This window comes from Dermacentor albipictus, chromosome 7 (genome assembly GCF_038994185.2).
Source record: "Dermacentor albipictus isolate Rhodes 1998 colony chromosome 7, USDA_Dalb.pri_finalv2, whole genome shotgun sequence".
Classification (NCBI taxonomy): domain Eukaryota; kingdom Metazoa; phylum Arthropoda; class Arachnida; order Ixodida; family Ixodidae; genus Dermacentor; species Dermacentor albipictus.
In genome coordinates, this window is record NC_091827.1 from 5,267,024 (window position 1) to 5,843,739 (window position 576,716).

General features: G+C 45.8%; 5 protein-coding genes and 2 long non-coding RNA genes across 13 annotated transcripts in view; 3 read left to right on the top strand and 4 right to left on the bottom strand.

The window, feature by feature from the left end:
• Positions 1–2,075: 2,075 nt before the first annotated feature.
• Positions 2,076–99,965, bottom strand: mbt (serine/threonine-protein kinase PAK mbt). Its single transcript, XM_065455036.1, has 13 exons — positions 99,854–99,965; positions 69,358–69,636; positions 66,995–67,258; positions 65,778–65,993; positions 54,129–54,209; positions 41,770–42,384; positions 30,948–31,325; positions 28,884–28,991; positions 20,822–21,010; positions 19,680–19,813; positions 16,531–16,657; positions 14,544–14,804; positions 2,076–6,834 (listed from the first exon to the last, which is right to left on the bottom strand). Exons 2-13 carry the CDS (start codon positions 69,565–69,567, stop codon positions 6,673–6,675), a joined length of 2,745 nt encoding a protein of 914 aa, XP_065311108.1. The 5' UTR covers positions 69,568–69,636; positions 99,854–99,965; the 3' UTR covers positions 2,076–6,672.
• A 150-nt stretch (positions 99,966–100,115) lies between these two features.
• Positions 100,116–105,828, top strand: Wdr92 (WD repeat domain 92). Its single transcript, XM_065455037.1, has 8 exons — positions 100,116–100,564; positions 100,636–100,736; positions 100,801–100,922; positions 101,012–101,113; positions 101,211–101,326; positions 101,464–101,598; positions 103,292–103,392; positions 104,950–105,828. The coding sequence occupies exons 1-8, from the start codon at positions 100,391–100,393 to the stop codon at positions 105,152–105,154; spliced, it is 1,056 nt and encodes a 351-aa protein (XP_065311109.1). The 5' UTR covers positions 100,116–100,390; the 3' UTR covers positions 105,155–105,828.
• Positions 105,829–105,882: 54 nt separating this feature from the next.
• Sptz (zinc finger FYVE-type containing 26 spastizin) lies at positions 105,883–255,818 on the bottom strand. 2 transcript variants are annotated; one of them, XM_065455034.2, is made up of 47 exons: positions 255,293–255,817; positions 243,608–243,689; positions 243,433–243,519; positions 241,924–242,265; positions 235,942–236,220; positions 233,719–233,886; positions 232,387–232,478; positions 230,297–230,717; positions 225,957–226,266; positions 224,518–224,732; positions 222,277–222,490; positions 218,665–218,840; positions 215,656–216,369; positions 210,506–210,755; positions 209,297–209,512; positions 193,252–193,362; positions 192,622–192,842; positions 189,986–190,092; positions 187,082–187,173; positions 186,506–186,606; positions 185,626–185,721; positions 184,864–184,954; positions 182,315–182,523; positions 181,183–181,523; positions 179,699–179,903; positions 177,560–177,736; positions 169,938–170,006; positions 164,823–164,999; positions 161,393–161,488; positions 160,393–160,537; positions 156,072–156,232; positions 152,380–152,513; positions 152,217–152,284; positions 151,518–151,651; positions 149,452–149,606; positions 146,961–147,122; positions 145,554–145,797; positions 141,187–141,282; positions 127,495–127,554; positions 124,806–124,952; positions 122,920–123,117; positions 121,114–121,322; positions 114,251–114,413; positions 113,677–113,736; positions 112,979–113,161; positions 110,944–110,994; positions 105,883–108,298 (listed from the first exon to the last, which is right to left on the bottom strand). In XM_065455034.2, exons 1-47 carry the CDS (start codon positions 255,541–255,543, stop codon positions 108,125–108,127), a joined length of 8,454 nt encoding a protein of 2,817 aa, XP_065311106.1. In that variant the 5' UTR covers positions 255,544–255,817; the 3' UTR covers positions 105,883–108,124. The 2 variants fall into 2 exon arrangements, with proteins under 2 accessions (XP_065311106.1, XP_065311107.1); XM_065455035.1 differs by lacking the exons at positions 105,883–108,298; positions 110,944–110,994; positions 112,979–113,161; ... (5 more) ...; positions 127,495–127,554; positions 141,187–141,282 and adding an exon at positions 141,851–141,949 and having other exon boundaries at positions 255,293–255,818.
• A 27,212-nt stretch (positions 255,819–283,030) lies between these two features.
• LOC135920766 (lactosylceramide 4-alpha-galactosyltransferase-like) lies at positions 283,031–309,722 on the bottom strand. Its single transcript, XM_065455017.1, has 6 exons — positions 309,411–309,722; positions 298,398–298,510; positions 293,940–294,193; positions 292,837–293,040; positions 290,743–290,958; positions 283,031–284,799 (listed from the first exon to the last, which is right to left on the bottom strand). The coding sequence occupies exons 1-6, from the start codon at positions 309,428–309,430 to the stop codon at positions 284,566–284,568; spliced, it is 1,041 nt and encodes a 346-aa protein (XP_065311089.1). The 5' UTR covers positions 309,431–309,722; the 3' UTR covers positions 283,031–284,565.
• Positions 294,091–371,237, top strand: LOC135920767 (uncharacterized). 2 transcript variants are annotated; one of them, XR_011507311.1, is made up of 5 exons: positions 294,091–294,207; positions 317,179–317,288; positions 337,674–337,780; positions 351,063–351,108; positions 370,129–371,237. It is a non-coding gene; the product is annotated as an uncharacterized lncRNA (long non-coding RNA). The 2 variants fall into 2 exon arrangements; XR_011507312.1 differs by having other exon boundaries at positions 351,075–351,108.
• Positions 371,238–373,634: 2,397 nt separating this feature from the next.
• Positions 373,635–576,716, bottom strand: part of trh (PAS domain-containing protein trachealess) — a 602,053-nt gene continuing 398,971 nt past the window's right edge. For 3 of the 5 annotated variants that reach the window (XM_070521570.1, XM_065449873.2, XM_065449876.2), the window contains 10 exons: positions 447,962–448,197; positions 404,687–404,766; positions 396,132–396,221; positions 393,578–393,862; positions 392,802–393,105; positions 390,890–391,037; positions 388,735–388,853; positions 383,224–383,396; positions 382,446–382,517; positions 373,635–375,258 (listed from right to left, as the gene is read on the bottom strand). In XM_070521570.1, the coding sequence (XP_070377671.1) occupies positions 374,251–375,258; positions 382,446–382,517; positions 383,224–383,396; positions 388,735–388,853; positions 390,890–391,037; positions 392,802–393,105; positions 393,578–393,862; positions 396,132–396,221; positions 404,687–404,766; positions 447,962–448,197 (2,515 nt within the window). In that variant the 3' untranslated portion in view covers positions 373,635–374,250. Of the gene's footprint in view, positions 375,259–382,445; positions 382,518–383,223; positions 383,397–388,734; positions 388,854–390,889; positions 391,038–392,801; positions 393,106–393,577; positions 393,863–396,131; positions 396,222–404,686; positions 404,767–447,961; positions 448,198–499,078; positions 499,328–576,716 lie in introns of all 5 variants that reach the window. The other 2 variants (XM_065449875.2, XM_065449874.2) reach the window with 2 other exon arrangements.
• Positions 550,480–564,487, top strand: LOC139047672 (uncharacterized). The gene is made up of 4 exons (XR_011507309.1): positions 550,480–550,660; positions 552,924–552,965; positions 556,068–556,272; positions 558,958–564,487. It is a non-coding gene; the product is annotated as an uncharacterized lncRNA (long non-coding RNA).

The following is a 576,716-nucleotide window of genomic DNA, read 5'->3' on the forward strand; positions in this document are numbered from 1 at the left end:
GAAATGCTACAATGTGAATTCTCTATGCTCCTACGCACCCATTGATACAAACATTTGTGATTACTGGAACAAAAAGCTCACTTCACTGAATGTTATTGCAGTGTTCTTTTACTGCTTACATGCAGATAAACCTGTGTAACCTACACACAGCGCACCACCATGAACATTCCCCCTTTCTCAGAGTAAAGATATTAGGCCAAGTGGCACCGATAGACAGCACTTTTGAACATTCTTCCGGCTTTTGTTCTGTGCCAAGACATGACTTAGATGCAGAGATAATTGCAACCAGATAAATTTAGGCACCTACTGTCACATTTTTTAAACCCCTAACCTACCACTACTAAGCCGTCTAACGTCTAACTTTTCTTTACTGCTCTGTTATATTGCTGGTTGTGTTGCCATTTCTACTGCCGGTTCATACCTTACTTTGTTTTGTTTTTAATTTTTCTTGCCCATCGTCTACTAGCATGTATACTAAGTTTTGTTTACCATTGTTCAAATAAGTTAACCATTATATAATCATGACCATAGTGTTTATTGATGCTTTTGCCCCCCCCCCCCTATGTATTACCCTGAAAGGTAAAGGGTCCTTAAGGGTCCGAAAGGGTCCTTAAGGGACAATAAAGGATGATGATGATGATGAACTGAAGGCTGTATCTCCGTTGCCTCATTCAAATTGCTCAGACAGATGAACACACACAGTCCTCACATAAATTTCTAAAGCCACCTTGCACGTGACCAAATTTGCTGTTGTGCCTCAGTCTGTGGACTCCATAGAACTACAAAATGATGATGATGTGAGCAAAGTGAATCAAGTTCATTCTGTTCAGCATGCTTAAAGGGACACTAAAGGTTACTATTAAGTCAACGTGGACTGTTGAAATACCATCACAGAAACCTCCAAACGCTTGTTTCGTGCCAAGGAGAGACTTATTTTAAGAGAAAATGTGTTCTGAAGCGTCCGCGTACCTCTAGTGCAGTTCAAATCGCCCGCCCTCCGATCGAGGAGTACTGACATCATGGTCTCATAGTGACGTTGTGCCATCGGTGAGTAGAACGGCGTCCGCAGACGGCGCTACGGCTTTTCTGCGCAAAACGCAAACGCGCGGCCAGAAACAGAGCCAAGACAGAGCCGACAGCAGAGCGAAAGCGGGAGTATGGTGGCTAGCGGAAGGAGAAACGAATTACGTCCCACGGCACACGGAGAGTCAGTTTTCGTTAAACTATAGGCTGCGGCGAGCTCGCAGCGTGGTCGGCGTGGTCTGTGAGAAATGACGAGCCTTTTCGCACTCGCAACAGGGCATAAAAAAGTGCGAATCGACGCAAAATTCGGCCTAGAAATGTGCTTCGCCACAGCCAGGGCTCAATACGACCCAAGCTGGCATGACCCAGGTGTAGTTTCCCGCACCGCCACCAGGCGCCGCTACTATACCTCAAACTCCAGCGCAAGATGCCCATAAGCTGGTACTTCATTCTATGACGCAAACTTCGACGCTCGTTGCAATGGACCCTGACACCGACAGATTGGCTCGCGATGGTGGGCTCAACTTCAGCGATTTGAGCACCGACGAGCGCGACCTGCTGCTGAGGGCTCGCACTGCCGGCGTCGTTGCGTACTACGACGGCGGCTTCGACACCGGCTCTCCGGAGCGGGAAAGCAACGAGGGCTTCCCACGACATCACATGGACGTGGCATTCTCGCTGCTTGTTCCAAATGAAAGTTTTGCGAGCCAGCAGAACCCTCACAGCACGACGCGATAACGAAAGTACTGAAACTCCAAAGCGTGCGCGGCGCAGAGTCGAGCGCGCAGAGTCGAGTGAAAACGAAACCTTTCGAACACCCATATTACTGAACGGTAACGTCAAAATGTTATTTTTTCTTAGAATCGAATAGACGTAGACAAGTAGCATTTTTTCCGTCTTATAATCGAATGAAATGATATTTTTAATACGAGTAGTTGAGTATTAGTAACACAAATTATGAGGAGTCCTTTCGTCATCGGGCTAGTACCAGAATGTCGCTGGGGGTCTCAAATCGTGTCATGCATTTACCTCAATTTCTCGGTTACTAAAGCTCTGTTTGCGATTAAATTGACGCCTTAGACGTTCTTGTACATTGGTCTACCACTTTCACTTGAGTTTCTGGTAACCTTTAGTGTCCCTTTAACAGAATGAACAAAATCACCCTCCAGAACTTTCACTGTCCCAGAGGCTCAGAGTCAGTTAGGGTGGTGCTTCTTACTTTCCAGAACTTCAACCTGCCAGGTGCAGCACAAGGACACAGACAGGGCCCAGCAAGTGCTCTTGTCATTTGCAGAGCAGCTAGGAGATTTATGGCAAAAACTGAATGGCACATGCATCATCCTAATTACGTACATCTGTCTAGTCTGCCTTGGAAGCTGACAGTGCAATGCAGCATTCCTACCCAGTGTTGGGAATGTTGATTGTAAAACTGCTGCTCTCATAGAGCAGCAGACTCTAGGACACCACAGATGGTCACCCAGTAAAAACCACAACAGAGTAGTACCGACAGCCCACAACAAACCGGAAAGATCTGGCTGTACTACACACCCCATGAAATTGTCCTTATTACATGCAAGTTGTTACAGTGACTTATCATGAAACAACGTGCCCCCTTCGCTAAATATGCACAGTGCAATGAAGACTAGGGTTTGTGTCGGCTAATTAGTAATGAGATTCAATCTTTTCTTGGGCTAGGTGTTGGGAAACAACTTGAAGAAGGATGAGCACAAACATAAACATGTGAAGTGCAAATAGTATGTTCACTTGCCATGTTCGGTCTTGTAGATTTGTGTTCATCTTTGTTCAAGTTGTTTCTTAATGCTAGCACAAGAAAAGATGAAATTGTGCCAACTAACCCAATTTCTAGTTTGCAGTAATAAGAGCTGGCTGCATGTTACAGCAAAGAGAGAAGGGCTTGCCCATTGTGCGCTACTAATTGTTCTGTGAAGCTTTTGTTCAGCCGGTGTTTTGCAGAGGGGGATCAGTGATGGACAATAGAGTATAACTTCTTTGGGTGCTCTGTTTTGGTTGGCTGATGTGACTTTCGCTGCATTGCACAGATTTGGTGAGATGAAGTATAGTTATGGATGTTAGATTACACATAAGATGATCCAAGTTCAAATAAAATGAAGCCCTTCCAAATGTGTCTTGCCTGAGTAAAGCTGCTGGCAGTGCCATCGAGCAGTAGCCAAAGTGAATCTGTAGGAAAGCCTAAGAAATGTGGCCATACTACATTTACTATCATTCTGAGTGCAACGAATTGGCTGATCCTTAACAATGGCTTACAACTTCTGGTGCTATTATTGCTATACTAACACACACAATTCCAATGTGGTCTCTCTCACATGCATGTCATAGTCTTGCTCACGAATGCTCAATTTTTTTGCAGAACAGTGACACGTTCACTGTTTCAAAAGATGAGCATAACCATATATCTTGATTTAATTTTTGATACTAGCATTCCTTTTCCCATGCAAACTACTATATTCACGCAAGCTAAGATGTATGTCCTTAAAATGGCTGACAAGTTATTGTTTACGTATAGGCTACGCATTAAGTTTGTCATATAGTCAAGTGTTCGACGAAAACTCATCTGGCGAGGAAACATATTGGTGCCAAAAAACGTGCACTCGACACCTCACCTATATATAGTCGTGCGCCCATGCTTACGTCTTCATTGTGATCAAAGGGCTCGTACGGGGCCCGAAACGTCTGTTCCTCATTTTTGATTTTATTCTTGGCGAGTGCACGTTCGTTGGCACCAAGTTTGTCATATGTGATTGATGTTAACCTGAACAAGTCTAGAGTAGTAAAGAAAGGGCCGCTGAAGTGACCAGCATGCAAATGCTATCATCTTACTTCCAGCTACCACTATCAATATTACTGAAAACCCAAACTACAATGAACTACTACTACACTGCTCTTCTTGTAAGTACTCTAACAATAACTGCAGCCACGGCCTTGTAAAATGCGAGAACACAACAGGAAAGTTCTATGAGAGCACACAAAGATAAAATAATAAACACCCCCTGCAAAGTTTGCAAAGCTGTTTTTCAATTGAACTCTTTACAGCTTTCCTTGAAGCAGCCGTTGAAGCATTCCCATGAGCAAGCAAGGCAACCAAACAACATTTTTTATTGACATCAATTATAAAAGCAGAATTTCCCATAATCTATTGAAACGAAAGTCACTAAGACAAACTTATCTGTACATTAAAACCAAACTAAACTTCTAAAAGGCCGAACCTTGTTAGGAACAGGTATTATTATGAGCACCAACACTTTAGTCACCTTGCCACTCAGTGTCTAGAAACAACACTGATCAGCCACAGCGTGAAATCAAACAGGTGGCAGCATCTCCGAAACTTCGCAAGGGATGTTACACAATTGTGGAAAATGAGAACAATTGTGCACGTTACACAAAAGCTATCGTGTCATTCGTTTACCTATGTGTGCTCTCACAAATAATGTCTTATAATAGGCTAGTTAGAAGAGCAGTGACAGTAAATGACCCTGCACACAGAGGCTCAGCGAAGCATCTTTGTTGATGAAAGTTGTTTCCAGAATGGTCTGTCTACACAGCTTGCGACTAAATGGAAGGGCGACCGTAAAATACTAACGTCATGGTTCCTGGTAGCACTTAACAGTAATAATAACTGGCTAAGGAAATCTGATAGATTCCTAGAGAGATGATTAGTACTTCACTAACAACCGCAACTCTTTGCAAAAGTAAGATTGTAATGAACCACGGCTGTGCGGTTTCTCTACCAAGAAAATCTCGGGCAGTGCTGACATCACTGACGACTCGTTTCAGCCACTGAGACCTTTGCAACTTTCATTGCCATTTCAACCCCATGTCAACATAGTGTACTGCAGAATGGAGCAAACTTCCAAATAAGATAAAGTTGTGTGTAGAATTGTGCGAGAACTTCATCAACAATACACTTGCAGCAAAACAAATTACAGCCAAGTAGCGGTTCCCTGCAATTGTTTGAAAGCAGTGCAAGCTACATACCGATGCAAATTAGAAATTACAAGTGGGTCGAGGAAGCGAAACGTTGTATCATCAAGTTCAAACTAGTGCAACACAATCCCCATATTCCTAAAGAAACCCTCTTAACACTTTTCACAAAATGTGTGAATTGTGTCTAGCACTGAAGGGATCTCCTTGGAACTTTTTCTAAAAAAAGTTTTTGAGCATGCTGAGCACAAACAGTCATAGATCATCCAACCCAGCCACTGCCACACCTTCTTGGCCTTGACCCCCTTATCCATGTTCTAAATATGCTTGAAGCTTTGCTGCTGTGCTCACATGCACAACAGCCCACCATACTCGTAAAATTGTCGTAGCCCAAGCAACAAAGACATGGACACATAACATTGAGAGAACACATAGTAAACTGTGTTGTCCCATACTGGCAGGCATCAAAAGCTTTCAGGGTGTAGCTTCCACAAAAAGTTAAATTTCCAAACAATTTGTGCCTGCAGACAGTAAAACTGCTAAGCACCATGTTTGAAAGTACTTGTAGTAATGGAATGATATGTTTAGTTCGCTCAGAGTTACAGAGTAGGAAAAGAAAAAGGAAATCCTCATACCAAAGCTGTGGAAATATTCAACTTTTTCCAAGATTCCACACCACAAAGACTTCAGATGACCACAGTAATTTCTGTGTCTGTATCCTTGCATGCATACAACAAATACCTGTGAGGATGAACTAACAAGTCCACATTGCCACTCTCATCCACCACACACCACCATCCACCACCATCTTGACCTTGAGATCAGGGGACCTAATATAAGGTGCCCTTGCCCTAATGTATGGGCCTTTGCCATTTCTCCACAGAACAGGGCAATCATGGGCAAAAGCACTGCTTTCATAACAACCATAGGGATCCCCTGTCTTGTCCCACAAATAAATGCATAAATTTACCTAATCCTTAGGGCTCCCTGTATGACCATCCTGACTTCGCCTTATATTTTCATGTATACAGATGAAGCACCACATGTTGGCAACATCAAAACTGTTGCCACGGCAGCACCTTGCCTCTCTACCGGAAGACTGCATTTGTTTTAAGAGTGAGAAAGGTGAAAACTAGTACAGACACTCTCAATCCCCCAAAATGTCAGACACCTGTGCTAATTCAGCACGCGATAATGTGGAACAGGGGAGCTTGGCGACAGATTTCATAAGCATTTCAATATTTCCTTATGTCTTCCGCATCATACTCTTTTTTTTGCAAAACTTGGAAATGCATACGCCATGCACATAACTTTCATATCACTTATAGTGTAGCCATTCCTCACATCTTTTTACTCCTGTTTTTTTTTTTATGAAAAGGATCCAGAAGTGACACAAAATTCCCATTATCATTCACAAAAAAGCAGAATCAATGAAAAATCCATATGATTTCCATGTGAGCTATATGGCAATAATTCCTTGATTAGCACAATGCACTCACTTTACAGAAATAAAGTGGAATCAATACAGAATCTACCAGTTCTATGCAGGTGATACGGAAAACATACAGAACTATGGGAATGCGTATGAAACTGTGTTGAACATGGAAGAAGCGCTAATGCAAACACGGCCCCTGCGCTGTATGTGCTGACGACCAGGGCTCAACCCAGGCTCGCCTTGCACTGGCATCATCAGCAGGGGCTGTGCCTGAAGCTGCGCATTAGTGGCACAAGGAGGCTTGGAGGACCCGCCTGCCTCAAGAACGGATGCTGCAGCAACTCAAAGGCCGTGGCCCGCTGCGCCGGGTCCCGCACCAGCATTTTCTCCAGGAAGCCCTGCAGCCTGGGGGACACCTGGTGAGCAAGGAGGTCAAAATGAAACCATGGGGAGTACTGAAATAACTTTTCTGACACGTAAATTATTTTCAGTATGATAAGGTTAAAACCCTATAAACCCTTGAAAAAATGTTGGCAAGTGTTGGAGCATTCCAAATAATTTACTATACAGTCAAACCTCAATACACCGAAATTGTACTTGCAGTGAAAAACTTCATTAGATTGCAAATTTCATCAATTCAAGGTTTCAATGTTTCATCTGTAAAAATAATTCGGCAAGTTCCCAGAACATTCCTGGTGGATAGTATCTTGTCAATAAGCACTTATAAACAAATTATCGCAAGGTTGGGCCAAAATTACATGGTTATGAGCACCGGTGCATCCACTGAGAGCAACGCATTGGTACATCACGGCGTCCGATGTTTGCATGTCGCATGTGCAGCCTTAAACTTTACACGCCGTGGCTGACTGCACTTGGTGTATGCTACTGTCATCAGATGGCGGCCAAAAATTAAAACCAAAGGTGTAAAAAGATGCGGATATGTATCCTGAGAAAAAGAAAATGCAGTTTTTGCCAGAAAGATGGCACATTGATGGCGATAGCAAAGAGACAGCCACAGAAAGTAAGGTGTTAAGTTTTATTGATGTCACCCACGCTTGGGCATACATGAACAGATATCACTCGATGACCACGAACACTTGCTGTCACGTCAGTGAATGCTTCGCACCAGGTCTCGGAAACTTGAGATTACAAGACTACTAGCACTAGATGCACGGGAACACAATGAACACAATGTTCATCAAGACACTAGACATCTTGGCTTGGCCTTTGCACTTGCTGCAGATTACCTCCAAGATACTGTGCATGGCTCGTGTATGAACAGCCATGTGCAGCCGTGGCAAGGGTTGAGGAGAGGCGTGCTAGGGGGAAAGGCAGACAGGACCACGTCTCTTGCCTGACACAATGCAGCAATAATGCCAGGTACCGTATTTACTCGAATCTAGGCTGACCCCTATTCTAAGCCCTAAATTCCAAAGCCAACAAAAACAACAAAAAAATATATTACCTCGAATGTAGGCCGAACAAAAAAAAAAAAAAGCGAAGACAGCATTCACAAAATGCAAACAGCATCTATCGAATCTGAACATGCAGAGCTCATTCAATGTCGTCGTCGCTGCTAGACTCATCGTTGTGTTCCTTGTCAGTGTCACCTTCAAACAGTGCGCTATCTTTGATATTGTCAAGTGCATTAGATATGCTGCACTTTTTAAAGGCGCGCACGATCAAAGTACCTGGGATGTCGTCCCACGCTGCAGCTACCCAGCCCGCCAGCTGCGATAGCGGTGCACGTTTGATGCTGCCCATTGCCATTAGCATGTGGTCTTTGTCAGTCAAGCAGTCCATGTAATATTTCTGCAGATGATCCTTGAAAAGTTTGTTGATGCAGACCACCGTTCGCGTGACCGTACGCGCGAACGACCAGGCGTTGGGATCCAGCATGGGGTGAACATATTCGCTCGCTATCCGGTCGCGGTGAGTCGGACTTCTAGATTTGTCGCACGCCCATCGGCATGTCTTGTGGATAGCAACTCGGCTAGCAGGCATTGATCTATGAAAGGTGCAATAAATGCCCTTGTGATTGTTTGCACTACTGTATTGTCGTTCCCTTGTCGCAAGAGCACGGGTGTGAGACCCCACATCTGGCGCCCAACGTGGGGCTTTTGGGGCATCGGACGACAGATTTAACAGTTTTGCTTCGTTCGAGACCTTTGTTTGAACCGACGCGTAGGGCTAGCGTGGATTTTGATCGCTAGCGTTGGCGGCGTGCTTTCTTGAGCGAGGCGACGGTGGCTGTAGTGTGTTTGAACATGTCAAGATGCTAAGCCTTTTCGCAAGTGTTTTTTCTAATGATATTCGTCGGTACGAAAGCCACGTGGTCTGCCTCCTGGGAGAGCGAGGCTCAGCGTCCGCGGAGCATTGGCAAGCCTGAAGCGAGTGAGTATGGAAGCCTCGTGAGTGGTCCGAATTTCTTATGTAAATAGCTTCTTCTATCTCTTTGACTCTGATGAAGTCGCGGCTCTGGGAGCCGGGTGGCCGCGAGCCACGGGTGCCACTACGGGCTGACTGGTATTGCGGCCTGGCAGCGGGCGCTCCGACACCGTCTGGGACGGTGGGCGCCGTCAACTGGGATGCTGTGTGCACCGAGCGGAGTAGGACCACCTCACAGACCTGACGTCTCCTCGTGGCTGCCTGTATTGTGCTCATTTTGGGTGTTGTTTTTGGATGCCGGTTGTTGTCAGGGTAGCGACGCTTTAGGCCTAAGGCTTTACGAAGCTGCCTGTCGCATGTGGAGGGACACAACCTGGTGCACCATGGCGTTGAGGTGTTGCAATTTGCTTCCCTCATTGTATTTAGCCTCGCACAAATTGAAATTACTCGTTCGACTCAAGTAAGCGAGCTTCGTTCACATGAACTTAGCATCTAAGTAGCTGCCCGATATTTTGCTAGCCGAGTTGAACATCATACCACGTGGGCGATGCGCATGCATAATTCCTCTCCCTTGCACTACTTTAGTGTTTGCTGAGTGTGTTGAGTGTACGCAGCGTGATTGGAGTCGCCCCTGGCTTGCTGTCACCTGCACATTGTCTGCGCTGCTGCCCCGGACTACGATCGAGCCACTTCGGGCGATGGTGATGCTGTGGCCAGTTCGGCGCAGCGACTTCGGCGGCCTCCTGTATCCAGCTCACAACCCTCGGCGGCGGACAAAAGAGCCGGCGGTCACCGACAGCTACGGCGGCTCTTGCCAGCAGGGCGCGTCGGCGTGAGCGACACTTGCGCGTACCGACTACTGCGTCGTCGTTTCCGGAGTCCTGGCCTGGAATCGTGCCGTCGAGTCTGCAAAGCTGCTGTTGTGACCGGTGGACGCCAGCGGTGTACCCAAGGACAGTCGGCTCGCATGTTATGGACAGCGTGTGGACATTTCCTCGGCGCGGCCAATGTTGCACGTACTTCCTTGTTCGCGAAGCACGCGTTCATGTTAGAGCGTGTGACATGTTTCGCCGGAATATGTAGTGATCTAAGGTTGAGGGGATGTGGGGATGCGCGACTCTCGCGCGTCCCCTGATATGTTTTTCCCGCATAGCGCGTCTCCTGTAATCCTGCTTCGAGGCGTGGCCTGGCGCCCGCGGCGGTCGGAGTGGTTGAGGCGCAGTACGAGAGAGCGCGCGAGTGTTGCGCTGCTAACGCCGCCGACAGGGTGCCGAGAGACAAGGTGCTTGCTTGCCTGGCAGATCGGCGAACAGCATGGAAGTCCCGCGCGGGCGCCGACCCATCCTTCTGCAAGACCGCCTCGCGTGGCCGCCTTCGAACACGCCACCGTTCGCGTGACCGTACGCGCGAACGACCAGGCGTTGGGATCCAGCATGGGGTGAACATATTTGCTCGCTATTCGGTTGCGGTGAGTCGGACTTCTAGATTTGTTGCATGCCCATCGGCATGTTTTGTAGATAGCAACTCGGCTAGCAGGCATTGATCTATGAAAGGCGCAATAAATGCCCTTGTGATTGTTTGCACTACTGTGTTGTCGTTCCTTTGTCCCAAGAGTCGGGAGGAGAACCCCACAAAAGCTATCAACTTTTCTTTGAAATCGCTTGGCAGCTTCTGGGTGATTGAAGTGCAACGTCGAAGGCTGAAGCCGAAGCGCTTCATTAATTTCTGAAACCAGCCCTGGCTGGCTTTGAAATCCTTTGGCGTTAGACCTTGCTCCCTCAAAAGTTCCCTAGCTTTCGCTTGGAGCACTCCTGTTGTCACTGGAAGGGCAGCTGCTCTCTGTGTTTGAACAAAGTCTGCCAAAACTGTCTCCACTTCGTGGTGAAGGCATTTCTTTGGTCCACTAAATGCCATCCTCGGTGCGGCACACGCAAGAAGCTGCTGTCGTTGTCCCCTCCAACGACGGACGTTTTTCTCGTCGACGCTGAAGTCCCACCCGGCTTGAAGGTTCGACGATGCCTCTGTGGCTATCCCAACTTTTCGCTTGAAAGCGGCACTGTAGTGGCATCTCCTGCTTGGTGCCATCACGATAACACCATGCCGCACACCCATAGAATAAAGAACCAACTTTAGAGAAGAGAAACTGTACCTTTCGCAGTGGTACGAAAATAATCAGCGGCAGCGCATGATGGCACACCGATATGGCTGACACGACACAGGTCAAAATGGCGACCTCGCTTGTGTACGGTTGGCTACTGGCATGGCTAGTAGCGGCTGCGAGACTGACTTTTCTAGATGGCGCTAGCTATGCACCATATTTAGCAGTTTCAAAGAAAAACTGGTGCATTTCTTAATATCCTCGAATCTAAGCTGACCCTAGAGTTTGGAATATGATTATTTGAAAAATAACTATCAGCCTAGATTCGAATAAATACAGTATGATGAAGTTGCTTATCAAAAATAAGCATAAGGTGGTGCACACATTTGTCCTAGCTCTGCTCATACATTCATCTTCTAGGGCCTACTAATTACATATAGCGGTACAGATTGACTACATTGTGTTCTAAAGGAACCAAATAATAAACATGGCAAGTTTCAGGAACCTTCATTCAACCAACGTGGCCCAAATGCGAAAACATACCTGACGTCACGCTGACGTACCGGCACTGGGGTTTCGGCGCGAAATTCAAATACTGATACTTGGGCCTTCATTTTCTCATCTAATATTCAAACTATTTTTTCTTTAAATGACTGCCTGCAGGGTTCTCAAACAATGCTTCATTAGTCTAAACTGATTTATTGTTTCGCTTTAGTGTCCCTTTAACCCTTTGACGGTTTTCGCCGTACATGTACGGCGGCGGTTTTCTGTCCCGCAAGGTCTTTGCCGTACGGGTACGGTTTCGACCCTCCGTTTGAAATTTCGCGCCATAATGACGATGCACGCTCACTGGGATGTGCTGCCACCTCTTAGGACTTACAAGAAGCGTTTGAAATTTGTGCTACCTTCTTGGGGAGATAAACATAACTGACTTCTAGCTTCAGCGCGTCGTCGCGCAGACTGCAGCAACACCCCTTTTGTGGTTTCGGTTTCGCCGCGTGATCGCAATGGAGGCGCGCGAAACGTCATTTTTCTCTTTGTCGGCACTCTCTTGCAGATGCGGTGAAAGTTGATTTCTATCTAGATTGGCGCTGCTCTTAGCTTGTTTATAACCGCCGCTCGCGAGGTATTCTCACTCTCAGCGGCAACGGGGTTTCGTTTCCGCCGCAACGGAGGCACGCGAAACGTGATTTTTATCTTTGTCGGCATGCTATCGCAGGGGCGGCGGAAGTTGATTTCTATCTTGATTGGCACTGCTCTTAGCTCGTTTATCACCGCCGCTCATGAGGTATTCTCGCTCTCTGCGGCTGTGCGGAGACTCGTGTTTCAAGGATACTACACTCTGAAATACTATTGAACATTTTGCAGTTCTGAGTGATGCCGACACCAAAATACTGTTCCTAATTTTTTTTACTATTTATTCCCGACTTTATACATCTTGGACATTCAAGATCCGCAATAAAATAATTTGACCACCTGGGAAAGTTTTCTTCAAAATAATTCGACCCTCAAAGGGTTAAGGTGCTTCCTTGAAATTCTCCAAGCAATTATTACTGCTTTACATCCATCGCAAATACCAGTGATCAGGCTATATGACCTTATTTATCGCTGTACATGTTGCCACTACTACCTACGGAAATCAAATGTTGAAACATAAAAGCCCAAAAAATGAGCACATTTCTAGCGGTAACGAAAGAGTTAAGGATGAAACAACCAGCACACGAAATGATTATCTTGTTGCATATGCTGCAATAAGATGACTCACTTGTATGGTACAAAGAATGCAGTACAGTCGACTCCAGTTAATACGAAGTTCACAGGGACTGCAAAAAACTTCCTATCAAACGAACTTCCAATTAAGCACAAAACACAAAAACAGCACTTCATTGGTAGTGAAATCCAGTATTTTCTCTAAGAAATATAGTCAGTCATCTTGCTCTGCTTCTTGCCGAATCAAGTTCTGCAGGCTGCAGATGTGGCGGAACACTTCTTCCGCATTACCTTCAGCGGCAAAGAAGTGCTCCGCAAGAGCAAGGCCCGCAGCTGCATCGGCAGCCTTAGGTTGCGGCTCGTCTTCGACGTCATCGTCGCTTTCCAGGGTCGGTTCCTGGGGCCGAATAATCTCCACAATCTCGTTATCCGTTAGTGCACCACACGTTTCGCACGCCTTGTCTACAGGAACGTAATCTTCAAAATTGACGTCCCCAAGAGCATCACCAAAATCAGTGCCGTCAAGCTTGTTTGTTGACGCTTTTTCCGATGAAATTGCAGAGACATCCTCCGAAGAAACTGCCATAAAACTGCAAGCCCTGAAGCAGTTTGTGATTGTTTCTTGCTTCACATGATCCCATGTGCGCGGTAACATGTGAATGGAACTGAGCAGGCTCACCTCGCATTTTGTGGAGTTATCCATACACAAAATCGTGCGCTCGAGGAGGTTCCGCCTGTACAGGACCTTAACATTCTCGATGATGCCTTGGTCCATTGGCTGCAAAACAGCTGTTGTGTTTGCAGGCAAAAATGCAAGGTGTATTGCACTCAAGGCTGGCGCATTCACGTGAGCACTGCAATGATCCACAAGGAACAACACCTTGCGGTTCTAAGAAGCAAACTTGCGGTCCAATTTTTTTATCCAGCTTTTGAAGATTTCGGCCGTCATACACGCTTTCTTGTTCGACTCATAGTCCACAGGCAGCGTCTTTACGCCTTTAAAACATCTCGGCTTCGCGGCTTTCCCGATCACAAGTAAGCGACATCGTTCCGTGCCAGTCATGTTTGCCGAGATCAGCACAGACCAGTGCGTTTGCTGCGTTTGCCCCCAGCACAGTCGTAGTCCTTGAATGTCAGGGTCTTCTCTGGTAGAAGCCAATAAAAGAGTGCAGTCTCTTCTGCACTGAAGATGTTTTCCGGTCTGTATTCACCGAAATGTTCACTCACACAGCTTTCCGTCCTTCCATGTGGCGCATGTTTCTTGGTTAATGGACACTTTTTCACCACACGCGCTCTTAAAAACAAGGTCATGGCGATCTTTAAAGTGCGTCAGCCATCCATCTCACGAAACGAAGTCATCGATCCCCAACATTGCTGCAAGTGTTCGGGCTTTCATCGCAACGATGTCTTCGCTGAGAAGAAGTTTGTTGCTCCAGGCCTCCCGCTGCGCATGCTGCAAGCCTAATCTCGTACAATCTCGCCACTGCCAGTATGCAGCGCTCACATATGGCACTCGCGTGGCCTCCGCAATCAGCTCCAGCCACGCATGGCAGCCGCTTCGCCTCCCGCCGGAGCTGATCGCAGTGGCTACGGCAGCCGTAGCAATGAATAATCGCGCCACTCCAAGAAGGGCAGCGTTGCGGATGGCTGCGGTGGCGATGAGACCAACGCGAAGCACGGAGCTGTTGCAGCACTTGAAAAATTGCACATTCTACCAAAGAATGATGGTCACATCGAGGATCCCGGCTGAAAATTAACTTCCAATTAAACAATATTACTGGATGAGGACTTCGAATTATCGAGCAATTTCTTCCATAGCATTACATGCAAAACTGACGGGACCAGCACTTCACTTCTAGTTAACCGAAAATTCTAATTAAGCGGCTTAGAATTATTGGGAGTCAACTGTATTATGAAACATGCCTTTACCTTGTGCGTGTTCTTGAGCTTTGGTGGCGGCATGTCCCGGATGCGCCGCATGGCCTGCAGCGGCGGCTCATTGAAGAATGGTGGCTCACCATCCACCATCTCGATGCACATGATTCCCAAGGACCAGATGTCCACCTCAGGACCATACGGGAGCCGCGAGATCACTTCTGGCGCCATCCAGTATGGTGTGCCCACGAGAGACTTGCGCTTGGGAAGTTCCACGGATACTTGCGCACAGAAGCCGAAGTCTGACAGCTTCACCTGCAAGTGAACAATGTGCACCCGTGCAGCATTGTAGACTCTCATGTGGTTCTAAGGTTTCCCATACTCTGCCAGTCGACTATGGCTTTGGTAGGCTTAAACTTTGCACTTTTATATCTTTTCTGCGTTTAAAAGCAGCTATTACAATTGACCCTGGATACAATACACTTCAAGGGGATTGCAAAATACAGTCGAACCTGGTTATATTGAACTCGCAAACAAACACCTGTCAGATTGATATAGGGCATAATTTGATATAAGCCTGCTAAAGTATTGGACATCATAAAAGCACATAGTATTTGTAAAAGCACTTTACTGATAGAACTAGCTTAGTTACGCATGAAATATCCCTGCATTTTTCTGCCTGAGCAACTTTGCTGCTGTGACAGTACGCACTTCTCCACATTGTCTAAACAGTCGGAGCAGCCGAGACCGCAACCTTCCACATTCACCAAGAAGCACCGGACTAGTGCGAGTGCGCCAATCACCTCAGAGGATGTGGGCAAAGGATCGTCGCTCCTTTCCTCATTATGCCCACTTTCACTTTTGCTCGGTACTATGTTGGCAATGTAGTCTTCATTTTTGGGCTTTCCCGTGGTCGCAACACCATCGTCCGGACTCGCAAACTCGTCGTCCGTTGATCTGGCAATGGCTTCCGGAAATTCTGGCAGTTCGCTCCGAACTACGTCAACACCAACAATGGCTTCGTCGCACTCTCAGAATTTTGAGAGTCGTCACCGGGCACGCAGAAGCCGGCACATCTGAAGCAATTTTGGATTAACCACTTGTACACGGCCACCTCTATACACGACTGTGCGTACGCGAGGGCGCCTGGGGTACTGAGTCATTTCCCCGCTTTAGCGCTAGCCTCCCCCTTATTCTTCAAGATGGTGCTGAGAGTGCTCCTTTGAATATTGTATGCTGCAGCAGCATCTGACTTCTCACTGCGTTCAACTCTTATTATTTCAAGCTTCATGGCAAAAAGCAAATTCTGCCGCTTTGCGCTAGCCATCACAACACTGCAGGATGAGGCTCACAAGGTGTAAACACAATGAATGAGAAAAGCAACGAGACAACTCATGCTTGCACGACGAGGGTACAAGAGCCTCTGATTGGTTGTCTGACCAAGCACTGCCGGCAGGCCAGGATCATTTTTTGCAGGGGTGTGTTGACGGCTTGCCCAACACGGCACGGTCATGGTAGAGAGAGCGTGTGGATGAAGCTGCGCACCGCCAGGCTAAACCACTTTTCATATGTGTTTGCGGGTTTCCCTGAGGCTGCGAGGGAAAACCAACTTCTGGGGGCACTTTTGTGCTTTTCGACGTTTGATACATCGGGAGTTCCTGCTACCTTTGCTGCTACCTTTGCAATGATTATTTGAAAAAAACTATCGGCCTATATTCGAATAAATACGGTATTATTATTATTATCATCATCATCATCATCTCTAGTGAATGAACGCAAATTTGTTTTGTAAACAAGCAAGGATGAGATCACACTCATAAGGCAACAAAGTTATGTGCATAGAAAACGTGCCAGCAAAATTACTGATGCAACCTGTAATTACTGCCACAAATGTGGCAATGAAAAAGCCACAACACAATTTGGCATCTTCATCCCTAAAAAATAACTGAAGATGCGAAGCTTCAGAAAAGGCGAGAGCTGAATCATATTTCCTTTGCGTGAGTACAGAAAATGTCTTAACAAAGCCAGACTGGTGACGCACCCTGCCATCGCTGGCCAGCAGTATGGAGTCCGACTTGATGTCTCTGTGAATGACGCCTTGTGAATGGAGGAATGCCAAGGCCTTCAGGCACTGTTTGCAGACTGTTGCAATCTGCTCTTCATCCATTCTGCATTAAAAAAAATTATAATAATAAACAAATAAATGAGAACCCAGAGCTATGGAACACAAGCATAATATGACAGGTATGAACCTTCAGTGCTAGTCAGTATACCGAACCATGCAACTAAAACAGGGTGTCTACCAAGTTTACATTTCCAAATTCCCTGAGTTTTCCAGGTTTTCCCCAAGTGCCTTTGCGAAATGCCCTGAGCGACACAGAACATTGTTTTATGTCAGGATGCCCAATGCTGTCGCTGTCTAGTAAGCATGTTAAAAAAATATATAATACCTATTCCAGCTTGAATAGTAAGGTGTAGTGTTTATTTTGTTAAAAAGAAAATGGAAGGGAAGGGTTAGTAAAACGCACAGCGAATAAAATACACTTAAAGCTCGATAAAACAAACTTCAATATAATGGAATTCTCGATATAACGTATTTAATTTTTAATAACTTATTATGCATAAAGCACCACATTATCTGAACCTCAATATAACGAAGTGTTTGTATGCGATTTCAATATAAAGAAATTTCGCTTCCATCGCAAAGGATTGCTGAGACAATAAATAAAAACTTCCGCTGATGCCATTGGTAAACTGATTAAATTACAAGCCAATGCTTGCAAAGGCACCTCTCAAGTCATGTGGGGCCCCACCACAAGAGCAACCGCCACAGTGGAGCCGCATCATGTTCCGTATAAAGTCCAAGCGTGATAAGATCCTATCGCGGCCTGCACACTTTGTGCTTTAAGTGCGAGTGAAAGTGTACGAGGGTGAGACAAGAAAGATAGTGGCTCCAAGAGTTCAGCCTTCCTGAGCGAGCAAAGGAAAAGAGGGAAGGGGAGCTCGCTCTTGTGCATGCGAGGAGCAGGGGGTGGGGGGTGGGGAGGTAAGCTAGCACTTCGCAACTTCTAGCGTGCATCTAGGCCATGACTGCGCATGGCTGTAAGCGCGGAAAAAGGCATAAGCAGCTGCGCACTCTGCTTTAGAGGTAATCTGCTGCATATGCAAAGAGTGGGAGTGCCGAGAAGGTGTGGCATCATGTTAGCTGTCATCCCACGCATTTAGTATTGGAGGTTGCGTAATCTTGAATTTCGGTGATTTGTTGGAACAAGAAGCAGAAAAAGCGTACGCTCCCCGCTGCCAGTGCATTTCATGATAGTGTCGTTCCTGCGTGGGCGACGCTATCAGTTGTTGGGGCGGAGTGCACGCGAAAGAGTGGCCGACTTCGCTTAATTTGTACTGCTGATGTGAAGATATTGTCGACGTGACATGAAGCTGTATCATCCGTCGCCGACTCCCAAGTTCATCAAAATAAATTGTTTTCTTGTACAAATTTGCTTTTTTGAAAACCCAATAATTTGGAAAATTCTGCGGCCCCTTTCCTTGTAACAAAAATCAATCGGCAACTGTACTTATTTGCATGAAAGGTTGAATTTCAATACATAAAATTTTTGATATAGAGAAGCAAATTGATGACTTTACCTATTTCGTTATATCAAGGTTTAGCTGTATTTAAAAAAAGAAAAGTGGTAAAGCCCATTGCAAATCAGGTTGAACATATTCAAATATGAATAAAAAGAGACGCGTACAGAAGCAAATATTTTTGAATATAAGCTATTTATATCAAGTGACAGCAAGCTCATTGGTATGGGGCCGGAACATTGCAACAAGTGAGATTCTCTCTCAGCAGCTGGAAAGTCAACCTCAACTGTTCTGACATACTCTCAGCTGGCGCAAAGCGTCTCATTGTTGCGTTTCACTGTTTTAAAGGGTTTCTTTTGGTTTGAATGAGGGACACCTGCAACTCGGCATGAGTCAACACTTCGTTTTTTGAGCTCAAGCTCCTTCAAAGAAGCGGCAGCACACTTCCTTTCCTGTTCATTTGTCAATGCGTCGGTTCTGTTTGTTCTCGTCCTCTTCCGCCATGCGTTTGCCCCCCGGACTATATGAATAATCTTTTTGGTCAGTCGTACAGTCAACATCCTATTTCTCGGACACCCTGAGGGCCATGAAAATGCCAAAAAGACTGGGCAGTCCGAAAAAATGAATGCATGTCTTTTACTGCCCTTAATGACTCAATCACCACAGTCATATCCGAAAAAGGTCTGAACGCCTGCCAGTGCACTCATTAGGCAAATCGGTGCTCGTATTGTGACAGGAGACGGCGTGTGCACGTGTGTATAATTAAGGAATACATACTGTGTCCCATGACAATTGCCAATTACGACGATTGTTTAGCTTCGCTGCAATCCTCCGTGTATGCTTCACCACGTAACATTGCTGTACCGAGGCGAAGCTGACTTTCGGGAACTGGCATCATGCAATGCGTTGTGCTTTCCAAGCTCCGAAGCCAATCACGAAGATTAGAAAGGCAGAGTTAGTGCTATTGCTTACAGTGGCAAATTATTTCAATGAAAAAACACGGCACCAAATGACTAGAAGCTTAATAGCGAATGTCAAAGTAGCTAGGTTTAGCAGTGCTGCGGTGGTGGAAACGGCTTCCAGCTAATCTGCGTGTGAGAGCGCCGGTTGGGGGCGGTGAGATGATCAAAATGGCGGCGGTAGTGGCTTTGATTAATGCCGTTTTGGAACTGCGGTCAGGGCAAAAAGTTCAGAAAATCGGACGGCCGAAGGGTTCTTGCGTCCGAAATTTCAGACGTTTTTATACAGACTGTGGAGTACATGGTGGTGTCGCGAAGCCATCCGAACTCTCGAGCATATCCCAAAAATCGGGCGTTCAGAAAAATCAATTGTTGGACTGTACACTGACAACTCCTCCAACCGATGACACGGCGTCAAAGACGATTCATTACGGTTCCTCTATGTTACTCGAGCCAGCATTAGCAAGACTTTCGTTCTTTTTAAAAAATGTTCCAGCTAGTTTTCCCTGCTGGAAGCACAAATTAGCTGAGAATTCCTGGTTTTCCCGGTTGGAAGACACCCTACTAAAGGAATAGCGCACAGCAGACATCCTTACTGAAGAGAACTTAAAAACCTGCTCATCTTACTCAGAGCCTTTGCACTACTGACCTGGCATGTGTGACAATGTCGGTGAGGGCTCCACCTTCGAGGAACTCCATGACGACCCAGAGCTCGTCGCCCACCAGGAAGCTGTCGTACATCTCAACTATGTTTGGATGATGGTAGTCCCGCATAATCACCACCTGTGCAGGTGTCGTTAAAGGGGTTGCAACAAGGCTATACTGCAATGACGATTTCTTGAAAAGAAGTGCCCTAATTTGGCTTATTTGCGCAGTGACACAGTCTACCATGCTGAAGGAAAAGCATAGATCCCCCCCACCCCCCCTCCCCCCATCTACAGCAGAACTTTCTGAGATTGTTATGCCTCATAACTACGCAGGTTTGCACACGCAATGATCATGAAGATTTGGCCTGTATAATATGCACATGAGAACGTTATACAAATTAAGGAAATAATTAAATCAAATGCTGAAGCTTTGTGTGCCAAAACCACACTATGATTATGAGACATGCCATAGTAAGGGACTCCAGATTAATTTCGACCACCAGGGGTTCTTTAACATTGAACCTGATAAACGGTACACAGGTGTTTTTGCATTTCGACCCCATCAAAAAATTAAGGAAGTAACTTTGAATGTACTGAACCTCCATCGAGATGCATGCCTTAACTGCAAGGTCTTCTTGGACATTGGGGAATGCAGCGTCTGCTTTGCCTCAACAAAGGCACTGTTAGCATATTGCTTGCAATTTTTTTTTTTCAATTTACTGTTTTTTTCTCTCATTAGTTTCTTTTATTTTCATTTTTATTTCATCTTTCACCGGAATCATCTACAGTAGCACCCGCCGTGGTTGCTCAGTGGCTATGGTGTTGAGCTGCTGTGCACGAGGTCGCAGGATCGAATCCCGGCCACAGGCGGCCGCATTTCAATGGGGGCGAAATGCGAAGACACCCGTGTACTTAGATTTAGGTGCACGTTAATAAACCCCAGGAGGTCGAAATTTCCGGAGTCCTCCACTACGGCGTGCCTCATAATCAGAAAGTGGTTTTGGCACGTAAAACCCCATAATTAATTAATCTACAGTAGCATGTCAGGCATTTTCACTAGGCTAACATCTCCAGGTCTCATAGAAGTCTTTCTATCCACACAGCTTGGCAAAACAGAAGCATGCACATTGTCACCGCTGCTGACCTCATTAAACAGAAGCTCCCGGCGCTGCTGCTTGCGAAGGTCCATCTTCTTGACGGCAACCTGGCGGCCGCTGGGCTTCTCGGTAGCTATGCACACAATGCCAGTCGAGCCTTCACCAATCTTCACAAAGTTGTCCAAGTTGTCACGAGGATCACCTGAACTCACCACCATCTGCAGCGCTGCTCGGAACTGCGAGCAATGCAGTACAGCACCGCTTTAGAATGCCTATTGTGAAATGAATGTGGAGTGCCAGTGGTAGTTGTACAAATAAGTGTGCTTGCACAGCACTGCAGGCACAACCACATGGTGGCTTCACAGAAGCACTACCATGTTTGAAAAAACTTTGAAACACCTTCCTGTTCAAGAGGCAGTATGCAAATTGTATTGCACTGGGCTAGTATAACATAAAACTACCATATTTACTGTAATCTAACGCACACTTTTTTCCGATAGAATAGGTCCAAAACGTGCATGCGTGTTAGAATTGGGCAAGACACTAAGTCTACGTTGCCATATTGCTATTGGTATTTAAAGATGGCCATCTTGTGCCCGCTTCGAGCCTAGCTGCCATAGCCTCCTGCATGTGGTCTTCCCCTTTCCTGTGTTAGCTCTACCAGCGTGGAAGTGCCGACTGCGAACACATGCCTAGTTCATCATAATGCCGCAATTAAAGGGAAAGTGATCACGCGTACAGAGACGGACGGAAACCGTGCCGCATCACGGATGCTTGGAGTTTCCGAAACTTGCGTGCAGGACTGCTGCGAACAGAAGGAGAGGCGTTCCGACTCCGGCTGCTATAGCGTACAATGCGGCCGTACGTGGCCCCTATCTTGAAAATGATCTGTGATGGGCAGAGTCTATGCTATGGTCTACTCGTCTAGGTGCATCGTGCTGTGTTGTCGTTGCTTAGTTTGCAATGAAGCGAGGGGCAGTACGAAGGTCAATTCACGCGCTCCTGCTACCGCACTTTCTCACTCGAGCATTTTGATAACGAGTTTCTGCAGTCATCGAGTGAGATGAGTTCATGTTTGCTTGTGCTTGAGACCATGCTTGTTGATTTAGTTAGTAAGGGAATGTTTACAAGATTATACAGCCGATAAAAGTACTATCCTTGCTTCGCATAGCTGTCTACTAATTTGCTATCGTAATCGATGCTTCACCTTTTGGGTGAAACTGCTACTTTTTTATTCATCAGCAATCTTGAAGGTAAAATAAAAGCAGCTGAAGAATTCTATACTGACCTGTACAGTACCCAGAGGAATCAGGATACCTCCATTAGAAACAGTAATGAACAGGATACAGAAACCATTCCTATAACTAGCGATGAGGTGAGAAGGGCCTTACAAGACATGAAACGAGGAAGAGCGGCGGGAGAAGATGGAATAACAGTCGATTTAATCAAAATGGAAGAGATATATTGCTTGGAAAGCTGGCGGCTCTTTACACGAGGCGTCTATCGATGGCAAGGGTCCCAGAAAACTGGAAGAATGCAAGCATTACACTAATCCACATAAAGGCATGCGTTAAAGAATTGAAAAACTATAGGGCCATTAGCTAACTCCCAGTATTACATAATATATTCACTAAAATAATCTCGAATAGAATAAGGGCAATACTGGTCTTTAGTCAACCAAGGGGACAGGCTGGCTTCAGGAAGGGATACTTTACAATGGATCACATCCATGTCATTAATCAAGTTATAGAGAAATCTGCAGCGTACAATAAGCCTCTCCATAACGCTTTAAAAAATTACGAAAAGCCATTTGATTCAGTAGAAATACCAGAAGTCATAGAGGCATTATGCAATCAAGGAGTACAGACCGCTTACGTAAATACCTTGGAAGGTATCTACAGAGATTCCAAAGCTACCTTAATTCTACAAATCAAAAGCAGTAAGATACCTATAAAGAAAGGGATCAGACAGGGAGACACGATCTCTCCAATGCTATTCACTGCGTGCTTGGAAGAAGTATTCAAGCAAATTAAACTAGGAAGGCTTAGGAGTAAGGATCAACGGCAAATATCTCGGCAACCTTCAGTTTGCTGATGACATTGTTCTATACAGCAATACTGCAGAGGAGCTGCAACAAATGATTGAGGAACTTAATAGAGATATGTAAGAGTGGGGTTGAAGATTAATATGCAGAAGACAAAGATAATGATGAATAGCCGGGCAAGGGAACAAGAGCTCAGGATTGCCAGTTAGCCTCTAGAGTCTTTAAAGGAGTATGTTTACCTAGGTCAACTAATCACAGGGAACCTTGATCATGAGAAGTAAATTCATAGAAGAATAGATATGGGTTGGGTCGCATATGGCAAACATTGTCAGCTCCTGACTGGAAGCTTACCATTATCACTAAAAAGGAAGGTGTACAGTCAGTGCATTTTACAGGTGCCGACGTATGGGCAGAGACTTGGAGATTGACAAAGAAGCTTGAGAACAAGTTAAGGACCGAACAAGAGCGATGGAACGAAGAATGCTCGGCATAACTTTAAGAGACCGAAAGAGAGCAGTTTGGATCAGAGAGCTAACGGGTATAGCCAATATTATAATTGACATTAAGGGGAAAAAATGGAGCTGGGCAGGTTATGTAATGCGCAGATTTGATAACCGTTGGACCATTAGGGTTACAGAATGGGTACCAAGAGAGGGCAAACGCAGTCGAGGGCGGCAGAAGACTAGGTGGAGCGATGTAATTAGGAAATTTGCAGGCACCGGTTGAAATCGGTTGACGCAGGAAGGGGTAATTGGAGATCGCAGGGAGAGGCTTTCGTCCTGCAGTGAGCATAAAATAGGCTGCTGCTGCTGATGATGATGAACCTTAATGCATAAAGAGTAAATCTCTTTTTCCGATTGAGAGAGTTTTATTTCTGTGTGAAAGAATGAGGTGTGCGGTACAGTAAAGGACTTTTCTTTTTAAGGTCACAACAAAAACATATGCATAACAATCAAGGGAGTTTTTTTTTCCATTCCATTTAGGTCACGGAAAATGAGTGCGCATTGCAATCAAGTACATATGGTATTTCAATTTGTTTATATTTCAAATCTGCCATTAGCCCTCACAGATAGGTCAGAATTGCTCAGTCTCTGCCCAAATGGGCACAGCCTGCCCGCCCATGTAAGCTGGGCCCGAACTATTTTGACCTATCACGGAAGGCTAATGGCTGATTTGATATAATTAGAGATTGGTATAGTTTTACACTATTCTGAGCCTGGTATGCAGTCAGCCAGTGCTATAGTTCAAACCCCCTAGGAACCGCAGAGATTGTTGCACGAATTGTGAATAAAGAGAACTTGAGACAGAATTTGGTCAGAAAGAGTATTACTGAGTCAACATACAGACAGAACTACACACAAAACAACGTAGGAGAATTGGCAACACGAAAAGGAAATAGTGATATAACAGAACCACAATTCTGAATACGAGGTGTTTTCTTAAGCTGGTAATTTCATGCATGCATGTACCCACACAAATATGCACATGAAATAGCACATGGTAAACACACAAGAATGCGCACACGTGAAATATGCACATGAATACTGGCCCACCACAAACATACATTTGCATGTACACAAATACACATAGTAAACACACATACAGTCAGAAACCGATTATTCAGACATAGATAATTCGGACATGCTTGATTATTCGGTCAGCCCCGCAGCACTGCTACTAGCCCTATAGACTTAATGCATAAGGACGACCAAAATTCTGGACAGCTTGCAATAATTGCAATATTAAATGCAATAATATTCACTATGACTGCATGACCGTGCGCTAATATGAACATTGAGTCAAGCAGAAATACGATATTTTCGTTCCGAGATCCGTGATACAGTTGAACCCACTTATAACAATACACCAGAGCCACGAAAATTCCATTGTTAAAACCGGGTTGCATAAAGAAAAAAAATGGGGGAGAGCGTAGCTGTTCCAAGAAAACTATAATGGTGGGGAGGCCAGTCCTCCTCCCCACCACCTTCCTCCATCCGGCTTCTGATTGTGCTGACTCATTTAACAGTTTAACTCTGCTTCCTGTGCGCTCCAATCACGTGTGATTAACAAGCTGTGGCTGTCGTCGTTCCGAGAATGGCGCTGCAAATGCTAAAAAGGGTCACGGGCAGCAAGTGACATACGAGCTCCACTGAGGCATCAGTTTGGTGGCCCCAAAAGGTGCCTTTTAAACAATGCAGGAAGGGTGTCGTGGCAGCATCTCTGCTCAAGAAATCCAGAAGAAATGCTGGGACGTGATTGCCACAAGCATCTCGCCACGTACTTCCCCTTGGCTTGCACAACAAAACCGCATGTCCGTCAGCCTTGCTTGCTTTATGCGAAGCTTGCCAACATCCTTCTCCAAGGTATCCAGCTACTCCACGTAGTGAAGCGGAAGGTCCCTCGAGAAAACAAGCCCATGAGGGACTGAATCACCTACAGTACCTCCCGCGGGGACATTGCTGAGGCAGCCTGACCTACTGCGTCAGAGCTGCTCTCATGGCTGTCACTGTGGCTATCCAATGCAAGCCCATTCACAATGATTGCTTCATCAATTAGAAGCACTTCGTTTTCAAATCTATAGCAGTGAGCTTTCTTTTCACCGGGAATGTTGTGCAATGCTGATGATCAGCGGGCAGATCAGCCACCTTCCATTTTGGCGGCGAGTCAAATGAGGCTGAGAAACAATGTGGCCAGAAATTACTTCAACACAATGAACAAAGACAAGCACGAGCGACTTAATCCATAACATAATTGCGTAGAATGAGGGCCACAGAATAAAGAACCAACTGTGAGGGCCCAGTGAGCAACCTGGGAGCAGCACCAGCAGTACAGTTGGCGTGGTCCATTTGTGTTTTAGAGGGTGGCATGGTGCAGAGCTACAGGCGCAGCCCATTCGTGTTCGGAGGTGTGGAAGGGCGATGGGAGAGATGCGCACAAGGCTGGCGTGCATCTCTCATGTAGAGAAGCGTGCGGCGGCAGTTGGGGTGGCGGGCTATTGTGCAGCGGCTCCTATTTCACTTTTTTCTTTTTAAGGATTTCGTATTTCATTACCTTTCGACACGGACATCCAGCAGCCGGACTACATCGTTATAACCGATAATGTGGCATGAGGACATTGTAGTATGCGCGATATTTCCCCATAGAAAACATACAAAAGCTGACGGTGCAGCAGCTTTTCATTGTTATAACTGATATACTGTTAAAACCGGTATTGTTATAAGTGGGTTTGGCTGTACTGAAACTACCAATGCTTAGTGGATCTAGTAGTCGCCAATGAGAATTCGGTGCAGGCAATGACTGTACTTTCATCTATCTGTAGCGACAACATGACAATGGTTGAAATACATTGGAATCCCGTTGACGTGTTCCCGTTACATACGTTCCTGTGAACACACACCAAAAAAATGACCCAGAGGAGTTACATTCATTTTTTACCAGTTCATACGTTCCCGGAAAACACGATTCTTGGGCACCAACGTTCAGTACGTCGCCAAACTGCGAGTGTATGATACATTTTCCGGCCACTAGATTCCATGTGAACAAGAAAATGTGTGAAGTGTGTGCGATTGAGAACAGTATATAGCTGCCTGCTGCGGCAGCTCCACCGCAATACTCGCCCGCCCGCTTCACATGAAAATGCCGGTGCGCACTTAGTTCAACATTTCGGTACCAGCAGATCTTCTCCGGGGAAGTTGCACGCGGCATTCACAGCTATCACCGCCAATCCCACTGCAATAAGCATCTTCACCTATCTGTTCCACAGCGCGTGGTGCCGTTAGAAGTGCAGTGCACGGTTTTATTAGGCGATAACCGAAACGCGCTTTTGTTTCACACTGCAGACTGCGATCGTATACGTTTTGCTGTTGCTAGATCCCATGTGAACAAGAAAAGATGTGAGGCGCACGGGATCGAGAACAGGGGTGCTATAACGTAAAGCTATTCCAAACTTTTCTATTCCAATTTTGCAATCAGCCCTACACGATAGATCAAAACATTTTTGGGTCGCCACCCACTGTGCCTGTCTGTCATGCAATGTCATCAAAACGGCGTGATAATGCCCCGTTTGATATGGTATGTATACAGTGATTATGCATGATTAAACCGAACGAAAGAAAAAAAATAATTTCTGATTCGACGCCTTTTTCGCCATTAGCAAAAAAGGCATCGTTTTACCAACTGCTACTTGTGAAACGTTTTCGGGCTACGCCCACTTTACCTGCCTGTCATGCAAAGTTGCAAAAGCACAAAAACTTACCACGTCAAAGTAACGTATATGTGTTCAAGATGCATTAATATGCCCAACAAAACTGAAAGCTTTTGTGAATAGCCGGAGACTGCCCCGTTTCAAAAGGAATAGAAGATGGCTGCCCGCTGATCACTGTTGCGTTGGCTACTCTTAGCTGCCAGGGGCATGGCTTTATTTGCATATAAGATTTTGCGTGACAGTATAACATTATTGAGACCTTGCGGCACGTATACGACATCACTCTGTCAACTCTCCTTTGCTGAGGATCCATTTTAACGGCATTTTTAACCTTCCGTTGCAGGCCGCCGTGATTTTCAACCAGCCACCGCAAGCTAAGTAACAGGAAGCGTACCAATCGGAGACACCGGCACTACCCTGCTCATCTAGCTATCTACTTTCAGTGCACTGGCTCGGCCCCATTGAAACTCTCATCTGAGCGTGCTCCTCACCTCTTCTCAGCCAATTAGGATAAGAAAAACTGCTCAATGCAGCCAATGGTATTCGCTTTGAAAGCAAAAGAAAGTGACATCCTACAAACGAGAAGCGCGTTTGATTGGGCTTTTCGAACAACGCTTTGGGTTACTGCCCGATGCTTGCGCCTGTGGTTACATAGATTTGACGTCAGGAGATTGGAATAAAAACAAAGGGATTTTACATTATAGAGCCCCACATACCCGCCTCATGTGAAAACGACGGCGTGCACAGTTTCTTATTCCAGCACCAGCAAACGTCCGCCTGGGTCGTCGTACGCAGCATTCACAGCTATCGCTGCCAAACCTACTGCAATAAGCATCTTCACCTATCTGTTTTACAGTGTGTGGGGCGTAGTGCCATTGGTAGCATACTGCATGCTTTTAGCAGGCGATAATCCAAACGCACTGCTGTTCCCTGCTGCAAGCAGAGCGATGTGGGCATCACGTTTCGCTTGGGCGGCATCCAGCATCGCCCACCAGCTTGATTTGGTTTCGGTTTCCCATCGCCCTCTTAAATCAACATGCTATAGGAAAACAACAAAATGTGTCTCGGGTAACCGGAGCACCACGAGCTCAACGCGCGTCGGCGTGCGTCTCTTACCGTGACGTTTTACATTTATGTAGATGTCAACAATAGTTGAGTCTGTCAAATTTTTGTAGTTACGTCTGATCGCGTGTTTTCCTGGTTAGTATGTTTTTTTTCTCCCAGTTTTTTTTCCTAGATCTATGAACAAGGTTGTACTGTACATGGCCGCAATACTGTAGAGGCGCCTTCCGCTTGATTCTATGCCACTCGTATTGTCCACTGTTCATGGCCGGCTGATCCCGTTGGTAACACATGCAGAGCATTGCTTTGACCACTGACGTAGCGTGAAAAGTGTGAAAACGAAGAACATAAAAGGAATTGCTAGCAAATTATGACTGTGAAACGCCTAGGCAAGGGCAAGCGTACTTACGTGCAGAAACAAACATTTGACAAACTTGGGCCATATTTACGAACAACCACTTTTGAAAGATACTTTCACTTTTGCGACATTTTTCATGACAATGTTTGCATACAGTGATAAGATAATGTGCTTGGCACTGTGCCAAGAATGCTGCTGCTCCTAGACATTGATGTGTCTTACGTTACAGCCATGCACCATTGAAAGTATCTCCAAAAAATGTGGGTTACTTCGGTATTTTTGACTCCCGATTATTTAGACATTTTGGCGATCCCCATCAAGTCCGAATTATTGGTCGACAACTGTACACCCATGCAAATTTTGTGCTATATTTGTACAGAGAGTAACAACAATTAGGTCACAATGGAGCTCCTAATGGAGCTGTGTGCAAAGCAGACAGACCTGCTCATGTGACAGCCTTTGGTGCTCGGGTGGATGGCTTGACTGGGGCTTGCCTGCCACCGGTGGTGGTGCATGGTCCATTGCTGCTTGACTTTTGCCCATTCCATCCTGGTGGTGGTGGAGAAAAAAGTCCCAAATCAAGGAACACTGCAGCAGTCATTGGTTGCTTGGTTGCTCTCATTGACAAAAGGGATGCGTATTTTGCAGTGAGTGCTGTTCTGGGCACTTGACACGCTTGTATTCACCCAGAGACATCATTATTGCTAGCATGTGTCCTGACACGTTTACCACACATGACTTTGCACTGGTACACACTCCTCACGTGACAATTAAGGGGAGAGCTTCCTCAGACATCGCTAAACAAGGTATCAATGGCTTCGGCATAATTAAAAAATATCCAATAAGACTGACCTCACTGCTGTTAAGTAAAATCTGAGGAACTGATTTCTCACAAGTTTTAGAAAAATTTAAGTGAAACAATCATATAAAATTACAATGAACTGAGATGCACAAATTGCCCCATATTCGAAGTAAGCACATAAAATTACATATATATAAAAGTGTTGAGCACCATAACTCGAAGGCTGAATACCGTATTTACTCGCATAATGATCGCACTCGCGTAATGATCGCACCCCTGAATTTTGACGTCAAAATTCTATTTTTAAAATTTCCCGTGTAATGATGCACCCCGAACTTGCCGCAGCGATATGTCGTGTGCCAAGTCTAGCTAATAATGATCGCGTCTACCATCTGTCGAATGCTACGCAAACGACTCTTCAAGACAAACCAAGCGGTCAGCACGCACCAAACATTCTTAAGTAGATGCCCCATTTCATTACTTTCATCACTTCCACACTTCCATGATTAAAAAAAAAAAAAAAGCTGCAACTAAACTTGCCTTTATTATGTGTAGGCTTTATAATGGTTGCGGTCAACAACAACAAAAAAGGCACCTTTCGATTCATCTCATCGGCACTCGTGGGCACGCAACAAATTGCGAGCGGCAACGATAGTAGCCACATTTACACTGATACGTTAAATGTGTACCGTATTCATACGCCGACGCTTGTAACACAAGATATTCGCCCACCCTTAGTGGAAAGGTGCCGTATTAGGATAGTAGTGAAAACAGATGCCACAGTTTCCGCAGCTTGCCGGCCATGTGTTTCTATGTCACTGGCAGCTAAGCGCGCCCATCTGTTTCTGTCCCCTCAAAGTGGACATGGCTATGTTATTGCCGCAAACTTGCCAATATTAACGATATTACTCATGACTGATACGGAATAAACTGTTTTAATGCACGTAATTTACTCACGAGAAGAAAAAATAAAATCGCGTTCGGCGCGTTCGGCTTGCTCCGCCGGCCCCCATGTTTGTTTTGGTGTCCTGCAGCAAACACTGGACAAAAATTATTTTTTTTCTTTTCGTGGGAAATTTAACCTGCATAATGATGGCACCCCTGATATTGCGTTAATTTTTCTGACAAAAAAAAAAGTGCGATCATTATGCGAGTAATTACGGTATGTATGCCTAAGAAATGGAGCTGCTTGGATAGGGATTTGAACTGGGGACCTTGATCACAGGAACCCAATGCTCCACCTGTGCTCCCTGCCACCTCTTGATAAGAAGCTAAAGACGGCAGAAGCAGTGATGGAACAAAAAAGATAGGTGTTGCAAGGATGCAGGGTCAGAGGTGTGGATCATAAGCCAAAGGGATTAGCCGATAAGTCTTAAATAGACCAAGTAAGAGTGGGGCAGGTCATGTAATGCATAGGACTGACAATTGGTGCTTTATTAGAGGAACAGAAGAGGTGCCAAGGAAAGGGCAGTGCAGTTGAGACTGATAAAGAATTGGGTGGTTTGATAAAACTGATAATATTGCAGACATAGAGTGGAGTCAGCCGATGCCTGACAGGGGTAATTCAAGCTCACCAAGAGAGACCTTCGTCCTGCAGTGCTTGTAATATTAGTATCAGCTGATGACGATGACAAAGTGTTAAAAATGATTCTCACTCAATCAGACAACAGAATGCAAGAAGGCACACTGCGAGTGCCACTCACCCGACCACCATCCACTATGGTCTGTCCTCCAGCAGGTGGCTGCTGCTGCACTGGTGGCTGCTGGTGTGGTCCCGTAGGCTGGTAATGATGATGGTGATGGTCATTTGGCACCTTGGGTTTTGGCGGGGTGGCTGGCAATTCCTTGGCAATGGGCCCTGGCCCGGGCGAATGGCTGTGGCCTGGGTGAGACTTGGACGGTCCGTACTGGTGAGGTCCACACTGAGGCCCTGGCCGGTAACTGTCCGGCAGCAGGTGCCCAGCCTGCGGGCCATGGTTGATGTTCTGCGGAGAGACTCTTTGTTGCTGCTGCTGCAGTTGGGAGGGTGGCAGCTGGGAGGCTGGATGCTGGTATGGAGGGATAGAGTAGCCGCCAGGATGCTGTAAATACAGCATAAAAGTCCATTAGGTGCTATACAACACAAAAGCATTTTATTTCTAAAAAAAAAAATCAAAAGAAGGAAAAAAAAAAGGTGGAAGGCACTGTCAATAAAAGCTTGTACAAAACAATCAGTGGCAGGAGGCTGCAGTGAACAACAACAACAACAACAACAACAACAACAACAACAACAACAACAACAACAACAACAAAAGGGATGTGTGAATACTCGAATATCACCGAATCGAATAATGAGTGTTCAAATAATTCTATTTTCAAATCGAATATCTACTATTTAATTTTTCAAATATATTCAATATGTTCAGTGTAGAGATGCGCGCAGTGCTGCATGTCGCATACGCTGCGGAGCCTCTCGTGCTTGACACTGCACAAGTGAGTGCCTCGGTGTTTTGTTTTTCAGCACAAAAGGAGCTCCACAGACAGGCTGTCCCCCTGCTGACGCAGTTGCGGACAGCTTGCCTCTGCAAACACTTTGCCTCTGCTGGATGGGCAGAGGCGCAAACATGAGTGGCCTGGAGGGTGCAGCCACCTGGTGGCAGAGCTCAACCAGACAAACAAAGAGCTAATATAGCAGTAACGAATAGTATTCTACTTTGCAGCTAGCGTAAATTTTTGGCAGAAGCATAATCATGAACACATTGTCTTTTCAAAAGTTTAAGATGTTTTACTCTTGGTTGCAGCAATATTAGCTCTGTGTTTGGCTGGTAGAGCTCTGCACCACCAGGCAACTGCACTAATAGGTCCCTCAGGCCTCTCAAGTTTACACTTCTGCCTATCAGTCGTAATGCCCAGCACTGCGACAGAATGCCAAGACAACCAGAAGTAGACGTCATGATGTACCATCATGACGCAGAGCCAGCGAAGGCGGACCTTAGGCCTGATTGCTCAGCGAGTGAGTTGGAGAAAAAGCATGGCTAGAGAGGAGAGTAACTTGCAATCCTCCATAGCTCTTTTAATACGAGACGCATCACTTAAACTGTGGCACAAATGTTTTACTGTAGCTGTATTCTACACATCTACAAAATTTGTCCATATCATTTCAGGAGTTTTAACTATCTTACAAAGCCCTACAGATTCTATTGCAGGAAATTAAGATTGGTAGAATGATTGTTTCTGCATCTTCTAGTGAGTTTAATTACGAAGTAATTAAATCTTCCTTTTATGTGCAGGTTCCTCATGTTGCGCTGTTTTATATCATATGAATCACCAACAGAAGCACATGTGAAAGTATTTGCTGTAGCCATTACTAGAAAGAGAAAACTGGAGGGGCGTCCTTTCTTTTCGTGTTTCTGTGAGTGTGGCGTACATGTAGGTGCGTTCTGTTACACTCTGAAGCAACTTACTAAGATGAGCTACCTTGGAACTACCTAGACTGCACATTATTTTTTTGCCATAAACAATTTCCAAGCCATGAATTGGTTCCACCCAGATAAGGTTTGCATTCTAATGCACCAATACAGATGGACCAACAGGGTAGAAATTCCAAAAGCAACACCTGGGTTATAAGAGCCATCGTACAGTAAAACCCGATTAATATGCACCCGCTTACGATGCAGTTACGGTTAAAATGTAGTTGCCACAGTTCCCTGGCCAAGTTCCCATTGAACCCAATGTATTGACCGACCGCACACAGCACAGTGGCTCGTAGAATGCATACCGGTTAGCTACACTAAGTCGCAGTTTGGCAAACAGCATGTTGCACTGCAAATGTATGCTTTTTTATACTTTTGAAAAAGAAAATCAATGCGGAAACTACGATTCAATCGGTACTCGGAAGTATGCATCGACACCGTGTATCGATGATGCCATGTTGGTGATGGCGCTTTCTCCTTTAGATTGGGTGGCCAAGTGTGGAAAGCGTGGTGGTGTAGCTGAAAGCCCCATCGCAGCAATCATCACTTTCACGCTCCGACCTGCCCAAAATTTTGCTGCTTTGCAACTGCATCGAGTTGGTCAAGCGTCGCGCATTGCATGTGTGTCATCAATGTGGTGTCGTTCGGGGTTCAGCAGTGACTGCATATTTCATCGCACATGCGACTCTATCCTCAGAGTGTTGCATACGTAGTGGTGTCGTTCGTGGTGGTTCAGCGTTGGCTGAATATTTCACCGGGTTTCATCTAGACAAACGCAGCCAAGCCAAAACCGAATGGACAAAAGGATTGCATGTTCAGCGTGAAGGAGAAGTTGGGACACTCTTCGTAGCATTGAAACCGGAACAACTAAAACCGCCATTGCAAGTGCGTAGGAACTGCCTTTAACAACAGTTTGCGGCAGATGGAAAGCACAGGAAAAAGCTAAGGAGCGATGCCACATCAAACATGAAGAGGTGACGCTTGAAGGGGTCAGCCTTTCCCGAGGTTGAAGAAGCCTTGATGTTGTTGCTGGGAAAAGTCAGGGCGAACAACTTACCAGTCGGCAGCCCCTTACTTACCAAAAAGGCAGAAATATTTGGTAGCCACCTGAACAGCAAGAACTTTTTTTGCAGCAACCGTTGGATAGCAAGGCTTAAAGCATGCCACAACGTAAGTGCCTGGGTGGTGTGTGGAGAGGAAGCACATGCAGACCACGAAGGTGCCACGGAATGGTAGAATTGGCCGCTGCCACAAACTCTAGCCAACTACGCCATGGAAGACGTTTTCAACATGGACGAGTCGGCACTCTTTTAGAATTCTGCCCAACAGAATGTTGGTGTTCAAGGGTGAAAACTGCACTGGTGGCAAGCATGCTAAAGAAAGGCTGTCAGCTGCTTTCATGGTCAATGCGACAGGAAGCCAAAAGCTGCTACTGCTTGTTATCGGCCGGTATATAAACTAGAAGTGCAGAACTGCCCTCGGGCGTCATATACAGAAGCAACACAAAGGCTTGGATGACGGCAAAGTTTTTAAGGAATATGTGCAGCTCCTGGACCAGTGTTTTGAGGGAGCAAAAAAAAAAAGTTGTCCTTGTGCTCGACAATGCGTTGGCAAATGATGTGCTGAATAACTTGGGCACAATTGAACTCTTCTTCCTGCCGAACACCACGGCGCTTGCACAAGCCCTCACCAAGGGCATCATTCACTCAGTCAAGCATTTAACAGATGAGAGGTCTCATGGCGAAGTTGGCCCAAGGTCTCTCAAAATTTGAGGATGCTGTTGTCGCTGCAAGGCCTCGACGGCAGCAACTGAAGCTGACTGACTTTTGGTCCATTGCTTCGGAATAAAGCGAGCTGTGTGTTGAAAATATTACTACTCATGACCTTTTCTTCACTTTTCAAAGTCGTGGCTAATTCGTGGTTTTGAGTTATGGGGGGACACCCCACTTAAAATTTTTAAAATTTATTTATGGGCACAATTTCATCAAACATTCAACACTTATGTATATGACATGATGATTTCAAACATGCAATTGGTTTTCTTGTGCAGGAGCTATTTTTCAAAATATCAGCAATACATATTTTTTGTATGGACTAATTTGGAGGCAAGTTCTCTCTAAAATGCTGGTTGTTATGAAGGAGACTAGCATATCAAAATGATGTTGAATGATCATAGCTTGCAGTGCTACAAGAATTAATGTTCTAGACTGATTTGGGCAAAAGTTACAGCATGTCAAACTTTTGTAAGCACACATCATTAGGAGCACCCTGGACAAATTATTACTTTTTGAACTTTCTGTAATAATATTTGTTCATATTTTAGGTCTATTTCATTCCCAATCTGTACACCTTCCTGACAAAGAAAAAAGAGATAATTATTGCGATAGGATAAGTATAACCAGAGATATTGTCACTCCAAAACTACACCACCACAAAAATGCCATTTTGAGAAAACGAGGAAAAACATTTCACAGCATGTTCATGGTGATTATGGCAAATGCTTAAACACTAAATTGATCAAGGATGATACATGGGTCTAACCAAGTAAGGATGAATGTTTTAGACCAATTTGGACCAAAATTAGAGCATATCAAAATGAATTTTCAAAGTAAAAGCCAATAGTAACTTTCAAGAAAAATTACTGTTAGAAATTTTCTGTAATAATATTTACTCCTATTTTAGGCCTATTTCGCTAATTCACTACCATCCTGACAAAAAAAAAGAAAGGATTACTGTGATAGGATAAGTAAAACTGGAGATATTGTTGCTCCAGAACTAAGACAACATCAGAAATGCTGCTTTGAGAAAGGGGCAAAAATATTTCCGTTTATTCAGACCTCAACCCCCAACAGTATCTCTCAAAATGAACCAGGGAAGTGGTTGGGATACATCCTGTTGTGGTGCTTTTTTTCTTCACTGCCTCAGCAAGGCCAAGTGATGCTGCCCTCTTTTTGGTGGAACTCATGCTACGCCGCAAGTCCTTTTCTTTTGCCCTGCAGTTCCTGTCAATGTTATGTTCATGTTCAGCTCTGCTAGCACTGCATGCTCATTTCTAGCATTAAAACGCAGCACAGTCTCTGCAACAGCTGCCTGTACTGCAACAAATCACAAGTGCTGCTCTTTTGCTAGCAAGCTCCAGATTACTGAGAGGAGAGACTCATTCAAGTTCTGAGTCCTTCCCCTCAGGCATCTCTGCAGCAGGCTCTTTTCCGACAAGCACTGGTACGCTGGCAAAAGAGCTGCAGCCACACCACTAGGCAAATTATGCTGGTGCCTAGGCTCTGGCTCCCCTTTGGCCTTTGCTGCATTGTGGGGGCACCAAGACTGCTCACCAGCCAGGCACTGTGCATTGGTTTGGGCAACTGTCGGTGTAAGTTATATGATGAAAGGTTGCCATCACTGCACAGCTCATGGCTTCCACATTACCAACATAAGATTTTAGTGCTCGCCCATAGTAGACAGCCTGTTGATCAGCTCAGCTGTCAGCCTCCCCTTGCCAACAAGCTTTCGTTTGCTTTCACCCTTTGTTACGATCAGCCTGCAGGGATAGTGACCTGCTAACCTCTCCCAGCCTGTTGCAGCTGTTTCGGACGACCTGCGGGGGTGGCGATCTTCGGAGAATCGAACCCTTCCCGGTCTGCTGCGACGAGTGGCTTTGGAGAGCCAACAATGCGCGTCTTTGGAGATGATGATGATGATGAAAAACGTTTATTTGCTCCATTTTGCAGTGATTTTTGCGGCTTCAGATGGAGTCTTCCATCTTCTCTCCAGGGTCGGTTCCCCTAGTCCAGGGCTCCGCTGATGGTAGCTGCCCTGCATGCACGCCTTACTAGTCCTTGTTGGACTTTCAGGATGTCGCTGGATAGCATCCTCTCCCACTGTTCCGCACTCGGGTTTTTTATTATGGCTAGCCCTTCTGTTTTCTGGCAAGCCCATGAGGTATGGTATAGGCTTGGTTTGTCTCCACACCATGGGCACTTGTTCTCGTAATGGGAGAACCCGTGACACCAGCAAAGTTAACCGACCGTGCACCTCCTTCAGAGAACCAATGGCGCCAACAAGGAAAGCCACATTTAGCGGACCGTGTATTGTTACTTGATTCGCTGTCGCCTTCATGGTCTACTTGCAGCAAGAGAGCTGCTGGAAAAGGGTGTTCTGCGGTGCATTTTCACGGGCCCCAGAATTCGTTAGTCTGCTGACAGTTGTGGCGGCTACCTGAGAAGTCAGCTCTAGAATGAAGAGGCGCCCGCTGGGGTCAAGCGTGACAACCTGTCTACGAGGACCCACTTGGTGGGTTCTGGGAATCCAAAGTGCGCATGTGAGTGTGTGAGCCCTTCCCCTAAAAGGCAGGTCGACTACACCTCCAACGACTGTGGACGGTCCGACTGGACGAAGGTTGGACAGCAGTTATCCCTCACCTAGGGATCTAGGGAGGACAGAGGGTTTTTAAGCAGCAGTTTGTCGGCTGCTAGGTATGCTCGTGTGCTTCATCTAGCATGCTCCATTTGGGAGTCATGCTAGACTGTTGAAGTGTATTTCCTGTCATAATGTAAAAATATGTAAATAAATCCTGTACTCCTAGTTCAGGATGAGAGCAAGTGCCTCCCTTCAACTATGTCCCAAGCGTGAGTGAGTTGGATGACAGCATGGGCCAGCTACCACATCTATTTCATGCCCGACCCCAACTCTCACACTTTGTGCTGCTGTACCAAGTTGCAGAGTGTGGAGCCCAGGCGTTTTTTCACATGGTTAACTCAATCCTCTTTGTTCCTTTGATTGCGTTGTATGTGCGGCTGTCACCATCACACAACATGGTAGTATAGCATAGGTTATGTCGCTGAAGCAACCTCTCAAACAACATTTTGCCTGCTTCTACCTCCATTTGGCCAGACTTGCAGCTCGTGTTTTTTTGGCATCAGTAGCTTGACTTTCAGAGGTTGTAGCCCTTGCTGTTTCACTTAGGGCCATTCTCAGAGCCCAAACAAAATTTGGACATTACATGGTAATCGAGCACGTATCGAGTGAACAGTTCAACAACAGTCCAAACACCAATGTGTGCGGAATGTCCCCTCGTCAACCAAGTGCCATCGTAGCACACGCAATGTTTTCTTTCTCTTTTTTTTTTGTCTAAAACGCCCTAATAGAGTTCATTAACTTCTTCCGTGCACCGCATCATAAAGGTTGTGGCAGCTCGGGTGTCAGCAGGCCCCAGAGTCTTCTTTAGGTGCCGCTGAAACGTTTTGTTGTGGGGCCCCCAGCATGAAAGTCCCATCGACACGAAGATATTGTTCATGGCTGTTTGGCCATTTCCACTGCAGACATTGCATGTGTTGCTAACATGTTTATCTCAAATGGACTGCATGCTTTCTTGCCATCAACTCGGCACAATTTCCATTGTGCCGCAACTTCACCACAATGCTCGCACAACACAACCAGTTTGTTCGCGAGGCCGTAGTCACATCTGCATGTGACTAGTTTTGCACATCCGCCACATGTCTTGCACTGCAGAGCAATGTGTAGCATATTAAGAATGTTGAGGTGAACAGTCGCGTATAAAGCCGCAATGTCCACGGATGAGGCCGATGACATGGCGCTGGCAGCGGTGAAAACCCGTCTTTTGCAATGTTGCTGGCATCGACTTGGGTCTGTCAAGCGTGACTTGCTCACGGGCACTCACTTGAGCTGTGTCGCTGCTCATGACAGTTCTGGCATCAACTCTCACGGGGCTAGAGTCGGTGCGAACAACGCTGTCGCTCTCCAGCGGATCACTGTCGTCCGCATGGCCGCGAGTTGCTTGCTTATCTATTGTAGAGCCGCGCGATGCTGTTCCCTTATCTAGCGGATCACTGTCACCTGTACTGCTGTTTTCGGATGCCTCAGCACCACAAGTCCCTTGCTGGTCAGTTGCAGGGACGCACAATGTTGTGCCCTTGTCTAGCGGACCGCAATAACCTCCATCGCCATTGTCTGGTGCCTTAGTGACGAGAGTCGCTTGCTGATCAGTTGCAGAGTCTTGCGATGTCACGCCCTTAGCACGTTTCTTATTCTTTGCTCGCTTTCGGCCGAACTGACTGACAGTATAGAACCTTTCTGGTCCTCCAGGCATGTTTGTTGTCACGTGGTTGCAATCAAATACAAAATGGTGCCTCAATCAGCGAGATTTTCAGGTCCAGTGCCCTAAGACAATAAGATGACGCCACCTTAGCCACGTGATCCTACCTGGCCAATGACGACTTTCTATGCACACTTTTTTTTTCTCGTTTTATTTGTGAAGGTGGAGAGCAAAGGGTTGCTTACTGGGCGGTAAAAAATTTTAAAGAAAGACAACCACGCGGGCTTTTCAACGATACCAAAATGGCCGCGGGAGAGCGAGCCGTTCACGAGTCACAGGCAGCCGAAATAAGTGTGATTTGCCCACAATTTAAAGGGCTGGGGGGGTCGGCCGGCACATCTTTGAGTCGCTGTTACGCAGCAAATACGTGGTATTTTTTAATGAAAAGTTGCAGGCAGGTGCGGGATGGTAGTAGGAACATGAAAATGACCATTCTCAAAATTCGATTTTTGGGTAAATTTTCGGCTTCTAAAAGCAGTGTCTCCCCTTAAAGGGGTTGGGACACCAAATTTTGAGGCTATAAAAAGCATGTTGTAGGCTGCTTCCGTATGCAAGGACACCCAGAACGAGGTATTGAACGCTGCAAACATTTCAAAATAATTTTAATTCAGCTCCAAAAAGTCATTAAAAACTCCTTCTCGTAGTCGAGACCCATCGCTAGCGCGGCAGTTACTACGTCACAGAGGAGGAACGAAAATATTGACGTCATAGCACACTAGCACAAAAACGTGACGTATGATGAGTAGCGATGAAATGCCGATTACGGAGCCTGCTGAGCCGAGCGACCGGGCATAGCCTCCACTATGACCGAGCTACAGGCATATAGAAATCCTTTCTTAATGCAAAGAAGGGGTAAGGCGTGCAGACATGGACACAAGAGGAGAGAAGTGGACAACACGAACGCCGCACGGCGGCCCATGAACGGCAAACTGTGTGCGGCGAGTTGCCGTTTACACGGTTTTCACTAGCTGGCCGACTCCGAAAGGGACCAGAATATGCGGCGTTCGTGTTGTCCGCTTCTCTCCTCGCATTGTCGCATAGTTCGGCAGCTCGGAGCGGACTCTCCTTCGCTTGGCCTTTCCACGTTACCGGCCCGTCCACGTTACTGGCACGGAAACTCGCCGCACACCGTTGGCCGTTCGCGGGCCCCCGTGCGACGGCGGTTTTGCTCGTGAATGGCGAGATTTCCTTGCCGTAGAGAGGACGGGCCCGGGACCCATTTGTGCGGCAGCTGTACTGCGAAGCGGCCAGTCAGCGACCGAGGATTGGTCACTCTGGCACTGACGGCAGCTTCACTGCCTCTGATCATTCGGCGCCGCCGATATCGTCGCTAGGCCTTTTCCGGTTCACTTCAAAGCTAAAGCTTACGGCGCTTCGGAATGAATCACCGACTTTCAGAGGCCGCAATATTTTCTTACCGTTGTTGTCGCTCTTCGGAATAATTATAATAATTGCGACATGAACTTCGAATCGCCAGTTGTTGACCTCTGCTAGCAGAGCATGGGTATGGGCGAGCAGACGACACAGCATAGTTTTACGTCACTATTTTTTGTGGCCCACGTGACCAAGCCATGTTGCATTTCCTCCTCTGTGACATCATAGCATCCCCCGGAACCCAGAAACCGAAACCGAAACCGCTCGGTATAATAATGCTATTATTAAATTATTTATCGGATATATATCAATCCCGCTGTGTGTACCGTGCTCCCTGAAGTATGACGCAACGTTTGAATCAACAAACGCATGAACGAAAATTTTGATGTCTCCACCCCTTTAAAGGGCCCCTCACCAGGACTGGCCATCTTGAGCTGACAAACGCAGAGTATACAATGCGCATTAACGATCGTGTTTGCAAAGAATTATATCGCTACGTGCCGTGGAACATTCTGAAATTTCAATCTGAATGCCGTTTTCGGTTTTCCTTGCGGCTACCATGCTCCAAGCCGGACAGTGCCCGCCTCGTGTCCCTGCGCCTCATGCTCGTGTCTGCAGTGTGATGTCGCTCGTAGTGACACGCGACTTCGATAATTATTCAAGGCAACGTCTGTTATTTGTGTGATCTATTGCTTGAATTGATGAATTGAAGTTTAGAGAAATAATTAAACACACAAACGGAATGTCTGCGTGTTTTTTTGTTTTACTTCACACTGAAGCAAGAGAGATGTACTTCCGCTTTGCGTGTTCCCACGGTCGTGCAGTCACGTGTGCAAGTACCGAAACTATGCCATTTTCTACCATGTTCCAGCGCGTGATCATGCTCTGCAAGCTGCTTGTTCTGCATCAGTATTCGTGTAGCACTGAATTATACCGCTAGTCATGTGTCTTTGCGCACAGTGCGCAAAATCATGCGCTGCGTGAACAAGACAACAGCTCGCAGGCGACGCTGTCAGTGTAAGTGCATAGTGTCGAAAAAAAGAAAGTGAGGACGTCACGTGATCCTCGAGGTACGGTATGGGAGAATGCAGGGAAGGAATTTCGCTTGCAGAGGCTAGACAGGGAGAGTGGAGAGAGTGTCTCGCTATGCAGTGGAGCCTGCCTGCTGAAATCATGGGTTCGCAGCACTGAAATATTTCTATCTCAACTATTAATGAGACGATTTGAAAAATTTTGGCGGCAGAACGCTCCCTAGAGGACACGTAACAACTTCCAGCATATAACCAAAATTTAGCCAGTTGGTAGGTATCTTTCCCATGTCCCCGCCAACTACGTATTAACAAGATTTTACTGTGGAGGGCTTCTCAGTAACTTCAACCACCTTGATTTTTTTCAACGTGTTCGCAAAGCGCAGTTCGTGCTTCTGTGTTCCGCACCCACCACAGTGCAAATGCTATGGCCAGAAATAAAACTTGCAATCTCATGCTCAGCTGCAGAATGTCATAGTTGTCGTGGTCAGACCTCAAGGAGCTTGCATGCTATCACTTTATTATGGCACTTATGCATAAGTCACAGAAGTCAACTTACCTCATTCACAGCATACTGAGATGCCATTCCTGAAGGAGACATCCGGTGTCCATTGTTGAGTGCAGGCGGGACCTTCCCATTTGGAATGTGCGGCACATGGGGCTGGTGGGACGGTGGAATGCCACCGCTGTGTGCAGAGTGCATGGGCGAAGGACCCCTTGGGTGCTGCTGGTTTGTATGTGGAGGAGGATGGTGCATGCCGGCAGCAGGATGTTGCGGAAGAAGTGCCTGGTGCTGCTGTTGAGCTGGAGGGTGATGCATGGATGGAGGAGGGTGACCTGCCGTCGACGGAGGGGCACCTCCATGGTGCGCCTGCAACCCAAGGCCAGAGGCCGGCCGGGTGTGCGGAGGCACCGCAGCTCCATACCCAGACGACTCCCAGTCGCTGGCATCGTAGCGGTCCTGGCCTGAGCCCCAGCTCTCTCGGTGAGGCGATGCCTGCTGTAAATGTTGCTGCTGCTGTCCAGCATGAGCTGGAGGATGATGGACGTGTGGTGGAAGGTGTGGCGGTGGAGCATGGTGCGAATGTGATGGCAAAGTGTGTGAAGTGGGCAGGTGGTCCCGGCTTTCGTAGTGGCCTGGATGTGGCTGTTGCCCATTGTGCGGTGGCAGTTCCTGAAAACGTGAGAAATTGTCACAAAGCTGGAACTAGCAACACTGAACCAAGACACACAACAACTCCACTGTCTTTTTCATGCCCTAGGATCTTAAAATCCAATGTCTCAAATGATACTGTCAAGACGGCAAAAACAGGGGTCATAGAGTGCTATTCAGGAGGCACAGTGGTGGGTCACCTTTTTATTACCAAACGCAACTGTGACTTCTTCACTGCGCCTTGACAAAAACACTCATGCCTACTCACATTGTTCTCTTCTTCATAAGATTACTGGCGCGGCATTTGCGTCCCTCTGAAGGAAGCATTGTGCCGATGCTCAATTTAATCATGACAACGGGACATAGTACAACAGGACAGAGTCACACACACACACACACACACACACACACACACACACACACACACACACACACACACACACACACACACACACACACACGCTAAAGAATAAACGAGAAAAAAAAAAGAAAGCAAAAGTTAGGTCGACAGGTACGGCTTCATCCGTGCCACATGGACCACTTCGGGTTAGTGCTTGCGGCGACTGGAGCTATTGTCACTGTTGGGAACGACCTCGTAGTTGATGTCGCTCAGGTGGAAGATCACTCTCTACAGCCCAAAGTACAGTCTTAAACGTTTTTCAGAGAGTCGATGACAGTGTGCGGGCATTTAGACCCATATTTTGTCACCGAGAGTGTAGAAAACGGACCTGTGTTGAAGTTTATACCGTTTTTCATCTTGGTCTTGCTGAATGCACATACCTATGTGAGAAGCTGTCTGGCTTCTTCGGTGTGCTGAGTAAATTCGTCAACGTCGGTAGGTAAGTCGTCAAACTCGTGCGGCAGCATGGTGTCTAGCGTTGTCGTGGCTTCGCAACCGTCAACCAAGCTGAATGGCGTCATTCCAGTAGTTTCCTGTTGAACGGTTTCTAGGCGAATGTTAAGTAAGGCAAAATCTGATTACAGTAATTATGTCCTGTCGACATACATGCAAAGCATGTCTGCGAGGGTCTTATTAAGACGCTCGGTCAGTTTGTTCATCTGGGGATGGTAAGCAGTTGTTTTCCGGTGGCTTGTACCACTGAGTCTTAGAAGTGAGTCAAGAAGTTTGGCAGTGAAGGCAGTTTCCCTGTCTGTGATGTCTAGTTTTGGGGCGCTGTGACTAAGGACAACGTTTTCAATGAAAAATTGAGCTGTGTTCCACTATGTAGCTTTCGTCTCCACGTAGCGCGTCAGGTAATCGGTGGAAACAATGATCCATCTGTTGCCAGCTGTAGAAGCGGGAAATGGGCCCAGGAAATCCATTCCAACTGGGCAAATGGCTGGCCTGGTACCTCGACAAGATGTAAGAGACCTGCGGGCTTGCCAGGAGGCGCTTTGTGTCTTTGGCAGCCCGCAGACGTTTGTACGTGACATTTTACAGTAGCGGGTAGCTTCAGCCAGTAGTACTTCCGTCGGAGTCGGGACAATGTTCACATGTAGCCTAGATTACCTGCGGTGGTTTCATCGTGGCATGCTTTTAGTAGTCCTTCTCGAAGTGATGCTGGTACGACAAGCAGGTTGCCACTAGCAGTAAAGTCCTCATATACAGTCGAACCCGACTATATTGAACCCGTTTACATCGAATTATTCCATATATTGAACAATTTCTGGACATGGTATAGTTACAATGAGTATATATAGCAAAAAATGACGCATACATCGAACAAAACTAGTAGCAACTCCTGATATATAGAACGTCAAGCAGCGGAAAGTGCCCCCGGAAGTTGGCTTTCCCTCGCGGTGACGGGGAAACCCGGCGGCGCGGCTCCATCCAACCGCTCTCCCTACGTGACCGCACTACCTCGGAGCCGCCGACACCCCCCTACAAAAAATGATCCTGGCCCGCCCGCCCGCAGCACTTGCTCAGACAGCCAATCAGAGGCTCCTGTGCCTTTGTCGTGCAAGATGGCGAAAGTGCGAGTTGTCTCGCTGCTTATCTGATTCATTGTGTGTGCGCCTTCTGCCGCAGTGTTGCCGTGATGAAGCGGCAGAATTCGCCTTTCGTCGTGAAGCTCGAAATCATAAACTGGGTCGAACGCGGTGACAAGTCGGATGTCCCTGCAACGTACAAGATTCCGAGGTGCACTCTCGGCACAATCTTGAAGGGAAAAATTAGGGCTAAAGCGGCCTAACTCGCGACCAAGTGCCTGTAGTGCCCGTGGTGCCCGAGGCGTACGCACGGCCGTGTACGAGTGGTTCATCCAAAATAGCTTCAGCCGTACCGACTTCCGCGTGCTCGGTGATGACTGCAAATTCTGATTAATGCGACAAAGTCATTGTTGTTGTTGGCGAAGTTTGGAGCGAGCTGTCAGGATTTCCGGAAGCTGTTGACGAATCAACGGTGGACGAGTTTGTGAGCGCAAATGATGGTGTCGCGACCACGGGAGAGCCCAAAAACGAAGACTACATTGCCGAGATTGTGCCGAGCACAAGTGAAAATGGGCACAACGAGGAAAGCAACGACCGTCTTTGGCCCACATCCTCCGAAGTGATTGGTGCGCTCGCCCTAGTCCGGTGCTTCTGCATGAATGCGGAATGCTGCGGCCTCAGCTGCTCCGACTCCTTAGACGTGGGAAAGTGCGTGCCTCGCACCCAGCGAAATTGCCCAAGCAGAAGAAAATGCAGGACTATTTCGTGTGAAACTAAGCCAGTTTCATCAATAAAGTTATTTTATAAATGGTATGTGCTTTTATGACATCCAATTATTTAGCAGGCTTATATCGAATTATGCTCTATATCGAACTGATAGGCGTTTTTTTGCGAGTTCGATATAGCCGGGTTCGACTGTAGAACATTTTGTTCCGGAGACAAAATGACAGCAGTCCCCTGGTATAGAGTCGCAGAACGTCTTTACTCCGGCCTTCCAAGAAATGAATGAGTGGGAGCAGCTCTGGGTTGTGGCGCCGCTTCTGTGAAATAGCGACGGCGTAGACGACGGCCAAAAATGCAGCGTCAATGTCTACGGCATCATTACCTGCGGACTCGACGGGTGACAGCGAGAGGCAGTCAGCGTCAGTGTGCTTCTTTCCTGATTAGTAAATGATGGTCATGTCGAACTCCTGAAGCCTAAGACAAGCATGCCAGATGGATCTTTCAAGTTAGCCAGCTAACAAAGAGAATGATGATCACTGACAACCTTGAATGAACGGCCGTACAAATACGGGTGAAATTTGATAACCGCCCACACCACGGCGAGGCATTCCTTCTCGGTAGTGAGTAGTTGTCCTCCGTATGAGAGAGAGTTCGGCTAGCGTAGGCGATTACTTTTCCGGAGCTGTCTTGCCACTGCACCAGTACGGCACCCAGACCAACATTGCTTGCATCAGTGTGAAGTGCTGTAGGCATATCTTGGTCGAAGTGTGCCAGAACAGGAGGCGTTTGCAGGTGTTGGCGTATTTTGCTAAATGCTACTTGCCGATTTTCCTCCCACAGAAAGGGAACATTCTCTCGTGTCAGACGTGTTAACAGCGCAGCAATATATGAAAAATTCGTAATAAAGCATCGATAATAGGCGCACAGCCCCAAGAAGCGCCTCACTGCCTTCTTGTCGGATGGTGTGGGGAACTTTGCCACAGCATCTATTTTGGTTGGATCAGGTCGCACACCCTTGTGACTGACAATGTGGCCAAGGAAGCACAATTCACTGATACCAAAATGACATTTCTTGGGCTTTAAAGTCAGGTGAGCCGAGCATATGACTTGGAGGACAGTAAGTAACCGGCTTAGGTGCTCCTCAAATGTAGCTGAGAGCACTATGGCGTCGTCTAGATAGACTAAGCATGTTTGCCACTTCAGGCCTGATAGTACGGTGTCCATTGGACGCTGAAAAGTGGCAGGCACTGAACACAAACCGAAAGGAAGGACCTTAAATTCGTAAAGGCCATCGAGGGACACAAAGGCAGCTTTATCACAATCTCTCTCATCGACCTCGATCTGTCAATACCGGCTTCATAGGTCCATTGATGAAAAATAGTGTGCATGCTGCAGCCTGTCCCCCAAATTGTCGATGCGTGGCAGCGGATAGACATCTTTCTTCGTGAACTGGTTTAATTTGCGGTAATCCATGCAGAATCGCAAACTGCCGTCTTTTTTTTTGACTAACGCTCAGGGACTTTTCGAAGGCGGTACCACATCATCCTCGAGCATCTTCTCCACTTGCTTTTGAATCTCCTTGCGTTCCCCTTTGAAGCTATATGGCAGGGATTTTGTCGAATCGGCCACATAGTATTATCCGTGATGATATGGTGCTTGGCCAGTGGTGTTTGTGTGACCTTTAACATAGTCAAAAAACAATCTTTGAACTGGCGTATCAGCTCCAATAGCCGCTGCCGCTCGGATGGCGACAGGGTGAAGCTGACATCGACAGACAGAGGAGTCGAGGGCGGGACGGTCGTTGCTTGTAGAGCAAAACAACCTGTAACCTGGGTGATGTCGTCGCAGTAAGAAATTGCAGTTCCCTTCTGGATGTGATGGCATTGCTGAAGTTCATGAGAAGGACTTTTGCATGCCCATGAGTCATGTCGAGTACGCCTCTAGCAATGGAAACGCCTTGTGCAAGCAATAGTGCAATGATTTGCTCCGTGATCAAATCCCCGTGGTAGGGCTTCTTGCATGATACAGATACAAGGCGGCAGGATCGCGGTTGAATGGTCACATCGTCAGCGATTCGCAAACGCTCATGTTGCCCATCATTCATTGTGTCGCCGTATGGGCTGGCAGAAAATGTCCCCATACGTTCCGGAATGTTTATGACTGCGCCGTGATTTTGCAGAAAATCCATTCCCAAGATGAGAACTTTGCAGCAGTCGGGGAGAATGACAAAAATGGCGAGAAAACTGGAATTACCGATGTGGATTCGGGCAGCGCATATTCCTGTTTGGTGTCATTAGCTGACCCTCGGCACTTCTGATGTGGGGCCCTGTTGACAGTGTCTTCACTTTCCCAATTCGGTCAGCCAGCTCTTGCCGCATAATCGAGAAGTCTGCGCCAGTGTCAACAAGTGCGGTGACATGATGTCCATTCACCAGAATAATGAGATCGGCACGGGCAACGACGTTGGTGTGAGTATTCGTCGTCGTCATATTGTCTTCGTCAAGTGTGAGTAGTCGTCGTCACGTCGTCTTCGTGGGGAGCGTGGGGGTGTATTTTTGGTCTCTCGAAACAGGGCAACCTTCCCCATGGAGCTCACTGCTGTTAGTTACTCTGGTGCGGACTAGGGAAGCGACCACCCCTGCCGACATCAGTGGTGAAACTCCAACGGCTTGGGGAAGTCTAACGCGCAGGTGACGGGGACTGCCAGCGACAATGTGGTGAAGCTGCCTGGCTGGTCGACAGCTCATCACTGCGCGGGGCGTGATGGTCGTCGAAGTGCACGAAAGCGGCAAATGAAAAAGAGCCGACTCCAGTGTCTGGATGGGGGCAGTAGCGGGCATTGTGGCTTGGTTCGCCGCAGTGGTAGCAGAGTGGTCGACAGTCAGCTGTGCACCACAAGTCAATATGCTGAACTGGAGGTTGTCTCACAGACTCCCGTTGTCACCACGGCACGGGAGCGGTCTGTGGCTGAAATGGTGCTACCGGAGGTGAAGGGGGAGGACGTCGGACCATGTCAGCATAGGTTGGCAGACGTGTTTCTGGACATGGGGCAGGAGAAGGCTTGCCCCAACTCCTGGCACACGACTTTGGCAACAGAAATGACCGGCAACTCCATAGGAGAAGTTCCGAGGGCTCGCAGCTATTCACGCAGGATGTCACGAATCATGTCCCGTAAAGAAGTGTGGTCAACAATCTGAGCTGCGGAGCTTATTGGTGTGTTGTATGGCTGGCGGTCGAAGTGGCGGCAACGTTGCTGAAGTGGCCGCTTGATGACAGTTGCTTTCTTGATGAATTCGTCGACTGTTGTTGGTGGATTTCGTACAAGACCGGCAAACAGAGGTTCCTTAATTGCCCGCATGAGGTGGCGCACCTTTTTTTGCCTCTGTCATATCGGGGTCAGCTCGGTGAAACAGACGGGCCATATCTTCTGCATACATGGCAACGGTTTCGTTGGGTTTCGGTACCCGAGCCTCAATAAGTTGTTGCGTGTAATCTCGCCGGTCCGAGCTCAAGAATGTATCAAGGAGCCGACAACGAAAATTGCTTCAGATTTGGAAGCTCCCTTCCCTGTTCGCGTACCATGTACGAGCGCTGTTTTCACGCGTGAAATAAGCATGGGCGAGTCTTTGTTGGTCGTTCCAGCGATTTACCAGAACAACGCGTTCGTAATGGTCAAGCCAGTCCTCGACATCTTCAAAAGCATCGCCGTGGAAGATGTCAGGGATGCAAGGGTGTTCAAGAGTCAACTGGGAAAGGCTAGGTGCCGTCTGTGAAGGAGGGAGAAGCGCCAATGATGTAGCCATGTCGGTGAGGCCAAGCAGGTGCCGACTCAAACGGTGGACTGGAGGTACAGCTCTGAACAGGGGTTGGCCGCATGGAGTTGCAGGCTCCAGCACCTCCACCAGTGTCGCATCGTCAAAAACGGGGGTCGTAGAGCGCTATTCAGGAGGCACAGCGGCGGGTCGCCTTTTTAATACCAAGTGTAACTGCGACTTCTTCTTCTTCTCTGCACCTTGACAAAAATGCTCATGCCTACTCGCGTTGTCCTCTTCTTCATTGGAGTACAGTAAAACCTCGTTAAACCGTAGTTGGTCGGAGCTCGGAAAAAGTATGTACTAAACGGTAGTACTTGCTTAACCGAAATAGCATAAGATCGCCCACTTACCTGTCAAAAAAGGAACTCGGAGAGAGTGCGATTAAAGGGAAAAAAACAAGCAGTATTTGTTTTAGAGTGTCGACCAAGGTGACATTTCCCAATTCCCTGAGCTTTCCCGATTTTCCCCGAGTGCCTTTGCGAAATTCCCTGAGTGACGCAGAACTATGTTTTATGTCAAGACGGGCTGAAACCACATCACCTGATACTGTCACTCTCTAGTAAGCATATGAAAAAAAAAACTTAATTAATTTTGAATACTAAAGAGTATTGTTTATGTTATTCAAAAATAGAATAGAAAGGAGGGGTTAGTAAAATGCACAGCAAATAAAATGTTTTCAAAGAAATTGCAAATCGAGTCGAACATCTTCAAATAAGAATAAAAAAGAGATGCACACAGAAGCAAATATTTTCGAATATGAGCTATTTCTATCAATTGATAGCAGGCTCAGTGGCATGAGGCCTGAATTTTGTCACAATTGAGATTCTCTCTCAACAGCTTGTAAGTCAACTTGAACTGTCCTGACATACTTTCAGCCCGCGCACGACACTTCAGTGTTGTGTTTCACTGCTATAAAGAGTTTATTTTGGTTTGGATGAGGGACACCTGCATCTCGACATCAGCCAACACTTTTTTTTTTTTTTCAGTTCAAGCTCCTTCAAAACGGCGGCAGCACACTTCCTTCCCTGTTCATTCCTCAATGTGTAGGTTCTTTCTGTTCTTGTACTCCTTCCGCCACTCGTTCGCCCCACAGAACATTTGAAGCATCTTCTTGGTCAGTTGCACAGTCCACATCCAATTTTTCGAACTCCCTAGGGGCCACAAAAACGTCTCAAAAATCGGCCAGTTGGAAAAAATAAATGCATGTCATTTACTACCCTTAAGGGCTCAAACCGCTTCCGTAACATTCAAAAATGCTCTGAAGGCCTGTCGGTACACGTATTAGGCATATCAGTGCTTGTACTGCGACAGGAGATATCGGGTGCGCCTGTGCATAATTAAGGAACATACTGTGTCCCGTGGCAATAGTCCCTTCCCACGCTTGTTATGCTTCACTGCAATACTTTTGCGTATGCTTCACCAAGTAACATTTCTGTAGAGAGACGGAGCTGACTTTGGGGAACCAGCATTATGCAACGCACCATGCTTTCCAAGCTCCTAAGCCAATCGCAAGGACCACAAAGATGCAGTCGGTGCCATTGTCGACAGCAACGAATTCTTTCAATGAAAAACACGACACCCAACGGCAAGAAGCTTAATAGCGAACGTCGAAGCAGCTAGGTCTAGCGTTGCCGCAGTGGTGGCTACGGCTGCCAGTGGATCTGCGTGCGAGAGCGCCGGTTCGAGGTGGCAACTTTGATTAATGCCGTTTCGGACCTGTGGTCATGGCAAAAAGTTTTAAAAATCAGACGGCGAAGGGTTCTTGCGCCCGAACTATCAGACGTTCTGATACATTGACTTTATGGGGTACGTGGTGGTGCCGCAATGCTGTCCAAATTATCAGGCATCCGAAAAGTCGGTCGATGACTGCACACTGGAAACTCCTCCAGCTGATGACAGGGCGTCAAAGACGATTTATTACAATTCCTGCCTCTTACTCGAACCAGCATTACAGCGACTTTCGACAAAATTACCGCTAATTTCCTCTGATAGAGGCACAAATTTCCTGAGTTTTCCCCGAGTTTTTCCAGACTATTCAAAATCCCTGAGAATTCCTGGTTTTCCCGGTTTTTAGACACCCTGTGTTTACTTCACGCGACAAACGTGTTATTTTCGTTTGATGCCGTGGTGGCCTAGCAGCGACGAGAGCGGCCTCAAACTTGCTGAAGCGGTGTGCCAGCTTTTCAGCCAGCCCCCTCTTCTCGGCAAACACTTGCATGGCAGATTCCTTGTTGACGTTGCATATTCTCCGTGCACAGGCGCGGTAGTGTTGCAGAAGTCGCAGGGCACATTTTCATTGCGGGGTGCTGTTCTCGTCGCGATGATTAGATTCATGGGGCTGACGTAATGCGCAGCTTCTGCCACTGTCGGGCCTGAATCGCCCGTGCTGTCACTTTCCGTGTCGTCCTTATCACTGTCGCTAGGCAAAACTTCGGCAACAGAGGCAACGATGGCGAAAACTCGAAACTCGTAGCCGACGTCTCTTCGCAGTCACAGCAGTGCTGCCGAGCAACTTGTTCGCATTCCAAATGCCACACACCGTAGTCAACAGTAGACCCATGTCGCATGCCAGCACCGACTTTTTTCTTCTATGCTGAACACCCGGAGTCTTCTTTATACGAGTTTCGGCGTGACACAAGTTCTTGCTTGCACGACACCACAACGCTCTTTGGCACGGCGCCAAAATGACGTTGATGTGGCGTTGGCTTCACGTGCAAATGCAGAGGGCGCTTGGAGGCCGTTGTGCTGATCTCTGAGGTTTGTTGTTCTGCTGGGCCGCTCGATGGAGAGGACGCCGGGTTCGCGCGACGAAAAGTGGAAATACTACGTGTTAACTGATACGTATGCAATAAGCTGGTACGGTTTATGCGGATACAAAACACATTGTGTTCAATGGTTGCCGAGTCGGGGATTTGACTTTACTACTTTTAAACAAAACTACTGTTTAAGCTGGTACGGTTTGAAGAGGTTTTACTGTACTGGCGCGACAATATCTTCAAAGCATGTAGAGATATATGGACATAAATGGTAGTACAGTCGCCGACCGATAAATCGGACACCGATAATCCAGACATGTTCAGTAATTTTGGACAGCTTCGTGGCACCACCACGTTAAGCACCACCACACGTTAAGTTTATGGGGCCCATAGACTTAATGTGTAAAGATGACCAATATTTCGGACAGCCGCCAGCTCTACATTAGGTTATCCGAACTCCGTTTGTGGCTGTAGTGCACACCTACTCTGCCGACATTATCTCCTTTGGCAACCTCGACAAGACATCAAGTATGGCCTTAAAGACCCGAGACATCAAGTGTGGCCTCAGAGATTACATTAGACGGTAATCCCGAGGCCTTGCCTTGGTCGCAGCACTACGCCTCAGAGATTTAACTGCAAATGCTGATCTCGGAAGCTTTGCCTGAATTAAAGGTCGCATCAACATCGCAATCATCATATCTTATTCCCGCTACCTCACACATGACCTGCTCTCGCCGTTCTGTTTGTGTAGTTTGCCTTTTGGACACCGTTCCACTATTCTGCGCTTGTTTGTTCAGTTTGCGTTCCAGACAGCGCTCTGCTGACTCCAAGAACTCTTTCTTGTGAACTTACTGACACACCGCGACAAATGGCACCAGTGGTGCCCTTGCAATCGGACTCTGAATGAGTCTCGAGTCGCATAAAGTGCGTGAGCAAGAAGATTTCAGTAGTGAACTATGCCGACACTGGATGAACACATGAAGAGGAAGAGGCTGTTTCCAGCTCGGATGTTTTAGTTTTTCAAGACAAGACGCGATCATTCCTCGGGCGCTGTAAAGAGGTCCCCGATGACGTTCAGAGGAAGGTCGAAGACGGGGAGGCGTTCGTCCTGCAGCGCTTGCTGTCTACTCGCCAGAAGAAGATTACAGACTTCTTCAAGCAATAAATTGTAGTTAAACTGTGCCCAGTGTTCTTGTTTATTATTTACGTACAAACACGCACATCTGCTGCAAGGGTATGTAATTTTCTTTGTTGTGTTAAATTACTGACATGAAAATAATGGTTTTTCAGCACTACGATAATTCAAATTAACAAATTAAATTCAGCGGTCCCGTGAAGTTCGTTGTAACGAGATTCTACTGTACTTGCGGTGGTTTTGCATAGCTGGTGCGGAGCGATCAGAATTACGTTCTCGCTACTAAACTGACTGTGGTTTGCAAGATCTGTGGTGAAGTTGCATCGGGATGAAGCTCGGGGGGAATTGAGGGCCTGAAAATGTGTAATCCTTTTGATGTGAACATGCAACCAGCAACGGTCAAACCGGCAACAGCCAAACGGCCATGAATTATACCTAGTGCCTACTGATGGCCTTTGGTGCCGTTTTCTCAAAACCACAATTTTGATGATGATGCCGTATTGGAAGTTCATTATCTCTGCTTGCGCTATCACTATAATTCTTTTTTTTTTCATAAAGGCAAAGCTGCATAGAGTGCAAATATGCAAAATAATGTTGTTGAATTTATTAGAATTTTTTTAATGTTTTTTTTTAGGAGTTAGATGGATTTCTCTCATTGAAGTTTGCAATGTTCTCTTTGATATAAAATTGGGTTAGAACACCATATTTGCTTATTTGCACTCTTTGTTAGTTCCAGATCATTTTTGTATGCCGATATTTATTAGGCCATGCATAGTTTGGTAGATAGCTCGCCTCCAAGCAAATTATGAATAAAGCTGTATTTCTTCAATTTCTGGAAAGTTATTTACTCTGCAAGAAAACTGGATTAAATATTTAAAACTAGCACATTGAAATACATAAACTCAGCAAGTTTCATCAAAATCGACAAAGAATCTAAAAAGAAAAAGTTTTCAGGCGCAGGGTGGGGCGCAGGTGAGGGGGGCAGGTGCACTAAGCGCAGGTGCAGGTGTACGCGCAGGTGCACTAAGCAACACAAATGCCACGATTATTCTGCATAGAAAATGCCGTCCAGATGGCACGATTTTGATTGTTACATCCAATATGCGATGAATAACACATCGCTGCGTATGTTTCTTTTTCTCATAGCCCTAATGCATAAGTAATATATTGTTATAATCGATTTATTTATTACATGTGGTATTGTTATAAGTGGACTCTCACACGTGTGGCAATGAATGGTAGTGGTGCTGTAGTGGTCAGTGGGCAGGTGTTACAATAAAGATAAAAAGAAAAAGCAAATCGGCTGTCACAAAGTCCAGGCCCAGGAGTATGGTCTAGTTGTCCTTGTACAGCAAATGAAACAGCCTGTACCAAGTCTGACAATACGCGCTTGCACCATGTACGTACTTGCTCAGAATAGTAGTTGCCATTGTGCGATGGAACGCCGTGAGGTGGCTGAGGTGTAATGTTGCCAGGCTGTTGACGTCCCTGCATAGACATTTATGACCATTACTAAATAAGCATTCACTGTGATTTCCACTATGAGTGATATAGGCACCAGTTACTGAGAGGCAAACACATCCGGGCAATGGAAGACTATGATATCAATGCACATGCCTGCATACACAGGCAATCAGAAGCAGCATGTCAGAAATTCAGCACGTAGTCAGCTACCGAGCTATTCACAAATTTTGTCTTCAGACGTGGCTTTACGTCAGTGTGGTGCAGCTTGCAGAGAAGCCGCTAATGAAGGCAAATTTTGCAGGCCTCAAACAAAATGCAGTATTGAAGGAAGTGCAAACTGAAAGTGCATAATCAAAATGCTTTTGTAAGTTTGCTTGGCACTGACAATTGTGCCAGGTTGCATTATGTTTTAAAGATTTCAGCACTGTTTCATGCCAGTATACAATTTGCTAACTCGTGTACGCCTTTATTCCCCCACCATCCCTTTTTAAGGGCCCCTCTCCAGGCCACACAGCAAACTTTAGATATATGCTGGAAGTTGTTATGTGTCCTCTAAGAAGCGTTCTGCTGCAAAAATTTTTCAAATCGGCTCATTAATAGCCGAGATAGAAATATTTCAGTGGCGCTAACCCATGATTTCAGGAGGAGAGCTCCACTGCCAAGCGAGACATCTCTTTTTAAAAATTTTAAAAATCGCCTGTGGCAGATACAATAATTCTTGTCCTCGAGCTGGATTATTCAAAGAGGCAGACATTACTCGCAGAAGAAATCAAAACACATATTCAACTAATTAACTTCTTAATTAATTAGTTCACGGCATGTACTAAAACATATGAATTGTAACTGGTGATTTTTCCAGATGTATCCACTTAATATGAATTTCTTGGATGACACCAGTTTCGAGATATTTCCTAAAGTGTCAGATGAAATATGTGGGCTTTCCAGTTACTTTTGTGCTTCAATGCATAAAAGAGCATCTTTTTTTTTTTAATTTAAGCGGCACAACAGTTTACGGTGAGTTTGATGGCGCATATCTCCAAACCTGTGTGATTCCGGAAATTCACTCTAGGTGAATACGCCTTGCAAACTCACTGGCTATAATTCATGAAGTGCTATATGTGACGTAAAGTAAGTAACTGAGCTGAGAATTAGTGAATTTTCTTAATTAGTAAGATATCTGTTTTGATTTCTGGTGCATGTGTCCACTTTTCTGAATAATACTGCTCAAGTACAAGTACAACAGGCAATATTTAAAAATTCTCGAAAACTTAAAAATAGGGGTGTGTGTATCTTGAATATCGCTGAATCAAACATTTATTGTTTGAATAATTCGATTTGCAAATCAAATATCTAATATTCAAATTTTCAAATATAGTTAAACCTCAATATAACGAAGTCTGTAAAATCGGTAATTTGCTTCGTTTTAATAAAATTCCGTTGTATCAAAATTCGACATATTATGCAAATAAGTGCAGTAGCCAATCGATTTTTCTTACAAGCAAAGGGGCCGCAGAATTTTTCGAATTATAAGGCCATTGAAAAAAGCAAACTTTAATGAGAAAACAATTCATTCTGATGAATTTGGGAGTTCCCAATGAATGATACAGTTTCATGCCACGTCAACGATATCTTCACATCGGCGTTATGAATAAAACGAAGCCAGCCACGCTTTCTCGTGCACTCTACCCCTGCGGCTGATAGCGTTGCCTGCACTGGGATGACGCTACTATGAAAAGCGCCGGCGGCGGAGAGCGAATGCTTCATCTGCCTTTCGCTCAAATAGGCCGCCACAACTCGAGATTAGGCTATCTCCCATACTAAGTTCACCGGAAGACCACTTACATGATGACACGCTGCCTCGGCATGCCCACTCTTTGCACATGAAGCAGATTACCTCTACAGTGCACACCACACGTACGCTTGCGGAGGCGTACAAGCTTGCGTGCGCGCAACCACACATGCGCAGGCAGTACGGCAGGGTTTGTACGTGTCAAAACGCAGCGCAGTCTCCGTAAACAGCTGTTCTCTTATCGCACACTCGGGCTGCCTCGCATCGGCACGCCTGGCTGCACAGCTACGGTGCAGTTAACTCAACTCTCAGTGAAGCAGATTTATATCATGCAAGAAAGTGCTTAATCTATCCTTATTGTGCTGATATAACAGCTCTAAAAATATAACAATTATGTTTATAGATATAGAAGCATTTTGAAACACTGTCAATAACAAAGTACGAAGTGGCGTCTATGAGTGAGCCCGGTGAATGCATGCTGTTATGCGCATGGAAGCACATCTTTGTGGATGCAAACCACCATTCTCCGCGAGGCGCGGCAGGAGCAAGCCCTGTAGACGCGAGCTTGCGCGCGTCCACAAGCGTACGTGTGGTCTGAGCTTAAAGCAGGGTGCGCGGTTTTATGTGCACTCAGCTGTGCTAACAACCATGCGCAGCCACAGCCAAGATGCACGCCAGAAATCGAGACATGCGCAAGCTTATCCCTAACTGGATGGATGGATGGGTGTTATGAGCGTCCCCTTTGGAACGGGGTGGTGCGTTGCCCCCCAAAGATTTTGTTATTTTATTGCCTAATGTCCTACCTATATTAAAAAAGAAAAAAAAAGAAAAGGAAAAAAAAAACCTACGATGAATTCCCATAATCGAAGTTTCTGAACCCCTATTGTGAACTGTTTTTGTATGCGTCCGTTTGTCGTTTCCCTACTTTTCTTCCACCTATCTTTCAAGTGCCTCTTACTGATCTCTCTACTGCAGACATGTTTACTTTCCCCCCTGCTCTCGCTGAACCCAAGGGCTTCAAGCATGCCAATGGTGCCTAAATCGACCGCTGGACATTCTCATAAAAAATGCTCCATCGTTTCCCTAGCTTTACCGCAGCAAGCACATGCTTCTTCTTCCTTCTTATATCTCGCTTTATAGGTGCGTGGTCTTCTGATCTCACTTCGAAAAGTAATGAGCTTCAATTTGAGTTATCACTAATTGTTTCTTTCCTGATTTCCTTTATTCCTCTTAAAGGGGGGACGCAGGAATCAGATCGCGAAAATCGAAGAAAAAAAAAAAATCGATTTTTGGCAACGACGCATTTCGGTATCCGCAACACCTAATCTATGTTGTATCAAAATGGTTCGACTGAAAACACACTAAAGGTGCCCGAAAAAATGAGTTTATTAGTGCGCAGGGCAAGAAAACAATTTTAAATCGCGTAAAATCATAGCAGTTCGCAGAGCCCTAACTTGCCTTTCCCGCCACTAAACGCTGCTGCCATCTTGGTATCGTTCAAAAGCTCGAAGTTCTGCCATTCCGTTTCTGAATTCTTCGGTAGTTGCCATCTTGTAACAAACACAAAAGAAGCACGGGTCTGCTAGAGGTGGTCACAACGGGCCCTGCAATAAAAGCGGGCCTCCGATTGGTTGCCGTGCTGAAAGGCGTCTCACCATTGGTTGCTGCTGCGGTAGTGGGCAAGCTGGCAACCGCAGCGGACCATAGTTGTCTGCTTTGCAAACCACGCCGGTGTCATTCTTGATTTGACACTCGCAGAATTTGGATTTCTGAAAGCTCCCAGGTCGGTGATGGATCGTCGCTCATTTGAAAAGAAATTTTGGACGAAACACACCTTCGGAAAACGGAAGCACAAGCCTCCTATGCGAGAAAAAGACTGCGGCAAGCAGGAGAAGCGGAGCACCCAATTGAACATGCGGATAACATGCCGCGTCATCTTGCACCATGCGATTCCAGCAGTGACGCCGACAATCGCCCTGTGCCATCGACACTGATAACCACGCCACCGGGAGCATGCCAACGGAGACTCTCACACCTGTGGGTACAGCCGCCAGAGTCAGCAACTGAGATCGTGTCGTAGGAGGTGATGTGGGTCGAAGGACACCATCGCCGGCAGAGACGGTGCACCCTGTTTTCGAGGCATCGTGTGACAGGGACAAAGCCTGCGAGTGAGCTCCAACCATCGACGAGCTACAGTATGGTGACTCAAGGTTCACCAGAGGAATCGTCGCCCGAATGTCACACGATTCAGATGCACCTCAAGCTGCGTTTCGTGTCAGCGGTGACGGCAGAAGCGCAGGCATGCAACGTTCGTGACTCCCTTCACGCAGTGTCCGCAACTGAGCGGAAGTTCAGTTTGATGGACCAGCAAGGCCAAGAACAAATTTCGGCTCCTTGTGACAGTGAGTTCATTATTGTGCAGGTTACCGCGATGAACTCTTTGATCGCTAAAACTCTGTGCCCAAGATGCCAACAGTGTTCTGTGGGTGTACACTGTGATACTAGGCTCGGTCTGGCAGTGAAAATGATGCTGTCATGCACTAGTGGCCCTATTGAGTCCCAGTGGTCCTCTCAAAGGAAGGAAAGTGCAAGGGTGTTTGATGTGGACATTTGCTCAATGCAAGCTGTTCAAGCAATAGGGAAAGGGCAGACAGCTCTGAACGATTTCTGAGCCACAATGAATGTGTCCTATCGTGGTTTACACCACAAAACATTCCAGGTCCACTTGAAGGGGCTGTTCAAGCTTGCTGCAGAGGAGGCTGCCAGCAACATTTTTATGGATGCTGCAGCTGCTCTGAAGAAGGTGTACAGCGAGATGGAGGTTGGCTTCACTAAAAATGTGATTATTGTTTATGATGGCACTTGGCTCATTTGCGGTCATGGCTCCCACATTGGGGTTGGATGCATAACAGAACCAGTTGGCTCTGGGCGAATGGAAGTGGAGGACGCATTGCAGCTTTTTGGCCATTCCTTGGCTAAGAACGACCTGTGACATACTGCAGTCATCTCCGATGGAGACAGCCGTGTTTCCCAGGTGTTACGAGACGAGCAGCCATACGGGTTTATAGCAGTCACAAGAGAAGACTGCATAAACCATGTGAAAAAAAGAATGGCCACTGGCCATTGCTCCACTGTGAGCAAGGCCAAGAAAGAAGAACCACTGGGTGCTGTTAGGAATGGCCTGCCAAGGTGGAAAAGTGCAAGTTACTTACGCCCGCTGCACGTGTTTCGATCCAAACGGGGTGATGGTGCACTTCAGAGAACTGCGGATAACCGGCAGCCACGCGGCGAGGGGTCAGCTCAGGGGAGTTCTCGAGGGGAGGTAATTGGCAGAACCTCCCCATGCGCTTTTCGAGACACGAGACAATGTGCAGCAGCATAGGGCGCTGTGCGAGATCCGCTCTGGAATTTAGAGACGCCGGCTGGGTTCGGGTGTGACCACTTGACTACGGGGACGCCAGACAATGGATACCACAACGACTGCGCTGCAAAGGTTGTCTGCCCTCGGGAGAGCACCGAAACCTGTGCAGCATGTGTGTGTGTAAAACCCCTACCCTCTTCTCACAAAGGCGACCACGAGAACTTTCTACGGTGACGTCAAACGATGACGTCGAACGGAGTGGTTACAAGCGGCTGTTGTCGGCTGCTAGGGTGTGCTCGTCGTCGTGCTCTGTGCTTGAAATGTACTCGTGAGCTGTGTGCTCGTTTGCTGTATTCGTCGTCTTGCGGGCTATATTTGGGAGTCACGCTAGACTGTAAATGTTTCCCATGTTCAAATGTAAATAATGTAAATAAATCCTGCTCGCCTAGTCCTGTCACCCCAAGTTCCTCAGATCGTCCGACAACTCCTACAACTGGTAACAGCAATGGGATCGTCCGACGAATCTATAAGTGCCAAAGGTGGGCTCACACAACAGTTGATAAAAAAGCTCACCAACTACTATAGCCTGGCTATCAGCAAGAACACTAACGACGTTGCTGCAATGCAGAAAGCTGTCATCGCCATGTATTATCACGTTGCATGTACTGACAGTGACCCCCACCATGAGCTGTGCCCCCTGGCCCTTTCAGCTGGTGTGAGCAGAGAGCAGCAGAAGCACACAAAGAAGCACTGCCTGCTCACAAATACTAATAGCTTATGAGCAGAGTTGCCCAAGCCATGCTGCCTTTGTATCAACATCTTTCAGAAGTCCACTTGCTGGAGCATTGCAAGGGTGGAAGGACCCAGAATGCAGCTGAAAGCTTGCACTCAGTTATTTGATCAACATTGTCAAAGGACGAGCATGCCTCACATTTTGCGGTAGAGACAGCAGCAAACGAGGCAGTCGTGAGATATAATTCAGGGAGCCAACGAGCTTACTCGGAAATGCGTGCTGCCTTTGGTGTACATCCTGGTGCCCTTGCCGTCCAGAGGGCTCAAGAAAAGGATAAACAACGCCTGAAGAAGGCATCCAAAGCCCACCAAACAAAGAGGCAAAGGTGTAAGACGATGCCTGACAGCAATGATTCAAAATATTACAGCCGTGGTGCTTTTTAATAAATTTGCAGTGCTTTTAAAACCTTGCAACCAGTTTTCTCAATTGCATCTTTTTTTTTTTTTTGTCAATCACCTTGTTCGTGGAAAGCATAGCACAACAATGGCTGGAACGATTTCGGTCCAGTTTGCTTTGCTGTGATCTATAAGCTGTGCTGTACTTAAAGACAGTCTTGAAATGTTTCTTTATCTTTCCATTATTTAATAATTTCACAATAACTACATGGCTCCACGCAGTGAAGCATAGTCATGTGCATGTTATGTTGAGCAAAAAAGTAGTGCACTAAAGAAAAATCGAACACTGTCTTGGTGTAGATTAGACATTTGGGCAAACATGCAAAGTACTCCCAACTCCCTATCGTGTTTCATTATTGTGCCAGGCTTTCCACAAGCAAGGAACATATAAATTCTTATAAAACAAAAACTAATGAAGATATCTTTATGAAAGTTTAGATTTGTCTCTTTATCGCAATGTGCAGTGTGTGTGCCAAATTTCAGCCCTTTCTGTCAAGAAACAAAAAGGTTAGTTTTGATCCCTTCTTCCTCCCTTAAGTAGTTACTTATGGCAGGTTTCGTTTCCATTGCCACCACCCATAAGATTATTTCAGCCTCTCTGACTTTCCGCTTGACATTCTTCGTTGCTGTGTTGCTCGCCCTACAAACCGCGTACTTGCTGGTAAGCTTCCTAGTTCTTTTCCTCCACTGTGATTCAATGTTTTTCCTGTACAGATAACTGAACACTCTCCCAGCCCATTTACTTTCTTCCATATTCCTCAGCCGTTCTTCATACTCAATTTTACTGCGAGCTTCCCTCACTTCAAAACTAGTCCAGCCCATATCACCCTGCACAGCTTCATTTGTAGTCTTCCCGTGAGCGGCCAATGCGAGGCGTCCCACTGACCTTTGGTTCCCATCGAGTCCTGATTGTACTCCTGATTTCAAGCAAACAACCGTATTTCCAAAAGTAAGTCCTGAACCATCACACCTTTCCACATACCCCGGAGCACCTCGTACCTATTGTATCCCCATAGCGCTCTGTGCTTCATTATGGCTGCATTTCTCTTCCCCTTTACTGTTATTGCTTTTTCCTGTGTTTCCATATATCGCCTTCATTTATCCATATACCAAGGCATTTATATTCTCTTATCCGAGGTATTTCCTGGCCCTGCATTGTCACTGTCTGTTTGCTGTTTTCATTGAATACCATTACACCTGAGTTCCTAACGCTAAATTTCAAACCTAAATTGTTGCCTTCCTGCCCACAGATATTAGCCAGGAGTTGCAAATCACTCTGCTTGTTAGCTAGCAACACAATGTCGTCCGCATAAAATAAACCTGGCGCTGCTGCTCTATTACTGTACCCGCCTGTTTGTATGAGAGATTGAACCTGACATTACTTCCTTCTAGCACCCTCTCCATCCTCACCATGTACATCATAAACAGCAGCGGGGATAAATGGCACCCCTGCCACAGTCCCTTGTTGATATCAACTTTCTCCTTGCTCCTCATTCCTTCCCATTCAACGCAAACAGTATTTTCTAGGTAAATCTCTCTCAAAAGTTGTAGATATCATCGCCTAAGCCTTCCCTTTCCAGAATATCCCACAAAATGTTGCAGTCTACATTGTCATATGCTTCTGTAAGGTCTAAAAAGGCCACTTATAACGGACTCCTTTCAACACTTGATACAGTAAAAGCTCGTTAATTCGAACCGCAAGGGGAAGCCGCTTCAGTTCGAATTAACGAAAGTTCGAACTAACGAAAGTGAAGTAGAGCAACAGTACACTGCGATTTGGAAGCAGTAGGGCATGTCAGAAATTTGGCGTGTCAGAAAGTGATGGCGTGTGCCGCGGGCACACGCCATCTTCAAGTCGAAGCTCTGGGTCCGACTGTGCCACACCACCGATGTCCACCAAAACGAACGTTAGCCGAGGCTTAACACTATCACAATGATTCGCGATGGCCGATACCTCCTAAGCTGAAAACAGAGGTGCACAACCGATGAAGACTGCCGAGACAAAGACGCTGAACATGTGAAGGTGGCGAAGGCCCTGATTCGTTGGTTCTTGATTGCAAGCGCAGCTGCGACGTACTTGATTCGCTGTGTTTTGGCGCTTGCCGTGCCATCTCTGCACAACATTAGCAGCTGTACAAGATTTGCAAAGCCTCCGAGACTCGCAACGGGCAAGAAGTCTTGGAGGTTACGTAGAACGGAGAGGCGGCAGCCGCCACTGCCTTCTGGCTGACTCCGCGTCGGTTAGATTTTTTTCCCATTTTGCCTTCTCTCGCCGTTCTCTCCGTTTCGGAGGCAATGCAGCCTTGTGTGTAGGCAGTAGGCGCTTTTCTCTGGCCGTGTGCCAGGTGAGCGTAGTTCGAATTATCCGTGAGGGAACCTTCTCGCGTTCGAATTAACGGACTTTTTTATACACAGACTTCTGTGGAGCTAGGCCGGACCAAATCGTACAGTTCGAATTATCCATAAATTCGAATTATTGAAGTTCGAATTAACGAGCTTTCACTGTATTTCAATACACTGAGTAAGGACAAATAAGTTATCACCTAAATGCCTACTTATTCTGAAGCCATTCTGCAGTTCTCCCAAAATGCCATTAACGTATCCTCTGCCCATGCTTGAAGCTTTAACTTAATTGCCTGCATTGCTAACCTGTATATTACCAATATAATGGTCAATGGTCTATACAAGTGAATTCTATCTTTCTTCTCCTTACCTTTATAAATTACATTTATTCTACCTTGTCGCTAACTGTCTGGTATTCATCTATCTTTTATACTTTTTCTACTGCTTTCAACAAAGCTTCCTCACCTTTTGGTCCTAGTTCATTAATCAGCCTAGCAGGAACCTCGTCGACCGCTGTGGCTGTGTGCTTAGCAATTTTCTCTTCGGCTTTCTTCCAGTTGAAATTTGTCAGCACCAACTCCTTTTCCATCTGGTTCTCTTTCATGCTCTTTGTTTCTTCAAATACAACCTTGTCACTGCCTCGGAAAGATTCGGCTGCTACTTTTTCGGATGCAATTTAATGCCACGTCCCCTTTCAGTTTGTTTTCATCTTCGTCTAGGATATGTTGCTGTATTGTTGCCGACTTTCTGCCTAATAATTTTTTGTGGTTCCAAAATATCCTGGGTGCGGCCTTCTTTTTCTCACATATTTCTGACAACCAACGTTCACTTTCACCTTTTATTTTTGCTTGCACCGCTATTTGAACCATAGATTTTTTTCTCCCGGTTTATTTCCCATTTTCTGACTACTTCATCCTGTGGCAACTGCGCTTTTTTTTTGCCTGCCTGTGCTCTTGGGATGCTTCCTGTCGTTTGCAGCGATCGCTTCTCATATTTCCCTGTTCCACCAGCTTTTAGGTTTCTTTTTTCCGTTCCAATGAACATGTTGCTTCTCTTTCCTTACTTCTGTTGTTATTACACTTAGAAGCTGACTATATTCCCAGTAGTTGCTTGGCCATTTGCGAAGTTTTTCCTCGACTCTTGTGACTATATTTGTTGTTTGTTCAGTGTTCAAATTTGGACAGGCCATTTTGCACTCTTTGCTCTTTTTCCCAATTGCATATCTCATGTTCAAGATGATGTGTTTATGGTCACTAACTATGCTGCTGTAAGCCTCCTCGTCAATGACCACTTCTCTGAACTTATCATGAATTCCTTCTGCCATGAGACTGTAATCAATAGATGATTACCGGTTTCCCACTTCCCATGCAGTCTGCCCATCACATTTAGGCCCTGTATTCACAATAATGAGATTATGTTGCTCACAAAGATATAGCATTGACTTCCCGTTGTTGTTGGTATAGCCATCTCTAGATCCCGTATGTGGGCATTCATGTCACCTAATCGGATAATTTTTTCATCATTCCCAAAACCCTTAATATCAGCACATAGGCATTTCACTAAACTCCCCCATCCCCACCCTGCCCCCTCGCGTACGCTTGATCACACTACCGCCATCTTGCTCCTTCCCCCTCTTTCCCTTTGCTTGCACGGGAAGGCAGCACTCGTGAAGCCACCATCTTTCTTGTCTTGCCCTCGCACACTTTCACTCCCACCTAAACCACACAGCGTGCGAGGCGCGATAGGATCTTATTGCACTTGGACTTTATAAGGAACATGATGCGGCTCACCTGGGCGGTCGCTTTTGTTGCGCGGAGCATGATTTGAGAGGTGTGTCTGCAAGCAGCCGCTCGTAATTCAATCATCTGACTATCTACGTCCGCGAAAGTTTCAATTTATTACTAGTTTTAGTTGGGCATCCACTTGAGCTCTGCATAAGCAGGAGACCTGCGGAGGCGACAAAGCGCACTACGCAGGAGCATGCACGGCCTCTTGTGTGCGCCCACAGCTTTTCAAAAGCTGTGTAGCGTACAATGGGGGCTCTGTGCGTTTTGAGGGATGTTCGCCTGTGTCCATGAGATCACATTTTTCGATATGGCTTTTGCCGAAGATATGACTCCAACTTGTGGTTTGACTTCATGGTGGCTGATATTGGCTACACAGATTCAGAAGCTGGCTTATGGCAGTGCTGAGTAGCACACTACCGGCTCCTGCATGTGCAAGTCAGCAATCCCCTTCTCAACTTGTGCGTCCAGTCAACTATTTCCGTTTTGTGCACACCTGCTTCACTACATGCGTACGACCTCACGTGCCATGTACGTGGGTGGTTGCGGCCCCCAACTAAAGCTGTCAATTGTCTCGGCAGTCCTTTTGCGGTGGCAGTGAAATTTAGTTATATTAAACGCACATACAAACACACTTCGTTATATTGAGGTTTTCGAAATACATGGTGTTCTATGGGAAAGAGGTTACAAAAAGTAAATTACTTCATTATATAGAGAATTTCGTTATATTGAAGTTCGTTATATCAAGATTTAACTGTATTCTATATAATTCGATATGGAGATCTGCGCAATGCTGTATGTTGTGTGCACCGCGGAGCCCCTTGTGCTTGATTCTGCCCAAGCGAGCGTTTCACTTCATTTCTGGTGCAAAAGGAGCACCAAGCATGCCACAGACGGGCCTGCTCCTGCTGCCGCGGTAGTGGACTTGCGAGAACTCCCCAATGTCAGCACAATGTAAGATCACACACACCGCGTGCAAACACCATGCAAACTTGTTGCGACTCCCTAGATTTCAGAATCTTTGACAGGTCGCAAATGACGCACCAAACCTGACAATAAAACTGCACGGATGGCACCTGATCATTACCATCGGCGCTGATTTTTGCCAAGACAAACGTACAGCTCACCTGTGAAGGGTAGCCCTGGGCATGGGTTGGTAACGATGGGCTATCGGGAGCCTCCTGCGAGTCACCCGGCCTGTGCATGCCCTGGCTTTGTGTGTCCTGCTGAGGGTGATCCTGTGTATGACCCTGCTGCGGGTGCATGTAGCCCGGGGCATATGCATTAGGGTGGCCCTGGAGGTGGTCGGGTGGTACACGACCCCCTCCTATCGGATGCTGAGTCTGTGTGGCAATAGCAAATAATTTGCAATGAGAGGACAGTGACCTGTACACATCGACAGCTGCTTAACATAAGATCTCACCTATAATAATGGGGAGCAATTGTAAGGTGTAATGAACAAAACAAAAAATTGTCATCGCTTAGTGACAGTGAAAAAGCAATATCACTCGCAGAGAAGTTAATAAGTAATCATACTCTTTAATAGACAAGCTTGCACCAAGGAAGCAAAGTAACTCCTAATGACAATGCTAGTGGTGAGCACACTTAGAGGTCGTTGTACTTGACCATGCTAGTCATGTCTGTCCGGTACTTACACACATGTCACTGTATATTCTAGAGTAAGCACTGTTGCTCGCACTGATTCGAGATTGAAAGGCACTATTTGCATGGCATACGCAATCTAATGACATCTCTTCGCTGTAGTATTGGCAACAACGTACAAGAAATTTGAGATACAGCAAGCACATCTCATGTCAAGTGCTCACAGCAATAATTAGGCATAAAGCAGCCATGGACAAAAAGTGAAATACGCCATGCATGGTAAAATGATAGCTGTGATGTTTGGAGACAGGGAGGTGGTAGTATGAATTAAAAGGGCAATTATGGGTGGACATGGGTGGTTCTATAATTAAGGTTAAGAGGAATTTGGCAGGTTATATAATGCGTGCAGCAGATAACCAATAGTCTGTTAGAATAACAGGATGGGTGCCTAGGGGGAAGGAATGCAGTCGAGTGTGGAACATAATTAGTTGGTATGATGATTGTGTAGCACAAAGTTTCATGATGAATCAATTCCAACTAGGCCGTCTTGCAGTTATGCCTGGTATGATGAGACGAGGAAACTTGCAGGATATAAATGGCTGACGCAAAACGAGTAAACGAAGACTGCTGGGAGTAACTAGCTCTTGTCCTTCAAAGGGCATAAATTGGATTATAATAATGACTAGAGAGGGCTAAAAGGTGCAGGAGAAAGAGAGAGACGGAAAGGACAGCAAAGTCTCACCTGTGGGTGCTGGCCCCGAAGTGGCTGCTGCCCCTGGTAGTGTGCATATGGAGGCAGTGTGTAGCCCTGAGATGCTGGGCTGCTTTCTGGGAATGTGTCGTGTTCAGGAACAGGTGGTGGAAGCCGACTCATGTCTCGATGGATCATGGGGGGGCTCTCCTTACGGAGAGAGTTGGAACGTGTCACCGAAACGGGCCCGCCTGGGCGCGATGGACCTCTGCCAATGGGACTTGTGCTGCCGGGAGTGCCACCTCTCACGATAGTCTGCATGGACAGACATAGTCTCACAACTTAAAGGGGTCCTGAACCATCGCTTGGGCTTGGTGAAAGAACACAGTCCGTGGCATACGCTGTTGTGAACATCACAGCCAAATTTTGCAGTCCTACGCAGTGCAACGTAGAGCACGCAAGCGGAGTGCAAAGTCACCTTTTTCTCAAACAGAAGCCTGCTTACCACTTTTCTTCAGGACACTTTATTTTGTAATATAGCAGATTCCCACATGTGGCTGCTATTCCCCAATAGCCGACATAGATCAAGAAGGGTGTTTGCATCAGTGCGCTTCCTACTACTGTTACTGTGTATATATATTGATGCCATTTAATAAACAGGCTCAAGTATGTGAAAATCTGCTTTCAAATTTCAATAAAAGTTACGCGCTTCTGTAAGAAGCCAACTACCGTCCGCTCATGCTCGGCCACAGCCGCCCACATAGCAAGGAAACATTGGCCACCCTTCTTAGTGTTGTAGCTGTCAGGTCTCGCTTATTCCAACTACTTGATGAAAAAAAGAGCGCTACGAAGACGAGGACGAAAGAACAACATGTACGACAGACAAGGCGCTACTTCCAACTAAATGTTTTTTGAAGAAACAGAACTTTAAATAGATGCAACCAAGAATGGCCCATCGTGACATCACGACCTCCCTATCTCTTCAGAAAAGCTATCTCTTTTTCGGTAAGCGTCACTGAAGGGCAACTGAAGGGTCTTCATAGCGCTTTTTTTCATCAAGTATGCATAACCAACTCGCCCACATCAAGCTTCTGCTGCTTATTTCAACTAGTTTTGAGCACTCAATTGGCCTCGAACCACGCGAAGCTTAGGTCAGACCAGACGCATGATGGCCAGGGCAAGCTCACTCCTATCTGCTCCTGGTTATGCCGTGGCAGACTTTACTTTGTTTTGAGTTATTGGTAGTGCTTCAAAATATGCAAGTTGGATGTGGCTACTATCCATCAGCCAAGCTGGTGCAGGAAGCTGGTCCACACCATGTGGTACAGCCAGACTGGAGCATATAAGTGCAAGCACGCACTCAAGCCCTGTCCTGCACAGAGCAAAAGCTACGCATACGCACTACAGTTGCATGTAGATGCAGCCTGCTACGTAGCATACGGTCGGCGCGGGGTACACAGTCGCCACCAGGTACCGTAGCAGGATGGCTGAGTGAACTGCAGCCGCGTTTGGACCACCGTGTTTGGCTACATTTGGCTAAAGCCCCTTTATTCTGTTACGTTTGGTGTGTCGTAGGCAACAAAATCTGAAGTAGTGACGTTTACTTGAACATTCAAAATAAAATTTGAACTGCGAGCCATGATGACGTTCAGTAGGCGAAGCATTGTAAGCATGTCCCACTCTGCCGTAGCCTTCACAGTGCAAGGCATTGAAGGAGGAACAGGAGCACAGCAAACGGGATCATATGTGGCCCTTTGATTTCCAATAACTCCACTTCTTCTGAATGCATTGATGTACTTTTTGCAGCAAAGTATTTTTGAAATAACCTATTTAAACTTCCAATGCATTTCTGGGCTACAATAGAAAATGGTTCAGGGCCACTTTAAGGCCTCCTGAACAGCCCAACACATACTTGCTTTTGCAAGACATCCACTCAATGCCTCTCTCTTAAGAAGGGACTACATACAAGATACCCATTGGACTATTCGACCTGTGCATGCCTTAGCCATCTACCACCTGTGGATCTGAGGTCCACACCTATACATCACTACTGGACATCACTACAGCACCAGCTCTGCCTTATGGGAACCACCTCACGATTCCACCATTTATAGGCAGCAGTTTTATTACAGAATCTTCCAAAGAGAACAAGAGAATGAACCCAATGGTAATAATATGTACAGATAAAGAAGAGTTATTTATAATGCTCACAACACACACACACACCTACATATATACAAGATGCCCCACCTGTCTTATGCAACAGGAAAAGCTGTCAAATAAAGAGAAAGTGCAACAGGTTGTTCTTGCCTTATAAAACAATTGCTGATATATTTGACCAACCTTTAGAGCCCTTTCAAGAAGGTTTAAAAAGGCCCTACCTTCTGGAGCATGCAGAAACAGGTATGACTCACATGCAGCTTCATGTCCAGTATTTCGGTAGGGGTTATGTTTGAAGGGTCGATGATTGGCTTGGGCCGGTCTTGGCCTGCGCCAATGAGGCTAGCCCACTGTGGTGGCAGTCCAACGAAGCGGCCCTCCCGCCGGTCAAAACCAGTGTGCACACGATGTTCGAAGTTACTTGGTGCCGAGATTATCGGCTTCTTCTTCTTCTTGGCGAACATCCTGGGAGCCGGTTGTTCTTCAACCTTTTGCGAGCCCAGGTAGTTCACCCGCTGCTGTTGATGATCTCACTGCACAGCAAGCACACAATTGCAACGTGGCATTTGTAATAACTGTTGAAGTTTAAATCAAGGGGTTTAACATCCCAAAGCTTCACAGTGGGCTACAAAGGATGCCATAGTGGAGAGTTCTAGATCGCTTTTGATCACCTCAAGTTCTTTAACCCCTTAACTGCAGTGACAAATTCTGAGAAAACTTTTAGAAGTGCAAAAGGAACTGGCAAAGGTCCTTACGTATTACTTTCTTGTCAAAATTACAAGAAATGGAAGACATACACATGTCCAAAAATTGCCAAAATTTCTTGATGAGTGAACTCGTCATCGGCACCATAGGACACTTGTTGTGATGGTGAGTTATCTTGTCATCAGCAGATAAGTGGTTAATGTGAGACTAATTGGTGGTACACAAGCATTTCTGCATTTCGCGCACATTCGAATGCAGCTGCTGTGGCTGGGAATCGAACCCAGTACACCACAGTAGAAGGCTATAGGCGATTCTGACCAAATGGAATGAGTGTCCTCGCATTACAACTGTCAGAATGCGGTCACTGCAGCTAGGATTCCCTCCTGCAACTGTGTGTTCGGAAGCAGAAGGACAAACAACATTGTGAAGGAAAAAAAAAAAGCTGCTCTATCAATCAAGAGGACCATTTTGAATGGCAGGCAGCTGTCGATAGTCATGGCAGCCCAAATCCAAAAGCCGAATTGCTAGCCATCAGTGGCCTACTCTTGCTCTCTGGTTAGTGGTCCTACAAGTACTAGCAAAGATATGAATTTGCCAGTGTTGCTTTGCATTATGCTTAACTGTATGTATTACAGGAGAGCGATTTGCCGAGTTGGATGACATCCTTAGAGCATAACAGCACCAGAAAATGGATAGTGAACAAGAAAGCAAACAAAGCACCAGCACTTTGTGTTTGCTTCATGCTAAAGGAATGTTGCAACATCGACCTTGCCCCAGCATTTCACCAAGTTGTATTCTTAGTTAGAGAGCATTTTCGACAAAATGGGGGAGGGGGGAATGGGTGGTGCAGCAACTACAGCAGTGGCAATGAGTCTGTAACTTCTGCTTCTAATTACGGCGTCCCTTGTTTTCTTGCTGTCCCTGCTGCTGCTTCCATACCTCCAAAGAAGAATGGGACATCCAACTAAGCAGCACTTGCACTCTTGTGATAGTGGCTTGCTGGTCTGTCAGCCTCTAGGTTCCTGGGCCATACATAATATGATGGTCGCAGCTACTGCACCGAAGAGTTGGGAGCAGGGGGAAGAGATGCGGCGGGCGCCTTGGTGGGGCGTTTGTTTGTACGCCCTGCAAACGAACAGCCCCAGGGGTGGAGGAAAGGGAGAATAGGATAGAGGGAATAGCGGTGGAGGCCTTTATCGCAGCCTGCCAGAGCTCTCGTGCCGATCCCCGATAAGTACTGCCGGCTGTATTTATCATTACTATTTTCTTTTGTTTCGTTCGTTCTTCTAGGCCCTCAGCGCTGTGTACGTGCTCCCGCAACGCGCAGAAAGAAGCGCGCGCTGACGCGAACACCGCCGCTGCGCCAGCGGGAGCCGCATTCCATAAGGCGTAGTCGCCATAGCATTTTTTTTTTCCCCCCGTTTGCGCGCTTGTGTTTATGCTCACCTCGCGCAGCTTCTCTTTCTAGGAGTTGCTGAAAGCGCGTCGGAGTCGCCGCCGTTGGCGAGTGGTTTTTCTCTCTCTCGCTCCCCTTTTAAATAAAAAAAAAAAACGCCCACGCTCAACGGCTCGGTGCACAGGCACGCGCAGCCGATCACCAAGCAAACGAGCTGCCGTGTTTTTTGCGATTTAGTAAGCCCCCTCTCTTTTTTCTAAACACGAAATATTTAGCGAGTTACCACCACTTCCGTATCTGGCAAGCTGCTAGCCACTCTCGTGGCCGATCCCGGAGATAAGAGAGGTTTAGATTAGGGGACGCAAGCGGCTTGCGTCCCCCTAATCTAACTCTAGTGCCGCCTTTTTAAAAACGTTGACCGATGTGCTACTGGATTTTCCTTTGACCACTGGTCACCGTGATGTGCGCGTGTGTGTGCGTGCGTGTTATTGCAATAGCAATTATATGAACACTCCAGTGTAGTCACCGTGATGTTCTTTTTCTGATTGCAGGGTCCTGAATATATATAAAAAAATAAAGGATTTGGCATTCAGCGCTGCACTATTCTTGCTCAAATTTTGCAGAACGATCGCATTTTGTTGTCTGCTTCAGTTAGTATAACCAGAGTCCTTCCATGTTTTTCTGGTCACGAAACTCCGCCGTCACTCTATGGGAGAGGTTCATATACTGCCCAAAGGTGCCGCGACGCGGCGCCACTGTGCCACAGAGGGCATCGTTCGCGTACCGAAATGCGTGCGCAGTGCGAGGCGAGCTGACTGATCGGGTGCGTTCTGTGCGTGTGCTGTGCTATTTTTCGAGTGTTGGGCTGTTTGGTTGAAGTGGTGGGGTGGGACAACGATGCCGAACACGTGTTGCGTGCCTGGGTGCCGTTCCGGCAACAAGGGCACGACTGAAAACGTGTCGTTGTTCTGTTTACCAAATAACAAGGATCAGCGCGAGAAATGGAAGCGGGCCATACCGCGGCAGGGAAGTGGCGGTTTTAATTTCGAATCGAAGTATACACGTGTGTGCGCGAAACACTTTGACGCCTCGGACATCGTCACAGCAAAGGGGCGAGCTTCATGTCCAGCAGGGGGTGGTAGGAAACCAACCAGTTGAAGTGGTACCAGTTAAAGGGACGCAGTAGGTATCACGATTATCGTGTAAAGGTGACCACTTACAAAAAATTGCGATGCTGATGATGAAGGAGAATAAGGGTGTTGTGAGATCTGATCAGGGCATTGATGACAAAACACATTTGCTTTATGCTTTGTTGCAACCTCAATTTGTGTTATACCAGGATAGAGTAGTTCACAGCAATAGCGCCCTTACCCCGACCATCTATGAAAGGTATAGCATTAGAATTCCTTTAAATGCAAGTGTTAAAACAGAATAATATGCATTGTTTTATTTTCCATTGTCCTTTAGTCTTGGCTATTGGTGGGCTACGATTCTTCAATTGCATGTACTTTTAAGTCTATAAGCTGCTATGAGTAAGAAGGTTATTAGCACACTGTTAGCTACATTTGTATTGTGATTTGCTGAGCAAGTTTTGTTTGCATGTTTAAGTAACAGCTGAAGAAGTAGAAAGGTGGTATCTCTAACAAGCCATTTAAAAAAATTGCTGTATTTGTGATGTGGCTACTTGTGTTCGTTGAGCAGCGTGAATAAGTGCTGAGCTTACTGACGCTTCTAAACGACTGCTTGCTAAGGCAATTGCCTAATTACAGCTAGTTTCAACTGTGCAGGTCCTAACACTTCAGGTTCGCCTTAATCCGTTGTTAAAAGCCGCACCGAAGACATTTAGCAGCGAAGTTCGTCTTGCATTAATTCTACCTAAATCTTATTCAGAAATGGCATCGCTTCGCAAGAAATCTTAAGCGCATGGAGCAGCTCAGTTCCCTTTTCTTTGTCATTAAGTATTCTACGGTAGCAGCCCTTTGCAATAGCAATTTCATTCTTTTGATCTCGTTATAAGATTCTGCCCACAGAGTCCTTCTCTGCCACAGTTTAACAGAAACTGAACAGCTGTGCTCGGCGAACAATCTGGCGCTATGCGCAACGGAGAATTGGCGCTTACTCATCTGGTGGGACCACTGGCGTTTTGTTGCGAATGCGCGGTGTTTAATTTAAGGCCAGTATTAAAAAGCGGAGCCCACCGAAGCGTTGAGGCGAACGGTGATTACGAAGCAATCCGGACCGAGACCGCCCGGCCGTGTACAGCGGACGCATTTCGACGGGGGCGAAATGCAAAACACCCGTTTATTTAAATTTAGGTGCATTTTAAAGGATCCCAGGTGATCAAAACTAATCCCGAGTCCCCCACTACGGCGTGCCTCATAATCGTATCGCGGTTCTGGCTCTTAAAATTCCAGATCTTTTTTTTTTCGGTCTGAGACCGCCGCAAGCTCCATGTTATGAGCGGCTTTTTTTTTTTTTCGTCCCGTGCGCTCATATCATCGCAGAAGACACGCTCAGGCAGTAATTTAATTATATTCAATGTTAAAAATAGTTACGTGAGAGTAAAGCGATCGTTGAGGAAGTTGAGAAAGCTAGAATACCGAGGCTGCTCCACACACAACCACAGCGGTAGCGGCGTTCGCATGCCCTCTCATGCACGGTTGCGCCTCTAGCGGCGGGCGCTGGCGCTATATGAAACTGAGGCGGCAGTTTCGTGACCAGAAAAAACATGGAAGGACTCTGGTATAACATTTGGCGCGATTAGTCGCCTGTTTTCTTAAGACAAAAAAATGAGAAACTGTTTTCGCTTATGGGAAAAAATGGCGTCTGAAAAGCCTGCCCTGGCACAGACTTGTGTCGCCGCTTGCCGGCAGCAGCAGGAAGGAGTTGTGCACATAACTTGAGGCAAAGTTTTAAAAATGAAAGGCACTCTGGACGCGAGTTGAACCTAATGCATAATGTTGGCACTGGCCTAGAGTTACTCAGGCTATTGTTTATTTTACCCTTAACTAACAGATTGTAGTTGTGTTTCATAATGAATTTTTAAGTGTTGGCTACAGACCCCAAATGTGATACGCAAAGTTGTAGAGCACCTTGAGAAACCTCTCAATAAATTGTTTCCAACACGATATATCTCACGTGGTCCTTTTCTCCGCGTTCCACAGAAAGCCCGCCAAACATGAAAAAATACCACGTGACGGGGCGCTTGCGCACTGTTATTGCGCTGCTCTCAAGCATGTGATGGATGAACGAGGACGGCTGCAGCGAGACTGGCCGGCGACAGAGCATTATGCCAGGTGTGGGTATCTGGGCATGCGGCTCTTATCGCACGACGGGGCAAATGCGTGCTGCTGCTAGCCGAGCGTTGCCGACCTTATTCAGCCATCGCACGCCCGAGAGCAGCACAATAACAGTGCGCAACGCCCCGTCACGTGGTATTTTTTCATATTCCACGGACTTTCTTTGGAACGAGGAAAAAAAGGACCACCTGAGATATATCGTGTTGGAAACAATTTATTGAGGGGTTTCTCAAGGTACTCTACAACTTTGCCTATCACACTTGGGGTCTGCAGCCCATACTTAAAAGTTCATTAATTAAACACAACTAATCCCTTAATTAAGGGCGAAATGAAAAAAAAATAGCCTGAGTAACTCTAGGCCAGTGCCAACATTATGCATTCGGTTCGATTCGCGTCCGGGGTGCCTTTCATATTTAAAACTTTGGCTCAAGTTACGTAGGACAACCTGTAGATAACGTAAATGTTTCCGCCAGCGGGATTCGATCCTGGTCCCGCCAGCACAGAAGCCCGCTAGTAAGCCAATGTGCCACACAGGCATGCGTCAAGAGGCAGAATAGCCAGCGCGTGTTTTGAACGCCGACGGTTTCCCTTCGGGCTCACCTCGTAGTACACCGTCGATGCGCGACTCGTGCAACACCAGCGGAGGCGCCTTTCATCCCGCCAGTGTTGTCAGACGTTTAGTAGTTGACAGGGGGCTGTTATTTTCTATTCAGCAGAAGTCGCTTTGAAGGGCCCCTCAACCAGGTCTGGCCATTCTGGGCTGACAAGCGCAGTGCGTACAATGCGCGCTGACGATCGTGTCTGCCAAGCATTGCATCCGTACGCGCCGCGGAACGCGCTTACATTTCAAACAAACTTCTCGCGGGCGCCGCGCTCCCAGTCGGAGAGTCGACGTATGTCGCGCAAGTGCGCCTACGTACAACAGCAGAGCTCTGGCGTCGCTCATCATGACACGTGATTTCGTGAATTAGTCGAGGCAACATCAGCAATTTGTTTAACCTGTTGCTTCAATAAACAAATTAAAGTTTACAGAGATAATAAAACACAAACCGATTGTCTGCGCAGTGGCGTAGCAACGGGGCGTGGGCCCCGGGTGCAAGGGACCAGTCAAGGAGGATCCTTGGGACCAGTGGGGTGGGGTGGGGGGGGGTGAGGAAGGGGGAGGTCATATACGTCTGAAGGCACCCCTCTTTCCGCCAGCTACGCCCGGTGGGGGGGGGGGGGGCAGAAGACCTATGGGCCCCGGGTGCCAGACGACCTAGCTACGTCATTGTGTCCGTGTTTTTCTTATACTTTGTACCGTAGCACGAGATTTACTTCCGTTTCGTCTGCTTGTTCTCATGCCATGCAGTCGCGCGCTCAGAGAACGAGACTCATCTTGAACCGCGTTCCAGCGCTGCGATCATGCTCTTTCATCCTCTCACGTTTGCCTCATTGCTCGTGATGGTGGCACCGATCAGGTGGTCTTGTGCTGAGCGCGCAAGATCGTCCGCCGCTCGAAAGGAGACAAACGCAGCTCGTGCGTGCGACCGTCACCGGAAGTGCGGCACTCAGCAAAAAAACGCGAGAGAGAAAAAAGAAGGCGGGGCCCGTGACATATTCGTCACGCGATCTCCGGCTCCGGTAAGGGAGAACACAGGGAAGAAATTTTGCTTGCGGAAGCTAGATGGGACAAGTGGAGAGAGTTTCTAAGTTGGCTACTGATGAACTAAGTTGAAGATTGTCCCAGTAGAACACACTCCTTAGAGGCCACGTAACAACTTCCAGTGCATATCCAAAATTTGCTATCTGGCCTGGTGAGGGGCCCTTTAAGTGCTGCGTCGTGCCAAGATGTCGCACACGCATATACATTGAACACCGTCCGAGGAGTCCTAGCGCAGAAGTTCGATACTGCAACCACAACGACACAGACGCTTTTCCCTCACCACGGCGTGCTTCAAATCAGATAGTACTTTTGGCCAAGTGGAAACACAAAATTTGTTAAAGATTCCTTGATATCTCATTATACGCGAAAATGTGGGGCGATACTGAAAATACTGCAGTAAAAAAGATAAGTGCCCATCTGAAAAATATTGAAGTAAAAAAAAAAAAACGAAGTGTGCGATGCTCCCCATGCTCCTCTCGCGCGAGGGTTGACGCGATAGAGTGCCGTGCGCAGTGATTCCGCCCCTATTTCCTTCCCAACTTGCTCAGGAAGACTCTTTCCAGGATATAGGGAGAATAAATCGCTAAATATTCTCACGGACACGAAAGAGACCTGTCGCAACTACATGAGGGCCAGAATATGCAAAACTGCCCTTAGGATCCTCAGAGGGGGCAACCCTTCGGAGGAGGCGAAAATCAAACACAACCTGATCTGGATACCTGGACACGAGGGCATAAGGGGTAACGAGGCGGCGGACGGTCTAGCTCGAGCTAATAGATTCCGAGCTGGGCAGCAACAGGAGTACCGCGCTAGTTACGCCGGGATCCTCAGTGACAGTTATTCGGAATTACTGCAACACTACAGGGGGACTAGATTCAAGTACCCACCGCCCCATAAAACACTGACAAAGGAGGAAGCAACGGGCTGGCGCAGGCTCCAGACAAACACCTTCCCTAACCTTTTCATATTCAACAAGATGTTCCCAACGCAGTATAGGGACACCTGCCCCTGGCGCGGGGCTACACCCGCACTCTATCACATAACTTGGGAGTGCGAACGAAACGACGCATTCCGCGATCATAAACCCCCGAGTGCGGAGCATTGGGAGAGCCGGCTCGTCAGCTGCGAGCTCGCCGTCCAAAGAAGGATGGTGGAGCACGCTAGGGACGCGGCCAAACTCAGTGGAGCCCTGGACTGAGGGACCACCCGTGCTGAAGAGGCTTCCCTTCGACGAGAAGACAGCGTGAAGAAGACCTCGATCCGCGAGAATTCCAGTTTATGATTCAATAAATGTTTCTCTCTCTCTCTCTCGACTTCAACTGGAGGCTGAAAGCCTTGAACTTTCTCTATCTCGCTTTTCGTTTCGCGTACAAGAGACCACACTAGGAGTTCGATTAAACGCAAAAAGTTCGTACCAAGTTCACAAAAAATATTAACTGAACCCAAACGCAAATACTGTCGCAAACTTATGGGGGGAAACGTGCATATCTAGGCCGCATCGTGGAATATATATGAAGCGGTTAAGGGCTATAAACGCGCCCATTTCATTCCTGCGTCTTGGGCGTAAAGAAAATTAATTGGCGCCCCGCTCTACGCAATGTAATACACGCGGCAACCGCTGACGGTGGCCCAATGGTTAGGCTGCTGCTATTCGGCAGGACAGCAGCGACGGCCAGGAAAGTCCGCCAGGGTTTGCAAAGACAGCTTCGCCGCTACCCGCTCTCTCTAGAGCTACCCACCATCCAAGCCACTGGCGAATCGAGATGGGGCGTATTAGCCATCTTAAACATGCAGCAAGTAAGAAGAAACCGCTTTCTGTTCACCGCTATAGCCTTCTATCTTTAACTGTCCATACTTAATTCCCCCTCCATTGTGCCAGCGAAAATTCTCGACACATGTAACACGAAAAACGCGAGCGCTGTGGTGGTGCGATGATAAGTTCTCCGGGGTATACTCGCGACAACACGGTACTGAACAACGCTCAGGCGGCGGTTTACTCGGATGTATGCGCATAAGGTGCGGGCTGCTGGGGCGTCGGCAAGTATAGGGCGGGGGCGAGGAGGGGTGGCGTCGTGATTTACGGAAGCCGTCTCGCCTTCCTCACCGACTCAAGCGCGGCATTAGCTTTACATCTATTCACGCTAACTTTACATCTATTTGATTCGAGCGTTCGCCGTCTACCTCGCACCGCGAATTTCCCGAGCAAACATTTTGCGGCGTCGCACGACAGCCAGTCTGGCTCGCGCGTGATACCGCTTTGCGATCCCTTGGGCCGTCATGACGGCGGCGTCGGATCATGGGCTGGCATTTTATATCGCACCAAGTGGCTCTAATGAATGGGTTCGTCTAACGTTCGCGTCTGTTGCTCCACACACTCTTGTAGCGTGTTTATAATGCAAGATATTTCTAAATTTCACGAAATCACATATTTATAAGCCCTGTGTGGCAATAAGTTTCCGAGCGCATGTATATTCATTGCGGATCACTGCACTTACAACACAGTAACTTTGTTGGAAACGATCAATTCGCAAAGTCGCCTGGCGCCAGAAGGTCGAAGTTTACCAGGCGAAGTACCGGCTATACAAGGCTTCCCAACCTCTGCTGGGCGGCGCTACTGAAGGGGCTTTGTTAGGCTTTGTCTGAGGAGCAGCGTGTCTCGCGGGAGCGAATGTCGCCAGGTGGCAGCGCGGTTTCGCAGGCGCGTTGCGTGTCACAACAGCCACGAAGGACCGACACGCGCCCGTGAAATTATTCCTCAGATAGTGAAAAAAAAAAAAAATACATAGAGAGACAGGTCGCTGACGTGCTGATGCTGGCAGAGTAAGTCGCGCTTGTTCTCTTTCGCATGCCAATTTAGTTAACCTTTTCGCATGCGAGGTTTTCATCAGTGTCACGCGGTCAGTCGAGGGGGTTCTCGCATGCAAGTGGGGCTCGTAGCTTCCGCTGGGTGCCGCCGCTGAGCGTCGGCACAGCGAGTGGCATGGTTCGATGCCATATCATTGCATGTTAAAAAAAAAGTAGCAAAAAATTCATCAAAGACTAAAAAACATGAAGAAACTCGCGTGGAAAGCCGGCTCACAAGCACCAAAGGAGACACGACTGAGACGACACCCTGAGATGTCGAAAGCCGCGATTAATTTATACCCCAATCACTCGGGCACGTTGGAGCGCTGTCGAGCCCAACCACAATTTTGCACGATCCGGATTGTCGGGCCGTGCAACAAATACATTTTTGATTGCGACCGAAAAATCTGATCCCTATCGGGCTCCATCGCTCCGGTAACAAAGAACCGGTGACTATTTTTGTGTCTTGGGCTTTCTTTCATTTTTATCAATGATTTGCCCGAAGACCAAATACATTACGGTTTCAGTACGGTTTTTTCGCAGATCACTGCGCAATCTAAGACACGATAGATACTCCTTCCGATTAAATAGATTTTAGCATTGCCGTTTGTTGAGCATGTTGGTAAACTGACTTGGAAAGCATATTTAGCGCCAGCGGACAAGGGCAGTAAGGGAGGCAACAACCCAATGCGCTAATTTCAACAACTTTATTTTCAACAACAATACGGTTGTTGAAGTTAGCGCATTGTGTTGTCTCCTTTTCTGCCCATATTCGCTGGCGCTAAATATGATTTCCAAGTCAAATTGAACTAAGTTCAAATCTTAAATGGCATGGCGCTGTGAGTGGCAGATGGATTTAAATGCGTCGAAATCAGTTGTGACGACTGTAAGCAGAAAGAAGCTTACCCTAGAACACACGTACTCTATAAATAAGCATAAACCTGCCACAGTCGATGAAAACAAATACTTGGGCTTATCAGTCTCTTCTTATTTGAGATGGAATATTCATACTGAAAACGTCTTCTCCACAGCCAACAAAGCGTTGTAGAGTTCGGCGAAAGTTCAGTAGCGCAAGTCCCGAAATTAAATGCTTGGCTTCATCATCATCATCATCTTTTATGTCCACCGCTGGACGAAGGCCTCTCCCTGCGATCTCCAATTACTCCTGTCCTGCGCCAACCGATTCCAACTTCCGCCTGCGAATTTTTTAATTTCATCCCCCCCTTCCCCCCCTCTCCCAGTTTTCTGCAGTCCTCGACTGCGTTTCCCTTCTCGTGGCACCTATTCTGTAACCCTAATGGTCTCGCTGGTTATCGAACCTAAGCATTACATGACCAGCCCAGCTCCATTTCTTTCTCTTAATGTCAATTAGAATACCGGCTATGCCCGTACTCTCTGATCCGCACTGTTCTCTTCCTGTTTCTCAACGTTACGCCTAACATTCTTCGTTCCAACGTTCTTTGTGTGGTCTAACTTGTTCTCGAGCTTCTTTGACAGTCTCCAAGTTTCTGCCCCATATGTTGGCACCGGTAGAATGCAATGATTGTACACCTTTCTTTTTAGTAATAATGGTAAGCTTCCAGTCAGGATCTGATAAGTCTGCCGTATGCACTCCAACCCATTTTTATTCTGTAAATTTTCTTCTGATTATGGTCCCCTGTGACTAATTGACCTCGGTAAAAGTACTCCTTCACAGACTCTAGAGGCTGACTGACGATCCTGAACTCTTGTTCCCTTGCCCGGCTATTGACCATTATCTTTGTTTTCTGCTTGGCTCATAAGCCACCAATACGGCCAGTTTCTGAGTACGAAAAAATTATATTAAATTCCTGTAGAAAAAGTTTAATTGCTTCAAAATTAATAAGGTATAACAGCTCGCATCCAGGTTTATATTTAATAAATATCGGCATCTGCACTCTCCAACTCAGCTTTGCAAACAAGCCCACATTCTCCCACTTGAAAAAAAGGACCGAGTATGAAATGCTAATTTTTTGTTTTTGTTTCTCATAATTAAAGATCAAGCAAAAATTAACAAATCGAAGTATACTGAAATAAAATTTGGGGAATCATCGAGACGCCACGACAGTATGTATATTCCTCCAGCCAGAACCCACAATGATTGATTCTTTTTGCGCGGGCAATCACTGAGTGGAACAGATTACACAACTCGACTGTTTCGTCTCAGTTTTGAAAAACATAAATGACGTGGTGTTCCGGGTATAGTGCCATGGCATTGTTTCATTTGGCTTTCTATAAAGTGATTTGCTTACCTGCCGTGATTATTTGTACTTCCACCCGCCGTGGTTGCTCAGTGGCTATGGTGTTGGGCTGCTGAGCACGAGGTCGCGGGATCGAATCCCGGCCTTGGCGGCCGCATTTCGATGGGGACGAAATGCGATAACACCCGTGTACTTAGATTTAAGCGCGCGTTAAAGAACCCGGGTGGTCCAAATTTCCGGAGTCCTCCACTACGGCGTGCCTCATAATCAGAAAGTGGTTTTGGCACGTAAAACCCCATAATTTAATTTTTTTAATTTGTACTTCTAGCGTGCATGTTGTTGATGCCTTGTTGTTTGTGTAGTGACTTTTGTTTTAGAGTGCTTTTCTTTCCAGCCCTGTAACAGCTCTAGCGGGGCTGACAGTATTAATAAATAAGAAGAAAAAAAATGAAATGAACGGCCGAGAGCACAGACGATTTAGACCGCCGCTGCTCCCCTCTCGCAAAAGAGCTCGCGGAGTCAAGACGACACACAGTACGCGGACGGCTTTCATTTTTTTAGAAACGGACTGCCTAATCATACGTCGGTGCTAAAACGCTCAAATGCTTGCAACTTGCTACTACAGAAATGTTACCGATAGAGCACGCACCGTCAGACAAAAGACGAGAAGGCACAATGTGCGTCGCACCCGCAAACGAGCTCAATGCGTCCCTCAACGCACGTCGAAGTAGAGCCGAATCAAGCGTCCTTCCTTTCTTTAGATCACTATCATCATCAAGTAGAGCCGCAGCGATAGGTAAGCGATATTCGCGCCGTCACGAGCAAGCTGACCGACCTGCAAGGCTAAGCAACGCGGCGCTGCCGCGAACAGCGGCAAGCACCATGGGAAGAACAGCAAACTTTCGCATTCCGACTTGATTAAGTGCGGATGGCGGTTATCCATGCATGCCTGCGTTCCTTTTCATACCATTTACCTGGGAGACTGTAGAACTTCACGGGCGGCTGCAGGCGCCGGGTGTCTTTGTCACTGTTGTGGCGGTTCACCACTCAACAGTATACTGGGCACCTCGGCCACCCGACAGCCGAACCATCGCGAAACAACACGAGCGCCTCGCGGTGCCTGGTGACGCCGGTGTGTGCCAGTGAAGGAGTGGCGGGGGTCGAAAAACTTGAGCTTGAGACTCTATGGCCCCGGACAGAGACGGTTGTGCCTCGCGTCACCGAAAATCCTGGGCCGGCGCACAGCTTTGAGTCCCTATCATGGCCCCGCGGTTCCCATCGTGCGCGGGAGGCAGCTCGAAAACCATGCACTGTGCGACTCGCTCGAGCAGTCGAGCCTCACCACCCGGCTGCCCTACGTGACCTAACAGTGTGAGGGGCCGACTGACTCCACAAGCGGACTATGGGTAACTCTTAGTCGATCTGTTGGAAATATGCAAATAGTTATCTTTATCTTCTCTGATATCGTCTTTCCCTGACCCTTTACTCCCTCTCGTTCCCTGCAGTCGACGGAAATTGGGCGTTTCTTTTGAATGCAACAAATTCCATTAAAATCGGCTCAGCAGCTGCATTTCCGCATTTCACATATATTTGAATGGGGAAATCGGCGTTGCTGCCGAAGTACAACTTTCCTCTTAGATTCCCTCCTTTTCGACAACGCGACAAGAGCCATACTCCAGAATCCAGAAAAAGGAGAAGGAAAGCAACAACAAAAATTGACAGACAGAAAAAAACAGGCACAACTCCGAGATAGATATTGGCGCGAAATTCGCAGCCAGACGCCGTCGAACGCGGCAAGGGCGACGTATCACGCTCGCCGAGGTCGGAGAAGTTCAAACGGCGCCGCTCGATCAAAGCGCACGCGCGCCATTTTCACCGAGCCGCCAGGCTAATACGCCGACGGCACGGGGGCTCTCGAAGTCGCGGGGTAGGGCCCGCTCCATCCTTTAGCTCCTCATAACGGTGAGACTTGGACCATACCTGTGCTCGTAGAGTGGCCGCGAGCTGGTCCAATCCGCTGATCCAATTCTCGTAAATGAGAGGCGTTATATGTACTTGTGTACTACTTGCGCACCTAGCAACAAAAACATATTTAAAGAAAATTAAATTACGGGCCAAAACCACGATCTGATTACAAGGCACGCCGCACTGGGGGACTCCGGAAATTTGGACCGCCTGGGGTTTCTTTAACGTGCACCTAAATCTAACTAACCAAGGGTGTTTTCGCATTTCGCCCCCATCGAAATGCGACCGCAGTGGCCGGAATTCGATTCCGCGACCTCGTGCCCAGCAGCCCAACAGTGGGCTTAGCAGTCCAGTGTTGGGCTGCTGAGCACGAGGCCGCGGGGTCGAATCTGCTAATGGCAACACTGGGCTTGCCACTAAGTCACTAGCACTAGCAATAGCCACTAAGCATGGCACGGCAATGTTATGTACTATTTTTTCGCACAAGGGCAAGCACGCTTTGTGGTCTTTTATCTCTTCAGCGCATTGTTGCTTGTAATCTCTCTTATTCATTCGAGGAAAGCTATATGAAAAATCATCTCGAACTGCGTCCCTTGGGTGAGCGCAATTATTTCAGGAAAAAGCAGGCGATCGGTATCACGAATGCAGCAGCCGCAGTTCAGAGCCGACGCAATCGCCGAAGTGTGCTGCCTCTTCGAGTTTGCTGACATACGAACGGGCACCAATTACCAACGCGCATCTCTTGCCTCCCGTTAACGCGCCGTCTGGATGCTCAACAGTGCGTGAAGCAACATGGCGCGCTTTCCAAATCACCGTGGACTCGCGCAGTGTGCAACCGTCTGCGACGTAGCCGGTCTTGGCTTGCATCCCTTTCTCGTACGTCAAGCATACTCTTGCTAAATCAAATAATTCTTGGCAACTTAACTCATTAACTTGGTTAAGGAGTTAACTAAAAGTTGCTGTCTTTAATGCACTTCACGACTGTAACGAAGAAAATTTCGGGGTCATTAAAAGCGTAGAATACCGTGTTGCTTATAATTACCGCTAGTCATATTGAGTAAACAATGAGAAATGTAATAAATTGAACAAGTCTAGTTTAGAATAATCAGCCAACTTACTAGTTTAGTAGTTTTTATTTGATCAGCGTTTACCGTTCCGGGACTCATTCCATTGCCATTCCTCCAGGTTTTCGAAGATGTGCAGTTATTCCGGATTCGTTCAAACTCCGTAGTTGCCCCTCCGCCACTCAAGTCTCGACAGATGGAGCAAGAAGCCCGCGCGCACCATGCACACGTGGCCTCCGAAATCGGGCGGCGCGCTTGCTGCAAGCTTTCACGTTATTTAAGGCAATACCGCTTTGACCAAATTGTTTGCGAATGAGTAGCACAGGGATGTGCGTTTTTCTCATAAAATTGCAAAATACGTTTTGCGTTTATACGCTGCTCTGTTCTTGCTTAATGTTTTTTTTTTACAGATAGGTCGCATTTTATGGGCCTAATCGTTCAATATAGCACTTGGCACTGCTACTTGCCTTGTTTGCCCAGTACTGCGAATTTGACATCGCTAAACAAAAGGCTGTCCTTGGGGTAATCGGCAGTGCCCTCTGTGGCAAGGTGCTGCAGCTGTCGCAATAAACGAGTTCAGAGCCTGAGAAATCGCCGATGTCCTCACCGACTCAGGGAGACAAGAGAATACCGCGCGGGTGACGCTGCTTTGTTTCGCAAGCCACGCGCCGTATAGCCGAGTTGTCGGGAAACCGCCGACAGGTCCGACGACGCTCGCGCAATGCGTGGGTGCAACATCCATGTACATTCTGCACAGCGCATCGCGTGGCCTGCCTACCGCCGTAGCGGGGATCACTACATTAGAGAGTTTTAGAATAGGGGCCCCAATGAAATAGCGTCGAAGGCACTGCGCACGCGCGAGACGCGAACTGCGTTTCGGTTTTGCGTTGGGAACGCTATTTCACCGATTTAGCGGGAGCCCAAATATCGGCCCCGAAAGCTTTGCGTCAGCAAACATGGCGGCACCCATCGAAGCGACGGCTCTAACGTAGCACCAAACTGGGTTCGATTCGTGGTAACGCGTGAAGTTTGTAAGCTAGAAGAAGTGACTGCGGTTATCGCTTTCTCTCAACTAGCGTGTGTTATGAGGATTGATTCATTAGACGCCGCTGATTCCGAATTCGATTGTGGATTTTATGGCTCTAGGACTAACACGGCTAAGCTTGGCTGGTGAAGGTACGCACAGTTGGTTTGCTCAAAACTAAGCGCAACTAATTCTTTGCTGTTTAACGAATAACCTCCAAATTGTAATTAAACGCGAAAACACGAAAATCAGAATTACTATTCTTATCACAAAATGGTATATTTTATTTAATTATTTCTAATAGCTTTTCTTTGACGCCGTAGTGGCGCTGTCAGCGCAAGACGCCATGAGTGTTTTTATCGAAAAAGAGCATTAAAGAGACCCAAGTGGAAACGCAGCTGGTTTTGACAAATTTCAACTGGAAGAAAGCGGAAGAGAACATTCCTAAGCGCACAGCCACGGGGCTAGACGAGGTTCTCGTTAGGCTGATTAATGAACTAGGACCAAAAAGTAAGGAAGCTCTGGTGAAAGCAGTGGAAAAAACTTTAAAAGAGACGAATACCAGACATGTAATGCAATAGGATAGACAGTTGGTACGGTAACATGATCTTGGCTAGTAGCGCGAAGTGAACACGGACACAGAGAGGAGCAGACAGGACGAGCGCTAACTCTCAACTAGATTTTTATTAAAACGAAGAACATATATATAGGTGATTGCAAAAACCGCAGCATCGAATCGCTCATAGAAGCTACTCGATTGTACAGGGCACAATCTTAGATCTAAATTAATGCTGGTGTTTCGCTAAGTTTCGCTCATCAGATGGCGCTACGGCACTTCACGCTACTGGCGATGACAGCATATTAAAGCCAAATATAATACACTGTGATTAAAACATTGACCTCGCGGTACGTTTTAGATTTCTGGAGAGCGCACGATGGTAATTACTCGGACATCAATGCAAATTTGTGGCCACTTTTTTCGCGATGTCGCGTCCATGTGGTTGCTCCAGGTCGCGACGTGACGGCACGGCAGGGTGCGCCTGTCGCGTCGCTTGAATATCGCGTACATGCGGTTGCCGTTTAATTTTGTAGGCGCGCGTCAACGTCTACGGCTAAGTTGGCTGTACACCTTTTAAGGGGAACAGCGCAGAAAGGGAACAGGAAGTACGAACAGACGACACACACTGGAGATGCAGAACGTGCACGTGCACGCAGGGACTGCGCCAGCGGCACTACAGTGCGCCCTGTATCACCAAGAAACGCATCTCCGTGTCAACGGCTTCGCCCAGTTGGTTGCCTATTTGTAACGGGAACAGCGCAGAGACGGGACGGAAAGTACGAACATGCACGTTGCAAGAAGTAGTTTGTGCGTGCTTTTTAACCCGAATTGTGGCAGAGCAAAAGAGCACGGACGAGAGAACCGATACGGAAAGGCGCCCACTTCCAACAGACGAAGCACGCTGGAGAAAAAGACAATGCGCGTGCAGCGCTGTGCGTCGTCTGTTCCTACTATACTGCGTAGTACGTACGACGCCTGTACTTCTACTTGTGTGAAGTGATTTTTAAAGAGAAATGGAAGAGATAAGTGCAGTGCCGTAACTGTCTCTCAGAGGAGGACACCTCAACAGGCTTCTACTTTCCGCCCCATTTCTGCGATGTTCTCAGTAATATTCGCAAAGGCAGTGACCGAGTCAGGGATATTGCACTGCACCACGTATAACCAAGAGACGCGTCTCGTCGAAAGCCGCATCGAACTGGAAACCCGGAAACGTCTACGTAGACTCTGCCACACGACCAAGGGCGACCCCGGCGTCTCGAGCAGACGGCTGGGACACCGGCGGCATACCGAACGACAACGCGTGGACCTTGCTACCATGCCGGTCACGTCGCATGACAAGCACGCGCGCGCAGCCGTGCTTACGATATCGAAACCGATAGTTCGGCGCCATGTACACGGCAAACAGGCGGTATACGCTTGCCCCGTTCACCGAGGACGTACTACACGACAGCTTACCGAGCGACAAATGCGTTCGATGCGACACATGTTATCGGAGCGTCTGGCACGCGCACACTGTACACGCGTCACCGCTAACGGCACAGCAGCAGCAAACAACATTAGAGAGGATGTCGATGACTCGCAGGAACCCACTGAGACTAAACGTAAAGAAGCCACTGTCGTTTGACATGCAAACTAGACGTGCCACGATAGCAGTCGCACTCATGGTGGACCCTGCGTCACCAGCGTCCCGCGTGAACAGCGGTATGCGCCACTACATACCTGCAGTACACATCTATTCGCCAGAGGACTGCAAGATACCCAGCAGGGCAGGGCAGTACGCGATTTATTGGGGTTGGCGTCCTAAAAGGCAAAAACACACCCCGTAACACCCGCACCATACGAGATGCTGTACCAGTATAGGCTCCTGGTATGTTGACAATGACGAAGTTTTTTAATGTGCAGCTATAAAAGCAGGATTAACACGAGCGCTTTCAAATGTCGTCACTACCCTCCACGGCGGCTTAGCGGCTATATGGTGTTGCGTTGCTAAGCACGAGGTCCCGGCCGCGGTGGCCGCATTCCGACAGGGGCGAAATGCAAACCTCCCGTGTCCGTGCATTGGGGGAACTCTAAAGATCCCGTGCGTCGTCTCTAAAGATCTCTAAATCTCTCTAAAGATCCGTGCGTCCGTCCTCTAAAGATCCCCCACTGCGGCGTGCCTCATAATCAAATCTTGGTTTTAGCACGTAAAACGCCAGAAATAAATAATAATGCCGTACCCACTGGTCGCGGGAATCAAACCCACGACCTCGTCTTCGAAAACAGGATGCAGACCAGGCAGCACAGAAACGTATGCGGTTAGATCGACCAGCGACGCGCCTTCTCTATGCATGCTTATAGTTCAAAGAAATATCCTCCGCAGCACCCAAATTGCGGGGCTTTTTTGCGAGGCAACAGCTATGGTTGACCCGGCGATTATCGCACTGTGCACGACGGATCATCGTGGAGCCTGTGCATGTGAACATAGTGTTGTGCGCGCCATAGAGTTTCCTACAAAATTTTGTAGGAAACTCTATGGTGCGCGCGTCCCCTAAAGTCTTTCCGCCAATGGTCACTGGATGGATGGATGCTTTGAGCGCCCCCTTTGGAACGGGGTGGTTGGTTGTGCCACCAAGCTCTTATTTTATTGACCAATGTCCTACTTATGCGGAACAAGAAAAAAACCACGATGAATTCCCATAACCAAAGCATCTGAACCCCCACTGTGAACTTTGTTTTTGTACGCCTCCGTTGTTTGTCGTTTCCCTACTTTTCTTCCACCAATCTTCTAATCGCATCTTACCAGGGGCGTAGCCAAGGAGGGGGGGGGGGTGAGGGGGGGGGGGGCTTATGGGGCTTCAGCTGCCATCGAAATTTTTTCGTGCTGTCCATGCACCGCCGACTTAAAGCAACCCCGGGCGCCGAAAATAATTTTGGATTTTGTCCAGAATGTCTTTTTCACGCTCGAAAAGACATCTCACCGCGAACATTGCTAACTGGGACTGGATTTCGCGGCAACGCCCGTGTACCGGGAGTCACATAAAGCAAGCAGCCGCATCCGAGCACAAAGTTTCAAGGGCGTTGTGATGGCGAACGGGCTCGCCGCAGCATCACGCGGAGGCCGCGGAATCTACGGAGCGCATGGATGTCACTTCAGAAACATTATGGGGATAAATCTCAAACTTTTGATGCGGAAGGCGCATTGACCCTTCCAAAGTTGTGCTTTAGATTTGCAGTTGCGGAACTTTGTGGGTTTAATCCTGTTATAAACATTTGACGCCAAAGGTGCATTGACTTTTCTAAAGTCTTACATCGGAACATACAACGAGACAGCCAAATCAACACACTATCAGACAATTGGACAAAGAACGCAGCGAGGTCCGATGAGACGAAGCTTTGCAGTGGTTCATTTGTGCCGTCATGTCACATAAAAAATAACATTTTTTCCACCTCTGCCAAAGCATCTATGTCAAGACGCCAAAGCGAGCCAAGGTAACTACGTTATTTCTTTTTCTACTTTGGATTTTATTGGCAAGGACACACTGAGCATTTTCAATTTCTTTTTTTTTTCGCTACCCTACCTGCGGGCTGCCAGAGACAGCCAGAGCGCATACGCTTTTCTCGTGTTTGCCCGACAGTCTTGAACGCTTTCTCGATAGCAGACGAGAAAAACGAACAGTGGTCGGTCGCCGCCATCACTGTGGGGACTCGACGAATTGCACCGCGTTCGCTTGAGAGCAGCCTCTCCGGAAAGTCTTGTCTCGCCGGTGGAAGATACCGAGTTGTATGCGTATGGTTCTCGATGGAGCAAGCGTCTCACGTTTTTTTTTTTTTTTTATCTTCCTTCGGTAGCCACATTAGGGACCCAAAGTAGACATTCGATTGTGGCCAACATGCTTTCCTTTGCGTTTCTTCATTTCGGCGCCCCCGCCCCACAAAAGAAATAAAGAATACATTGTTGCTGCGAAGTGAATTGTCGCATGGTGAAAGTTCGATTTTGTTACTTCTTTTGCGGGAAATAATGGGCCTCAGGACACTTCAGTTGCCGGATACTCTTGTATATTACTGCGATAGCAATTATATGGACACACCAGGCGCATTTCTGCCGTCGCCCTCATGTTTCGTATAAAGTCCAAGGACGATAACATTGTGACCGAGCTCCGCATGCTCTACGTGCGAGTGAAAGCGTGGGGTGGGGGGTTGAATGGATGACCCGACGATGGTGACGCAGTCTTGTGTGAGCAAAGGATAAAAGCGTAGCGCGCGCGATACATCGGGCGGAGTGGATGGAATGGCGGCGGGATCTAGGATTCTGTGAATCTGCGACTGCGCAACATGCTTATTTGCCTTGTTTGACGCATTATATATAGTGACTATTTCTTAGATACGCAGATTTATTGGAGACATTTACGTATATTTAAATATATTGTTGCTAGGTTTTGTGTATACGTGCAGTGAACTTTGTTTACATCTTCGCATTTGTATATCCCACTGTATCTTCGCAATCATAATGTACGAGGGCGAGTCAAATGAAAGTTAGCCAACCCACTCCGCGCAATAATGGTTCGGTTCATTATCTGCGAAGCATGCGCGTAGCACACAGACATCTGTCATTTACAAAAGTGACACGCAGGTGTGAGCATAAACGCTCTTTAATGCTCTAGTACACTGGGTTAAAGATGGTTGCGTGAGATAAATGACACTCCAAAAGTGGAACAGCGTGGTGCCGTGAAGTTCTTGACAGCTGAAGGTGTTTCCCAAAAAGAAATTAGTCGCCGTATGGCTGACGTGTACGTTGAACATTGCATTTCTTTGGCCACTGTGAAGCGTTGGAGCAAATGGTTCAAAGGACGTGAAAGCTGCAAAGGCGAGCCAAGAGCGGGCCGAAGCCATCGTGCAATCACCCCTACCAAAATTGCAAAGGTTGATGAGCTGATGACACAAGAACGGAGGATAAGCATCGATGAACTTTCAGGGCGTGTGAACATCAGTCACAGTTCGGTTCACGCCATAATTCATGAACGTCTCGGTTATCGGCTCTAGAGTGCGCAATATTTGCCCAAGATTTTGAACCACCGCCCGAAGATGGAGAAGTTCGGTGCTGCCTTGGCTCATCCGATCCGGTATCACAATGAGGGTGACGACTTCTTGTCTGCAATTGTGACCCGGGCCGAACCGTGGTGCAACTAGTACGAGCCTGAAACACGACGACACAGTTTAGAGTGGAAACACTCGAATTCACCACGCCCAAAGTAAGCAAGGGCCGTCATTCCCGCCGGAAAGGTGTGGTGGACTTTCTTTTTTTTTTTTTCGATCGTCAGGGGCCATACCTGATAAAATTTGCTAAATCTTGAGAGACTACCAATTGTTTCCGATATAATGAAACGCCAGATCGGCTGCGTGTCACAATCAAGAACAAACTACGTGGAAAATTGAGTAATGGGGTCATCTTGCTTCACGACAATCACGACAATCACGACATCTTGCCCGTCACCACGTCACTGATGTGGTTAATACAAAACTGGCAAAGTTCAAGTGGGAAACGCTGCAACATCCGCCATACAGCTCAGACCTGTCGCCTAGCGACTTCCACATTATGGCGCAACCGAACAAACAGCTCAAGGAAACCAGATTCGTGTCGGACGATGACGTGAAAGAGTCAGTTACAGACTTTTTGAAGCAGCAACCCAAGGAGTTTTGAGACGGGAATCGCGCGACTCGTTAGTCAATGGGACAAATGTCTAAATGCTCATGGAGACTACTTTTAAATAAAGTACTCCGTTTGTCATATATTCGCATTGGCCAACGTTCATTTGACTCGCCCTCGTATATTTTGCAGAACTCCTGTTTTTATACGTGCTCTCTGTTGCGACGATGATTTCGGTGCAATTACTCACGAGAAACACGACCGGTGACAGCTGCTCCTACGTAATGCGTTGGAACAAATGACAGCGCGATTGAGATTCTTCACTGGCCGTTGCATATATACAAGAATGTGAACACAGTTCTTGAATGACAAAATTTCATTACCATATTTGTCCAACTTGTTCATTTCATGGCCATTACATTTTTCATATCAGCGGCATACACTTCTTTGCTGGTTTCGAACTGATATAGTTCTAAAGTTCGTGTGATATTTTCTTTACTTTTTAAATAGACAAGAAACATGGAAGCACTGATATCGCTTATTTTGGGCACAATTTTTGGCACATACGACTATATTCTTTTACGAAAAAATACATAATTTAATTGATTTGACAGTGCGTAGCACTCAAGAATTCGTCTGCAGTATCTTTGGCAATGACAATGCAATTATTATTCATGTATTTCATCCCTCCACAAATTATTGAAGAGGAAGCTTTAGTTCGGGCCCAACTCCGACGCGGGCTATTCAAATACATGTAAAACGCAGAAACGCTTAGATAACCCCTGGCTCGCTTTTAGTGCAATTTGTTGCATTTGAGAGAGAAAGTTAAATTCTAGCTTCTGTTGGAAGCGGAATTTCGATTTAGGGCCTGGATTTTTTTTAATATTTCGAAAAATTCGGAAGTCCGAAAAATATAAGCACGACGTTTACAATCTAATAGCTACGCATCAAGAACAGATATCGCGGTTCTGTACACGGCATCTATTATAACAGTCAAAGCGGACAAATTTGGTGTGTCAGTTTGTACCTTACCTGAATTGGATACGTTGTGTACAAGGATTCTGCAAAAGCCGTATTTCCATAATACAATTTTTTTTTAGGTTCATGTGTAACATATCAATTTTCTCCGCTGTAGATGTACTATATATTAGATGCAATTAACAGAATTGTGATATCATTTTTCATTGTTCACTCTAAAAACAGTTTGCACCCTTTGGTGTGTATATTTGTCCCACAACAATAATAGTCATCTGCCTTGCTTGCGTTTCCTTTCTTGAAAACTCGGCGCTCGCTACTTTCCTGTCGGGAATGCTGCGTCACACTGATAACGCGCATGCCGTTCGTGACTGGGAAGTACCGGCTCGCAGCGTTAAAGAAAGGAAACACGGGCAAAACAGATGACAATTATTGTTGTGGGACAAATATACACCCCAAAGGGTGCAACTGTTTTTAGAGTGTTGAGTTACACAGTTTTAAACTTTGTAGTTTCGTTTTCTGAAAATTTACGATGTTGGCCAATTTTTAATACAGAATTGGCAACCTAATTGAAAAATTTGAAATTTGCAGTCACAAGAATTTAACTTTTCCTTTCAAATGCAACAAACCTCGTCAAATTTGGTGCAGCGGTTACCGAAAAAAAAAAAAAGCGAATTCCCCTTCTACATGTATTTAGATAAGAGAGGCCGTGCTGCAACGTGAGCCCCCCGCCCCCGAACGAAATTTCCGGCTGCGCCACTGCATCTTACTAATCTCTATTGCGAACATGTAATAATACACACTGCAAAAAAGTGAGCGCCCCCTGCCGTAGGCGTGAGAAGCGTTCGGGTGCGAGAGTATTTGTGTGGAAGCATTCCTCGTCGCCGCCTTGTTGCTGCCTGTGCCATCGAGTTTGATCGAGTGAAGTCAAGTTTGCATTGTTTCTTTAGTGGTCTTACGTCGTGTCAAAATGACGGAGGAAGGCTGCATTGCGTTTTCTTTTTAGGACACAGTATGCACTTGTAAATTCGCGATATTCGATCGCCAGCAAACAAGTGTGGAGCTCCAGGCCTGCACTCAACAACCGAGACCGTCCGACAGGCCCGTCGTGGTTGGGCATTCAAAGAAGAGGGTTATGTGAAGAACGTTACGCTCAATCTGAGCGCCAGTGATCCACAAGTGGGTTTTGTTCTGGCAGCTTTGTATGTATGTATTAAAACAGAACTAAAATGAAGCGCAGGGATGAACTGGAGTGGCCTGGGTAGATGCTAACACATAAAACCTGACGCATCGTAAGCTGTCGAAGCAGGCTGCACTCCGTCAGCTGGCTTTTGCTTCATATTGCTCAATTATCTCGCACTTCGAGTAGCAGAATAGAATTATCGCGGACTTAGCGCCGTATTTTCCAACAGATTGCATTTATGTCACATAACTCGTGCTATCAAGTAGCCAATCTGTGCTATCGGATGCGTAGCGACGGGCGAGACGGTATGACACAATTTTCAAAATAATCGTTAGCAAATACGGCCCCTGATTTTCATTTCCCCTCGTAATGAAGGCACGTGTGTTAGATGGCGCGCGCACACGCGCACGGTTTACGTCCGCAGGACGCCAGCGGAGCGAGCCCGCGTGCTCAGAGCATACATCAGGTGCAACGCTGTGGCAGCTACGCAAGAAGTCTTGTCACCAAAATTTATTACTCCGCGCGTTTTCGTCTAAGCTTCGCTGCGTGCCAGCGGCGTTTGGTCGCGCGAGAATGCACGAGAAGCAGCGGCGACGGGCTGGAATTAAAGAATAACGAAAAGCAAATTGATTTAAAACAACGTGTTAGCAGCCGTATAAGTACATGGATTGTTTCTATGGGTATATTCTTTTTTTTTTCATTCAGAACTGAGCTTATATAAATTTTCAGAAACTCGGATCAACAAACACCCAACTATTTCCAAGTGCGAACGCAGCCACTGCAGAAAGTATCTCTAGCCTTCACAGCGTTGCACCTGATGTATGAAACGGGCATAGGAGGATACACCCAGTGGCGTAGCAACAGGGGGGGCCGGGGGGCCGTGGGCCCCGGGTGCAAGGGGCCAGTGGGGGGGGGGGGGTCATATACGCCTGAAGACACCCTCTCCGCCGGCTACACCCGGGGGGGGGGGGTGACAGAAGACCTATGGGCCCCGGGTGCCAGACGACCTAGCTACGCCACTGGATACACCGAGCACAAGAGCGCGCTCTGAAACCACTAGCCGATGCCGTCGCGCGCATGTCACGCCAAAATCTTACTTCGCTGCCATCAACGTGCTGTTACGTGCCTCCTTATCCATGCAACGACCGTGTCGCTGCACTGCAGCCTGACCGGAAGTTCAGGTGTATGTGAAAACAGCACGTAGAGTGGCTAGAAACGTTTGTAGGCTGGCCTAGAATTGAACAAGTGCAAATATTATTACAAAGGACTCATTACATGCCCCAATTCATAACGTATACCTGTCGTAAAGTGCTTGCTGAGTGCTCGTTTGGTCCACACCGAGCTGCCCGCATTCAACCGTTCTACGGCGTTCACCCATGACGCTCCTTCTAGGGGGTACCGCTACTTGGACGGAAACGACTAAAGAACAAACACGGCGTTTATCTTGCCGCAATAATTGGTAGATCCATACGCCATGCAGTGCTCTGGCATAGCATTCAGAAACGTGGACAAGGGCGCTTGCCTGAGCGTACCGGAATGCCCAGCCAGGCGGGGAGTCGTCTGCTAGCTTTCCAACCGCATAGGGGGCGCATGCGCAGCAGCTTTATTGCAAAGTGTCCATTGCCGATAGCCAACAGCGCCTGAAGTAGACTCCTCTTCCGTTATCGGCGGATACCTCAGTGCCCTTCCAGACATGGGGAACTACGGGGGAGTGACGCGCACAAAAGCTTTGCTGGGTGTCGACATGACAGCGAGGCGGTGAAAGGGCACGTGGTTGGCTGATCGGTGTTGCCTTCTTCTTTTGCCTAACATCCCGTAAATAAGTTCCACCTCGAGCGTCAGCCCTCCTTCGGTACGAAGTAGCGACTCTGACGGGGAGAGCGTTTGAAAATTCCGAACACTGTCCTAATAGGGATGTGTTACTGGGAGCTCAGGAGGAAACTTCGAACCTCGGAGACCTAACAGGGTTCAATGCCTTCGCATGACACGAAGGTGCATATACATACCCGCACACGAGCGGCCACATGCCGCCGCGCTTGCGACGTCGAAAACGCGAGCGCACCCGCGCGACAGAACACTGCTCGAGCTTCCACAGCCTTGCATCGATTTGCCGCCGGGAAAATGGGCCCGAACTTATACCCCTGTCAAGCGGGCAAGTTAAGTGCACTTACTGGGAGTGCACTTCTGGATCTTGAGTCACACTTTAGGCAACGCGCTTCTTAACGGGAAAACAGAGTGTACTCCCAGTAAAAAAAATGGCGACAGACTAAGAGCGCGTTTTTAAAGCTGTAAATTAACAAGAGAAAGCTGCTAAAAAGCGATTGTTTTAAGTAGAATTATACATAAAAACAAACTTCATCTATTTGTCTCCACAAAAAACCAAGACGTTTTTATTATAAATCTGTTGCAAGTCAATGCTGGCCAAGACGAATGCCTAGCAAATCCAAAGCAACATGGTGGCGTGCGGCGAGGCGGCAGTTGATCCTGCTAGAACAGAATATGAGCGAGTATATGTGAGCAAAGACGGCGAGTTCGATATTTAGCTACACTGCAATATGCCTCGCACACGGCTCAAAGCACGACCGGCGTGGCCAGCACGCTTTCACACCAAAATAAACAGGAACTGAAGTAACATGGCGGCGCCGCAGTGCCGCATCATTCTCGCGCTGTTAGTTGAGTACATGATAAATTCGTTTCTTTATTGTGCTGTTTCGCTTCTCGCTAAACACAAATTATATTGTTAAAAGCTGTTCACTAGCTGAAATGAACTTCTGTGTCCTTTTTCTATGCATCACATTTTGCGTCGTTGAAAGCGTTGGCGGCGAGGCTAGGCACTCCTTCAAACCGTTGGCGGCGAGGCTACGTACTCGGCCAGCAAAGTGCGTTCCGTGAACGTACTCAGACTTGAGTGCACTCGTCTGAGAGTACACTCCGCTGCGACGTTAAGATTTGGGAAAGTGCACTTAAAAATCGAGTGCACTCGCCGTAAGTGCACTTAACTTGCCCGCTTGACAGGGGTATTACATTTGTATCGGATAATGTGGCGTACGTATGTCACTGGAATAATAACAGCGAGACGGTGAATTAGGTCAGAACATTGCCAACATCAGGGCGGAGTGAAATTCGGGAACCAAGGAGGCTCGCGTTCTGGTTCAAGCGTATTTGCTGCACTGATTCGCGAGCAAAATTAGCAACAACGCAATCGCTCCTCACCATCGAATGAGGCCGCGTTCAGTCGGCACGTATAGCCGACGGCCGTCGTGCAGAGGCAACACAAGCGGCGCGCAATGTTTAACAAACGAAATAAACGGAGGGAATAAACAAGCGGACAAAGAGCACGGGACGCTGTTTGTAGACTTCCCGAGGGGACATGCATTGCACCCGCCGACCAAATACATTCCAGCCACAACTCCGTGATCGGATGAGCTGCTGTTTGCACAGGGACCACGCTGCTGCTAAAACAGCAGCCACCGAAGTAGTGCTTGTACCGAGTCCAACCAGTCCTTATCCCATGGCGGTTGGGCGCAGCAGGTCCCAGCATCAGCAAGACGACGGTCGTCAAACCTAGAGTTACTGCATATTCTATCGCAGGTAGCATATACAGCAACTCGAGTCAAACCTTTCTGTAAACTCCCCATGCCGGGTTCTCGTTTCCGCGCTCGCTAATCGAAACGCATCTCGTTTCAGTCGCTGCCGCCGTGGCGACAAAAGCGTCTTCCGGCTAGTTATCACCTGCAACTTCCACGACAGGAACGAATACTCGCACACAATATATATATATACCCGCGAGGCTTAAACTGCGAGGCTTTCTTGCTGAGAAACCCACATGGGCTTCCTTTCCTTTGTGGCTTCGTGCTACAATTCAGGTGGATGACAATTTTTCCCTTTCATATACTTTCTCCCACATTGCGGGCTTCCGCATAACTGATTTTGTCATGATGGATATAATTGCGTGCGTCCATGACAATGAAACGCTAGTGTAGTGCGCAACGACTTACGAAGGCGTCAAGTGTATTTAAATTAAGAGACACTGCTAACGCATGATTGGAAGCTCCACAAATCACAGCGACAGATGCCGTTGTCGTGCACCCAAACTGAAGCTGGAGATGGCGTTCATTGGCGCCAAATTAGAGGGAAAAAAAGGAGATGGACATCCGGACAAAATTAAATGGCAGAGGGCGTTTCATGCCACGTGAGGAGACAGCCCCGACATTTTGGATGTCGCAGGGATGACGGCTAGCGACGCGGCTGACACGACGGCCCAGTACTCCACGAAAACGAGGGTAAAAAAAAAGAAAATATTTTAAAGTACGCAGGTGCACGCGCGCACAGCGTGCCTAACGGAGGAAGCACGACCCGCAAAGCAGCGTGCGGAGAAGCCCAACGGGGCAGCAACGCCGTAGTCCATACAGCAGCATTAAAAAAAAAAAAAAGACTGCTAAGAGCGTCACGTCGATGACCTCCGTGACCCCCTCCTGCGCGGCGTTGGCAATATTCGCGCGCGCGCTCTAGGTGAAACTGCACGCCTCATTCTGGGCACGCGCGCAAAAATGATTTTGACCGGGCACAACGACGTCGACAAATGCAACGCTTCGCGAACACTCGCGACTCTACATCCCGATTATCCATGTATATCTTTCATGCGCCAAAAGACTTGGAACAAACCGTGCTCGGTCTGCTTTTTTTTTTTTTTTCGGTGAGCATGCTTGTTGTCAAACAAGCAAGCGGGCAAACGTTAACCAGTGGCGCAAAGCTGAGGCAGTGATGCATACCGCCAACAAATGAGAGCGCAGTTAGAAAGAATGACAGCTAATGTCTTTTTTTTTTCTTCCTATATTATAGCCCGCGGCGCCTGAAAATAACATGAACAAGCACGTTTTAAACATCAATCAGTAAGCGTAAAGTGTTCAGAATGCCAATCAGAAGTTTGATAAGTGATATCTCAAACCCGCATAACGGGCGACGTGAAACTTTGGCAAGCACCCCTGAGACAAGTCCATAAAATCTCTCCGATCTCGGAACCAAATTTATAAAATTATGGGGTTTTAGGTGCCAAAACCACGATCTGATTATGGGGCACGCCGTAGCGGGGGGCTCTGGGGGACTCCGAAAACCACAAGTGTTTTCGCATTTCGCCCCCACAGAAATGCGGCCGCCGTGGCCGGGGTTAGATCCCGCTAACCCATGCTTAGCGATCTAGGAACAAAGTGACGACCCAATAGGAGACAAATAGTGTTTCGGGCGGGGGGAGGCGAGGGCAGTGGTCAAGTGTTCCACGTGAGATAACGCATTCTCCGCACACGTGCGTCATTTATTTCCGAAAACCGGTCAAAAAGACTCCGTGGACGCTGGTCCATTTTCGTCGCAGGAACATGCGCAAGGTAAATCAAAAGTTAGCGCTCGAGTTAGCGAAAACAGACACAATCGTTTTATTCATTTCTTCTTTTTTTTTTTCTCGGAGCCCACCACAAACAGAACGCGACACTACGGCGACCGCAATCGAACAGCGCGACGATGAATGCCCTCACGATGTCTCCAAACTTTTCCAACTTCTATAAGCGGCGCTAAATGAGCGTGTTCGCATCGGCGACTGGAAAGCGCCTGCGGCGCGTACGATAATGACCGAATACCGCTAGGCGGGTTCATGAGGAAAACAATCTCGGTCGGCCGGGGCGCGCCCATTCACAACACACAAGGAGTTGCGCCAACAAGTGAAGTCGCGTCAGCCGCTTGCAAGGTCACAGCTTTGGCGGAGACGCAAAAGGACATGTGACCGAGCGTAGCCAGAGAATTAATTAGCATAACAAAAACCTTGAAAGTTACGCATGTAATTAAGGTCGCCTGAACAACCGCTCAACGGCGCGTTCTAACACCACACGCGACTTCTCCGAACTGTCACATAAACCAGAACTAGGCGCGCAACAAGTCGGCGAACATCTGTTTTAAAATCCTAAGGTGACAGTTAAAGAAAATGCCAGTATTTCCAGAGCGCTTCGCGGTATCTTGAGGCGCGCAAGAATTCCGCGAATGAGTGATGCTAGTAGCGTAGCCAGCTTACGATGTATAACCCTTGCTCAGGGGCAACACTTGCAAACATGTAACGACATTCCTTGCGTGACAGCCGACACTGAATGCAATGACGCTGACACGATACCTGTGACTAGCACATGCAATCACGGAAGAATAAATATGCAACACAGGAAATGAGAGAAGCGTCAGACAATAGCAGAGCGACTCCCAACTTACCTGCTCCAGCAGCACTTCTGTCAAAGCTTCGCCATCTTGTCACTACGTATCGACATCCGGGCACCTCAACAGGTAACCGAACTTCCGGATTTGCACAGGTGCATTTTTAAAAATATTAACAGTAATATCATTTACTTAGCAAAGTTTATTCTCGAAGTCGGATTTGTGGTTTAATATATGAAATAATAACTGAGGCATCTTGTTCTTCTCGCGAGTGAAACAGTGTTCCTCGCATCTATGTATTTCCGGATCAGACGTGAACTAAAACCTTTGTTTGTTTTAAAAGCTACTATATCCCAAAGTTGAAACTCAGGAATACACAGCTGCATAATCTTTTATATTTCGTTACAAAAAAACATGCATTTATTGTAACCGAAACTCCAGCAGTTAAGCAGCTTTGTCGTTAGGGCTCAAGCTGGCGTGCTCTGCCAATGCCATTGGCTCTGCGATGTGTGCGAGTGCGCGCGGACGAGTCTTCGAGAATCCGGAACATTCACTTCCAGGGATTTAAAAATCTCCGAGCGAAGCGGTAGTGTAATGACAAGACCCGAAATACACAAATACATCCAACACAGAGTTGATTTCACCGCTTTTGACGTCAAATGGATGCCGCAGAGTGCCAAGTTCCTTGCTTTCGGAGCATGTCCGGACGGCCAAGGAACGGTGAATGTGTACGAGCTGGACGGTTGTTCAGTGAACAAAACGCAACAGGTGACACCACTGCGCTACTGTTTTCGCTTTTTCTCGTCTTGGAACTCTCTCGCTAAATATTTCTTCCGCAGCTTCCACACCCACGAGGCGTAAAATGCGGTACGTTTGCGTCCTCGAGTAGGGACGAACGCAACGTTACGACGGGTGGCTTTGACGGGAACTGGCGAATTTGGTGAGTTCGTCGTTGAATTTTCGTTAAGGAGGACGCTGTTTTTTATTCATTTGTTTACGTGCAGGGACGTAGAATGTCCGAGCGAGCCAGTTGTGTGCATTAGAGGCCACAGTAAAATCATAAACTCAGTTGATGGCATCGGCGACACTGATGGTTCTCCAGCGATAGTAACAGGATGCAAAGACGGTACGGAGCGCTTACGCATTTGATAGCTTCTACGGCCTTACATCATTTCAAACTTTAAAGAGAGCGTTATTCCGTCTTGCGTGTTACAGGTTCCGTTAAGGTGTGGGATCCGAGAAAACCAGAACAACCGACCGTGGTTATGGAACCGGCGCCGGAGCAGCTGAAGCTAGACTGTTGGGCAGTCTGCTTCGGTGAGCAACAAAACGCAGTGATGAATTGCATTTATTAAACTGTGCGGTTTCTTCAAATAAGTCGCTTTACTTTTCATGTACCAAAAACTTTCGCCAGGCAACGGCTACAGCGCGGTGGAACGGTGTGTCTGTGCTGGATACGAAAATGGAGACATCAAATTTTTCGACCTCAGAAATCTCGCCGTCACCTGGGAGACCTGCGTCAAGTCAGGCGTAATGCTTTCTTTTTTCTTGCTGGCCCACTTTGTATTCTTGTTCACTGGTTTACATTGTCAACGTGGTAAATAATGAAAGCTGCGCGTGCGGAAATATCAGTGTATCACGCTTACCTACTTGCTTGTTTTCAACAGGTCTGTAGCTTGGAGTTTGACCAGAAGTCCATCTACATGAATAAACTAGTTGCATCTGGAACTGGGTCCAACATACATGTCTTTGATCTGAGGACGAAGCACCCAAAAGGAGGCTTTGCTCAATTGTCACATTCTGTAAGTGCTTACTTTATTGTTTTTAGCTGTCAAAGCAATAACTTTTTTTATACGGACAGTCTTGATCCTCATCCCAGTTAATGTAAATTGAACAAATACGCAGACTCGTATCAAAGCACAATGCAGTTGTTCCCACGCAAAGTGATTTGTGCTGAAAGATTTGTCTGTTTAGCGGCATTCTACCTGCAATGACTCAAGCATAGGCGGAGAGTTTTCATTTTTTTGGGGTGGGGGGATTACCGTGTATATATATATATATGTTTCACTTAAAGAAGCTTCGTACGACCTCGAAGAATTGACCGCTGAAGTGATGGCGTTATATGAGTACACAAGACACCTCATAGTAGGAGACCGTTCAGTTTCACAGCCAGAGTCCTCTCGATGGTGTAATTTTCCCTCGTGTAATTGTCGCATACTTGGCTATCACTAATACTACTTCGCCTTTCCGGCGAAACTGCAGCCTCTCTCTCTCTTTCTTTTCTGTGAGCTGTAAAAAACTGCAATTAATTAAATTATAATGTTTTACGTGCCAATACCACTTTCTGATTATGAGGCATGCTGTAGTGGGGGACTCCGGAAATTTGGACCACCTGGAGTTCTTTAACGTGCACCTAAATCTAAGTACACAGGTGTCTTTGCATATCGCCCCCATCGAAATGTGGCCGCCATTGCCAGGATTTGATCTTGCGACCTCGTGCTTAGCAGCCCAACACCTTAGCCACTAAGCAACCACGGTGGGTGTAAAGAACTGTAAACAATATGCACTAGGTTTTCGTCGAGTAATGCATTGCTCTTTTCTTAAATCTTGGTACATGTAACTAATTGGGACACCCTGTATACATTTATGACCTTTGCATGCAATTTAAGATGTTTCCATCCCTAATAATTGCTGTAAATTAGAATTTTTCTTCATGAGTTATCATTGCACACTGGAAAGTGAAGCAACACTGAGACACACAACATTCACGTGCATTTCGCATGCCATTGATAAATGACTCTGCCGAAGGGGTCACTGAAGTCTATAGGTTTTTTCATGGTCAATAAACCATGAAAAACAATTTGAAGCGTCGTGAACACATGGCAACATATTCATTCCTAGGCATAGGCTATCCATACTTTTAGAAATAATTTTTAATTCGCTGCCTCCATCTCTTTCAAAAATATAATAAATTTTGTGCTGTGTGTATATTTAAATATAATGTGTATGTGCATGATGTTTACAGTGGAAATTGAAAACAATCTTGAAGTGAGAAAATACGGATGAACCAGCTGCCATTGGTACTTCTAATGCGCTTCTCCTATTGTCAGGATTTGCAGAAATAAAGTGAAAGTATGAAAAGCCGTGCACATGCGTGCCAACAATGATGCAGAAAGCTATTAACCCCAGTAAAATTTCAAGTCAAAAGGTCGAGGAAAGTCAAAAGAAACCTCAAATGATGTGTGTGACAAATCTCTGGTAATGGTACCTTTGGTGTGTGTGTGTGTTTGTGTAGGCGGGGGGGGGGGGGGGTCTCAGCCCTACCCCCCCCCCCTGCCCGCAGGAAAGTCCAGAGGGGGCTCGTCCCCTGTCCCCCCTGTAGTCGGTGCCTATGGACTCCTGTGCTTGAATATACCTCTGGCATTAATAATGCCAGCACTGCTTTTATGGGCTGGTTTCTGCCCTGTTGTTTCAAACAAACTTCCATCACGGCAGGATGAAACAAACTCTACCATTTGGGCTGCACGACATTTGCCACAAGACAGGGACATATTTGCTACCTGTGCGGGTTCGGGAACCATCAGCCTGTGGAAGTAGTGAGTTATGTTTTTGTTTCCCCACAAACATCACTAATGAAAGGAGCAGCAGAAAAACATCTCACACTGAAGATCACAATGGCATAAATTGGAGCCATTAGCTACTGAGGCTACCTTTTCTATAATAAGCATATGTAGAAGTTTTAAAATGTTTTCACCTGTCGCACATAGTGCTTACATGCATACACTAGTGCCTACTTACTGAAGTCATTTTGCTTACTTTCTAATGGAGAACTGCATTATTTGTAAAATGTTCAAATAACATTTGCACATATTTATACACATTTCCAGCTGTTAGACAAATCAGTCATGAGCAAACAAAATTTCATAACGCTTCTGCATAGTTGTGTATTATAGATAAATTATTATAAGAGCATTCACACAAGTTTCAAGTGCTTCCAGCTATTAACCACGTATCGCTAATGATTCTACTTATTATCAACGGTTGTGCATTGTAGGTATATTGTAAAAAAGAATAAAGGAGTCGTAAGGAGTCGACTGAACACAAATTTATACTGGGGCCACTATGCACCCAGTCATAATTGAATGCTGCTTGTGTAGCTACCATTACACTTCTTCATACAAATGAAAGTGATCCCTGGTGCCAAGGTGTGAGGCTTAGCCAATTGGTGACCACCACCGAATGACGAAATAAAACAGCACTTCAGTGCATTCTTACTATTATCACCTATTGTTTTTATTTCGATTAATGCCTATTTCAGCAACCATATTTGTTTTGTTCGTTGTTATGGTGCTCAGTGAAGTAACACAATTTTGCCGCACAGCTATTGTTTTTGTTTAATGCAGATTGTTTTGCCAACAAATGAGACATGACAATTGGCAGATCACCACACATTTCGCTAATCAGTGTGCACATTTGCATAATGGGATGGGGAGTTCCGCAGCAGTGGTACAAACAAATAGCTCTGGTATGAATTGGTGATAGTGGATGTTATACATGGCTAACATAACGTTGTTTGCCTAAACAAGTGCACATTACCAATTTTGCTGCAGTGCCTGCTTATTATGAAAAACATGTTGGAATAGCCCTGCCGAAGGCTTCCCTGGCTTTCCTCTTGTTATGCAATAGTGCATTCACAATAGAAATTACACTTCAGACCTGTCATTCATTGGTCCTCATGGTGGATGTGGTTGCACATTGGATTAGGCACTTTGGCACATTGACTTGCATATTTAAATGTCTTACATGACCAAGAAAACTTTGCAGCGTCAGGATTACATTGACTGCAGTTTAATGTGGCTAGACATGTAGTAAAAATATAAAGCTTTGGCATCAACTAGGTTAATAACCCGAATGGTGAGCTTGGATTGCAAATGTAAACGGCTTCAGTTGTCCTTTGATTAAGGAGAACGTTGGGGGCTGTATTCTGGGTTTTGTCAGTGGACGGTTGGCTAGGCCAGAAGGTCACTGTTCCAATGAGGCGTCTCACCAAACATCATATTGTGAAAAGAGTATCCCTGAAAGTGATCAGTCGAGAACACTGCAACTGTATTTGCCTACTCCCCATTCTTGTTACAACTTGTGTTCTGCTACAGCCAGTACCCTGATAAAAGAACCCACAAGGCTTCGGATGGCTGTGACGAAGGCGTGCCTGGCATGTTGACCCACCTCTGCAAGGCCTCTCTGGGCAGTCAGCCAGTGTCAGCACTAGACTGGAATCCAGACATGCAAGGACTCTTTGCAACATGTACCTTTGACCAGACCCTCCATGTTGGCTTTGTCACTGGTTTGGCAAGCTGACCGCGTGCTTATATGGTGACAGATGTGCAGGGTGATAGAAAAGTAACAGAAAAAGTAAAATTTAATTATCAGAAAAGTATAGCAAGATGCAGTTTTCACAGAAATGCACAGAAAGGATTTTTTTTGATAACAAAAACTCTTAATGTGAAATTCACATTTCTCACCAAGAGGTGGTGTTGCTACAGGCAGTTAGAGAAGTTCTGAGGAGGAGAAAAAAGATTAAGGAGATGTACACAAAAGTGCTTGAATGTTCAGCATACTTGTTTAACTCAAGCTAGGTGGCTGTCAAGGCCCAGTTTCAAAGGGGATGCCAATAAATCATCACAAGCATCCCCTATTAATGACAAATGTAACTGCTGTGACTGCAAGACTTGTTTAATTTAAGAAGTCCCATGTTTTGTGCATTTTTATGAAAACCTCGTCAAGCTAGTGTCTACATTGCTGTTAAATTTCACATTTTTCTGTTACTTTTGAATCACCTTTGTGTATGAATATTAAGGATACTCAGAGGGTATGGTATGGTATGTTTTGCTTACCATGTTCAACAAGCAAGTATTTTTGTTTCTGTTGCCTGAATGAAAAGAAAGTCTGTTACAAAACTTTCAAGGTGAAAGTAAGTAGAATGAGTGCAACATTTTACATAAAAATAAATGTGACAACAGTAGTTGCCCATACATTTTCCCATGTGTTGTTCATGCATATCTCTACAGGCAACAAAGAGTGAAAAAAAAAGTAATAAAAAGATTTATTTTGGATAGTATAGCTGCACAGAATATGCCATCAGGCTGTTTCACCTTCCTTACTCCGGTAATGTATGACAAATTGCCACTAGGTAGATGAACAATATATCCAGCTGTACAAAACTTGTATTTCTTTGCCTACAACTTAATGTCCTGAACAGTCAGACATCAATCAAACATTTTTAGATACAAGGTCATCCATTGTTAGATAATGCACATCGTCAATATTCCAGCACTGATCGCATTTGAAATTTGATGTCTGAAGGCTAATCTCTTTGAAAAGCCATTATGTCAGCCACTCTTTCTCCCGCTGTCCAAGAAGTTTTGGTGTTGTACTGGCTTGAATAGCAGATTTATCTTCACCATGATTGTACACTATTCGCGGCACTCGTAACTAAATTTCCTCGGCTTGGCACACATTACTAGCTTGTAATACAACGAGGCACATGTATATTTTCTGCTCAAGTTGGCTACAGCTATTTACAAAATACACCACTTGTAATGAACGAGTGCGGTGTTGGTCTTAGAACGGTGCTGAGCGGTAAGTCAAGCACGGCAAATCTTCGCTGCTTGCTGACTCATACTAAATTGATCCTCCTTATGCAACATTCTATATAGCGCACAAGTAATGCAGTAATATACAGCTTGCATCAGCAAAATTAAACACTGCACAGACACTTCTCTTCAAAGTCAACTCGTTTCACTTGACAGCACATAAGCAGGAAAACGGGCACGCAACATCAATATTATCTTTGGTATCACTCACTTTGTGCTATGACAGATTTACAGTAGAACTTCATAATACACTCCTGCCTATACAATTTTCTGTTTTACACATTTGTGGCAGAGAATGTTTAAAAAATAGCCCCATTCAAATCTTACAATTTGTATAACACAATATTCCGGTAAATGTTCATCTTGCATATGTACACGTTGATTCAAAAGTATAGAAAGTAGCAAGATAGTGTTTGCACATAAATGCACAAAATCAGTGGATTTTTTTAAAATGAAAAATCTTATTCAGAACCTAGCTACATTTGTTACCAAAAGGTGGTGCTTCTGCTGGGTTGCAAAAGCGCCATCTCCTAGTGATAAATGTGACTGCTCGGATAGTGTTTACTATCATTATAAAGTAAGATTGTTCATTTTCTGTGCATGTTTACTTTTTCCATTCATTTTTCTTCACCCTGCATATATTTCAGTACGTGTTGCTTTATGGTGCATTGAAAGTGACCTTTATTTTGTGTTGATTGGAACACCAAACAGGTAGACATTGACAGTGGGCCTTCAATTACAGTACAAGCCATACCAAACTATGCATACACAAAAGGCATGATGATCTATACAGCTTGTGTTGTTCTCTACTTTAAAAATACAACAAAAAGGCACTTGGTGATGTCAATTCAACTGTTAGAAAGCACTATTCACTTTATCACTTGTACTGAAGTTTATCACTGCCGAGACATGTTAAGTCTTTCGCCTCACTGATCAAGGCACGTAATGAAAAGAATCTGGATGTATATACAGACACCCACTTTACAGTGTGTGTACATAGATCTTGCGCATACAACAGGTAATGCAAGGAAATAACTGGCCATTAGAGAACCTTGAGACAACTATATCTGCATGTACAAGCGCACAGTCATGCAGTCAAATTTGTTCAGACATCAAGATATGCACATGACAGCTCTATGAAAAAAAATTACAAAACGAAGACAATAAAGGTGCCCAATTCAGTTCTTGAAGTGCATCACATATAAAACAAGGTCACAATTGTGCATCAACTGGTATACAATAATCAAGCTTGTAAGTACTGTATAGTTACATGCTTGCCTCTATCACAAAGAACTGTGCAGATGTGGCCATACTGCACAGTGTTCATAGTATGGTCCACTCTTTAAGGGAACAAAAATTTAACATTTGATATAACTCCAGGAGTCCTCACATTTTACAAATTATCTGTGGCTGCTATGATGTATTAGGCAGATATTCACTGATAAAATGTCACTACAGATACCTTCTTGTCCAGTCTAAGTTGTAATTGGCACTGGTTTTCTAATTAGCTGTTCCCTTTAACGGCAGACCAGACTACATAAGAAACTGCTAGTGCAGTTGCGGGCACAACCAAAGGATATTCACTAGAAGATTGCCTTCAAAGGTGATGTTCTTTGTAGTGTAAGGACATCTCTGAGCGGATTGACGAACAAAGTAGCCAAGTATGCAGCAAACTTCACTGTGGAGGTGTGGCTGCACCTTGCAGGCGTTTCGCACAAATGGCTCTAACACTTTCCTGGTTCGCAGCCTCAGCCAGTGCCATGATGCGCTTGATGTGATCAGTGCGGTTCTGCCTGACTGCCAGCAGGTAGGCAGTTTTGAGCCGGCCAGCCAGCATGTATGCTTCAACCTGGGTTTGTACAAAAACCAGAGGAGCTCTTAAGAAGAAAGACAACAACAGAGCTGGTCTGTTCTGCTTGTAGTATTGAGATAAAATCTTGTTACACATTTCCTGTAGCACGATGCTACTAAGGAAAACTCTATGCATGACTCCTCAAAAAGTGCGCTTCAGACTTGGTAAAAAAAACTTCCTTCCTCTGGTATTCCAAACCAGGACTGCAGTAGCCACCTCTACCAAGACAGCCGAACCTTGCTATGATGGACACAGATATAACAAACTTGTGTAATAAAAATTTGTACCAACATTATACTAATCCACAAAAAGAATTGGAAAATTATAGGCCCATTAGCTTACTTCCAGTATTATATAAAATATTCACCAAGATAATTTCCAATAGAGTAAGGGCAACACTGGACTTCAGCCAACCAAGGGCAGGGATACTCTACAATGGCTCACATCCACGTCGTCAATCAGGTAATTGAGAATTCCACGGAGTACAATCAGCCTTTATATATACCTTTCATAGACTACGAAAAGGCATTTGATTCTGTAGAGATACCAACAGTCATAGAGGCATTACGTATTCAAGGAGTACAGGATGCTTATGTAAATATCTTGTAAAATATCTACAGAGATTCTACATCTACCTTGATTCTCCACAAGAAAAGAAAAAAGATACCTATAACAAAAGAGGTCACACAAGGAGAGACAATCGCTCCGGCGCTATTCACAGCATTTTTGGTAGTATTCAAGCTATTAGACTGGGAAGGCTTAGGAATAAGGATCAACAGCAAATATCTCGGCAACACTCGATTTGCAGATGACATTGTCCTGTTCAGCAACACTGGAGACGAGTCACAACAAACTGAGAATGACTGAGAACCTTAACAGAGAGAATGTAAGAGTAGTGCTGAAGATTAATACGCAGGAGACAAAGATAAGGATGAATAGCTGGGCAAGGCTACAAGAGTTCAGGATTGCCAGCCAGCCTTTAGTCTGTAAAGGGGTACGTTTACCTAGGTTAATTACTCACAGGGGACCCTAATCATGAGAAGGAAATTTACAGAAAAATAAAAATGGGTTGGAGGCCATATGGCAGACATTGGTAGATCCTGACTGGAAGCTTACCATTATTACAAAAAAGAAAGGTGTACAATCAGTGTATTCTACCAGTGCACATATGGGCCAAAAACTTGGACACTGACAAGGAAGCTTGAAAACAAGTTAATGACTGCGCAAAGATCGATGGAACAAAGAATGTTAGGCGTAAGGTTAAGAGACTGGAAGAAAGCAGTGTGGATCGGAGAGCAAACAGGGATAACCGATATTCTAATTGACATTAGGAGAAAGAAATGGAGCTGGGAAAGTCGTGTAATGCATAGGTTAGATAACCTACGCATTACAGAACTTGGCTGCAAAAATTTATTGTAGCCAACACACAAAAAATTATTGGGCCATGGCAAGAAATGCAGTTCCTGTTCCGAAAAGTTAAAAAATAGATATGTTTGATGTAGATCTGTTGTGTACAGGTTGCCGCTCTCACGCAGGAAAGCTTATGTGGGCCAGACCGGTCACTGCGACCATTAGATTAAAGGAGCACTTGTCATCATTAAATGGTACAGGGGCTTGGACTTGCCTTTGCATCGTAGACAGTGTGGGTGCCAACCGATAGTGGAAAAACTGTTTGTTCTGGGATAAAGATCAAACCGCAAGGGAGCTTATGGAAACCTTTCACATCTGATAGTGAAAGGGAAAGGTGTGTTACTAAGCTGTCAGTCGCTCTGAGTAATAAAGAGTTGCGATATTTGAAAGAAAGTGTATCACGGTATATTGTTAAGTTTGATGGGTGAAGTCTTCTATTGGCTTTATTTGTTTTTGATTTTGTTATCATGCACTGGTTTATTCCATGTGATGACACACTGGTGTATTCCACGCGTGGTTCGACACGTCACCAGGATGGCTCCTGCTGTGTATGTAGTCACTTAGTTGTTGCCCTGTCGGCCCGTGTTTATAAATGCGACATTCCTCAAAATGAACTTCAGTTGTGAGTCGGCGTCAGTGTAGTGTTCTTCTTTGCCTATTGTCTGTTCAGCACTGTTACTTTTCAAAACATGAACACCTAACTGTTAATGAACACCTTCATTGGAGAGTTACTGTGCAAACCACTGAATATCTGCACAAAGTCTGCTAGTAGAAGTAGTCTACTAGTGATATAATGCACTAGCATACTAATTAGCTAGTGAATGCACATGTAGCCCACTCTTGTGGTTGGAACTTGCAGTCCATCAGGTTGAGCATTACACAGGCATTTCTCCATAAACTTAATACGGTACTGCCAAAAGATTTTGAGGCTGTTGCATAAAGCTTTCATTGCGCCCAACAACATTTAGGCGTAGTTTTCTTTAATGAAAAGCAACGAAAAGTGTTTTCTTGGCAACCTGAGATGACAGGCAGATAACCTAGTGAATACAGCTCACGATACTTGCAAAAAGTTGCAAGGGCTTGCGTTGCAAACAAAGTAAGAAGCTTCTCTCTCTTGGAAATTTCTCCTTTTTAAATATGAAAACATTGTGAATTTTCATGCTGAACACTTCACAATGGTTACTAAGTATATAGAAGGCAAGAAGTAAATACTCAACAGCACAGCAACTTACTTTGTTCACGTCCTTCTTCAGGCATTTGACTAACAGGTCTAAATCCTTTTTCTGCACAAAAGAATTGACATAATATTGTAAATGCATGAGATATCTACCATTAAGGAAGAAGTATCCACATTGACGAATATTAATGTGCAAGAACTTAGTAATCATAATCTACAATTATGCAATAAACCTCCCCTAAGCATTTACTCAAACAATGAGGTTGGTTGAGCCAACTGAGCACAGTTTCCTACCAGGAAATACATGAAAATGGGCAAAAATACCTGTGTTTAAATATGCAGTGATCTTGTTCGTTATGCCACAAAAGCCCTTGAAAGCAGCATATAGATTGGCGAGTTTGCAATTAATATTTACAGGGGTGTGTAAATATCAAAATTTTCTAATACAAATCATATACGAGTAATTAGCTTTGAACATTGAATAATGAGATGCAAATGCATTTATTAGCAAGCTGGGTTAATTTGTCATGTTGGAACATTGCAATTGCATTGTCAATGTTAAAAAGCTATACTGGTAAGCCATTATACCAAAACATTGTGTGTGTGGCTCGTGTTAACTTGGAAAATTTGGTAATTCCCACTAGCTTGTCCTCGCCAGCTTGTGCCTTACTATACTGCATCAAATGCCCATAAACACGGAGGCATTCGACGCTGTGACAGTCATCACTCATCGTACTTGCTGTCAAGCAATAAGTTCAGATTTGGAGGTGGCACTGCAAAAAAAAAAAAAAAGAAAGAAAGAAAGAAAGAAAGAAAAAGAAAAGAAGTGCACTCTTGCTGTCCACAAACCCGTGCCCCTTGCTATTGAGAGGCTGGCTTTCCCGCAATGTTTAGACGTTTAGTGGCTAGCAGCATGAAATTATCACAGAATTCAGCACAACATCGCCCCAATATTCTTAGATTTGACAGAAACAAATGGTAAGAACAGTGTTTGAGCCTGTGCAGCCAGCAATATATTCGATTTGATTTGAATATCTATCTTTCGAATCAAATATGAATATTAGAAATATAATATTCGATAATACTTGAACTTTTTGAATAGTTGCACACCCCTAATTATTTATTATTGTTTATTATTATTTATTTTACAATACTTCAGTCATGATAAGCCCAAGCAGGAGTGGAATGTCCAACAAAGATTAGCACAAATGTGGATTCACAAAAAGGAGTTCACAAATAGTTCACACACGTTAAAAATGAATCGCAACAAAGAAGAAAACTCAAGCAACAACACCTGTTCCAGTACTTTTTGAAAATGCAGTGTTTTTAAGTCAATTAAAAGATTGAACTTACTCGAGTAATAGGAAAAAACGTAAGAACGCTATGTAAATATAGTTGTACATTACGTAATACATACCACAAAAGCCTACAAAATGACAAGCACAAAAGTCATAACCTACACTTCAAAGCAAACATCAGGGTATATACTGAAGGCAGCTGCATTTCACAGAAACTATGAAATAAAACATGGCTAGTCATTAGATTATGAGTGCTAAGAAAAAGAAGTACTGCCTCCAACTTCAAAAGTTTTTGGAGTACAAAATTGGGGGGAGGGGGGGGGGGAGGCACATAATTCCTTTGCAGCCAGCAATGCCTCTCTAAAATCGAAAGGTGCAGCGGATGCTTCCTATCCTGAGTACAAAATTGGGGGGTGGGGGGGAGGCACAGAATTCTGTTGCAGCCAGCAATGTCTCCCTCAAATCGAAAGGTGCAGCGGATGCTTCCTAGCCTGACCATCACATTGCTTAGCTCAATGTACGAAGCTGAGTGGTGAAGATGCGAGGAAATTTAATTTTTTTCGCAACTTCTGTGCTTCAAAAACTTAGATGGTCAGCTTATGTGATCAGCTTTTCCCAGGCTCAAGGTTAGTGTACACTTTGAGATGCAATGTTCAAGCAAGCATATTAAGCATGTGGCCTGTTAAAATAGTTACTGGTCATTGCTATTTGCACTCCGTAAATAAACAGGTATAAACATGGGTGGCAATTAATAAAATTTGTAACTATGTCAGAAGCACAGAAGCAACGTACATCATCTTCAGAGCGCACCAGCTCTTGCAAAGCAGCAAGCACGACAGCATCGGTGTCGTAGCGGTCTGTGTAGCCACAGCTCTGGATGCACCTAACCAGGCGCTCTACTTGTAACACGGCTCCAGCTGAAACAAGGGTCTCGGCTGCACGCTCAAACACTAAAGACCCATCCAAGTGATTTTCCTGCAGGTGAAATGAAAAAGGAAAGAAAAGGCAGAAAGAATAAAAGGGAGGGGAGGGGGGCACAGAATTGAAATTTGTGATTACTTTGCACCAATGGTTCCAGAATGTATAATAACCTAGATGCAATTACACTGCCCTCTTCTGTGGTCTAATGAAGAGTAAAATAGTCACAACCTTACTAAAAGGGAGTATAGTCTCCTTTTTAGGAGTACTGCAGCCTAAAAGAGAGTAAAAAGAGTGGAAAATTCACTAAAAGGGAGTAAAGCAGACTTTCTCTAAGATAACATGAAAGGGTTCTGACCTAAATCTAATTAAACAAACGCCTTTGCGTTCCACTGCCACTGGAACGCAAAGCAGTAGTAGATAGTCATAGCCATTGGGTCACTAGGACAAGTGACCATGGCAAACTTCCCTCGAGCAGCCTAAGATACTATAGTATACAATAGATTATGCACAACATATTATGATGTGCAATGCACGGTTTCCAAGAGAAAGTAGAAAAAAAAAAGTGTCACCTGGATGATGCGAAATGCCAGACCAAAGCCTTCCTCCACATTTCTTCCATTGATAAGCACCTTGAAAAAAAGATATTTCAACAGTTGATAATCTTAGTTTTTGCAAAAAAAACTTTTTGCAGCATTAACCAAAAAAATGTCAGAGTTGAGAAGAGGTTTATTGGCGGCTCCTAATGCAAAGGCGCAGCGACTGGGAACGGCAAGACAGCTCGAAGGACTGTCCAAAATGACGCCAGCAATCAACAGCGTGAGCCGAGCCGCGCGTTGCCGAAGCGGCTGTGCCGCGAGACGCGTCGTCTTCTTCACAGAGTAGAAAACAATCCGAAGGATGCGCTAGCAAAGTTAGTGAGCAGAAAGGCTCGCTGAGCAGATCACTGTGCAGTATCTGCATCTGTCATCAGACAGTCACTTTATTCTGGGCATGCCCATTAAGCTTTCTCCATTTAAAAGGCAAGTAAATACAATTAGTTTGATGCCAGAGGACAAATGCCAGAGCCACTAAGGCTGCAGCTATTGATGCAAATGTAGTGTTAACTGTGCAGGTCTGGGTATAGCTTCCTACATAAGTGCTTACCAGGCAGGCTAGGTCATTCTTCATCGATGTGTTGCCAAAGAGAGTTGGTGCAACACAGTCGGCATTGTCCTTCTGGCGAGGCTGCAGTAGCTTCTCCTGTTCAGTCTCACGTGTACTGAGGAACCGCGTGATGTCAATTTGCATGTTCACCATGCTAATGTTCCTGCACGCAAGGCATAGAGAACTGTAAGTACCAGTGTGCTTCTCCAACTTATTACAAGCAAAAGGCTTTCTGAATGCTGCAGATAACACGTTGAAACAACCTCTTCAAAACGTCGAAATAATACCCTTTGCCACAAGAGCACTTTCAATTACCTTGAGTCAATGCCTGTCGGTTTTGGGTCACATCTGGCACTGCTACATGTAATTTTCAAGCATGCTCGATTTTGGTCCTGTTGTACTCAAGTGCTACTCAGTTTCAGTTACACTTTCTTATACACATCAAAATCAAATAAAATTTTGTGGTTTGATGACTCAAAGCAACACTTGAGCCATGAGGAAAATTGCAGTGGGCACTCCGGGTTAATCTCTACAACATGGAGTTCTGTGCTGAAATATAAGCATGCGAGCCACGAAACAGCTAAGTCAGCAAGAGGTGTCAAAGAACCCCTTTAGAAGGACACCAATGAGGAACATTAAGCTGTATAAGTAAAGTGTGAGTCTGCAATAGCGAAATGGCCAGTGTTAGTGTGAGATTAAGCCTGGTGAGCCAGAAAAAAAGAAAAAAGGAAAGGGTAGTGACGCCACCGTGAAGTTCTTGCACAAGCACACCAGCACACCATGATGTCATGGATATTCACAGCCTCTAATTGTGTCTGACCAATTGCTTATCAGCAAAACAGGACTACACAGCATTACAAGCAAACTGAACATTCAACATAGCAAGTAGTGAGGAGCTTTAATCAGCCAAGATGGCTAAAAATATGATAACATAGTTTAAAACCTCCGACCTCACACTGTGGAGATGCTCTACATTCTCACGTCGTCCCCCAAGTTTGTTATACCTGCACAACTCTCATGCCCATTGACATTTGGCTTCCCCATGTAACAAATGTGATGGTGGAAATTGGTACACAACTATGATAAAAGATGGTGCGAGGGCTTTAATGTGAGTGATATCTGATAATGGTATAACTCAAATGCAAGAGGAACTTCTTCATCTTCGGCTTCAGGATGGTGGCATGCGTAAACTGACTGCACGCTTGCTGGTGCTCTTTGCGGGTACCATCAGTACATAACCTGTGCGGCTTCAGAGCACTACACTGGCATGAATGAACACAATTGCTCAGATGCACTTCTGTTCTTGGGACCTCACTTATGGATGACTTGGGTGTTGTTGTCATACATGAGTGAACATTATTCACTCGGTATTCTTGCATAATGAGTTGAACTTCATGCGAGGGTTGGTCCAGAAATAAGGTTCCCATCAATGTTAGAAATAGAAAACATTGTTTATTCTCATAGAAATTTACATCAATGGAAAGATGAAACGTTGCTCTATTTTTCTACATAATCGGCATCTTTTTCTATGCATTTTCGTAGACGATGCTCCAATTTCTGTATCCCAATGTTGTAGAACTCCGCTGTCAACCCGTTGAGGAAGCGTTTGCCACTAAAATGTTCCTTTAACTTGGGGAACAAGTGATAATCACTAGGCGCGAGGTCTGGACTGTACGGTAGGTGGGGCATGACAGTCCACCAAATGTTTGTCAAAAGTTCCTGGATTTGACGGGAGGCGTGAGGTCTGGCGTTGTCATGAAGCAGCATTACACCAGCTGCCAGTCGTCCTCGCCAGCAGTTATGTAAAGCTTGCCTGAGTCTTCTTAGCATTGCACAATAACTGTCTGAGTTGATTGTTGTCCCACATTCCATGAAACCAATCAGCAGTATCCCCCTATGATTCCAAAAAACACTGGCCATGACTTTGCCAGCAGAAGGAGTTCGTTTGAACTTCTTTGTGACTGGTGACGCTGCGTGATGCCACTGTTTGGATCGTGTTTCGTTTCAGGAGTGAAATGAAACACCCACATTTTGTCTCCCGTAACTATGGAGCCCAACAATCCTTCCTTATCTTGTTGACACTTCTGAAGAAACTGGTGACCAGAGTCAAGGCGTTTCTCCTTGTGGCCTGATGTTTATAGCCGCGGTAGCCATTGTGCACAACACTTGTGATACGTACCCCAATTTTTCAGTCAAAGCTCTTTTCACTGTACCATAAGAACTCCCAGGAATCTGAGGAACAAGTTCACAGACGGTGATCCTCCTGTTTTGAAACACTTCGCATTGGACCATCTCGATAACTGCCTCCGAAACTGATGGTCTTCCACTCCATTCTTCATCGTGAACTTCTTTCCAAGTGGCACTAAACTCCCTGCATAACTTTTGTACGTGTTGAACAGACATACACTTGTCGTCATACACCTCTGTCTACTGATGAATATCCACGTGTTCAGTCCCTTTGGCATGCTAAAAGTGAATTACGGAATGAATCTCGCACTTGGCGGGATCAACAATGGGAACCTCCATATTGGATGGCTGCTGAGCCAAGAATGAGCAGTGCAGTGAAGCGCAGCTGGGGGGAATAGAGAGTTGGGGAACAGCCGCACGCAGCAGTGTTGCTTTATTTTGCCTCACACCTTCCCGTGTGGCTGGAGCTCTTTGGGAACCTTATTTATGGATGAACCCTCATAGATTCCTCGTCGTCTTCCACCAAGGAACTATGAGGAACTATTCCTTGTAATATGTATTTCGCCTAGCTGGCTTATTGCGTAGAAAGTGAAATAAATGCCACTTTGCTTTTGCACTACTGTGTGTACTGCATCCTTTATTACCAAGACCACTTGAAACCCTACGACACTGAAGTACAGGAACTGAGACACTGACACAAAATTCAATGTAGCAAACTTGTGACTTCATTTGCTCTAGTAATAAACAAGCTTTTGCCACCAAATTAATTTAGTGCCATGAAATATTATTTCCTTAGTCTAAATTGAAGGGGTGTGGGAATACTGAATAGTAGATTTCAAATCGAATATTGAATTGAATCAAGAAAAGAAAGCAAAATATTGAACATCAGAAATTTCAATAAAAACTTATACGCCTCCAAATTTTGTGCAATAAGCACAGTGCTGCACATGCTCAGGAGGCTAATCACATCACTTAAGAAAAATCTTGCTAGCCATCAGTAACTTAGCCACACCCTGCCTACCGATCACGGTATACCCGAAAACATTCAATTCCCGAGCAGCCTGTAGCTAGTAGACCACAAAACTGTATACGACAATGTTGCTCAAATATTCTAGTCGAGGCCTGAAACCAAACTGCATCATGAGGCTGCGGAGATATTCAGCTTTTTCTCAGATCTCGTGCCCTGCAATATTTTGTCGCCAGGTGTACCTATGAATTGATATGCATAGTATGCTCTACTCTTATTAAAGGGAACATCAAATTAGTATACCAGCACTGATAGCAACTCAATTCATATACAAAGCTCTGCAAAATATTTTTTATTGATGGAACTGTTTGTTAAATAGAATTAATTAAAGGCACACTAAAGGCAAATACTAAGTCAAACTAATGTGATAAAACGGTGCTCAAGGACCTCTAAGGTGTCAACATTATCGCAAACACAGCCTTAATAATTGAGAAAGCGAGATAAATGCAGGACATGATTAGAGACTCCCCCGGGACATTCAAGCACTAGCCCGATGACGAAAGCACTCCTCAGTTAAATTCTGTTACTAGTACTCAACTACTCGTTGCAAAAAACATCCTCGTATTCTATTATAAGATGAAAGAAAATGCTACTTGTCTAGTTCAGTTTCATGTTTAGAAAAAGGAGCTCATTGAAATTACCTTTGACAACGACGTGGGCGGTCGAAAGGTTTAGTTTTCGCTCGACTCTGCGCCGCCCAATCTTTCGTGTTTCAGTACTTTCATGATCGCATAGTGATGCACTGGGGTTTTGCTGACTCGCAAAACTTTCACAAACTGCAAGTAGCAGAGAATTCAACTTCCACATGATGTTGCAGGATGCCTAAATGGTCTATGCCATTTGACCAAAAAGAAGCTGCAGCGGTGAATTTGCCGCTCTGTCTTGGCTCGGAGCTGCCATCTGTCGGGCACCGTTTTGCTCACTGACGGCAGCAAAGGGCGGTGATAGTGTATGCAACATCACCACTCCCCCAGTTGGGTGGTGGGAGATCTGAATTTGAAAAATCGCATGTTCGAGAAATCGCATATTAGATAGTCAATTTGCAAATTGAAGAGGTATTCGGACCTTTCAGATACAATTTTCTCGTAAACTTAGTATTTTCTTGGCACAAAACAAGCGTTGCGAGGTTCCCAGAATGGTATTTAAACAGACCATGTCGACTTAGTATTTACCTTTAGTGTCCCTTTAAGTGCTTTCTTTCTCTCTCAAGCTACAGAAATGGCGAAGTTGTCCTAAATACTAATGAGGTTTTCAGTTTAGTAATGAGCCATTAAGTGCTTATTGACAATCTTCTATTGCCTAGGAAGTATTGCTTTCCTGTTTTCTTCCAGAAAACAGGAGGTTTTTCCATTCTTATGGCTGGTGGTTTCTGTGGGTAATCTTGAGGTAGTTATAAGGCCAATCTGCATGACAGGCAAGAACGGGGTGTGCGCATCACCTTACTCGGATCAACTTCGCGTTGTCCTCGGCGCCACACATGTCGACCGAAGTAGCCACCCACGATAAAAAGTTTTTAAATGTGGAGGCCCACGGCAAGTTCGCATGACTTCCACCCTCTCTCTCTCTTCTTTTTTTTCGTCCGCATCCATCTGCGTCTGTGTCAATGCGCCTGCAATCAGCACACTATTGCATGTAATTTCAGAGCCCGCCATGTAAATCTGAAACTAGTCTTTTGTCAGGTCGCTTGAAACGAGGGGCTACAGCACAGTACTTCGCAATGATAGTGGCCGTGAACATGCAATGGTCATCCTCTGCATTCGCTTTTGTTGGCGAGGTGGTTTGTTCGCTATCCAAGGGTCATGCGACTGCTGTGAATAGATCTTGATTGATTGGTAATCTTAACTTGAGTCACCGACACGCAATAATGAATCTCCAATTAAGCTTAACAGGCTAGACAGTGTGGCCAATGGTGCAGCCGTGGCGAAAATTCCCTGCTGGCCAATGTGATAATGGGCCACAAACTGCCACGGAAAGCTTGTCGCTTATATGTTCCTACGGGTGGCTCATCAGTGATTGGACACGAAATCACGCGTGCGAGTTAGACTGACGGCCTGTGGTCAACCAGCCAGCAACTACCACGGGCACATGTGCAAAGTTTGTCTGTGTGTTTGCATGTGGTTACAAAGCTCTGAACTGCACGAATCTGCATGTGTGAACAATGAATTCGCACATTTGATGCAATCAGTGTGCCTTCCAGTGGCCAATCGGCCCGATCTTCACACAAGCTTCTGTACTTTCCACCCGTGCTGCTTTTGTCCTGCCCTCTATTCACGTAGCATTAATAATTTCAATTGGTCCTGTCGACCAGGTGGTACCTTGTACAGTAAAATCTCGTTAAACTGTACCTGCTTAAACAGTAGTTTCGTGTTAAACATAGTAAAGACAAATTTCCGACTCAGCGGCCATTGAACATAATGTGTTTTGTATCTGCATAAACAGTACCAGTTTATTGCGTATGTGTCGGTCAACACACCTCAGAGACCGCCTCAGGACCTCAGAGATCGGAACAACGGCCTCCAAGTGCTCTGTGCATTTGTGCGTGAAGCCACATCAACATAAAGCGCTGTGCCAGAGAGCATTGTGGCATCGTGCAAACAAGGACTCGCGTCCTGCCAAAGCTCGAATAAAAGAGACGCCAGGTGCTCAGCATAGAAGAAAAATTAGACATCGTTCGCGCTATCGAACATGACACAAAGAAGTCGGTGCTGGCACTCGACAGGAATCTGCTGTTGACTACGGTGTGTAGCATTTGGAACGCGAAGAAGTTGCTCGGCAGCGCTGCTGCAACCGTGAAGAGGTGTCGGCTACGAGGTTCAACTTTTCGCCATTGTTGTCTCTGTTGTTGCCGAAGTGATGACTAGCAACAGTGATGAAGACGACATGGAAAGTGACAGCACGAGCCATTCAGGCCTAACAGTGGCAGAAGCTGCGCGTTACGTCAGCCTCATCATGCAATTGTCGCGACAAGAACAGCACCCCGCAATGAAAAAGGTGCCTCACGACTTCTGCAGCGCTACCGCATGTGCGCACGGAGAATACATAACGCCAACGAGGAATCTGTCATGCGAGTGTTTGCCGAGAAGAGGGGGCAGGCTGAAAGGCTGGCACGCAGCGTCAGAAAGTTTGAGGCCGCTGCCGTCGCTGCTAGGCCGCCGTGGCATCAAACGAAAATAACACTTTTGTCGCGCAAAATGAATAAATACTGGATGTTTATTTCCCCTTTTATTGCACTCTCTCCGAGTTCTGTGTTTTGTTTTTGACAGGTAAGTGGGTGCAATCTCATGCTATTTCGATTAAACAGTACTACCGTTTAGTACATACTTTTTCCGAGCTCCGGCCAACTACAGTACGGTTTAACCAGGTTTCACTGTACCAATGAAGATTGCGTGCCGTCAGAATGCCGCTTGTCAATGCGGCGGCCACGGCCGGGTCATTCACCACTGGTGCTCATATTTGAAAAATCGCATGTTCGAGAAATCGCATATTAGATAGTCGATTTGCAAATTGAATTATTCAAACATTCGCTATTCGCTTCAAAATCAAACATTTGAGCATTTGCACATCCCTACTAAATTGATTTCGCGTTGCAGTTTAAAAAACAAAATATTGTTGACAGTAGCAAAAGAGAGCCGTAAGTGCTGCACTGTACCTGTTCACCTCCTTGGGTGCCATAGCAAGTACTTGAGTGCTCGTGCAATTTGAACGATGCCCTTCCCACGTTGTGTACTTGGACAGGTACGTCTCGAGGTGCTTTCGCGCTTCAGCCAAATGTGCAAGGCGCTGGTGAAGCTCCGAGTAGCCGCTGGCAGGAGGGCTCTCGAAAAATTGGATGCTTGTCACAGCTGCACGAAGATAGTCCTGCAGGAAGACAAGCAAGCATAAGTCGGTGAACATGTAAGTATGCTCACTCGCATCATATTGCAGGTGTGTAAGTGAGTGTGACGAAGGTTGTGAGTGGATGTCAGCAAAAATGTGACAAAAAATGGTCAAGTACATTGCATTAAAACAATATTCTGCATCAAATCCTCTGGAGACCCCATCAAAAGTGCATTGACACAATGGTATCTTTCCAAACGTGTTTTTAAAGACAAAAATGAATTACTTGTTCAGATGCCAAAGTTACATCCATACGGTAGCACACCCACGTACAGTAATCCCTCATTATAATGAAGTCAGCAGGATGGCGACAAAATTTTTTATAAGTGATAATTCTATATAAGCAACCAGTCGAGAAAAGCTAAAGCAGTCAAGGTGTAATTGCGCCGCAACTGCGAGGAAGCCACCATAGAATGTATTCAGTGAAGCAAAACTTTAATCAGGTGCAAAAAAGGCAGTCAGCTTTGGCTGTTTCAAGTTCTTACTGGGCATGAGCAACCCCTGCTCTAATTTGACTAAGCATTGCACAAGGCCATGGTCACCGTCCATGCATTCAACCTTGTTTCACAGCAGGCATAGGTACTCCCACGTCTGCACCATCCGTCGCTTGGGCGCCATGGGAGCAGCAGCGTCAGCCAACACAAATGTCTCGAAGTCACCTTCTACCTCTTGGTCAGCAATTTTATGAACAGCCTCATACAGATCGCTGCAAGTTCGGTCATCATCAGGCTGGTCATCGTCAGGGTCGCTGACGATGGCGTGGGAAAAGCCGGCGTGCGCAAAGCAGTTGGCGACCTTCGAAGGTGCGAGTTCTTTCCATGAGAAGCTCAGCAAATGGATCACACCAAGCAAATCAATGTTGTACCTCTTGCTGGCGTCATATGCTGTGAGCATGCGCTGCAAAAGAGCCTTGTGGTACAGCTTCCAGGTGGTCTCAATGATGCCCTGATCCATCAGTTGCAGTACCACGGTTTTGTTAGCAGGCGAAAATTCCCCATCCATCACCTTTAGGTTCTCGTTCTTCCCGTGGCTCGGACAAATGTCAGTTAGCATGAAAAGCACTTGTCGATTCTTTGCGTCGAACAGTCTATCCAGAAGGCACACACAGTTTCAAAAAATATGACCTCAATCACTGTGGCAAAATGCAGTGATGTTATGTTCCAGTCAACACATATCATGAGTGTTAACTACAAGATCAATGCATTTCACTGCAGATTTTGAAGGCTTAATTCTCTGTGAAAATTATTTACTTAGACGACATAACACTGAGATTCCTAGTGAAATCATGCCCACCTCTTCAAGTAATCTAGCTGATGTGATAGAACTGCATCGTCTACCACAAGCGAGTTTCAATAAGTGTGTTTCCAGTGAAGAAAATCAGTTGGGCTGTGCATAGCACAGTTCTGTGTGTTAAGTGAGCCACAGCTCTAGGCTTGGTATAGCACACACACGAACGCACACACACACACACACACACACACACACACACACACACACACACACACACACATGCACACACAAGCGAACAAAATGGCATTGGCACAAGTGGGTAGATTTGTACAATGAAGCTTTGACGCACCTCCATGAACAGCTGCAGAGCGTAGAGCGTGTGCATCCACCCCCGTTTCTGGAGGCTTCGGCACACGGCGAGTAGAGTGGGCCACCACCGGTTCAGACTCATGTCCATCTGCCGAAGGGAGCACAGCAATGCATCCAGCGTACCCTGTTTCAGTGATGGCTGCAGCAGCTCCTCCAAGAACAAGTCCACTTCACAGCCCTGCAAGAGACAGGAGGTATGAGACCCGGTGGTTGCACTAATGGATTCATGAGAAAAATTGACTAGAATTTTTTGCCTTTGTGTCCGAACAAGATAAAGAGGTCACAGGAAGATGAAGCCTTGAAATGATAAACAGTGGCCGAAAGAGGGAAGCCTCAACCTGGAGCTGATGTTTTGACTATATGCAGGAACTTGCCTTCATCAGGGTGCTAGAGCATCAAGTTCTTTAGCCAAGACATTGGCTTCAGGATGAGGCTTCCCACTGTTCATCACTGATCATACTCATACATTTAGCTTGGAGCCGATGTTGGCGCCGTACGTCTACAGTGTCACGGTTCACGGCTGCGCTTTTGCCAAAGATAGACTTCGAGGTCACGCCATGTCGTTTCTTAAACCACTCAAGCCAGCCATTGCTACACTTGAAATCTTTATGACCCATTTGGAGCAAGCGGGTGGCCTGTTCGCAGACCCACTTGCTTGCCAATTCACCTGTCCATTCATCAAACTGCCTATCCACCTGTCTGTGCATGTGTGTGTGTGTGTGTGTGTTGATTTTTTGGTGCAAATTCCTTTATAACAAGATTATGGTGAACCTTTGAGTGTGCTGGCTCCTACGATGTCATCAAATATGGAAGACAGTACCCAGTGGAGTGGCACAAAAACATATTTTAGGGATCGGTGAGCCACCGCAGAACTAGCGCATGCAAGTAGCTTGTGAGGAGCAAAATTATGATGGTGAGCGGCCACCTGCTAGGTGTGACAAATAAGCAGTTCCATAAAGATAACACAGGTCTATCTCATCTGCAGTGTAAAACAGGTGAGCAGAGGCTGCATTCAGTCAAGATCTTTACTTTCAATTCTATTATTTACCCTTAATCTTGCTCCCCTAAATGGTCGACTCTGGCAAACACAGTAATGCAAAGCACTGTACTCAATAATAACTATACTTGTTTATTAGTGTTGTTCTTCAACATTCTTTATTAAATTCAGCCATCTCCTGAGACATGTATAAGCAGATATTGTAAATAGTGCTTCTTCAGATGTGACAGATCGTTATATTTAGAGTTCTTAAATTGTATTTCATTTGTTTCAAGCAATTTTTTAACAAGCTCTGCACCACTTGTTTCGCCTTTTTTGGTAGTGATATCCTCATGTTCGTTGAAATTCGTCCAAGGCCATCCCGATTGCCAAAGTGACTTGAGAACTTGGTTTTCATAATTTTTAAGAAGTGTTGGCACTTTTCAAATACATATTGGTCCTGTAACTGATCAGAAAAATATGTTCTTAAGAGTGATACACTCATTTTGATGGCAATGTCACCATGCTCATAAAGAAAGCACACAAACTAGAACAGTACAAAGACAGTGTGCTGTGGACTCTATTAATGGTGAATGGTATTACGCTGAATTCTTTGGTAAGCAAAACACTTCATGGAGTATAGCTTCACTGGGTCTATGCATTCAGTGAACTTCGGTTAGCTTGAACTTCTGATAAGGTGAAAAGGTTAACAAGGTCTGTTTAGGTTCAATTTAAGTAAGAGCCTAACATACTATTTAAAAAGTATGGCATGACTAGAGTTGTGAGTAGTGTTGCGACTAGTGTTGCGACTAGTGTTGCAACTAGTGCATTATTAGTGTCGGCTAGTGCTACACTGATGAAAGCAGAAAATGCAAAAGGAAGCAGCATGCCTTTGAAAGGTAGTACTCGAGGGACTGTGTGGTTCGACCGTGCCGATAGAGAAATGACAGCATTGATCGGTGGGTGCCATACAGCTCTAAGTAGTGCTTGCATTCGGAGTACACCACGCCTTTCAATTCACTGACCGGAACTTTCACCTGCAGACAAAAAGGAGAAGTACACAAAAGGAAAAGCACGAAATACGGTCACCATCCAGCGTGCTCTCAGAGATGTTACCAGACAAGAGTTACAACAGCTCTGAGATGGATGCATGCGTGCATCTGGGTGCCACAGATTAGAAATCTTGAAAGTAGGGGTGTGCAAATTTTCAAAAATTTCTAAAACAAATCGAATAGTGTCCTATTCGATTGGGTCTTTGAATCGAATTTGTACGATTCACGATTCGTAAGCATAAATATTTTTTATGCAAAAGCATCAAATGGTCCATTGAGTGAAAAAGCAAGTGTCTATAAACAGAGAAACGGCAGCTAAATTCCGAATGGCTGCGACACCACATCACGAGTGCCCCTCGATGGAGCAGAGCGGGCAAAATGGTGTTGCGTGAGGGGAGAGGGCTTTGCCACGGCACCACATCAAAAGCGCGCCTCAACAGAACTCAATAGATATGGCACTATGATGCCAAGGGGCGAGTTGAGTTGTCATCGATGAGGCAGTCGCGTGACAGCTGGCGTGCTGACAGCTGGCGTGGAAGCTGGCGTGCGGCCCATATAGCTCTCTCTCACCCCAACTGGGCTTAGCAACTGCGCGTGCTTGCCGGTTTTGGTGGCTGTTGCTGCGTCTTCAGTCTCATGTCGCACAGGACGTCAGTAGCATGTGGCATCTGCACTGCAGGCTAGTGATGCTTGCTTGCTCGGGCAGCACGTACCGCTATGGTACATTACTCACAGTGAAAAACTCAAAGGGCCACTCAGCAGCGTTCAATTGAACATTAATGCTTTCGCATTCAAAATTCTTAGGAAGTGCTTAGGTGTCCTCATATTTTCTTTAATAGTTTACTAATATTTCAAGACATCAACTTCATCCAATTAGCCAGAAAACTGGAGCAAAAGTACAATAAATTTCATCTCCATGGGCATAGTATAGGCATAAAACGTGAGAGCTTACGTAATGGGGCAGGCTATGTCGCTAAGGTAGCCATACTTTAGCTGTTATACAGCGATCATGGGCAGTCTCTGAAGAGCCCTGTGCATGCAAAGAAACTGCTTATTGTGCTTTATTATGATTTTATTGATAATATTAGGATGTGAGCACTGTTTCATACTGATTGTGAAAATATTCAATATTCAATATTCAACTTCAATATTCGAAAATTATTCAAAAAGTATTTGATATTAAATTCAACTTGTTTCTGACACTAACTGATTTGTATTCAATTCAGTCTAAAAAGAATACTATTCACATGCCCCTACTTAAAAAGAGTACTTCAGGATTTGCAATGCAGATGTATGTGTCTGTCTTAGGAGGCCATGCTAGTGGCATCAGCTAGTTTATCCCTTTGAGTGTAGTATTCCAATCACAAACAGTTCATACTGTTAGCTAACAGTATGAACTTGTTTGTGATTTGAATACTACACTCCATTGTTTATTTTACAACAGTAATGGGACAATGGAGTGGACACTATGAGACACGTTCGAATACTCAAGTCTGTGTTTGTGCTTCATAAGACAACACGCTGACATGATGTGACACGACTGGCATTCACGCTACCATGCTCTGGCATTCCATGACATTCCGTGCACATTCACACAATCATGCTTTTTCACTGGCTCACACTAGCCTAGCTCACATTGCAATCAGACATGAAATGAATCTTACATCAAATCAGACCGGAATCATGAAATGGGGCATGGGTATTTGAAGGCTGAATCAACTAATTCGGCCAGCTATTTTTCGATCTGAATTCAAACTAGACTACAGTAAACTTCTGTTAATTTGACTCCAGCCAGTTTTATTTTTTGGTTAATTCAATCCCAACCAAAGGTTCCAGCTGGCGCCCATGCATTTCTATGAGCTCAAACTTCCGTCATTTCAATCCTAAAATTGTCCTTCGCTGGATAATTCGAACTTGACCAGTAAGCATACATGCACCTTACCCCCATGGTGTTTTTTTTTTTTTTTTGCCAAGAAAACAGAACCAAAAATTGCTTGCACAGTGCAATTGAATACAAAACCAAAATCGTTTACGGTGTTCATGTGCTTTTCACATAATAGAGATTTATTGCGGCAAAGCTGACTTTCATTAACCGTGTGGTGAAGCTGGCTTTAAGAAACTGGCTGCATGCAACACATATCAGAAACCTGCCCATTTCTCCTTCTAAAAAATATGGTGCACATTACAGTTTTACTGTGTTTAGGAGCTTTAATGCCATTTCTACATTAATTTCCTCTTTTAGACACATAGAAAGCATGCGAATTTGATTTGGGGGTGTGTTAGAATCAAGCAAATAGTACTGGCAAATGAATCAGCGGTGTGTTTTGATGTTTTTTTCTGTATCGTCTTTATTTAGACCTGTCGGATAACTCAATTAATTTTTTCAGTACCATCAGGCTTGAAGTAATGAAAGTTAATGGTACTATACTTGTGCATGCCTTACCTAAAGGTATATAAGAAAAAGAAAAACCCAACTCTGATGGAAAGGAGTGAAACCGGGGAGAAATGTGAATACGCTGACACTCACCTCAAAATTGGGGTCTTTGATACTTTTCAGACTGCCGATAGCACAGAAGACAGCTGCAGCCTGCGGAGAGCATTACATGTCACTTGACTATACAAGCTTGGACCATGCTCAGCTGACAGGCCAGCAACAACACCAGTGACAGCCACCAGAAGAAACAAAAATTATCCCAGTGTTATCCCAGGTGCCATCATTCCCATGACCCATTGTAATCCCTCAGAGCTTCCTAGTCTCCATGTACCATCATGATGATGCAAGCGTGTTGTAGAACTCTTAAGTCATGATGACAAACTTTCTTTGTCCTACTGCTGCAAACCGGGTCAGCATTCTAAGGAACAGTCACTTAAAGCTTAAATGGTTCAGGCTTGAAGCTTTTTGAAAAGTGAAAAGAAGACAAGAAGGTCAAAGTGCACTACTCTCAGCTCATTGAAGAAACAGCTTCTGGATGTATATTGTCGCATGATTGTCCGGACAGGCCGCCATTGGAATCTGAACCTGGCAACGTTTAACGCTAGAACATTATCTAGTGAGGCGAATCTAGCAGTGCTATTGGAGGAATTAGAGGGCAGTAAATGGGATATAATAGGGCTCAGTGAAGTTAGGAGGACAAATGAAGCATATACATTGATAAAAAGCGGGCACATCCTGTGCTACTGGGGCTCAGCGGAGAGACGAGAACTAGGAGTCGGATTCCTGATTAATAAGAATATAGCTGGTAACATACAGGAATTCTATAGCATTAACAAGAGGGTAGCAGGTCGTGTTGGGAAACTTAATAAGAGGTACAAATTGAAGGTCGTACAGGTCTACGTCCCTACATCCAATCATGGTGACCAGGAAGTCGAAAGCTTCTATGAAGACGTGGAATCGGCGATGGGTAAAGTCGAAACAAAATACATTATACTGATGGGCTACTTCAATGCTAAGGTAGGCAAGAGGCAGGCTGGAGACAAGTCAGGGGGGAATATGGCATAGGCACTAGGAATAGCAGGGGAGAGTTATTAGTAAACTTTGCAGAACAGAATAATATGCAGATAATGAATACCTTCTTCCGCAAGCGGGATAGTCGATAGTGGACATGAAGGAGCCCGAATGACGAGACTAGAAATGAAATAGACTTTATACTCTGCGCTAACCCTGGCATCATACAAGATGTGGATGTGCTCGGCAAGGTGCGCTGCAGTGACCATAGGATAGTAAGAACTTGAATTAGCCTAGACTTGAGGACGGAACGGAAGAAACTGGTACATAAGAAGCGGATCAATGAGTTAGCAGTAAGAGGTAAATTGAGGAATTCCGGATCAGGCTGTAGAACAGGTATTCGGCTTTAACACAGGAAGAGGACCTTAGTGTTGAAGCAATGAACGACAATCTTATGGGCATCATTAAGGAGTGTGCAATAAAAGTCGGTGGTAACTTCGTTAGACAGGATACCAGTAAGCTATTGCAAGAGACAAAAGATCTGATTAAGAAATGCCAATGTATGAAAGCCTCTAACCCTACGGCTAGTATAGAACTGGCAGAACTTTCCAAGTTAATCAACAAGTGTAAGACAGCTGACATAAAGAAGTATAATATGGATAGAATTGAGCATGCTCTCAGGAACAAAGGAAGCCTAAAAGCAGTGAAAAAGAAACTAGGAATAGGCAAGAATCAGATGTATGCGTTAAGAGACAAAGCCATCAATATAATTACTAATATGGATGAGATAGTTCAAGTGGCTGAGGAGTTCTATAGAGATTTATACAGTACCAGTGGCACCCACAACGATAATGAAAGAGAGAATAGTCTAGAGGAATTTGAAATCCCACAAGTAACACCAGAAGAAGTAAAGAAAGCCTTGGGAGCTATGCAAAGGGGGGAAGGCAGCTGGGGAGGATCAGGTAACAGCAAATTTGTTGAAGGATGGTGGGCAGATCGTTCTATAACAACTGGCCACCCTCTATATGCAATGCCTCATGACTTCCGAGCATATCGGAATCTTGGAAGAACGCTAACATAATCCTAATCCATAAGAAAGGGGATGCCAAAGACTTGAAAAATTATAGACAGATCAGCTTACTGTCTGTTGCCTACAAACTATTTACTAAGGTAATCGCAAATAGAATCAGGAACACCTTAGACTTCGGTCAACCAAAGGACCAGGCAGGATTCCGTAAAGGCTACTCAACAATCGACTATATTCACACTATCAATCAGGTGATAGAGAAATGTGCGGAATATAACCAACCCTTATATTTAGCTTTCATTGATTACGAGAAAGCATTTGATTCAGTCGAAACCTCAGCAGTCATGGAGACATTACGGAATCAGGGTGTAGACGAGCCGTATGTAAAAATACTGAAAGATATCTATAGTGGCTCCACAGCCACAGTAGTCCTCCATAAAGAAAGCAACAAAATCCCAATGAAGAAAGGTGTCAGGCAGGGAGATACGATCTCTCCAATGCTATTCACAGCATGTTTACAAGAGGTATTCAGAGACCTGGATTGGGAAGAATTGGGAATTAGAGTTAATGGAGGATTCCTTAGTAACTTGCGATTCGTTGATGATATTGCCTTGCTTAGTAACTCAGGGGACTAATTGCAATGCATGCTTACTGACCTGGAGAGGTAAAGCAGAAGGGTGGGTCTAAAAATTAATCTACAGAAAACTAAAGTAATGTTTAACAGTCTCAGAAGAGAACAGCAGTTTACCATAGGTAGCGAGGCAATGGAAGTGGTAAGGGCATCTACTTAGGCCAGGTAGTGACCGTGGATCCGGATCATGAGACTGAAATAATCAGAAGGATAAGAATGGGCTGGGGTGCGTTTGGGAGGCATTCTCAGATCATGAACATCAGGTTGCCATTATCCCTCAAGAGAAAAGTGTATAACAGCTGTGTCTTACCAGTACTCACGTACGGGGCAGAAACCTGGAGGCTTAAGAAAAGAGTTCTACTTAAATTGAGGACAACGCAACGAGCTATGGAAAGAAGAATGATGGGCGTAACATTAAGGGATAAGAAAAGAGCTGATTGGGTGAGAGAATAAGTGGAAGTTAATGACATCTTAGTTGAAATCAAGGAAAAGAAATGGACATGGGCAGGGCATGTAATGAGAAGGGAAGATAACCGAGGGTCATTAAGGGTTACGGACTGGATTCCAAGGAAAGGGAAGCGTAGCAGGGGGCGACAGAAAGTTAGGTGGGTGGATGAGATTAAGAAGTTTGCAGGGACGACATGGCCACAATTAATACATGACCAGGGCAGTTGGACAAGTATTGGAGAGGTCTTTGCCCTGCAGTGGGCGTAAACAGGCTGATGATGATGATGATGATGATGTCGCATGATGCATTTTCGTATCATCCTGATGAAGGCCTTGTCGTTTTATGTTTCCAAGTGTAAGTTATCATGTTGCCTGCACTCAATGGTGAGTCTAATGTGTTCTCAAATATGCTTCATTGTTGCTCTGTCCCAGCGTGTCTTTCAGCTATATTGCAAATATTCACCATGAAATATGGTGGTGAGAACTTCCTGTATCCTGCAGAAATAGCAACTGGCCAAGTGCCACTCCAGTTTTAATTCAACAATTGCCGACTATACTTGCAGTTGATGTTGCCTCTTCAGTGTTGCTTGCTTTCGGGGCATAAGTTTACCCATGCAAACACTACATGATACATTACCCATGAAACACTACACTACACTTTATTAATTAATTCTGGTGGTGTTTCTCCATTCCTGTTCTTTTTTTTTCACCATCACTATACCATAACATTTTAAAGTGTACACAGTTGGCTCACACTAACAGAAACGAAAAAAAAAAGAAGAAGTCAGCAATAGCAGCAGTTGAAAAGATAAGGTTAAATCACAGTACCATATTTATGCAATTGTAAGTCAACATGAATGCAAGTTAATCACACCCCTCTCCATATTGCATGTCACAAAGAAAAAGGGAGGGGAAAGGCCTTATCCAGGGGCACACACGCAATGAGAATTTATTGGTCACTGGACTACTCATATTCACTTTTGCCGTCATCCTCACAAATGCTGTCATCGTCATGGCTGCTGTGGCCCCACAGTATGTCATCATCTAGCAGAATGCCACATTTCTCAAACTACTGCATCATTACATCACATGGAACCACCCGTGCCAAAAAAACCCAACTGCACACAGCAGTCAGGCAGGCTCTTTTCACATGCCTGGTTGGTGTAAGCTCGCAGTCTTCCGCTGCCAGCCGCTTATTGCACTCACGGAAGATCAGGTATTTAAAAGGCTTGTTCACACCGATGTTGAGAGGTTGCTGCCACATCAGACCACCGGGAATCATGAGCATGTCTGTATGCTCTTTTTGTGGCTCCACTTTTTGAGGATGCTCGACTCAAGCGTCTCTTGATGTTTTTTTCCCCGCATGGCTCTCGCATTTGTAATCCGACTTCACTACAAAGCTAAGCGACGCCGGCGGTCGGTGTAAGTGCAGAATAGTACAAATAGAACGGTGGCGCGTTCAAACGATCGTATTTCTCCATTCTTGGGGTAGGCTTCGCGAGACGGTCTCACAGAAGCATGGATCGGCACACGCACAGAACGTCCGTGCCACTTGCCGATTCCGAGCCAAAGAGGAAGAGCCTTCTCCTTTCCATGTCCAAGTAACCCCGCTGTTAAGTGGCGTTAGCAGAGCCACACTCGCGCCATCTTTCGCAATACGGTTCAACCACACCGACTGGCACGGGCACCAAGCCACACAGCGAAGCCAGATTACAGGAGACGAGAGCTATGCGGGAAAACAACATATCAGGGGATGCGCGAGAGTCTCGCATTCCCACAAAATGGAACCGATTTCGATCGACGTTAATCGAATATGCAATTTGATTAAAAAAGCTAAACTTTCTTCATCCGCGAGTGTTGATAACATAAATGACAAATCCCTTAAGAGTACTATTGCACATTTATCTGCTTTCTTGTCAAATATTTTTACTCAGTCTTTGCAGAGTTCAACACTGCCGGATGACTGGAAGACAGCGACGGTGATTCCAGTCCACAAGCCTGGTGATATTCATAACCCTTCAAACTACCAGCTGATCTCCTTAGCTTCTATTCCATGCAAGTTATTAAAGCACATACTCTACTACAACCTTGTCAGTTTTCTCGAGTCTAATAAATATTTAATCACAGCAGCATGGTTTTCATAAGCACTATTCTTGTGAGGCTCAATTACTAACCTTTACTAATGATTTGTCTTCCACATTAGATCGAGCTTCAGTGATTAGCTGCACCTTCCTTGACTTCGCGAAAGCTTTTGACACCGTCTCCCATTGACTATTATAACTGAAATTTAGTGCACTCCATCTTGATCGCAGCTTGCTTAAATGGATTGTATGTCCCTTGCAGAATATAAAACAGCATATTTCTGTTAATGATCATGACTCTAAATCATGCTATGTAACATCCAGTGTTCCTCAGGGGTCAGTACTTGGGCCTCTACTTTTTCTAATTTATGTAAATGACCTGCATGTTTCTGTTAGTTCTAATATAAGGCTTTTTGCAGACAACTGGGTGCTGCACTGCGTAATTTCTAATGAGTCTGACTTCTCCGTTATTCAATCTGACTTTAATAAAATTGTCTTTTGGTGTGACACAGGGCTTATGAAACTAAACATTAACGAATGTAAAGCGATGAGAGTGTCTCGAAAAATTGACCAGTCCACTTCTCTAGGCAATGATCTTAACGGTTGCCCTCTGCAGTTCATCAACAGCTACGAGTATCTAGGCATCCATATCACTAAAAACCTGCCTTGGTAGAAACATATCCACCACGTTATTAACAAAGCTAACAGTACCCTTGGTTTTATTCGCTGGAATTTCCGCCTTGCTCCCGTTCCATTGAAACTATTACTATATAAAACACTCGTGCATTCTAAACTCAAGTATGCTTCACCTATATAGTACTCATACACCAGCTCACTAACACAGTCCTTAGAATCAGTTCAAAACCGCTCAGCTAGGTTTATCCTCTCTAACTACGATCGCTTGGCTAGTGTTTCTAGCATAAAGCAACAGCTTGACCTACCTCTCCTTTCTACTAGACGTTGAATTTCCCGCTTTTGCGTGTTTCATAAAATATACTACACTAATAATGACCTAACAATGACACTTTTTTTCCTCCAAGCCATTTGTCATCCCGTATTCATTATCGAATGAACGATGGGTAGCCTCAGTGTAAAAGAAATGCATACCTCAAAGCTTTCATTCCGAAAACAAGTCAAGACTGGAATCACCTTCCTGCCTCCATTGTTGCTATCACAGATCATGATGTGTTCAACTCGGCTATCTGTGATCACGTGCTGCCTATTTAGCCTTTTCTTTTTCATTTGTTTTACTATTGCTACTCTTCTATAATTGCTGTATGGCCTTGAGAGTAAATAAACGAAATGAAATGAAATGAATTGAGACTGTACATGCAAACAATTAGGCACTGGTGTGCAGCATAGGGCGAACATATTCGCTCGATATCCTGTCACGGTGAGTCAGACTTCCTCGATTAGTCAGCACCCATGGGCATGTTCTATTGGCAGTGGTTCGACTAGGTGGCACTGGTGCATAAAAGGTGCAGTAAATGCCCTTGCAATTGTATGCACTACTGCATTGTAGTTCCTTCGTCCCAATAGCATGTTTGAGACCCCTATTTGGTTGCCCAATGTAGAGCTCTCGGGGCATCGGACAATAGTTTTAACAGTTTTGCTTGGTTCAAAACAATCTTTGTTTGAACCGAAACGAGGACCTAGCTGGGATGTTTATTGCTAATGGCGGCGGCATGCTTTCTTGAGAGTGAGGTGATAGTTGCTGCGGCGTGTCTGAACTTGTCGATGTGCTAAGCCTTTTCTGAAGTTGGAAGATAGTATTCATACTGTATACTCCAATACTGCCAATACTCTGCAGGCCTAGCGCCTGCAGAGTATTGGCAAGCTTGAAGTGAGTGAGTACAGAAACGTTGTGGGTGGTGCGAGTTTCTTATGTAAATAGCTTCTCCTATTTCTTTGGACTGCAGGAGTTGCGGCCCCGGGAAACGCGGGCCACAGGTGCTGCGATGGGCTGTGTGATATTGTAGCCTGGCACCAGGCACTCCAACATCGTCTGGGATGGTGGGTGCCCTCTGCTCAGATTCTGTGTGCACCAAGTGGGGTATAACTACCTCACAGAGCTGACATCTCCTCGTAGCTACCCATCTTACAACCATTTTGGGTTTTGTTTATGGGTGCCGGTTGTTGTCGGAGTAGCGACTCATTAGGCCTGAGGCTTTCTGGAGCTGCCTGTCACACGTGGAGGGACACAGCCCGGTGGACCATAGTGTTAAGGTGTCACACTTCGCTTCCCTCATTCTAGAAAGCCTCGCACAAATTGAAATTATGCTCATTCGAATTAAGAAAGCGAGCTTTGTTCACGAGAACTTAGCATCTGAATAGCCGCACAATATTTTGCTAGCCAAATTGAACATCGTACTACATGGGTGATGTGCATGCAGAATTTCTCTCCATTGCACTACCTCACTGTTTGTTGAGTGTGTTGAGTGTACGCACTATGAGTGGTGTGGTCCTTGGTTTTCTGTCACCTGCACATTATCTGCGCTGCTGCCAAGTACAACGATCAAGCCATTCCAGGCAATGGAGATGCCTGTGGCCGGTTCAGTGCAGCTACTTCAGCGGTCGCCTGTGTCTGGCTCACAACTCTCGGCAGCTGGAACAGAAGCCAGCGACTACTGCGGCTCTTGCCAACAGGGCACGTCGGCACAAGTGACGCTTGCTCGTGCGGACTACTACCATGGCGTTTCCAGAATCTTGGCATAAAGTCGTGCCGTCGAATCTGCAGCCATGTCCTCTGCACAGTAGCTGCAGTGACCAATGAACATTAGCAGTGTACCCCAGAAACATAGTCGACGCATACATTATGGACAAGAGTGCATGGACATTTCCTCAGTGTGGCCACTGCTGCGTGCACTTCCTGTTCGCAAAAGTATGCATTGATATTAGACTGTGTAACATGTTTTTGCCGGAGAATGTAGTGTTTTAAGGTTGGGGGATGTGGGGACGCTCAACTCTCATGTGCCCCCTGATGTTGTTCACATCTTCTGTAATGTGGCTTCGCCAGACACCTACCTAAGCACCAACAGTGGTAGGTGTAAGTGCAGAGTGGTATGAGAGATGGTGCGAGTGTTGAGCTGCTAACGCCACCGAATGGCAGGGCTACGCGGGTGCAACAGGGAGTGTCCTCTCCCTCTTTAGCTTAGGGTTGACTGAGTGCGCGGAAGTCTGGCAGGCCAGCCGGCGCGCTTTGCGGGACTGTCCTAAGAAAGGTTTCAGAGCAGGGCTCCAGGATGTACGAACACAGTCGTTCAACTGCACCACTGTTCGCGTGCACACTGTGCACACGAATGATTGAGCATTGGTGTCCAGCATGGGGTGAACATATTCATTCTATATACTGTCACAGTCAGTCGGATTTGGTCAATTAGTCAGCACCCATCGGCTTGTCCTATTGGCAGTAATATAGCTGGCTAGATTGGTGTATAGAAGGCGCAATAAATACCCTTGTGATTGTGTGTGCTACTATGTCGTTGTTTCTTTGTCACAAGTGCGTGTTTGAGGCCCCACAACTTTACCCTCGGCTGTGAGGTGGCCTCGAAAGGAGTGCAACATGAGGAGGTTGGGAATGCAATTTTTGAAGGGCACCCCCAATTTTAGAAGCCACACTAGGTGGTACCATTCGACCAACAAGCCGTTCCTCATGTAGCCCTTCTCATTGACTCATACAACTAGTTCACCTATGGAGAATGCTTCTGATCACATTGTCATTCGCAAGACAGTGTATGCTCAAAGTTTCCTATCATCCTCCAAGCATGACAGTAAACCGAAACTCTTCATTTCCATTTATCAAGAGCTTCACTTTGTGGGCTCCCTTCATGCTCACTTTTGTGTTGCTTGTCATGGTGAAATACATAGGATTTTGATTGGCATTGCCGATTTGGCTAAGCAAGTATTATCACAGGTTGTGGAGCTTCATACAGTGCCTATGGAAAGCGAGGACTTTCCCCTAGTATGCAGTAAGCAGCTTCTGGCACACACTGGTACTCCAGCAGAGAGAAACCAGACCTTTTTACAACCTTTGATGCCCAAGCTCTGCTGGCTTTGAAGTTTGTCCAGGGCATACCCGCTTCTAAAGCAGAGACCCGGGCTTGTTGTGTGACTATGTCACAGGTCACTGGCAAGGACCAACTGCATATTTCAGTGACGAGCGCCACAAGATAGGCCTCCAGCTCCGAAAAGCATCCCAACTTCGATCCATGGAAACCACTTTGTGTTGTAGGTAGGAGGGAAGAGCAAGATGGCCAGACAAGGAGTCACATAACCACACGTTTATTAGTCTCTCAGACGTGTTCTATCCAAAGGTGAAGAAGCATACGCTGCTAGACTGCCGACTACACGCCGTCACGGGGAACATCCTCACACTGCTTTAACCAGATGACAGCATCTACAACATCTCCCCAGTATAGCAAGTGAAGTTTGCTGCAGGAGACGGCTTCAAGCACCTCCCACATCTGGTATTCACGCGGGCAGTGTCTTGGCAACACAAAAAAGCATCTGCAGCACCTTCACTGATACTGGCACTTACTGCATTGGCGTTAGCAGAAGAATACTGAGCTAGCTGGGTGCTATTCCTGCGTACAACAATAGTGTCAGTGTTAACCCAGTAGGACCGAGGGTCATCAGCTGGGGCTCGTACTGTCACTTTGCGCTTGAGGTCTATCAACCAGACAGAAAGCGATGACAAAAAAATTGCCAGTTGTTTTCTTCTGCTGGATTTTTGTTTCTTGCCAATTGTTTCTCTTGATGGATTGTAAACTTCAAGGACAGGGCAGGACGAGAGCACTGACTTCCATCTGTTGAACGCCTGTTGTTGTGGAGTATCACAAGTGAACTATTGCTTCTTTGACAGCAAAAGAGTAAGTTGTTGCAGGACTTCAGAGATATTGGAAACGAATCTGGCGAGGTATGTTGCCATGCCGAGAATTCTCTGCAGCTCGGTCCTGTTTCTTGGGCTCTCCATTTTCAAAATAGCTTCAACCTTCTTTTCATCAGGTCTTATTCCACCTTGGTTTAGCCAGTGTCCAAGGAATGTAAGGTGCTGGACATTAACTAAGCATTTGCTTTCATTCAACGTCACTCCAGCCTTGATGAGTAGCTGAAGTACATTTCTGAGTGTTTCATTGTACTCATGCCCTTTCGAATCCCAGATAAGGATGTCGTCCATGTGACAGACAACCCTGTTGATGCCTCATAAAATGCACGACATCTGTTCGTGGAAGTGTTCAGGAATAGGCGCAATTCCAAACGGTAATCGGTTGAAGAAGAAGAAGCACCCAAAGGGCAAGATGAATGTGGCGAGTTTTTTAGAAATTCTGCAAAACAGAATTTGCCAAAATCCAGAGTTATTGTCCAGTTTGAAGAACACTTTGGCCCCGTGAAGAAGTCCAAGAGGGTGCTCCATGAAAGGGATAGGTTGCCATTCTCTCAGAATGTGGTGGTTCAGTTCTAGAGATTCTCATGTCTCTGGAGGGCTTTGGGATGACTACCATTGGTGCACACCACTCAGTCAGCTCATCAACAGGTGATATGACACCGATTTTTTGCTTTGTTCATAGTTTCGAATTTGTCTTTTCGTATAAAGAAATCCGAATGCGTCTCGGAGAGCTGAGCGTGAAAGGTTTCGCTCCTGCTTGCAGCTGAATCCGGTGTTTTTTGTGCAGCTTGCCGAGTCTCTGGAACAATGGTGGAGTTGTGCTACTCCTGCGGCTGAAACAAACTTTTCGTCTGGACCACATAGCTGGTGAGGAGTAGCTGAGAGAAAAGGTCTGTCCTTCAGTGTCTGTTATATTTGCTTTGAGAGGGCGGTTTCGTTGGCGCCAGTGTCAATTTTGAAGTCTACTGGCTGACCTTGAACCAAGACTGTTGCCTCCCATGTTCCAACATCCGACGTCTTGATTGCCCCGAGGAATCCTGCTTCTAAAGTTACTTGTTGGGTTTCAACACAATCGAGGCTCTGCAACATGCATACTGAGGCATAATGACCCTTTCTTTGGCAATTCCTGCAGGCTTCCGAGCGTGCTGGGCAGAGGGTGCAAGGGTGATGCCCTTGACCACGCCAACGGCATGGTTTCTGTACGCTATTTTTGCAGGAGGAAGAAGATGGCTTGTTTCTGCCGCATGAATAGCTGCCACTTTTGTCCTGTTTTGAAGTAAGGCAACTTATTTGGGGACCGGATGCAATTTTGTTAATAGATGGCATTTCCTTATGGAGCTTGGCTTGTTGCTGATGGATGCTCTCGATCCGGCGGATGGACTCAAGAGCCTTTTGAAGAATGATGTCTGTGTCAAGCTGTAGCCTGGCAGATAGCTGCTATTCTGGTGTTGAATCTAGTTCGTTCAAAGAATATGTTGCGTCGTGGGATAAAATATTTGTCGATCTGCTCTACAACTGCTTCGAATTTCTCGGAGTTCTCTTCAGAGAGAGCAAAGGTCATGTGGATTTCCTCGGCTTGCTCGCCTATGATGTAGAGTAGCGCATTTACTCGATGTTTCTCAGGCTTCACGCACAACCCCGAAGAGCTTAGGAAATGTTCAAATCTTCATTTCCACTTTGGCCCTTCATTCGGCAACGAAAGTTGAAGGTGTCCGGCGGTTGAATTACGAATGATGCCATGGCCTCAAATGTTAGGCAGTCGTATTGCTTGAGTTCCGACATGTGCATATAGGGAGCAGGTCACCGGCGTTTCCTTGTTGGTGTCATCCTCCGCACAGAGGATGACTATGAGTTAATGTCTGCTGATAGCACCTGTTCTTCTGACACCATGTTGTAGCCAGGAGAAAAGAACGAGACAGCCAGACGAGTAGCCACACAACCACACATTTAATAGTCTCTCAGAGGTGTTCTATCCAAGAAGAAGAAGCATACGCTGCCAGATTGCCGACCACATGCCCTCACAGGGAACTATCTTGCCCTACTTTCATCAGATGGCAGCTTCTACCACACTTTGCTTGCCATTGAAGCTGAAACATTTACCTCGATGCAGCTGCCACTCCCGCACCACCCAATTCCGAAATGTTGAACTTGCAGTCTGTCACATAGTTGTTTGTTCCTTTGGGGTTAAGAATGGCAGACATCTTGAATATTGCCATGAATGAGTACCAGATGCTTATTGGACCCAGGGAACTCATGACGATTCATTTCATTTCATTTTTACTTCCGTAAATACCCCCTGTAGGGGGTCTTACATAAGGGGTCGGGTTAACGTGAGAAAGTAAAACATTTTTTTTCATGATGACAGGTGGGATGTAACTTTTTCTAGCTAGGTTGACGGACAGGTGATGGCTGCAATTTCATGGGGAAGGTCATTCCAGTCGCTTGCTGTTCGGAGGAAAAATGACTTGGAAAATGTAGTCGTACGGGCACGTTGACGTGAGACTTTCAGCGGATGACCAATTCAGTGAGACGTGCGTGATGGCGGTGTGCAGATGTATGGCTGCTGTTTGAGCTGGGAATAATCAAATTTGTGAAATAGGCACAGGCTAGAAATACGGCGACGGAGGGAAAGACTGCATAAATGGGACTGTAGGTTGAGAGATGAAACACTAATATAGGATGAGTATAAGCGGTGAATGAAACGGGTGGCTCTGTTTTGCACAGCTTCTAATGAGTCAATGAGGTAAGCTTGCTGTGGATTCCAGATGGCGGATGCATACTCAAGTTTTGGCCTGATTAATGATTTAATAAAGGGAAAATTAATAAAGGGAAAATCAGACATCCACCTATTCGTAGCAATTGCTACAAAGGAAACCCAAACAGGTTCCTCGAAAGAAAAGCCTCACAGTTGAAGAAAAATTCGTCCTGGTCCAGGACTTGAACCCGGGACCACTGCCTTTCCGGGGCAGCCGCTCTACCATCTGAGCTAACCAGGCGGCATACAGATGGTAGATTTATAAGCAAGTGGCTTTACATTTTGAGGGGCGTCATGAAGATGACGTTTAAGCAAGCCTAGTTTTTCATTCGCAGATGATATCAGCTTTGTTACAGGCTCGCGCCATGACAAGTCATTGCAGATAGTGATGCCTAGGTAAGTATAGGTGAAGGTATAGGTAAGTATTGATGAAGCACGACATTAAAACGTGGCTGGCAGTCAAGTAAAAAATTTCAAATAAAAAGACGGTGTTGATTCTTCCATCAACTATTGATACTCCCCAGAAGCACTGCCATTCCAAGTGTTGACACTGCCGAAATTGGAACAGTGGCTTGCCTATCAACTATAGACACTCTTGTGAGCACCATGTGGGCAGTAATAGTTTTAAAAAGTTGAAAAATCATTTCGAAAAAGTGTGCAGAACAGCCAAATGCTGCGGGTAGAGCTACAGAGCAAACATAAAATTGTGACCAGACTGTAGCTTCTGATATCTTGTTTGTCAAGCCTTTATTGGTGGTTCCATGCTTTGGTTTCAATTGTAAGTTGACCCCAAATTTAAAAAAAAAAAGGTTGACTTACTATTGTGTAAACATGGCAATACAAAGCTTTAGAAAACACAGCTGAGAACAAGCAGCTGTATTCCAAGATCATTTAGGGGCCCTTTTAACATGAAAGCTCAGAGTAGAATATTATATTCTAAATTCCCACCTTGCTTATGCCAGGGTAGCGAGACTTCTCAAGGTTTTCAATGATTTCTTTCAGCAGTGGGCTCTCACTGGATGAGTTGCCACGATCCTTGAGTTTCTGCCATAACAAAGACATTTCATGAGGAAGCAGAGCACACAAACACGTATAAATTCCATTATTCTTCCAAAAAACAGTTCCACTTGAAAGCTGCTTCCACTGTGAAACAATACAAGTCGGCACTTAAATGGAAGTTTTCGTTCAAGGAGACCTCCGATTTCCCCATCCAGGTGCATATGCAGTACACAAATGCTCTATTAGGCCATTGATGGTTTGGTATGAGCAAAATTTTTTGCAAATTATTACCAATCATGAAAGCAGAATGTTTCAACTATCAATAGATAACATAAATGAGAACTAAAAAAAAGTACAAAACTTCAAACAAGTTGACGCATTATATTTACAACACTGTACCTCTGCACAATAAATAGATATAGCGATTATGTAAACTATTCATTAGAGCATTCAAAGCAGACAAATACTGTAAGATATTGACTTGCAGCTTGTATCCCATTTACTTTGCTCCCTTTAAAACTTTACAAAACTCTCATTCAGAAATTAGTGCCATATTTTTTAATGCTCTGTAATCTATCAATTTTGTTCACTCCAGATGCACTAAGAGATGCTGTTCACAGGAAAGTAATATCTGCTTTTATTCAACAATTACAGCAGTGGTTCCCAAATGGGGGTCAGTGCAGCCATTTTTGGAGGTCTGCGAAATCCATGCCTGCAAAAAAGAAAAGAGAGAGATACTTTTTTTCCTTTTTCTCTTTCTTTTTTTTTCTTTTTAGTGTGGGCGTGGCCACTGCAAACCTTGAGGCTTCTAGTTGGGGACTGCAGAAATGTTTCTCCTCCTCCATGCTGCAAAGCTTTTGTCACAATTCTCAACGACACATGCATGCGAGCATGCTTTTTCCAGGCTTGCGTACTTGAAAAGCAAATACAGAAACAGGTTGAATGTGGCTGCAGATATTCAACTCTGCTTAAGCCTGAACACGCCATGTATTCACAAGCTCTCCTGATTAAATTGCCAAGGCACTTTTGTTTGACCATTCTTTACCAGGTAGCAATAGAAGGCACCTGTTTCATGCCACATGTTGTGTTAACCCTTTGAGGCACTGTGTACATAATTGTGTATGCCAAGGTTGTGAATCAGCAGCAAAGGCACTGATGAAAGAAATGACATTTAAAATGTGTCACATACATCTTAAAACACTTTTGATTTGAATTGTGCTGCAAGTTTCAATAACATGTTCAAAATGTTTTAGTAAAACGAGTGGGAAAGTAGACGGTTGAATACTTTTACTTGGTGTAAGTATGTTGTATGCAGCGGGTTCACTTCTTTCACTGTGTTTCACAATTCGTTGCGCAAGGCACAACTTTTAAATGGCTGAATAGGCGCTTTTCAAGGCGGCTAGACATGGAATAGTTGATGTTCTCATATCTGATTTTCCTGTACGAGTTTTCGCATGGAGTCCACATTCTCTAAACATGACAAAACACACTAAAGGATTGACAACTGTTAATGTATTTTGGAGCTGTACACTTTTCATGACTCTGAAAATCTTGGAAATGCAGTTGAAGTAAACTTTAAATCAACAGAACCAGTTAGCACCTGAAAGGGTTAAGGGGAGACGTAGCTTTGAAAATCAACTTCCCTATTTATTCATGGATTTTGATCCATGAAAGTTTGATCCATCCAAGAAAGTTTCAAAGTGATACCTTGAGAACATGTTATTGAGCAGTATTTTTCTCCCTTGAACTTTCTGAAAAGCTTGGAGAGCTTAAAAAATGTGATGGAAGGCTTATTGAGTATTGACTGCATAACTACCTAAATGCATGATGAAGGTCATGACAATCTTCCTTTTTTTTTTGACAACACAAGTTTTTGGGAGTGTCATTTGTTATGTTACCTTCGCATCAAGCACAAGAAAAGCGAGACTGTCACGACCTGAACTGTAGCCCAAGGAACATGACCAAAAAAAAAAAGCAGAGCCCCCCAAAATAGGTTTAACGGTAACAAATAAATAAGCTCCAGAAACTGAGCAGAAAAGTATACATAAAAAAAAGTTTTCAGAGAACGGCTCTCAACAGGGCTGCGCATGCAAGTGATCGAGAAAGAGGTTGTCAGCAACACGTACGACACACAAAGTTTCACCTTCTCTTCAGTTCCCTAAAAGGCACCGAATTTGTAGTCTTTGGTGTGTTTTGTGATGTGGGGCTTCTTGATCATGTGGCCTCTGATCTGGTGTGCTTTCGACTACACCCCCCCACCCCCCTTTTTTCTGTCATTCTTTGCTGCTGCTCTACAAAGAGCGTGGTGTCTGGGTTACAAACCAAGTGAGGTATAGAACTCCGTGTTGGGCATGAATATAGTTCCAGTGTTGTACTTGCAGACTGCCTCATGATAGCAGTCTCCAGTGCAATCAGTGTGGCATTTTTTTTTTCTTCTTTTGGTAGAATTGACCATGTTACTGAATGAAGGCTCCTCACCAGCCTTTCGAGTCATCTTCCTTTGACAATGACTGCAGAACTCAGGATCAGAGAACCACTGAGATATGCAGCTACTAGGTGCTTTCCAGCTTGTACTTTTGTATGATGCCTCAGTTATTCAGTAAGGTGTCTGTGCCAGGCTAGGGGGCCTAGTGAATGGAGCTTATGACGAGGTTTCCTTTACGAAGGGCTTGCATCATAGGTGGAAAGTTTTAATTTTTCTGGGTAGGGGGAGGGGACTGACACCCATGGAAACCCATGGGGACTGACGCCTCCATGGGTTTGCTGCGTATACAGAGCTGCTGCGGGCGCCCAACTAAAACTGTCTAATATGATAACAGAGTCAGCACGCAATTTGCTTGGTCACGGGTTTGAGGTGCTGATGTGCGAAATACCTAGCCGTGGGTAGGAGGAGTCAACCCTCGATGTATTTAGTCGCGCAGTTCAAGGTGCCAACGCACGAAATGCCTAGCCACAGGCTTGAGGAGTCAACACTCCATATGCTCAGTCGCGCAGTCCGAGGTGCCGACACGTGCAAAATGCCTAGCCGTGGGCGCGAGGAGTCAACGCTCGGTGGGCTTAGTTGTGTAGATGAAGGCGCCAATGCACGAAATGCTTAGACGAGGGGTTCAAGAAGTCCGCGCACGATGTGCTTGATTGCAGACTTGGAAACGCCTACGCGTAAAATGCTTAGCTGCGGGTCCAAGGATTGCGTGAACAATGTGTTTGCTCATGAATTCTAAAACACCAAGTGCTGAAAGGTTTAGCCGCGTGTACGAGGATTCCACACGCAAAGCTTGGTCCCAAAGTCCACGCGCCGATGCTCGGAATACCTAGACGCGGGTCTGGCAAGTCCACAAACGGAACGATCGGCCATGCTTCTGCGACACCCCCGTAGCACCTGTTTTGGCATTCATCAAGATTAGAGAGAGTGGAGACTGTCCAGAGCTCGCGAGGTTCAAAGAGCCAAGCAGATGACGCGAGCGCCGAACCAATGAATCCGCTGGAGTCACGTGGCTGGTGCAGCCAATCGTGGGCTCCAGCATGACCTTCAATTCATTGCTTTTTGAGTGCTTGTTTCTCCATGGAGGAGATAGCTGAAGTGGCAAAGTCGAAGACTGAGAAATGTGCTTTCTGATAAGACCAAGGTGTAGGTGCTCGGATGCATCATTCCGGAGATATTGTGGCTTGAAAAATGGTGCTCTTTCGTGATTTACGTGAAATTTTTCGCTACCTTGGCTGATACAAATTTTTTAGTGCGCTTCTATGTGGTTTTCAGTGATGACATTTCGGAATCATATAGAAAAAGAGTGCTAGAAACTGAAAATGTGATTTTCAAGAAATCGAATTGCTGACCATTTTTCACGATGCAAAAGCCACGTATCCCCTTAATTTATAGCCTCCCTCTCACTGAGAGGGGTCCTCATCACTTCCATTGGTCCACAAGGGGTCCCCGACAAATGCATGGCTGAGAACCGCTGAGTTACAACATTGTAAACTCAATGTTTCATTTTGCAAAAATTTTCTAGAAAATGACATGCTGGTATAAATTTAAAAAGTTGTGTCCTGCAGTTGACTGATTTTAACTTTTTAGTTTAGTTGTAACACACCTAATCAAAATTTGTGCAGTGGATGCCAAGCAAAATGATTTCTCCCTTCCCGTGTATTTAGATAGGAGCTCTTGAGAGAAATAAGTAATGAACGGCAGAGATGTTTGCCAGTCCAGATGCCAAGCATGCTGCTTCACATGATAATGGTGATATATGAAATGTCCGATTAACATGTACAACACTCCTCATGTTGTAGACGCACTATGACTGAGGTAAGAAATTCTCTACCTGTAAGCAATGCGAGAACTTTTCCCTGGCAGACGACCAGTCACCGGCACGCAGAAGTGCTAGTCCCCAGGCGGCAAACACGCCGGATGTCTCAAGGCCACACTTTGTGGAGACTTCAAGAGCCAGGGCCATACGTTCAGTCTCCATGAGCCGGTCCCTCAACTTGCGCTCTGGCCCTTGGTCAGAGTTGAGGCTGCGACCAACCTTGCGCCGGCTGCCAGGCTCATCTCCATCATTGGCAGTTCTGTTAGCCAACATAAACATTAAGTTAAGAGTAAAACAGCATCGGAACTTAAACAGCACAGAATGAGGCTAATAGTGAAAAGAAAACCAGATTCAGCACTGCACTGATAAGAGCAAATTTGCCGAAAACTAATTGCCAGTCAAAGTAATGGTAATTGTACATAATACGGGACGTGAAAGCAAGGTGTTGCCTGCATATGCTAAACCATGAAAGGCCACAAGCCCGCCAAGGTTGCCGATTGTGATGACGTGCACACTACTGTAGACAGAATGCCAACAGAACAATTTTATTAATCAAGTTCAAGTTTTTATTCATTGCTTGTGCACATTACAGAGAACATAATTTAAAATTCATATTTTTAGTAAAGATAAGTGAGTTAAAGTTTAAGCTTTTATTATTTCCTTGTGTAGATTACAGAGGATATGATGAGACTGATTACATTCAGAGCTCTTGGAGTTAAAGAGAAACCGTCAGAGGTACCTCTCCAAACAAAACTCATGTATATAATGTGCAAACTACAGTGTAGTAGTCAATTCAAAGAAAGGGTTTGGAGTTAAAAAATAGCAAGTGAAAACATGGCAGCATAAATGTCATGATACTAAATTGGAAATTGGGGGTTAACCGAGGGGCCCGATTTTCATTAGTCATATCATAAGAAGCCAACGAACACTGACACCAAGGACAACATAGGGGAAATTACTTATGCTTAATAAATGAAATAAAGGAACGATAAATTAATGGAAATTAAAGTGGATGAAAAAACAACTTGCTGCAGGTGGGAACCGAACCCACAACCTTCACATTTCGCGTGCGATGCTCTACCAATTGAGCTACCGCGATGCCGTTTTCCCATTCTCTTTCTTAGGTATTTATGTGTCCTAGTAGAACCCTGGGAGTGTTAGCCAGTGCCACCACTCACAGACCTTGGCGGCGGACGTGGAACATCCTTTTTGCTGCAGGCGTCACGAGAACGTCGTTTTTTGGGGGGAAGGCAACTGGTCAATAAACCCACATATGCTGTTGTCCTTGGTGTCAGTGTTTGTTGGCTTCTTATGATATGACTAAATTGGAAATTGGAACATAGCAGCGAATCATTAGAGCTGAGAATGCTTGATACCATTTCATTGTTGAATACAAAACGGCATGTGCTCAGTACTCCTCACCGAATAAGCATTTCCTCTGGAAGAAGGTGCTGGCAGTTTGCATTGACCATAAGCCGCACAATATCCAGCCTCCTGAGGTAGGCATCACTGCACGCAACACCACTTGTTATGCCTGCACCCAGAAACTTGACCTTGGCTCTCAGGATCAATGACTTGAGCATGCTGAAAAGGAAGCACGGAAAGGAAGGTGAGACAGATGTGAAAAACTAAGCAACAGAAAGTAATTACTATGCTTTTGTACATGTCACCGACCCCTGCACATCAACTTGCTTCCCATCATACTTACAGCACGTGTAAGCCATGCAAATAAATGGATACAACAATGTTCAAATATTTACAAAAGCAACCTCACACAATTGTTGGTCCTGGAAACAATTATCCTTTGTATGCACAGTCCGAGTCAAATGCTACTGCTCACTGTTATTCTGCAATGCTGCTTCACATCAATATGGTGTGCACTGCCGTGAAGCCACACAGCACCACATAATTTCCACATCATATAACCCACATTACAAATTTGTGCTAGTATTTCCCAAGAGAGATAGAGAAAATTTTTGTTAGAAAAGCAGAGAGATTGGTTGAAGAAGGTTTGTCTCTGACCAGCTACTATACATAGTGGAAAGAAAAAAGGAAAAAGAGAGAGTGGGGGTGACGGTGATAACATACAATGAACTATGTACACATATGATGCACATACATATTCTGTGTACAACACATCACAATGTGCAAGTGCCTGTCAGGCAATGCTAGAGCCCGGAGCCAAGGCTGCTCTCCATAATGTGAAAAGTGCTCTTGTTGAAGTGCAATTTGAGTGTCATTCCATGGCCCCAGAATCTTCTGTTCTAATAAAAGTCTGTCATTCAGACAGCACAATCTGGCATTGAGTACCCTCGTTCTGCGCTACAATCAAGACAGTTACAGAGGATTTTCGAGATTATTCCTGAAGTCTCACATGCGTGACATCTGAGGTTGTTCTCACGACACACATCTTAAGCGCCACCCCAAGTCTCGGCCTGTACAATAAAGTTGCATATCATTACTTGGCTCTGGGTTGAATGGTGAATCTTAAGTCTGGCTCTCGCATTAAAAGGCAATATTGACGATAGTTGGTATTAGCCCAGTGCAGACTATATTTTTTTAATTTAGGATGTGGCTAACATGTGCAAAAATATGAGACAGACATATTTCTCATAGGTTCATTGTGTGTTTTTAATACATTAATGTGTTTCTTAAGAAACAAGAACCAACTAGCCTTTAACCAGGACATTTAAGCACAGTATTTACTCGAAAATAGGTCGAGCATGAATATAGATAGACCCCTACATATTGTGCTCTCCAAAAAATAAAAAAGAATTATTCGAACATAGGCCAACCCATTAGAATCGGTACGTTAGAATCAAGTACGACTCTAAATCTGCGTTACCATATCGCCATCGGCACTTCAAGATGACCACCCCATACACGCTGTGAGCTTAGCTGCCGTAGCTTCCTCCATGTGCTGTAGTACGTGTGCTTGGGCATTAGTCCACCTGATGTCCACCTAAACCAATAGACCACCTAAACATTTTCTGCATTTGCTCTATTGGCATGGAGTGCCGAGTTCAACATGATGCCGCATTGAAAAGGAAAGTGATCATGGGTGCAGAGACAGACAGAAATTGGGCTGCATCACGGGCATTCAATGTACCCGAAACTTGCGTGCAGGACGGTCACAAACAGAAGGAGACTGTTTTTGCCAGCAAGGCAACATAGTAGACCGAAGCAGGACGTATTTGTGACAATCCACTTCAGCGATACGATTGCCTCGGCCCGATCTTGAAAGTGATCTGCGATGGGGACAGAGACCGCTGCACACTGTTTTCGCCGCTTATAGTTCTCGTTGAAGCGAGAAGCTGCTGCCATACTTCCTCGCTCCGGCTTTTTGACAATGAGTTTCCGCGGTCATCCAGTGAGATGCATTCATGTTTGCTTGGGCGCCTGTGACACCATGCCTATTAATTTAGATAATACCGTACTGTACAGGTGTGCATTAGAGTTGAGTAAATACAATATTTGTGTCTGGCGCGACTGCAGCTTTGACGAATGGTATCGATATGCATGGCAGGGCGTTTTGGTTTGCGGCCTTGGCCCTCACGGCTCCAGTGGCAGCTCTGTTCCAACTTTGGAACTTCATTAGCTCAGTACTTTTGCTAGCTTTGATCACGCATATAGGTCGAGATTCTTTGGTGACAAATATAGGTCGATAGATGATTATGGGTAACATTTCTGGAAAAAGAAAGGTTGACCTATATCCGAATAAATACGGTAACTTGTCTCTTTTCCTTACTTTTTTAACTTTAGCAAGTGGCTGTTTTAGTCATACGATATGTACCTCCTTGGCAGAGAGGTTTTTCGTTGAACTCTTGAGCTACATTCCCACTAGCCAACCACTCAGAAGGCACAGAAACAGACGAGAGAAGGGGGGGGGGGGGGGGGGGGTACAGACACTCACGTGATTATGAGTCCATAGTCAACAAAGCTCTCGGAGGTGCTCTTTGGTGCCAAAACAGGAAAGAGACTATCAGAAAGTGACAAGATGTATGTGGCGCAGTCTGCCGGACTGGAATGCTTCTCCAAAATGGCAAGCGAGAGCGAAACACTTGGAGCCTGAAAGAAAAACACCAAGAAATGATAACCAAGAATTCATATCATTCACGTCAAAGAGAAACGTTAAATCTGTTCAGACTGATAAGGTAGTGTGGTAGTGTTTGAAAACTGTTTTCGTTTAATTTTGTGGTAATAAGTTTATTATGAAAAAAAAATTATGCCCGAAGTTTCATTTTTTAAATTTCATGGCACAACCCCAGTGCTGGTGCGTTAGTGTGACATCACAGTATTGAAAGTATTTTTTCGTATTGAGCAGTTGTGGTTCAATAAATGTTATTAAAACTTGCTAAGTTCAGCCTGTGACTCTTTCAGAATATGTACAATGCAGCCTATCTTTACTGATTAAGAATTAACTGCACCGAAGCACATACTGTCAAACTCCATGACAACATGGCCAGATCATGCGGGAACCTCAAGGCACTGCCACAAGCCGTATTCTGTCTTTGCGTATTAACACGAGATAGCATTCAGGGCCCCGCATCGCAAAAAATCCGATGTTGGCGTTGGACGTTGCTTGGCAAAAAATCATTCTGAGCCACAACCATGCAGGTCCTCCGCATGGCACAGAGGCAATAATGAACTAATTGAATTCCTCAAAGTAAAATACATCAGAAAAATTGTCAAGTACGACCTAAACACAGGCTACAGACATGACAGTGTTGGAGTTTAATTTCAATATACCAGAAAACATAATTATGTTGCGCAGAACCTCAAACACCGCTCGGTTCCTTGCAACAACACCACTGCGCATGCCTCAGCACATCTGCAAGAAAGCTGCGGTTGCCGGGAAGTGCGACAAGCAGTCAGGGATCTTTGAAATCCCTCGGGTTCCACTCTTAAAGGCAAAGCTTAAGTGTCCGCTAAATATTTTTCTGGTTTACCTGGTCTCTTCTTATGGTAACAGTGGCTTTATTGGTATTGTAGAAGGGCAAATTACTAATACAGCTCATATCACTCTTTTATTTAGTGTCCTTTAACAGCAACTATACGAAGCCAACAAACTAAAACAGAGAAAAGCGTCAGGGAAATTAACAGTGCGTTTTAAGTGAAATGTAGAATTATTAAGAGAAGGCATGTGAAAGTGAAAGACAACTTGTTGTAGATGGGAGCCAAACCTATAATAACCTCTACAACCTCACCAATGGCTGAGAGTGGCACTTGCTGACACTCCCAGGGCTAGGTTTAGCACACATGCAAAAACACCCAAAAGAAGTGGATGGGGGCATGGCCAATCTAGCTCAGTTTGTTGACTATTGCACACATTATGTGGAAGTTGTGAGTGTGAGTACAGCAGCAGAATGCCTCAGCTGTTGAACTACTATGGCGGATAGCTCTGCTTTTAGCTTCTTTTACTCCATTTAGTCTTGATACATGGCAGCAGTTTATCTCTCATTTTGAGCCTGACAATGTGATTTGTGCCCTTCTTTCATGCCAACATGGCAGCAATGCACTGCAATTCCGATTGCAGATTGACTGAGCCAACCTATTACAAGACGAATACACTGAGGCAACCTAAAAGCAGTCAGCCCTCAGTCCTCTCCTTCCGTAAAAAGTAGCTGATTTTGACTAACTGCATTGCCCTAGCTTTATGTTCGCATTTTTATTTTTTGTTGGGGGTTCAGACTGATATAACGACTGCTTTTCATAAAATTAATATGTTTACTGTAAGTGTGTTTGTCTGTACTACCAGCAGCAGTGGAACAAAGGATGTCTTGGGTTTCAGCCAACATTACAAGAAGGGCACTTGCCTTCATCAGGGTCCTCATTATAACCTTGGCTCTGGCCTGAAACATTCCTTTCTCAAGTAATGCTGATTACTTCAAGACTCCAATTTTCCAAATTTCCAAATTTCTGCCTGGTTTTTACTATACTATGTGCTTATAATTAATGAACAAGCAGAAGGCAGCATACTTGATGGTAGCAGAACTGCTCTCTGACAGCCGCATTCTCTTCAGCACTAGTGGTTAGCTGCCAGAAAAGACGCTTGGACATGGAAGAACTTCGCGGGGTCTTGACGGAGTCAGAACGACTTCTTGCTGCATCATCTGCACAGAACAGAATGTGTCACGTAAGTTAGTTACTTCTATGCACTGCACCATTAAAAGCAGTGTGGTGGTGAAGCACAGAAATAAATAGTAAAGAAAGTAATGCTTACACATTATATACTATGAAGTAAGAGAAGAAAGGGGGTTAACCGAGGGGCTTGATTTTTGTTACTCATATCATGAGAAGCCAAAAAACAAAGACAGTGTACTCGTGACGCCTGCGGCAGAAAGTATGTTCCACATCTGCTGCTAAAGTTCGTGAGTGGTGGCGCTGGCTAACACTCCCAAGGTTAGTTCTAGTAGTAACACACAAATACCTAAGAAAGTGGATGGGGAAACGCGCCGCGGTAGCCCAATTGCTTAGAGCATGGCACACCTGCTGTAAGTTGTTTTTTCATACACGTTCATTGCCATTATTTATCATTTCTTTATTTCAATTAGTAAGTACAAGTAATTTCCCCTTTGTTGTCTTTGGTGTCTTTGTTTGTTGGCTTCTCATGATACTACTGTGAAGTAGAAATTCTGTGAGCACCAGTGCTGCAGTTACAAATAAAAAACTACGCACCAAATATTTCAACAGGGAGAACATGCTCCTCCGAGGACAGTGATGCAGTTTCTTCTGCATTCTTGAGCCTGGAATGCATAGGGGGGCAAGGTAGCCATATAAGCCTTGTACGAAGAAGCTTTACATGCTTCACAAAAGAGGACTGCTGGAAATCTGATCTTACTTTGCAGTCTGATTGAAGCAATCGTCGCAGACCCTGACCTTGTATTGGCCAAAGCCCTCCACAACCATGCTCTGCTGAGAACATGTGTAGCACACAACACGACCACAGCGTCGACAGTGGTGTCTTCGGCTGAACTGTAGACAGGACCAAACAAAACTTTGAAAATGAACGTATCTCAAACAATCAGAAGGACTAAAGGGTCTTCGCATAAAAGTACAACGGAAGGGATATGCAATAGCAAAGTAATGCCTCTTTGCATGTAATGCTGCTGCTGCTGCTGCTCTATCTGCTCTTATTCATCAGTCGTCTCTTCAGATGCACATTGACAAATGTGTTCTAGCAAGGCACAGATACTATGTGCCTTGGTGAAGCCTGTATGATTGCTGCAGCACAGTATTGTGGTGCTATGTAGCATGCACTTAGCAAATGACAACTTCTGTCCGAGAGATTTTGGTGGACCGCTTTGCATCTAACCCCATCCTATTTCTTATGTGATTAGACATATGATGCACAAGAAGCCTCAGACAAAATGACACAACCCAGAGGAATCACCGAGTATAATGTGCTATCACAAGTAGAGTTTTGTCTGATTACAAATCTCAAAGGCACATATGACACACAAGAGGCTTCAGACAAGGGGCTGCAAGAACCAGTGCACATGCTAAGCGTATTAGCTATAAAAAGTAAAAAGGTGATTCTGTACCGTCTACCTATGGCAATGTTTTTTAAATTGTAAAATTCCATCATTATTGCTGTATTTTGTTGTACACAAAATAATTTTGCACATCCTTAAATATTCTGACCACTGTAGTATAGTGTCGCCCCCTGCCAGATCTCTGTGTTGATCATACATTTATGTTTTGTAGTTGTTTAGCTAGATGGCACACCCCCCTTCTGTCATGTGACGAGCTTGGACAAATCAGGAGGTGTCATCTGGCGTGTGAAGTCTTTATTAGTAATAAACGGCCGCGGGTCGGCTCAGTCTTCGTTCCGGTTTTCATCGGGAGCAGTTAGCTCCGTGTCTCCTTCACTGCGTCGGTGCTCGCCGCGCGTTCGCTGGCCGGGGGCCCCCACTTGCCTGCCGCTGCCGACACAACATCTTTTGGCGACGAGGATGGGATTCCCGCTGCGGTTCCGACCGAAGCCCCGGGAAACCAACGAGCTTCGTAAGTGAAGCGTCCAGTGCTCGCGGCACGCAAACGCCGCCAGCGCACTTGGCGTCGCGAGGCTTCCGAACCTAAACCTTCTCGCCCCCTTTGTTCCGCCCTGCTCCATTCTACTCGAGCTCCAGCTTGTCTTCAACTTCCGCAGGGCAGCCTTCCGCGTCTGTCTTGACGGTAAGCGCTTTTGAAACTAAAAAAGGTTTGGAAGTTCCGGTCATAGTGAACGGCGTCTCCATGCGACTGCTGGTGGATACGGCAGCATCTGTGTAATTGATGACGGCCGAAGATTTTAGAAATAACTTTGGTCGACAGCACAGGCTGTCACAAGCAACAGTGGACTTGAGAAACTTCTCCAAGCAACGCATCGACATTCAAGGCCTGTTTCAAGACACTGTCCAGTTTTTCCAAAGGTTATGCTCCGTCACGTTCCACGTAACGACTACAGGAACATCACTGCTGGGTTTAGACGCCATCCAACGCTTGGGCATACAGATCGACGGTACATCGCTGACATGTCGCCTACCATCGTTTCCTTCAGTACAGAGCCCCACAGGTGTGCCTCCGGGTTATGATCACCTCTCCAGTGACGCGTTCGGTCTCGTCAACAACTTTGTGCACCGAATTCATCGGCAGCAATATGCGAAACCAGTATCTTCAAAGTTGCGCGGACTACCCCTGGCTTTCCGTGACGAGGTCACACATGAATTGCGACGTCTCAAGGACTACGACGTCATCGAGCGCGTCGAGGCTTCTGAGTGGGTGTCTCCACTCGTAGTGGTGCGCAAGAAGGATGGAACCATGCGGCTCTGTGTAGATCTATGGGAACAGGACAGTCCTGTGTCTCACGTTCAAGAAAGGGTCTTGCAGAAACAGTGGCAAACTAAGCAGTGTGTAGACAAACGTAGAGGTGCTCAGGCAACTCGTGTCAAGGTGGGAGACACCGTCGGAATAAGATTTAAGAGGAAAGGATTTTTTAAGTACAGTAAACCTCGTAAAGTTAAGGCCCAGATAGGACCATCTACTTTTCTACTCAGTGATGGGAAGACGTGGCATGTGTCTAAGTTAACCCTAGTGATAAAGGATTCAGCAGATAGTACACTGTGTACAAGTGATAGAGACTTTTTGTACTCATATTCAAACTTGGATAGTCATTCCGAAGACTCGTCTGTAGTGACATCGTCTTCTCATAGTTATAAGCATCAGCTAAGTAGTTCGTCTGGCTGTATCACTTCCGAGTCTGCACAGTCAGCAGTCGTCTCCGATTTAAGGCAATCGGTAGCCTTCCAGGACTCGTTGGGACGTCGAGAGGAGCTTCCTGGGCAACACTCTCCAGCTTTGAGCGACAACCACATTCAATTTTCCAACAAGGGGGAGGGAAATAGTAGTGGGACGACTGGGTCTTCAGAGTCGACCGGTACGCGTCGCAACCCCCAAAGTTCTTCTGAGGTACGCACACGTCCTCATCGTGACAAAAAACGGCCTCCGTGGCTCGATGATTGTGTTTCTTTGGTGTAGAGTGTATTGCCATCTTCAAAATGCCACGGCTAGCGGCCTCACTGTGACATTTACGAGACAGTTCACATGTTTCGTTCACACAAGTATAAAATGTGTTCCTTGTTGCGGTGCACTGAGTCTTGTGCCGTGTTCCTTGTCAGATTTTGTTTTGAGTGACTGCCTGTGTTTTGATGCACCAAGTCTGGTGCGCGTGTGGACTTGGCCGGGAACGGACTGAATTCGTTGTGGACTTAAGTGCATGCTTTGTGTGTGACTGGTGCGTGTGTGTGAACGTGGGGGGGAACGAACTGAAATTGCCTTTGGACTTAAGTGCGCGTCTTGTGTGCGCGTTTCACTGTATGCTTGCTTTGTTTCCAGTGGGGGATGATGTAGTATAGTGTCGCCCTCTGCCAGATCTCTGTGTTGATCATACATTTATGTTTTGTAGTTGTTTAGCTAGATGGCGCACCCCCCTTCTGTCATGTGACAAGCTTGGACCAATTAGGAGGTGTCATCTGGCGTGTGAAGTCTTTATTAGTAATAAATGGCCACGGGTCGGCTCAGTCTTTGTTCCGGTTTTCATCGGGAGCAGTTAGCTCCGTGTCTCCTTTACTGCGTCGGCGCTCGCCGCGGTTTCGCTGGCCGGGGGCCCCGACTTGCCTGCCGCTGCCGACACAACAACCACCATTGTAGGAAAAGCACATCACTACAGCCAGTTATCATTACAAAAAGTGATACCATTATGTAAGTGGACCGCATTGTACATCCAACCAACCAGTTAACCCAATCATTGATGTTACTAATGTATATCTAAATTAAATGACTGGGCTTTATTTCCCAAAGGAACATCTTGGCTTTGAGGGGCGCTTTGGTGAGGACTCGTATGCCAGCAGATGTGTGCACATATGAGAATTTTTTTAGGGCACTATAAGGACAGGAGCCATAAAAAAGACTCCCCTGCCAATTTTTCTGGTGTACACAAAGAAAGGTGCAGGGTGCGACTAAGAAAGAGAGCAGCCAATACAGAGTATTTACCATACTGAAGTATTCAATGTGGCAAGCCATGCAACATGACACAGCAGCATCGGGAGTCCATTCTGACTGTGGAGGTGGTTTCAACGGCATCGTGAATGCAGTGCCTTCAGAGTCCTTTGCCGAGATGCTTCCAGCAGACTGTGAAGTCGTATCAGTTTCAGCTGAAGGAAAAGAAAATGTGACGGCTATGTAAACATGGAAAGTAGGCTTTAATGTGAAATGTAGAGGCACTCACAAAGACACTCGAACGCTAAAGAAATTATGTAAACAGTACACAGGCCTTTCTCACAACTTGTACTAAAACCATCTGCAGCAGGTTCCCTTCAAAATCAATGTGAAGAGATTTTAGAAATCTGTTCATCATATCAGAACTTGAGCTTGACGGATATTCAGCACTAGATAAATAATAAATTAAATGTAAGTCCCCAATGTTTCCAGCTTATCAGAGCCCATTAAACTTGACAGAGTTAATCTAAAAGGGAGCTTGCTGTATTGCCCTATGGACGAGAACAGGATGTGCATGCGAAATTATTTTCTAAGATAAATGACAGTCATCATACCCACACATTTTGTCTTGTAATGTTACCATCTTTACCTAGACCCAACTCCTTAACATCTAACACTGCATGTAGAGTCAAACCCCAATATAAGATATCATTGGATAGTGTAATGAAGTAAATATAAAATGTTTCAAGCTGATTTCTGCATGTACCATATTTTCATGTAAATAACAAGAGCACAAATATAATGTGAAGGGGGACTTATGGCCTTTCAGAAGAAAAAAAAAATATTATACACAGTCGAACCTACTTGTAACAATATTCAAGTGCCATGAAAATTCCATTGCTATAACCAATAATTGTGATAACCGGGTTGCATGAAAAAAACAATACAGGGGGATGGCAAAGCTGATGTCAGAAAACTATAATGTCAAGGAGGCCAAAGTCCCTCCCCGCCACTTTCCTCCACGCGGCTGCTGATTGTTTTCACTCATCTAACGGCTTCCAGGGCACTCCGATCATGTGTAACAAGCCATGGCTGTCGGCATTAAAAAATGGCAGTGCTATAACAACTGAAAAAAGGGGTGATGGGCGGCAAGCAACATGCGAACTCCGCCGAGGCACTGCTTTGGTGGACCCAATAGGGGCCTTTTAAAAAATGTGAGAAGCTTGCCGTGGCAGCCTGTTGACTTGACAAATCCAGAAGAAACGCTGAGTCGAGATCACCACAAGCATCTCGCCAAGTACTTCTCACTGGTTTGCACAAGAAAACCCTATGTTTGTCAGCCTTGCATGCTTAATGCGAAGCTTGCCGACATCCTCCTCCAAGGCATCCGGGTGCTCCACATAACGCAGCAGAAGGTTCCTCACGAAAACGAAGCCCCGGAGGGACTGAATCATCTGCCAGGCCTCCTTTGAGGGCAACGTTGAGGCAGCCTGCCCTACCACGTTATCACTGCTGTCATTGGTGTTGTTATGCAATTCAAGCACGTTCACGATGATCACCTCATCGGTTAGAAGCAATTAGTTTCCAAATCATCAGCAGTGCACATCCTTTTCGCTGGCAACGTCAAGCATTGCCAATGATCAGCGGGTGAATCAGCCATCTTCCATTTTAGCGGCGAGTCAAACAAAGCTGAGAAACCATGTGGGCAGGAACGATTTCGATGCAACCAACAAAGACGAATGCGAGCGATTAGGCTGTTTGCAGAACTGCACTGAATGAGGAGCAAGCAAGCAATCTGGGAGCAGCGCAGTTGGCACAGTCCATTCATGTTTCGGACGGTGGCATGGCTTGAGCTGTGGGCGCAGCCCATTCGTGTTTGTAGGGGCCAAAAGGGCATCTGTTGGGGCAGCAGGCCATCGTGCAGTGGCTCGAATTTCTTGTTTTCTTTTCAAGGATTTCCCATTTCACTAGCTTTTGGCAAGGACATCCAGAAGCCAGACTTCATCATTATAACCTATAATGCGGCATCGGGGCATTGTAGTAGGCGGGTTATTTCACCACAGAAACAATACAAAAGTTGACGGTGCAGCAGCTTCTCATTGTTATAACTAATATATTGTTAAAACAATTATCGTTATAAGTGGGCTCGACTGTATTACAATCACAACACAGAGTGATGCCACAAAGAAACAGGTAACGGTGCATGGAAGCGGATGCTGATAGAGCGCATTATTTATTATTACTGTGAACTGCTCTCACAAAAAACAGAGAAAGCACGAGTGCATGCACAATTTACTCAATGTCACTCGTGATCCAATTGTCAGTGTTGGCAAGAATGGTGTTGTCCTCCATGCTAATAAATTTATTGGAGAGGCAGTAGTTCAAAAGTGCCAACGACACAAAGACTGCAAAGCCATGTTCAATTGTGTGCGTTTGAACACAGCTCCATACACAGTAGCAGTTGCGGTGGTGCCTAGTGGTTTAGCTCAATGCCCAGTTTCAAGCGTTCGAAAAAATCAATAAATAATCTTTAAAGAACTGCATTATATTTGTGTCACGAAGCCAAATTACAGCACACTCCCTTTAAGAGGAACTCAAAGGGACTACGAGAATTTGTTTCGTCTCATCAGAAGAATAATTGGCAACATAACCAGGTGCATTCAAATATCCTACTTCAAAACAGTAAATGAATTAGTCTTACAACGGCAAAAAAATGATATGAAAAGCATTTATTTAGCTGAACTTAATTAATAGGAAACTGTTCAAGTGGCACTCTTGCTTGGTGCAAATCTGTATAAATCGGCAAGCAGTCACAAACGATGTCATTTTTCTCAGTGACCTTTATCCTTCTGTGCCTTCATGCTGCTGGAAGAAGTTCACTAGAGAGTTCAAGCAGGCATCTGCTGCCTGACAGGTCATCAGTGCAAGCTCCGAGTAAGCAAAAGTACAAAGGAGCAGGCGGCAAAGCAACGCCACCTAGAGGAAAGTCTAGGTGATGCTGAGCAAGGCAGAGAAGGAAAAATGAGGTGAAACACTGTGGAGGAGGAATGTAGGCGGAGGTGCGCTGGGTTGGATTCCTCTAGTAGTTGCTACAGGTTATGTTTGTGATACGGACACATCAGGTTCGTCTCGTGATAACATCATCCTTGTGTGCCATACGCTCTGTGTACGAGTGACAGTGTACGACGTTGAGCCGACGATGGCGGCTCAATCTCACGAGCACACGGAAGGAAAGGAGGAGCAAGCACGCATTCTTATTCTTATGGGAAGGGAGGCATCATACTTAGGCCGCATGCGGTCACGTGGGCTTTATCTTGAAAGTGATCTGCTTCGGGGGCACAGTATAGGTGGGGCCAATGGCTCGTAGCTTTGCGTGCACAGTGTTCTCGCCGCTCAGTTTGCGTTGAAGCGATAGACAGGACAAAGGGCACTTCACTCGCTGTTGCTTCCACAATTCTACTTGCCAGCGTTTTGATAGAAAGCGTCTGTGGTCATTAAGTATGACGTGTTCATGTCTGCCTGCACACATTGACACCATGCTTGTCAATTTAGTTAGTAAGCGGATGTTTACAAGGGGGCATTTTACTCTGGCGGTTGCTACGTGTGGCGCACCACACGAGCCCTATCTTGAATATGATCTGCTACGCGTATGGCACAGGCATCTAGGCGCACCGAGGGCCAATACTTTCGTGTGCACTATGCACCCATACAATTGTGCATCACCCGCTGTCACGAAGTCAAATGTCAGTAACTTTTTTTGTTTCTTCCTCTTGTTTTCGCCTGTGTCCATGAGCGATGTGTGCCATAGGCACTCTAGCCTCCAGGATTGGTAGTGGCGGCGACCCCTTCAAATGTTTGTCTTAACCGAAGAGTATGTTTGATGTGGTTCGTCTTAAGTGGATTATTTTTGCATTGAGTCTATGGGAAACCAAACAAATGTTGCCATGTTGTTCTTTATATGCAGGAATTCGGATTAACCGAGTTCGTCTTAACGAGAGTTTAATGTATATACCGTAATGCAAGGCGTGCTCTAAAGCTGGAAATATATATTTTAAAAAATTTAGAAAGGAACAAAAAAAAACATATTTTTACTTATATTTGCGCAGCTATGGTAATAAACAAATGCTTTTAACAAATATAGGACACAACGAAGGTATTTTTGTGTCATTATAATGCAGTTAGACTGTACCTGCTCTATCTGCTCACAATCTAGCCTGCGATCTTCACAAGGGCCGGATAAACAATCGCAAGCAGGATTGCAAGGTAGGTATACTTGTGCTAACACTACAAATTAGCATGCACACACGCATGTGCCCACACACCGATACGGAGAAACAAACGCATGCATGCACACATGTGCAGCCCTGTTCCTCACAGCGTTGAGATGGCATCAGAAGCAGCTCCAAGGCTTTAGAAGCATAGGCCTTTAGCAGATCATTGGCAGCCTCTCTGGTGAAGGGAGAGTGACTGTTGTCCAGGAAACTGGCCGTTGCCTCAAGGGACCTTCCTACCGAATCCACCTGACAGGATGTGAAGAGGATGAGCTTAATAAGTAATAATGCCAAAAGTTAACTAAACATCATGAGTAATCATAAGCATAGCACTTTTGGCCAAGCGATTTCACATTATGCACAATGGGCAAATATGAAAGGAAACATAAGATCTGTACTTAATTCCTCTCCCTCAAACTAAGATCAACAAAGTGCCAGAAGGCAGATACTACATCATGAGAACTACACTGCAGGCAAAAGAAAGCGAGGTTTTAACATTTGCAAACGCAGGGAATCGTAACTTAAACACAGATTAAGTACTTTGTTTCACATAGTTGTACCAATAGGTGTGCAAACTGTCTCCCAAGTTGCTGCCAAGTGAATTTATCCGCTCCAATATGAGTATATTTAAGGCTTGCAAGCTTACAAGTTTACCATTTGATAATGAACTATGAGTTTGTTGGGTAACAATCAGAATTTGACTGTCACATTCACTTGTAACTGCCAAGCAGCAAATTTTTTTAACAGTGCAACACAGGACGAAGAAAAGAGGCAGGACTCACTGCTAGGTCCAGTGCCTCTTTTCTTCATCCTCTGTCATGCTGTTAAAAAAATCTGCTGTTTGACAAGATGTACCAACCAGCCCAAGTGAACATGCTGCCAACTTGTGGCTGCTCTGTTTCAAACAATGGCTTTACGACTTAAATTATTAATACACACAAAAGAAAAAAGAAAATAACAACAATGGTGCAGCTGTTAAATGTAAACAGCAGTAAAATGATTTCCCAAACAAACAAAGCAGATATAAGGCCATCAATCTTTTAACAATATTATCAATTTTGTTCACATTAAGCAAAATTAAAATCACAAGATCAAGAGGCTTACCTCTGCATTCATCAGCAGCATTTCAAGCAGCAATGCAGGATCATTGGCAAGGCACGAGTAACTCTGCTGCTTCTCTGAGTCTATGCACATATACATCTAAAAAGGAACACCAGGACATACTCTTCAGAAGCAAGCAAGAAAATGTTGGTACTATAACCTACATGGCTCTCAACTCTTTTGTCAGCAGGCCTATAAAAATCAATCCAATTGAGCAACAGCTTTTGTGCACATTTAAAACATTTCCCTTGTAATTTTTCTACTAACAACGCCATGCACTGCCTGAAATAATTGAACTTTACCATTTTGTCAGATTTGAGAACTTTTGGCAGATTGGGGGAGTCTGGAAAAATAAAACTTCGACCAGAGGTATCATCGAAACTAACCTCCAGTGCTCCTAGCACTTCCTCAATAATGGGATGGAAAATTTGTGTTTTGGCAGAATTGGCAACACAATTTTCAATTGACAGCAGCAGTGAGGGCAGCTTCTACCAGGTTGTCAATTTTGTGATCCTAAAACAATGGCAGAAGCTCATGAGTGTGTACTATTCTAATAATTGTGTTCGACTAATATTAAGTGCAAGTTTATCTTCCCCCTGTGCGTTGCTTTTATCCATCAGCGTTTCAACAGCATATGTACAAATTATTACAAGCTATCCTTCCCATCATGTGTAGTTTTCAAGCACAAAAGCACACAATCGATTTCAGACCAACCCTTGACCAAACCACAATATTATTATGAGGCATGACATAGTAAGGGGCTCCGGATTAATTTTGACCTCCTTGGGTTTTTTAATGTGCACCCAATGCATGGTGCATGGACGTTTTTGAATTTTAACCCCATCAAGATGCGGCTGCCTTGGTTGGGATTTGATCCCGCCCCCTCAGGCTTAGTACCTCCATTTTGAGCACCATCTGTGTAAGTGTCCTTATTCATTACTGTACAACATTATGCAACACTCCACATTACTGTACAGGAAAGGAACAAAGCATGTGGATGCTCCAATGCCAGTTGTACGTGCACTAGACCAGCTTGTTTGCACAGAAAAGCTGATCGAATGCAATAATCAAGTATGAGGAGGCTTCTGCATGGTCCCCGGCTGACAACCATAGCTTCACAAGCCTAAAGATTGTGGTGAAAAATGAACCATGTGCCCGCTGCAATGAGTGAAAAAGAAATGCTCCTTGCACAAGTAGCTTACCCAATTTCACATTTGCAAAGCTACTGCTTTCCTGCATAGAATGGCATCACTGTGGATATTATTGGTGCCAATAAATCTGCATAATATTTTTTTTTTACATGGTATGGCTTACAAAAGTTGGGAACTAGGTAACAGGTGCATATTTTCTATATTTGATTTTTTTTTTACTCTCACTAGTTATACAGTCAACTTCTGACTTTTCGGACTTCCTAGGGGCCGCGAAAACATCCGAAAAATCAGGCAGTCCGAAAAAACAAATGCATGCCTTTTACTGCCTCCAATAGCTCAAATCGCCACAGGCACTTCCAAAATAGCTCTGATGGCCTACCCGTACGCTTATTATGCGTATCGGTACTCTTACTGTGACAGGACACGGCGGGTGCATGCGTGTATAATTAAGAAATACACACTGTATCCCGTGACAAATGACCCTTCTCACTTTGATATGCTTCACCGCAATACTTCGCGTATGCTTCACCGCGTCACACCGCTGTATTGAGGCAAAGCTGACTTTCGAAAACGGCGTTATGCAACGTGTTAAGCCTTCTGAGCTTCGAAGCCATCGGCGAGGAGTCGGCGGAGTCGGCGCCATTACAAACAGCGGTGAATTGTTTTAATGAAAAACACGGTAACGAAAAGCAAAACGCTTGGTAGTGAACGTCGAAGTAACTGAAATCCGCGGTGGTGGCTATGGCTGCCAGTGGAATTGGGTGTGTGAGCCTCTGTTCGAGGTGGCGAGAAAATTAAAACGGGCGGTAGTGGTTTCGATCAATGCCGTTTCAGACCCGCGGGTTTGGCAAAAATAATGAAAAATCGGACGGCGAAGGGGCTTTGCGACCGAAATTTCAACCGTTCTTATACATTTACTCTATGGGGTACCGTGGCGGTGCCGCGAAGGCGTCCGAATTATTGGGCATGTCCGAAAAATTGGGCGTCCGGAAAATCGGTCGTTGTCTGTACTAAAATAGCAACTTTTTACTTCCTTTCATGTTCCTTGAGACGTTTCTTGAAATTTCACATATCGATATTCAAAAACTGTCTGAGCAATTATTACTGCCATACATCTATTCAAAACGCTCATATATATATTTTTAAATATTTTAATGCACCTGATTATGTTGCCAATTATTCTTCTGATAAGATGAACTTCTGATAGGACAAAACGAATTCTCGTGGTCCCTTCGAGTTCCTCTTAAAGGGAGTGTGGTGTATTTGGCTTCGTGACACAAATATAATGCAGTTCTTTAAAGATTATTTACTGATTTTTTCTAATGCTTGAAACTGGGCATTGAGCTAAACCACTAGGCACCACCACAACTGCTAATGTGTATGGAGCTGTGTTCAAACACACACAATTGAACATGGCTTTGCAGTCTTTGTGTCGTTGGCACTTTTGAACTGCTGCCTGTCCAATAATGATCAGGCTATAATTTTATGTGTCAAGGTAAACTTTGCGACTGCTACGACTTAAAATAAAACATAAGAACATAAAAGCACCTAAAGTAAGCACATTTCTAGCAGTAAGGAAAGAGTTAACTGATATGTAAACTCATAATTATTAATGCAGCGAATTGCGCTTGTTGCTCGTCCATGTCGTCTTGCCTCTGTCCGTGTCTTTTTTTTTTCGCTGCTGCCTTTTCATAATTACTAGAATTGAATGAGAGCCATTAATCTGGAGTCACTGACATGAACATGAAAAGAAGCCTTGAAAAACTGCATGAGCACTGCCATTTCATGAGTAATAAATTTCATGAAGTATGGTACAGATGAATGTATCCGCTAAAAAAAAAAAGGTAAATGACAAGCAATCATGCTACTAACACGTTCATGAAGCTACATTACTTAGTTTACCTAAACATAGCAAGCAATTTATGATTGATCGATTTCTACTGTCAATTCATGGGGTTCAAAATTCAAAAGCAAAACTGAGGCTATGCGAGATGCTGTAGTGAAGGGCTCTGGGATATTTTCAACCACTTCAGAATCTTTACTGTGAACCTAAAACTAAGTGCACAAGCATTTCTTGCACTCCTCTGCAATCTGAATGCAGCCACTGTGGCAGAAATCGAACTGGTGACCTCGTGTGGGTGGCCACTGCACCACCACGGTGCGTAGCAAGCAATTTATGAAAAATATGTTTGGTCTACTGGTATAAACAATTTGTAATGTAAAATTTGCAGGGAATATGTCCCAAGTGATGTGACTGGACAGCGTGGAGTGTAGCATATTACCCTGAGTCCCATTCCTGTACGCTGATATGAGATCAGCTCGACGTCCATGAGGCAATCCCTGTAGCTCGCTGTCAAATGGTCGAGCAGCAAAATTTTCCCCTCTCCATTCGGGAGTCGGTCAAGCACCCTCTGCCAAAGGGGAAACGCTTCACCGTCCTTGCTCAGTCCTTCAGTGAGCTGGTTGAAAAAGATGTAGAGATTAAAAAAACTAAATAGCACCAGCTGTTTTTCTTTTTTTTTAATGAAATCTTGAAATATCACCTGTGGCAGACAGCACAATTCTAATTTTTGAGCTGAATTGCTTGAAAGAAGTGGACATCACTTGCACAAGAAATTGAAATGCATAAAACAACATTTCACTAATGGAAGCTGACAAATTTTCAAGGTGAATCTACTTGGAATTAATTTTAAAGCTAGCACCAGTTTTGAGATGAACACTAGCAAAATTGTGGTAAAAGTATGCTGTTCTGCTTTTTAAATAAAATGCCTTTATATGCATTTCAGGACAACATTAAATAGGACAGCCATATGCTTTAACAAACAATTTATGAGTACACATCTTGATACTGATTTCAACCTCAGAATGTGTCTATGCCTAGGAAACCAACAGCTATATTCTGTAAATTCAAATTTCTGCCCTAAAGTTCTTCATTGTAAAGCTAATATGTAAAATTGTGCTAATTGGTTAATTATGCATTTCAACTTCTTGTGCAAGTAGTGCACACCTCTTTGAGAAACCAGCTTAAGAATTACAAATCTGCATCCGGCATACATGATTTTCTGTTAGGTCTTACGAAATACCCTATATATGTACATATTTGGTCCCATTGACTGACAAATTAGTAAAATTTTTGAGACATCAGCCTGCAAAGGTACAATTAAAAACCTGCAAAGAGAAAGGTACCACAGGAAGCCAGGAACTTGAAGTGATAAACAGTGAGTAAACAAGGGAAGCGTGTATATGCAGCCACCATTTGTAAACAATGCCAATGTTTGCATTTGCCAGCAGAGCCAACAGCTTGTTGCTTTCATGAAGACAAGTCCCTTCGTAGAAATTTTGGGCAACAGCTTCGCTTCCCTTGATTTCCATTTCCCTTTGTAGAAACATTGGCTCCTGGTCAAAGCTTAAGTTGTTCCCCCACTGTTATTAAAGATTGCTGTCCCTTACAGTAATTACCATGGAAATATTAAACTGTAAGCAAATCCTTGGCTATCACTTAATGCACATTAAGCAAGAACATAGTGCCATGTCAATCTTTTATATTAAAAGATCATGCATTTTATTTTTTTCTTCTGTATTTGTATTTCAAGTCACACAAATGAACAGGCAGAGAGTTGGTGACATACAAGGGTAACACTAATGAAAACATTTGAACTGTTAAATCAAAATAGTAGCTACAGTCGGATACAACTTAAGCCTGCCGTGAAGCCCCGCCCATACCCTCATAACTGCCAGCCACTGTTCCTGCACAAGGCTGCAAGTTCATACTTCAAACTTTCCCTGTTACCTTAAGAAGGCGGCCACCACAAAAATAAAATTATAAGCACGTAATTTTATACGTTTTCACTTGTCTACTATTGTGGGAAGGTGAAAGCCTGATTCTTTATTTACTGAAATAAAATGCTTGCTTCGCTGCAACTATTTACTGTCAAGTTTCACTTGTGTTGGCATTGAAGTTTCATGAGTAAAAAGGACTCAGCGGTGAACTTACGCACCGTGAACTTTTGAAGAGAGAAATGCTCAGACTCCATACACTTTTTTCATGTCTGTTGCACACCTTATCGCTTCCGCCGATGAAGAGACTTCAAGAGCAGCAGACGCTCTGGAGGTATCAAGTACGATGCCATTTTGAAAGGTAGTGACTACAGTGACGGGGCCCGCATTGTATTTTTCTTTCTCTATGGGGCCCGGCACTTTAACATCTGCACTACAGTGACGGGGCCCGGTACTTTAACATCCACACTACGGTGACGGGGCCCGTCGCTTTAACAACAACACTACACCGACGGGGCCGTCACTATAACGATGTTGGTATTGGGGGCGAGGACAACTTACGGAGTCGCCATCTGTCGGAAGCGCCTCACATGCGTCGGCGTTAAACATAATACGCGGCAGCGCTCCTGAACAATTTTGCAAGTACTCTCTGAATGGCAGTATTTTACCTTTAAAATAATCATGTTGGATAAACAGAAAGCACAGAATGGTTTACAAACGCTATCTTTTTGCCTACTATGTACAGTAAGCTGGGACACTGCGAGCGGTCGCCGCGATCGATTCCACCGAACCGGTTTGCGTGAAACGTAAGCAATCGCTGAGAAAACTATGTGAAAGATGTTCTTATAGTGGGATGGCTGTCTGTGTAACTAAATGTAGCATAACAGAATGAAGCTGCAATGCAGCGATCGCAGCGATCGCACGGGTTCGAGGTGACCGACTTCGCGTCTGCATGCATGTCCTCGCGCAATGTTTCGCTTTCGCTCCGATCACGTTTTCGCACCGTGCCGTGAGCTTTATGCCGCAGCATATGACCATTTGACAGTACACAAGCAACCATTGTTGCATGGACACTATCGGAGCTGTTCAAAAATAATTTTGTTATAGCTATGGTCTTCGACGCCTACAGCGACTTGTGATGTTCCGTCGCGATGATTCAGTCTTAATTTTTTTTTTCCTCTAAAGTCTTGGAAGCTTCAATATCATTATTTCTCAAATTTTATCGAACTGCATGTTTATCAATCTTCTGAGCGAGCAATTACCCGCTGCTTCTTTTTCTTAATTCAGTAGAATATTCATTGTCCGGTGCTACACAAGCAGGAACATGTGCCGTGCCTTTTTTAATGTGTTTTTACCATTCCCCTTCCATTAGAGTGAACTTTCTTTCTTTATTAAAATCATCATAGGTCTTACAGTGCATATGCAAAAGATTGTACATTCGTGGACAAGTACCCATTGCGGTCGTTCGATCCGTATGTGTGCAATCGATGTATTCCGTTACTGCACGGAAGTTGCTGACATCGTGAAATTCACGTGGTGTTGTGGACAGTACTGGAATAAAATACCGCGGTCCGTGAAGTGCTCGGCATCCCCATAAGCGCCAGCACAGAGAAGCTCATGCAGCTGGGGGTCCACAACACCTTCGATGAGGTTGCGTCACAGAAGTTAGTCCAGGTTGTCAGGCTCGCTTCCTCGCCTGCGGGGTGGCGGATCCTGGAGGCGCTGGACTTTAACCCTACAGGGAAAGGCGGTGCGTGCTCTACGCGTGGTCGCGGGAGGCCGTCACGGTCTCGCCGTTCCCGCGCAACGTGCACCCGCAACGCAATGTAGGCATACGCCGGGCCCGAGCTGCCGCACTTCTCGGATACGTCGCCGACGATCCACGATCGGTCGCGTTCGTCGACGTCGCCCAATACGGTTCGTCCGACCGGTTCGCGGCGGCCGTGGTGGATCTCAGGGGCAACCTAACGCCGCGTCCGCGCGGGGCAGGTGTCCGGATTGTGGAGATCCATTCTGCACTTAGAACACATGCTCTGGCGGTGTCCCTCGTTACGGGACCACGGTCATCTCACCACGGAAGAAGAGTGGGAGGAGGCGGTGAGGCACGGCCTGCCCGTCCCAACGTCGGAACGGCTCGCGGCGGCCCCCTCCCTCATAAGGGGGTTTCGGAGTCGCTCCTCAGGACCTTAATAAAGTTCACTGCCTGCCGTGAAGTGCTCGAAGTTGTTTGCATAGAATGTTTGAAAGAACTGCAGGGCAGAGGTTAAAGCGCCGAGCCCCGTCACTGTAGTGTATATGTTAAAGTACCGGGCCCGTCACTGTAGTACAGATGTTAAAGTGCCGGGCCCCGTCACTGTAGTGCATATGTTAAAGTACCGGGCCCCGTCACTGTAGTACAGATGTTAAAGTGCCGGGCCCCGTCACTGTAGTCACTACCATTTTGAAAATGTCACATGACGACGACTTCGTTTGTTTCTGTGATTGGCTAGCAGAGTAACACAACCCCGCGCGGTCCGTGTGCCTTGGTTGCCAACTCCGCTGTTTCTTTAAGTTGTATCCGACTATAAAGGCCCTAAACTGAATAACCTTTACAAAATTACAGAAACGAGATTACAACAATGTGCAACTTTAAAGCAATTGCACATGCACCTTAACAGCTCCCTGCATGAATAAAGTACACGCAGGAATTAAAACCTAATTAAAAAGACTGACTTCTTTGCACATGGGTGCAATTTCTATGCAAAGCAATTATTTCTGTTGTTTATCTAGCATGTCTGAAGGAGTGCAAGTAGTTATGAGCATAGGTCAGTCCTATTTTCATGACACCAAATGAGAAAGTTGCATTTGCAAGTGTAAGCACGGTCACATTGTAAGGACTTTGTGGTGAAGACAGCAACCGCAAGGTCGAGAGATGGCGCTCCCAGTCGGAGAGACATCCTCATCCTCATAATCAATATGAGGCAGCCGTGGGAGGACAACAAACAGTGTTGTGTGCACGCGTTCTTCCTGACAACATAAAATCAACCTATCTTTAATTCATAATCTTTAGAAAAGAATCAAGTTGCACTCATTCTAACTTTGCCATATGCATGGGAGGCATGCACGTAGACAGTGACAGTGAGCAAAGAATGTTTGGGATCGAAAGTGTTTGTTAGGGACACTTGTGCCTGCAAAAGGAAGTGTACGACTTGGCAGCGATAGCAGCAATGTTAACAGCATTGTTATCGGCTGTTAGACTAAATGCCTCAGCTAAGAATCAGCCCTCTGTCCAGAGCACATCACCTTGTGGTTTGGGTCAGCTAGCAGTCATTGCAATGATTTGATAAAATGCTACATGCATCACGTGCATCTGAGTGACAGCTTTGTCATAGACAAGCTACAGCAATCAAGACATATTAAATACCTGATTTTGCAAAGAATGTCTCATACAAGAACTAAACCTAAACATCGATAACAGTTTAAAAGGAAACATGCTGAACTCTAATGGAATAGTAAAAGTAAGAAAATGACAGCGCATGCAACAACATGGCGTATGAGCAGGCAAGCACACACAGAGTTAAAATTATGTAATTCTAGTATTTTGATGTGGCATGTGCCGAGAATTCGTGAGAAATGCTCACCTCAAATGCTGCATATGACTTCGGCGGTGACTGCAGAAGCAAGTGGAGTGCCTTGAGTTCAGTGATGATCTGCAAAGTTGGAAATTTTGTGACACTGTCTTTGTCAGCACAACAAAAACGTAAGAAGACATGTCAGGTGTGCAGTTTTGCTATAGTACGCTGAATATAACATTACTGTTTCATATATAAGATTGCAAAGTTATGTAATATAGCACGATATAAAAGTTCTTTGTGTATCACTGTACAAGGTCAGTTCGAAAGGTATCAAACCTTTGGTCAGCAGGAATACACTTATTGACTAGGAGGTACAAAACCCTGATCCCCTTCAAGGTGATACTTTCCTTAGCAATGCACACACTTCTCCCAGCACTCTCGCCATTGTTGGAAACGCTTCTGGAGTGCGTTTTTTGGAAAGGTGATCAGCCAGGCCATGGCATTCAGCATTATGTCTTCTCTTGACTCAAATTGGGTTCCTTTCAGAGGCTTTTTCTGCTTGGGAAATAGCCAAAAGTCACACAGAGCCATGTCGGGGGGGTAGGGAGCTTGACGAACCACAGGAATATTGTGTTTGGCGAAGAAAGTCTGAATCAGATGCGCAGAATGGGCAGGTGTGTTATCATGACGGAGCTGCCAAGTTTTTGCTGCCGACAGATCCAGTCGTTTATTTACCGCACAGCCCCACAAAGGCGGCGAAGGACCTCCTGGTAGTACAGTTAGACCTCTATATAACGAAGTCAGTAAAATCAGCAATTTGCTTCATTATATCGAGACACGTGCCAACTTAGCCCCCGCTCCCTCGTGCATGCTTGATATCGTTACTGAGAGCTCGCTCCCTCCCTCTTTTTCTTTGCTTGTGCAGGGAGGCGTCACTCGTGAAGTCACCATCTTTCTTGTCTCACCCTCACACACTTTCACTCGCACCTAAAGCACATAGTGCACGGGCCGCGATAGGATCTTATCGCACTTATACTTTAGACGGAACATGATGAGGCTCCACTGTGGCCGTTGCTTTTGTCATGCCGTGCGCGCCTTTAGAGATGCATTTGCAAGCAGATGCTTGTAATTCAATCATTTTACCAACGGCGTCCACAGAAGTTTCCATTTATTGTCTCGGCATTCCTTTGCGGTGGAAGCGAAATTTCGTTATACTGAAATCGCACACAAACACACTTCGTAATACTGAGGTTCAGATTACATGGTGTTCTATGGACAAGAGGCTATGAAAAGTTAAATATTTTGTTATATTGAGAATTTCGTAATATTGAAGTTCGTTATATTGAGGTTTAACTGTATACTTTTGTGATGGTTTGGCCTTATGGTTCATACCCATGATACAGCATCTCTCTGGAGTCTAATAAAATGGTCACCATGATCTTGACATTGCTGCAGAGCTACCATGCTTTTTTTGGTCTCGGGGATGTCGGATATTTCCACATTGACGACTACATCTTGGTTTCTGGGTCGTACTCATAAAACCACAACTCATCGCCTGTGATGACGGTGTTCAGAAAGTTGGGGTTACTGTTTGCATTGTCCAGCAGGTTTCCAAACGGTGTTCCATTGTTGTCAGTTTTTTGCACAAATTTCGCGGATACTCTCCTAATGCCCAAGTCCTCAATCAAAATTGAATATACTGTGACACTCCTTTATCTGTGAGGTGCTCATGGCATCGTCCCTGAAAGCCTGTTGAATCTTGTAAATGGTTTCCGGTTTGGTATTGCAAAGCTTATGGCAAATTTGATGCAATATCACTGCTCATGTAGTTCCATGAATTTAGAAATTACTGGAATCCAACAAGTGCTTACTACATGTCCTCACTCACAGGCCCACTGCCAGCAACTTACGTTTTCTGTGGGCGGAAAAAAATTCAAATGCACATGAATGCCCCCTCCATATCTCCACCGAAGGAAGCCTCCAGCATTTCATTGGTTTACATGGGAAAGAAGAATGTTCAATACTTTTTGAACCTACCTCATATGCACTATGTCAACGTTACACTGACTTAAACAAAATACAAGATTGGGTGAGTTGGTACACATTGTTGACCATTTTGAACTGCAGCACAAACGAAACAGAGAACTAAAGAAGTGACCATGCATGTGCCTTTTCTTCTTCCTCTTCTCTAGTGCTCCATTTTTCTTTGTATTGCAGTTTAAAAGGATTATGCTGACTGTCACGTGAATGGGGGCTTGAAGCTTCTTAAGTGGATACCGTCATTTCTTTTTGGGCCTTCGCCTTCCGCAAAGCTTTTGTGAATGAAATAAAGCTTGATTTGATTTCTTTTTATTTGAATTGTAATCAAGTACTGCGGGCTGGCAAATTCCCTGTACAAAAACTATTGCGTCGTGTAAAACCTTTAGGACTCTAGAAATGTTTTTAATGTCCTTTACTCCAGATCAGTAGTTCTCAAACATTTACCATCAAACACCCTTTGTCGTCATTCAAGTGGTATCACTTTGATTGCTTTTTTTAGCAGCAATAACCATTTGGGGATTTCCTAGCTGCATATGGCTGCATTGCCATAGGTGATGATTGTAGTGCTAGCTCGTCAATAATGATGATCATCAGGAGATTAAACAAATGATAAAATGTTAGCATGAGCAAGATGCTTTGCTAGGATAGTTAGTGTGTTGACATGATGGTATGATGTGTTGATATGAGATTGACCAAATGAATATGCAAGAATATTTAAAATTTGGTTCCTTCACTTTTATATAAGTCATGCTTCAACCCGCTGTACAAAGAACAGCACTGTTTCATGAGGCAGCCATTGCTGTGTGCACTATGGTGAGTGAAACAATAAACGGTGAAACATTGTTTGTGCATTACAATAGAATGTCAAAACCATGAAAGACTGTGTGGCTCATACTTCACAATATAGTGCACCAATGCTGTCACTGTTCTGTCGCTGTTGACGGTGATATAGTGATGTAGTGTAGTTTTGAATGCAGGGGACTGTGAAGCAACAATGAATGTCGAACATGACATACTTGTCTACACTCTAGCATGCTTAATTTAAAGTACCAGCATTACTAATGTAACTGTATTTGCTGCAAGTTCCATGCATCAGAGTTAGGGATGCATTCTGTTCAACCTTATAGAAAGAAATGTGCTGCCTAATGCATATGCAAATTGCTATACATACATGATGATATGACTGCATAAACGTTCCATTAACATCTTAATTTCCTGATGAGCATGTTATTGAATTTCTAAATGGTTCTGGCCTCGTAGTTCTAGAATCGCACATGCATAGACGGCCGTGAACTCAGCTAGGCAAGCCCCACAGGCGCACCGATGACCTTTCACAGTTGCAAATACATGCTCGTGATCTACAGGAGTACAAATGGAAAACCATGAAAATGAATATAGGTGCAAATGTAGAAGAAATAACTGGACCCAAACTATGACTTTTCTTTTTTACTTGATGAAAATCTGTATGTGAACTTTGCAAATGTTGTCGTTATTTTTTTTTTCTTAATGTTTGCGTGCTACTGCAAACTCTCTCACCACTTTTTCTCTTCCACAAGAGCTACAACTTCTTTCGGAGGGGGGGAGGGGCTCTCACTAGATTGTCAGTGCGAGGCATGTCGGTAGAGTCAGTTTAAGTCCATTTATTATATCTCAAATGCCTGAAAACATGCTTGAATTATCCGCGGTATACAGGTTTTGATGATCGCGGCAGATGGCATGGCACAGTGTTTCTTAATGGTTCTAACATCGTGGTTTCGGAGTCTCCAGTATGCAAGCGCCCATGAATGCGGCTAGGCACACTATATATTTTCGGCGGCATTGAACAGCACTTAAAGGTAGTGTGGGAAGAAAAAGAAAATAAGAAAATGAAGAAACTTTCAGCGCTTACCGCGAATTCACTAGTTGCGTCTGGAGGGAGGTACAGCAAACATTTCATGGTCTCAGCTGCCCGTCTCATGCATTGGAGAAGTTTTCCCAAACGAGATGGAACTGGTACTGATGTGCCTCGCAAGGCTGAGATGTCGGATGTGAGGAGGGTACATTGACAGAGACTTTCGTTCAAAGGCAAATCCTCAGTGACAAGACAGGCCGCCAAACAATGGTTCTGAGTCATGCATAAAATAGGCGACCTTGGAAGCAACCTTGCTCTACGGTTGGAAGGCGCTTATACGACGCTTAAGCTGCAGCGTAAGCTTCTTCCTGCGACCAGTTAGACATTGTTCGTACACTTCACGCGAGAAGCCTACTGATGTCCCTTTTGCCACCAAACTTGCAATACATGCAATTTAGCAGGTGCGTATACATGCTCGTGATCTACAGGAGTACAAATCGAAACCCGCGAAAATGAATATACGTACATATATATGCGGTATATATATGTATGTACATATGTACACATACGTTTATATACGCGGAAACTTTCGCTCCCGAATGAATCAGAAGACTTCCATCGGATTACCTGCAACACCAAGCTCATACCGCTACTCGCGTTTAAAATAATAGTGAGGTGCACAATGCGCTCGCTTCAATCACAAAAAGGGGGGCATCTCATTAGGCACATACCAGCAGCACGTTTCAGAAATTTCTGCAGCCCATTTCATAAATTTTATGTGCCTAAAAACTTATTGATGTATTCATGACAGATGTTCTTTCGTGATCGCGATCGATGGGTAACTCAATATAGAATGGTTTCTAACCAGTTCTGGCCTTGAAGTTCCGGAATCGCACGTGCGCATACAGTCATGTACTCAGCTAGGTAAACCCTACAGGCGTACCTACGACCTTTCACAGTTGCAAATACATGCTCGTGATCTTCAGGAGTACAAACGGAAACCCGCGAAAACGAATATAAGTGCAAATGTAGAAGAATGCTCACTTCAGCCAAGACCCCTTGGCCGAAGTGAACGAGTACAAATATCTTGGAATTACAATTACTAACAACTTAAATTAAAATAGCCACATTGCTGCTATCACCTCTTCTGCTTTCAGAAAGCTATGTCTACTTCGCCACAAGCTTAAACATGCATCCCATGAAGCAAAATCATTAGCCTATACCATTTTTATTCAACCCAAATTGGAATACTCGTGCGTTACTTGGGACCCGTTTACCAAAATAAACATTAACGCCCTTGAAGGGATACAGAGAAGAGCCATACGTTTTATTTTTTTCAAGTACGGCCGAGAAGAGTCTATAACTGAATTACTGCGGACAGATGGTTTTCACACCCTTCAAACGAGGCAGAAAATAATACGCCTCAAATTCTATTACTCCTTCATAAACCATAAATTTTCTTTAGATCCTAGTCCATACATAACTCTTTCTGCATCCAGGAAAACCCGTCATTCTTACCCCCTCGCTCTCTCTCCTTACGTTGCCAGGACAAACCTCTTTAAGTTTTCTTTCTTTCTTCGAACTATAGAAGAATGAAACCTCATCCCTTTCCATCATCTGAACTCCCCTGAATCAATTCAGACTCATATTATTAGTATTTCCTAAGTAACATTGCTGTTTTGTGCTATATTGTTTGATTTTTTAATTTTATATTTTGCAATTCTGCCTTTTGTATGCATATTTTTTATTTGTTACCTTGCCCCTCCGGCTTGGGCCACATAGCCTGCAGTATGGTGTAAATAAAACAAAATAAAATAAAAATAAAATAAATAAATAAATAAATAAATAAATAAATAAATAAATAAATAAATAAATAAATGGACACAAACTACAACTTTTTTTTGATGAAAATCTATGAACTTTGCAACTGCTCTCGTCACATTTTTTTTCTTATTGTTTGTGTGCTACTGCAAACTTTCTGATCACTTTTTCCTTTCTTCTAGCACTACAATTTTTTCTTCTTTTGGGAATGGGGGGGTGGGGGCTTGCATGAATGTGGCCCCAATATGGGAAGACCATGCCTTTGTGTGGCATGAAAGCAATGTCTTTAAGCACACTTGTCTCTGTGATGCTGATCGAGAATATACTACTACAGTAAAAACTTATTCATTCAACCATTGACAATTCAGGTAATCGGATAATTTACACTCGTCCTCTGAACCCAGCAGACTGTATGCATTATTTAATGACGTCAAGCTCTCGTTAGTTTGGACAAATTTGGCGACACACTGGTTAATTCGGACAGCCCTCAGAGTGCAGCGAGTGCCAAATGCTGCATTCATCATCATCACCAGCCTATTTTATGTTCACTGCAGGACGAAGACCTCTCCCTGCCATCTCCGATTATCCCTGTCCTGCACCAACTGATTCTAGCTTGTGCGTGTGAATTTCCTAATTTCATCACCCAACCTAGTTTTATGCCGTCCTCAACTGTGCTTTCCTTCTCTTGGCACCCATTCTGCAACTCTGATGGTCCACCGGTTATCCATTCTACGCATTACATGGCCTGCCCAGCTCCATTTCTTTCCTCCTAATGTCAATCAGAACATCGGCTATCCCATTTGCTCTCTGATCCACACTGCACTCTTCGTTATCATAGCGTTATGCCTAGCATTTTTCGTTCCATTCCTCTTTTGCGGGCCTCAACTGGTTCTCAAGCATCTTTGTCAACCACCAAGTTTCTGCCCCATATGTTAGCACCGGTAGGATGCTTTGATTGCACACCTTTCCTTTCAATGATAGTGGGAAGCTCCCAGACAGGATCTGGCAATGCCTGCCGTATGCACTCCAACCCCTTTTTGTTCTTCTGTAAATTTCCTTTGCATGATCAAGGTTCCCTGCGAGCAACTGACCTAGATAAACATACTCCTTCACGGACTCTTGTGCCGCATAATGCGACACAAAAGAGCAAAAGTGACACTAGCATTCAGGCAAGACGGAGCGCGTCTGGCGGAGTCCATATCACTACAGTCATCAGCAAAAACCGTACAGGAATGACAGGAACACCGAACTGCTTTGTGCCTAATTGCACCTTTATAGCCTTTATTCTTGCGTTTACCACCGCATATGACACTGCGTCAATCTGCATAGTTGCCATCCATGATTACGTCCACGGTGACCATGGTCTTGTCCACAGCAGTTGCGACAAACAGTAGTTTCTTTTTGATTCGGTATGTGTTGGCTGCGTGCATTCAGAATTGTGTAGTCACCAGCCATGATCACAATGATAATGACCACAGTTTTGTCCGCTGCAGTTGTGGCGAAGTAAATTCAGTAAATAGGTATATAGTATGTATCTTTTTTTGATACCCTCAATAATTCTACATTCAGTTAATTTGAACATTTCTTACAGTCCTGTGAAATCCGAGTTAACAAGGTTTTACTGTTGCGACCAGCTGAAAATAAAAGATAACTATGTACAATCTGTGTTGTCCAACATGTGACAAGATGCTAAGAAAGCTTGACCAAGAGGTGTGTCTAAAAAACTTCCCAAAGTGTGATTATCACCAGAAAGTTGGTTCCCCAAGCTCAAGACTACTGACAGATTAAAGCAGAATTTCTTCATTTAATAAACAAAAGCATAAAGTGGAATTTGTTAGTTTTTGTTTCATTCAATAGCAATGATTCTGTAATTCACCATATTATCCAGAAACATCCCCAATCGACTAACTAAAGTAACAATTATACCAGCCAGTGGTACTGAATGCTTTGAAAAGTGGTGTATTACAATATGAATAATAATAATTGTGAACCTTACCTTGCAGCATTCTGGGCCAAAAGTGTGTAGGTATGACCACCGGCTAGCTATGTTATATAACGAAAACTTGGACAGCTTCTGCAGAACAAAAAGTGGGTCAGATGCTGACTTCAAAGCCATGTCCTTCCAGGTGCAATGTTGTTCCTCATCACCACATCTCATCAAGTTCTCTGCAATCTGTGAATAAAGAACAAAATAGAATTAATTAATTAGATAACTATAAAGCTAACATACATTGTACAAATTGTGTATACAAGATAATGTTGTTGATAAGCTCTGAAAAAAGAATTATAGAATAACATGTTGTCTGGAAAGATGCATGATCAGAATCACATGAATTGAACAATGTTCTCTGCTAAGAACATGTAAACATGGTAGCTGTAACAAAATGGAATGTACCTACAAGGTCTCACAGTGTAGATGTCTCAATGCCACCAATGTGTAAACAATGTGATGCACATACTTACAGTTTAAAGTTCAAAGCTTATTTTATTTCCAATAAGTTGGAGAAGTCAAGAAAGAAAGCTGAGCTTGAAAAACGCCCTGATCTCTACTGTCTCACTCTGTAATTTCAACACTGGCTATTAATTCACCTGCCTTCTGATTCAACTGTGCTAAAATATGCCAAAAGGAACCAGTGCCTTTAAGAAGTACTATCTTTAATTCATAGCATCAGGCAAGTCAAACTGATTCGGTGGTATGCCACCAAAGTTCAATTATTGAAGTGAACTCTCATTTTGTTTGACATTATTGTTTTTATAGTACTTTCTAGTTTTATGTAAACTAGACAGCAAACAGCAATAACCGATATTCTAGTTGAGATTAAGAGAGAAATGTTGGGCAGGCCATGTAATGCGTAGGGCAGATAACAGGTGGTCTATTAGAATTGCAAATTAGGAAAATTTCTAACACTATCTTCAACAACACCACTTGTTCCTCATTGCAAGTGGTACTATTGGAAAAGGGCTGACAAGAGTTATGGGACAGGTACCAAGGAAAGAGAGACGCAGTCGAGGATGGCCAAGAACTAGGTGGCATGATGAAATTAGAACATTTGCAGGCATCAGATGGAGTCAGCCAATGTAAGACAGGCACAATTGGAGATCTCTAGGAGAGGCCTTTGTCCTGGGATGCTATTTTGGACACTCAAATTCCACCATATTGTAGAATTCACCATCTTGTGTGCTCCGATTGACCCAGAGGGCTGCTATGGCGTCTCTGATTGTCTCAAAATGCTGCCATTAGAGAAATTGACAATATTGCAACACCCCTGCAGGGCACATAAAATATAGGCTGATTATAATGACAATAAAGAAGCTTGACCATAGGACATGTTTATGATGCCTTAATGAAGCACACATCTACAGCATTTCCTATGCTATTTTACTGAAACAATTTCAATGAATAAACTCACAGCCCTACTCTCTTATCTGACAGAAAATGAGAGACAATATTTATACTAACAATTTTATGCTGTGTCTAGCAAAAGAACCGCACTGCTTTCAAAATGGCCTGTTTGCCTAGTGCATTGCACTTACCTGTCCTAGACATTCAACCAACATGAAACCTGTATGAGCCAATTTTTATGCCACTTTTGATAGCCTATATAGCCCATAATTCTCTTTTATTCTTTTTTTGAAGTTATCAAGTCAGCAAAACAAAATGGGTGGACTATCGTGTATACACATATAGCTTGTAGTCTTCAGTGCACAGATTTATGGTGTTGACCACAGAGCCACAGATGGCAGCCTGGTGGGTGACTTGGACATAGCCCCACTTACAACAGGCAAAGATGCCTTGATGAGTGGATTTCGGGACAACTACACAATAGGTGCGTAGACCTGCAAGAGCAGCAGGGCAAGGAGGGTAGAAGGGTCGAGTTAAGGTGAGAGCAGGCTGACATTCTAATGACCACAGATGTGCTGCAAGCCACCATACCCTTTCAACGCCCATGTCTTCACTTGTCAGATACAAATGCAGATTTAAAAAAAACTTTTTTACCCTTTTCCGAGGGTTGTAAATGAAAGCTGCTCATTACATACAGCAAACTATGATACTCAGTTCACTTTACCAGACGTGTTATTATATTTGAAGGAAATGCAGCAAAGAGAAGTGAGATGCAAACATGGGAGCACTCACTTCCTGATACAACTTGACCCTGTCCAGCTCTTCGGAAACTTCATCATGCAGCTCCACGTTTTCCGCATACAGGCATTCTGACTTCAGTGTCTCGAGAGTTTCAAATGCATGCATGTAAGGCCAGTGCACATAGTTTGCCAGCATGCAGTCAAACCGCAAACGAAGGTCCCTGATTCTCATGGCATATGTCCAAGGTCCTGTGGCCCTAAACGAAAAAAACATGAGAAAGTCAGCAGGTTAGCAAAAAGTGCAAGTGCTATAAAATAGATTTTAGCCACATATGAAGCAATAAAACGGTGGACACTGACCAAAAGAAGTACTAATGAAGGAATAAATCTAAAAGACGTTTCGGCTTCCCTACAGAGGCCTTGTTTACAATGGGATGAAAGAAAGTTCACGGAAGCTTATCTATACTTCAGAACGCGACGTAAGCAGCGCTTGTACGATGGGGGGAGAGTTACTTCATTTCGATTGACTGTGTGACGTGTTTTTTGTATCTCCAGTGATTCCAGATACAGCCGCAATTTCAGGTTTCTTTCTTGGCCTAATATTAATATATGGGGTTTTACGTGCCAAAACCACTTTCTGATTATGAGGCACGCCGTAGTGGGGGACTCCGGAAATTTTGACCACCTGGGGTTCTTTAACGTGCACCTAAATCTAAGTACACGGGTGTTTTCGCATTTCGCCCCCATCGAAATGCGGCCGCCGTGGCAGGGGTTCGATCCCGCGACCTCGTGCTCAGCAGCCTAACACCATAGCCACTGAGCAACCACGGCGGGTCTTTCTTGGCCTATAACTCTCGAGCGATACCAGTCAATATTGTGGCCAGTTGCATCCGTGTGCTCGGCAAGGGCATTCGAAACTGTATGTTTCTTTTCGACATCTTTCTGATGCTGCCTCAGTCTCTGTTTGAAGTTGCTCTGCTTTGGCAGTCACTCTTGGTCATGTGGCATGCGATTCGAGAGGTGTGTTCACGAGCAGCCACTTGTAATTCAACCATTTGACCATTTGCATCAACAGAAGTTTCCATTTATTGTCTCAGTATCTCTTTGCGATGGCAGTGAAATTGTTTTATATTCAGATTGTGCATAAACACACTTTGTTATATTGAGGTTCTATGTTGTTCTATGGAGAAGAAGTTATGAAAAGTTTAAATACTTCTTTATATCAAGAATTTCGTTATATTGAGGTCTAACTGTTCACAGGACTTTGCCGGGACCAACAAAGCAGTTTAAGTTATCTGTCAATTCGTATGAAGATATTTTGAATTATCAAGATTTCACTGCAATTTACTTATGTCATTCATATATCGCTTGTCAAGTTTGCTTTGTTGTGTTCATTCTGCTTTATATGCAGAAGGCCCTGCTTGCAGTTCTTCCTCTAGGACTTCTTCCTGCATTATACTGTGGACATATTTGGGTGTGTTCATCAATAGAATTGAATTATTTAAAAATTGATTGCACGCTTTTTTATATTTTTACCTTTCCACAGCATCTTGCTCTGGGTCAAGCCGCGAAGCAGCCAGGAGGCTGAGAATGCACCTCCTGTAGAAGACCAAGTCGCCACACGCCGCACCATCCAAGGCGTCCACAAATTCCATGATGAGCAAGACGCTGATCCAGTCTTGCTGGCCTGCTGCACCACTCAGAGCCTCCCAGACAATGTTGGGGCTGGAGGAACCGCGAACAGCCATGGCAGTCCATGCAGCATGGCTCTGAGGAGTTGAAAGCTGCATCCAGAGTCCATAGACATGCGCCAATAAATTGTCCAGGGGAAGACCTCTGTACTTGACGCCGTCTTCCAGTTGGGGACTCCTTGGAGCCTGCATGTACAGTTGAAGCTCAATATAGTAAGTGTAGATACTATAACAAAGTAAGTCTAAAATTTTGTAGACCATGCTTTATTCTAATGAATATTCTGCTGGTATAATGCAACCAAAGATGAATCAAGCAGACGCCACCAAAAGATAATTGCATAGGTCGACCGATAGCGTCCTGGTAGTAGATCTGCTGGGGTACGCTGTTGGTAAGCTTATTCGTTAACTCTATACATTCATGCTTTAAAAAGTGTGAGTGCTTTGACGTATGGACATGGTGGAGTGCACTCAGCAGTTAATTTTCAGCCTGATCATATGATGAGACAAGAGACACATTAAAGTAGTATTCATTTTCCCTGCAACTGTGTTTGCATACCAGTGTCAGTGTCTTGTGAAGCATTAGCCGTGCTGCAGAGTGCTTTTTCGTCGATCCTACATTCCCATCATGTTCAACAGAGGAACGCTATATGTGGTGCACACAGGTAAGCCAAATTTACAACTCTTGATTATTTATCCTAGTGCTTGCTGTCGTATTTTGTATGCATAGCTGATCAATTTGTCTATATTATTACATGCATATTGTTCACATTCTGTATGCAATTTATTCTTTTAATCTAAAAAAAAATGTTCCTGCTGATATATATACATTGCGGTTAATTAAACATTTATACTCTGTAAGAAGAGACGTTGTCCTCTGTAGCAGGACATCATAGACACTTAATCATTGTGGCGGGTGGGCTCAGAGTAAAAAGGGGCTGGGGATTAGAGGGTTAATTCTAAAAGCAAAAACTGTTGACCTTTGGAAGCATAAACTTAAGCAGCCGGACGAGCAGAGGACAGTGGGTCTCCAGGTAGCCCAGCACATGGGGTGGAATCTTGGCACCAATGCTCGCTGGCTCATCACCGGACGACTCTAGTGAGGATACTAGTGGCAGTGAACCGTCCAAAACCACACCAAACATGCCGTCTTCCTTCTGGTATTCAACGACAAACTCTTCTGGAATGACTGTAAGAATCAAAGTGAGGTTAACACCGATTTCAGCACATGTACTGCTCCAGCACAAGCACAAGGGCATGGCAATGAAACCAAATTCAACTCCCAAAGTCATCATAATCATCATCAAGTTTACAACTACTGCAGAACAAAGGCCTCTTCCAAACATCTCCGATTACCGCTATCTTGTGTCAGCTGGCCCCATGCTATGCCTGCAGATTTCATAATTTCATCACACCACCTAGCTCTCTGTCCTCCTCGACTGTGCTTCCCTTTTGTTGGTACTCATTCTACAACTCTCACAGACTACCGGTCATCTGCTCTACGCATTACACAACCTGCACAACTTCCATTTCTTCCTAGTCTCAAAAAAATTGCAGCAGAAGCCATTCCACATTGAATGTCGACATTAATGCGATTAGCATTGAAGCAATGAAGCGACACACTGTATTGCCAACGTTGAAATGCATCACGCATGAGGCATGTTTGCAGCCGGGTTCCTCTCTCATGTTTCCCTGTGGACACACTGTGCTATCTAGCAACACTGCCGTAAAGTTTGTATGTGGCGCACTTGTAAATACACATTCGGGCAAGATTGTTTATGACGCAGTGAACAATTGCACCCAGCACTGCAGAAATTTCAAAGGATCTTTGAAAGGATTGTCATTGAAGAGCGGCATATACCCAGTGACCCAAGTTGGTCCGATAATTGGCTTTAAACCCTGTTCCCTCAGCACAGCAGCCAAATGCGTTACCCACTAGAATATGAATGACCTAGTGACCCAAGTTCACTGGAACGTGTTTCGAGACAACGATATGCATATCACATGGAAAGTGCCTGAAGTATCCCAAGAACGCCAATCACATTAATAGAACAGTGGCTACTCCTGTCTGTTACACTTGACTTCAATAAACCCAGGGAACAGGCTGGCTTTAGAGAAGGGTATACAACACATAAACATGCAAGACATCGCATCCCAGACTGGGGCATATCTCCATAATACTCAGCACAGGGTCACATCCAACCCATCAATCAGGTAATTGAGAAGTTCATCATGGGCTAGAGCTTCTTCTAAATTCAAAGGTGGTGCAGCTTTAAGGGGGGATGCGTGGCTAAAACTGCGATTTTTGTCTGAAGACACATTTACAAATTTTGTTTGTTTTGGATTCATAGACGTATAAAGAAGCTCATTACCAAGTTTGCTTGCAATCTGCATTGTAGAAAAGAAGAAAATGAATTCTCTTCTTATGACAGTGGCGCGCACTTGCCGCTTAGAGCATGCATGACCGCTGTATTCAAGATGCGGCCACAGAGGGGGCAAGAAACGAAACGCGGAGTAAATGCCCGCGTTGAAAACTTTTTATTTTTTTGCGCTTTTTATTCATGGGAGACCTTCCATCCAGAGTACAGCAGACCATAAAGTAAAAACTAAAAAAGAAAGGCATAACTCTGGCTGTGGCACCCTTTTCTACGAGTGCAGACAAGGGCGCTGCACTGCTCTAAAGCTAAAAAAAGAAGCAAACACAACTTGAAGCAATTGCCAAAGAGCAGGTTTATATTGAAGAGGAGGGTCAAACCTATGAAGCAGCACACTTTTATTAATAACTTTTAATAATTTTTGGTCTTAAGGTAAGACAGCATGTTTTGAAATTTCGGGCTCATTTTTTTCAGTCTACACTTTTTGGCCGAACAAAACCTTTAGAAAAAATTTCATTTCCAAACTGCTTCACCAAAAGTTGCTTACAAGGTGGTTTCTAGACTTTTTTTTGTCTACATCAAGATGAGGTACATTTTAGGCGCCTAAATATTTTTCAACACAAAAAATTATCAGATGTTTGACATATACTGACAACAAAAAGTGAGCTTCGTTTTTAGCATGACGACATTTTTACAGCAATGAAATAAATATGTGACTGGCCTTATCCTGCACTATAAACCATCCAGAAGGTATCTAATCATAAACAATCACAAACAATTATAATCACAAACAATCTTCATTATTTTTGGAATGATAGTTTTCCTAAGCTGACATACCTGATGGCCCAATATGACAGCTATAAATTTTTTTTGTGTTTGTGCTACGATGCTGAAATTTTGCATATATTCTAATGAGAAGAAAATAAACCATCCCTGAAATTTTATCAAAACTGGTGCAGCAGTTCAAGCGCTGACTCTACAGCACTGCATCCCCCCTTAATACAGCACCAGTGTTTGAGAAGCAAACGTTCTTCTTTCTAGTACCTGACAAAAACAAGTCTGCTGACCGATGTTACACGATTGAGCTGAGGCCCCGTGTAATCTGCGATTTACGTAGTGCAGTGTCTCACCCCCTAAAAAGAAAGCCTGCTTACTTTGCTCTAAGGAGCTTTTCAGTTCTTCACAGCTTTCATCCAGCTGCATGTCTGCAGTTAAGAAAAAGCGCATTTGCCACGGGAAAATGATCTAAAAGAGAGTGAGAGAAAAAATAAACAAAATACAGACTTCAGGTGTCACTGCAATCTGTGCGTCCTAATACAGTAAAGACAGAATGCACACAGGTCCACTAAGAGTTAGTAGTCCTTCAAGTGTCACACTCCCCCAACTACTGCCTACAGACTTCAGATTTCGACTACATGAAGATGCAGCTATACTGCTGTTTCATTCCCATGCAGCCCAAAAAAATTACCACAATCTTTAATGGTGTGAATTTTATCAAAATGCAAGATTAAAAGATGTCAAGTCTTTCAAAAGTTTATTGATGAAAGCTAGGAACAACAAACAGAAAAGAAGTGTTAGCATAATTGTCTGCTCTTTTGACAAGCATACTAAGCCCATCTGTATATAAACATGTCACTTGTCCAGTTGCAGTCACTACAATGCTCAATCAATGAGCTCATTCCTGGCCCTTGGCATCCACAAAAAGAAAATGTGCACATGGCCGTGCATGGCTACAATAAATAAAAACACAGAACACGAGAATTGTCCTTTTCAATTGTCTTATGTCTTGATTTTCAGTTTCTATGCCTAACCTCTAGAACTAATACTAGGTAACTTTTAGAATGAATAAATAAGCACTTCAACAAGTTGAAAAACTGATCATTTATGTAAAACACAGAAATATTAATGAAAATTACCATTCTGACTCCCTGCCTAGTCATGGCTTTGATGCGTGCCATACATCTGTCCACTGCTATCTGGAGTTGGCTTTCTATGGTCTCTGGATAGACTACCTAGAACAGAAAATGGAAATGGTCAGCAAGGTAAGTAAGTTTCTTTTTCCTCCCAGTAAATAAGAACAACATTTCCCAAACAACTTTTTAGCAGTCTTTCTTGCTGCAGTCCTTCAAATCTCAGAAACAATATGTCTACCAATCATGAAAGCATACGGAATACAGCAGCCTCAAACTTTCAAAATGAACAGCTTTCGTAAGCTGTTTGGCCCATTTTCATGGTGAGTGATTGGTGGTGGGAAATTGGTGGTCATAGGTTGAAACAAAAGTTCCAATGCAGAGAATGCATGCGCTCACGTTGCAGGGCATGTTGTTACTGAACACCAACTGTCAGAGTTCTGTGAGACGCATGTGCTGTCCACCTATACTACCATGAGAAAGGTGCTGGTTAATGACTCTGTTCTCTATGGGCTTACACAATGAAACAACAAATGCTACCTAAATATCCTCACTGCAATAAACACACGTCGTCAAGCACCCTATTCCTTTAAAACATGAATAGCTTCCTTGAAGTGTTTGGCTATTCACTTACATTGACAATTATTATCGATGGCTTCTGCACAAATTTTTCTGCAGCCTAGAACTGAGAAGTACAGCTCTTCAAGTTTTAAAAAATCTGAGATTTTACGTTTATTTTTAGGTTTTCATTTTATTTCAGCCCAGCAGTCATTTACAGAAGATGCCTGCTATTCTAAACAGAGTTTGGAATTGGCGATTGCTATAGTGGCTTTGCAGTCAGTTGATTGATTTCTGTATGCAATCAAAATGCGCGTCACCAACTAACCTCGATCTTGGGGTCAGAAATGTGGCCTTGCACCAGAGCAAAAACAACCTTCGGGTGGAAGTGGGGTGCAAACTCTTTCTTTACAGGCGGCTCCTGAGAAACTGCAGGAACAAGATGTTCAAGTTTAGTTCAAGTTTAAATTTCTGCACACGCATGTCTGTGGCAAAGTCCCAAGTTAAACATGATCTTAAATGCTAAGTAAAATTAGCTTTAATTGTTTTAAGATGTCCTGTTTTTGAAATTGTACTAATTTGCATGCATGCAAAGGTTTCTTAAAATGAGCAAATTAAGCACTAATCAGAAGTTTAATCAGATTCAGGAGTTGAAATCAGAATCAAAATCAGGATTGAACCCTTGACCTTATGTTCAGCACCAGAACACCACTGGGCAACCAAAGCAGGTCATTGCATTAGTGAATACGCCAGATGCAAAATCTCAAATATGATTAATTAATTAATTTTTTTTAGTTGTTACAAAAGACCTCAAAAGTTTAAGTGTGAGTGGCAGTGTAGCACAGTCTGAAAGTTAAAATAAATAAAGCATTGAAGAAGAGACATATATAATTAGAAAACTCACTCAGCATTTCCAAAACTGGATCGTGCCCATTTCCAGAGATAACATCCATTTGATGATCACAGAACAGAAGCCTCCTTTTAATGTAAAATAACCTGTAGAATGGAATCAAGTAATGCTGCAGCAAAACATGTTCCAAAGACCTCTGTGCTGGCAACATCCAGAGCTGGCAATTCTGGCACTGAAAAGCAGCTACATAACAGTGGTTGTGCCAGCAACATTTGCAATTCTTCAAATAAATTTGCGCCTAGACTTGAACGAACATCTGACTTAGATAAAAACTTTTTATTCTCTTCTTGTTGTGGCTGCATGGTTACATATGTATGTTTACACAAGGTTTAGAACGACAGAAGGCTGAGCTAGTTGGTAAGGATTCATTATGCAAAAAAGGTGAGGCGTGCAAACAGGACACAAGAGAAGTGGACAACACGAATGCCGACTATCAACTGAAGGGAGCACTGAGGCGAAAAAAAGAAAGAAGACACAAAACTTATCCGCGCAACTCAGGAATAGTATCATCACGTGTCAGTCGGGCACATGTGCCAGTCTACATGAGAGATAGCTGTTACGACACTTAATCTCTTCCTTATGTAAAGTAATTGAAGGCTGACTCCCGCACGCACTTCCACCATTATAGATATGCCATGCCTCTACCATAAGACGCGTATCTTCATTTTTGTGCCTGTACAATATTGCGCATTCATCTAACTCTGGCATGCAGTCACAATCCTGGCAATGTAGGGAAAGATTAGAAGGCGATCAAACGGTTAACTACCTTTTATGTTCCATTAACCTCTGATTGATACACCGCCATCAGGCATCATGTACCTGACTGACACATGGTGATACCATTCCAGAGCTTGCACAGATGAGCTTTGTGTCTTCTTTCTTCTTTTCGCCTCAGTGCTCCCTTCAGTTGATAGTCGGTGTTTGTGTTGTCCACTTCTCTTGTGTCCTGTCTGCACGCCTCACCTTTCTGCATAATGTTTACAGAACACTACTGTGCACACAAAAGCTACGGTGCTATGACTGCAAACATCAGCAACTTGAAAACGACAAATATGAAGATGGCTCTACAGCAGAAGGATTACAGTATGGTCCACTCTTAAAGAAAACATCTATTTGTATTCAGTTATACATGATTTAACAAAGTCCACATTTTTAAGGAAGTCAGTGCCTGATATGACACATTCAACAGACATCAATTGGAAAAGATCAGTGATCAGAAAAAATATCCTTCTTCTCTAGCCTGAGTAGTAATTGATGCTGCTGCTTATTATAATTAGGTGTTCCCTTTTACAGTGGGTCTTTATTATAATTAGGTGTTCCCTTTTACAGTGGGTCTTACTGTGCATAATGCTGTAATGAGAAAAAATATGCTGTTTTGCTGTACCCCATGAACATGCAGTTTCAGCATTTCAGCCTCATGAAAGCGTGCTTGGACAGGTTAACTGTTGCTACAGACGCTTATGTCCTTGCATGCTGCTGCAATATATAGTCCTACCTGAAGGTTTATTTTTAGGAAATGAAAAGTTACTCAACATTACACTAACCTCGAGCTGCCACTCGAGTTTCCTTTAAACAGAAAAGAAATAGGTTTGAGAGATATTACAAAGTAAACTCGATAAACTCAGACCTGTTCATGTTAAACTTGCACAGTGAGCCTATGAATTCCATTAATGTGTAGTAGTTCAATATAAATGTTCATGACATTTATGAAAAGCAGGTGTAACTTTAGGGCTTTTCTCTCTTTCTTCTTCTTCTCTCCTCCCTGCCATCCAACCAGAAGGAACTAGGTTTACCGGGGAGGTACTGATTGGCTGTTAGGTGAATGGTCCAATGTTACAAAACCACATGTTCATTGGCCGGCACACAAGGACTTGTGCACATTGTATTGACCGATGGTTACACAATTCTTTCACTATTATTACTACTGCGGGGACGTACAAACAGCACACATTGATTGCACAACTGTTGTACTGGAAATCCCTGCATGGCGCATGCCATGTTGGAAGGAGAAGTTAATGTTTTGTATTGCAGTAGTGGTGTGTTCGCATGGGAAGCCAACTTACAAAGCCATTTGGTGCTGTGCGGAGTTCGATCCATTGAGTGTGGATATGATTTGCTGCTGCAGCTTTGAAATGTTCAAAAATTGCTTTACATAAGAAACAATTTGATTTAATTGGGTTTGATATGAGCAGGTTTGACTGTACTGCATTCGTCAACAGTACCATGTAAGCTACACACATGACAGCAGTCACCTCTGGGACATCTACTCAGCCTCCTGTTGCATAATCACTACCTGAAAGCTCTGAAGAGGAAGGCGAACTCTCTCTCTCTTGTCATCCAGGGCTTTCTAGAACCAGGAGTTCCACAAGAACGACACAACACAGCCAAGGCTCAGTAACCCTCTTGCCCTTAATACATAACAGCTTAATTTATTCTGGCAAAACCTGTGCCTACAGTTATGAAATCTATGACATGCTGCATATGGAAAAGTACTAGATTTACCATGGCTTGCTAAAGTGTCTGGAGCTTGCTATCACATGGAGCATCAAAATGCAGTGCAAGTTTCTAACAATGCTCTTTCTTCTTTTATTCAGGGAATCTTGCAAGGCATATGGAGAAAAAAACAATTTTAATAAAAGCATGCAATGCAACAATGACTTTGGAAAATTGTTGTTTGTTAACAAACACGTATCATCCTCTAGCACGTTAAGCTTGAATTCAATCTCAACGAGCGTCATTCCAACAGGTTAAAAGCAGCAGATGGAGCTTCCACACTAATGGTACAACTGTGCCCATTCTGGTCCCATGCCAGTCACTTCCGTGAGGAGATTAGACAAGAAAGAAAGAAAAAAAAAAGAAAGGAAAGAAGGTTACGATGTTGTTATTATATATACTCACGAGACAACGCCTAGCTGCCCAACACGGTAGGCCACTAGTCTTTCCTGCAGTGCCCTCTGATGCAAGTGAGGCGAGGTGATGGGCACAAATCGGGTTTCAGCCAATTCCTTCAAAACAAGGCAATATGCAGCAAGTAAACACCCTGTTGCAGCACCAACTTCAACAAAACAGCTGAAATTTGAAGCAATTTTGCATACAATTAAATGACAGCATTTGTAGTAGCGTGACAACATTCTAGTAGCGTGAAGCCAAGGAGATAATTATTGGGTCTTGACTGGCTTGAGTACACTCAGTTTCAACAGAACTGTGTTGGCCTGGATGATGCTGAGGGTCACACCAGAATACATGTGGATTCCCATTGGTACAAACAGAACACCCTGGAGACTGAGCACTCAAGAATGACTACCAACTCCTCTAGGCTTCAACATTAACAAGTACAATTACACCTCGATATAATGAAATTCTCAATATAACAAAGTATTTACCTTTTCATAACCTTTTGTCCATAGAACACAATGTATTTAGAACCTCAATATGTATAACGAAGTGTGTTTGTATGCGATTTTAATATAACAAAGTTTTGCTTCCCCAGCAAAGGAATGCTGAGACAAAAATGGAAACTTTTGCAGATGCAGATGGTCAAATGATTGAATTACAAGAGGCCGCTTGCAAATGCACCTCTCAGATGGCATGCGTCATGACAAGAGCGACTGCCGAAGTGAAGCCGCATCATGTTCCGTATAGGGTGCATAAAGTCCAGGTGTGATAAGATCCTATCGCGCCCCATGCACTTTGTGATTTAGGCGCAAGTGAAAGTGTGCGAGAGTAAGAATGGAAGATGGTGGCTTCATGCACAGGTGCTGCCTCTCAACAATAGCAAAGGGAAAGAGGGGAGGGGAGCAAGCTGGCAGTAACGTGATCAAGAGCGCGTGAGAGGCAGAGGGGGGGGGGGGGGGGGGGAGGGGCGTAAGTTGGTGCACGTTGCGATTTCTGCCGCGCAGCTGAGCGAATACGCAGCTGCGCACTCTGCTTTAGAGGTAATCTGCTGCATGTGCAAAGAGTGGGCGTGTCGAGACGGTGTGGCATCATGCAAGCTGTCTTCCTACTCGTTTAGTATTGAAGCTTGTCTAATCTCGCGATTCGGTGACCCGTTGGAGCGAGAGGCAGATGAAGCATTCACTCTCCACTGCCGGCACTTCTCATGATAGCGTCAACTCAGTGTGGGCGACGCTATGAGCCGCAGGGGCGGAGTGCACGCGAAAGTGTGGCTGGCATCACTTAATTCGTATTGCCTATTGAAGATATTGTTGATGGTATTGGCACGTAAAACCCCATAATTTAAAATATTGTTGATGTGGCATGAACCCATATCATTCATCACCACCTCCCATATTTATCATAATTAATTGTTTGCCCATTCAAATTTGCTTTAGTCTATTGCCCAATAATTTGGAAAATTCTGCGGCCCCTTTCCGTGTAAGAGAAATTTGAGTGCAACTTGATATGCGTTTTCATTTCGCGTCAGTATATTGTATTACGATTATATAGGCACATGGTTTACATTTGGAAGCAATCGCTGCAAGTAGCGCAGCTAGCATGGAAAATCTGTTTCGTGCAGCACACTGCAGACGGGGTGAAGTGTGGCATGACTGCCTCACTAATCGGGAGACCACAAGAGGCAGTGCATGGGTGACGAGTGGGCGCGATTCACAGCAGCTGCCATGCAGCTCATGCAGAGCTTTGTTTCCACACAGACAACGCCACATCATAGCCATCAAGGCCGCACAGCTCGTCTTGCATGGCACTATGCTTTTCTTTGCATGACAAGAGTGGCCCTTCGTCGTGGCGAAATCAGACCACCAGAATCGGAGATGACAACACTCAAGGGACATCGAGCCTTGTTCGTAGATGCTCTCCATCGCTCCTTGCAGGTGCAATGATCCCTGTTGCACACACAGGTACCGTGGGCTGACGTCCACCTCACGCCACCCTGCACCCCCGCTTCCCCCCCTTGTCAGAAGCACAGGTGAGATCGCCCACGTATCTGCAGATGCTGTGGTAGCAACTCTGCGCATGCGCAGGCCGTCTCTCCTCCGCTCCTCCTCCACTTTCCTTGTCGCACGCTCTTTTTTCAGCTAGCACTGCACTCCGCATTCACTCGGTTACAAAGCATAACATCGCCGACACTCAATGCAGGAATGGGTGCCTAAGAGCCGCCCTCTAAAATGCGGCAGGGCTTGTCACATTATCATGACGTGGTTCCTTGGCTCTAGCACGAGAGAAGGCAAGGAAGGAATGCCACTTGTGGACACTAGTCGAGGCAAACGGGGAGAGTGTCTCTGTTGACAGTGACGCTTGCCAGCTGGTGGCATGATAACAGGACAGCTCAATTTCTTTTAACTCCTCCAATAATGAACTAATTTGAAAACTTATTTCAGTAGAACACTCCCTAGACAGCAGCTAACAGCTTCCAGTGTATACAGCCAAAATTTGCAATGGGATCTGGTGAGGGGCCCTTTAAGTGTAATTTCATAGAGAATAATTTAACTACAAATATAGCCATAAATAAAAATGATCTTTGCTACATGATCTAGACAAATGCCTTCTGTGACAAGAACTTCAGGTCTCGTACTCACATCTTCAGAGACACTTGCAGCCTGGATAATGGCAGCGTGAAGCGTGAACAAGTTGGTGAGATTGATGAAGAACGCAAGCTGACCAACGCCCTTGTGGAGCTGAGAGAGGTCAACATGCGCAAGTGAAGCACACCCTTCGGCCCACGAGGTGAAAGCTTCACTCCGTCCAAGGACTCTGGCACCGTTCAATGTGACCACGGCATCATTGCTTTCGATGTGCACTGTTGTTGAAGAGCAAGAGAAAATGTGAAGCCCTGAAAAGCTGTTCAGGCAATCGCTACAGTTAACTTATGTTAGTCCGACACTGGAGGGAAGTACAATATAAGTTTGTATTGGCTAATGGCTGGACTAACAGGAGCTTGGCAGTATCTGAGACTTTCAAGCATGGCCTGAATTTTTTTAAAAAGCATGTCGAGCCAACCGATGTTGAATAGATGGATGTCATTTGTAGTAGGCATGCACACAATCAAGTAAATGCTGCAACCAGTGAAATGAATGTCACTATTGGAAACCACGAAGAAAAACAACATGATAAGCTTTTAAATATGTGCTACTGAGATAAACTACACAGCATACATGCCATTTCTTGGACAAAGCCAAAAATGAGAGAAAGCAGTTGCCAAGGCTGACCTTTCAATAACTTGATGAGGTCCTTCAAGAGGCACTTGACGATATAATTTGGGTGCCTGGAGGAATTGGTTGCTGTATTTTCACCACAGTCATTGAGCACTCTGGGAGCATCTAGAATGGGCATCGACAAAATAATTTGTGCAAATCTGGCCTCGAGTGCCACAAGGCAAGTAATAAATATAACAAAACAACAAGCACCTACGATCTGAACAGAAGTCACTCAATTTGTGTGAGTTGGTTCGTTATTGTCATAATAAACGTTTGCAGTGTAGAAGGCAAGGAGGCAGGCAATAGACACAAACAAGCATTCACGTGTGGTCACCTTCATCTGCTTCTTTTCTGCACTACAGAAAGCTTCTGTGAACCTGCAATCTGCTTGCAGTACCCAATTTAGTCCCAGCTGAATCATATGATACTCTGTCAGATTGCAGTTCTGGTCGCAATTTTTAATTTTTACAGTTTCACATAATGACGAGGGCTTTGTTAAATGCAAGCTTCATATGAGGTTGCCAGACCAACCAATATGTTGAGAAAAGCTTTCCCCTTTTGATTAAAAACTGCTGCACCTTCTAGATAACCATTACCATTAAAAGCAGCAAATTTAATGGACACTTATATACAGGAACAGAATGCCATAACATAGCTATACTGAAATGCATGAAACAGAAGCTTCACAACATTTCATCAAAAAACAATATAGATCGCTATTACTTGGATCTGCTACACTGATACACAAGCTGGCTGCAAATTGAACATTAAAAAGATAATGATTAGTATGACTTGTAGCTCTGCCAGTTTAAGGCCTGCTTTCTCCTTTTAGTGTTTTAGTGTTTTAGTGAATCACAATGCCTGTCGCACAATGAGAGTACAGCAGACTTCCGTCAATTAAATTATTTTTTTTTGGTAGTTCGATTCTGACGGATAGTCCCGGCCGGTGACCATACATTTTTATGGTCCCAAGCTTCAGGTATTTCGATCCTGGAATTTGCCTTTCCCAGATATGACCTTTACTGGTCAGCAAGCATACACCTGACACCAATAGCTGCAGCATCTGTTGGCCTACCTTCAGCATATTTTGAAGTGAAAACAGCAGCTCATTATGAATGATTAATGTTTTTACTTGATTCTAATGCGCTCAGTTCTTTTTTTCCAAGAAAAGCAGTCCTTAAGGTGCCCATGTGTCACAAATGCATACTAAATCATATTCGCAGGCTTAGAATCTTGCCATAAAAGGCAGCAGCAGCATCGTAATCGCAACATGGAGGCAGAACCAGCTTTAGTGTAGGTTGGTGATGACAATGAGCCGCTTTCAGACTCTATGAGGGCTAATTCAAAACAAGCTACTTTAAATGCCAAGGTAGCCGTCATCAGACTTGTTCAAGAAACTTGCATGCATCGCAGAATGAACTGTCGAAGTGGTTAGTTTAGGTGCAGGCCATTACCAATTTGCGATGGTTGTACAGAGTCATTCAAATTTATTTTATTTATTTGCAAAATCCCACAATTGCTCCAAGAACATTATAGCAGTGGTGGAAAGGGGGAATGTGGTTCAATTAGCTTTTTTTTTTTGCAATGCGGTACACAGTGATAGGTGTAGCAAACACAGCTACTGTAAAAAAAAGAAGAAAGAAAAGTACAATAATGACACTGCCTACAAAAGCAAAGCATATTGAAGCACAGTGATACAGAGCCCCTACATTGAAACAAAAAGAAAAAAAGACAGAGTAAAAGAGGATAAGAAAAGTTTACAACGCACTTCAATCCTTAAATACATTAAATTTGATTACATAACACTGAATTAGATTGAATACTCACATCCTCTTTGGAAAGTAAGTTCCAGTGACAAATTGTGTGCGGAAAGAAAGAGAATTTTAGTACACTAGTTCTAGATTTTTTTTCCTGAACTTTCAAGTCATGATCTTGTCGTTGAGAGATGTAGTGTGGTGGTAACATATAGTGCATTTACTTGTGTAAGGCCCACACATTTTTTCAGGCTTTTTACCGGGTGCAGGCCTTACACAAGGTAGGCTTATCGCCACTCACTGAAGCCTTGAACTGCACTCAAATTGCCACGTAAATAAATGCAACCCCTGGCAGACGACCAAGCCCATTTACTGTTGCTGATTGATCTTTCTGACATGGACTGCATAGTGCAATCTTGTAGCAGCTTGCGGAAATTAACCTGGACATGAGTATGCACGTGGCGCTTGGTGAAACATTTTTTCCAAAGTTTTGCGCTCCAAAGTAGGCCTTACACAAGTAAATATGGCATCTTGATGATACTAGTGTGCTCGTAGTAAATAAGTAAATACAGTTGATTTCCATTGATTCGAACCTCACGGGACTGGCGAAATTGGTAGAATTATCCAGTGTTTTGAATTAAACAAGATGCAGAAAAAATACTAAAAAAACACCACTGATTTATTTGTAAGTATTTGTCTCGATTCCAACACAACCCTGAATTGAACATGCACCTATCTTTTTAAGGGTTCAAAGTTGAAAGTTAACATAAAAATGACATTAGAGCTCCCAAAGAAAGTAGATATCAAATACACACTCGACTCTTTAGCAAAAAAGACATAGCATGCCTCCAATTCTGGCAATAAGAAAAAGGCAAAACTAGCTAACTTCACAGAATGGAAATTTGTTAATTTCCATTGTCACTACTCTTAAAGGACATAGTATTGCTGTCTATCAAAAAACACAACATATCCTTCATGCAGTTCATAGTGCACGTGATATTCAGCATCTATCAAATTACTCAGCAAAAATTGCAAATGGGATGATGGCCCATGCCTAACCCCTTCACTAGTTCGTCCTGTGATGCATGCATTGTCCAGAATGCAAAGAACATGTGACACGACTTGTTGTCGCTGCTTAAAAGGACACTAAAGGTAAATATTAAGTCAAGTTAAAGTGACACATTAGTGTTCAAAAATGTCTAAAGCGTCAATATTATGGCGAACAGAGCTTCAGTTACTGAGAAAATAAGGTAAATGCAGGACACAATTATAGACTTCCCAAGGACATTGAAGTTCTAGCCAGATGATGAAGGCATTCCTCATAATTCTACCACTAGTACTCAACCTCGGGTAATAAAAAGATGATTGTACAGTGAAATCTCATTGATACGATACTGCATAATACATTCTTCAGGATAATTCACTTTTTTTCTTTCTTTTCGTGGTCAGTGTCCCATAGGAGCAATGTGTTTTCATACAGTCACTGCAATCGCACTTTTGCATGAAATTAGATAATACAACTGAAGAAGTAGACTTTTACACGTATTGCTAAAACTCATAGCTTTAGGTTTCAATGTACTACTAGCTTAAAAAACATTCTAACAACCCTCGAATGTGTTAAGCCCCAGCCACACTGGAGGAAAAATGCATGTGGCGCGCCACTGGCAGTGACACACTGCTGCGGCCGTGTGGCCACACAGACTGGCAGTGTGCTGCTGCTCGGTTGAGTGGGGAAACAGCAGCTTCTTTTTTTTAACTTGCAGAAGAATTTTTTTAGCCGTCAAATATATATTTGATGGCTAAAACCACGACGGGCACAAGCACCTCAACGAAATGAGCTGCATCACGATTGATATGCCAGAGACCTTCCGAGTGTCAGAGGCCACTGACCATGGCCAACCTTACTTAATTAAGCAGAGAACTACATGCCTTCGTGGGATTTGGAGCGGCACACAGGCCGAAATGAAGCTCATGCCTATGTTGGTACTGCAGGTTAGCGAACACTATCCCTTTCAAGTACGTACACTACGTTGTGCGTGCATTGCAGACTCCTCTCACAGCAGCATGTGTCACCCGTAATTGCAACAACTGAGAGACCAATCTCTCCGTAGAAGGTCTTGTGTTTTTGCTAACCAGATACTGTTTTTGATTTTACTACTGTTGCTTTACGGTGATGTGGAGCTCAATCCTCGTCCCTTCAGTGAATCAGAACTAGAATTGCTCAAAAGTTTACAGGCCGGTCAGAGCACCATCATGAACAAGCTGGATGCCATTGAAGCAAAATTTGCAAAACATGAAGCTATGCTCACCAAACTAAACGGCAAATTAGGAAAAGCTGAAGGACAGACTGTAACTCTTAAAGAGGCAGTAGAGGAGCACGGGAATGCAGTCAAGCTGCTCACAAAGGGTGTCAAGGAAGTGAAAACAAAAAGCGTCGACCTTTAAAATACAATTCAAAGGGCTAATTTTGTTTTTTATGGTGTTAAACATGACGAGGTAGAAACGCGGCATCAGTCAGAATAAGTGATTAAAGGTATCTGTCAGGCCCACCTTGCAATACAAATGAAGTCAGTACAAAGAGCACATTGTGTCGGTAAATACAACAAGAAGTTCAAACACCTGCCGCGGTTGCTTAGCAGCTGTGGTGTTGGGCTGCTAAGCATGAGGTAGTAGTATCAAATCCCAGCTGTTGTGGCCGCATTTCGATGGAGGCGAAATGCGAAAACACCTGTGTACTCAGATTTAGGTGCACGTTCAAGAACCCTAGATGGTCGAAATTTGCGAAGTCCCCCACTACGACACGCCTCATAATCAGATCCTGGCTTTGACACGTAAAAACCCCGTAATTTAATCTTTTTAAGAGGTTTAAATGACCAAGTGTTGTTAGCTTAACCTTCGACAAGGAAAAAAATGGGTATCCTTAAAAATGTTAAAAAATTCAATGGGTCTGAATACAGTGTAGATCAGAATTACGCTTCAGAAACAAGAGATATCCAGAAAGGATTATGGAAATATGCTAAAACAGAAATAATAGGCACCAGCAGTAAGGTTAAACTAAGTTTTGACAAGCTGATTGTTGACGGCAAGGCCTTCACCTCGGACAGAGTCAAAGAGGAAGTTGCTCCAGTGTTTAAGAAGTGACAGTCTGCTCGTAAGACGACCCCTGCCTCACACAATCTAACAGCCATGAACTGTAGGAGCATTGTGAACAAAGTACAGTAAAAGCTCGTTAATTCACAACTTGTTAATTAGAAATTTTGGATTATTCGAATAGCCACCGCGGTCTGTCCAACAATGTAATGAAACTAGTATGTAATGTATCCCGCTAATTCACATTGAAATCCACACTGCCACTGATAATTCAAACTCCACACCATTGTGGATGGGGAGAGTGCTAGTACGCGGGAGCATGTTGGCGACGCTGGCATCTTTGCGCGCACCACGCAGCTTTGCTCTTTTCATCTGCGGCCCTTTGGTTAGGCCCGACTGGAGAGAGACGCATTTGTGCCTCCAACGCGCCTGTTGCAGGTCAGTTATCTCTCTTTCTCAAGGCCTTCTAGATAAAACATAAGGCACTGCATGTTCTTTCTTTTTATTTCTTTTTTTCATTTTACATTTTGAAGGCTCTGCTCTTTCTCTACGAGGTGTTCTGCTCAGAAGTGACACCAGGTAACGTCTAAAACATGGCAACCGACACGTTTATGCACGCTCGCAGTAACAAAAAGCACAGCCTTTGAGATATGTGGCAATTACTCAAAGGAAAGCATTGCTGGAATATGTGTTTGGACGCTACCTATACGTGTAGTGGAACTCGGCAACCTGCAGTCGATGCAGCTATGAAAGTACAGCAAAGACGAGCGTTGCCGCAGGTTGTGGTGCGTTTCACGAGTGCATTTTAGATCGCAACTCTAAATTGCACTCGCAAAATGGCAGGTGTATGGTCCGACGTTTTCAGCATGCACTGCTTGCGACCAGTCACGCTACACCATTTGTGCTGCGCCAGCCAAAATTCTGTCCCCTCCAGACTCCTATACATGCACTGTGCCTGAGCGCTGCTCTCTTTGAAACAAGTGCAGAATGATCCCCAACTCTCACGCTGCTTTGAACGGCTGTCTGTAACCGTTGGCAAAGCGGCATGGGCACTTTTCTCCATTCCAGGAATTGTGGGTCGGCGCAACAAACGCGCAGATGAAGCAAGTGCCAATTCAGCGTTGAGCGCCATGCAATTTAAATCTGGGTTGGTATCGAGAGTTACAGAATATCACGAGATCATTGGAGGAAGCGAATTGTGATAACTGTGCACTGCACTTATCTCTCTCAACTGGGCCACAAGGTAAGTGACTTGCATTGAAGTCGCCAGCAATGATTGCAAATGAGTGCACGATGCAAACCTGAATTTCACCGTGTCCTTCAGTGAAGCACGAAGCAGGACATAAACTGCGAAGATGATAAATGTAAAACCGGGGCAGTCATACAGTTCGCTGCTACTACTCATTTTGAGGCGTGAAATATAGATATTGGCATCCGCTAGTTACGCTAGAAGCCAGGGAAGGAGAAATGTGCATGGTAGCTGCTGCAGAAAACAAACAGTAAATGGCCATTCGCTTGAAACTGACTGCTTGCCTTTTCCTCTTGCGACAAACTGGTGGAGGCACCGGGTACGCATCCACCCTATGCCTGCTGGTCCTGAACCAGAAGCTACCGACGGCAGTACCTCGGGGACGGCAGAAATCCAACGAAGCAGCCGTCGCCTCCAAGGTCTTCCGCCACAATACAGTCCCCTGGCAAGCTCCGTGAGGAAGATGTCAACAACAACCGCAAGCCAAACCGAGGGGATCCCAAATGCTGGTGTACCATGCATTGTCAGCACACCCTGCACGCCTAACCCATTCCACGACAACGCCTGTGAAGACGAAGTCTGGTTGGACCATTTCGACCAGGTTACCGCCTTTAATGACTGGGACAATCGGCATAAGTTGAAGAATGTCTACTTTTCCTTTTTAGACACTGCTACAAGAACCACGAAGCCTCATTTACCGGCTGGCAGGAGTTTTATCGACTGCTTTGCGAAGCCTTCAGCACCCACGAAAGGAAAGAAAGAGCCTGACAGGCACTGTCTTCGAGCTTCCAAATGCTGAACGAAACCGTCACCATGTTTGTCGAAGACATGACGCGATTGTTTCGTCGGCTGACCCACTAATAGCAGAATACAAGAAGCTGCGTCTATAAATGCGAGGCGCAAAAGAACAGCTTTTCGTGGGCCTCGTGCGCAATTCTTCTACAGCAGTGTCTCAGTTCATTTGTGAGGCAACAGTCATGGAACACATGCTTCGGCAGCGGCTCTCGCAGTAGGAACGCCAGACTACCATGACTGCTTCATGCTCTCTTGTACCTGTAAATGATGACAGGGAGTCCTTTACCGAACTAATACAGCAGATTGTTCGAGAAGAACTGCAGAAGCCTTAGGCATCAGCTCCAGCACCTCTGAGTGCCATGGCTCTTACAGACGTCATTCGGGAGGAAGTCGGCAAAGTGGTTCATCCCTCTCCACCAACTCGTACTGAACCCCCTACGTTCTCGTATGCGGATGCTCTTCGTGTTTGCACGTTATCGGTGGGCTGTTTCTTGCAGCCGCCTGCTGAGATTCCTGGAAGCTTCCCAAGTCCAGTCCACTGCACGAATATGCAAGTAGCCTTTCATCCTGGTCTGCATAAGTCTACACTATGGCACGCTCCCAACAACAGTCCGTTGTACTACCACTGTGGGGAGGCTGGTCACTTATATCGCGATTTCTAGTACGGGCGGATTGGTCTGCGGGGATACCACCCAGATGCCCGTTGCACACACTATGGCAAACGCCCGCACAAAATCGAGGTGTACTTAAAAAGTAACCGGCTTCCTCTTGCCCCGCAGCGAAGACAGTCACAGTGACTATCACCTCGTCGGTATGCGTCACCAAACCACGCTCGACCCACCTTTGATTCCACTGGAGTCAACGGTGGAAGCCCGCGCCGGGGAAACTGAAAACGGCGACCTCCAGGGGTGAGGCCGCTGTCATTCGAACCGTCAAATATCCTCCACTGACGCCACCCCCTCGCGACGTCTTACTGATGCCTTCATTTGAAACTGCCAAAAGAACTTCAGCTGCTATTACTGTTTCCATCTACGGTTATCCGGTAACTGCATTTGTCGATACGGAAGCTGATTACACGGTTATGAGTGCCTGACTGGCCCCTCAGCTGCGCAAGGTGCTGACAGCGTGGGACAGCCCACATCTTATAATGGCTGGAGGACACCTGTCACGCATTGGACGATGCACTGCCAGACTTGCAATTTGTGCTTCAAATTTTGTAGTGTCTTTCTTTGTGCTGCCCAAGTGTTCTCAGCTGGTTATACTGGGCATAGATTTTCTCCAGGAGGCGTTTTTACAATTGCTAGTAGGTACAGCGGGGCGTGGCGCGTTTGACAGCGCTCGACGTTTCTGCGCAGGCGCGAGTAAGAGCGGGTGCGAGAGAGAAAATCTGGGGGCTTTTGCTCCTTGAATATGTGACTCTACCTAGGCACCACGGTGGAGAAGTTTCTTTGCGCGTGTAGCGTGCATTTGTCCCTAGGTGTGCAGGCGTGGCGGAGAGGGTTGAGTTTGTTTACGCTCCGCAGTTCGCTGCCCGTGCGGTCAGGCAGTGGGCACGGACGCCCCATTTGGTGATCGCTATCTGAAGGGGCGAGGTTCTGAGTGGTGTCGTAGAAGTCGTGGGTTGCTTTTTTTGTCGTGACGATAGATTGCATTTTTTACAAGCGCTGCTCCAGGAGGACACATGTAACCGGCAAACAGAGGCCTCAGGAGAGCACCTGAGGTTATAATAAAGCAGACGGCGCAGGATGTCCAGGTAGCGGGGGAATCAAAGCCGGAAGCAGAGCAACCCGTGGGTTGGGGCCGCGGCGGCCGAAGCGTGCCAGGGAATGTTCACAGAAAAAAAAATTGGCTGTCCACGATAGCGGGCAGCCGATCTTATACACCCCTGGCCCGCGCAGGCCTCGGCGAGCCCCAACCCACGGACCAGTCCGGGTTCTAGCTTTGGTGTCCTCGTTGCCGCTTTGCTGTCCTGGAAGCGCCGCTAATAATACGAAATAATGACACATTGTTTCAATTAGTACGAAACACGATTGAATAAATATAATTACATCCAGCCACCAACTTGCAATGCTAAGTTCAGCACAACCACGCCCTGCGACTTTTGCCGGCACGTCTAGAGACAGACGCATACAATACGTGCTAAGAACTTCCTCCGTAGTACCTAGGCAGAGTCATATATTCAAGGAGAAAAAGTCCCCACATTCCCTCTCTCGCACTTGCTCTTACTCGCGCATGCATCCGGCGTCTCCGCAAGTGCCACGCCCCGCTGCACTACTAGCAATTGTATATACGCCTCCAGGAGTATGGGGCGATCATTAACCTGCGTGACTTGTTCGTGACTTTTTCTAACTATGTTTCTGAGGATTCTAGAGTGAAGGATGAACATCACCGCGCAGTTTTACGCGTGGTCGATGACTACGTGACGTTACTACCTCGAAGTAGCATCGTCGTCTTCGTTGAATGCCCACAAGACCAACTAGGAATAGGCATCACCGAAAGTAACCTCACCTTTTTGCTGGATCGAGACATCGGCGTCGCACGAGGTCTCGCAGAGCTCCAAAATAGGCAAACCGCCATCCTAGTTACCAACGTCAGTGGCGAATACAAGCACTTTGTGAGGCATACCACCATGGCCTATTTTGAAACAGTGGCCGAGTCCAACGACTGTGCTTCGGTAATGACAATCTCGATTATGGAACCAAGCGATGTGGACTTGACCAGTCACATCAACGTCAACCCACAGCTAGACCAAACCAAAAAGGAGAGGCTCTTCACTCTGCTATCGTCATTTAGCGACTGTTTCACCACCACGTCAAAGGTCAGCAGACTCCTTTAACCAAACACAGAATAATCACTGAACCGACCGTCCAACCTGTTCACCAACACGCTTATCGCATGTCGCAGAGAGAACAGGATGCTATTCGTCATCAAGTTAAACAAATGCTAGACGATGATGTCCATCAACAAATCCTTGGGCTTCACCTGTTGCATTAGTTAAGAAGAAAGATGGTTCACTACGATTCTGTGTCGATTATTGCAAACTGAACAAGATCACAAAAAAAGACGTTTACCCCCTTCCTCGGAGTGACGATTCTATGGATCACCTGCAACATGGCCGTTACTTTTCTTCAATGAATCTGCATAGTGGGTACCGGCAGATTGAAGTTGACGAACGGGACCAAGAAGAAATGGCGTTTATAACACCAGACGGTCTCGATCAATTTAAGGTCCTCCCTTTTGGATTGTGTTCCGCTCCGGCCACATTTCAACGCATAATGGACACAGTTTTATTTGACCTAAAGTGGCGCTCGTGTGTAGCCTTTTTAGACGATGTAGTTGTTTTTTCCAGAATAGGGTTGTAGCGCCGAAAAAGACAACACGTAGCAAGCGAGACAGGACAGGCGCAACTTCCAACTGTTTATTCACCGCGTATGCGAATGAATATAAGGACAAATCAAGATAGGTAGCAAAACCACACATGCGCGCGAGGGTTTTTACAAAAAAAGCGGATAAAAGATAGGTGAGGCACACACATATCTCACGCCCGTGTATCTAAAAAAGCAGTTTCATTCTTATAAATGGAGATAGATGGAGCGCTAACACAATCGCTCCTGTTTCTTTTAATATAGAAGGCCTCCAACAGTTCACAGGCTGTCTGGTCCTCACTTCTGTTTAAAACCTTCGCTTCTTTCAGCCTTGCCACACACTTAATCTTCCTTTCTTCTCCGCAGGCTTTACAATGATGCGGCAGATAAGAACCAGTGCCATTTTGTAAATCCCGATTATGTTCCGCTAATCGGTCATTAATACAGTGGCCGTTTTGTCCAATGTACTTCTTTCCACATGTGAGAGGTACATGTATTTGATATACGACTCCCACGGCACATTTAACAAGTGGAGCTGCATGTCTCTATTTACATTCAGTTTTGTTTACCATGTTGAGATCAGTTTTAACGCACAAGCCAGCCAGTTTCTTTGGGGCGGAAAGAAACACAGGAACCTTATATTTTGTCGCCACATGCTTCAAATTGTGCGCTACCTTACGGGCGTACGGGATGACAACCGGTCTACTTTTACTTTTGGTGACCTCATCTTAGTCGCCTTTTTTCTACTTTCTTTCTTCAATTTTCACAGCACGACTTCAGCAACTCCGGTTAAGATCGAGGTTGGAAAGCCTGCCTTTTCCAACTTTCGAATCTGGGTGTGAAAGCTTTCCTCTGCCTTTTGGCAACAAGATTTCTTCAGCGACGCTTCCAGGCACATATGAGCAATGGCACGCTTTACTGTCTTTGAATGGGAGGAATCATAGGGCATTATTTCTTTTTGTGCACGAGGGCGATAATTCCAGCAAAAGCTTTTGTCTTTAAGGGTGATGTCAATGTCTAAAAACTGCAATCTGTTGCCTTGGGCAAGCTCATGCGTGAAGTCCAAACCTTTTCCAAGTAGTTTAAAACCACACAACACTTCTTCCACTATTTGTGGGTAAGATGAGGAAACCTGTTTCTTTAAAACCATTAAAAAATCATCAACATATCTAAAAGTTTTCAGCACCTTGGCTTCGTCAAAAGTATCCGCCAGTGACCTGTCCATCTGCGTGAGAAATATGTTACATAGCACAGGGTGGCGTAGGAACTAATGCAAATTCCTTTTTTCTGAACAAACAGCTGGTCTTCAAATAATACCACCGTGCAAGACAAGTAGTACTCTAACAATGCCAAGAAATCGTTAGAGTACTACTTGTCTTGCACGGTGGTATTATTTGAAGACCAGCTGTTTGTTCAGAAAAAAAGAATTTGCATGGAGATAACCTTAACAAGGTTAAGGTTAATAACCGCTGGTCATTAACCCTTTCGCTGTCACAGACGTACCAGTACGTCATCGTGCTTCCCCCCCTCCACAGTGTCACTGACGCACCGGTACATTCTCTATTGTGCGTTCAAAATTTCGTGCATGAGCACAAAGCTGGCACTCCTGGACTGGCCACGCCATCTGTTGACTCTTTCTACAAGTTTGTATTTTCACCCCGACCTGTGTTAGTCCATGTATTGAAGAGTACGGTGTGACTGCCACTCCCCACTCTCTCTTTGCTGAGTGGCGCGATGGCTCCGCGTTCGCTGGGTCATGCATCGCGCGCGTGTGCTTATGGGTTCAAGGGTTGTTCTGCCATGTCCGGTGGTTTAAAGATTTTTATTTTTCTTCTGTTGGTGTGTCTGCTACAGTGCGTCAAGTTCAGGCGCATGTGCCGTTGCCTCTGAAAAGAGTGACTCGATTGCTGCTTTCGCTCTCTCACCGCACCCTCGCTTCCGACTTGCAGTAGTAAACGTAAAGCCCTTCGAACTTTGTTTTAGCCTTTTTCCTCTCTCGCTCTGTCTTCTTGATCACACAACGTCCCATTTCTCTCCGTTGTGCGGGCGACTGAAAGCGCATCCTCCCTGCGCGCGGTTACTTTCGGGTGGCTGAGCGCGCCGGACCTTCGTCTGCTCATTGGAGTGGTGGCTCTTCCAATTCAGAATACGAGCCCAGCTCGGATTTGGACTTGGACAGCGTCTCATGCGAGGAAGAGATGAGTTCCGCATCGTCAGATTCGGATGTTGAACGGATGTTATAGTCAGGCTGATGATGATGATGATGTTTACTAATAACAGCTGCAGAACACTGAAATGTGCATATTGCATTGGCTATGTTATTTGTATACCAATCATAATCAATAATAAATTGCTATGTTCATTCCGTGTTATGCTCGTTCCCTGAAACCAAGCTGACACTGGGGGTGCGTCACGGCCAGAAAGGTCCAACAGCGAAAGGGTTAAGGGTTAAGGACTGGATTCCAAGGGAAGGGAAGCGTAGCAGGGGGCAGCAGAAAGTTAGGTGGGCAGATGAGATTAAGAAATTTGCAGGGACGACATCGCCACAATTAGTACATGACTGGGGTAGTTGGAGAAGTATGGGAGAGGCCTTTGCCCTGCAGTGGGTGCAACCAGGCTGATGATGATGAATATTCAAAACAAATCAAATATATTGCTGGCTGTGAGCAAACGAGCTTATTAGGGTTCATTTCTATCTAATCTGAAGTTCAGCGTTTGACGGAAGCCCGTCTGGTCGGGATGAAACATGGTTAAAAGGTAAACAAAAACCCGGCGCACTTCGCCGACCAAATAAAGATTTAAAAGAAAAGAAGACGTTTCGGCTCCCACACGGGAGCCTTGTTCACAGGTAAAATAAACAAAGGTGCTCGAGCAGCTCGCTTAAATAGTCTTGAACACGTGAGGCAGGCAGCGCCCTTACACTGACGGCAGATTGCCATCGCTCCTGTTCAGAGTGTGTGGCATAGTCTGAATCATGAGAGACTCAAGATAAAGGCGTCGAGATAGCCCTTTTTCCCTGGCAAGGACACGTGCCTTCCTCCAGTCGATTGCGTGGCGGCTTGAAGTGGCATGCTCAGCCAAAGCACAGGATTTCACATTTTCTTTTTTGACGTCATAATTGTGCTGTTGAAGACGCCTTTCAAAGTCACCAGTTTCGCCAATGTACACGTAGTCGCGATCCGTGCATGGGACAATGTACAGAACACCTGGGTATTTCTCTTTTCGTAATTTGTCCTTAACATTGACGAGTGATTGCCGTAGTTTCTGGTTTGGAATGTGTGCCACTTGAACATTGTATGAACGCAGAATACGGCTTAGAGCTTCACTTGTGGACGGGATACATGGTATTCCGGCGCGCTTTTGACTAGAGGCAGCATAGGGTAACTGTGGACGTGCCATTTTTCGTTCGACAGCATTCAAGAAAGAGCACGGGTAACCACAGGCTGATAGTTCCCGCCGTACCACGCTTACGTCAGCTGCGTAGTCTTCTTGTCTCTTGCAGATTTTCTCCGCGCGTCATAGAAGCGTCGAAACCACTGCCCTTTTGTGGGAAGCAGGTTGTAAGGAGCCAAAATGCAAGTAGTGTCCTGTGTGAGTTGGCTTTCTGAAAACTGCGAACGACAAAGTAGGCCCCTTTCTTTCAATCAGCATATCAAGGAACGGAAGCTTGCCGTCGACTTCCTCTTCTACCGTGAACTGGATCGCTGCTTCCATGCTATTTAGGTGTGAAGTGAACGACTGAACTGCTTCTTTGTGAATGATGCAAAAACAGTCGTCCACGTAGCGAAAGAATGCCTTCGGAGCAGGGCTGAACGAAGAGAGGGCTCGACTTTCAAGTGCTTCCATTGTCAAGTTAGCGGCGGTTACCGATATAGAAGCTCCCATAGCCGTTCCCTGGACCTGTTTGTAGAAACACTTTTGGAACGTCAAGTACGTGTTTGATAAACAGAACTGTAACAGCCGAGCCAGGTCCGGTGCATCAATGGGCGATCTCTCAGGTAGAGTTGCATCCGACTCCAGAGCAGTACTGCATACATCCACGGCCAGTTCCGTTGGCACACTAGTAAAAAGCGATTTCACGTCAAAACAGACCAAGATGTCATTTTTATCCAGTACGACGTCACGGACTTTGTCCATCAAGTTGTAGGAATTGCGTATGTGAGTGGCACGTTGTCCGACAAGGGGCGAAATGACACAGTGTAAAAATCCTGATAGCTTGTGCAGGGGCGAACGCGTAAAATCTACAATTGGACGCATGGGAATGCCTGGCTTGTGAATCTTGGTGAGGCCATAAAGAGCAGGGGCCGAACCATTATGACAAAGTAATGTGAAATACAGTGACTTGCGTTCAGGGGGGACCACACGAAAGACATCGGCCAAAAGCTTCTGGTAGTCTCTTTGCACCTTATGTGTTGGATCCCGGTCAAGTTGAACGTACGTATTCGTGTCTTCTAACAGCGTCAACATCTTCAACATTGTGTTGTGCTATCATGTTGTTGTGGTTGTGTTTAGATCGTACTTTTCGATTTTTCTGATGTATTTTACTTTGAGGAATTCGATTACTTCAGTAACGCCTCTATGCCACGTGGAGAGCCTGTGTAGTTGTGGTTTGGAATATTTTTCGTCAAGCGACGTTCGACGCTGACATGGGATTCTTTGCAACACGGGACCCCTTAATGCTAGCGCATTAAAACACGCTTAGCCACAGGATGCCTAAGCTTTGCACAAAAGCCAACCTAGAAGTATCAAGATGCATGGGTTACCAAACACTGAGGGTGCACTCTTATACAGACTCCACCCCCAGTCCTGCTTGACAGCAACTGCGATGAGTGACAGCTGGTACAGGGTCAGATGGCTTTGAGTTTATGGGAAATTGATCCAGTGCAATAAGGCAGAGGTTAATGAGAACAGACAACCAGCGGAAATTACTCAATTTTTCAAAGCTAACATGAGCTAAATACACATGTTAATATAACGGCTTACTAGTTTATTTGTTTTGCTAATGACAACATAACTGCAATATGCCAACATGTTTAAATAAACTAACTTGCTAATAAATCCATGTGCATATCATTATTCAATAATCTATTCAATATTTGATGCTAAGTATTCGTATTCGATTCGTATTAGGAAACATTTCACATTCGCACACCTCTACTTTTAAGTAGTCAATTTACCCTCGAGAAAACAACCTTTAACTACAGTAAGGGAAAAGAAAACATGCGCCCACTGATATAACTGCCAACAGTGCAGTAAAAGCAAGAATTGCAAGACATTTTTCATTGTCTCTCATTTTTTTAATACACCTATTAATTTGCTGGCAACATATGTTCGCTCCAAGTATACTGCTATTCTGCATGAGTTCAAAGTCATATTGGAATACATGGTTTGTGTGATTTTGTTTATAATCTCTTAAATTGTTTTTTTCAACCTGTTCGTGTTCACCTGCACGCATTTAATGTGATGTCCTATTTAAATATGCCATAATCCCAGTTGACACTAAGCTTACTGTTTTATTTTGCCTTATTTTAGTGTTTTGTTTGTCATTAATTGCTTCCTTAAACAGAACAGAGGTGCACTTACAGGTACCACTTTGTGGTTTAAAATGCCATGCTACATCAGCCAGTTAGTCGAGGTTTGGAGCGTCTGCAGCATGAGCAATGCAGTGGTGGGTGAAGTTTTCTGTACTAGGTTAAAGGTGAGGAAGTGGCCTCACGATGACAACACGATAATGACAACTTCAGTAACAGGAAGGATGGACAGCCAGCCCGGTTCTTTAACTGCTGTTGCGGTAAAATAGATACCTGGTGAAAACAGCGTGTTCGGTCTGTGTGCACTCTGTAGCAGGACTCGAGGACAGCACTCGTGGGCAAGAACATTGGCCAGGTTCAGCTTCATCTGGTGTGCCAGGGTTTCCAGCCGTGACGGAGCAACTTCCTCGTGCAGAATGAGCCGTGCGAGCAATTTCGACGGACTCTGACTGAGCACCCAGAAGTAGCTGTCGTCGGACATCCGTGCCACTGGGAATCATAAAACACAAAGTGGCATGTACAAGTCATGACAAAAATTGCAGTTCACCCGTCACCAGAGACCTGTGCCACTGGAACCTATATAAGTGATTACAAGTCAGCTACACATGTCATATGACGAAAGTTGAAGTTTAGCCATTGTCAGGTATGTTGCCACTGCAAACGATAGAATGCCAGGTGCCATACACAAGTGATGTGGCAAAAGTTGCAATTAAGCTGTCATCAGACATTCATGCCACAACAGAGTATAGCATGCCCGGTCCCACATACAAGTCATATGACAAAAGCTGCAGTCACCGGAAACCATTGAATGGCAGATCCTACATATAAATCATGGCAAAGTAGCAGCCTCACCCAAAGTGTATAGCAGTGGCAGCAACAGCTAGCTAGTGCATTATTACTATTAGCGATATGACTTGAAATGTTTTACACAGTATCAGTTGCAGGAAACATTCACAGCATCACAAATAATTCTGCCTTTGATTGCAATTTAATTCTGGCAGTTAGCCACCCTAACAAAAATTATTGATTGATTGATAGGGTTAATTGATTGATTGTAGATGTACAGACACAGAGACTGATAGATATATTAGATTGTTTAATTAATCAATTGATTTAACATATTAAAGCTATCTGGATTATGGTGGATGTTCAAAACTCAACGTGTTCCCTTAGAAAAAGAAAATGAAAAGGTAAAAGATAAAGAAATGAAATAAAGATGCTTTTTTAGTGTTTTCTTTATTAGTTACACATATTTATTCTAAATTACTGTGCTGGGCAGTTTACTATGACAGAGACTGTACTAGTGGGATTTAATTATCGATTACCATGACAAACTTCAAAGGAGTGATGTCTAGATACAGACATGGGTTTTCGTGCCATGGCCAAATACAATAAAACGAAACCAGTAATTGTCAGAACACCAATGCTGGTAAGCTACATACTATAACAATGAGTCTCACAAGAAGCTGTTGTGTAACGCACTTTTTGTCTTTGACTGCTGCGAGGCTTCACGGATGGCCTTGTGGAGCTGTCGGGCATGGGCATACACAGAGCGGAGGAAGTCAAACTTGACAGTGGGCAGGAACATTAGGTCTGCTCTCTGCTCAGAGACCGTGGCCTTGCCCAGTTCAAGGAAGGAAAGGTGAAGCTCCACACGTGATTCTTCATCGCCAGAGGATGATGAATTGGAAGACAGCAAACTAGGCATGTGACGATTCAGAAGGCTGCGAACCTAAGAAGAGAAAAGATGTCCCTCTTTTTTATTTATGTATTATATATCGTACATAAGGCATTATTGTAGGTTTAGTTACAACCTCAAATTGGTATATTGTGGCATAGATACTAGTTTGCCATTGTATATCTGGTATAGCAATTTCTATTGCAGAATCTTTATTTGCAAATACCATGGCTTTCATCCAAGATTACTGTAAATATCTGAGCATCTAATGTTCACCTGATAGCTACCAGATACAAATCCAGCAGCACATATTTGTACCCATTCTAATGTATTGACGATTATTTTTTGTGAATGAGTCTCACGACATACAGGCATATTCAACTATTGGTCTGATATTTGTAAAATATATTGTTTCCTTTAGCGTTTGTGGCGCATGCTTGTAGTTTAACTGGAAGAAGTACAGGAGATGGAAAGCCTTGCTTGCTGTTGCAGTTGCATTCACATCTGCAGCATAATCTGATGCAGCAGTCAATGTGACACCAAGATATTTCCCTTTATATGCCATCTGCCCTGCTTCCCTTTAAGTATGAGCTTGTGGCGACGAGTGACCACGTAGACCGGTAGAGTCTCGGGCTGTCGCAGGAGAGGAAGAACCGACCGTCCTTCGCTTAGCGTAGCATTCTTTTTAATGATCTCTCTCGGAACGCTAACCCGTGCCGGAGCGTGCCAGCCACTCGAGCCTCGTGTAGATGCGAGCGTCTACATCATCCCTCGTGCGGCGCCGATGCTGCTGCCGCTACAGAGGGCTCCCCCCCTAGAGAGGAGGAAAGTTCGACGAACGATGGAAAGTCCACGTGACGCGGCGTGTTTTGGCGTTCGTCTTGGGTGTCACGTGCACTGGCGGCGGCGAAGGATGCAGCAGGGTCGCGTCGCATACTGGTGGAGCTGATGGCGCAGGTGCTTCGATGTAGGCGGGTTTGAGACGTTCCAGGGCAATTGTGTCTGATCGGCCGTTGACATTGACAACAAACGTCGTCGGACGACGCTCTAGAACACAATATGGCTCGGAGTAGTGTGGTTGCAAGGGCTTCCGCACGGCACAGTTACACACGAAAACGTGGGTAGCAGAGCTGAGTGTGGGAGAAACGTACGGGGACCTTGCTTCTTGTGAACGTGTAGGCACGGGGCGCATCTGGCTGAAGAAAGCTTGCAGTTCGGCAACGTAGTCGGCAGGTGATGGCATAGGCGTTTTGGGGGTGGCGACAAAGAAATCGCACGGAAGGCGTAGGTGAGTGCCGTAAACTAGCTCAGCACAGGAGCAACCTCCGGGTCACCAAACTGTGGCGACGAGCGACCATGTAGACCGGTAGAGTCTCGGGCTGTCGCAGGAGAGGAAGAACCGACCGTCCTTCGCTTAGCGTAGCATTCTTTTTAATGATCTCTCTCGGAACGCTAGCCCGTGCCGGAGCGTGCCAGCCGCTCGAGCCTCGTGTAGACGCGAGCGTCTACGTCATCCTTCGTGCGACGCCGATGCTGCTGCCGCTACAAGCTAATCCAGCTTCTTTTTTTCTACTGTGTGTGTGTGTGTGTGTGTTTGTGTGTGTGCGTGCATGCGTGCGTGTGTGTGTGGGTGGGTGGGTGGATGGGTGGGCACGCACACATTCATCTCACGGTTTCATGTTTTATGAACAAGGCCGCCTAATATTTTTCATTGTGAAAATGGTAGCCTTTGGCTGAGTCATGCCGCACTGCACTTTTTCGGGCAGCTGTAACGCAGAGATGAAGGTCGAGGTAAGACAGAAAGATGTTATCCATGAGCGACATGGAAAGTATGCGATAACGGGAAACAAATAAACGGCTCGGGAAATGACTTGGATAGGTTTTTAGAAAGCCACAGTGTGACTTGCACGCGGTGGTGCCGAAGAAGGTTCCAGTAGCCATTGCACGTAAGAAATGGGGAACAGGCAGTGAAGTAGCACCTCCGTAATGGCACACCTGCTGATTATCGAAGCACTCTGTCACTTATGGATTAGCTTGCATTGGTGATGTTTACAGGTGATTTACTGTGTAGTTTTGGCAAACTCAGCCACAACATGCACTCGCGGTGTCTTGCATGCTGTTGACAAGCAAATAATGGAGGCGTAAGGGCAATGTCCACAGAGCTTGTAAGCTGCAAATTCAGCGTGCATGACCACTTAAGAGGGCTACAGCCCCCCACCCCCGCATAAGCTAGACACAAATAAAATCTGACAATACATTTTTGTTGAAAACAAGCTGCTAGGGCGAAGTTACGAAGCAGCGAAGAAATTAAAACTAGATTTGTTTACAATGTAAACTGATAGATAACCAGCAAAGGTACTGAAGCCAGCACGCTCAACACGGGCCACTTTGGCCCGTTACATTTTGTGCATAAAGCAAATGAGGAAACATATTATCGCACCCACATTTTGCCCGACAAAGCAAATTTCCATCCAAAAATTTTTTTAAATTGGAACGAGAGTTCTTTTATTTTTTTAAATGAGTTTTCTTTTTTTAAAACTTAACTATTGTTTTCTTCTCTTGTGTTTCATGTAGGAAAATAATATATTGCACAAATGCTGCAAAGAGAACATTCTATGCTTGACACTTTTTGAAAGTTTCTATGTGAAATAGAAAATGCGCCAAGTCAAATCAAAGTTGCATAATTTTTCTGATTTGGACCATCTTTGAAATTTTCTCAATTTTTGTTTGTTTAAGGACAGCATAAAAAACACATGGAACTAATTTACTGTGAAACGTATTAACGCAATAGTGTTTAAGGTCCCATGTTGAAAAAAATCTGATGTTGACATCGGACGTCACTTGGCAAAAATTCATTCTGAACCACAACTACACAGGCTTCCGGATGACACAGAGGCGTTACTGAATTAATTGAATTCCTCAAAGTAATATATGTCAGAAAAAATCAAAAAGTACGACCGAAACACAACCCACAGACATGATAGTGTCATAGTTTAATTTGAATATACCAGAAAACATATTTCTGGTATGCACAAACTCAAACACAAACCCCTTTTCCACACAGTGCATCCCGCTCAGTTCCTTGCAACAACACCATTGAGCTTGCCTCTGTGCACCCGCAAGAAAGCTGCAGTTGCTGGGAAGCATGACAAGCAGTCAGGGATCTTTGAAATCTATTGCGTTCCTCTCTCAAAAGCGAAGCTTAAGCATCCGCATATTTTTAAAATGAGCAGAAAAGTTTTCTGACGTTTTTAGTTTGCATTTAATTTGGCCGTAAGATTGAAAAATATTGTGGTAAGCAATAGGAGGATGCTCGCACCGCCACCTTTAAGTATTTTTTTGGCTTGCTAGGAACGCTTTTCGGGAATAAAATTTTAGGTTCCATACAGTTTGAATATTTCTACACGACATAAAAAACAGACAAAACAAAAATATCAAGCGGACAGGCATGTTTGATCTCTTGTGGAGTCCCCCTGCTGCTCACACACGTGCAGGGAATCTTTTATCCGGCCAAGAAGCGAGCTTGGAATGCAAAGGCAGGACAACTTGTATAGCAGCAGATTGTGTGACACAACGTCAAATGCATTTTTTAAATCCAAAAAAATCGTACCAGTCTGCACAATTTGGTTGACGTCCAGCGCAGTATCATAGACAAACTCTGCTAAGTGCATAGTACACAATAGGTGGTAGCGGAAACCATGCTGATTAGGAAATAAGGATTAGGATACTTGACAGAGTACGCCAAAGTACAAAAACAGTACAAAAAAAATGATAACCTCACAGATCATGCTACATCAGAGTGACTGTAATGCTGTAGGATTGTGATATCCTATCATGCAATGATTACTCATAGACAAAAACTTACTCTCCCTTTCATGGTCAACTGTGTGCTTTATTATGCCCTTATGATACTGTCTACCAACTCTTTACAACTGCTGAACTCGAGATCACAGGTTCAATCCTGGCCGCGGCGGGATGGGGGCCATTTAAAAAACAATCACGTAATTAGATTAAGTGTGCCTTAAAGAATCCCTGATCGTTAAAATTTATCTGGAATCTTCTCACTGCAGCATGCCGCATAATCAGATCGTAATTTTGGCACACAATACCCCCAAATTTAGTTTTTAACTCTTTACGACCTTGATATACCAATGCTGCCTACCTACTCCACTTGGCTTTATGATTTATGTATGTCTTTACCACAGCAGTTATTACGCACCACTGACAGTAGTTAGCCGGTAATGAAACAGCACAACTACAGTTATATGCATACATAATAATCAGCACGAAAACCACCAAAGACACAGTTAGTTAGAGTTCGAAGGACACAGGACAAGCACTCATCCTCCTACCTCTGTGTCGTTCGTTGTTTTCACACTGAATAATAAGTATGCATCCTTTCCAACTCACCCATCTTTCTACCTTACTGCAATATGATTGAATGCAGCACTTATTTTGTCATTTATGGTATCTCTATCACATTACTACCACTGCAAGAATAAACACCATGCAATGGCACCAAGATGAATCCCTTGTGTCTTTTGTTATACTGTCTCCAAGGTTAGCCAGTGTATGCTTAGTACTTAGGAAAACATGCCCAGTGAACAGCAATTCTTTTTACTTAACAATTTAGACACATTGCCTGGTGAACATATAAGCCCTAGGCTTCAGTGCAATGTAATGACACATTTACACTTTCTCAAAAGATTTCCAAAACATTGCTTGGGACCAGTAAACTACCCTTTTATTATTGCAGTACCACTCCAGGTACTACACATTAAAAGAAAAAAGCAGTATGGAAAATCAAGCTTCAGCTGTCTGAAACTAGGTGACACAGAAGTGGTGCAACAACATTTTGTAATCATGTTACACTGAGGAGTGTAATGGCTCAAGCTTACAGAGAACCAAACTACAAGAAGTCTTAAGAGAACAAGAATATGGAAGATGCAAGTACCTTATGATACAGGGATTCTATCTGACGCCATGCTGCTCGCTGCTTGTGCAGTTTCTCCGCATCAAATTCATCCACAAATCCAACAAGCAATGTCTTGAGCGATATCTCTTCATCTTTTGTGCAGCACCCTACAGCGCCGACAATGCCGTCGTTTTCATTGGCCTCCTGAAGGAACCGTCGCAGTGCTTCCAAAGTAGTTGTCAGGCGTGGAACTCGACCATGCAAGTTTCCTGACGTCTCAGTTTCACGCTTGCTGACTGCAAGCGCCAGTAGGCGCTCTGCCACATCACGAGGAACATCAGCAGTGAGTGCCAAGTCTGCCACAGCTGCAACATGAGGGCCACCACTACCGTATTCCTGCGCGAAGTTACGCGCAACTATGTTTCCACCAGCAATGTTTAGATGGCCGTTTCCGACGGTCAAGCCCTCCGAGCTGGTGCTGAATGAGCTGGGCCTGTTGCGGATTAGGAGCTCAGCTTCAGGTATGGTGGGGACCCCATCAGAGCAGAGACGTCGATCAACCAGAGCAGTGGCCATGGTAAGGTGCAGGCCTTCCTGTGCAGCTTGGCTGATAAGGGAAGTAGGAATGGGCAAGGTGCAATACGCTGAGCGGTTGGCAGGAGCGGAGATATTATTGAGATTTCCAGTGACCTCTTCCAAGTGACGGCTGAACTGGAGCTCCTGGGCATCATGAGTTCCCTCGAGCTTAAGAACCTGCCCAAAAGAAGTTAAAAAAGCACTGTTGTTAGGGTAACGAATCTTCATTTCTGTTCATCTAGTTGTTCACTCAACATGCACGTCCAGAATGTTAGTACGTAATAGGCAAAATGACGTGCGCACCAGAAGATGAATAAAAACGTCAAATACACAAGATGTTACAAAGGTTTCTACAGCTTTCAACTTAAATATATTTTTACTTGTGATAGCACGCTGGTTTGTGTTGTTCTGTCCGAACCTCCATGTGCGGAGACAAAGCAATCAATTGGCCAACGCACGCTAGGTAGATCGCACCAGTATACTATGGTGGCTAGAGGAGTAAGTGTGCCGCATGAGCGTAATTCGCCACTCCTCCACATCATGATGCAAAAATGGTGCTGTAGAGCAGTGCTCCTGCGCATGTCGTCTGTAAACAGTGTAGACATAGTGAGGATATTGGTGTCACTATTTTCAGCTATAATGTATGCTTCAAATACCGTTTGGAGCAGTGCAAGGAAAGCTGGATGAGAAATTCTGCTATTTTCCAAAAAGACGAAATGCTAGAGTTATTTTTCTTGCTTATATGCAAGAACCTGGCACTGCAGTTATAGCGATTTTGAACAAGTGTAGAGTTCTTTTGGAGTTTTAAGCAGCGGAGCAGTATATCATTTTTTTTTGCGTGTGTGAATTTGATGCAGCCAAGTATCATCCGAATCAAACAAATACATGACAGTCAATGCCTAGAAACAAATAACACACGGGCTCTGATAGATACCACAGTGGCAAACTCTGGATTACTTTTCAAACCTCTAGGGTTCTTTAACGTCCACCTAAACCCAAGTACACTAGTGTTTTGCATTCTGACCTTATTGGAATGCAGTTGCCATGGCAGGTAATTGAACAAATGTCGTCATCCTTAGCGGCACAATGATAACCACTTAGTCATCATGTCAGGTAATAAGCATTTGGAGCAAGGATGTTGCATTTGGAGCTGAGCTTATTGCTCCCATATAATGAAGTATTGATGTCTTTCGCTTTTTCTAATGTTTCCTAAAAAATCCTTATTACTTTTGACACTTCAGCTGGCAACCTTTGTTTATTTCTCCAACAAGTGAACTTACCTTTCCTGCAGAGTTATGGTACAGCCATCGGTTCCATGCATAGAAATACACATACCTCCAATAGAACTTTATTAGGGTGATGTTTAATTTCTCACAAAGAGAAAACGCAGTAGTCGTGGAACCTTCCATTGCCAGATCCAATGAGCATGAGGTAAGACTTGCGTACATGCTGATGAGCTTCGCAAGTGCCGGCATAGAAATTTTGAAGTTGTAGCAATTTGCCCAGGCTTCGTTCTCAGATTGATGTGATCTCTCAGAGCATAAATTTGCAGTCTTAATCACGTTGTGCCATCACAGTTACAAAGAATGTTCTGCTCTTTTTCTTTCTTTTATTTTTTTTTTTTTTGTCATGCATCATACAGAGATGAGTGGAAGCACCACATTAGTGTATCTTGGATTAACCTGCTCTTAGTCAACCACGTAGGTGAAATAGCTGTTGAGAAACTGTTCTTAAAAGCCTACTTAGCAGACAATTGGTATCCACTGTTGCTCTTGTTGGTGCTGAGAACAATGCTGCTTTAGGCTCCCTGAACTGCAGTTCAGAGTGATAAAATAAGTGTACATGTTTATCTCCTTCGAGGCACAAGTACCACGACTAGTTGGTACAACCTCCAGTGACGGCCTTGGTGATGACCTTCCGCTAACCTCACCACTTACTTTTTTGCCGTGGAAGCGTCCACATTTCTTAGCAATTTTTAAACATGCAATAACAGAGACGTATAGCTCCTCACTGCACAAATTAACAGCTACAGATTATAATTTTTAACTCTGCATGCTTTATTTGTTGATGACATTACCAGATAACATGCGCTGCTCAGTACCATTCTACTGAGCGTGACACCACTTTTGCATCATGATGCGAAGTGGTGAACTACACTCCAGACGGGGTCAGTTGGCACACCTACTTTTATAGCCACCATAATGGTACCATGCCACAGCAAACACCAAGGTACATAGTATTCGTGCCTTGCTAATGCATCTTCCATGTCAGCAGCACTGGGTACAGGGGAGGCCTGCACTCGCTACTGCAGTTCCTTTCATTCTAAGTTTTATAAAAAACAGGCTTTAGCTATTGCAAATTGTTTCAGTAGTTTCTTAACAAGACAGTATATACACATCGCACACATTGCAGTAGTATGAATCAGGAGGGCACACGGTAAAGCCTCCTCCTAGAGTTGCAGATTCTTTTTACCTGGACCACTTGCTCAGCCTTCTCATAATTTCCATGCCAGAGACAGTGTTTCAGCAAAGCTTCGAAGCTGGCCAGCATTTTTTCGATAACAGTGCAGTCACCTCGTTGCAACACGAGTGAGGATCGGCGGCGGTGCTTTTTGGGCTTCCTTCTGGCTTTATGCTGCACTGGACTACCTACAGAAAGAGTAAGAGCAACCAGGCACAATGGTACTCTCAATACTGCATTGCTGAACCTTGTTCCACAGAACTATTATTTGTTCGAGAAATTTCAACTTCTAATCTCATTTCACTACCTTTCGGCTCAGACACCCAGCAGTTCTTCACCATTATAACCAATAATGCGGCATCAGCGCATTGTAGTAAGCGGATTATTCTACCATGGAAAACATACAAAGGTTGATGGCACAGCAGCTTCTCATTGTTATAACAGATATATTGTTAAAATATGTATCGTTATAAGTGGGTCTGGCTGTACTTCTATTCAGGTGCCCGGTAAAGAACCCCACGTGGTTCGAACAGAACAAGGTGCCTCGTAATCATATCACCAGACGTAAAACACCAAAATTTGCTTAATTAAAAAAAAAAATAAGAAGGTAGCTGCGTCCGTTGGTTTTTTCCTAGGGGCGTAAACGAAAGAAATCATTCCCGAATATGATTTCTGAGAAATACGTGTTATGCCCATACCTATGTTCATACCTAAATGTAATGCCATTCCCAACTGTACGTCTGCTTAACTAAGCAACTTCTGTGTTATAAACAGCTGCTTTCAGTTATCCGGTACACTATCATAAGACAATAATGAAGTAATTAAAGGAATGGCATGCCTCACATACATGTAGAGATATTTGTAGATGTGCTGTATTTGTTGAAGAAGATAACTGTGGTACCACATTGGGCACCCTGTTTTAATAAGTTCCAAACATGGTGATACTGTCAAAAAAATGTTTTCCTTGTATGAATCAAGTTAGCATAATTACAGGCTGCCCCAAAACTTTTATTGTATATACGTAATATAAAATTATATATTATAAATATAAATATTATATTATATAGTATCCATAAATAAATGACAGCTAGGAGCTTGTTCTGCAGAACCGATTAGCACCTGGACCCTAATTCCCTCAGGAACTGGTGCACCTCTGCGCAACAGTCATGGCTTGAGATCTCCTTTCCAGCAGCACAATCATTTGGAATAAGACTACTCACTTGCATCTGCCCCTCACCTTAGAGATTTCAAAAGTGCTGTTTTGCATTACATTCGAACAGAAATGGCTATTCGACAATTTTTAATAGTGAATGCTGAAGTCAAAAATTACCTGAATAGCAAATGCCATTCGATTAGACTATACGTTTCTACTTCATTTCATCTGCTGGCACGTTGAAGGAGATCTCCAGACAAGCCATGGAGATTACATTGGTAAATACTTCCCGGTCTTCCTAAGTCTGAGTACATAGGCACCATCTTTTCCCTAACCCTGTTGTTCATATTAAAGTCCAATAATTTCCTTGATTCCTTTCCTCGGAAAGATGATTGGTTCACCTGGGGCTGCTGCAGCTTTTAAATGAAACAAGCTTATCTCAGTTGGCAATTCTCACTTTTTCAATCAGAGCATTCAGAATATTTGATAACTTTTCTGTTAGATATATGTCGTGGATATATATGTCTATGTACCCTTAGATGTGCCTAGAGGTGCATTGGTCATCTGCATCTCTTCGTGCCACGCAGTTAATAAACCTGGTTTATTTCACTATAATACTGTTTTCTTTTATCATTGTCCCTGATCAACATTCCACCAACAAGAAACCTGCATAAAATGACATGATGCCAATCAAATTTTCTTATGTAGCTTCATGTTGCAGATAGATTGCTTCAGTGGCAAAAATTATGTGCTACTTTTAGAAAACAGTGTTAAAAATAGTAGTTCACCTGGCTAAAACTACAATTGGTACCAGCCGACAAGAGTCACAGGCATACCAAAGCAAGTAAAACTATAAATATTTACTCCACTTACTTTCTGCAAGAAAAACAAGGAGTCTGCCAGCGTATGCGCAACGAACCCGCGTTTGCTAGCAGATGATGCACTTCACAACAACAGTAAAATTTAAGACGTCGTGTTGTATAACCCATGACTCAAATACGTATATGTAGCAAAAAGGTTTCAGTTTAAATTTGCAGTTGAAATAAAGCACCATAATAAGAGCATACGCGTGCAATCAGTCTCAGCGCCAGCAGTGAAATCATGTTGAATATGCCGCGAAGTGCATCTCCTCCCCAATTTAGTTCGCTCGCAGCGCCCTAGCACAATTTTTCCACAAGCGACGCCTCAGCTGGGTAGTACTGCTCAGCCCACTCGACCATTGTCTAATACACTCTAATTGCTAGGCGACACTTTTCTGGGCGGAGCATGGACTCGCAATATTTGATGCGCTGTCGCCTCTGCTCACCCATATTTTTATTTTCTCAGATGCCGCCTCAGGTTTCCCAAACCCATGCACTGCGACGTCCACTGTCTGCGCCTTGTCGTCTGCTAGCCTACTGCTGCAGCTGCCGTGAAGGATACAGGGAAATCTAAAAATCTCCAAATTTCGAAATATTAGTTTGTAGTGCTGAGGCATCGTTAACATCACAGAGAAACTGAATAACGATCATTATTTTGAAAATTTTGGTATTCTTAAGTTCGTAGTAATGAAATATTTTTACATTGAAACAATAAGTCAGCAGAAGATTTCTGAAAAGTTCGTTAATCTGAAAAGTTCGTTATAGTGGTGTTCACAGTAACGAGGTTTCACTGTAGTACTCAAATCAGTGGCTTGATAAGCTGAAACTTGGAATATTCCACAAAGACTTCATAAAAGCTCATAGTCTTGCTTATGCATGTGTGCTTGTAAATTTGAAGCTAGCAACCCATGTGATGCTGTACTAGTAAAGAAAGTTTGAACTTTCACTACCTTTATTAAACTTGTGCTTGGAAAGCAAGGAGGTGAGGGGGGAGAAATCATGCAGATCCCACACACTGTAGGGATTGATGTAAGTGAAGCTTTGATGAGTTGGCAAGATAAAACAGCGCATCACAATAAGAAACATGGAGCAGATGTCGGCAATGAATGTGCCGTGCAACGGTCATCACCAAGGTGGTTTATCTTATTCAGTGGTGACATTTTCGAGTAATCACTTCCGATGATACTATCACTTGTGAGATTTCATGACTCAGCACTGGACATGCCAGAGTAGGTTGCCGAAAGTGTTCCTGGCAGTGTGTGAGCATGGCAAGTTTGGCACAGCGCTAGAAGCACTGTCAGCCATATACACCAACAAGTCTGGCACCAAGTCACGGGAAACGCTGCAAAAGAGGTTGTCTCCCCCTGCAGCTTTTACTTGGCAAGACAGCCAACGACAATCACCATCGCCACAACTCTGACAATGCGCCAAATTACAGGGAGGTAGGCAAAGAAGGCTTTGCTTGAAAAAGACACCTTTCGTTCGTGTGATCCAGTAGTCTAAGTCACTGTTACATCAAAGCAAGAGGCTCCTAGTCTGGCTCTCAAGGTATGTTGTAGTAATTAAATGTGTAACAGTGATTAATATGAGCACTAGCAATTGACAGCACACCTTTGGGGCCTTCTTGGAGGATGTCAAGTGGACTGAGATGTGGCACAGGTGGGTCCGCCTCTGGCGCTGGTTCTGAAGAAGTGACCAGCTCATACCGCCACTGGGCTTCAGCTACATGCTTGCGCAGCTGGTCCAACCGAAAAGGAAGCTCTTCCCAGCTGATTGAGGCTGACACAGGTGGCTCTTGAGGCAACGAGTCTCCACCACCTGAAGCCTGGGACAACAAAATTAAACTAAACTAAGTTCAAATTTCATTTCAGTTTTCACACAATTTGCTATCTGTAAAAAGGGGTAAGAGGCAGACCTAACAGCACTTTGACCAGCCTCACCAAACTTACAAATCGGCTATGTAATGTAAAATATGAAAATTCCATATTCATAACAATTCTCAAATGTGATGTAGGAATGTTCTTTTTCAAGGTCTGAAAAATGAAACGGACATAAGTGTGAGAACAATGATACCCATGTGTGTGCCATCCTTGCTATGGTCTCCTGTGAGATTGGGAGTATCATTTATTAACCAACAAGATAACTAACTAAATAATGTCCCCTGATGCCTACTGTTTAGAAGCATAGAAAAATAATAAGAATCATCAAAATGCTAGAAAATATTGTGTGCAAGCTGTCTGTTTTCTATGCATCGCCACTGCCCAGCAGTGCCACAATATGTGAACAGTATAACAAATGTCATTAAGTGCTTTCAAGCCTGACCCTGCTGTCGCCGCAGCACCACATTAGACCTCTTCGCACTGAAAGCGTGCAAGAAAGTTCACTTATGATGTTACGCTGCATAGTGCAGCTGCCTTACTAACTTATTCTATACAGCAAGTACACCACAGATTAAAAACAACAGTTGACTTATACTATGCATTCCTTGGTTTCATTGTCTATTGGCTTCACGTGGTTGTAACTAGCAAAAAATTTAGCCCTTCAGTTCCCTTTATTCTTGATGCCAAAGAGGGTAGTTTCAGTGTCCTCCACTATACATGGTACACTCTTTAAAAGGTTTTCCCCCTGTGGACCTTATCTTCTGCCACAACAATAATCGTCATCTATCTCGGTGTCTTTTTTTTTTAACACTGCGTGCTTGGTACTTTCAGGTCACGAATGGCATGCGCATTTTCAGCGCGACATATCATTCTTGACAAAAAAGTAGCACAAAGCGCAGAGTTTCCAAGAAAGGAAACACAAGCAAGGCAGATAACGATTATTGTTGCAGGACAAAATAAGCCCCAAAGGGTGCAGCAAAAAATTTTTTATGAGTGTACAATACAAACTGTGAAATAGTAGGAACTGGAAATGACATTTGATGGCATTCTCATAATATGCAGTCACTGACCTATAATTCGGACTCAAGGGGGACTATCGAAATGGCAGAATAATCAGAAGTCTGAAATACTGGATTCGCACAAAAGTAGGTGGATTTATGGCCCCAAAAGGTGTGCTGTATTCTTGGATCGTCACTTTTGGAGATACCTTCAATTTTGCGTGACTATAGCACAATACACATCGGTGTCTAGCACCGACGGCATTCTTGACTATGTGCCAAGCACAATATCTTATCACTACACAGAAACACTGCCGTCCGTCGACACATCCGGTGCCAGTCATGTGGAGTATTGCGAAAACGAAAGCATATTTCGAAAGTGATCGTTCATGAATATGGCCTAAGTTTGTCAACATGTGTTGCTGTACGCATATATGCTTGCCCTTGGCCTAGACATTCTATGGCCGTGATTTTCTAGCAGTGCCTTTTAGGCTATTCCTTATCACTCTTTTTGCACTTGGTCAGTGGTCAGAGTGACGCTCCACATACGTTATCAGCAGAATCAGCCGGCCATGAACAGTGAATGATAAAAGAGGCATACAATAGAGTGGAAGGTGTCGAGCAAAATCTCAGTCCATATCTTGACCATTTTCATGCTCTTGCTACAGATAGATGAATGTACAGTCAATGTGTGCCACTAGGCTTCGTTAGTTTTGGTTTCATGAAGTGCCAGCGAGACAGCTGACAACCATGCTGGCGACATCTCAAAACGAAAATTATTGCTATTCCTGTTTGACTTGGTGGCCAAACTAGCACACGCTAGTTTGGCCACCAAACTAGCGTGTGCTAGTTTGGTGGCAAACTACCAAGCCAGCACCAAGCCATATATAATACCCGACTCAAAGTGGAATGAGATATGACCATGTGAGGCTAAAACACACTGCTGTCTAAAGGAAGCAGCTGTGCTTCCTTACTGTGGCCGTCCTCTGAGCCGACCGGTTGAACAGCTCTGCCTGTGTGGCCAGGACAGCAGTGGACAGAGAGGCCAGCATGCTGGGCACCAGGAAAGGAGGGCACAAGAATCCCACGAAGCCTGTAGCCATCCAAGTGGCTGCATTGCTGCTTGCTGTGCTGCCCTTGCCCGAGAGTGAGTCACTTGTCTCCTTAACTACGCTGCTGGTTGCTGACACTGATGGGGCAAGAGATAAGGAAGGCACAAAGTAGTGATAACAATAACCAGACCAGTGACCACCACTGGCTCAATGATTTTTGTATCTTAAAGATACGCCCTGCATAAAAAGGTTGCCATGTCAAAGGACTACAAATTGATTTCGATCTCTCCCAGATCTTCAAAGGGAACACACGCACTTTTGCATTCAACTTCCCATAGAACATGGCCTCTGGCAGAGTATTGAGCTTGCAAATCTGCACCTGACACTATTTTTCGCGCACGGTCTTAGATTGGAATGAATTAATCCAGACATCTTCTTAGTCTCTCCTACCACACCGAAGTATCACTGTTGCACCATTTCACATCTGTTATTGTAGAACTATTATTGCACCAATCTAGAAACAGATTCCATCATTGTTTTTTACTCAGTTGTATTATATCTTATTACACTAATCTTTAAACAGATTCCATTGTTGACATTTTGTGTTTTATTATCTAAGTTGTTTCTTCAAACAGTTTGTACTGTCGTTTTTTGTATTATGACTGTTTTTTAAAACTACCCTCCTGCTTGGACCCAAGGGTCTGCAGTATGTAATAGATAATAATAATTCCATATCGAGTGAGCCATTCGAGCAAATTTTTCTATCATGTTCACGCATTCCTTGTAATACCTTATACACACTGAAAAATGGTCGATTTTTGTTAGCTTTAGAGCAACACAGCACAAGCAGACACATAACTAAATCTGGGTAATTTTGTGATCTTATGAAAACATGCTAACATACAGCCTGCGGAATGTTCAGTGAAAATGTGGTCATGTCGTAATGCTACAATGTAGGCAGCTAAAGCAAGATTTGCAAAGCCTACCATGCTTCAAAATCAGGAAGGGGGCCGATGGATTGAGTAGCCCACTATGGTATAAAAGTCACAAACAGGAATAAAGTGCCTAAGAAAGGCTGGCCAACATTTAGATAGGGAGGCCTATCTTCGTCATGATAGGTCCCTCTATCAAAACGTTAGCCAGCCTTTTTGAGCCCCCTTATCTCTGTTTGTAACTTCCAGTGCTCCAAGTGTTTCAGAAGAAAACAGCTCAGAGTGTTTAACAAAAGAAAATGATAAAATACTGCAAGAAGAATGCAATTATATATAACCTCACAGCCTTTTCTTGTGACAAAACTTCCTGATCATGACGCACCTTACCAGAAAAGTGATCCGTCTATAAAAACGAGTAAACAAACAAACCATAGGTGCTAGCAGCTTGATTCTCAGTGTTTTTTTTAGAGATGTCGCCATCCGATTCTGTGTCATGTGCATCTGGGGTCAGTGACACTTCCACGGGTGAATGACCTGAAAGATGCTCATCGCTTCTGGCATCATCTTCCGCGTCGGTGGCATCTTCGTCGTCACTCGCATCTCTTCGCAAGTTGACGTGGCTTACAAAGAGAAGTGAGAATGCATTCTCAAGGACTTCCAAACGAAACGTCAACGGATGGAGCTGTCCAACTTCTTCCTCAAAGTGCCCCAGTTCGTCCAGCACTACGTGCTTATGTACCTGTAAAGAAGGCAGGCGAGATATAGTGTGGTACATGGACTAATAATGCGCACAGTAAAGTATATTCAAACAAAAGAATGCAGCAAATGGCAACAACAGTGAGCTAAATGGTGAACATTATACAAGCCTTAAAGGTCGTATCCACCATGCATCGTCCCAAGATGGGCTAACAGTATAAATGAATAAATGAATGAATAAATAATAGATAAATATCATTTTAGGCTGAATTGTTGCCTTTGTAAACTGTGTCACTATCTGTTTCGTTCATACGAACTTTCTTCAAATGTTTGTCATCCTTATTCATAAAATACCTAAGAACACCAAATGCCACTGTGAATGCAGCATATACCTTTATGCCACATCTAACAAGAACTGCATCCAACAAAATGTTAGACTGCTGGTTGATGGAACTCGGTCAGGTTTTATGCGATTCACCAGCTTTTGCTGCCAACATTAAAATAGAAGAAAAAGATTATATTTTCAGGTTTTACATGCCAAAACCATGACATGGTTATGAGGCACGCCTTAGTGGGGGACTACCGATTAATTTTGACTGCATGTATCTGGGGTTCTTTATTGTGCACCCAATGCACAGTACATGGGCTTCTTGCTTTTCGCCCCATTTAAATGCGGCCGCCATGGCCAGGATTTAATCCTGCGTTTTCGGGCTTAGAAGTGTAACACCAAAACAACTACAGTGATGCTGTATTGAGCCAAGGTACTTCCAAGATGGTGCAGCCGAAACTAGGGTAGTGAGTCAAACAAGAAAAAGTTCTTTCTGGGTGACGAGATCTGAAGAATGGTCCAGAATGTGGGAACTGGAGGAAAGGCTAAGAAGGAAGAATACAAAGTTGTCTGGCTGTGTAGTAAGCACATAACATGAGCTACATGGCAAAAAACACAATAATATTGCTTTTATCGCAATGTTGAAGATCGGTCAGTCAATGAGTAAGTCAGTGAGCCAGCCAGTCTGTCAGTCAGTCAATGCTTTAATTAGCACTCTTCTGAAATTAATCCTCGTTTATAGAATGATAGTATGTCTCTGTGTCCCTATGTCTTTTATGTATTTGTAATGTACCACTACGTGCCACAATGGTCCGGTCACAGAAGATGACGAGGTACGCTGATGGTGCGCGAGAAGTGGAATCGGCAAAATCAGGCAGCAGCCTGATTCCGCCTTGGCTGGAGACCTGGCTCCTTCAACCGACAGCGCACTTCTCCGGGAACTTTTCCTACAGCGCCTTCCACCGCAGATGCGCATGATCCTGACCGCATCTTCATCCTCGATGCTGGAAACTGTTGCTCAGTTGGCCGACAAGATTATGCATGCTGATTTTCCCTCTGTGGCCACAGTTCATTGCCCTCCTGACCCTCCGTCCTACAGAGCAATCACTGGCAACAGCTATGCATGTCTCCTCGAAGCTAACGACAAGCTTACACAGCCAGTAGCGCGATTGACAGCTGATGTCGCTGCCATCTGAACACACCGGCCGCGTTCTACTACTTTCTAATTGGAAGTTTTTGCTTTGTTGCTTCAGAAGTTGGTTAATTAATCGTGACTCATTATGCAATTAAGCAGAATACGAAGAACTGTGCGACTTACTCCATACAATAGCCAGAAACATGCATTTGGTCATGTCGTCTTAGAGCGCATCAGCATATTTTTAAACTCTGGCTAAAGTTAGCTGGGACACCCTGAATACTGCGCACACTCTTGACACCAGGGAGTGGCAAAGAGCAAGTGACAAATCATCTTGTTTGCAACAAAGCTAGCAATTTCATTTACGCATCATATAATGAAACAGGTGTTTGACTATCACATGCTATATACGAATGTGATATGCCTCCAGCAGTTCCCACATGGTTTTATCTCTACTCCTATCTAGGATTCTCACTTCAGGAAAACGTGGCTTACAGCAGCGCAATCTGCAATTCAGAGAGAGATGGTAGCGCATATCCTTTTTTAAATTGTTTGTACGTTCTTTTATTCAGTCATTTACACAACAGCCAGTATGCCTGACGTAGGTTTTTCCACAACTTAGCAGTATCTGGTAAACCACAGCAGTGGAACACTTTTGCACATAGCGTTTTGCATGCTTGACTTTGCCTACAGCACATCCTGTGATTTGGGGGCACAGACAAGCCTCGAGGCGGAAAACACAACAGGCACCCCATACCTGTTTGCCACCTTCTCAAAGTTGTGGCTCACCATGTGGAAATAACCACCTGAGCCTTACTTCAGGAATCCTGCTCGCCTCACTCATTCACTAACTCATCGAAAATGAAATTGCTAAGCTTGTTGCAAACAAGATCACTTGTCACTTGCTCTTTGCCGCTTCCTGGTGTCGAGAGTGTGTGCAGTATATATGTAGCAAGTAGGGATGGTCGATTAATTTTTGTATTCGATTAATAATTAATCGTATTTTTTGCAGGGCACATTAAAAAGGTTGAAAAACAGTTATCTACTTTCGTAGGACCCTATTTTAATGTTTGAGAGGTGAAACTAAGTTAGAAATACAAGTGTACAAAGTTTGATAAAGAATAACCTGTACTTTGTTAAAGACAAAACAGAGTTGGCACTAGTGGCTTTTGAAGATATAAACAACATATGTTATAAAATGGAACTTAGAGCAGCATTAAACAAGATAAGTGACACTAGTGAATTTTTGTGCAGTACAGTCAAACAAGAAAATAAAAATGGCAAAAGTGAAAGGTGGAGTCCAACTAAAATATACAAGAAATTGCAGTACGCACAGAGGAAAAGGAAACTACTGCTTTAGGATTTTAAGCCACGTGCTATTTTCTACTGAACAAGGAAATGTCAATTCGCTGGGATGTTTGGATGAAACAGACGCCACTTTGAATGGCGACATGATCAGCACACGAAAATAGACGCTCGGAAGCTATAGACTTGCTGGAATTGACATGAACTCCACCACTATGTCAAATACATGCTTCAAACCGGTGTGAATGCTCTGCCACGTCTTTAGTGGACTGGGATAGACACAATGATTAACGACTGGGTTGCTATGGTATGCGTTGAATTGCGAGGGCATTTCAAGCTTCCATCTTCAGGTGGCGTGTGCAGTGTGGTGGAAGAGAGGGGAAGCGCTCGGCCTGGCATCAGTCAGGGCTTGGAACAACAGTCGACAGTTGGTCTACCACAGCTGCAGAGTCACTGCCCATGCTCCATCACTTTAGTACGATTTCAACATTTTTATGCAACTCCTGTCAAACTCTCGAAAACAATTAATCAAACTTGTCTAATTGATTGGGTCAACTAAATAAAAGGTGGACGATGAAGATTAACTGTATTGCAGGATATTTTAATTGATTAATAATTAATCATTCATCAATATTACCAACCCTAGTGGCAAACCTTGTGCCTAATAAACAGTTGTGAGTGTAACGCCATCTTTCTCGTTTGTCTTTCACTTAGAAGCTTTCTTTTCTGTTTTTTTTTTGTGTGCTACAATATCATGTCTTCAGTAAACACACACTCACCCAAGAAAAAGTTATTGCTCACTAGACATCTATTTGTTTCCTTCACCCCAACACAGACTTTAGTTGGACTCCTTAACAGATGCTATGAATTGCCGCTCATATATATATAGGCTTGCAATCTCTCTTCTTTCTTTACCCATGACTATTGTACGTGCTTCAATTGTGCTACGCACAAGGAAGGGAGCCCTGTAACAGCACTACTATCGCCTCCAGAGCCGTTTCAGAAAAAGATGGCTCACGTGCATGTAGTGCAAGCGAAGAACACACTAGCACGCTTGGCCCGAGCGCCCACGTCTATTTGCTGTTCCCGAGATCCATTGGCACCACGGCTGGCTGGCTTAAATCTTTACGCCACCTCCCACACATCCAATCATCGTTGCCCCAGCGTACCCCAGTGTGCACAAGTGTGATTTGTTGAGGATGGCAAGAGAAGGAGTGGCCGAATGAGAAAAGGACTCAGAGAAAACAGCAAGTCCAAGCAAAATGGAGCATGTCTGCTGGAAAAACTTGAAAAGGTGAGACTTACTGGTCCAAATCCATACATAGCAACAGCATCTGCAAGAGAATCGCCTTGTCTCAAGACTAGGTCATCTGGAAGCTCCTCTTGCAGTTGCTCTTCTTCCCGAAGCTTGGAGACACTACAACCCAAGTGGTGCAGCACGATGGCTGAATGCAAAGCATTCATGGCATGCTGCATGGCCAGATATCCTCGGTAGAGGGCGCAGTCTCTGCTACGAGCTGGGCTGGAGTTGTAAGTGATTTCTGTGGGCTCGTTGGCAACAAGGCACTGCCCACTCAAGAGACGAAATGTGCAACTTCGATCCAATTTTCCAAGACCCAGAGTCTTGTGAAGCACTCGCAGCACAGATTGATGCTGAAGCATTCCAAAGATGGTGCGGCGCCTGGCTTTGACGTCAGCCATAGATGCCAGCGAAGTCTTTCTTTTCCTGCACATTCAAAGTACAGAGAATGGTTCCTTGTGCGTTCCTGCTGCCCTAGTATTACATACAAAGCTCCTTACAATAAAGTTGCATTCAACACAAGAGTCACTCTGTTATATTCAATATTTGTTATAAGCATAAACGCCAGTATTGTTAAAAAAGAAAATTTAGTTTACAGTCACATCTACACAATAGAAATGCAACTATAAGTGATGCTTACAATGGGCCAGCAAAGGGCCTCCTGTTAATTTTTATGGCCTGTCAGAGGCTTGCCATGCTGATACATGACACCTGCACAATGCCAAATTACAAGCACACTTTTCACCGTTGTTAATATGCAACCATGCAATCAATGTGATAACATGGGATCAGCACAGTGGCTTGTTGGCTGTAAGCCAGCCAAGCCAAGTTGTTGGCCGAAACGTGCACACATGTCCAGAATGTGTCATTTCAAGTTGCTCTTGCTGAACATTTGACATTCTTGTGACAAGAAAGCATACTATGAGCTGCCAAGAAAACTCGGCAGCTCAAAGTATGTCTTCCAGTTTTCTGGCTATGTTTCCTGGTTGAGCTAACAAGTAACCAAATTACAGCAAATTTAACTGCAGAGTGAAGTCACTCTAACTGATATTGCCTTGAACCATGAATGTTTGGTTTCAATTATAGCAGTATAATACTCATTAAAGTAAAGCATGGCCAATGAAATTTGATTTACTTTGTTTCTGGTAATTCGCTGTATATCATAGTTCATTATACAGAAATTAGACAGTATTACAGTTTGAAGCAGCAATCTGCAATAACACCGCACGCAAAAATCTGAATGAACTCTGCAAGACTAGAACTGTGATGCATGCATGTACCAATTTTGCTTCAACTGAATTTGGTGCAGTTAAATATCATAAGCAACAAATACAATAGACTAGGTAATGTCAATAAACGAGTGGCATATAGAAAGCTCTTCTACCTAAACTTCTGGCTCGTTTGCGATCCAACTTCAAACTAAGGTAGCACCATTTTGGTGAATGTCATGTTTTAATGTGAAACTTGTTCCTGAGGCCCCTTTGCTTTGAGTAAGTCGAGAATAAACGTGTCCAGCAATGCCAGACAAAAAATGTTAATTTTCCCAGTGAAAATAACAGAAGTGCCACCTGTCGCCAGGAGTGCAATACAGCTTTGCATGTAAGGCATTGCACACCAACGTGGGGACAGATGTGACCTCCATGTTTTTTTAATGTAGCAAGTTACTTTTCTGGTCTGATGTTGTTGTAAAGGGTATATCATTTTCTTCTTTCTTGATTGGAGTCTACTTACAACAAATGACTTCTTCGGGACTAAACCGGCAAGCACTGCAACAAAATATATTAACCAAGAAGCACCATGAATGACCACCTTTGCAAATTTTTAGGATGAACAAGTAAGCGGTTTAACCAAAAGAGCCATTTACACATAGTTCCTTTGTGACACAACATCCTGTACAAACTGTGAATACACAACATTTTCAAATAAACATAAGTGAGATCAATGCACCAAAAAGTCAAAAAGTAGCATGAGCATGTAAACAGGCCATGCACTTAAATAATATCTAAGACATAAAGGACAACTTCAGCCAAACTACAACATAGGCACAGCACACTAAACAAACAAAAGCATTTTTTGAAGTGCAAGACAGCCACACCTCTGCAGAGAAACGATCCATTCTGTCACAAACAGGCGATACCGCATCTCCATGAGGAAGTTGTGTGTCTCCTGGCTGTTCCATGTTATGGCCTGCGTTCAGGAAATTTGTTTGCGAAAGCAAACAGAAAAAGCATGGTATGAGTACGCTTTACACTTTTTCTGTCCTTTCATTTTGTTCCTCAGAGGAAATACTCAAAATTTAACAAAAATTAAGCAATAGCCATGAAAAGAGTGCAATGTTACACCTTTCCTTCCATTTTATTTGAACCGGTGAAAGAAATAGTTTTTGTATTTCTTAGCAGTACCAAAGCAAACAATTCCAAATTGAAGACGCCTGAGCTGTTTTATTAACCCTACACACATATATTTTCAACCAGATATCAAATGCCAAAGAAGCTTAGTGCATATTTAAATTTCATGTTGAATATCATGAATGCAGTTTGCAATTGTATGTATGTATGTATGTATGTATGTATGTATGTATGTATGTATGTATGTATGTATGTATGTATGTATGTATGTATGTATGTATGTATGTATGTATGTATGTATGTGTGTGTGTGTGTGATGTATGTATGTATGTATGTATGTATGTATCGATAGATAGATAGATAGATAGATAGATAGATAGATAGATAGATAGATAGATAGATAGATAGATAGATAGATAGATAGATAGATAGATAGATAGATAGATAGATAGATAGATAGATAGATAGATAGATAGATAGATAGATAGATAGATAGATAGATAGATAGATAGATAGATAGATAGATAGATAGATAGATAGATAGATAGATAGATAGATAGATAGATAGATAGATAGATAGATAGATAGATAGATAGATAGATAGATAGATAGATAGATAGATAGATAGATAGATAGATAGATAGATAGATAGATAGATAGATAGATAGATAGATAGATAGATAGATAGACAGACAAACACACACCTCTACCACATGACCACCTTCTAACACTTCACACACATACACTTTTTTCTACTTTGGCACTCCTTATGCAAACACATTAATAAATGAGAATGACGGAAACAAATTTGACATTCTGTGCAATTCATTCTTAAAAAGATTATGAGCAAATAAAGAATTTCACAAAGTACGTTAGTAACTACGGTAAAGACATTCAAGAAAATAAGTCTTGTGAATTAGGCCCAATGTTTTGCAGTTTCATGTTCACATTGACTGATGAATTACATTTAGCCTTTTTTTTTGCTTAGAGTGATGGGCCTGAAACACAAACATAATTCAACCATTCTATACCAGATGAATTTGAAAACTATACATATTTTTTTCAACAAGAATACCAACCTTCGTATCATCCAATGCTTGCAATACACAACTTGCATCGTTGTCTGACACAACTTCATTCCAGGCACGAAATAAGGCAATGATGTAGAAGTCTCGTAGAGCGGGGTGTGCAAAGAGACGAAGTGCGGCTTCTGATTCTCCATTGTGCAACTTTTCGACAGCAGCATTCTAAAAAAAAATAAAGAAAGAAGATTTAAAGTTAAGGTGTGGAAGCTGTTACACTGGTAGGGATGAGAGGGAGAGAGAGACAAAGAGTTTATTTAGACACATGACGAGAATTAAGCTCAGCTGTGAGTAAAGGGTATTTTACCAAATGGGCAAGGTTGATGAAAATTAAGTGTCTAGGACCTTCCTTTTTTTCATGCCATTTTATCTGAAGTTGCCACCACACTCACAATTATAACATTTTAGTGACAGCACAAATAAATACACCCTCAAAAATGTTTATTTTCTATCTAAGTGTGCAATACACATAGAGAATAATGATAACCAATGACAGAAATATCTATATTTAGAGGATGCTTTTTCAGCACAGGGGGTAACGCCAAGCAGAAAAGTGATAGTTGGCTTTACCCCAAGCCACTTATGGCTTTGCTTGGAATTTGCACAGACAGCTCTCGTCATATGTGAACCATAGTTGTACATTTTATTTGCTTTACATCCGTTGTGTAATACCACAGCAGCCAGAGATCTTGCATCGGATTGTCTTCTTTGACCATCTTTTCAAAAGGAAGCGAGTTGTGCACCAAACTTCTTCCTCGTCCTGTATTCCTGTACTAAGCCAACAAGTGATGCTTGCTGCCTTTCATTCAGTGTTGCCCAAAGACATTTAACCAGAAACATTGTACTCAATACCAAGACTCACAAACAAAAAAAAAATGGTATGTTGCCTGTAGGCAACATTCGTCAATAAACGCTTAATAGCACAAAACAATGATGATGACAGGGCAGTTATGCAGTAAACTTGAAATCGTAAAAGAAAAAGTTATTCAGCAGGCAAACATGCAAGAAATACCACTACAACATTATTAGGCATATTTTATGTTGAACAATTTCATAGAACGACAGAAAGCTGAGCTAGTTGGTAAGGATTCATTATGCAAAAAAGAAGTGAGGCGTGCAGACAGGACACAAGAGTAGAGAAGTGGACAACACGAACGCCAACTATCAACTGAAGGGAGCACTGAGGCAAAAAAAGAAAGAAGACACAAAACTCATCTGCGCATGCTCAGGAATGGTAACACCACGTGTCAGTCAGGTACACGTGCCGCTCTACGTGAGAGATAACTGTTAAGGCACTTAATCTCTTCCTTATGTAAAGTAATTGAAGGCTGACTCACGCATGCATCTCCACCATTATAGATATGCCATGCCTCTACCATAAGACGCGTATCTTCATTTTTGTGCCTGCACAATATCGCGCATTCATCTAACACTGGCGTGCAGTTACAATCTCGGCAATGTAGTGAAAGATTAGAAGGCGATCTACCGGTTAACGTCTTTTATGTTCCATTAGCCTCTGATTGATACACCGTCCCTTTTGCCCTACGTAGAACTGGCCACAGCTAAGGGGAATTTTATAAACCACATGCGAGCTTATGCGAGCCCACAGAGCTTCAGCGAGACCATGGCTTGATAAGGACGTTTGCTTGTGATGTACATGCCACGTCACTCGTGGACGTCTGCTAAAGGCACAACAAGTGCGCGCTTCTACAGCTCGGTTTCCGTTATCAAAGTGAAATTGTCTAGAATTCATTACAATGCCAAAGTAGCAGTGTCAGCTCTTTGGATGTCTGGAACCAGTTATGCTCAGATGACTGCCTTCAAATATTGCATTAGGATCAAATGTGTTGACTCTGTGCCAAGCATACTGTCCTGGAATAGTGCTTATAACACTGTTGCCCATAGACGCCAATGTGTCTGGTGCCGGTACACATGAAAGTGATAGAGAATATTACTGCCAACATTTTGAAGAGGTTCCATGTGTTCTATGCGTGGCCAGTGGGCTTCTATTTTCGTGACTACGTTTATCACAAAAGTTTCCCCGGTTTTTACAGCTTCATGTTAACAGAGGTTTACTGTACATCTATGTGGCATTGTGTGAATGGCATTATACCTTTAAAGAATTAAGCAGTCAACATGATTTTTTGGGTCCATTGGCATAAGCATTAATCAGCCCATGCAAAGTACAGCTGCACATAGTCTTTAGGTACAACTACTTACAAGTATGGCTTCCAGGAAATGCTCCTCCCTAATGAATGACTTGAGAAATGCCTCCTGCAGATCCAGCTGGCCCGAGTCTTCGGACACAGCCAAAGACATGGGGCTTCTGGGAGCAGCAAGTCGTCCGTGCCTCTCATTCTCCCGTTGAGCAATAAGTTTGGACAAGAGTGGTGATTTTCGGCAGACGATTGACTCAAACACTGAGAGTTTGCCAAGAAGACCTCCATCGGTTAGATTGAGCAAATCACCAATGATAGTATCCAATAAGCCATTGGCCCACTGTGCAGAAACAAGACAGTAACAAACAGAAAAATGTCAGGCACTTGCTGTTAAAATACATTGCACTAGCTTTTTCATTCCTTTTTTTTTTGTCCTGCACCACCATTTTGTCGTTGCTTTTTAACATTCTTGCCCATTCTATTGAGATATTATAGACAGAGAACTTTTCATTACAAAGGTAATATGAAGTAAAGTAGGAACTATGCAAGAAACTAGAAAAGTCACAGGGCACTTAGTCATTCCTGCATGGATGAATGCGAAAGCATTGCGACCACAGCGCGGTACTTGACATTATGCCACGATGCAAGGTCGTGGGTTCAACTCCCACCAAAGGTCGTAGGTTCGAGTGCCTTAATTAACACTACCGTAATTCCCTGTGTCTTAACTTTGCCGTAATTAACACCAAAGGTCATCGGTATGATTCCCACCAAAGGCCGGGAATTTGAATGCCTTAATGAAGTCCATTTTAATTAACTGTCTTAACACCAAATTTTGCGGGTACGAGTGCCTTAATTAACTGTATCCTAATTGTACCTTAATTAAGTTTGCCTTAATACCAAAGGTTTTGGGTCTGACTCCCATTAAAGGTCGAGGGCTCGCAGCCTTTCTGTACCATCATGTGGTTACACTACCAACGCCGCATTTTCTGCCTCATGAGCCATTTAATGCTTTCGCATTGATAAAAGCTTTACAAACTCGCTGTTATAATGAACACCGCTCGCTTTGCACTCTTCTTATTTTTTGCAAGTAAATGTCTTGTCAAACCTGCTTCTTTACTCATTTTTTATTGATCTTACCACACTCTTAGTAAAATGCAACATTTAAACATTTATTGTTTTATAAATATGTTCTCAACAAATATGTTCTGTAAAACAAAAATGTAACCTTTTTTCTTTTTCATAATGAATAACCTTGATTTGATTTGATCTGAACTAAAGTAGGAAACACCATAAAATATCAGTTGAAATGCACGAGAAAATGTCACCAACTTATGGTGTATTACGTACAATGGCCTGCAATATGCATTGTGAGTCGGTGTCAGTTCTGTGCTTAAGTTATTAAGGGTGCTGCTGTTTTTTAACACTGCCTTTTTTTTCTTTAATGCCAAAACATATAGCTTCCACAAACCTTATGCTCAAATTTGTAATGGAACTTGCATCATCTTTGCTGCTCTGTTGACTCAGTAAGGTTTGAGGAGAAAGCTCTATCAAAAGGTGTTGCCTAGCCAGGTAGTCATGGACAAATAAAACATGAACAAGAAATTACAAAGTAGAACCCTTTTCGCATGTAATCAACCTGAGAGTACGATCTTGCCAAAATGATGCAGACATTACACGTATTGGCAAAAGCAGAAACAAAATATTGTGTTTGAGTTAACCCTATCTTGTCTTGTCCAAACTCTCTCCACCTAGTGTTACTGCATTTCACATCCATTGAAATGCAGCTGCTGCCATAGCTGGAAATAAAACACATGGCTTCTGCTCAGCAGCAAAACAACGTAGCTATTAAGTCACCATGGCAAATTAACATGTTTTAGCCTACAAATAGATATGTGAAAGAATTGCCTCATAGTTGCCCAGCGTGCTACTAATGGAAATGGAGGGGTAACTAAGAGCCTCAGAAACAGACATTTTCGGCCTTCATTACCTTCCTCATGACAAGATATCTGATGTTAACCATACTCTCTCTCGGCAGCAGTGCTTTCACACCTTCCACCCATCAAAATGCAGATTTCAGCGCTGGGAATCAAGCCCATGACCTTATGCTCAGCAGTAAAATACCACAGCTACTCAGCCACTGTGATGGACTTGCATGTTTCTGCCTGCGAACAAACATACAAGACACTTGGAAGAGCATACGATGGCCAGTGGCGTAGCAAAAGGGGGACGGGGGCCGTGGGCCCCGGGTGCAAGGGGTCAGTGGGGGGGGGGGGGGGGGGGGGCGGGTTGTCATATACGTCTGAACACACCCGGGCTACACCCGGGGGGGGACAGAAGACCTATGGGCCCCGGGTGCTAGACGACCTAGCTACACCACTGACGATGGCACTAAGAGAAGGGGAGAAAACAAATACAAGATGGGAGCTCATCTTGCTTTGTCCCCACCTTTTAATGCCATTAAAGACATTAAGAGAAACAGAAAATCAGTTAGACTAATAAAGAATCCTTTCAAAACTCATTTCATTATATTTGGTAGAAAGATGTCAATTACTAAATAAAAAGAAATGAAGGCCAAATTGCAATTTTTTAAATTTCGTGTGAAAACCCTAATGGTGTTGCATCAGTGTGATGTCACGATTTAACACACTTTCTCAAAATTAAGTTGCTTGGCACAGTAAAAGTGCTCAAAGCTCAGCAAGTTCCCTTTTTGGCTCTGTGATGGTGTGCACAAACTTGCCATGTTCTAATCATCGAGGACACTTGTGAGTCTACAGCGCCTTGCGAGCTTTGTGTGCAATGATGATGGCGACAACGTGCCACATGGGTTTGGCACGAGCGCCCCAAGCATCGCAAGAAAAACAAAATATAAAGAAAATCTCCAATCGAAGAAGCGGACGCTTCACTACAAAAAGGAAGAAGATAAAAGGAGAGTGCCTAGGACACATCGGTGGCTCGAAGTAGGGATGACAGATAGGGCGCAGAGGTGGGAGCTTGTCGGCTGCCTGAACCAGGGTTCATGCGGCCTCTACCTAGCTGGCTCTGCTCTTTGCAATGGCTTGTCATCGCCCAAAATTGATGTGACACGATCAGTGTGAGGAAAGTTTTTGGGGTATGCAGGTGCACGCTTGACAGGTGCCTGGACCCGCGCTCGCAGAGGGGCTCCACCCAGAGCAACACGTCTCCCCAATGACCCGTGGCATTTCTTCCAGTGTGAGAAAAAAGCGGGCGGCCTTTCGACAATCAGACAGCTGCAGGACTCTACCAACCTTGAGCACCTTTAGACGTCACTGGTCTCCCTTCGTAGTCCAGATATTTTATTGAAGATATAGAATTGAACATGCTCTCAGGAACGGAGGAAGCCTAAAAGCAGTGAAGAAGAAGCTAGGAATAGGCAAGAATCAGATGTATGCGTTAAGAGACAAAGCCGGCAATATCATTACTAATATGGATAAGATAGTTCAAGTGGCTGAGGAGTTCTATAGAGATTTATACAGTAACAGTGGCACCCACGAAGATACTGTGAGAGAGAATAGTCTAGAGGAGTTTGAAATCCCACAAGTAATGCCGGAAGAAGTAAAGAACGCCTTGGGAGCTATGCAAAGGGGGAAGCCAGCTGGGGAGGATCAGGTAACAGCAGATTTGTTGAAGGATGGAGGGTCTAGAAAAACTCCCCACCCTGTATACATAATGCCTAATAACCTCGAGCGTACCGGAATCTTGGAAGAACGCTAACATAATCCTAATCCATAAGAAAGGGGACGCCAAAGACCTGAAAAATTATAGACCGATCAGCTTACTGTCATTGCCTACAAAGTATTTACTAAGGTAATTGTGAATAGAATCAGGAACACCTTAGACTTCTGTCAACCAAAGGACCAGGCAGGATTCCGTAAAGGGTACTCAACAATAGACCGTATTCACACTATCAATCAGGTGCTAGAGAAATGTGCGGAATATAACCAACCCTTATATATAGCTTTAATTGATTACGAAAAAGCGTTTGATTAAGTCGAAACCTCAGCAGTCATGAGGCATTACAGAATCAAGGTGTAGACGAGTCATATGCAAAAATACTGAAAGATATCTATAGCGGCTCCACAGCCACCGTAGTCCTCCATAAAGAAAGCAACAAAATCCTAATAAAGAAAGGCGTCAGGCAGGGAGATACGATCTCTCCAATGCTATTCACAGCGTGTTTACAGGAGGTATTCAGAGACCTAGAGTGGGAAGAATTGCGGATAAGAGTTAATGGAGAATACCTTAGTAACTTGCGATTCGCTGATGATATTGCCTTGCTTAGTAACTCAGGGGACCAATTGCAATACATGCTCACTGACCTGGAGAGGCAAAGCAGAAGGGTGGGTCTAAAAATTAATCTGCAGAAAACTAAAGTAATGTTTAACAGTCTCGGAAGAGAACAGCAGTTTACGATAGGTAGCGAGGCACTGGAAGTGGTAAGGGAATACATCTACTTAGGACAGGTAGTGACCGCAGATCCGGATCATGAGACTGAAATAACCAGAAGGATAAGAATGGGCTGGGGTGCGTTTGGCAGGCATTCTCAGATCATGAACAGCAGGTTGCCATTATCCCTCAAGAGAAAAGTGTATAACAGCTGTGTCTTACCAGTACTCACGTACGGGGCAGAAACCTGGAGGATTACGAAAAGGGTTCTACTTAAATTGAGGACGATGCAACGAACTATGGAAAGAAGAATGATGGATGTAACATTAAGGGATAAGAAAAGAGCAGATTGGGTGAGGGAACAAACGCGAGTTAATGACATCTTAGTTGAAATCAAGAAAAAGAAATGGGCATGGGCAGGACATGTAATGAGGAGGGAAGATAACCGATGGTCATTAAAGGTTACAGACTGGATTCCAAGGGAAGGGAAGCGTAGCAGGGGGCGGCAGAAAGTTAGGTGGGCGGATGAGATTAAGAAGTTTGCAGGGACGACATGGCCACAATTAGTACATGACCGGGGTTGTTGGCGAAGTATGGGAGAGGCCTTTGCCCTGCAGTGGACGTAACCAGGCTGATGATGATGGGTGTAACATTAAGGGATAAGAAAAGAGCAGATTGGGTGAGGGAACAAACGCGAGTAAATGACATCATAGTTGAATCAAGAAAAAGAAATGGGCATAGGCAGGACATTTATTGAGGAGGGAAGATAACCGATGGTCATTAAGGGTTACGGACTGGATTCCAAGGGAAGGGAAGTATAGTAGGGGGCGACAGAAAGTTAGGTGGGCGGATGAGATTAAGAAGTTTGTAGGGTCAAAATGGCCAAAATTAGTACATGACAGGGGTTGTTGGAGAAGTATGGGAGAGGCCTTTGCCCTGCAGTGGGCGTAACCAGGCTGATGATGATGATGATGATGATCACAGATGAAACTTGCACCCATTGAACTTTTTTTTCCTTCCAACGTTTTTGTTGAGAACGATTCTGGCCATGTAATTGGCCCTTTCAATTAATGACGACGGCATTGAGCACAAATGATTTAAGCATGCAAAGTTCATTGCATGCTCCGTCTTTCTGCTTAAATTCTGTTACCGCTTTAGTGAACTGACATTGAGGTTTTGTCTTAGCACTGTTTGACGTTTGTCAATATATAGTGTGGTTTTTGTGTTTGTGAATTTGCAGCTGGCTTCGTTCATTTCTGGCACTGAGGCAGCACTGAGGCAGCACCACGGGTGTTAAAATAATACACAAGCTAATTCGTTACAGGGTCCTCTAGAATAGTATAGTGTAGTCCATCTTTACTGATAAAAGATTTTAGTAAGCCCAAGCAGACGTCATGATGTCATGACGAGCTGGTAAGGAAATGTAAAGGCAGTGTTGTTGCCAATCTTTTGCTTTAGCCTCTATTCTCAACTATAAAGCCACCTCTCATGGTAACAGTGGCTTGCTTGGTGTTGTGTAAGTGTAGTTTACTGCTACAGCTCCACTTTAATTTCTCTTTAGTGTCCATTTAGTTGGTCGCACATTGCTTCTGCAATGTGCGACCAACTAGGCCAATTCAATATACTGCAAGACACTTGCCTCAGGGTTACCCACACAGTGTGCTGCCAATGGGTCTGGAAGTGTCACTAAGAGCTTCAGAAGTAGACACCTCTGCTTGTCGTGGACTTCCTCGTACGCCGAGAGAGCCTCCTGTGCCCGTTCCAGACAGCTGCGTAGGGCGTCCAAGTGCACCTTCCACAGCTGCTGGGTGATGGCACTTGCTCCTCCCAGGTGCTGGGAAATGTGCTCAGCCAAGAGACTGGCCCTCGAGGGGTCCTCGAGGAACAGGTCCTTTAGTGACAAAAGGCAGTTCGAAGAGAGGACACTGCTTGTTTCATGGTCTGACGTCGGTGTTGGCGAACAGTAGGCCTCGTACAACTCCTTTAACAAAAGTGAGAGGCAAGGCACAATTCAGCAGGCTGGAACATAATACCCTGCTTACATGGGACGCTTTTGATTGCAATCTATCTCAACCGGGCTCAATCGCAATTGAAGGTACCCTATGTGATCGTAGTATTATGCTAAAAATGTAACAGCACAACATAGGACAAGGGCAATCACTGAAGAGTAGATAAAAACAAGCACTACCTTTAGCAGGGAAGAAGTTTGGGCGTGTTGGTGGGATGCATTCAGACTGGGATACATAGCGCAAAAAATTACACAGGGACAAGCAGAACACAGGACGAGCGCTCGTGCTGTGTTCTGCTTGTCCCTGCGTAATTTTTTGCGCTATGTATCCCAGTCTGAAGCACTACCTTGTCATGTCTGCTACATCTTGAGTAATTTAGAACCAACCGGCACAATACATTTGCCAGAATATAAATTAGGGCAAGGACATCTTGCTGAATGCATCGTGCTAAACAGTAACAGTATGGTAAGCAGGCTTTCGACTTTATTTTCAGTCAATCTCACTCTAATAATGAACAATCTCCAAGTTAGAAAACAAATTTCTTCCAGTCTGATAAACACTGAGGGAACCTAGAGCACACCTTATGCCCCAGGCAAAGTATTGTGCAACTGATATCATCATTATTCAACGAACTGATTGACATCCCTTGCCTTGGGCAGAAAAGAAATGTGGTAGACATATAATAGAAAACCTATGTGTACATGATGGAGACTGCAATGGGTATACCAAATTTTTCAAAGGCAATTACTATTTGCTTTGACTACGCATGTGCTTTGTTTCTTTCATCATTACCACCACCACAAAGATATGGACATAACTTATGTCTACAACATAAAAATAACACCTAAGCTAGATTAGCACAGAAAATACACAAAACACCACAATCGTTCTTCTTGACATAATTCGAACACCTTCTGCCTCGGGTAAGTGTTCTGAATATTGTAGTATGCAAGGTGTCACCTATCTATTTTGTTTATAGATCACACCTATTTAGTGCCAAGTCCTTCACACATGAAGCACTAACATGAGAAATCAAAAGCCCTTAAATGTATAAGGTCTAAAGAGATAGAGTACATGATGCTTTGTTGAAACGAATATAATGTACATTGTCAATGCAAGTGTGAAGGTATCGTACAAACCTGTCTACAGGCATCAGGAAGTTCTCCACCAATTGTGCAGAGAAGGACCCTTAACTCTGCATCATGAGCCAAAGTTGATGTTCTTTGCTATATAAGAAAAGAAGGAGTGTCACCTGCTGTATTAAACATAAGAAAAGCAAAGTCAATGCCAGGAAGACACCATAAAAGAACAAACCTCATCGCAATGATCCTCTAGGAATTTGGCAGCAAGCCAGCTGAGGTGGTTTGGCGATAGCAGGAGGGGATTGGCACATGTGCTGGAAAAATAAAGCAGATGCAATGTTGTCAACAGTTACCTGATAACAGAACAACAGTTACCTGACTACGGTCGAACCCTGTTATAACGAAGACACACCTGACACAAGAATACCTTCATTACATTTGATATTCATTATGAATATATCTTTGTTACGTGCTGATATAGATGAGAAAAATTTTTGTATTTCCTTCCGTATATCCAACAATTCGTTATATCTATATGTTATATATCTAAGTTCAACTGTGTTTTAATGTGTGCACCTGTATGAAGATTATGGAACCGGTTATACATAAGAAAGTGATTTCCTCATGGCCCAGACTTGCAGTGCATGAATCAATTGATTGATATACTAAGTTTAACCCTCAGACAGAAATATTTCTGTGAACAAAAAATTTAGTTGTCTATATTTTTATTAGTTGCATATTTAGCACCATTAATAACAGGCAGCACCAAAACAGGCCAAAGCTTGTTAATTTTTCTGTGAGATTCAGTATCACCAAAAATATCTTCTCTAAGAGTGAAATGTAACATTATTTCAGCTCCAGAAGGCCAAAAACTGACTGTTTCATATACGGCATACTTGGGAACACCTAGACAGCTCAGAATTTCTTCTTATATAAAAAGTTATTGCCAAACACAACAAAAAGATAACCTGCCACCTAGTCGCACATTGATGCTATCGAAAAGCACTGATACATCTATCTTTCAATGCTTTTCTTTCTCCTTTTTCGTATTCATTTCATATTCAAAAACAAATATTGAAGAACAGGCTTAATAAGGTGTACAATAACAAGATTCACTTCATTCTTGTCCACTGTCTTTCTGTCATGTTGTAGTTACTAATGAATAATACATCTGAGGGTGTAGAAAAATAACATCCAAGGACACTGTCATAGCCGGGGGTAGAGGGGGGTCGAACCCCACCCCCCACCATGAAACTTTGTGCCTGCGCGCCCCTCCCCTTTCCTCCCTTTCCCACGGAACGGAAAGTTTCAGGACATGGGCTCTGAAAGGGCGACATGGATGAAAGGGAAAGCTTGAATCTGAAAGCTTGAATATGAAAGCAAGGCAAGGGCTAGTGGCGGTCCGAAATAAAGGGGGGCGGGAGTAGTCGTGAGGGTGATCCCCTCTACAATGCCCAGAACACTGTGGAGCCACTCAAGGCGCACCTCTACCTTATTGTGGATTTTCTGACGAAACCCCCCCCCCCCCACTTCCCCCATTTCTTACGGAACAGGAAGTTTCAGGAGGTGAACTCCAAAAGAGTGACATGGGTGAAAGGGGAAGCTTAAATGTGAAAGCAAGGCAAGGGCTAGTGGCGGTCAGAAATGAAGGGGGGGTTGTCATGGGGGCGATTCCTTCTACCATGCACAGAACAATGCAGCCCCACTCAAAGTGCACCTTTCCCTTATTCTGGTTCACACTAAGCATAACTGCTGAGGGAAGATCAGAGCTAAAAATTCCACACACAGGTAAAGATTGGACAAATGCATGCATAAAACTTGGGAGCATTGTTGCTCCCCACCAGGCCTTCGTGTCAGCGAAGAGCTTGTAATTTCGGGGACTTGACCGAATCGTCGACCACGCTGTGTGGAAGAAAAGCATTCCGGAAATAATGTGACTTGCTTGTCTAGGATACGCAAAATAAGCACACCCCACCCAATTTTTCTTTTCTTCTTTTTCTTTTCTTTGTCTCTGACTTTCATTATGTTAATAAACTTGAGAAGAGCTTGCTGTTAGGCTAGTTTGTACATGCTGGTAAGAATTAAAGAAATAATCGGATCCCACGAACTGTGGGAATCGATGTAAGCGAAGCTTACTGTGCTGTTTGCTTTGACTGATGATGATTAGCAGTGATGTTGACAGTGAATATTTAATTTCTTCTACGTTTAGTCCAACACGAGAGTGGTGAGTTGATGTTAACCATTGCGTGCACCACTGCTGTTTGACTGCGTAGTTCACAGAACACACAGGGAGAGGCGTTTGCTTGAAGCATTGTTGTGTACCATATTTCACAACCTCTGAGAGGGTTGAACATATTCATTGCCTGACACAGATATTCGATCGTGGCAAAAGTATTAAACTTTAATTGAATTATGGGATTGTACATGCCAAAATCACCATGGGATTATGAGGCACACCATAGTGGCAGACTTTGGATTAATTTTGACAGCGAGGTGTTCTTTAACATGTCCCTAAATTTATGTGCACGAACGTTTTCCTACTTAATCTCTGGCGTCACAGTACCACTAACCAGTTCTTACAAACACCTGGACGTAACCTTGTGTGTAGTCTGGAACCTGGAATGAACATGTCACACACATCATATCATCAGCTAACAGAATTCTTGGTTTTTTAAAATGGCACTTGCATCATGCTCCCCCGAATGTGAAACTTCTCGCATACAAGTCCCTCGTATGAACAAAACTAGAAAATGCATCCCCCATCTAGAGCCCTAACAAAATCCAGCTGACAACTTCACTAGAATCACTACAGAATCGAGTTACTAGATTCATTCATTCATGCTATTCATAAAATACCAGTATATTATATTTAAAGTGAAATCCGGTCTAACAAATTTTGCTTGTCATCGAATCACCAGTATGTGTTTGTTCCATAAGTTTTTTTTTTCCAGCTAACTTCATATTCTGCCCTACATCAGCCCTCCAGCACACATTTCGCTCCGTATTGGTCATCCCCTGCAAGTTGCCTGTCCACGTGCTCATACTACGTTTGCTACATCATTCTTTTCTCGCTCAGCCGTAAACTGGAATGGCCTTCCACAAGACACCACTGCAGCCACCTGTCCATCTACACTTTCTGATTGTATAACTGCCATATTTAACCAATATTTTTTTTGTATATGCCATTAATTATACCTGTACCAACTCCTTATGTATTACTATCATATTGGGGGTCTTTAGGGCAATAACCTGATGTTAGCAGTGTGTGCAATGGGGCTGGTTGGTTCATCTTTAGAATAAAAACGGGAACACCGCAACACAGGACTAGTAAACAGGACAGAGTGCCGACTAGCTAGTCAGCGCTCTGTCCTGTTTACTCGCTCGTCCTTAGTTGCGCTGTTCCTGTTTTTATTCTAAACCTGATGTTATGTGATCTACCCCGTCGAAGGCGGCTGCCACGGTTGTGATAAAACCTGTGACCTTGAGCAATGCCATAGACGCAAAGCTACTGCCGTGGGAACTGACTGATTTGATGTGTGACCGCTTCCATAGCAGCGCCGACTAGACCCTACAATGTACTTTAATGTGGTTCTGCTTCTGCATGCCCGGTGCAAAGTGTCCGCTTGACAAATTTGCATGCTATTTATTTTTCAGAAATAGTACAAACATACTGTAGTGTACACTGACCTTAAACTTATCCTGTTTACCCGCAACTGCTGTCGGTCACTACCCCTCCCCCCCTTTTATGGGAACTGCGAGCAAAGAGTGGCAAGGCTGTTATTCACTTGTTTCGAGACTGTGCCGGTACTACCCTTCTCTGCCTTCTCTCCACCCTACTCTCTACTATTCTATCTAGGTTCCCTCTAGACTTGGATGTTAGTAGAAAGGTAAGCGCTGTAATTTCTGCAATGCTTTTGTAGGGAGTCATGGATAATTACAGCTGTCAAGAGGCTAATTTGGCGATGCCCAGGGAGCTCCAAAGGGCATTGTGCACATTCGACATAGCGCAAAGGTCAAATGAGTTTCTTGCGTCTCCTTTCCTCTCTGCTGCGCTCCTGTCATGTACACACATGCTCTGAACCACCCCTCAACATGGCGTGCATTGCAGCCACATCAGCAGCAGCAGCAGTGGTGGGAAAGTCGAAGGAAGAGGCAAAGAAAGCTTTGCTTTAAAACAGGGCAGGACACAGGTTAAGAAAGAAAGACATACAGAACGCTGATTTTAGCACAGCAAAATATATCTAGGATGGGGGTGCTGGACCAGGGAAGCTAAGAAACTGTCACAACAAACAGGCGGCAGGGCAGGTAGGTAAAAAGCCAGAAGTACATGTTGCTGGCCAAGCCGGTTCATATTGCTGAGTAGACCATAAATATGATTACTTGGTGCAAACAAGGAAGGACGATGCCCCTTGTTCCCTTCCACCCTTCCTTGTTTGTGCCAAGCGATCACATTTATGGTCTACTCAGGAATGCTAGGCTGCCGGGCCATTCAACAACCCAATGAATGTTGAAGAGAGTGACAGTGACCAATGGAAAATAATCTTAAGAAGGGGAGGGGGGTGATGGAAACGAAGAGGGGGGGAGGGACGTGCATAAAAGGTGTCAAGAACGAATTTGGCATATAATTATGGACATAGAGTGTCACGTCGCTGCCAGATAGCTCAACACTAGAAGGCTGTGGCCAGTTGTCTAGCTGAAGCTCACCTAACCAGTCGTAACATGTACTGCTTGCGGAGAGCCCAATCTAACTAAACGTCTTGGCAATTCTGAGAATAGAATAGTGTCAGAAGACACAACGTTTTCAGATCTCTTGGAGCTACCAGCTGGCCCTTATTTTACTGCAAACTACAGATGCTGCAATTTTCACAAAGGCTTCTAAACAGGAAGCAGCCCTGCTTCGGACTGTCTGCCTCATCGATTAGCGAGTGTGATCAATTAATAATATGCGTCACGTGATGACTACAATACCATGATCACAAGTTACTTCCAAACACCTCAACAAACAAGTCGTACGGCAGGTCAGTGAAAGTGAGTGAAACTTGCATCATATGATACTATCGAAGTTCTAGCGCAAAGCTTCATTTCTGTATTTTTAAATATAGAATACAGCATGCCCACAATGCTGAAAGCACGATTGAGTGATAGGCGACTTACAAACAAGTCTGGCCTGCACACAAGAAGACACATGATAGTGCACTGTCCATTTTTTCAAGTCATGTACCAACTTGGTCATCGACATACATTATATATATGCATCAATTCATATACCAAATTTTACTTTTGTTTAATATCATCACTTTTAAATATAGCATAAGGATGATAGCCTAATTTGATGCGAAGTGGCTGCACACCTTAGCGATGAAAAAATTTTGTCAGAAGTCAAGCAAAGTGTTGTTTCGGCAATGCAGAAACGCTCGTCCTCATTGTTAAAGCATTCTTGTCTGGGGAGTGCTAGGAGCTTGTCTTCACGTTGTGCACAGGCTGCATATATACACCGTTTTTTCGGGGGCCCACCATATTGCTACGCAGTGGCGCCCTCTATGAGCAGTCGGCATGCTGGCTTGGGCGAGCACTCCGTTTTGCATGGCAGGTGTACGCTCGGTGCTGGTTTCGGGTGTTTGTTCTTGCGCTAGCGCGGTCTATTTAGTGTGATGTGGCGTCTTCTACGTGGAAAACGGTTCTATGAGACGTACTGAAGTGGTTTAAGTTGGTATGGCCGGACTTTCTGCTGCCGTTGAGGAGGACGGAGCATGCAGCACGATGTGTGCACGCATGTTTGAGCCTTAAATCAGCATCAGAGATCAATTGCGTATTTCTGAAAGTTCCATTCACTAATGTGACCTTATTGCAGTATTATCTTCTAGTTCTAAGCTGCAGCTTAGGAGCAATGAAACTTATGCGACGATCGTAACAGTGTGGGTACTGTTCTGTTACGATAGGAGCTGTGCTGTAACACTTTGAGAAGCGGTCAAACTGTTAGCTGCAGATTACATTGCATGACTACTTGGTTCGGTGGATGAGGTTTACATCCATGAATAAAATAGTTTTGGTTAGTACCATATAGTATGAATCATACTTGTCCAGGAAGTGACCATTTACGAACTGTGCGAGCGTCCTAAGCAGTGGTAGGTGCTGGATTAAAGATATCTTTGTTCTGTATAGCGCTTGGTCAAAGCATGCGGCAACAACTTTTATAGATGTATAAACGTTGTGCAGTGTGACTATGCGAAGTTATACTGCAGCGTTAGCACGTTTTTTGAGAAAGAAGATGATAACCGATTTTTTGGGGGGGTTGTGTTCGTTCCACTCCCTATAACGCACACACACGTATTACGAAAATTTTGTCCTCAAAAATAGCCATCACATTCTTTTTATGCAATCCCTCTTGGACATTATGGCTTTAAAGGGCAAAAAGGTAATGCCGAAGAACATAGCTTTTAGTGTATCATGCTGGTTCACCAACCGCAGTGATCGCTATGTTGAGCAGCGTCATCGGCCTCATGCAGGAAGCTATAGCATAGACATATACTGATTTCAAGCCTACTAGACTTGAAATGCATGAGAACGATGCCGGTGTATCACAAATAATTTATAGCGCCTGTCGCTTAGATGTTTCTTAGTAGCTTTAGCTTGACCGTACACAAGCATGCACTCTTATGTTTTATGTTTTAGTCCCTATGCCAAGCTATCAGATAGTGAGCAGATTTACCATTTCATGCTGGCAATACAGAGATGGCGGTTCTCTTCTTTGAATTAAAACCAATATACGCAAAATAGTTCACAACACATACACACCGCGACGGATAATGCGCGCCTCATGTTCGCGCCCTCGAGAGATATTTCCGTGTACTGTAGTTACCAATGCACTGAAAGGCTTCCCTGACGACCTTATGTGAACAGAAATTGCATAAATTTTACGAAGTACAAGCTAGAACATCTCACAGCACGCGACAGCAATACTTTCAAGCAGCGCCGCACCGGATCGCACAAGCCATAGAGGAGGAAAGGCTCGTCACACACCCTTTCCTCCTCGCCGATAAAAAGGTGTGTGGGTGTGTGTGTGTGTGTGTGTATATATATATATATATATATATATATATATATATATATATATATATATATATATATATATATATATATATATATATATATATATAGGGAGAAAGAGAGAGAGACAGAGATTTGAAAGACCGTGTGAGGAGTGGTATTTGTCGGCGGAGAACCCCCCCACTTGAAATAAATTTCTGGCTACACCACTGTCCAAGGACACCTAAGCACTTCTTACGAGTTGTGAATGCTAAAGCATTAATGTACAATTGAATGCCACTGAGCGGCCCTTCGTGTTTTGCATCGCAAGTAATGTACCATAGTGGTACGTGCTGCCCGAGCCAGCAAGCTGCAGTAGCCTGCAGTGCCAACACCACATGCCACCGACGTCCTGTGCGAAGAGAAACCAAGGCAGCAACAGTGGCCACCAAGGCTGGCAGGCATGTGCAGCAGCTAAGCCTAGAAGGGGCGAGAGAGAGAGAGATATGGGGACTGCGTGTTGACTTCCAAGAGAGAGAGCAAGGGTGATGTGGCATTGCAGTGATGCCCTCTCCCCTCACGCAACACTTGGGCCGTTATTGCAGCAGAAGGCATCCCTTGCACCCGCTCTGCTCCATCGAGGCTTGCTTGTGACGTGGCGTCACAGCCAATGGCAATGCAATTTTAGGTGCCGTTTTGCTGCTACAGACGACAAACGCTGGCTTTTTCACTGAATGGGCCATTTGACACTTTTGCATCAATGGAAGTTAGACATTGTTATACTTGCTAGCTTTTCCATTATCAGGTGTTATCCTGGCGTGTACAACTGCAGATGCAGTTTCACATAATGTTAGCACCTTAAAGCAATATCTGTCATCGTATTATGAATTTATTATTTTCTGGAGATGCTGACTGGCTAAGCCAGCAAGCAGAACGCCTATCACTCCTGCGAGGCACCACAACAGACAACACATAATGCATATGTAAAAGTATCCCTGGAAGTGACTGATCAATCAAGAATACAGACCCTTGACAACGAGACGCTGCAGTGGATAACTCCAGATTAATTTCAAGGACCTGGTATTTCTTAGCATTCACCTGGATTTGAGTGGTGGGGCACAGGCGTTTTTGCATTCCGCTATTTGCGAGGTTTAAGTCTGTTGCCATAGTTGCCAACACACACGGTGAGAGCACATTCGCTATTCTGAGACACATGCCTCAGCTGTGAGGAAATTTTTATCTCTTTAAGACTCTTATGTTCCTATCACAGGCAGTAGAGCTGATTCCCAGGCACTTGATGCCACTTGGGCAAGAAATACATGTTTAACATACCCAACAGTTGAGCTGAATGAAAAATTCAATATCTATGGTGGAATGAACTTTTATTGAAATACCTAGTAATCACGGCCTGTACATGTGCTCAGAAATTGGCATTACAGAGACTATCACAAAATGTAAGCATACATTGTAGATCATTATCAGAATTACCTTTGCAAACACAGAGCTGTTCTGCCAGATCTAAGAGTAACTTGGGCTCTGCCTCCAAGTCCAGCTCAGCATGACACAAGTAAGTGCACAGGTACTGCTGGTGGCTAAAAAGGCTGGTTTCTAGGCTTGCAAAAGGAGCCTGCTTAGAAAGCCAGATGTCCACTGCCAGAGGCATAAGTTCCACCAGTAGCTTCATTTCTCTCTTGATGTACAGCATATCCTATTGTTAAAGGGAACACATATTTAGTATTTGGCTACCAATTACAGCCAGACTATTCATTGATGCATACTTATCAGCCTAATGTGTCCCATCAGCCATTTTTTTTTCTATCTCTAAAGTAGAGTAGTAATATCAATAAAGTTCTGTTATATCGACTATTACCAGCTAGGTGTTCCCTTTAAGAGTGCACTGTACTGTAAATGCCTAAGAGCTAATTGGACTCGCTAGCTAACCCACCCCCTCCCTGGCATTGTCCTTCCCAACTCCCCTACAATCTACTACTGTCACTCTATTGAAGCAAAGCTTTCTTTGCCTCTTCCTTTGACTTTTCCACTGCTGCTGCTTCTGTCTGGCACACCGCATCAGGGGGTGGTTCAGAGCACGTATATACATGGAAGGAGCGTGACAGAGAAGAAAAGAGACATGAGAAACTCATTTGGACTGCACCGCATCGAATGTGCACAATGAACTCTGGAGCTCCTTGGGTGTTACATTAGCCTCTTAATAGCTGTAATTATCCGTGATTAAAAATTACATTATGGGGTTTTATGTGCCATAACCACTTTCTGATTATGAGGCATGCCATAGTGGAGGACTCCGGAAATTTCTACCACCTGGGGTTCTTTAACGTGCACCTAAATCTAAGCACACGGGTGTTTTCGCATTTTGTCCCCATCGAAGTGTGGCCGCTGTGGTCGGGACTCGATCCCGCGACCTCGTGCTCAGCAGCCCAACACCATAGCCACTGAGCAACCACGGCGGGTAATTATCTGTGGTCCCCCACAAGCTCTTGCCTTTCTACTAACGCACAAGTCCAGAGGAAAGCTAGACAGAATGTAAGAGAGGATGGGGTAGAGAACGTAGAGAATGGATAGAACCAATGCAGAAGTATGGTACAATGCGTTTCAGCTATTTCTGAAAAATGAAACCATGCAAATATGTCTAGCAGACAACTTCCGCAGGGTGTTCGGAAGCAGAGTCGCATTAATTAAAAACGCTGGGTCTAGGCACACTGCGGAAGCGGTCGCACGTCAAGTCAACACTTCTGTGATCACCACAATAGCTTTCTGGCTATGGCATTGCTTGAGGTGGTGGATTTGATCCTGACAGCAGCAGCTGCATTTTGACAGGAGCGAAATAAAAAATGCTCATGCAGTTATATTTAGGGGTACGTTAAAGAACACCACGGTGTCAAAATAAATCTGGAGTCTGCCACTCTACGTGCCTCATAATCCAATTGTGGTTTTGGCATGTACAGTCCTATCCAATTCAATTCAAGTTTAATACTTCTGCCATGATGCGACGTGCCATATGAAGCAATGACAATGCTCAATCCTCTCAGAGGTTATGAAATATGACGCAGAACAATGTCTCAAGCAAACAACTCTCCCTGTGTGTTCAGTGTACTACGCAGACAAACAGCAGTGGTGCATGCAAGGTAACATTTAACCTCAACTCACCGCTCTCGCGTTGGACAAAACATTGAAATTAAACATTAGCCACCAACATCACTGCTAATTATCGTCAATCAAAGCAAACAGCACAGAAAGCTTCACTTACATTGATTCCCACAGTGTGTGGGATCTGCATCATTTTTCTTTACCTGTCAAGGCACAGGCGAAAGCTTTTGTTCTTGCAGCATTGCCAGTGCAAGATCGGCAACCGAAACAGAAATTGTGGCCACTGGCACCTCTAGTGACAGTCAGCATACATAAACTATCTACGGGCAATTTCCTCCAGCTCAAGTTATCTAACGTTCAGAACATTATGTATAAAATAATGAAATAACCAGATAACTAGTGAGCAGGAAAGTACACTGTGTGAGCTAAACATGCATTAGAAGGAAGAACGGATGAGGCTAAGATGTGCCTGAATTTTGTGAATGGGAGAGCAGAGCAAAGCTATTGACTGATTCATTAACTGCAGTTAACTCAAAGAAATACTCTGGCTATAAGATACGCTGTAAAAGATGGCTCAGGTTTAGTTTTGCCCACCTGGAGTTCTTCAATGTGTACCTAAATCTAAGTACATGAACATTTTTGCATTTCGCTCCCATCGAAATGTGGGCTGGTGAAGCCAGGAATCAAATCTGTCACATTCTGCTCAGCAGACCTCCACAGCCAAGGCAGCAGGTAGCTGAGAGAGATGACAGTGGGATTGTTTACATAGCCTTCACTAAACATCACAATTGCTTGTACACATAGTATTTAGCTCCAGCACCCATTGGTTGTACCCTTGGGAGAAAGCAAGCAAAACATTAAATGCATGTAGAATTTAACTATTAAGCATAACAATTTGCTGCAGTAAAATATAGTCACAGGATGTGTTAACCAAACCTTTCCAGATTTTTCTCTCTCACCAAATTTGCAAGCAATACTTAACGCTATCAGGAATTAATTTTTACAGCAATAACGTATTTCAGCCAATTCTAACCTCATAATTACAACTCTCACAGTGTAAATGATTGAGACAAAGCAAAACATGCAGAACATGCAGTCATTCAAATGAGCACAAGTAAACCGGTAGCATGTGATAACATCCCTGCCTTTTCCGCACTTCATGTAGTCACTCTTTCATGGTAACCTGAAAGTATTAAAATACTTTGACAGTGCTCTCCAAATATAAGCAATATTCGAGCAGGTCCTCAGCTGCGTTCCCTCACTTGTGTAATTAAACGAAGGTTGCATAGAAATCATATACAGTGTAACAAATATAGCCAGGGATACATTACGCAAGTATAATTTGCGCAAATGGCGAATGACTCAGACAAGAAAAAACAAATTGCGGGGCAGTACCTTTCTTTAACGTTTGTACTTCTGTGTTGACGGTATAAACTTCGCCCTGCAAGATTCTGCCACAGAGCGACACAGCTACGACTGCTAAATGTGTCTAACGGTACCTCTATAAAATGGTGCCAAGATAAAAATAACACAGAGGCAATCGCTGACACAAGGTAACGGATAATTAAGAGACACTACACGTGCTTGCCAATTAGCCGCGAAGTCTACGACACGATCGCGCTAACGACAGTCACTCCGAACTAGGCAGACGTCGACGACAGCCACGCAGATTATAGACACTACAGCGGACTCACAGACAACACCAATCACAGCCCCGTCATACAACATATCATAACGTGTAGCATCGAAGAAGGGGGCGTATTCAACGACCACCGGAATATACCTGAAGGTTGCAGGTAGCGCCGATACTCCGCGAATGTACTCCTTCACAAACCATTTTTGCTCGTGAGACGTGAACGGTGCCCGCAGAACGGTCAGCGCACAGGCACGAGCACATTCCCACTGACCGAGATACACGTGACTCGTGAACTCTGTCAACAAATTGGCGGCGGAGCCGAGCGTCTCTTCGTTGTAGCCGAGATCGTCACCACATTTAGCCAGCCGAGACGTAGCTGCTGCAGTTTCGTCCACCATCGCTTCTGTCTTACTCGGCGTGAACAGTCATCGTTTCGAAATGCAGCGCTGGCAGGCACGGCGACTTTGACAACACACGGATCACGAAAGTAAAACGGGCACACACGCAACTACACTTGCACAGCTGATCAACGCGCCGCCGCCATCTTCGTTGTTATAGCGCAGTCACAGATGTACTTTTTCAAAAACTGATATTACAAGATGTAAAAATTACCTGTAGTTAAAGGTAAACAATGGTGTATTACAGTTATGCTGTTTAACGCTTGTTTAAGTTCTTGAGTGTGTACGCATATGACGTCGAAATAACACCTTTCTTGTTGAAACGTCAAAGCAGTGATGGCGGGAAAAGTGAAGACACTAGAGTGTACAAATGACCGCAGTTAAAGTGCAACTTAATTTATGAATGTACCTTAATTTACTTGAAAACTGTTTCTGGGCTACAAGTGAAGACAGCGGAGAAGCTGGTGGTAGCTATTGCTTCGCAAGCTCAGCCCCAACTGAAACAGTGAAACATTTCTCTGCGGATTTTGAGTATCTATTCCTCAAAACCGGTGTACAACACATATTTCAAGCAAAACGTTGTTTTGAGTACTAGCTGTATGCATGCGCCATGTAGCCTTAAGTCTTTATTTGAAGAAAGAACAGCGCTACAAAGACGCGGACTAAAAGAAGAACATGTACGACGGACAGGCGCTGTCCGTCGCTGTCCGGCATTAGCGCCTGTTCGTCGTACACGTTATTCCTCATTGTAGCACTGTTTTTTTTTTTTTTTTCAAGTATGTTTCACCACCTCGTCCACATCAAGCTCCTGCCGCTTCAGAGTTCTTTATTTGAACTTAATAGTGAATGATTGCTAAATTATAATGACATTAGCAATTATCACAGCAAGTTATGATGGCCGTCAGTACTATTCAGGTTGGTCAGCAAAAAATTTTCCTTTTATTTCGGATCCACTGTATCTTTTCTAATAGGCCGAGAATGTCGTCGCAGAAATACACGGTATGTACTGCATAATATGCCGAGTGTATGCGGCACAGGAACACGCTGCATATCTGTTATATGTCTGTAACAGCGTAACTGTTTGCCTGAGTTTAAAACAGCATTTATATGCCGAAATTTCAGCTATTACTCCTGTTCGCTGTTCCCCAGTTTGCATTAATCAACGCATTAATAAATTTTGAAAAGTGATTGTTGGTGAGGTTAAAAGAGATTTTTTGTGAAGTGCAGATAAGACTAACGAAATAGGTGCAAACGGACTAGGAATAGTGAAGCAGACGAAATGGAATGGCCTATCCCTTCCGTCCGTGTCCTGTATGCTATTCCAATAATGTCGAACCAACTTAGCCCATGCTTCCATTCTAGGGAAACGAAGTAGATGTCAGCAGAAAATTAGCTGGTGCGACGAAAATAAAAAAAAATTTACGGGCACGCATCATGGAAAATCAAATCGTAGGGTTTACCGTCCCTAAGTAACACGCCGGGGCTACGAATGACGGCGTTGTGGAGGGCTCAGTATTAATTTCAACCATGTGATGTTCTCTGACCTGCACACAACACGGGTGGTTTCGAAATCAGCCCAGCTGAATGCAGCCGGGAATCGAACCCCCGTCACCTCGTGGTCGGCAGCCGAACGGCGCATCAACCGCGGCGGCTGACACAAAGGACAGAGTCGGCTCTGTGATCGGCTGACAGACGGGAGTGCGCGTGATATCGCTTGAAGAGGCCTTCGTCCAGCGGCGAACAGGCTGATATCAAGACGAGGGCACTGCTCACTATAGGCCGACCCGACACCGATTTCGGTCTGCCGACTGTCGGCGACAGTGTCTTTTTCTTCGTGTCGGCGCCTCTGTCACACCGTACCCACGCCGACATTCTGCCGACGGTCGGCGGAGAGCTCGGCCTCGGTACAGTGTGACACAGTCGCTGACACTCTGTCGCCGACAGTCGGCAGACCGAAATCGGTGTCGGGTCGGCCTAGTGTGAGTGAGCCTTTAGAGGTCATCGTTGTTGTTGGCTCAAAACGTGGCTCGTACCCACGAGTGGGACTGGCCACATTATTGGATGGATTGAAACGTACACCCAGCAAGACACCAAAACGGGTGAAGGCCAACATTCAGAACGAAGCATTTGGCTATTAACTGGTAACACATATCTTGAGAGCACTATAAACTAAATAAATGAAAAAAATAAAGAAAAACTAAATAATAATAATAATATGTCCCATGGTCGGTATACTCTAGCAGCGTAACCTTCCGGATGCTGAACTCGTGCAGAGCAGTGATAATCGAATCATGGCTTGTGTCTAATTGACAGGCACCAAAAGACAAACTGTTTGGTAGAAGGATCGACGTTTGGGCGAGTTGGTACTGGTTGAACATCTTGAAGGGGCAGCGCAAAAAGACGATGACAGAAGGCAGGAACACACAGGACAGCGCGAAATGGTCAGCGCTGTCCTGTGTGTTTCTGCCTTCTGTCATCGTCTTTTTGCGCTGCCCCTTCAAGATGTTAAACTGTTTGGTGTTGGAAGTGCTAAACAGAGTTTACTAGTTGGAAATATGAAGAACATTCTACGGAGGGAGGAGAAGCGGTGGCAAGAAACAAAGAAATGGTCAATAGTTTCTGCTTGATTACAAAAAGAGAAGAGGGTAGTTATGGATAAGCCAGATCTATGAAGGTAAAAATTTAGGCGGGGAATTCTACAGCTGAAGCTTGATAACGTCACCTGGTATTAGCGTGAAAGGTATTTGCTCGTGTTCCACCAAAATTTTAGATGTCCAGAATCATCTGCGCAAAGTATGGATGATTCATTACAATTTAACAATAAAAGGCGTTTAAATCTAGCCCATGTTGTAAAAGAGAAATCAGGTGGAACATTCAAGACCGCACTAAGGATGACGACGCGAGCGAGTCAGCTGATTCATTTAAAAAAGTTGTCCGCTTTGTCTGGGACAAGACTCAACAGGTGTGACCAATTATTTGAAGTTAAATGTGTGCAGACTGATGGAACATGGTTATAACGGCGCGTTTTGAGGACAGGACACGGAAAGAATGCACACAGGACAGACGCCGAACTTCAGCTGAGCTTGAGGGAGCATCGAGCAGGGGTGTCACTTGGCTGACCATTGGCAAAAGGTGCCCGTGTACTCCAGTGTTCAGAGACACTTGTATATACTCCGAAGTTTCAAGGCTCAAAAAGAGAGGGAATTGTTTGAGGCATGTTGTATATATATATATATAAAAAATAGAAACAGAAGGCTTCATTAGCACCACGTCACTTAATTTCTCAAGAAAAGAAGGGATATATTTGCACAAAAAGTGTCGAAGCCCGCTGATATGAAGAGCGTAGAAGGCGTTATAGCGTGGCTAAAAATGTGTCTTTAATCTTGTGCAGGTCAGCACTTTGAGTAGTGAACTGAGACATGATGATCTGCTTTGTGCTGACAAAGTGCGCTTTGGCGATATTGCTTGTAATGTTCTTGCGCAGGAACTGCTGCTCGTGTAATTTTTTCTGCAGTAAAGCTCAGTTGAAGTTCGGCATCTGTCCTATGTGCATTCTATCTGTGTCCTGTTCTCAAAACGCGCCGTTCTAAATATACATGTTCCATCAAGCCAGCAACCAACTAGCCTATTTAAGTCTTTTAATCGCTGTACTGACTGAAAGCACGTCTGTAACCACCATTACTTCAAATTTACGTGTATCCAATTTTCGGATGGCCAGAATAATTGCCAGGAATTTAGCAAGGAGTGTTGGAGTGTTCTCAGCGAGACGGAGAGCAAAAGACGAGTTAAGCTGATTTGAAAAGATGCCAACACCGACTTTCTCTAAATTTTGTGTTGCCTCCGTGGAAGTTATCAAGTGAAACGGAAATTGAGTAAGGTGATCTTGAAAGAGAACTTGAAGTAAGCGCGCATGAAGAAGTTTTGAGTGTTTTGGAAAAAGGTCATCAAAGATCAGTTTTACCTTGAACGAACTGGATTTTGGAGAAATCCGGTTCTGTAGACGAACTTCAAGTTTTGATAAAGCCCCTGTTTTGGTTGTTGTTGTTGTTGTTGTTGTTGTTGTTGTTGTTGTTGTTGTTGTTGTTGTTGTTGTTGTTGTCGTCGTCGTCGTCGTCGTCGTCGTCGTCGTCGTCGTCCTGAGTTTCTGTGGCGCGTACCAACAGTGGGGGATCAGTTAATAAAAATGGCCAAGAAGAGAAGAATTAACATATTGGAAAATGCCTCTTACAGATGAAAATTCTAGTCTGCGGGAAGAAGTAGAAGTAGGAAAAAATGTCGACAAGAAACGCAAGCTTTAAACAAAATTAAGAAGAGTCGGTCAAGCAAGGTGATGGACTGGATTCAGTAGGACAATTTAGGACTGCCAAGCAAGCATTTCTGTTGCTGAACCCAAAAATAGAAAGTCCGAAAGACACAATTACAGCCACAGACAAATCTATAGCTATACTATGTAGCGGAGTTTGTAATAATATTTTTTCTCATTACAGAGAAATGTCTGCAAGAGAAAAATAAATGATCTGTTGACTCTGCCTCGCGACAGAATTAGCACAGGGGGAAGAGAAGTCGCCCACACGTGTGTTCATAGAAATTCGGCGCCCGCAGAGGCGTACCAACTATTTCTCGAGGGGGTGGGGGAGGGGGCAAGCCGACAGCCCTCTGACCCTATCGCTACTATATATATATATATATATATATATATATATATATATATATATATATATATATATATATATATATATATATATATATATATATAATAGATTTAATCAAAGATGGAGGAGACAAAATGCTTGGAAAACTGGCGGCTTTCCATACGAAGCGTCTATCGACTGCAAGGGTCCCAGAAAACTGGTTGACTGCAAACATCATACTAATTCACAAAAAGGGACATGCACGTTAAAGAATTGAAAAATTATAGGCCTATTAGCTTACTCCCAGTATTATATATAATATTCACCAAGGTAATTTCTAATAGAATGAAGGCAACACTGGACTTTAGCCAACCAAGGGAACACGCTGGCTTCAGGAAGGGATACTCTGCAATGGACCCCATCCATGTCATTAATCAGGTAATCGAGAAATCCGCAGAGTACAATCAGCTTGTCTTTATGGCTTTCATAGATTACGAAAACGCATTTGATTCAGTAGAAATACCAGTAGTCATAGATGCATTAAGTAATCAAGGAGGACAGACCGCTTAATTAAATATCTTGGAAAATATCTACAGAAATTCCAAAGCTACCTTAATTCTGCACAAGAAAAGCAGCAAGATACCTATAAAGAAAGGGGTCAGACAAGGAGACACAATCTCTCCAATGCTATTCACTGCGCGCTTGGAAGAAGTATTCAAGCTATTAAACTAGGAAGGCTTAGGAGTAAGGATCGACTGCGAATATCTCTGCAGCCTTCGGTTTGCCGGTGACATTGTTCTATTCAGCAACACTGCAGACGGGTTACGGCAAATGATTGAGGACCTTAACAGAGAGAGTGTAAGAGTGGGGTTGGTGATTAATATCCAGAAGACAAAGATAATGATGAATAGCCGGGCAAGGGAACAAGAGTTCAGGATCGCCAGTCAGCCTCTAGAGACTGTGAAGGAGTACGTTTACCTATGTTAAGTAATCACAAGGAACCCTGATCATGAGAAGGAAATTCATAGAAAAATAAAAATGGGTTGGATCGCATACGGCAGACAATGTCAGCTCCTGACTGGAAGCTTACCACTATCATTGAAAAAGGAAAGTGTATACAATCAGTGCATTTTACCGGTGCTGACATATGGGGCAGAAACTTGGAGACTTATCAAGAAGCTTGAGAACAAATTAAGGACCGCGCAAAGAGCGTTGAAACGAAAAATGCTAGGCATAAAGTTGAGAGACAGAAAAAGAGCGGTTTGCATCTGGGAGCAAACGGATATAGCCGATATTCTAATTGACAGTAAGAGAAAAAAATGGAGCTGGGCAGGTCATGTAATGTGCAGGTTGGATAACCGTTGGACCATTAGGTTTACAGAATGGGTGTATGTATATATATATAGTCGTCGAATGTTCCTGACTAATCGTCGGGACCCGCGTGCCTTCTACAAAGTTCTACACCATTCGCGTCACGCGATGAAATCAGATAACACAAGGTTCGGCGACAACAGACAGCTGGGTAGAAGCATCGATAACTTTCCAGAAACTTCGGAAACATACAGGCGCGTCCCGCGCTGTGCGATTACATTTGTTAAGCGGCGAAACGTGGTCGCCCGATAAAGGTAAGTATACGTGTCAATAGCAAGAGTTTGGTGGCGCAAACCACCTCTCCGTTCTAGAGGGGACGTTCATAACATCCATCCATCCATCCATGCTAAAGCCTCTCTATTCTAGGGTCTTCAGGTCTTGCTTCTTCATGGTTTCTTTTTTCTTTTTTTTAAACATAGGTAGGACATTAAGCAGTATAATACAAGACTTTGGTGGGGCAACTTACCGCCCCGTTCCAAAAGGGACGCTCACAGCATCCATCCATCCATCCATCCATGCTCGCGTTCGCTATACTGGGTTTCTTGCAACGCTGCCAGATGGCACTCGCCTCCGCACATCCCGGCCGGCACCGACGCGGCAGCGTTACACAGTTTGTGCATATGGAACGTGCTGTTCTTGCTTTCCTATCTGACAAAAATGCAGGTGCTGGGCTGTGGAGGTCGCGTGTTGTGCTGTGTGATAGTGTAAACATTACAATCATCGATAGCCTGAAGAGAGCGCTTGGAGCTGGAGCTTCAACCGCGTGCTGGCTACGTATGCAGAAGGAGCACGTAAAGACGCGCCCGCAATATTGGCGGCGAGGAGTTACGGAGTCGCCATCTATCGGAAGCGCCTCGCTGGCGTAGTATGAGGGATCACGTGGCGCGCTCCTCATAGGTTTTGCTGTCAGCGCTCACTGAAAACACCACGCGCGAGCTCTCCCGGACATTTCTGTAAGTACTTTCGAAACAAGAGAAGTTTCTTACTGTCTAAATAATAATCTTGGGCAAACTGAAAGCACACAATCGTTTACAGATGCTACCTCTTTACCGAATACGTACAGTGAACGCCACTGCGCGCGGTCGCCGCGATGGAATCTCCCGAAACAGCTTCTTGCGTGAAAGGTAGGTAAACGCTGAGAGCAAACTATGTGAAATATGTTCTTATAGCGCTTGTATAACTAAATGGAGCAATAGAACGAAGCGATCAATGCAGCGATCGCGCAGATTCGCAGCGACCGACTGCGCGTCTGCATGCTTGTCCGCGCACTGTTTCGCTTTCTCCGCAAGCGCATTTTCGCACCGTGCCATGAGCTTTAGGCCGCAGAAGGTGAGCATTTGACAATATACAAGCAACCATTGTTGCGCGGGCGCTATCAGAGCTGTTCAAAAATAATTTCATTGTAGAGACGTCGACGCGTGTGATGTGCCGTCGCGATGATTCAATCTTTCTTTTCTTCGAAATTCTTTGACCTTTCAATACTATTTCTCGAGTTGCGTCGCACTGTATGTTTATCGGTGTCCTCAGCGTGTAATTTCCCGCTGCTCATTTTTTGTAATCCAGTGCATTAATTCATAACACAAACATGACCATATGCCATGCTTTTTTTAAATGTGCTTCTTACCGCTGCCTTTCCACTCCACTGAACTTGCCAATATCTATAGCATCGACAAGTTCATAGAACAAACCGTCATGACATTAGTCGGGCAGCGGACTCGGGCGAGCGTCTCAGTACGCGTTTTCAGAACATCGCAGACCGGGCGCCGTAGCAGAAATCTTCCTCGCGTCTGTGCTTGCTGCATACCCGAGTTGTAGCCGATGACTGTTTGCCGGTTTTATGTTTCGCGAGCCAAGCTTCACGCAGCTTCTTGTCCTGCGGCTACGTGTGAATAAGGCTGACACCGGCCTCCGTTATGTGCGTCCGGCCCTGCGGCACCGAGCAGAAGCCTACCATGTTGCGCGCCTTCAAAGGCAGCCACTACCTATTGTAGTGCTTTCAAGCGTTGTAAAGGAGACACTCGAAGCGGGAAAATTTCGCCACTAAATGAGGGCCGCAGCTTACGAGGGAATTTAAAGTCGTTTTCAGCTCGCTTCGGCGCGCCAGAAGCAGCCGACGCGGCCGCTATGTCCACGTGATCCCTCCTAGCACGTCACGCCGACGGTGGCGCCAGCTTTTCCAGTGGTGGAGCTCGAGGCCAATAGCTCCAAACATAGAGTTAGTAGAACAACTCTAGAGGAAAAGCTGGGCCGGAAAAGTGGGAACCTCTAGAGCGCCGCCCTGTTGCTACTGGTCAATGTGGCCAGCGCAATTACTATTGAAAAGGCTAAAAACAAGTACAGGTCACCTTATGCTTTGTCATCTAAAAACGCATACCTGATGGCTTTATGAAGGTGGTGCGTTAATATTAAGTTTACAGAAAGCGATCGCTAAGTCCGTGACTTATGTAAATCACGATGTACGCATTCATGCAATAAAGGATGATGCGAATTTCGGTTTCGAATCTGTTTTTTGGAAGCGTAGTCGTTTCGTTTAGGTTTGACATGCGATCGCGCGTCGACATCGGACGCTATGGCACACTCGTGCCTTATGTGCCACCGAAGCCCCGAAGTGGTCTGGCATATACCTTCACATGTAAGTGAACGAATGTATCTCCTTGTTGAGAATATCACGCGAACAGGCAGCTCTTGTGGTACATCACATTCGTTTGAGAAGCATCACAGTAGAGCATTTTTCTGCATGCGGAGCGGTGTTTTTATTTGCAGGTTTCCCTTCAGTAGGAAATTGCTGGACAGGCGGACCAGCGCACCGGAATTGTACTGGCGAAGCCACAAGCAACTCAAAGAATCTGTTTAATTGTTGCACTTTTAACAATCATGCTTCTACAAAGGCCACAATAGAAAAACAGCCTGATGCCGAGTATTTCTGTGCCACGAAGTAATCAAGAGGCGAGTGCCTAATGCGGACGAAATCGAGTGCATCGAGACTTAGAACGATAGAAAGCTGAGCTAGTTCGTAAGGATTCATTATGCAAAAAAGAGGTGATGCGTGCAGACAGGACACAAGAGTAGAGAAGTGGGCGGCGCTCGTGTTGTTTGCTTGTAAATACTCCACTCTTGTGTCCTGTCTGCACGCCTCACCTCCGTTTTGCATAACGAGTGCATCAACCCACATATTATTAGCTTAGGCGTTTTATTAACTGTACAATATTTTCAACACTTCCTTGCATGCCATTCATGTGGAATATCTTTTCTGGTCACAAATTTGTGCAGCGAATCTATTTGCATGATTTACTCCGGGTCTGTGGGACCGTTAACTTGCACTTGATGCTGAGTCTTTTACATGTATCCATAAACTGCAGATATGCACATCAGATCTCTGCGAGCATTTTCATAATTCAATTATTTTCGACAACAGGCACATATGCAATACTGACATAATCCCGAATACCACTAAGCAGCTGGGACACATTTTTGTTGACCATACTCGCAGGTAAAATAAGTACATCATGTGGACAGCTTCAGCTCATTTTCCTTAAGTCAATGTGTACAAGGGTTATGCAAAAATAATTTTTTTCTCGCGCACTGATTATTTTGCTGTATAAGCAAGAGAACCCACCACGTTAGTGTAACGTATCTTGTGCATCACACTAATATGTGCTTTCATTTACCAAGTGAGATGAGTTACTTCTATGGCTCATTCAGTCATATCACACTGCAAGCTGCATTCATCAATCTTCAATTGGATTTTGCAAATGTTTAATGAAACATGTTTCCTTTTTATGCAGATATGCAATGGCAAGCCCTTCCATGTGTTCCAAAAGTGAAATTTAAGCTCTAAATTAAAGAAGATATTTCTAGTCAGACACAAGCAAAAATGGTGACTGCAGAGTATCAGAAGCCCAAGGTACAGAAATTATGAGAAGTGTCGAATGATCTTAAGGAAAGAGTCGTATTTGAAAATGCAAGACTCTTTAGGGGAGGTCAAGCAAGTCAATATAGGTAGAATACTCTGCAAAATTATGCGAGTGAGGGGATGTCAAACAATGGGTCAGGAAATGCATAGTTTTTCTGCAAAACAAAAGCTGATTGCCATTACATAAGTCACTTTAGCATCATGATAAATTCAGAAATAAACCAACAAAACACGCATAAATAAAAAAACCATTTAATGATATTCCACCAGAACTTTTTGTTGGGCTAGTTGGTGCATATTACTGAAGTACTATAGCGCCAAACAGACGACACAAGAAGAAGAAGCACGGACATAAGCGCTCGTCCGTGTCTCTTCTTCTTGTGTCGTCTGTTTGGCGCTGTAGTACTTCAGCCATTTAATGATGCTCTCTCCACACTGGGATAAATAAAAACAAACACATCACATCTAATGTGGACATATCAGATGCCTTGTGAAACACTAAAGGAACAATTCAGTTTCGAGCTATGGCACTTGCCGCATAGATGTGGGGGGGGGGGGGCCTTGCACCAATAGTGATAGTTACCACTGCATTTAGAAATTGAAAGCATTCGTGCAAACAAGGATGATGCTTTATATTTTTGGCTACCACTTCAAATGCCTCCACCAAGTGTTACAATGCTGCACGCAGCCATACTAAGGATCTCGCAGCAACAACTGCAGGTAAAAAGCAGAAGCAGTCAAAGTGCTGGTGTGTTCTGGACACTATGTTTGAAAACATTTAGGCAAGAAGAGTGCAAGAAGCAGACATAACAACTGCATTTATTTCCATCATTCCCCATTTAAATGGCCTTTTCTTTTTACTTAGACAATGCCTACGCCTAGCCACAGCAGCTCCCTCATACAGACTCCGCAAGCCAAGAGGCCGTGGAGGCAAATGCAGGTAAGAGACAATAAGCAATAGCACTGGTATCGACATTCATCTAATTTCTTTTTATTTCGTTTAGGCAGCCAGCACACCTCAAACAGTCACCTTGACTGCGGGTGTGTCACCCTAGTCGCCAAGGAAACATTTGAGGGAAAGTGACAGGCAACGTGAACAGCCACTTCTCCATGTAAACAATACTCTTTCTCTCGGATGACTCCTACGCCTCGCCACGCCAGCACACTTGTGCACAAAGATGCCGCAGAGGCACGTGCAGGTCAGAGGCAAGAAGCAGTGGCACTGGTGTCGACATTTACCCAATTTCTTTTTCTTACACTGAGGCAGCCAGCACACCTCGAACAGCCTCCTTGACTGCGGGTGTGTTAGTAGATTCCTGTTGTACATATGCTCATAATAAACTTCAGTAAACTTGAACTTCATAATAAACTTGAAGGCAAATGGGACATTGATGCATTGTATTTTTGAACATTTATTGTACACATACAATATATGTTATACCTTGCAGTGCTACAGAGCATATTTTGAAGCTTCCCCCTATATTTTGCACCTTTAATTACGTATGTGTTGTGTGGCCCTCAATGCAGTTCATGTTGTAGCAGCTGCTTTGTCTGTGTATCGCACATTGGCTTAAGCTCGTGATATCCACATACTTCTCTCACATATACAAAATAAAGTTCTATGTAGTCCTCAGTGTTACAACAAAAAATGAAAGTAAACAATCCGCTCGTGGAATTGTGTTTATTACAGTGATTCCTACGACAGTTACTGACAAGTTGACAACTTGAACTGGTCAATCGGTCCATAGCCTCCTCTATTTTTCAAAAATAAAGGAGGCTATGATCCGTCATGGCAAGGAATTGTATGTATACATAAAAAAGAGGGGGGGGGTATGTGTGTGTTTGTAGTGGGGGTATAGGATTAGGGCGGTACGAAAAAATGTTCCAACACCGTCCTCTAGACCCATTCCGTTAAGGTACCGTAACAAAGCGTATTATGCATAAGGTTCATACAACCAACTCTGATATTACTACAGACGCCAGGCGACGCGAGCTACATTTGTCATGATGCATTCGCGACTGCACCGGATGCCCTCCACATTATTCTCGTTATCGTGCTCACTGCACCGAGGCAAAAGAAAGATCATGGGCGCAGGTGCCTTTAAAGTATCTCGACCTTGCGAGGCACGGCTGCGCGTGCCAGGGGAGCTGTCCGTGCGAACACTCCCTGGCACACACCTGCCTCGGCGGCCCCAACCTACGTACCATTCTGCTTCGAGCTTTGATCCCCCACTGTCCCTCGGGTGCCCTGGAGTTCCTGCGCCGCCTGCTCTACTATCATCTCAGGTGCTCTTCTGAGACTTCCGTTTGTCGATTACATGTGCCCTACAGCTGGATCATTACTTATAATAATAAAAAACCCGATCTATCGTCACGACGATAGATCGCGAAAGCGGCTTTTGCAACAAACCGCGCCCGTGCGAAGAGAATTACGGAACGCCAACGAGGAATTTGACCACAGCTTCGAGCTCGTAACGTCGTCGAGTGACACTCCTGCAACAGGCGTGACCGCTGAAAACCGCGTACCGCCGGAAACTTGAACAGGATCATCCCTCGGTTGCACAACTGCCAGCTGTACGGCCAACATGGACCACACCCACACCATCCCGCAACATAGAATAAAGAACCGACTTATAAAGCCCAAACACACGGCTGCACGCACACATCACAACACTACAAGCGAGACGCCATGCTGCTACGCTGCTACTGTTGCCGGATTAAAACTGACTACTGTCACTAAGTCTAGCAAGCGTCTCAGGAGCTGGCAACCTCGGCGCGTAGCAACATGGCGGCGCTCTTGCGTTTCCCGATTTTAATGCATGGGCCCTATGGGTAGCTTGTCCTCTAGAGTCAGTATAGTAACTCTATGGCTCCAAAGCGTGCGCTCAGCGTCGAGGACGTGGTGCAGATCGCGAATGTATGTATAAATGTGTACATACGATTATATTATTTCAATTACGTACGATCCAATAATTCCATTAAGGTTTAACACTTCTGCCACGATGCGATGTAACATGTGAGGCAATAGAGACGTTTAGCTTGTACGCTAATCCGGTAAACGGGAGCGGTTTGGGCGGGTTACCGGATGGTCGGGGCGTAAACGTGAGCGGTGAAGCCGCCTGGTGTTGTAGAGCTCAACCAGACAAACGCATAGCTAAAACTGCAGTAACTCACCATATCCTGCTTCGCCACTCGTGCAAATTTTTGGCAGCGGCGTAATTGTGAACACGATTACGCCACTGTCGAATATTTACCCCAGCAGCTAAGCAGAATATAGTAATTAGCTCTGTGGTTGTGTGGTTGAGCTTTGCGCCACCAGCTGGTGCCACCGATCGGGCCGCTCACCTTTACGCCCCCGCTAAACCGGGAAACCGCCCGCGCTTTCCCGGATACCGGACACGCTAAAAGTCCCTAATGTGAGGCTCAACCCTCTCAGACATTATGGACAATGACGCACCACAGCACCTTAAGCAAGCACGTCTTCCTGTGTGTTCTGTGGATTACGCAGACAAATAGCAGTGGTGTGCGCAAGGTAACGGGTAACGTCAACTCACCACTCCCGTATTTGACTAAACGTCAAAGAAAATACACATTCGCCGCCAATATCACCACTAATTATCGTCAATCAAAGCAAACACCACACGAAGCTTCGCTTACACCGATTCGCACAGTGCGTGTGACCCACCGATGTCTTCGAATCGGTGTCCGATTGTCACACTGTCTTCCCGTCACCACGCAAACCCACCTAGCTGCCCCACTTACACTCCTCGCCAACGGCGACTGCGCGGCCGGAAATGCACGTTACCAGCTACAGCAACATCTGCATACTCCAAACTTGCCGCACAACTGCACATCTGCGAGACTACCGGCTTGTCGAGAAATGTTTATTATTTTTTCAAGCGATGCTTGTATTGGCTCACAAGTGGTGTTGTCGTGGTCACGCAAAAAAAAGAACTCTTGCTCCCAGAGCAGAGCAGATGCGGGAAAGGGCGGGTTGATGAATTCGCAGCTGCGTCGGCGCCAGAGCGTGAGTCCTTGTCAAAGATTCCAGCTGCATAGGCGCTCGTTCACGCCACGCGCGCAACCAATTAGAGCCGTTTCGCTTCCACCGGGAAGGGAAAGGGCAGGATAGGGTATCGCTTGCGCCGCCGGCTTCGTTTCCCTTCAGATCAGTCTCGGAAAATCGATGGGACGGCAACGCGTTGTGCGTTCCCCCGAGGAAGGGGCAGCCTTCAACGAGTGGCGGCGAGAACTCTCCTGTGAAAGGGCTGGCCGTCAGCGCGCCGATCCAGCCGTTAGAGCCGGCCGGGCCCAGGTAATCCGACAGCAACGAGAAGATCCTGAGCTGAGAGAGCGGGAGGCCGAAGCAATCCGGCACCGTCACCTGTTAGTTACTTAACTGTGACGAAGGTCAGGTGCAGGCAGGACAAGCTTCCCTTATCCCCCTTTTCTGGTAAGGGAAGAGTTGGTCATATTTTTTATATACACGATTAACTCCTTGGTTAGCGAAACAATGGAAACGGACGTGTTCACAAGTGTGCGTTTATGGTTATGAGCCCGGCATACAGCGGATGCAGACCGACGGGAGAAAACATAAAACATCAGGGCAAGTGCAGATATTTGATAAGAGTATTGTGGTATTTTTTATGTGCGATGATGTGGCGACTACGCCAAATGACTAGACCATCCTTGTTATGCTGGTGCCTACATGGTGACACTACTTGAATGTTTGCTAATTCTGTTAGTGTGGGAAGTATTTGTTATTATAATCACCTTCGTCTTTTTTCATACTAGTATATCAGAGATGTTGAGATACCCAGAACTAGAAAGGCCTATGTTTCCAATTTGTTTCCTTAGAGAATGATAAAAAAAGAAGTCGTAGATTCTCCTGAAAGTTGAAACGTCGATTGCGACAGATATACGAAGTATAGCTGTCGCAATAGACAGCTATACGAAGTAAGGATAGTAGTTTTACCGGCTCTATAAGTTCGTAAACATTCGCCTACTAATTAAATTAACAAGCACGGTGTCACGCAAGCACAAGCAAACAGAAATACATCTCATTAGATGAACTCGGACACAAGCTGTCAAAACCCTGGCGTGAGGAAGAGCGTTAGCAGCAGCGAGCGGATTGACCTTCGTGCTGCCTCTCGCTTCAACGCGAAGCGGCGAAAACAGAGCACACGAAGCTATCAGCCCTCGGGGCCTCTAGAATACATCGCAGATCACTCTCGAGATAGTGCTCGCGCAGTCGCGCTCAGCCACGTCGTACGCATCGCCGCAAGAGTGGGCGCCCCCTCTTCTCGCCGATGCCTTGCGCGCGGTGGAAGACGGCGTGCTTCCTCCCCGCTTTCCTCCCCTACGCGCACAATATCAATCCACCATCCTCGGCTCACCTTCGCACGCTTTCACTCGCACCTAGAACATACGGCGCGTGGCCATGGTGTTATCGCATTTGCACTTTATACGGAACATCACGGCGACCAAGAAACTGGAAATGCGCCTGCATGGAGTGCCCATAAAATTGATGTTGCAGCAAAATGTGCGCAATTGGCTATCAAGTGATATTTATTCACAGCCACGTGATATTATTAAGATATTATGTTGAGATACTAAAGAGACGAGCCGCCGTGAGAACGACGATGAAGTGGGTCTCTGCCCTTAGCACGAGCGAATGTCGGCCTGGCGCTCTGGCTCCAGTCCAGTGTAAATAGCCCGTAAATAGCCACTTCCATCTGTGTCTTTCTACACGTAACATTCTGGTGGAGGTGAGCAGCCCCCGTCCTCGCCACGGAACCATAGAGGAAACTCCGGAGTGATCGGTACATCGTGCTTGTCACCATGCCTCCCGGTGACGAGACCGCCTCTGCAACGGCTGGTCCGACTGCTCCAATGGTCACGGTTGCCCAACATCGCGACCCTGTTGTGTTCTCTGGCCTGGAAAGACAGGACGTTGACGAATGGATCAAGCTATATGAAAATGCCAGCGCTTATAACAGGTGGGACCCAACCATTATGCTCGCCAATGTCATCTTTTATCTTGGCGACACCCCATGCGTGTGGCACCAGACGCATGACGACGAGATAACCAGTTGGGACAGTTTCATAGAAAAGCTACGGGAACTGTTCGGCGACCCCATTGGCAGCAAGGTTGCCGCGAGAAAGGCTCTTGCGTCTCGTGTTGAGACATCTACAGAGCCGTACGTTTCATACATCCTCGACGTCTTGGCTTTATGCCGCAAAGCTGACGATGCTATGTCTGAAGCAGATAAAGTGTCACATGTTCTAAAAGGCATCGCCGACGACGCTTTTAATTTGCTTGTTTTCGGCAACGTCTCGACAATCGACGCCACCATTAAAGAATGCCGTCGCGTTGAACAAGCTAAGAGCCGCGGTATCACACACCACATCACGCGACTACCCAACACTGCTGCTACGTCGACATGTGAGGGTCGACCGCGTCCGGCCACCACCTGTGATGAAGTCACCCGTATTGTTCGCCGCGAGCTCGAGGCCGCCTGTTCGCCAGCTTTCTTCGCGACGCCTCCCGATCCGCCAGCAACCACGATTGCGATGATTCAGGCCGTAGTCAGACAGGAATTTGAGAACATGGGTCTGAACACCATGTGTTCAATGTCTCAACCCAGCGTTCCCCAGTTCTCTACCGGCCCTCCTCGTCCTCGGCAGTCCTTTTCTGCCATATCTCGCCGCAATCCGTCCGAATGGCGTACCCCTGATGACAGGCCGATCTGCTTCCACTGCTGTCGCACTGCTGTCGCTGTCCACTGCTGTCGCTCGTCACTGCCGCAACCGATTGCCACCACCTCCTCGGACATACGCCGCCACTTATTCCCGCACCTTTGGGCCTTCTGTTCCCTATGCCACCCGCCATGAACCCACTGCCGCTGATGCGCCTGCTCCGAACCTTCGCTACAGCCGCTCGCCGTCACCTCGACGCCATCAGTCTCGTTCGCCCCAACTCCGCCGCTTCTCTTCGCCGCCTATCGCCTCCCGGACCCAGCCGGAAAACTAGGCACTGCAGCTTCTGGAGGTGAAGCTGCCTTGTCGACCCTGCCCTCAAATCCTCTGCTCACGTTACCTACGAACCAAAACCTTCTTGACGTTGACGGCTATCCTGTCACTGCACTCATTGATGCAGGCGCACATCTTTCTATTATGAGTGCTGCCTTCCGACGACGACTCAAAAAGCTCTTCAGCCCAGCGTCGGCACGCTTCGTCCGCACTGAGGATGGCGGTATCTGTGCCTATCGTCGGCATGTGTACGGCACGTGTCAGCATCGCCGGCCGCCACACTCCCGTCCTCTTCAACGTGATTGCTCATTGCCCCCCCGCCCCCCCCCCCCGACCTCATTCTCGGCCTCGACTTTCTCTCCGCGCATTCTGCCCTTATTGACTGATCTGCCAGTACCCTTCGCCTTGAGTTGCCGATTCTCGCAGAACCTTCTGACGCACCCCAGTGCCGCTTACGCCCCATCGGCTTTCTTCGCCTGCGGCCAAAGCCAATAGCCTTTATTGAACTGTTGTCTTCCCCACCAGTTCCTGATGGCGAGTACCTCGTCACTCCTCTGCCCGACATTCCACTACATTATGACGTTACCGTGCCTCAAACTATACTTACTATTACTGCGAACCGCACTCGCATACCTATCTTTAACTTTGGATTGGCAAAGCAAATTCTACCGCAAGGTATTTGCCTTGCCAACGTTGATTGTCTCCGCGACCATCATGTGGCAGCGTTACCTACCGATGGTTCTTGCGAGCTTCGCAGGCCCAGTGGCGTAGCAACAGGGGGGGGGCCGGGGGGCCGTGGGCCCCGGGTGCAAGGGGCCAGCAGGGGGGGGGGGTGTCATATATGCGCCTGAAGACACCCTTTCCGCCGGCTACACTCGAGGGGGGGGGGGTGACAGAAGACCTATGGGCCCCGGGTGCCAGACGACCTAGTTACGCCACTGCGCAGGCCCCTCGCGTCAGCCTCGTGCGCAGATCCCAACATAAAGAAAATGGTTGCGACGGACCTGTCCTCTGCGCAGGCTGAAGACCTTTGCCAACTATTATCGCCCTACCGAGATATTTTCGACTTCGACGATCGCCCTTTAGGCCGGACGCCCGCGGTCAAGCATCGGATTCGTGCTGGCCATGCTACGCCTATTCACCGACGACCGTATCGAGTTTCTGCGTCGGAACGTCGAGTAATTCAAAGTGAAGTGAACAAAATGCTAGATAAAAACATCATTGAGCCTTCTTCGAGTCCCTGGGCGTCCCATGTGGTGTTGGTTAAGAAGGACGGCACATGGCGCTTCTGTGTAGACTACCATCATCTGAACAACATTACTAAGAAGGATGTTTACCCGCTCCCACGTATAGACGACGCCCTTGACTGCCTCCACGGTTCCAGCTATTTTTCTTCTATTGATCTTCGTTCTGGATACTGGCAGATTGCTGTTAACGATATGGACAGAGAAAAAACGGCGTTGATGACACCTGATGGCCTATACCAATTTAAAGGAATGCCGTTTGGATTATCTTCGAGCGTATGATAGACTCCTTGCTCCAAGGTTTCAAATTGTCCACATGCCCCTGCTACCTCGACGACGTCATCGTCTTCTCGTCAACGTTCGACACTCACCTTGAGCGTCTAACAACTATACTTGATGTGTTTCGAAAGGCGAAGCTGCAACTTAACTGGTCCAAATGTCGTTTCGGCCACCGTCAAATTGCTCTTCTGGGCCATCTCGTTGACGCTTCCGGAGTACAGCCTGATCCCGACAAAACTCGCGCTGTCCGAGACTTTCCGGTTCCGAAGACAGCCGCAGACGTCCGAAGTTTTGTAGGTCTATGCTCGTACTTTCGTCGTTTTGTTCCAGATTTTGCGACAATTGCTAGACCCCTCACTAATCTTTTGAAGAAAGGCGTACAATTCTCGTGGGGCACTTCAGAAGCCGCCGCCTTCTCTCGTCTCGTCACTCTTCTAACCTCACCACCCATTCTCGCCCATTTCGACCCTGATGCCCCTACATAATTGCGTGCAGATGCCAGCGGTCATGGTGTAGGTGCCGTCTTAGCCCAGCGTCAGCGTGGCCACGATCGCGTTGTTGCTTATGCGAGCCGCCTCCTAGCACCATCGGAGCGCAACTATTCCATCACCGAACGAGAATGCCTTGCTGTTGTCTGGGCGGTTGCGAAGTTCCGTCCTTACCTTTGCGGTCGCCCTTTTTTCATAGTCACTGACCATCATGCTCTCATGGCTCTCATCGCTAAAAGATCCTACAGGCTGGCTTGGTCGATGGGCTTTGAGGCTACAAGAATTTTCATATTCCGTGGTCTACAAGTCTGGCCGCCTGCACCAAGACGCTGACAGCATGTCGCGTTACCCTGTTGACGACCCTGATTCCTCCAATATTACCAGTGCTGCTTGCGTATGCTCTGTATCACAGCTGCTTCATTTCGCCGACGAGCAACGTCGTCACGCCTACATCACAGCACTCATCGACCGTTTTGAACACTCTCCCGCCGATGCCACTCTACGCCTTTTCCTCCTCCGCGACGGTACTCTGTACCGTCGTAACCTTCATCCGGACGGCTCTGAGTCCCCCCCACCCCCCCTCCTACTTGTCATACCTAAACACCTCCGCTCAACCGTTCTAGAAGAGCTTCACGACGCACCAACGGCAGGACACCTCGGCATATCTGGAACCTATGATCGTGTACGTCGCCGTTTTTTCTGGCCGGGCCTTGCCCTTTCTATACGACGTTACGTCAGCTCTTGTGAATTTTGCCAACGACGCAAGAAGCCTTCCCAGCACCCCGCTGGTTGCCTGCAGCTGCTCGACATCCCTGCCAAGCCCTTCCATAGTGTCGGCTTAGACCTTCTCGGCCCATTTCCGGAATCTACATCAAGAAACAAGTGGGTTGGCAGTCGCGGCGGACTACGCGACTCGCTGCGCCGTTACCCGCGCTCTTCCGACCAGCTGCGCAAGTGATGTTGCGGACTTTCTCCTACATATCATTTTGATGCATGGTGCTCTGCGTCAATTGCTAACACACTGTGGCCGTACGTTTTTGGCCAAAGTCATTGACGATATCATGCGTGCCTGCTCAATACAGTATCAATTTACGACCACCTACCACCCTCAAACGAGTGGCCTCACTGAGCGTTTGAACCGCACCCTTACAGACGTGCTATCCAAATACGTTTCAGACGACCACCCTGACTGGGACCTGGCTCTACCTGACATTACCTTTGCGTACAACTCTTCCCGTCTCGAAACTGCTGGCTTTTCCCCGTTTTACCTCTTGTATGGCCGAGAACCGACGCTACCACTGGACACTGTGCTCCCGTCCACCAGAGTTTCAATTAGCGATTACGCCCGTGATGAAATCGCCCATGCTGACCATGCTCGCCAACTTGCGCGCTCTCGTCTACAAGTGTCTCAAGACAAACAGAAGCAACGCGACGACCTCCGTCACCGCGATGTCCATTTCGTGCCCGGCACTCTCGTGTTGCTTTGGTCACCATCGCGTTAAGTTGGCCTTTGTGAGAAACTGCTTTCCTGTTATACAGGGCCATATCGCGTGCTCCGCCAAGTGGCCGATGTAACCTATGAAATTGTTCTAGCCACGCCCACTACGTCCTCCGCTGTGACAACCAGTGACACTGTCCACGTCGCCCGGCTCAAGCCCTGCAACTATCCACGTGCCTTGGATATTTAACAGCACCGTGATGGCGCTTTTGCTGCCGGGGGGTAGTATTACGATATTATCGGGAGATACTCAGGAGACGAGCCGCTGCGAGAACGACGACGAAGTGGGTCTCTGCCCTTAGCGCGAGCGAATGTCGGCCTGGCGCTCTGGCTCCAGTTGAGTGTAAATAGCCTGTAAATATAGCCTCTTCCATCTGTCTCTTTCTACACGTAACAATATATACCGCGTTAGTGTGGTTGTTCCTTGTTATTGACATTTCATCAGCAATTCAACGCTCTTTCTTCCTTCTATACGCTGATGACTTAAAGCAATTTAAGATTGTCGACAGTGTTCACGACTGCGCTAACCTCCAAAAATACATTTATTTTCTCTCGAACTGGTACCCATGTCTATAAGCTATTCTTAGTTGCTTCCAATACTACATATGGTATACGTATACGCAGAAAAGGGACAAAAGGTTAAGGTCGCGTTTAGGGGACAAAAAAGGTCAAGTTTATAAATAATTTGTCACGTTGGGCCGCGTCGGTTTCGTTTTTCGCCACTATGTGCCATAGGCGATTTTCGATTAAGTATATTGAACTGACAAAATGAAAAAGAAATGGCTGGTATAACACGCACACGGGCGACAAACTCGCGTACATCGCATACGACTGTAAATAAACTTTCAGTGCTTCTTTCCTGTGTGCATGTCTCTTGTCATTTGCACTGGTCGCAATTTTGGACCTAAACCATGTCGCCCAGCTTCTAACTCGAAATGAATTGTGACTTCATTTTAGATACAAGCGCTCGAGTAATAAAAGGTTTTAAAAAATTCTGGCGTATTTCGTGCCAACACAACTATGTATATATGTAATATTTTATGATTATAAGGCACATCGTAGTGGGGCACTCGGGATTGATTTTTACCACCGGCAGTAAGCCTAAAAGGAGGAGCGTATTTTGCATTTCACCCTCATCGAAATGTGGCCGCCGTGTCTACGATCGAACCCATGAACTCGACTTCAGCCGGACAAAGCCATAGCCGCTAAGCTACCACGCGAATGGCAGCTTAGTAGGCATGGCTTAGGGGCTGTATACCTTGGTGACTCTTCCCTCAATATCGAGAGAAGGCGGCCTAGCTTGTGGTAACAAATTGTCGCCTGGGTATAGCATGGCTTCAGGCAGCCCGCGCTCGACGTTCGTGGCAGCGCCGACGAAGATGCGTTCATTGACTTACACCCAAACGAATGAACGCGTCAAAACACTTAATTTTACAGACGCTATTAATGGGCAACAAACTACGAAGACACATTCCTTGCCTTGCGCGCAGTGGGTGGTGTCCAAAACCCGACATCTATGACGTGTTTCTGGCTCCCGCAATCGCTTCTGCCGAATGTAACCAGCAAGAACATAGCCTTCAATATCTGCAGCTGTTTATAAAGATCGAGAGTGCCACCACTAGCGCTTGGATTTCGACACCACCTCTAAATACCTAATAACTAAAGCCGCAGCTTCAGTAATATCGCAAAACAACTATTTCGGCTCTCATTCCCTCGCGGATACTGGCGTGGTTTAAACGCTGATTCACATTTACAAAAACACCAAGGCGTTGATTAATCCACATGTATTTCTCGACTGCTAAGCGCATCCCTGGCGATTTGCCGCGATCACGTGGGAACTAGAGAAACCTTATACAGTTTCAGCGCCCGTTTCTGGTTTCTATGCCGCAGAGAGGCACCTGTTAGTGATGCTTCATGGCAACCCGCCTCGGATCTTTCGTGAGATAGCGGTGCATCGACGGCAAAGAGTTCAACGGATAGGTAGCGCCGCCAGAGGAAGTGCATGACCTCCTGAGCGAGTAACAAACGCGTTACCGTCCTATAGCCACGCAGACTGGGACTACTTCGCCAACCACGAGCTACTTGCCCATCTTGCGATTACTTTCATTGTTCCGGCAGCGCTCATCAGGCTTAGCTTCCTGTGGTCGCCTAGTTTGATTATTCGGATGTTTTGTGGCATTAAGTAAAGAACACTAAATCGCAATTATAGACTACTCTTGAGGACCTCTCAATCTGGGTTTATTTTTGGCGATAAAAAGACCGAATCTGATGAGTAAAGATGAACGCCAAACTTCTCTTGGGTGTCGCTTCCTGTAACCTCGGTGCCAGTGACGTCTTTCTGACGTCCCGCAATTCGCTGCTTTTGTGTCTATATGCCCCATTGTGCAGGGAAAGGTCCTGTACAGTTGCCTGTTAGACTGTTCACTTTCAAGCTTTACAAAACTGGCGACCACATGAACCCTGGAGCGGCGAACGTACAGTACGCTGCCAGAACGCGTGACATCGCGGAAGACAGCCGGTGCGACACGCGGGCGGTGGTGTCGCAACTTTCTCTTCGCAGGGGTGGCATGTGTGCCGCTTTGGGGTGTTAGTGTTACATAAATAGCAGCAAAAAGGATGCGCAAACTGAACACGGACAGAACAAAGGCAGGCATACACGCTCGAAATGCACTACATCAAACAGTTAAACTTGTCGCCCGCTTCCGGCAAGCCGATGACGCCGAAGACACCGGGGTGGCTATTGTATACGGCGATGCCAGTACACACTTCTTCGCCCACATCTACCAGAGATAGAACCAAACCTGCTCATATGCGGCCAGCCCCGCGGTACCTTGCTGAAATCACTGCCGTTCGCGATGGCCCGACCTCATTGCTGCGTTTTGCTGAAACCGCCTCATATATATCCATATCGTCATTCGCAAGGACTCGACGCAGACGATCCACGAAATTCGCAGAGTAACTAGTTCACCGCTCGCTGATTCCATTCACCATTTTGCCACAGCAACAACAACGTCCGCCCTGATACGCTTCCCGTGCGTCTCTACCCTCCAACATCCTGGCGTATTCGGCTAGCCGCCTTCGCACCATGCTTCGCCCACTCACACATTTTGCCCGAAGACTCAACGACCCGCCTGCTCCAGCAGAAGGAAACCACTGGCGCACTACACGAGTACTTATGGCCCCGTGTAGACTTCCTCAGTGCATGTGAAAGCAGCGGGGCAAGCCGCGCACTGACGAGACGAGGTTAGCCTTTAGGAACATAAACAAAATGAAGAAAGCAGTCTCCAAACAAATAACATTGAAGAGGTTGCATTGACGATCAGCTAGGTGCGAGAAATGTTCGCGTGACACGTTACACAATTGATTCAAGAAGAGTTTTGGTGTTTAGTGACTCGCGATCTGCGCTTTAAGCCTTCTCGAGAGGACTTGTTGCGGAACCGGCTAACAGACTGCTACAGGGAGGGATATCACTTCAACCTACAACAAAATCACCAAGCACTATTACTTAGGGCGCAGGGCATTCCCGCTGCCACATCCTAAATTAAATAGGCGACAGGCGGTTACATTCCGCAGGCGGTTACATTAAGGCTTCTGCAGACACGAACGTACCCTCACCCGGTCATCATGAATAAAATTAATCCGGACTGCGGGGTTTCAGTCTATTGTAGTAAGTGTGGGGGTTTGCTCGATTTAGAACACATGCTGTGGCGCTGCTTGGCGTTGGCCGGTGATGGTTCTCGAGGTGAACAGTGGTGGCAGCGGATGCTGCACAGTGAAGTGCTGGCGGACCAACTCAGGGCTGCCCAGAGGGCCCGTGTGACGGCAGAGGGGCTCGGCCTCTCTGTACCGACGTGAGAGCGGCCCGCATCAGTCCCAGACTGATCCCTCAGGACCTAAATAAAGTTCTTCGTACCATACCATACGTGGCAGCGGGACAGGCGGACTGTATTGCTGGGTATGTGCACGATCAGAGCGTTCGCTTTGCCTTTGCGGGCCGCTTCTGCGCGCGCGCTTGTGTAGCTGCTATGAAATTTCCTTTACGAGCCTTTCAATAGTCACCACCACAGTGATTCGTTCTGTTGAAGATCTTGTAATACGAGGATGCTGGCGCTACAAAGAATCAACGTCACAAAAAAAAGAAGGCGATGAATGTGATTGATGCGACGACAGTAATGTGTTAGCATTTATTTATATTTATTTATTTATTTATTTATTTATTTATTTATTTATTTATTTACAATACTGCCAGTCCCATATCGAGAAAATAGCAGATGGGCATATGAGTTCACATACAACGCATGTTTTATATTACGAACGGTAAAAACATCTAAACATGTGCAACAGTTTTTCGATACGGATAAACGTCAAACAGGTTCGATGCGCATATTTACAACAGTAATACTATTGATAAAAAATAAAAATAAATAAAAATGAAGTCACATAAATAGTGCACTTCAGGGTGCATGTCAGTGAAGATTATTACAATGTTACAAAAACAAAGAAAGAAACAAAGGAAGTAAAAAATTGGCTATCGTTCAGAAAAATTGAAGTTTTGACGATTATAAGTACATAAAAACTATGTTTTGCTAACTGCTTAATACATATTCCAATAACTTAACAAAATCAGACTGCAATATTGTGTTAGTTATAGATACTTCTAGGTAATTCCACTCGCGAACAACACGAGGAAAAAGGAGAACTGAAAAGCATCGTTGTTACAAAGGCACTCATTTAGTGCATACGGATGAATATGGCGAACTGTGCGGCATTTTAGAAAAAAATAACGTATGCAGAAGCATCGATTTTTAGTCCATTGCGTAGTATTTGATGCATAAATTTTAGACGAGCTCGTTTTGCTCGACGAACCAAAGTTGCAGGCCCTGACTGTGTTAAAAGAGTAGGTGAATCACTGCGCCGGTATTTTCTGTGGACGAACCTAAATGCTTCTCTCTGGATGCTTTCCAGTTTAGATATGTTAGTTTTAGTGCACGGGAACCATGCGACATTAGCACACTCAAGGAAAAGTTGCAAAAATGTAGTGTAAGTTAAAAGTTTGAAGTTAGTTGGTGCCAGCCGCAAACACTCTGAGAAGAGAAAAGAGTTTTCGTAATGCACAAGAAGTAATGTTGTTATTATGGATGCCCAGTTAAGGTCGGACGTTATTGTTAAACCGAGATGCTTGTGCTGTTGAACTCTAGTACAAGGCTGCCGTTAAGTGTGCAGGCAAAAGCTATGGGTGCTTTTTTTCTCGTTACTGCCATGCAAACCGTTTTGTTTTTATTAATGGCCAGTTATGGCACCATTCGGTTATTTTTGATAGTGCGTGTTATTGACCAGAGTAACCCCGTGATTACGCATTTCTCCATATATTATGCAGTCGTCTGCAAAGAGTTTAATATTACAGTCAATGTTATTTGTAATGCCATTTATAAAAATAAAAATAACAGCTGACCCATTACTAAGCCCTGTGGGACCCCTGATGTAACCAGCACAGGAGCAGATGGGATGTTTTCGATGACGACAAAGGGTGATCTGTGAGATAAGTTTTTTTATCAGTGCAGTAATGGGTCCATTGCCAATCACAGCTGTAATTTTGGCAGTTAGTTTGGTATGGTACACACAATTAAACCCTATCCTGAAATCTAGTAAAAGTAGGTCAGTTTGATTACAATTATTATTACTTAAAGAAAGATCGTGTACCACCTCTGTTAGCTGTGCGACTGTCGAAAAACCTCTCCCAAAACCATGTTAGACATCTACTGAAATTTTTATTCGAAATATGTGGTCAAGTGCTTGAGAATAATGTGTTCCAAAATTTTTCATTTGGAAAAATTGGATGCGCTTTGTAGACGATCACGAGGAAGAAGACGGGGCAGGCACAAGTGCGCCTGTCCTGTCTTCTTCCTTGTGATCGTCTACGAAGCGCATCCAATTTTTCCAAATACAAAGAACCAACTTGCCCAACAACGCATCCTGCTAAAATTTTACATCATGTGCTGGTGAGTGAAATTGGCCTGTAGTTAGATGGTACGTTAGTATCACCTGACTTGTGAATCCTTACAATTTCGGCAATTTTCCGATCTTCAGGTACGTCTGACGTCGAAAGTGACTTGCGGTAAATAATGCCAAGATATTTACTATTACTTTCAGCATATTGTGATAGGGATAAGATTAGTTTTTCATTAGTTTTTCCTTGTAGAAGGCGCCGCGTACAGCGTTGCTTTTAACTATGCATCACATAGACCGCAAACGCAGTCATTAACGCGAATATCGGAACGTGCGACGAATGCCTGCTTGACTGGGAGCGAAGTGCATCTGCTGATGGCTCATGCGCGCCACTTTCGTCAGGTGCCCCCTCCACTTGCACCTGCTCTCTACTCCTCTCCCCCACCCAACACTCCTGACCCCCCCCCCTTTTTTTTGCCGTGCACAAGCCAACAGACAGGTTTTCGTTCGCATCACCGTTCTAATGCGGCCACACTAAAGGAACAGAAAAAAGATAGGAACAAAGTGACAGTTCACTCGAAGGTCGAAGCATTGGCAGCGATAAGACACCAACATTTAATTAAGGCTCGCAGATCTGTGGGTAGTATATCAATCAATCAAGCAATCAATTAAGTTTTATCGACAAATTCCAAGAAATATATATCACCTATCCCTACCGATTACCTACAGGACTAGTGGCCGGCCCAGTAAAAAAATGCATTCAACAGGTCAGCAGGGCAAGAAAATAATAAAGATGTCAATAAAGAGCTATGAAGACGAGCATAAAAGGCCAAATTGCAGTACACATTCACCTGCTCTTTGAACACGTGTGGTGTCACAGGGTCAAAGTCAGACGAGAGAAGTTGACTCGATCGGTGATCGCGAGCACTGGCGCTCACATTTCTGGCGCGGGGGGGCCACGGCTCAACTACTCGCCCCTGATTGCTTAGTGACACGACGTCGAGAAACAAGCGGCGGCCGCCTTCCTACTGGAGGCGAAATGCGAAAACGCCCGTCTACCGTGCACGTTAAGGAACCCCGGGTGGTCAAGCTTAATCCGGAGTCCCTCGGTATACGGCGCGCCTCATAATCAGATTGTGGTTTTGGCGCGTGCAAATAAAGGGCTTCTGCCATTCGGCTCTTCCCATTCCAAACTAATAAAATGTGGAATTGCTCCACTCTCTCTTGAATCCGCGCTCAGGAAGTTTTGTATTCACAAGATGCATATGAGTTTCGAAAACCAATTGGCCAGGCTGGCTTCAGCTGGGTTCCCTGGTTCGCTTGTGAGGGGGTTGCGGAAAGCCTCTTGTAAAAAATGAAAAGAAGGGCTGTGAGAGCTGGGGCTGAGGTCCCTCAAGACGAGATGAGACCGGTGGTCGGGCCATATGTGCACAAGTTGTCCCACAGTTCGAAGAAGGTAGCGAGCAGGCATGGTGTTCCGCTCGTTTTTTACAGCTCCTAGGCCTTTGATCTCGGATAGAAAAAGGAAAGGAAAAGGAAAGAGGCTGCGGAATCAAGCATGGGCGACAGTTCATAAAATGTGCCAAAAGGTTAGTGTATGAAATTTCCCTCTCCTGTGGTTGTTCCTATAGAAGACAGATTGGGCGCTGTGTAAATGAGGGTATCTGGGAACATGAACGAAACGATGAGCAAAATAAATAGGGCCCTAATATACCAAAGCATATTAGAAAAAATGGAAACACTTTATATTGATAAGAAAGGTAGCTTGTGTGTTAGTGAAACGTCGTTATCGTTGTATAAGTCTGAGAAAAAAGTTTGTTGAAAGAGCCTTTTCTTACCGTGCTTGATGTTTGAGTGTGCTTGTTGCGCAGGCGCTGACTGAGGGTGTATATGTACAGTACGTGTCTTCTGTGAAAATAAAGTAGTTGTGAGTGGCGCTCTGTCCCGTTGTCCTCTCTCGAGTGCTGTGTGTGGTTTCATTTCTTTTTTTTTTGCGCATTAAACATTAGGCAGGTCATGTAATGCGCAAGGCAGTTGACCGTAGGACCATTAAAGTTACAGTATATAGGTGCCAGGGCAGGGAAGCTCAGTCGAGGAAGGCAGAAAACTAGGTGAGGTGATGAGGAAACTTGCAGGCGCAAGTTGTAATCAGCTATAGCGCAGGACAGGGGAGCGCAACACAGGGGTCGCTGGAAGTCGCCTTCCTCCTGCCGATGGACATAAGGATAGTCTGCTGATGATAGCGCAGTAATGGCGCCAACACTAACATCATTTGTATTGAGTTTAGACTATTTGCCTTAAACGCTATGTTATGATGTCATTAGCCATGCTTATTGCAAGTTATATTGTTTGTTCGTTTGGGCATATTTGGCTTATGATTGCATTTGTGTATAATACGTACAACCTGCTAAAACCTCAAAGAGGGGATTGCAGTACTAATAAATAAATAAATAATAAATAAATATTTCTATGGTAATGGAGCGATTGCAGAGCTACTTTTCCCCAGGTTAGTAAGTTTGTATGAAACTATTGCCTGCGCAGAAGCCCTCAGCCACTTTCCTATGGGCCTGCAAGTCATGGCGCATACAAAACGCTAGATTCCAGTTCCCAGATAACAACGTCAGAAGGTGCCCTGGATTTGCAACGACAGCCGTAAACTGTCTGGGCAGTAGGTCTCGGCCGCCTGCCTGTATGCGGAGCCAGGCACTGCAGGCGCCTTCGAGCTCATCTTGTTGTAGACGTGCATGACGTAGCTCGCGGAGGACATGATCCAGGCCTCACGACTAGCATTGGCGACGAAGAACGATTGCCACCGGTCGTAAGGCACTGGCAGGAACATCCAGTGGGGCAGCACCTGCGCCAAAAAGAAGTTTGCTCATTCGGTGCCTCGCGAACACTTTTCCAGTCTGGATTACGAGTTGAACAGAGATTAAAGCGAATGCACACGGTCAGCACGAGTCTCGAAGAAAAACAAAATTCTTGCAATATCAGTGCCCGAGACAGGCGCTAGCCTACAATCTACCTGTGACTCTAAACAAACACACAGATGTTAGAAGGTATAGTCCAAAGTAGCTTCGGTTATATTTTGTTGAAGTTTTTTTTATCCTTTTGCTTTTTTTAAGCTGTTGAGCAAAACGAGAACAACGTGAAAGCCGGGGACAACGTTTCGACAAGTGTACTTGTCTTTTTCAAGGCAACATATGCGTACACCGTCTGGAGAAGTATGATGTCCGGCGGTTCTGACGATACGGCAACGTACTGTTGCAGCGAGCCCCGTTTAGATCGGTACCCCTTGCAATTCCATTGCCACATCGTCAGACCCGCCGTTCTATTTTGCATTGGCATTGCAGGAGCCACCATTCTGTAGCTGGGCTGGGCGAACGTACGGGTGAGCGCGCTCGCTTGTCGCTAGTGTCGGCGCTGAGGTTGGTGTAGCGCGTGCGACTAGTGAGGATGAGGAGGATGATGATTTAGGGGGAAGGGGTTGTGCCGTGAGCTCGCTCACGCTGTGCTTGAGTTCGTTAGTAATTTCATGTAGCATTGGTTTCAGCACGGTGGTTTGGAAGTCTACAAAGGCGGCTCGGATCATTTCCATAACCTCCGTGAGAATGCTTTCTCGCATCTCCTGTGTAGCTCGGTGCAATTCTCCTCGAAGCTCCTGCTGGAGGTCGCGGCACAATGCAGTTGTGAACTGGGGAGGGATATTTGCGCGAGGCGCCTGGGATTGGGATTGGGTTTGTGGTAGGGACTGAGGTTCGGATGAGTGTGAGGGAGATTTGCGCAGTGAAGGTGGCAGGCCCTCCGCCCAACTTACCCCTTTAGGTCCGGCTGGCCCTTCGGGCGCTGCTAATGGTAGCTGTTGCGGTAGTGGTGGCGGCTTCTTCTTGGCCGGTGGTGGTGCCACTGGTGGTGGTGACGACTGTGGTGATGAGGATGATGATGAAGATGATGGCGGTGCCCGCTCTCGGTTCTTAGGACACTCGCAGGGGCCTAAGAACCGGAATCGGGACCGAGATCGGGAACGGGACCGCGATCGGCTTCGTCGCTCTCTAGATTGGGCCAGAGGACGATGCTGTTGCCGTTTTTGTTTGTCGAGTTCCTGGCGCACTCGTTGCTTGTTGGGTGGCTTTCGTGCCCGGCCCGGACAGCTGGGATCGGTTGTCGGATGATCCCCTTTGCACGTCAGGCACCGGGGCTGGCACTGGTGAGGTTCGGGGGCGGATGGGTTTTCAGTCCCACATGTGATGCAGCGCTTGATGCTTGTCTGGGGCAGACGTCCGCACGGTAGCCCACTGTGAGGCATACGCTGCACACCTGGGCCCTCGGGGTGTGTATGTAGCATCGGTACTCGGCCCCATAATACCTAACGTAGCGCGGTACCTTGAGGCCAGCAAATGTTATGATGGCCGTGGTTGTTCGCCCCCTCATGCGAGCATGGAGGATTTCCACCCCAAGTGCCACCAAGTGGTCTTAAAGTTCGATTGATGTAGTCCCTGTGTCCGGACCCGTGATGACTCCTTTGCAGGAATTATCGGGGGAGGCGATGTATGTTGAGATGGGGTAGCGATGCGGGCCAAGTGCAAGCGATGTCATCTTGTTAAGGCTGGTCGCTATTCTTTCACTTGGCGTGCTGATGAGGGCGATGTTTTGGGCACGTCGAACACGTAGGTGAAGTTCGTCGACCACTTGTTCCTTGAGGCGCGCCTCGATGCCGACGGCGCGAGTCAGAGTGTGGCGAGGCCACTCACCGAATGCGAGACCGTTTCTCGTGCGCAGGATGGCATTAAAATAGTCAATGGGCAGAAGTGGGGGCCTCTGGGGTCGCCGTGGTACAGTTTGGTTCGAATGCTGCGTCTCTTGGCGGCGGGCTGCCGGGTCAGACTTAGCGTCGGCGCGGCGTCTCCGCCGGCCACGAGCAGTGAGCCATGATCCATCCACCGGGTCTTCTGGATATCCTTCTGTTGCTGGATCGTCGCCGTTGGTAGCTTCCACATCCATGATCGTGGTCAACGGGTTTTCGCGGTGTTGGACAAGGTCAGCTGTCCCTGGACGCCGATCCTGACCACGCTGTAGCTTAGCTCGAGCACTACGGCTCAGAGACGCCGCGAGCGTCCCTGCTGCATCGGTGGTGATCTTGACGTCGCCGTTGAAGGTCGCAGGAGGCGTCCGTTGTCGTGCTCGGAATAGGGCGAGGAAGAGCGCGGGAGACGCTGTAGCATCTGCTGCTGACGCAGGAGCTCCAAACCTCACGTCCGCACACGATGGTAGCTCCGAGTAGACTCCGCCACACGCCGAGCGGAAGAGGAGGGAAGTCATGAGGGAAGTGGTTGGCGCCATAGAGTTTCCTACAAAATTACTAGAGGGAACTCTGGTGCTAGTGTCTACGTGAGCTACAATGGGAGCGGTTGTCCCAGCATGGGAATTATGGGAAGTACATGGATTTGCCTAAACTTCGTTCTTTTGGCTTCAAACGGCTTTGTGACTTCGTAAACTCATTTTCAACAGTGTAGTGCGTAATAAACAATTATATAAACGTCATTAAAATTGCCTGACGGCAGGATTCGAACACAGGGACTCTAGTAGGGAAGCCTGATATTGAAACCATTAAGCCACGGATGCATGTATCGACAAGCGAATGAAACGCACTTATAAATTTATCGCGGGCATGCCAGTGCCTTGAAACGCTTGCCGCGTTTCGATTTTGGCACATAGACAAGCTCGATTGTTGCAATTAATAGCAATTGTACGCGTTCCCGGCGTCTTCTACACTTCGAAGAATATAGATCGCGCTGAAATATACGACAATAAGATTTATATAGCGTGATACACAAAGCCATAAGAACGTCTGAATCCACAAGCACGAATATCAGACAAATCCATGTACTTCCCGTCATTCCCATGGTAGGACAATGACTGCAGCGCCAGAGTTCCCTCTAGTAATTTTATGCGAAGCATATTACTAGAGCTCAACCCAGCTCCTCAGGCGCGGCGGTGTCGCCTTCAATACCACGTGACACCGTGACGTCACGACAGAGGAGAAACGGGGCTCCAACTCGCGCCGTCACTCGCAGCGTCGCCTTCAAGGCTGACCACGTGACACCGTGACGTCACGACAGAGGAGAAACGGGGCTCCAAGCAGCTGCGCTTGCCTCTGCTAGACACTCTAGAGGTGAGATTCCTCCTGGAGACAGAGCTGCTCGTTGGAATGAGAAGCGAAGGTTGCGGCGTGCTACAGAGACTGTTTCTAGGTGGCTCTGCTACGGCGCAGCGACTACGCGCCCCGCATCGGACGCGGTGAGCGTCGGGCAACGCAGCGTTCGGCGCGACAACGAAATGTGCGCCTGAGCAAGCGCCGCACGCCTGAGCCGACGCCGACGACACCGGCTTTTCTGCGACACGAGCTCATAACGCTGTCGCGTTAAAATAAAGGCTAGTATGCTTCGCATCCTGGGCTTAACCTTAGCTAAGCCACAGCCATTTTCTTGTAGGAAACTCTATGGTTGGCGCTACTTTTGGAGATTGAGGGGTTTTATAATAGAGTTTCTCACTATAACACCTAGAGGGTAATCTGGCGCCACCGTCTATGGGAGTTTCTTAAGGGGGCACCGTGCCGTCATGGGAATGACGGTATATGTGTCTGCGAGGCTCGTGTTGGCTGGTGTTGTAAGAGGCTTCGTCTAAAACGTGGATATGGCTGCGCAAATAACGCGTTTTCAAAGTAAAATCTTCATAAAATGTTTCCATTAACGCATATTACATCTTTACTCACCCACGATGCATGATCAAGCGAAGAAAAGCAAGAACAGACGACCAACTGTTTCAAAGTGAGCGCGAACCTTGTCGTCTGTCCTCCAACTTTAGCGGCCCGCTGATACTTTTTATGTGACATGTAGTCATACACACAATAACAAGTTCTCAAAGTTAAATAAAACATGTATAATAAAGCTAAAACAGCTTTTCACGTGCTGTTTTAGTAGAAAGTGAATCATTGTGACAGACGGAACGGTACTTGCCAAGCGCGTCTTCAAGCTGTCCTGTCTCTACGAGAACGCTGCCAATCCGAATCCACAATATACCGGCATTCCCATGCATACCACAGCGCAGCAGCGCCAGATTTCCCTGAGAAACTCTATGGGTTTTATGCGGATGAATTGAAGGATGGATGTTATGAGCGTCCCCTTTGGAACGGGGCGGTGAGTTGCGCCACCAAGCTCTTGCTATTATACTGCCTAATGTCCTACATAGGTTAAACAATAAAAAAAAACGAAAAAAAACGCTATGAACTACCACACCCAAATTTTCTGATCCCCTTGTGCGAAGTGTGCTTTTGTACGTCTACGTTTCTTGTCATTTCCCTACTTTTCTTCCACGAGTCTTACTAATCTCTATTGCGGACGAGTTTACTTTCACCCTGCTTTCGCTGAACCCAAATCGATCGCCTAAATGCCTAAATCGATCGCTGGGCAGACGTCTTCACATTATAATAAAACATGCTTCATCGTTTACTTAGCTTTACCGACACAAGCACATGCTTCTTCTTCCTTCTTATAACTCGTTTTATAAGTGCGTGTTCTAAGGCATCATGATCTCGCTTTGAAAAGTAACGAGCTTCCCTCTGAGTTATCATAAATTGTTTCTTTCCTGATTTCGTTTTTCCTCTTAAGTAGTTACTCATGGCAGGTTTCTTTTCCACTGCCGCCGAAACGAGATTTTTTCAGCCTCTATAACTTTCCGCTTCACATTCTTTGTTGCTGTGTAGCTCACCCTACAGGCCGCATACTTGTTGGCAAGCTTCCTAGTTCTTTTCCTCCACTGTGAATCAATGTTTTTTTTTTCTTTACAAATACCTCAGCCCTCTCCCAGTACATTTACCTTCTTCCATATTCCTCAGTCGTTCTTCGTAATAAATTTTACTGCGAGCTTCCTTCACTTCAAAACCTGTCCAGCCCATATCACCCTGCACAGCTAAGGGCGCCTCGATGTCAGCGCCGCCTCCCGGAGAAGCGCATAACGAGGGACCCTATCACGATAGCGCCATGCGTAAGCGCGTCCTGCTCCAAACTGCGCATTACTTGTAGGAGCTCGAATTCGATGTCAGGTGGCTACGTCGCCATATGGTGAGGATGAGTTCGGGATGAAGAGGTGGTCCCGCGATGACGACGTCACGGAAAGCACGAACGCACACTGCATATCCACTTAAGAGCTTTGAACTGTCGCCGCGGTAAAATGCATTAGCATCTTCCAAACTCGATTTGATCTCCTGGAGGAAATTAAGAAGCGCGGTTCTCATGCGGAAAGCTAGCACTGTTTTCATAAACCACCAACACGACGCGAATTCTCCCTACCAGCTACAGTGATGTGCGAGTGGGGCAATTTAATGCCGGAAATTTTTATAGCCAAGCTTGATCTGCCTGAACCCATCGCAATTTGCCGGTCACGAACATCTTCGGAAAGCAAGCTGAAGCGTTCTGGACGAGCAAGACCCATCTTCGGAAGTAGTGGTGCAAGGTGTTGAAACGAGGGCGGTTTCGCGCTGAAAGTTAAGCGGAAAATCCGCCGGGGGGCCCAGACTGAGGCCGCCATCACTGACCAACAATAAAGTTTTATCAATCTGTTTCTGAAAACTATCGGATCAATTGGACAATGAGTCTGATAGATGGTTACTCAGACTGTAGGAGAGCAATCCGCAACCCGTTGGGGGTCAGTTGGAAACCATTTGGAAACCAAATTCAAAACAATTGCAAACCAGTTCGATACAATTTCGAACACGCAAAAGGAGACTTATATAAGAGCGTACCGTGAAGCCCGTGTCGCCGCCACATCGGCGTCCGAGCAGCGCTTGCACCTGTCGGGCCCCGCATCGAGCCAGTGTTACCCGCCGCAGCAGCTTGGGTCCAATGGAGCTCCACTCTTTCGGCCTGTACACCTCGCATACGCGTTGCATCAGGTACAGCAGAAAGGGATCACCTCGGCGAAAGGCCAAGAAGCCGTTGCTCACCATGTCGCCATTCTCCTGCGTGTAACAAAAATAAAGTTCTTCATTTTTCCTTTTATTTTATACGTTGTTGGTGTCGACGCAAGATATAGCGCGCCGATCCCGGAGGCAGTGTAATCAGAGACATGGAAGGCCGGACCTGATGCTAGAGCTGTACCGCAGCCGCTGGATAAAGGTGCGGCCTGCCGCGTCAGACGGGCTGCAACGGGAGCGAACGTGGCAGCCGTAGTTGCATTGTCGGCCGCTTGGCTGCGCCGAACGGCGCTATCTGCGGGAGATGAGACGCGTCGGGGCGACGGCGTTCCAAGCGCGTTTCTGAAGCATTTTCTGTGCAGATGCCAGACAAAGAGTCCCGACTGATGGCGCCGCGGCGGATGACATCGTTTCGATGCACGCGACAGGCCACACCTTCTTTTTCTTTTTTTAATCCAGCGGCCGTAGCTACACCAACGTGTTGTACATATGTGTCCTTGCAAGGGTCTTAATGTGATTTGTAATACGGGCCGATCTCGAATCTATGCAAGCACCTGCGATTATTCGGAATGGAAACACATGTGTAAATTCCGGATGGGCCTGACCCGTGAGTACAGATTCCGGGAATGGGTTCTCTGCTATTGTTGGCGCACAAGTGTCGCTTTCCTTTTTGGGCACAGGTTTGCCACATTCGCCCAATCAAGAGTTGGATTCTTTAGTCACATTTGTGGTAGTTTTCCTGACCGTTCACATTCACTACCCTGTGACAGTACGTTGCAGACGACAGACAACATGACATTAAATGAAAGGATGACGTAGTTATGAAGTACTTCAGGTAGACTAGCTGACATATCAATAGGTCAACGTATCATATTTATATAGCCTGTCTGTCCAATCAATCTATTATTGCGATAGCAATTATACGGACACTCCAGGCGCACATCCGCCGTTGCCGTGATGTTCCGTATAAAGTCCAAGCAAGATAACATCGCACGCGAAAGCGTGCGAGGGTGGCCGTTGATGGTGGCTCGATCTCGCGCGTACAAAGCAAGAAGGCGAGGAGGAAGCGCGCAGTCGTCTATCACTCGCAAGGCACCGGGGTTGGGGTTTGAGGAAGGCGTTCTAGTATACGTCGGCGGCTGCGTATGGCGCGGCCGCGCGGGCCCTACCTTAACACCGAAGGGGACAGGCTACATTCGCGCCGAGAGCTGATAGCTTTGTGTGCGTTGTGTTCTTGCCGCTTAGTATGCGTTGAAGCTAGAGGTCGCACGAAGGTCAATTCACTCGCTGCTGCTGCCGCGCTTCCTCACATCGGCGTTTTGACATCGAAAGTCCGCAGTCATCGAGTGAAATGCGTTTATGTTTGCGTGTGTGCGCGTGACACCATGCTTGCTAATTTATTTAGCAAGCGAATGCTTACACGTTTATACGGTCGATAAATCTATATTCTTACTTTGTATAGCTGCGTAATAATTCGCTCTCGTAATCGATGCCTCGCCTTTCAGGTGAAACTGGGACTTTTCTTTTATCAGCCAATCTGTATTTGTCGAAGGCATCCTTGTCATTATTCGCGTGTTGCCCATAATACGGTTAGAAAGGCGGCGTCGTGTCCGCGCAAGCACGCGAATCGAATTCTTCGATCGAAGGGAATTATTGCATCCGCACTCAGTTTCGAATACTCATATCTCAAATATGTAAATAAAACAAAAAACGAAAATAAAGACGTTTTAGTCAATCAGACAGTAGAGTATTTTAGCAGAGAGTCTCACCGACGACTTCCCCCCAGATCCGCGTGCGCAGTAAATGCCGAGCAAGCACAGAGGGTAGGGGGCGGCATTTTAATGGTATAACTGTACAACGACAACGCTTTGCTGAAATACTCCGCAGTCACTGCTTGCAGTGGTCGCGTTCTCAACAGCTCACCACAGGCGACTGGCAGACGCAAGGTGGCAGCGAGTCCAGGGATCGCATCACGATGACGTCGATGTCGAGGTACACGCCACCTTGCTTGTACAACACCGCCAGCCTGAGAGCATCGGCCAGGTGCTCCACGGGGTAGGCGCTCTGGCTCAGGATCCCAGACTCGTACCACGACTCAAGAGGCGTCCCCTGGAACACCTCGTTTGGCTGCTCATGGCAGTGCCGGAGCACAGAAGGAGAAAATTACTAAAGGACCGGTTATCCAATTATTAACGGGCACAGCAAAGAGGGAACGCCAAATCAATCGAGGAACATGGGTATCTTGGGAGAATGTTGTTTTATTTGGCGGGAAAGGGTCTCTAACTAGCGGAGAAACTGTAGGCCGTTTTCTTTCTTGATCTCCTGTCCTAAGAGCAGCGCGGGTGTATAGGTTATGTGTTATATGTCACCGATGTCGAAGTATTTTCTCCTTTTTGCGCGGACAGTTACCAAATGTGCTAAGGCAAGCAGCGTGTGAATTCTATGATGGCCCGTGTTTCCTGCGCCTTTTCTCGCTTGCCAACTCTTAGCGCGCAATGAACGCTCTCGCCAGCAACCACTGAGCCGACGTGAATAATATTTTCTGATGAATGAAAAAAGAAGATCTGTGCTTCTCTGATCTCTCCGCACGCCGCCGCTCTCAAATTTATTCAGTAAAAGCCTAAATCACTCCCTCAGTCAGTCAAGTTAAACGACTGAATGGCCGCTATGAATATGTTTTCGAGCTGTATCGACATGTATTTATAATCTGTTCATAACGTCTTGTATGTTTTTCAGACCTATAGGTGTACCTACACCTCTACTCCTTGCATGTACAACGCGTCGTGTCACTGCATACTTAAGCATGCTGCGTTCGTGGTTTTGGTACGTAAAACCCCATAATTTATTTTAAACTATGCTGCGTTCATCGGCACTCAAGCTCTACCGCGATTGTCACGTTTCCATCAAGCAGCATAATAGCTTTTTGACAGTGCCCCATAGCATCGGGTGGTGTGGAAAATACACGATGATGCATTGGACCAGTCCACGAAGACAAAAGCATGAGTTGGACAGACGGCAGCACTCACCCTGACGACGTCGACGACGACGTTCGGAATGGACCTGAGCACTTGAGCGAAAGGACCTGCGAAGGTGACGTTTCTTTGTGACGCATATCCACTGGCCGCGGCCAGAAGGTAGACTGTCCAGTGAGGATGCACCCTCGCCGCCGATTCAACCGCGCAGGAGATGCGTGCTGTGAGGGAACCGAGGCCTCCGGTTTCGAGGAAGAAGATTCGGGAGAACCCTGCCGTCTCTGGGGGCACGCTGTCTGTCCAGGTTTCTACGGCAGAAAGAGTGAGCAGGCGACCTCAAATCTTTTAAATCAAATCAAATCAAATCAAATAAGTGGGCTTTATCTTAAGAAACTCGGTAGTGTAATGAGCGTCACTCGAAATTCCAGCAAAGTGCTCGCCAAGTATATTTGCTTGCCCTGTAAGATTCGTTTCCTCGTCAAATATAGGGAGTGTGTATTCTGTATGAACACCGTCAATTTTTCTCACTTTCTCCCAGACTAATTTACTTGTTGTGTGACTGTTTATCGAGCTCACATATTTCACCCATGATGTTCTTTTTGCTATCCGTCTTTCCCTTCTAGCCTCACTGCGCTTTTGTTTAAAGAACAATAAATTTTTAAAGGTTGGGTACCTGTTTAGTCGAGACCATGCACAGTTTTGTTTCCTACGAGCTTTATCACACGCATCATTCTACCACGGTTTTGGTCTACGTGGAAGCTTCCCCTGTGAAAGTGGTATGGAGTTTTCAGCTGCATCTAAAATTTTTTTCGTTATCGGATCACATAAGTGGTCAATATTGAGTGCGATGACATCATCAAGCCTTCTTTCAGAGCTTTCCAAAAAAAGAGACCAATCTGCTTTACCCAGCTTCCATCTCTGTCTTCGTGCTGGCATTGTTGGAGGCGCGTCAATCGGCTTGAGTATTATAGGGTAGTGGTCGCTGCCACGTGGGTTTTCCCTCACGTCCCAAGTAGAAAACCTAGCAAGTGATGGCGTGCCACAGGAGAGGTCAATGCTTGACGTAGATTGTGATTTTGCTATAAAATATGTTCGCTTTCCATCATTAAAAAGGTACACATTGCAGTTGTCTAAAAATTCTTCTATCATGTTCCCTCTCGCGTCAGTGTGGCTACTGCCCCAGATGTCGTTATGAGCATTAAAATTACCCAATAAAAGGAAAGGTTCTGGAAGTTCTTTCACAAGATTTTCCAATTATTTTCTTGTGATAGTCTTACCTGGTGGTAAGTACAGGGAGCATACTGTTATTGTTTTTTCTAGCTGAACCTTTACTGCAACAGCTTCTAAGTTGGTGTTAAGCTTTACTTCACGTACTGAGACTCCTTGAGCAACCACTATAGCGACTGCTCCGGATGCGACTGAAGACTGTTCCCTATCTTTTCGAAAAATGCCATATCGATGCAGAGATTGTTTATAGCAACCTTTCAAATGAGTTTTTTGAAAACACATAACAGAAGCCTCAGCATTCTCGAAAAGATCGTAAATGTCATAATATTAGTTCTTAAACCACGACAGTTCCACTGCACAATAGTAGCCATATTTGATGATGTGGATTATCAAGTACTTCACGAAGAGATTCTATGTAAAAGATTACAAAGATGACATATGTTTATGAGCCAAAACTTGCTAAAATGCTTTTTAGGTCACGTCTCCTAGGCAGGGGGAATGACCGGAAGATTACTCCCTTTTTGTTTTCCAGGGGCAATACCCGACTTTTTGGTTTGCCTACCAGATGTAGGCTCTTTTGTTTGATTCGTGTCCAATGGACACACTTCCATCATATCATCGCCCTTTCGGCGTTCATTGTTGATGGTGCTTGATGAAGGTGCCGACTTCTTGGAAAGAAAGCGCTTCTTCGGCACCGACGTTGAGACCTTCGTGGCCTCTACCGCGTGCTGACCGACGTCAGCCCCAGCAGAAGCCTCTGGGCCTCTTAGGAGAGGTTTGCTACGAGCGTCTCTTTTTTTCACTGGGTGAGGAGGGCCGGAGTGCTGACACTTTGTCCAGCAGCTCCACCTGTGTTCCAACTGACACCATCGGCGGCGCACGCCCTCTATGCACAGCCTGTGCGTAAGTACCTCTATCGGCAAACGCGACTCTCTTTATGGCTTCAATATATGATAAGTTCTGCCGTACCTTCAATGCAATAACTTCTTTTTCTTTTTTCCACTCAGGACAAGATCTGGAAAACGCCGCGTGCGGACCCGAGCAGTTTGCCCAGCACAGTTCGCTTGTGCACGTTTCATCACCGTGGTCTGGTTGACCGCATTTAGCACGGGTTGCTCTTCCGCGACATGACTGGGATCCGTGCTCATATTTCTGACACCGAAAGCACCGGCGGGGATCGGGCAAATGTGGTCTTACTCTAAGGTACAGGTAAGCGGCCTTAACGGCACTTGGAAGCGTTAAGGAGTTGAAGGTCAGCACAATGTGTTTGGTCGGAGTTTCAATGTTATTTTTTCTCTTAATTATTTAATTCGTCTTGCAGATAGAACACCCTGATCTCTCAAGGCTTCTTCGATTTCCTCGTCTGTGCACTTTAGGAGTTGTGTTTCTGAAATCACACCCTTCGCGTAGTTCAGTGTACGATGTGGTGAGACAGACACACTGTTCTCACCGATTTTCTTAAGTTTCTTAATGTGCCTGCTATGCGCAGCCGTCATAACTTCGAGCAAGAGGTCTCCAGAATTCATTTTCTTTGCTTTGTAGGTCTCACCAATACACTCGTTAAGTGTCTTGGTGATGAGGAAAGGGGACATGTCTTGAATTTTTCGTTCAGTTTCAGACGTGATGACAAAAAAATTTTGTAGAGATATCACTAGGTTTACTGAAGTTCATTACCTCGGTCCGGTGCCTTTTGGCCTCCGATCAGGTTTTGCTGAAGAGGGGGTTCTATCCATGAAAAAACATATACGTTCGGCAGCTAAGCTGGCCGCCCACCATGGAGCCCTACATGGGAGTGTTTTAAAAACCACTAGCCATACATAACTGCTATAACCATATAACCAGGACCAAGGAAGGCCACGCCCACATGGTTAACCATTGCCGCCTTGAAATTCGGAAGTGAGAAGAAGTGATAAGAAGACAGGAAAGAAGAGACAGCGAGAGGGAAAGCAAAAGATTGAATAGAGGGACAGGAAAAGGCGACTGCCGATTTCCTCCAGGTGGTTCAGTCTGGAGATGCCGTCTATGTGAAGCAGAGGCCAAAGAGGTGTGTTGCCTCCGCCGGGGGGCCTTAAAGGTCCAGACACCCAGCATCGGCTCAACCTCCAGGATCCCCCTTTCCCCAGACACGGCTAAGCCGCGCATGGCTACACGCGGGAGGGTCCAACCCTCGTGTGCTCGGGTACGTGGTGTCGCAACACACTAAACGCCTGCTGACGCAGACGCCCCTGTGGGGGAATGGGTTGAATGGAATTGGGGAAGAGGTCTGTTAGCTCGTGGGTGGGCCCAGCAGGTTTTATTATTAGTAAAAATGAACTGAACGTAAGGAAACCGAAGCTTATTGTGGACAGGCACTTCAAAAGTCACGTCAAGAGGTCTCAAACACTCGCGAAACATGGTAAAGGCATTGGCACGTTTTTCTTGGAAACACTTAATAGGGCAACCTAGGAGCACTGAAATATCGTCGCCAAATCTAAAAGCTTCCTGAAAATCTGGTAGCCCGATGAGGCGTACGTACATGTGCCTATCTAAATGTGCTAACTAGAGGTTGCCAAAGGCGGGAGCTAGACACGACCCTATATAGATGCCTTCCTTCTGCAGATGTGGCCTATTGTTCCACTGTAAAAAAAGTTGACGACAGGTAAAAACTCAAAAATTCTAAAAACCCGTCTACTAAAACGCCTGCTTACTGTGAAAACTTTGTGGCGCCATATTTGTGGGTTCTACTTAAATTGAGGACGACGCAACGAGTTATGGAAATAAGAATGATGGGTGTAACGTTAAGGGATAAGACAAGAGCAGATTGGGTGAGGGAACAAACGCGAGTTAATGACATCTTAGTTGAAATCAAGAAAAAGAAATGGGCATGGGCAGGACATGTAATGAGGAGGGAAGATAACCGACGGTCATTAAGGGTTACGGACTGGATTCCAAGGGAACGGAAGCGTAGCAGGGGGCGGCAGAAAGTTAGGTGGGCGGATGAGATTAAGAAGTTTGCAGGGAAGACATAGCCACAATTAGTACATGACCGGGGTTGTTGGAGAAGTATGGGAGAGGCCTTTGCCCTGCAGTGGGCGTAACCAGGCTGATGATGATGATGATTTGGGGGTATAATTATGACCGATCCCGGAAGTAAATTTTCGTTGTTGATAGTTCGAACTTGTCTTCGTCTTCGTTTCGTGCACTTGTTTTGATGTGCTACACAGATACCTTTCCATGACATCGCCTACCGACACGACTATCGAAATGAGCCCGCAACAGCTTACGCTGTAAAAAGAGAGAACTAACCTGTGGTTTGTTTCGAATACGACGTGCCTGACCTCCAACCCCATTCGCTCACGATCAAGTAGCACATGAGCACGCTCAGTAGCAGCGCTAGGACCGGCAATGGCCTTGAAAGCCTGGGAAGAAGAAGGAAAAAGAAACAAACTGATGAGCGTGACAGAAATGACAAGGAGTGAAGCAAGTGAATCGGGACTGTCGGCGTAGCAGCAACAGCGGTGAAATCATGTGTATTTATTCACTTTCCTAATATTAAGTTACACATTTGGTACAAATATAATGATAGCTGTATATACATATCGTATATGTAGAACTATGTGTAAATATATAGAACAAGTATTTAATTTCAACACTTTCGACCACCTGCATCAGGGCCTAAAAAAGAAAGGTGGTACTTCATCCCTGATTGTGAAGACTGCAGACAGCGTGCTTGGCCGCTCTTCGGGGGAAAAAGAGAAAAGCATACAAGAGATATGTGAAGCCGAAAAGGAACAGTGGTTACATGCAGTGGTTGACTCTGTCTAGGCGCTTCAACAGACCTACAGCAGCCTTCAAGATAGGCAACGGTACAGGGTAAGAGAAAGGCGGAGTCCCATGTTTGTAGGGCAAGCAGGGCAGTAGGAGCGGAAAACACCGGTCGGAGAAGAGGGAGAGGGACGGAGAGTAGCGGTGGCTATAATGGGTTCCTGTTGTAACAAGGCAGGGAGGGAGCAAACAGTCGCTGCGCAGCACTAGTGCGCGTGCCGCTGTTGTAGCGGGAAAGAGGTCAAGCTGTACAGGGCTGTGGAGAGGCACAATAGAGATGGAGCCCAGAAAAGAGACAGAGATGCGGATTATATACATATAAAATTTTCTCCCCTGCACAATGGCGGTGGATTGCAGCATATGACGGGTTTAGCCTGGTGATGGAGGCCTGCGATTGTTTCTCCTGAGCACCTCTTAGTGTGTTACTGCAGTATGTCACCACATGTCCAGCAAACCAGTCGCTTTAGAGAATGAAAGACGAAGCTTTCTCGCAGGCTATAAATGACCCTTCTGGGAATAGCAGGCACGCATGCGAAAGGCTCTTCTTTTGCAGCTTCTCAAGAAAAGCGCACCTTTCATCTCGGTATTCTGGGCACGACCACACAAAGTGTTCAACGTGTCCTGTCTCTGCGCACGCGGTACAGTTCGGACGATCGGTACGCCCCGTTTTTATTCGATACAGAAGGCATGCTTGCTCTCGACGAAATCGTTGGGCTACGCAGGGTGCATGTGGCGGAACCCAAAGCCACCGAAAGTGAATGCGTGCGGACGCCTAAAGACAATGCCTTTTAAAGATCTTTTATATATATATAACGAAGCCATTATACATACATACATACATACATACATACATACATCTATATATATATATATATATATATATATATATATATATATATATATATATATATATATATATATATATATATATATATATATATATATATATATATATATATATATCATAAGAAGCCAACACTGACACCAAGGATAAAATAGGGGAAGTTACTTGTGCTTAATAAATGACATAAAGAAACGATAAATTAATGGAACCAGGGTTCTACTAGGAAACATAAATACCCAAGAAAGCGGATGGAGAAACGGCGCCGCGGTAGCTCAATTGGTAGAGCATTGCACGCGTAATGCGAAGGCGTTTGTATATATATGTATATATATGTATATATCACACGTAAAACCCCATAATATATATATATATATATATATATATTTAAAAGAAATTATGGGGTTTTACGTGTCAAAACCACTTTCTGATTATGAGGCACGCCGTAGTGGAGGACTCCGGAAATTTCGACCACCTGGGGTTCTTTAACGTGCACCTAAATCTAACTACACGGGTGTTTTCGCATTTCACCCCCATCGAAATGAGGCCGCCGTGGCCAGGATTCGATCCCGCGACCTCGTGCTCAGCAGCCTAACACCAATATATATATATATATATATATATATATATATATATATATATATATATATATATATATATATATATATATATATATATATATATATATATATATATATATCGTAGGAAGCCATCGAACAAGGACACCACGGACAACATAGGCGAAATTACTTGTACTTAATGAGTGAATTAAAGAAAGAATGAATTAATGACTATAAAAGGGGATAAGAAACTACTTGCAGCAGGTGGGGAGCGATCTCCAGTCTTCGCATTACGCGTGGGATGCTCTAACGAATTGAGCTACCGCGGCGCTGTTTTCCCATTTACAATTAAATAAATAATAAATTATTACAATTAAAGTTATAGTTCAAGGTTAGTTCTGGTAGTAAAACATAAATGCCGAAGAAACTGGATGGGATGGCCGAGATAGGGTTGCCCTATGTGGTCCAAACCAGTGTAGCTCTTTGTAATCGATGTACCATTGAAACCATGCAATCTTGTGACCAAGCTTTGTAAAGAACTTGCAAATACAAGTTTCCTTCGTCCATACATCAGCGTCTGCGTCCTTTGAACCCAAGTCCCCCGTTGAGCCACCGGTGCAGAACGTCTCTGATGGTGCGTCCCGGACGCGGAGGGTTGAGGTGAGAACATTGAATCATCACCATCATAGTAGCGGCGGCGAAGGCAAACATTTACACACCTCTTTTTTCTATTTTCCGGGAGCGAAAGTTTCGGGTGCAGTTAGCCGAGCGTTTGACAGCAAGAGCGTTTGACAGCGAGACCCGGTGACAGCGAATCTCTTTTGCACGGTCTGGCAACAGTTTTGATTGACTTTTCGAACTATGTGTGATCTACAAACCATGTGTGTTTGTGTTTGGCTGTTGCATATTCGGCGCCTGAAACTTTTCGTTCGTTCATCCGTGCACCGCATTTGACCACCACTGTCACTCAGCCTCGGCACCGCTTGAGCTTTCTAACCTAAATTCTTCTGGGCGCTTGTGCACGCTTCACTGGAGGTACATCCTGTCTACAACTGTCGCTAACGTTTGTTCGCGTTTCCGCCATTGCCGTCCTGCTTCTGACTGCGCGCTCTACTCTTTTTTCTTTATTTTGTTCTTTCTTGATGCTCTTCTTGTTAATGCTCTCCTTGTCGTCGGTTGTCGTGTACTCATTGTTTCATCGACATGGCTGATATTAACGAGCAGAGATCGACCAACACCAGCAATAAACGATGAAATATAATCAAAAAAGGAAAAGTGAACATAGCAGCACAATGTGATTTAGTCTATACTGCGCAAACAAAAAGAAAAGTGCATCGTGATTGCGCACCCCTAAGAGCGCGCCTTTCTGGCCGCACGACTGAAGTTGTGGGGAGCTGCTGTGAGGGAGCCGCGGTTGGGCATCTAGTGTACCCGACGCGCTGTCGCCATCTGAGGTCATGGGTCATCGTTTCAAATGAAGGCTTGGATAAGTGGAACTCCAGCAGACATGCACCGAGTGACAGCAGAGGCTTGAGCTCCACAAAGTGAAATCTGGATTACTTGCAAGAAATTCGACATATAAACGCGCGGAGGGAGAAGCGGCGGTAGAAGGAGAAATTGGTGATTTGCATCGGGCTCGTTACAAAGCAAGCAGAGGTTAGGTAATTCAGATGTCAGATCTATGGAGGTAAAAACTTAGACGCATAATTTTGCAAAGGGAACATTATTGGTTATTAACTGGAACATAGAAAGGCAGGCCTCTTTAGAGTCGGCCATACGTAAATCTGAAATACAGGAGTCTAAGGAAGACCAATGAGATGATAAGAAAGGTGAAAATAACAACAAACACTGAACACATTAACGGGATCCACAACCGTAAAAGTAATGGGCGGAAAAGAATAAGAGGCACCGAGGGTCTCTATATTTTATTTACAACAATATGAACAAAACTAAAGATTCAAAGAAAGCATATGAGAAATTGATTGTCACGTCTGACTGAAGTGCATAAGTAATGAGAAAAATGGAAATAATAGTGGCCGAAAAGACAGCTTGCCACCGACAGGCTGGTGCCCCACCCACACCTTCCGCATTACGCGTGCGTAGTGTGTCGTACTTTTGAAGCCCACCGTCAGAGGCAGTGCTCCCGTCCGCTTCTCTTACACTCTTTTCTTCGCCCTTTCCCTCTCCTCGGCGCTGCTGAGCTCTCCACCGTAAATGAGACCGTTACTATAGTATTTTTCTTTATGAGAATGAGTCTGCTGATTAGCAGAGAAGTGCGGCAAGCACGGTGAAAAATTGCAAGAGGGGAAAACGAGAGAAAAGGTACTTATGCACTAATCGAGAACGCTCAGTAATAGGTGCCGAAGAATAAAACAGAGAAAGGGAGGAAAGAAAATAGATGGGCAAAAAGGTTCAACCAGAACTGAAAAACCGGTTTGCTGCCTTATAAGTATTTGTGTAGGTGTACGCGACACCTGGCTCTGGCAGCGCTAGCCAGCTCCATTCACGGCTTTGACGACGGATGTGTAGGGTCTCTTCAACTGCAGGTACAATTCAAATTAAATTTGGTCTTTAAGGAACTGAACACTTCAAAATAAAATTATACAGATCCAACGCACTTAAGGAGTCCGTTTAAAGCAAAGCTGTTAATATATATGCAACCAAATGCAATGTGTACGATTGTGCTTACTTCAATTCAGTGAAACGTGTGATCTAATACATTACTTACCTCTATGCACGTCAACATCTAATAATAAAAAACAAAGGTCACAACTTCTATAGCCATTGTGTCACATCGGAAAATACAGGGTGTTTCCCTTAACTAGAGCCAAACATTTAAAATATGCAAATGCTACGTAGCTGGACTGAACCAAGGTAATGTTGCTTGCCGTCTCCTTGAGATACTCAGATTATTTTTCGCACTCCACCTAATTATATTAGCCTTATTAATTAATGAACTTATCAGTTACTATACTTAGATGTAAAGTATCAATGAGAAAATCGTAGAGCAACATGAAAAAATCCCGACGCAGCGCTCCGTTGCTCAATACGTGCTACATAAGTGTTTTTCCGAGCGTGAAAGCAGTCCGCGAATACACGCAAATGCCTCGAGAGGCCAATCGCACGGCAATTTTTGAGGCGCTTTCCGAGAAAACAGCATGAGCTTCCTTGAAGCTTCGCGACAGTCGGTTGGATGACAAATTTCCTTTCTACGAGCCCCCCTCTAACATGCTGGCTTCCGTGGAACTGATGTGCTATGTATGGTATATATACACTTGCGTTAGCGCACTCGCCAACAAAACTTTACTCGTGTGCGCAGTACATTGATGTATTTACGGAACTGAACAAAAAATTAAATTATGGGGTTTTATGTGCCAAAACCACTTTCTGATTATGAGGCACGCCGTAGTGGAGGGCTCCGGAAATTCCAACCACCTGGGGTTCTTTAACGTGCACCTAAGTCTAAGTACACGGGTGTTTTCGCATTTCGCCCCCATCGAAATGTGGTCGCCGTGACCGGGATTCGATCCCGCGACCTCGTGCTCAGCAGCCTGACACCATAGCCACTGAGCAACCACGGCGGGTATTTACGGAACTGAAGGGCTCTGTGTGTGGTTCTACCTTCTGCGCCTTCGTGAACTCATTAGCAAAACTTTGCATGTACTTGTGCTGTTTGGTGGCTTTCAGTTCTTTTTTTTTCTGCAATTTCGTTGTTATTTTTTCTTTTTTTTTTGCGGAGCAGAGTTGTAGCTGCTCTCACCGAAAGGCGCCAACGTGTCTTGAAAAACATATCGAAAAAAAGGAAAAAATTAAAATAAGGAGAGGCTCGGTAAGCCAGCAATAATAAAAAAAGAAAAACCGCCCAAGCACTCCGTACAGACGGGCCGGTATACCGTAAAACTGTACCGATCTTTTTTTTTATTCCAAATCCGCCATTACCCCTCGCTCATTGGCCCAAATTTTTCAGGCCGCACCCATTTTGCCTGGCTGTCAAGCGACGTCAGGAATGTCCTAAATCCGACACGTCAAAGTAACATTTACGCCCTAATTATGCCTAATTATGGCGAACAAACCCGGCAATGTCTTGCAATGACTGGCGACTGCCCCGTTCCGTTTGGAATAGAAAACGGCTGCCTTTTTGATAGCGTTGGCGGCGGCTCGTCAGCTCGGGCGCGAGAGGAGAGAGCTCGCGGATGACATGCCAGACGACCTGTTTCGGCGGCACTTTCGCCTGAAGAAAGAAACTGCGCGCTGGCTGCGCGACAAAGTGGCGGAGGAACTTGGAGGCGTGAGAGCAACAGCGCTGTCGGTGGAGCGACAAGTGTTGTGCGCGTTGAGGTTCTTCGCCACGGGAAGTCTCCAACGTTAGGCAGGGAGCGAGGAGACGATTGGCGCGGCCCAGCCTACGGTCAGCAAGTGCGTGCGACGCGTGGCGGAGGCAATCGTCCACGCCGGGGCCCGCAAAAAGTGGGTCCACTTCCCGAGAACGTCGGAGAAGACGGCCGTGAAAGAAGGGTTCCTTCTACGCAGCGCCATTCCCGGCATCATCGGATGCGTGGACGGTAGCCTTATCGCCATGATCGCACCGAAGGGCGAACAGAAAGCGGCGTTCATGGGCCACAAGGGCTACTACGCCCTCGACACGATGCTCGTAATTATGTTCATTTTTGTCTGATTTGCCCGTCATAGCAACGCGTGGCTTATGCTGTGCGCGCTCTAGTCAGATTTGTGACACAGACATGCCGATTCTCGCCGTCGACGTTCTGCGACCGGGGTCAGACCCCGACGCCTACGTCTGGAGAACTACGTGGTTGCTTCGTCGATTCCAGGAGGGACACGTTGCCAAGGCCGGCGAGCACCGCCCAGGTGAGCAGCGGGAAAAATTTATACAGTTGCAATTCTGGCAGCATGCAGTGAAGTGTGCTCGCGCCGTGAGAGAATATTGAAGCCCGAACCGCTTATGTTATAGTAGCTTGTTAAGTATAGGCGAGATAGGCGGGATGTTGAATCTTTTAAATGGTATCCGCGCGAAACAAAGCAACACACCTGCGCCATACCTCAAACTAATTTTGAATATGGATAAGATTATGGGTTTTACGATCCCAAGGGAAGGGAAGCGTAGCAGGGGGCGGCAGAAAGTTAGGTGGGCGGATGCGATTAAGAAGTTTGCAGGCACGGCATGGCCACAATTAGTACATGACCGGGGTTGTTGAAGAAGTATGGGAGAGGCCTTTGCCCTGCAGTGGGCGTAACCAGGCTGATGATGACGTGCCAAAACCACTTTCTGATTATGAGGCACGCCGTAGTGGGGGGCTCCGGAAATTTCGACCACCTGGGGTTCTTTAACGTGCACCTAAATCTAAGTACACGGGTGTTTTCGCATTTCGCCCCCATCGAAATGCGGTCGCCATGACCGGGATTCGATCCCGCGACCTCGTGCTCAGCAGCCCAACACCATAGCCACTGAGCAACCACGGCGGGTTGTGTCACATGTCTAGCCGTTTACTTGCGATGGAAAAACAGTCTTAGTTTACGCAATGGTTCGTGAAGCATCTTGTGCGTCACATGTTTAATTAAAAAAGAATAATTACTTATCACAGCAAGTTATCTTGGTATTCGAATTTGTTGATGAATTTTCTTGCCTGAAATCTACTGTTTGTCATATGTCCAATTAGCAATATGTTACTTGCGATAGCGAGCCATTATTACTATTTTCACAGGTTCGTGTGCCTTTTCTAAATTCTCTTGTATGTTATGTGTCTATTCCGATGTGAAATGCACGTAGACGACCACACAGATAAGATACGTACACATGTTCTGTGTGGCGTCATCTATGCGCCTTTCAGCTCAGAATTTACTAAGCCAACACGCCCAGTTTTCCATCTTAATGTAATATGTACGCAAAATGTTGCTTTATTAACGTTTGCACTGTTTTGTGTCCTCTGAATTATCTGAAGCCTCTTGTTTGTCATATGTCTGGCTACGTTACAAAAGAAGAAAGCAACAAAGGAAAGCAAAAGTATGCCTCAAGAGCTCGGAGGCAACAGCCGTTATTCACCAAGTGTATGATACATGGCACGACAAACCGCGCCGCAGTCTACGCAGGACTAGTGCTGCAGCAAAATGCTTCACCAACGCGCGCTGTATTCGCCCATGGGTTGCGCAAGTTGGTCACCACACGCACTACGTATAAGCGGCGATTTATGAGCAAGTGCGCGTACTACGTCAGTGGCACCTTGTGCAGAAGAGACCTGCACTTGTTATGTACAGTTAGAAGTATACAGTGTACGTGTGCTGTCACGTTCTTTTTTACACTGACACTCATTTAAGAATTTAACACAACTCGCACAAAGAGTTGCCTTGCTGCAAATAGGGATGTTACTATGTACCAGCTATTGCTATCTGTGATCATGGCTGCGTCAGGTGCTCAGCCTGTAAATTCCTTTATTACAGCCTTTCTGTATAGGTGTATCTTACATGACCCATGCATCACTCACTCAACCTTGTGCAGATAATTTAATACCCTTTTTTATGATCATGCAGGTGACAGCAGCTGCGCCCTGGAACCATGGCTCCCGACTACGGTCCCGGGCCATCCTCCCACGCTCATTGCAGAAGGCAGGTACGACACTGCACACGCTGCCATTGGAGCGGTGCATTGGGCCTCTGAAGAGTCGCTTCCGCTGCCTTCAGCGGTACCACGTCCTCCATTATAAACCGGACCGCACAGCCAACATCGTTGTAGCGTGTGCAGTGTTGCACAATTTTTGCCTTGATGAAGGTGACGACGTGTCTGATGTCATCGATGACAGCAGCAACATCAGCAGTGACAATGAGAATGGCGACCCCCCCCCCCCCAAGAGTTCCCCGAGTGTGAGGGCAGCGCGTATACTGTATTTGAAAGGCTGTGTTGCCCGGCACAATGGTATTAGATTATTCAGCACGACTAGGCAGCAGCACTGCCTTGGAGGCGGCTGCGCCGACAGCAGCAATAAACATGTGCATGACACTGCAGGCAGATGTTTGTCGACACGCCCAATAGAGAGAAGGGACCAGTTTGAAGATATCTCTGCAATTAGTGGATAGCCTCCTGGTGTTTTTTTATCGAATCTGCTCAATTATAGCCAGTGTTTTCAGACAGCCTGTGCCAATAAGCTGTCACTACTGGAGATGAGTGCACCATTCCACTGCGACACTACATGAGAGCCTTTCATTTAGTAGCTGTGGATAGAATACCTTGCGCTCATCGGCAGAATGGCGCAGCCACTTCTCTGGGCAGCTGGAGTTTGCCGATTGATTTGCTGCTGCTGTTGTTGCTTCTGTCATCTTAATGCGTTGCGCTGCTAGCATCACCGACACTGTCACCGCCATCTGCATTGTGCATGGGAGGATATCGGTCTTCGTCTTTTCGCTTCCTATTTGGGTGCAGTTAAGCACAACAATTTTCGCTTCACCATGTGTACTGTTCTCACGCACCTTGAAGGTCCTGCGCAGTTTTGCCACCTAGCCACCGCACAGTTCCTTGTCAAAAGGCCAACTCATGCTGAAAACGATCGTCTGGCATGTCAATCACATTATTCTCCCTTGGAAGAGTGTACATTCGTACATAGCTTTAAAGTTGAAGGAACGCGAATTGTAAGTATTCATTTCAAGTGCCGGCAACAGTGTTGAAAATAATTTATTTATATCCCCAGTATTAATAAAACAATGTAATACGTCGTCGATGTCATCTTTCATCAGAGTAAGTGGTAGTCATCGCGATGCATAGCTGTAAGTACACAGGGCACGGTTTCATGGCGACAAAATAACAATATCATATTCACTACATGGGACCCAATACATTGTCAATGGGCCGTTGGCACATATTAAATTGCAGAAATATCTGACACGCGCATAATGATGTTTTATAAGCTCATGCACAACCACTCGTCTTCACCCAGCAACTTCACAGCAAAAATATATGTGTCTTGTCTGTTATGCACAAAGCTTCACATGTTTGTAGCGCAAAATAAAATTTCTTTTCAATGACTAGAGCCATAGTAGGATCACAAAGAAGATCCCGCAAGTGAGAAAATGCTTGGTACTTCCATGGTCTTTCATAAAACAATGACTGCAAGAACAGCCTGGCATTGAATGTCATAAAACAGTGGTCCTATCGACGGCTACGTTAGGTATACGTAGCCTTCAGTGCTCCCTTCAGTTGATATAGTCGGCGTTCGTGTTGTCCACTTCTCTACCCTTGTGTCCTGTCTGCACACCTCACCTCTTTTTTGCATAATGAATCCTTACCAACTAGCTCAGCTTTCTGTCATTCCAATAACGAAAGACGCGCAGCAACGCTATCTTTCATTTCCCGCGCATCAGCTCTCCGTGACGTCATACCTTTCGGCAGCGTCGGCTCGGGTCTAGTTAACGGGTTATCGATATGCGAAGTATGACAAGTGCATTCTAAAATAACTAAAGACAATGTAGCAAGTTTTCACAGCTTCTCCCGCGTTAGAGCGCCCTAAATACACACACAAAAAAAATACTGAAATACTTAGCAACTAAAAGTGGCGCTGAGGTCTAGGCACGAAATTTAAAGAAATGAAGTTTTTGGCCTTTCTCCAGTAATTAACACCTCTCCCCTTCAATGAGTAATATCATTACAGGATTCCGAAAGAACGTTTTAACTGTTAACCACTTTCGCGTGCACATCTAGCGCCCCTTTAATTAGCATGTATGACCGAATAAACTGGGCCCATAGACACTGATCATAGCACAGAATTTCTGCAACTCATATGTGATTTATTGATTTATTCATGGGGTTTTACGTCCAAAGGCTACATTGGGCCTATGATAGACTTCCTAGTAGGTGCTCCAGATTAATTTAGATCCCCTGGGGTTATTTAACGTGTACGTAAAAAAATCTAAGCACTAAAGAGTTTTCTTGCATTCCGTGCCCATCGTAATGCGGCCGAAGCGATCGGGAATCGAGCTCACGACCTCGTTCTTTGCAGCAGAGCTGAGCCACAGCCGCGCCGGCTACACATGTGCGCGGGCCGACGCCTTCTCGCGCTGAACAAAGCCGCAGACAGAGCTCAGACTTCTCACCTTCGACTGTGGTCCTGCATGAGGGTCGCCTTTCTCCAGGAATGCGCTGTAGGGCGAGGGTTGTCCGGACGCGACAGCGCCGCCGCACGAACTTGACGACGCCGCTGGGCCGACAAGCTTCGGCCCGATCGAGAATGCTCGGGTGCGCTCGTTACCGGCACCTTGGAGCAGGCGAGAGTGAAGCGCGTTCCGTTTCACTGGTCGTTCATGACATGTGTGGTTAACAAATACGTTGTCGATACTGCAGAAGCCAGACAGGACAGAAGGGCATAAAAAGAGAAAGCCTTCACTAAAGTTTATCTCGAAGAAAAACTTGTAACGGCTATACCGTGAGTCCCAGCTAACGTTAGCCAAGTTCTTCGCATAAAAAACACATTATAAAATCACGGAGCAAGATAAGATTATACGACCTACGGCGTTCCGCCGTCACAGGTCTTACGACCGATCACCGCGTAGATCTTAAAATCGTATCTTGCATCATATTCTATGAATATTTTTTCTCTTAACAGTTTGGATAATGTTAGCTGGGACACTATATCTGCGCAATAGATAAGAACTCGTCAACGTTTTATAGCGAAGCTGTTAGCCTACCGATGTGCGGCATTTTTCGTGTCTGCACCCGTTAGCAAAAATGTGGGCCGATCCCGGCGTCAGTACAGTGCAGGAATAGTGACTTGTACCGCCGTGAGGCAAAGGCTTCAAGCACTCAGCAAAGTGAAGCGAAAAGTGAATAGATTCCTTGGAATCACGCATACAACATACAGAACAGCATTCGTTTAAAAAAGAACAAGCACAAAACAAGCATTCGAACTACATAATTGATGATAACGAGAAGAAAGGGGCTTAACCAAGGGGCCCGATTTTTTATTAGTCATATCATAAGAAGCCAACAAACACTGACACCAAGGACAACATAGGGGAAATTACTTGTGCTTAATAAATGAAATAAAGAAACGATATATTAATGAAAGTTAAAGTGGATGAAAAAACAACTTGCCGGAGGTGGGAACCGAACCCACAACCTTCGCACTTCGCGTGCGATGCTCTACCAATTGAGCTACCGCAGTGCCGTTTTCCCATCCACTTTCTTGGGTATTTATGTGTCCTAGTAGAACCCTGGGAGTGTTAGCCAGTTCCACCACTCACAGACCTTGGCGGCGAACGTGGAACGTCTTTTTTTGCCGCAGGCGTTACGAGAACGTGATCTTTTAGGGTGAAGGCAACTGGTCAATAAACCCACATATGCCACCTGAAGGCATCAATGTTGCCGGATTCGAGACCCTCGTTATGTAATAACGAGAAGAAAGGGGGTTAACCAAGGGGCCCGATTTTTTATTAGTCGTATCATAAGAAGACAACAAACACTGACACCAAGGACAACATAGGGGAAATTACTTGTCCCTAATAAGTGAAATAAAGAAACGATAAATTAATGGAAATTAAAGTGGATGAAAAAACAACTTGCCGCAGGTGGGAACCGAACCCACAACCTTCGCATTTCGCGAATTTCCCCTATGTTGTCCTTGGTGTCAGTGTTGGTTGGCTTCTTATAATTGATGATAAGGCGCTCCTGATAACTCTGTGAATCACGTAGCGCTCCCGGCATAAGTTTACCGGTAAGGATTACTTTTGCTCAAGCTACCACGGCGACGATAACTTGTGGCGGGGGGGTGACGTCACTAGCCTTTCGTACATAAAAGAACCAACCTAGCAGCCGATTTCATTGTTGTTGCTGCACCGCTATGGGTCAGCAACGTATATTACTCCCAAGAAACAGCGTGAATACGAGGAGCGGCAAAGGGACAAAGAAACGGCAATATGACCAGCGGCGGTGTTCTGTCAAAATTACCCCTACTCTAAAGCAATAAAGCATTGCATACTCCCCTCAGCAGCTGCAATGGTGGTTGTCAACAGCTTCGCTGGACATCTGCTTTCGCAGGGTCGGGATGGCGATGTGAACCCACGCGTCGATTAAGGACAGCTAAAGACTCGGGTAATGCAGCATTTACATTATAATTTGATGCTTTTTGCTCTTCGTCACCGGATCGCATGTCTCCACTGTCGTCTGGATTTGCTATGCGCACGCCGAACGGAAAAAAATTTTGTCCAGCAGTCGACCGGTCTAGACCATGTGCGCGCGTGTGTGTGTATGTCCTCTATTTCGCTAATTTATTGTGTCTTCCCTATTAACCATCGCACTGAAGAAAGATGATGCACCATAGATATAGTTCAACGGCCTTCATTATGATATACAATCATATATTTAAATAGGTATCGTTCTATAGCCTCCGTGATCCGTGACCCGCACTTCGATTGATAGGAGCGACTTTGATGATTAGCCATGGTTGCCTGATGAATAGCCATGGTTGGTCTTGTGCATGAACTCCAGCGCATCGATGGCGTACATCGCGCAACGTACGCGAAATACATCAACATCTGGGCCACACGGGGGTCCCTTGGAGAAAACAAAAAGACATAACCTGCAGCGAGCAGCCACCTGCGTGGAGCAATACGTATACAAGCACGTGCCCTGGCCTGTGCAACCGCGAATTCTGAGCTCCTACGAATCTGGCCCCAGTAATATGGACCCTCGACTACATCAGGACTGGCGAGAAGCTAAAATGTAGCCCTCGAACGAAAGTACGGGCACAAGAACACCACATAATATGTTGACGTCGCCAACTACGAACCCCACGGCAGTAACCACAGTTCCGGACAACACACTCCAAGAATTTACCAGAGCCTCCATACGCAATCACAACATCACCGAGGCCGAAGAAACAGCCATTGCGCTCGCTCTTTCCCACCGCTACAGACATAGACTATCGCTCACAGTTCTGACGGACTCCGAGGCAGCTTGCCGCAACTATCGATAAGGGCGCATCAGCCAACCTGCCCAAAATGTCATCCTGTGCGCGACGGACACTGGCGAGCATCCAAAAACACCTCCCTCTCGATTCAGCGTCGGATCATATGGACCCTGGTACACATGGGGCTGGAGGGAAACCAGGCAGCGGATAGGGTAGCTCCAGGGTATACGAGCCGAGCACCTACAACTCCACCCATGAGGAACCCATTCCCGCCCGTACCGTGCCACTACTCGGCTATTCTAGAACACTATAGAGGACTTAGGCGAACCTATGCCCCCCACCGAACACCAAATAAAGAGGAATCAGTTAGTTGGGGGCAAATCCAAAGTGGCACGTATCCCAATCTGCTTATCATCAATAAAATAAACATCCTACTACGTACTCTCCTCGCTGCCCGTGGTGCTCAGCTGAAACCACTCCACACCTTATCACATGGGCATGTCAGGCCATCACAGCAGTGCCCCCCCAAATAGAATACCCTACGGCGGAGCGATGGGAAAAACTGCTGGCCAGCGAGAGCCTGGAAAATCAGCTGGGTCTGATTGACCGGTTCCGCAGAGCGGCAGCCGCAAGCGGAGCCCTGTACTGAGGACCCCCCATCTCAAGCCAACAACATCCGACCACTCGGAGTCTCCGCGCCGCAATTTTACTCCAAATAAATGAGTTTTCACCACCACCCACATTGTTCACGCCCTTTCCGTTTGTACTTCGACGCCGTGGTGCTCGCTCTGCATGTTCGCGGCGTCCATACGCTTGCGCATAACCCGCGTTCACGAAGTGAAACTTCACTAACTTTTTCTCTTGCTCGATGTTTCGACCTTCGCCAGGGAATTCGTGTAGTTACGTGTAGCTGATGCACAAGGCTATTTACAATATATTTACACATAAGCCAATGGTGGCCAAGATGACGACCGTATATCCGTCGGGAACACGTCATCTTCCTCCTCTTCAGTGCAGTCACACTGTGGCAACTGTTCCGTATCATCACCCCCGGCTGTAGAAGCACCATCCCGGAGCTTAAGCTACACATCCGTGCTGAAAGGTGTGTGATAGGTCTTTAGTCTCGTTATATACGCGAACGATGTCACTTGCTGCTGACGACGTAGAGGGGTCGCTAGGGCTGATTTCATATGTGACATCGGTCACTTGTCGCACCACACGCTATGGACCAGTGTAACGCGACAGCAGCTTGTCGGCAAGGCCCACGCGGCGAATGGGCGACGAGAGAAGCAGCAGAGAACCCGGAGAAAAATGCACGTCGTGATGGTGGCAATCGCAGAGGCGCCTGTGATGCTCCGGTAGCATGTGTCTCTGAGGCCTGTAGACGGGAGCGGGCGAGCTGCCGCGCATGGTCGACGCGTGCGATCACGTCGCGGGCGTCGTGATTCATCAGCAGAACGTGCGGGCGAGGGCAGCAAGGTGCCCAAGGGCAACGAGGGTACTCGGTCGTATAGGAGACCGAATAGCGAATAACCGGTGGTGCCATGACGCGATGAATTATACTCGAACGTCACATATGGTAAACGAAGACCCAAGTCGTAAGGGTCGGCCGCAAAGTACTTCGAAAACATGTCCGTGACAGTCTGGTTGAGGCGCTCCGTGAGGCCGTTGGTCTGTGGATCGTATGGCGTGCTGAATTTATGCTTTGTCGAGCAGGAGCGGAGGATGTCTTCGACGACTGCCGAGAGAAAGCTACGGCTGTATCGTGTTTTATAAAGACATGCGCATCATGATCAACTCGGCATTACTGCGCATGCCCACTAACGATGGTATCAACGAACATGCCCTCGAACGCTATCTTAAACGTGTTTCCTCTCCTACCCACAACGCATAAATAGTTGAGCAAATAAAGCAACGGGATTCTGTGTTGACTGACACTTGGCTCGATCGTATTATTTGCGCGAACGGCACGAAACATGGTGTCAGAAGTGCGTAGCCACCCGTGATGGAATTCTTAAAGCCTCCTGAACCGTTACGCCTGAGTGGCGACATTGCCAAACAATGGAAGCTTTTTAAGCAAAAATTCGAGCTTTTCCTAGCAGCTTCGGTGCCAAAAGACAAGCCTCGGGATGATGGCACGAAGACTGCCCTGCTGCTCAGTTCGGGAGGCGAAGATGTGTTGGAAATCTACAACAACTTGACTTTCACTGAAGACGCCGAAATAATGGACTATGCGACCGTTATCAAGAAATTCGATGAGTACTGCGAAGCGCAGGTGAATGAAGTACATGAGCGGTACCTATTTCGACGACGAGTCCAAGCAGAAGGCGAGCCATTTGAACCATTCGCAAGGGACCTGAAGCACCTGGCGAAATCATGCAACTTCGGTGTAATGGAAAATTGAATGATCCGTGACCAAATTGTATTTCGAACGAGTGACGACAAAGTGCGCCAGAAGCTGCTAAGGGACAAGGAATTGACACTGGCGAAAGCTGAGCAGGTGTGCAAATCCGCCGAGTTGTCAGATGCACAAAATCTACTTTGGGCACGCGAACAGCGCCAAGTTGACCGTATCCAAGCAAGCCCAAAGGAACTGTTGCATTCGCAGTATTTAAATGCAGTAGGTGTCGTCGGAAGCACGGCTCGAGGAATTGTTCGGCGTTTGGACGCACCTGTAGACGATGCGGAGGCAAGAACCATTTTGTTGGGCAATGCAAGAGCAACAGGCAAGTGGCAGAAGTCAATGCTGACGAAGACTTCACGATTCTCGACGTATGGGTAGATACTGTTGAAAGCCATCGTGACTGGGTAGCAGAAGCACTAGTCGGCAGCGAGCACATCAACTTGTAAGTGGACACCGGTGCACAAGCCAACCTTCTGCCGTATGGTATACTTTCTATACTTTCTATACTATACTTTCTCTTATTTGTGCCTGTGGCACAAATAAGAGAAAGTAATTCAGTGCTACGCTCCTATATGGGGGAGGAATCATCAATCACTTCACGGTAGCCAGATTGAAGGTCACAGTCGGCAAGACGGCGACTGACGTCGACGTCTTCCTTGTAAAGAATGGGCGCGCGATTATTGGTCTCGAAGCAAGCGAGCGCCTGGGGCTTTTCGTCAGGTTGGTTGATGCAATGACGACAAAGGGAACTACAGAGTTCGTGCAGGAATACAACGACGTCTTCACCGGCACCGCATGCGATCAGCAGCTGCACAAAATGGTGTTTCGACAAGACGCCGTACCGACGGTCCAGATGGCTAGACGAGTACCCCTGGCGCTGCTAAAACCACTGCGGGCGGAACTCGACCGGATGCTCAAGGCAGGCATCATTGCCAAGGTTGAAGAGCCAACAGACTGGTTAAGTCCGTTAGTTATCGTCAAGAAGGACGGTCAGCTACGTATATGCATGGATCCTAGGAAAATTAATGAAGGTCTCAAGCGGGAGCACTTACAGATGCCTCGTCGCGATGACATAGAAGCCGAGCTTGTGGGAGCGCGATATTTTTCACGACTAGACGCCAAATCTGGATTTCATCAAATACCGTTACATGAAGAAACATCCAGGATCTGCACGTTTTCGACCCTGTTTGGGCGTTATCGTTTCCTCAGGCTTCCTTTCGGCATAGCGTCAGCATCCGAAGTATTTCAAAGGTACACGAACGAGATCTTTGACGGGATTCCTGGTGTATGTGTGTACGTCGACGACATCGTAGTGTGGGGCACTTCAAGGAAAGAGCTCGACGAAAGGCTACGAGCAATCCTTCAGTCCGCGCGTAAAGCGGGATTAGCATTCAATGCTTCAAAATGTTAAATTAGTGTGCCAGAAATTTCTTTTCTTGGCGATGTCATTTCCGAAAACTGCATACGGCCAAGCCCTGATTCCATCGAATCAGTTCTACATCTACCGCCACCGATGGACAAGAAAGAAGTTCATAGAATGCTAGGTGTCGTCAACTATTTCGCTAAGTTTGTACCGGCACTCGCAGAAAAAACTAATGGTATCTTCGACTGGTCGCCTGTATGCCCAGAAGCAGAGTCGGGTAGATCGGGCGTTTTCCCGAGCTCGAGGGTAGAGGACAAGCGCGCAAGCCGAACGTGCGACTCGCTCTCGGAGGAGGAAATTACCGATGCGAAACCACGTGACTACTGCCAACGTCCGACGATTCGCCTATCCAAAGCTCCCGGCACTGCCGGAAAAACCGGCGGACGTGCCGGCGAGACGAGCGTTCGTCGAGACGCCAGCATGCAGTGGCCTAGGTTGCCAAGGTTACGGTGGGCCGTCGCCAACAGCAGCGACGCGGCGCTGCGATGACGTTTCAATCTCGATGACTGCTCCGATGACAGGGCTCGGAGCGCCTCAAAGCGCTCCAAGATGGAGGAGAGCAATCGAGAAGAACCAGCCGAACACAGGGCGCGCACCCTCTTTCAACGAGCCGAAGACAACGCCGCTCGCGAGAGCGGAGAGCGCTCAGAAACGACCAGCCCAAGATAGCAGAAGTTACTCCGAGACCTGATAAGAAAAGACAGTGTTTTCGATTGGACGGATAACCATGCCATAGAATGGAACCATATCTGGGCAACTTTAAGCAGCCAGCCAGTTCTGGCTATCTTCGACCCGATGCGTGACACTAAAATAGCTTCGGATGCATCGCAAAATATCATCGGCTCAACATTGCTACAGCGTTACGGGGACGCTTGGAAACCTGTTGTGTATGCTTCACGAGTACTCACCGTCTCCAAAAACGGTATTCGCAGATTGAGAACGAGTCGTTGGCTGTGGTATCCGGGTGCGAGAAATTTCAACATTTTGTATATGAACGCACGGTCATCCTCGAAACAGACCACCACCCCCTGATCAATATTTCGCAAAGGGCAATTGCTGACATGCCACCGAGACTGCAGCGCTTCTTCCTACGTTTACTAAAATACAGTTTCACTCTGCACTTTGTTCCAGGAAAGCAGTTCGTGTTGCCAGACCTGCTGTCACGTGCCTCTGTAGGAAAACCGCAAAAGGATGAAGCAGAAGACATCGATATTCACGCCGTAGGTGCTGCATCGTCACTGGTAAGCGATGCCACGTTAGAGCGCCTATCAAAAGAAACGCGAAATGACAGCTACTTGCATAGTGTCGTCACGTGCCTTCAGAAGCACCAACCTGTGCAGGGACGGCTTAAGCATTCCGAAAGTGAACTGTCAACAGTAAGCGGGGTGCTACTAAAGGGGTGTAAGGTCGTGGTGCCAACCAGCATGCGCCAAGAAATGTTGAGAAGTCATGAAGGCCACATGGGACTAAATAAGTGCAAAGAACGTGCGCGTCGTTTGGTTTTCTGGCCAGGTATGAACACTTATGTCAAAAATCTGATTAAAAAATTCTCAGTATGCCAGAAGCACGCTTACAAGCAACACAGCGAACCCCTTCTTATCCGCCCAGTGCCTGCGCACGCGTGGTGTAGGATTGGTAATCGTATCTTTGAGCGTATGATGCATTGTCTAATCTTCCCGAGGTTGAGCAGTTGCAGGACACGTCAGCAGCCGGTGTGATTGATAAACTAAGTGCAATATTTGCTAGACACGGCGTACCAAAAGAAGTGTGCACTGACGACGAACCGCAACTCTCCGGCCGCGAGTTTCTGCTCTTCTCAAAAAGGTACGATTACCAGCATGTCACTTCAAGTCCGCGGTTTCCACGCTCAAATGGCTTGGCCGAGAAAGGGGTTCAGGTGGTTAATAGAATCCTTAAAAAAACAACCGAAGGAAGAGAGGACTTCCGGATTGGATTGCTCAGTTACAGGTCATGTCCTCTGGAAGACGGCATATCGCCAGGTGAACTGCTATTTGGTCGACGGCTTCGAAGCCATTGCCGGATTTTCCTGAAGTACCCAGCACGTCTGTGCGGAAGCATCGACAGACGGAACAGTCGAGACGCTCCTTTGCGGAAAGGACAAGTCGTGCGAGTGCGCGGAGACCGATGGGATACGAAAGTCAGTGATGCGAGCCGAGCAACCAAGGTCCTACCGAGTAGAGACAGAAGACGGCAAAATGCTGCGTAGGAACCGGACAGCACCTTCTTGCGACAGCCGAACCATTCAGCATGAAGTCATGCACCGGAGATTCCACGGACGACGAAAGCGACAACGACGGCATTGTAAACGAACATGCGTCGTCAAACGGAGGTGCAACGGCGACATCAAATGAGAGAAGTCCGCTTTTGAGGAGATCAACACGGCAAAGAAGACCGCCACAGCGCCTCCAATACGGCAGCAATTCCACAGTCGAACGCAGGTGTGATGGGATGACGAGCAGAAGGTCAGAGCCGTGGGGATCAAAATTACGGCTGTGTAATGTCCTATCCTTGAGGAGAAACATCCGGAGAGAGGCGTGCCTAGTGTTACGTTTGTGCACTGGGGTTTGTTTGACGGGAGGCCAGAGCTATGGTGTCGCGACCATGGAGGCCGCATTCATCCCCGCATGGTGCCTGCTTCGGGTACACGACGACTGCGTGCACGGCTCGACGGAAGCAGCCACAGGCTCACGGACTGTTATTCGGCCACTCACCGTGCCGGCAGCAATGCACCGCCGCCTGCGGCGCCCGCACCAAGGACGACTCCCGCTGTGTTTGGAACGATTTCTAAAGGATAGCTGTGTTTCGACCCCGTGCCTTGCACTTAGTTTTCTTTGGCACTTAGTTTTCTTTGGCCGGGCTATAAAACTTGCTCGACGCACCACTCTGACGGCCGCGAGATCGGCCTGACGCCGCAGCGCGGTTCCAGGAAGCGCCGGCCACCGAGGATGACGATAAGACCACGGAGGCTGGCGGGACGCTCTCTACCTCGACTTTTTTTCGTCCTTATGGACTGCCTGGTGAATCTGGGGACTGAGGAATGTTATTTAGGCACCTTTCAGCTGTTCTGTTGATCTCTCCTTCTAACAGCACAACATGTAAGCGTTGCATAAAGAATTCCTCGCCGAGACAGCTTTCCTCGTCTCTGACTCTGCGTGAAGTTTGTCCCAGGCCTTCTGCCGGCCACGCATACCTCGGCACACGCAACAACTGGATGGTGATCGGTGGGATCTAGCCTGAAGTATGACGGACGACAGCACATCGAAATCACGGGGACGGACAGCTTAGGTTTGGTGTATGTTGGATTTGCTCTTTTGAGGGACCAGGATGACTGGATAGAGGTGTAATCCTATAGTCGCTGTTGGGGGCTTGCCGCAGAATCATGCGTTTTGGAACTTCTGGGTAGAGGTCGAGGCATTGTCACACCAGTGTTCGCCGATGGATCTGAAATGGTTGCTTAGAACTGAGTTAATATCCGTTTGCGAGGAGCGTTTAAGTTCAGCTTCAAATTACGAAAGCAAGCATCAAGCATGGACCTTGCGAAAGAGGAAATCGCAGAAATGTTGAAGGAGATCTTAAGGCGCAAGGTGGTCGAGCACAAGCTAATCGAGCTTCAGATAAATAAACTTCGACTTGAAGTCGAATTGAGAAAGAGAAGTGTGGTTCCGGAATCAGAGGGAGCAGGCAGACATGACCTTCATGATCGATCTAAGCTTACGCAGCCCTTCAAGGTTGGGCAAAACATAGGCTTCTATCTCATAAATTTCGAGGGAACGTATGAAAAGTCAAAATTTGTTCGAAGCCCTCGTGCGCGTCGCTTGCACAGTTTGTTGCCCTGCGAGGCAGCAGACGTTTTTGCGAGGTTGTCTGGATGATTCTGACCACTATGATCAGGTGAAAGAGAGCCTATTTTAGCGGTTTCATTTGTCAGCAGAGGCATTCAGGCAGATATTTCGAAGTCTGAACAAGAGGCAGGGCGCCACTTATGAGTTAAAGGGACACTAAAGTGAAAAGTGATTACTTCCGCATCAGTAAATCACCGTTCTACAACACCAAAAACACCACTCTTACAACGATAAGACGTTTGGTAAGCCAGAAAAAAGCGCAAGAACGAAATACGGGTGGCGACGCCTACTTAAGTTCCCGCACCTGGGGGCTGTGACGTCATGGATTTTGATGGCATCTTCTAGGGCCTACTAATTCTATATAGCGGTTCAGATTGACTACATTGTGTTCTAAAGGAACCAAATATTAAACATGCCAAGTTTCGGGAACCTTTATTCAGCCAACGCGGCCCAAATGCGAAAAGAAACTTTGGAATCCCCGACGTCACGCTGACGTACCGGCGCTGGCGTTTCGGCGCGAAATTCAAATACTCATACTTAGACCTTCATTTTCTCATCTAATATTCAAACTATTTTTTTGAAATGACTGCCTGCAGGGTTCTCAAACAAAGCTTTATTAGTCTAAACTGATTTATTGTTTCCCTTTAGTGTCCCTTTAAAGTTAAATTTTGCCGAATGGTTAAACGGCGCCAAAGCGTTTGGCAGCATTGAAAAGGCAGTATAGATATTTGACTTGGAGCAGTTTTACTCAAAAGTGCCGGAGGCAATGAAACTTTGGATCCAAGACGGGGATCGTGTCGAGTCGGTGCCGTCAACCGCTAACCTGGTGGATCAGTATACGTCACACAGAGGAAAAAAGAAGAGGCTACGATCGCCAGTGCGGTGGAAAAGAGAAGCTGGAAGGGGACAACAGCTAAGCCCCAGTAATATGAAAGCGCTGTGGAAGAAGTGGAGCCGAAAGTTCACGAGAGATTCATGAGAAACGCTCGAACAAGAGCTTGTTCGAAAAACGGAGGCCTGTTACGTGCTTTAACTGCAACCAAACCGGTCATATAGCTGTCGGCTGCCGCAAACCAAAAGTTGCGTACGCTTCTGACTCGCAGACTAATTATGAGTTGCTCAAACTGTACCTGTCTAAACTGCATGTGAATAGGAAAAAAAATTGGAGGACGCTTAAGCTTCGCCTTCAAGAGTGGAAGGCGATAGTGTTATCGTACCCCGTTCGCACCACCCACTCATTCGCTCGGCATGCTCTTGAGTCACACAAAGACAAAATGTGCGCCTGAGCAAGCGGAACGAACCAAAGAACTCGGTGTCTTGGAGGGAGAAACGATCTACGCGAGCCAAACGTCGTGATCGGCACGGACAGCCGAGCCGCGACGCGCCATGAAGGCAGACGCGATCATGGGGCTGACGCCTCGATGGGATCGTCCTCTATCTCGCTTGGGAGCACCACGCAGACCCACGACTCCTCGGCAGCAGCACGGCACACATCGCAGGGGACACTTTCCCACCAGGCGGGCTACGGCGCAGCGATCACGTCAGAGGCGTCCCGCATCGGACACTGCACCTAGGAATCGCGCTGTGAGCGGAAAGAGGAGCCGCGTCGCCTAAACACGATGGGTTCGAGTGACGCACGCTGGAAGTTGGAAGGGGAGAGAGCGAGAAAACTTATTAAACGCAAGGGTATTGTGGCATCCTCGCACCGGTCCCCGCACGGCCCCAATGCGCTCAAACGAGACGAAGGGGTGAAGCGGGCGAGTGGCGCGCCACCTGTCGGGGCAGCGCCGTACATTGCGAGGAGGGAGTGTTCTGTGTTTGCCGCAAGATGGCTCTGCGTGTGTGGCAAGCGCAGAAGAAATGTAGCGGAAACGTACTTCGCTACGCGTTTAACTGCGACTTCTGTAATTTACATGCTCATAATTACCGATATACACCGCAGTATAACTTTCTACGGCACGTTTCTAAGGCAACACCGCATTCACTAGAGGCGCTTTTGTTCCACTTTGAACCATCGAACTCATGGCTGAGTGGTAGCGTCTCCGTCTCACACTCCGGATACCCTGGCTCGATTCCCACACAGCTCATGCATCTTGCAAGTTGTTTTATTATGAATTGCCTTCCGTCATTTTTCGCTCATGGCCAACGCCGCCGCCGACATCAACTTTTCTGCGACACGAGCTCCTTAACGCTGTCGCGTTAAAACTGCAAATTGTTGCGAGACAGCGGAACAGCCATTGACCTGGTACACCCGCATTATGTGAAGCAGGAGCAATACAATGGCAAACGCGCTTGGGTGAATCCTGTGTTAGGTACACGACTGCCTGCCTTCCGGTCGTGGATGTGGTGATCAGCGGGCTATTAGCGTGTACTGAGGCGGCCGTTTCCAACAAGCTGCCGCCGCAGTACCCTTACTTGTTCTCTAAACGTACTCATCACCTATTGAGGGACCAGCATAAAGATCGGGCGTTGGGTACCGTTCATGCTCTAACGAGATCTAAATCATGGGCTTAAGCTGCTAAACTGGAAATGAAAGAACGCGATAACGACTTGGAAGTGAGCAATCCACTCGGCGATGAGTCTGCAATTGAACCAGAAAACGCTTCAATATCTGAGTAGTGAGGGAGATGCTGTGAAACATGAAATAGAGATTATAGGAAATACAGAGGTGAACGCTGCTAGGCAGGCAGAACAACAAAGGAAACCGAGTTCGAGAGCGCATTGATGAGCGACGCCGAATGTGTCGAAGAGTTCTTTGTTCTGCCGTGGTCTAGCTCGCTTGATAGAAGTGCTAGGAAAAGTGATGACGTTCTCATTAGGGAGCAAGCAGAAGATTCCAGTCTAAAAGAGATATGAAACACAGTCAAGGCAGGGCTCGCGCGCAAGAATGTCGGCTTTCCCTTAAGGAATGGCGTCTTGTGTCGGCGCTACCGCAGTGCTAAGGCTCGCATGTTTGGTCAGGTCGTTGTGCCCACTAGATATCGATCTAATATCCTGTAGCTTTGTCCCGGGGAAGGCTGGCCAGGACATTTGAGAATTGGGAAGACTAAGGACAGGTCGCTAACAGAGTTTTATTGGTCAGGGTGTTTCCGCGATGTTGAAAATCATGTCAGGGTGTGCGTGACTCCTGCCAACGAGCTGGTAAGCCCCACGACAAAAGCAAGGCCCCTTTGAAACTTGTGCCTCCCATCTCTGAGCCCTTTCGCCGTCATGTGATAGATGTGGCAGGGACGCTTCCGGTGACAAAAACTGGAAATCGTTACTTGCTGCGGTTCGCCCCGCCACAAAGTTCGGGAAGGCAATACCCTTAAAAGAGCAGAATTCGGTAGAAGTAGTAAATGCGCCGCTCTATGTTTTCGCGAGGGTAGGGTTTCCTCAGAATAGCTTGTCGCAGGTGGGCAACTATCCCACGTGGGATCTTCCTCCTCCTGTGGCAAGTTGTTTTTCACTCCACTTTCATTTCCAAAAACTTATCATCATTTATTTACTTCAATTAGTAAGTACAAGTACACACACACGCATATATATATATATATATATATATATATATATATATATATATATATATATATATATATATATATATATATATATATATATATATTGTGGGGGTAAGTTCTGCATGAGGCTAGGGATGAAGGCAAGCTCCGCATCTAGACACACAGAGTCGTTCGGTAGTACTCCCCAACCCGCAGAGCGTGTAATCGCAGCTACGTTGGATTCGGGCGAATAAGGCAACCAGCAGTGTCAGCTCTAACAGTGTTTATTCCTGAGAGCATAAATAACACTTGCAGAGGGAAGTCCACTCCGTAAAAAATTTACATTAAATTTCGAATTTAAGAGTGGAACGCGATAGCATTCAATGCCCGACTGCTCCTCGCGTTTCCCAGCAACTGCAGTTTATGTAACCATATTTTTAACCCGGAAGCGATGGCGGCGAACGCTATGCACGAAGGCGAGCTTTCTGGTAAAAACGCGGCCTCTTTCGTGGGCCAATCCCGGAGCTAGCGCACAGCCGCGTCAAAAATGTACATCATTTTCAGGTTTATGTTATTGTTTCGCACTTTTAATATTTATGTCTGAGCAGATTTAGCATGAAGGGAATGTGCTGTCGGTGTTTCCCTTGATGACATTTGTTTGTGGGGCTGTCATTGTGAAAATTCCGAGGAATAATTTTGTCAAGAATGTAAGACAAGGTACGAGCAACCTTAGTGATAGAATGGTGGGGCAACATAAACCGCTTACTCCGCATGTCATATAGCAACGACAAGAAAGGGGTTACCCGAAGGGCCCGATTTTATTAATCATATAAGAAGTCAACAAACATTGCCACCAACGACAACATCGGGGAAATTACTTGTACTTACCAAGTTAATTAAAGAAATGATAAATTAATGGAAAATAAAGTGGATAGGAAAACAACTTGCCACAGGTGGAGAACGATCTCACGTCTTCGCATGTTTTTTCATCCACTTTAATTTCCAATACTTTATCATTTCTTTAATTCATTTGGGAAGTACAAGTAATTTCCCCTGTATTGCACTTGGTGGCAATGTTTGTTGGCTTCTTATATTAGGACATTGTTATTTTCAAATGGCATTGACAGTCCTGTCACCGGGAGGATGGTTCAATTTGCTTGGAAATTCATCAGTAATTTTAAATAACCAATAAACGAGAGACCGAAACGAAGCGGGTAGCTGATTCGTGTGACGGCACGATGAGTCGATGACACCAGGTCCTACGCTACCATAACGTAAACACGCAGAACGCTTGCCAAACACGCAGTACGCGTGGCGCTAACGCCAAAGAAGCGAAGCTGTTGATGCCTCCTTACGACACAGGCAGCTTTTACAGCGTTCCCAAGCTAGACAGCGGCATTTCAGGCGACGATTTCAGCGGCAGTGCACCTCTAATGTCACAAACACACGGTGGCCAGTAGAAAGTCATGAGTCGGGAACGCAACCAATCTTTAAAATTCATTTTCAGGAAAATTAAATGACTTCGAGTCATATAGTTCGGAACAGATAACTAGAGTGCAAAAGAGAACATATAGTTAAAATTTTGTTAACATCAGTGGACATCGAAAAATCGCCGAAGTTGCCCTTCAACGCTATGGCGTCAATAAGTAATAAATAGGCTTGCCTCGTTACGCGTGATAGCCAACGGGGTCACTCACGGGTTGCGGCAGGTATCCGTATCCGGCAGGTTGCAGGTCGGGGCGCTAGAGAGAGCATGCCTATCCCGGTGACGCTCTTTTACACCGTTTTACCTTTGCGAGAGAGAGGAGGAGTTCATAATGAAGAAGGGAAAGGTTAGCACTGTTTTCTGCAACCCTTGAGCGAGCACGGGTCAGAGCGAGGGGAATCTCCTCGTCGCGCGTTGGTTACTTTTCTCTTTCCCGCGTGTCGGGGGGAAGGGGGGGGGGTGCACGCGTCCGCAACGTGCGAACGCGACGGCGTGAGTGCACGGGAGAAAACGGGCGCGTGTGCTCCCCGCAATATCTATCTATCTATCTATCTATCTATCTATCTATCTATCTATCTATCTATCTATCTATCTATCTATCTATCTATCTATCTATCTATCTATCTATCTATCTATCTATCTATCTATCTATCTATCTATCTATCTATCTATCTATCTATCTATCTATCTATCTATCTATCTATCTATCTATCTATCTATCTATCTATCTATCTATCTATCTATCTATCTATCTATCTATCTATCTATCTATCTATCTATCTATCTATCTATCTATCTATCTATCTATCTATCTATCTATCTATATATATATATATATATATATATATATATATATATATATATATATATATATATATATATATATATATATATATATATATATATATATATATATATATATATATATATATATATATATATATACACAAGAAATTTCCCCTATGTTGACCTTGGTGCCTTTATGTATAGATATACATGTGAACGAGCAAAAAGAGAACCGAGGGGCCTGATTTTTATTAATCATATTGCTACGGGGTATGTTCCCACTGACGAAGAGCTGAGCAGGAAGAAGACGAAGACGACGATTTAGAAGCTAGCGCGGGCTGTTGCCTCTTGGCCAAGCGCAGCGTATTTTCCTTGTAAATATATTTGTACATAGCTTGTCGTCTGCGTCTTCCTACGTAACATATTTGGTGGAGGTGGACGTTCCCTGTACCTCGTCACGGAGCTTCGCAGTGAACGGTACGTCGAGCCTACCTTCATGGCTCCCGGCGACGCCAACCCGACTCCACCGGCTCCGACACCTGCTGCCACTTCGACGACCTACATCACCCTCTCCGCTCCCCGTGATCCTGGCGTATTCTCGGCAAAAGATGGGGAAGACGTCGAGGACTGGCTCAGCCTTTACGAACACGTCAGCCGCAATAACCGGTGGGACCCCACTATCATGCTCGCCAACGTAGTCTTTTACCTCGGTGGCACACCTCGAGTTTGGTTCAGTTGGGATTCGTTCAAGCAAAAGCTCCGAGACTTGTTCGGCAACCCCTACGGTCACAAACTTGCCGCGCAGAAGGCGCTTTCCGGCCGTGTGCAGACGTCAACAGAGCCCTATGTCACGTACATTCAGGACGTCCTGGCTCTGTGCCGCAAAGTTGATGCACACATGCCTGAGTCGGACAAGGTATCCCACATCCTCAAAGGCATTGCCGATGACGCCTTCAACTTGCTCGTATTCAACAACGTCGCGACGGTGGATGCTGTTCTCAAAGAGTGCCGCCGCCTGGAACTCGCTAAAAGCAGACGTATCGATCAGCTGTTTGCCCGTCTGCCCAACACCCCAGCGACTTCTTCCTGTGCCGACACTCCTCGTCCCCACAACACCGGCGATATTACCAAGATCGTTCGGCGTGAGATTGAGGCCGCCTATCCGGCTGCCTTCGACTCCAGCCCCACCAACGCACCGGCAGTCACGGTTTCCCTGATCCAGGCAGTTGTCCGCCAGGAGTTCGAAAACATGGGCCTTCACACCATCTGCTCGGCCCATCACCCTGATACCCATCCGGCTTCTTCGATTCCGCCCCGTCCCGCATCGTCTTACCCACCACGTTTCCGCAACCCAGCTGAATGGCGCACTGCTGACGACAAGCCCATTTGTTTTCACTGCCGTCGCATCGGGCACATTTCTCGGCACTGTCGAAGTCGCTGGACTTCCCCGACCCGGTCTGCTTATACTGCCTATTCTCGCCCATCGGGTGGCCCTTCTCGTCCTTATGCCGCACGCTCCGATAATGCCGCCACTGACTCTCCTGCGCCGAACCGCCCCTATTCTCGTTCACCTTCGCCCCAAGGACGACAATCTCGCTCTCCCCAGCCCCGTCGCTCCTTTTCGCCGACTCCCTTCGGACGCCGCTCCCAGCCGGAAAACTGAATGATGCAGCGCCTCGAGGTGACGCTGCATTGCTCCCTACGCCGCCAAATCCTCCACTGACGTTGCCCACTCATCTGAACCTTCTTGACGTGCAAGTCGACGGTGTTCCTGTATCTGCTCTTATAGACACTGGGGCGCATTTGTCGGTAATGAGCGCGGACTTTCGTACCCGCCTGAAAAAAATAATCACGCCCACCACGACGCTTGTTGTCCGTGTCGCCGATGGCGGAACAGCCCCCGTAATTGGTATGTGTGCCGCCCGCGTCTCCTTCGCCGATCGCTCAACAGTCGTGCTATTCACAGTCATCGCCCACTGTCCCCACGACATCATCCTCGGCTTAGACTTCCTCTCCGCACATTCTGCTCTCATTGATTGTTCCGCCAGTACTCTCCGCCTTGACCTGCCTGTTCTGGATCCCGCTGAACCACACCCCAGTCGCCTCAGTTCCGTCGACTTTGTTCGCTTGCCACCTACGGCACTGACTTACGTTGACCTAGTGTCATCCCCACCAGTGCCCGACGGTCACTATATCGCGGCTCCTATACAAGACGTCCTCCTTACACACGGGATCACGGTACCTCATACCGTTTTATCTATTACGGCTAATTGCGTCTGCCTGCCAGTGGTCAATTTTGGCTTGACGACACAAGTGCTGCCACGCGGGATGTCTCTGGCCCAGCTTTGCTCATTCGAAGATCACTCAATAGCATCTATTGAGGTAGACAGCAATTCAGCCGATCCTCCTCTACCATCTCAGTCGACAACTTGCACCATCGCCGACTTACAGAAAATGATTGCGCCCGACATGCCGTCCGAGCACGCTCGTGAGCTCTACCGCGTTCTGCTTTCCTACAACGATATTTTTGACTTTAACGATCGTCCTTTGGCCCAAACTACAACTGTTAAACATCGCATTAATACCGGCGATGCCCCTCCTATTCATCGCCGCCCGTATCGAGTGTCACCGGTTGAGCGTCAAGTTATTCACGCTGAAGTTCGCAAAATGCTTGCCAATAACATCATAGAACCGTCATGTAGTCCATGGGCGTCACCGGTTGTACTGGTAAAAAAGAAGGATGGTTCATGGCGCTTTTGCGTGGATTATCGGCACCTTAACAGGGTTACCAAAAAGGACGTGTATCCCCTACCTCGGATCGATGACGCCCTTGACTGCCTCCATGGTGCTCGCTACTTCTCTTCTATTGACCTCCGCTCCGGCTGCTGGCAGATTGCTGTGGACGATCTCGACCGCGAGAAGACTGCTTTTGTAACTCCGGACGGTCTTTATCAATTCAAAGTAATGCCGTTTGGTCTATGTAACGCTCCTGCCACCTTTGAACGCATGATGGACTCCCTTCTTCACGGTTTCAAATGGTCCACATGCCTGTGCTACTTGGACGACGTCATAGTATTCTCCCCAACGTTCGCTACGCACCTCGAGCGCCTCTCGGCAGTCCTGGACGTTTTTCGTCGCGCCGGTCTGCAACTGAACGCATCGAAGTGCCAATTCGGCCGTCGCCAGATTACCGTCCTTGGGCATCTCGTTGACGCGAACGGAGTGCAACCGGACCCAGGCAAGATCCATGCTGTTACGCACTTTCCTGTTCCGAAGTGTGTCAAGGATGTGCGCAGCTTCATCGGCCTTTGTTCCTACTTCCGCCGTTTCGTGAAAAATTTCGCGGCCATAGCACGACCACTAACCGAGCTTTTGAAAAAAGACGCCCCTTTCCAGTGGGGCGTTAACGAGGCCTCTGCATTCTCGCATCTCATCGACGTTCTCACAACGCCTCCCGTTCTGGCCCATTTCGATCCGTCTGCGCCTACCGAAGTTCGTACTGATGCCAGCGGTCACGGAATTGGCGCAGTACTGGCACAACGCCAGCGCGGCAACGACCGTGTTATCGCTTACGCCAGCAGGCTCCTCTCACCCGCGGAGCGCAACTGTTCCATCACTGAGCGTGAGTGTCTGGCCCTAGTTTGGGCGGTTGCGAAGTTCCGCCCATACTTATATGGCCGACCCTTTTCCGTTATCACAGACCATCACGCGCTTTGTTGGTTATGCTCATTGAAAGACCCTTCAGGAAGACTTGGTCGCTGGGCCCTACGCCTCCAAGAATATTCGTTCTCTGTCACCTACAAATCTGGCCGACTACACAAGGACGCTGACTGCCTGTCTCGCTACCCGGTAGACGAGCCTGACGACGCCGACAGTAGTACTGCCGACGGCATTTTCTCTGTGTCTGCCTTCGTTAACATCGCCGATGAGAAGTACCGAGACCTATCGCTGCGAGTACTCATCGAGCGTCTGCGCTCTACACCTACCGACGCATCCGTTCGCCGATATGTCCTCCAGGGCGGCATTCTGTACCGAAGGAACTTCCTCCCTGACGGATCTGATCTTCTTCTTGTCGTGCCAAAACATCTACGACAGACTGTGCTCTTTGAGATGCATGACGCACCTACTGCAGGACATCTTGGCGTAACCCGCACGTACGACCGCGTCCGCCGCCGCTTCTATTGGCCTGGTCTCGCTCGCTCTGTCCGACACTATGTTGCTGCCTGTGATACCTGCCAGCATCGGAAAACACCTCAGGTGCTACCTGCCGGTCATCTCCAGCCGATCACTGTCCCTGTGGAACCGTTCTTTCGTGTTGGATTAGACCTCCTCGGTCCCTTTCCCACGTCATCCTCTGGGAACAAATGGGTAGCCGTCGCAACTGACTACGCCACCCGATACGCTATCACGCGGGCTCTCCCTACCAGTTGCGCCACTGACGTCGCGGACTTTCTCTTGCGGGACATTATCTTACTTCATGGCGCCCCGCGACAGCTGCTCACTGACCGTGGTCGTAACTTCCTCTCGAAAGTTATCGCCGACATTGTACGTTCCTGCTCCACTCAACACAAGCTGACTACCTCATACCATCCTCAAACCAATGCCCTGACAGAGCGGTTAAACCGTACTCTTACCGATATGCTGTCAAAGTACGTTTCCAAGGACCACCGCGACTGGGACATTGCCCTTCCTTACGTCACATTCGCTTATAATTCTTCCCGGCACGACACCGCCGGATTTTCTCCCTTTTATCTGCTCTACGGTCGCGAACCGACCTTGCCCCTTGACACGGCACTTCCTCCTACTTCGATCTCAAAAATTGGAGGACGCTTAAGCTTCGCCTTCAAGAGTGGGACGCGACAGCGTTCCCGTCGACCCGCCAAGGGGTATAAGACAATGCGCTACGGCACAGCAATCACTTACGATGCGCCCCGCATCGGACTTAGCGCCCACCTATCACGCGGTGAGCGTCAAGCAACGCAGCGCAGCGAAACGAACCAAAGAACTCGGTGTCTCGGAGGGGAAACGATCTACGCCAGCCAAACGTCGTGATCGGCACGGGCAGAGAGATAGATAGTAATCTAAACCGGAAGCACGGCGAAGCGTCGTCAGGGGAGAGGGAGTCCCGCGACGCGCCTGGCAGCGGTCCCAATGCGCGCGCGGCGCTCCTCCTGTCGGGGCAGCGCCGTACATTGAGAGGAGGGGGTCTTCTGTGTTTGCCGCAAGATGGCTCTGCGTGTGCGGAAAGCGCAGAAGAAATGCAGCGGAAACGCACTTCGCAACTCGTGTAATTGTGACTTCTGTACGTTACATGTTCATAATTACCGATATACACCGCAGTATAACTTTCCACGGCTCGTTTCGAAGGCAACACCGCATTCACTAGAGGCGCGTTTGCACCGCTTGGAAGCATCGAACTCGTGGCTGAGTGGTAGCGTCTCCGTCTCACACTCCGGAGACCTGGGTTCGATTCCCACCGGGCCAATCTTGGAAGTTGCTTTTTATTTATGAAGCGCCTGCCGTGATTTATCGCTCACGGTCAACGCCGCCGACGCCGACACCCGACGCCGACGACACCGGCTTTTCTGCGACACGAGCTCCTTAACGCTATCGCGTTAACAAGCGAGTATGCGCGCGACGCCATCGCTCTCGCCGACCATGCACGCCAGCTTGCCCGTGCTCGACTGACGGACTCGCAAACCACTCAGCAGCGTCAGTACAACGCCCGCCACCGTGACGTGCAGTTTTCGCCTGGTGCGCTCGTGCTCTTGTGGTCGCCCTCTCGTCACGTCGGACTTTCACAAAAGCTCCTTTCGCGATACACAGTACCCTACCGCGTGCTGCGCCAGGTGACGCCTGTGACTTATGAAATTGCTCCTGTGAGCTCAACCTCGTCATCTACTCTGGCGTCTAGTGATGTCGTGCACGTCAGTAGGCTCAAGAGCTACTACACTGCTTCAGAGTCCAGCCTTTAGTCGCTCCGGGACGGCGCTTTTGCCGCCGGGGGTAGTGCTACGGGGTATGTTCCCACTGACGAAGAGCTGAGCAGGAAGAAGACGAAGATGACGATTTAGAAGCTAGCGCGGGCTGTTGCCTCTTGGCCAAGCGCAGCGTATTTTCCTTGTAAATATATTTGTACATAGCTTGTCGTCTGCGTCTTCCTACGTAACAATATAATAAGAAGTCCACAAAGACACCAAGGCCAACACACACACACACACACACACACACACACACACACACACACACACACACACACACACACACACGCACACGCACGCACGCACACGCACACGCACACGCACACGCACACGCACGCACGCACACACACGGTGTTCTATCATGCTCGAATATTTCAAAATCTGCGAATGCCACGTAGCCAGACGGAACCAATGTAATGTTGTTTGCCGAAGCTTGGAAATACTCAAATTATTTTTTTGTTCGTTCAACCTAATTACATTATCAGTCTTAACCAATTTTTCAGTTATTATACTTAGATGAAAAGCGTCAATGAGGAAATTGTAGAACAAAATGAAAAACTAAGTTAAGGCTCAATTTAATTAAGTGATGCAACTTGTACATATACATACGTGCCAATGATAAGCAAAAATCCACTGAACATGGGACAAATAAATTCGCACCGTCAACACCACTAGCAACGTAACCTGGACTCTTCGATGAACTAAATGTCAAGTGTAGTGCAAGTTGTCTTGATGTCACGGCAATATTAATACGTTGCAAACTTTAATGAATCCGCAACCACCATACAAAAAAAGTTAAAAGGGCTCTGAATGTGTCAAATAAAAAGAAAATTGCGTGAGAAGATGAAATGGCAGCAAAATATAGAGAAACGTATGCAGGAGGAGGAAGCAGGAATAGACGGAAAGACAGGGAGGTTAGCTAGTTCTCAGACCGACTGGCTACCCTGTGCTGCGGAAATATTTGCGAGTATGTAAACAATAAAGCAGACGGAGACAAAGCAAGGAACGGAATAGGACGGCACCCTGTCGTAAGCCCTCGGCCCCGCCCCTTTTCCGTTGTTTTCTTCTTTTTTTTCATTATGAGATTTTAGCAGCTGTTGGTGCCCGTTACATGGCGCTGGCTTTTCATATTCTCTTAATTCATACGTGTGGCCGGAATACGTTTTTAAACAAAGAATGTAGAAAAATCTATAGTGACACCGCTAGTAAAGTTCACATACAAGAAACAAAAACAAATGTTTCTGAGCAGTTCTCACAAGTGGAATGTTTCTTGCTCTGTTTCCGCCTGCAAGAGTTGTACGTGCTAACGACTTCACACCAACTAGCACGAAGAAACGTATTAAGAAATAATGAATTCCCTTTTTCATTGCACAAGCAGCAAAAGTTGCATATCGTAAAGTCAAGACAGCGTTCCTATTGTCTTCCCTATCGATGTTTCCCGTGACTCACAATGCACGAGGTAGCGCACAAGCCTTTGACGCCAGTCCGCTCGTTTGTCACCGCTTGCCTCTTGCTCTGATAAACGCGGTGATTTTCCACGCGATTCGGACTTTCTATTCACAGAAAGCAGGGCTACCTTGTGATAGAGTAAGAACGACTACTCACTTCTTCTCTTCCTGAACAAATGAAATGGTTTCTCACCGCTTTACTGCGCACACTCCATCCGCGCGTTGTTGCAACCCTGACTGAGTGGCGAATACGAAACAACCAGCAGCTGCGGCATACTTCATGCAGGTCGTGCAGGTGCTCATCAGTGAGCCGACCAGCTGCTCTCCTGTTCATGAAATGTGAACTATGGCAAGTATTGCCAGAGATAGGTGCCGGCGGGAGGGGGGGGGGGGTGGCGGCAATCGCAATCGACAAAAAAAATGTTCTGTGATTTTACGCGCTAAAATCAACGATCAGAATATATTTCAAGCCGTATAGTGCAAGACTTCGTATTATATTTGACCATCTCGGCTTTTTAGTACACGAATGTTTTTTCATCTCACCCCTATAAACAACAAAAATTGGAAAAACAATAGGCATAAAGAACACTGCCAACAGTCAACAAGAAATTGGCAAAACGCGTATCACGGTCTACGTATCACAGAGAAAAAAGAAGAAGATATGCAGATCCGACGCGAATGTTGGAATCTGTGAAGCGAAGCTTAAGTAAAGCGGTTGTTTAAATGCTTTACAACTCACGGCGATGCGTGCAATTTTGTTTACTTCCATCCAATGCAACGTGTAATCTCACGGCATGCTTATGTTTGTCCGCCAAAAAGGCTGCACCTTTATTGTGATGCAATTTTCATGTTTGTGCATTGCATCGTTCACAGGCTATATATGCCGACATGCAAACTCTAAATCAAGTCGATGCAGTGCGTAAGACGCATTCGCAGGGTTGTCAAAAATACGAACGTGATGTCTTATGCTTGTCGACCGAGGAATGGTGATGACAAAGTACGACATGTACCAGGCAACAAATAGAGTTGCGTAGTAGAATACGTTGTGGGGCTAGACATCTTCTGTGTTTTCGCGCGTGCGCATTCACATAATCAGTGCTTCCTCTTTTTTTTTCTTCCGCCTCTCCCAATGGCTATATAATAGGCCGCCTTTGACCTCAATAAACAGTTGAAAGCAGCGCCTTGTCCTGTCTTGCTCCTTCTCAGTGTGCTGTCACTGTTGGCGCTTCATCTTTTGGCGCTTCATCTTCACCTCTTCTGTCACAGTGGGACATAGCCATTCCGGAGGATTGGGCGGAAACGGGCGCACACTGTAAGAGTTGGGGTCGGGCATGAAATAGATGGTAGCTGGCCCATGCCGTCGTCCGACTCATCCACCCTAAGGACGTTGTTGAAGGGAGGGACTTGTTCTCAAAGAGAACGAGGAATATGGGATTTATTTACAATATCTACATGAAGGGTGGAGAACGTTACAGTTCGCCACGCTAGCATGACTGAAAAGGAAAGCACACCGAACAGCCGACAACGGCTGCATAAAAACACTCTGTCCTCTCTAGATCCCTAGGTGAGGGAAAACTGCCGTTCAACCTTCGTCCAATGGGTGAGTCATCGTAGTCGACCCGCCTTTGAGGGAGAGGGTTCACACGCTCACTTCCGCACTTTGGTTTCACTGAACACACCGAGGTGAGAGGGTTCTTGTAGACAGGGGTCTTGACCCGAGCAGGCGCCTCTTGATCCCAGTGCTGACCCCGCAGTCAGTAGCCGCCGCATCTGTCCATCGACTGTGGCGACTTCTGGGGCCCGTTAGATCGCATCGCAAAACATCCCCTTCCAGGAGTTCCCCCGCTCCGAGCAAACCGTGAAGGCGACAACGAATCGACTAACAATACTTGGTCGCCAAACGGGGCTAGACATGCCGGCGCCGTCGGGCTGTTGAAGAAGAGCATTATTGTCGTTAAAAAACGAGTCGTCGCAGCGGGCTGGGAAAGGGTTCGGAGGTCGCTTCTCCGAAGATCGCCAGCCACCGCAGGCCGATCGTAACAACACCCAGTAGCACATACTGAGTGGCTTAATCACAGAAAATATAATAAATTAAACAATCCATTAAACACAATTCACCATTTCATTAGCAGATCGGTTTGTTTAGAGATGCCTTTGAACCGACAATATATGGTCAGGTTTTACGTTGGAATGTGTTTTTCTTTTATTAGGTAGAACAGAGGGGTGCATATTTATTTGCATACTTGGTTGATTATATAAGCCACTTCGTGGGTACTTTCGTATAACATTTGTTTGTGTATCCACATATGTACCCGCCAAGACAGAGACCGTGTAAACAGCTATTATACAGCCAACCAGCCACGCGCGATAGTGGGCAAAGAAAGCTTCACTTTAAGAACTTTTATAAGACGACGGGAGCAACACACGCATTGACAGGTCACGTAACCATATGAAACCTTAAAAATGCCCATTGACTACTGTTTAGAATAAATTTACCTATTCACTGTATACGAGAAGATACCGTGGAGCCTCGCGATTAATATCTCTTCTTCAAGGCACGTCAGAGAGTATTGTCAGATTTGGCAGTCGCAGCTGTAGGAAGGAGCATGGGAGGAACTAGGAGAGCAGGATTTATTTACTATATTTACATCTTAGACAAGACATACATCGACAGTCTAGCGTGACTCCCATATGGAGCCCGCAAGACAAAGCATACAGCAAACAGCTTACGAGCACACAGCGCACGAGTACGTCACGAGCATAACAAAGAGCACACACTAATAGCCGACAATCGCTGCTTATAAGCTCTCTGCTTGACGTCACAGTTCGACGTCATTGAAAATGACCCGCCCTTTTGGAGGAGGATGAGGGCTGTCGACTTGGAGGAAGATGAGGGATAACATAGATGTGCCGCACACACACACTGGTGTAAAGGTCCAGAGCCGACGTCAGAGGGGCTTCGTAGAACTCTGCTCCGTCCCGGGTGGCACGCCGGGTAGCACATTGTCTGTTGTCTCGAAAAGATCATGGGGAGGTTCCGCCAATTACCTCCCCTCAAGAACTCCCCTGAGCTGACCCCGCGTCCCGTGGCTGCCGGTTATTCACAGTTCTGTGAAGTGCACCCCGTCCGGTTGGATTGGAACACGTGCAGCGGGCTGAAATAGCTGGCACGTTGTCACCCCGTACCGCCATTCCTAACAGTATATTCCGCGCCGATAAAAGGCGCCTGCATGTAAGGGGTAGCGTCATCATCGCGTGACTCGAGTCACGTGCATAAAAATAACGTTCTCTCCCTTACGGCCGCTCTGCTCTCGCCTTCCTTCGAATAAATGTAGGGACGACGGCAGGGCTGTCGACCGCCGTTGCGTCTTCCTGCAATGGTGAGCCGGGACCATCAGCTGAGGAGCTTGTCTCACCCAGCTCGACGCCCTGCTGGAGCGGAACAGCGCCATGGCGCAGCCGGTGAAGTACGCCGTCCTCTTTATTCCTGGCCGAAATCCGTCTCCTCTTCGTCGTCCCGTCCACCAGCCCGCAGCTCTGCGACGACCTGCGCACTGCTGTGCTTGCCCGCTACAGAGTCCGGTGCTTGCCGCTCCCGGAGTCCCTACATGAAGTGTTCGAAAATCTCTCGTCGCTGTACATGTGATGGACACTCAGTGACACAGTGCCCAAAAGAAGCTTACATTGTGCTACAGCGAAGGCACTCGGATGATGTCATTTTCTTTATACGATGCAAGAAGAAAGGCATATAGGTTACCTCAGGTTGTAGACTTCATAAGAGCGCGTCTAGTGTGCCGTCGATCTTGAAATTTACAGACGGCAAAGCGGAGGGTGTTACGATCGGCCAGCGGCGGTAGTGAACCTCTGGCCACTCCTGCCCCGCTGCGACGGCTCGCTTCGTGGAACCAACAATGCGCCCCCCTCGGACAGGCATCTACGGCGGCAGCCGGGCGAGACACGTTTGGCGGACCGAGTATTGTTTGGTGGTTCACTATCGCATTTACAGAACAATGGGAGCAAGAAAATTCATGGAAAAGGGTGTTCTTAGGCGTTCCCTCACGGACTCCGGCCACGGCCATGGTCGTTCGACGGAAGCCCCAGCTAACTGCTGGGTCATCTCAAGAACCAAGACTCGCCAGCTTGAGTCAAGCGTGGCCCCTCCTGTCCGCGAAGCTCCCCTCCTTTCTGTGTGTTCAATGAACAAAGGTGCGGGATTGATTGTATCCGCCCTCTCCCTCAACGCGGGTCCTTCAACGACTTCGGACGCTCCGACTGGACGAAGGTTGGACGGCAGTTTTCCCTGACCTAGGGCTCTAGGGAAGACAGAGGGGGTTTAAGCAGCCGTTTTTGGCTCCTCGGTGTGCTCCACTTCAGTCATGCTAGACTGATGAGATGTAACGTTCTCCACTCCTCGAGTAGATATTGTAAATAAACCCAGTACTCCTCGTTCTTGATGACAACACGTTCCTTCCTTCAACAACGTCCTTAGCGTGGATGAGTCGGACGACGGCATGGGCTATAGCCCTACCCTTTTAGATATGCCCGACCCCAACTCTTACAAGGATTACTGTTATACATTACAGACGGCTTCGCAGGATCATCAACCCATGTCGTTGGACATAACTTATAGCCCAGGCTGCAAAGGAGGCTCTCCAATGGCGAGAAGACAACGTGTGTCTGTGACTCTAAAGTATGTAACTTAGCCGCCAATTTATTTTCTACTTTATTGCTCACTATACCAATATACCTTGGAATTCATTCCAAATCGATGGGTCACAAAAGACCGCCGAATGTTAATGCTTTAGCAATTTCACTATATAGTGAGGAAGAGTCACATTGAAGACAGTAATGCGCTGTAGTGTCTCCAGGGCTGCCTATTGCACAAATGACCCAGCTGCTGTGTGCACTTGTGCAATAGCTTGAGAAATACCTAGCAGTTCCGCCACTGCATAGATGATGTCTTGTGTGGCAGCCCATTACCTTTCCGTGTGTCATGTGCTAGAATGGAAAAAGCAGCCACCAAAGTATCTTTTTTTTTTTTGAAGATTAATCTGTAAGTGCAAAAGTTGAAATCTCCTGTAACTCTCTGATATGCAATATATAGCCAGAAGTCCAACCTCTATGCGGTGGATGCGCTTACTGCTTCGTTCGAAGTCCAGGACCGTGCGTAAAGTGCGGTTGACTGCTGCGCAGAGCGCGCGAGAGGCCCGCTCCGGTGTACGGGCCTGGCGATCCTCGGTTATTGGGTTTCAGAAAACATACGTCCATGAAGTATGCGCAGCCTAATAGACAGGCAGAATTGTTGCAAGGATTGCTTTTCAGGAGTAGTGGTGCATGTATACAATGCCTTCGTTTATCCGGACGTGATCTCGGTCAAGTTGCATACCAAGTAGCGCGACAAATCGCGCGTGTCTTAACAGCCCGTGCACGTCGACATTATTTAGTTGCCCGGGGATGATGACAACAATCGGTGAATTCTACTGGCATCTCCTTCAGTACGGGGCAACGGCAAATGGTCACCTAGCCTGTTTGAACGAATCAGTACCTTATGCAGGCATATATGTATGTGATAGAAACTGAGGAAGCCCGAGAAACAAAACAAAAATCTAACAAAATATCGAGAAAATTAGAGGAACATGGACGATAAAAGGAACGCCAGGTGGCGCCGAGGAGTGCAGACGTGTTCGCATCGGCTCTGTCAATAATCTTGCCTAGTAGCGGTCAAAATCATGTGACCACCACGGAATTCGCAGGATTTGTGTAGGAAGACACCAGGAACGCGTTGATACCCCCTTTTTTGACAAGTGGACCCGGTTTCTTCCAAGAAGATAAGACCACCACCCGAGCATGCCGGCCCGCCACGCTAAGCCTAACGGCGTAGCGGAGCGCGGACCCCCGGCAGTCAGCTCCCGGCCCAAGCGTAGCGCCGCCACGGCCCAACTTCCAACGGACAACGACCCGGAAACAGCCCAGGACACCATGGACACGGATGACCAAGCCATCGAAACCGCGGGATCTGCGGCCGACGCTGAAGAGGACTTCCTCTCGCCTGACGAGGTGACACAGGGGGAATCAAACAGCGACGCCGACGACAACGAGGAGAAAGACACAGCAAGGGAAGACGACGAAGCCAAGAACGGTCAGTGGCAACTTGCACTATCTTTGCGAGAACGAAAAGGTTTAAGAAAACAATTGCGAGCAGCCACTGATGACAGCGGAGCTCGAGGCGACGGTGAGGGCAACAGCAGCTGCATTGCCAGGGCGCCTGCAGGAGAGCGAGCTAAACGCGGCGTAGCGTCTATAAGAGCCCGACGGAGAACGCGCGCGGCGCCGCTGCCCAGAAATGACATGAAAATTATCATGCGTCCCAAGCCAGGGCTAGTTGTAAAAGAACTTAAAATCTACGAAGTTGCGCGAGCGATAGAGCGTGCAAGCGGCGACCCGGCGACCTGCAGGAGCGATAAATTTTTGCTTCGCCTCCGCAACGGGTCAAACATAATCATTGTAAGTACCCCATACGAACAAGTGGCGGAGAAGATCGTGAAGATCAAAACGCTGGAGCTCAATGGCACTAAACATCCGATGAACACCTACATAACCACCCCTGAAGGGTGCCTTAAAGGAGTGGTACACGGACTGGAACGCGAAACCCCAGAAGAGGAACTTTTAAGTCATCTCCGAGTGCGCACTCAAGGAGTGACAATCGTCCAAGCCCGGATGCTCGGCAAGTCTGAAACCGCAGTGATAACGTTCGATGGACCGATAGTGCCACGCTTCGTCTACTATTACGGTGGCGAAATGCCATGTGTGCCTTATCAGCCCACAAGACAATACTGCAAACTGTGTAAAAGTAAGGGACATAGAACGGACGTTTGTCCAACGCCCACGGCAAAGGCGTGCAGCAATTGTTGGCTAAGGGACCCTCCTGAGGACCACACCTGTGATCCAGAGTGTGCCCTGTGCGGGGGGGCTCATCCCACGGCGGCATTGGAGTGCACCAAGAAACTCAAACGGGTCCCCAAAAGGGGCAGGCCACCACTGTCGCAACGTCTACGCCGACCACAAGCCAACGGCATCCTCAAGAGACGCTGGTTCAGCACGGACCGTGAGGACTCTGCATCACCAGATGGGGCCCGTTCCAGGTCCCGATCCAGTTCCCGATCCAGGTCCAGCTCCCGAGACCGCTCCAACTCCAGGGACAGTGGCCAAGAGAGGGGCCAAACAACAAAACAACAGCAGAAGAGCAAGAAGACTGTGAACAAAGAAGGCAAAAACAAGGTGAGCTGGGCAGCAATCGCCTCCCAACCCCCACACCAAACAACACAACTCACACGCCTAGAACGCGAACTAGAGCTCATGCGAGTGCGAATAGGAGACCTAGAAAGAGAAAATAAATTGAAAAAGCAACAAATGCAGCAACCACAACGAGAACCTAAACCAGTTCAGACAGGACAGAAAGGACAAAAACTACCGAATTTAGAAGGCGACACCGTAATTACCTTGTCGATGTTGAAAGAAACCATAAAAGAAGTTATACCCACAATCGTTGAGCAGGTGATGATTCAGGTAGATCGAAAATTAGAAGCTCTGGACAAGAAAATCCAGGCACAACAAATAGAATTTACGAAAGCACTGAGAAAACATGCCACAGGCAGCAGCATAAGAGAAAAGGCAGAGAAAGTATACAACAGGCCAGGCTTGTCGGCCATGACCCAGGCGACACACAATGCCTAAACATCAAAAGCACGCTTCCGAAGAGTGCGAAATATGGCAGTGGAACTGCCGCGGGTTCCGGCGTAAAATGGGACAACTGTCGCAGCTGGTGATGACACAAAACAGATCACCAGCTATCATTGCATTGCAAGAAGCCGGAACAAACCCAAAATTACAGGGATACGAAACCTTCAATACCGAAGGTGAAAACTGGAAGGTCGCAACATTGGTGGACAAGAAAGTAACGGCAATATGTCACAAATCCATAGAAGGAACGGACATTCCGCATATAATAACAGAAATCACATATAAAGGCACCAGAGGAAAGAGTGCCTTCATAATTAATGTCTACAGCCCGCCGAGTCAGAAAAGAGCAACGTTCGACAAACTATTTCAAGAGGCCGCAAAAATGGCGAAGGGGAGACCTCTAGTGATAGTTGGGGATTTTAATGCCAGGCACTCAAGCTGGGGGTATCCAACCCAGAACAATAAAGGCAAAAATATCATGGGACAAATAGAAGCGCTCGGCATGACACTTCTAACAGACCCTGCAATGCCAACAAGAACAGGGAATAGTATCTCCGCAGACACAAGTCCGGACTTAACAATAACCAAAAATTGTCCAAATGCGGAGTGGTGCAACACCCTCGAAAATCTAGGCAGTGACCATTGCATTATAAGCACCACAATCCGCACAGCTCAAATACGCAAACAAATAGGTACAGCTAAAATAACAGACTGGCGGGCGTACAGAGAATCACTTAAAGAACATACCACGGACATAAATGATTTAGATAATTGGTGCGAATGCATACGAAATATAAAGCAGAAACATACCAAAACCATCACCAGGACAGACAAAACACCTGAAGTGGACCCTCACCTATTGCATCTGTGGGATGCAAGACGAAGCCTGACCAAAAGATGGAAGCGACAGAAATGCAACCGCAAACTCAAAATGAAAATCAAAGAAATAACCCAGAAGGCCGAGGAATATGCTAATCAACTTACAACAGCCAACTGGGAACGCTTCTGTGGATCACTTTATGGAACCCTAGGGACGGCAAAAACGTGGAACATCCTCAGAGGAATGATCGACCCGCTCAAAACCAGACGCGAAGGACAAAAGAACTTGGAGCGATTGCTACACTCGTACCCAGGCACAAAAGAAGAACTCCTACAGGCAGTCCATAGAAAATGCTTCGGTAACAAAGCCCCGATACCCCCATACCAAGCTGATTACATCGGACACCCAAACCCAGAAATGGATGAACTCTTCACGGTAGCAGAAGTTAAAGCAGCAATCGCCAGTACAAAACGGAACACAGTGGCAGGGGCAGACCAAATATCAAATGCCATGATTAGAAACATGAATGATGAAGCCATAACAGCCCTTACGAACTTTATAAATGATCATTGGGTCAAAGGAACGATACCACAGCAATGGAAACATGCTGTGATAATCATGATTCCAAAACCAGGGAAGAAATTTACTTTAGACAACCTTAGGCCCATCTCTCTTACATCATGCCTAGGAAAGGTGTTCGAAAGATTAGTAAACACTAGACTCCAACGTCACCTTGAAGAAAACACTTAATGCCTGATACCATGTTTGGCTTCAGACCACATCTGTCAACACAGGACATACTCCTGCTTTTAAAGGAGGAAGTCTTAACGAACGTCCCCAAGGCCGGAGAACACATTGTCATGGCTGTCGACATAAAAGGGGCCTTCGACAACGTAAGTCACAAAGGGATACTGGATGGACTTGCAGAGACCAGCTGCGGTCAAAGGACGTACCAGTACATCCGAAGCTTCCTCAACCAGAGAACAGCAGTTATAAAAGTAGGAAATGATGAATCTGAAGTCATCCATCCTCCCAACAAAGGAACGCCACAGGGTGCGGTGATTTCGCCTACACTCTTCAACATAGCCATGATTGGACTAGCTAAAAAACTCCAAGAAATCCCCGACGTCCACCATTCCCTATACGCGGATGATATAACGATATGGATAACCAAGGGCAACTTGGGAGAGAAGGAGGAAAAGCTCCAATCGGCAGCCAATATAATAGAAAACTATACGCAACAAAGAGGACTCCAGTGCTCTGCGGAGAAGTCGGAACTCATTCGCCTCACAAAAACAAAAAAACAAAGAACTGACCCGAGACTCAAACTCGAGATCAGGCTGGATGGGAAAATTATTCCTGAGAGGTCAATAGTAAGAGTGTTGGGGATGTGGCTGCAATCTAATGCCAGATGTTTACACACTTTAAACACGATCAGAAAAACAACGCAACAAATTAACCGGATGATAGCCCGTGTGGCTCATAATCGGACAGGAATGGGGGAACAGGACACCCTCAGACTGGTGAAAAGCCTGGTCATCAGCAGACTAATGTACTCCCTTCCTTACCATACCATGAACAGGGAGGAAGAAGAAAAGGCTGATACAATAATACGGATGGCATATAAGACAGCCCTGAGGTTGCCACGCAACACTTCAAATGAGAAGCTTCTAGCCCTCGGCCTCCACAATACATTTCATGAGCTGGTTGAGGCCCAACTCATAGCGCAGAGGAGTCGATTGGCGCAAACGACAGTCGGCAAAGCTCTTCTCCTAAGAGTCGGCCTTGGAGGATGCATACAAATACACCAAAACGCCAAAGGTCTACCCTGCCATATTAGAGATTTGTATGGGGTATCACCAATACCACAAAACATGGATCCGACATTACACGCAGGAAGGAGAAAAGCTCGAGCAGAATACATAGACAAAACGACAAAATACTCGGACACTGCACGATTCACGGATGCTTCACCATATCGGGCCAACGCAAAGAACATGGTGGCAGTTGTCGTAAACCGTAAAGGGAAAATCACGGCCTGTGCTTCGGTTTCCCGAGCAACCATTTTAGAAGCCGAAGAGATAGCCATCGCCTTAGCTATACGAGAAGGCATAGAGCGCAATGCTCCACTAACAATAGTCACAGATTCTCAGGCCGCATGTAGAAACTATCAGAGGGGACAGATCAGCGCGAGGGCATGCCGGATACTTACCGAAATCAACAGAGACCTTGACGTCAGGTATACCCAAACGATAACATGGGCCCCGGGACACGAGGGTGTTACTGGGAACCTCCATGCAGATGAGGTGGCTCGAGGTTTTACTAATTGCCGAGCTGCCCATGGCAACATGGTGGAGGACCCGACACCCATCGATCCAAGTTCCCAAGCGATCTTGCAGCACTACAGGGAAATTAGAAGGCTCTACCCAGCCCCGCATAGGAATCTTTCAGCCATGGACTCAGCGACGTTACGCAGACTCCAAACAGACACATACATAAACCTACATAAATTGCACATATACTACCCAACAGCATACAAGGACATATGCCCGTGGTGTGGGAGCACACCAACGCTCTACCACATCACATGGGAGTGCACAGCTCACACAGAAGAACAAGAAGATAATAACACGAGAGCGAGGTGGGAGGCATTGCTATCCAGCTCCGCCCTTGGGGATCAGCTCAGGCTCGTCCGCAGGGCAGAAAGGATGGCGAGGACCAGCGGTGCCTTGGAATAGGGGCCCGACCACACGGCGTTACCCCGTTTTTGGGGCAACGAAGTTCTTTCAACGAATAAAGTTTTGTTCTTCTTCTTCTTCTTGGACGCGAAAGTGGGTGCAAAGGGTATAAATTCGGCAACAAATAAATCTACAGAAACCCTATACAATAACATAAAGAGCAGGGCCTTGGAATTTGACGCCTGAGCTGGCTGCCTGAGAAAAAAAACTACACCGGAGCAAACGTTCGCAACAATATGAGGTATGTGCCTGCTGCGGCCAAAGTCCGGAAGTGACTCAACACATCACAACATAATTCCAAGTTATTCACCCAGCAAGAACCCGCACAAAATTTCCGCACGCGGCAATTTTGCGTGCGTAGTGGTAGAAAAAAAAAAGCACAGGCGAAATCGATAAAGCGGTAGTCGTTATAGGCATAAGTCACTGGGCGTTCTTTCTTTAGCTGCACCAAATTTTTAAAATGAGAAAAATATAAATCTGATATTTCGCGCGCTTAGGCGACAAGGCGTCACAGCTAGGCATGCGCCGTGGTAGCTGCGCAAGCGTTATCACCCTGTGGTTGCGCTTAAAAGCGTCGGCATTCAAGCCGGCGCGCGCTTTCATTGCTGTAACATAGAACCGGGCAGTTGGCCCGCCGCTGTTAAGTCGATGGCTGAGCAAAGCCGTATGGCCGTATTGTTTTCGCTCCACCGTTGCGCTGTCCTTCCGTCAGACACGACATAGTCTGGCGACGAGGATGGGATGCTGCCGGCAAGGAACAAGCTCCTGCCTGACAGCAACGTAATTCACCTGCAGACGGACTATCACGGACAGTTGAGGAGCAGCCGGTTGGGACAGTATGGTGAAGGCGACCGTGAGTCTGCAGCTGGGGCAAGTAGAACATTTCGACAATTCTACGAGCGATTAGACTAGCTACGAAGAACGCGTGCAAGCGTACCTTCGAGCCAATAATGTCCCGGAGGACCGGAGGGTGGTAGAGGCGTTCATCAGCATATTGGGTCCACCGACGTATTCGCTCCTGAAGTCGCTCGCCGCTTGAAGATGTACTCCCCTTGAAGATGCATTACCAACAAGCCCACATTGCAACCCTCCAGATAAGCCGTCCTCGAAGTCCCTGGAGAGCTTGTGCGAGCTGCTTCGTAAACACTTGGCCTCTGAACGGTCAGTCACAGGTGAGCGAGCGAAGTTTAATCGCCGAAGGCAGAAGGAACACGAAACGATGCCACACTGCGTGGCGGAGTTACGGGCATTGGCGCAAACATGCGAGTTTGGTGCATTTCTTGATGGGTCGCTTCGAGACAGATTTGTGCACGGTTTGCTCAGAGTCGACATTCAAAGACACTTGTTTTCGGAAGACAAGAATCTAACGTTTCAACGAGCCGTTGACCGTGCAACTGCTGTGGAAACTGCGCTCGCTAACGCTGCAGCTGCTCATTCGAAGCCTGAAAGCGAATTCGGGGTGCATCAGGTGCCTACCAGGGGAACAACAAAATGCTTCCGCTGTAACTCAACTCGCACTGCCAATGCGTGTCCGCACGTCAATGCGACTTGTTTTTTCTGCAACAAGAAAGGGCACATTAAGAAAGCCTGGCTAAGGCGGCAAGGAAAATTTCAGCTGAAGCGAACAGTACAAAACGTTCGGGTGTTACAGCCGTCAGAACCACCCCTGCAAAGTTTGCAAGGAAAGAGGTAGACAGGAGACCCCGTCATGCTCAGCTTAATCGTCGAGGGTGTCCCCTTGCAAATGGAGCCTGATTCGGGAACCGCTGTTTCGGTAATGTCCCTGAACCAGTTCAGCTCACTTTTTCCGGCAGTACCTCAGAAGCAGACGAAGTTGACGCTCAGGACTTATACGAGCGAACCTGTGAAGCCATGCGGTGTTTGTTTTCTTCGAGTTGAGCACAACGATCAGTGCCAGCGCTAGCCGTTGTACGTGCTTCCCCAGAGCAGGCTAGCACTAATCGGGCGCAACTGGCCTCAGCAAGTGCGCGTCGGTTGGAACCAAGTTCGCGGCCTGCGACAGCCACAGGGCGAGACATTACTAAGCACTCAACGACTTCCCGAGCTACAATCCTTGCTTGACCGCCGCAGGGACCTCTTGAGGAACGAACTAGGCACCATCCGAGGTGAGAAGGCGACTCTTGCTTGCAAAGATGGGAAGGCTCCAAAATTTTTCAAAGCTCGAAGCGTTCCGTTTTCTCTAGAAAGTGCTGTTGAGCAAGAGTTGTCTAGACAAGAACAGATGGGCATATTGACACCGGTAGCGAGTACGCCACTCCAGTGGTGTCAGTATTGAAGCGGGACGGGTAAATAAGAGTATGCGGCGATTACAAGCTGACACTGAACCCCATACTAGACGTAGAACATTACCCAAGCCCGACGAGCTGTTTGCATCCCTCGCTGGCGGACAGCAATTCTCTAAAATTGATCTAATCAGGGCGTACCAGCAAGTAGAAATGGATCGGGAGTCAAAACGGTACCTTACGTTTAACACCAACAAGGGTCTTTACGTTGTGCATCGTCTACTTTTTGGGATTGGTTCGGCACCTGCAATATTCAAAAAAATAATGGATAATATCTTGAAGGGCCTCAACTTCGTGTTTTGCTACATTGACGATATCCTAATTACGGGTCGCTCAAAGGAAGAACACTTGCAGAACCTTGGCGCAGTTTTCAAAAGACTGCCAGAACGTGGAATTCACGTCAAGCCATCGAACTGCGAATTCTTTCCTGTCGAGCTGACTTGTCTGGGCCATTTAATCAACAAACATGGCATCCACCCAACGGACGAAAAACTGGCTACAATAACCAAGGCACCGGCGCCAACAGATAAGCACCAACTTCAATCGCTGCTGGGCCTCATAAACAACTATGGAAAGTTCGTTCCAAGCTTATCTACCGTTCTTTTCCCCTTAAACAGGCTCTTGCAGAAAGACGTCACCTGAAATTGGAACACGGATTGCGATCGCGCCTTTCAGCTCGTCAAGCAGCTGCTTTCGTCAGCTCCGATCTTGACCCATTATGATCCAGGCCTGACCCTACAGTTATCTTGTGATGCGTCCACCTACAGGGTAGGTGCAGTTTTGCCGCACATTTTTTCCGACGGTCAGATGAGGCCAATAGCGTATGCCTCACGCACCTTGAGTCTTGCTGAGAAAGGCTATAGCCAATTAGAAAAAGAAGCCTTAGCTTTTATGTTCGGCGTTACAAAGTTGCATTACTACGTGTATGCAAGGCATTTTGTTTTGGTCACAAACCACAAGCTTTCGGCTATAATTTTTGATCCTAAGACTGGCATACCAGAAATTGCTGCCGCAAGACTACAACAATGGGCAGTTCATTTGTCGGCCTATTTTTCCGTAAGGTTCCGGCCTTCTGCACAGACCGCTGACGCAGATTGCTTGTCTAGGCTGCCAATCACACAGCCGACGGTCGAAGAGCAGGAAGACTTTTTTTATGACTTATGCTTCGACATTATGCCGATCAAAAGCAATGATATTGCTCGTGAAACTTCACTTGATGCTACATTGCGTACTGTGACCCATCATATCTTGTCAGGCCGGCCGCGTAGTGTAGTGTCCCAGATGAAATAAAACCATTCTTTCATAGGAGACTAGAACTGTCCATACATCGAGGATGCATTATGCTGAGAATGCGCGTACTTGCTCCCGAAAAATTCCGCACGTTCAATTTGGACGAGTTGTACCAAGGTCATCCGAATGTCGTTCGCACCAAAGAACTAGCAAGGAGCTGCGTTTGGTGGCCTACTATCGATAGTGACATAGCGCGTTTCACCGCGTCTTGCACCGCTTGCGCATCTAATCGCAATCTGCCGCCTAAAGCGTCCTTGCATCCTTGGGCATGGCCTACGCGCCCTTGGAAACGGTTGCATGTCGATTTTGCTGGCCCGATAAACAGAGTGACGTACCTCGTGGTGGTTGACGTACATTCAAAATGGCCAGAAGTGTTTCCAATGCGGACAACCACCAATGAAGCAACCATTTCGTGCCTACATGAACTGTTTTGCAGATTCGGATTTCCCGAGACTTTAATGTCCGACAACGGCACTCGGTTCACTTCTACAGATTTCCAGGAGTACCTGCAGCGAGTAGGAACCAGACACATGAGAAGACCTCCGCATCATCCCAGCAGCAACGGTCATGTAGAACGTTTCGTCCAGACGCTGAAGGGTGCACTTCAGAAGTCCAGCCGACCCACATCACTGTCGCAGCTGGCAGACTTCCTCCTGTCGTACCGCAACACTCCGCAAGCGACTACTGCAGAGGCATCCTCTCTTTTGCTGTTGGGGCGGCGCCTCAGGACTAGGCTAGACCTCGTCAGGCCCTCCGTTGAGGAGCGGGTCGCCCACAAACAGTTTCAGGACAACCGTCACCGCAGGCATCGTGCGACTACGTTCAGCGAAGGAAACTTCGTGCGTGTCCGCAATTTTCGCCGAGGACCAAGGTGCTACCGTTCTCGCACGCACCGGTCCAGTGTCGTATTGTGTTAGTGTGGTGACCCCCCGGGGTGTGCGTGAGTGGGTGCGTCATCGTAACCACATCGTACGTGCTCCGGACTCTGACGCCACGGTGGTCACAGCCACCGACTTCCACGATGAAGACCATGTCACAGCTGGCACTAGCGCTAGCTGCCCCACCATGCCTGTGGAACAGCCGTCAACACCCAGGGAAGCCGCCGAACAGGGTCGCCGCTACCCACTACGTCAGCGCGGACCTCCCGAACGCAACGACACTTAATCCTACTACAGGACAGTAAACAAGTGTGGGGGAGATGTCGCGCGCCTAGGCGAAGAGGCGTTACAGCTAGGCATGCGCCGTGGTAGCGACACAAGCGTTATCACTCTGTGGTTGTGCTTAAAAGCGCCGGCATTCAAGCTGGCGCGCGCTTTCATTCCTGTAACACAGAACCGGGCAGTTCGCCCGCCGTTGTTAAGTTGATGTCTAAATAAAGCCGTATTGTTTTCGCTCCACCGTTGCGCTGTCCCTCCGTCAGACACGACAAAATCGCGGTAACGTTATGTTTAGCCTTCCAGTGTACGGACTGGCAGCCCCTAGATATAGAACAATTCCCCCTATTGCGTACATAATTACCGAAGTTCCGGTAATTAACTTTCTAATTAACTATAGGTAGCTACAGCAAATTAGTACATTGGGGGCCGTACTCGACACTACCTATACCAACGATGAAAATTTGTATAGCGGAGTTCATATGGGAACTATACGTGAACAATTAGTTTCCCTTGGCAGGCTCCTTGAAACCGAAACTGGCTGGAAAAAGAGCGTCTGTGTCGCCGATGTCGCCCCCCCTCCGCGCTTTCCGTCGCGTCTCCGAGGTCACCGAGGATAGTTATAGGGGCTTGTTGGTACGGTATATCTTTTCTTGTAGCGCGAGCTGAATAAGGACAACAGGACGGCACATCTGACACGCACAGTGCTAACACGGCGTTGACGATGAGAGTGACTCTACCGCAAGGATCCCGGAGTACGTGTACTGCGGGAGCTTGCGCTACAACGAAATAAGATATGCCGTACCAACAAGCCCCTATACGGCCTTCCTTCACGCTGGCCACACTACATTACTTGCAACCGATCGTTTACTAACTTCTCTGACTACTAAGCTAAACGCTGATCTAAACACTGAAAATATTTGAACGTGGTACCAACTTAACTCGCTAAGAATAAAGCCTACCTAAACGTCTTTTATGCTTTTTCATTCGAATCATAGGACCCTAGAATTCATTCCCAGTGCTACCTAAACTCTCTTGACATCAGTGCAGTTAATGAATGCTCACTTCTTGGAATACTTCTTGACTCAAACTTAAACTTTACGAAGCATATCGCCTAGTTGAAGCGCAAAATTTCTCCCGGTATTAGAATTTTACTTATATCTACAGAAAATTCAACAAACCAACCTTGCTAACCTTGTATTCTTGTATTCATAGCCATTTCAATTATTGCATTACAGCATGGGGTAACACATATCCAACTCGTATAGCACCACTACAGCATTTGCAGAATCAAGCCATCCGAATATTGTCGTTCAGCTCATTCAACTGCAATGTTTCTGGTATGCTTCCCAACCGCACAATACATTAAGTAAAAATCTTGTTAAATATATATTAGCCGTAACGTTATTTAAGGTAGCACGTAATCCTCTTCCAGTAAACATATTTTCTGAGACTACATTGGTTAAATTGAACCGCACAAGACTTGCAGCTGACAGCTAACAATTCCTTATTGCCCCTAATACTAATTATGGAAAACAATCTGGATATTTCACAGCATTACCTACTTGGAACAGCCTCCCACTAGATGTCAAGCGCTCTTCGTCTTTAGGTTTCTTCAAGGAAACAATATTCACTTTTCTACTAGATAGCCAAAATAATGCCCATGTCTAAGCTATTCACTCCTGCTCATTTCCCTTCCGTTTCTCCTTTTTCTTTAGTTTTTTTGTATTTGTAGCCATTAAAATACTTTTTGTTTGTTCTGTTGTGGATGCCTTAAACTACTGCTTTAATTCTACGACTAGCTATTGACTTCACATGATTTTGCAGTTTGTGTTACATTTACTTTGTATAATCTTCCATTTAGTGACTGCTGTATTGCTGTTTTATGCTGTGTAGTTGCTCTAATATATATATTTTCTGACTGGAGGTCCCCTTTCAGCCATATGCTCTGGGAACTCCTTCTGTATACTTGTGTAAGTATGCATATCTACTTATTAAAGAAATAAACTGAAAACTGAAGAACCAACGCTTTCGAGTCAATTTATTTTACCTGGCCAAGAAGTTATTTTCATGGGCTATACGCTTACCGTTTTTAATTTTTTCGAGAAATTTATTCGTCACCAATTCCTTTATTAATCCCCTAAATAAGCATCCCCGCGTGCACAGGGACGGATGTAAACGAAGAAGCAGCGCTTTCAAGTCAACTTTTTTTACCTGGCCAAGAAGTTATTTTCATGGGCTATACGCTTACCGTTTTTTAATTTTTTCGAGAAATTTATTTGGCACCAATTCCTTTATTAATCCCCTAAATAAGCATCCCCGCGTGCACAGGGAGTGATGTAAACGAAGAACCAGCGCTTTCGAGTCAACTTTTTTTACCTGGCAAAGAAGATATTTTCATGGGCTATAGGCTTACCGTTTTTTAATTTTTTCGAGAAATTTATTCGGCACCAATTCCTTTATTAATCCCCTAAATAAGCATCCCCGCGTGCACAGGGATTGATGTAAACGAAGAACCAGCGCTTTCGAGTCAACTTTTTTTACCTGGCAAAGAAGATATTTTCATGGGCTATAGGCTTACCGTTTTTTAATTTTTTCGAGAAATTTATTTGGCAACAATTCCTTTAATAATCCCCTAAATAAGCATCCCCGCGTGCACAGGGAGTGATGTAAACGAAGAACCAGCGCTTTCTAGTCAACTTATTTTACCTGGCAAAGAAGATATTTTCATGGGCTATAGGCTTACCATTTCTTAAATTTTCTCGAGAAATTTATTCGTCACCAATTCCTTTATTAATCCCCTAAATAAGCATCCCCGCTTGCACAGGGATTGATGTAAACGAAGAACCAGCGCTTTCTAGTCAACTTATTTTACCTGGCAAAGAAGATATTTTCATGGGCTATAGGCTTACCGTTTTTTTATTTTCTCGAGAAATTTATTCGTCACCAATTCCTTTATTAATCCCCTAAATAAGGATCCCCGCGTGCACAGGGAGTGATGCAAACGAAGAAGCAGCGCTTTCGAGTCAACTTATTTTACCTGGCAAAGAAGATATTTTCATGGGCTATAGGCTTACCGTTTTTTAAATTTTCTCGAGAAATTTATTCGTCACCAATTCCTTTATTAATCCCCTAAATAAGCATCCACGCGTGCACACGGAGTGATGTAAACGAAGAAGCAGCGCTTTCCAGTCAACTTATTTTACCTGGCAAAGAAGATATTTTCATGGGCTATAGGCTTACCGTTTTTTAAATTTTCTCAAGAAATTTATTCGTCACCAATTCCTTTATTAATCCCCTAAATAAGCATCCCCGCTTGCACACGGAGTGATGCAAACGAAGAAGCAGCGCTTTCGAGTCAACTTATTTTACCTGTCAAAGAAGATATTTTCATGGGCTATAGGCTTACCGTATTTAATTTTTTCGAGAAATTTATTCGTCCCCAATTCCTTTATTAATCCCCTAAATAAGCATCCCCGCGTGCACACGGAGTGATGTAAACGAAGAAGCAGCGCTTTCGAGTCAACTTATTTTACCTGGCAAAGAAGATATTTTCACGGGCTATAGGCTTACCGTTTTTTAAATTTTCTCGAGAAATTTATTCGTCACCAATTCCTTTATTAATCCCCTAAATAAGGATCCCCGCGTGCACAGGGAGTGATGCAAACGAAGAACCAGCGCTTTCGAGTCAACTTATGTTACCTGGCCAAGAAGTTATTTTCATGGGCTATAGGCTTACCGTTTTTTCATTTTTTCGAGAAATTTATTCGTCACCAATTCCTTTATTAATCCCCTAAATAGGCATCCCCGCTTGCACAGGGATTGATGTAAACGAAGAACCAGCGCTTTCTAGTCAACTTATTTTACCTGGCAAAGAAGATATTTTCATGGGCTATAGGCTTACCGTTTTTTCATTTTTTCGAGAAATTTATTCGGCACCAATTCTTTTATTAATCCCCTAAATAAGCATCCCCGCGTGCACACGGAGTCATGTAAACAAAGAACCAGCGCTTTCGAGTCAACTTATTTTACCTGAGGCTTACCGTTTTTTCATTTTTTCGAGAAATTTATTTGGCACCAATTCCTTTATTAATCCCCTAAATAAGCATCCCCGCGTGCACACGGAGTGATGTAAACGGAGAACCAGCGCTTTCGAGTCAACTTATTTTACCTGGCAAAGAAGATATTTTCATGGGCTATAGGCTTACCGTTTTTTCATTTTTTCGAGAAATTTATTCGTCACCAATTCCTTTATTAATCCCCTAAATAAGCATCCCCGCTTGCACACGGAGTGATGTAAACGAAGAACCAGCGCTTTCTAGTCAACTTATTTTACCTGGCCGAGAAGTTATTTTCGTGGGCTATAGGCTTACCGTTTTTCCATTTTTTCGAGAATTTTATTTGGCACCAATTCCTTTATTAATCCCCTAAATAAGCATCCCCGCGTGCACACGGAGTGATGTAAACGAAGAAGCAGCGCTTTCGAGTCAACTTATTTTACCTGGCCAAGAAGTTATTTTCATGGGCTATAGGCTTACCGTTTTTTCATTTTTTCGAGAAATTTATTTTGCACCAATTCTTTTATTAATCCCCTAAATAAGCATCCCCGCGTGCACACGGAGTGATGTAAACGAAGAACCAGCGCTTTCGGGTCAACGTATTTTACCTGGCCGAGAAGTTATTTTCGTGGGCTATAGGCTTACCGTTTTTCCATTTTTTCGAGAATTTTATTTGGCACCAATTCCTTTATTAATCCCCTAAATAAGCATCCCCGCGTGCACACGGAGTGATGTAAACGAAGAACCAGCGCTTTCGAGTCAACTTATTTTACCTGGCAAAGAAGATATTTTCATGGGCTATAGGCTTACCGTTTTTTCATTTTTTCGAGAAATTTATTCGTCACCAATTCCTTTATTAATCCCCTAAATAAGCATCCCCGCTTGCACACGGAGTGATGTAAACGAAGAACCAGCGCTTTCTAGTCAACTTATTTTACCTGGCAAAGAAGATATTTTCATGGGCTATAGGCTTACCGTTTTTTCATTTTTTCGAGAAATTTATTCGGCACCAATTCTTTTATTAATCCCCTAAATAAGCATCCCCACGTGCACACGGAGTGATGTAAACGAAGAACCAGCGCTTTCGAGTCAACTTATTTTACCTGGCAAAGAAGGTATTTTCATGGGCTATAGGCTTACCGTTTTTTCATTTTTTCGAGAAATTTATTTGGCACCAATTCCTTTATTAATCCCCTAAATAAGCATCCCCGCGTGCACACGGAGTGATGTAAACGAAGAACCAGCGCTTTCGAGTCAACTTATTTTACCTGGCCGAGAAGTTATTTTCATGGGCTATAGGCTTACCGTTTTTTCATTTTTTCGAGAAATTTATTTTGCACCAATTCTTTTATTAATCCCCTAAATAAGCATCCCCGCGTGCACACGGAGTGATGTAAACGAAGAACCAGCGCTTTCGAGTCAACGTATTTTACCTTGCCGAGAAGTTATTTTCGTGGGCTATAGGCTTACCGTTTTTCCATTTTTTCGAGAATTTTATTTGGCACCAATTCCTTTATTAATCCCCTAAATAAGCATCCCCGCGTGCACACGGAGTGATGTAAACGAAGAAGCAGCGCTTTCGAGTCAACTTATTTTACCTGGCCAAGAAGTTATTTTCATGGGCTATAGGCTTACCGTTTTTTAATTTTTTCGAGAAATTTATTCGTCACCAATTCCTTTATTAATCCCCTAAATAAGCATCCCCGCTTGCACAGGGATTGATGTAAACTAAGAACCAGCGCTTTCTAGTCAACTTATTTTACCTGGCAAAGAAGTTATTTTCATAGGCTATAGGCTTACCGTTTTTTCATTTTTTCGAGAAATTTATTCGGCACCAATTCTTTTATTAATCCCCTAAATAAGCATCCCCGCGTGCACACGGAGTGATGTAAACGAAGAACCAGCGCTTTCGAGTCAACTTATTTTACCTGGCAAAGAAGTTATTTTCATGGGCTATAGGCTTACCGTTTTTTCATTTTTTCGAGAAATTTATTCGTCACCAGTTCCTTTATTAATCCCCTAAATAAGCATCCCCGCGTGCACACGGAGTGATGTAAACGAAGAACCAGCGCTTTCGAGTCAACTTATTTTACCTGGCCGAGAAGTTATTTTCATGTGCTATAGGCTTACCGTTTTTTCATTTTTTCGAGAAATTTATTTTGCACCAATTCTTTTATTAATCCCCTAAATAAGCATCCCCGCGTGCACACGGAGTGATGTAAACGAAGAACCAGCGCTTTCGAGTCAACGTATTTTACCTGGCCGAGAAGTTATTTTCGTGGGCTATAGGCTTACCGTTTTCCATTTTTTCGAGAAATTTATTTGGCACCGATTCCTTTATTAATCCCCTAAATAAGCATCCCCTCGTGCACACGGAGTGATGTAAACGAAGAAGCAGCGCTTTCGAGTCAACTTATTTTACCTGGCCAAGAAGTTATTTTCATGGGCTATAGGCTTACCGTTTTTTAATTTTTTCGAGAAATTTATTCGTCACCGATTCCTTTATTAATCCCCTAAATAAGCATCCCCGCTTGCACAGGGATTGATGTAAACGAAGAACCAGCGCTTTCTAGTCAACTTATTTTACCTGGCAAAGAAGTTATTTTCATGGGCTATAGGCTTACCGTTTTTTCATTTTTTCGAGAAATTTATTCGGCACCAATTCTTTTATTAATCCCCTAAATAAGCATCCCCGCGTGCACACGGAGTGATGTAAACGAAGAACCAGCGCTTTCGAGTCAACTTATTTTACCTGGCAAAGAAGATATTTTCATGGGCTATAGGCTTACCGTTTTTCATTTTTTCGAGAAATTTATTTGGCACCAATTCCTTTATTAATCCCCTAAATAAGCATCCCCGCGTGCACACGGAGTGATGTAAACGAAGAACCAGCGCTGTCGAGTCAACTTATTTTACCTGGCCGAGAAGTTATTTTCATGGGCTATAGGCTTACCGTTTTTTCATTTTTTCGAGAAATTTATTTTGCACCAATTCTTTTATTAATCCCCTAAATAAGCATCCCCGCGTGCACACGGAGTGATGTAAAGGAAGAACCAGCGCTTTCGAGTCAACGTATTTTACCTGGCCGAGAAGTTATTTTCGTGGGCTATAGGCTTACCGTTTTTCCATTTTTTCGAGAATTTTATTTGGCACCAATTCCTTTATTAATCCCCTAAATAAGCATCCCCGCGTGCACACGGAGTGATGTAAACGAAGAAGCAGCGCTTTCGAGTCAACTTATTTTACCTGGCCAAGAAGTTATTTTCATGGGCTATTGGCTTACCGTTTTTTAATTTTTTCGAGAAATTTATTCGTCACCAATTCCTTTATTAATCCCCTAAATAAGCATCCCCGCTTGCACAGGGATTGATGTAAACGAAGAACCAGCGCTTTCTAGTCAACTTATTTTACCTGGCAAAGAAGTTATTTTCATGGGCTATAGGCTTACCGTTTTTTCATTTTTTCGAGAAATTTATTCGGCACCAATTCTTTTATTAATCCCCTAAATAAGCATCCCCGCGTGCACACGGAGTGATGTAAACGAAGAACCAGCGCTTTCGAGTCAACTTATTTTACCTGGCAAAGAAGATATTTTCATGGGCTATAGGCTTACCGTTTTTTCATTTTTTCGAGAAATTTATTCGTCACCAATTCCTTTATTAATCCCCTAAATAAGCATCCCCGCTTGCACACGGAGTGATGTAAACGAAGAACCAGCGTTTTCGAGTCAACTTATTTTACCTGGCAAAGAAGATATTTTCATGGGCTATAGGCTTACCGTTTTTTCATTTTTTCGAGAAATTTATTCGGCACCAATTCTTTTATTAATCCCCTAAATAAGCATCCCCGCGTGCACACGGAGTGATGTAAACGAAGAACCAGCGCTTTCTAGTCAACTTATTTTACCTGGCAAAGAAGATATTTTCATCGGCTATAGGCTTACCGTTTTTTCATTTTTTCGAGAAATTTATTTTGCACCAATTCCTTTATTAATCCCCTAAATAAGCATCCCCGCGTGCACACGGAGTGATGTAAACGAAGAAGCAGCGCCTTCGAGTCAACTTATTTTACCTGGCCAAGAAGTTATTTTCATGGGCTATAGGCTTACCGTTTTTTAATTTTTTCGAGAAATTTATTCGGCACCAATTCTTTTATTGATCCCCTAAATAAGCATCCCCGCGTGCACACGGAGTGATGTAAACTAAGAACCAGCGCTTTCGAGTCAACTTATTTTACCTGGCAAAGAAGATATTTTCATGGGCTATAGGCTTACCGTTTTTTCATTTTTTCGAGAAATTTATTCGGCACCAATTCTTTTATTAATCCCCTAAATAAGCATCCCCGCGTGCACACGGAGTGATGTAAACGAACAACCAGCGCTATCGAGTCAACTTATTTTACCTGGCAACGAAGATATTTTCATGGGCTATATGCTTACCGTTTTTTCATTTTTTCGAGAAATTTATTCGTCACCAATTCCTTTATTAATCCCCTAAATAAGCATCCCCGCTTGCACACGGAGTGATGTAAACGAAGAACCAGCGCTTTCGAGTCAACTTATTTTACCTGGCAAAGAAGATATTTTCATGGGCTATAGGTTTACCGTTTTTTCATTTTTTCGAGAAATTTATTCGGCACCAATTCTTTTATTAATCCCCTAAATACGCATCCCCGCGTGCACACGGAGTGATGTAAACGAAGAACCAGCGCTTTCTAGTCAACTTATTTTACCTGGCAAAGAAGATATTTTCATGGGCTTTAGGCTTACCGTTTTTTCATTTTTTCGAGAAATTTATTTTGCACCAATTCCTTTATTAATCCCCTAAATAAGCATCCCCGCGTGCACACGGAGTGATGTAAACGAAGAAGCAGCTCTTTCGAGTCAACCTATTTTACCTGGCCGAGAAGTTATTTTCATGGGCTATAGGCTTACCGTTTTTTAATTTTTTCGAGAAATTTATTCGTCACCAATTCCTTTATTAATCCCCTAAATAAGCATCCCCGCTTGCACAGGGATTGATGTAAAGGAAGAACCAGCGCTTTCTAGTCAACTTATTTTACGTGGCAAAGAAGATATTTTCATGGGCTAACCGTTTACCGTTTTTTCATTTTTTCGAGAAATTTATTCGGCACTTATTTAACTATTTTTTAACTTATTTTACCTGGCCGAGAAGTTATTTTCATGGGCTATAGGCTTACCGTTTTTTCATTTTTTCGAGAAATTTATTTTGCACCAATTCCTTTATTAATCCCCTAAATAAGCATCCCCGCGTGCACATGGAGTGATGTAAACGAAGAAGCAGCGCTTTCGAGTCAACTTATTTTACCTGGCCAAGAAGTTATTTTCATGGGCTATAGGCTTACCGTTTTTTAATTTTTTCGAGAAATTTATTCGTCACCAATTCCTTTATTAATCCCCTAAATAAGCATCCCCGCTTGCACAGGGATTGATGTAAACGAAGAACCAGCGCTTTCTAGTCAACTTATTTTACCTGGCAAAGAAGTTATTTTCATGGGCTATAGGCTTACCGTTTTTTCATTTTTTCGAGAAATTTATTCGGCACCAATTCTTTTATTAATCCCCTAAATAAGCATCCCCGCGTGCACACGGAGTGATGTAAACGAAGAACCAGCGCTTTCGAGTCAACTTATTTTACCTGGCCGAGAAGTTATTTTCATGGGCTATAGGCTTACCGTTTTTTCATTTTTTCGAGAAATTTATTTTGCACCAATTCCTTTATTAATCCCCTAAATAAGCATCCCCGCGTGCACACGGAGTGATGTAAACGAAGAAGCAGCGCTTTCGAGTCAACTTATTTTACCTGGCCAAGAAGTTATTTTCATGGGCTATAGGCTTACCGTTTTTTAATTTTTTCGAGAAATTTATTCGTCACCAATTCCTTTATTAATCCCCTAAATAAGCATCCCCGCTTGCACAGGGATTGATGTAAACGAAGAGCCAGCGCTTTCTAGTCAACTTATTTTACCTGGCCGAGAAGTTATTTTCATGGGCTATAGGCTTACCGTTTTTTCATTTTTTCGAGAAATTTATTTTGCACCAATTCTTTTATTAATCCCCTAAATAAGCATCCCCGCGTGCACACGGAGTGATGTAAACGAAGAACCAGCGCTTTCGAGTCAACTTATTTTACCTGGCCGAGAAGTTATTTTCATGGGCTATAGGCTTACCGTTTTTTCATTTTTTCGAGAAATTTATTTTGCACCAATTCCTTTATTAATCCCCTAAATAAGCATCCCCGCGTGCACACGGAGTGATGTAAACAAAGAAGCAGCGCTTTCGAGTCAACTTATTTTACCTGGCCAAGAAGTTATTTTCATGGGCTATAGGCTTACCGTTTTTTAATTTTTTCGAGAAATTTATTCGTCACCAATTCCTTTATTAATCCCCTAAATAAGCATCCCCGCTTGCACAGGGATTGATGTAAACGAAGAACCAGCGCTTTCTAGTCAACTTATTTTACCTGGCAAAGAAGTTATTTTCATGGGCTATAGGCTTACCGTTTTTTCATTTTTTCGAGAAATTTATTCGGCACCAATTCTTTTATTAATCCCCTAAATAAGCATCCCCGCGTGCACACGGAGTGATGTAAACGAAGAACCAGCGCTTTCGAGTCAACTTATTTTACCTGGCAAAGAAGATATTTTCATGGGCTATAGGCTTACCGTTTTTCATTTTTTCGAGAAATTTATTTGGCACCAATTCCTTTATTAATCCCCTAAATAAGCATCCCCGCGTGCACACGGAGTGATGTAAACGAAGAACCAGCGCTGTCGAGTCAACTTATTTTACCTGGCCGAGAAGTTATTTTCATGGGCTATAGGCTTACCGTTTTTTCATTTTTTCGAGAAATTTATTTTGCACCAATTCTTTTATTAATCCCCTAAATAAGCATCCCCGCGTGCACACGGAGTGATGTAAACGAAGAACCAGCGCTTTCGAGTCAACTTATTTTACCTGGCAAAGAAGATATTTTCATGGGCTATAGGCTTACCGTTTTTCATTTTTTCGAGAAATTTATTTGGCACCAATTCCTTTATTAATCCCCTAAATAAGCATCCCCGCGTGCACACGGAGTGATGTAAACGAAGAACCAGCGCTGTCGAGTCAACTTATTTTACCTGGCCGAGAAGTTATTTTCATGGGCTATAGGCTTACCGTTTTTTCATTTTTTCGAGAAATTTATTTTGCACCAATTCTTTTATTAATCCCCTAAATAAGCATCCCCGCGTGCACACGGAGTGATGTAAACGAAGAACCAGCGCTTTCGAGTCAACGTATTTTACCTGGCCGAGAAGTTATTTTCGTGGGCTATAGGCTTACCGTTTTTCCATTTTTTCGAGAATTTTATTTGGCACCAATTCCTTTATTAATCCCCTAAATAAGCATCCCCGCGTGCACACGGAGTGATGTAAACGAAGAAGCAGCGCTTTCGAGTCAACTTATTTTACCTGGCCAAGAAGTTATTTTCATGGGTTATAGGCTTACCGTTTTTTAATTTTTTCGAGAAATTTATTCGTCACCAATTCCTTTATTAATCCCCTAAATAAGCATCCCCGCTTGCACAGGGATTGATGTAAACGAAGAACCAGCGCTTTCTAGTCAACTTATTTTACCTGGCAAAGAAGTTATTTTCATGGGCTATAGGCTTACCGTTTTTTCATTTTTTCGAGAAATTTATTTTGCACCAATTCTTTTATTAATCCCCTAAATAAGCATCCCCGCGTGCACACGGAGTGATGTAAACGAAGAACCAGCGCTTTCGAGTCAACGTATTTTACCTGGCCGAGAAGTTATTTTCGTGGGCTATAGGCTTACCGTTTTTCCATTTTTTCGAGAATTTTATTTGGCACCAATTCCTTTATTAATCCCCTAAATAAGCATCCCCGCGTGCACACGGAGTGATGTAAACGAAGAAGCAGCGCTTTCGAGTCAACTTATTTTACCTGGCCAAGAAGTTATTTTCATGGGTTATAGGCTTACCGTTTTTTAATTTTTTCGAGAAATTTATTCGTCACCAATTCCTTTATTAATCCCCTAAATAAGCATCCCCGCTTGCACAGGGATTGATGTAAACGAAGAACCAGCGCTTTCTAGTCAACTTATTTTACCTGGCAAAGAAGTTATTTTCATGGGCTATAGGCTTACCATTTTTTCATTTTTTCGAGAAATTTATTCGGCACCAATTCTTTTATTAATCCCCTAAATAAGCATCCCCGCGTGCACACGGAGTGATGTAAACGAAGAACCAGCGCTTTCGAGTCAACTTATTTTACCTGGCAAAGAAGATATTTTCATGGGCTATAGGCTTACCGTTTTTTCATTTTTTCGAGAAATTTATTCGTCACCAATTCCTTTATTAATCCCCTAAATAAGCATCCCCGCTTGCACACGGAGTGATGTAAACGAAGAACCAGCGCTTTCGAGTCAACTTATTTTACCTGGCAAAGAAGATATTTTCATGGGCTATAGGCTTACCGTTTTTTCATTTTTTCGAGAAATTTATTCGGCACCAATTCTTTTATTAATCCCCTAAATAAGCATCCCCGCGTGCACACGGAGTGATGTAAACGAAGAACCAGCGCTTTCTAGTCAACTTATTTTACCTGGCAAAGAATATATTTTCATGGGCTATAGGCTTACCGTTTTTTCATTTTTTCGAGAAATTTATTTTGCACCAATTCCTTTATTAATCCCCTCAATAAGCATCCCCGCGTGCACACGGAGTGATGTAAACGAAGAAGCAGCGCTTTCGAGTCAGCTTATTTTACCTGGCCAAGAAGTTATTTTCATGGGCTATAGGCTTACCGTTTTTCCATTTTTTCGAGAAATTTATTTGGCACCAATTCTTTTATTAATCCCCTAAATAAGCATCCCCGCGTGCACACGGAGTGATGTAAACGAAGAAGCAGCGCTTTCGAGTCAACTTATTTTACCTGGCCAAGAAGTTATTTTCATGGGCTATAGGCTTACCGTTTTTTAATTTTTTCGAGAAATTTATTCGTCACCAATTCCTTTATTAATCCCCTAAATAGGCATCCCCTCTTGCACAGGGATTGATGTAAACGAAGAACCAGCGCTTTCTAGTCAACTTATTTTACCTGGCAAAGAAGATATTTTCATGGGCTATAGGCTTACCGTTTTTTCATTTTTTCGAGAAATTTATTTGACACCAATTCCTTTATTAATCCCCTAAATAAGCATCCCCGCGTGCACACGGAGTGATGTAAACGAAGAACCAGCGCTTTCGAGTCAACTTATTTTACCTGGCCGAGAAGTTATTTTCATGGGCTATAGGCTTACCGTTTTTTCATTTTTTCGAGAAATTTATTTTGCACCAATTCCTTTATTAATCCCCTAAATAAGCATCCCCGCGTGCACACGGAGTGATGTAAACGAAGAAGCAGCGCTTTCGAGTCAACTTATTTTACCTGGCCAAGAAGGTATTTTCATGGGCTATAGGCTTACCGTTTTTTAATTTTTTCGAGAAATTTATTCTTCACCAATTCCTTTATTAATCCCCTAAATAAGCATCCCCGCTTGCACAGGGATTGATGTAAACGAAGAACCAGCGCTTTCTAGTCAACTTATTTTACCTGGCAAAGAAGTTATTTTCATGGGCTATAGGCTTACCGTTTTTTCATTTTTTCGAGAAATTTATTCGGCACCAATTCTTTTATTAATCCCCTAAATAAGCATCCCCGCGTGCACACGGAGTGATGTAAACGAAGAACCAGCGCTTTCGAGTCAACTTATTTTACCTGGCCGAGAAGTTATTTTCATGGGCTATAGGCTTACCGTTTTTTCATTTTTTCGAGAAATTTATTTTGCACCAATTCCTTTATTAATCCCCTAAATAAGCATCCCCGCGTGCACACGGAGTGATGTGAACGAAGAAGCAGCGCTTTCGAGTCAACTTATTTTACCTGGCCAAGAAGTTATTTTCATGGGCTATAGGCTTACCGTTTTTTAATTTTTTCGAGAAATTTATTCGTCACCAATTCCTTTATTAATCCCCTAAATAAGCATCCCCGCTTGCACAGGGATTGATGTAAACGGAGAGCCAGCGCTTTCTAGTCAACTTATTTTACCTGGCCGAGAAGTTATTTTCATGGGCTATAGGCTTACCGTTTTTTCATTTTTTCGAGAAATTTATTTTGCACCAATTCTTTTATTAATCCCCTAAATAAGCATCCCCGCGTGCACACGGAGTGATGTAAACGAAGAACCAGCGCTTTCGAGTCAACTTAGTTTACCTGGCCGAGAAGTTATTTTCATGGGCTATAGGCTTACCGTTTTTTCATTTTTTCGAGAAATTTATTTTGCACCAATTCCTTTATTAATCCCCTAAATAAGCATCCCCGCGTGCACACGGAGTGATGTAAACAAAGAAGCAGCGCTTTCCGAGTCAACTTATTTTACCTGGCCAAGAAGTTATTTTCATGGGCTATAGGCTTACCGTTTTTTAATTTTTTCGAGAAATTTATTCGTCACCAATTCCTTTATTAATCCCCTAAATAAGCATCCCCGCTTGCACAGGGATTGATGTAAACGAAGAACCAGCGCTTTCTAGTCAACTTATTTTACCTGGCAAAGAAGTTATTTTCATGGGCTATAGGCTTACCGTTTTTTAATTTTTTCGAGAAATTTATTCGTCACCAATTCCTTTATTAATCCCCTAAATAGGCATCCCCGCTTGCACAGGGATTGATGTAAACGAAGAACCAGCGCTTTCTAGTCAACCTATTTTACCTGGCAAAGAAGATATTTTCATGGGCTATAGGCTTACCGTTTTTTCATTTTTTCGAGAAATTTATTCGGCACCAATTCTTTTATTAATCCCCTAAATAAGCATCCCCGCGTGCACACGGAGTGATGTAAACGAAGAAGCAGCGCTTTCGAGTCAACTTATTTTACCTGGCCAAGAAGTTATTTTCATGGGCTATAGGCTTACCGTTTTTTAATTTTTTCGAGAAATTTATTCGTCACCAATTCCTTTATTAATCCCCTAAATAAGCATCCCCGCTTGCACAGGGATTGATGTAAACGGAGAGCCAGCGCTTTCTAGTCAACTTATTTTACCTGGCCGAGAAGTTATTTTCATGGGCTATAGGCTTACCGTTTTTTCATTTTTTCGAGAAATTTATTTTGCACCAATTCTTTTATTAATCCCCTAAATAAGCATCCCCGCGTGCACACGGAGTGATGTAAACGAAGAACCAGCGCTTTCGAGTCAACTTAGTTTACCTGGCCGAGAAGTTATTTTCATGGGCTATAGGCTTACCGTTTTTTCATTTTTTCGAGAAATTTATTTTGCACCAATTCCTTTATTAATCCCCTAAATAAGCATCCCCGCGTGCACACGGAGTGATGTAAACAAAGAAGCAGCGCTTTCCGAGTCAACTTATTTTACCTGGCCAAGAAGTTATTTTCATGGGCTATAGGCTTACCGTTTTTTAATTTTTTCGAGAAATTTATTCGTCACCAATTCCTTTATTAATCCCCTAAATAAGCATCCCCGCTTGCACAGGGATTGATGTAAACGAAGAACCAGCGCTTTCTAGTCAACTTATTTTACCTGGCAAAGAAGTTATTTTCATGGGCTATAGGCTTACCGTTTTTTAATTTTTTCGAGAAATTTATTCGTCACCAATTCCTTTATTAATCCCCTAAATAGGCATCCCCGCTTGCACAGGGATTGATGTAAACGAAGAACCAGCGCTTTCTAGTCAACCTATTTTACCTGGCAAAGAAGATATTTTCATGGGCTATAGGCTTACCGTTTTTTCATTTTTTCGAGAAATTTATTCGGCACCAATTCTTTTATTAATCCCCTAAATAAGCATCCCCGCGTGCACACGGAGTGATGTAAACGAAGAACCAGCGCTTTCGAGTCAACTTATTTTACGTGGCAAAGGAGATATTTTCATGGGCTATAGGCTTACCGTTTTTTCATTTTTTCGAGAAATTTATTCGTCACCAATTCCTTTATTAATCCCCTAAATAAGCATCCCCGCTTGCACACGGAGTGATGTAAACGAAGAACCAGCGCTTTCTAGTCAACTTATTTTACCTGGCAAAGAAGATATTTTCATGGGCTATAGGCTTACCGTTTTTTCATTTTTTCGAGAAATTTATTCGGCACAAATTCTTTTATTAATCCCCTAAATAAGCATCCCCGCGTGCACACGGAGTGATGTAAACGAAGAACCAGCGCTTTCGAGTCAACGTATTTTACCTGGCCGAGAAGTTATTTTCGTGGGCTATAGGCTTACCGTTTTCCATTTTTTCGAGAAATTTATTTGGCACCGATTCCTTTATTAATCCCCTAAATAAGCATCCCCGCGTGCACACGGAGTGATGTAAACGAAGAAGCAGCGCTTTCGAGTCAACTTATTTTACCTGGCCAAGAAGTTATTTTCATGGGCTATAGGCTTACCGTTTTTTAATTTTTTCGAGAAATTTATTCGTCACCAATTCCTTTATTAATCCCCTAAATAAGCATCCCCGCTTGCACAGGGATTGATGTAAACGAAGAACCAGCGCTTTCTAGTCAACTTATTTTACCTGGCAACGAAGATATTTTCATGGGCTATAGGCTTACCGTTTTTTCATTTTTTCGAGAAATTTATTCGTCACCAATTCCTTTATTAATCCCCTAAATAAGCATCCCCGCTTGCACACGGCGTGATGTAAACGAAGAACCAGCGCTTTCGAGTCAACTTATTTTACCTGGCAAAGAAGATATTTTCATGGGCTATAGGCTTACCGTTTTTTCATTTTTTCGAGAAATTTATTCGGCACCAATTCTTTTATTAATCCCCTAAATAAGCATCCCCGCGTGCACACGGAGTGATGTAAACGAAGAACCAGCGCTTTCTAGTCAACTTATTTTACCTGGCAAAGAAGATATTTTCATGGGCTATAGGCTTACCGTTTTTTCATTTTTTCGAGAAATTTATTTTGCACCAATTCCTTTATTAATCCCCTAAATAAGCATCCCCGCGTGCACACGGAGTGATGTAAACGAAGAAGCAGCGCTTTCGAGTCAACCTATTTTACCTGGCCGAGAAGTTATTTTCATGGGCTATAGGCTTACCGTTTTTTAATTTTTTCGAGAAATTTATTCGTCACCAATTCCTTTATTAATCCCCTAAATAAGCATCCCCGCTTGCACAGGGATTGATGTAAACGAAGAACCAGCGCTTTCTAGTCAACTTATTTTACGTGGCAAAGAAGATATTTTCATGGGCTATAGGCTTACCGTTTTTTCATTTTTTCCAGAAATTTATTCTGCACCAATTCTTTTATTAATCCCCTAAATAAGCATCCCCACGTGCACACGGAGTGATGTAAACGAAGAACCAGCGCTTTCGAGTCAACGTATTTTACCTGGCCGAGAAGTTATTTTCGTGGGCTATAGGCTTACCGTTTTTTCATTTTTTCGAGAAATTTATTCGGCACCAATTCTTTTATTGATCCCCTAAATAAGCATCCCCGCGTGCACACGGAGTGATGTAAACGAAGAACCAGCGCTTTCGAGTCAACTTATTTTACCTGGCCGAGAAGTTATTTTCGTGGGCTATAGGCTTACCGTTTTTTCATTTTTTCGAGAAATTTATTCGGCACCAATTCTTTTATTAATCCCCTAAATAAGCAACCCCGCGTGCACACGGAGTGATGTAAACGAAGAACCAGCGCTTTCGAGTCAACTTATTTTACCTGGCCGAGAAGTTATTTTCGTGGGCTTACCGTTTTTTCATTTTTTCGAGAAATTTATTCGGCACCAATTCTTTTATTAATCCCCTAAACAAGCATCCCCGCGTGCACAAGGAGTGATGTAAACGAAGAACCAGCGCTTTCGAGTCAACTTATTTTACCTGGCCAAGAAGTTATTTTCATGGGCTATAGGCTTACCGTTTTTTAATTTTTTCGAGAAATTTATTCGGCACCAATTCTTTTATTAATCCCCTAAATAAGCATCCCCGCTTGCACAGGGATTGATGTAAACGAAGAACCAGCGCTTTCGAGTCAACTTATTTTACCTGGCAAAGAAGATATTTTCATGGGCTATAGGCTTACCGTTTTTTCATTTTTTCGAGAAACTTATTCGGCACCAATTCTTTTATTAATCCCCTAAATAAGCATCCCCGTGTGCACACGGAGTGATGTAAACGAAGAACCAGCGCTTTCTAGTCAACTTATTTTACCTGGCAAAGAAGATATTTTCATGGGCTATAGGCTTACTGTTTTTAATTTTTTCGAGAAATTTATTTGACACCAATTCCTTTATTAATCCCCTAAATAAGCATCCCCGCGTGCACACGGAGTGATGTAAACGAAGAACCAGCGCTTTCGAGTCAACTTATTTTACCTGGCCGAGAAGTTATTTTCATGGGCTATAGGCTTACCGTTTTTTCATTTTTTCGAGAGATTTATTTTGCACCAATTCCTTTATTAATCCCCTAAATAAGCATCCCCGCGTGCACACGGAGTGATGTAAACGAAGAAGCAGCGCTTTCGAGTCAACTTATTTTACCTGGCCAAGAAGTTATTTTCATGGGCTATAGGCTTACCGTTTTTTAATTTTTTCGAGAAATTTATTCGTCACCAATTCCTTTATTAATTCCCTAAATAAGCATCCCCGCTTGCACAGGGATTGATGTAAACGAAGAACCAGCGCTTTCTAGTCAACTTATTTTACCTGGCAAAGAAGATATTTTCATGGGCTATAGGCTTACCGTTTTTTTCATTTTTTCGAGAAATTTATTCGGCACCAATTCTTTTATAATCCACTAAATAAGCATCCCCGCGTGCACACGGAGTGATGTCAACGAAGAACCAGCGCTTTCGAGTCAACTCATTTTACCTGGCCGAGAAGTTATTTTCGTGGGCTATAGGCTTACCGTTTTTTCATTTTTTCGAGAAATTTATTCGGCACCAATTATTTTATTAATCCCCTAAATAAGCATCCCCGCGTGCACACGGAGTGATGTAAACGAAGAACCAGCGCTTTCGAGTCAACTTATTTTACCTGGCCGAGAAGTTATTTTCGTGGGCTATAGGCTTACCGTTTTTTCATTTTTTCGAGAAATTTATTCGGCACCAATTATTTTATTAATCCCCTAAATAAGCATTTCCGCGTGCACACGGAGTGATGTAAACGAAGAACCAGCGCTTTCGAGTCAACTTATTTTACCTGGCCGAGAAGTTATTTTCGTGGGCTATAGGCTTACCGTTTTTTCATTTTTTCGAGAAATTTATTCGGCACCAATTCTTTTATTAATCCCATAAATAAGCATCCCCGCGTGCACACGGAGTGATGTAAACGAAGAACCAGCGCTTTCGAGTCAACTTATTTTACCTGGCCGAGAAGTTATTTTCGTGGGCTATAGGCTTACCGTTTTTTCATTTTTTCGAGAAATTTATTCGGCACCAATTCCTTTATTAATCCCCTAAATAAGCATCCCCGCGTGCACAGGGAGTGATGCAAACGAAGAAGCAGCGCTTTCGAGTCAACTTATTTTATTTGGCGCAGAAGATATTTTCATGGGCTATAGGCTTACCATTTTTTCATTTTTTCGAGAAATTTATTCGGAACCTATTCTTTTATTAATAGCCTAAATCGCCATCCCCGGGTGCATGGGGAGTGAAGTGTGGCCAAAAACTCCCTAGTCCTGGGTTGACACGATGTGAGCTAGAGGGTGGTTGTTGACGTTGGTTTTGTGGAATAAATGGGCACAAAAATCTATTAGTGCGACAATAACGCCTCTTATTTGTGACGGTAATCAACTCGAGAGGACTGATAAGTAGGTGGTAGGATGACTTCACTGCGAACGATATGCTGACGATTCACGTTCTGAAAAAGGCTTAAGTGCAAAACTTAACTGCGCAGTGATAGCAATGGCAGACACAAGCTGCTTTTCATAAAAGTCATACTTGACGTACCATTGTATTTCGAAAGTAAGCATGTAGGATTAGCGAAGAGTTTTACGTAATAGCTCTGCGAAACCCGCAAGGTGGAGAGAAGTAATTATTATAGCGAAAATGAAACATCCACCAAATCGTAGCAATTGCTACAAAGGAAACCTATACGGGTCTTTCGAAAAAAAATGTCTCGAAGTTGAAGAAAAATTCGTCCTGGTCCGGGACTCGAACCCAGTGCCACCGCTCTTCCGGGACAGCCGCTCTACCATCTGAGCTAACCAGGCGGCTAGCCGAGGACAGGGTGAAGTGAAATTTATCGACAACTCGAAGCAAAGGCAAGAGTTTGACGTAATAGTTCTGCGGAAACCCGCACGGTGGAAGGAAGTAATTAATAAAGGAAAATTAGACATCCACCCAATCGTAGTAATTGCTACAAAGGAAACCCATACGGGTTCCTCGAAGTTAAAGCCTCGCAGTTGAAGAAAAATTCGTCCTGGTCCGGGACTCGAACTTAGGTTATGCATGCCCAAAGGCAATTATATATTCTTGAATTTCAGCACGATTTGCCGTTGAATTCATAGCACGTCATTGCTAGTCTCTTCACTAAAGAACACGATTTCAGATTTCTGTGCGTTAAAATTAAGGCTTAGATAGGTAGCTTAATTGCCACATGTATTCCCAAGTCTCTGCGAATCCTCTGCATTGTCCACTGGCAGCTTTATGTCGTCCGCGCATATTACGCAGAGACACTGTTGCGTCACCTGCCTGTTACGGGTGTAAGTCATCGGCAAACCTCCTCCACCTAGAGGAATTTAGTAGGAGTGATTTGCCAAAGACTTCATTCTAAAGGAACGGAAATAAAACAAAACAACACGAAACGGAGACGTTGTAGGTTTCAGTGAAGTTTTTATTTGCTTGTCGCTTCGGTCTGTTTTACAACTTCGTTCAATATTAAAAGTGCGTTTCGAATTTTGATTTCACGTTCACAGGCGTGTCCTATGGACACTCAACCGACGTGCGATGTTCCTGCGATCATGGCAGGAGTGACAGACTGCAAAGATTCGAGACACGCCGAGAACGTGCTGCTGCATAGCTCGATGAAAAGCGAGACGTTCCCGTGCCATGTCCAAGCCGAGAGCAGCGATGCGTTTGACTCGAGGTGAAGCGGCTGCCGCCGTATGCATAGGTCAGACTACGGTCGTGAGTGGCAAGGCACACGTTTTACGTTTACCTAAAATTAAACCCATACGTGCTCAGCTAAGCTGTTAGGTGCACTCTGGTAACAAGCAGATGATTTGAACAGCGTGACAAAGGAACCACGAATTGAGTCAGAACTCTGTCCTTGTGGTTCCTCCCGCGACCTATGTTGTGGTGTTACAGGACAAAAATGCGAATAGACTTGCAGCGATGTTTTGAAAAGCGTGTCGCCGGATTCATACAATCATTATCTCTCTTTTGCGTTTGATGCTCCACGTTTAGAATGACTAACTGTGCGAAGTTTATAAAGTAATTTTACGCACATATGAGCCTGAGATAAGCCTCATGAGTGATTTTATTTCTGCTTGTTTGAACCAAAGCAATACGAGTGCTACGAGAGAAGATTTAGTGGAATGCTCTGAAATAATTTCTGCCACGGAGGTCCCCGTGCATGAGCGTTCTACGTCAGAACACGGCCGCTGTGGTCGGGAATCGAACCTGCGACCTCGTGCCCAGCTGCAGAACGCCACAGCCACTAACCAACGAGGCGTGTGTCAAAAGCTTTTTTTTGTCAATTCGACTCACGGCATGAACGACAAAACGAGCCACGTCATTACCTTAGCCATAGTAATTTTTTTACAGGCTCTTTGCAAATGCGTTAGACGTCAGCCGATGTCGTGGCGTTAGCGCGCTCTGACGTCGCAGGTTAAAGAAGTCCTGTCAGTCACGACCGTAGTGCGAGCGCAGCCGAGTCAGCCGGTATTTAGAGTTTGGTTTCGAGTAGACAAACGAATGAAAAAAACTAAAAGGAGAAAGAATGAACGCATACAGTGTCGACATAAACTGTAGACCTTGGAATCGCATCTATGAGCCTTCACATCGTGACTGCCCTGCTCAGAGCTGAAAGCGACGACGGCGAGCCGATTTTCATACTTTGCAAAATACACGGTTGTAGGAATATTAGAAATTTTCTAATACTAATCACGTACTTCCGTTTCGAATCAAAGTATTTTTTCCAGAACTTGATACGCGATTTCTACGAACATTCGATCATTGGATCACCAAGTAAAAAATATTGAATAATTGAATATGCGATGTCGAATATGAAATTAGTGGTTTTTTGAATATTCGACATTCAGATATGAATATTTCAGAATATGCCATATCGAACAAGACAGTACTGATTTTTAAATATGCAAACTTTGATATTTACTTTTTCTTCAAGTATCTCTTTTTGGATATTCTTAAGTATGCGAAAAGAAACCTGAAAGCATTTGATTGCGAATGTGCGATCTTTTGCTGAATGAACGGGGTCGCTACATTTAATCTGCATTCCCTGTTAAGAACATAAACTATGCTTGTAAGTCAGCGGCCGCTTGATGTACCAGTTGTAAGACAACCAGAAGCTGTGGTGACTGCCACCTCACACTTACTTTGCATATTTACAGCTTCCTAGAAGAATGAACTTCAGAAAAGGATAGAGCGTAATGGGGGAAATAAATCAATTTTGAGGCACCTTGAGTCGCCAAGTTTTTTTTCTACTCGTAAAAGCGGGACAATATTCGTTGCTCAATTCGAAAATCTAGGTACGCGCTCTTACAATATTCCCATTCGAAGGTTTCACTATTCAAGCACTTCCAAGGAAATGACATAGAATTAGAGCCCGCTATCACGTCGAACGCTGCTCTGAGCTCAAGACTGCAACAGAAGTCGTGGGTGTAAAAAGAGTGAGAGTTAAATGGAGCACAAGAATGAGGAGAAGAACGAGAAAAAAAAAAACACGGCGTTCACTGCACCGCGTACGCTGCCTCGTCTCCTATAACGGTTTTTCTATGCTATATTAAGTGTATATATAATATATAGATATCTTATATCTATATAAATTTTGTATCACAATTCGCCAACATGGCTGTCGCCCACGCACGCCTGCTCCGCACACAGCCTCGTGGTGGAGAGGGGGCGAAAGTGGAAAGGAGGGCAGAGAGGCCGTATTCACGGGCGAGGGCATTAGCCATGCGGAGGATGCACCGGTACACAACACAATAACCCACACGCACTCACGCATGCCTTGAATGGGTCCTGCAAACACCGTCCGCCAGAGCAGTCGCTTCTTGTAGAGCGTGCCACTTTTCCTCTCCCCTGTTCCAGTGAGTCGAAGCTTACGGCTAGTCCGAAAACGGGCACTTCAGGTTTAACAACATAATTGATATGCTACACTTCTGCAAATACGATTGCCTCACTGCTAAGGTTATCCGGGCCCAAGTGGCCAAAAAAAGAACGCACGAGCGAAAGACTGGTGGCGACGCCACTCCTCTATTGCAGCACCAGTTGTTCACCGTGATATCACTAATTTTGGCAGCATACGTTCGCGGCTGCTTAACTGGTCACCAATTTCAGCAAGCTTGAACGTAAGCATATACTCTATCCGGCAACATTTGCGGAGTTTTTTCATGCGCCACACGGGAGTCCAGGCACGAGGAAACACGGCGAAATACATAACGCTACAGTGAGGTCATAGGTGCCACGGTTTTAATGGGGTAGCTAATAAAACAAAAGTTTGGCGTTCATTATTACTGCTAATGTTTTTTTCTCCATTTCTTTCTCCACAAAGGAAACAATTACAGATACAAAAAAGGAAAGCAAGTGAAATTCATAATGTCAGAGTGGCGTCATGTTGAGGTCTTTGTTCCTTTCCTTTCTTCGCGCACCAGTTATCAGTCATGACACTTCCTTTAATGTCGAGTACCTTGCTGGGTCATTCTCCTAACACAGAAGCATCGCATGGCCAATTCTCTCGCGAACTTCGTGACAAACATCTCTAACGAAATTTAATATAACAGATGTCAGATGTTAGCGCGCACTAGACAGCTTGTCACTCAAATTACCTCCGGTCTGACGGAAACGCCCCGGGTAATTGTTGAGAATGGTTTCATTGATTGAAAAACGAAAAATGAAAAACGTTGTGAATAGGTTTCTACTCCAAGGAAGATAGCGTAAACATTCTTTTCTTTTTTTTTTTTAACCAATGCGCTCGTGAGCGCGCTCTCTACTCTCGTTCAAGATAAACACCCAATGGCGGCTTTCATATTCGATGACGAACCAGTGTGAATCCTGACGCAACTGTGTCGACGAAATGAAATAGCAAGCGCAGGAAGGAGGTGTTGCAGGGCCCATTTAAGACACTGAGCAAAAAGAAATGAGAAAATAAAAAAAAGGCGACGTACACAAGCTCGATGTACAGTCACGCAAACAGGCACACTCGCAGAATCTGCTGACGAGAGAAACAAAAACGAAAACGTACCAAAACGAAAAGGAAAAGCAAAAAGTCCTCGCAAACGTGGAATGTACTTGTGGCATCAACGCCGACTGAGCTCTCGGGTTTCCGTACGAGGAGGACATATATATGTACACCGAAGGCATTTGAAGGAAGTTGGAAGAGACACCACTCTGTCAGGAGTTGACAAAGTAGTGTTCGAAAAAGCTGGGTACACAGGGGAGCTGAGACCAACGGCAACAACAAATACTACAACACGGGGCTCACCATGAAAAAAAAAGAAATAAAGAACAAACAGAAGCAAGGAAAGCCGTGTCACTGGGATATCTCCACAATTTTTTTGTTTGTTTCGTTTTCATTTCGCGAACGCGGACCATCGCGCTCACGCAAGAAGTTGCAGCAGACAACTCTCTTCGTAATTATTATACCGAGCCACCGGGACGTACTCGCGCAAGGTAAATCTAGGGCAGCCCTCCGCCGACGCGAATCGGCGTACGCCCGTTGGTCTTGTGTTGTGTCCAAAGTGTTCGCAGAGGGCGCCGCAACAGACTCGTCAAAAGTCACACATTTACACACGCGCACGCACACGGAAGCAGCCAGAGAACAAGTGGGCGATTCACAGGGTTGCCGAGAGGCCGCGCTACGTGTTCGGCTGCTGCGAGTACCAGGCACCGTTGGGCTTGCCGTACAAGTGGAATCCGCCCGCGTAGAGCTGCTGCTCCTGAGGCGTCGCGTAGTCCAGGCTTCCGGGGTGGACCAGCACCTGCGGCTTGAGGGGCAACTCGGCCGCGGACACGTAGTGGCGCATGTGCGGCATCGCCGCCGCCGCGGCCACGGCCGCCGCCTCGGAGAAGGCCGGGCTCTCGGCGAGCCCCAGCTTGTTGTCGCGAGGCGACACCGAGGACGGCGGCGTGACGGCCGAGAACGGCGGCGGCGGCTCGACGTAGCCGGCGTACGGGGGCAGGACGAACGCGTCGGGCGTCGTCCACGGTCCCTCGGGGGGCGTCGGCACGTCTCCGTAGTACGTCGGCCGCGAGGAGGCGGCGGACACGTGCGACCCGGACCGTATGACCGACTCGCGGTTGACGTACAGCTGCCGTAGCAGCGTCGACGCAGGCAAGGGTCCGCCGGCGGCGTGCGGCGACGCTCCGGCGGCGCCGGACTGGTGGGGCGCCCCGATCCACTGGATGGCCGCCGAGCGCGTGGAGCGCACCTCGGGCAAGTGCTTCTTCATGGCGTCCTCCAGCTCGCGCACGGTGAGCCCTTCGCCGGTGGAAACCTGGCCGCTTCCTCCCCCCGCCTTCCAGGGCCGCGACAGACCGTCGGGGCCGTCGCAGGAGTCGTCGCCGTTGCCCGACGTCGGGCCGCCCTGGGAGGAGACGGCGCCGGTGGACGAGGACGACGCCGGGTCGTCGACGACCACCAGCGGCGGCTCGGAGGCGCGCCCGTAGCCGTCCGGCGGTGGGAGGCTCCGGGCCGGGCTTGGCGGCTGTAGGCTCGACGCGCGGCTACCCGGCCGCGAGCACTTGGGGCTGGCGCGGCTTCCGCCGGCCGCTTCGTCCGAGCTCCGCTTGCGCGAACTCTTGGCGTTGCCGGCCGGCGCGGCCTCGTAGCGCGCTGGACTGGCCGACGGATGTTCGGCTCCCTCCTGCAACCACAGATACGACGCCGTTACAACAACTGAAGCGCCATGGTACAAAAGAACAGCCTGGAGAGTAGAGTCGTGACCACTTTGTGCATAGTATAAGCGGATACCAGATGTGGGAACCCTACTTCTAATGCAACTTTCTCGATAAGATTGGTGGTCGCGCACTGCGTCGTTGTCAGCACACAACAAAGAAGGCTTCACACGGTGACCAGCTTTACCTTGTCGATTTGGTAGCGACACGTCTTTCGCGGCGCAGCGAAACACATCTGTCAATGGCAACGTTTCTAACAGATCGGTGAAGGCATCATGCATGTCACGCCGTATCATGCAAGAGAGCAACGTAGACAGCATGGCTCACGCTTGGCCCGTTTGCGCTTCGCAGGTTTTTCTGCCATCCTTTCTAATGCTGTGTCTGCCTCCTGCTCAGACGGTAGTTAACGGCTGTACGACTCTGGAATGTCTGGACTACACCGAAGAAGGCTACGCTTTTCCGGGTATTATCCCGGATGTTTGCCCAGAACCGCAGCTCACTGCCTGAAGGGAATTTTCATCGCCACTAGCATCAGTTCCTGAGGCTACCTTTGCCATGCCTTTATAGCATGACAAACGCTTGACAAAGCAGGCAGCATGGCTCACGTTTGGCCCGTTTGTGCTTCGCAGGTTTGCGAAAAACATTCTTTACACGCTAAAAAAAGCGACACCCCGTATTTGTTTTTGCTCCCTTGCCCAGCAATGTTTTATGAAACTGCCTGTAACTGTTTTTTCTTAATCTTTCTACTGCTGTGCTCCAGTGATGTGGAAACAAATCCTGGGCCTGACACGAGTTCGGCATCGTTGCTTTCCTTGGAAGACTTGCCCGATGACCCAGCAGAACAATTTGGGTTCTTTTTTATTTGCTCAAAGATGTGCATACTCCTTCTGTGCAACCAGCACAAAGTCAGGCCGAGCTGTCCGTTGACGTAAAAGCCATAAAAAGCAGTCAGAAAAGTATCCAAGTGAAAATTGGCAACTTTCACGAGAGATCGCATAAACTAGAAAAAAAACTAATTCTTTTGACAATATTTATGAAGAATTTATCGGAGTACGCCATACCCATACAATGGAAGGCGCTACCACCCGGCAAAACTTTTTGGAAGCTCGCCTAGACGATTTAGAAGACAGATCGCGTCGTGACAACTTAGTTTTCCGTGGTATGCCTGACTCTTTCGAATCGAGTGAGCAGTCTGAAGCACGTGTCAAATCTGCCCTTCTTTGTGTTGCAGATAATTTGCCCGATAATGCTATCGATCGTGCGCATATCGTATCGGACCTTTCGTTCCCAACAAGTGCCGCCCAAATGTTGTGAAGTCTTGAAGCTACAAAGTAAGACACAATATTTTGAGTGCACCTAAAAATCTAAAAGAAAATAACACACCATGAGCGAAGATTTTTCTCCCTCAACACGTCGCATACGTTCGAAACTGGCTAATTTTGTCAAAGGTCAATCGGAAACGCAGCCCTATCAGCTTAGGTACAATACCCTTGTAATGAATAAAAAGCATTACGTGTACACGTCGAAAACAGACAGCACCGCTGAACGTAAGCAAACTGCATCGTCTGATGACCGCCGTACAGATGCCGACGCAACTAGACGTGCGCGAGAGGCTGTGGGCAAAGTCAGCTGCACGCATCTGTACTTTTCACAAATGTTCGAAGTTCGTCTAGTAAACGTGGCCTTTTAAACTCTGCCATTAAAAATTAAATTCTGGGGTTTTACGTGCCAAAACCACGTTCTGATTATGAGGCACGCCGTAGTGGAGGACACCGGAAATTTCGACCACCTGGGGTTCTTTAACGTGCACCTAAATCTAAGCACACGGGTGTTTTCACATTTCGCCCCCATCAAAATGCGGCCGCCGTGGCCGAGATTCGATCCCGCGACCTCGTGCTCAGCAGCCCAACACCATAGCCACTGAGCAACCACGGCGGGTACTCTGCTATTTATACTTGCAAAGCAAACGTGCTCGTATTAACAGAAACCTGGCTTCGGCCAGAGGTAATGAATAACGAGCTTTTTTTTCTTCAGTTAATGAATTTTCTGTGTGTCGCTATGATCGACTGTTGCGGATAGACGGTGGTGTATTGCTCGCCATTTCGAAAGAAATCCCGTCGCACCGCCTGCACATTCCAACTGAGTGGAAAACCATTTGGACTGTCGCTGAATTTCCCAAGCAAAAAAATAATTATTGGCTCTTGTTACTGTCCACCTTCTCACAGTCGCATTTTCATTAAAGAACTAGACGACGTGATTAACTATGCGGTGTCTCAATTCCCGAGTTTACCGCTTTTCTTAATGCGGGATTTCAGCATCCCTAATGTCTCGTGGGATTTTGAGCCACCTGCACTGAACCCTCCTCCTTCTTCACTTGCAAGAGTTTTTTTTTATATGTGCGCTGTATTTTCTATAACACAATTGATAAAGCAACCAACTAGAATAGCAGAATTAGCAGCTAACACTCTTGATCTTGTATTCGCAACATACCCTGAACACGTTTCTAACGTCACTCACCTGCCCGGTATAAGTGACCACTCCATTATGTCATTTCGCATTAACATTTCACGTCCAAAATGCAAAACCAGAAAGAAAGTTATCAAAAATTACTAAAATTCGAACTTTGAACTAATCAAGGAGGAACTTTGCGTTTTTCTTGACGGTTTTTTCGCTGGTTTTGAAGAGCGTACGGTACAATCAAACTGGAATTTCTTTTTATCCAAGGTTAAAGAATTAACAAATAAATACATACCCACTCGTACGATAATTGCGAATGCTGAGGCCCTATGGTACAACCCATAGGCGCCGACTACGGGGAACTCCGGGGCCCGAGCTCTCTCCGGAGTTTCCCGGGGGATGGGGCTGCCCCCCCCCCCCCGGGCGATTCCCAAGGCCTCACCCCCCCCCCCCCATACACACACATAAAGTGCCATTACCAGAACTTTGTCACCCACATCACTTGAAGTATCTTTTGACTTGCCTCGACTTTTTCACTCGAAACTTTACTGGGGCTAATAGCTTACTGCATCATTGTTGGCGTGGACGTGGACGACTTTTAATTCATAATTTCGCTTTATTTCTGCAAATCCTGACAATAGGAGGACACGCGCATAAGAAGCACTAGGGGCGGCTGCCTCATCCGCATTTTCTCAACATTGTTTTAAATTTCCATAGTAAACACCATGCATATACACAATATATTTAAATATACGCACATAACAAAGTTTATTATATCTTTCAAAGAGGTGAAGGCAGCCAATTAAAAATTTTTTCTAAAGGTATGGATAGCCAATGCTTAGAGAATGAATATGTTGCTGTATGTTTACCATGCTTAAAAGTGCTTTGCGTGCTTTCTTTACCACGAAAAAAAAAAGAACCTATAGACTTCAGTGACCCCTTCGGCAGAGTCCTTTATCAATGGCGTGTGAAATGCACGTGAATGTTGTGTGTCTCAGTATTGCTTCTTTTTCCAGTAAGCAATGCTAACAAATCATGAAAATAAATCTTTCTAATAATTACGAGCATTTACTAGGGATGGAAAGGTCGCCAGTTGCATGCAAAGGTCATAAATATATACAGGGTGTCCCAATTAGCTATCAGGCACCAAGGTTTACATAAAGATCAATGCGTTACTCGAAGAAAACCTAGTGCATATTGTTTACAGTACAGTAGAGTATCTGCCAGTAATTGTTTTACCACTAAAATTTAATTAGATAATTGAAGTTAATTATCTAACTCGAGACATACTATCATAATTATCATAAGTGTCAATGAGGCATTTGTAGGCACATTCAAGGGACACCTAACCGCGGCAATTGCAGTGACGTACTAATTGCGTACTAATATCTTTCCTACTGAAAAATAAAGAAGAACGGCAGATTGGGCGAGTTGGTGCTTTTACATAATGTTTAAAAACGGCGCTAAACACGTACACCGGACAAGAGAATAGAGGATGACACGCAAGGGGAGGGGGGGGGGCACGCACCATCCTCTATTTTGTTGTACGGTGTGCGTTTTTAGCGCTGATAAATAAACGCCGCGAAATATGAAGAATACCATGTGACTGCACTGCTACCGAGATCATAAAGCAGTGCCCTCGAACAGGCTCCGTCTGAGTTAGTCAAAACGAAATAAAGTAAAACTCTCCAGTATGTATCATCACGCATTGATTATTGACATAAGATTGCCATTTCATTTTGTAGGACTTCTACTTTCCAGTATTCATATTCCCCCAGAACTTGCGAGGAGTGGAACCATCTTCCTGTCGTCCCTGCAGACATTACAGACCATCAACGTTTCAATAATGTCTTAACAGTAACTAAACAGTTTGTTGCTTCACAATCGTTTCTTTTTGTTTGCTTGTGCTTACCTGTATCTTCTTCTTGTGAGTTCATAATGTTTTATAGTTTGATGTTTTGTATTCATGATTTCATTTGATGGTTGGAGGATTGTATTTGTATGATATTGGTGCATTATATAACTTTATGTATTGGTGTATCTTTTCACAGAAATGCTTCTTTCTTTTTTTCCTTTTTTACCACTCCCCTCTGTAATGCTTAGGGCACAATAAAGAAATAAATAAAAAAGGTGAAACACACTATAATGCAACCTAAAATAGGCGAAACTTGTGTCGTCTGCTCTATACATTGTATCTTATGTGCTTTTTTTTCGTGACGTCTCTTTTATGTTACGATCTTTAGAGCTGTTTCTCGCACACTGTCTGCTCTACCTCCTGTTTCTTTCTCTAGACACCTTCTCCATCTGTTGTAGTTAAGCGATCTTCTTTTTTGTTTATTTACCAAAGCATGCAACGGCACAAGAATGCTTTTCGTTCTAAAGGTCATGCCCATGGGAGCGCTAAATTATGCGCGTGCGTCTTGGCTAGGAATAGGAGGAAACACCGCGTGCTCTGGCGCGGTCGCCGCCACGGAGGAGAGGAATGGGGGAAGGGGTACATGCAGTGGCGAACGGCGGCAGCTATGCGTTTCGGCTCTGGCAGCAGCACATCATCGAGATCAGCCGTAATCGAGCCGGACCTCTCATTGCCACCGCACATGGGTGGCATTGGGGGAATAGCGAAGAGAGCAAGGCTCGTGCGGTGCGCGAGAGATGGTGCCGGGAGAGCGCTCCGCTAGAGCAGCGCGCTGGCCCTGGCTACGTATGACGGCGCCGCGACACGCAGGAACAGGCGACAAAGAGCTGCGCTCTAAAGAAAGGTTCGTTACAGCCAATGCGAGGAAATTTTAGCTTTGTTAAAACGAGGTTTTTCAATACATGGACATCTATTAGAATTTCAAGGGGAATGACGATTGTTTCGTGATATCCATTGGTTCGTTATATCTGGTTTCGTTATAAAGAGGTTTTACTGTATATTACAGCGGGACTAAATTGCGTATGCGCGGGACGCAAACGGTAATATTTTGCGGGTTACGTATGCACGTTACCTTTAGCATTTAGTGCTACGTGGCCTGAGCAGTTAGCTTGATACCATGGCGTAGGAAGCCTTCACACACACATACTCAAGCGCTAAGACAGGCCGGAGCTCCCTACCATGGCTATGAAATTATCAAGAAACTATATGAAAAACAGGCCTCCCTACAACCGGTGTGAACGCCGCCTGCGGCAGATCAGAATTCATCATTGCCACTTGCTTTTCACTGCGCTCGCGAAATGTAAAACGTAAATAGGCTTTCATATAGTCTGATCTCACTTCAAATATGAGTAACAACTGAATACTGGTAAGCGCAATTCCAAGACGGGACAGAAGATATACACAGAAGCACAGGACACGTGCTAACTCGCAACTAAATTTTATTCTGAAGACTTCGCCTACCTAAGTACACAGTAGACCAGGATCGCGCAAGCGCACTGGCTAGAGAAATCATAGAGGCATATCATAATCGAAAGAAAAAAAGTGCCTGAATTAGCAATACGTCGGCTGTTTTACATGGTAAAGAAAAGCAGTTTTTAGAAATTATGCTGTAATCTATACGCTTCTTGATATGATGCATTGGTTGGCTTGATGGGCAGTGCATTTGCGCGATTATGGTTTGCTGTATACTTAAGTAGGTGAAGTCTTCAGAATGAAATTTATTTGCGAGTTAGAGCTTGTCCTGTGCTTCTGTGTCTATACTCTGTCCGATCTTGGAATTGCACTTACCGATATTCAGTTGTTAAGCATCAACCAACAAGCCCAGCAACAAATTTTGTTACAGATCAAATATGAGTGGTGATTTGTCAGCATTTATTATTCTTTTTTTACTCAGAAAATTTAAATTTTGCACACAAGTGTAATACACTTGCCGGAGGTGCACTGCTTCCGACCTTTCCAGTGATACCCCACTTAAACCTACCTACTTTGTCACTGTTTTGAAGTTGTCTTGATGATGTCAAGTCTGACTAAAGAATCGGCCCCTATGTGGTTTCTGTGAAAGTGGTTCGATTTTTGCCTACTAGACTGCACCTGTTAGACCTCTACTGCTACGTCTGCTGAACGCTTACAAGTAGGCATTTACGAGTCGTTTGCTCGATCATGTCCCCTAGATCCCTAACAGACGGCACCTAGCAGATGTCTACAGTTAACATCTACTAGATGTTCACTGTATGGCATCTACTATACGGGGTCACATCCAGCTCGTACATGTGCTGGTGGTGCAAAATATTTTGTTAAAGTTATTTGCTTAAAGTTGAGTATTGCTGGTCGTAGTCACTTTTGGTGCATCTGCACAGTAGACTGAAATGCTACAGTAAAGCTGCTTAATGTCTCTTGTTTTGATATTATTCGTAAGAAAGGATGTGGAATTGATACAGACTCTGCATAATTCATCTAAGTGATACGAGAAATCATATGTAATTACGAGGATGCATACTACATGTAATTGTCTTGGTGATGAGTCAAATGGTTTGCAGCGCAGAACCCGTCATGTCTTACTGTACTGGTTGTCTGAATTCGTGCTATTATGTCTATCTTAAATGGAAACAAACCATTTAGCAACATGTCATTTTGAAGGATAGTGCGGTTTCAGTGCGATGTGCTGTTCTGTGGGGCAACACAATACAAGTGCGAGGATGTGCTGGGTGACGTGCTCGGAAGAATGGAGGACACGTGTGGAAGGTGCTTAATGCAAAAGTACTTTCAGCAGCATCACCATCTGACCTGGTAGGCATCCACGTACGTGTGGCAGGCCATTTGAATGTAGTTCGAATCGGACCTCCTTGTGCCCCGAATCTGCGTACAGCCAGCAGGAGCAACGATACTGTGAACATTCAGCTCTCCACATGCTGTATGAACCAAGTGAGACATTCTGTCAATCTCACGATAGAAACATCTGCGACAACATCGACGATTCTTTACATGAAATCACCCCACTCAGCCATGAGACAATGGTTACGAGTTTGCGCAACACACACTGCCTGGGTTTTGCCTTCTCAGATGACAGCCTGGCCATCCAAATGTAAAAGCGCTCTTTGTTGATATCCTCAACGGTAAGCACACATTTTGCGACTTCACCTCTGAAGGCCCAATTACCGGACGAAAACATATTCTCTACTCCAGTGCCTGTAGTACACGAGACCACCTTGAACAGGAAAGAGCTGCCAATGACAGACTATTTCTTACCTATACAAGCAGTAGCACAGAATGAACACCCTGGCTGCTGTTTGCAAACCCATACATTCGCGGTTTAGTTACGCTGGTTCCACGTTTAACTGTACCCAGAATAAGTTACCTGGATTCCACTAAACTTTATCAAAAAGGTTGAGTTGCCAGTAATCATATGTTTGCAAGTGAGCGAAGGAAAAGAGTCGAGACTGATTTGAACATGACAAGGGAAACCAGAATAAAGATATGAAAGTCTGTAGATGATGTGAAAGTGACAAGATCGAAATAGAAGAGGCAGGTCGACATGGAATGAACCATGGGCAATCGATCCCACCTTGGCATTCCTGAGCGAGTCGAGCTTCCCCACAGCGCCCAGCTGCGTCAAGTGCTGCTGCTGCTCGGCGGCAGAGGGAACGTCCTGACTCCCTCCCAGTGCGGGGGTGGACGATGGCGGTGCCTCGTGGCTCTTGGGAGAAGGCTCGGCAGCACGGCCCGGCGACCGTTCCTCTGCGAAGCGCGAGGAGCACAGGAGGGGCAGATGGGAAATTATTTAGCATATTCACACCAATCAACAAAAAATGACTCAGCTTAGACTGGCAAAGATTTCGAAATTCTAACTTAATTCATTAGGTGCGAAAAGTTAATTCATAATGGAAAGTTCAGGCCAAACTTCTATTTCGTTTCAATTTCGCTACAGTACCTCAGTGCCTTTAAAGAGACCCTGAAACGATTTTGGCGATTTTCCACAAACGTACTGAGTCGTTAGAGTAGGTCCTTCTGATCATTAATTGACACATCTAAGTGCTCTGCGTAAAGCGTGTAATTTATTATAAGGTTTTAAAAATGCACATCGCTGTCGATCGCAGCGCACTGCTCGGCGGAATGTTAAGCCTCCCCTACCCATATGATGCAAATAACCCATATGACGTCACATGGGCGAGCTATCTGATTGGCTGACCAGGGCGCGTGGTCGATAATTTTTCCAACTTTATGGTGAACAAATGATGCTCGTAATAGTTGGAATGTTAGTTACTTTGTTTTTGTAAAAAGAAAATAACTTAAAGAGAATACACAAGAATAGTTTTTTAGTACACTTGAGCACTTCCGGCACACAGCAAGTGTCGTCTGCTTGTGTTACAACGTGCGCAGTCTTTGACGAGAGCTCCGCCGTCAGTGTCGATCAGTCTTTTCGTGAGCACGATGAATCACCCTTGTTGCGTTGTGGGCTGCAGACGTAGCGACTGGAAAGATGTGAAGTTGCGAAATCGTGTCTCTCTGCAAGGCAGCATACGAGCGAACTGGCTGCTACGCATCGGACTGCGGCTATCCGATAGGCGCCAGGATTTGCGCGTTTGTGGCCGTCACTTTACAGCGGAAGATTACTAACGCAATAGCGTTTCGCAAGTCCGGTATTAGGGCAAACACAAGCGCAAAGGGACAGGGTCTGGCCGCTTGACTGCGCCGGGATGAGCCATGAGATGAGCAGAAAGGTAATTGTGAATGGTCTGCATGGTGCAGCCACCTGGTGGCACAGAGCTCAACCATACACAGTAGCAGCAACCAGGGTTGCCGTTGGGAATTTTTCAAAAAGAGCCAGAACTGAGGCTAAAAGTAGCCAAAAGTAGCCACGCCACCTGGTCTTGGCGCCAAATTTGTAGCCAAGTAGAAAAGTACCATTATTATAAGCAACTTTTATTAATGAACAATAAATAATATCATTTTGAATCAACACAAGAACACAGAGTAAATAAAGAGCAAGGAAATTTGGTTCTCTTGCTTGGCCTTCAAGCATCAGGTACGTTGCAAATAAATAAAAGTTCAGTCCGCGTAGTTTATCTAGAGTAGATAGTGTTCATGCCGGAGTAATTTTGGCACATTCTATTCAACAACTCAGCAGGAACGTCAAACGATGATGCTGTTTTTTCTTGAAGTCGTAGCCCAAATTTGATCCGCAGAATCGCCATGAGCAAGTCCAGCTTCATTTTGTTACGGATCTCTGTTTTCGTCAAGTTCACGCAAGAGAACACGCGCTCTGCATCAGCGTTAGAAATTGGAAGGGTCAAAATTTTCAGTGCTCCTTGCGCCAGGTGTTGAAAAGGGCATTCGCCGCAAGGGTCCTTGTACGATGCCGCTGCGTGCCAGAAAGTCAAACATGATGCGCGATCAAGTGCACCGCTAACACTCTGCAGCTGGCGTATTTCAGACTCCAGTTCGATTGAGGAACATCCAAAAAAATGCAGCGGTAGCTTCATTATGCATTCACGGCTCTTAGCACTTTCTATGCCATCGGGATTTATGGCACACAGTCTTCGAAGTGCAGAGGAGGCATTTGGAAGTCGCTGCTGCAGTCCCATCGCCATTTGCCTCAAGAATTGCAAACAGCGCTCCCTCACGGCCCGTTGGTCTTCAATAGGGACTAGTGAAATCTTCTCTCTGAAGACGTCACCTAGGTCCACTACCTCTGGTTGCAGGAAAATCGACTTCATTTTTGCCAGGTCTAGCGACAGCAGACTTGCCGTTGTGTTGTGCCTCAAAACTGATGGATTCAAAATCCGCCTAAGAATTTCCAAAGACAAATTTTCTAGCTCTTGGAAGACAACCAGTGGGTCAGTTGTGTTTGTTTGGAACATTTTGTTCACTCGCCTAACGTTACGGAGAACTGAGGCAAGAAACACGAGGTAAACATAATTTTTTCTGTCTCGATACATCTCTCGTAAAATGCGCACGTTGTAGCTGCGATCTTCTGCTTTCTCAAAAAACTCTTCGAGAGACTGGTACTGCGCCAAAATTCTTTCTATAGAGTCTGCAATAGCAAGCCATCTCGTCTGCGAAAGCGACAGAATCTTGGGCGGTGGATTTGCACTTTCATCTTCCACTGTCATACTGGCATACAGTCTCTTATAAGCATCTTGCCGGCAGCTGCTGTGTGCAAAGTAGTTGTAGGTTTCTCGCACTAAGTGCTCAACCGCAGAAGGAATCGCCTCCATCGACTTGGATGCCACAAGGTCCAGGCTGTGGCAAGAGCATTTGATCAGAATCAAGTCTTTGTTGTCCTCACTAAGACGACTGAACAGAGAATTGTGTTTGCCGCACATGGCATTTGCACCATCGGTGCAGAGTCCGAGACAGTTCTTGATCGATAGGCCGTGCTTGTCCAACGTCTTCAATACCGTGTCGTGAAGCGTTTCTGCCGTTCCATCAGACAGCTCTACGAGATCAAGAAGGGTGGTTGCAATCCTGTTTTCTTCTAAACTCAGAAACCGCACAACCATGCAAAGTTGCTTTGTCGTGGATACATCGGTTGATTCATCCACCATTAGAGAATAGCTGGAGCCGTTCAGTTGTTTGTCCATGTTTTCCGTGAAGTACGGGAAGAGAACATTCGTAATTATAGCCGTGCACTTCGTTCTGTGCAGATCAAAATCATTGAATTCGGAATGCAGAATCTCACCAAGTTCGTCGACAGCATTTATGGAAGTGTGCACTGAAGTGTACAAGGCGATCCTTAACTCTCGGCGAGCCTTTTCATAGTACGTTCGACTCGAAGACGCTAGAAGCTGCGGCAGTTTTTGTTGCGAACTTGGGATTACTGCGCACTCGCGGTGCTTTTTGGTTTCTGCGTGCTTCAACAGATCACTGTAGTGGGGTTGATTGTTGCAATTGCAGTACTTGCAGTGAGCAGTCGTTCCGCCGTCACGTGACGAAATCCATCCTGTAACGCATGGTAATATGCATATTAGATACTAAGCGGCATGCGACTAAACGCCTAAAGAATAGTTTCCGTTTTGCTTACCGCTCAGTTTCTTGTCCTTTCTCCATTCTTCTCGAAACGTGCGCTTTGCTCTTGCGTCTTTTCCCATGGTAGACGCCGGTGTCGGCAAGCCGAAGGCACAAAAACAGAAGCTTTGTCGCCTTGGGGTACACAAGTGTTATTTCACCTGTACTGCTCGTTCCTCTCTGGTGTCATGCCGTGCACACGGCTGCACCTAAACGCATGGTTTCGGATGCATGACCCTAACGGAGAAAGTACTCTAGATTAGTGTTATTTTCTCCAGATGGAGCGCAGCGTCCTTGCGACCTTTGCTTCGCCGTGCGCTAGAATTAGCGTTAGTTTCTCCAGATGGCGCGCAACGTCCTCACGGGCTTTGCTTCGACGTGCGCCCATCACCCAGAGTCCGTGCGTCTGCGCACCCGCGTCTGCTAGTTGGTCTCTATGTGCGCACCGCCGGCGGAGAGAATATATGCGTACAGGACGCGCGCGCTATGGCGCGCGCGCGTCAAGGCGACCGGAACAGCCATGAGGAGAGCAAAGCCTTAAAAATAATTGTTCTTCTTTGTTCTTGCTTGCTATTGTATATGCAATTGCAAAAAAAAATGGCTAGTGAATGCGCCAAAATAGAAGTTCAAAGTAGCCAGAAAGTAGCCAAGGAGCCAACGTGAAATTTTCATCGCCAGACGGGGTCGAAAAGTAGCCAATTTGGCGCAAAGTAGCCACCAACGGCAACCCTGGCAGCAACGAAGTGCATTCTTCTTTGCTGCTGGTGTGTATTTTTCGCAGGAGTGTAATCATCAACACGTTGTTCTTATAAATGTTTAAAATGTTTTACATTTGGTTAGAGCAATATTAGCGCTTCGTTTGACTGGTTAAGCGCTGCGCCAACAAGTGTCTGGACAGTGCAGACCGATCAGGCTGCTCACGTACGTCTACGCTGAAGTTCCTTCATCAGCTTGAGTTTATGCCTCCAGTCATTTGCCGAAATGACCAGCTTGCCTGTGGTTACCGGAATACCGGCCACCTTCGGCGCTACGACAGAATGCTCGCAACGCACGCTGCTTCGATGGCTCTCGGTCGACGGCCAAGCGGCCAGCGGAGAGGTCTCGCGCGGGAGGAGGCGTGCTCCAACAACTGGAAGTGGACGATGTGACGTCGCATCGTGACGCAGGACCAGTGAAGGCGGAGCTTAGCTATGATGGCTAGAAGGCAGCTCCTTCTAGCCACCATAGCTTAGCGCCGCTTGCTCGGCGAGCGAGTTGAGGAGGAAAAGCATGGCTAGGGAGGAGGGTAACTTCTAATCGCTTGTAACTCCATTAATACGTAACGCTTCACTTAAATTGTGGTGCGAATGTTCTACTTAAGCTGTACCCTATGCGCCTACAAAATTTGTCCGAACCGTTTCAGGGGCCCTTTAAGTCAGCGTGATGACGCACATCTTACAGCACTTTGAACTTTCTTGTATTTGGTAGGCATTCTGGCAGAGCAAAAGTGCTGGAAACTTGCAATATCGATTCTTTGGCTCCTTCAGCATATGATGTAGTCTTTTGCAGGTAGGCGATTAATTAGAGTGGAAACATTGTCTAGTTGGTTGTACATATTTGGGTGGGCCAAGCGCTAAGGACGCAGACAAAGGTTAAAACACATTGGAAACGACACGGTGGGCTGAACTAGCTACTGATTTTATTATTACGACGGACAAACATATAAATATGAACTGTCATTTTTGATGATGAGTTCCGTAAAGAAACACAGGATGACAAGGTATGAAGGGGTCACGCATAAACGATCGAGCATACGCACAGTAAACTCGCCTGACCACGGGTTTTTAACGTGGAGCTGAAAGAACGATTGATGAGCACGACGAGTATATGAACTTGCTATCGAGACTTTATTCAGTCCCAGTTTCATGTGAACAGCCTATAGCTTCCTTCTTTTTTCCTTACTTTTTTGTTATTTTTTATTCACCCACACAGAGTATCTCAACCCTTGTTACGAAGGAAATGGGGTGGTGATACGGATAGTTCTACAGTAGCATTAGGTAGAAGGGATAAGCGAACGTGAATCTCTCACCTCGTGGTTCGTTGTCCGGCGTGGATCCCCTCTCGGAATTGCTCGGATCGTCGGGCTTGATGTCGCCCAAGCCGCGCATCTGGCTGCAGTCCATGACGCAGTGCTCGTACTCCACGCCACTGCACACATGTGAGAAATGGAGAGGAAATCGGCAAAAAAAGAGAATTGTAAAGCAGTGTTGCATTACAATATCATGTTGACATATTTTTCAAGAGAAAGTGAGAGTGCAGAATGAAAGATGGAAATGTTAACCAAGCCCTACACCGGTGGCAAACCAGAATGCTTACCCCAGAAGAACGTTTATGAGGACGACATGATACGAAAGACCTGTAGTTCGGCCAGTTTACGGTCGCATTCAGCTAATAAGCTTGAGGACTTGAAGAAAACATCAGCATACCTCGGCTCGATCACTGCTCGTTCACTGACAAGTGTTTCAAGCGTACTCGATCATCTAACAAGTTTTACCCTGTAAAAAGTATTTCAAGTGTAGAATTCGTCGCACGGCTAATTTTGCTGCACATGCACAGAAACATTCTTTTTCACTGTCGCACATGGCGCTTCAATGTTTGCAAGGCAAAACCTGAATAATCCACGGAGCATGCGCAAATTGGCGTATCTCGCTGCCTCGCCGCACGTGCTGCCTAACACTAGCCGGCCCTCTAACGCCATGGCTCACAACCGTGTAGCGATGACTTCAAACCCAGCCGGGGAGAAGGATTATCTTGCAACTTGCAGACTAATATATGCGCGGCTGGTCGTAAGTGTCCCGCATAGCAGTCATCACTATTTAATAAAATATCGAATATTTCCGTGAATCATTATGGCATATGTGCACCATTACTAACACCTCCTAACTTTCCTATCCCTTTGTCATACTTCAAGAAAACGGTAGACACTAAAAATTGTCACACCCTGACGAGTGTATAGATGGTGCTTGGTTTATCTCATCGGCAACATAAGAGGAAGCTTTAGCTCGAGGCCAACTCCAATTACCTTATTCAAATACACATAAAATGTAGAAATGCTTTGTTGAGACAACCTCTGGACTGATCACAATGAAATTTGTTGCATTCTAGAGATAAAATTAAATGCTAACGACTGTTGGAAGCAAACATTCGGTACAGTGCCTTAAGTTGTTTACAAAGATCGCCAGAGACCGTTAAGCTTGAAAAAATAGAAGCATGAAATTTGCAAATCCATAACTCTGCACCAAAAACAGATGTCGCAGTTCTGTGAACAGCATCCATTGCAGCATCTCAACTGGACAAATTCGGTATATGAATTTACAGCTTACGTGACTTTGTTACAATGTTTACAAGGGTTTGAAAAAATCTTAGTCACATGATAGTGGTATATTTCATAGCGGTGTATAATACATCAGTTTTGTCCGCTTTAGATGTATTATTAGGTGTTGTTTACAGTATTTTGATATTGTTTTTCACTGCTGAGTTAAAGTTGTGAAATGGATAGTTTCATTTTTCAAGGTAGTGTAATTTTCTTTTCGAGAATATTTATTAAAATATAGAAGGCCTAAATCAAATATCCGCTTAAGACATTCCCTAGATTCTAAATTTTTTTTTGATGCAACACATCTAATGAAATTTGGTATAGTGGTTGCAGAAAAAATGATTGCTCTGTTTTCATGTATTTTGATAGGAGTCACCGATGGATAGAGTCACACAGTGAATCACTCTCTGACCAATTACGGGCAGTCTAGAAGGCCCGCGGTGTGGCTGAAGGGCTCGGCCTGACAGTCCCAACGTGGGAGCTGCCCGCGTCAACTTAGGGTTGACGTTCAGGACCCAATAAAGTCCTTCATACCACAAAATACCGATTTATAGCTACATCTTAAGGGTTAGAGGGAACTGTTTTCTGATGGCATCTTGTAGTAAGTATAAATGAGACACGAAAAGTGCGACGCAACAACAGCATGAAATAAACTTTCATAGCTATAACATTGTCAAACTCTCGTGTCAAATATTTCAGTGGCCAGAGGTGTTGCACAGTTTTCAACTACGCCTTTTCTCGTTGCAGATCCAGCTCGAGTTCGCTATCGTATAAAATAAACAATTCTGTAACCTTAAATGTAAGGGTGGTAGCCATTCGGCAGACTAGCATCCTCAAGGATGTAGAATTTTTTCACGTGTACACGTACCTGAGGACGTAGTTCACGCAGATGATGCTCTGCTCCTCGGAGTTCTTGTTGTTGCAGATGACCGTGGCACAGGTCTGCATCCAGGTGAAGCCGCCGTTCTTGTTCATAATCCGGTAGTAGCCACTCATCACTTGGCCCTTGTTCATCACTGCGTGCCAGTAAGGAGTGGGCGTTGTGATTGTGCTCCCGACACGCCTTGCCCAGAGCGCATGCAGATTTAAGGACAGCGGGCATACACTGGTGTAGTGACACTGTAGGAGGCAGTTCGCATGGTTAAGAGGAAGGCAGAGCGCCAACTGCTATTTTCTCATTATAACGGAGAAATAATTTCATCAGGCTAATCCCGTAACCTAATCGAAGGAAATTTGTTGTGTTAAATGCAAGAATAGTAAAGTACAGCAACTATTCGGTACCAATTCTTTATCTAGAGAGACAGAGAAAAGGAACCGAGAAAAGGAACCGAGAAAAGGAAGTGATGTTAACCGGAAGAAACAAGTCCCGCTTACTACCCTGTAGGAAAGGAGGGGGAAAGGGAAATTAAACAGATAGAAAGGAAGAAAGGTGAGTAAGAAAACAAGAATCGGCGCACAAAATTCTGAGGCGGCACATCTCACCATCACAGTCTATCTCGCAAGCCCGCAGACCGCAACGGGTTAACTAGCGCTTTAGCTGCCTTTGACGCCCACATCTGTTGTCAACACTGTCGAAATACTTTTGTCCTGATCGCGGCCCCCTATCCACTGTCTCTAGAGTGGTTCACAGCCCCTGCCTCTCCGTGGGCAGATACACAGATGTGCAATTATTTCCTTACAACCACATGTGTCCCAGGTAGTCTGAAAAAACATTTCTACGCTTTGGGGCTCGCCTTGTGCCCGAATAAGCATCGTCATTTATCTTGCGTGCATTTTCTTCCTTTAACACTACTGTCGCAACATGTCGTACGTGACCATGGAGGAAGGAAAAATATAGGAGGGAGCATTACGCTGCGCAGCCAACCTTGGCAAGTTAACGCTCCGTGAAGCCACAGTGGTGGCCCAAAGCGTGACCTCTTGCATCAAGACCACGGAGGAAGAATCGAGATTTGCCGAGACGTTTGGTTCCCCGTAGCCATGCCAGTAGTTTTCATTCGGTGCGCGCTTGTTCAGCTGCCATGCCGTGACTCTGCCTGCAGAGCGGGAACACTAAAATCAACTGCGAACTTTGACGTGCGATCACGTGGTGGGCCACCGGGTTGGCTTCAGTCGCGTTGAGGTATGCTCCCTCCTATCATTGTCCTTGCCCCATGTACGTAACCTGAAAGTATCGGGTGTGCAGCGTTAAGGAAAGGAAAGACACATAAGATGCCATTATTGCTCGGGGACAAGATAATGTTTAAAGGATGAATTTTTTCTTGCAGTGTAGGACTGTGAGCCATTCCACAAAGGGGGGATTATGACTCGGTAAACACGACACGAAGCCACAGGCGGCACAACAGAGTTCCTCCACACCTCGGTTGTCCAGAAGGAAGAGAGAAGTCGGGAACCACTCAATGCAGACGACTGTTTGTGAAACTAGGCACTCTGTTTTTTATTTTTTTATTATTTTATTTGAACATCAAGGGTCCCCAGGAGATTACATGAAAGAAACAGAGAGCGTTCGTGAGTGTAAAGCTACGCCAAAGCATTCTATTGCGCATGGCACGCTTCTCTATGTGGGGCCATAGGTGGTGTCCCAAAGCTGACGTCTGTGTCATGTTTCCAGCTCGCAAAAGTCGCTTCTACCGCATGCAGCCGGCAAAAGCATCGCCTTCGAGATCTGCAGTTGTTATCGAGAGGACGCCATCGCTAGGGCGCAGATTTGGGCACCAGCTATTGCTTACTCCTTCAGCAGAACGAACGCAGTGTGCGCCGAGGGTGCAAGACGATCTACTCACGATCCACGTGACACTTTCTCAGTTTCTGCACGTCCTGGCCGTGCACAAGGGTGTACAGGTTCCGGCCGGCCAGGTCCTCGGGGCTGTAGTCGAGCAGGTCGGCGACGCGGGGCTCGCAGTGGGCGACGCGGAAGTCGAAGCCCAACCGCGTGACGAACATGTCGCACTCGAGGCGCACCTCGTTGACCGAGGGCGGCGGCAGCGCGATCGCCATCGCCACCATGCCCAGGATCTGCGGCGGCTGCTTGGAGCGGCCGGGCGAGAACGAGTACTGGGGCCGCAGGTGGCACAGGACCAAAACCACCTGCACGTTTGTTCGTTTAAAGACAGACTGAACAAGACACGATGACATCACATAGGCCAGAAAAGTTGACAGCCGTGTATACACCCATGCATCTGGTGCCGAATCACGCGAAGCCTCGCTGAAGTCATCGTATCGCCTACATCAACAGCATTGTTGCTAGAGCAGCGACAGCGTCTACTCGGTGAAACAGACGACGCCAAATTGCGTAGAAGTACGCGAAGAATATATTCCTAGAAAAAAAAACATATTGGGTTCTCCCATCTGACGCTGTGAACGACAAGCACCAGAGAAATCGAAGGAATCTGTTTTTAGCAAGAATCATAGGAAGCCAACGGACACTGAATCAAAATTTTCTTCCACTTTCATTTCCATTTTATTCATCACGATTACGAAGGTTGTTGCAAAATGTCACCCTCATGGGGTGTCTCGACTTTACACGGTAGTTCCGTGTTAATGTGGTGCACATACTGACCCGGTATCCGGAAGACTTGAAGTGGCAGCCTCGCTTCGTAAGAGTAGACTTCATGCGTACGCAGAAGGACCTTTCTAGACCCTTGTAGGCTGCGCTGCTACCGAGAGTCATCACGGGGGCTGGCCTGTCCAGCGAGTTCGGCGTCGACGAGCCGTCGTCCGAGCCGCCCGAGCCGCCCGACGGCGAGGACACCGACTGCGACAGGTTGATGCCCAGCTGCTCGGCCAACTCGGCGTGGTCCTGGTGGTGCACGTAGTCGAACACGCTGCTGCCCGTCATCTCCACCTGCGCGCATGTCAGCGTCCACCAACCGAGGAACGTTGTTCTGGTCGCGTACTGTATAAGCCTTTACGATAATTCAAGTTCCGCAGCGATCTGAGAAGGGAAAGCGACTGTGCACGAAAGCCTACAGCCCTCTGTTGTACCCCTCGCACTTGATTTTCTGAGGATGCTTGGAGAAAAAAGTGCACCGCGTTTTTCAAGACAATTCCTCCGCAAACACCGCAATCATACCACACGAGAAGCTCGCTACTTTGCCACGTGTCTACAATGTTGTGTTCGATAACCACAGCACCTTCTTGCCCATATATATATATATATATATATATATATATATATATATATATATATATATATATATATATATATATATATATATATATATATATATATATATATATATATATATATATATATATATATACTATAGTTGACCAATAAAACCCAATTCGTAGACAGCTCCTGTGTTTGTACTTCTTTGTGCTAACCACATCCCGCCTACGTTCTTCCCCACTTTTCATTTCATTTGGCGCCGTGAAGTTCGACCAGCTCGCCCCAAATCGCAATATTGACGCGCTCTATAATCGTTACAGTGCCAAAGACTACCCAGACAATACGGTATATAACAGCAGAACTTTTTGTTGGGCTAGTTGGTGCATGTTACTGAAGTACTCAAGCGCCAAACAGACGACACAAGAAGAGACACGGACGAACGCTTACTAACAACTGATGCTTTATTGACGGAAACACACAGTATATATACGCCAATCTGGCGGCGCAACTCACCCGTTGTGGAAAATCACATGGTAACCAGGCAAAAGGCGATCAAACGATTGTAAAGGTGACGTTCGTGACAATGACACGTGGTGTATAGGGCCAAATGATCATAAATGATAATGGTTACGCGATGCACAAAACGCCGCCATTAGGGAGTACCCCATTAAAAACTAAAAGATTAAGATTTTTCACCAAGCGCAGGCGGCGCAGCAGCATGCTCAGTTCTAGCTAAGGGCTTCTAAAAAGGACATTTCACTTTCATACAGAATTTTTAATGGTTCGCTGACGCATTCAAGGCCCTTCCTTTTAATGTAGAAGGCTTCCTTCAGCTCACGGACAACGCTGTCTCGACTTATGTCCAGAACAATGGTATCTCTTAGGCGAGGCTTGCACCCGCACTCTTTGCAATGGATGGCCATGTTGGAACCAGTTCCTTTTTCCTGTGAGCGTTCGTGTTCTTTTAGCCTTTCATTTAAACACCTCCCCGTTTGTCCAATGCAAGTTTATCACCTTTTGCCTGGTTACCATGTGATTTTCGACGTGTGGGTTGCGCCGCCAGATTTGAGTATATATATTGTGCGTTTCCGTCAATAAAGCATCGGTTGATAGTAAGCGCTCGTCCGTCTCTCTTCTTGAGTCGTCTGTTTGGCGATTTAGTACTTCAGTAACGTTATATAACGACCAAGTATTTATGGTCTCTTATGACTACAATAAATTTTAAGAGGTATTCGAAAGGTACGTACCAAAATTTAACCAGCGATTATGACATATCGGTTAGGGATGCAAGGTTCGTTATGGATGTCGCCAAGCCTCCGCGCTGATGCATAGTGCCGCAGATAAGTGAATTCTTGCTGAAGTTAGAAGAACTCTGACAGCGTTGCAAGAAGTGTGCTGACTTCCACGTTATCTCTCTAGCCCTGTGTGTTGCCTTTTCGTTGAAGTGTCTAGCACTTACCAACAGACCTTCGTACACCTCCGCAGCTCATTAGACAAGCAGGTTGCTTACGAAGCTTTTTGTTGGCGTAAATCACTAGGACCGACGCCTTACGGATCCGCAGTTTGGTGCGTATTACGTATGAAGGAGCGAGCACACACAGCACACACACAAAAAAAAAAAACTAGGCTATTTCTTACTGTCTGCAGTTTATTCTGCGATCAGAATCTATTGGAGCATCGTTAATTCAGGAGCACCATAAATTCGGATGACCAAGCTTTTTTAATGCGATAGTATTATACAGGCCACTCATGGGCTTCCTTCGATAGTTGCAACGGAAAATAAAAGCGCGCCGATCCTGGAGGCTCTATAATAAGGTGTACCAATCCTGATATCAATGCAGGATATGTGTCCTCCTATAGGCTTTTATATAGTATGTAACGCGGACCGATCACGCAGGCAGTGTAATCGAAAGCGTCGGTGGACCGACGTTGATAGTGACATCGAATTACAGTAGCTCAGTTGTAGCATAATGAACTACGAGTTTGCTGTTTTTTTTCTTACCTGAGACAGCCCAAGGTAGATGGACACAGTTTCCGAAATGTACAAAAAGCGGCCATCTGCTCCCAGCGCAAAGGTAAAACCATCTAGTGACTGCAAAGGAGAAAATGAAATAAAAAAACGGCGTTATAACAATGGGTTACGCGAGGTACGAAGCAAAATATCGATTCGTATTTCATGTAAGTGTCATGAAAGACATCATAGTCTTTTTTTCACGACTATGTTAATCGAATATTAATAGTAGTGCTCCAATGCCACGGGCCCTTAACAGGAAGCTTTAGCTCGGGAGCTCCTATAACAAATGCAAGCACAAACGGAGGAATCGGTCTGCTCGGCAGCCATAGCGCCAAATTTGATGAGTTTTGTTGCATTTAAACGGAAAAAAGCTATACTCCAGTGATTGTCGAAGTCAGATTTTTTATTTGGGGCGCAAACATAATTTTTTTAAATTATTCAAAATTTCAAAACTGCATGAAAGAAAAAATTAACAAATTCGTGAACCGTCCTGACTCTGTAACTCTTCAGCAATAAACGTATCACCATTCTGAAAACTCCATCTATTAAGACTTCTGAAGTGTACAATTGACGTACTTTACACAACTCTCCATTATACTACCCATTTATGAATTTGACTTTTTCAGAACCCACGTAAGCAACGTAACAATATAACGTAAGCTTTCACAAAGTAAATATCAAACTAAAATATAAGTAATATTTTCACATAAGTTTCACAACTAATATATAAGTTCTCGCAGTTTACAGCGATAACTGATCTTCGTGCACAGACATAGTTATGTAAGGTACGTGCTTTAATTTTTCTTTAAATGTACCATTCTTTAGCATTATGAAGAAGACTTTGCTTCCTACATTATTTAAAATTCAGCTTTATATCTCAAAAGCAGCAACTTTACTCAAATCGGTCCGGTGTCTTATCAAAACATTTCTGCGTTCGGAGTTGGCCTCGAGCTAAACGTTCATCCTAACAAAAGTGCCGAGCTAGCCTTCCCGCAATGCTTGTTGCCCAGAACACGGCGGCCGACGCATTCTTAACGTCGAGAAAAACGTCGAGGGAAAGATAGGCTGAACTGTATTTAAAAATTATCCTTCTACAACATTTAATACAGCTACTATTGCCGTTGAGAACACATTTTCTAAACCACACAGAAAGGACGAACAAAAAGGCGAATGACGATGCCGCCTTGAACTACGGCCGTACCAGGTCGCCGTGGAGTCGGGGATTTCGACGGCGTCTGCTCGCTACCAGTCTGCAGAGGGACTACACCGAATGAAGTTAAAAGCTGATACTTACAAAGTTTCGAAGACTGCGGCACATCGGCCCAAATGTGAAAAAAAGAAACTTTGAAATGTGTGACGTCACATTGACGTACCTGAACTGAGGGTGTGGCACGAAATTTAAAAAAAAATGGATGTTTGGCCTTCACTTTCGCTTCTATAATAATCAATATGTTACCGCGAACATGGCGGAAATGAGTTTGTAAAGAATCCGTTACCTGTACAAGCTGACTCGGTCTTTGTCTTTGTTGCCCCTTTAAGATTTATTGTACGTCGCTGCACTCTCATGTCTGGTTTACTTTTGTTTATTGCTACATCACTCCAGCTTATTTTACTCTTTCTGTATCCACGCTGTGTTGACACAATATGTTTATTCACGGTATTGCTGTCTTTGAGAAAGGCTTTCCGTGAAAGATAAAGCTAAGTTTATTAAGCAGTTTTCCTTTTTTTGCAGCCCACTCTTTGTGTCTTTTCAACGAAAATAAATACAACTTTTATTCGAATAGGAACAGTAGGGACACAATTACCATCCCAGTCGCGCCTCTGTTGAATACCGAATAAGTCAGAATTTCTCAGCTACCAGTTTGGAGTTGAGAAACAAAAAAGAAGGTATAAGAAGGGGGGAAAACATACGAAATCTACGTTAGAATAACTTCGTTCAGCGTTATCCTTCCCTCCAGCTATATCGCTCTGGCGGCAGTGGCGAAGCGTTAGGCAAGGGAGATACTGAGAATAAATCGTCGGCGGGATACGCTCCTGCAGAGAGGCCTGTGTACGCCGTCTGAATGCGACATTCGGCGCGAAGCAGTCGTACAATGCGACACCGAAACAACGAGAATCCCGGTGGCCGGGATACCGTCGGCGTGGAGCCGCTTCGAGAAAACACAAGTACGCAAAAGCGTAGTATAGAAACAAGCTAAAAGAAATGGAGAGAAAGGCGAAGGTCCTGTAAGTATTCTCGAGAAGGCTGCATGTACAAACTCACCAAAAGCAGTGCGGCGAAATCTAGAAACGTCAGTCAGTGTGCGTACACCGACTCACAAAGTTCGGTGCTGCAGGGGCGAAGCTGCGAGCGCTTAAACTCCAGCGAGCTACGTTGCTTACAGATGGTATACGTAACGACAACAGTCAGATATGAACGCGCGTTGCCTTGTCTCCTCCGCTACGTGCGTATTTCGTATGCATCGAACACGTGACAGGGAAAAGATTCACGTTCCTTTGCCTATAGGCGTGTCTGGGCCGAAGCAATGGTGGCCGGAATGCCGCCATGCATGCTTTCTTTTACCTTTAGCCAGCGACTGCTTTCACCGAATAATGCCGCTTTATCACGCTATCGCTCAGCTCAAGACGCGCTTGCTCTACTCAAACTTTCGGAAGCGCGGTCACCATTTTCATAGCGGGATGCGTAAATCTATAGCCACACCGTATGGGCAACGAGCATCGTGCTGCAACAGCCGCGAATCTACGCCAGCGCAAGCGATTTCTCTGGCATGTATACAGTGACGCATGCGAAAATACCGGACCAACTTGAGCCGAGAGAGTTTGATTTGCAGTCGCCGACCGTGCTCATCGCTATCGCAGTCATTTAAAAGTTTTCGCTATTATTTCTTTTTCTTGGCGGCGGCGGCGGCGGCGGCGGCGGGGGAAGGCACAAGCTCACGGCACAAAGACTTCTCTTACTGATTACTTCTGCTGATGGCTCCGACTTGTTGCCGTCGCTATGCCACACAATGCGCTCAAAACATAGAAGAGTTTCCAAGAAAAAATTACCAACGGTTACTATGTCGTTAGTGCCTACAGGAGTTGCGAGTATGGCAGTTCCTCCGGCTTAAGAATGATGATGGGCATAGTACTTGGTTTTGGCTAAACTTCATCATTATGTCTGTAAACGATCTCGTGACGATCCGAATATTGCGTTTAAATGCATCAATTCGCAATGATTGTGCATATGCGCGGAGAAAAACATGGTTGATTGCACAGTGTTCAAAAAACGATAGCTGTCTGAAAATTTAGAAGGATAAATATCGCCACAAGAACGTCTGAAGCCACAGGTGCGAAGATTAGACAAACCCGTGTACTACCCATAATTCCCATGATATCTGAATGACCACAGCGCGGGAGTCTTCTCTCGTAATTTTTTGTAGGAAGCTTAATGTCTCAAAGAACTCTTAGAACACGGCAGCAAGCTGAGGCAAGGCCACTGCTGGTGTGCTGCTCATAAGTGTGAAAAGAGTGACTGTATTGAACCATCATAAACAGAACTAAAGAATAACGCGCATGCATTGTGAAGCAGATGGGAGAGAGGGGCGAATTGCGAATTGCGAAGAGAGGGGCGAATTTCTTGATGTATAACATGCACCTTTCCGAAGAGGCTCTAATTTGCACAAGAATTCGAGCTCTGTTTTGTTTCTGTGAAAGCCTGAAGGGACTATTAGGTAAGAGAAAAAGCTGTCGCAATAATTTTTCCTTAGGCTGTTGTGCCTGCAGTACCTTGTATGGTTATTTGACCAGCGCAGTTTTCTTATGTCAAAGCTGCGCTATCACAAAGTGGCATTCCCATGCACCCGATTATTCGCGCGCCACTCGACAAGTATTCAGAAATTCAAATATTTGATTTTAATTTCTACAGCCAAGCTTTTCTCGTTTCTGGGGACCTTTAGAAAGTTCGCTCGTCGCAGCCCAGGAGACGGACGTAAAGGCATCGTACGAATTCTGCTTCAATGAACGGAACTAAGAGGGCATGGCGCGCGTACGCGCGCGAGCACCTATCTTCCAGTGTGACGTCTCTCGTACACCCGCCTAGTCGCGGCATCGACATCAGCGTCTCCTGGTAGATGCCAACGAATGCTCGACACGGACGACTCCCTAGATCCCCGGAAAAAAGAAGAAAAAAAAAACGAAACTACTCAGTATGCTCGTCGCGACGAGAGAGCTAAGCCTGGCAGGGAAGAAAAAGGCAGGGCAAGTCAGTCGCCGCAGCGGCAGGCGAATTCTTTTTCGACACCAGCGAGACTTCGCTCGCACAGACTCTCTTCACTTTGTGTTACAGGTCCACTTTTCTGTTTCTTTGTTTCCTTTTTTTTCCCTCAATGTTCGCCCGACGGAATGCCCGCATCGTACAGGGAGCTGAAGCTCCGGTTCCCGCTCAGCCCCTGGATACACAAAGAAGGACTCACTGACACTATGGCAAGCGCTTAGAAGGACGAAAAGATGTGCCAGTTGGTAAACTTACGCGGTTTGAGAACAGTTAGGCGCAGAAAGCGCGGACAGAAAGAGGAACAAAAGGGACAACACACACACACACACACACACACACACACACACACACACACACACACACACACACACACACACACACACACACACACACACACACACACACACACACACACACACACACACACACACACACACACACACACACACACACACACACACACACATTCTGCGCATGCGCGTTTGTGTTGTTCCTTTCGTTCTTCCCGTGTTTTCTACGCCTTCCATATCAGACAATAACTTGCGATCGCCGCAAAGCGCTATCGCGGTCCTGGGCCTCGCCACACGTTGCAAGAGACAGCTCTTGGGTTTTGAGAAACCGAGGAAAAAACACATTCTTCCTTCTTAATGGAACTACAACCGCACGCGCCGGGTTGTCTCGAGCCTTGGATTCAAACTCTCGCCCCGCTGCTCTCCCACCAGTGCGCGTGAAGTGCCGACACGACTATCGGCTGAGTGATACGACAACGACGTGCGCAGACCTATAGGAAAGACGACACTTACTGCCAAATGGGGGGGGATAAACGCAGAGAGAAGCGTAAAAGAGGGAGAAGATAGAGCTAGGGAAGGACAGGCACAGATATAGGTACAAATATGTGGATCGACACGCGGAGATAAAATGTGGGGTGAATGGAAAAATAATAGTAAAGAAACATAGACTGCGAAACAGGCTTTGAAGAGATAAGGGGGAGATACGAGAAGAGGGCGGGTGAAATCCCGGCAAGGTGCGCAGATTGAGGTAATAAGACGGATGTTTAGACTGTGATACGGATACAGATTGTGCTAGACTAACCGTGTATGCGTAAGAGAGAAAATACGAATACATTGTTATAGGGGGTCCTTTTAGAAAAGTTATTTATTTATTTCGTTGTGTGATTACTTTCTCTTTGCTTGTTTCATCACATGTTCGACAGGCCAATTCTTTGACGTTAGCAGGAGGGTAAAAAAAATACAGAAAGCAAGTGCAAGGTCGCAAACAACTGAGAACAAGAACATTGCAAAACTGAAGTAAATATCACAGGACGACAACATTTGCAGAACGGAAGACTATAACATTAACACACAGGAAAATGTAACATTGCCAAATAAATACTTACGCAACTGCGACATAGCGAGAGCATTTCCCGTTTCTAGAACTTCAAAAGCGCCTTCGCGGACGGTGCGAATTCTCCAACAATGATTCGTTTCAGTCCCTGTGGCGCAGCGCATTTCGTATATACGATTCGCAGGATTCAAGTCACGTCTCCCACGGACGGGGATAGGCGATACGTACAGGCACCGGCTCTTATGTGCGGCAAATATTCAGCAGCGACTCCAAAAGAAGCACGCAATCCCTGAGCGCGTCTCGAAGCAAACCGCCGCCGAAGCCTCGTGCAAGAAAACCGGAGGCTGCCTGCCTCATGTGGGTTAAAGGCGCGCAGGGCGCATCGAATTTCGTCGACAAGACGGCGCCTCTCTCTCTTTTTTTTAAAGGACTGAAGAGACAGCAGTCTGGTTGGACACATCTTTAACCCCACAACGCGCAACGTAACATACTTCGGTGCGCTCAGCTTGGTATCTCAACATGCTTATTTTAGCGCAGAAAACTTAACGCAAGACCCGTATTAGCGTTTGTTACACGTTCCAGCGAAGTTTCACTTGTGGATAGGTTAAAAAAAAACAATTATTGCAACGTGCAATAATTTCTTTTATCTATGATTCATCTGCGGCCTGCCAGGCGCTACCCTTCAAGCCCTCTGTGACTTTGTCACATTCTGCAACTTTTGATGCGACAGCGCCAAATGGCCCCTTGATCGAAAAAGCCGGCGTCTGTCGTCTGCAGCAGCGAAAGGGCATGCAAATTCCCACTGGCTGTGAGGCCACGTCACGAGTGCGCCTCGACAGAACAGAGCGGGCATTCGGCACAGCGGCTACAGCGTCACAGCGCGCCAGGTCAGCGCCTCCAAGACAGCAGGCCTGTGCCCTCTGCTTTATGACGCCATGCTACTTGGACCGAAATTTCAATTTACAAGTTCGGCGTGATGAAAGCGGCGACGTCAAAATCACCGCGGCTCACTCGGGAGCGTCCCCATTAGATACTATGGCAGTCGGTCGAGTTAGAGGGAAGTCACAGATCCAAGTGCACCGGCCTTGAGCTATCTAGGAGGCGTTAGCCAGGCGTTGCGTGAGGAGAGAGGGCAGCGCCGCAACGCCACGTCACCCTCGCTCTCGGAAGCCTTTATGCGCGCGTTGCTTGTCCGCGCGAGCTCTCGCCTGCGTTCTAACTGCGCCTCGGTTAAGCCCAAATCAAAACACGCCAAGGTTTCTCGACGTGCCCGTTTACCCTCGAGATGTTTATAACTCGAAGGACCGCGCAGCGTCTTGCAGATGGACGTTAATGATTTCGCATTCACAATTCATAAGAAATGCCTAGATGTCCTCGGATTTTTTTCTTTTTGGTAGTTATAAACTATTACTATATTATGTTTTTACCCCAAATAACATTTTATGTTTTGTTGCACGAATGTAATGCTGATAGCCAGACATAAATGTCAACAAGTTGTTCTAACTTCCGCTGGCGTAGAATGGTGTTTAATTTTGGGGATTTATTCACCTGTCGAGCTAACATAACACACGCACAGTCGACGTTTCTGACACGCGCGTCGGAAAAAGTGGCACCGCAGTGCTAACCTGACAAGTAAAACCGCCGTCAATAGCTTATGGACCGGTATCTGACAAAATGCTCAATTTCTTAACAGTGCTCACGACCGTAGCTAGTAACGACGCGTACTGCACTACGTTGTTCGTACGTAGGCAAATACAAGCTGGAAATTCGCGCACGAGGCTACGTAGCCAGGCTACCGAAATACCGAGCTTTTACTCAGATAACGCATTCCGTAAACTTTTAACGCTGACTGCGCATTTAGATAGAGTAAGCAAGTCGTTACGGAACTAAACTGCTTTTATTTGTTAATATTATTCAAGCTTTGCAAATAGGTCCGTTTTCTGTCGGTCGCGTCTATGCTATCTGAACGCCAACCAAAAGGGCATATATAAGGCGTCTTTAAAAAATTCGCTATTTATTTATTTATTTATTTATTTATTTATTTATTTATTTATTTATTTGGTCCATTCAGATGCTTAGTGGCCCCTCAGCACTATCGGCAATCGCTGAATCTTCGCAACATAACTGCTCAATTACCATTCTGAATGTAACTATACCCTGCCGTATCTAATCTAATACTATTCAAAATGAACCATAGCCCAAAGCCAACGTTCCGACAAATCTCTATTTCGTAATAGGTTAATAATGGGCGCAGAGATTGAAGGGAAAAGTTGCATTTATTGAATTTCGCGCCGATAACTACAGCGCTGACACGTCAGCGTGGCGACACAGATCTCAAACAACATCTTGGTATTTGAGAAGCTGTGGCTCTGTGAAAGTTCTTGAAACGTGCTAAGTTCAGTTGTTGGCTTTTATAGCATACAATGTAGTTCATCTTTAGTGAATAAAAAAAAATTAACCAGCCCCGAGCAGACGTCGCGAAAATCCCCGACGCCCCGCATCCTTTGTTTTTCTGTCCTTTCTGGCTTACCAAGCCACACCTATCGGCAAGCGTTGCTTCTTTAGCATCGTACAAAGGTAATTTAGCAATAGGAATCATAATGTTGTTTCCGTGTAGGTTTCATTCTTTATTTATTTTTATTTATAGAATACTTCACAGCAGCACTAATTCAATCAGGAGAGGGAAACATGATACGAGATAAAAATAGATACAATGTAGACAATACAACACCACCATAATTTACAACCCATGTCTAACAGTACAAGAAAAAAAAAATGCTTTTTTTTCACCTGTCCTATTTTACATTACTGCCACAGAAGTACTCTTAATTAGGCCTAGAAAAGTAAAAGAGAGCTTGCGCTAAAGAAAGCGACTGCGTTTCAGTCAGGCTGCTGCTTCGGACTCGCGTGAGTCGTGCATGCATCGTTTGCGACAGGTGCTCACCTGTAGAATGTGTGTGCCTTGGTGCTGCTCGAAAATGTCCACTGCGAAGTTGTTTATGGATCGTCCCCGTAGTGAAGCTCCTGAAAGACAGTTTGTAAAGCAGCGAGTTTAGCAAGAAGAAAGTTTGAAAGCATCGTTGCGAAGGCACAAGGAACTCGGCTTGGCCACCGGCGTTCCGAAATCCTCGCAATATATTTATTAGCTAGTTTCGGCCGGTGATACATTTTCTTGTGGAGCCTAATCTCGAAGATCTACTGATATCTACTTTTTTAGCACACTTGCGCTGTGGAGCATTCCTTAAACTGCGCAGACAATTTCGCGTTTAATTACCACGTTTACTGGCCGATAGCAAGCATGTTTCACTTCCTTATAATTATGTTGTTCGGGGTTCCAACTCTTCACCTAATGGACGTATGGCATTGCGGATGACGGTAATTTATTTTCTTGGATACCGAGACTTGACTATTGATCGCTGTGAACTGTAAATCTTGCGCAGCAGTCTGCACTGTTAAGTACGTCGCAATCTCAATCAAGGCCTCCTGCATAGAACATTCTGCGTACCCTCCTCCCCATTGCGAACAAGATATCGATACCGATCTTGAGATATTATTTTTCTTTGTTTATAGCGACCTGCTTCTTCTCTAACAGCGATTTTGCCTGACCAGACAGCCTCCCGTGTAACTCTGGACTACATCTACACCATATGAAGCTAAACATTTCACGAGGTCCAAATTTTTCATTGTAGTTGGCCTTTAATGGCTGTTTTTCCCTCATAACGCATGTAGTTGGGCCTCCACACAATTGCATGCGCGCACGCACGAACGCAACCCACTCACTCACCACTCGCTCACTAACTCTCACCACATGTGTTATTATTGAACGACCCAGAAATTTGTAGCGCTTTGCATCGCATTAGTGTGTGTGTTCTTCTCTCTATTTCTCAACCGTTTTCTCCTTGTATCACCTTATATTGCCCTTACCCCTTTACACTGCACAGAATAGCCAAGCCGGTGCTTGGCTAACTAACCTTGCTAACTTGCTAACTTGCTAACCTCCCTGTATTCCCCTCTCTTTTACCACCTCATCCCACTCACTCCCTCACTTACTTGCCCCCTCGCTCCCTCGCAGTTTACACGTTCAGTTACTCCCTCTCATTCGTTTACCCCCTCCCAACTCATGCATTCACTCACTGCGTCCTTTCCCCACTTTCGTATTCAGTGGATTACTCACAGGCTAACACTAGGCCAGTGATCTCCCTTTCCCCCATCAAGACCAGCGAAGGCAGTACACCTACGACAAAGGTACACGCTAGTCGTAAGGCGCCACAGCCGTGCGCTATACGGGCAGAATCGCGAAAAGGCCCTGCAGGCCCACGTCGAGCTGCAAGTTCTTAACTGCGTGGCGCGGCCGAGGGAAAGCATATCTCCTGATTACGGGGCATCGGAGACGGGGGAAAGGTGGGGAAGTGACTCGAATTAAGCGTTACACAGATGGCCACTTCGCGCGACGCCACTCTCTTTAGACCCCGCTTCCTCTCCGGCCACACAGACGCGCAAGCACGATCTCAGAGGCTGCTTTTATTTATTCAGTAGGGCTCGCTCCTCCAGGGGGCGCTTCCCTCCCGACTTTGGGCTTCGAGTTTGGTGACCCGACGAGGAGGTGACCAGGGACCGCTTCGTCGGCAGCCAAGGCGACGGTACTACACACTTCTGCGCGCGCACACGTCGAAGTTGCAAGCTAATTGCGCACACGTGACTAGCAGCGGAAGGGATTTATAAATAATTGGGCGGGTTCATTAACGCAGCGGCTCTAATTGCTCGAAGGACGATCGCGAGCGGCGCCACCGGGACGAATCTCTGCTCGGCTCAGAAGGCCGACACCGCCTCTGCCCGAGGCTTTAAAACGGAGCTTTGCTTCTCGCTACAATAAATGTGGACACACGTAAAAGTCACAAATGATTTCATTGGAAAACCGCCGTGCCATCCTAAATGAAGTTATTCGTTTTGAAACAGGAATTCAAATTGTAGATACTGTAGGCAGTGCTAATTTCATTCGCTTTTCTCTCTCTCTCTCTCTTTTCTTTAGAGAAACTGTCCCAAACAAAGACAATCAAGAAAGATTCAAACGCAGATATTACCAACAGATTTAAATGATAAATGAGGACATGTATCACAATCCTGTAAATAGTTACGACCATGTAAAACAAAGAGGCAATAAAACAATAGAAAGGATAGCGCAATCAAACTGCCACTTTCTTTTGACTGGAATGTAGAAGTAATAAGCAGCAGGCAAAATAAAAACTGATAAAAAAAATTATCGCAGGCGGGAGTACATGTTCCGCATGAGGCGCGCGATGCCTTACCGTTAAGATATGGGCCGGCGGCCGTCGTCGCTTCAACTCTATAGGGTATTTATGCAGTGCAAAATATGGGGGCACTGGGACTGTCAGCCAGCACCCCTAACGCCACAGTAGCGGATGCCGAACATGTCTTTATAGGCACGCGTCACGACGAAGTGTGGGAGCTTAGGAGCCGTCAAAGGTGGCCAACATAATAATAATAATAATCTTTATTCAGCATAGTTAAAACAGTATACAAAAAACGGAAGCGCCGAAGCCACAAGAGGGCTTGTGCGGCGACAACCGGCAGCCGCGGCAATCTACGCGACACACCAGAACTCCATCAGAAGCTGGTTGTGCATTTGGCACAACCATCACACATTATCAAAGATACACTGATAACATCAGTACATATTAAAGGTACTCTAACGCTTGTACAGCAACTCTCAGTGTTTTGCGGGTGGACAAAGAAAGTACATCGTCCGGTAGTTCATTGAAGATAGCAGGAACATAATAGCGTCTTGTTGCTTTACCGTAACGAGTGCGCACTCTCGGTTTAAGATAACGAGGAACATGTCTCAACGGTACCGGTTTCGTATTTATGTGCCTGTATGCACTGCTCCAAAAATATTTAAGTACTACGATTTGTTTAAAAAGATTCTCGAAAGAAGGCAAACCGGCTGTTCTAAAGACACTGCTGGGCAAATTCTTCTGTGGCATGTGTAGGACGCTTGTAGCAATGTTTTTCAAAATCCTATTAACTCGACATTTCCATGTGAAAGAGCAGTTAAAAAAACAACACATACCGTATCTTAAAACACTATACCCCAGAGCCTGGGCGATTAGTTTTCTGATAGAAAAAGGCATCATGGTTTTTAAATTAAACAACAAACATGCAACACTTCTAAGTTTCTTACAAATGTGGCTCAAATGAGTATTCCACGTCAGATCACTGTCTATGTGCACACCAAGATACTTAACCGACTGGACGCTAGCTATAGGTTGACAAGAGCACAAAGAGCAATATGAAGGGTGTAAATATATGGAAGCGACGCTTGGTACATCTTTGTGCGGGTTACGAAAACAGACAAGTCTGGATTTGGTGCTATTTATTTGTATTAAGTTTGAGGCAAACCAATCACTAACTTTAATAGCGTCCTCTTGAAGGTTAGCCAGGGCACATGAAAACTCAGGGTTGCTTGACACTAGTAAAGTGTCAGCGGCATAAAGGAATACGGCGGATGCTTTCACGTGGTCACATATATCATTCACATATAAGTTAAACAACAAAGGAGATAAGATAGACCCTTGCGGGACACCGCACACCAGACTTACCGCGTCACTGCAGATAGGCCCAAACATGACTACCTGTGAGCGATTGTGAAGATAGTTTTTAATTAGTGACAAAAAAGGACCCCTAAATCCATATGAATACAGTTTAGAGATTAAAATTTGATGATTTACTGTGTTGAAAGCTTTTTTTACGTCCAAAAAAAGCCCAAATGCCACCTCATTGTTTTCCAGGCTTTGGTGCAGTAAATCAGAGAGATTTTCTAATAGCACCTGTGTTCCAGACCCACTAACAAATCCGTACTGATTCACACTCATTAGGTCATGTTTAGCAACAAAGGCATTCATCACAGAAAGTACGTGTTTTTCTAAAATCTGGGATATGCAGGAAAGAACAGAAATAGGGCGGTAGTTGGCAATATCATTCTTTTTCCCACTTTTGTACAGAGGAATAACGCGAGCACTCTTCAGTGAATCTGGCCATGTACCAGTTGCAATTATGCCGTTTAAAATAAATAGCAGAACATGTTTCAGAGCTGTAATGTTTCTGATCAGATCAGCTATGAAAATGTTGTCAAGTCCGGCGGATTTATTACGTTTCAGACTAGACAAAATGCTGAAAAGATCAGATTCTGTCATAAGAGGAAGGAAGGCTGATGGCGATACACTGTTTTTAATCTTTGTCGAGCTCAAACTTTGGACTGCGACCCGTTGCTCAGCCGAAAATACGTTATTGAACTCATTAGCCAAAATAGGCGACACTATGCCGAAATTATGCTCCACCGTTTCTTGGACGGACAAGCGTATGTTACCACGTAACTGGTTTATCAGAGACCAGGTGTTCCTTACGTCGCGACGAGTGTTGTGAAACTGCTGTGCAAAGAACTTCCTCTTTGATAAGCGGATAAGCGCAGTTACCTTATTTCTGATGCAACGATATTCTGCTCGAAGTTTGTTATTTTTTGGCGCCCTGCGGCATCGAGACCAGAAAGTGTCCTTTTCTTTGATAGCAGCCAGGATTTCCGCAGTCAGCCACTGGCAGTCAAGTTTACGTTTCTTCACAACCAAGGTTTTTTTGCACACTTTCTTTATTTCGCCTAATATCGTGACCAAGCTATCGTACGCAGTGTCGTTACTGTTATGATGAGTAAATGAATCCCAATCATATTCAGTGACATGATTATCGAACTTTTTTTGGTCTAGAATCGTCACAACACACCTGGTAGAGTTAGCGGGCTGCATAGAGTCTGTTTTCATAAGGCGACACGCAATGTAATAGTGATCTGCCAGTTTCTGTCTGATTACAGCTCCGGTCACTGAAGAAATGTCCGACGCACGGACGTTAGCGTGGTCAATGCAAGTAGTTGTAATGCGATTATTAAGAAATTCTTCTCTAGTAGGATCGGCGATATGTGGTTCAATGCCAAATTCTGCGAGTACTGTTAAGTAACTTTCAGTGCCATGGCGATCACCCTTCATCAAATCGATATTGATGTCCCCTATCATGCACACGTTTTTAGCAACAAAGTTGGTTTTCAGTATAGTTTGTAATTCTTCAATAAATCCCAACACATTTTGACTAGGAGGTCGGTACATAGCAAGAAGATAAAATGAAATACCACGACAGGATACTTCAAAGGCCAGGACCTCCGCTGTGCCGAAGGAAACGGTAACCTCGGAGATCATCAATGATTCCTTGAAGTATAACATGCATCCGCTTACCCCTTTTTTGCATTACGAATCCTTACCAACTAAGCTTTCTGTCGTTCTATGTGCATCCGCTGCCATGGCCTAAGTAACGCCAGCAAGCACTCCCAGGGCTAATCTTGTTCAGATACACAAATGCACGAGAATGTTAATGGGAGCGCATGGCCGCCACGGTAGAATAACTGGCAAAGCACTGTATACGTGTAACGCGGGAGACGTGAGCACGGTTTCCACCTGAGGCAAGCTGTGTTTTCGTCTAGTGCCATCTCCCTTTTCCTTGTTACTCCTACCTTTTAGTTAAAATAAGATAATTCATTCTTCTCGAGTGCACTAAATACAATCCACAAAGAAGGGTACTGCAAGCAAATTTGTTGATATTAGACAGAAGACCTTTCACTCAAAAAAAAAATACTTGGCCCATGGCCAACTGCGGGCCTTCAAAAAAGAGCGCTTCTTGCTCTGAAAAAGTTTTTAGAGGAGACCAACATTTTGGGAAAATATTAGGCATCAGATGATCCGAATGCGCTAAATGAGTAACATAAACGTTGTTCGTGATTCATAATTGGTTTATGAGGCGATCGCAACTTTTATGCAATATGTATATTTCTGTTCTGTACTTGCAGTGCATTACATGTGTTGACTGTTATGACTGTTCTAAATATCTGACTTTATATATGCGTACGTAGACTGGACTTATGCACAGAACTTTGCGACTCATGTACTGTTGGACTGTATATTTTTTATTCATCCAGTGTTCTACTGAGTGCCATCTTTCGTGTCGCTATTCTCCCTTTTTTTTTCCCTTGTTTCCTTTGCCAAGTGACAAGGAGTAGCCGGTGCCACCATAAAGGCGCCAACCTCTCCTAATATTCATCTCAATAAAAAAAAAAGATAATTCATTCTTCCTATGCTTTTCCTGCATTCATTGTCGGTTTGCTTCAAACGGTTGTAACTAACTAAAGATCGTGCCCATCGGTCCTGCTAGCTCCTCTCACTCAATTAAAAGATATTAAGATGTCTAAAGCGGAGAGCATTATGTGCTGCTCTGAAATGAACAATTAAGTTGTGAACTGAAGTTTTGCAAAACCCGTAAACTGTAGAATTACATATCAGATACGTTCGTTCTAGACACGCGAATAGATTCAGGTTCCGCAACTCTACTATCTGCTTGTGGTTCGGTGTTACGGATTTGAAAAATCAATTCGCTGCTTTAATTTTATCGCACTTCTGCAATTCATGTTAAGAATGTGGAGGTTCTAACTAAACAACTGCGCACAGTAGTCACTAGAATTACTACGCAAATAAGAAAAAACGAGTGCGAATCATGACGAAAACGAGCAAGTCGACAGTACGAGTGCCTACTAAGAACATGTTTTGATTCTCGAAGACACGCAAATACGTACAGCATTACCATTCCGACATGCACAGAAGCAATGGTGGAGCGCCATTAAAACTTTCTAATGAAATCATATTCACTTTTTCATAGACTAGTATTCACTTTTTCTTAGATTTCTTTTTCTCTCTCTCTCTCTCACACACACACACACACACATACACACACACACACACACACACACACACACACACACACATATATATATATATATATATATATATATATATATGTATATATATATATATATATATATATATATATACATATATATACATATATATATATATATATATATATATATATATATATATATATATATATATATATATATATATATATATATATATATATATATATATATATATATATATATATATATATATATATACGTGCTTGGCCTCTACAAGGCCGTGAATCTGTTTCCCAAACAGAGCGGCGGTAGCAGGCATGTTGTGCACTGTCTTATCAGAGATCACTTCATGCGATCAAAACACAGCAATCACCAGGGCCCAGCACGAACGCTCTCGGTGCGTCTCCGCGCAGAAACGGCGGACAACAAACACAGCGCTTTGTTGCTCTTCCGGCGCGCGGTCACGGCTTGGAACATGTTAGAAAGCTCGCACCCGCAGAGTCTCCGAACATGGGGAACAAAAAAAGAAAGACAAGGCCTCAACGAAGGAACAAAACAATACAATGATAGCAACAAACAGAGGGGTGTGGCTGCATGGCTGTTATCCTCCAGGCACGTCCAGTAGCGGTCGCACTTAGCGCTGCCGCCCACACTCGACGTCGCAACAACGACGCACGATCGCCGACCAGACGGCGGCGACTGAATCGAATGAGCGACGGGGGGAATGAAAAAAAAAGAATGAAAGAGCGGTAGAAAATGAATCTGAGATAAACGAGCGCGGCGATAAAGGGAAACAAAGAAAGAAAACTATTAACCAGACAACCCGTAGAGAGGGACGGTCCAACGAAATGGCCAGACACCAGCGAAGATCAAAGAGCTCGGGCAGGCCGGCAGCAGAGTGCTCTACGTTTACTGCCACTGGTTCCAGGATGCGTCGCTGCGACCGCATTATGGGCGTTGCGGTCATCGCGCCGCGCCTACGGACAGTTCACGCCAGCTTCGCTACTACGCTTCGACGCCCATGTGCTCTTCAGTTTTTTTGTAACTTCATTCCTTTTCCTTTTTGTCTTCTTTTTACTAAGCTGACCGTGCATTTCGTTCTCAGCTTGTAACATCTCAAACAACTTCATTTTATTGTCATTTTTGCTTCTCATCTCGTCTGTTTTCCTCGGCGACACGTCTAATACACCAAGGGACATTGTGGTTATTTTTTCTTTTTTTTTTTCTTTTTTCGAAGGCGTGATTCTCTTCTTATCTCTGGCCTGTTTCGATCAGCAGCATGTGCTGGCCACGCAACCTAGCAGTCATTTCTTTTTCCTTCTTTTTGCCACGTGTGTCCGGCACGGCGCACAACTCGCGGGACGCGTTGCGCTCTGCTGCAGTGCCCCAGCGCGAAGCGGGAAAGGCGACCCGCTAGCCGGCAGCCACCAGCTCTGACTCTCGGGGGAATCGGTTCCCAATTAAAGCGAGTCGGCGGCGGCGGTGGCACAAGAAGCTCGATGGCCGGTCAAGTGCCTCTCCCTCGTATCGCTTTCTTTCTTTCTTTCTTTCTTTCTTTCTTTCTTTCTTTCTTTCTTTCTTTCTTTCTTTCTTTCTTTCTTTCTTTCTTTCTTTCTTTCTTTCTTTCTTCGTTGACTCCCGGTCGTCCCTCCAGCCCCGTCCTCGTTTCGCGCAGATCACGCGTCCCCGTGGTGAACAACATCGCGGCGACGAAAAATCCTCCCGCACTTGACGGCAATATTTGGACAGCGCCTATACCTAACGCTCGGCATGGGCTTCTTTTTATCGTCGCAGGGGATTACGTCTACAACGCCAGAGTGCAACCGTGTCACTTGGCTTGTCACGCTACGTAGCCAGGAGGGAGAAAAAATAAATAAGGAGTGATTCGTTTCATCCTGCGGTCAAGACTATTTCGCGTCTGTCCGAGCCGAGCCTCTGATCTCCCACGGTGAAGAGATAGCGACGCGACAGAGCGCTTAGTTCCCATCGCCGTAACAGGATGAGAACGCACGCAGGTGAAAGTGTACTCAATTACGGGTACTTGTATAGAATGTCTACTGTGAAACGGTACACTCAAGATGAATCTAGGAAGGGTTGTGAACTGCTGCTGAGTTCTCGTAGCAGCGACTTTCGAAGCATTATTGTACCTGTCTTCTGTATCTTCTCATTGACTCGACGGGACATTGAAAGGTGGTCAATTCCTGTCTTTTTAAAGGGCCTGCTACTCGTTGGCAAGCATGTACTCTACATTAAAGTGAGCAATATATTGTAAGATAGTCTACAAAGTTGTCGAAACACTAACGGTCACCCCGATCTCGTGGTGGATCTACCCGTTTTGCTTTCTAACTTCACGCAACACTGATTGACCGCACGAGTTTTGAAGAAGTCTGCAGGATGGAACAAGTTTCAAGAACTGCAGACTTGTCATTCTGGTTGAACGTAGCGCGTAGCCAAAAGAGAAGTCCATACTGCTTCCTCACAAAGAAGGCCTCGCCGTTTCTTCGAGTGTGAAACTTGGTTTCTAGGAATAGTCGGATGCTCGTAACATTTCTACACCGAATGAAAGAAAGACGCGACGAACAGAGTGCTATCACAAACAGATCTAATAAGGATGCAGGATAAGGATAAGGATAAAGAAACCTGAGACACTTAAAGAACCGAGATAACTAATAACCCATTTCAAAAGCGTATTTTCTCGCGTTTTTTTGTTTTTTTTTTCTTTTACGTGGCCTGGAACGCCAATTCGTCATATACCATATCGTTCTTTTACTGAATCCTTACAGGCTTCCTTTCGATGAAAAGAGTCGGTCTTTATTTCAGGTTAATTTAATATCTTGCTCTCTAATGTTGCTTTCGAGGTGATTTTCTATCCATCCTCTCAGCTACCACTGCAAGTATATTAAGTAAAAGGAGCAAGCTGAGGTTCACCTTCATCAGATCTATTCTTTTATTGTCACGCATGATCACAAGTGACATACTTCTCGCATACCTGACCTTATAGTGAGGTAACCAATGCATAATACAAGATAGTCACGAATACAATACAAATGCATCTGCATCTTTACTCAGCCACTTTCGCTCAGATTTTCTATCACTAAGTGAGCAGCTTTTGTTTACTTTGACGTCAAAAAAGTAACAGAAACAAAAGACCAAGTAAAGATCTCGACGTCAATGCTCGTCATCGTCTTAACTGCAAGTAGCTAACCTGCTCAAAGCAGTTTCCAACTATATGAGTTGGGTGTATTTTTGTGGCAAACATTTCCGTAGGCGCTGTTATCATCGACCTGTCAAGTGTGAGGGACATTCAGGCGTACGTTCCCATGACAAGATTATTTGCCTCGTCCCAGAAAAGACTGTTACGATAAGCCTGGACATCGACCTATCAAGTGTGAGAAGCCTTCAAGTGGGCGTCCCCATGTCGATATAACTGCCCTCTTCTCCGAAACAGCGGTACCCCCTTTATTCCCCGAGCTGACACAAAAGGTAGGACGATGGGAAGAAAACCCCAAGAGCAGCAGCTCATCGGCGGCAGAACCTGACGAAAGCTCCAATACTTCTACAGGCTCCCCAAGAAGACATCGACGACCACAAGACCACAAGGGGTAATTAAGGCCATCTTGAACCCCGTATGATCGATATGTCAAGTGTAAGAAACGTTCAAGCGGGCGTCCCCACGTCGACATAATTGCCCTCTTCCCCGAAAAAGCGTCACACCTTTATTCCCTGAGCAGACACAAAGGGAAGGACGAAGGAAAGAAAACCCGAAGGGCAGGAGCTCGTCGACGGCAGAACCTGACGAAAGCACTAATACTTCCACAGGCTCCGCAAGACGTCGACGACCACAAGACCGCAAGGGGTTATTTAAGGCTGTCCTGGCCCCGTGTTAATCAGAACCGCTCGAGATTCCGATAAAAGTCACAACTATGTACCAACGAAGTGAATACATTCTTTTCAACTTTTTTTTTTTCATCATCACGATGCCCGGCTTTGTCGTCGTTTCCTGATTCTTGCGGTGAAGACCCACCTCACCTGGTCGAGATCGTATCAGCGCAGACCAAGCAAGCAAATCACACGATTTAAGTCATATCTTCTCGCGAACGCTCTATACCGGGAGATGTCATCTTAACCAAAACCTACTCAACTGTAGAGGTTTAGGAAAGATAAATGCGGTCGACTGCGTTCACGGGCAAAGTCACGAGAACAAATAAAGAGGACACTACGACATGACGCACTTAGGGCCAACGTCAACGTTCTGCCTAGAGAAAAATAAAAGCAAGGAGGGGTCACTAACCAAGCCAAGAGAGAGAGAGAGGGGGGGAGGAGGGAGAGGGAAGAAAGAAACATAATACAACATAGCAGCACGAAACCAGAGAACACTTCAGTTCAAAGGCATTTTCTGGGGTGACAGTAAAAATAGGCGCATAGCGGACCAGTAATTTCATGATATAAAAGAAAAAAGAAAGAAGGGCCAAATAAGGACTAGCGCAGTTCTTCAGTGAATAAACGAACGAGAAAGACGCCGGTGTCTATAACGACATCAAGGCCTCCCACGCAGCCTGAAGATGTGGGGGGCGGGCGAACGCCGAAGGCACAATGCGATTCTTCCACAAGCCATGAGCATGGGCAACGCACCCAAAGAAGAGAGGTGATGCGACCGAAGAAGAGAGGGCGATAGTAAAATAGAAGAGTGGGACGGTAATCAGAGCGAAAGCAAATACGCGCGATGGGAGGAAATAAAGAAATAAGGGTCGCCCATGAAAGCGCGCAGGAGGACTTGGCGTCCCCTGGAGCCAAAACCGAACCGCCTGCCTGTCGCCTTGATCAACATAGGCGTGCTGGAATGCCGCGACGCAGCGCGCTGCCACAAACAACGTCACGTCACCGAAACGCAACGTCAGCAGAATGTACAGAAGGAAAGAAAGTAGAACAGGGTGGTAGAAAAAAGGAAATGACGCAATAACACAGCAAAAGACTGAAAGAGCGAAGCAGGGCAGCGTAGCCTCGAGTGGGCCCAAATTCAATTTCTCCCGAAAAATAGGAGCGACCGCGCCGGCAAGTCGAGTGTTGATGTGAACCTGACACGCCAAGGCAAACCTTTGTACTTATTCTCTCCATGAAGTACAAGAGGCGAGGGGCAAGGAAAATAAAAAAAAGGGCAGAGAAGTTGAAGGGGCGGGGGGGGGGGGGGCTGGAGAGGGGGGATAACAGGCCGTTCTGCGTTACTGCTCAAAACGGATGCCATATGGCATGTGCCGCAGAAATATTCTTCGGGAACGGCGTGGTTCTTCCAGTCAGCGGCACCGCGCCACCACGCAACCTATTTAATTCATCGTCAGAAGCATCATAAGTTGCGATCAAAGTAATGCGGCCCAACGTTTCGAGGCTCATCAGAAGTACCCATGCCTCCATACTTCGCATATGCCAGTTCCCTCGTCTTCTTGTATAAAGCTGTCATAAGAAAGAATTCTCACTAAGAGAAAGCTTTGGCTCTATGGCTTCTATCTAAATACATGGGAATGGAGAATCGTTTCTCTCGGCAACCATTATTCCAATTTTGATGACATTTGTTGCATTTAAAACCAAAAATTTAAATCTAGTGATTGTTCGAAACGAATTTTTGCTTGAGGTCATCATTTTTTCAAACAAGAATTCTCAGAAATCGCAACTTTTCAGAAAACAAATCTATCTAGTCTGCAACTCTATAGCTCAGAAAGGAAAAATGATAGCACAGTTCTGTAACGTGCATCTAATAGTAAATCTAAAGCGTGCGACATTGATGTATTATACATGGCTCTTAAACATAGCACTGATATGTGAGTAAGACTTTTGCAAAACTCTTTTAAACATTGTCAAACATTCACGTAAAATATAAGTTAATATACTACATTTGTCCGCTTTGCCTGTTCTAACAAATGCAGTTTACAGAATTCGAGATCTAGTTTAAGTGTACAGTTACGGTTTTGTAAACTTCGTACTTCTATTTCTTTCAATCTTATCAATTCCCGGCAATTCTCGTAAAAAAATCAGGCTTTATATCAATACAACACTTCCAATAGTCGCTAAAATTTGTCTTTCTCTCTTAAGTGCAATAAATTTCATTAAATCGGCCCAGGCGTTATTTCAAAAAGCTTTTTTTTTTCGTTCTACATGTATTTGAATAGGTGGCATCGCAGTTCGGCCGCAGATAAAGCTTCTTCTTAAGGCCTGTTGCTGGGTTATTTGGTTCAAGTAACGCATCACAGACGAGGGTAAAAGAAGAAACAGACACTGGCTTGCGCAAACTTTCAACTGCAACTACCGCAGCCACTTGAAGGCTTGTGCTTGTTCATCTGTTCATCGTACTCGTTCATCCTTGTCAACCTTATTTGAGCTGCGTCTTTCCGTCTTGCAGTACTTCTGTCGCTTTTCTCTTGTAAAGCGTGCACCACCACAGGCGCAGTCTTATGCAGGCGAAGCAAACTTCACCGGATCATCGTTAACTTCGCGAGCAAATGTGGGGTGCCTGCAGAATAACCTCGCATGGCTCCGGCCGCTTTGGAAAGGAGGACGTGATCAACGAAAGACGGAGACAAATGGCAAAAAATACACTGGCGTGGGTAAGACGCGAGGAAAGGAACAGACAGGCGAGACTACGGAGGAGACAGGAACGGAACAAGAGGGCGAGAGAGGGACGGGCAGTGTCGCGAGCCTAGTTCTAAGTCACGTTCCGCCCATTCGGCTCTTTTTACGGGCTCCCGCACTCGCTGTCTTAACAAATAGCCACCCGGTGCTCGCGTCGTCGGCTCGCTTTTGTTTTGCCACGCGCTGGGAGAGGGAGGGCGAGACGAGAGAGAAGCTTTCACCACTGCCTGCCTCCTGGGCGCCGGCCATAATTCTCTAACGGTCGCCGCGTCCTCCTCATACGGCAAAGGCCGAAGTAGAGAGGGCAATGGCGAGCGATAAATAACGTTCCGGACAGCGCTCACCGATTCTAAAAGAGAAGGTGCGCCGTCGAGTCCGCTAGCGGGCAACAACGTCACATTCTTTTGATTCCTGGAGGTTTCCTAACGTAGACTCCCAGCGTAAGAACGAAGAGAGAGGCCCGCAAGGGAGTGCGTGTGCCGGCTAGTCGCGCGCAGCACCGCCCGGTTCGGTGTAATGGACTTGGCTCGTCGAGAATCAAGCACGTGTCCTTCGCGAAGCGCGCGCGCGTTGGCCACGCGAAAAAGCCGACGTTGCAGGGCTCGGGAACAAACTCGGTGACAGGTGCTTTCTCTTACGTGGCTCACTGTGCAAGGTCAGTGCAACCTGCTTTCCGATTATACGTTGCGAAAATGGCGCTAACAGCTTATGACGCACACGTTGCAGCCGCCATTTTTAGCCATGTCGCGAGGACCAAAGCGATGCTTGCCGATCGCAAAAACTGCAATGACAGGGATATCGACCGAGAAGTACGACACGTGCGTAGCTACATTTAAAGATGCTGTACCTCCTTTGTAACAGCGAAACACACCTGCTCCGGAAGATTGACAGAATAGGCACACGCACTGCGTCACACAGCGAATGACTAAATCAAAGAAAATTAAGTAAATCGAAATGTCCATCGAATGTAACGCGTTATGAAAGAAAGACAGTGTGCTTTGAGATACCCATGAGCCGACATTATATGTTCTAGTTTTATATCATCATCAACAGCAGCCGCATCAGCAGCCTATTTTTCATGTCCACTGCAGGACGAACGCATCTACTTGCGATCTGTCTTATGTAGGAAAGTAATTTTTTTTTAATTACGCAGAAAAGAGGCGCGCTTATTGGCACTATTTCGTCAGTCGCTACAAACGGCTTACTTAAGGCCATCTGCTGGTACTTGCAGCATTCGCCGCACACATAACCATACTTAACAAAAACAGCACTAACAAAGACAAGGACTAAGAAATTAAGATTGGTTCACACTCGACCGCTTTGGTTTTGTTAAGCACGAACGTAAACCAACTTGCCAGAGTTTCCCTGCTACTACCTATATAACCTTCATATATATATATATATATATATATATATATATATATATATATATATATATATATATATAATATATATATATATATATATATATGTATATATATATATATATATATATATATATATATATATATATATATATATATATATATATATATATATATATATATATATATATATATATATATATATATAGTCATATAATGAGAAGCCAACAAACACTGACACCAAGTACAACATAGGGGAAATTGCATGTGCTTAAATGAAATAAAGTGATTATAAATTAATGGAAATTGAAGTGGATGAAAAAACAACTTGCCGCAGGTGGGAACCAAACCCACAACCTTCGCATGTCGCGAAGGCACATTTAAGCACATGCAATTTCCCCTATGTTGTACTTGGTGTCAGTGTTTGTTGGCTTCTCATTATATGACTAATAATTATCGGGTCCCTCGGTTAACCCCCTTTCTTCTTGTTTATATATATATATATATATATATATATATATATATATATATATATATATATATATATATATATATATATATAATCACACGAGGCCATTAGACAATGACACAAAAGAAAGCAGAGGGCAAATTACTTGTTTTAATTAATTCAACCGTAGCAATTATAAACAAAGAGAAATGAAAGTGGACGAAAAAACAACAGGCCGAAGGCGGGATACGAACCCTCATTTTCGAATTACGCTAGCGTTGCTTTTACCAACCGAGCTTCTGCGCCGCCGTTCTCTTGAGTATTATATGTGTACCATACCAAGGCCTGGGAGCGTTAGCCAGTGTCGCAACTCACAGGCTAACAGTGCCAGGCAAATATCCGGTGGGTTCATATCCCACCAGATATTGCTGCTGGGCGAAGGCGTGGGTTTGTATCCTACTTGCAGCCAGCTGTTTTTTCAGCTACTGTCATTTTCCTTTATTTATTATTTCTATACATAAATTACAACAGTAGTTCGCCCTTTGCATTCCTTGGTGTCAGTGTCTGTTGCCTTTTTGTGATTATAACTTACAAAGTGGAGCTCCACTCTTCGCCTTTCCGTTCAGACCAAACCAGCAGCAGACAGCAACAGCCACGCCAAATCGGGAGGGTAGGCAAGCAATGATTCGCTTACAAAGAGAGGTTGGGTAAATTTTCGAGTAAACTTAAACAAATGCTCAAAGATATGCCAAGTGCACGTATTTATTCCACAATTATTTTACTCTCATAACACGGTGATTAAAATGTGTACTGTTACCACATATACTAAAGCTCGATTTAAAAGAAAGCTAAAAAAACAATTTTGGTGTTCTCGCCAGAAATGCCAAGGAATCTTAATGGTTTGTACTATGCAGAAATTGATCAAACCTTCAAAAACTGACAGCGGCGAGAAAAGAAAAACAACACAAATTATGGGGTTTCACGTGCCAAAACCAGGGTGTGATTATGAAGCACGCCGCAGTGGGTAACTCCGGACCACCTACAGTTCCTTACGTACAGCTAAATTTAGGTACACGGGTGCTTTCGCATTTCGCCCCCATCGAAACGCGGTCGCCATGGCCGGGATTCAATCCCGCGACCTCATGCTTAGCAGCCCAACACCATATCCGCTAAGCAGCCACGGCGGGTTTACAACCTTAACTACGAGCACATAACCCTCTCTAACTCTCCCCGTCAGAAATGTTGCTAACCGAACTAAGTACTAACCAACGGTTTCCGACTTTTATTTCTACAGCAAACATGTTTGTCCCGACTCTCTGAGACGGGCGAAAAACGAAATCCTTCTCGTAAAACCTCGAGGAAACGCAACTAAAGCGCGGTAAGCGAAGACATAATCGAGGTAGAAAGGACAGACACGGACGAGCTCGTCCTTATTTACGTCGCTGTTGGGCCATAACGAAGATGCGCCCCCCCCCCCACACACACAGAGAGAGAGAGAGAGAGAAAGAGAGAGAGAGAGACGGGAGGAGCCCTCCCTCGGTGTTGCGGCCTGCTTGCCATAATCCAGTGGTCGTGGCGGCGATTGGGACGTGACGGCGCTGAGCGCTCGGTACGTATATGCGCCTAACGCAGACGCGACGGGAAGACGACTGCGCTACTGCTGCTATCACTACCACGCGATGCCCAAGGCTTTCACGCACGCGTCCTTCCCGCAGTGAGACGGCAGCGACGGCGGCGGCGACGACTTTCCTCGTCGCGAGATCCCACGGGAGCGACTCCGGGACGCGCGATCCGGGCCTGTGCTCCCATTCCGGCCTCGTGGCTAACTTGATTAGGGCCGGCACCGGGATCCCAGTCAGCCACCGCGCACCGCACCACCGTTGAACGGCCCGCTCTCTTCCTTTATTCTTTTTTTTTCTTGGCCCGACTAGCACACGGTAACACGCGAAAAATAAGATAGGAGAGGGGGGGGAGGGGGTGGCACCCCGGTTTTTTTATTGGCCGCCCGACCATAAGCGCAGCGACGTGGCCCAAGGAAAAATAATAATGATGGAATGTATACGGGGGAGAGCTCGGCTATGTCTCCTCCTGTAAGTCCCAGGGTCCGCGAGACCCGCGGGAAAAGCAAATAAAAGCGGATCCCCCTCCACCGACGGTGCTCGTAGATTTTTCCGCGGCGAGCCGCGGGTGTCGAGCATGAACCCGCGTTAAGGTTCTTTTGTTTCGTCGTATTGCTTTGACGCACCTAAAAGCATCACACAGTTATACGGAAAGACGGTGATGTGGGTTGAGGAGGGGGGAGGGGAGTGTGTAGTGTTGTCTACAGCACACTGGACGGCGGGTGGCGTCTGAAGTCCCGGGGAGACGTGATGCACCGCAGTCGAAATTTAACAAGGTGAACGTAAATGACAGATTTTAGCAAATTTGTGTGTGTCATTCAGTGACAACTACTTGACTGCGTGACTCGGACTCAAAATAACTTGTTCTTGGGCAAGTTAGTTAAAACTTAGAAAAGCCATTGTAGTGTAAATAAAACAAACCCAAAGAACAGAAGCCTCGTCACCACGGTGAGTGTAACACCTGCGATGTCTAGTCTTACGTTCGGTGTGTTTGTTTTAATTGTGGTGCAATGTATTCACCAAGTGACTTCGACTGAACAGTCAAAGCCAATTGGTGAAGTTCCAACACGTCCTTACGTCGGAGCACTAAGCGCGGCAGTCGATGCTTGAGGAGTGAGCGCGCGGGCAATGTTATACGAACAGGCAAAACATTGAGTGAAGTCGACGTTGACGTTGGACATCGCAGCTGTGGCTTAAGACAAACTGAACGACGGCACGTTTCAACTTATTAAAGCTGCCGCTGCACGACGGGTTGTCTCTATGGGGAGAGGCGATCGTTACCCGAAAACCGAACAATCGCGTTCCTAAAAATTCCTGAGTTTAGCGCTACCTTGAATGTTGAATCTCTCATACGTTCGTCCTGAATTTCCTTCTTTACTAGACAGCATACTTTGAGACGTTAACCGTCGCGCACATGTTAACCAGAAAAGCGTGCTTTTATATTCTCCGTTACGCTTGTTCGCAGAGTGGGTCATAGCAACTCTACGAAAAAAAAAAAATGGGGGTGGGTGGGGGTGCAAACGTGGTAAGAAAAACTTTACGAATCGGATAATAAACACAGTGTCACGACAGCGTGTGATAACGCGAATCGAGCACTAGAGTTGTCTACGCGGCAGATGTACAGCCCACATTGCGAGAGCTAAGCTCACACACCACCAAATGGCGCTGCGTATGGTGGAGGTAATTATTGCCGTTCCCAAAAATTCTGCCTCGTACAAAAGAACTCTTTATTGCGAGGCAAAATAAACAAGCAAGCAAGAAAGCAAACAAAAAGAAAGAGAGAGAGAGAGAAGAGGGAACAAGAGGAAATAAAAAAAAAAGAAAGCGAGAGAGCAACGTGGCAATCGCTTTAGCTGCGGTGAATCGTGAAAGCTCGAGGCGATCACGGCTAGAGCGGCACCTCACCGGCCAGGGAAGCGTCTGGTTTCGCACAGAGGGAACCCGCGAGAAGGTCCGGGTCTGCGGTGATGAGGAGGCGGCCGCCGCAGCGACGACGGCGGCCGTTTTCGGCACCGTGGATGATGAGAGGAGAGGTCGGCGCACACTTCATTCTCACATCGCGTGGGCGGTGGGGGCAGCCGTAGCGTGGAGGGATGTGAAAGAACGGAAAAAGGCAGGGGAGGGCTGTAAGTAGCCAGCTCGGAAATCTGACGTTGACCGATGGAAGCAACCAAGTGACGCGCACCGCACGAGCGCGCAGCATGCCGGGCCGATGACCAATGGGGCTGGTCAATGAAAAGGACCGGAGTCCACGGCTCCGTTCTGCTTTCCCAGGCTTTTACGCTCGCACGCGCACGGTTTGCGCGACGCCGAGACAACGATGAAAGAAGGGCAAGCGGGTCTGACGCACCGGTGACCAGGAATTCATTCCGTTTTGTTTTGTTTTATTTGCTTGTTTTCCGTGTATGAAGGTGCTATGCTGCAAAGTGCTCGAACACCACACTGCCTAACTTGGCAAAACATTCGTTCTTTGACCCTACTTAATGCGACTAACGATTAATTGTAGCGATGGTATGGTATAGCATCCCTGATTGCGCAGGTGATTAAAATGATAAATCGGTCGACGCTAAAGCAGAAAAGAACCGGAATTAAAGTGCTTAAGTGTTTCTCTACTGAAACCTTGTTGCATATCAGGAACATCGGCTTACTTCTTTCTTCTTTTTTTTTTGCGAGTCGCACGATCAAAAAAAAAATATGGCCAACCCTTCCTCTACAGAAAATGGGCTTACCCATACAGGACGAATTGTCCTGCTACACGTCACGCTCGAAAGAAATTAACCGAGTTTGCCAAAAGTGCATCCGACGGAGGTCCGTATCAGCTCCGATATAACAAATTACTAATGAATAAGAAATACTACATGTACGATCCTGAATCTAACTGCGTTAACGAGCATACGAAGCAACCGCCATCACACGATAGTCATCCTATTAACTCTGCTAAACAGCACGTGCAGAAACCACCCTCAGCTGATAATCCCGCCAGTTCGGCTCACGGCAGTCCATAGGGACGCGCGAGGGGATGTGGACGCTCTTTTTCGCAGATATCCGTTCTTTTTACTAACATCCGCAGTATCATCAGCAAACGTGACTGCCTTAACTCCGCCATCGACACCTGCAGCGCTGACATCATAGTATTAACTGAAACCTGGTTACGTCCTGAAATTCGAGACCACGAACTTTTTCTTATTGCAAATAATTTCTCTATCTATCGCTGCGATCGCATTGGGCGACAAGGAGGAGGCGTACTGCTCGCTATCACGAAAAATTGCGCTTCACAGTGCATCCACGTCAACACCCCTTTAGAAACTGTCTGGGCATGCGTCGCCCTAAATCATAAAAAATTTATTATTGGGGTCTGTTATCGGCCCCCTACCTATACACAGAACTTCGTAAATGAATTACACGATGTTGTTAACATCGTTTCATCCCGTTATACAAACTACCCATTACTTTTGCTTGGTGATTTCAATATGCCAAACATAACCTGGTCTAACACTGTCTCCACGATACACCCACCTTCCACGCTAGCTAAAGAATTTCTAGAAATGTGCTCGGTTTTTTCTCTCGAACAGCTTGTAACTGAACCGACTAGAACCACAGACTCTGCTGCTAATACCCTTGACCTTGTTCTCGCTTCACAGCCCGACCTAGTTTCCAACATCACTCACGTTCCAGGAATGAGCGACCACTCTTTACTCTTTTTTCACTTAAATCTCGCACAACATAAACACACCAAAAGGACTGTAACCATCCGTAATTACAATAAAGCAGACTTTGACGCAATTAATAGAGAATTATGTTCATTCCTTGATGTTTTCCTCCAGGATTTCGACAGCCATACAGTAGAAACTAACTGGGCAATCTTCGCAGAAAAAGTTACTTACCTAACCAACAAGTACATTCCTATTCGCATCGTAACTAGCAAGTCAGACGCTCCCTGGTATAATGTTCATATAAGACGGTTATCAAATAAAAAGAGTCGATTGTACAGGTCGGCAAAGTTTTCCTCGAGTGAAGCTCGTTGGAGCGCCTACCGATTGGCTTCAAGCGAATATGTATCAGCGCTAAGAAACGCCAGAAACAATTTTTATGTCACACACTGCCATCCATGTTAACAAATGATACCAAGAAATTCTGGCGCGTTATTAACCAAAAAGATGATGACACCATAACTCTTGTAGATAACTCGAGGAATGCCATACCCTGTGATCATATCGCATCCGTCCTCAATGAAACATTTATCCAAAGCTTTTCTGTAACCTGTAATGTTTCCCCACCCACTGCACCTTGTTATGATTACTAGGCTATGTTTCCAATTACAATTGAACCCTGTGGCATTGAAACCGTGATTAAATCGTTGCGTCTCTCCTCTGCTCCTGGCCATGACCTAATTTCCGTTAAATTTTTGCACAGCACTGTTGTTTATTCATCTATTTTACTAGCAAAACTTTTTCAACAGTCGCTTGACACAGGATACCTGCCCCTTGATTGGAAAGTCGGTAAGGTGATTCCACTTTATAAATCAGGTGACAAGCATTCTCCTCTCAATTATCGGCCTATTTCACTAACCAGTATCCCATGCAAAATATTAGAACACATCCTATATTCACAGCTTGCTAACTTTCTTGAGTCCAATTCATTTTTTTCAAGTTCACAGCATGGCTTTCGAAAAGCATATTCTTGTGAAACGCAGCTCACTTCCTTCATACATAAGCTACACCTAATTCTTGATACTCGTTCAATGGCGGATTGCATTTTCCTAGACTACTCCAAAGCTTTCGATAAAGTGTCTCACAAACTGCTACTTCACAAACTACAGCTCATGAACATTGACCCCAAACTTCTTGCTTGGATTGAGTGTTTTCTTAAAAACCGTTCGCAATACGTGTCAGCTAATAATCTTAACTTTCACTCAAACCCTGTCCATTCCGGTGTCCCACAAGGCTCCATCCTCGGGCCTCTTCTTTTTCTAATCTACATCAACGACTTGCCTTCTTCTGTTTCCTCTCATATCCATTTATTTGCGGATGACTGCGTAATCTTCAGAGAAATAACAAGCAGTGACGATGTAACCGCTCTTCAGACTGACCTGAAGGCTATTTCATTGTGGTGTAAAACATGGCTAATGGAACTTAACATCACAAAATGTAAATCTCTTCGTGTATCAAGAACTTGCAACAGTATCCCCACTTATTCCTTAGATCATGTCCTCTTAGAATCGGTAGGCTCATACAAGTACCTTGGTGTACACATCACTTCCACTCTCACTTGGTCTACACATATCACATACATAATTAACAATGCTAATCCTAAGCTTGGTTACATCCGCCGCAACTTTTCTAAAGCGCCATCATCCCTCAAACTGCTGTTGTACAAAACATTAATACGTCCTAAACTAGAGTACGCCGCATCCATCTGGGACCCTCATCATGAAAACCTAATACATTCACTAGAAATGGTCCAAAATAACTCGGTTGGCTTCATTCTTTCCAACTATAACAGGACCGCTAGCATATCTTCAATGAAATCAAGCCTTAATCTACCATCGCTAGCCTCACGTCGCAAAGCGTTTCGTATCTGACTGTTCCATAAGATGTTTCATCATCCACACCTGCGTAGCGAATTAATCCCTCCCCCACGTCACCTATCATCTCGATTAGATCATGCCTACAAGGTCGGTGTTCCATTTTGTAGAACTAACGCTTTCTTCCAGTCATTTATACCTCGTACAGCAGCAGAGTGGAATCACCTTCCCGTACTGACAGCCACCATCAAAGATTACCACCTTTTCAAGAACGCCTTAGCTAATATTGTATGAGTAGACACACTTGTTAACTTTTATTGCAATACTCCTATTCCTTGTATCACATTTCCTATTTTTCTTGTTTTGTATGCCTGTAACCACTCCCCTCTCCAATGCCAATGGCCCTGAGGGTACATGAAATAAATAAATAAATAAATTACCATACAGAACGAATTTCGACTTTCCAGGAAAAAGTATAACGTAGGGGTACCCATTTAATATAAAGGGGGGTAAGCGAAGCTTGTCCTGCGTGCACCTGACCTCCGCCATGGTTAAGTAAAGCACAGGTAACCATGCCGAACGAATTTCGACTTTCCAGGAAAGAGTATAACGTAGGGGCACCCATTTAATATAAAGCGACACCCAAGACAACAGTGTAGCTCACACAGTCACAATGATGGATGAATGGACGCTTTGACCGTCCCCTTTGGAACGGGGCGGCCGGTTGCCCCACCAAGCTCTTGTTATTATATTGCCTCATGTCCTACCTGGGTTAAACAAGAAAAAAAAAGAAAAAAAAACCTTATGAACTCCCACAACCAAATTTTCTGATCCCCTATTGTGAACTTTGTTTTTGCACACCTCCGTTGTTTGTCGTTTCCCTATTTTTCTTCCACCAATCTTCCAATCGACTCTTACTAATCTCTATTGCGGACATATTTGCTTTCCCCCTGCTCTCGCTGAACCCAAGGGCTTCAAGCAGCCCAATGGTGCCTAAATGGACCGCTGGGAAGATGTCTTCACATTCTAATAAAACACACTCCATCCTTTCCCCAGCTTTACCGCAGCAAGCACATGCTTCTTCTTCTTCCTTCTTATATTTCGCTTTATAAGTGCGTATTCTAAGGCATTCTGATCTCGCTTCGAAAAGTAATGAGCTTCCCTTTCCGTTATCATAAATAGTTTCTTTTCTGGTTTCGTTATTTCCTCTTAAGTAGTTACTCATGGAAGGTTTCTTTTCCATTGCCGCCACCCACGAGATTATCTCATCCTCTCTGACTTTACGCTCGACATTCTTTGTTGCCATGTTGCTCACCATAAAGACCGCATACTTGCTGGTAAGCTTCCTAGTTCTTTCCCTCCACTGTGAATCACTGTTTTTCCTGTACAAATACCTTAAAGCTTTCCCAGTCCATAATAAAATTTGTCCGATCCAATCTCCCAGCCCATTTACTTTCTTCCATACTCCTCAGTAACTCTTCATAATCAATTTTACTGTGACCTTCTCTCACTTCAAAGCTTGTCCAGCCCATATTACCCTGTACAGCTTCATTTGTAGTCTTCCCGTGAGCGCCCAATGCGAGGCGTCCCACTGACCTCTGGTTGCCATCAAGTCCTGATTTTACCCTTCATTCCAAGCAAACACAGCATTTCCAAATGTAAGTTCCGGAACCATTACACCTTTCCACATACCCCGGAGCACCTCGTACCTATTGTATCCCCATAGCGCTCTGTATTTCATTATGGCCGCACTTCTCTTCCCTTTGCTGTTAATGTTTTTTTCCTGCGTTTCAATATATCTATTGCCTTCGTTTATCCATCTACCAAAGTATTAACATTTTTTTTACCCGACGTATTTCCTGGCCCTGAATTGACACTAGCTGTTTTCACTGAATACAATAACAGCTAATTTTAAGGCTATATTTCAGACCTAAATTCAAGCCTTCTTTTCCACAGGTAATTAGCCAGACGTTGCATATCACTTTGCTTGTTAGTTAGCAACACGATGTCCTTCGCATAAAACAAACGTGGAAGCTGCTACTCTACTACTGTACCCACCTGTCTATATGAGGGATTAAACCCGATATACTTCCCTCTAGCGACCTTAATTTCCTTCCTCACCATGTACATCATAAACAGCAGTGGGGATAAAGGGCACTCCCGCCTCAGTCTTTTGTTGATATCAACTTTCTCCTCACTCCTCATCCTTTCCCATTAAACGCAAACAGTGTTTTCCAGGTAAATATCTCGCAAAATCTGTATACAATCGTCGCCTAAGGCTTCCCCTTCCAGAACAACCTACAAAATGTTGCGGTCTACGTTGTCATACGCTCCTGTAATGTCTAAAAAGGCCGCAAATAACGGTCACCTTTCCACTCTAGATATTTCAATACCATGAGTAAGGTCAAAGAAGTTATCATCCAGACGCCTATCGGTTCTGAAGCCATTTTTAAGTTCTTCCAAAATGTCATTATTCTCCGCCCAAGCTTGCAGCTTTACTTTAATTACCTACATTGCTAACCTGTATATTCCCGATGTAATGGTCAACGGTTAATAAGAGTGAATTATATCTTTCGACGACAGCGCCACCGTTAACACGTCGCGGGTCCAGGTCGGAACTTGTGGTAAGAACAATCCTAGAGAAAAATGATGATAGTAAATAAGATGAGGACACTAGCGACTGATCACACAATACCTTTTATTATAACCTTTAACACATCTGTATAAGTAAACTATTGCAAGAAAGATGTTCCACAAAACCTTCACTGCTGAAGAATCTATGTAGCCAAACCATCACAAATCAGAAGGCAGCAGGAAAGCCGGAGCGGGTTCCTGGCTCGCGACAAGAGGGGGAAATCCGAGTAGGGTTGTCACGCCCGGACACCGAAAAGAAACTAATTTCCTGACGTTTCCGCCAGAGCAGCGTCGCACCGTCGTTATCTTACCGAGCGAGTGGCGTCATTTGTCCCCCATCTGTGCCTCTTCCTCAGCAGCTCCTTGCCTTACCTACTCCACAAACACGGCCCGCAAGAAGGGCCGCGTTTCAGTGGTCTTTCCCTCTGTCACTCTTCGTAATGATTTGCTTATATTTTTTATATTTTACTTGCAAGATATTCTAGGCTTTCGCGACCCAATTGCTGCTCCCACACGACAGTAATCCACATGGATAGCATTCTCTCGCTTTCCTTCGGTCACTTTTTTTTCAGGCCAGTCAACCGGCAAAAGCGAAGAATTAACGCATGTGAAAAAAAAACAGAAAGTAAAAGCAAAAGGCGACACAAATTAGGAGAATTGTCAAGCATTGCTGAAAAAGGAAGGAGCGATATAATAAATGATCAGACATAGTGAATTGTGTTATGAGGAGACGACAAGAGAAACAATCGTTCAATGCGAAAGTTGAAGGCCTACAGGGGGAGCAGGGCGTGTAGGGGAGAGTGTAGGAACTGATTGCCAGCGGTGATGTCCCTGCAAGTAAATAAGGGTCGGCGGCAGGAGGCACCTATACAACGGAACGCGGCCACAGTCATCCATCAGACTGTCATCCCGTCGCGCGATTGTGTGTGGCGAGCATACTCAGTACAGAGGGCGCGAGTGTCGGAGGGAGGAGTGAGAGAGGATGTGCGCTCGCGAGAGGGAGAGAGAGAGGCATCGAGCATTATCTGATGCACGGGTGAAGAGGCTTCTCGGATCAAGAGAACCCCAGCTTGCAAGAAACCAAGATTATACAAGAACCGCTCAAATTGCGTCTAAGAAGAAAGAACAAAGTCGAGGCCGCCTCTATACCTCGAAGCATCGGCTCCATAATCTGCGGGGTGGCGCAAGCGCGCGTGGCTGCGGGTTCGACTGAGCCCCCGGGAATCGGCTCTAGGTCGCTGCCAGAAGTATATAAACACCCAGAATAAATCGCCAGGCGGCATCGGAGGTGATGAATGTTTCTTTTTTTCCGCGACAGTGCGTCGTTGTTTCGGGGCGCGCGCCGACGACCGCGCGATGCATGCCAGCGGGCGTCATCGTTCTCAAGCCGACCGTAAGAATCGGTGCTCAACAGCGTCTGTCCCTGTGAGATGCGCCTCTTATGCCTACCGCGTCTCACCGACTGTGTGCAATGCAGCGAAGACTATAGGGTCTCGTGTCAGCCAGTCGGTAACGAGAAACCGGGGGAAACGACAGCCGGGAGATTTGAGGAGGGCGCGGCCACTGTTCGCTACTAATCTTTCCGTGACGCTTCCATTCAGTCGACGTCGCGCACAGGGCGATCAGAGAAGGACAATGGAGGGGCCCTTCTTCAGGTTCTCAATTCCCATTGGCTGACGCGACACACGGTAATCGCTGTAATGCACGGAATTTGTGAGATAGAGCACTTCTATGCCGGAACAAAGCAAGGACCCGCAAGGCATCCCTGCTCATCGGTAGAAAGGAGGGAGCCAACTATTCGAAAGCCGTTGGTCTTTTAAACATCTCAGAATTGTTTGACACTCAGAAACATAGTCGGCAACACGCCTTATACACGTGCTATGAAGAAAACCACCGAATCCTTCGGATTGTAAGTTTGGCAATTGTAGTGTGCTGGAAGCCTGATGGGAACTCCTCGGAAATGTTAATTTTATTTAATTTTATCATTTTATTAACACAACAGTTGCTAGGTTTGAGGTACCGGACTGAATCGTGTTCAGTTCGCAAGTTCCTGTGACGTGCGCTGTTCGGTAGCATTGCCTCTCTATCAAACTAGGGCAACATATATACAGACAGCTTAATAGAACGTGTTCTGGGGCTAATTATAATGAAGGTATTGCTAATCCGATAATATTTGCTTGCCGATTTAACAAGCACACACCTTAGACGGTACATCGGAATGTAGAGACAAGACACGCGCATAACTTGCAACTGAAGTTTATTCCGAGCAGAACGCACACATACAAAAAAGCAAGAAAGCTACGCACACCGAATCGCGCATAAATGGCGAGGAATATCAAAGCCATTTAGCAATACGGAAGAACAACCAAATTACGGAATTTTTTTTTCAATGCATCGCTGCGCAATATTAAATATATGCCACTCATATAAGCCATATCTTTCTGCCTGATATAAAAAGCCTCCATTTACTCGCGCGCAAGCGTGTCTCCGCTCTTATCCAGAATTCAGAAACTAGAGCTTGTGTCGTGTCCACCCCCTTTTGTCTCGTCTGAGGTTCGTGCTTGTTAAACTTGCGAACCCACAGTTACACTGCTTTGCGTTGCAACGAATCGCTTCCGCGCTCTCGACGAGAGTTTGGACGTCTGTGCTAGAAAAGCCATCGCTCCACTACGCCCCGAAACTCGCGTATTCAACCTTGCAAGAGCGTTTAATCCCGAAAAGCCAGTTAACGAGCCTCCTTCCAGGTACACGCACGGTCATTCCAGAGCAAATGCCTTAACGTAGAGACGCAAACACACGGGGACCCTCGCAGCCCATCATCCCCCCCAAACAGCGGCACAACGACGACACGGCGGGCCACTTTTCGCAATTGCGCCCGGCCGCTCTTTAGGGTCGCTGCTCTGATGGCCCTCCTTCGCCGGCACCCGATTTTCGCCCGCCGGAGGAGGAGCAAAGGGGAGAGGGCAAGCGACGCCGCTGCAGTGACCGTTCCCTCCAGCGCGGCCCCGTGGATTGCTTCGCGCCGCTACTGCAGCGAGCGCTACAGGAGTCGCCTATACACACGAGGAAAGCCGAGCGAAATATTAGGAGGGTCGCAAGACAACGCCGGCCCCCGCGTCCTTTGTCCGCTCCTCGGAGCGTTGCAACGGCAGCAAGCGCGTTTATTATTTACCGCTCGCCCAGGGCCTTTTTTATTGTACCCCCGTGGGCACGCACACAGTGAGCCTGAGCGGCGCGTAACGCGCGGGTGAGAGTAATCTTAATGCAGTTGTTTGTTTGTTTGTTTGTTTGTTTGTTTGTTTCTTTGTCTGTTTGTTCGTTTGTTTGTTTGTTTGTCTGTTTGTTTGCTTGTTGTCGTGTCTGTTAGTCTGCTTAGATTTTGTCGCGTTGGCTTCCAGCGCGGTAACTTTGCTTTCCTAAGCGACAATACGTGCACAATGAGGTGCGGCGGCTCCTAGCGTGTGTTCCGAAAGGAGTGCTGACATATATTTTCGAAGCTATAAGAACTTTACTACGCACCATCGCGCAAGTAAACGAATGACACTGAGCAAGTATGACGGGCTGGAAGCTCTTATATTGTAATTCGGTACTAAATTTGGTTTGATTGTAATTCGGTACTAAATTTGGTTTTGAAATGCCAGATCCGGCGTCGTGATAAAATGGCACGGAACAAAATTATCAGGCGTTGTGTATCAATAAGACTATAGTCGTTATGACGATGCTTTAAAAAAAGAAGAACGAAAAAGAAGGAAGAAGAGAAACCCTCAAAAGCGTAGCGCGCGTTTCTCCTGGCTGCGCTGGCGTGTGGAAGTCGCAGCGATCGCACGAACGGATATGAGCCAGCGTACCGTGGCGTCAAGACACATCTCCTCCTGAGTACCGTAACTAACTAGATCGCAAAAATAGGTAGTTTAGTAAATTATTTCGGCCGCTCTGACGCTTGCAAGTTTTTTTATTGGGTTTATAGGGCTTGGACCTTCATTTACCACAACAAATGACAGGTAGCAAATGTCGCGTCAGTACTTTTTTAAACATCTTCAGACTGCGGGTGAATTCAACAGATGCTATCACGCTTTAGAAATGGCGCTAGTTTACCATGTTAACACAGAAATTCGCGCCCGTTCATTTTTTATTTCTTTTTTGTTCTCGTATTTTTTTTTTCTGCAGACTTCGGACCCTTCAACTAGAAGTTAATGCCTGGAATGGACAGATGATGTTCGTGGAGTACCCGCGAAGAGCGCGCTCACGAGCAGCAATCTCGTCTAGTGACAGCACGGCGTGCAGCCACTGGATTCTGCATCGACAGCGAAAGCGCGTTGCCAGCTTCTCTGTATGGCAACACGCTCACAAGGGCCAAAGGGCGCCGGCACGTTGGCGTGATTAACGAAGAGCTGGATCTCTTTACCGGATCCCATTCGTTACCCCTCATTGACCGCCAGGGCGCTGAACATTACACAATCCAACTGTTCAGACGATGACTGAGCCGATGACAGTGAGTGCAGAACCACTGCAAGGCGAATATGCGCGACGTCCCCCTCTGCCCCCTCGTTTCCAACCCAGTCGCCGCTGTTTTCTCCAGAAACGCCTTGATTAAATGTCCGAACCCTCCGAGGGTCAAGCCGGTACGTGGACACGCGGCGCTGCCCATGGGTCCGGCGTTCACTCTGCTGAACTGTCCGCGACGGTCAGTTGACCTCGGCTATTGAAAGGCAAGAGGGCGGAAAGGGAAGAAAAGAGCTAGGTTCGCGCTTTCCTCGGTCAGTGTTCGAATGGGCACGCATATGGAGCAGAAAATGACCCGGGGACGAATCCCCCTCCTCTCTATGTCCCTCTTTTCACGAGCAGCTACATCCAGTCTTTATAGCTCCGTATCGCATCCACTTCCCAACATGTCCCCTGTCCCCGCACCCCCCCTCCCCCCTTCCCACCATCACCACCTGACCCTTCCTTCCGAAGGGTCACTAGACACAGCACGCGCTGACACTTCCGTCCGGCCCAAAACCCCGTTGGCCACAAATCTTTCGCGATGGTACAACGACGGTATCGGTAGCCTAGAATAGCGCCAATAAGCATTAAGCAGAAGCCGTCAGGAGGCAACCGCCACCTCGCTTAGAAAGACTGTGCTATAATAAAGAAAAGTGAGCCACAGAGAGCGAAAAGAAAGAGCTCTCCTCACTCACTCGGTTCGGTCAGTTTTGGTGGGCAGCTTTTCCCGCAGGGCTCTGAGGTCGCGTGGCAAAAGCGTACCCGGGACAGCGGGCTATAAGTCGGCGGCTGGTCAGTACCTCACGATTCGCGGAGACGTGATCAGATTAGGAGGGCGTTAGCGGGTTCGTGCCGGCACCGAGGGGGGTACCGGTCCCGGACCGGAACGCGGCAGACTTTAGTCGCTCCTCTCCGCGTGCAACACGGGGCTCGGATCTGGTTCATAAAGCGCTGCTCGTAAGTCAGCCGACCGATATAAACTGCGACCCCGTATATACACATGGCCCAGCTTCTATCGCGCTATTATACGCAGCGGGTGGGGCGTCTCGCTAGCGGCGAGACAAAGCAAGGATATGGTAGTGGTCAGAAGAAGAAACGAAGAAGACACATATCAGGCTATGGGCGCCTGATACAATCCTCGAATAGAGAGAGGTGGCCTGAAGAGGGTTTCTGGACACTTGCATTTCGGCCACCTATAACGTCGTGAAAAGTTGAAAAACGAAAACAAAAGGTGAAGTAAACTGCACATCTCAAACAGTGAATGACGCCTTCTCGAAATGCTTCCATCGTGCTCGGGATCTTAAAGGGACACTAAAGTGAGAAGTGATTTCTTCTGCATCAGTAAATCACCGTTCTACAACACCAAAAACACCACTCTTACAACGATAAGACGTTTGGTAAGCCAGAAAAAGCGCAAGAACGAAATGCGGGTGGCGACGCCTACTTGAGTTCCCGCACCTTAGGGCTGTGACGTCTTGGATTTTGATGGCATCTTCTAGGGCCTACTAATTATATATAGCGGTACAGATTGACTACACTGTGTTCTAAAGGAACCAAATATTAAACATGCCAAGTTTCGGGAACCTTTATTCAGCCAACACGGCCCAAATGCGCAAACAAACTTTGGAATCCCTGACGTCACGCTGACGTAGCGGCGCTGGCGTTTCGGCGCGAAATTCAAATACTGATACTTGGACCTTCATTTTCTCATCTAATATTCAAGCTAGTTTCTTGAAATGAGTGCCTGCAGGTTTCTCAAACAATGCTTTATTAGTCTAAACTGATTTATTGTTCCCCTTTAGTGTCCCTTTAAGCAGAGTAACTATGTCTGCTGAGAGACGGCGCTCAACAGTGTGGACACAGAATATAGCAAAAGGTTAAGAAAGTTGGCAACCAAGTACATGGCAATCAAAAGTGCAAACAGACCACCCGAAGTCATCAAAAAGACAATAAGAGACACAGCTTGCAAGGAATAGAAACAAACAAGTCTGTGGAGATTTACAAATACGGCAATAAAGAGATCAGGATAGGATATCTGTAATAAAACACAAATGGCGGCGCCTTGCTTTTGACACCCGAGTAGGCTGCCCTGAGGACAAAAACATACCCGTGCAAATATTCGCAACAGGATGTGACGTGTGACTGCTGCAGCAAAACTTGGGAGGCGACTCAGCACATCGTAATAGAATGCCAAGATATACGCCAGGCTAGAACCGTAGGAAGTGTCCACCTGCCAAAAGCGTTAGGATTCAAAGCGGATGGAAGCGTTAACTGATCAACGGTTGAGATAAGCAGGACACCTTTATTGGACGTTATTGGTTATTGGTCGAAAAAAGCTGAAAACAGATCTATAGAGCTGGGGTTGTTACAGGCCCAGAGAACTGTACAATATAAGTTTTAATGAAGAGAGAAAAGATCGAGAAGAAAGAGGCAAAATGCTAGATTGCAGTAGACGTAGTAAAACTTGATTAGCTTTAGCGGGTTAAGTGACTATGTCACCGTCCAATTTCAAAGGGGCTGCCAAAAAAATCCTCATAGTAACGGGATAGACGAGGAGACGCATAGTATTTATGAATAGTGGCGTAAGGTACTTAGTATATAAAGCTTGCTTAGCAATTTTCCCATTGCTAGAATAGGAAAGACGTTAAGAGGCGAGAATTTATATAGGACAAAGAAAAAAAATTAGGGCAATAATTATTATAATATTATTAATTATTTTACTATTATTTTATTAATAATAATTATTATTATAAGAAAGGCGCTAGTCCCTACGGGAGTTGCAAGCCCGTTTCGACTTTGCCCATCTTCAAAAAAAGCATCATCATCATCAGCAGCAGGTTATTTTTATGTCCACTGCAGGTCAAAGGCCTCCCCCTGCTATTTCCAACTACCCTTGTCTTGCGCTCGTTGATTCGAACTTGCGCCTGCAAATTTCCTAATTCCATCACCCCAACTAGTTTCCTGCCGTCCTCGACTCCGCTTCCCTTCTCTGGGCACCCATTCTGTAAATCTTATGGTCCACCGGTTATCTACCCCACGCATTACGTGGCCAGCCCAGCTCCAATATTTATATATATTCGACGTAATATTGCCTTAGCAATGCAACAGTGCGCAATGCTCACGCCTGAGCGTAAGAACTTATTGCGTTCTTTCATTGGGAAAATAAGAGAGCTTAATATTGAGAAAGACGAAGCGTAATACATAACGCCACATGAACGTCTGAAGCCACAAGCACGAATATTAGACGAATCCACGTGCTATTTTTCGTCACCATGGTAGCTGAACAATCACAGCGCAAGGCTTCCTTCGTTTTTCTTTTCTTTTTGCTGTTCGTGCATAACCACTCCCACACTCGCGCAATAGCCCCGACTGGGCTGCAGTATGTCAAAAAAATAAAATAAAAAAAGAACTATTCGCAAGGCACACACAGAAGAGTACTTTTTGTGGGCAACTCCGCTAGCAAGCCGCTGCCGAAGCGTCGCACTGTTGCAGATCGTCGTCGCACGACGTGGCCGGACACATCGTGCGGGCTCGTTGGCGGCGCGGCCACGGCTCGGCGAGCGCCGCCGGCCGCGTGGCTGCGTCAGCGGGCGGAACGACGCTCGCGATCGCGGCACGAGGCGCGCGCCGACCAGATGGGCGTCAGGGCTGAGCGGGCGCAATTAAATCGGCCCCGGGCCATACTCGTGCACACGTAGTCGACCTCACAACTGCGTGCCAGCGATGGCGCACCAGAACAAAGCGTCCCGCGAGTGTTGAAGCTCGATAACGGTTCACTTCGATGCTGTTCGGAAATGGGGAACACGCGTATAGCCAAGGAACGCTGACTTCCAGGTAATTTTATTTTCCGGGATAAAATGATGATATTTACAGGTAATAAATAGGCAGCGACTGATACCATTCATCAAGTGTCGTGTTTCAAGCGTGTGCCCACGATTACCTCAAAACCAAGCAAGATATGCAAATTCATCTGTCGACTGTGCAACGGAAGGTGCACTATCACCAAGCTAATTCATAATTTCAGCCTCGATAAGTTCACGAGTTAACTTGGTCCTGCGCTTTACATTTACTTAAAAAGAAAGTATGCAAGAGCAGCCGCTTCAGTGAAAGTCCCGATTAACCTGAGTGACGCTGTGAACGTAATTTTGATGCCCGCATATTCATTCCTCAATAGCTACATCAGCGCTTATAGCTGTTGTCTAAGACACGAAGCGTGGCATTCTATTGTAAGTTTTGTTTACGCATGCAGAACTGCGCCTCGTATAACTCTACGAAGGAACGACAAACGGCAAAGAAAAGTTCTGGCTGAGTGATGTTAGCACGCATAAATGAAACAACAACAACAACAACAACAACAACAACAACAACAACAACAATAATAATAATAATAATAATAATAATAATAATAATAATAATAATAATAATAATGAATATGAGGCTTAGCCTCCCGAAAGTGTAAAGTGGGTTATAACGGACACAAGAAGCCTCACCCCTTGGTATTCTCCACCATGCACGCAAAGATGGTGTTGTTTTGTATTCCGCCCTAGACATAATGCAGCCGCCGGAATCGGAAATGGAACCTCTTACTTCCTGCACAGGAGCTCAACGTTATTGCCACGATGTAACCGGCCCCGCATCTGTGAGCTAAGTTGAAAAAATTTTTTATAAACAATGTGACTTATAACGGGGCTGGTATCCTCTGTTGGTGAAGTGGTATTGCCTTGCCTCTCTTTCAGTTTCTACTTTTCAATGTTATGGCCGGAGTAAGTGTTTGCATTATTAACATTCTTACGCAACGTTATATCTGTGCTTGCTGACACGAAAATGGCTGTTCTCGCTATGTGTATGATACGCACGTATTTGTTTTTTCTGACCAATATCATGAAAGTCGAATGAGGGCCCGTATTAAATCAAAGTTCTTACACTGTTAGTATAAGCCAGCTAATCGTGGCGTTGGACTTGTCAAGAAAGATTTCTTACGAACGAAAAGCTTCGTGAATTCAACCGGAGATATTAGGCTAGTAAAGCTATTCTTTCCTAATAAACCTGACACTCTTAGGTATAGGAAAGCTGGAGGTGTAAAGCAAGAAAAATAAAAATAAAGAAGTAACAATGAAGAAGAGTGAAGAAAATGACAAGAAGTGCACAAATAGAGGTCAAAAAGTATGAAAACACATTTTCTCCGAAAACGTTACAGCTTTAGTAGAGTCTTCAGCGCGTGCTCGAAAGTGCAGGAATAACAAAAGTGTCGGCGAGTTAGGAGAGCTCCTTGTGTGGACGCCCCAAAAAGCTGGCTGCGCCACGCGTTCTAGTGGCGATGAAAGCTTTCTCCCTGAAGGGCGCATTGTACGACATTCGCTCTCACGGTGAGTTCAAATCCGGTTCAAGCACTACGCGCAGTCATGTCGCATCGCAGTATCAGCGCCTCGGGAGGTTTGTTTAGAGGATGAGCGTAAGTTCGGCATAAGCAGAACCCGCGATGGTTCAAACGCCACGCTAGAGCTTAGAGGTCGGCTACCGGCTGCAACGCGCGCATCTCGCCGACAGCAGTTCGCTGCTGTGTTTATTCAAACTACACAAGTGGCTGCGACGACCACCCACATCGACACCCACTGAAAGACATCCCCATCATTGAACAAACAGTGAGATCGGCAAACGAACTGCAATAGCAGATCAGTTGCGTTCGCTCAAGGATGTAATCAAACTGGCTATTGTGAAGGAACACGCACAAAAAATGAAGGACAGAAAAAGAGAATGCCGTCGTCTTCATTGTTGCATGTACTGAGAAGACCAAGGAGTAACAACTGCTAGCGCACAACGCTACAACAAAAATCGTTATTGCATATTAGGAAACAGTGATCGGCGTAATCGTTGCGCCCCATATTGGGGCTAAAGTGTTGGGCGCAGCCAAATCAGCCGGCAGAGGGAGAAACAAGTGTCATAAAACAGAATCTCGAGACTGAACGTATCGTAACCTCTTCGTGACATTAGCAACTTTTTACGGGTCGAAAGACAGCTTGTACGCAGTGCGATACGAGCAGCGGAGTTGGAGTTCAGTTCAAGTGCTGCAGATGTATTTGGTATATAGAGAGGAGGGAGGAAATAATGTAGAGAAAGGCAGGGAGGTTAACCAGAGGTAGTTCCGGTTGGCTACCCTGCGCAGGGGGAAGGGTTAAGGGGGATAAAAAGAGAAACAGAGTAGAAGGGGGAGATAGAAAGAAAGGGAGACAAGCACGAACAAAGCGCGTACACTACAGAGCGGTAGGGGGCGGCATTCTTAGAGTCTGTCGTGAAGCCCCGTGGACCGCAAGAACCTTACTAGCGCGAGTAAGGCCTTCAACGCGGATGTTCTTTCGGAGCATTGGCCTAAAGCTTTTAGTTCTGAAAGTGGACGATTGTCCAACTGGTCCAGCACTCTGCACATCACTTGTCTCTCAGCACTGTATCGCGGGCAGACACAGATAATGTGTGCGAGCGTCTCGTCGATGTTACAAGTGTCGCACGTGGGGCTGTTGGCATATAAAGGTATATATAAAGGTATATAGGTTGGTATATAAAGGTTGCCAAACGTTACGGGCCCGATTTGAACAGCATGCCGAGCCGCCGAAGCAAATTGCGTTTTGCTATTTCAGAGTCCTGCATCCTCTAAAGCATATATCGGCACACCACCGGCTGTCACCTTACCCTTACTTGTTCCGCCAAGCCGACAGATCTGTATTATTTCTCGTTCGCTCTCTCATTACCTCGCAACAAAGCCCACTTAAAAAAAGCAATGCACGCACTCTGATCAAGGCTTTCTATATCGCTCTACGAGTGTCCATTTCGATTCCGCTGAGCGTGTGGCGCAAACGTGTGTGTATTATATATATATATATATATATATATATATATATATATATATATATATATATATATATATATATATATATATATATATATATCGCTTTTTTTTATACTGACAAACGCCATAGACAAACTTCTGCCGGAAAGGCTCAAGAATTCGCATCTCATTAACCACAACGCGCTTCGTAAACTCATTAACTCGTTTCGGCTAGTGTCAACAAAAGCCGGCGTTTTAGGCTAAGATCTCGATAAACAAACTACCTCGCTTTCTCATTACCCCCGCGATATCTCCGTTTCACGAGGCTCCCTCAGAAAAGGCCTAACTGTAAATGCCGAAGCGAGACCGACAAAAGAACTTCGACAGAGGGCTCGCCAAAGCCTCTATACACACGCGAACGGTGGCAGAGTCTGGCGCACAATAGAGACAACACAGCGCCGCTCTACATACACACACAAAAGAGCGAAACCTCCAGTGGGCTTCGCGTCGACCCCGGCAGACAGGAGCCTCCGAGGTTGCAAAGACGATGCCAGCGCGTCCGAGCCTCTTATGGGCAGACAATGCCGAGAGATAACCCGAGGAGAAGTGGGATCTCCAAATCCGGTGGTGCTTCGGGGTGCACGGTCGCGGCCTCATCGCGACGACCGCTGCCGCCACTACGGCTCCCCCTTTTCAAACCCTCGTACCGTCGACTCCCTCGTCCCATCAGCGCTACCGCTTGCTATGCCTTACCTCTAGCACAGTCAATACCTAAAAAGCTATCTAAAAGGTGTTGGCACAGTCTCGTACAGGGAAACCTGCCTCCCTCACTTCGGAGCAAGCGCTAATCTTCTCAGATTTATAGGCACTTTGAGCGAGCGTGAGCACGTGCGCCTGTGACACCCCCCCCCCCCTCCCCACCCCCCTTCCCAGTCGACCACGAGGCTTCTCAGCGGGGAGGGAAGAAGACGGCCAAAACCGGCAGCTTTAACGCCGCGCCTATATATGGAACGACTCCGGTAGCCCACAGTGAATCTCACGCGACCCTTCCCCTCTCGAGCCCTTTCTCTTCGTTCCCAGTGTAAACACCGCCCTGGTTGGTTTCGTGTGCGTATTTGGCTGCCAAGTCCGGGAGGAGAAGCCCTGTATCAACACGCGAAGCAGCGCTTGCGGCGCTGCCGGGGGAAGCGATGTGCTAAAGAGAGACGAGACTGCAGAGACCGCAGCAGGGATCCTGCTTTTAAATAGGAGTACAGAGAATCGCAAGATCAACGCGCTCCTAAGAGCTCTTACTTTGCAGTTAAGTATTGAGTGCGCGAGTGAGTCAGAGAAGCGATTGGCACCGGATACACGGAGGTTTTACAGCGCGGCAAGCGATGTGGAGAATTGCCGTTTTCGGGGCCTTATTATACTAAAGCGCAATTACGAGCCAATTTATACGCTCAACTGCGCGCTTTGTTGCGTGCTTTGAGCTGGCTCTCAGGTATTCGTAGATGCCCCTTTGTAGAGTACCGGACTGTCTCACATTTCGCGAAGCGAAACGTCTTGTCCGTTCGTCGCGTAGTACAGTAAATGACGTCAGAGTAAATGCTGCTGATTGGCTTCGACGATGCTTTCGTTGAGCCTTACGGAAGACTACAAATAGCGGGACGCTTTAGCTTGTACGGCGCTAGCGTATCGCCGTTACCGCCTCGTTGTGGTGAAGCTGCGAGCGCGTTCGCTGCATTGTGACGCGTACGTACTTAGCGCCCGGCGGCGATGGTTAATGTTAACTGTAAGCGGTAAAGCGTAACGGCCTTGCAGTAAAATAACGAATTTTACAAAGTTCAGGTTGGCCCTGCGTGAAAGCGAAGTTACTCAAATGATGCAAAACGCCTTTATTCGTGGTTGTCACATAATGCTGGTGATATAGACAATTTTTTTTCTTTTTTTCTTATTTTCCCCTATTTAAACCTTTAATCGTGTTTTTAAAATTCGACGTCAGTCTCAAACACTCACCTGCGCATTCAAAACCACGCTCAGACATATGAAATTATGCGTATCCTCCGAATACGCTTCAACCGACCCAAAATCTAGAGATGGCCACACAATGACGCAAGTACGCTCCCCATTCCGCTACCCTTTGCGAGCACCTTTGAAATGCATAAAGCAGTCAGAAACTATCGCCAGCAGTGCGCTCGCGAGATTTTTCAAGCCTTCAGCCTCTCGGCAAGCGGGGATGCATGCATCAGCACTCCGTCCTTAAGACAATACATATACTATAGTTCGTGCGGTAACCATTTCCTTTTTTTTTTGTGTATGCCTTGTCTACGCCTTCAGCGCTCTGTCCTGTTGTTCTTTTTCTGTGTCCGCTGTCACGGGATTATAAATCTGCTGTTTAACAATGTGTACCAACCAGCCCAATCGGACACGCTGTTAACGGTTTTTTACACACTGAACTTCGAGAGAAAACCACATCGCCGTTGTTTGTGGCCGTCTCAAGTAAATTCGCGAACGTTACCCTCGAGCCGCTACGTCCACACATCGTCGCGTGAATGCAAGAGGATTTCATCACCATCGCATCAGCAATTTCACGTCTTCCGTGTGCCACCGATTGGAATCTCTCGCGGCCCTTCGGGAAGCCATGAAAGACCACTCTCATCGGGAAGGGGGGCGAATAAGAAAGAAGGGGATACGGAAAAAAGAAAAACCAACGTCCCTTAAAGGAGTCTTGACGATTCACCCTGTATACTGCCACCGTGAATGGTGCTGTATTGAGTAGTCACACCAAGCACAGGCCGCCACTCCCATACATTCGTCCTCCCTTCCCCACGTCATCAGGAGAATGCAGAGTACAGAAAAGGGAGGCACACACCCTCGCCCTTCCTCTCCCATTAATTCGAAAGGGGATAGTACAGGGAAAATGGGAGGGAAGGGAGGGATAAATGGAGAGAATAAAGAAGCGTCTTAGGAATAGTAGTAACGGCCGTAAAGGAGACAGAAAGGGGAAGGGCCGGAAAAGGGAGCGGTAAATGCCAGAGCAAGAATAAAGTGAGAGGGTGAGGAAAGGAGGCGAGAAGGAGCCTATGAGTATCCCAAGGCACAAACTGCCGGCCACGGATAGGCCAGGCTCGGCTCCACAGGAAGGCAAAAAAACCAGAGCCCGTCGTCTATCGGTTGGCGCTGATTACGGGCTGCGGAGGCCTCCATTCCCGTTATTGGCCATATTAACGGGCAACGCTCACCGGATTACGTGGCACAGGTCCCTGATCATCGGGAGGGGGGGGGGGAGGGGGGAGAAACGGCAGGAACAATCCAAGAGGGGAGGTACAAAATGGAGAGGAAACCGAAAACACGTATAGTGGCGAGTGCTAAGGCTTGTGAAAGGGAAAGAGGTACGGGGCCATCTTTCTGCACTCTCTCGCTGCTTTCTAGACAAAACTACGCTATTATTATGTAAAATCAGCGGATAGACAAAATAAAGCGGAGAATGATAAAAAAGAATATTTTGTAAGATATAGATAAATGATTTAAAAATTTAAGCAGAAACTGATATATTGTAAGAAGAAGTACATTGTCTATATATTACGTACGACTCCGCCTTGCCACACAGCCCTCCCGCCATTCCAGTCTAAATCCGCATCCGTCCCCATCGAATAATCAAAGCACATCAACGGCGGCAAGGAAGAAGTAAGTAGAAGCTCCGAACAGCCCAGGCTTAAAAACAAAGACCTCCCTGAGAAACGTCCGAACCGGGTGCCTGGAATGCTCAAATGGACGCGGGAAAGCGCGGGACTGCGCGGGAAAAAGCGATAACAAAAAGAAAAAAAAGGGTGAGGGGGTCTTAATTTCCAATACGTCATCATCAGGCGGCAGCGTTGGTATGGGTTGGGCCCTGGAGAGAGCTGGTGGCACCAAAGAACGGCTTCCCATGGTGACGACAGGGGGCGCGGCAAAGGCAGCATACGGAGCAACTGGGGAAGGTCGGCGGTTATTATGCGATCACGACCATCGCGCGGATTAAGGGATTTGACAGCGAAGTCATTTGCCTGTAACCAGGCTTATGTGTTGATTTGTAAGCAGTGCCGGGCTGCTTCTCGGCGAACGCAATTTGTAAACGCTCTCTGAATGCTCTTTTACATACTGCCGTAAAGAAAAGAAAAAAGTATATATATATATATATATATATATATATATATATATATATATATATATATATATATATATATATATATATATATATATATATATATATATATATATATATATATATATATATATATATATATATATATATATATATGTGTGTGTGTGTGTGTGTGTGTGTGTGTGTGTGTGTGTGTGTGTGTGTGTGTGTGTGTGTGTGTGTATGTATGTGTAGAGAGAGAGAGAGAGAGAGAGAGAGAGATTTCTTTTACAGAGCAGACGACAGACTGATGAGAAGAAAAGGAACAGACGACACTCGTGTTCGCCTGTTATTTTTTTTTCGCGAGGGTCTGTCGTTTGCACTGCATAAAATCAGTCATATTTAAGTAAAAATCCAGCCATAACGCTTTAAACAGGCTACTTGATGGATTTCATCTTGACAGGCAGCTCATTGAATCAAACATATCCGGTGACAATCTAAGAATAGCAGTGGCAAATACGCTACTCGAAGAAATTTTGTATAGGTGTTCCAACCAATCATGCTCGCTAATTTTCGTGAAAACAGAGTGCAGATGAATTTGTTTCAACCTTTGTGTCTCTCGAGAACTGTTTTGGAGGGCGGAGATGCAGAGGGCAGGTTTAGTGCGGTGGAGCGGAACAAGAGTAAATTCTCGGATCACCGATCGAGAATATTTAGCGCTAGCGCCAAAAGAATGAAAAATCGTAAGAAGTCTAAAACATTACGACGATTTTGCAGTGCACTGCAAGTGAGCTACTACTTCAAGCTAACTCAACAAAGGGTATACTTCGCAAGGTGAACCTACATTCCGCTCTACAGGTTTGAAGACGAATGAGCGTTTTGACACCGACGCAGTGAATTATTGAAGAAATGACAGCTGGAGGGGGGCACGGCCAAGTCGCATACTTGCAAGTATACACTGCCAGTCATAATGCCCGCAGCACACTGAATCGCATTAACGAAAGACCCGTGAGTATACCAGTGAGAAAGGAAGTTTTTAAATACCTTCAATAAAACAGCGAAACCTAAACGCACAAGCAGCAGAATCGAATTCGCTTTATCACACAACGGCCGTGACCACACGGATTTAAGAAACAAAATACCCTCACGGGCGGTTGCCACATGTCGAGTACGCGTAGAACCAATTGCGCGTGCTTTTATATACGTTCGCCACTTGATAACGACCCGCCCGCTGGCACTACGCGCCTGCCTCCTGGTATGGCCGAAGCAGAATTGCGCGCCCCTTACTCTACCCCCCCCCTCCACCCCAAACGTTTTCTTTTTTTTTTTTCTCTCGTAGGCCAGCGGCAGTTTGTCCGAGTGGTCAACGCCTGTGTCCGGCCAACCCTGTCGGGCATGCTCACACATACGTCAATGGAAAAAAAATCATACAAAAAAGAAAAGAGAAACAGAGACATGAAAACAAAGGGGACGCTGAGCTAAAAGCAGGGCACCGCCTTCACAATAAAAATCCGTGGCTGCTGCAAAAGCCCACGGCGAGCTTTCAACAAAAGCACCGTTATTCGTTCCCCCCTCTCTCCTTCAGTCTTCACGTCTCCATATTCTCCCTGCCCCGGTTCCTATACGGCCCGGCTGCTACTAATCTGCCCTGTGCGCCCTTCTCTGCCGCTTCGTCGAGCCATTAGCAAAATTGCAGCGCACGGATGTGCCGCGGCAGAGGAAAGGTTTTAGCGGCGAGGGCCGTTTAGGGCGATCTGGCGCGCCCGTTCGGTCAAATCCTGCCGACTCAGCTCTCGCCAAAGCCCACGAAGGCAGGCGCGATGCGTGACGAGACGAAACTCGCTGCGTCATCGTCCCGTTCCACTGCGGTGGCGCGACAAGCCGGCGTGCGCGAGCGTCGAAAGGCCGATTGCAACGCCGGTACGAGGAGGACCGTATGGGCAGTGGACAACGAGACCTCTTCGATGTTGACGCACAGCGCTGGCAGGGCGGACGCAGTGGACAGCCGGCATACACGTATGCCTCGACGGTGCGGTTCGCAACGGTTCGATGTAGGCTGCCCACATACGCACTCTAAACTGTGTAGGCTCCCTGGCTAGATGAGGTGCGAACGAGATGGCGTGAATGCGAATAGAGCGGGGTAGAGGATAGCTAGGCTGGAGAGAGGGAGAGGTGAAGGCAGTGGTATTTTGCCCCGGAATGCCCTTACTTTATCCTCTTCATGTAAGCTCACGGAGTCCAGCAGCAGTGCCTACGAAACGTCCTTCTGCGTTCAAACGTCCACAATTTCAACCAGCGTAAATTTATTGCTTTTCGTATTCCTTTAGCCACACTAAGAGCAGTCCAGTTTTTAGAAAGTTCTACGCTACGAATCCAAAGTGCAAAGATATTCCCACAAAAGTGAAGATGAAGAGACACAAGTCGCCCGTTTTTCACTACTCGTTTGTCTAGATAATACAGCAGCGCGTTTTCGCTAAGCCTTGTATAAGAAAACGTCAGTGAGATGCAGGTTACTCGACAGGGCTACTCAACAGGACACAAGGGACGTTCGGGCGTTGCCATCGCCGGTATAGATCATCTTTGTTTACCACTGCTACTATTACCATTACCTAACACGAGACTGAGAACTAGCAGTTCTTTGTTACTCTTTTGCTTTGCCTACAGTAGCGATGTTTAGCCCAACATTGCATGAAAGTTCGCGCCGAGGCGCACGCGAAATACTATGGCTCCGGTGGTCAAGCAGCGATACCAAATGCGCCACTCGTGAAGCGCCAAGCAGAAAGAGCACGTATACCTTTGAGTGCCTTTGAGGGCTGCATGTCCCTGAGCCAGGGCCGGTGTCCGTGCTGGGAAAAGTCTCTGAGCTTCAGGTAGGAAATGGTGAGGCGGATGATGGAGGCCTTGTCGAGCTGGCTGGTGATGGCCGCCGGTAGCGGCAGCATCTTGGCCAGCTCGTAAAACTCGTAGTTCTCCTTGCCCCGCCGTGACCTGGCTGCATCCCGGCTCTTTTCCTTGCGCATCTCGAGGATACTGCGAGAGGAACGGGCATCATCGCGTCAGCGCCAGAGCTAATCAATATCCCCAATGTTTTAAAATTCGGACACTGTCACTGGCGAACAACGTGGGGGTTTCCTGAATATGGCGTTCACCTATGGACAGCAAAACTAACTTTAAACGTCAATTTCCTCAACGAACAATAATATGGGATGAAAAAAGAACACTGTAAGCAAATTGAAATAAACACTATCTTCAATGAGAGCCTTTCTTTCAGTCCTATTAACAATTTAAGACACTGTTTAGCAGACTATGGGTGACGACGAGCTTCATTTTGTCGGTCACTCGTGCGTCTCAGTCAGTAAGCATGTCTGCATGTCTGACAACACGACATCATAGGAGATTTGCCAATGACAACTACACAAGCATAGCGTGCGGAATTAGCGCAGCTAAAATAAGGCATATCTTGTGAGCGTTACGAAGCATTCGTCCACAGGTAAATCAGCGCATAATTACCCCGTCCGAGTTCTTTGGCTACAAAGATAAAGGAGTAAAGGTTTAAGAATGTGCGGGAAGAAATATTAAATGATGGCTGAAGCATTGGTGGCGTAAATATAGCAAACACGCAGGATGAGAAAGCGTTCATTTTTTACGGCAATAAGTATTTTCGAGGCTTCGTGGTTTGTTAATGACAGCCATGCATCTTAAAGACCGATAATAAACGCAGGAGAAAGGTACAGAGATAACGAGCTTGGTATTATCAGCAACCACCCCGTTTCAACGCTCATACCATCCATCCATTCATTCATATCCCAACAGAAAGTTATATTCCAGCTTGCCCATAGTTCGAAACTGAGTATCTGGATTAGTGTCTCGGGACACGCGAACTCCCAATCTCGCCGTATCGCGCACTGCCATACAGCTCCTCTGTGGCGTTGCTACTCCGCGCTACCTGCGGCAGTTGAGAACACCTTTAACGATTTGACCTGATAATGACTTAATGACTGAGAATGTTCTACCTGACTCACGTTGACAGTTAACTGCACAGCAGTAGAGTATTGGGGACGAGCTCCACCACTGCAAAAGCTGGCGCTGCCGTCGGCGTCACGTGGTATGAAGGATCACGTGGACACAGGGGCCGCGTCGGCTGCTTCGGAAGCGCCGAAGCAAGCTTAAAACGAAAGTATAAAGTCCCAGCTGCGCTGCGTTTCTGATTAAGTGAGGAGGCTTTCCCGCTTCGGGTGTCCGCCTGACAACACTTGAAAGCACTATAATAGATAGTCGCTGCCTTTGAAGGCGTCCGACATGGTGGGCTACTGCTCGGTGCCGCAGTGCCGGAAGAACGCAACGGAGACCGGTGTCAGCCTTCTCACGTAGCCACAAGAGAAGAAGCTGCGTGAAGCTTGGATCGCGAAATTTAAAACCGGCAGGCAGCCAGCGGTTACAACTCGGGTGTGCAGCAAGCACTTCCCCGAGAAAGATTCCTGCTACAGCGTCGGGGTTGCGATGTTCGGTGAGTAGCAGAAAGTGCGCACAGAGACGCTCTCCCGCACCCGAATAATTTCCCGAAGCTTTTATCTACGAACTGGTTGATGCTAGATACTAGCACGTTCACTGGGATGGAGTGGGAACGGTAAGAAGCACACTAAAAAAAAAAAAGGCGTGGCATATGCTCATGTTTGTGTTAGCACTAAACAATGAATGTGCTTAATTAAGAAAAAAAAATACAGCGGGAGATTGCTCACCGAGAAGACGGATAAACATACAAGGCGATGCAGCTTGAGAAATAACGATATTGAAACGTCCAACAATTTTGAAGAAAATAAAAAAAATATTGAATCGCCCCGACCGCATATCAAAAGTCGCCGTATAGGCGTCGAAGTCCCTAGTTACAACGAAATTACTTTTGAACAGCCCCGATAGTCCACACAGCAACAGTTGTTTGTATACTGTCAAATGATCATACGCTGCAATCTAAAGCTCACGGCACGAAGCGAAATACTGGGCACGGACATGCATGCAGACGCGCGGTCGGTCGCTGCGAACCCGTGCGATCGCTGCATTGGGGCTAAATTTTTTTTTATATTCCAGTTGGTTATACAGACAACCCACTATAAGAACATATTCTACATAGTTTGCGCTAAGCTGGTGCTTTTATTGAGCGCCGACAGCCAAACCTATGAGGAACGCGCCACGTTATCCCTCACACTACGCAAGCGAGGCGCCTCCGACAGATGGCGACTCCGTAAGTCCTCGCCGCCAATAGCAAATTCCAGCTTCGTTCGTTCGTTCATTCGTAATACCTCACAGGGCGCCGTGACGAAAATTCGGTAAATGGGCGCCACATGAAATTCCGCCCACTATTTCTATCAAGAGTCCGCATGCGCATAAAGCCAATATACAAAAAACGTAGAAATAGATATGTAGATATAGATATAGCAGCGAAAAAGGAATAACAATCAATGGTAACAAGCAACCAAACAAAATCACAAAAAGAAAGACTACAGCACGCCAGAGGCAACAGGAAAAAAGCGCGCACCTGACAATAACAACCTAATGTAAGGAGATAATGAAGCTCTTGGTAGGGACATTCAAGGCCGATGCCGCAAACGGAGCAGACGAAGGTCCCTTTTCTTTCGCTCGTTTGCACCGTCTGCGTTATTGGAACTGCACCGACTCGTTCCCACGAAACTGCGTCTATACGTCACTATGCTTAACTACTTGTTAGTTCACTTATATGGGATGAGCATTCTGCTGAGTTGCCTCTGGTTGTTTCTATTCCTTCTTTTTTTTTTTCATGTACAGGCGCCGACAAAAGTGGTATACTCCACGCAGTGGGAGCCGGAGCAACGACAAACTGCGTCGCAACGCCATCTACAGGCAGCATCTGGGATCGAGACAGCCAATGGGTGCCCTTTATTATCTGCAAGCATGTCGCTTGACTCGTGTCAATGTTTCGTGCTTCAGCTCGCCGAAATGCCGAGCGACGCCGCTGCAGTAGCAATCTGAATGGAGTATACCACTTCTGTCGGCGCCTGTACGTTGTTACCTTATAAGACAAAGCAAAGGAGAAGTCATTGCATGGGCGCACTTTCTTATTTAGGGAGAAAAGAATCGACCCGAGCAACTTGTTTTACACGGGCGCACACAAGCTCATTTTCTTGCACTTTGAAATAAGAAAAGGGGGAGGGGGGAACGCAGCACTAAACGGCATACCAGTCGGGAGAACGCGACAAACGCAATCAGCTGTAGAAAAGGAAAAAGTCCACAAGGGAGCAGCGCCGTTGTCGTCGTACAACTTTACCCCGATTGAGACAAGCAGCCGAGGCGCTCATCGAGGAGCTCCCCGACATACAGTTCTCCCAAAATCTCGTTCAATACACTCACACAAGCACACTCACCGAAGAGGCGAAAACAAATTGGTTGCGCGAGCTGGAAGCTCAAACGAGCCTCCTGACTAAATAATACAGCAGGAAGGAAAGATAACATCCTCGGGATTCTGCTTTAAAACGGAAAGTCGCAGAAAACAAAGACCCATTTACGAGCGTCCCGACCCCAAGCGGCTTCACACACACCCTTCCCTTCTCCTCCTCTTCAGCAAGCCTCCCTAGCCACTGTTTCCGAGCTACAAGCAGAGTTCTTCATTCTCTTTCGTTATTTTCTACAACTTGATTCACTCGCTGATACCTTACTGATGCCCGTTTTAAAGAGAGCTCCATGCTCTATAGAGAAAAAACAACCTCCCGCTCCGGTATTTATCACCCACGATCTTAAAAAAGACGAGCTGCATGGCAGGTCTTTATTTTTATGCAGTTTCCACAGATAAACAATATCGATAAAAAATCACGCAACTCAAAATACAAACAGTCCTTTTTTTTCGGTAATAAAACGGGAGGAGTTTGGAGATCCGAACCCCCCAGTGAATCCTCTCCCCACAATGCTCGAGCTCACGCGCGCATGTGCTTCTTCTAGACGAAGGCCAGGTTCTAGTTTCTTCTATATATATATGTATGCGCATCCAGATGGCTTCCGGGCATTTGCATTCAAATTTCTGCGCCGTTGATAGGGCCTAACAGGGGAGTCAGCATATGTACGCAAAGCACAAAATAAGCACCGAAAACAAGGAAGCAGGAAGATTTGGCACTGTTTTTATTCCATGCGCTTTGGAAAAAAAAAAGAATGTTGTGTACCTGCATGACCACTACGCCTGTATTTAGTGACTCCTTTGCTCCCCTCCATCCCGTCTTGGTAGTTTTTATGGTCTCGTCCTTTTCTTCTGTTTTGTTTTGGTCTTGTTTTCTCTAGCTTTCTGTTTCTCAATGGCCTTATCGATGCTTGAGGAGATCTTACAGGCACTGCAAACATATTATAGGATGACGGCATCTCTTTCTTTTATTTTCATTTCAATAAAAAAAGACTACTGCGCTTGTGCATGCATATCAAATTTTTCGTCTGCATTCAGTTTCTTTTTGCGTCCATATGATCATCTTTAGTCAACAATTAAATGGCAAGGGAGGCGATTATGTCTGCATTTAGAACCAAACATTTCCTTTCCTTTTTTCTTTTTTTCGTAAATACCGCATCTAGGAAAACCCATATTCGCAGCGGCTAAACAGCGCAAGCAAATGCACACACGGAGAAATAACACGACCCAAAGCACCGACTTTACCCTAAAGGTCATCGGCACGTCCACAAATATATACGCAGGATATCCCTATTGTCACAACAAAACACGAGAAAGAACAAGAGAAAAAGAAAACAATAAGGAAACTGAAAATAATGGGGTGTCCCACGAAGACACTCCCTTTGTCAGTGCTACCCAAAGTTACAGGAAACAACGGAGTTGATTAAGAATAAGCACGATCTCACTAGATTAATTATCGATTCGTACAATATTATCAGAGCGGGCGGTGCATGCGTAAGCCATGCTTATATCATGCTGTCGCCAAAAGAAGTGGCTTTGTTAGACACGACATTTTTATACTTCTGGCTTGTTTGTTGTTGATCTTTTTCTTTCTCTTTTTTTTGCTTGTTGTTTGTTATATCTTTTTTATGTGCGATAATAGTGATATCCTGCACATATAATTGTGCACGTGCCAATAGCCAGCGCCTTGTCTTGTGCTTTTTTTCTCCGTGTAAGTGTTTTCTTGCTCTGCTTGGCCACAATGCATTGATACCAACTAGCTCGACTTTTACTGCTTCTACAGAATCTACATACCGAAGGCGAAGTCTTTGTTGATGTCCGTGTGTGCTAGGAACGTGTCGACAATAAAACTTTCTTAAAAGCTGTCGCTGTGAAGGTGCCGGTGTTCCGGCCAGAGAACCGCACGTTTCACGGAGACGTTCGGTGCAGAAATGGCGAAGGTAGCCGCATATTACTGACTAAATATAGAGCAGCTAGGACGCCGCACATCCGCAAATGGCGCAAAACGAGAAGGGAAAGTAAGTAGCTAAAGACAAGGCAGTCAGAAAAATGGTTAACGCGAACATTTGAATTGAAGTGAACTTAAACACAACGCTACGCTAATATACCATAGTACCGAAGAACGTAGAACAGCCTTCATATGTCACCACGAATCCAGAAAACGAAACAAAGAAGAAAGGTGTCTATTTTCCTCCTAATTGAAATAACGTGAACACGCAAATTAAATTTAGTGAGAAACAACGACAAAGAAGTGAAGCAAGTCATTGAAACTCTCTTCTCAGCTCGCGTTTGCACTATAAAGCGTACGTGCAAACAATATAGCGTACAACTAAGCAGAAGGTAGAAGCGAACAAGTGCAGACGTAAGCAGATGACAAGGGAAATGTATGTCTTCTGCTCACATCTGGAAGCAGAAAACAGGAACCTCTTCTGCAGGCAGACGCCTCTGAAAGCATTACGCTCTTATTTTCTTTGTCCTTTACGCGAAGGTAACAGAGAGCGAAGTCTGAACTCACATAGAGACATCAGTACAACAGAAAGACAAACACTATCGTCAATCCTTCTTTTTCCATAAACTTAACATTCGTTTCTGCAACGCTCGATTTATTCACCGCGTAATATAGTAGCTCGAACAAAGCTGAAGCACGTCAAGACGAGAAGTCAGGGGAGGGAGGGAACGGGGCGAAGGGCGCTGTTGGCCAATAAAACTCTGCTCTCAAAGTTGCGCAGCGAATGTAACAAAGGCATGCGCGACCGACCATCCATCTGGAAAGTGCTCTATGGGGATATATCTAACTCACTTCTGCATTCCGCAGAAGTCTGACGCAATTGAAAAAAGAGAGCTGTTACTCCCAGTGAACAGGGTGAGCATTTTACGAGCAGCTGCAGCACCGCGATACACCATATATCGGCACTCAACCCCTACAACCACCCCTCGACCCTCTCGTCCCCGTCCCCCCCCCCCCCCTTACATATAGCGATCCCAAAACTCAGGCGCATATTTTATGACCCAGTTCTGAATACATAAACCCGCGGAAGCGTCAAAGTTTCGGGTTTTGTCGTTTGCGTAGGATAACTAGATTTGAGAAAGTCTACGTTGAACGACTTCGGTGGCCGTACTCAACACTGTTTCAGAGATTTCCTTGGAGAACAACTAAGGCATATCAATAGAGAATGGCGAACGCTTTGTGTTCAGTATGCAGCGCTAGGTAAATAAGAACGTAAGAGAGGGAGACGTTCAAGAGAAGTAGAAGATACGTGCCTGGCCACTTGCAGATTTCACAGTAACTGTATACAGTACCTATGAGGTTTATTGTGGTCTTATCAACTGTTTGCGGACTCAATTTATTAAACAATATATAGAAGTAATGTTCTTAGAAGACGTTTTTAATGCAAGATTATTTGACACGAAGTTTTCACGTGAATTTAACTAACAAGAAAATACAAGCTGACAAAGTGTAGCGAAATGCGAGGTAATTCGGGAAGAAAGTTTTACATTAAAGGACCAATAACGTAAACAAAATTAATCACCGGCGATGTAAACGAGCCACAGGGAGATATAGAAGAAGCAATGAATACGGGGATTGAGGTAAGGGGGAGGAGTAATTGAGAAAAAGATGGTGACAAATAGCAACACTTCCTCGCAGAGCAAGATGTCTACAACAAGCCTGAATAGGCGAGTATACAGAGAGCAAACGCTAATTAATACTTACCTTGCCTAACGTCAGCGTGCAACGCAATGCGAAATGCTGTAGCGACAACGACCGTAAATGTTTCAACTTCACATGTCACAAGGATAACAATAATGGAACTTTGGATTTTCCAAAGCGGATGAGCAAAATGGAAGCTTCACACGGATAAGAGATCACAGGCAAACTACTACCAGTACCATTGATTCGCCTGTGCACTGAACCTGAATTTAATCATATGTAACACAAGCTAAAAATTGGAGTGGTATATTACGATCACACTTGAGCGACTGTGCTGTCTCCTTGTCATTCGATATCCCAATCATCGAATGAGGGGAGTTTCGAGGATTGCCCGATGATTGTATCATGCTACGATGCTAAAACCCTTGCGAATACGCATATCGTCCACTGGTGTAAGACCGATCCATGCCTTTAAACTGAATACGTGATCGGCCCGTCTCGATAAGCATGGATGTCATGAATTTCCAACCGGTCGAGTGATCTGTGTAATGCTAACACACACGCACGCATAAAGAAGAAAAAAGAAATAAAGACTAAGAATACATGTACGAAGCGTACGAATAAAACGCATGTGTAGTGTAAAGAGGGCTAAACAGGTCGCAGCAGATGCTCCACAGGTCTCAGCGCAACGAGAAATTGAGGTAAGTCCCTAATTATACCTTCTCTGAATGCGCGACAATAAGAATCCGCGAGAAAAGATTCATTTCTGAATGCCAGCCCAACTTCGGGATGTCCGCGAAACAAAAGCACCGATACGCGCCGCTTCGGAATTAATCACCGTTCGCACTTCAACACACACTGCAAGCGATTGCCCCCATATCGAAGACGTTCCATAAATCTGACGCCGCGTGGCCGCCGGCCGAGCGGGTAACGTATATTCTCGTTAAATGGGAGAGACAGCTCGCTAGGGGGCTCGCGTCACTGCTGGATCCGAAGAATAAATGTCTAAGGGCGCGCACTAAAGCGGGAGGGGGGTATCCGCGATGCGATCATCGTGTACAGCCTGCAGGAGGCGAAGGCGGCCACAATGGCCTCATCGAGCGCTGCGGCCGCGCGAAGGATGGAGCGAGGATTTCCCGGTCATCGAGAACGCGCAGGTCGAAGGCCCCCTCGGAGCCGATAACCGTAAATCGCGCGAGATCTCGCCGCCAGCGCCGCAGTATCCCGCAAGTGGCCTTCCGTGTTGTGTTCCTCCTTCTCGCGCCCACTTTCTCGTTTCACCACGAATCTGCGTGGCACTCGTGGAATTCAGAGCGCGGCGTGATCCATTAACGAGGTGCGACGCATTTGATGCATCATACAGCCCTTCAATCTAATCGCGGAAACCTTAACGAACGAGTAGGTTAAGGGGGTCCGAAGCGCTATATAATTTTGTTAGCCGCAACCATACGAAGTAACAATGAAGCCAAAGAAAGCACAGGGGAAGTTATTAATTGTCATGTTTCATTGAAATGTAGAAATGATAAAGAGAAATGAAGGTGCGCGGAAAGATAACTTACCGCAGACGGGAGCCGTATAATTCGTATGACGTCTGTGGTGCTTTACCATCAAGCTACCGCTTCGCCCTCCTTCCGTCCAATTTCTTGGGCGTTCGTGTATGTGCACAAGATTAGGAGCGCTACAGGAGTGTTAGCCAGCGCCGTTCCCGGTCGACTTGGCGGCTAACGAAAGTGCACCTTTTCACATCTTGAACTGATATCAATCTTAAACAAAGCTGTACGCCGAAATTACACACCTGGAATACTAGGGGCGTCACTATTTTGGTGAGAATAGACTTACATGATAAGCCAGAAAAACAACGCAAGAACGAAATACCCGTAGCGCCGACACCTTGGGGTTCTTGCGCCGAAGTCACCCATTACGTCATAGATATTGAGATCGTCTGCTCGAGGGTTGACTGCAGCAGGAAAGAAAACTGGGAAAATTGTCATGCATTCATATTTGATAGCGCCAAAGGAGAATACACATGCGCTCCTGGCGCAAAGACCTATTTAATGTGTGCCAGCGTATCCAGTGGCGCATTCAGATATGCTTAATTATTCGTCCATAAACGAGGGCTGTGTTGTGTTCTAGAGAAGTGGAACGCCCAATCTGACAACTTTTCCTTCACAAAAATGTCCAGAACGAGCAAAATAGTAACTTAAATCCATGACGTCATGCCGACGTATTGTCCTTGCCATTTGAATGCGACATTCAAAAAGGGAGATTTCGGTCTTCATTTTCTCCGCTAGTAATCAACCACTCTCATCCGAAAAAGTACAAACAGAGCCTCGCAAGAACAGCTTATCGGTCTAGCGAAATTTAGAGTTGTTTCTAGTATCTCTTATATAACCTGCACTTTTTATGTTAAACAATGGTAATATCAGCACGAGTTCTGATATTTTGAATATCTTTCCGTTATGCCTAATGTTGACGTCGATCTGAGCAAAGATTTATGAAAGCGAACGCTGGGTAAACGCGGTGCCAGGCATTACGTAATAACATGTAAACATATGTATGACATGACGGCTGAAGCTGAACTTACGCAGGTAATTATAGAGATAATATACGTAGATTACGGCAATATCGATGTTCCATTTACGCCAAAGAAAAAATGATTAAAACATACAAGCCAAATAAGCAGAGAGAGAGAGAGAAAGAATAGGAGATGAGAGGCAGAGGGGTTGCAATGTAACTGTCCGGTTGACTACTCTTCGGTGGAGGGAAGCGGAAAAGGCAAAAAAAGGAAGAGAAAAAATAGAATATATGAAGTAATCTGTCGGCACAAATGCGAGGAAGGCATATAAAGACGGTTGAGCCAGCAGCCCCGATGTCACGACGGATCTGCCTTACCCCCACAGAATGGCCTTTCGAAACGTGACAGACAGACTCTGTGACGGCGACAAATATGGAAAGAAAAAAAGGAGGAAAACCTGCCCTGGGGAGCTGTTCGCAGACCTATCGCGCCGTGCTCCAGTGGACGGCTGCATTCGGAGGACCGCGCGAGAGTGGTGGCGGCGGTAATGGCGCCCATCGGAGCCGAACTTAATTGCGCTTAATGCAGTGTACATGTCGAGAAGAAGGAACGTTTAGGCTTCGGAGCAGTAATGTCGGCACTGCAGGAGAGCCTCTTGCGTGGCGCTGATAGCAAGGCCTTTGGATAATAGGAGGTCGTTACGACCGGATGTATAGTGCGCCTATCCGCAATCAGGTGCCTGCATTCGGCAAACGCCTGTACCTCACGCTTCGGTCCACATCTGTAGTTGCGCGCTTTGGGCGCAGCCATGGCGCTCAAGTTTTTCTCTGGGACCAGGCACTTTTGTCAACTTAGACTGCGTGTCCTTGTGCACGTTGTGCGCGTGCTTCTTTCTTTACTATGTTTATTTTCTTATGTCCAGATGTGTGTCATGTCATCTTCAGCATCCTCCATAACATCTCGAGTAACATCTTGCTGCAGGCATACATGTAACCATGTACGGAGTGTTCCAGCTAGCACGGGTCAAGCTAAAAGGGAAAGCTAGTCCGTTGGGAGGATGAAAAAAAAATTTATGTTGTTAGCGACTCCCTGAAGAAGCCTTCAGTATCTTTGCATCCTTATTAAGTTATCAGCGGTGATTATCTGACGGTTCAATTGTTAACTTTACGGCCACAATATTAATGCAAGGATTAAAATATACATGCGGTCATATATTTAGGCACATATGTCGACGCATTTAATTGAAGGAGTATATGTACGCATATGTAAAGGACATATTAGAAGAAGCAACAGAGCAACACTGGCGAGATAAGTGGGGCAACGAGGCAGTGGCTAGTTGAAATCAGATGCAATACATCGGTTGTTGAATGAATGAATGAATGAGACAATAAGAAAAGAGATCACGCGACAACATACAACATAGAGAGTACGAAACTGCAAGTATCTCCTCCGCAAACAACGCAAACTTTAACCTGAATGTGTACCCTAAGAGAAAGAAAAATGTACCTCTAGCAAAATACTGTTACGCACACTTCTTTTTCCCTTGTACCGGTCACTGTGAGTGAGAAGACGAAGAAAGCAGAGTACGCCGCCCGTTTAGCCGTATGTACACACATAAAGAACGAGGTAGCAGGTTATACACGTTTACCGCAACAATAAAAAAGGAAGGAACCCCATCGACGCTTTCTTTGCGAACGAGACAGCGCGCCCGCCGCGTTAGAAGTGCTGCTGAATTATCGACGTGAAGCTATTTCGGAAATTATATTAGGCCGGAGAGAGTGAGAAGGGGGGGGGGGGGGGTTATGCGCGAGGTTGCGGTGAGGTGCGGGAATCGACGGTAGACCCACTGTACATAACCTTCCTTTCTGTATTGGTTGACTTTTGCCTGCCCTTGTACACGTTGGTCATTCATCTACTTGGTCCTTTGTTTTTTGCATGCTCATTAGGTACCACCCTCTCGGCCAGCTACACGCTACGCAAGAACTCATGAACGTGTATGCCTTACGCACAACCGGGCATATATATATATATATATATATATATATATATATATATATATATATATATATATATATATATATATATATATATATATATATATATATAGAGAGAGAGAGAGAGAGAGAGAGAGACAGAGAGAGAGAGAGAGAGAGAGAGAAATCGAGTAATTGAGAGGCGATGAAATACGAAACTACCAGTCATCGTTTCGACGTGATTTCTACGAGTCACCAATGAAACGATTTCTTTCGTGAAAGTCGGATCCCAAAATGCCATCACCATCGTGTGTGATTTAATTGTTCACGTGGTGATTTCAAGCATAGGAGAGTTTGTTTGGAGGAATGAGCGGTACGCAGCAGGAATATATTGCTTATTGTTTTCTTTTTTTACCCACAACCACACTTTGACCCAAACAGAAAAAAGAGCACGCACTACGTTCCACTGCAACCATGCAGGTGATGCACAATCCGGAGGCTTGCAGAGAAGAAGCAAGTTTTGCAAAGTCTGGTACTTGTCAAAATATACCGTATTTCTTCGAATACAATCGACTTCCCGAAACCTAAACTTACGCCTCTCGGGCTTCATTTATTTTTTCTCCTTTAGGCATCAAAGAGTCGGAAGATCAACTTGTGCGCAAATGCAAACATCTTGTTTTTGAATGTGGGCTAGCGTTCGAGCCGATGTCGTGGCCAAATTTTAACAAGCGCAGCATCACAAACAGGCTAGATGGAACGAAAGTAATATTTTATTAGTACAGCAAGAGTATATCTGTAGCCGAGGCATCGGCTGTGGAGGCCACTCTAAGGACTCAGCGTCAAGTTAGAAGGTGAAGGTGTGACTCTAAATCATGGTAACGATCGCAAAGGCTAATAAAACTGGCCGACCGCAATGTTATACTATTATTCATTGATCAGTGAAGTGCTTAATTTTTAGTTCATCTATTCAAAAACAGCATCTCCCTGCAAGTTTTCGCAGTACTATTGCATCCGCTTAGAATATAGAACTTTTTCCTCGTTTTAGCCGCTGCAGTCACAAAGAAAGGCAGTTAGATTCGTGTGAACATGTGTGACCGGACTAGAGGTCTTGGAGAACGCAATTTAAGGGTGCAGAAGAGACAGAGAGAAACCTCTCAAAGTCCATTCATTTGGAATTGTGCTGAGTGACACTAATCGCCAGTAATGCGCACCAGACGGGACGAGAGGGCGCACCGAACTAGAGCCCAGCTCATCGCCTTACTCAGTTGAATCCCACTGCAATCAGTGTGGCTGCTTTTCGCTGTTTCGTAAGACTGCAGTCATTGCTAAACATGCAAATGACAGCGCAAGGAGCATTGTTGAAGGCACTCGCTATAGACAAGGGTGGATGTGTCAGTAAACCTGCAGTCGCCTTGTCCGATAAGGCATTTGCCCTACTTTGATTGCGCAGAAAGTGGTGCGCCTTCCTAATCTACGAGTATATAGTTATTATTTCTAAACATGTGATAAGTGTTGTTCTTATTCTGCTCTATACAACGCAAATTGGAAACGCGGCAGTTTGATTGGTGAGAACATGTGCGAGTGAATACACACGTGCTTCGCGAAGTTAAAACTTCATTTGAAACTTAGGGCTTGTGTCCCTGTGTCATATCAGGCTTCCATCCGCCGGTGCGTTGTTTTTAGTATTTGTCGGAAGCAATGCGCCTGCTTAAGTACTACGCCTGTCGAGAGCAAACGGCACGACTGCTAGTACGTGCCTCGCAGGGGAACAACAATGCAGCGGCCCGTTGGTTTTCCTCAATTGGTCCGCAGGAGGTCTGTAGCTTCCCGTGCGCTGAACGGTATTAGAGTGAGGCCGCGTTGTTGCTCGGCGACTAGTCGCGCAGACGACGCCTTGCGCATTCAAATTGGGTCGCACGCCAGACGGCTAACTCCACCTTTGTGGGCGCTGCCGACCAATCGGGTTGCTCCGGGAGAGCGTGACGTCGCCGCTCGCCCGATGCATCCGGGAAGCGCTTGCCTAAAGCGCCGGACGTTAATCGATTGCGAAGACGGCGGCCGTCGCAAAGCGCATGCGCCGACCCGGGAATCCGCCCCGGGTCAGAGACTCGAATAATCGACCCGTGCTGTGTACGGACGAACCCTGCGCACCAAGTCAGGCCGGGCTCGTCTGTTCCTGAGCGTTGCTTTCCCATAAATTACACATATGCCCCTCCAAAATAAAGGTGAACAATTATTGCACTCTGTCGGTACTAAAACTGTGTGGGAGAAACTCGCACAGTAACAAATATGCCTCAGAAGTAGCTAATAACCGCGCGAAAAGCCGTGGAACGAAGAACAGAAAATGATCGGAGTAACGTTAAGAGATAGCAAAACGGCGGCATGGATTAGAGAGCGAACACAGGAAGCCCATCCTGTAGAAGATGAATGAATAGGGTGTGACGTGTCGCGTAATGCGCACAGCAGGTAACCGCTCGTCTACCGGAGTAACAGAGTGGACGGCAAGGGACGGAAAACGCAGTCGACGAGATGCAGAGGTGAGAAATATGCAAGAATGCAATGGAGTCAGTTGCCTCAAGACAAGGGCATCGGGAGATCGCTGGGAAAGCCCTTCGTCCTGCAATGGACACAGCTGAGGCTGATGATGACAATATATGCCAAAACGTTCCCATCGATAAGGCTTTTTGGGTATAACGTGAGAACACGACGGTTGCCAGGGCTACAGTTTAGGGAGTCAGAAAAACTTGTTGAAATGTCATGGGTAAAGAAATGCATACGTCTGTGCACAAAGAAATAAAGAGATAAACACATCGCCTCCTTCCTCGGCTTAACGAAATAATCAGGCAACAGTCCTCAACCACTCAAATAGAAAGGTGCGTCCACGTGCTGTCGTGAATGCTATAGAATCAAGCTGTTTTGCGGCGTCCAGGTGCTACATTGTTCCTTGTTCTTTTTTTATTGTTTTCTTTCCATGCGCTCAGCGTTGCCAGAACACGTGGCGTACCCGACACTCGGTTATTAAAAAAACAACTACGGTGTTTTAGGTATGTACTAGTCCTCCAAGGACAATAACGTGCGTCACGAACAAAGAAACATCGGCTCCCGTGATGGCCGAAATGTTTTTCCACTGATGGTACACCAACACCTTTAGCCCATTTGAGAAACGCGCTGGAACCACGTGAGGCAGAAATGACCATAAGTATACGAGCAGGCTCGTTAAGCGCCTAAGCCAAAAACCAAGCACAAATTCGGATACATGTAAAAAAAATGGGGGGGGGGGGGGCGTCGCCCCTAATATACGCACACGCACAGCCCTGCAGCGCACTCACAATTGGACCACATTCAACGACCCTCATCAGCACGGTGCAGCACCAAGCAAGCAAGCGCGTCATCGTCGGGCGAGCGGCGGCGACCAATTTGAGACCGCCGGGAAACCACGGCGACAATAACTCTTCAAATCGCTCTCACGGGAACCGCCAGGTACGATAAAACAGAGAAACATCGAGGGTAGTAGTAGTACATAAACACTCTAGAGAACATAACGCACCATCATCAAAAGTAAGGTGACCACTCCCTTCAGCATATAAGCCTCAGTAACGAAGGAATAAAGAGAAAAAGTCTGAAAGAAAAAGAGGAATAAAGACCGAAGCGTCGGGACGAGTAATTAGGCTAAGTGCCAAAACGCGCAGAGTGCGCGGCGGGCCAAACCACTTCTGAAGCACGGGAAGCCACCAATCTCATTCGGCCGCCGCTTCTATACCTATACAAAGTGTTTTGGCGTTTCCCTTAGCTTTCGTCCGTCATACCTTCTATCTTTCTCCTCTCACTCCCTATACCTGCTTTCTCTCTTTCCCCTCTCTCTTTCGCCATCCCCATAATACCACGACCACCTCTGCAGACAGCTCCCGCCTTACTATCCCCCCCCCCCCCCGCTTTCTTTTACGTAGCTTTCACTGTACAGACTGTGCACTCCACCATTCGGCTCCTTTGCTTTCTTCTTTGTCTTGGTTGCTTTCGTTTGTTTTTTTATACTTCGGCAGCGACGGCAATTTCCCTGGACTGCGGAGTCACCGCGCATGCGCCATGCGCTGTGAGGCGCGCCGTCGCCGTTCGCGAATGCATTTTTCATCGCGGGCACGGAGAAAGCCGAGCTGGTGGTGAGGGCCGAACGGCAGGGGGATAAAAGCAGAGGCATAAAAGATCGTAACTGCATTACACGCAGTGCGCTCTGTACCTTCGCTACCGCGCTATGTATACCTGGTGCGGGGTGTGCTCTTGATTTGTATCCCTAATGGAAGCCTGCCACCCACTTCCCCTCCCTCTCCCCCACTCAATCTGCGGCCCGATGTGAGGAGGAGAAGGACATAAACGACTCTCTAGCGTCACAGGGGTTACGCGCCTAGCTGGCTCGTGTGACAACGTTGCGGTTTTTATGCGCAATTCAGGTCGGAGCGGAGGGCGCTGTGTAATAAGCAGCGGTAAACTACTAGCGTTCACTGAACAACGGACACGCAAACAGCCGGTGGCGCCAAGTTTGCGATACTGAGTTACGCTAATGCACCCAAAATTAAAATTGTGGCCAGCGTGTTTTACTCAGCTTTTGGTGTGAAGGCGTCGGCAGAAATAACAGTTATTATTATAACTATTTTGTTATTATTGGTTATTGTTTCTTGTTTCTGCGAGGACACCCGCGCAAGCGCAAGAACATTCCTGACGCGGCGTGACTGAACAAAGCGTCACGAGGAACCGATAGCAGCGCTGCCGCCGCTCATTTTTCTGTTATCGTAAACAGGAATCGAATGTGGAGAGGATAAAAATCATAACGTAGTGACATACGCGGACGTTTATGCGGTCAGATCTATGTGTCAAAGCTGTAAGACCCGCGGTGGTTGCTTAGTGACTACGGCGTTGCGCTACGAAGACGCCGGATCGGATCCCGGCCACGGCGGCCGCATATCGATGGGGGCGAAATGCAGAAACGCCCCTGCACGTTTAAGAAACACACGTGGTCAAAATTAATCCGGAGTCTCATGCTACGGCGTGCGTCATAATCATATCGTGATTTTGACCCGTAAAACCCCAGTATTTTTTTTAAAGCTGCGAGAGCAGGTACATAGTTACCCTATCGCACGTACGGACGGGACAGAGAAGAGGAAACACGGCACAAGTCATGTGTAGTCCCGCCGTAGACTATACGCTACAGTAATAGCGTGACATCCATCTTATTTCCATGCATCTTCGCGGTTAACAACACCAAAAGAAAGAAGGTGAATTAACAAATCGGAGGAATATGGGATTTACACCTGAACTTGCGATTTTCAAGTGAACGAGCATGGAGTACGTCGAAGGGTCGGTACCGCTGGGCGTTTGAGCCCTTGTAAAAAGTTACAGTCGTGACGGAAAAACATTGTCACAATCGATCAGCGACCGGTGTGAAGAAATTTCTACGTGCGGACTCGCCAACAGCAGGAGTACCGGGCCTTCCCCAACAGAGAGACGGTAGCGGCTATAGAAAGAATTGCGGCTGGCCAGCATACGAACGCGAGATGGAACGATCGTGTTGCGAGAAAGTTTTCGCTTCAAGCGCGTGGAAGCTTTGCACGCGCAGACGTGAGAATGCACGCGTGTTACACGCCGCCCGCCCGGAGCCCCAACAGATCCTGTTCACCGCGCCGCCACATTTTACCACGTGGTGAGGCGTGCACTGCCTGCCTCAGCTGGCCTACGCTGCCTGTGTTTGCAACGGCAGCGTAGGATGCCGGCGCGGCGCAGCAAGCCGCTGTTCGGGCGTTTGTCGCCAAGAGTGAAAGGTACGACCCTTTGGGCCAAAGCTTCAAAAAACGTGTCGCGTGTTCACCTTCTCAGCTCATTACGCCTTGTCCGAATGGTGCGAGCGCTGCCGTACGGTTTGCGCCTACTAGAAGGCATGCAGTGCAAGAACGCTTTCCAAGACACGGGCTTACTCTCCTTCGCTCATCGTTTCCTTTTCCTTTATTTATTGCTAAAGGCTTGGTCACCACATTTTTTGGTGCGATGTCATTACATTATTCCTTTTGTACGTAATTAGTCGGAAATGTGTCAAGTGCGCTAGATTCCCTTATGGCGCGCTTCGAGCTAAAGCATCCTCTCGAAGTTTTGTAGCAGTTTTCACATAATACGTGATATCGTCTTACTAGTTTCCGTTGTGACTCATGACGAAACGTTCAGCTTCGAACATTCCTGCGCAACATATGTAAGACACTCATTGTTCAGCATGCTCTCTAACGAGCGCACGTGTATCTAATACGTGACCGTGAGTCTCAGTGAGTTTCAGTGTATGGTGCTGGACGTTAGCGGAGAGCAGAAAAATAGTATTTACAAGTGCGCGCGAGTACCTGGTAAATATACCTGCATACGTAATCTGTGTGAGAATTCCATAGTTTTCAATTCACTAATTGTTGGTTTAACGTGCATGCGTGAGAAACGCAATGTTTCTTAAGTTCTGCGCATGCGCAATCCGATCATTCAAGATTTTTGTGTACGCGAGAATAGATCGTTGATCCGTCTCAAGAGCGCCACCTCTCGAATGGAATAGTCACTGGGCTTTAAATGCGCAAATTTCTGAGCGAAAATCTTTGTCATCAGGCAGCCTCGGCACCGAAGGAAATGTGTGGTCCCTCAGCAACTATAGTCGCAGTAACCACCGACGAGCGTTGCTCAACCGCAGTGTCTACTTCACTAGATGGGAGGCGTTCTGCTCCATTCACCGGAGCAGAACATTGGGCGCCCGTAACGACCGCAGAAGATACAAAGGCGCAGCTAGAAGATTCTGGAATCATGCAAGACCACTCTGAGCTCCAACTAAATATTCGCAAATGGCTGAAAGGGATGAAGACAGTAACGACTTCGAATGAGACGATGCGCTGCGATACATCAGAGACGTTGTTAGGCGTTATAACTTCGGCACGGAGGGAAGAAAGCGTATTTTAGACTCAAAAAGATCCAGCAGCAACAAAGAAGTCTGGGAGCTCTAAATTTATCATAAAAACATTTTGCAGTAAAGAAAGCAGAAGGAAATGTCCCGAATAACACGGCCGCAGGACCCGATGAAATTCTAATACACTTAATCAAAAACATCGGCCAAAAGAGCAAGGCACTGCTGACTAATGGCATAGAGCAAGTGATCAGAACGAAGGAAATTCCGGTTGGTTGGGGTGAAAACAAGATTAATCTTATCTACAAAGGCAAAGGTGACAAGGATAAGACGAGCTCGTACAGGCCAGTACGGTAGCGTCGCTGATATGCAGGGTATCCCAACCACCACGCACTAAGCATTAAAGATATCCAAATGCCACGTAGCTGTACGCAACCTAGGTAATGTTGTTTGCCGTCGCTTGGAGACACTCATATTACTTTTGTACGTTCAGCCAAATTATATAATTAGTCTTCCTTCATTAATCCTCGATTGGTTCATTGGCTTGCAACCGCTCTCAGATCGCCGACACACGAAACCATTAGAGTTTCTGCATTGCACTATTGACTTTTGTTGCCGTGTTACTTCACACAGTTACCTAACTCCTGCTAAACCAACTAATAATACAAATCACCATCCCCTAATCATCACACCTTATTTTGCCCGTACGGACACCTTTAGATACAGTTTTCTTCGGTGTGTAATTTAATACTATAATTCTTTGCCTGGTCGTACTCATTCTCTTCCTTTAAACGTATTTTTACCGACTACTGAATAAGTAGTTAGCATTTTAATTTGGTCTGTCTTGTTCATTTTACCTCTATGATTTGTCATTGTTCTGCTTTTCACACCCACTCCTGCAACAGCCCAAAAAGACTGCAGTATCTACAAATAAAATAAAAATAAGTCACCTTCTGAAATATTGCAATTAAATGAAGAGTGTGAATGAGAAAATTGTAGAGCAACATGAACAATTCCCGATACAGCCTTTATACAGCTTTTTAAATCTTGGCGCATGATAGTTCGGAAACCCTGTACAGAATGGCAATGCAAGCCATAAAATCAGAACTGTCGAAGTGGGTGGAAAAAAATGATGTACTGAGGGAACAACAGAATGGTTTCAGACCAGCCAGACGCTTAGAGGATAATATGTTTGTACTAACTCATAGCTTAAAAAGTTCAGTAGATGATAATATACCTTCACGGATAGCATTTCTAGATATTAAAGGAGCCTACGACAACGTGAATTGTTTGACGTAATTGTTCTGCATAACCCCGCAAGGTGGAGAGAAGTAATTAATAAAGGGAGAATCAGACATCCACCCGTTCATGGCAATTGCTACAAAGGAAACCCATACGGGTTCCTTGAAATAAAACCCTCGCAGTTGAAGAAAAATTCGTTTTCATCCGGGACTAGAATCCGAGACCACCGCCTTTCTGGGGCAACCGATCTACATTCTGAGCTAACTAGGCGGCTAGCTGATGGCAGGGCGAGGAGGCTTCGGGCCGGGGTGGCCCTTACACCGGCTGTTGTCACAAGGTGGAACTGGTCGCATTTACCACTGGGTGCTACGTGTCCATACTGCTCCGTTCCTGTAGTGGAATCAGATGCATACCACCTAATATGGACATGTACGGGTTTACAATCGGAACGCTCGCGTCTCCTACTGCAAGCCGGCCTCCGCTACAGTGTGACAACCAGCTATGACCGCTGGATACATGACAACAGATTCGACAAAACACTGCTTCAATTCATACACAACACAGGCCTCACAGCACACATATAATACACATATACGCTCCAAGAATTATGCCTGAAGGGCAAGCCTTTATCGCAATAAAAAAAAAAGTCGAGTTTGTCAACAACTCGAAGCAAAGGCAAAAGTTTGACGTAATAGTCCCGCTGAAACCCGTAAGGCGGAGAGAAGTAATTAATAAAGGGAAAATCAGACATCCACCCGTTCGCAGGAATTGCTACAAAGGAAACCCACACAGGTTCCTCGTAAGGAAAGACTCGCAGTTGAAAATATTCACCGTTTCTTTATTATTTGTTTTTTCAACTGCGACGCTTTGCTTTCAAGGAACCCGTATTGGTTTCCTTTGTAGCAATTGCTACGAACGGGTGGATGTCGCATTTTCGCTTTATTAAGTACAAGGAATTGTTATGGGATGTTCTCGACCACGAAGCCACACATGACAATTTATGGGAGCTACTGAGGTATATATATATATATATATATATATATATATATATATACAAACGAAAGAATAAAAATTGTATGGGAAGGCCGAAAATGTTATGAAGTGGTGGAAATTCGGCCATGACTGATGACTGTTGTTCACGCCTTAAGTGCAAAACTAGAAAAGCTGGTTTTAAAGAAAGACTCGGGAACATGGATCAAAATAAATCGACGGTTAAAGGGCAGAAGTACGTGTACCTCAAAAGTATGGTCGCAAATGGAGACTGAAGTCAAGAACGTTGGCAACCAAGTACAGAGTCATTGAAAGTGTAAATAGACAACCAGGAGTCATCAGAAAGAAAGTGAGAGAAAGAAAAACAGTGAATTGAATGCAGAAAATGAAAACAAAGAAGGCCATGGAGATTTACAAAAATTAGACGAAAGAAACTAGAAGGAAAAATATGTACGATAACACAAAGGTCATAGCCTTGATATTTGAGGCTTGAGATGGTTGCCTAAGGACAAAAACATACCAGAGCAAATATCCGCAACAAGATAAGGCATGTGTCTGCTGTAGGAAACATCTGGAGACAACTCAGCACACCCTGAATGCGAAGGAATTCACCCTGTGAGACCAGGAGTTAACGTACACCTTCCAGAAGCGCTTGGATTTCAAGTGGACAAAAGCATCAACCGGTCAGCAGTCGAGATGAGCGAGAGGCGTTTGGAGTATTGGTTGGAAAAAAGCAGGAAAACTGATACGACCAGATTTGTTACAGGCATAGGTATAGCGATACAAGGTAGATGGAGAAGTTTCGGGATGAAAAAAATATGGAGATGTATAAAAAAAATGCCAGAATGAAAAACATGTACAGAGTACCTGATTAAGTCAAGCAGGCTAGGTGACTATTTATCACCGCCTTGTTTCAAAGGGGATGCCAATAAATCATCATCGTCATCATCAGCTTCATCATCATGTAGTCGAGAAAGAGCTTCGAGTCGAAGCGCGTTCGGCCAACACAGGGGACATATTCGCGGGAGCTCGAACCACTGTTGCGAAGTAACCGCCGACCTCACCCGGGCTGCAAGCATGGGAAAAACCCAGCAACACAGCTACCTTTCTATATCAGCGCAACGTATCACGATATCACCACTCCGGTCTCTGGTATGCTAATATTTTTTTTTTTTTTTTGTCGCCATCGTAAGCTGTATACATGCGCGGTTTAGCAGAGCACTTGTCCCATCTCATCTTTGTCCCCGCGCTGCTTTTGCGCTCTTCACGCTTAGTATGGATTACCAACTAGCCCAGTCAGCCACTTTAATTAGCACTAGAGTACAGAAGGAGGTACTTTGATTTATCAATGCATCTGGCATATGCTTATATACATGTTCTTGCGTGTTCACGCACTCCGTGGCTTCCTGGACTAATGAGAACTTCGTATGTGTTCGTGCTTTAGGGATGTTTCCAGTGCTCTCTGAGCGTATCCAATGATACCAGACTTTTGTGATTACATTTTGTTTGTCCTAGAAGGAGAAGTAGAAGGTGCCACGTAAGGACGCCACATCTTCTTTAAAATCATGTAAGGAAAGAAAGCAACGCAGACAGAGACGGAGCGCGTGACTATATTCCTTTGGCGAAACGTTTCAGCGGGCCACACATTGCACCATGCAATTCTCTCCCCGGCGCCTCTACGCCTCCAGAGCTGTTTTTACGGCTCTCCTTCTTTCTTAAGTGCGGTACGCGGAAGCAAAGCAACGACGCATTTCATTCCTACACGTAGCCTCGGATGAGAACGAAGCGCGCGCGCAATGATGAGAACGACCGACACCGGAGACGCCGGCTGCAAAGCGCAGAGTTGCAAGGCCCTTTTCAAGTCGCGCCGCTACGTTTTACAGGCGGCCATGAATTCACAATGAGCTGAGTCTGGACTCGGGTGCACGGGGAGGCGCCAAGAAATGCTTTAGGAATCCGTGGGGCCACCATGCCCTGCTCCCCCCGTGCACCCTAGAGCTTGCGTGCGTGTGTGCGAGTGTAGTGAGCGTAGCAGGAGTGTGAAATTGGCATATGCACTGCACGGGCCTTGGACGCCGTCAAGCTGCATACTTAAAGTTCGAAAAAAAAAAGTCACAGTTTCGCCCGAAAGAGGAATCAATGATTGCGATAGCAAATAAGTGGACAACTATACGAAGTAAGGATAGTAGATTTATCGGGCTTATAACCTTGTAAACATAGGCACACTAACTAACTTTCGCGCGGGCGAGATTGAGCTGCGATTGTAGGCACTCCTCGCCCGCCTTCACTCGCGCATACAGCGTAACACGCGTGGGGACGCTGTTTTCGCCCTTGGACTTTACACGGTACCTCACGCCGCAGGCGACTCCAACGGCGCAAATAGACTTGGAGTGTCCATATACTTGCTATCACAATAAAAAAAAAAACTCCTCTGACAATGAACCTTCCTTGCGGGTAAGACACAGCGCAGTTTAGAACACTGAAAATACTCCACAAAAAAAGAAAGGAAAGAAAAGAACGAAAGGAAGCAAGAAGAATTAACCTGGAGAAAACAAATAGAATGTTGCAGCAGCGCGCCTTCTCCTGCGTCATTCCTATCCGAACTAATTAGGAATGTGCTGCAGTTTCTTTGTTGATTCTATTTACGGCACATAGCTGTTGATGTACGGCTACCTGCCTTTCTTCCGATAGTAGGAACACCACCAGCTGACAAAACGATCTCACTGCGGCCATGATCGCCGTACCTTACAGTAACCGTAGTCTCGCAGCTCGTAAAGCATCTCACATATTGAGAGAGCTAGCCGCGACGTATCTCCGAGATATCATGCGTGGCGCGTTGTTCCACACCGGATATCTGGATACGCACAGTTGGGCCTATGAGACACTCCGCGCTCGCTAGCTGCCACCGCCGACTTCAACGTCCTACCATGTCAGATCGCCGAGCAGAGAGATGCGCTGAAGCAGCACCTCCACGATTTCAGTTGAAGGCATGCCAATCCCATCGCTCGCGAATATGTTTGGCTTGTTTGACATTACGGCCGTACATTATACTAGCGTATATTCTTTATTTATTTTATTTAATACATGCTGCAGTTAGAGGACCAAGCAGGCAGGCATGCCAAAAACAAGATAAATTCAACCGATATACAAAAATGGCGCATTTGCGCCATTTATTGCTCCTTCAATCGCTTCAGCGCTGTTTACCGGTCTCAAGATCGCTAAAATACCAGACGTGAGCGAACAGGAAGCAAAAGCAAAGCAAAAGAAAATTAGAAGCGAGCGACTGTAATACAGATAAACAAACCCGTGAAAGAAAGTGGTGCCTGCGCGCGAGTGCCTTGAAACAGGAGGAGATGATATGTGGGAGAGAGAATTGAGGGACGAAACACCAGGGCGACGAAAAGCGGTGAGCCGGGCAACAAAGCGGCGCTGACGAGCCGCACGACGGTGAGAGCAGCGAAGTTCTCTCTTCCTCCGCTACGCGGCAGTAGAAGCAGCAGCGCGGTCTGTCCATGCGTTTGTCCGCTGCGGGCGCGGGCGCGCGCCAAACTCAATTTCGCGACGCCGACGTGCCCGCGGTGCGCAATTAGGCCGACGCCGCGTGCGCTTCTCTCTTCCTCCCCAGTTTCCTTGCGTCGGCAAGAAGGAATGGTTGGAAGGGACGCTGCGGTATCTTGGCGAAACAGGCGTCGCTGCGCCATGGATACGTGCCCAAAACAAACCACCACAGCCGACACCACACCGCACTGGTGGGTCGGAAACGAATCATGCTGGAGAGGTGAAACCAAGGGTGATGTACGAAGGAAAGGTGATTTTTCCTGGGGAGAGCGGAAGGCGGGGGGGGGGGCATCGACGCCTATATCGACGAATGGAGTAATCTGTTCAGATGCTGGGGCTTAGAGCATAAATGACCATCGATTGCCGACATCCACGCCACACGGGCAGCTTTTAATTGTAGCGCAAATATATTAAAACAGGGAGGAGGTGAAGGAAGAGGCAATCAAATGGGCCAGTTCTCCCTACCTAATCGACTGGTATGAAACGAATGTATGACATGCAGCGTAGAAGCAGCTGAATCATAATCCGCATGCGCGCTGCAGGCTATTTGCTACGAGCACAACGATGTGACGATCGGAAATTAATAATAGCATTCGCCGATGCCTTCCGCAGTTTGTTTATAACTGTACGGTAAAGCTTTAGGTATTGAGAAGCTTAACACTAGAACGCTTTCTCCTCCCATTTTTGCTGTAAGATATTGCCAAAAATAAAAGGAAATAATTCCAGCCGAAGCGTTACTAGCGACAAACGTGCGCGCTCTCACCTGTGCTCTATCTCCTCCCTGTCACCACCCTTCGTCTGCCACGTCACTACCCCGGCATCGGGACCTCCAATCATCATCAACGTCGATGACGTGGTTAACGTATAGCGAAATATTAGACCTCTCGCGGCGTGGTGGTACCCGACGTACTCGCGGAGCAACCTGTTCACCGTGCTTTGGTCTCGTATGGGAAGAAGCTTTCCTTCGACCTCGGCTTGCGTCTTTGTTCACTTTCTATTTATTCGTTCATAAGAACGCTTGTTCGTGCCATGACAATGTTCGCCCTTAACTACGCAAGCACGCGTGCACAAGTGACAACACAAACGCATAGGCAGCGCTTCCAGCATAGACGCCAACGACGAGAAATCAATTAAATTCCTAAAGCGGCCTTCTCCCTTCAAACACTCGCAATGTCGCGAAGCCATCTTTGACGACATACGAAGCTACGCACGTAGGCAAGGACAGCTCTGATAACTGCTCTGATGTAGGCAAGGACAGCTATGACAGCTCTGTCTACGCAAGTAGGCAAGGCAGTCTGATAACGAGTCTCATCACTCATGAAATTACCATTTCTATGGAATATCCGCATAAGTGTGTTATGGTGAGGTGAGTATGAATGTCATGTTTTCTTTTGTTCTTGCTTAGCGCGCGCACGTACGGCAAACAACGAGCAGGTAATACTGAGAGTTTATGTTTTCACTAGATCTCTTGAGTCAAAAGGTACGCCTGGGAATTCCCGCTGAGCGTACCAATGTAAACTAGTAAACTTGACGTATTTATTTATTTATTTATTTATTTATTTGAGTACCCTAAGGGCCCGTTAGGGCATTACATAGGGGGGGACGAAAAAGTTCAAGTATGATTGAAATCTGTACAATGTAAATATATGAAGGCATTAGGAACCATGAAAAACATCCAGCAGAAGCAAACAAAAAAAAGAAAGAAAGAAAAGGGTAACGAAATTTATACAATGTTTAGTAGCGTGAAACGCGCATAAGAACATAAAATGTGATGCAAACAATCAGTACCCATCAGAACAAGAGGTTAGGGATAAACACTTAGGTAAACAGCCTACACAGACACATATCTGATGAAACGGAATGAATTTTACACAATGCCAAGCACTTGAAAACACTGTTTATATAAATATTCAAGAAAACGTGGGATCTGACAGGTTGACACACTCTAAAAAGGTTAGCAGTGCTGCATGAAATGATGATGATTCCGTAAGCGAGACAATGTTAGCAGGTAGCGAGTTCCATTCGGCAATAGATAAAACTAGAGGCGAATTTTGATAAGCGTTAGTCCTGGCAAATATAGGTTTTACTTTATGAACATGGTCTGTGCGGGTAGAGATGTGGGGAGCGGGAAGAATATGGGCTCGAGCGAATGCAATGTTGCTGTGGTAAAGGCTATGGAAGAAGGTCAACCGTGATAATTTCCTGCGCATGTCAAGTGAAGGGATATTAAGTGATTTCTTTAAGGCGGTCACACTTTGATAGCGAGAGTATGAAGTTAAGATGAACCGCGCAGCTTTATTTTGAACTGATTCAAGTAGGTTCGTGAGATTAGAGTGATGGGGGTGCCAAATTATTGACGCATATTCTAAAGAAGACCTGATAAGAGAACTGTATGCGCGAAGTCTGGTATCTCTGTTAGCAACGGCACCACTGTATCACGGCACCGTCTGGTATCTCTGTATGACTGACGGCACCACTGTATCAACATCGAATTTCAAGTTTCAACGCATCTCTTCATCGAAGTATCATGGCGGCAGCTCTGATAACTGCGATTTCGTTTGGGCAATCTATGTCCCCTTTTACTCAGGAAAAAGTATTTTATTAATGTTAGGCCTAGAAAATAAATCGGGAACGCCGCTCAGGGTGCACATGTTGAGTTATGGGAAAGAAACCGCTAGACTATTCTAAGGACTATCAATCCGAAAGATAGAAATAGTTGGTAGGTGCAATAAGTCATTACCAAGATAATGTGAAAAACTAATACGCATAAAACTTTCAATTCTAATGAATGAGTAAGTAGTTTTACCCCTTCATAAAGTTACCCAGTGGCAGAGCTAGACAACATAGTGCCAATTTTTGACGGAGCGCCATAAGTGGAAGAAGTGCGAACAGGAGTGCAATGACGAGAGAAGGAAAAGACGAACAAAAGCGCTATAGAAAGCTGTGGATTCATATGCCAATTATTCCACTCGAATTGCAATGTTTGACATAGGTGTGATGATTATCAATAGATTAGAGATATTTTGTGTCAAATGCCGGCAAGAAAAAAATTTAACAGGAAATTCACTGTTAACAATTCAAACTGCCACGCCTGAGAGCGAGTACAACTATCTTAGCAACGGTACGACTGAACGTCCTAATCTTAAGATAACAGGGGCCAAGTACACTAAGCTTTTTATCCCTAAAAATTATTTGCCATTATCCGGCTGCCTTTACTGACCACGTATTTCATCACCATCGAACGCACCTCGCGGAACGCTCTAGCGTACGATTTCCTGTGTGAATACTCCTTAAAAGAAGTAACAACTGAAAGCGTGCTTTGCCACATAGATTCACTTACTGTGGGAACGCCAACTTCCAAAAATTGAGCTTTTTTTCCGTCAAATAATAATAATAATAATAATAATAATAATAATAATAATAATAATAATAATAATAATAATAATAATAATAATAATAATAATAATAATAATAATAATAATAATCAATCTGAGGTTTATTGTAAAACCGAGCCTTTAGTGACGGCAGTGTGCATATAGAGTTCCACACCAATACGAATATGCTGTTACCGTGACGAGTGCGAGTTCGTGCTGTTGAATAAATATGAGCGCTATGCAGTCTAGCCAATTAAAAGCCATCAACGCAAAAATTGCGTACGCGTAATCGTCTACCTTGTTTGTAATCAGCGTCCGGAAGATAATAACCACACGTGTTCTAAAAAACAAAGTGAACATTTTGTGAAAACAATAATTTTTGCACCACTGCCAAACATTTAAAACCCGTACTACTGTCGCAGTTCTGCCATCTCGACCACGTTTTGGATATACGAAGTCCCGTTAATGTTAAAAAATTACTTTTCGTTACTGAAGCTAATGGTAATAATCATTGCTCCCTTAAACGTTAGTGTCCCCATAAACATAGGCGAACATGGTATTCTGCAAATACAAATAACCCGGAAAAGTACACCGACAATTGTTGCAGAGGCAATCCTTGCTGATGCTTGACGCTGTTAAAGCAATCTTACCAGGACAGATGCTCAATACAAACAACATATATCTATGTCGAAAGCGCCACTAAACATGGCCGGCAAGGACCTGGTCGTAACGCTTTGTAATTCCTAGCATGTTTCTCTCTAAAAATAAGCGTGGAGCTTTCTCTTCAAAGCTTCGTGGGTCATTTACAGTGCAGTACACTGTTAAAGGCAAGACGAAGTGCTTGGGACTGATTATAAGTCAGTTTTGACGCGATGGCCTCCCCAATAACTTTTTAACATTACAAGTCTACCTAACGCGTGAAGCATTTTTATAGTGTCACCGACCAATACAGAGACCGCTGCCGTTGGCCGGTCGAGGACGACATCGGCGATGTGGCCTTAGGCACTCCTGTGGTTACTATATGTGCGTAGAACCAACAGACTCTTTGCTCATCCCCCATTGTGGTTACATGGTCATCATCCCGTCCGAACAATGTATCCGTCGTTGCTGCATGTTACTTTAAGCCTGTAAATAACTGTAACCATGCACTATCCCTGTAACATTTTTGGTGGCTGTGTGAGGTAAGCTCCGTCAACCAATCAGGAAACTAGAAAGTGGGTGTCGTCTTGTTTCCTTCGCCATGAACAACGAAGCAACGACGGCGCAGCAGTCACTGCCTCCTGTTATTCCCCCGTGTTCGCGAGGCCCAGTGATCATTTTATGGCACGGATGGCTTGGATGTAGAAGACCGGATCTGCACGTACGAGCGCATAAGCGACCACCGCCCCACGCTGATGTTAGACAACGCGATATTTCGCTTGGAAGAAACGGAATCTGCGTGGTATGAGACGCAAGAATACGATCTGGCGTGTCCGTACGCCTGCAAGGCGCAGATTCGTGAGGTTCCCGACATGGCAATTGGTCGTCACCAGGCCGCTAAAAAAAGAGCTGAGCTCCTGCGTCCAGACATCGACTGAATCGTACATCTCGAACTTACAGACAGTGCTAGATCTGCGTGAAAAAGCTCACAACGTATATGACTGAATCTCACAAGGTTTGAGTGATGGGGTTCTACGTGCCAAAACCACAATTTGATTAGAAGGCAAGCCGTAGTGAGGGGGCTCCAGCATAATTTGGACCAGTATAATTTTAACGTGTGCCTAAATCTAAGTGCACGGGTGTTTTCGCATTTCGCCCCCATCGAAATGCGACCGCCGTGGTCGGGATTCAATTCCGCGACCTCGTGCTGAGCAGCCCAATACCGTAGCCACTAAGTGACCACGGCGGGTTGAATCTGACAAGGTTTCCCACATCTTGAAGATAATGGCCGACGTCGCCTTAATCTGCTCGTCTTGAAGAACTAAATCACGGTCGAGGCTACTGTGAAAGAATGTCAACGGTTTGAACAAGCGAAGGGCCGCCACATGACTCGCCAATTCATCCGGCTGCCGAATACCATCGCGCCGTCATCGTGCGAGGACCTGACGACATTTCTGTCGGCGCGTCCAAAAAAAAAAAAAAAGTTCCCAAGCGAGACACTGGTGCATATCGGGCACAAATGTCGCTGGAGGCGAGACGCCCGCTGTCGTTAATCTTACTAGCGCACGCAGAAACTGCTAGGGATCTGGAGACCTATGCGTTTATAAGTCAGCTCACCGCTGTCGACAGCAGCACCACCCCGCGACAGTTTGTCCAAATTGGTCGCGAGATCCGTGACCTGAGAGCTTTCGGGACCGACATTAAAACATTAAATGTAGATGCTGGCTCGTTACTGCGATACACCTGACGTTTATTCTCAAGTCCCCCCCCCCCCTTTTTTTTTGCATATCAAGCGCCTCCTCTCACAGTTACAGTGCCAGCTTCGCTAATGTTGAAGCGCAATTCTCTAGCACGGCAGCCTAGACATATTAGACCACTTTAGCGTCCCTGTACCAATAACCACCGGCGAGAAAACTAAACGCAATCCACAGGGGAGGACGACAACGAAAAAGAGTAAGATGCCAGATACGCTTTACTATGAGAGGAGCTACCAGTAATAAATTTTTCCTTTTTCTCACAGCGACCACAGGCTAATGTCTTATACTTATTTTTATTCGCAGGGTTTGTCGCAATACATAGGGAGTAAAGAAAATTATCAAAAATGGACATCAGACAAGCGTTAAACTTGTACAACTCGCGACGGAGCTTCGCATGTGAAGCATTCCCGACGAGGCATACTTAACTGCATCTTTCCTCCCTTTCTCGGCGTCCCTAAATACGACTCGAGTGATCATTTAAATACACCCTTCTCTCTCTTGTGTTAGAAACTGTTCAGTGCGAAGGGGGCATGCAGGACAACGAAGACAGACTGCGTAAGCGTACCAGCTCGGCACCGTCCACGAATGGCCGTAGGGGCCCGCCGCATCCACGGCAGCCGCAGCCGCAGCGGCGGCGGCGGCGGCCTGGTGATGGTGGTAGCCCATGTCGGCGGCCGGGTGGGGCTGGGGCCGAAGCATCAGCATCGTTGGGGCTCGGATGTCGGTTCCTTCTCGCTTTCTTTGCAGCAACACGCACACACTCACGGACGCGACGTTGGTTTCTTCCAGAGGCGTTCTTTCCCTCTCACACGAGCCACGCGAAATTCGTGCACACGTATGCGGCAATGTTACTCGCTGTCACGATTGTCGCCCCGAAGACATCGAGAAGCCGAACATAGATAGCCACCGCACTTCATTAAACAGTCCGTTGACGGCACCGGAGTGAAGAGATAAGCACGTGCCGTGTATTTGCGACAGAAGCTCTGCCTACCACGTGCTAGACACGAAGTTGGAGATCGACAAGAAAACAATGTACTATTAAATGCGTGTTCACGACAAGTTTATGAGCGTCATCGAGATATCGCAAAACGAAACGTATTAGGGAGCACGTGCCTACGGGCTAAGTCTACGGCTATCACCGAAGCAACAATCTACTGCACAGAAAGCGACTAGAGAACATGAGCGTAACGGCAATATTGCGACCTATGAGCTAGACCTTAGGGCGAGAAATACGACCAACAATAACCGCTAAAATGCTAACAAAGACTAGGTACAACCGGAAACAGGTAGTAAAGTGATTACGTGAACAAGTCTCGCGCGAACAAGGAACGGTAAATAAAACAGAACAGCCGGCCCTCGTTGAGCCGCAAGAAGATTAAAGTAAACGTAACAAGAATGAAATGGACTCGATAACAAAACGTGAGGTGAGGCGAGGGTGCAAAGACCGGCCTCTATACAGTCTGAGAGGACTTCCGCGTTAACGAGGGCTTTCCCCGACTGACTGGCGTCACGGAGTGAGGACCGGAATCCAAAACGTAAACTCGGACGAGACAGCCAAATAGAAAGAAGTGAAATGACGTAAACAAAGGCAAAGGCCTAGGTCTAAAAAAAGAGAAAATAAAGCGAGGGAGGAGAGAGTGTGCGGACGACGGAAGAAAACCTGCAAACGAGACCTGGCGTCGCAACGAGGTGGTCGTCTCGCCGCCGCACGCGCGCAGAGCAAGGACGTGACGGGGCGTCGCGACGTCCCCCTACGTGACGTCGCGTTAGACGGCGCGCTGCCACGACGCCGGCGACGACGACGTCGTCGTGCGGGGGCTTGAAAAGGACGACCCCCCTCCTCCCGCCCTCGCTAGGACAGAGTGTCGGCTCGGCTGCCCCGGACTGTGCACGAGAAACCCACTGACGGCCGAGCGACCGACCGAATCGGCGATTCCGCACCCGTCTCCAGTAGCCAGCAGCGTGACTCGCTCCCCCGCCTCCTGCCCGCCTCCCCCCTTCCCGCTGTGACGAAACGTGGGAAGCCGTACGTGCTCCCGCGGACGAAAGCCACCAAGGCCGCGGCCACCGCAACTCGCGCACACACACAGACGCGTGCCGACCGAGACTCGCACGTCAGCGGAGAGAAGAGAAGAAGGTACTCGGCGCCGCGAACCACGTCCGTCCCGTCCGGCGGTGAGGCCTTCACGGCGGCGGCTGCTGCTGCACGAACGGCCGACGTGAGCTGAGACTCCAAGCGAGCGGCGGCGCGGGGCTGCCTTTCCTTGCCACGAAAGCGCGGCGCACGCGGCTAATCCGAGCGAGGCGGCGCGACCTGCTTCCTCCCCGCAGCGATCACGCGCGCGCACGCTGCTGCGCCGCTCGACTCCAGCGCGATGCGGGAAAGCCTACGGTCCGGCGGCGCCCTTCCCTCTCGGTCCGCGGCGCCTCTTGGTCCTCCTCTCCTACCTCAATTCCCCCAACCTTCTTTCCCCGCAGCCCTTTCCCACTGTTCCTCCTCGCGTCCCTATTACTACCCGAGAAGCCAGGCAGTGGGCGAGACCCCATGCGGCGGACGAAGGACTTGGGGCGTGCTCCTCCGGCCGCGGCCCCCCTTTGGTATTCTTGGCCCGTGGCTCACGTCCCGGCCTCCGAGTCGCTGACGTCACAGGGCACAGAGAGAGAGCGTGCTTGCGGCAAGAGTGGCCGCGTTGGACGCGCGCAGCGCGTTCGTGAGAGGAATAGCGGAAGAGAGAGGCAAGTTAGCCGAGAGAAAGGGGTGCCTGGGGATCCACCCATTCGCCGTTCTTGGGGAGTCTTGCGTGTTTCGCCCGGGACACGCCCCGGAGTGCAGACCCGGAGTTCTGAAGGAGAGAAGGGGTGCAAAGGAAGAGGGGGTTTTGAGGTGGCCCGGGGATCGCCGCCTCTTGTTTTTCGGATCTCTCAGGCGAGACGTGCGCGCCAGCAGTGGTGTGTGTTTGTGCCGAGGCGATAAAAGCATCCCGATTGGAGCAAAACGACTCTCGCTTTTCGTTTCTTTCTTTTTTTTATGCCTGTGCGGTGCGTTCGTTAATGTCATTATGAGTCTCATTGAGCGATGTCTCAAGTAATGAGGCGGCAAAAGACTTCGTGATGAAAAAAAGATGGCACAGAAAAAGAAAAAAGCAAATAGCAGTACGAATGTCAAAGGCCGAACAGACATACGACCGAGCTCTTGCCTTCATTGTGCCGTTTTCCGGTGCCTTTATTATTTGTTTTCGTTCGAATCTGAATCTCTTCTACTACCTCACCCATCTTGCATTCGCTGTGAAGACATTGAGAACCGCGTGCGGTTTGGACGATCACGCGCTTCAAACGCTCCATCTAGCATATGTAGCGATATCGTAAAAGTTCATCTCAGCTATTTTGCAGGTACGAAAATACCACGTAAAGGCCCTACCCATCACATGCTCTTTCTTTCTTTTCTTTGTTGTTGTTGTTGTCGTTGAACGCACTTTATCCCCTCCAATATATCGCCATTTGTGCCGTCTGTTCAGTGTTTCTGAATCTGTGCAACTAAATCTACTAAATATAATCTCCCCGTAACAATATTACCTATCTCTCTACAGATACATTAGTGTGACAAGCGAGATTCCTGGGTCTGGCAACAAAGGTTTTATGGGAGTTTTCCTCATCGCTAGCCATATAGACGATCTGCGAAATTCCGTAAGTGAGCTTCGCCACGCACCACGTCTGATCCATACAAAATGGCGGACGTAACGCTGGAAGCGGAAATAAAGCACGAGCGGTCGAGCTTCTGCCCCCCTGTCTTTACACTTTAACCCGTTGTTTACACGCGGCAGTCAGCTTAAACAGTACTGTAAGCGTGATGGCGACCATCTTGCGGCCAACTTTTTGTTTCTAGTTGTCTAGTTTAAAGGGACGCCCTCGCACACATTTGGCCATGCATTGTTACGCGTGCGCGTATACATCCAGCTTTGCCAACACAGCCATCCTGCTCAAGCATTGTAATAAAACATCGAGGGAAATAGTGGAAGCTTTTTACATTTCACAGCGAAAAGATTGTGTGAGTCACCCATCCATTGCTATGTTAAAGAGGCGTAGCTACTTTCCCCGTAATTATAATTTTCCAGACAATTCACGTGATCGCTGTGTGCACCTTAGATGGAATCTTGAGATGTGGCGCAGATCTGCATGATATTTTAAGTCTGATGTTCACCAAAAATAAAACCCGTTGTTAGAAAGCGCTCCTCCTCATGTATCTTTCTTTGTCCACGTTTGTTAAGCGCTAAGTTTCACGATGTGTGTTCAGTTTGAAAGATAAACAGAGTGCTGGAAGCGAGTCCGCGCTACCTTGCGCACGCCTTCCAATGGAAAAAGTAAAAAAAAATACTTATTTCCAGCTAATATTATTTAGCACACTCATAAAGAATCATTAATTATGCAACAAGACATATCTATAATGCCAAGCAATATGCAACCGCTAGACACAGACACCGTCGCCCACTTTGTCGCTCAGTACATTTCAACTAACTTCAGTTTAACTTTTACGTTCTTCTGTACCATTCTATTCGATAACGCTGAAACTAAACGAAAACCGCTCCTACTTGATATTCCTGTCTGTGCTATGCCTAGAAATAAATTTCAAAGGACCCATTTGTCCGAAGCAATGCAAAACATAACACGTAAAGGGCCTTAAAAAATTACGGCCACCTGTTTTCAGATTCCTTTGCAGCACACCTCGCGAAAACGCGAACGCCACCCTTCAATCAGCAATAAAAAAAACAGAAAATTTCCACAACGACAACGGAGCGGCAATATCTGTTATTACCCCCATGTGACAAGAATGGGGTTGAGCGAACGGGCGAGCGGAAAAGGTGGGGGGGTGCTGAGATTCGTCTAACAATAGCACCCCTGCTGGGCTACGCAAGGACGTGAGTAGAAAGAATAGCCCAAATCAGCGCCACGCAGCACAGAACAGCCGGGCCGACTCTCTCTACCTATAACAGCAGCGTGTGCGCTTTGGAAGTGCCAGCAGCTCGAAAAGGAAACATGCCACCGACGTACATCACAGACGTACGCTAGTCGAGGGGGGGGGGGAGGGGGGGGACACGACGGTGGCGGGGGATTGGGTCCCCAAAGGGGTTCAGAAATAATAACGGGCCACCGAATTGGGGAGAGTTCTCCCCATGCTACCAGCTTCCGGTGACCCGGAAACGAGATCTGGCTGAACCCAAGGGTGGGGATGTTAGTGGAGGTGCTAAGCCCCCTCTCCCTCGAAAGAAAGAAGGAAGTTAGATCCTGCTTTAGGAGAGGAAGTGGGGCGCTTTCTGCTGAACAGGGAAAGCCCACTGTGACCTTTCTCATTAGGCTTGTTCTAGCAAGGCGGGTGTGACGTGTGCATTGCAATGCGTAGCTTGGTTGAAAGCACGCGCCGCCATTATAACAGCTAGCACATCTGTTTGATGAATCAGTTTACAGGAGCAGTTAACTACTCAACTGCTCCAGTTAACTACTCAACTGCTCCTGTAATAATCGGTAGTAGTAGTTGCAGTAGCAGAACCGATTTATTCAATATCAATACTACGGTGATTTTGATATCACTGACTAAACTAATACTCAACTCAATCACTACTATTACAGCGCCTGTGTTGTGCCCTTTCTTTTATCCTCGTTTCCTTCTCTGTGCAGTTATGTCGATATTAAATCCCCAACTCGCCCACGCTTCCACTTTATCCACTTAATCCTGTTTGAATATTACCTAATGCTAGCTGAATTCCAGTCAGCCTCTCCTATCGGCTTAATGCAGGCATCTTATAGGTTGCAGCAAACTTCAGGTACAATAATCTAGGGAAAGTAAAGCTTTCGGAGGCTAGCGTTGCGTGGGGAAGCGTTAGTCAACATCAGCGCTTAGCATGTCCTCTTCGCGCATTTCGTTATATTTCCCCGTCTACTCATTGGCTTCCCGTGCAGCGTTAACTCGTCTTTACACCTTTCCCTACCATTCCCCGCACAGGGTCGTAGGAAACTCTCCCGAACCGTTGCTTCCCATTCCCGGAGAATCGGGAAGGAAGACGCGCACTGTATCCTAACAGTTGCGTGCAGTAAGGCTGTAGCCCATGCTCTACAAGAGTTGGCCCTGTATGCACTTTCGGTAATTCTTTTTTTGTCCACGCCCAAGAAAACCTCTCTCGGTTGTGCCGTGGCTTACGAAACCAGTGGCTGTATACATGTGCCCCTAAGGCACACGAGCGCCACACTTGAAAGCAAATGTAGAACAACACCAAAGCATTTCCTAGGCTTAGCAGCGCGAGACTTGCGGGACTTGCGTGTCCTGGTGACTACAGTCGCTCACAACCATCGATTTCGTCTTAAACCAAGCAGCAACGCAAAGATACCGCTTTCTTCGTCTCGGAGCCAACCACTCTAGAGCTCTAGGCAAAAGTGCGCACGCCTATACTCGTTCGCAAAAATCACGGAAGTGTCACGGTTTATTTCATCGCCAAGAAACGAGTAAATGAAAAGGAGACAACGTCATATAAATGAGGTGATCATGGCGGAGTATCTAACAGCAACATGAATGAATCTGGCAGTAATCTGACATTCAACTTGGCTAAAAGGAAACAGAGAACGAGACACTATAACACAGGAGATAAGGAAGCAATACGATAAGAGAAATACGTTTACAGCTAGAAAGAATAACGTCGGCTAGTACAACATACTTTTATCAGATTTAGTCTTATTAAAGTCAACGAGTGGCTTCGGAATTGTATAAGCTGTCTTCACGATGCCAGCTGGGGGTGCTAGCCTCGGGGGTAGTTCAAGCGAATTACCCCTATTTAATGGTGGCTGCTGCATTCCAAACCAGAAGTTTGCTTTTCTGGTAAACACCGAGAGTTTTCCATTTTAGTGCTCTGCCGCAGGCAGCTGGATTTCAACATTTATTCTCCAAATCATGCCCACTACAATTCCGGCTCGGCCTTTTCTGTGTGCCGAACGGAATGCACAGATTTTTATATTGTCGCTAACTGCTAACATCTCCTGCCAAGCTCTCAAACTTCCCAACTTGGCGCTTCGAGGAGCTCTCTTTCATCCAGCGTCGAGGAAGGAGCAGCGCTCGACGCCTCTCCACGCTCAAGGCGTTGAGCGAGCGTGAGCATGGTGCGCTGTACCGAACCAAGTGGAGAGCTCCAAGGGTGCGGGGTCGAAGCGTACCAGGCAGCAAAACAACCCGACCGGTAAATTTGCCCGGCGCGGGCGCTTCCAAATCAGGTGATAATAAGGCGGAACGAGCCGCGGCTTCGACCGCCTGTGCCAAGCCCAATGTTGCCACCCCCTTCGCCGCCACCTCCTCGCCCCCTTCAACAATCTCCCCCCTTACGAGCGAGCAAGCGCCACTACTAAACTGCTGCCGTACTTGGCAACTCCGCTGGGAGGAAACGAGTTGACGAGGCGCCTCGTATAGTGACGGGAGAGGGACGAACAGTTCGAGAGGGAATACCTTCTCGGGATAACTCTCTATCTCTCCACTTTTTCCTAAATAAGGAGGGAAGGAGAGTTGGCGGGTTACTCCGAAAGGCGACGGCTGTCCTCTTTCGCGCTTTCTCTGCGCTTGGCACGCGCCTCTCTGAGGTCTCCCCCACGGCCGGGCAGCCGGTCGGCCTGCTGCCACCTTGTCCCGTCCTTCTTACCCGGCCCGGAAGCGGAAATAGAAAAGGGACGTGACTTATTTTCCCCCACGTCTGCTCTCTCTCTCCCCCCCCCCATACCTCTGAGTTTTTGTTTCGTTACTTCACTTGTTTTACGCGCTTCGTAGTCGTCTGTTTTTGCCTGACGAAGCTGGACCAATGTTCTTCCCCTTTCAAATGGCACAGGACTTTCTTTGTCTTTCTTAGCTCTCCGTCGGCTTCTAGAAGCGTTGTCGCGAGTTAGAGTCGCGAGAAAAACAAGGAAGCAGAGAAGAGACAAAGAGGAAGATAAAGGGAGCAGGGAAAGACGAAGAGGGAGAGCGGGCAATGGCGAAAGCAATCGTGAGTGCGGCAAGGCGCCAGAGACGTGACTGGCCGTTCAAGAACCATGGACGGGAATAATAAGTGCTCCAATGAGAGACGAGACAAACAGAGAACGACATAGCACTGCGAACGAGAAAAGCGAAAGGAAGAAAAGAGAGAAAGTGGCGAATGACCGAAAGCGCGTGCGCTCCCGTGAAGTTCGCATCACGACCGACCGGGAAAGATGGCTGGGCCTTCGGTCGGTTGCCAGGCTCAAATCCGAAACGCTGGAAGACATAGAAAGAAGAAACAATAATAGACCGTCCAGCAGAGGCGAGAAAATGCGAGGCGAAGAAGATAGACGCGTATAGAGCATCGTGGGAAATCATCTCGGCGGTCGCAAGCTTTTGCCGGGTTCCGGGTATTCTTCGAGGACGCTTCGGTTAACGAAGAGATAAGAGTTGATTGGTGGAACTTGCGCGTGGAGTGGCATTGAGAACGAGAGGCTTTGTTACGAGAAACACGTTTACCATAGAATAACTAAAACAGTCCTCTAGCCTCTTTTTCTTTTTCTTTCTTTCATTTTGTGAAATTTTCGTTCTCAGTTCTTGAAAGTAAACTGGAAGCTAAGTGAGAGAGAGCCACGTCATGTGCAGTTAGTCATCCAACAAAAAACAATTCGGCACTTCACCATCCTTCGCACAGAAAGCACTGTTCTCCCCGGAAATTTCAACGAGGCTAAGACTCGCGCGCGGCTGCATCCATTCAAATGAATTCATTGCATTCATCTCTTCACTAATTCTTTAATAGGCTGTCATAAGATACAAGCAGTTCATCTTCGAAGTCAAACGAATTTCACCATTGAGATGTGAGTGGTGTAAATACAAATTTAGGGTGTTTCTAACCTGACTTACAGGTATCTTTGCATGGAAAACAGAGGCAAGGCAGGACATGGAAATTCAAGACGATGAGCAAAACAAGAACAAGGTGTCTTTGCATGTAATTCAAATATCTTTCTACAGGTAATAAATAAATTCAACGAATAAGAGGCTAATCTTTAGTGTACGAAATGGTGAAGAAATCAAAGGTGCAGTTTTACGGCCACACAGCAATATTAACCCAGTTTATACGGGCAATTTATTGTTTCTCTATCTTCATTCTCTCTTCAAAACTAATTCAAAACGATATATCCATTCACTCGGGATAAAGGTGTTGATCATAGATGGAGAAAATGAATGCCAGGCTCCACCCCCAGGAATTTCTCGTCGAAAACCAAGCGGCGATGCGTCATGGCAGCGTAAAGGCCTTCAATTTTTTTTCTCGTCACCTGTACACTTTAGCGCAACGAAAAAGACGGGAAACGAAGGGACGACGTGACAAGCGCAGGACAACCACAGCAAGCGCTTCTCCGTTTCACGTCTCTTTCATTGCGCTTAAAGATACAAGTAACGGATGTCAATCAACTAGAGCGCTTACATACTACATTTCTTCTTTCTTGGCGCAAGAAATGTTTTCGAAACTTGCTAGAAAAAGTTTCCTTCGGAATTCCACGGCAGTCCCACTTTAACAATAAACAATTATCTAGACCCGACGAAACGCTGGCAAAATCAATTGAGGTGACGGCGAGCTGGTGCGGTAACTATGCGGTGTGGGTCGCCAACCATTTTACTTTTAGCCAACCGGACTCTTGACGGGTTAACATCCCTGCCTTCCTTGTCTCTTTCTCTCTCTTTCTCTCTCTCTCACGTCTTTTGTGGCTCACAAATCCAGCAGTGAAATGACCCTCTTTGTAACTACAGAAGCATAACTTAGTAACGCAGCTTAACTTACTGTTCCTCTGTAGTGCCATTTTAAAGAAAGCAGCATCGCCTGCTGTACGCACTAAACTCTAAAAAAAGATTCTGCGAAGAGAGCCCAAGAGGCAAAAACAATTCTTCGATGCCGAGCCAACAGATCATAGCACAAAAGCCGGGAGCCGGTCTCGTAGAACACTGCACTCGGAAAGGACGCAGCAGCACGCTGCTCAAAAACCATAAGTCACTTTGGACGTAGCTGATGGGCTTGAAACAGACCTGTCAACGGCCATTTCTTTTCCTTTAACCGAGATTTACACACCCCTGTCACCCACGGAGGGGTGAAAGCAGAGTCGACCGTGCGCCTCTTTTCTTCTCATTTTTAATGGATCGTGATATTTACTTATTTACTCCCTGGAGCGGTAGTGGACATGAGGGCAGCTGCTAAGCGCACAAGGAAAGGAGCACAAAGTGGGGACCCGCTGGTTGCGGCGCCGCGGAGATGGGTCCCACCGCCGTGGTTCTTGAGAACGCCGAATCTGGTCGGGATGGAACCGGACAACGAGAGGTGCGGACAATTCTCTCTTCGATAGCATTTAATCGCACGCTATATTAGTTCTTGCTCGGGTGGACACTGCTCATTTCTTAGGCGCTATCTATTTGTTAGGCCGTAGGTTACAGGTTAGGTTGGTTAGTGACGCATGAATTCTGTCAGAAATAGGAAAACTCTGGTTATCAAAATCGAAGATGTTGACAATTCTACAAACGTTTCTCCTCCTGCGGGACTGGCCCTCGCATCTGCAGCGTTTCATCGACACCCAAGTGCACCCGCCGTGGTTGCTCAGTGGCTATGGTGTTAGGCTGCTGAGCACGAGGTCGCGGGATCGAATCCCGGCCACGGTGGCCGCATTTCGATGGGGGCGAAATGCGAAAACACCCGTGTACTTAGATTTAGGTGCACGTTAAAGAACCCCAGGTGGTCAAAATTTCCGGAGTCCCCCACTACGGCGTGCCTCATAATCAGAAAGTGGTTTTGGCACGTAAAACCCCATATATTATTATTACACCCAAGTGCTAAAGCTCAAGGTTTCCTTGTGGTTGACCGTAAGAGCAGACCGCGACACGTCAAGATTTCGCCTTTCTCTTCTTGTCTGTCGCCGTAAACTGCGCACTGCACAAAGTGTGCCGCCACGTTGGATGCTTCTGAAGAGCAAATAACGAAAGCAACGCTTCCAGACGCCGAGGCAGTCTTGTTATAAGTCGGAAGCAATCTCAAAGACAAAGACAATCATGTAGGAATCGCTTTCTCCTTTACTGTCACCCGCCGTGGTTGCTCAGTGGCTATGGTGTTGGGCTGCTGAGCACGAGGTCGCGGGATCGAATCCCGGCCACGGAGGCCGCATTTCGATGGGGGCGAAATGCGAAAACACCCGTGTACTTAGATTTAGGTGCACGTTAAAGAACCCCAGGTGGTCAAAATTTCCGGAGTCCTCCACTACGGCGTGCCTCATAATCAGAAAGTGGTTTTGGCACGTAAAAACCCCAAATATTATATTATTATCCTTTACTGTCGGCACTACACTGAATAATTTGAATAGATTGGTTTAACCGTTTGTAAACCACGCCGGAGCTGTAATAGACGCCATTGGCTCCGAATTCGCTGACGATCACCAATGACCAACGGCTGCCATGAAAAATACGAAGATTAAGACCGCGGATGTTTCACTGAGGAACAACGAAGAACAAACAGGTGCACTTATCTCGTATTTGTAGAACCTTTACAATGCTGACTACCTGGGTATCCTTACGAGGAAGGTGTGGCCCAGGGCTCCTATCTAAATACATTGGAAAGGCTAAATCTTTTTTTCTCTGCAAACGCTGCGCCAAATTTGATGACGCTTATTGCATTTAAAAGAAGAAGTTAAAATTTAGTGAATGTTGGTTGCGAATTTTTGTTTAAGACCATCAACATTTAATTGGAAATTGCTAAAAATGACATTTTCAGAAAGCAAGACCGTCAAGTTTACAACTATGTAACTCAGCAATGACTAATAATATCACAATTCTGTAAATTGCGCCTAACGTAACATCCAAAGCGGAAAAAAAATTATATATTACACATGGCTCTCAAATAGACCACTAATATGACGAAAACTTTTGCAAAGCCCTTTTAAACAATGTAACAAATTCACGCAAGGCATAAATTGATACAATAAATGTGTCCGCTTTGGGTACTCTAACGGATGCAGCTTACAGAACTGCGATATATGTTCTTCGTGCAGAGCTACAAATTTGTAAACTTCGCACTTCGAAATTTTTTTAATGTACCAAATTTTTCAATATTCCTTTTAAACTTTCAGGTCTTAAATCAATATTCCGTTTCCAACAGTCACTAGAATTTAACTTTCTGTCTGAAATACAACAAACCTAATTAAAATCGGCCCAGTGTTTGTCTCAGATAAGCGTTTCTGCGTTTTGCATGTATTTGAATAGGCCAGTGTGTCTACCAAGTTGACATTCCCAAATTTCCTGAGTTTTCCACGTTTTTCCTGAGTGCCTTTACAAAATTTCCTGAGTCACACAGAACTGTGTTTTATGTCAAGACAAGCTGACACCATGTCGCCCATGTCACTCTGTAGAAAACATGCTAAGGAATAAAGAAAAACCCGACTTTATCTAGTTTGAATAGTAAGGAGTAGCATTTATTTTACTCAAAAAGAAATCGGAAGGGAGGGGTAGTAAAATGCACAGCGCATAAAATATATTTGAAAAATGGTAAAACTTGTTGCAAATCGAGTCCAACATTCTCAAATACGAATTAAAAGGAGATGCATACAGAAACATATTTTCGAATATCCCCTTCAGTCGCGAATTCTGACCGACTGACAATACATGTGTGAAAAACAGATTGTGCTTGAAAAATCGAGGTGGTAGAATGACTCTGCGAACATTTTATGATGAGTCATTATAATTACATAGCAACTAAATATTTGAATATTGTAAAGTCAATCATGCCACGTTTCTTCATAAAAAGGACTTACCTACGATTCAGAAATGCAACTTCACTTGAAGCTCATGCTTGACTTGATATAAATGACGCCTGGTGTGAACGCGGCGAAGACGCTCATTGCATTTCTTTTCGTGCGTTGACGACAGACGTCGTTTAAATCATGTCAAGCGTGGGCTTCAAATTAAGATGTATTTCTGAATACGGGGGTAAGACCCCCCGCTGAATTACAAGCACAAGTTATTCTTTGCCCTCAAGCATTTCAACAAAGAAAAAAGTCTATATTTCGAGGTTGCTACCGAGATGCCTAGTTTCAAACGTCACGTAAAACACGGTAGTGCCTTCACTAAAGCGGTACACTGCAACGATACATATCACTGAGAAGTAAAACGGTAGGTTAGCAAAATGTTCAATTTACGCTAAGCTTAATTTTTATGCTCTATTCCTTTGTATCACTCCACAAGAATGTCAAAAAACATGTTCGCGTCCCAAAGGTGGACACCATGACTGAAGGGGATACGAGCTATTTCTATGAACTGCTAGCAAGCTCGTTGGTACGGGGTGGTTGCTTGGGCTAGTTGGTAATTCATGATCAAAAATAACGTACAGCGCGAAGGACAAGGACAGCGATAGACGACATACACAGCGCTGACTTCCAACAATATTTTATTGCGTCGCCACATCGTGTGTATATATACAAGAAGAGGCATGCGCAGAAAATGTACGGCAGTCACATGGGGTGTTCTAACAGCAAGTCATTGAACTAAGAACATGGTCACCTGAAAAAATAAAAAATTAAGCATTACGATTTCTATCTGTTTAGATACGCGACTTCACCAGGGGTCAGCGCGATTGAGGGCGCACTAACGCAAATACTACCAAGTTTTCTGATGAAATCAGCTTCCACGATTTCCCGTGTGAGCTGTGAGCAGTGTCTCGCTAAAGCTTGCGTATCTTAAAAGAATGGCACGCAGCCGCAGTCCCAGCAATGGATGCCCAAGTGGCCTTGTACAGTGCTGCGGACGTTGTTACAATGCTCTCTTAGTCGATCGTTTAAGCACCTGCCCATCTGTCCTACATATTTACTGCCGCAGGACAGGAGAATTCTGTAGACTACATTAGTTGTGCACGTCGCAAACCGTTTTCCGTACCCGACAGAACAACAACTCTGATGCGATTTAGGCGCGTTTACACGCTTACAGAGCCTTGCCAATTTTTCCGGGGCTGAAAAAACGACTGTGATTCCTGTACGCTGCCCAATTTTCTTTAGCTTATGGGATACATCATGCACATATGGCAGCACTGCAAACCTGCGTCTTTCAGCCCACTGGTTACCTGATTGAGCGGGATCATCACGTTTTGTGCGCCTCAGAAGCTGTTCCGCTATGGCTGAAATAAAGGCCAAGGGTAACCAACCCAAGAAAGGCGATCAACCTGAGCAGCAAGACTATGTTGCACCTTGTGTGGGCACGATTTATTGAGGCTGTTAACGAGACATACTTTATAATACCTCGTTTAACGAGTTTTGAGTGTGCGGAGTTAAAGGGCAAGAGTGGCTTCTTACTTCTCGGTTCGAAGCACCAGCACACGTTTGTTAGCAATGAGATCTAGAAAGCGCCCTCAATCGCGCTGACCCCTGGTGAAGTCGCGTATCTAAACAGATAGAAATCGTAATGCTTAATTTTTTATTTTTTCAGGTGACCATGTTCTTAGTTCAATGACTTGCTGTTAGAACACCCCATGTGACTGCCGTACATTTTCTGCGCATGCCTCTTCTTGTATATATACACACGATGTGGCGACGCAATAAAATATTGTTGGAAGTCAGCGCTGTGTATGTCGTCTATCGCTGTCCTTGTCCTTCGCACTGTACGTTATTTTTGATCGTTGGTACGAGGTCCGAACTTTGTCAGAAGTGAGATGATATACTTTCAGCCCGCACACAACACCTCAGTATTGCATTTCATTGCTTTAAAAAGTTTACTTTGGTCTAGATCAGGAACACCTGCATCGCGGCGTCAGACAACGCTTTGTATTTTGAGCTCAAGCTCCTTGAAAAAGTGGCGGCACACTCCCTTTTCCGTTCATTCATCAATGCATTTTGTTCTCGTCCTCCTTCCACCACGCCTTCGCCCTAGGGACCATTTGAAGCATCCTCTTGGTCAGTTGTAGAGTCAACGTCCGATTTTTTCGAACTCCCTGGGGTCCCGAAAACGTCCGAAAAATCGTGCAGTTCGAAAAAAATGACTGCATGTCTTTTACTGCCCTTAAGAGCTCAAATCGCCACAGGCACACCCTAAAAAACATACCAGTACACCTACAGGCACAACGGTGTTCGTACTGTTACAGGAGATAGCGGGTGGCCGCATCTATAATTAAAGAATACATACAATGTCCCGTGACAATTGCCCTTCCCACGATTGTTATGGTTCACCGCAATACTTTGGCATATGCTGCACCACGAGACACAACTGTGTTGAGGCGAACATGGCTTTCGGAAACCGGCATATGCAACGCGCCTTGCTTTCCGAGCTTCAAAGCCAATCGTGAGGACCACAAAGGCGGAGTCGGTGCCATTGCTGACAGCGGCGAATTCTTTCAATGAGAAAACACAGCACCAAACGGCGAGAAGTTTAATAGCGAACGTCGAAGAAGCTAGGCGTAGCGTTTACCGCGGTGGTGTCTACGGCTGCCAGCGGATCTGCGTGCGGGAGCTGCGGTTCGAGGCGGCGGGGTAATGAAAACGGCGGCAGTGGTGGCTTGATTAATGTCGTTTCGGACCTGCGGCCACGGGAAAAAGTCCGGAAAATCGGACAGCGAAGGATTCTCGCGACCGAAATTTCGACTTTCTTATACATTGACTCAATGGGATACGCGGTCTTGCCACGAAGCCGTCCGAATTATCAGGAGTCCGGAAAGTCAGTCGTTGACTGTGCACTGGCAACTCCTCCAGCCGACGACACAGCGTCAAAAGAATATTATGAACCTTCTCTGTTACTAGAGTCAGAATTACCGCGACTTTCGTTCCCCTTCGATAAAATTACAGCTAATTTTCCCTGATAGAAGCACAAATACCCTGAGTTTTCCCTGAGTGTTTCCAGACTATTCAAAATCCCGGAGAATTGCCGGTTGTTCCGGTTGGTAGACACCCCGAATAGGCACATCGGAGTTGGGCCCGAACGTTTTTGCATTGCGCCTCTACTGACAGGCGGCCGCCACGACTGAAAGCCCAACCCGCAATAAAGCGCCGTGCATAAGTGACGGGTAGGTGAGTTTAAGTGGCATGTGGACGTTGACACGCTATCCGCGACTGCCGCGGCAAACTTGAGCCCACACGCAAAAGCAACGATGCTCAAGAAATTAAGCCAAATGCACTGTGCCGACTCTGGGTTAGTACACAACCACTGTTAACGCCCTGAGCGCCATTGAGGACATTAAATATACAGCCAAGCACACTCCAATTACCTCGCTTAACTTAATCTTTGCGATGTCATGCTGCATGCCCGCTGTGTCGAGTTACACTTTTTCTCCAACCCCCCCCCCCATTTTTTTTTTTTTTGTTAAGGAGAGAAGTCACCGTATTTGTTAACAGGAAGCTTTAGATCGGGTGCTCCTATGTAAATACATGTAAAAAGAGAATTCGCTTTTCTCGCCAACCACTGCACCAAATTTGACGAGCTTTGTTGCATTTAAAAGAAAAACGTAGAATCTAGTGACTGTTCGTTTCAAATTTTTTATTTATACTGTCAATTTTTATTACAAATCGCCAAAAATAGCAAATTCTTGGAAAACGATACTACCAAGCGTTCAAACTATAAAACTATCAAGCTCAGCAAGAAAAAACGATATCACAATTCTGTGAATTGCATCTGACAGTACATCTAAAGCGCACAAAAATGATATATTACACCTGAATCTAAAAAAAATCAGTAATATGGAAATACATATTTTGCAGAACCCTTGTACACAACGCAACAAATTCACGTAAGATATAAATTGACATATCGAATTTGTCCGCTTTGAACAATCTAATGGATTACGCTTACAGAACTGCGATATCTGTTCGCGATGGAGAGCTATTAATTTATAAACTTCGCGCGACTATTTTTTTCAAACTGTCACGTTTTTGAAAATTATTTTCAGAAAATTCATGCTCTAAATCAATATGCCGCTTCCAACAGCCACTAGAATTTAACTTTGTCTCTCAAATGCAATACATTTCATTAAAATCGGTCCAGTGGTTATCTCAGGAAAGCTTTTTTTGCGTTTTACATGTGTTTGAATATGCTGCATCGGAGTTGGGCCAGAGCTAAAGCTTCCTGTTAAGGCTGAACACTCTTTGCGTTGGCCTATTGTGTGTACTGCACGTATGTTTTTCTTCACATTATATACTGCCCTTCACGATACGGAAACGCAGGACAGTGCAAATATACGGACACAAGTAGACGGCGAACGACGACGCACACGTCAACTATCCATTGAAAGGTCGCACAGTAGCCGAAAAATGAGAAAGACACAAAACTTATCTGTGCATGCTCAAGGGAAAGCAGGTCCAACCCGTCAATCATGGACAAGCGCGGACATTCGCGAGAGATAACTGTTTCCACGCCGGCTTTTACGCACCACGACTCCGAACCAACTTGCCCAGCTTTCATTCATCGTATTCTTACTGACACTCGCGGTTTCTAATACGTCCCTCTCGCACGTGTGAAGCCACATTAACCTAATGAAACGAGTATTCTGCAGCTATGGGTCCTGTGCTTTATACGCACACGCCTCCACGTTTGTAAATAACAGACGCCTGCAATTGTACGTCTGACATGACTCAAGGACACTGCTGCGCCCCAATGAAGTACCGCGGCTCCAAACAAACGTACACGCGTGTCAATAAAGCGAGAGGATGGATGCACTGCTGTGAGAACAATATCCGCCGCTCTATTTATATTCGCCTGAAATAAGACTGTAACCGCAAAAGAAAGCACCTGTCCGGGAGCCCGTATGCGTCATCAACCAGCATTTCGAAAAGATTTCACACCACCGAACCCGTATCAACGAAAATGATAGATAAGCTGGCCGAAAAGAAAAAAAAAAGAATGAAAGAGAAATGAACGTGATTTTGAAACATGTGAGCGCGAAAAAACGGGGGTGATAGTGGTTTGAACCTGGGAGCATAAAAGGAAGAAAAAAAAAGAAGAACGGAAGGAAAACTGTGCGACTCCCTTGTAAAATTTTTCACAAAGTGTAATTTTTTCTTCTTACGGCCGACTCACACATCTCCACCTCAACCCCTCATATCACCTCCGGCTTATTTTTGTTTCCAAAAGTGCAGCGTCACTGCAGATGCTGCGGTGTCCGCAGCAACAGCTCTCTACCCGCTCCTCCCCCCCCCCCCCCTCCCCGCCCAAGCCACTTTATTTTTGAAATCTGCAACGTCATTGTAGATGTTGCTCTGTCCGCACACGTCATAAGACAAACGGACAACTCGCGAGCTTCTTTGTTTTTCCTCGTTTTTTCTTGCTTTCTTTATTCAGAGTGATGAGAAGGAGCATCAAATAAAACAGCAAGACAGACTTTAGAACGGGCGGCCAAAGCGTAACACACCACGCAGAGAGAGAGAGAGAGACTGAAGGCGCAGAAGAATGAGACGGGAGCGCTCAGCACCGCGCAGCGCGCTGGTCCTCCCTGCTACGCGCGGCGGACCACCCTGGGTTTATACGCACCGCTGTGGGCTACACGCGACCTGCGACGCGGGCCCCTGCCAGTACAACTTCATTTTCCGGCCACGACGGCAACCCCCCGTCGCCGGACCCTACACCCAAACCCTCCCCCCTTATATCCCGGAACGACCGGCGAAAAGCTCCCCGAGGCGTCTGCGGCCTTTTTATGCCTCCACGCTCACTATATACGTCGCACCGCCACTTGCTGGCCTTTTCGGTGCCTCCTTTTCTTTTTCGGTCTCTCGTTCGCTTACGTTTTCAAGTTTCCCGTGGCACGCGCGGCTCATGTTTCATATTTTTTTGTCCAGGTCCTCCCGTCGCCTTACCGCACATCGCTACTTTTCGTCGACTCCTATTACATCTATCGTCCGTTCCCTGTCAAATTATGCTCTCGGTTTTGTTTTTAACATATACACACCTTGTTTTCTTCTCTTTCTTTTTTCGGAGGTAAGCCACCATGACCTTTTCAAAATTGAGGAGGAAATCCTTCGACGTATCCAACTTTTTTCAACCGCCTGCAGCACGAGAATACCTTGTCGTCGCACAGAGAGATGTAGAGAGAAACAGGATGTGGAGGAGGTTGCGTGTGAGAGAAACCCGAGAGAACCCTTCAGAGTTCACAGTTCGTTTCGTATTCATGCGAAACCACAGATTAAGCACGTTCAGGAAAAAGTGAATCGCTGTCGAAACTACACACGACCAAAAACCCATCTCCGTTCGATATTTTGGCCACTGAAGCAGCGCTCGCTTCACGTGATCAGCGATGCCATGCAGCGTCAACTTCGCGACTTCCCGAAAAGGAATCTGGTCATCCGCTGAGGTATTTGGAAAGTTATCAGTAACAACGTCGACTGCCGTCTTAGTGCGGCTTAAATAGAGACAAATAAATTGAGCAGGGTGAAAGCAGCAGCACGAAATTGGGGCAGTTAATTTTCATTCAACTGACGCAAGCTATAGAATATACACGTGTCCTTGCGAAAAGCGTCGAATCTCAAATCTCACGCGAAAGCCAGCAAAAGCAAGGTCTGCGCTTTCAACAATGACGGCAGGTCGAGACGCGAGGTCGAGCAGTGCTGCGAGTTCATAAGAGATGCGAATAAATTCGCACTAATGAGTTCACCCGAGCACCTTATGGAAAGAATAATTCTGTGAACAATGCAAAGTCGTGTTTCAACGGCCAGTTATTTCAGAATATGAGCTATATTACAGGTGTTAGTGCAAATGATGCCATTGATACAAGCATCAAAGCTCCAGATGCACCTCGAGGCCCTGTAAAATTGTGTTTAGCAAAACAGTGTCACATGTTCGTCAGTTCCACAACACAACTAGTGAGAGCAGAATTATCCGTGTGTGTCTGCAAACCAAAAAGGCAGAGTTTATGGCAGCCTGTCATGGTGACATGGCTGATTGTTATAAGGCGCTAGTTGACATACTAGGCGCACTAAGTTGACAAGTGCAACTCACACACACAGACACATGTCTATAAGTCTGCAGATAGATGACGTTCGCTGGGGCTATGACATTTACCTAAGTCAACTGTACTTCATGTACAGTTTACCTAGAGCCAAAAATAACCTTGCTATTACGTTTTGTCTCTTCAGGTACAGCTACAGATGTTGCCACTGGTACAGTTGCAATGTACCAGTAATTACACCAGTGGTACAGTTACACTTCACTAGTGCTGGTACAGATTCAGGTACGTTTACGCGTATGGTTGCACGTACACGTAGAGTTACAGGTGTACAGGTGTACTGGCATATACCAAGAGCTACTTTATGTAGAAATATGAAAAAGAGAATGAAGACTATTTGATCTGTGTTCAAACACAGATCAGATTGACAGGGATTGACAGTATTGTGAAATAAATAAATAAAATAACATTTCAGAAACGCAAGCCAGAACATTACTTACGAATTGTTTGCGAAAGTATAGTCCTCATTTTGAAGGATCCTCTTCAGGAATGCAATTTGATCTTTATCGAGCGAACACGCAACTTTACCTGCTTTGAACGCAAATCTGGGCCGGCATTTTCTAGCGATGCCTTTTCCAATTCTATGCTTTTTCAGGCTTTTCGCGCTTGGCCAGTGGTCAGAGCGACGGTCTGCCCACATTATCAACGGGATCAGGCGGCCGTGTGTGGTGGATGATAAGAATAGCATAGAATAAGGCATAAGGCATCGCTACAAAATAGCGGCCCTGGCGTTCCTTTTCACATTGGCGGACCGTGTAGAACTACTGATAAACCTGCAGTTGCAGACACAACTACAGTTGCGATTACGCTCCGTTTCCCGCAGTCGTCACCGGTGGTCCCACAGCCACGGGCGGATCGTCGTCGTCGCCGCCGTGCGTACGCAGAGGAGCACAATCCCCGAACAAAACGCGCCGATCGCACTCACCTGACACTGGCTGCCGAAACTGCCCTTTGTGCGAAGAGCGTCCCGCGCGTCTCATCGAAACACACCGCGCGCGCACACACAATCGTCCGGAGCAGAGCGACGCACGTCTAGAGCGGCACAGCACCGCAAACTCGCGACTCCCAGCGGAGGAGCAGGGGCCACGGGCCGAACGCGACTTGGCCGGGCCACGGCGCCCCGAAGGCACGGCACCGACATGGCGGGCTGGCCCTGGCGCCGAAAGCAACTCACCTGCAAGAAGGAGAAGAGGGGGCACTTTAGAGGAACGCAACGCTAGGTAGAGAGGGTTTCATAAATGCGCAACACGCACGATGCCTGTTCACGCCACAGAAATGTCAAAATGTCATCAAAATTCGAAATCTCTCTGGGTGCAGCCGTATAGTAGTTTGGCTTAGTTAGTACTGCGACGCTTTATTTATTTATTTATTTATTTATTTATTTATTTATTTATTTATTTATTTATTTATTTATTTATTTATTTATTTGACGATATTGAGAATGTAGGCAACTGTCATCGCCGGGTTTTCCACAGTTGATTATCAAACGAGTATACAATAATATAACGGCACGTGGGAATGAGCAACTAAAATTACACACGCGTATAGACATTGATGATCACTTTACGTTGGCGCATTTGAATCAATTAGCAATGTAATGGGCGTGAATAAAACACTTTGTACAATGAGCAGTTAAGTGTTTAGTCAGAGAAAACAAACAGCTGAAAAAAAGAATGGTAAAAACAAAATAAATAGCAATCACAAATGTAGGCGGCGTTAGACACTTGTACATTGACTACAGTAATGACAAAGAATTGAAAGAGTGATACATATTCGAAGGTGCATACGTATGAATGGATAAATGGACAAGTCAGTACATGAATATAGAACACGGGAAAATAAACAATACGAGTCAATAATCGGATAAAATGCCACTGTCCGCTAGGGCACGCGTGAACCCTTTCAGAGTTCTCGTTTGCGCTTGCAGATCTTTCACGAAAAGATGCGCAACGAATGAGAATGACGATGAAAAGCAGCTGCAAGCTCAGATGACTTCATTGATAATGGCATACGTTTAAGCAAACTTAACTGGTGATCACCAAGCCTTTCGCGATGTAGATGACCGCAGACTTGATAATGGTGGTTTGAGTAGCTCACGAGGAGTAAAAACTTGTATGTATATGAGTTGCGACTAACTGCTCCACAGCCAATTTCGCTGAATCAATGAAGCATAATAATCAGCGCTGCAATTCCTTTAAAGGGCCGTAAAAAAAGAGTATATATATATATATATATATATATATATATATATATATATATATATATATAGACCGTATCTTCACAGATAATGGACGCCTGTCAGACAGCAAAGTGTCTGAGAATGTTCTAGGGTAGTTTCAGAGTCATTTTTCTATCACGGACTGGCCAATTTGATACCTTTCCCAACCACCGAAGTACGCACACCCAGGATCACCTTTACGCTAACACTGAGGAAATAACGCCGAAGCAAAAAGGGCACAGATGACTCGCCTGACCCCCACCCCCGACCCCAAGACGGATGCTGCCTGACCGGACAAGCTGGCGAGTGCCCCAGGGGTCCCGTTGACCAGAGCGAGACAGGGGCACTTCAAGTTTACAGCGTGGGCGACGAATCCTCACCCTCCCCTCCCTACCCTCTTTCCGCTGCTCCAACCTGGCCTGGAAGCAAAAAGCCTGCCCATCGGCCGTCCACCATTTTTGATTAACTTCATTCCCTTCGGCCTGTCCGCCACCCTCATTGTTAGCACTTTCTCTACCCACGCGCTTCGCTGCTCGAACCTTCCTCTCTCATCCCAGTACAATCCACGCCTGAAATACTCCTCACACATCGCTTTCCACCTTTCGCCCATACTGATGCGAACACCTCCCGTCTCGCCCATTATCACCCAGCGGTCCTCATCTAGGCAACGCACTGACCAGAGCAGCCCCTCTGCGTTGTGCTTCGCCACTTGGCTTTGGTGCGCCGTGGTGAAGAGGGCAGTGGTCAGTGCGCAGCGGAGCCCCTACTCCCCGGCGCCACGCTGCCGCAGATCGATTGTCGTTCCCGCCACTCTCGGCTTACTCACGCGTTCGACCAATTGATGCTAACGAGGGTAACGAAATTTACTCCGCGTATTTCACTTTGCAGGCGGCGACTGCGAAGCGTAGACAAGGAATCGGCGAATGGACGGGCAACAGTGCCCACGTTTCGCGAGCCGTAACATTGTGAATCCGATCGATTCGTCCGAAAAAGCTTAACGGGGCACACGAACAATCATGCACACTACACAAGGCTTACTACAAGCTGAAGTTTGTTGTAGTCAGTTAAGTAGCCAGGGGCCTGAACATATAGAAGAAAACCGCATGTTCTTACGGCATTCTACACTTTATAGCAGGTCAATATGCGCCAGCTGTCTGAGAAACAGCTTGTCCTTGCTCAATATATTGTTAACATATAGGATCACACGTTAAAACAGACTCTAAGCCTGTGAGACGCTTCTGTACCGGGGCAAATGTTTACCATAGCAATGACAAGCAGCAGTACCAGAGTTCCTTAGAAGTGTTTAGAACACATCGCACCAGCTAACAATATATGTGGAAAGAAGGCGATCGCAAACGATTGCCACGAAGACACCGGCAACGACAGGCGAGTTATACATTGATAATTATGAAATGATTCCTGACCGGGTGACTATGCGAACATAAATTTGCAGCCTTAAAAAAGCGAGATATTTTCTTCATTGGATGTCAACATTTCTATTAAAAAAACTGCCCAGGAGTCGCTTAGCATTATAAATATTTCATTATCTTATTTATAACCCTATTGTTGGCAGTTTTTCCGCCAGATAGAGAGAGAGAGACAAAAGGGGAATTAAGACAGGAAGGTTAGCCAGTGTAAGTACCGGATGGCTACCCTGTGCTGGGGAAAAGGGTAAAGGAATAAAAGGTGGAGAAAGGTGGTGGAATAACGCAACGCTACGCGCTACAACTAAGTGAGCCAAAGCAAGCTAACTTGTGACCCTAGACTGGTGTGTGCATATGCTCATTGCCACGGTCAATATACCATACCACCTCGCTCAGTATGAGCCAAAACGCGAAGCCCGTAATAAAGCGTTAACGCGTTGTAACTCATACTGAGCACGATACTATACATCTATCACCACTATAACCTCTGTGTCCCTCACAGTGAGAAGCAGCCACACATAGTGGGCTAAATCGTTCATTTTCCGGTTTGTAACATATTATAAACGAACCTTTGGCATACTCCAGCCATAAAACGACAATCCGCAGTAGGACAGTGGTCTCGACGCATGAATAGTGAGTAAATAAGAAATACGGAAGCAAGAGCGGACCATTTAGCTATTCAGTGAAAGTAAAAAGCGAAGCAATGGCGGTAGACGACTGCTGCCAAGCGCAGAAACACCGAGGCCCAAATCAACAGCAGCATCGAACAAGCGGTTCGAACAACCCCACAAACAGGGAATGGACGAGAGGGCCGCGAAACGCACGTCACCAGCAACGGCTGTCCTTGTTCACTGAAGGCAACCTACCAGAGGGGCACTCTACTGGGTTGTCGCACACAATGCGCGCCGCCTTCGATACGCAGGGACAAGTACCGCGACGAATTACCATCCCGCCGCCACGGCTGATATTGTTCCCTGGACAAGGAACTTCCCGTACAGCGCCACCCTCCGTCTTCCCTTTCGGGGCACTGGGATGCTTTCATGCAGCCATTCGAAGTGTGGCTGTGTTCGTGTGTGCGCACATGCGCGTGTTCGTGTTTAGATGATGCCGAAGGAAAACAAACAAACAAACAACCCAGAAGGAAATCAGACGGCGAGCAGACGATCTACAAATGCATGCAAGCATGCGACCGGCGTCTGCTGCGGGTGCTGTTCACAGCAGACGACGAGAGAACGCAAGAAAGACGAACGGAATGTGTCAAAAAGAAAAGATGAAAGCAAAATGACGAAAAAAAGCGAGAACGAGAGAAGGCGAGGAATCACTCGCTCCGGAGTCAGCTGCAACCACTTTTAAGGGGCGTGAGCGGTGTTGTTTACAGACAGAGCGCCATTTTTGGGGGGAAGACCCGGGTGACCAAACCGTGTAATAGGCCTATCTATATGGACCGGCTACACGTTCTCTGAAGCGTCAAGCGCTGCGTGGTATGAAAACAGAATAAAAACAAAGAAAAAGCGCATCCAACAAACACAATACGCGGCGTATTCACAAAGCACAAGCTCACAGACAACGCGGACAAGGCAAACACGACTAATACAACTGCGCCGAGAAACAGGCGTGCATATTTCTCGTGCACACTCCGATGCGAAGGAGGATAGTGGCAAGATAGACCGCAAGGAAATGACGAAAGAAAAGAACAAATATGTGTAGCTAGTTGACCTATTCTATTTTGTAAAGATTTTGGCGCTGGTTCGTCTCGCATCTTATGGCTTTGATCGAAATGAGTTGGTCTTTTGTAGGTATTTCACGTTCGACTTTAGCATGAAAATGGACGAAAACGTGGTTTGTTTACTCGCAGCCCTTCTTTCGCTGAGCGGTTGGTGAATTGATGATCTGAGGGTGAGCAGTCGAAGCGCGAGAGAAACCAAAGCCGAAGACAGCAACGCGTTTTCGAAATTCAAACACTTCCACGGTTTCCAAAGCAAATAAGAAATGGCGTCAGCATTCTACATTTTTTGTCAGCACGTGCATGTGCATGGCAGTGGCCACGACCAGGGACCGAATCCGCCGGGTTCGAACGGAGCGTGTTATTTCTTTGCTTCCAAACAAAATAAATAATATAAACAAATAAAGCTAAGAGATGAGCAAAGGGACCGCGGTCTCCTGCAGGAACAGTATAGGACAGAGCTAGCTCGACACAACCAAGTCGCCGGTGGCCAACAAACAAATCAACAGACATCACTACGGAGAAAACCGACCCTCCATAAAAGAAAAAGAAAGGAAGTGACCGAGAATTCCATAACGTAGCTGTTTATTTTATTTTTGAGTAGGCCTGCAGGTCCTGAAAGGCAGCCACGCATACCGAAAAGGGTGCATTGTAAACAAGCCCAACAAATGTGTGGGGACGAGTGAATGTAAACCGAGCTTGGCTTCGCCGCATACCACGTGGGCACGCGCATTCGTGAACATCACCGGCGTAGCTATTTCTATTTACTCCGTTCGGTGGTTTTTATTCGAATTTGCTATTTTTTCCCAAGTTCTATTCATATATATTGTGCACATAAGCTCATGTTGAGCCCACAAAAAAAGAAGAAGAAAGAAGAAAAAATAAGAAAAGAAAGAAAGTGATAGAATAGCGCAAGCACAGCCGAGCTGACTCAAACTCACACCCTTTAAAATTTGAGACAAGTTTGTAGAATACGGGGAGCGAGAAGGTGCGTGTGCGCATACGCCCGTGCACACAAAAACATACAAGCACAAGCGCGCACATATACGAGCACACAAACACACAAGCTGAACACAAACAATGAACAAAAAGGAATTGTGGCTAGTTCACGTACTCTGCATCGCAAATATTTTGGCACTGTTTTCTCTTACATCTTTCGATCTTACATAAATGAGTTGCTCTTTCGGATGTGTTTCGCGTTTGGCTTGAAAGAACAATTATCGCACGAATGAATAACTTAAGAATAAATCGTCGTTTACTGTCTGCTTCTCCACAGCATGCGCACAGGAAAGCCACATAAACGAGAACAATTTCGATCAGCATCAAGTCTTTCTCCTAACCAGACGTTAACGAGCGTGAAACGTAGACTAATCGCGGGTTACTACTGCTAAACGAAGAAGCGAAGAACGTCATCTCAACAAACGGCACCTTGGAAAGGAAGAAAAAAATAACGAAAAGAGCGCAGAGGACGAAGGAAAGTATAAAAAAATTGCAGTAACAGATTATATGTACAGATTATAGCAAAGCGTTTGATATGGTGTGCCACAGACAACTTCTTCTTAGGCTCAGTAAAATTATTAACGATGATAAAATACTTGGCTGGATAGCTGATTGGCTACATTTAAGATCTCAGTATGTTACTTTTAATCACGCGCAGTCATCGTCGGCCACAGTCACTTCCGGGGTACGACAGGGCTCAGTCCTTGGGCCCCTGCTGTTCATCATTTATATTAACGATGTCACACAGGTCATTAGGGACACACCAGTGAAACTGCGATTGTACGCCGACGACTGCGTGCTCTATACCACAGTAACTAACAGACAAGATCAAGAGGTTCTCAACAATGTATTTTCGTCCTTTTGTGGTTGGAGCAATGCGTGGCAAATGAGTATTAATTACCAAAAAACTGTACAAATGACTTTCACTAATAAAAAGCAGCCGTTCAATTTCAGTTATAGCTGCAATGGGCACTACCTAAATTCTGTGAATACCTTCAAATATCTTGGAGTTACCTTCACTCAAAACTTAAAATGGCATCTTCATATCGAAACAATTTGCGCTAGGGCACTTAGGAAACTGGGATATTTAAAGCGAACCCTCAAATGCTCAACTAAGGACTGCAAATTAACAGCTTATAAATGCCTCGTCAGACCATTACTAGAGTACGCCTCAGTGGTTTGGGCACCATACACTGCACTTGACATTAGTAAGCTTGAAGCTATACAAAAGAAAGCAATACGGTTCATTTTTAGCCGATATGACCGCAACTTTTCTCCCTCATCTCACGCAGGCGCATTATCAATAGAACCCTTGGCTCATCGACGCACACTTGAACGTATCACTTTGCTACACAAGATTGTACACGGTCAAAGTTGCATTGATGCCCCGATTTCCTTCAGTCATCCCACTGGGCGTGCCACGCGCCGTTCACACCCACTTAATATTGTTCCTTTCCAGTCTTTTGTAAATTGTTTTAAGTATTCGTTTTTTCCAAGCACCGTTGAAATTTGGAACAACTTAGCTGGTTCCTTGCGGGAAAAACCTAATGAAGAGTTTGTGAAAGAATTGTCTAACCATATTTTGTAATTACGTTTCAAGTTCATTGTATGTTGTGTTGATGTAATCTCTGGTGTATCCACTCCTGCTATGTCTCATGTATTGAGACAGCAGTATCTGTAAATAAATAAATAAATAAATAAATAAATAAATAAATAAATAAATAAATAAATAAATAAATAAAGAATTGGCGTATCGTAAGAAAGCCGAGCATCTATCTATTAAAAGGTGAGCAAACGATTTCTTCAGTGACCACATAATCCTAATTCGTATCTATCACACTTGCTCCTTCGTTGACTTCTTTTCTGGATACGACATACGGATACGACATACATCAGCTAGCGTAGTACTGACTTGAATGCCGCAGTGGTATATCACTATCGTTCTCCATCTTTATGCTGTCCGTGAGCGGTTGAATAAGTATGCCGACGAATGTGTGTAAGCTGCTGCTTCAGAAGTGAAGGGAAGCAAAATATGGTATGAAGAACACGAATAATACGAAGGAATATTGAGAAAATGGAGCGGTATACTGAGAGACTTCATTGGTCTTCTGAAAACAACTGGTCTGTTCATGGTGTAGAAACAAAAATATATGTGCGAAAATAGTCCGAGAGTGAAGACAAATAGAGGAAGAACAAAGCCAGCGGTTAAAGCAGGCGATTATTGAAATCTAAGAAAACAACAAAGATGACAGCGAACAGCTACGAGCGTGCAGACAACCAAGTTGGCAAAGCGAAAACAAGTAGATCCATTCGCACAGTAAACAAGCTGTGGGTAAAAAGCAAGCAGCGACGGAAGCAGCGCACAAGACACGAGGCCGGATCGGTTCCGCAGAATCCGAAGCCATTCGCGGGCGCGCGTGACGGCGTTTCCTAAGCGTCCCCCGACAACGGCGAAGCGGCGGCGCAGCCGATGGCACGCGTCGGGAGAGGGTGAGGCCGGTACGAAGGAGAGGGAACCGGTGCGAAACTTCGGCTAGTGCCGAGATGGCCGGAGAAGCTGCCATTTTGGCGCTGAGTCGAGGAACGGAGGGTTTTTCTTTTTTGTTCGTGTTTCCGAGCGATGGCGCTTACCCTAGCCGCACAGGAAGAATGGAAAACATCGGCCCAAAACGCGTGGGGAACACAGGTCGTACATTGGGGAACATCAGCCTTACGAGAGCCATCATTTGTATCTCGTTCAAAAACACTGGTGTTAAGCTGGGCACTGTCGTCCGTACATGGGTGCAACGCAACATTGATAACTTACTTTGAACTAGTATTTTAGTGGGCAACGTGAAGCTTACGCAGGGCTACATCGTCGGCTTACTGAGTAAGACGGGTAATTTACCGGGAAACATTGGCCTCACAATAGTCCTGCATATGGCTCCCGCGTAAACCTACAACTATGAGCCGTCTAGCCCAGAAACAGGATCTTCGAATGTTCCTTCTATCCCCTCCATCACCTCAAGCTACGTCATCCGTTAACCTGACTGCCTGTATTCTGAGGGATAGGTCACCGTTGCACACACATGCGACTGCAGCGCCAAATATAGCATAACGACGAACGCAGGCAGTGCTGCATGATGCTGGGTACATACACGTGTTGCGAAACTCAATTTATGCTAGTGCGCCTCGGTGTGTCACAAGAAGATTGCGTGTTCCGCAGAGTAGGATGGAATCCAATTAGGCTTATGGCTTCTCACAAACCAGAAAGTGAGCTAAGCGCAAGCCTGTGGAAGTTAATAAGAACGAAACAAGAAAAAAGAAATCATTGCGAGGAAAGTAGTTCAACTCCGCCGTTATTTTACTAAAGTTTATTCTACGTCGCCTCTCGCTGTAAATATGCCCATAAAGAGCATCAGTAATGATGACTATCAGTGATAACTGTCAGTAGGCGCTCATCAATATAAGCTTCATCGAGACACAGAGAAGCACTTTATTGCAGCACTGGAGTGAATTTTTCCATTCCTGAGGTTCTTTCTTTGGCAGCCTCTTCTCTTGAACACTTAAGGTGATTGCTTTTCCACTGCGGAATTTCTATTTCTTTCGAGGCAATTTTTCTGTAAATTCTTAGTACATGGTTATTCACCTCGCCATATTTTACCCGAATGTTTCCTTTGCTTCCTGTAGACACAATCTTTTTCTAAGAAAGTCTGATTTTTGGCCAGTCCGACCATAGTGAGTATGCGCCGAATTTTTGAGGAAAACTACATCAAACTGAAATATCCGACACGTACAACAACCGTCTATATGTGCTCTTTCGCAGCATTAAAATCGAAACCCTAAGCGAGTCGAATCGCAGAAGGACGCCTTGCGCTCGATCGTACATGGAAAGCCTCCCCAACTACTGAATCAGATTCGCACGCCACCAGCGGCCAAATCTCAGAACTAAGCGATACAAGCAGGACCACTACACTGCCTTGTTGCTTGGTGTTTTAAACGCTTTCGCCCGCGCACCCGACGCGAAGGACGGTTCGGAGGGGAAGGAGGAAAAGGAAGGCGAGGCGGTGTGTAGTGCCGGTGGAAAGGCTGAAATTAAACGCACCGAAGCAGTTAGACATCGGCGGGGGTCCAAGCGGCGACACAGGTTGGTAGGTTTTTGAAGGAACGGTGGATGACGGGAGAACATGGCCGGTGTTTACGCGTGGAGCGTTGTGCTGGTTGGGGTGGGAATAGTGGGGAGGGGGTGAGGGCAGGGGGGTGCGGAATCAGAGGTCTATTTGTCTCTTTCGAGCGGGCTCCATTTGTCAAGCTCAAGTCCGCCCGCAAGAGGGCAGACAAGTCGGCGACCGGTCGGGACCTCATGTTTCCGCCACTTCTTTTTTTTTCCCCTTTATTCTATCTGTACCGTAGTCGTCTCCCGTTCTTTAAGCAGAGCAGTGCACCCGCGAACCTGCGACCTCTATTTGAACTTCACATTTGGCCCCTGGGACCGAAAAACCGCAAAGGAAGAACAAAGGCACCGTTTCTATCGTTCCTCGTTTCTTTCTTTCTCTTGTTTCTGCGACGCCTAGCCCGCCCGACCACGTAATCTTCTCTTTACGCTGCGTTTTGTTTCGAAATTGTAAAGTAGGTGGGTCCGTTAAAACGGTCCGCCTTTGTTTCTAAGCCGCCTGGGCTTGCTCGCCGCGCGTATAGAATGCGCTCGACCCCTCTCCGTTCTTTTGCACATACCACACGTATTTGAAAAACAGGGACCACAGCAGCAGCGTTGGTGACTCGGCCCCGCTTAGTTCGTTAGCGCCGGGCGCCGTCTTTAATGAGTCTCGGTGTAGACACGAGCGGCAAAGAGAGCTAAAGCCCCCCTCCTGCCGACTCCCTCAAGGGTCCTCCACTTCTGCTACTCGGGCACACCGCCTCCTCTCTTTCCTTTCCAACGCCCTCTCCCACGCACGCGCCTCGCGGAAGTCGTAGCTTTAGATGCGCGCTATGGTGTAGTCAGCGTAGCCGCATTTGGGGAGAGGTTTAACTGAATTTTCGGGGAGGCTCAAACAGCGCGAGTGCAAGCTAAAGTAAAGTTCACTGAACCTGCCGCCTTGTTTGACATGAGCTGAGCAACCACATTTCTCTCGCAGCTCAAGTAGCGTACGTCTGACGAAAGATAACGAATACTGTTCGCCTAGGGGCACCAGTTCCGCCATGGCATTGCCTACCTTGGAAACCTTGTTCTTTTTTCTCTTCTTCTACTTGTTCTTCTTCTTTCCAAGGTGAATGAATAACTGTTTTGCAGTAAACTATGTGATGGTCTTCTTTTAATCAATTTCAAACCGTTGTTGCCAGACAGATCGAGAACGCGCAAATGAGAAACTCCAAGCCAATTTTCTCCGTTGGGATCTCTACGTCGGAAGTGAGTATAGCCTTACGTCTTCGTTCCTTATAACAATTTTCCTCGTCCTCTTTCTAATGCATCGATCGGCACTCAAACCTCACCAGATGCGCGCACACACCGCCACACCCCTCACTGTTACCTTGGTACACGCATGCAATGAAAAATAAGCATGGGAACAAGAGCGCCATGAAACAATCAAATAATACACATTAGCGATCATAAAAGGCCCACACAGAAAGAAACGAAATACTCAGGTAAATACAAGTTTGACACAGAGTAAGCCGACAGATAAAATAAAGTAAGCTAGAAGCGAGATGGGTGACACAGGAAAGCAAGGCAGGAAAATAAGTGCCAACCCAATAAAATGTAAACACAAAGGGAAGAGAAATAAAACGTAAGGCTGAGTCTATACGCGAATCACAGAGAAAATACGGAGGTAAATACAAACTAAGCACAGAGTACACGCAAAGGCAATACAAAGGAAACAATTGCGATGCCGTGCGACGCACGAAGAAAAGCACAAACGTAAATAGAAACGAAACGCCGAGCAAACACAAAACCCGAGCTTGCGCGACACAGGAACGCGATGCGAGCGAAGCACGCGGAACCGGAAGTCAGGTCACGTCTCGCGTCTCGGCGGGCCGCATCACCCCCCGGCGCGCCGCTGCCGCAAAGAGTTTGGATAAACAAGGCATGCGGCGTCAGTCGCGACGCGCCGAGGGAGGACGCGAAAACCCGCGATCGCTGGCTCCTGCGCAAATATTGGCGCGGTCGCTGCGGGTAGATGGAGGGCGGGAAGAATGACTCCTCTTCGTGTTTGCGTCGTCGCACAGCGCTAAACACTGCGGGGCAGGCCAGCTCGGATCCGTGCGGCTCGCGATAGCAGCGCCCTCTCGTGGTAGAAGCGGACGAAGTTGGGTCGGAGTTTGCTTTAAAGTTTCCCACAAAAATTTCGATGCCCCGACGTTAGGTTGGAGCGATAGAGATACAGCGAGCAAAAGACGGCACTGCCCTCTGTTCTCCTAGTCAGTGGCTTATCAACTGCGAGAGTATTGAAAGTTTGGCTAACTGAAGAGCCTGCCATCCCAAAATCGTAGCTAAACACACATGCGCACATATAGAAACACTACACGAGAGAACAATACAAAAAAAGAAAGAACAGAAATAAACAAAGGCTTTCACAGCCGCTTAGAGTGAAAGAAACACTCTAGTGTGTCCTATTGTGGTTATTGTAGTTATGCTCAGTTCACCGCATTACAAGATGAGTAGAGCATAGCGTTTCGTACAAAAATTACTAGAGATAACTTTAGCACCAGTTAGTCTACGATAGGTGCAAGCGTGGTTATTCAGCTAGCATAGGATTAATGATGAGGTATTGAATTTGATTTCAACTGCAATAGCTGCTGCTTGTGTATGTACGTTTTCATAAAGTTCTTAGTTTAACATACCCGTTTATCATACGAGGAAGATTCCGAAAGTAAGTTTCGTCACTTATCCGGTCAATTTTATCATGTTTATTGTGATATCAATTACACTGACACTCCAAGTGCATTTTTGTCGTCGACGTCGCCCTGTTCCGTATAAGGTCCAAGGGCGATAACACTATAGACGCGCACCGTATGCTGTACGTGCGAGTGAAAGCGTGCGAGGGGAGCCGGGGATTGCTGCTCAATCTCGCGCGCGCAAGGGAGGACAGCGAGAAGGAAGCGCGCCGTCTTCCGTCGCGCGCTAGGTTTCGGGGAAGGGGGGGGAGGGGAGGGGCGAGATGTAGGCCGTTTTACTGCGTATTCCGCGGCAGCGCGTGCCGTTTATTTCTGTCAAATATTCATTCATTCATATGTTGAAAGCAGCCTGCGCTGAGGGCACAGTCTGAGGGCTGAGGGTACACTCTTAGGCAGTTACACCCTTTGGGGTGTATCTGCCACACAACAATAATCGTCGTCTGCCTTGCTTGCGTTTCCTTTCTTGAAAACGCAGCGCCCGCTACTTTCCTGTTGGGAATGCTATGTCATGCTGACAACGCGCATGTCGTTCGTTAGGAAGTACTGGGCTCGCCGCGTTAGAGAAAGGAAATCCAGACAAGACTGATGACGAATATTGCTGTGTGGCAAAAGGGTGTAATTTTGCTTAAAAGTGTAGGCGCTTCGACTGCTCGTGCCTTTGTGCGCGCTGCGTTCTCGCCGCTCAGTTTGTGTTGAAGCGATAGACAGCACAAAAGTCACTTCACTCGCTACTGCTGCCGCGCTTCCTCACGCCTGCGTTTTCACAGCGAATGTCCGCGCTCATCGAGTGCGATGTGTTCATGCTTGCCTGTGCGCGCTGGCACAAAGCTTGTTAATTTAAGTAGTGAGCGAATGTTTGCAAGTTTGTACGGCCGATATAAGCTACTATCCTTACTTTGTACAGATGTCTCTTTGCTATCGCAATCGATGCTTCGCCTTTCGGGCGAAACTGCAACTTTCTTTTTAAACTATGTGTGTTGATATACTTATATCTCCCCAAAAAAAGCACAACACCTCTCAGGTGACGTGCTGTTCCTCTTATTTTTATCAATGCAATCGTCACTAACGCACAGTGTATTATCAACTTTCCGTTGCCTTTCATTTAAGAGCTTCTGAGTTGACCTGACATCCCTTTGTTAACGGTAGTACATTACTTTGTATGCATCATACCAATAGAGAAGCCCTCCACCCTCCTTTTTTTTTGTCCAATTGACTTCTTGAAAGCATAATGAATCTTACATAATGTAAGCTAGTAACGAATCTTAAACGTGAACACACATAAACAGCGCAGAGGAACTTGTGGCTGAAGAGAATAGCAGCGGAAATGGCGAGCGAGCATTTGAGTGTCGCAGCATCACCGGCTATTTTGATAAAACAACGAAGTGTGCCTCTAGTTGACCGGTGCTTTGCCGTTTCCAGCCGATTTTCGGTTTTCCTGGCGTTAATCTGCGGGACATCGGTCCCCCGCCGGCAGTGATGGAAGTGGACACTGCCCGGCTTACTCCAGGTCTGACCTCGCGTTCAGCGGTGTCATCGCGGAAGCGTAACAGTGAACTGAACGATGCCGCTAGTGAATATAACGGAACTCTGCTCGGCCAGCGGAGAGAAGCTCGGCTTGGCGGTCCCTACGTGGGACTAGCCGGGTGGCGCGGGGTCTTCCCTGCGTCTTCTCTGGACCAAAATAAGGTTACTTCACTCACTCACTCACTCACTCACTCCGAAGACGGCTTCGAAACCGTGCGAAGCCGCAAGGCAAAGCAGAAGAGCCTCAGGACACCTTCGCCTTCGAGTACGTCGGCGGTACAGGATACGAGCCGTCCTCGAGCCCCCGCCATACTCTACATGCCGGTGGTTCCCTCGGACAATTTGCGCCACTTGATTAGCAAGCTGTCGCGACTTTCCTTCCTCGTTCATAAGTGCTATTTTTCACTGGCTGATCGTCTTCACTAATAATATGTCCACCATCACTATTGGCTGGCACGAACGCGTTTAGCGTAAGAAATTTCCGTGAATACGGGCCCAGTTTCGGTGCACTACCCATGAGGAGGATGTGTCGTGATGTCATTATACACTGGCTTGCTCCGTACTTGTATCGCTGTGCCTACCATTCGCGATGCGCAGCGACAATAAACGAACACAGCACTCTTGTGAAATTATGATATCTAGCCTTAATCCACACGGCGGAAGAAAATTTTTTTCTGCGTCACGACGTCACGATAACATCGATGACGCCCGGTGCGCCACGTCGAGACACAGCTTTAGCAGGAAAATAAGGTAAAGGTATGTTTCCCAACCAGCGTACTTGCTAAGCGACATTCGTTCGCGTGCCAGAAGAGGGTAGCGGAATTTCCGTGCAGTTTCAAAAATGTGCGTCAGTGTGTGCCGACTCCCATAGGAGGGCGCACATTTCGCTCGCAGCACCAGAAGCGTGCCCCCCGCGCGCCAGACAGGGACATCCAGGTCAGCGTTGGAGGAGACACTGCACTCTTGCCCACCGATACTAAAACAAGAAAGCGAGACAGTTTAAAGCAATTTAACAGAAGCCACTCCCTCCGCACTCCCGCGCCGCGCCGGCGACAATCGCGCGGGCGGCAGCTGCCCAAGCGATAAAAGGCGGCGGCCGGCGGTGGACGGACGCCATTTTTGCTCCGCTGCGCACAGGGGACGACTCCGTGTCGCGTTATCGGCAGCCGCATCTTTTTTTCTCGTAAAATGGCTTCGGGTGTCCATAAATCAGAGTCGGAAGCACCTGCTCGACTTTGGGTCGGGTCTCTCGTGCGCGGTTTGTTTCTGCGGCTCGCCGCAAGCCCATCTACAGCTGCGGCGAGCTGCTCGACGCACGCACGAACACTCGCGCGCTCCAGGTATACGGCGATCACGCCCGAGAGGGCGCCTGGAAAGAACAGGGGGAGGGGGTGAAGGCGGCACGGGCGGGGTCCCACTAGGCGGCGTCGCTGATAAGCGGCGTCGCGTTTATACGCGGTGCCTTACGAGAACGGTGCTTGGAAGATATCGAACCGGCGAGACCGTTCTGGAGTGGTCACCACGCGAAAATGTTCATTTCTACAGAAGAGGAACCGAGGGGCTCTTTTTTTTTCTTCTCAGTAACAAACATGTAACCCAACAGACAACAAATTTAAGCAAAGCGCACGGATAGTGATATGGTTTATTTTCATTTATCCAAGTGTACAAATATGAAAGAAATGGTCCAAATTAAAATCAATTATAATCTTCATTTTTAGAATACTGAAATAAGAAATATAGCAGGAAAATGTCAGCAGGCTACAGCTATCTGTTCCTCCAGCTCTGAACTCATTTACTACGACATCAGCAGCCTCTCACAGCGCACACCGTTATCGTCTGTTGTCGTACGGTCTTATACGAATAACTGCTGGCCTATTATGCAGTTGGTCTTGCATAACTGCTGATATGCATTAATGCAAGAAGGACTAACAAATTTGAAGAGAGACAAGCCAACTGTTAATTATCAAGCACGGTGCATGTGTGTGTGTGCATGTGTGTGTGTGTGTGTGTGTGTGTGTGTGTGTGTGTGTGTGTGTGTGTGTGTGTGTGTGTGTGTGTGTGTGTGTGTGTGTGTGTGTTGTGTGCGTGTGTAGAAAGGGGTAGCATTAATGCGTCCAGGTAGCATATGTGTGGGTTTATTCACCAGTTGCCTGCACTCAAAAAGATCACATATTCGTGATGTCTGCGGCAGAAAGGATGCTCCACATTTGCCGCCATGGTTTGTGAGTGGTGGAGCAGGCTAACACTGTCAAGGTCAATTCCAGTAGTAGCACATAAATACCCTAGAGAGTGGCTGAGAAGAGGGCGCCACGGTAGCTCAATTGGTAGAGCATCGCACGCGTAATGCGGAACCTGGGATCGTTCCCCATGTGCACTTGCGGCAAGCTGTTTTTTCATGCACTTTCATTTCCAGTAATTTATCATTTCTTTATTTCAATAAGTAAGTACAGTTCATTTCTCCTGTGTTTTTCTTGGTGTACTTGTCTGTTGGCTTCTTATGATATATATATATATATAGACACAATCCATAATGCGTCCGCCAAGGTACTTTACAGTTCGATGGTCTTCACGGCGCATCCATACTAAAGAAATAAGGGTCAGGCGGAGAACAAAAAGCAAAAATGAAAGTATGAAATAAGATAGGTTCGAAGTCGGCTCTTTTTGCACTCTGCCTGTCCCCTGTATCGTTAGTATACGTGTGCGCTGTGAACACCATCGAAATGAACCGTTATCAATTCGTCCAAATTTCAACCCTTGCGCACTAAGTTGCGTTAAGTTACTTTATCGCTTGGGTTTACGCTTTAGCTCCGGCTTCCTCGGCGCTGTACACGATTAAAAGAACTACGCGTGACTTTACTTGCTTGTCAGCCCGGCGACTGTTCTCCGAACAGCGCATGTAAAAGGAACGCTGTTCTCTCCGCAGAGTGCGGTGAGTTGCGATAGATTAATGTGCGTCATTAAAGGAAGCGGTTAAGAAAGTAGACAAGCGGGCCGGCGCAGCTTGTTTGCCTCAGCGTCGGCACTGCATCGCATCGAGTAGCTTAGAGAAGCGTTTACGCCTCGACAACTGATATCTCTACATAGCAGGCGGGAAAAGCGAAAACATGCAAGACAAACAAAAAATGCGATAGAAAGCAAGGAAAGGAAAGGCAGGGAAGCCAACCAGACGGGCATCCGGATCGCTATCCTACACTGGAGGTTAAAAAAGAAAGGTGGTAGAAAAGAGGGAGAGAGGGCAAACGGACGGTATACATATATATAGATGCACACGAAGACTATAAACAGCCACCGATGCACTTCAAGAATTGCACTAGCGAGCGAATAGGTTTTTTGCGCCTGCGACGGATGTGGACATGGGCCCAACGTTTCTGGCTATACGAATGTAATCTGGAGCCCAGCCGCTTCAAAGTTATTTGGAAACAAGAAAATTGTGTGACGCAATTCAACGTCACTTTGCTTTCTGTGACCTGACTTAGAGCTTAGTGTCTTTTCTTTTTCTTTTTTTTCTGTTTAGAAAAAGGGGGAGGGGGCTGTGTGTAGTGCATATATGAAATCTGACCCTGCGTCTTGGTGTGTTTTAAGTTACTCCTTTTTGAGTGGACTGTATTCAGTGCACTTATGTGTTTGTTTCATGTGACATTTTTGTTAGCCGTATCCGTGAACTTTTGTGGCCTAAGTTTCAGTGCGCTTTATGTGCCTTTCCTGCGTGTGTGAGCTGTCTTTAGGGCGTATGTGACGCTACCTTACGTCGAGTGCGTTTTTGTTACTTTTTACGTTACTTCGTACATTCCTGCAGCATCTCACTGGTCGAGCGCCGCTTTTTTTCTTGCATATTTAGTATGTATTAGTTCCATGTGAGAAGACGCATCGGGTGCCACTTAGAGGCGCCAACATCTAAACTTCAAGCATTAAAAAGAACAGGAAAGCCGCTTTACGAATGCGTGTTTTCATTCTTGCTTGACTATCCACGAGGTCTCAATAAATGGGAAGACTCGATTTCGAAGGGGTTGTTTTTGCCAAGTTGTGTGCCTCCAGCAAAGACTGCGCGATCAAGTCTGTTTACGAGTCTTCCTTTCGCCAACCGCATCAAGACAAAAAATAATAATAATAATAAGCAAGGGAAAATCTAATTTCATTATAACTTCCTGTTTTTCTATATCAGTCGTCCTCACAAGGTCAAGCGATTTCGTACGATGCCGTGACCCTCGTTTAGACTGGCATTTTGTCGAGTAATTCCCTATGCCTTTCGAAGTAACGAATTGTTTTGGCTTACAACCGAGAGCGTACGAACACATTTAATCGTGACGTGATAAAAGAAAGAAACAAACAAGCTTCGAGTTTCACAAGTGTTTGCCGAAGAACACAATCTAGCACTAGAAGAGCAGTTTCAATTGACTTCATAAAGACAAGACTACAAATTATGCAGCAAGCTCACTGAACGAGGAAATGAACTAAGCTGTTGTTATTTTTTGTAAGCCTCATGTTCGCACTATATAAAACAAGCATCCACCGCTAAAGATCGTCAACTAAATAAATACGTCAAGGATCTGTACCAGAAGCAGGTGCAATGCGTACCATTTTTGCTTTCGTAGACTTTTGTTGCTTTAAAGCATTCTTTAGCTGTTTCTTTCTCCATTGTGACATTTTGCGCTCTAACAATTCGTGGTGTTGATGTCATTCCGTGGTGCATTTCTTTTACTTTATGATTTTACATGACTTATGACATATTTCTGCGTTTGTCGTAGAAGTAGCCGAAACCATTGGACGTTGTCAACAACTCCTTACTTAGTTATGTCATCACAAAGAGTAATATGCAGCATATGTGACAGCCATTCCAATAGAAGCCATTTTGCTAAGTTTGAGCTTCACGTGGATGAGCGTAGAGAAGACCTTTTCAAGCGCGTTTATCGGCAAAAAATACTCAGAAAGCCTCAAACGCCGGTATAACGCCTCACTACGGAGTATAGGTGTTCAATCAATTTTGCTCTCGCGTATTCCACCCACGTAGGAAGGAGCGCTTATCGCTATAGTGAATGTTTAATCGTAACGACCCTCGAAATTCGATTGAACTCTAGCTGCACACCTCAGCTCTACAAAACATTTGGACACGCCCTTTTCTCCTCGCCTTTATTTTCTTTCTCTCTCTTAACCGGTGCGAGTCAGCGATTTCTGGGCGTGAACAAAAGGTCAAAGGTCACTCACGGAAGGTAAATGGCGTGAACCTTAACTGACAGAGGCAAAATCATCAATATTACGCGCGCGGGCAAGACGTGTTGATAAGAAAGAAATACCTTGATTATCCGTACGCTGATGACGCCTTCCTTCTACGCAGACCAGCTGCACACAAATTTGCCAGACAGGGAGAAAGGCGTCGTCCGTATAGGCTTCGCTGTGTGATCACCACAGGGCAACCGGAATTTCAATGCAGCGTTGCGCCACGTGGAGCCGAAATATGATGTTATCGAGTTTCATAACGGGTCAGCTTCGACAACAAGCAATGTACAAACGGATATATGAAGCCAATAGCAGAATTGAACGAGTACACTATAGCTACGAGGGCGTATACGTCGGCGGTGATAGGGTAGCAAACTGGTTAAGCTAAACTGGTTAACCTCCCTGTCTTTCCTTCTCCACTTTTTCCTTCCTTCCTAAGGCGTACCTGTGTTACGGTTTATCGCGCCTTCCACGCGCAAAATACTTAACCCCTCTATGCATACAGTTGCTATGAATGAATGTGGTTTTAGGTTCTGTGAAGTTACTATGATTCACTGCGCTAAGGTTTAATATGGACCACCTCTGGTTTCTGTTAATGTGTACCCAAGGCACGGTGTACATGAGCGCTTTTCCATACAACTCGCATAAAAATACGGCTGCCGGGAATTGTACCCGTGACCTCGTGCTCGCGAGCAGGAATTGCGTAACCACGTAGCAGCAGCGATGCGTTCCTAGACGAACGAGTCCAGCCTCACAGTGTTGTAAGCGCATGTATCATATGAACAGTGGTGCTTTAAAGAAAAAAAATCATGTTCCTCGTCCCCGTGCGCTGTGAAAACAGCCAATTTATAGCGCACTAAAGGAATCATAACCATTATGTAATGACCAAAGCAGAGTGTTACTCCAGAAAGCATGGCACCACTACGGTGTGCAAAAGATAAGTTTCGCCCTCTACCATTGATTTGCACACCAGACAGAACCAGACCCCCGTGATCTGCAAACCAGGTAACGCCGAAGCAGTGTGGTGCAATATCCGCTTAAATACACCATACCATGCAGGTGCTCACACTAGAGAACGCTAAACAACACCAGACCGGTCTGGTGTATTTTTCAACCGGGAAACGTAGCAAAAAGAACAAAACTGGAATAGAGAGAGAGGGGAGAGAGATATGACTCGCCTCGGAAAAAAAAAATACTCGAGAACAGAAATTAGAAAATAAAGAAAACAGAAATATGGAAGGATGCGTAGCAACAGAGAGTCTCAATACAGCGCAAGACGACTAGGAATCCCAACTGTTCTCGCGAAGACGAGCAGGCCGAGGGTGCGTGTGGGTGCATCGAGCGATGAAGCGTCGGCACCGAGTCAGCTCACGTTCCGCCTCCTGCGCTCGGTTCCTCCCGTGTGCTCGCGCAGACGGCGACCAGGGAAATGAAGCGGGAAAACTCAAAATTACGGTCCCTCTTTCCTTCCGTTCCTTCTTTTGCCTCCTCCCCGGCCGATAGAACGCGGCCCAGTGCATTCCGAGCACTAACGGAAACGTAGAGAAAGGCTCTCTTAAATGTTGTGTCCACAGGCATCTGCGCCACCTCGACGGCGATATACCTAGGCTGCGTCGGAAGTACTGACAGCCTTGCCAAATTGAATGAGGTGCCATGTGATGTCATGTGCACAGAACGCCTTTTAGCCGAACATCTTGAAGTGACGGTCTCTCAGGAATCCCTACGGGCTGCATGCTCACGAAGAAGGAACAGCTTGGAACGATGCGTAAACGTCCAGAGGCGTGCATACAAAATCATTCATTCATGCGCCCTCCTCTCACTACACGTACTTACGCAATTTTTTTTAGCTTTGTCAGTAATTGTAGCCGTTTCATTGGTTTTTGTCTAACAGTTCCACGTTGCCTCGGTGAATATCTTAACAGAGCTTAAATAGTCCCCGCTAAATACCGCCGCAGGTGCTTGGTGGGAAAAGAAGGCCGAAAAGAGATTGAAAGAACCGGTGTCCCCACAAGCGTAGGCAAAGGCACAATACAGTGGCTCAGCTTTAAATACGAAAGTTAAGATCCAGATCAGATAGTCAACAAGCTAGATGGCGATGGATGTAGTATAAACTGAATAAATCATGCAGGCTAGGTGACTATTTCACTTTCCTTTCGACTATCTCGTTTTAGGTAATAAACATCACCATCATCACTACAGCCACTGCCCACGGGGTTTGTCTTTCCGTTCTTGCGTCGCCATCTGTCCCGCGTTGCATTTGGAAGAAAGCGCTGCCGATAAGGCCAGCAGATCGGGCTATGCTCACCACTAGCCACGGCGGACGCAAATGGCGGCGTTTCCCGATGTGCCGAACGTTCCCCTCCGAACAAAACGTCACGAAAACCGCCCCTGCGCCGTTATCCACGGTCGCTCCTATGCGGACAGGCTTTGCCAACGTCCGTATATGAAGAAAAATAGAGTGGCACTTTAGAAACACCTTAAACGGGGTAGGTAGGGAAGGGGGGGTGGGGAGGCAAGGAATACAGCAGTATATACTTCCCTCTTAAAATCTTACGGCACAGCCTTATTGACGCTAACTAAAAGAAGGGGGTCGTTTACCATAAAACGGAACAAGGATATAGTTAGGCACAAAGTTTAAAAAGAAATCAACGACAAATGAAATAACAGAATTACGAATGGCATGGATGAGACGAAAAAAAAAAGAAAGGCTAGAAACGAGAAATGAATATACGCCCCGTTGCCTCAGTGCCGAAAATCACCACAAAATGGCCTTCATGCAGCGGGACATCACCCATGTAAGCGCAGCACTGCAGCGCGGCATGCAGAGCGACTAAAACAACGAAGACGGCGAGAAAAAAATACTAAAAAAGGGCAACGGTCTCGCGGTGCATGTTTCGACCGAGCTGTACGGGCGCCCTGAAACGTCTTTCCTCCCATAAATGTTAAAGGTGTATCGCTGTAGAAAGTGAAAAAGAAAAAGACATGGACAGAGAGAGAAAGGAGGGAGGAACCATATGCAATTGCTCACCGCAAATTACCACGAAAGAGAGAAAGGTAAAGAAATAAGAAATAGAGACAAAGCTTAGGGGAAAGAGTTTGGACGATGAGGGGATACACGTGCACGTATACGGTATACGAGGAGAAGCCGGCGGGTTGGGGACAATCCCACAAAGCATATGGATGAGGAGGAAGAAGTGGCAAGATGCACTAGCGCAAACACAGAGAAAGAAAAAGAATTTCACAAATATAAGGAGAACGGAAAACGAAAGGACAAGAAGATGGCGAAAGAAGAGAGGAGAGCACGCGCAGGACGATTTTCTTCCCATAAAAATGACGGAAAGCCGACGCGAATGACCCGGGCGCAAACGCTCGGTTCAGCCGCCCTTTGGCTTCTGAAATGTGGATTCTGGACCCCCTCGTCGTTCCTCCCTCCCCTCTAAGTTTCCTTTCACAAATCCTTCTCTCCCTTATTACCGCGCACACACGCACATGCAGGCACTCGTACCACAGGTCTGAGCAGCGCAGAGTCATCTCCCGCACATTTAGCATCCCCCCTCCCCCCGCTCGCATCCGATGGCATCGCTTCACTTCGCCTTCTTACATATCCTATTCTTGCTCTTATTACAGCGCCTATCCCCCTCGCGCTCTATCCATAACTATGCAAATGAGGCCCGGATAACACGAGGGCGCGGTGCGCGGCTCGTCTCGTCGTGCGAAACCCAGCCACGCACGCGGGGTGTGTGTACCGCAGATCCGACTAAAAACACGCTGTCGTGGAGCGGGGATTTATAGACGTCACACAGAGTAGGGAGAAGAGAGGTACGTGGTGAGGGGGGGGGGAGAGATTTTTATTGTGTACCCCTCTCGCTGCCCCGACACCAAAGTAAATTGGCGCGTTGCGAAAAGCGAGCGAGACAACGAGAAAAAAAAAATAAGGTGTTAGCCATTTTCTTTCATTTAATCGCAGCCCCACAAGTCCGACGTGGTAATGCCGCATCGAGGAGAAAAGGGAGTGTGAATGGGATTTGGAGGCGACAAATTTTGATGTGTCAAGCATTAGAGCAATGCCAGGAAGCGGATATAGCGCGTGCGTGGTTAACGAAATTTGCGGCGGCGGCAGCGGCGACCTCTTCGGCTGCGGATGAATGTTACCCGAGTGAGAAGGGTAGATTGCTCCGGTACACGGCATATATATATATGTATATATATATTGAGAGAACACGGTGAAAGATGCAATATTTGGACCTACAGTGTTTGGTCGTCACACCTCCGATGACCGAAGACTTAAGTTCTATAATTCTATCGTGCACCGTGTTTTTCCTTAATCTCTGTCTTTTTCGTTCACCAGTTTGGCTAACGTTAGCTAGGACGCACTGTATAGTATCACTTGCCGCACACGACAAAGCGGTAAATCCACTTTTTTTCTTCGGTTCCCTCCGTCTTGCAAGCAAGAAAAAATAAACTTCAATTCACTTGCTGCTGCTACTGCTGCTGCTGGTGGTGTTATGACCCCGTATACGGGGTGTCCGAGCTAAATTTAGCCAGCGTTTAAGAATATGCGAATGCCACGTAGCTGGACAGAACAAACGTCATGCTGTTTGCCTTCGCTTGGAGATACTCAGATTATTTCTTTGTTATTGTGCCAAATTACATAATTAGTCATAATTAATCGAATTCTCGAATATTATATTTAGATGAAAAGTGCCAATGAGAAAATTGTAGAGCAACACGAAAAATTCCCGATACAGCTTTCTGTTGCTCAATATGTGCTATATAAAAGTGTTTTACCGAGCGTAAAAGAAGCCCGCGAATACACGCAAAGTACGTGCCTCCAGCGGTCAGTCGCGCGGCAATTTTGCGTGCATTCGCGGGCTTCTTTTGCGTGTATTTGCAGGACGATCTTTCGCGCTCGGAAAATCACTTTTATGAAACACGTAAGTCCCTGAATACTCTTTATTTCCACAGGCCTTTCTTTTCTTTTCTTTCTTTTTTTTTTGTTACAGCTATCCGATCTGTTGGGAACTCGTTTGTGAAATGTATAGTATATTGGATATTTCTAATTCTGTATATTTAGTCATTCCATATTAGTTTCGGCTTAGCTGAAATGTAGTTTTGTGTTACTTATTAGTCGTATATTAATTGTTTATCCCATTCCTTGACGGGGCTGGAAAGAGCCTGCAGTATCCGAAAATAAAACAAAGGTCAAAGAAAAGAAAGACGGGCGGAGACAGCGAGCCCAGTTTCCAGATTCTAACTTCTCTCGCAGTAAAATGTGTGGCCGCTGATAATCGGAGCACGGACCCCGACAGTCTGGTCAGGCTGCGATGATCGTGCCGCCCGAGAGTCGCCGATGTGTAGCGACGCCCGCCAAACCGATCGCGCAGCGCTCCAGCATGCGCAGGTATGACGCCGGTGGTTTTTGCGATCACCGCTGCAAGTTCAATCACATTGCTTGCAATTCCAGCGTTCATTTCTTATATTTTTCATCAAACCGTTTGTAATTGTGTACACGGTTTACATCATTAATGGATTAATTAATTAGTTATACTTAGTTACGATAGCGATAACGACGTGCTCACATTTTCTTATTCACATCTCGGAGCTCCGTATACGTTATTAAAGCGGCACGTCCTTTCCTTTCTGCCAGCTTCCCCTACCCCATTGTAGGGTAGAAAACTGGTTAACCTCCGTGCTCTTTCTTTCCTTTTCTCTCACTCTCAAATCCGTCGTGTGTCGCAAGTCGTCAGCAGTACACAGGACCTCAGCAGGTGATCATTAAAACTCTCGACATGATAACCTCAAGAATATATCGCTTTCGCTTGATCTCTGTGCTGCTTTCTCTATACTGTGTTTCTGAGCGTAAGTCACATTTCCTCTAGGTACATGTGGTATGCAGATATTTGTACGTTTCAACCCCAAACTCTGTTTACATTTGTGCATAAATAAAGGAAAAACGTTCCTAAGGCTTCGCAATCTCTGACTTACACTGACATATTTAGTACCTCATTACGACGGAGGCTATCCCTTTTACCACTCGAGCGTTAGAGCCCCGACCACTCTGTTCTCTTCACTAAGCCACAATGTAGCATACACCTCCAGAAGTCTCGCCTGGTTTTCATTAAAGCGAGCATCTCCTTCTCTGTCCACTTCTTCCTACTGGCATAATAAACAGGCTATATACGTACGCAAAGAAAAAAAAAGGTGAATCAAAGAGCACAAAGGTACAGGATGCGGTCACACGGTCGTGTACGTTGCCACGACCACCCACCAGGGCGCGCGGAATCATGAAGTCTCGGTTTCTTAGCTGGCCAGCCCTACAGCCTGCAACCACGTCCCTCCCTCCACTACCACACAGCCTATAACACAGACAGCGTCTCAAGTGGGAAAGCACCACGACCCTGTATAGCATGGCGACCATTTTTACGAGCGCGCCTTTTCCCCAATCCCCGGGGGAGAGAGAAACGGCCACAGCGACCACTTCAGAAGATGCAACAGCGGCGACGCTGACCGGACACTCGGAGGGCGCCGGCCTTTTTTACGCATCCCGGCGTGAGACAAGCGCCCTGGCTTAGCACTTTATGAAAACGGTCGGTGACTGTGGGCGTCGTATATCGCGCATCAATAAAAGCGTGCAGTATTCTCGAAGCTGCGCACTCGACTCACGTGGACAGTCGTCGCGACCTCGCCCTGTAAAAGCACCGCGGTATTAAAAAAAAAAGAAAAAGAAACCTTAGCTAAAGACAAGAGCTAATCCGCTGATATTGGACTTAACTCCAAGAGCGCTGCCGATGTTGCGAAAAGCGTTCCAGTAGGATGCATTGCGAGACTGGTACAGCTGCGTGGTGCTACTTTGGACAATTTTGAATTCCGCCATTACGTTGAATTCACCATCTTGTCAGCTCTGACTAGCTCAAAACGCTAGCATACGTGGCGGAACTTACAGTGCGCAGAATCGCTATAAAATAAATAATAAAATATGACTGAAGGGCGGCGCTGTATAAACTATGGAACAAACGGGTGTGGCCATTATATTAGTAGTGAAGATTAAGAGGAAGCAGTAGAATAGGCTGGTCATGCAATGCGTAAAGTAGATAGCCAGTCTTATAGGCAGAGAAGTATAAATAACCCAAAGGGAAAGGAAACGCAGTCAAGGACGCCAGGTGCTGTGATGAGATCAGTAGGTGCGGGCGCATATTATAGAGCCGGCTAGAAGCGAGACAGGAGTAGTTGGAGATCGCTGAGATAGGCCTTCGTCCTGCAGCGTGCACAACAGTTAATGGCGATTATTATTATTATTATTATTATTATTATTATTATTATTATTATTATTATTATTATTATTATGTTGTTGTTGTTGTTGTTGTTGTTGTTGTTGTTGTTGTTGTTGTTGTTGTTGTTGTTGTTGTTGTTGTTGTTGTTGTTGTTGTTGTTGCGTGCGTGCGTAGGTGTGTGAGTGGGGGGGGGGGAGGCGAGTGGTAATCGTTAGTGGCAATCGCGCAGGCTGGTACAAAGGTCACAGTTCCAGGAGACAGTCTACCTGTGTTGCGTGAATAATAGCGAACTAGCTGAACAGTACGGTTTCAAACCGGACACGTGGGCGACGTCAGTTCGTAGCTGGGACGAGGAAGGCGTGTCTTTAACAGGGGCGATTTCGGGAAGGAAGTGAAGGTTCCGGTGGCGACTGTCGTAGCCAGTCTTTTGAGACGCCTGAGCCGCTGTAAGTCGATCACGTGCAATCTGGAGAGCCATACGAGCCCGACCAACGGCGTCACGGGAGTATTCCGTGGTATGTCGCGACACCGAAGGTAGCAAGGCGTCAAAAGGCAGAGTGGGATGGCGACCGAACTAGAGGTAGAAAGGCGAGAAACCCATGGCACCATGACCTGATACTTCAAAACTGCGTTCTGAGTCGGTACCCAGCACCTCCGCCAAATGTTACGAAGAGGAAGCCTGATGAAAAAATATATTTACAACTATTTTTATGGAGAAATGTTAGTGGTAATCGCGCAGGTTGGTACAAAGGACACAGCTCCAGGAGACATTCTACCACTTCCTCTTCGTCTCCCTCCTGCGCGCACGGTCCTGTCCAAATGCGCGGTAACAATACATATAGATATACAGAAGTGAATGTTTCTTTGGATTATGTAGTTTTCAATGCATGCAAAAGAAACGGACGAATGTGCGAAACGTCTTTGTTCCAACGTTTCGGCCAGAGTCCAGCATTCGTAACGGTTCTCAGATAGGGTGCGAAAGAGAAAGGCTTGCCCCTCCCTTCACTCTAAGAATATTTGGCACGCGACCGGGTCCCGGATGATGCCGTTTCTCTTTTATTTGCATTGCAGACAACTGCAAGCGTCGGTTCGGAGGCGAAGCTTGTGCTAATTTACTGAAGGGATCACACACAACGCCATTTTGTAGCTCTACAGCTATTATCGCAGTGACAGAGCCATCCACGAGAAAAACACCACTCCGCGAGGCGACCGGCACGGCTGAGCGGCGACAACTCGGCAGCTGGGCGCTAGATGGCGCCACGCCCTTGGCAACCACGCCTCTTCGAGTCTGGCAACTCGCTTGCGAGTTGCTTTTGGGACGAATAGCTAGCGCCCTACTTAAGTAAAGTAACTACTTCACGGGGAATGTACCTCACAGTCATAACGTGGTGTGTTCCTTTGAACAGACACGCAGCCAATTCACCCACAGGCGCAAAAGGTGTCACTTAATCCCAGAGTCCGTGAATAAATTTGTTGCGAGACACATTAAGCCTCATCGTCACTGCACTTTTTTGTTTCTTCCTTTTTTTCCGTCCCTTTGCTTGTTATCGCTGCATGATTTAAATTTCGACAAAGTGACGCAGCAGAGTGCTACGCTAACAGTATAAACAAATGACATGAAATCAAAGGACTACAATAAGAACAAAAGGTGCCAAGACCATAAGCCACATATAGTACGGAAAAGCGCAGAGTCGAGGCGTGTATGGGCATACGGGCCATATGGATACATAGAAAATTTACTTGTCTGAATGCACACCGAATAAAAGTACCTCATATGGTTAGCAGGATTGACTGTTCATTTAAAACTGCTTGCACTATTGTGGCGGAAAAGTCCATTTTTGAATTTTGCGCACGAACTATACAGCACCAACGACGTCGATGCGATGACACAAAACGCATAGTTCAATGTAACACTAGCAGAAGTACTTTTGTATTCCGGAAGACGTTGAGCCAACTGAAGCTATAATCCCCTATAATACTCCTAGTTAGTAGCTCTTAAAAACCTGCAAATCGCGAGCTGTTTTAACAATTATTTAACTTGTCGAGCCGAATGGAGAACGAGATGCGTTTAGTCGTCTTATCGTCATCACGTGCTTCGCGAAAAGCGCTAAAAGAATAGGAAAAGCAAAAGCATTCCTGAACCCTACATGTCGAGCTACAGACGGCACAGAAAAGTTTTTTTTTTCTGCTTCTTTATTTCTTAATACCCATGACGTCTCCTTTCTTCGCGTAGGGCGGTCAACGGGATTCTTGCTGGATCACTTGCTCGCATTTATTCTTTATCGTCGTCTTTCTCTCACTGCACGTGGTCGCTTCGTCCTTTCGCTTGTTCACTGTCATATCCCACAGTGTTAATGAAGACAGAATTTGGGCCATATACATGAGATGACTGAGCGATATAATGAGTCTGAGAAATGTAGTGCGAAACACAGCGTGACAAAAGCGAGCCTGAGTGAGACATAGTGTGCGGAGACGAGAGTGTCGGATGGCTGAGACAAGAATCTGGAATATAAGGCATACTGAAAACAAATTTGATTACAAATGTACATGTCTCACTACGTCCGAGTCAGTCTATGTATCAGACACACTGTGTTTCTCACCACGTCTCACTGTAATATTCCGCTGCCTCACCAGATGGTTCAGGGAGAAATTGTTTCATCCATCTTACAAACTTGGGCACTGTACATTCCCTCCGCTTCCTCTGACCCTTCTATAGACCACGACATCTCGAACGCGAGGCACTTTAAGGACATCCTCATACAATGAACAGGCTTAGGATCGACGTAAACACCACTTATAGCTTGCCTTCCGGAGGGCTCGTTCATCGAACGTTCGTCGTGCTGGGACTTTCCCCGTGCTTCACCGATGCACACGCCACGCATGCAGCCGTTCAAATCGCACGTTGAGGTGAAAAAGAACGAGATTTACAGTTTACATGGCAACCGGCTACTAGCGAGCCGTAACCCGCATTTGTTGCTATATACACATATACGCCTTTCTCGCGAAGTTCTGTGCGATATGAACTGTCTATTGACCGGCCTTCTTTGGTACTGCTGGTAACGCTCGATATAACCAACTGATCCGTGATGAAGCACCTGTAAAGCACTTTCATGGGTGTTCGAGGTATAATTGTATGATGACGACACTGTTTCGATGTGGAGATTGCTTTCTTACATATGACGTTCGTTTGTGCAGTGAGGCCATTGTTTTGTTTTATTTTCGTCCACGATTCTCAAATCACACGCCGTTCCCGAGCGTAACCTATCGTTGCCAACTGCTGGCACAAACCGTTTCTGTATACTCGCTGTCCTCCCTATGTCCACATACGCGCACACATATCTACGCAAATAAGGCACCTGCGCAACACTGACTACTCACATGTATCTCTCCACAAGTGCGAGACGAGGAGAGGGCGACACATCCTTCTCAGCACTCGCGTCTTCCGAGCCCTTTTCTTTCCATGCCCGCGCCTCGCGCGGCCGACAGACCCTCGCACAATCAACAGATAAGAGTGGAAGGGGAGAACAGCGGAGAGCGGTCGCTCATTAGCCGAGCTGAGCCCGGCGGCGACCTCGCGGACGCGGTGCCCCCACAGCCAGAGGGGAGGCGGATGCCAAGTGTTTCCGCGAAGAATCACCCCGGGAAAAAGAACCCCGCGGCGCGCCCAATGGATAAGCGGGCGTGTGCGGCAGCGAGCCGCTGGCCTTGGTGCCAGCGCGTGCACGCGCGCATCGTGCGGTCGGTGTGCGGCAGCAGAAGGCGCTGGAGAGCAAGACTGCAGAATGGACAGACATGCCGAGTGTCCACTCACCGCAGCCACGGAAGGAGAGCGTGGAACGGCGCCGTGAGGATGTCACGGAGTCACCGAAGGCGAAACGATGATGAAGTGAAGCACGAGACGGAATGGATCGTCTGACGCTCTTTACCGGTCCTGCAGTGGTTTCTTCAAACCATTTCCCATGCTGTCACATCAGAACAATTATGAACCAAGTAGCGCGCAAACAAGCATTGATGTGTAAATGCGTAAGAATGTTGAGTTTACGGCTCAAAAGGGCAAAGGACAAACAGGTAATATATAGGTGGTCCAGTCTGGTGTAAAGTCATAGCTGATTTAGGCTAGCGTGACAGGTCGAGGACAGTGAAGTAGAGAAGAGGACAGCACATGAGCTATACAGTCATAACTGAGTTTTTTAAAATTCTTCTTCGCAGACTTCGCCTGGACCTGATCATTCCTGTTATTCCTGTTTTAGACTCTCGATTACCTGGTCCTGACACAGGAGCTTGTTCGCTTCGTCTTCCAGGATTTAGTAACTGGTTCCAACTGTTTTATATTTATGCTCCGCGATTAGTCTTTTCTTATCTCTTTCTTTTTCTTTCACCTGCATGCTGCGCTCTGGCATTCGTCACAGTACATTTTGTCAAAGATACAATGCTGTAAATGTAATTATATAAACTTCTGTGATCTTTTACGTTGCCCACCCGATTCTTAGCCACTCTTGTATGATGGGTCTAAACCGCGATACGAATTAATGGATTTTAAAAAACGTTTTTTGATCAGAGACAGCCCTGATTATTCCTCCCTAGCAACAGTGGAAACAGAGCCAGTATAATCCCTACGAGAGGCCACATCGTCCCGGCATAAGACAGCGTCCGTCCTAATCAAACTAGCAATACACTGGTCATTGACAAGCCAACACTGGCTCCGTAACGCGTTACTCAGGTTGTTTCTCCCTTTCTGTCAGAAGTTCAGAGCACTTCGGCAAAATCCTGTCGGGCACCGTAACCTATTCTCCTGTCCGGGCTCTGAACTGACACGTTCACACGTACAGTATGTGCACGTGGCAGAGTCAATCGCCAAACCGACATTACACAGTAGCACTAAATCAATAAAGACGTCTGAAGTGTGCCCTCATTTCACAGGAAATTTTTGATTATGATAGCGATAAAAATGAAGGACAACCTTCCTTTTCTTATTTCGCGCAAGTCTTAGTGCAGGTACCTCAGTGTGACGTCAAGAACATCAATTAGCTTTCTTTTGAGCCATTTTGGCGCAGCCACAGTTTTCGAAACTTACATAAGCTTGTGGTTGAGCAATTGCTTCCTTTACAATGAAATGTAGTCTTCAATGAGACTTGCTGTTGGGCGATTTGATTAGTCCACATAAGACATTTTAAATCGAGGAAACAAGAGGACAGAAGAAGAAGAAGAAGAAGAGGAAGAAGAAGAAGAAGAAGAAGAAGAAGAAGAAGAAGAAGAAGAAGAAGAAGAAGAAGAAGAAGAAGAAGAAGAAGACTTCTGTATAAACATATAACGAGACCTGACTATAGACGTCGTCAAAATTCATGACGTCGTGCATGACAAACTGGCACGGAGACATCACGGTGCCGTCGCGAACTCCTTTTCGTTTATTTCCTCTCCATAGCTTACCATATAGCTCCTCATTTCCCGGCTAAAATGGCCGTTTAACTATAGCAGAAGCGCAATTCGCCAATACTGCTTAACGACACATGTCTTTCGGATGTCCATCTGAGAGCTCATTCAAGCACGCTTGTGGATCGGAAGCCTCCAGGCACTTTTTCAAACAATCACCAGTGCCAGATGAAATGCATACCGACGCGGAACTTTACGCGAACCGAGCAGACCTCGTGTATATGCTTGCGAAATTACTAAAGACAGTGCGATACAATGCTGTAGCCCGTAATCAGTTATCAAAAATATGATGAACCGCTCCGGAGAGGGCGGGCGCAGCTTGCGACTTTCATGAAAACCGGTATGAGTATTCTCGGTGAAGTTATATGTTGCATTGCTCACATCAAGGACAGGTGGCGCTGTTCTCCAGTTGCGCACAAACGCCCACGTACTGAGCACTCGGGGACACAGCGCTAAAAGGCGAGGTTAGACAACACTGTTTTTCGCGCTGTCTAGTCTTGTGTCGTATTCTAATGCTTTGCCCAAGTATGCTGACAGATATATGTACAAACAAGCTCTGTTTACAACCCTTGTCGGTCACTCGGGCACCGCGCTGTAAAGCAAATGAATACTCACAGCAAAGTTCATGATACTGCGCTCAAGACTGAGTGGATTACGTGTACGTGTCACTACCCAAGTTCAGAATTATTTTCCGTCAGGCGAAGCAGCAACGTAATAATGTCACTTTCCCCATCTCACAGCTCACCACTCAAGCGCTTTAGGTAACACGTGGCGCACCATAGAGTTTGCACTGATCTCGTAAGCATATTTTTCTTTTTCGTGTACACCTATAATAGTTGAATCATTCCTTTAAGGACACTCCAAACGCAAAAAAAAAATATCTAGCCAAGCAAGAACGATAGACTACCTTTAGAAGACAACTAACACTACGCCTTCACTGCAAACCGTTCTCAAAATCAAGCTATGATCAGGCTTTGGTTCAGGAAATTATTTGCAGCTACATCGGCTTTGACGTTACGGACTAAAATACCACGCCTGCTGATAGCGATGTACTACTAAAGGCACATCGTCAGATATAGTGTCGCTTCGTGTATAGTTTTGTAGCAAGGTGGAAAGTTGCGCTATTAGGTTGACATTCTCTATTGCTCGTAGTGCAACAGATAGGTGCAATGAAGAAGGGGAGCTCATGCGGCGATATTTTACACGACTTCTTATGTAGCTTTTATGTCACAGTATCTACGAGTGGCGGCTTAAAAGCATTCCCCCAGTGCTTCAACATGGGCGTGTAAGAACACACTAAAGCCGTATTAAGTTAATTAAGTTAACCTTGCTTAATGGAGATAATGTGGCGTCTTTATCACTATCGGGCCTTGGATGTAATCCTTAGTCTTACAGAAGTTTCGAAACACTGCCGAAGTGCTTTGAAATTACGTTGTCCAATGAGCCATGAAAATTTCTAGTGAAACTGCTAAAGCCGCGTTCGATTAGATCGATGTATATGCAGTCGCGACGTTTTCACTACCACCAGAATCTCGAAACACGTTTCGGTCAGTTGTCAGTAGCGTCAAGCCGAAACGATGGCGAATTATTGCGCAATCGCGTAGCCAATGCGTATCGAAAGTCCGATACGTATTCTCTCATAAACGACTAATATGGGAGACATGGAGGCAAGTCAGGCACTGGCAAGATTGCCTCAGGTCCTTCAATTGAGGTCAAGATTGCCGCTTGGGGCCAGCTCTGCTGCGTCAACACACCCACCGAGCTGCATTATTGGTTGAAGCCTTTTGGCGTGGCGCGATTCGTCATGTTCCGAAGCGGAGCAAGGTAAACCCGGATACCGGACAGGTGGTCTATCTCGATGACGCTACGGTTCCAGCTGGAGTGCGCGACCTCCTGGTCAAGGGACCCAAGTTCCCCTTGGCGCCGAGCTTGCGTGGTCACCAGCTTCTAGCCACTGTCAGGGGGATATCACGGAAAGCGCCTTCCGAGGAGAAGGAAAGGTGCCTATCAGAAGGTATAGAACAACTCCAGAATTCAGGACCTTCTCGTGGTCCCTCGGAAAAGCTCATGCGGCCTGTTGTACGTTTCCTCGTTGACAATGACCTTAGAATTTTGCAGTCCGATAAGGAAAGTGGGTTTGTTGTCCTACCGAATATTTCGTTCAGTAAGAAATCCATAGAAGCTTTGAACAAATACTTCAAGACAGTGTGCGTAAAACCAGAAAAAGTGAAAAAAAGTGCTTTGGAGCTGCTAAAGAGGCTTAACCTGGAGTTGTTAGAAAATACTGTTAAGAAGAACAATAGTGAGGTGCTTTCCGCATTTTTCACTGTGAAAACGCACGAGCCTGACTGCCCTATGAGAACCGTAGTGCTAAAAGAAGGCTCATGGCAGAAGCCTGTTGGAAAGTTCTTGCAACGTTCCTTGAATGCCCTTGCTACTGAGGACCCTTTCAGCATTGACACTTCAAAGGTAGTGATCGACGCCTTCAAATCCGGAATGTTAACAGCGAACACGGCCTTTTCTGTGGACATCGAAGAACTGTATTATTCGACTCCACATGATGAACTTTTTGTGGCAGTGCGGGAAGCTATTGAATGCCAAGGAGAGATTTCTTTTCAAGGTAGTTGCGGCCTCTCGACTGAGAATTTTATGGAACTGTTATCTTTTTACTTGTCGGCAACTTTTGTTAAATTCGATGGCAAGGTGTTTTTACAGAAGAGTGGTATTTGTGTAGGGTCAACTGTTGCGCCGGTACTTTGCGGTATTTTCTTAGCGAAATTCAACAAGTCTCTTTCAGACGCCATTACCGATTACCGTGTTGTCCATGTGTTTAGGTATGAATATGATTTCCTTGTTCTCTTAAATATCGGACGAAGTGATTGTCTCACTGACATCATTTGCAGCATCTTATCAGCTTTTCAGCATTGCTCTCGACATCTTAGTTTCACCCAAGAAGAACCACAAGAAAATTCCATCAGGTTTTTAGATTTGACTCTGACCTTTCATACTCAAGGTCTCATTTGCGGGGCTTATAATCCAAGAAGTAAAAAGACGTTGCTACCGTACCAATCCACTCACTCGAAACTGGTCAAGCATGGCATAGCCGCTTTGTGCTTGTCGAATGCGGTGGAAATGAGTTGTACGCATCTAATGCAAGACAGTGCCGCCCAGCAAGAGAGGATACTGTTATACGGCAGGCTATCCAAAGACTTTGGTCACTGCAGTGGCTGAATCTGTGTACAAAGGTTTGAAAATGAAAAATAGAGGGGATGGCGAAGTGCGAGACAAAATAAAAAAGAACTTGGTGGTTATGCCATATGTACATGGCATTTCACACAGATTGAAAAAGGTTGCGGCAAGAAAAGACGTCAGTTTGGTTTGTTCCGCGCTTCGTAAGCTTGCAAAAATTTGCATAAGGGCCTCGCAGCACAGTTCATGAAAGAGTACGTGCAATACCAAGCATGTCGTGAAGCGCCGCACGTGCGGCACATGTGTAGTGTGCAGTATTCCTTTGAAATGTGGTAGAGATTACATACGACAAACCGGTCGCTGTGTGAATGATACCCACAGGCACAGGAGGTAATCTCCCGCTGCATTGTAAGGAGTGCGGTTCTAATCCCATCTTCAGTGACGTTTCAATCTTGGGGAAGGCTAAGACTCAGCAGGAAAGAGAGCTGACTGAAGCCTATCGCATACATAAACTTGGCCCCGAGCAGTGTGTAAGCGTGCCATCTGTGTTCCTTACCAAGAAAGAGCTTTTATTTCTTGATTAGTGTAGACGTGTATAGATAATGTGGTGACCATGTTTTTGTTACGTTGAGCCTTGCGCATGTTCAGTACGGACTTGGGGGACGTCGTTTTCATGAATGAAGTTCAGTTGTTAGTCAAGCCACCTTCCTGTCACTTTGTCTATGTCTGCTCGATTTTTTCTACTTTCGAGTTTGCTGGCATTCTCCTAGTATAACGTATTAGAAGTATCGCCCGGACGAGTCGTACGACTCGTCCGGCAAGCGCCTCGGCGGCTCTCATGTCGCCGCAAGGGAAATTTAATCTAGAGCGCGAGGCCAGCAGTAGTGGGAACCTCCTCCTCAACTTCCCCTTTTCCGGAGCGGCGGTTGGGCATCGCGGCCGACGGGCACGGCGGTTTGCCCGATAGCCCTCGCCGGCGCCGACTCCCGCCTCGCTCTGTCCGCCCTCTCCCTTTCGATCGCTTTCTTCCGTGCAGCAAGACTCGGTACGCAGCTCGGCTTCGCTCGGTCAGCCAACCTGTTTTCACCGGCGACCGCGCGTCGCCACCGCCCGCCTTTTAATCCGGAACGCCTTCTTTCCTCATTCAATTTGCCCAAAGCCGACCCGCATCGCACGCGAGCCAGCCAGCGAAGGAGCGCAGAGAGGAGCACGTGCGAACTGGATGCACACGTAAGTATACGCGGGCATTTACAACGGAACCGTCGTTCGTTCAACCCGCGTCGATCAAGCACACACACACATACGCACGCTCATAACACACCCCTTTCGCGGCCGGTGCAGCCAAAGGCTGGCGCGCTTCCGCCCCGAGTAGAATCACACACACTACGCACACACGCATGTATGTACGCGCGCGAGCGTCGCGGCGCTCCTTCCGTAATTGCTCATTTGGCGGCGTGCCGCATGTGTGTGTGCGCGCGCACGTGTATTACTACGCATAGCGCACGCGCTTTGTGCCTCAGCCATTAGCCGCTGTTGGCCGGCGTCGTATACGAGGCTTCGCGTGAATGGACGGTGAGAATCGGGAACAAACAGGGTCCGTTTAAGTGGCGTTGCTTTAATCAAGCATCGCAGTTTAGGCTGCTTGCTCTTGGCGAGGTGATTCACCGACCTGCCACCACAGGTGCTATAGTGACGGCGAGAATAGGGATCCTACATGCAGGCGAGACTTGCACGTAGGTCTTTCTATCTTTCGAACACCTCGTCCTGCCGGTTGGCCGTACCAGGCCTATACCGGTCCTGACGCGAGAGGCCAAAGATGAAAAAGCAGAAACCAATGAGTCTTCAACGCGTACGAGAAGCACACGAGGAAAACCATGAGTTCAAACTGCGCGCGGTGGCGAACGCTTGAAAAGTGCGGCCACACGTTATAGCTTTATAGAACAAATCAGCATTGCTAAAAGGGAGCAACCTGGGATGAGGGAGAGAATGGTATAGAGAAAGAACGCCGCCTTTGGTTCCCTCGAATGCATTAACACGTTGTTCCTTCTCACCCGCCGCCTATAACGGAATGTATCACCACGAATGAACGTAGTCTTCGCCGTTGTCTGGCTTTCTCGTCTGTGCGCCGTCCACTCCACCAGCCCCCAAACCGACTGGCGAGCACAATGGGGCCATGAATCAAGTAAGCCCTCTTCCCCCTTCCCCGCCGCCTCCCCCTCTCCAGCACCTAGCCCCGCGCCCACGCAGCGAGCCTCACGCGAGACGGCGATTGCTCGGCGGAGACAAGCGTATCCTGTCCGGCCGCGCGCGCGCACACTCACACACATACATAAACGTGCAAGCGAGCATACACAAGCTCGCACACCACTCTGAAGGCGAGCTACGTGCGAAATGAATGCGCACAAAACTTTCGCACGCGATCGTCCAGGTCCACTCCTTAGCAGTAAGGGTGGATGATGGTTCCCCAGCTCTGTACTGGTAGGCACAGGTGTGTTGTTACCGGCGATTCGGAATGTTTCCAGTAATTGGAGTGCGCGCGACCATGCACGCAGCTCATCGCAGCAGGCGTATCGGCCCGTCCTTGTCGAGTGCGTGCGCCGTGCAAGCTCGATTCGAACAATGAAGTGAATTCCGCGGACGAGCATGACGGGGCTCAGTGATGCCGAATCATTCCGCACACGCAAGGAGGCCCCAGATGAGCTGCCATATAGCGACGCGATTGGTTGCAGTTCGACCATGCTATCATAGTCAGCGGATTTCAGCTTTACGGACCAAGCCTGCGCGCCTCCGCGAAAATGGACAACTTTTTGCCACGTCTACTGGAGCATACATAGAGCTACAGAGAATGGCGCATCTCCCTCTTCACAATATCTCTTTCCTTTCTTTAGCGTTTTCCTCTCTGTCATCTTTCTAACCCCTATCCCCCATCCCCAGTGTAGGGTAGCAAACCGGAGACTCACATCTGGTACCTCCCTGCCTTTCCTCTTCATTCTCTCTCTCGCTCTTTTTTCTCTTTATCGCTCTCTCAACGAAATAAGAAGAAGCCGGCCATTTGTGAAACATCGACATTACGGCCACACTCGGAGTTGCGCACGTTTCCATACGTAACATGTCATATAATCAAGATACTGGCATGGTGTAGTGACGGTTAAGGGCCAGAAACCATCAGAAATGTGAACGACAGTAAGAATTTAATGAGCGAACGCTTGTCCTGCAAGCCAAGCTGCTCTTTAACAACAGTAACAGACTGCATGACCGGCCGTCGTCTTATCTACAGGGGTCACGTCGCTACTGCATTTGTATATGCGTCACCGTACATTCCAGACCAATCACTGATGATCACACGGATTCAAAGTTGTACAACACTACTCATGTCGCACGTGCAATCTTATTAGACACGCATGTCTCGCTATCAATTTGGTAACAATATTCGCGAAATTTCTAATACAGCAAGCGCGTCTTGCGCGGAAGCGATAATCGCAACCTGATAATTCGGTGAAAGCGGTCACCGGCCGAAAGTAAAACAATGCATCGCGTATTAAAAAGAGTCACTACCGCATCTCTCGTGCTGGTTTGGGACGTAAGATCCAATCAATCAATCAATCAACCAACCAACCAATCAATCAATCAGCAGAATTTCCTCTCATGGAGCAGCCTTGAATGCGCCCCTGCGCCGTCCGTCCGTCCGTCCGTCCGTCCGTCCGTCCGTCCGTCCGTCCGTCCGTCCGTCCGTCCGTCCGTCCGTCCGTCCGTCCGTCCGTCCGTCCGTCCGTCCGTCCGTCCGTCCGTCCGTCCGTCCGTCCGTCCGTCCGTCCGTCCGTCCGTCCGTCCGTCCGTCCGTCCGTCCGTCCGTCCGTCCGTCCGTCCGTCCGTCCGTCCGTCCGTCCGTCCGTCCGTCCGTCCGTCCGTCCGTCCGTCCGTCCGTCCGTCCGTCCGTCCGTCCGTCCGTCCGTCCGTCCGTCCGTCCGTCCGTCCGTCCGTCCGTCCGTCCGTCCGTCCGTCCGTCCGTCCGTCCGTCCGTCCGTCCGTCCGTCCGTCCGTCTGTCTGTCTGTCTGTCTGTCTGTCTGTCTGTCTGTCTGTCTGTCTGTCTGTCTGTCTGTCTGTCTGTCTGTCTGTCTGTCTGTCTGTCTGTCTGTCTGTCTGTCTGTCTGTCTGTCTGTCTGTCTGTCTGTCTGTCTGTCTGTCTGTCTGTCTGTCTGTCTGTCTGTCTGTCTGTCTGTCTGTCTGTCTGTCTGTCTGTCTGTCTGTCTGTCTGTCTGTCTGTCTGTCTGTCTGTCTGTCTGTCTGTCTGTCTGTCTGTCTGTCTGTCTGTCTGTCTGTCTGTCTGTCTGTCTGTCTGTCTGTCTGTCTGTCTGTCTGTCTGTCTGTCTGTCTGTCTGTCTGTCTGTCTGTCTGTCTGTCTGTCTGTCTGTCTGTCTGTCTGTCTGTCTGTCTGTCTGTCTGTCTGTCTGTCTGTCTGTCTGTCTGTCTGTCTGTCTGTCTGTCTGTCTGTCTGTTACGATGAAATATAGCCCCGTCTACGTTACTCGAGACGGGGCTATGGCTAGAAGGGGCACGCACCTAAGACACCCACACGAAATGCTCCTTTTACTCACGCTCCTCTTGCTTAATTCGGTTGACGACAATTAAGCCCTACCCGCCGTGGTTGCTTAGTGGCTATGGTGTTGGGCTGCTAAGCCCGAGTTCGCGGGATCGAATCCCGGCCACGGTGGCCGCATTTCGATAAAGGCGAAATGCGAAAACACCCGTGTACAAAAATTTAGGTGCATGTTCTTTACAGAACCCCAGGTAGTCAAAATTTCCGGAGTCCCCCACGAAAGCGAGCCTCATAATCAGATCGTGCTTTTGGCACATAAAACCCCATAACTTAATTTAACAATTTTAAGCCCTACTGCTTTGCTCGGACACAGCTGACCGAACTACTTTTAAGCTCCTTCGTCGGAAATCCCACAGTGGGACGTCGTCGTTTGTGTGGGTCTCAGCGCCAAACTCGGCTCCCTCCTTCTAAAGCTCTCTCTCTCTCTCTCTCGTCACCACTCTCACTGCAGCCCGCGCGCACACACAAACACACACACACACACGCGCGCGCGCGCACAGCGAGCGCTTCCATTTACGCGCGTGCAAACAAGCAGGCACGACAACTTCCGAGACGTGCCCAAAGCGAGTTCCACGTTTAGCTGCCACCCTTGCCGGCCTGAAGTGGTGCACGTATCTATAAAGCTCTCGCAGCGCACACCTTGCCTTTATTTCATTTTATTTTTTTTTGCGTTCTATTTTTCTGTTATTCTCGGAAGTCATGCCTTCCAACCGAAACCAGCCATCCCCAATTCCTTCTCGGCCCGCTTTCCTAACGAGAGATTATCTTGACAGTCTTCACATGCTCGACAAACTCTTCTTTCTTTCACTCCTACAGGTACACGGCGTACTACGCAGTATACGTAAGCTTTTCCTTTCAGGCCCAAACTCACTTCTCCTTGCCACGGCATCCTCTCGAAGAGCGGACCCACAACAGAGCACCCTTCCTCTCCCACTCTCCACCAAGCAACCAAAGCGATCTCGTTTTCGCCCGCGCGCTGCCATCCGTCACTGTCGCCGCGCGGCGCCCCAAAGTTGTCGTAGCGCAACGAGGATTAAATGGCCGCCTGACTGGTTGGTCGTGCAACGCCGCGCGCGCTTTTCCCGCTTCCTTTGTTTGTCTGTTTCTTCGCTCGACTCCCACGAAGAAGCACATGCTCCGTCCATGCATCTCTCGCTAACCCCGCTCCCCTTTCCCGCCTTTACCGTGCGGTTTTCGTGCGTCATTGCTAAACGTTCGTGGCCCCTCTGTACTGCCTCTATATCCTTTCTGTTTTATTTTATATAGCCGTAGTAAGGGAGGGTAACTGCTCTGTACTGGCAACTCCCGCTATCGCGAAATAAAGCTCAAAGAAACATCAAAATACACGCAAGAGAGCGTGAAAAGCAAGCAAGCATCAAGAAACCGCTGTATAAAAAAAGAACGAGCTTCGCCTACGCATAGAAGGACGTCGGATCGAGTCGTCACGCTGTGTTTGTCCTCTGCTCGCCAGGACTTTTGTTTCGTCTGTTTAGATGTCACGCTCTTCTTCGGTGGCCAGCGGCGCACCTCTGTACCTCCCCCTTCGTTCGTTTTCTTTTTTTTATTTTTATTTTTTTATTCCTTCTTTGTCGCTCTCTCGCGAACGCATTTCCCACAGGCGCATAGCCGTGAAGAAACGGCGGTCACTCCTAATGAGATTTTGGTAGCCGCGGTCAGCTGCGGCGCGGGCCGTTAAAAAGAATAAACCGAGAAGAAGAGGGGTCGGAAGGGAGAACGGACGTGGTGGTCAGCAGGACGACGTGACGCCTTCGCGTCACCGCTGCTGCTGCCGCCGTTCGGGAAACGGACACGCACGCACGCACAGCGCAGGCGCGCGTGTGCGCGGCGCCAAACGTTCTCTGCAAGCTTCGTGCTTCGCGTTGCGGGGCCTTTCCCGCTATTCGGGGGCGGGCAGCGGTCAGCCACGTACGACGGAACCGAAGCCTCGCTGTGACCAGAGCCGCGCGCCCGGCGCTCATCGGAGGCAGATCAATTATGCAGGCACGGACGGCGCACGTTGGACCCGTCTGGGACCGCGTACCGTCACACCCTCCCCTAGACGACGACGTCAACTGTCGGCTGCTGCCGCGTTGAGCCGTCATTAAAAGATGCTTTCCCTCGGACGCCGCAACGGCGGGACGAGCGTGATGCTCACGCTCACCCTTAACCGGCGATGTTGCGTTGTCGCTAGGATGAACGATACGCAAAAAGAAGCTATACACCGAGACCAGACTGACTGGCCGGTTACAAGCTTTAAGCCACCTTTACCGCGAGCATGCATGTATGCCAGAATTACATAAAGGTATTCCAAGCGGACGACACTAAGGAAGACTGATTCAATTTGTACTGGTGAAGTATTACTTCAGAACCCTATACTGTAATTTTTCTTTCTCATTTGGCGGAAAATCGTTATATATAACTATAGAAAACGGAGGTCCAATTTACCGTTTCTTGAATTTTGCAACAATATTTCAGGACCGGTAAGTCAGCATGAGGCCACGGATTTCACAGCATTTTCTGGTATTTCGGCTTGTTTTCCTTTCCCTTTCCGCTTTCTTTCTATTCTTTTTTCTTGCCGTTTTTTTTTCGTTCAAAAAGCTTGTGTTTCCGATTTCTATAGAAAGCAGTGTAGGAGTTCTTAACCGACAAGCGATTGACCAGACCCGAGTGGAAGCTTTCAATATCCGTGACGGCATGGTGACTGCATGGCGTGGGAAGTAAGGGCGGAGTCAGCACCGAGCTTTCGTTCTTTATTTTTTATTTATTTATTTAAATTTATTTAAAATACTCTGTAGTCACATTCTACCAGCACTTGGGATTTCATGCATAATAAATACGAGACGAGAAGCACATGTATAGAAGGTGTAATATGCATATTGCAGATACATATGTAATAGTGCACATAGCGGCCTTACCAAGCCTATTCTCACGGTGAGAGTGACTGCTTTAATACCGTAGAAGCGCTATTTACGCGTGACAGTGTTACCATATATTCCTCGTAAATGCCCCTTCAACCATAAAGTTTCCTACAAAGATTACCAGGAAGAACTCGGAAGCGCTGCGATGCCTCCGCTATACCACGCGAATGATGGACAGTGCGTGGATATGTCTAATCTCCGGGCCTGTGGCTTCAGGTGTAGTTGTGGCGTTATTCATTACATTTCAACTTGCTACATTTCCAAGCGCTCATAGTTTTCTAAACACTGCAAGACAATTAGCCTCTGTGTAGATACATAATCATTGCAAATTGTTGAATTTATAAAGCGATATTTTGCTGAAACTGGTCAATTTGCAAAGTTACAAAGTGGTCTCGAATTAAAAGGACGAATTTGAGGAAAATATGTGGGCATACCCCATCACTCCCATGCTCGCTGAACCGCCAAACTTGCAGCGTCTGTTGACACTACGACTATAGTTCCCTCCGGTATAAAATGTTAAGAAATGCCTTCAATTACAGGTTAGCCCAACAAAAATCCATTTAGATGTTATAGACACTCTTTAAATGTCTTCCTTTGATGTCTCTAGTAAGCCTATAGCGCCTATCGACGTATGGTCTTACGCTACTTGTCGGCGAGTGTCTATGTAGATTTTCTACAGACAACCTGGTAGATGGGCCATGGATCTCAATTATAGAGTACATATTTGTTAACGTTTCTTTTCTCTCTATGTCTTCTTTTTCTCGTTTCTTTCTTCATCTTTCTTTTTTTCTTATTTTGCTACTGGAACTTTACATGCTTGAATGTTCAAAAAGGACCAGCCTCGACGAAGGCAAAGCAGCTTTAGTGGAAGTCTGCAGACATGTCCCTAAATTGTGCTTGAATTCATTTTGAAGGAGAATCGATGAAGGTGTTGTTTCCGCTATGACTATGAACAGTGGGACACACTTCTCTTCCGCGCCTTAGTCCATATTTCCCCGTGTGGGATGCAACGTGATCTTTCATTCATCATTTATTGGTCGGTTCTAAGTAATTTTTCCTTTCTCAAGTTGGCAATAAAATTAGGGCATACACGCTAATCAAGCAGTCATGTACTCGCTGAGACTCTCATACGTGCAAATAACTTTGTAAATTCTGCCTCCAGTCAGCTGACGTCAACTCTACCTAGCGTAAAAGACACCGTACTGTTTTCAGTCGACTCTGCACACCTACAAAAGTTGTTATAGATTCCTGCAAAGTTTTCACTGAGTTCTTGTTGCATTCAAGTTACTTTTGTTTAGAAGTAATTGAATAACACGGATGACTTTTGCAACGAGCACTGTGCAGCCGATGCATGCGGAGTATACTGACAGCGCATCTAATCAATGTTTTCGGTGTTTCTTGTTTTATTCGAGTTACCAGCGATGCTTAGGCCTCCTATACTAGGTCACCTTCGCGTTGCCTCTCTCGTTTCGTTAAATGTTTCGTTCGCGTACGTTTTCATTTGGTGAGCGTAAAAGCACCCTCCCCACCCCCCACCCCCAATGTACATTTGTACACTTGGGCGACAAGGACAAACGCTCGCTTAAGTGAGGAGGCCAGACTCGGGAAAGAGAAAAGGAGCTGGTTTCTCTAATCGAGCAGTCACGAAGTTGCAGCCTCCGCTAATCGACACCCGCGACCACGGCGCGCGGAAGGCGGCGTATAACGCGCGATAACAGCGGTCGTTTACGGGCGACTCTCACGTACGCGCGTGCATTTTGAGCGTGCAACAACCCGGCTTCGCGTTGAACGCGCGTATGCGGGCCTATTTAACGTCGCGTCCTGCATGTTCCGCATCATTGCAGAGGCCCCATAGAAATAGGGTTGCGAAACAGCTTAAAGGAAAAAGGGACGGCATGCACGTATACCCTGGCATGTCACCGTAAACCAAGGAACGGGTATGAGTATCAGCGTTCAACAACAGTGTCGTCAGCACACATTTATAACCACTGCATGACAAAGGCCTCTCCCAGCGATCTTGTCTTGCAACAGCTGACTCCAGCCTGAGCCTGCAAAAGTTCTCAATTTCATCTAATCACCCAATTAAGTCTGCCGTCCTCGGCTCCGTTTCCCTTCATTTGGCACCCAGTCTGTACTCTGTAGGTTAGCGGTTATATGTTCTATGCATCACTTGGCACGACTCTATTTCTTCCTCTTAATCTCAACAAATTGAGTAGTGGTGTTATGAATCCAGCAAAAGGAAACAAAACGCCAGGAGTAATTGAGGTTATAGTCGCAAACGTGAAACTCGATCGGGAAAACGCACTGAGCTTCAAAGCGACGCTGCCCTCGCAAGAACAGGCCTTCTTGGCGCAGCATTTGGCCACTACCTCTCCCACGAGTCTAGCTACATCCTTTACTAAGTTAAGCTAAAGTCCCATGATCCGGGCCTGGCCTCACACCTCGACAGCCTACGCAAAAAGCCAACGAGCGCATCTGTAGCACCTGAAGGCAACATAATTGAATGCCAGACTGTTGGACATATATGCACTGCACCCTGTCTATAGTGGTCGTGATTAACCTGGACTCCTGTCTTTATTTGTTTCTGTTTCGCTTTCTTACCACTCTCCCCACGTGCAGAGTAGCGAGATGACTATTTAGCTTTATGATGACTCCTTAATGACAGACATTTCTGCTGTCCGCACAATTTCTGCTGCTGAATCCGACACAAAGTCGAATTCAAAATCCTAGACATGCCGAGTGTGCGACAGCAGCACCAAAAAACGAACAAACAATTAAGGCAATACGTTCCCAGGGAGCTTACCCCTGTCGTTGAAAGGAAAAGTGTACAATCATTTCATTCTAACAGTGTTAACATATGGGCAGGACTTGGAGGTTTACAAAGAAGCTCGAGAACAAGTTAAGGACTGCGCAGCGAGCGATGGAACGAAAAATGTTAGGCGTAACGTTAAGAGTCAGGCAGAGAGCGGTGTCGACCAGAGGGCAAATGGGAATAGCCGATATTCTAGTTGACATTAAAGAAAAGAAATGGAGCTGGGCAATCCGTGTAATGTGTAGGGTAGGTAATCGGTGAGCAATTAGAGTTACAGAATGGGTGCGAAGGGAAGAAAGGCGCAGTCAAGGATAGCAGAAAACTATAGCGTTCCTAATTTCACCCCCCCCCCCCTTACAAGTGGGGTGATGCAATTAGGAAATTTGCAGGCGCAAGTTGGAATCAGCTAGCACAAGACAGATATAATTAAGAGGCCTTCGTCCTACAGTGGACATAAAAATGTAGTGATGACGATGATGATGATGATGACGATGATGATGATAGGTTGTCAGTGTAGACTTCTTGTACGACGCGCGGCTACTCTGTCACACGCTTTGCCGTTGTAGCTCATACTGAGCACGATAGTACAGCGTGCGACATCATATAGATTTATCCTTTTGTCACGTTAAGTGCGTACAGAATACATTAAGAAAAATTTTCTTGATACTTCCTGTAGGCTTCGGAACGGATGTCTGCTGAGAATTTAGAGGCATTAGAGGACAAAAAAAATCTTAGGGATACAAATTGGCAGGCTTTCCGTAAGAAATGTATAGACTTCATCACAATAATTGAGCGGAAACCATGAGAGGAGTATCGTCAAAGTCAAGCGATAGCTTCCCGGTGAGATACGATGCTGGGACACCTTCGGTTTAGTTGAGTTGGCATATGGGCGTTGGTACGTCGCGTTGCCTGCAGGATCGGCCCGCTTCAGAAACCGCATGAAAACCCTCGCGAGGACACACATCGCGCACTCGCACCAGGACCGGCCCACCAAGTCAGCGCATTTGGGCACGCTGTCTGCGGAACAGCTCCGGTTCATTCGGTCAGACAGGCGTCCACGTAAAGTAATAAGAGGGTGGGAGGGAGACAAGGAAAGCTTGGCTTTAAAAACCCTTAAAGACTTTGTATAAAATGTTTCAAGATAGACACATTCGAAACGGCAGCCGCGAACATTTCGTAAACGCACGCTGGCAGAGGCAAAACGCATAAACGGCAAAGCCAAAACGGTATCGCACAGAAATACGAGAAAAGGTCGGCTTAGCCGCCTCCAAATCTACCGAGCCATCTCGAGTATTTGCGCTGCATTGAGCACCGTAGCCGCGCTGCTGGCGGCAACCGAGCGCGCGAAGGCATATCTCTCGGAAATGCGCCGCCGACCACGTTCCGCGCGGGCCGAGAGGCGGCGCGGGAACAAACCGCTGTGGTACGACGCGGCGCGCGCCGCCGGTGCCAAAGGCCGCTGGCGGCGGCGGCAGCAGCAAAAGAAAAAAATCTGGCGGCCTTAAATCAGGCGATCGCTCGAGCCTCCCGCGTTTTGCTTGCCCCATATCGCACTCTTTGCGAGCAGTTAAACCCCGAACCGCAGAACCGTTTTTCAGGACGCTCGCCACGAAAGGCTGTTCCCCCGGTCTGCGCTCCCCTCCACTCGAATGCGCACCACCCTCGCCCACTTTTGCAGGGCGTACCATGTAGTCTCGTCGTGTTACAGAACCGGAATGTATCCGGTGCCTCTTTTTTGGTTTCTTTATTTTGTGCGTGTGTGTGTGTTTGTGTGCGTTTGTGTGCTTGCTTGCGTGCGTGTGTGCGTTACTCACACACGACAGATTTCCTCATTCTTTAACTGCGAAACACGCCGCAAATGACGCGACTCGTTCGTAAATGGTATAAAACACGACCCCAACGATTCTGCTGCAGGTTCATAGTGCAGCTCGCGCGCATAATGTTCAGCGATATAGGTACAAAAGAAGAAAACATAAACGGCGGCAAAGGAGGAGCAGAGGGTGGGCGAGGGGGGGGGGTGACGTCAGGTGCTTACACTGCTTACACTCGGTGGCGTTAGTGTCGAAGCAGGCGCGTAGAACGGACGGTATAGAATGGTTCAAAACGCAGAAACAAAGGCTCACGTGTGCGCGCGGGAGGACATCGTATGTTTAGCACTGTAGTGCGTATACGATTAGAGAGACAGAAAAATATATGTACAAATAGAAATAAAGGGGGGGGGAGGGGGAGAACACGCATCGTAGGAAAATAAATGAAAGTGCAACGAGCTTAGCTGGCACGCACGCACAGGCGGCGCAGTTTTTCCCTTGGCCTCTGCGCCGCCGCCGCAGCGAGAGAGCCGGCAGCGTAGGTGGCAGGTGCCGCCAATAGGCCATTCCATTTGCATCTTTCTTACGCAGCCTGGCCCCGAGCGCGCGTGCGTATAGGCTTTCCAGTCCACGCCCAAGCGCGGCGCGGAAAAAAAAAAGAGGAGAAACTGGAGAACCGACGAACAAGAAAAAAAAAAGTAAGTTATGTGGTAAACAAGGAACCTGGCGCTCCACGGGAAAGCGAGAGGAAGGAGCCCGAAGGTGAGGGGTGCGTTGAATCACTACAGAAAGCGTTGCGGATGTGAGCAGAAACGGTACAAAGTATCGACGCCACGCAGGAGCCATACGCGCGAAAAAAGGCTAGCGATTACCGATTATTGCGAACGAAAAATGAACGCGCGAACGAATGAACGACGAGCGAAATTTCGTAAGGAGGCTTTCTCACACATCTAACGTGTGCTAACCAAGATGGCCGGGTTCCAGCCAGTAGCAATGGTGAGGCTGGAACAACCGTTTTGAAAGCTTGGGCGGTACGGCGAATACAGAGTGCGGAAAGAATGACGCCAGCAGCCCATATGTTGACACTTTTAATTACAATTCTAGCCCGAAGTTCGTCATATCTTGTCTACGGAACATTGGTACGCTTCTGTGCTGTGGGTAAGTGAAAGCCACACTTGGGCGGCCGCTGTATATTGTCACGTAGTAGTGACGGTGAAGAAGGCCCCAAAACTATGATTGACGAAACTAGCGTTTTATTGGGAGAACTTGTGCCCTCAAAAGTAGCCTACGCTTAAAGAACGGCGACAGCGGCGAACACAATCGGCAATCGTCGAAAATATGATCAGCGGGTCAAGCGCGTCGGCTTCTATACATCAGTCGTCGAATGTTCCAGAGTAATAGCTGGGACCCGCGTGCCTTCCACGAAGTTCTACATTATTCGCGTCGCGCACACATGCAATCACATTACACAGCGTTCGGTCACAGACAGCTGATGGAACCATCGATAACATTCCAGAAACTTCCGATACATGCAGGCGCGTCCTGCGCTGTGCGATAACATTTGTTAGGCGGTGAAACGTGGTCGCCTGATAAAGATAGGCAAGTACACGTGTCAATATTTGCGAGATAGGCTAACCCTTATGAAAATGACTGTTGAAATGTTGTTGGCATATTGTTGACGAACTGTTGACTCAATAGCCTTTCAACAATACCTCAACAATTATTGAAACCACAGAGCACTAATTCAACAGTAAAGTTGTTGGGCAGTTCACAACAAAAAAGTCGTTGACTAAATTCTGTTGGTATAGTGTTGAATAGTATTGAGTATTATTGAGCCATTGTTGAGTAATTTTCAACAATAAAGTCGTTGACTAAATTCTCTTGATATATTGTTGAATAGTATTGAGTATTATTGAGCCATTGTTGAGTAGTTTCCAACAATAAAGTCGTTGACTATATTCTGTTGATATATTGTTGAATAGTATTGAGTATTATTGAGCTAATGTTGAGTAGTTTTCAACAATAAAGTCGTTGACTAAATTCTCTTGACATATTGTTGAAAAGTATTGAGTATTGAACTATTGTTGAGTAGTTTCCAACAATAAAGTCGTTGACTAAATGCTGTTAACTTATTGTTGAATAACACTGAGTCACGAGCAATATTGAGTTTCGAAGTACATGTGAAAAACACACGCACATATGTATGTGTGCGTCTTTTGCACATATATGTTGCTTTACTGATCACTTGATCACCATTGCATATATACAGGGTGTTGTTACACGTTACTTGAACCATATACGTATATACACGTGTTTCAGCTAACTTTACTCAGAGTTTAAAAATATGCCGATGCACCATAAGACGATGCGACCAAATGCATGTTGCTCACTCTTGTACGTGTCACGCTATTCTTGTATTTTTCCTAAGTAGCTAATTAGTCAAGAAAATTAGCCATTCTGAATGAACAAAGTTAGGCGAAAAATTCCAATTAGAAAGTTCTAGACCACTTTGCAAAACGTCCGATTAGGAAATTTCTAACTTTCTATCTATTAAGTGTTAGTGTTTTTCAGCTTACTGCGGATGCCCGAGAAAAACAAAAAATATCACCTGACATACCCGCTTGCGCGCCGTGCGTGCAGCGCTCCAAACGAGCATACCATCGAGCAGGGTGTGTTGCCGCTTAAAAGGCGACAGGGCAGTGACGAAGGCGTTGGCTGTAGTATTGATCGCCAGCGACGTGCTTCCCTCGCTGCGGTTCATGATGGCGATAAGCAGACGGGTGTTCACACCGGTTAAATGGTATGTTTTCGTTTGTGCGCAGAAGGCTTAGGAGCAGTGCAATCATGACTCGCAGGTGGGCATGTCACGTGGTGCTTTTTGTATTTCGCGAGCATCCGCAGTAAGCTGAAAAACACTAATACTTAACAGATAGAAAGACAGAAACTGCTTATTCGGACGTGTTGCCAACTGCTCTGCAACTTTCTAATTGGAATTTCTTTCCTAACTTCCTTGCTTCAGAAGTTGGTTAATTATCCTTGACTAATTAGCTAATTAAGCAATATATAGAAATAGCGCGACACGCTACATACCAAAGGGAGCAACATGCATTTAGTCGCGTCGTCATAGAGGGCATAGAGTTTACACTCGGCCTAAAGTTAGCAGAAACATATATATATATATATATATATATATATATATATATATATATATATATATATATATATGCAGTTTGAGAAGACAAACGTCCCTACAAGCAGTGACAAACAACCGATGATTGGACGCATCCTGCATTTCCATCGGCGTCCATTATAAGGGGGCAGTACCCTGGCTGTGTGTTAGAAAACGGCATTGCATGCCTCCATGTTAAATATGGTCAAGGTGGCGGAGAACGTTAACAAAATTCAAGTCTGGGGTTTGACGTGCCAGATCCACGCTTTGATTATGAGCCGCACCGTAGTAAGAAACTCCATATTTATTTTCACCATCTGGGGTCCTTTAACCTGCACCGAACGCGCAGTACACGCACGTTCTTGCATTTCACCTCCATCGAAATGCAGCCGCCCCGGCCGGCATTAGATCCCAAGCACTCGGGTTATTAGCGCAACACCTCAGGCCACTATGCCACCACGGCGGGTGCGGCGGATAAAGGAGTGAACATCGTTTTTAAGGAGTGCGTATCGCTTAGATGTTACCCGTTAGCACGATACAGAACGAAACGAAAAGCTTGGCTGATATGTATGTCATCGTGCTCATATTTCACATGGAGGCCAAATTCTTTTCTGTGACGTAGACGGGGTGCTGGCGAATGTGTTGGGAATCTGCTCGGCCACCAAGCAGAATGTGCGCTGCTATACGTTCTCGGTGACAAATCGCACAGCGCAGAAGCACACACACAAATGTTTAAAAGAATGGGACGACAGACCGCCTGCAGTTTGCTGTGACGTCGAAATAAGAAGCACAAACAGCGACGTTTCTGTACTTTTCTGGTCAACAGTTCAGTCCGCATGGTTGCAGCACGCGTTACTTTTTTTTTTTTTAATCCAAACGACGAAAACTGTGCGCGCACAAATTAGCACGGCGTTTGCGACGTTTGAATTTGGCGCCTTTTCCCGCGCACTCCATTAGCTCCGGCCGGTGCACCGCGTTACTGCGCTAAAGAAAGTAGTTCATCAAAGAAGTGAAGCAAAAAATTTTCATACACTTGCAAAGCGCAACAATTGTTCTGTAATAACATGACATCACAGAATTTGTTATCAAATGGTACAATTTATGATAATATAAGCGTGTATTTGTATGAGTGTACATGTATGATTGCGCGTTTGCGGTGTTAATGCTTGGAGCATTCCGGCGAGTTCGTGTACGCTGTTCGCTTGAAAGCTTCCTGCTTTTCTGCGTTCTTTTTGTTCTTTGCTGTGACATCTTTGGAATATTCCTGCGTGTTGCTCGCTTTTTATGGGCTTGTTGCCTCGAAGATCGCCATGATCGCCTCGGACTCAGCGACATCAACGGTGAGTTGAGTGTTTCGAATTCCCCTTGTTCGTCCATTGCGACGCGGTAATGCCCGGAAATGAGTTTAGCGCCTGTGCGTGTCAGCCAGTTCACGATGGCGGGTGTTTGTCCTAGCGCGCAGCAGACGACGGTGGAATCCGGCTTTCACGCGGGCAATCTCCGCGCTGCCAGGCCAGCAGATTACTTCGTCTCTGATGCCGTGCAAAAACTTGACGACTCGGTTGACACAGACATGCACCGACGACTCCGTCACGTCAAATTTATCGCCAGTAGCGTACATTGAGCTCTGGGAGCCTATGTAGACTAAAGCTATCAGACATGTTTTTTCAGCCGAAATCTGCCGCCTTCCTTGTACAGCATCGGGGAAGAAGGCGGATGCCATGAAGCGAGCGCTCAGCTCATCGAAAGTCTTTCTAGACAGCCGGAAGAGTCTCTTGAACTCCATTTCGAAGTACGTGTTCACTACAGTTTCACAGTAACCAGGGATACGATGACGATCGTTTCTGACGACACCGCATGCAAGTAAAATGCACATCTCGTCGAATTCTTCGTCGCTGTCGGACTCTAACAGCTCCATAGCCGCTTGCAAGCAGGCAGCCATCTCGATCACACACGCACGAAAAGTCCGATGCACCACACAAGAAAAAGAAAAAAAAAGCAGCACGAATCAGTGGAGCACCCGGCACAAAGAATACGCCTAGGGAGACGGCGAAGCGACGCTGGCGACGCGCTGCAGACGACAAGGCCTGCACATTTTGTGAACTTGCCTATTCGTTTTGACAGCGACAGTGCGGCGCTAGTGTTGTGAACTGCTGGAACCGGTCTTGCGCGCTCGTTGCACGGTGGCGGAACTATCACGGAACTAGTGCAGCCAGTGCAGCCAAATCGAAGAGACAGCTGGTTTAACTTTACTCTCCGCTTGTGGTGACGTAAGGCAGCTATGTGGTGCCAGCTAAAAGAGGGCTGTTGTACGCCATGATTTCTGATACGGTGTTCGAGCACCGATTGAGTTAGCCTTATTAATGAGCGCATAACAATGCGACGTGAAACCATCCGATCTGTACTGTAATCGAAGATATTTCGTTTGCGCCACACTAGTACAAGGCGTGTGAGTGAGCTGTAGCAACAAAGGGAGGGGGGGGGGGCGGTGGGATCAGCGAAAATGTATTCTGTTGCGCTGTTCCCTGCTGTTCCCTTCATGATCGAGTGACACCGCGGTGCTTCAACGCCACTATCTGTCACGCCGTGCGGCCGACGTTCGCGCGACCGGAAAACACAGAGGAGGCTGTCTCGCAATAATAAAAAATTTCAAGTGTGTACATGCGATTCTATGCGATACGTGACATACAATAGGGGTGATGCCAGAGTGCTGCGAAATCACCGAGTTATACGCCTTGCCAACCGCGTGTGTTTTGTTTTCCACCTGTTAGCGCGCATTCAACTTTCTTTTTTTTATCTTCACCGTTCGGTGCCATCGAGTGCTTCGCCCAAACGGCTTCGCGTAGGCGCTCTGCATTCACGGAAAGGCAGATTTCATGGCACTCCAGGTCCTACTTTACTGGGATAGAACATTAAAGAAATGTAACAGCGTGAAATTTCAGCTTTTCGCACTTTAGTAACTGATTGATGTAACAAAGTTTTAAAATCAGTAAAGGAACGAGATAAATGCCTGGCATATCTGCCTTGTCGTCCCACTGTGTTTCGAGGCGGCATGTATATGTTATCGGCAACATAAACATCAATAATTAGCATTGTTTCTTGTGACCATAGAAGTAGCTAGTTATGTCGAAAAGCCATTTTTGCTTTGAATCCGAGCACTACACAGTGAGCAGATTGAAAGGGGAGCGCATCGTTGTGAACTAAATGACGACGCTTTGCCACAAGCTTGGAATAATGCTTTGTCGAAAGAGCAGGTCTGTGAAATTCTTTCTTTGAGTGTAAGCAAAACGTCAGTAGCATCAGGTAGACGGGGAGTAAAAGAATGTAACACTGTGGCTTTATATGAAGGAGCTGCCTTTAATATGTGGCCATAACAGTTAAGTAGATGCGTGGAAATAATTTTTAAAATAAGTAGAGGAATGTGAAATAAATTATTTGACAAGCTCACACTGCCATTGGCAAGAGCGGCCACACTTTCGTGTATTCGATGACTAGTCATTTGTATCCGTCCATTTATGTCAGCCTAATGGTCCATGTAGCTCTTTTGATTGTCGCTTTTGCTGCATCGTGGCTTCACGTTTTAATACTGACATCTTTTTTCAGATTCAAAGTGAGCTGGGAGACGCCCCAGCCGGAACGCTAAAGGTGAATTCTTTGGTCATCCATTCTGTAGCGTCACCATGATCAAATACAGTGATGCTGTGAAAATGTATTGCAGGAAGCAGGAAAAAAAACAACATTGCTGATGCAACTGCAAGGCAATTGCTCCAGTGATCAATTGGTGCAGAGTGCCTTCATTAGGAGACATGGTGCCTTTAAGCACTCAGCTGAAAGACTTAACAACTGCACTGGGACTAGGAGTGAATTTCAGTGTCACTTGTGAACATATTAAACGCAGAATGTGTCTTTTTCAGTGTATATGCCTGATATGAAACTTAGTGTGGACGTTAGTGGTCTACATGAGTGAACATCTTTATAGTTTTACTAGAACGAAGGTATAATGACCTATGTCATACAGCAGTGCACTGCTAGAGGTATCAAACCAGAACAGCAGCACCCTTTGAGAAAGTTGGCTGAAGAACGAGCAATGATCGGGGCTTTCTGCATTTCAAGGGCCAAATTCCAAAAAGATTGATGCCGAGCTGGATGGTGCGAAGTGCCGGTCACCACATGCTCTATCTTGACATTATGTCTTGTTAAGATACAGAAATTGTATCACTGCTCATAAATTGGAAATTGGGAGGTTGAGGGGAAGTGGAAGGGCTCCCCTCTGGAGCAGCCAGTGCATGCCCTTTGCTATACTGATAATCCTGCCTTAATGAGAACCAGTGATGCATGTTAACCTATTACGCAGCCAAGTGCATTCCTTGTTTTGTATTAAGGGGACACTAATGACACCCTAAATGAATTTAAAATAAAGCATCATTTTAAATATCTATTTCTGTAAATTTCTTGGTAATTGCTTGATTATTGGAGAAAATAAAGCTCAACGTTCAATTTTCTGAGTATCGCCCCAAAATCTTTGTGCCGACATCTCATTGTCACATCGAGGATTTCAAGTATTTTTACAAACTTGGGTTGTATTGTTTCAGTAAAAGTTCCTGACGGTTGTTAAGTTTTTGGAATACGATGAAGAACATATTTATGTGTAAAAAAAAATTGCTGCACCTGAACAGACATCATCAAAATCCATGACGTCATAGCAAGCGGGTGTGGTAACTTCCAAGGCAGCTCTGCCACCAATCTTTCCTCTAGCTGCTTTTACAATTTACTCAGCCTCTTGTCACGGTACGAGTGAATCTCTTGAATTGTAGAAAGGTCATTTACAGATACATCTAAAATAATTTTTCTCTTTAGTGCTTTCTTGCCATAGTTGCTTAGGGGTGTTGGCACAGCGCCGCTAAGCACGAGGTCACAGGATCAAACAACCGCATTTTGATGGAGGTGAAATCCAAAACTGCCCATGTACCTTGCAGCCTGATTTGGTAAAAATTAATCCAGAGTTCCCCACTATGGCGTGCCTAAAGCCTGTTTCACATGCAAGCGAAAATGCTTGCAAATCCTGCCGCCGCGCCGCAGAAATCAGTTTCAAGCGGTGGCGGGAGCGGCAAGGTTCGGGCAAGTTGGAATTTCATCGCAGCGGCAGAGCGGCAGCACTGCTTCCGAATGGCCCACTTCGACACTTGACCAGCGGAGGATTAGTTCTGGAAAGCCTGCGCATAGGACGATGTTTATTTACTTGCTACGCGTGGTACAGGCAACATGCCAAGAGAGCTTTTCAACGAATTGTTAAATTGCTAAGCGCAGGATATGTATTTATAAAATAAAAATTTGAGAGGCAGGGACAAAGCAATGCTTATGTTGGTAGTCGCAAACTACCGAAACTGGCTGAAAGTGCTGTGTTTTATGCCAGCAACATTGCTATTCGCAGCAGCGGAAAATGCGCGGCAGCAATGCATGTGAAACGAAACTTCGCGAAAAGCTTCGCAGCGCCGCGCCGCTGTTCGCTCCATTCGCTGAATCGCTTGCATGTGAAACAAGCTTAAACATCAGATTGTCGTTTTGGCACTTAAAACGCCGAAATTTAATTAATTTAATTTTACTTTAGTGCTCCTTTAAGCGGTCGAATTCATGATCTCTGCAAAAACTCATGCTCAAAGTATTTTCCGTAAAGATTAAATAAACAGTAGATATAAGTGTCTATTTATATTTCGAATTCTGTGATACGTGATGACTATTAGTGGTACAACGAGACAGAATTGTAATACAATGTGTGACGGCACGATGATGCACATCGAGGAAATGACCGAGTCTCCCTAGAGGTCCCTGACATGGACATCAACTGACTGTCCACAAACTTCTGAGTTCACTCCGTGATCTTGTGCAGCCTGTGCGTTGCGTGTAGAATAATTTTATTGAGATTTAATTTACTGTCCTTGCGGCTTATGTACATTTCATACAGTGGAGTGGAATCTCGCATTACTTCTGGAGCACAGCAAGCGAACGTGATGTGTAGTGGTAATCTTAGTAATGATCGACAATCATGTCCCACTTCGAGCTCCTAATGCTGCTTGCCAACACAAGCAGCAGCATATGCTCAAGATAGCGTGAAAGAGATTCGTTGAAAAGTGGCATATGCCCAGGGTCGCATACCCAGTCACCTAAGCTGTTGCAACGGTTGATATTGAACTCTTCCCTAAACATAGCAGCCCGATCTCCCCATTAGACCATGGGCTACATATTCACATAAATGGATGGGACAATCGAGACAAACACCTGAAAATATGAAGTATCCCAAGAATGGTAATCACAATAAATAGTACTAGATGTGCATTAACGCAAGCTCTTGGGCCAGTTGGTGCATGATGAACTTGAAAACGGGGGGTACCAGCAAAACAAAGGACGCGCACACATGGAAAAGGCGTTAGACAGGGACAAACGCTGGTCCGTCCCAATGTCCGTCCATGTCTAATGCCGTTTCCTTGTGTGCGTGTCATTTGTGTTTCGCTGGTACTCCCCTTTTTCAAGTACTAGATGTTTGGATACTTTGGTTTATTATTCTTGTTTGTGCTGGATTGTTTTTTTGAAACATGTGGCATCCAGACAGTATCAGAAGCTTGTAAGAAGTCAAGTTTAGCGTTCTAGATTTGCAACAGGTACTTTTGTAATTTATTTGCAGTAGGGCTGTTGTGTGAATGTACTTGAAAGGCTTAAAACTGTTTTGCTAACATTTACTTAAACATGCAGGTTCACATAGGCTGTAAGAGTGCACATTCAGAAGGTTATCCTGGCCCAGCTTACTATGGCCTGCCATGGTGGACCAGGAAAGTTTGCAAGGGCCTTGCTTCACCATGTGTTCACAGAGGAGGAGCTCATGGGCCATTTGGGCTTTGGAAATAACACCAAGGGGCAACAGAGGCTCTTGACCCCATCAGGGTCAGTGCTGTTATAGGCAAGTACCATATATCCTTTCCGGTTGCATTTTTACATTCACATTTTTTTTCTAAAATTATGAACTTGCCATTGGCATAACAAACGACTTTCATGTAGCCCGTCTGTGCAGTTGTGTGCTACAATAGCCTACCATTTGGAATGACTGTTCATATGATCTTAAGTGCCTAATGCCGCCATACTCAAATGCTTCTAAAATTTAAAAGCTGCCTTCACTGCCGAAAGTTTTTAGCATCTCCACCAAATAAAATGAGCTGCATTTGTGCATTAGCAGTGCTACTTGGCTGTCATTGCAAGGAATAGTCGGTGAAGCACGCTCCAAATCTTTTGGCATGGAGGACATGGTTAAGTAGCCTGAAAGTGTTATTCTAATACACGAATTGTGGAGAAGCTATGCTCAAGTGTGGTTACTGCTCAGCTCGAGCAGGAGCACGTTCACCAAATTGCAGAAATCAAAACAGCTCTCCATGTTCTGAGATGTGAAACAGTAGTTTCACCAATTTTAACAGACCACATCAAATCAAAGTTGCTCCCATCTTGAAGGAGGTCCATGTGATCCGACACCGAAACCTTTCAGCAGAGGGAACCTGAGTGGTGTGGCAATTTTCTTCTGGTAGTTTCAATCAAAGAAACAACAGGGACAGAGTTGCCAGCTTCACTGTCAACAGTACTATGTTTAGTGGATGCTTACTTATTCTAAGCACCTAACCTATGACTCGTATTTATTAACATGCACTTTATCACTTTGTATTCTAAGATATGAAAAAAATATTATGTGGCTTTTCCCCATATACTTCAATAAACGGAGAATAGGCTCTTGGGGCCTAATGTATAAAGCTTCTTACAGACCATCGGACATGTCCACTACTCCCATTCTGAAATTATTAGAATTGTTTCCTGCTTCCTTACTTCACCTACCTGTTAACAGGGTTATAACAGGGTTATGAACCATTGCCAAGTAGATTATGGGCTTAAATTTATCAAAAAGATGAATGGGCTTTTCTGTCGCTCTTGTTTAGCCCGTTGAGGATCACATTTTGGGGAGAAATATGCCTCTAATTTAGGAGTTATATATCTTTTGTGGTGTGCACATACTCAAAACTTTCGAATTGAATAGTGTCCTATTCAATTTAGTCTTTGAATGGTCACTATTTGTAAATGTGAGTATTATTCTAATATTTTGAAACACCAATAAAACATGAAATTTGAGCCAAAGTACGGTAAATTCTCACCTCCAATAACATAGTATAGACATAAAACGTAAGAACTTGTAAGAATAGCAGACCAGGCTACGTTACTAAAGTAGCTATACTTTAGAGGCTGTACAGCAATCATTTATGCTTACTGAAGAGTCCTGTGCATGTGAAGAAACTTTTTGCTGCTCCATTTGTGTTTTTAATAAACAGCTCTTCATAACATAACAATGACAGAAACTTGCTAACTTTAAGAATAGTAGTATGTGAACCTCATCTTACATTAATTGTGATATCAGCTGCTCATTATTCAGAAGCTATCCAATATTTGATTTGCTTCTGGCATTATTCGGTTCAGTCTCAAAAATCACTTTTCGCGCATCCTTAATATTTTTATTGCAGATTTAAGTTCTTCAGGGCGACTTTCCGAGAAAATAAACTGGTAAATAATGTTTTTAAATAACAATAAAGTGGCAATACCATTTCAGTATTTGCAGTTTTACATGTTTTATTTTTTATGCAGGATAAAGCAGCATAGTTTTTTGTGTAATGAAACTTACAAAAACTTGTGGCAACACTCCCAAATTAGTGCAATGACAGACACCAAGGAGCTAAGTGAAAGATCAGTTTGGGAGAAGCCCAAGGAGCGACAGCACTATAAGAATATTTTCTAGAAGTCTCAGAAGGTTGCAGCACCTCCAGTGGGATGCTAGGCAACACTTTGTTCTGAAAAGACAAATTTTTTCAGAACGTTCTGTCACAGCCACAGATGTTTGGCAGTGAACTCTAAAAGGGTTAAAGAAGTCAGTCCTATGGCATATGGCTCTTAAAAGACAGCATTTCTTCGTATCTGTCACATTCTGCATGTGTCATGCTAAGCAGCCTGATGCACAACTACACGGAATCCTCATTATAACAGTAATTCAGTCGTTGAGGCAGAAAACATACTTCGCTGTAAGCAGTGTCTTCTTTAATGTAGAAAGTCCTAAGTCATTGTAAGGCGAGAAGTACGTTCCGATTGCATGTGAACTCAGGAAACCTAACATCAAATGAAGCTACACTCAATTCTAGTGACATGACACTATTGTATTAGGAGCATGGAAAAGCAGTGAAGTGCTGCACATTTTAATTATGAAGTTACAAGAAATAATTTTAGTTGTCAGTTCAGGGTTCTTTATGAACGACATGAATTTTTTTCACCATTTTTTTTCTCAGCAAGCAAAGTTCACATCTTTGACATTGAAGATATTCATAAAGTTATATTGCTACAGTGTTTTGTTCCTCTTTGCCCTTTCCTGCATTTGACACTTAGTGGAGTCCTGTGCCACACTAAATAAATTTAAATGGTCATGCTGTAAAGCTGTACCCGTGGAAAATTGGAATAAAGCAACACAAATACATAAATCAATTTCATTATAACGAGGGCATATTGCATGCCATTCTTTTGCATGTGGAAGTTGCTGTTTAAAACTTGTTCTGGCTTGTTTTTGCAGGCTTCACGTGTCGCAAATTTCCTGGTACCAACATGCCCTATGTAAAGAACTCTGGCCTCGCTTCTCGCATGGGACCCTGCCCCTGAAGCAACTGCCCCTGCCCCTTCACCTCTGAAGAGCCCAAGTTGGACAGCTCAAACCAAAACACAAGTGTTGTGCTCTTGTAACTCTCGACATTCTTATGTTTTATGTTAGTCTCCTGAGGGACCCAATTTGGATTTCTCATATGAGCATACAAATGTTGTGCCTTTCTATGGCTTGACATTTTTATGTTAATATTATTTATGTTAATTATGCTAGTCTCCTGAGAAGCCCACATTGGATTGCTCAATCCAGAATACAAGTGCTGTGCTTTGTTATAGTTCACTACATTTTTATGTTAGTTTTTGATATGGTTCCATTAAGGATAGTGTTTCCTTATTAATATATTTTTTAAGTATCTTAAGTCATTTCATGCCAAACCACCCAACAATTTTTTCAAGAACTGTTCCATTATGGCAAACCATTTCAAGTTTGCTTGATTTTGAGTAGGTACAGCGAGAAAATGTTCGAGAAAATTTGCTTTCATACATACTCTTAAGTCATAACAGGGCAACCAACCAGCGTTTTTTTGGCCATCACAGATATAGTTGAAGCTTCGAACTCTTGCTCCCCATTTATTTTCCTTCACAAAAATTTTTTTGAATTTTGGCAAAAATTTATTGTTCTTGCCCAGCTAAGCTAGAAGCCACTGATACACGTTTCTTCTGAAAGGGAAATTGTATGATCCAGATATTCAGATGGTGTTCATGTCAAGAGACTGAAGTGGTGACTGCCAAAATTTGCAAAGTTTGAATTTTCTTCTAACGTAGGGAAATACAGAAGGCACAAAATGAATATAAAATCAGACTGGTTCACTTGGTATAGCAGCAAAATATTTCAAGGCTTGGAGGTTCAGTTGATCAGCTAAAAAAACTAAAGTTGAAATTTTTTGCAAGCTTCGTGTTGAAGGTAAAAAATTAGCTTTGGTGGTTGGCACAAAAATGTGTCACCCATCACTACACAGCCGTACATGTCTGCTATGCATGTGACAAGTAACAAAAAGTTATTATTCTTTAAGTGCGATATATTATTTTTTATAATGTTCATTTGTGGATCACACATACAGCATAAATATATGAAGCCATGTCATCTAGCAAGGAAAGGTTGTTAATATATTAGCCACAGGAACTACTCAACAAACTGACTGCCTTTTTTATCATTACGAAAGCAGGTGACGTCAAGCGCTGCTGCTGCAGTCTCAACTCGTATTTTTTTAACATGAACGCAAAAAGTGGTCGCCAATGGTGTCTGACCACATCAGACTGAACATGGCACATATGACTTTCATAGATGAGCATGTTCCAGTTCTGAAACAGTGGTAGCAAACAACACCACAAGAATTTGTTCATACTCATGTAGGTTTTCAGTCTGAATTATGAAGGTGTTTTCTACTTGCTATCATTGGGCTTCAGGGAGCAGGGCACAAAATGTCCTGCTCCCTCTATGTTGCATTGCAATGCGACATGCCCTTTAAGATGCTTTGTATGAACAATATCAGTGCTCTTTCTGGATTTACTGTCTACATAATAGCTGATATTTCTTTTTCTAAACTGCATGAAACATATCTTTTAGCACTGCAGGATTCCCTCACATATTTATTACGTACAAGGTCTGTTAGAAAAGTATTTGACCTTTTTTTTGCGAACACCTGATGAATATGAAACAAGCACGTTTTCATCAGCCGCCCTTGAACCTTTGTGCGCATGCACGAATTTTTTCCCACCTGCCAATATCGTGAATTGCTGAGACGCAGCGTTTGAATGAGGTAGTACAGTGCTCTCGTCGGTTTTTTATTGCAAGGAAAATGGCAGAGCGACTGGAGCAGTGCTACTGCATCAAATTTTGCCAGAAACTGGGCGACAGCCAAGTGGAAACCATCCGGAAGATTCAGACTGCTTTCGGTGACTATGCTATGAGCAGCACACAGATTAAGGAGTGGTACAACCAGTATAAAGACGGCCACACATCGGTTGAGAGCGAGCCACGCTCCAGTCGGCCATCAACATGCCGAAATGACCAGGTCATTGCCGAAGTGAACCCCGTGGTGATGCGGGACCGTAGTGTAACTATCCAAGAAATTGCGGAAGAGGTGGGCATCAGCACATTTTATCCACATTCCATTATCACCGAAGATTTGGCCATGAAGAGAGTTGCGCCGAAATTCGTTCCCAAGCTGCTCATGGTGGAGCAAAAGCAACTTCGTGTTGAAGTCTCACAGACATGCTGGATTCCACAAACAGTGACCCCAACTTCATGAACACCATAATCACTTGTGACAAGTCTTGGGTGTATGTTTACGACCCGGAAACCAAATCCCAGTCGTTACAGTGGAAGCATTCCACACCATAATCACTTGTGACAAGTCTTGGGTGTATGTTTACTTGGGTGTATGTTTACGACCCGGAAACCAAATCCCAGTCGTTACAGTGGAAGCACTCCACACCATAATCACTTGTGACAAGTCTTGGGTGTATGTTTACGACCCGGAAACCAAATCCCAGTCGTTACAGTGGAAGCATTCCACGTCGCCAACCAAAGACCGCTAAGTGTGCAGCAACGTCAAAGTGTTGCTGACTGCTTTCTTTGACTCCCGCAGTGTGGTACACCAAGGATACACACCACAGGGTCAAACAATCACTAAAGACTACTACAGGGATGTCCTCCATGGCCTATGTGATGCTGTATGGAGCATGATACCGAAGTTGTCAACAGGAAATTGGCACATCCATCACGACAATGCTTTTCTCGCACTTGATTCAGACTTTTTTGGTGAAAAACCAGACTCCTGTAGTTCGACAGGCTCCTTGCTCTCCTGATATGGCGGCCTGCAACTTCTGGCTGTTTCCCGAAATCAAGGGGCCATTGAAACAAGCGTGATTTCAGACAAGAGAAGACATTATGGCTGCAACGACAGCTGAGCTAAAGTCCATTTGGAAAGAGGCCTTCTCGGAATGCTTCTAACAATGGCAGCACCGCTGGGAGGAATGGCTGGATTCCCAAGGAGACTATTTTGAGGGTGATTAAGTTTCCAACGCTTCAGTTATGCCAGTTTTTTTTCTTCAGCCAAAGGTCGGATACTCTTCTAACAGACCTCGTATCGATATTTTATGTGCAATGGCTGTATGGTTTGCCTGGCCCACACCAAACACAAGCCTCGTTGCATTAGAGCATGTGTCCCTTGGCAATCAAATGCAGACCCTAACACCGCTTCTTTGTCATCCGTGTTGCATACGAAGCCGACTTTGTCGTCTGCATTCCCGGCCAGCAAGCTGTGCGCACCTCAGAGAAAAGTCGGTGCTGACAAAATTTCAAAAAAGAATTTCTCGCATTTAAAAATGCCTTTTTTAACTTCACACATGCAAAGCAGACATGTAGAGCTATCCAATAATGTATCACATTTTTTCGCCAACTACGAAGGCTGTTTTTTCCTTGAACATGAAGCTTCTTGCAAAAGATTAGAATTTTTTTTTTACAGGCGATCAACTGTACCTTCAGAGCTTCATATATTTTTCTGCTATACTATGTCACCTGGGGTACCATTCTGTATTTAATTTCTGTCCTGTGAATTTTTTCTGACGAAAAAAAAACTAACGGATTGCAATTTGACTCATTTTTGCCGGTGCCAAAAGCAATTGAAGTATTCAAATATTTGAAAAATTGGCTATTTTGGCAGTTTCATCACTTCACCGTATTTCCACGCACACCATTTGAAGGCCTCGATCAATACAATGTGCATTTGAATAAAAAAAGTATTTGAAGCATTTGAAAAAAAAATGAAAAGCTAGAGGACATTTGATGTCCTCTAGCTCAGCTGAACAGGAAAACTAAACTGTCACCTAAAATGCTACAAAATATCTGGCAAAAATAAATAAAGTGGGTAACGAGCTTCGAACTCTAGTAAACATGTGGCAATGTTTCAGATATATGTGCGGTGTCAAAAAAATGCTTGTCAATTCGGCATGGAATCGTGTACCTGCAAGTGCATCTGTGCCATTTTTAGAGTTCAGTAAAAACGGCATTTTACATAACTTTGTAAAAATGGTTTATTGCTATCTAAAATACATGAGTAAAATTAATAGGTATAAGTCGGCTTAAATTTAATATGCAACGAAACATCTCCAGTAATGGCGATGATGTGCCTTTCATGTTTACATAAAACCATATCTTCTGAATTCTTTCGTTATTTTTTGTGGCAGCGAATAAAATTGAAATGGAACTCGCACAAGGAGCAATTTTGCTGTATTCCAGCACATCTCTAATAGCTGTCCTTGTTTCATATGAAAATCTGAAGCAGTTAATATGAATAAGTTGCTTGATTTGGAATTACCTGTGCAGGAACGTTATCATGGCAGAAAACACAACTGGATCATGCAACAGCAATGCAGCATAATAAACTGCTCCCATAAGCATCACTTATTGTGATTGCCATGTTTCAAAAGTATGTAAGGTTTACTGAAATTGGCGCACACCATTCAACGAACATATAAGGATTGTACAGTGATCCTTTTTCAGTTTTACAGATATTTAAGTTGTCTGCCAGGTAGCATAATTCTTGTTCTTGAGCTGGATTATTCAGAGGTGGACATTACTAGCACAAGAAATGAAAACATTAAACTGATTGTCATAAATTTATTAATTCACTTATAACATCACAACACATATTTCAGTTTGCAAATTGTAGCCAGTGAGTTTTCAAGACATTCACTTGAAATTAATTTCCAAGATGACACCAGTTTCGAAATTTTTCCATAAATGTGAGAGAAATACATGGGCATTCCAGTTACTTTTGTGCTTCGATGTATAACAGTGCGTTTTGTTAAAAAAAGTAAGTGCTACAGCAGTGCATTTCTACAGCCAGTTTGATGGCATGTGTCTCGTTACTAGTGTCATTCTGGAAATTCATTCTAAGTGCATACACCTTGTAAAATTACCGGCTACAATTCGTAAAAACTTTATTAGGAACTGAGTTTTTGTTAATCAGCTGACTATGGTGTCTTGTTTCTCATGCAAGTAATGTTTGGCACTCTGTATCTAGAATTATGTTAGCTGCAACAGTCAGTCTTCAGTTCCATGAAACTTAAAGATAACCACCCTGCATATCAGGTCTCAGTTGAGTGCTGTGGGCACAAGCAAATTGTGCCATGGTTATAGTACCACTGGCTACCTAATAGAGAAAGCAAGTACCTTTTTTGAGTGTTCTTATTTACAGTCATGTCAGTCTGCTTGTACATTTTTTTATTTAGGCATTTATTTTTTTAAATTTATTTCTTTTGGTAAATGTGTTTTACTTGAAAGCCACACTGACTACATCTTCAGTATTCAATTTTGTTATGGTGTCAAGCTGCAGGAAGTTTGTACTGTGCGATAGTTTTTAAGAAGTTTCTGATCTCAAACTACAAATGATTGTACATTTACACAGATGTGTGGTTACAAATAAACAGTTCACCTAGAAAAATGGTTTTTGTCTGCATCAGTTCAGCACTCTTGATTTTTCAGAGGACCATTCACTCTGACAATTGAAAAAAGTGGCATAACAGTACTGCTAGCAGTTTTACAATATGGTTTATTACAGGCAATATAGGAGCATGCTTTTGAGCCCAAGGTGACAGAGGCCTGCGGTACAAAATGCCTCTATTTAAATTTTATCCCTATCCTCTCACAGCAGACATACCACCGTGACATCAAAGGTAATTATATGCAACATAGCTCAGCAGTATTTTAAGGTAAGTGCAGGTTTAAACTGCTAAATACCCAGTGGGGCATAAAGGGCTTTCAACATAATTTGTGTTGATGTTCAACAGATCTGCAACATTTCTTCCATGGGGTTTCAATATTGACGAACTACACATTTCAACAATACCTCCATGGGCTTTCAATTGAGACTCAACACATCTGCAACAATGCTTCAATGGGCTGTCAACATTGACAAACAGCACATTTCAACAATACCCCAATGGGCTTTCAATTTTGAGCTTCAACAATGCTTCAATGGGCTTTCAACATCGACAAACAACAAATTTCAACAATACCTCAATGGGCTTTCAATTTCGAGCTTCAATAATGCTTCAATGGGCTTTCAACATTGAGAAAGAACACATTTCAACAATACCCCAATGGGCTTTCAACATCAACAAACAACACATCTTCAACACTGCTTCAATGGGCTTTCAAGAGTGAAATACACCATCGTTTCAACGATATGCCAATGATCTTTCAAATTGAGAGGCCACAATGATGTTTCGACAAAATGTCGCGGGCCAATTATCAACACTTGTCAACAATTTCCTCAATGATGTTTCAACAATTCCCCAATGATCTTTCAAGGTCATTTGTTGACGTTGACCAATGATATTTCAATAACCTTTCAACAATTTTTTTTGTAAGGGAATTTCATTTAGATACATTTTTGTTTTCTCAGTCGGCGCTGAAAAAAATGCCCAAATGCCAGAGCCAAATGATAATTGATGATATCAGGACATGATACAGAAAACTTATGTAGCTGTGACAGACGGACAAACAATATAAATGTTTATAACAGCGCTACAAAGAAATACACGAATGATAATAACGTGCACGCTTTCCAATGGACATCAATGCAGTGAAAGTGCAATACTGTGAGTCAGATAGTCCACGGAGGAAAGATATCAGGATATCAAGCGGTCACTGGGGGCGCGCGTGGACTTCAGGAAGCGCCAGGCAGCGCCGTTGTGCCTTTATAAAATGCATGGCACGGTACCCTTGTCCAATACTTAAAGTCACATTCACAGAAAACCAGCGTAACTATGTCAGTGGTCTGCTCATCTAACCGACACACTGCAGTGCGAAGGAGTAAAAAAGGAGTAGCAAGGAGTATCAAAGGAGATAGGCCTTTGATAACCGAAGGGTAGCCTCACGACACGTGTTTCACGATTTGTGATAGAAGCCGTCGAGCGTATATGGAAATGGTCGAAACGCATCAGTGACGATGGTTCACTTAATTCAAGAAGTAAATAATTCAATTGAAATAATTCCCGCGCACTGCTTGAACACTACCAATGTCATCACACGCATGGCATCAACAAAGCATATATACGTATATAACGTAACATAGCATCGCATAACGACTACACATTTAACATCTATTAACACAAAAATATACACCAGAAAGGCTTCGAGTTCATCTAATCACAAAAGGCATGAAATCTGCATAATTCTGTCTATGTCCTGTCTATACTCGGGACAAGGCACGCATGAAAGAAGGCGACCCACCAACTCAGAACAGACACTTTTGGAACAGCCGCAATGTCGCATCAGTCGTAAGCGCGGTATTCCCGTTTGGATGATCGGTGAAACGCTTCGGAAAAGGGCACTGCGAAGCGATCAGTGGCACTCGAAGGTGGCTTTACGCTGTAAAAAGACACAAGCAACGCCAGAGATATCGGCTGCCTACGAAGCGATCAGGCAAGTTTGCTGAGCGTAAGTTTGGTAAATCGAAACCTTCGTCGTCGAGATCTGGCTCGAGCGGACTCGTTCTCTCATTCCTGCGAGTTCACAGTCACGTCTGGTTACATATTGCTCGGCTGCAGTGTTACATCATCCCAATGCGGTCATTCGCCTTCACCTTCATGAGATAAGATGTGTTGGGGTGATAGCTGACGGCACCCCATTCTGTACTCCCAACGTTTTGCGGAAATCACCTTACTGACAATCCTTCATAAGCGGAAATCCGTATTTGGAGTGGTAATCGAAGGTGTATGGATTTAAGGCACTAAGTTATAAAGAAATACCGATCGCCAAACAGGGCAAAGGGAACACATGAAGATAGGAAGTTGAATTGATTAACAGTTCACAAAAAAACAAAAAAACTTAAACAAAAAACAAACGTTAACAAAAACTTAAAGTCTGCAAGCATCATTCCGACAAGGGGACTTGTCACCCTGACCGAGACAACCAACCCTGTATCAGTACTGTTACCTCTCAATACGGCGATCAGCACTTCTTGGTCGTTTCCCCCGAGGCAGCCCCTTTCATCAGCCAGACAGCGACAATGCCCGACGCCGACTGTGACGGGCAAACAAGCGCCCCAAATGGGCAGTGCGCATTCTTTGGGTGCTTCCCCCGACGTTTCATCAGCGCCCGTCTATCTGGCAACGGGGCACGACACCGAATGTGACGTACAAACAAAGGAGCTCACTTAGAAGCGACAAGATCCGCCGCCCTCCGTGGAAGCGGTAACGAGCGTGAAGACGTGAAGAAAGAGGCGTTGGAGCATTAAACCAGTTGTTAGTCTGCGCTTGTGTCGTGTGGTTCTTTCTGTGTCTTGTTCTTTTTTTTTGCGCAGTTTTATGCGAAGCATATTACGAGGGCTCAACCCAGCTCCTCAGGCGCGGCGGTGTCGCCTTGAAACCACGTGACACCGTGACGTCACGACAGAGGAGAAGTGGCTTTGGCTCAACTCTTGCAAGATGGGCTGGGTGGGAATCGAACCAGGGTCTCCGGAGTGTGAGACGGAGACGCTACCACTGAGCCACGAGTACGATGCTTCAAAGCGGTACAAAAGCGCCTCTAGTGAATGCGGTGTTGCCTTAGAAACGAGCTGTTTCTAAGGCTCAGGCGTGCGTCGCTTGCTCAGGCGCACATTTCGTTGCCGCGCCGAACGCTGCGTTGCTCGACGCTCACCGCGTCCAATGCGGGGCGTCCAAGGCTAAGCAGAGTAACGCATGAGTTGTTTCTTCGTCTAGCCGAACCAAATATAGCCAAGCAACAGCAGTTCACCAAGCTAAACAGTGGTTCAACAACTAAAATAAAGGCTAGTATCCTTCGCATCCTGGGCTTAACCTTACCTAAGCCACAGCCATTTTTTCTTTGTTCTCATAATGTCATACCAACAAGCCCCTCACCGTACGCTTCAAGACCAGTCTCCTGACTCTGTCAAGATGACCGTCACGGAGAGCAAGGAGCCAGGTCGACGACTTTCGTAGAAAGAGCATGGACACCTGTTTCCAGAATGCCTCGTCTTTGCTTCGAAGTTTCGATATCAGAGACGCAGTTCTGTCGACATTACGACTCCTCTGATTGGCCGCAACAAGAGCATCGAATTCCCTTGTGCAGGGAACTATAGGAAGAACTGCTTAAAAAGTGGACACTTTTAGTGTATGTTGACGTGTGCTGACGTCTGCAGACATGTGAGCTCTGACTAGAATCTCACTAGTCGTTTCAATATGCAAATAAACCTTTTTCTTTCGCTCCTACTTTCGGACGCACTCATCCCTGTGGAATGGAGGATCCCTGGCCTAAACGTTTCCCCGAGTTCCAACAGTACAGAGAACAAGCTCAATGTAAGTATACTGTCGGGCATACACATTGGTCGTACACTCGGCAACGTTGTGCAACCATAGCCCCGCTTATATAGTGGCACTTGAGAAGTTGGAACGCTGGCTCTAGGGCTTTTCTCATTCGCCCAATGGTACCCGCCAGTGATCAACATGGTTTAAGAGACAGAGAGAGAGAATAGCCAAGGCCGGCAGATTAGCCATACGCACGTCCTCTTTACTACCCTGCACTGGGGGAAAGGATTGATGGAACGAAGGGAGGAGAAAAAAATTGGAGGACGCTTAAGCTTCACCTTCAAGAGTGGAACGCGATAGCGTTCCCGTCGACCCGCCAAGGGGTGTAAGACAATGGGCTACGGCGCAGCGACTACGCGCCTCGCATCGAACGCGGTGAGCATCGAACAACGCAGCGTTCGGCGCGAGAACGAAATGTGCGCCTGAGCAAGCGACGCACGCCTGAGCCTTAGAAACAGCTCGTTTCTAAGGCAACACCGCGTTCACTAGAGGCGCTTTTGTACCGCTTTGAAGCATCGAACTCGTGGCTGAGTGGTAGCGTCTCCGTCTCACACTCCGGAGACCCTGGTTCGATTCCCACCCAGCCCATCTTGCAAGTTGCTTTCTATTCATGAAGTGCCTGCTGGGATTTATCGCTCACGGCCAACGCCGCCGACACCGACGACACCGGCTTTACTGCGACACGAGCTCCTTAACGCTATCGCGTTAACATGGGAGAAAATGCGCACTAGTTGCGCACAGACGTGAAGGTGCGCACCACGGCTATAAACGGACGCGGACACTTGTCGACTTGAGGTACTGACGCAATGCGCTTGTCGCCTTCTGCGCCTTGGTCGTGGTACAAAACGGAAATGGCCCAAAAACGCGGGATGTGCTATAATGTTCCAGAACGATACACGGGCCACTAAACGTTGTGTAGTGGAAAACTCTGGGTTTATTCTGACCAGATTGGTCTTATCAACGTGGACCGATAAGTCTGAGTACGCGAGCGCAGCGTCCTTAAAACTCGGTTACAAAGAATTACAATTCCTGAACGATAACACATCGGGTGAGTTGGTTCTAAATTAGGTTGTTGCTTTAGTTCCTGTGACAGATTTCGCGCGTGTGCAGGAGGACTGCAAGAGGTTATTTGCTATTTCCTGCAATATAAATTCAGTCTTTAGTGCCGCTTCCTCTCGTCGTCTACTGTTTCTCTGCACGTTGCGTTTCTAGCTGGTTTTTTCCTTTTCAGTCATGTAGCAATTGGCATATCTTTCGACCCCCCCTTTTTTTTGCTACAATAGGCTTTTTTGCATGCACCCAATCGCAATGCAGATGGCCGAGAATCGAACCCGACACCTCGCGATTAATAACGTCCACTCAGCCGCCCCAGTGGTTTTAAGTAATACAGAATAGAGACGTTTATACATGTGGCACTAAATGATAAAGATAATAGATCTCGCTATACTAAAAAAATGCTTTTTTTAAAATTGTTTCGGACGAGCATATATGCAGGAGAAATAAGCGCGCGACTAAGCAAAACTTATCGCGCAAGATACTCGAGGTTGCCCAATTCCCCTTTCGTGCACAACCGATGGAGGCGTGTGCTGCAGGCGTGTGAGCCACTTTCGAGCCGAGCGCTTGTTTTTCCGATTGCCGCTGCGCGCCCTGCGTTGTCGCTGGGAGTGAAATACAGCGGCTTTAAAATCCCACCGCTCGACCCGCTGCTCCACCATAAAAGAAAAAGAACGAAATACAGCCTTGAACGCCGCCTTACGCGCCTCCTCCAGTTCGTTTCTGCATCTGCGACGAGCCTTGGAGCGCCCGTTGCGGCAGCAGATATATCAGCTTCGAGACAAACGATTCTCGTTGTCCCCGATGTTTTCGAAAGTGACACGCCCACGGCGAGGCACAGCGAAACGAAGGGAGGAGAGAGGAGGCCATTCGAAGAAGTAACACGGCCTTACAAGTGAACGAGGCGCATCTTGCGTGCGTCGCGTGGTGACACGCATTCCACCGGGTGAAACGCGGCGCTCGCTTGCCCATATACACAGTATAAGGCACGTATATATAGTACATAGAGCCGTAAATACATAAACACCCTAGAGGGAACGTGGCGCTAGTGTCTACGGGGGCTCTCTTGAGCGTTGTCTCGACCTACATGGGAATGATGGGAAGTACATGCAGGCTTCGGATTGACCTCGATCTTTAGGCTAGTAGCGTTTGCTTGTGGCGCAGTAAACGAAGCTATACTCAAATATTATCGCGTAAAATCTAATTTTATTTCCGCAGTATCGTATATAACGCACAACACATTACATAAGCTTTCTATGACTTTGAGACTGAAGCTCGGTTTGCCACCAGGGCACACCAGGGTATGCATTCTTCTGCAATTCTGCGATTTAGCGCTAGAGAATAACTATTTATTTATTGTTACAAAAGCAATAACAGCCGTACATGTACCTATATAAAGGTATTCGTCAAGCACTTATGGAAATAACAATTTTGTATTGTGAGAAAGTGTTGCGCCTTCGAGAGGAATGCTGCAAGTGTCGTCTGCTACAACGCCTGCTCGCTGCGAACGCGATACTTTTCTCGCAGACGACAGGCACTTGCGAACTCTCTCGCTCTTTTCAAAGGCTGCGTCGGCTGTCACGATTGCTGAACGTCTTCAAATACCTTTAAGCGCACCTGCTGCAGTGCTATCTAGGACGCTTGTGGCCTCCTACGAGTATGCTTCATCATATTTTATATTGACGTACCGCTTCTGAAGCGTCCGCCAGCATCTGTTATGGCGTGGCTTTGCACTTACCCATTTTGCGAAAGCAGACTACAGCCAGGAAGCAGCAACCTTTCCTACCACAAGTAAGTTTGTGTTCTCAAAGTCCTAAAACACACATATGAATGAGCACATAAACGAGCAAAGTGTAATGAAGCCCTCAACCAAATTTGGTTTTCAAGCCACTGGAAGTACAACTTTTGATGTCTTGTATCAGTAGTGCCTTCCTTTTGCTCTTCTCAAGTTTCATAAAGCACGTAACGCTACAGCGCCAACCTAACACACTTAACAAACCAAGGTCAAAACGGTCAAAACACGTTCTTTCAACGTTTACGATGCCGTCGCGTTCTCGTCAGGGCTTCCACACCACACCGCGACGAATTTCCCTCTAGTTATAGTAGTCTGAAACTCTATGATATAGTACATGTACAATGTTTTCTCACTCTAAGCACGGCTTTTATAGAGTGTAAGGTTTCACAGTGTAAGCCGTACATAACGCAAGACACGCCACTTCTATCGCATTATGTAAACCTCGGACTCTAAATTTTAAGGAGATTTAGAGTGTAGGGCACAGGGAGATTTAGAAATAGTTTCTTCAAGCGGGTTCTCATATCCAAAAACTCAAGCACCTATGTACGCCTTTCACGTTCTCTTGCACTCTCCTTGCGCTAGTTTGTACGCCAGGCAGATAGCGTCCGCTATTTCTGAAACGTCCTAAAGATAATCATCAATCTTGCACGTAATTCTTTTTGCTTAACGCTCGGCGCTAGCTGTTTCCTTGCCAGTAACGATATGCCTCGACGATACGCGCTTGTTTTGGGCGGCCCAAAAGTACCGGGAGAGCAGCGTTTAAAGAAGGAAGTGCAATAAAGATAGAAGACTATTATTGTTGTCCCAAAGAGTGCGACATTTACCTAGAGTGTAAGCATCGCACGTGCACGGACGCCTTACGCATCATATTATTTAAACCGCAGGATAATTTAAAGTTTGGAGTGTTGGTGTCGGTTCATATAAAACATAAAAGACTGACATATAGAAAGGCGAGACAAGCCAGTCATGTCTATAGTGTCGCCTTTCTGGACATCCCGTTTTCTTCCGCACTGTTCCGAGAATGAGTGTCACCCGTAAATTCTTTAAGGGTTGGCTTATAAGAGTGGCCTTTAGTCGATGCACCTAAGTTACAACGCATGAGCAGGGTAATTAATCACTGACCATCTATAAAAGTAAAAGAATAACGTAATAAAGGTGTAAGATAAAGGCCGAAAGACTTCACTCTCCCAGCGTTAAGTACGACTCCGTGTCGCATAGCCTGTCTATCCGTAAGTTGACCTATACAGTTATTAGGCTGCATGCTTTAAGAGCTATATGTATCTTCGTAAGGGGTTCGGTGTTTCCATAAGGCTATTCTGGCTTGGCTTGCGGCTAGCTATTGTCGATGCATGACTCGGCAAGCGCTAACAAGTGGCCCACATCTAGGGTCATCCTTCTTTTTAAGCATATCTATATATCTCTTCTGTTGCTGACAGTAAAGTGGGCGCTTATGCGGTCACTGCCGCTTATGGTCGAGAAAACACGGTGTTCGCATCTGTTATGCTTTCGCAACATAGACCCGTCGTCGTTAAAACGCACAGGCCCGAGGAACGCGCTTGAGAGAAAAAAAAAGAAAAGCTAGGCGGCGGCGTAGAAACGAGGCGTCCGTACAGAAGAACGCGCGTGCGTGCGAACGCCCACACGACAGCGCGGGAACCGCGCGCAGACGCGGAAGGCACCGCACAGAGCCGCCTCGAGGCATAGGAGAGAGAGAGAGAGAGAGCATTCCGACCGAGTACCCCTTCCTGGACCTGCTAGAAACACCACCACCCCCGTCGGCTGTGCGCCGCGGTCGCTGATGATGATTATGCTGATGACGTCTGCCGTGTAACACACGCGTACAAACAGGTACGCGCACGCGATTTCTCCACTGGGAGCGCCTGCATGTGTTATCGGCGGCAACCATTCATTCAACTCTCGCCTCGGGGCTCCCAAACAGTACGCGCCAAAAAGTGATTTGTAAGCGATGGTAGCTCGTCCGATACAGTACAGCTATAAGGCGTAAACGCTCTTGCTATCTTCGGCCGGTCGGCCTTTCTTGCATCGTGGGAAAGGCGTAACAAAGAGCTCTGAACCTGATATAGTAGTGTACGTACAGGCGCCGGCAAAAGTGGTATACTCCACGCAGTCCACGCAGCGGGAGCCGGAGCAACGGCAAGCTTCACCGCAGCGCCATCTACAGGCAGCATCTGGGATCATGTCTGCTGATAATAAAGGGCACCCATTGGCTGTCTCGATCCCAGATGCCGCATGTAGACGGCGTCGCGATGCAGTATGCCGCTGCTCCGGCTCTCGCTGCGTGGACTGCGTGGAGTATACCACTTTTGCCGGCGCCTGTACATAACGCTACTGAAATGCTCTTATGACGTGCGAAGCAAGACAGCATTAAATACAAATCGTACTACTGAATTATATGCAGTATGCTCGAAAGAGGAAAAGGAAAACAGAGCGGCTTGATTTTTTTTTAATCACGAGCATGTGAAGTCAGCAGACAATGAAGCCAAGGGAAGCATAGGGGCAGTTAGCTGTGTTTGAAATTGAAAATAGAAAATAATGAAGAATAAGGAAAATCAAAGTGCGAAAAGATTACTTGTCGCCGGCGTGGGCCGAACCCACAAAGGTTGTGGGTTCGGCCCCCACCGGCGACAGTAATCAGCGCATTCGTAATTACTTCATACCCTCCTGTCTCAATGAACTACCAGCAAGTGGCCTTCGCGCGGAAACAAACTGTAAACTAACGCAAATTCTTCGTTGCACTATTCTTTAATAACATTCCAGCCCTCTGCCTTTCCTGTCAGGTTCATTCCAATCATACATAACTCTCTGGTATCAGATTCTGAAGAGCACGACATATTGTTAGGCCACTTCATTTCACAGGTGTTGCGTGAAGATAGTAATTTTTGTTTTTTGTTTAATTTTCGTGTCCTGTGCCCTGCTGTTATCATATGCACATTCCTATCCCGATTCTTTATTTCTTTTTTTTATGTTATCACTGGTCATGAGCACGAAAATATCGACAGATTTTTGGTGTTATATAACTACATGATCACTATCTGGTTGCTCTGTACTATAAGTACTAGCTCGCACTATATTTCAGCGTAAGTTACGTGGTTTGTCTTTCTTTTATTACTTTCCTCATTGCTATTAGGGTTCTTTTTTTTATGCATGTCCTTACTAAAACACGTTCCTGTATACCCTGTGGTGTCCGCGATATTGCAGTTTTGTAAACTATGGGTAGCAATCCGGACGCTCGTTTGTTTGACCTCCCTGCCTTTCCTCCCCTTGCTCTCTCTCCCTCTCTTTCTCTCTGCCTGTTGGCTCTGCCCTTCAAACCCAATGAGGCTTTGGCAGGCTTATGTATTGGTGCTGGTGAAACTCTTATGTTAAGGAGTTATTATTATTATTATTATTATTATTATTATTATTATTATTATTATTATTATTATTATTATTATTATTATTATTATTATTATTGCGTCCTGTGCAGGTTGTGCAGTCACCCGTATAAAGAACAAAAAAGAAGGCGCTGTTGCCTTTGCTCCTTTGTTTGCTCTGGTGGGCGATGGTGGTAGTAGGAGCAGCGCCAGTAAGAAATAGTAGTCGTAGCTGCAGCAATGGTATAGTATAGTAGTAGAAGTAGCGGTGGTAGTCGTGATGGTGGTGACGTTAGACAGTGTGTGTCACAAATATTCCACCTGAAAGTCCACCACTTCACCGCTGCAATTTACGCAGTGGAGAGATTGTCTAGAGTTGTACACCCATGCTAAAATGTTAGCCGATACATCGCTCTAAGTGAGCGCTATAAGTATATATATAAATCGAAAAGCCACCTTTCACTCCGTCTCGTCGTTGAGAACAAGGTATTGGAGATGCTTCGTCGTTATTATTACGCTGCTAGGCTTAGCAAAGGATGCCTTCATTACATGAAAGTGCTTTAATTTATACCTACGAGATGGCGCCAAAGTGCCCACCGCTGTAAAACCCCTTAAACTTCATAAAGTAGTGACACTCTCCTCCTCCGCCATCGCTCCTTCTCGTTTCTCCTCTCTTTCACGTCCCTCCTCGACCGTGGCGCCGCCTACATTGCTCGAGCGTAGCAACGGCGCCAACGTGCGCTCCTCGCCACACCGTAGACGCTTCTCGAGCAAAAATGGCGCTGATGCACGGTGCGAGGGCCCACGTGATGCTATTAGGCCAATAGCGACGCGGCGTCGGCCTCGGCCAGAGCGCGCGAGGAGGAGGCGGCATTCTTCAAAGCGTGGCACTACTTTACGAAGTTTAAGGGGCTTTACACCACTGGTACACCGTTGGCCGTGCACTGGCGATGCCCAACGCTCTACTAAAATCCCTCTCGAAGAACGCCAGCAGCAGTGCTGCGCCCATCCACATAAACAGAACGCTTTACCAGAGTCATTTAAATAAGTCAGCCAATATTGCTGGTATAATCGGTAGCCTGTGGACAACTGCTATGCTTTCCAAATATGACAAGCTTAGGCTTAAGAGCGATCTTTAGCTCAGGAGTTCCTACTCGTATACTTAAATACATGGGAACGGAGAATTCGCTTTTCTCTACAACCTAGGCACTGATTTCGGTGAAGTTTACTGCATCTGAAAGGAAAAGTTGAAATCTAGTAACAGTAGGAAGTGTATTTTCAATGTATGTCATAAATATCTTTAGCGAAATTCTTGAAAAGAACAAGCTTTCAAAAAAACACAAGTATCAAATTTACAAATTCGTGACTCAGCAATAAAAAAACACTATATGACAATTCTGTAAACTCTGCAAATAATTCTGTAAAATGACAATTCTGTAAATAATACATCTAAAGCGCACACAATGGGTGTATATAGAGCGCTCTGAGATTTGCGGCTGATTTGCGAGGAGGACTTGGGCAAAATTCTTCTAAACATTGCAACAATTGCACGTATATGCTATAAATTCGTGCATCCATTTGTCCACCTGAAATACTCTAACAGATACATTTTACAGAATTGCGATATATTTTTGTGGAGCATAGTTACGGAATCGTAAATTTCGTGCTTCAATTTTCGTTTTAAGCTTACTAATTTTCGGCAAGCTTGCAAAATTTTCGAAGTCGCAAATCAAAATTCTGCTTCCTGAAGTTGCTAAAGTCTAAATTTCTATCTCAAATGCAACAAATTTCACTCGAACCCGTAAGACTCAAACAAGAATTTCTGCGTTAGTACATATACGTATTTGCATAGCGCAACTGGACGTGGCCCCGAGCTAAAGATTAAGGCTGTGAGCGCATCGCAGGAGTAAATTCTCGCTTTCCTTCTTTATATATTTCTTTTTTTTTATCTATGTGTTCCCATTCCCTTGCGTAAGATGGCAAACCACGCTAGGACATCAAAGTCAGGTAAAACTCCATGCCTTCCCTTTCGCTTTCTCTCTCTCTCTCGTTCTACCAAATACGAAGCATTAGGATGCACTGACACGTCATTAAACGAGACAACATCGGATCCTTCGCTGCATAGCATAT

Excerpts from the sequence above, each read along its gene's own strand:
- mbt (XM_065455036.1), bottom strand. The coding sequence starts at position 69,567 with ATGTTCGCCAAGAAGAAGAAGAAGCCGATAATCTCGGCACCAAGTAAC. Across the intron at positions 42,385-54,128 it reads GCAACTACTATTCTGAGCAA|GAACTGCCACCGCACAATGG; the intron begins GTACGTACATGG and ends TCACGTTTTCAG. Across the intron at positions 14,805-16,530 it reads TGCTGGCCAGCGATGGCAGG|GTGAAGCTGTCAGACTTCGG; the intron begins GTGCGTCACCAG and ends GTTCACTTGCAG.
- Wdr92 (XM_065455037.1), top strand. The coding sequence starts at position 100,391 with ATGACAAGACCCGAAATACACAAATACATCCAACACAGAGTTGATTTC. Across the intron at positions 100,923-101,011 it reads AGTAACAGGATGCAAAGACG|GTTCCGTTAAGGTGTGGGAT; the intron begins GTACGGAGCGCT and ends TGCGTGTTACAG. Across the intron at positions 101,114-101,210 it reads CTGTTGGGCAGTCTGCTTCG|GCAACGGCTACAGCGCGGTG; the intron begins GTGAGCAACAAA and ends AACTTTCGCCAG.
- Sptz (XM_065455034.2), bottom strand. The coding sequence starts at position 255,543 with ATGGTGGACGAAACTGCAGCAGCTACGTCTCGGCTGGCTAAATGTGGT. Across the intron at positions 184,955-185,625 it reads CTAGGCAGGGAGTCAGAATG|ATCATTTTCCCGTGGCAAAT; the intron begins GTAATTTTCATT and ends ACTCTCTTTTAG. Across the intron at positions 156,233-160,392 it reads TCTGATGCCATCTCAACGCT|CTGAAACTGATACGACTTCA; the intron begins GTGAGGAACAGG and ends CTTTTCCTTCAG.
- LOC135920766 (XM_065455017.1), bottom strand. The coding sequence starts at position 309,430 with ATGCAGGACCACAGTCGAAG. Across the intron at positions 298,511-309,410 it reads ATGCAGGACCACAGTCGAAG|GCTTTCAAGGCCATTGCCGG; the intron begins GTGAGAAGTCTG and ends TCTTCTTCCCAG. Across the intron at positions 290,959-292,836 it reads GCGTCTGCCAGTCGCCTGTG|GAGAATGGCGACATGGTGAG; the intron begins GTGAGCTGTTGA and ends TGTTACACGCAG.